This window comes from Rhipicephalus microplus, chromosome 3 (genome assembly GCF_043290135.1).
Source record: "Rhipicephalus microplus isolate Deutch F79 chromosome 3, USDA_Rmic, whole genome shotgun sequence".
Classification (NCBI taxonomy): domain Eukaryota; kingdom Metazoa; phylum Arthropoda; class Arachnida; order Ixodida; family Ixodidae; genus Rhipicephalus; species Rhipicephalus microplus.
This window is the reverse complement of record NC_134702.1, coordinates 97,900,518-98,352,513: the sequence shown is the minus strand read 5'-3', so window position 1 is coordinate 98,352,513 and position 451,996 is coordinate 97,900,518. Positions and strand designations below refer to the sequence as shown.

The window sequence follows — 451,996 nt, the reverse complement described above, 5'->3', positions numbered from 1 at the left end:
GTGCAGCAGTTTAAAAGAAAGAAAGCCACGTAAGAGTGCCGGGTTCTGCATTGTCAACACTTGCAGCATGTCGCTCGAACACAAAGATATAACAACTGTGACAGTTGTTAATTCACACTTCTTCTAGTGTATTCCTGTGAATTATTTCTTAGCATCCTTAGTCCGTCAGTGGCACGCTGCAAGTATTGAGCTACTTGTCGTTCTTTGTGTGACGTTCCAATTTTCGGCTCTCGCATTTATGAACCCCTTGAGTCTGCTCACTGAAGGGGTGCGTGGTTGTTCATTTTTATCATGTCCCTCCTCTTTTGTTCAATCAATATCACTTTTTTTTTCTTTAATCAACTGGTAGACTTTTTTAGTACAACGCTACCAACATCACTGCGCTTCCCTGCGCAATCAATTGGTTGCTCTGGTTATTCACCTCTTGATGCAATTCGTAACCTTGTCTTTTCCATGGCGGCATGACATTCTACTCATCCAGCTCAACTCTTTACTCTCTCAAAACACACATGGGACAGCAATGTCGACATCAGTCACCAGATAACGTCACCCTCTCGCTGCTTTTTGATGGTGCTTGTCATGAAATTTGCCTTTTCACAGCGAAGCTTTTAGTTATGGGTTTGATGTGGGCTCGTAGATTGGAAACAAGTAGGTGCCACTACTCCCACCACTGACCACTATGCCCACATCTGTTCGCGCCACTCGTCCTACTTTCATCACCCACTTTGTTCACCACCACTTTAATCAAATCTCAGTTCACTCAACCAGCTAAAATAAGTGGCGAAGCAAACACTTCTTTGTAAGCCAACAGCTTGGCTGTTTCATTAGTGTCTGCTACGCGTAGCTCATTGAATTTTTTTCTTTTTCCCATGTTGCCCTCTGCCATTTCAGTCGGGGCAGGGGCAATTGTTATCACCAGAACAAGAGTCTTTGAAATCCAGAGGCATTTCACATGGCTAGGGGAAGGGCGCATACGCTGGGGCAATATGAAAGTATTGGGTGGTCCTGCTTTGTGGCTCTATATTACCAAAATGTCCCCTGTAGTCGTAATGTTGGCAGTGAAAGCAGAGCCCAGAATAATAATAATTATTATTATTTGTGTTCTGTATCAAAACAAAAACTTGATTAGCACATTCTAAGTACACTATAATGAACAGCTCTGGAAATTTTGACCAAATGATGTTACTTAATACATATATCTAAAGTACATGGGCTTCCAGCATTTCATTTGCAGCTGGGATTCGATACTGCGTCAGCGTTTGAACGCCATAACTGCTAGACTGTCATGTCAGGTGCACTGCCAGGGAAATTGAATATACACACAAAAATACACATATAGGCATGTGTGTGTATGCACATGTGTGCCTGTATGTATATATATATATATATATATATATATATATATATATATATATATATATATATATATATATATATATATATATATATACATATATGAGATCTAACAGACAGTAATGCCAAGGAATGTACAGGGGAAGTTATTAGAACCAATGGAATGTAAATAAGAAGAAAGAAAAGTGGATGAAAAAATAACCAGCCATGAGCAGGAACCTACGACCTTCGAATAACGCGTTCGATGCTCTAACCACTGAGCTATCACAGCGGCCTTCTCTCCATCCACTTTTTTGGGTTTATATGTGAATTTAGAAGTAGGAGTAACAGTCAGCGCCATCTATAAGCCGAGCGACGAGTGTGAAAACACTCTTATTCGCATGTTTGGCGTCACGTAGCACGTGAACTTATTATGTGCGGGCAGCTGATTAATTGTCCCTCTTATACAACCTAAACACACCAAGTCTGCCAGTACGAGACCCTCGTTCAATGAAATAAGGGAAAAAAATGTATACCCAAGGGCTCGTTTTTCCGTGTTTTAACACAATATTAATGAGATCTAATAGACAGTAATGCCAAGGAATGTACAGGGGAAGTTATTTGAACCAATGGAATGCAAATAAGAAGAAAGAAGAAAAGTGGATGAAAAAATAACCAGCCAGCTCCTAGCTGGTTATTTTTTCATCCACTTTTCTTTCTTCTTTCAGGAAACAAACAATGAGCTCGACTTGAAGTGATTTTTATTCAACACTGCAAAAATAGCACCGTGAACACAGGCATAATCAACATAGTATAAAGAAAATCACTCGGTATGTGAATGTGAGCATAAGCACAACCCACATGCAGAGCCTCATTGTGGCCAGGCATGTGCAAAAGAACAATAACAACACAAGGTTCAAAGAAGCACATGTGAAATATACAACAAAAAACACTATATGGGTATACATATATTTATTGTTCATCTGCTACAGAACCTTGTGTTTGACACACGAGTGCACTAAAAAGAAGATTTAAAAAATCTCCCCAAAAAAAGTTCACAACCCACACAATTTAATCATTTTCTACAATTTTAGAGAGATGTTAATTCAGATTTTGAAAATAAATGCCAATTGTGCTTGAATAGGCAATGTTCGCGTTTCAGCTACTCAAGCGACGTCAGGAAGGAAGACATTGAGCAAGTCGTGAGAATTCTTAAATACATAACATCTTCTGCAAAAACAACAACAAAAATCAATTTGCACATGTTAACAGCTTATCACAAAAAAAGAAAACACACTCTAAGTAAGCTACTTGAAGTGTCTGTGTAGACCAGAATCTCCTGAGCAATTGACAAAATCAGCTTGAATAGATAGTGACACAGCATATATAGTGAATTTTAATTGTGATTAGGTGAACAAGTGATTTTTTTATTATTTGTTTAATTACTGGGTCTTTTGCACAACTGCCGAAAGGAAGCGAGCCAATCACTGCTGAGAGATTGGATCCCAGTTGGACTGGACTGCAATCAGCAGCGCACTATGTGACACCGGTATGGGGTTCCATTTCAATAATAAACGAGTCAGTGCTTATTGAATGACACCAAGTTCTAAGCAACATAAAACGTCATCTTTGCCAGAAAGGCCCATCAAGAGCACATCTCACTCAATTCACAGGTTAAAAAAAGAAAAAAAATGAATGAAGCATGCAAACTAATGAGCTCTGATGACCTCACTGAATCTGATGCACCATGTGGACAACAATAAAGGTGCTGTTTATCCTTGATAGCTAGCACTAGGATAGTGTGCAAGGCACTGGAATATAACACAGGCTATGTTTTAAATGCAAGAGTTACCTGCAGCACAAGATGAAAGTAAACAAGGCATTGTTGCTTTCTCGTTGGAGGTTCGTTAGGTTGCTTGAAAATTAATGAGCAGTAATGTTTCTTTGACACTCAAAAGTCGGGCTACTATAATTATTCTATTACAATTTCAATAATTTTCCTATGTGGCTCAACGACTGCTCTGCTTAAGTTGTCATTAACACCACCATGCGCTAGCATTGGCTCATAAAACTGTAAAAGAATTGGACAAAGCAACAGTGACATTATGTCATTCATCACTCCTGACAGAATGTTATGTACGCAGGGAAAAGTTATGAGTTAAGAACAATTATCAATTTTATTACATTTAAAACCTACATTACAATTGCTCAATTACCACTGGGGTTGTAAGCAACGTTAAGCACATTTGCTGGAAGAGCAGCATGTCATCTAATGTATAAAAACCTTTAGTAAATAACATACATGCACACAAGTTATGTGCCTTAAAGTATTGTTAATAGTTTGCAAGACCTATCAATTATTCTATGAGGCTAGATTTAACTGTGCCATACACTGCCTTGTACTGTTGTTGGCTGGATGAATGTAAGCTGCAGGGGCCATGGTTGATACAATTTTGGAGGGCTCCATATAAACTTGTTGCAAGCTAAGATACCTTTGGCATGCATTCTACGCTCAGCACACAAGTAGTATGCTTGCATTTGACGCCCATTGAAATGCAGCAGTTGTAAAGACAGTGACCACCGATCCAACAGGAGGTGGTGAGACACAAGAGCTAGTTCGTATGGCATGACTATTGCCGTGGTCCACATTACCTGCACATAACAACTAGCCAGAACAAGTAAGGAATTGAAGTGCACCTTCAGTAATAAAGAAAGGATGACCACTTCATTGTCATTAGTACACTCTGCATTTCGGTTGAAAATGCAGCTTCGACGTAAGATGAAGACGTGAAATTTAAAGACAATTTTACGGCTACTCCACAGACGAAGGAATAGTGACATTAGAAGCCTTGCTTCACTGAACTGGCAAGCACTTTTCATGTTGAAAAGCTACACAAAAATCCAGTCTAGGACATGCTTTCAGTTGTGATGGGGCACTCCATCATAAGAAAGAAGGAACACCAACTCGGTTAACCTTCGAGCTCTCATGCAACAGCTTGAACATGAAACACATACCCAGTGGTCCATTAAAATAGAATGCAGGTGAAAATAATAGGAGTGCAGCTGAGGATGTTGGACAATTAGGTGGTAGTGTTAACAGGTAAAAAAAAAAGTTGAGAACACATATTTTCTGATGAAGTGAATAATGCGAACAGAAAAGAGCTTTTGTTCTGCAATGAACCCAAATGTGATTATGACGCATGCCAGGTGTGACTAGCAACATCAGCCTCCAGCATCAACATTTGAATTGCCAGCGGTCGCTTTTCTGAGAAATTTAGAACCATGCAACAGCAGGTGTTTCATCAAGCGGCACGGCATTCCCAAATCTCCCAAAAAAATTTACCTGGTCCCTCAGAACAAGGATGCTATGGCCCTTATAGGTTGCCAAGTTCGATTGTTTCACCTGCTAAGAAATATCAACACGCCTCACCACATTCTCTTTGAGGCCTCCATTCACGATAAAGTCCACTGTCATTGCAGAATGTTGGGATCAATGTCACAAGCATTATTATGGAACAGATGGCAGCATCACATCAATTAAGGGCCTAGAAAACGCACACACACACACACACACACAAAAAAGAAAGGTAGTCAGATGCAATGCAGTCAGTCACCTTCTTGCCAATATGTCTTTCAATGCAATGAGACAAAAAACAATATAAATTTAACACTACTGCATGCTGCGTCGTACTCTGCAGCCAACAAGTGCACCAATTCAATCTGAACATGCAAGGGACTTGCACGAGTCAGCATAACAACACCCCACACTGCTAAAATGAGTTAAAAGAACTATGTGACAATTGAACACGTCTGCGCCGGCACATTGTAACGATACCTTATGCTCAAATACATGCCCGTCTTACTATCCACTCAGCTGGGTGATCACACACATAATGTAAGCATGCCATTGGTGTTACTGAACAAGTGCGAAAGGCACAAAAAAAATTAAAAAGGCGTATCTGCAAAGTACCACTACTGGTATCAGTGGTTTCAATAACGATTCACAACACGCAAAATTTTTTTTTCCAAGGTGGCGTGCAAAACACACAAAATGAGCATGATGCAGGTGAGCAATTATTGCATTCTGTGATGCATGAGCGACCTCAAACAACATACAAATATACTAGCACACAAAGATGTGCCTTATCATCACTTTTTAGACTATTAGTAAGTGAGAGAGTTTTGCATCTCAATGTCGAAGACATCACAGCAAAGGGCTCTCGGTTCCATTATTTGAGTACTTTGGCCCTCTTGCATCATATTCCCATTAGCAAGTAAGAACAAACAGAGATTAGAAACACAAACTCGTGCTCAGAGGCAAGACTCGGCAACCATGCTATTGTGAGACCTTGGTACAGCAGTGCACGAGGACCTATTAGAGATCCACATTGACACCAAGCTCACTTTTATAAAGGTACAGCAAGGTATATTGGAGCATTTGCCTCCGTTTGCTGCGAGTGCCTCACTTGGCCAACACAATTTTAAAACTAGTTTTCAGACCATTCGTACATAAAGGGGTGAGAAAAAAGTAGTTGCCCTAAAAATTCAACCAGCACTGATGGGTGGTTCGAAATTCATGGGAATGGTTTCACTAGAGATTCACAAAATTGCATAAAATTTCCATCACCTAAGTCTCAATGCAATAAAAAAATAAAACGCTGTAGTATGTTTTAGTGCCACGAGGTAAAATAGCTGTAACAGCCCACTTATCTTTGGTTGAAGAAAAAGCTAGGACTGCATTCCAATACTATGAGCTAGTATATGTAAAGGTTATCACAAATGAGTATGTGTGTAACTGTATGCATCATAGCAGCAACATTTTCTATGGTGACTTGTATAAACATTAAATGTACATTTGATCACTGAATTTCAGAAGCCACAGCGACGAACTAAGATACTTCACAAGCAATGAAAGAAATACCTGTAAACACATGAAACGGTAATAGTGATTGTTGGGGTTTTACGCCCCAAAACATATGATATGATTATGAGAGACGCTTCAGTGGAGTGCTCCGGAAATTTTGACCACCTGAGGTTCTTTAAGTGCCCAAAAAATGTAAGCATACGGGCCTCTAGCATTTTCCTTTCATTGAGATGAGGCCGCCAGAAACGAGATTTGATCCTACAACTGCAAGCTTCGAGTCAGCATTCAAGCACCATAAGCACTAAACCACCGTGCTGGGTCATGTTAAGAGCCACTGTAGCTTAACTGACAATTATAGTTTCCGCATGTTAAACCACTAAATGGTTGGAAAAACGAGGGCTGCCAGGGAAAACATCACATTATGAAGTCACAGCAAGCAATTCGATTTGCTGATCATATCTATAACAAACAAACTTCAGTTACTGTACAAGTTAGTTTAGCTAAACATAAAGATATTCAACATGTCAGCAATCAGTAGGTAAAAGAATTGCGATGTTATACGTGCCAAAACCTCGTTAAATTGTGAGGTTCAGCGTAACGGGTGACAGTTGATTAGTTTTTACCACCTGGTGCTCTTTAACATCCACACAAGTCTAAGTACACTGGTGCTTTTGTGTTTTGTCTCAATCGAAAAGAAGCCGTTATGGCCAAGAATGGAGAACTAGCATCTCTTCTTTCGCGGGGCAACACCTTAGCTTGTAAGCGACCGCGGCGGGTAATGAGCGCATTGCCAATGGTAGGAGGGTGTTAAATGCTGGCTACGTGTACACATAAATGAGCAGCATCCTCACTGATTACATGACAACATTGAATAGAGCAGCTGTATGGCACCACAAGGTCACATTTCTTATCATGCATTATGGATATTTAAAAAGAAAACACGGGTATCAAGGCACACGCTTGTAGCACTGCTGCTAGCTGCAGCTATTCCATGCAGTTTTTTCACTGTAGCCTCACAAATAACTTGACAAAGTGCAGGCCTGGGCATGTTGGTGATAAATTTGACTATATCAGTGCAATTTTGAACAAAACAGCGGACGAAAGAATGACTGAAAGTGCTGTGTCCATGTCATTCTTTTGTGTCCACTCTTTTCTTAACAAGTGCACTAAATAATAGTAAAATAAAAAAAAATGTTCACAAAGCTGAGAATCAGAAAACATTACAACAGTGAAACAGAGATATCGAGAGGTTTCATTTGAGTTTGCATTACCAACCACCTTACATGAGAACCATTCCAGCTCAAGCCTTAGATAGATGGGAAGGCCAAAACCCTCATATCTGTCATGCTACTTAAAACCTTTATGCATGTGAGCTGCAACTGCCACATCATTCCAACTTACTTAGAATCTAACAGGTTCCTAAGAAACACGAAATACTGCATGTAATTGCATAATCTAAGCAATCTTACACAATGCTATATTAATGAGACCTAACAGACAATCATGACTGGCATGACTGTCCCTTGTGTCTGATAATTACTCTGTCTAACAAAGAAAATCAGCCCTTAAATGCACACTTCTTTTCTTCTTACAGAATGATGACAAATTTATAGAATAAAAGCAGGTGAACTGTCGGCACAAAGGAGTTTTACAGGGCTGGTCCTGTCTTATGTGAACTGTCATTGCTTCCTTCCCAGCTAGCTTTCCGCAGAAGTGCAGTGCAGCTTTACGACATTACAACCTGTACCCCGCAAAGCCATGCACATCAGGAAAATGGATGTACAACACCCTTGTTTCCCCCCCCCCCCCCCCCTATTTTGTTCTTGTATTTCAGTAATGTTTGGTACAGGTTATATGAATGAAAGCCACAGCACAATCAAATGATAGCCGCAAATTCAAGCAACGAACCCCATGCTTTCACAAGCTTCAGTTTGCATGGCCTGAGAGCTTGTAGTGATGAAAAAGAAGCAATGAAGTTGCAATTGGAGCGTTCACAGTAACAGACAAACATGATGAAGTAATAACCCAGCAGCGATAATGGCAATGAATGTACTGAAAGCCACTGTGGGCAGCTGATTGTGTTCATAGTATTTTAAAGTGCCCGGGCACACTACGAATGCAACGTCAATTGTGCTCCGACAAATAAGCCACGAAGCTTATCAACAAAACTTTTTAAAGCACACTAGCATCTCTTCAAAATTAAACAGCCCAGTTTAGCTTTTATCTTCTCAGTGCTTCTGAACTCGGTAAACAGTGATAAATAAGTTTATTCCACCCCGGTGCAGATCATTACTTGCTTATGTCCATTAGCTGCGATAACGGCAAAATATTGCCTGTCAATGTGATACACCACTCAGACCTGCTTCATTTCAGAGTTGCCTTTGAACCACTATTTCATTGACACAGCCCATCTCTCACATACCATATTTACTAGCGTAATGAACACACTTTTTTTCTAAAAAAATCGGAGGAAAGTTGGGGGTGGTTTTTTATGCGGGGCAAATATTAATGCTTTTTTGGGGGGAGCAAAAAATGCGGTAATGTGAAAAAAGTTAGGTCCCTTAGCCTTTTGTAATTAACATATGCGTACACTGTTTGAAAATAGCTTCATTGTTGCACTTTACTCTTCTTTGGTAGTTGATGGCGCTATCTTCTGCAAGCTGTCCACGCACTGCCCGCGCACCCCCTAAAAGCGTTTTGCAGATATCTTTTTTGCAATCGTTTAACCACAACAGCGGTATCTGCTCTGATCTCGAGGGGTGCCCATAAGCATGAGCTACGACGCTACAACACACTTTGCCAACTTCGCGACAACCTCGCACGACAACCATCATGACGTTTACATTGTAGCAACCAATAAACATTGCAGCAAGCTACCCTCAAAGCATCAAAACAAACCATCGATAACAAGATTAACAACAAAATACGGTTGCCACCTCGCTTCCACATGAGAAGTTCCTTTATGCACAAAGAACAAACAAAGCGAAAAACGGGGGTGCTACAATGTTGCGAAAATCGTCTGGATCTCTTCTGGGTGACAAGTGATTTTTTCTGGTTTTCCAGGAACTTGTGATGCGATTGCGACGAATGACCCTTCGCGACAGCAAATCCTGTCGTCACTCGAAAATCGCGTGCACGTCGTTGGGCCTTAAAGTTTGGTATTTGCAGGAAGCGACCGTCGGTTGGCATAGGCAGTTTCGTGACCTTTGCTCGCTGTGTGCTTATCAGCTGCGATGTCTCTACACTCACATCGTTGGTGAGCCTCACTGTGGCACACAGATAAAAGAGAAAGGAGACGTGCCATACACAAATAGAAAAATACAGCATGCAGCAATGGGTGAAGGGTGGCGGGGAGAGGGAGGGAGTCGAGGCGGTTGGCATAATAACAACAACAACAAAAAAAAACGGATGAGATCCAACAGGTGTGGAGGTACAGGTGTCGGTTAGCGAGACTGCAGCTGATGAATGTAGGGGGTGCGTTTATATGCGAGTGTGTTCATTATGCGAGTAAATACAGTATTACTCACCACTGGACTTTTTTAAGCATAACAAGTTAAAAAAATGAGATTAAATAGGCATCCCATGTGCCAAAAGTTTCATGCTTTGCGACTGATGTCGCAGTGTGAACAAACGGTTTCCTTTTGTGAAGCATCATAATATAGAGTAAATGAAGTCGGGCTCCCAGCCCACTGCCAGTCTTTCTTGGTCTCGCTTGATGTGTTGTTAGGCAAAAGTGATGAAGGCACTGACGTGGAGATTCTGATGACTCCCTTGAGATTGCAGTGATTCATTCAGGTGCTTGATGACTCGGCAAAAGGCACTGCTGCCGTGGCAACCTTCACGACTTGACGAGGCATGAAAAGCCTGCAAACTAAAGCCGAAACCAAAAAAAACATCAATAATTTTCCATCATCCCCTATGCTAGCGCTGCTGTGAGCATTTTGCACAAAAGAAACCAGTCTTGGCTATTGCCTTACTGATATGGCACATGCATAGTGAGCAAAGGTGCAACAAAAAACTTTATTATTTGCATTTATCAGCTTGCAAAAAGGAAACTCTAGAACCAGTGTTTTCAGTTATCATGATTTTCTTTTCACAGTGCGGGAGAGGCTACTTCTTGCATGACTTATACTAGCTCTTGCACAATCTGGATATTGCTCAGAATTAAGAAGTATACCAGGCAGATCAGGTGCATTGGCAGGTTGCATATCGATTTCTTGCCAGTGAGCTGGCCAGCAACCAATCATTTATCAGAATGCAGCCAGCTTGTTGATGCTGCAGGATGCCATTGAATCACTTCATTCACGACTGCTTCTGCAGTGTTTCGTGTGATTGCCCACCTTGCAATGAACTAACATATAGACAATTCCTACAATAACGCTTTCGCTATGATTGCGGATGGTGACAATGCAGTCCTGAAGGCATGTGGCAAATTAAGACAAATGGCGAGGTTGAAAGCGTTTCTGTCACTCCTGTAAGGCTCCCGCTGATGAAAACAGCTGTGCGGGCTCCGCTGCTTCATTCTGGTCGGCCAAATACACCACCCTCACCACGTCAGCACTTTTGCATTGCATAGTTGTGGCGTTCCGAGCTCAAAGTGCCCCGGAAGTCGTGCGAATCACTCACGACCAAATACTGATTGAGCCAGACCCACACGCAAGTAATTTTCGTTCGCATTTGTGGGTTCACAGAATGAGTTGTAATTTATGAATATTTTTCTGAATGAATGAGGGTCAAGTAAGTGGTATTTTATTGCTTCGGCTGGTTCCATTGATCCAACTGGCTCAATGAAAAATCAATCGGCAACAAAGCATAGCTACGCTATGTGATGTTCTTAATAGAAATGCTGATCAGAAAAAGCAATGAACTGACAGTTTACTATATGGTCGACACTTACGGCAACTTTGGTACTGTCCTGAGATTCTGCCAGCACACCAATACCTCTGGAAAAACAAAAGGGGAAATCGTAGTTAAAAAGGAAAGACAGAACCCCACTAAAGGCATAAAATGGTTACAGACTCTTGATGATTAAATTACAGAATATGACAGAGTCGCAAAAATTGCATCATCACCAAAAATGTCAACACACCGCATTGAATGTGTAAGAATAATTTTCTTAGTGCAGTGGTACATTGGGAAGATTCAGTATGTTCAAACAATTAAAGGCAAAAACTTCTAACACAGCACAGTGAATTACCATGTTTATTTTTCACGCCCAAACAGTACAAGTTATCTTTCGATCTATCCACTTAATAATGTGCTTGTTCCTTTGCTGTTTTATTGTCATGAAAACATGTACAGTGGTAGCAAATTGCAACAAAACAATTTATGTGAAAGTAATTCACATACTTTCATTTCCGTTGTCTTCAATTCACGTCGTTATCAGTGTGATTTCAATTTGGACTCTGAAAGCTTACATCAAAGCCAACGTTAGCTTTAAAGCCAGATTAGTAGCAACACGCGCAGTTGTCTCGAGCATTTGCACATACTGGTCGTTGCACCAAAAGTTTCGCTGATGAGTTTCGAACCATAAGCACTGCACTGTACATACACGAGCATTCACGCACAGCACGAAATTACGTAGAATGCCACTTACGGTGTGCTTTTGCCCGATTTTTCAAGCTGCACTTGTAACAGCGTTTTAGGAGAGATCTGAAACACAGATGAAAAAGTAGTTCGCATGAAATGCCAGTCTTCAGACACATACAAACAAGCAGTGCATTATGGGTCTTTACGGCATCAGTTTTGACATAGTTCAATTGAAAAAAACTGTCGCGTTCAAAAATTTATTTATTTAGAAACCAACAGTGCCAAAATTTTGTAAAACAACAGCTTCAATATGCAACGATTGCTGCTCACTTTCTTGTGGAGAACGTCGTCAAAGTTGAGTTCTCGAAAGAATGGTTCCCACTTGAGCTGGTGAAGCGACTGGAGGCGCTTGTGAGGGAGCTTGCACAAAAGCTACAAGAAACAATAAGAAACCGTAAATAAGACTTTCGTATGCAAACAAATTAGCCATGCATGGCATTCCGGCATCTATTATTCAGTGTTGTATTGATGTTACAGTAAAAGCTCATTTATCCGAATCTTGTTAACTCGGACACGTGGCGCGGTCCCAGCAAAACTGTGCATATTTCAGTGGTGTGAAATTCTCATTATTTCGGAGGGATTTAGACGCGCACAGGTTAACTTGGACAATTCCAGAGAAGGCTATCGGAGCTTCATGCTTTCGGTAACCGATTCTGGTCACTGAAAGCATAAAGCCCCGGCTCCGCCGCCGGAGGAACCGCAGTTTTGGAGAAACTGAAACCGAATGAACAGCTGCAGAATATGATCATGACAGCAGTGAATGAGGAAGGAAGTGGCCAGATGGCACTAGTAACCACCTGGTGGAAGCACTTGGGCCGCCGCTGCATCCAGTGCCTGCGAAATGCGCTGCACGAGACAGTTTGCGCAGCCGCCACTACCCCAGTTGCCGCGATGCCTACGCTGCTGATTTCTTTGCGTAGTGACTTTGCACATAGCATGTGCAGCTCGGGTACATCAAATGAGTTGACTGTTGGGCAAGTCGGCGCTTTGACATAAAAACCGTCGTTACATTCCCGGGCTGCATTTGTGTGCGTTGATGATGGTGTGGTTGTTGCTGGTTTGCTGACTGATGATGACATGTTATCGGAAATGCTTGAAGAGGATCAGAATCACTGTTTCGATGATGACATTTAAGATGAGCCGACGCGACATCGCACGGTACAGAAGGCCGCCAAAGCTCTCGCTGTCTTTGCGGAGTTCTCCATCAGTTCTCATGACAGCGAGCGTGCACACCACCCCCGCACGGGATTGAAGAAGATCGTTCTAGCACTAATTCCGATGATGAGGCAGACAAAGTTGACGCAGCTTTTTATGAAATAAAGGTTTGTCTGTGCCGAGCACATTTTCCTTTCGCTTTGATGATTCATTCGATAATCCAGAATTCGGTTGACCTGGACATTTTCACCGATCTCGTGATCCGTGTTAACGAGCTTTTACAGTATGAAACTTCTATTTAACTAACCTTCAAAAATGTCATCACTTGTTGTTGGTGATGGCTTAAATGCATAAGCAAATAAGCACATTGCAAACACAGTTGTCGCTAGATTATTTGACACTAATAGTTCAGAAATGCTTCGTTGTTTCGACTACAGGTGGGACTATCACTATATGCGAGTGCTTCACACTCTGCCCACACTGTGAGTGAGAATGAAGCCTGCAAACTCATCCACAGCAGCATGTACTATCACAAGCAATATGAGCTCGAACACGCGAGCACATGGCAAATAGCCACAAAACCGAGATATCGTCATACGTGAATGGCACCGCCAAAACCGAAGGGGAATTAAGGGGAACTATGCTGCTTACTGTTGACACTCCCGCTTTGCTAGCATTGCTGCAAAGCAGCAGCCGATTGTGTGCCATCGGCCGCAAGCTTATAATGCAAAAAAAAGCAATTTCACAAAAACAAAATAAAAAGACAGGCATATCAAAAGCCTCAGCCAGCACCATCCAGATATAACACAAGCATGGTCTGTGAATCACGACAGGCTATGTCACAGCCCACATCTCAGCTTTTGCATAGCCTGTTCGGTCATTTCGTTGGGCTTGGCACATTGATCTGAATTCGCATCGCTGCTGGCAGCTACTGACACGCTCCCACTTTGCAGCAACAATATCGAGACTGGAGCATAAACAGCTAGCGGAAGCGCGGTGCCCCTTCGCCTTTGTCTCCAACAGCGGATGCCGTGAATCAGCCGATGTAGGGTTCAAGACTATTTCTCAGGCGCTCACGTGTTCGGGCTCATATTGCTCACAATAGTACAACTTTAGGCACGGCACCACCAATATAACCGACCCGTTCGGCAGTCAGCTCAAAATTGCAGGTGAGGAGCATTACACGCACCAAGAATTTGCAAAGTGATGAAAAGGCAGCTTTTTGTTGTGCTCCTTACACCACAAAGCACACAAAAAAAAACAATGCTTTTGATTACTGAAAAGTTTTATTTGAGGTTGAGGAACGACCTGAACATTTCCTTTTCGTTGCTGCAGTGGCTACAAGAACTGTGCACACTGGTGAAATGAACGCCAGTGGTCAGCAACCTCTAATTGATGCTGCACTAAAGTTTGAGGCTTCGCGCACCACAGGCTTGTCATTAAAGATATAAAGTTTAGAGAAATCCTCTACAAAAACAGACACGTGAAACCAACCTTTCGACATAGTTTCCGTGCATTGTCGGAGAACTCCTCGGGAAGGTCGTAATTGGCATTGGTCACCAACTGCTTCATCTGCACATGGTCCCCAGTGCCTTCAACTGGATACTGTAACAAAAAAAGAGAGAGTGAAAAAAAGAAAGGCCTTAAGTGCAATGTACACCTTTATGTTCTGAATGGCAGAAAAAATTCGTTTTCCTTTGATTCTTAACCTGCTTATTCTCTTGAATCCATCAAGTGCAGTTGGACTTTTGACGAGATACTCTGGGTTTCGTTCTGGTACACAATTTGGTACACAAAACAAATTTAGATTTGGTGTCTGTACTCCGAACATATTCAGCTGGTTCATTCAAAGTTCTGCCTGCCAGCTCAGAGTACTTTGAGGTGGTCATAGATTCACTGTAATTGATGGCAACGCCAAAAATTTCTGTTGCCAGAACACATTCACTTCGTAATAAATTTGCACAAAAGACTAAATAAGATAGTGCAATTCCAGCAAGCCAGGTGTTCAAACAATTTGTAAATAACTATTTATTTGACAATTCTTGTGATCGTGATCTATGTGCAAGCAAATATTTGCTTTTCTATGACCAATGCCAATAATTTATCTCACTATTTAACACCTACAGTTTGATGTGAGTGTCACGTAGTCAAATTAAAATCTTGTGCGCACCTATTAAGAAATGAAGAAAATATTTACATAGAAAGGGCGAGAAGTTTGCCGAAAGCCAGCAGTTACAATTTTGTTGTAGCACAAAAATAATCCATAAAAATAAGGCATGACAAATTGATTGATTGATATGTGGGGTTTAACGTCCCAAAACCACCATAAGAGACGCCGTAGTGGAGGGCTCCGAAGGCATAACAAATTAAATTTAGGATTAACTTAACAACAGCCATAACGAAACACTCAAATACGAAGGACAAAAAGTTTTAACACAATTACAGAGGGGCCTAATGTAAAATGTTTATGGACGTACCCTCCCCACCAGCAGCGCATACATCATGATGCCCAGAGACCACCAGTCCGCGGCATGAGAGTACGGTTGAGCTGCCAGGACTTCGGGTGCTGCAAAAAGGGAAGAGCAACCAAGCATGAAAAACCGAGCACAGCCTCTAAACGTTCCAATTATACAACCGTATACAAAAAAGAGTGATTAAAATGAAAAGAGTTTTGATCTGGGACACTTATCTATATGTATCTACATCACCAGGAGGCAGAAGCAAAATAGCAGGTACTATGCACATAAGCTTTTTGAGTAACACAAGTCTAAATTCGGGAATAAACTTGCATGACACAAATATGCATATAAAAATATATAGTATTTGATAAGTTTGTGTGAATATTAGAATGCTTTGAATATTTGAATGAATATTGCTGTTTTCAAATTCACTTTGATCCAAATTTCAATTCTTGAAAATTTCGCACGAGTAGGTGTTATTTGTCCGCATGTAACCCCCCTGCAAAGGTAGTTTCGCTGCAGTGGAGAGGTGCTAAGCCATGAAAGCATTAAGGTGAATTTCAGGGCCTCTTCATGTGCTACTCGCCCAGCCGCAACACTCGTGCCGGGTCAGCTGCGGCACACAAGCAGAAAGGGGGGGGGGGGGGGGGGGCAAATGAGTGAATCGGCAACGCTCTTTCACCCTCCACTTGGCTGCAGCAGCTGTCCGCGTGCTTTGCGGCTGGGCGCGTAGCACATGAACAAACCCTTGCATGTGATTGTTTGTAAAGGTGGTTTCACAGCTGTAAATGGGTGATTTGCCATAAAAACATCTATACAGGGACCAATGAACATACTAACCTCGCACCAATCCATCATTTTAAATGCGAATGCATTTCTTAGTCGGGCTATGTCAGGCACCCGGCGTTGTCCACGGCGAGAGAGAGAGAGAGAGATGTTAAGGTGTCCACGTGCCAGCAGATGTTATCTCTCCCTCTCTCCCATAGCAACAGCTGTGGGTGCGCGTGCTTATCCTCGCCCCTAGCAACCGGAGCATGTGGTGCGAGAATGTAGGTACAGTGCTTCGCCGCTCCTTCACTCGCCGTTGACTCTCTCTCCTCCCTGCACCCCGCTTTCCCATCTGCTCGTGCCTCACTTTCGACCGTTTGCTGGCTGGGTGGCTCTCAAGAACATCCGGAAATGTGTGCTCAAAACGCCAACACCAAGCCGAGAATGCTGTTTGTTTTGGTGACTTCATAGTATTTTATGACCGTGCACACTAGCTACTAGAGCTGGAAACACATACCGCGTTTCTCGCAACAGAAAAATGCCACGTGCGCCTAACAGCGCTATTGCTGCAGGATGTAATAAAAGAAACATTATTCTTCTAATGCTGGCTTCTCGCGTGCGAAACATCGTTATGGACATCATCAATGCATTCAAATGTCCTCACGATTCCATCCGTGACGGTGGGGACATTTTTTTCTAAACACCCACGATGGATTCCGGCTCTCCCATAGTAGAGTACCAAATACTTCAAATCGCTAGCCAATTTTTTTTTTAGTTTAAAAGCTTGTTATGCCTGCTTGTTTGCTCCAAGTATAGTAAATTGAAAAATGTAACATAGTTTACATGTTATCACTTGCATTCTACCAAAAGTCAAATTCAGCTGCTATTTAAAGTTGTTTTTTTCTTTTTTTGAACCAAAAAGAATAGCATTAGTACAGACATTACTTCAATATATATATATATATATATATATATATATATCGATTCCTGCTCATGGCAAGTTATTTTTTCACCCACTTTTCTTTCTTCTTATTTACATTACATTGGTTCGAATAGCTTACCCTATACATTCCTTGGCATTATTGTCTGTTAGATCTCATTATTATTGTATCAAAACACAGAAAAATGAGCCCTTAGGCATACACTTCTTTCCCTTATTCATTAACGAGGGTCTTGTACTGGCAGACTTGGTGCCGTTAGGTTGTATACGAGGGACTATTCGTCAGGTGCTCGCTTGCAATAAGTTCACGTGCTACGTGACGCCACACAGGCTCATAAAAGGGTGTTCCACACTTGCCGCCATGGCTACAGATGGTGCTGACTGACACTCCCATGTTTAAATTCACATAAAAACCCAATAAAGTGGCTGGGGGAATAGCTGCCATGATAGCTCAATGGTTGGGCATCGAACGCGTTATTCGAAGGTTCGATTTCTGCTCACGGCAAGTTATTTGTTTACCCACTTTTCTTTCTTCTTATTTACATTACATTGGTTCTAATAACTTCCCCTATACATTCACTGGCATTATTGTCTGTTAGATCTCATTAATATTATGTCAAAACACGGAAAAACGAGCCCTTAGGTATACACTCCTTTCCCTTACACACACACACACACACACACACACACACACACACACACACACACACACACACACACACACACACACACACACACACGCACACACACACACACACACGCACACACACACACCCACACACACACACACACACACACACACACACACACACACACAATGTGCAGTTATTTGGGTCAAGAGAAATATGCCCATTTTTCTTTAAATATGTGAAATATATCACAAAATATTGGTTATAAGGAAGTGAATGAGAAATAGTCTTGTAATGGACATAGTGTTAGAAATAAACCTTTATAACAAATTTTTGGATGTAACAAACAAACTTTTGCATAAGATACAACTTTGCTATGATGAGGGTCGAGTGTACCTGAACTCAACTCAAAATTATTCAACCAAAATAACTATTCGCACAAGCCTAGTATTTGATAAAATATACTTGTGTTCGTTCGAAACTATAACGTTGCTATGAAACTAATATCATCCTCGGCATGTTTTGTGCTCACCTAATCTTTCCTTTAGCTAATGTGTCCCGTTCCTGCATATCTGCATATTATAAGGAGCACACTACATTCACAGGGTGGGGCAATCGCCTGCAAATTTCACACTGCTAGATCCACCGGTAACCTAAAACATTCTACATCCTAAACTGCATTCATACTCTTGCGCCTGTCCATTCCCACCTCTCCCCTATACTTTTTCATCCTGAAGTGGTGTATTGGGCGAGCAGGTATAGATTCACGGCGAGGCATAGCAAACGAAAAGCTGGACACAGACAAAAAGACACGAGACAGGTGCTCATTCCCTCTGAAAAGCGTAGCAGGCTAGATAAGGTTCATATTCAGCAAACCTCTCATCCTTTCTCCACAAATGTTTATGCTGTCTCTCAATAAGTGCACAAGAGACTGTAATTTGGCACTCATATAGCACCGACATCTTACTGCGGATGTTAAATACTGCAACAAACCCCAACATCCGAAAAAGTTCTCACGACACGAAACTCCCATTCCGATACGAAAATCCCATTTACATTTGCAGCTCAGGATGATTCGAAATTAAGGAAGGCAGCGTACTGCACAAACATCTATATTTAGCAGCCATATTTTCTGAGAATGTAGAATTTACTATATTTTAGTTAGTTTTTTTACATTATGCCAGCCTGTGTTCCAGATTTCAAGGAGGAACAGGCATGCCAAAGAATACACTGAGCAGAATCTCTATAAATTACATGTTCTGAAAGCTTCATTTTGATTAAACTCTACAAAGTAATGCGCACCGAAGGACAGCAACAATGTTAGAGATACAGAAAATGACAAAGCGAAATGATAGCTTCCTAACAGGCATATTTCTAAGGTTCATGCTCACCCATGAATTGCATTGTGCCGCACACTGTCTGTGCTCGAGCACAGTAACTGAGCCATCGGGCGAGGCCGAAGTCAATCAACTGGATGTGGCCTGGAGGCAAAAAAAAAAAAAAAAGGAGGGGGGGGGGGGGGGGGTCAGTTTATGTGCACAATAACATAATGCAGCAGCACTTGCTGAAAATTCAGAACTATTATTAGCGAGGTATTATATAACACACCAAAGATGACTCACCATCCTCATTAAGCAGGACATTCTCCATCTGCAAATCAGACATCATGTGAGCAACGATGGCAAACTTTTGTAAGCGGCTTAAAATAAATCGATACAAACGAACAATACCATTATCAAAATTAAAATGGAACTGCAGTAACAGAACCTTTATGAATTGAAATAGAAATCCTTTGAATTGTAATAATATAGAGAATGGTTTAAGAGAAGGGCAAAAGTCGAAGTGCCTGACGAGGTCTTACTCCCTTTCGAAGAATCATAGCATCCAAGAGACCGAATCACCACCCTTTTACAATGGAATGAGCAAAATCAGATAACATTTTAAACACATATGAACATGCAGATTAAATAAAATTAACAGCACTAACTCTATGCCATTTCCTTTTGGTAAGCAATAAACATATATATGCTGCAGTGCCTTAATATTGTTAGAGATGTCAAGCATAAAATTGAATTCATACTACGCTAGTTTTTATTGAAGTATAGAGCCCATTTGACAGCTGTTGGACTGACTAGGCTTCATTACTTTCAAGGAAATGCTGGCGATGTACTGCAATAATGCAACTTTTCTATCAAATAGGGCCGCTTCTCTGCCTTCCTTTGCTCACTTTCGCTGCAAATATAATTTATGCAGAAATAAAACGTATTCACCTTGAGGTCTCTGTAAATGACACCAGCACAATGTAGAAAGTCTGCAACAAAAAAAAAAAGAAAGACAGTTGTACAGATGCAAAGAATCTGGCTGCATTCATAAAAAGCTCTCAACTACTACAAAATGTTCATTGGATTTCATTATTGTTAAAAACGAAGAGGAGACCCGGATGTCTGGCTGCATCGAAGGCCAACAAAACAAGTGAGCGAGTTAGCACCCAAGGCTCTCGCTCCTGCTCGCCACCCCTTTTTTTCTCCTTTATTGATAACACACTCCCGCGGCGACCAAAGTTGTGCACGTTTCAAAAAAGCACTAAGTGAGTCTGCCAAAAGGTGGTAAACGGCAACGGAAGGGCTTCGCCAATGACGATGAAGCTAGGCGAAGTGGCGGCTCCTCTTGCGGGGGCAGTCATCCATTCTCCGCTGTGATGTTCATAGTACTTCGCGACCACGTTGCGTGTCCCCTTTAGTCTTTTGTCCCCTGTCCAGATGCGCTTGCTTCCCAGTTTGGCGCTTCTGGTTGCCTTGAAACAATGTAAAACTTCATGCTGGTGGCTTCTGCACTTCTCGCGCCACTTCTTGTAGTCAGAGGTGTCTGACGTTAGTCTGCTTTCATAGACGCGGAAGGTTTCCTGATAATCCGCGTGATTCTTGGGATGTTGTTGGCGTTTCATATCAAGCTTCTGCAGGTGCTGCACGAATATGTTCTGCCTGACCACTTCGGGTGTCAGGTGGTCCTGAGCATGTGAATGGCACTCACGTGTTTCCCAGCTGCATGAAGACTCCAAGGTTGACGACGATACTTTTTCCTCCCTTGACGAGGAGGATGATGATGTTGAAGCATACTGGTTCTGTTATGCAATGACCTCTTCAAGGACGGAAACATAAGCCGCCTTCGAAGGCAGCGGAGATTCTTCAACGTACTCTGTGGCCAGTAGCCGATCGTCACGGTTCGTACCGGAGCCGCGAACGATGGCCCACATTGAGCTGACGTTTTCGGGTGCAGGAATCCAAGTCATGGTTGCGTTTTTGAACACATAACTGCAAGTTTCTCCCGATGACTTGACGATCACGGTGTGTCCTCGCTTCCACTGTTTTTCTGCATAAGGCGTATGGCATATAGCTCTAACTGCGTGGTGTAGTGATTGTACGTCTGGTGCAGGTTTCTGGCACAAGGTGCCATCTTCTTGTGGTGTTTGGCATCATCGTACCTGTCATGGGGTGCATGTACCCTGTTGAGTGCAGTTTGTAGCAGCGCTGCTGCTTAGCGTCCCGACTGCCGACTTGGTTGTGCTTGAGGGCAGAAGACTCAAGATCCTGCCGCCAGGATCGGGCTCCAGCAGCATGTGCGACGAGTAGTAGGGCTTTACGTACTGTTGCTTCTCGGGCAAATCCTTCAGGTACAGGGTGCCGCGTGACAGGCAGTACATGCGTTCACACTCTTGATCTGGGAAGTATGACTGCCTTGGTGAGCTGCAGCTCCTGCCATTGGAAACCGGGGCCTTGCAGTTGATGCACTTCGGGTTTCCCTAGGACATCGAACTCTCCGTGGCGTACCTTTTGGACAAGTCCTTACACCCAAGTGCCGTGGACCGCGTGGCCAGCGACAGGTTTTACAGCATATACCCGAAACTCTTCAACTGGTGCGGGTGGGTTCCAGGCAAGTTGTCGACAGACTGGTGCGTGACGAACTGCGTAGCCTGGGTTAGTGCGATGTGAGATACTAGTGTTGCAGTCGAAAGGCTAGGCGAAGGCAAAGTCGCGGCCATCTGCCACGACAAAGCGAGAGGAGTCAAGAGACCGGTTGAAAGTGAACTGGTGGCCTGCTTTGGCGTCCGTGAAAACGGCGTCGAGAAGCTGATCAAAGGCAAAATCGTGGCCTGTGTCGCGAGGCCAGTAAAGCGAAGTAATAGCCCGCTGCAACGATGAAGCGAGAGGAGGCGAGAGGAGCCGAGAGGCTGATCGAAAGCGAAGTTGTGGCCTGCTGTGACGTCAATGGAAACAGGGGCCAAAAGCCGATCAAAGGTGAAGTCGTGGCCCGTGTTGTGGGGCCAGTCCAAAGCGAAGTCATAGCCTAATTCTTATTTGCTTCAAATTGGCTTCGAACCTAAAATTTACCATTTGTCCAAGCCTATTAATGACATCATAACTTTGTTACGAGTTTTACTGCAATGAGGTAGTAACATAGCTTGCCATATGAATGCGGAATTTTGGCTTCATAGTGCATATAGCACTTTCGTACTAATGACAGGGAGGTGGCACTTCAGTACAATGCTGATGAGCTAGTTTAGAAGTACCCGATGAATGACAGTGTGATGTTTAGACCTGCCTTAACAGAAGCAATGCTTCCTTGCAAACACTGGAGCCTATGGGTGAGTGGTTGCCAGCGTATTGTTAGTCTGCGGTAATAAACTTTTGAGCACAATCCAGAAGCTGCTACACATAATGTTCCGCTCGAGTTCAGCCTTTGAGAAACGCCAACAGCAGTGACTCACCTAGGACTAGAGCCAGCTCGGCTATGAGCACTCGCACGAGGTCTTCCGAAAAGCCACCCAGGGCTCTCCATGCCAGCCGGAGCTCGCCGTGAGGAACATACTCTGTGACTGTTGACAAAGCAAAAATGTCCCATCCTCTACAAATTAAAATAAAATACGAAAAACGAGTAGTTTTGCAAATAGCATTCTCTGGGTAATGCTGCACCGACTAGTCAATTTCTTCATTTAGTTTTTGCTCAAGCGATTGTATCAGGCAGCCAATCAACTTGCACCGTGCAGTAAACATGAGCCAAGTAATGAATACACATGCACATAACAAGTAAGTATGGCAACCAGTTAGATATACCGTTGAAATGTGTGTAAGTGAACAAAAGGGCAAAAAGGAATGAAATGATGCCTAAGCGAACTAAGCACGAGATCAAGTTCTCCAGGGAAGAACTCACCTATAAAAAGCTGCTTCCGCGTCTGCCAATGATGAGTGCAGGGAACCACAAATGGATGCCGACCCAGCACAGCCTGGTGTGGAGGCAAGAAACAACAAGTGCAACTGTCAGTGTAACAGGCGCATGAATTTTGAAACTTGCCTCTCAAATTATATGCTCTACAGGACGCAAGATAGCCCGTTAAGCTCTCAAGAAATGGTGAATTGTATGCATGCATTTGAGTAGGGCTGACAGACATGCATCACCAGTACCTCAAACTTTCCGACTTAAGCTTACAAAAAAAATGGTTGTAAATCAATTTGTGAAAGTTAGGTACATGCCCGGATCAGAGCTCACATTTGACAGATAGCCATGAGGCATATCAAATATATGCGTACACCAAATGTGTCAAATTTGGCACACACTGCATAAGAAAAGAATGCTCAATTAAGCTTATGGCACACCTCAGTTCATGTTCATAAATTTAATAAACCATCTGAACAATTTGGAGGGGACAAAGAAGTAAAGAAACAATCACCTGTATAGTGACTTCATCTTTGCATTGCTGTATGGCTTCCTCTCTTACAACTTGAGCTTTCGATAGGACCTGGCAAAAGAATTAGCCACACTGGAAGATGATAGCTGTGACATAACTACACTATGGCCGTAACAGGACTCTTATTCCTAGAGTACACACCATTGCTACTCTGCTAAAAACATCAATGAAATATGGCCCTTCCATCCCTCACCCTGTAGGCTTCTAGGGGCCAGTTTTGAGAGTACATGTCATAGAAAACAGCAACAAGTGTTGTTGTCATTTCTGCATGTGTCACAAAACGAGCGCTCAAAAAAGGGCGCGCCGCCCGATTCTCGCGACGAAGCGCCGGAGAGACGCCTCAAGGTCAACAATAAAGAAGAAAACAAGCATCCAAAGACTCGCCGGGCGCGCGCCTCTCTCCCCTCGGAAGCGTAGGTTCGCCGACGAACCTCCTCACACGGACGGCCGAGCAAGTGCTGGGAGGTTCTCGATGGAAAGGGGCGTGGTGATGCAGGGTTGCGTCATCTGTCGCGGATGGCCCTCGAACCGTCTCGCGCTTTCCCCAGCCTTCGCTGCGTATCGCGCCGACGAAATGATGAGAATTTTCTGGAATCTAGCGTGGAAGGTATTTAACCGAGCAGCAGAGATGGAAGATCAGGAGAAGAAGAAAGTATGCGCCAGAGTGCGTAGGGTTTCCCGCCGTGTCGTCGGTGAAGGTTTTGTCCTCAGTGGCAAAGCAGGAGAAGAAGGAATTTCACGCCAGTGTGCGTAGGGTGTTCCGCCTTGTCGGGGAAGCCTTTTGTCCTCAGTGACAAAGAGGAGAAGAAGAGGATTTCCACCTGAGGGGTGACGACTCGTGCTACAGGCAGGAGTGTGTGTCTACCGCCAGCGAGCGAAGACGCGTGGCAACAGCTGCGCGTGAGAAGCCGACGTGTTACCGGCGAAAAAGTTTGGTACTTGGAGAGCGGCCAATTGAAGACACGAGGTTTCCTGGAAGAGAAACTTTGGGGGCAGCGGAATGACAACAACGCTGGACTTTGAGTGAGTGATTCTCGGAAGATATCATTCAGACTTTTGTTCCAAGGACTTTGGACTGAATGAGTTTTAGAACTCTTTAGTCGTTTAGTGTCTTGGTTGTTCGATGCATGCGACTGCATTGTAGTGCGTATTGTTGTTTGTATCTGTTATTGCGAGTGTGGCTGATTGTACTGTGTAGTAAGTTGTTTAATTGGTGACATATCGTATTCAACTATTGTCGAGTGTGCATATTTGTGTATTGTTTTGATCTGCCATGATTGAGAATATCATTTTGTTTTGTTTATCAACTCTCGGCTCTGACTTGTTCTTTGGGCCACAGCCGGCGTCCGCTGGCGCGCCAAATAGGACCACTTCTAAATTGTCCACGCTTTCGTGGTGCGGTTCGGGGGGCCGATACTTCGGCCCTTGGAATTAGCCCGCCCGGCGATCGCCTCTCTAGTTAACGGGACTCGGGACAGCATGTTATCACAACAATACAACAGTCTTAAAAATTCACATACTACAAGCGCACACAAGCATTCACTCACTCTGCTTCATGCAAGCAGACAAACCAAGCAGGTAAGGCAGAACTATACACCATAAAATTAACTAAATGAGGTCACATCAAACTTAAAAGCTCCAATTAGCTTCTTTCATCACATCAAAATATCCCAATAATAAAGAAGTGCCTTGAACATTAAAAAAAAAATAATAATACTCAAAGGGACTGAAAGAAGGCAGGTTTCTTTTGATATATTATTGGGTGAATACAACATAAACAATTTGAAGTGTTATTCATGGCTTAAAATAGGCAATAGATATTTTTTACCATTCAATACCATCTACAACAGCAAGATACAGAAGTCAATTTACTACACAGGAGCCAGTATAAAAAAAGAAGTCAAGCTATAACCTCACTCACGTTCATGCTAACCCACGAAACAGCCTCCTTACCAAAAATGCCAGGAGAACACACAAGGGATGTTCACTTCATTTTAAGATATTCAGAAATGAGCACACTCCAAGGCAAATGGACGCACCTTCATGGCGTAGCACTTGCCCGTAGCAGCCTCACGCACCAAAAAAACTGAACCAAACTTGCTCCCAGACAGCTGCTTGACTTTCTGAAAGGGAAACAACATTCATATGTATGTTGTCACATAGTGATGATAACGAAGAACTAAGTAGCCAAAGAGTTAGAGTGAAAACTTAACTTCTTGTCAGGAAAACTTATACACAGCAAAATTTGGAACACTCTAAGCATAATGACAGTGGCAAGTGCAGTCGGTGATTGTAAAAATCTAGTCTGCAGGTGAAATGTGTTGTTAGAGATGCGTCATTGTCCATTCCAGCATAATCACTGGCACTAATTTTAAAATGCACACCTATATGTAAGCAGAACCTATTCTTGTTGCACGACCACCATAGTTTTTGTATAAAGTTTTTTTTTTTTGCACTGGTCACCACTGAAGGGAAATCAACCAGCGTCCTCAAGCTCAGCAGCTCAACATAATAGCCACAATAATAGGTGGCTCCAAATTGATTTTGATAAGCTGTGATCTTTTTCAAACAATCTAAGTTAAGTACTCAAACATTTCTGAGCACCAATATGCTATAGCTATAAGTGTAACTTGTGGTCTACAGCCACAGCAACAGTACCAAACATACCTGAAAGTTAGCTTCATGCAACTTGCTACGAACAGGAAACTCCGGCAGAAAAAGGGCCTCAGCCAACGTCACGGGCCACGGTGTCTTGGCCAGGGGGTCGACAGAGGCTGCCGGCACACCCGTTGGCACTGCGCTGCCTAGTGTCGGCAGATGAGGTTGCCAGCGCAGCTGACGCCGACGGCCCAGGCTGGTGGAAGCCCGAGACCATGACCGCTGGGCACTGGCCACCGACTGCACACTCTGGCTGCTTCCCCAGCTCAGCTGTGCAGAGTCAGACAAAAAAAAAAAACTTGATAGAGTAGAAGAGACAACTGAAAGGGTTTTAGTTGCCCTCATAGAAGAACTAAGAGATACTCACCAAGGCTTTTTCGCTACCTTCTTTACAGCTCACTACATTGCTAGCTCTCTTACATGTAACCATAGCGCTTCCATCTGCAGCTTGCTACTCCTAGGAAATGAAACAAACTATTCCCCTCTCACACAAATGCTAAACCAAGTGACTTCCTCATATTTATGCTTATCACACTAGAAGGCCTGTAGTTAAAAGGAACTGGCTTGTAAATTCAAAGCAACTATGTCATTACTCCCATTTCTTTGCATTCCTCATTACAGACAACCTCTCCTTCAGTTTTTACTCCATCAACCAATGCAGGGTGGACAAGAGGACAATTAACGTCGCTGCCCTTCATCTCTTTTCATTCTCTCTTCACATCAATTAGAAAACCAGCTTTAGACATGTGTTTGGGAATGGCATCATGTATTCCACGTTTTCTTTTGTACAGCCCAGACATTGCATCTGATTAGAACCTGCTGGTAAGGCTGTATCCCCATTTTTACTCCAAAAATATACATGCATTGTGTTTGAGATGGTTTCGTGCTCAATTATACATGGCATTGGGAAGATAACAGCACCGGCTGAAAGCTGTGCTCTGAGGGCATGCACCAGTTCACTGCCATTGAACGCTCAGCTCCAATATTAAAAGAGATTTAAGGCCGCAAACATTGTCAAAATGCTTTTGAAATCATCACACAGCCATAAACAGTGCCAGTGATATGCATAAATTTTCGTTCTAACATTTATCACATTACTTCAGTAACATTCACCTGACACTATGAATGAAGGTAATGGTGACTATGTATATACAAAATGATAACAAATATAAACTACAGTGTTTCTATTGATTGAGTTCTGGCCTTGCAGTGCTTGACTCTGATCAGATGAGGTGAATGGGCAATGCATGTATGTATGTGCAGTAATCAAACATCATTTTATGGCTTAAGCCCACTTCCATGCACTAGACCTATAAAGCTATAATAGGGCGACTGTTAACTGGGCATGTTGGTAAAGGTTCATGAAGAAAAAAGTGAAAATTGCATGAAGACCCCGAAAGAAAACGCTCCATTAAGTGCTCCGCGTCCAGCGCTTCCTTTCCGAGTATACATGCCAGTTGTGCCTTCGCAACGAGCCTGTAAATACACTCACTGACACGAACTAACAGGTGTCGGGAAGTATAGTACAGCATGAGCAGTTAATGCACTAGCGCACTTAATGAGCTCACTGTGTTGTCAAGATATCACACATAGCAGCTCAATATTGACACAAGTAGACTATTTTTGCACCATCGACATATCATTAAGGCTAAACACTTTACTTAACAATTTCTAGCTAACTGGTGTGTAAATTACCTTTTTTCTATTTTGATAAGATAATAAAGCACATTTCTTGCAAATGTACATCAGGAGAACGAGGAAGGGAAGAAATGAAAGGCAGGAAGGTCAACCAGACGCACAATGTACATCAAAATGTCTAGAACACCAATGATGCCACCTTCACAAGCAAACCATAAGACGTGAATAATGGGTACTGATATACGTAATGCTGTGAGCTTCAGTGTTTTGATTTATCTAGGGAATTTGGATATTATGCATACATCTGCTTTGGTCGAATGTGTGGCTGAAGTTGTGGTGGTGAGCCTGCTTGATAAAATACAGCTTAATTTACAATAATACGATAACGGAGAGTTTTAGAACAGTGCAACGCAAGGCTGTGCATTGCGAATCCATTATACGCTAAACTCTAGCGGGCTTTTGTTAAATGAAAAACACTAAAGCTATGCTCGCAAGCTTTGCGTATGGTATTCCAAAGTTCTTTATTGTTTGGGCAATGTTAAAAAGTTCTAAGAATGCAACTGTCAAAGCTTGTGTGTACACTTAAGTACGAAAAAGCAGGCATACCACTTACAAACTTTGCGATGGTGAACCCGGTTGACAAAATATGTGCTCCTTAACTGTCACTTTTAGTACTGCAATGCACAGATATTTCTTAAAAGCTAAGAGTAAAAGTGCCAGGGCTTGTGCGTACAGGTACATACTCTTCGTTTATTGCATGCTGATCTTAAACCCTTGTAATGCCTAGCAAATCATACATGCTACACTATGGTAGCTAGCATATCATATATACTTCTCTATCAATGAGCATGAGTGAGAAAATAATTTGATCAGCACTAACGGGTCATTCCAGACAACCGGCAATACGCAACTGTCAAAGTCTGCACAGACACATTATGCACTACGCGTCGTCTGTTTTGGACGATTGTACGACAACTGTTATAATGAGCAGTCTGGCTGTCGTTGGCCCTAAAAATTTGCTGGTAATTTCTGAAAGTTCCCAGAGTGCAACTGTCAAAGCTTCGTCTAAGAAAGGCGGTATCTAAGAAGAACGACACACCTGTGGGGCATTGTTTTTTTTAGTTCCCCGAGTACATTTGCTACGGTGATGGCAAAATACAGCGTGAAGAAAAAGAAGGGTACACGCAGCTCTTGCGCGTACCACGGACTCGCGGATCGGATTACTACGATTGACGGACGCAGCGTGCAAGAACGAACGTGCGGTGTTACCTTTCGGAGCCAGCCCATCGCACGCTGCGCCTCGCGTGGTCCTTCGGCGGCAGAGACCCCGTCTATTGTTATCCGGAGGTCCCGGGGACTTCGCGCATGCGATAACCTTGAAGCTCCCGGCAATTATGAGGGGACCCGAGCGCGCGCAGTTTCTTTTTTCGGTGTGTCTAAAGGTACGTCGGACGTACCCGAATACCAAAAGCTAAAGGTACGTCCGACGTACCCGAAACCGTGAGTCTAAAGATACGTCGGACGTACCCGATTACTAAAAGCTAAAGGTACGTCCGACGTACCCGAAACCGTGAGTCTAAAGATACGTCGGGGGTACGCGAAACTGAGTCTAAAAAAAAAAAAAAAGATACGTCGGACGTACGCCGGGAGTTGCCGGGTGGGTCCACGGCTACCGCGTACCAATTTTTGCATATATACGAAGAAACGAGCCTTCGTGCGAGCCTGCTCACGTAAAAGACTGACAGGGAGCGAGTACTACCGGTGACAATGGAAAACTTAGAGCATCGCGTGGTTGACGAACGGCGTCGATGTCGGCGGTGCCGTTCTCTCCTAGCAGATCTTTTGAACGGAAAGGGGGAGGCTCGCACGTAAGTACAGAGGCTGATGTCCTTCCCTCGGCAGAGCAATTTTCGGGCAAAGAGTTCTGTGCGGTACTCTCGCGAACGCGGTTTTGTGTGATATGCGCCTATGTAGCCAGCTGAGTTTGCACGAAAACCATTCTGGGAGCCGACCTACTCGCTGACCTTTGAAACCGTAACTGCGACCGGCTCCCAAAAACTAACCAGCGCGCTTGAGTCCACGAGGTTTCCAGATGAGCGGGTCGTTAGCTAATTACTGCAGGGAAAAAAACAAGATGTAAGATTTTTAAATGCAAAGCATTTCTTAGCAAACCAAACGAATTTATTTATCTGGTTAGCCAAGTTAGATCACTAACTAGCTAGCCGCCTACGCCTGGGTGCTCTCATGATCTCCTCCTTAGCAGGTTGCAAAAACGAAAAAGACAGGCCAGATAGCATTTTAATGCTCTTATTATACATAGTTTTCACGTGACATCACAGACAGGTTCTCTGCACTGGGTGCTCTGAGATGGCGGCAACCGTGACTTTTTATGTCATTAGAGAGTACCATTGCAGAGGAGGACACACAGTTGTTCGGTCCCCGTGTTCTTTTGTGATGTCCCCACTTTCTTCTGTTCGCAAGGCGCGCTGTGGGGAATCAAAGGAACGCGAAGGGCACCGGCACAAATCCTATGTCACCGTTTGAGCTAACCCAGCATCTCAAAGTAGCTGGGGGCCCTAAGATGGCGGCCATGGTGACGTCAATGCAAACTATGTATACAATGAATGAATTCAGTGTTCACTGAAGGCACAACTAATGCAAGCTTTAATCAAAGGATCACAATTGTATGAAGAATAATAGGAACAAATACACAGACACACAATACATGTAAATGTCACTCGCATGAAACAGCACTAAGCTTTCTTCCATTTTTTATAAGCATGCCAGTGGGGCATACACTCAGCCATCTTTTGTTGTGCTTAAGCAAACCCTGCTTGCGAGCTCCCCTGCTTGCGTAGAAGCAAACCCTGCTTGCGTAGAAGCTTTGGAGCAATTCTGCTCATTTGTAGCATTAATGTAGTAGCTTTCACAAAACGTAGCAGGTTGGAGTAATTTTGCTCATTTGTAGCATGTATGGACCAGCTTTAACAAAATATAGCACGTAGGAGCAATTGCAGCAGGTTTCCCATCGCTGTGTTCCACTCACGGAGCAGCTCCTTTACATTTGGGCTGCTGCTACACACTTCGCACAAAACCAGGAACTATTCCTGTTGCGGCTGCTCAGTGAAGTACAGATTTGGTGGAACCAACACAAACATAAGTCACAAATCACAGAAGGGTCCTCTTCTAACAGGTCCCGACATTCGTTGCATTTCCACTTTATGGTTTGCTTCTTCACCTTGACTGTTGCCAGCACAGCTGTCCAGCCGTCTTCAGTGAAGTATTTCTGGACACAGTCAAGGTGAACTTCCTCGTCGAGGATTGTCTCTGGAATCCTGGAAGGTATGGTTTCCACCTGGTCCTCACCTGTAAAAATTACTGAATAAGTGTTCTGAACCTGCCATCAGATGGCTTTAAGGTACAACAGAATGCTATGAATCTGAACAAGGGGAACTTATTTCTAGGGCTCAGGTTTATTTTGTGAATTGAACACTCAATATTCTTACAGAATGTAGCTGTAGTTGCAGCCCTATAGGTGATATCAGACACCTTCGTACTACACCTTAGATAGCGACTGAAGTTGCAACAAAATAGGAAATTTAAGCATAAATAAAGGTAAATCTCACAACTCACCGAGTAGCAGTTTCCCCTGCTGAACCTCACTTAGCAGGCCCTGAGGAACTAAGCAACTTAGGATCCTGAGCTCCTTTTCCTGAGGAGGCAGATCGCGAAATGGCTGCAGTGTTGCTGCTGATTTGTGGGGTCCCTGCCGCCGTCGTGGAAGCCCAATAACGGTTTTCTCCGCCCCTTTGGGTCGACCTCGTGACTTCACCTTAGCGGGCACTTTCAGCTTTCCGAGGCGTTCGCGCATGTAGTCTGAAGGCCCGGCGCTGCTTGCAGGGGCCAAGGTATTCTCGCGTGGCTGTGCCTTTCTCACTTCATCAGGAGTTTCGCATGCACCTGCATTATGGGCACGCTGCTCTTTCTCAGGAGTGGTATGAAGTGGTTCTGCCCCGGTATGGCTTAAAGGTGCTTGAGGCAGATCTGGTTGATCATGTGAATTATTCTGATCTGCAGTTTCAGACGTGTCCCAATCCTCACCTGATGCAGCTTTGGGTGACTCTGCATTCTCTTCTACGGACACAGTCAGCTCCAGCTGGCGTCTGACTTGCTCTGGTGATGAAGGGGATGAGGCTTCATGACGCAACACTTCCACGATTTCAATTTCGCGCCCTTGCTCCCATGCCTCAGAGAGTGCCAACAAAACTTTTAGACGGCCCTGGTATCTTTCACCTGTTTCTTCTGCAGCAAGTTGAGCTATGTACTTGCATGTAGGAAATACCTCCCTGTATTTCTCATGCTGCGACATTGGCCTCCGAGGTTTTGCAGCCTGCTCCGAAATGGAATGTTCAGTTGTGCACTTCTCTTGAGAAAGGAAGGCTCTCTGATGACAGTAGTAATATGCCTTGGACCACCTTTTTAGAAAAAGTTTGTCATCAAAGAGACTAATGTTCAGAGTCCGCCTAACTGCAAACACATGCCGGCATGGCAGTCTCATAGCGTTCCAAAAGGAACAATTGCAGTTAGTTTTTGTTGTTGACGTGTTGCCAGACGACGCCTCGAATGTGAACACATCTGCTTTTTGGTCACTTGGTACTCGCTTGGCTGACAGGTAGATCTGCTCCCTTACAAGCTTAAAGGCATAGGGAGTCAATGATTCCTGATACATAGCTTCTTCAGGGCTAGAAGGTGCTTTGCAAGGTCTTTTGGATATGCTTGTCAATGCTCTGTGGTCACGTTCATCGCTCAAGGCGTTCAATACTGTGAAAAGTGAGCACACAAACTCTTCAAGGGAGCTATTCTTTTTTATAACACTTTTCAGTTTTGCGTTCAGACTTTCAATTCTGTTGTTGGTAGTGTTGTTAAAGTTTTCAGACATAAACTTGGGTCCAGTGTACCACTCATCCTTGATGGGACGCCAGTTTTTGTCATAGTAAGAGCGGATCTCTTGGCAAACATTATTGTCAAATTCCAGTTGAAGCTCCTCAAATTTTTCACTCGATCGTGACAGGACCATCTTCTGGAGCAGTGCCAGGGCTTGGTCCCTTTCCTCTGCAGTGATGTTCATCTTGTTGCAGGCAATCTCGCGTCGAAAAGTCTTTAAAGTGTGGAACACACAGATGAGCACCTTCGACTGCGGGAAGCTTTCTTTGAGAAGGTCACGCTCCAAAAGGTCCTTGTCTGCCATGACACACTTTACTTTTGGCCAAGATGGGTGCAGTTCCTTGAACTTTTCCAACATCCATTTGATAGTGGGTGCAGACTCATTCACAAGAATTGCAACACATACTGTCTCTGTGTCTCCATTGGAGTCTTCAACGTGCATCACATAGACTGGTGTTCGTATTTCTAGAAGCTTGTAGGTGGCATCAATTCCTAGGAATTCTGGGTAGGCATCCATATTTGACCGCATAGACTCATTGGACAGCAAAATTCCTTGGAAGTTTTCCCCATCAGCAAGGATGTGGTAGTCTGTACCTGTAGAAATAAATTTCATGGTCTAAATGTAAAAGATTTGGCCGACTGTACATACGAGTTTCTCTGAAGCCCACTGGAAAACCCAGATGCAATTATTTAAAAACTTGTGCTACAATATCAGGTGCTTACCATGCTCATTTTGCAGAAGAGCTGCAGTCTTAATGAGGTCATTCCTTGTCTGTGGTCTGAGGGAAGAGGCCGCATTGCTCAAGTCTTTGAGCAGGACAAGTTTCCCCGTCTTTTCTTCTATCCTTTTCTTAACCAACTTCTTGTTGGCATGCAAAGCCAAGAGCTGTGTGGCTTCCTCCTTGGCCCCTGGTTCTCTTAATGCTCTGGTTTGTGGCAGGTGGCTGTAGAGTAACTGCAATAAAATAAACTTTTCATTCAATGTTAAACTGAACTACATATGCAATTATAGGTTAACTGCATTATGCAATGTCAAGCTCACAGAGTGAAGCAAACAAGTGCAGACAACATTCTGCATATATGGCATCTAGGTTCTTAGCACAAGCAAGCTCACTTCAATCTCACCTTATCATGCTTGTAACTGTAAATCTGTGTTTCCTATATATGGCTCGCATGTGATGTCAAGGACACAGTTCCTGAATGTAGTAGCACTGTAGAATGGCGGCTTTGATGACAAGCAAGTTGCAGTTAATCTGCCTCAATGTAATAATGATGCAGCAGGAATTCCTCTGAGTGTGAATAAGAAATGAACCTGCATGTACTGCTTTGATCCCATTAATTTGACATCGCAAAACTTCGCATCCCCTGTGCTGGTGCTACCAGCTCAATGAGAATTGAGCGAGAACATTTTGCGCGATCAAGTAAGCACGTCAAACATTTCGTCAAAAGTATATTTCAGTGGTGCATGTCACCCTGTATAACCTCAAAACTCAGGTTTGTTTCTGTGAAAAAACAGAACTGAACTTCACTAACCAATATGAACAGGTAACAGCAAAAGCTGTATTGGCTTAATTTAACAACACATGGTGAGGGATGAAGGACAGGGCATTAAGATACTGTCGCACACTTTTAAGGATGCTTAGGAACTCCATACCTTCGATAACTCATGGTTGTGGTCCTCATTCATTTCAATAACCTCCAGGAAGTTCCCATCGTCAGAGGCCCTGCACTTCACGAACGCCGGACATCCAGCCTGAAAGGTGCTGAAAGTGATCCGTTGTCACATGCTCAATGTCTCTCAGGAAACAATCGTCTAAATGCATGATGTGTACAACGCAACCACGTCGCTGACCATGGTGGATTGGCAGCACAGAAAGAAACACAAAGGAAACAATGACCAGTGCTGGCCCTCACCTGGTATCTCTTTCCCCCTTGCTGCGGCTCTTGAAAGACTTGCCCCCCTTGATACAGCAGTAAACCACCTGATACATTCCAAGTCGTTCGTTCAGAAAACGCTTCACTTTGGTCTTCGCCGCTGTGACAGTTCGACAGTCACGTTTGTAAAACTGCACGAACTTCTCTTCACTGTATCCTTTCACAGCAGCTTCCAGTTCCCTGAACGTTGGAAATTTGTCCCCAACTTTCATTTTGCTGCCAGCCATCACACGAGCTGCGGAACGGGAACACTTGACTGGCGCCGCACGTGCTGCGGAACGGTCACCACAGAACACCTGTAACACGCTGACTGAAGAGACGGGAGAATGGCGCCACACAAGTAGGACGGATAAGACTATGGATAAGACAGACTCACAGAACACCTGACAGACTCGGACGGACTCCAAGAACTGGATTGGAATGGATTGATTTGTACTACTTGCATCGAAATCGACCCGATGGCGAAAACTTTTTTTTTTTCCTAATCAAGCGATATAATAGCTGCGTGTAAACCACGGAGGAATAAACATTTCCGTGGTATAAACCAAGCTTGAGTAGGCGAGAAAGTGCAACCCGTGCAACGTCTGATGTAACCGGTGCAACGTCTGCGCGTCCAACTACAAACTCGTTGACGAAAACTTTTTTTTTCTCGGATCCGCGCGTCTAAGAGGTCAGTCGTGCGAACTGCTTGAAAACGACGGACGGGCAGGTGGAACTTGAGTCGCTTGAGTGAAAACTTGCGAGAAAGCGCACGTCGGACGTACCTTTAGCTTTTAGTATTCTGGTACGTCCGAAGTATCTTTAGACTCACGGTTTCGGGTACGTCGGACGTACCTTTAGCTTTTGGTATTCGGGTACGTCCGACGTACCTTTAGACACAGCGTTCTTTTTTTCCCCGTACCACATCGACGCGATGCGAAAGCACGCTGCTACGGACGGGAGCAAAAAGCGCGCCTTAGACCCACTTTTTTTCACGCGCTGCGCCAGTTGGGCAGACAAGCGTAGAGCACAAAAGGAATTCTCGCGCGCCTAAAAGGCGTGTGCGCGCGCCTCGCGCCACAAGGACCGCCGCGAACATTCCGATGCACGCACCCGTAACAAGACGGCTCGCGCGGCATGCACACATAGGCGCACGTCGCCACTTCCTGCATACGGGAAGGCGCAGAGCGGCTCGGGGGTGCGCTTGTTCACCTGAGACTGCGCCGAGCTCCATCTCCGACACGGCTGCGGCTGATGGTACTCCTCGGAGCTCGGTTTCGGCTGGCTGTTGCCCATGTAACGAGAGTTCCTTGCATGAAATTCGATTTCATCGCGGCGAGGAAAACCGCCAGCCCTTCGTCCGGCGACGAGCAACGATGTTGGCGTTTGAGGACATGCCGTTGTTGCCGCGGTAACCGTGATGTGATCGCCCCGGCGAATTCACCTGATGCTGCGCTGTTTCTGCCATCGGATAAAAAAAATAAAAAAAATGCGCAGTGTGTGACACACAGAATTTACTACGTCTCCTACTAGTGTGACGTAAGTAACTCTCAGAAACCGAAACCAAAGCACGCATATCTCACCAAATTACTTAAATGATTGAAATAGTTTATGTTTTGGGGGCGCTAATAAATAAGTACAGTTTAAACAAGTTTGTTGATGGTTATCTTCCTAGAGTTTTATACAACTATTGTATGAAACTCTATGGTTATCTCTAAGTTTAAGTATTTAATCTCAAAGGCTATGTTTTTGTGTGTTACAAACGCAAAATATAGCCATACTGTTTATTTATTTAATTATAAAATAAACTAACTTGTGTTTTGATTAAAATTTCTTGATTATGTTTTTTTTGTTGAATTGTTTTGTTACGGCAGCTGAATTTTTTGTACATTATCATCATCAGTTTAACAAGCCAGCGAAAGTCAACGCACCGCCAGTCTCTCGACTCGAATCCGCTCGATCGAAAGGACACCGAGGGCATCATCATGGCGAGCCTAACCCTCCGGCAAGCTTTTCGCAACTTCTCGAAATCGGCTGCTCGGTTTTCCCAGCACGCGGATACACATGACCACGCAGGTCAGTATGGCGCTGTTAATTCGTTAATCCGCTCGTAGCTTGCGGTGTTTCGACCGTGAGGGGTGGAGACAGATAGGACGTCGGTGTGGCTTCTTGAACGCCGGGGCACTGTCTTCTTTCTGTTCAGTGCATTAATGCGCCTGATCTTTAAATTACATGTCATCTGGGGCACATGTGGTTGCTCATGGTACTCTTTGTCTGTGCAGCTGGTGAGCTTCTGTGGAAGAGGCTGAGTTTGTTCGTGGCCTTCCCGGCCATTGCGCTGTGCGGAATCAACGTCTACTTCGCTGAAATTGAGCACTCGAAGCATCACCACAGGCCGGAGTACCGCCCCTACGAGTACATCCACATCCGCACCAAGGTCGGCTATCCTGCTGCACCACTCGCTTATTCCTAGTTCTTGTGCCGAGTCTTCACTGTCCCGGGAATGGCTTTGTTTCACGCGGACGAAAATTATGCACTATTCTATAACCAGTCATATCTCAACAACCCAGGTGGTCGAAATTTCTTTAGCCCTTTACTATGACGTCCCGTATATGGTGATTTTCGGATATTAAACTCGTTAAACATTTAGAGATATAGGTGCAGGATAAAGGACCTCAGGTGGGCAAAATTAATCCGAAGTCTTCCATTGCGGTGTGGCCCGCATGCTATTTAATCGTGGTTTTGGCACGTGAGAACCCCGTGGTTTCATGTGCCAAAACCACGATTAAGTAGCATGAGCCACACGCCTTGCGTGTGCACGCAATGAGTGCCATATTTGTAGTTTTCGTTCCATGCGATTATCTCACGTTGGGTTCTTCTCTCTCTGCTTTTGTGTATTTGTAACTGCGCGAAAATAGAAGCAACTGTACGGTTACCGTTATCGAGAGGTAGTTTTGACACGAAGGATGCAGTATGGTGGAACCTTGTTAAAATGAAGCAGCATCGGGACCATAAGTTTGTTCATTGTGTCCGATAAAATCGCCTCTAACAAATAGGAAGACCGGCTTGGGCAAAAGATTTTAGACGCGACAACTTGTTGTTCTAGGTTTCAAACGCACTACAAAGTGACCACCACAGTGGTGTTGTGGTTACGGTGCTGAGCTGCCGACTTGAAGGTCGTGGGTTTGACTTTTGCTGCGCCAGTCGCATTTTGATGGAGGCGAAATGTTCGAAGCACAGGTACTGCGAGATGTCAGCGCACGTACGTTGGAGAACACCGGTTTGTCGAAATTTCCGGGGCCCTCCTCTGCGCTGTGCCTCATAGTCTTATCGTGGTTTTCGGACGTTAAACCCCAGAAATTACAAACCCAATATAAACGAGGCAATTACTACATGTCACCTTCTGTCATTGAAAACTAAGTGCTCCGAAATATGAGAGGGTGATGTTACAACAGAAGATTGTTTGACGAACCAGATTAGCGTTCATATTTATTTTAATAAATATTATGGTCTCACCCACGTGAAGAAAATGTGGATGTGATGTTTGATTCAACACCGATTTTTCACGCCATCTTTCGAGCTTCGTGCGGCCTTGTGCGAAGACAATATTTTTTCCTTACAGCCAATGTCACGGCAACTAACATTTTGGGTTTCATTATGAAAAGAATATCACTGAAATGAAGTGTGACCAACTAAAGTTCGTATTTAGTTAGCTATTACAATTTGCTATATCACTGTTCATAGTAGTGAGGTTCAACTGTACTACATATATTGCTATATATCATTCTTGCCTTCAGTTTTTATGTTGCAAACATGGTGGTTTACATCAAACGGCAGACTTTCACAACAGCTTGCATTATTCAGGATATGCATACTAAATGTATAGCTGAGGACCGCTAATGACCCTATTTTTTAATATACATTTAGCATACCTAATCTGCTTCCTACACAATGCTGCATTTTCTGTCGCCTTGCATTTAGTGTAATAGAACTTCAATACTTTCAGCATATCCAACGAATCGATATTTTAATAGCATATGGCGGCACTGTACTTTCGTACCCATTTCCCCTCGAAGCGTGGCTTTTATTTAAATGCTTGTACGTTTTTCTGTAGAAATATCCCTGGGGAGATGGAAACCGTGGTATCTTCTTCAACCCCAAGAAGAACTGGGTTCCAGGAGGCTACGTGGAGTAAACACCTGAGCAGGCCCTCTGCTGACCTGATTGTTCGTTGGGAAAAATCTGACCGGGCAGCGATTCTAAGATAAACACAATAAAGCTAGTTATGCCCGCTTGAAATGAAGCATCTTGACTTGTTGCAAAAGTGTGCTGGCAGCGACGTGCTGCTGAGCCCAGGATTCTAAGTTTGATCTCTACCAAGGCCGTTACGTTTCAATGGAGGCCAAATGCGAGAGTACTTGGTGTGCTTAGATTTAGGCATGCATTAAAGAACCCCAGATGGTATAAAAATAATCCCCCCAATAGCTGGTTTATGTATTGTTGCTTGTCACATTAGGACACAATTGTGACAGAAGTGAAAACACTTGCCTGTGTAATTCATTAACTTATTCGTTGCACATAGCATTTAACCATGATGCAAGCAAGTGAACAACCCGTCGTGATGGTTATGGCGCTCGACTGGGAACCCGGAGGTCATGTGATAAAAACCCTGCTGTGGTTGCCGTGGAGGCAGAATTCTAGAGGTCTGTGTGCTTAGGTTTAGGCTCTCTTTAAAGAACCCCTGGCCGTCGAAATTTCTCAGGCCTTCCACTACGGCGTCCCTCATAATCGTATCGTGGTTACGAGATGTTAAATCCCAATTAAGTAACTGCATGAAAGTTGCAGAATTGTTGGCCCTATTTCCCAATGTGTGAATTTGCAAACTTGCCGACTGGTAAGGGCTGCTTGGTGTTTTTTCATCCTAGCGAGAGCACAAGGTCGCACCTTTTTTTTTTCTCAATGGCAGCAGTCTGGTAGAAGCAAGATTAGAGAGGCTTAGTCTAAATCACTGACATTGCGACCTATGATGGGTAGCAAGTGTTTGTATGAGAGTACGACATACGAGACCAGAATACGACTCCTAGCTGCGACTGCAGGTGTTCGTAAAGTCGAGGCCCATCACGTTGGCTAGCATCATGATAAAAAGAAACGTGTGCTTTAAACTTGGCATTTGGTGATGGCAGCGCTTATAAGATTGTATGGGTAGCAATTAATGCTGCAGTAGGTATCGTCCTTAATGCTGGCAAAACTTGAACAGCCAGTGAAAGCACACGAACTCTAAGGCAACTTATGCTAGCATTACTTCATTGCGATTCCTGCGGACTCGCAGACCAGCTCATTTTGACACCTCATAGACATATGTGGCATTGCTGTGAAAAGTAGAGAAACAGTGACCACGACAATTCAGCTTTCCTAATGAAAGCCTTGTTCTTACCAGGGAAGTCGGGATGTCAAGTTATTCTTTTGTGGTCAGCCGCCACGTTTGTATAGTGCTCAAATACTCACCTAAAGAATGCGGAATCGAATCCCGACTGCGGTAGTGACGTTTCTACGAAGGAAAAGTGCCAGAGGCATTTGTACTTGAATATCACTGTAATAAACTTTTAGTAATATAATGAAGTATAGTGCCAGTTTTATCGAGTTGGCTGTATCAAAGTTTAACTGTAGTTCAAGCACCCCAACAGCCCAGGCAGCTTAGCTTTTATACGAGTAACAGTGGTTCCACTCATGAAGCGAGATTTCGAGCAATCTTTGGAGCAACTAGATATTAATTTTGGAGCACCCTAAGTATGTGTTCTATAGCAACCACATGCACACTGTTAAAGGCTTTTAAGAGATTTTGTACACTCAAAATGACGAGCATAATTCCAAATAGTTCTGGCATGCTCTGAAGCAGTATTGCTGTGCGTCTAAATGCAAAAAAAAGATCTAAATTTGTATTTTCTATCATAAAATGAGAACAACCAACCAGTTCACAGAGCCTAGACTTTTGTTGTTTAATTGGAGGTGCCGAGACCTTAGCTGCTACATCTCCTGAAGTATTTTGCATTCACTGCTGCTAGCTTGGCCATGTTTTTAAAAACAGCTTGGACACAATAAAAATAAAATACTTTTGACTATAGAATTAATGGTGCATATAACAACATGCTTTTTTCTAGGAAGCTAATGAATTTAATGATGTTCTGTTGCAGTGAATATATTGAGGTTCTCAGTTTGATAGTGAACATGCGTTTTGCAACAATCTTAATTTGCAGAGAAAATTTTCCTTTCCAGTTTTTTTTCTTGCATGAGAGTAACCTTAAGGTAAGTCTAAGTGACACACGGGACCGCACAACACCTCTTTGTCATGCTTGACACACGCAACCAGTGGCACGATGCAGGTCTCGACCTGGAATATCCCGACATTCAAGTACTAGATATATTATAAGGTGCTTCAGTGTCAATGAAGAAACGCTGGAAACGAGGCACCATAAGATGGCCTCCAAGATTAGCCAATTTCAGAAGCCATTCGCAACCAGGGAAGAAGGAGAGCGCCACCCGGCACAATCTTGTTAGAGTCCTCTTGGTCTGCCTCAACATGTCGGGCGAAATGGTCTCTCGCCTTTGCCCGCAACGTCAGCGCAGCCTTGTGACTTCCGTCACGTCGCCCCTTTCTTCCATTCACAATTCGAATAGTTCGCCCACTCACTATTCAAGTTTTTCGCGCACGTCCCCTCCCCCCCCCTCCTCGTTCAAAAGAAGTGATCATAGCTGAACACGCAAGAGTGTGGTGTTCAGCAGACAGGCGACTACAAAGACTACAAATAAGATTCATGCAGGACAAGCACTCTCAAACGAGGAAGATTTTTATCTAACCGCTGCACAAATATACGACGTGCGTGGGATCGACTGACCTGTAAATTGAAACACAAAGTTAGAATACATTGTCTTGTAGACACTAAGTGTGCTGCCTCTGAACCTTTTTTTTTCCTCCACAGCTGTACTAACTGCCAGCACTGTACGGCAAGCAAGCACAAAGGTCGTGCTGTTCGAAAGCATCTCAAGTAGCAAACAGGAATTTCAGTAATGTTGAGCGCAATTTATTAAGCCTCTACGTCAAGCATGTCTTGATACTGTCGCCAATTTTGGTCATGACCTCCGAGATTGGATTGCAGATACCGTCTCGGAGGCAACATTTTGGCACGTTTAGGTGCAAAGTCATGCTTTCTTATCAGGATGGTGCAGAAAATCTCGTTTGGCACAAGAGTGGGAGCACTGCAGTAACAAATGTGTAACCTTTCATGCAATACAGAACAGAACTACATGATTTCACACACAGATGCTATTGGTATGTTTTTCAATGTGTTAAAGAGCATAGTGAATACTGCCAGCTGATATAGTAAGAGCAAGATGAATTCAGGCTATCAGTATTGTAAGTCTATAATTGTATGACACTATGCAAGTGTTCTCAATACGGCGATGTCCTCTGGAAAAGTTCTAGTGAAAAAATCTTCTAGGTTTCAGTGATGCTGCAGTGATTGCACGTTAACACGCACACTTCACGCATGTTCTCACGAGTCGTGATACACACAATGCACAAGTGCACAGTGACATTTATTTTCCTGAAACACTTATACAAAGATACTGTCTCAAAATTATACTCTATAGTCAGGTACATGCTAACAGTTGTTTTGTGTACATTTATTATTTTTTAATTTCTTGTACACAGAAGCCAAAGCAAAATTAAAGGCATCGCTTTCTGCACCCGTTAATATAGCCTGACCATTACTTTTCCGTTGCCTTAAAGTTTAAAGCAATCCGAACTGCGTGAAAAATTCGCTGCCCTGCCAATAGTGCGATTTTGAGTATTGGAGATGTGTGCCTCTCAATGCAATTTCTACAAAAGCTAGCTTTGCTATCCAGAAATGCATTTTCTATTGCCAGCTTTATTCACAATAGTAATAAACACCAATTCAACAGCAAGAAAAAAAAAACACATAAGAACTTCCATATATTATGGCTTTAGATATAAATAATTCTCTACTTCTAAACAATGGCGGCACATTCTGAATAGCCTGGAGTTACGACATGTAGTGTTAGATACCTATTAACGAAATTTTGTTCAAGTCATAGAACTTGAGAAACAACATTCAACACTTGTGTCATGCAAGGTTGTCTTTAGCTGTTGCCTTACAATTTTGCTGCCGAAGTATATGAAACTATGTACTACAGTTATAATGAACGCCAGGTAATCGCACTCGGCAATCTTTACAAATATTAGTCAGCAAAACAACTGGTAACAGGTCAACAAACAAAAGCAACAATCACAACTGACAACGACGACTTCAGCGTCAACAGCATGGACGGCTGCTCTGCAACACCAAACTCGAAGGCATTTTAAAAGTGGAATGCAGACACACAACCATGCAGATGCACCTCTGTCCAAGTCCTCAAGTGATCACTTGTTTGAGATCAATAACATTCCATGGCCACACAATGCATGCTGGCTGTACTAACGGCAAGACGAAACTGACACAGAGGCCTTAAAAGTACCACCTATGCCAGGTTCTGCCCTATCAACCAACCTTTTTTTCACTAGACACTCGCCAGAGGGAAGGCCAGTAGTGTTAGTGTTTATCAAGAGCTTAGGACTAAAATGCATTCCAAGGACATGCACAAAAGAAAGACGAGGTGTGTCGCGCTGATCCAAGAAAAGGTCTGCACAAAGAAACTTAGTCCTTGGAGCTGATGCCACAGGCGATGAAACTTGTAAAAATATTTAGGCACCATAAAAACCAGTGTCGTGAGGGCATTCTTGATTGTGATCAGGGCCGATCCAATCGGATTTCTTAATCACCATCACCGACAATCACTACCACATGGTTAAAAAAGCAATCTGTATCGAGCTCGGCACAGACGTCAGACGACTGGTAATTTAGGAGCAAGATTATATGCACAGGTTGTGATTGTCTCGCTCCCAATCAGGCCTGACCGCAATTAAAAGTGACTATGTGGCAGCATATGACCCTCATTCAACGTAATCCAGATCGGTTGTGATTGCAATCGAAAGTGCTCACGTTACACCAGTATAAGTGCCGAAGTTGATGCACTGCTCGATGCCATCTGGCAATACAGGATGCTACACATTCACTGCCAATGGAATCTACTGGCGCTAGCTAAATTCACACGGTTACATATATGTACGAACACCCAACAAAATGGAGGAAAGGATGACCGCCGCCACAGCACAATTGGCAGTGCACATCACAGATAATGTGAACATTGTGGGTTCGTTAAGTTTTTTCCTTTTGTTTTCTTTCATTTGCCTTTGTCATATAATTAATACAACTGAATGAAAAAAATGCAAGTAATGCCCATTGTACTTTGATTGCTTGTCTTAATTACTGCTTGCCTCATATTTTCACCATTCTTGCAAAAATATATAACAATGCTGTTGAAATTTCGGGGGCCAGAAAAAAACAAAAGGTGTCTTGAAACTGTCATTTAATGCTCCTCGTGTTAATGTGTACTGTTGTAAGACACGTCTTGGATAGGTTCAAAACAAATCGTAAGATAATGGTTTCATTGTTGAATTCCCAAGAAGAATGACAGCAGTACTTGCAAGAGCTGTGGTGTAATACAGCAGCATTATGTGCAATTTATTGATTTCACAGCTCTGTTTCTCTTTTACTCTGCCTCAACCGAGAACCGGTTATGCAACCAAGAACAATGTTACTGTGTAGCCAGTTTGAAACATGAATGTTACACTACATTGGATACCCTTAGAGCCTTATGATGACAGGTGCCATAAACGAAGATTACAGAAAAACAAGTTATTAAAAAATAAGACTGGGACTACAAAATGTAGACATACATTCAACATGTGAGCAATCACAAGCCTGTGAAGAAATGCTTTGAAAAACGAATCTGCAAGACTCGGTATGCCTTCGGTAAACACCATTCATGCCAGCTTCTTTTTTCTAAGAGTTGCTGTCTCCTGCACGAGTTTGCAGACGTGCAAACTAAACGCATGCAGAAAGTTAAACGTTATGATAATTGTTTCACGAAAATTGGAAACACAATTTTCCACATTTTATGTTATGCATGTCTCCCACTGGCACAAAGGTATGAGGACATTTTTTCAACTGTAGCACTTGAAACAATTGATCAAGAATTAAAATAAAGTACACCAAGATTTTCCAAAAAATTAAAGATAGTACATACTGTTTTGTCGCTCAAAATGAAGAGTGTTCCATGACCAAAATACTGTTTTCGTTCTGTAAGAACAGTAAGCTGACAGGTAACAACAAGAGTGTTGCTACGCTGTTTGAAAAATTGCCCCGCCGGACGGCCTAGTGTCTAATGTACTTGGCTGCTGACCCGCAGGTCGCGGGATCTAATCCTAGCTGCGGCGGCTGCATTTTCGATGGAGGCGAAAATTCTGTAGGCCCGTGTGCGCCGATCTGGGTGCGCATTAAAGAACTCCAAGTGGTCAAAATTTCCGGAGCCCTCCACTACGGCATCTCTCATAATCATATGGTGGTTCTGGGACTTGCTAAACCCCACATATCAATCAATGATATTTGGAAATGATGGGAATAGTTTGTGTGACGATGACCAGAACTTTGGAATTCGTAACATATTGTTTGTTCGAAGTGGATGTTGATGCGGGTGGGGCTGAATGACAGAGCAGGTCTGAAATGATCGGCCCCAGTATTTGCAATCCCAAAGTTCCTACTTTTCCTGAAGTGAACAACACTAAAACAATTTTTAATGTTTGTAACGTCGTTATAACAATCGTAAACAGGTCCTCTAAAGAGTTGAAATTTTGCAACGAATCTGTATGTGCCTGCAAGCATGCAAGAATTTAGCTGCACCATCAGATCTTTGTTTGGTCTGCATACTCTTCACTACAGTTTCCGTTTTTTTAGCATGCCACCCAGAGTCGTTCATACAGTTGTGGCGCATCCACCGGAAAGACACTGGTATAGCAACATTCAACAAGCACAGGCACGACGTAGGCCGACAACAATGCGACAATCACAACGGTAACAACATCAGTGGCCACAATGACGACGAACGACAGGAGGCATTGCCAGTGGCGCTTTGGCGTAGAGCGATGCCGGCGCGTTTACAATGCAAGTTCTCACTTCAGGAGGCGCCGCATCGTGGAAAGAGAAGAGCTGCGGTAGCCACCACCAAAATGGTTCCTGTAAAACGTGCAGCTACAGATCAAAATCACTCCAACGTTTCAGTGATAAAAATGCGTTTTAATAAAACTGGCTTTTTCAAACAAACTGCAAAGTAGCCCATTGCCAGTACAATCTTGGATCTTGGAGAATAGTTACAGTAAACTGTGTGTGTGTGTGTGTGTGTGTGTGTGTGTGTGTGTGTGTGTGTGTGTGTGTGTGTGTGTGTGTGTGTGTGTGTGTGTGTGTGTGTGTGTGTGTGTGTGTGTGTGTGTGTGTGTGTGTGTGTGTGTGTGTGTGTGTGTGTGTGTGTGTGTGTGTGTGTGTGTGTGTGTGTGTGTGTGTGTGTGTGTGTGTGTGTGTGTGTGTGTGTGTGTGTGTGTGTGTGTGTGTGTGTGTGTGTGTGTGTGTGTGTGTGTGTGTGTGTGTGTGTGTGTGTGTGTGTGTGTGTGTGTGTGTGTGTGTGTGTGTGTGTGTGTGTGTGTGTGTGTGTGTGTGTGTGTGTGTGTGTGTGTGTGTGTGTGTGTGTGTGTGTGTGTGTGTGTGTGTGTGTGTGCACGCGTCCAATTTCTTGCCTCAACATTTCTTATAACAGTGTTCTTGTGGTGGATCACCATGCAACTTTTGATTGGACATAAAAACAGTGTTCTTAAAGGCTAGTGAAGTAAGGATGTTGTCTTCTTTCAACCAATCAACATTGCTATGGCAACACTAATCACAAAGAGCATTGTATACAGCAAGGATGCTACAGTAATAAGTGACTGTGTGAAGGGTTCGCAAATGAAGAGAAAAGACAGTGAAACTTCGATTATACGTCCCCCTGTTTTGCGATGACCGGCATTTTAGAAAGAATCGGTTTGGTCTCGGTTAAATCCACACAGACATAATGTATTAAAATCTTTGTTTATGCAATGCAGTTTTCAGGCAACCCCGCATCGTACGACGACATTAAGATTCCGTCCGAAAGAAAAATCCCCTTTACGCGAATCAAACGTTCACCAAATATTCACGAGCGCAAACTATGAACTTGCGTATCCCTAGGTTGACGATTGGAGAAGTAGAGAGTGAGACAGGATGTCCTTCTTAGAATGAAAAATTTATTCTCCTGAAAGTTCATGCACTTCTACACACGCCGCGATGACGTGCGTATGTATCCGGAGCCGTTACCTGGTCGAACTCTATCCACACAGAGTAGCTCCAGCTGGCTGAAAAGGTAATATTTTCATGTTTTCTCTCCATGGAAACATTTCCTGGTCGACATACAACTGATCTCCTGCCTTTGTCGCACTCGCAGTCACAGGCTTGCGGGCGCATGAGGGCACAACGCATCTGCTTTCACCGTACAAAATTACCTTCACTTGTCGTAGAATCATAACAAAAGCGGGAGATCACTAGTGGCACTTCACAAAGCCACAAATTACAACGTGCACAGATCGGTTGTTGCGCACAAAGGCATTCTACGCACACTCGTGGTCCGTTGCCATTATGTGATAGCGATGACACTGTGTTTGACTCTTCTGATGGGAGGCTATTGGCAACGTGGTTTCACTTTCGTCTTCACGTGCAGGCAATTTTCGGATTCTATTTATTGCTAAAAATATGTGCGCAGGATAGAATTCTGGTTAAATTTGACATTAAAGACTCGCTCACACCTCTTTCAACTAAGTAACGCTGTTATTAGCTGCCACCGACAAGAATAATTTAATCTCCCTTCTTAGCAAAGGCACAAGGTCGTGCCGTGGGCTTATTCAGGCGATCTGTACCCATTTTTTTTTTAAAGAAAAATAAACTAAGTAACGCTGTTATTAGCTGCCACCGACAAAAATAATTTAATCTCCCTTCTTAGCAAAGGCACAAGGTCGTGCCGTGGGCTTATTCAGGCGATCAGTACCCATTTTTTTTTTAAAGAAAAATAAATTATTTTATTTATTCAAGAAAGATAATACATATAAATAATATACAGCAACACTGAGTGTCACAGCCTATATTTTCAGTTTTTCGATTATACGACACCCGGATTATACGAACATTTTACTTCGTCTCCTGAAAGTCATATAATCGGGGTCCCACTGTATACTACACTCAAACCTCAATATAACAAACATGGATATAATGAAATATCGGTTACAATAAAGTAAATAAAAAATAGTCTTGCAATTGACATAGTGTTGAGAACAAACCTTTATAACAAATTTTTGCACACTATAACAAACTTATTCGTGTAAGATGCAACTTTGTTATAATGACATCTGAGTGTACTACGAATCACCACACACAAGGCTAAAGGCTAATCAAAGAAAGAAAACCCTCTTCTTAACTAGTCCTCAACACAATTTCACACTTGCCTGTCAGCCCACAATAGCTTCGCTTTATGAACATTCAAACATGTACCACATTATTTTTTATTTTCATGCTGCAGTTGGTGATAACACTTAGGAGTAGTTTTTCAACCGACAAAAGTGGCTCAGATGAGCATATGTGCGGCAACCAGTAACGCTGCTTGCACCATTATCACTAAATGTGACATATGTAGAAAACAAAGACTACAAGTTAGTTTGCACTATCTTAATACAAGACTACATGCACTGCAAGTAGCACAACATCAGTGCGATAATGAATGCTTTTACTTTATAACAATTTATTGAGCCCATAACTTTGTGCTTTGCAGAATAATTCCAAGGCGAGCACGTGCTGAAGAACCTCGGGTTCTCTAAAATATGTTGAAGACCTCCAGCTGTCTCAAACAAAGGCAACTTTCTAAAACTAATCACTGATGCCAAATTCGTAGGCTTGTGGAAAGAGTGACTTTTAGGTTTGAAGCGAATTGTGTTTTGGTTTGAATAATTTCGAATTGAATTTGAGTAGTATATATCATATATTATAATTCGATCGATTGATATGTGGGGTTTAACGTCCCAAAACCACCATATGATTACAAGAAATACCGTAGTGGAGGGCTCGAGAAATTGCGACCACCTGAGGTTCTCTAACGTGCACCCAAATCTAATGTTGAATTCCAATGGCGGAGTTGGTGCAGCCGACCGACTTCGCGAGCGAGCACTCGACTCTGGCGTAGAGCAAATCTTCCAAATCCGCCATCGGAACACAACCCGCCCTGCTGGAGCAAGGCGGAAGCTGCCGCGTTACCCAGGATACCTTGCGCGTGGTCTTTTCCGCTGTCTGTTTCCCACGTGGTTTACCAGCATCGCCGCATCGTTCGTTTGCTTGTTCAGCGCTATTCACCTGAGTGGAATGGATATCACGCCAAGCGTGCAACAGCTATTGTCCACGATGTCTGTTGTCGCTATCGAGTAGCAGAAGCAGTGCCGCACGCTTTGCCGAGGTAGCCGAGCCGTCCATGCCGTCCGCCATTATCAACACAATTCGCGCCTACTCGCGCTGCGCCAGCCGCGCCCCCAAGCAGGCAAACGTGTTAAAGGAAATGCGTCACGCCGAGTTCCGGTCCACTTCACCAAATTCGGCGGAGTAGTTTTTCCTGCTCTACGGAGGGACTCCCGCTCTGAATCCCCTCCGGCTCTCTCATTGAAACTTTTGACTCTCGCTCTCACTCAGTCATTGGAACACACTTGCTCTGAAAGGAGCAGAAAAACTTGCTCCGACTCTGCCATTGGAATTCAACATAAGCACACGGATATATTATAAATCAAAATGAGCATATCTGTCATGAACTAACTAGCCCGTATAATATTTTAAATTTTAAAATTTAAACAACGCATGTGCAAATGTCATTCCTTGTGGTTCAGAGGAAGTGGAAGTAACACAGAATATTAGCAGGACTAGAGTTTCGGTAGAATGCAAGTAAAATACATGTGAAATACATGATGTTCTAAAATTTACAATATCTAAAGCATATAAGCGAGTATAACAAGCTTTTAAAATTAAAAAAATTATGAACTATTAGACGGTTACATGTTCATTTAATGTTTAATTTTCAAGCGGGGCTTCGCAGCAGTGCGGATTTTTCCTGGACAAGTGTATTTACAGTACAGCACCCCTTTAATGCAATGGAACCACCTTTACAAAAAGTGACATGCGGATTAACATTGGCTTCGAGATCTTGGAGTGGCACCCTCTTGCATGTGACATCAATTTTATGATTCCACTTTGAAGTGCGCTACAGCCGCCGCAGCTCCTGTATGCAGATCGTCTGCTCCACACGAAAACTTCGTCAAACTAACAGCCTTGCGGTGGTCAATGAACACATTCAACAGCTGTTTTCAAGTGTGATTATAATCTTCTTTTAGTTGCGGCCCAATGGACAGGGCCAGAAATTCCTTCGGATGGCAGACGAGTGCACCAAAGCCACTGACCGCATTGCGGGTAAGAAAGTGTAATTATGTGTGTGTGTGTCCTCACTCGTTAACACACTTTCTGCCGAACGACACTATTTGTTCAGGTGTTGTTTTTTTCTATATTTTAGTAACCGTGCCTTATTTCAGCACCTACAAGATTAGATAAAGCATCTGAAACATCGCGGTGTCTCATCAAGGGCGATGCGGCGTACAATGCAGACCACGTTGTTGAATGCGCGGTCGAGGCTGTCAACAGAGATCGCATCACCATCGTGGCTCTCGTCCTCCAAACAAGTAGACTTGCCAACCCGCCACACAACGTCTCCGTCGTGATAGACTGCGGTGAAGTCTACGCGTTGTGGGGATCTGAGGCGCGCCCGCTACCATTTCGCGGGCATTCCGCCACACGGCCACACCCTTTTGCTTTCCTGCTCTGTTAACACCACGTGGCGATAGATGGCGCCACGTGCGGGCACGGCACGCGGTACGTGCGCTCCAATGGAGCGCTCTCTTTCTCCGTGGACGGCGCCGGGTAAGCACGTGTTTTCCTTCGTCTGCGTCCCCTTTGGGAATCGCGGACTGTAGCCTGCCCGGGGTGGCCTTGGACACCCCGGCAGGCGTGTTTACTTGAGTGCTGGCTTCGGTAGCGTACGCTAAGCCCAGAGCGGTGCCTAGTGCTTGAAGTGGTCGTACCACAACGAGCCGCACTTGCGTTAGGCCTACGCGTACGAGGTTTGCCCTAACACTCGCGACCAGGCCCATTGGCCATGGTGAGAGTGCGCAGCATAGCCGCGAGGGACCTTTTCCCGACCGGCGTGTCAAAGCTCGCCATTGCCAGCTGTGACGTGCTCGCGGTTTTCCCCTTATTGTGAACGTCTGCGTGCGGGTGCCTTTGCTACCCGCGTCCCGGGAGCGGACGTTGTACTGTTGTTCGGGGTGCCGCCAGAGGCAATAAAGTGTCGTGTACTTTTGCATTAGAACACTGTCTATTTGCCGCGCCGCGCTAAACGCCTTATTAGTTGAGCGCGCGCGGAGCGGTGCGCTACACGCGAGTAAACGGAGTAGCGGCCCTGTGGCTCGCTAAGCGTGAACCCGCAGTGATCCTCAGCTGCAGTTAGGAGCGGGGTCACCACAGCGTGTAACATAACATGTGTTACGCAGGTTGAGGCAATGTCTTCGTGTAACCTAACATAGAAGTTATGTTCACCGCAGGTCTGCAGTTGCTGTCAAGCTCATAACACATTTTGCATGGTGCTAATGTTTCTAAATTAAAAGCCTGGTTACCACTCTGAACTAGTTCGAATATTTAAAGCAGCGACACTTCTTAACTTAATAATGAAATATTTAAGTGCGGTGCTACAAATTTCTATTATTCCTGTAAATAAAAAGAGACCATAAATATTTTACAGCTCCGAAAATTTGTATTGCCATTACAACATAAGACTGCAGGTGGAGAGGTGGAGTATAAATCCATATTTTATGCATGAGCCTAGGAAGGCCAATAAAATAGCAATATAGCATAGTTAACATAATCTATATGTGCCTTTTAACATTTTACATTGCGCAGCACTCCTCGCAGAGACAAGCAGTGGCCCTCAGTTATATCAAACAAAGCACTGCGCTTTCAAAATTATTTAAAAGCGGAGACCCACGGTTGTCCTAACAGCGGTGGTAGCCATCACATATCAGATAACCAACTGAACTGCTTCTTCGTCAAGCTTTATCCCGCACGGTTGTTTCTATACGGCACCAGACTTCAAAACGAAAGCGAGTGAATGCCCAGATTGATGTCAAACAAGCGCCGTTCTCAGCGCCGCAATCAGTCACACACCAGGCCAATACACCTATTCGTTCATTTCAAATACCTCCAAATTCCTAATATTTTAAATTCGAATGCACACTGCATTATTAGTTCGAATATTCACACAAGTCTGCAAATCTGGGACTACTGTTCAACATCTCTCCCCCACCCACCCTTCAGTACGTGTTGTTAACGCATGGGATGCTGTCACCTACCAGTGGTTGAGGTAGTGGAAGAGATGGTAGAAGTCCAGCCTCTTCTCAAAGCCCGCCGCCTTGGGTATAACCTTGAAGTACGCCGAGTAGAATTTGCCGTCAAAGCCTCCAAACAGCTTTGCTATGGACAGCTCAAACTCCGCGTGCCCGTAATACGATGCTGGATCAAATATAACTGCAAAGAAATGACAAACATTTTTATTTTATTTTTTACTTTGCTTTCATGCATGGTTAAGGAACAGACACTGTGAATTAAGCATGCTGTGGATAAGATCACTGATGACTACAGATTATCACACAGCTAAAAGAAACATGCATCTAAACAATTAAGATGCAGTAGGGACACCTCACAAATGTTTTCAAATGTGAGTAAACTATGACACCTTCATGGAACGCACACCACTTGCACATGTATGTGCAGACACATAATGAGAAACTAAACATTTCGTTTTAGAGACTTGCAGACAACATTGGCAAATTCTGTAATACAGTTAAAAAAGAGGTGCAGCTACACAAGTGCCAAGTGAAAGATAACCTGTCTTTTATGAAAAACTACTAGCCTACCTTAATATTACCTTGCTTAGTTTCATGTGAAGCAAGCCAGAAACAACTCAAATACAAAGATGCAAGATACCCATACTGCATGCAAAATTCTTAAACATTCCTTGTGCAGAATTGTGTACTGCCAGAGTTGCATGACGTCTGAAATAATTAAGTCATAATTGCTGGGTCACATAGAAAGTCCACATTCTGCTGCACAAATATAGCTGTTGCCAAGGTGTGGTAGGGAACACCTTATTTGTACTACAAAACTGGAATGACCTAGCTTCTGGAATGAAATAAAGTACTTTAGATGTAAATGTTAACTATGACGTGATTACTGCAATGAAAAACTAAGACGAACAGCATCACATACGTTTAATAACCTATCAACAGTGAAGTACAAAGTTAAAAAAAGTCCACATTGTATTCAAGGGAGTTTACAATGGTCAGGTACAGCTCCAGAAAGCAGTGGCATATCAACCTCAAAGGTGGCAGCACACAAACCTGTACCGGTGGCTGGAAGCTATAGAGTGATGCCTCATTTTGTACAGCCAGTGACTCCGCTATTAAAGAATATCGTGTACATGAGAGGAACTACTATTTCTTTAGTTGAAAAGCCTATTGGCAACCCTGCTTCAGTCATCTAAGATGTATCCGGCCATAAAAAAGCAACTGCTGTTTCCCAAAATACACTCAAACCTTAATATAATAAACCTAGATATAATAAAATATTGGTTATAACTAAATCAATGAAGAATAGTCTTGAAACAGATACCGACAGGTGTTACAAACATAACAACATGTGTTACGAATATACCTTTATTACGAGTTTCCACAGATCACGAACTTATTTTCGTGTAAGATGCAACTTTGTTATATTGAGGTTTGAATGTAATGAGGTTGAATGTATGTGATCCGACACCAACTAGCCCAGCAACAAACCCTTTTGCTAGGCTCCCAGTAAACAACTGCCTCTAACAAGACTGGTTTCCTACTTGTAATTTACAGCCTTATTCATCAAATTAAACGTGGTCCCTTCAGGTTCCATTTAATGAGTCTACTGCATATGCACATTTTATAAGTGCCAGTACATCTGCGTCCTTCCTGTAGAGACATTGTGAAAGGCAGTGAGAGAGAAGGGTGTGATGAAGGGTGCGATGCAGTTAACTAGGATAACAGAAGCTTACTCGGTCCGTCCTCATACTCGGCCACATTTCCGCCCCAGAGGTCACCGTGAATGAGAGCAGGTTCAATTTCCAGGCCCTCAAAGAAGGACGGCACCTTGTGAACCAGCAGAGACCACAGTTCTGGAGCCTCGCGATCGTGGTACTTCTCCTGGGCCATTCTCACCTGGGCGTCAATACGCTGCCGGCAAAAGAATTCCTGGACAGGACCAACAGAGGGAAGCGACAGCTATGTCTATGCAACGCTAAGCAAAAGTGTGATGCCTAAAAGAGAGCGTGCCCATGTAAAAAACTGGCTAATACTGGATATACAGTCAAACCTCATTACTTTGGAGTCAATGGGGCCGTGAGGAATCTTTGAATTAATCGATTTTTTTAAATTAGCAGAACTTGAAAAAAGTGGGATGCAAGGCACTTGGAATTATTCGAGGTAATCAGGACTGATCGTTTGCTGTGCCAGATAGTATGCGACTCGAAGGATTATGTTTTTCCACAACACTTAATTTTGCCCAAAATATAGGGAAATGGCCGGCCAAAGTCAAAGTCAAAGTCAAAGTTTATTTCACCAGAGAAATTCTGGATGGGCTTCAGGGATAAAAGCTGCTCGAGGCAGCTTGACTTGGTCCCTGAAGACCCTTTACAATTGGCAGCATACGACGTTAACAGTACAAAATGGGCTTGTAAGATCATACGTAAATATACATGAGCAATATTGTAAAAATTGCAGTTTGAATTACATCAAGCAATAACAATAGCATACAGAGAGTCAAAATGAGATTATGCATTTAAACGTTTAGTACAGCATAAACAACTTTGTAATACAGAAAGGTACAGAAAGTATAGAAATTTTACGGAATAGCAATATCGCGTAATGATCAAACACAGAATATTGAAAATAGAAGAATGCGGTATGACAAGATAAGCTAAAATTTGCATAGTCAAGACATATCAATGCGAGGGCTACAACATAGACGTAAAAAATTCACGCAACTGCCGGTGTGTAGCAGTAGTAAGTTCGGTATATTCATTTAGGATAGATGGCAAATTATAGTGCAATGCTTGTAAGTTGTATGTTGTTCGGTAATGAGGAACAAACCACGCTAAAGTATGTCTCGTACTTATGGTAGTGTCATTAAGTTTTAGGTGGGATATAGTTTCCAGGAATTTTTTATAAGTGTCGGAAAAGTAGAAAGCTTGTAAGACCCGAAATTTGTATAAGTGCTGAACCCGCATGACAGTGTATTCTTGAAAGACTGTTCTAGTTGAGGCCAGGTAGGGAATATCTGCAATATGTCGGAGAATCTTCTTTTGCAGAAGCAAGATTTTATTTAGGTTCTGTTTAGTTGTGGTGATCCAAACCAGGTTGCAGTAGTTGAGGTGGGATGCGAAGAGCGCGTAGTATATTTGAAGCTTTACCTTTGTCGGGAGCAAGCGTTGACATCGTGATAATGCTCCAGTAGTTGATGACAGTCTCCTACATAGCTCTTCTACATGCGAGTTCCAACTAAGGTGAGAGGAAAAAGTAACTCCGAGTATCTTGTGTTCGTCTACCACAGCAATGTTTTGACCTTCATATGAAATTGGGTTTAATAGTTGAACTGTTTTGCTTCTTGCATGAAATATAACAATTTTAGTTTTTGTTGGGTTTATCTTTAGTTCGTTTAGGCTGGACCATGTTGACAGCGTTGACAGTGTGTTGTTGCATTCAGAGACAAGATCACCCACATTAGGCCCCGAAAATAGTATGGTGCTGTCGTCGGCATATATGACAAATTTTGCTGACTTATCAATATTTACGAGGTCATTTATATATAAATTGAATAATAGGGGTCCCAAAATGCTTCCTTGTGGCACGCCTCTTGAAATAGAAAGAAATGGCGATTTAGAGCCCTGCAAGCACACGTATTGCTGGCGGTTTTGCAAGTAAGATTTCAATAAATCTAATGGTTTCCCGCGAATACCACATGCGAACAACTTGTCCGCAAGAATCTGATGACTGAGCGAATCGAACGCCTTGGAAAAGTCAATGAACAGGCCTAGCGTGTAAAGTCTCTTTTCGATGTTGTGTACTATAAATTCTTTCATTGTTAGTAGGGCTGTTTCAGTTGACCTTCCTTTTCGAAACCCGAATTGCGAGTCTGATAGGATATGTTTGCTAGAAAAAAAACTTGTTATGCGATTACAGATAATTTTTTCTAAACCTTTGGAAAAGACTGGGAGGACAGATATTGGTCTGTAGTTTTTCATGCACTGTTGGTCACCTCCTTTGTATATTACAGAAACTTTCGCTTTCTTCATTTCTTCGGGAAAGGTAGCAGTAACCATTGCAAGGTTGAAAATATGCTTTAGCACAGAGGAGATACAGGCAATGACGTATTTTACGGGTTTTATCTGCATATTGTTTACATCTAGGGCCCTGCTGTTTGTGAGACTCATGAACATTCTAACGATTTCATCTTCATCGGTTGGAGTTAAAAACAAACTGTCACTAACGCTGTATTCCAAAAATTGAGTATGTGACATGCTGCCAGATTTCCTCTTATAATCAGGCATGGCAGCGTTCACAAAGTATGCATTAAAGTGTTCAGCCAACACGGTGCCAGTAACACGTTGACCGTCAACAAGAATACTTTCCGGAGTTACATGCTTCTTGTCACGACCCAAAACGGAGTTCATTACCTTCCATGCAGCGTCTGGGCGTTTCTTCGAGATATCAGAAAAAATGGAATGATAATAAGTAATTTTAGCACGCTTAAGCTCGCTGTTCAGCTTATTTCGTAGTGACTTGAATTCTGTCAGCTGTGACGGGCATCGTGTGCGCAGAAATAGATGATAAAGTTTATTTTTATTTTTTATCATATCCAAGTGCGCACGCGTTACCCATGGTTTTCTTATCTTTTTAGATTGTTTATAGGTTTTGAAGGGAAAATGCTTAACGTAGATGCGCAGAAAAGTTTCAACAAATCTGCAATAAGCCTCGTTTACGTCTTTCGTTCGCGTGACATGTGACCAATCGCACTTACTGATTTCATGCCCGAACGACTGCAAGGCTGCTTGAGATAAGTGCTGAATAACGAGAGGCTCGAACTTGCGCTTTTTGTCAGTAACAATGCAATCAAATGCAGCAAATACAGGGCAGTGGTCACTTATACCTGATGCTAATGTTCCCGCGTGCAGTACTGTATTTTCAACGTTCGTGATAATTAAGTCAAGTGCTGAGGCAGTATTAAGTGTCACGCGTGACGCAGTACTAATTAAATTAGTGAAACCAGTAGAGCTAAGAATCTTTTGAAAATCGGCCGCCTCGCGTGTGCTCTCCAAAATGTTGATGTTGAAGTCACCGCCACAAACTAGATGAAGGTTGTTTACTGAGATATAATCTAGAAGATTTTCAAAAAAGGAAAAAAAATTGTATGTGTTACCATGGGGTGGACGGTATACAACGGTTATAAATTTTGTGTTTTCCCGCAGTGTCAGTATTTCATAGTCCTCAGTAACTTTGCAAAAATCTGGTACCAACACATATCTTGGACCTTCTTTAACATAGATAGCGACGCCACCACCTCGTTGTTGAGGCCTATTCAGAAAGAAATTATTGTAACCGGGTAAGCTTAGAGTGGTACATCCATCATTGTACCATGTTTCTGTGAGCAGTATGGCAGAAAATTTCAAACTAAATTCAGTGACAAAATCACATATTTCTTCGTGCTTAGAAGCAGCCGAGCATGTATTTATGTGCAGAACAGAAAAAAGATTTTTGCTGACTGGAGTAATATGACGTGGCAGGGCAAATTCGTGGTAATCCATCTTGACAAGTTTTTGGTTATTGAATAGCAACGAACATATGTAACCCTCAAACTAGTGAATTTTATCAAGGTCAGCCTCGTCCGCGATCTGAAACACTGCAGCGTCGTCAGACTGCCTTTTTTCGGCGGCCACCTTGCTGCCGCCGAAAAAAAAAATGAAAACGCTCTCGTGATTCAACTAAAATTCGCACCTTCAGAAACCAAAACGTGCTTTACTGCAACACAGTAGTGACACGCGGCCAGCATGCCGCCTGCTCCTCGATGCGTCAGCACATCATGATGTGACCATTCGGACATTCTTTCTGGTAAAGCAAATAGTGAAATAATGGTCACTGTGACGAAATTCGCTGTATTTTCTGACTAGAAAGTATGATCATTGAAGTTTTCAAACTTAGTCTTCGAAGTAGGCATTGCAGGCAAGAACTCTGCCAGCAGTGCAAGTGCGCAAAGTGCAGGAGTCACAGGGAATCAGAGGTTCGCATACATTGCAAATTCTGCCAAACCATGCTTTATTAAATTTCTTTACAATCTCCAAAGCAAGGTGTGAATTATGACGCACTGATGTAGCGAGAAATGTATAATATGCTGCCAGCACGTCATCGCTGTGTAGCAGTGAAGTACGTCTTGTTTTCCACAGGCATACGTTTCGGTTGACCACGATTTTTTTTTCTTTTTCTGGGGGGGGGGGGGGGAACTAGAAGTATTGATTGATTGATTTGTGGGGTTTAACGTCCCAAAACCACCATGTGATTATGAGAGACGCCGTAGTGGAGGGCTCCGGAAATTTTGACCACCTGGGGTTCTTTAACGTGGGAACTAGAAGTAGCGAAGCTGGCATGCTTATCCCTTTCATACACCAACTATGAAAAACTGTCTGTAAATTTGTCAAATCACAACAAAGTCACTTCAAGGCACTAAGTATTTTATTACAACAATAATCAGATAATTATAGCATTTATGTGTGTCATAGGGACTCATATTAATTAAGTTGTAATTAATTATCTCTTTACCCTGACGTCATTGGTGCTTACTTTTGGCATCAACAGAATAATATCTCAGGCTAGGAATGTAGTGCAAAATTCATTTATGGTTGTGTCCATTTTTAGCGAACAAACATTCTGCTTTTCACATTGGTTGCAGGAAGCGGCATGTCTTGTCAAACATGTAGTGTTTTCAGAAAAGTGATTATATGTATCAGTACACTGCAAAATGGAGTTAAATAAGGACAAGTTTATTATGCAGGACGTTCACTTCATACATCTTCCTCAGCCTTAGCATCTACTTGCTACAAATAGCAAAAACGAGTGATGCACGCAATTGTGTAAATAGCGTCTCAAAGGGTTAAGCTGCCACTCATCAGTATCACTACGTTTTATTATCTTGTGGCTCTTGAAGGCCATCGTTTCCGCAGATTTGGGGCGAAACCGAGATCTGGAGTTGGCACATACATGGCACCCGAGGTTTTCGAATTAACCAGACTGGTGCTAACCGCTGCTTCAAATTATCCACTCAGATTTGCATTGCAAAATACGGGGCAGTGGAAATATTTTGAATTGAGTGGAATTTCAAAATAAATGAGTTCGAATTAATGAGGTTTTACTGTACATGATAACTTTTATATTTGGCTCGCGTGTTGTTGGGAGCATCTACTACCTATCAGCAGCGTTTTCTGACCATGATCAAAAAGTGTTGCAGGGCCCCTTTAAGAAGTGTAAAATCCACACGTTGGGGTAATAGGTACAATTCTTTCTATGGTGACTCATTAGGCCAGATATTTGTACATAATTAAATATAAATTGCTTGCAATCAATTATATTTGTGATTGATTACATTTGATTGATTACTCTTCTTGCACATTAACAATCACCGCAATTTCATTCTTTTTCTGCGACAAATGGCACGTGACCAGTTACTATATTCATAAGACAAGCTGTTCTATCAGAAGGTTCAGCAACTATAACATGCATTTGGTGCGAGCTATGTTAACCAAGTGACATTCTTGGATTGAAGTAGCCTCACATATGCACATGTTTTGACAACCAAGCCTCAGCACTCTGCATTTGTTGCCACATTGTAATGGCAAGTCGCAAGGCCAGTATTGTCTTATCGCACTCGGCATCTTGCCAAGATTCACTCCTCTATTTGACAGAACATGGCATTTCTTCCAACAAATGACCCAACTGTGCCTTGGAATTTGCGACGTTAATGAAATTTTCTTACATAGTGGATGAAGGTGGTGCATAGGCAATGAGCATGCTATCCTCAACAATACATACAAAAAGTGTATGCGTGCACTTTTTATGATAAACCACTATAACACCGCGTGCACAAAGTCCCACAAGGCCCAGTCACAGCTGCGCAGCTGGGCACCTAGCTAATCCAGGCTTGGCTGGGCTTATGCCATATCTCTCCTCTTTTTCTCACCCCTTGCTATACAATAGTATAAACGACTATGCTTGTTTCATTTTTTTTAATCTTTTTTTTATTTTGCGTCCCTCCCTTTCTCTATATGTCCATTCGTTTCTTTGTCTTTCTATATTTCTCTGCCCTTGTTCCTTTTCTTTCTCTCCTTCTTTTCCTCTTTTTATTTGTCTTTTTTCTTCTCTCTCTTTGAACTCATTCTTTCCTCCTCCTCCTTCTCCTCAATCTCGTATTCCTTTCTCTCCCCCTTGCTATAGAATACTAATCAAGGCTATGCTATTTACCACTAGTAAATAATGCACGCGTTACTATAACAATCTGTCAATAAAGCTTTACCCGTTGCACTGACAAAAAGCAGCCAATCACAATTCCATGTGTTGGGAGCTCTTTTGTCTTACTAAAGTCTTCATAGTTATTCTTACGTTCTTTTGTTGACCCTCTTTGTTTTTCAACAAACTTTTTGTTGACATGCAACTGAACTGCATGTGCGATTTTTGTAAGGGCTGCTGGTTTAGGTTTTCCCCTACTCAGAATGTACGCCATGTTCCAATATTATTGACAGGTGCAAAAACATACAAAATGAAGACAACACACAAAAGTGGCAACTTCTCTATACAGGGTGTCCCACATAACTTTAGCCAAGAATTTGAAAGTGAAAGGCACTTAGGAGGCGAATTGAACCAAACGCATACTACTCGCACTAGCCTGTAGGTACTCAGGCTATTTTTTAATTTCTCCCCATACTAATTATTATTAATTCTTAATTACCTATTTTTTTAGTTATGGGCTGGAAACCCAAAATATGAACACCGAGATGTAGAGCACTTTCAGAAACCACCTACCAAATTGTTTCCTGTACGACACGTCTCGCACATTTATTTTTTCCACATTGTAAAGAAAGCCCGCGAAATGTGAAAAGAAGCCATGTGACGGATTGCAAGCGCACTGCTATAGTGCTGCTGTAGGCTTTCTTTACAACACGGAAAAAATAACAGCGCTAGAGGTATCGTACAGGCAACAATTTAGTCGGTGGTTTCTGAAAGTGCTCTACATCTCAGTGTTCATATTTTGGGTTTCCATCCCATAATTAAAAAACTAGGTAATTAAGAATTTTTTATTAATTAGTGTGGGGACAAATAAAAAAACAGTGGCTCAATTACCTACATGCTAGTGTGAGCAGTACGCATTTGGTTTAATTCGCCACTGAAGTGTTTCATTTTCAAATTCTTGGCTCAAGTTATGTGGGACACCCTACATATGTGTTGCATTTGATTCTTTGTATGTATTGACAAAGCTGCTGGTGAGGATCAGGTAACATCAGATCTGCTGAAAGATGGAAGAGAGATTGTGTTAGAAAAACTAGCCACCCTGTTTACGAGGTTTCTCCTGACGGGAAGGGTACCAGAGTCTTGGAGGAACGCTAACATCATCTTAATACATAAGAAAGGAGATGACAAGGATTTGAAGAATTACAGGCCAATTAGCTTGCTTTCTGTAGTATACAAGCTATTTACAAAGGTAATTGCTAACAGAGTAAAGAAAACATTAGAATTCAATCAACCAAAAGAACAAGCAGGATTTCGGACAGGCTACTCAACAATCGACCACATTCATACTATCAATCGGGTAATAGAGAAATGCTCAGAATATAACCAACCACTATACATAGCCTTCATAGATTACGAGAAGGCGTTTGATTCAGTAGAAATATCAGCCGTCATGCAGACACTGCGGAATCAGGGCGTCGATGAAGTATATATAAACATCCTGGAAGAAATCTACAGGGGATCAACTGCTACCATAGTGCTTCATAAAGAAAGCAACAGAATACCCATCAAGAAGGGTGTAAGGCAGGGGGACACAATCTCCCCAATGCTATTTACCGCGTGCTTACAGGAGGTTTTCAGAAGCCTAGAATGGGAACAGTTAGGAATAAGAGTTAATGGAGAGTACCTTCGTAACCTGCGTTTCGCCTATGACATTGCATTGCTGAATAACTCAGGGGATGAAGTGCAACTCATGATTACGGAGTTAGACACAGAGAGCAGAAAGGTGGGTCTTAAAATGAATCCGCAGAAAACGAAAGTAATGTAGAACAACCTCGAAAAAGAGCAGCACTTCGAGATAGGTAATAGCGCACTTCAAATTGTAAAAGACTATGTCTACTTAGGGCAGGTAATAACCGTGGAGCCGAACCACGAGAGTGAAGTAACTAGAAGAATAAGAATGGGGTGGAGCACCTTTGGCAAGCACTCTCAAATTATGACAGGTAGATTGCCACTATCCCTCAAGAGGAAGGTATATAACAGCTGTATCTTGCCAGTACTTAGCTACGGAGCAGAAACCTGGAGACTTACAAAGAGGGTTCAGCTTAAATTGAGGACGACGCAGCGAGCAATGGAAAGAAAAATAGTAGGTGTAACCTCAAGAGACAAGAAGAGAGCAGAGTGGATTAGGGAACAAACGGGGGTTAAGGATATCATAGCTGAAATCAAGAAGAAGAAATGGACATGGGTTGGGCAAGTAGCGCGTAGACAGGATAACCGCTGGTCGTTAAGGGTAACTAACTGGATTCCCAGAGAAGGCAAGTGGGTTAAGGGGGAGACAGAAGGTTAGGTGGGCAGATGAGATTAAGAAGTTTGCGGGTATAAATTGGCAGCAGCAAGCACAGGACCGGGTTAACTTCCAGGATTAACAGGACCGGGATTCAGAGATGCGGTGAGTCACGGAGAAGAATATATTAGGTGAAATATTAAGGGATGAGAAATGAGCAGAGTGGATCAGGGAACGCGCGTGGGTTAGTGACATTTCATACGCGTGGGTTAATGACATCTCATATGAAATGTCATTATGGGCAGGGCATGTAGCGACAAACCAAAATAACGGCTGATCATGAAGAGTAACATACAAGACTCCGAGAGAAGGTAAGTGCAGCACAAGGAAAAGAGAACTAGGTGGGCATATAGAATGGAAAAGTTTACAGAGATAACGTGGCTGCATCTATCACACGATCGGGTTACTTAGAGAAACATGGGACAGGCTGTTGTACTGCAGTGGCATAGCCAGGTCAATAATGACGGCCAAGTAATCCAAGAATATGCTATTAAATGTTCAAACATAATGTCATATTCTGCGCAGTACGTAGCTTACCACCCAGTCATCATGCCAGCTATTATCCAGTGGCAGGTACCCACAGCAAGTGGTGACGTCAAAGCCAAATTGGTCCACGTAGCTAGACTCGTTCCGGGAGCCGTGTACCGAGCTTCCCTCGTCCCGTTTGCGGCTGTTGTGCAAATGCATGCTGCAAGATAAGGTTTGACAGGTGACAGCGCGTCAATTAGTCACGCGTCGCCACACGCCCAGCCCTGAGGTTGGGCACCTTGCCAGCTGCTTGCCCAGGAGCTCCGAGTGGCGGCTCAATTGGCGCATCCGCACGCTCTCCATAACCAGGGCTGCACCGCCGGAAGGGTTGTCAACCACCTACACGAGGGGGCATTTGTCAGTGCCACTGGAGGCCCCAACAATTAAGCTGCAGTTAGTCAGGCAACCCTACTTTTTCTTTTTCCCGACAGCCACACAAATGCTGCTGGCACACAAAAAATGAGAGCCAACGCAAGTGACATATAGGTGCCAGTCATTGGCCCCACTGTCGTAAACTGTTGAAAAGGGGGATGTGAAACTTGGCAAAGGAACAAAAAAAAAAAAGCCCAGTCTTCTCTGTTGTAGTTTACTTCTTTTGAAATACTAATCATGCAGTGACAGTATTTAATTGAGGGAGCTATTTCTTTTACAGAAACAAGAGAGGAAACATATCATAATTATGATTATGGTGACACAAGATAGTTTTTATAATGTGCGGCTTGCGACCTTGAATCTCGGAATGCCTTTAGATGCAAAACTATCCTTAACTCTGTTGCCGACATTTCTAAACGCCCGAACACTTCTTCTAATGACTATTTGCAGTTAGATATCATACATGCTCACAAGCAAAAGGTTCCTTTATGTTTGCATGCAGACGTGCAATTTCAGGAGAGAAATAAAAAAAATAGCAAGAACGTGTACTGCTACCCATCTGGGCAAACTATTACACTATGTGCATCACTGAATTTATAGCTTGCAGATCATACACTCGTCCTCACATTGAGCAAAACGAAAATGGTTTTTGCGAAGGCCGTTAATATCTACGAATGTCACCTTGACTTTCGCTAGAAAGACAGTTAGTACACAGAATGAATTCGTCGCCGATCGAGTCAGAGTCTGCGGTGAAATGTACTAACACAAGTGCCACTTAAATGTCGCAGGTTTGCGCGAATCACACAACAGCATTTAGTTGTATATATCCGACACTCCCACTGAGTTTTCGGGGGACGCTTCGAAATATATCGCGACAGTTAATATACTTACGACGTACGGCTTCGGTACTTTCACGGTTTCCGTCTCCAGGATAGCCTTCAAGGCCGCGTACTCGCCATCGAACATCGTCCGTGCCTGCACAAAGAAGCGTACAGTAAGTCGTAAATTACTGTGCGCTTCCCGAACGCGTCCCGAATCATCTCGCTCAAGACAAGAGAAACCCGCAACTTACCTGTGGCTTGGAGTTTCTCTTAATAAACACTTCACCATCGTCGGTCTCGAACGCTTCGCCTTCGTTGATGCAGCCACTGCCTCCGCGGCCAGTAGCGCGGAGTTTCTTCGTTTTTAGCGCTTCTTTGATCCTCGCCTCCATCGTAGCCGGCCTAGAACGACACGAACGGACGACATGGGCTAGGCGAGCCGCACTAAATATAGCGCGCGAACAACAAGTCTCTCTCCCGTGCAATCTCGCGCATCACGTCGCCGAATCTGAAAGCGAACGGGCACCACTCTGTCGCGATGTCAACAACCGCGACCGGGCGATAAAGCGCGGCCGGCGCGGGCAACCGAGAAAAAAACCGGCGACTCGCGCAAGCGTGTACGCGAGATCAACACCCAGTTGCGAAGTTGCACTGCGACAGGTGAACAATCAAACGAGGCGCAGCTAATACACGTTACCACGGATGTCGTCTGCTGCTTCTTTCTCTGAAGACCGCGGAGACGAATGGAGCTCCTGCTGCTCGGTAGAGTGGCTTCCCAGCACGTCACTCCTGCACGAAGTACTGCGAACGACAGCCTACTCTTCGTAGTACCTGTAGCGGTGATCCAATTAGCGAGGAGCACTTAGACACCATATCAAAACGACCACGACTATGAGTTCCAACACGTCTTTGGCGCCACAGCGTCGCGATCCCTTGTAGGCGTGTTGTCCGCCTTGCTGTGGTGTGTCCATCCGCCGCATATCACCGCGTCGTAGGGGTGATGTGCGGTGCGGTGTGCGCGCGTACGACGGGCCGGCGCGCGGCGTTCTGTTTCGGAAGTCTCTGGTGTGTAGGTCACGAAAATAAGCCGCCGTGAAAAGCGGGGAAACAACGGCATGTCGCTCATGTCCTGCTGAATGCGCCCCGCTTATTATGCGAGGGAATCGTTCGCGGCCGACGCTGCGCCTTTCATCAGGCGGGTCAATTTTTAGAAGGACGAGACTGAAGGCTTTTCGTCGTGTGTACACGCACAAGAAGTTAACATGTAGCGGACTGGAACTATTAAACATGCTTTTAAAGAAGCGCTGTCCAGCAATGAAGGAGACGCTTATGGAGGCAGAGACGTTAAGGGGCACCGGCGATAAAATGAGTACCTGTAGATCACTCAAATGTTTCTAGTGCAACGATTAGAAACTTAGAGAACACTTGAGCTCCGCCTTCATGTTTGTTTACGTATAGATGCAATATAAAAGAAAAATTAAAATAAGCTGGAATTAGGTTATTGTGCACAACGTCATTTTACAAATGCTGGCATCTTATGGAGTGCGAAATTTTAGTTTCGTAAAGACAGGAACAAGGAAGCAAACTTCATCCACTGTGCTTAATTGCTCCTTGTATACACGCTTTCAAAGCTGTTGTCTTTTTCATTGCAGTAAAATCTTTTGTAGCTTTAAACTGGTGTCATACATGGTGCAATTCTTATAGTAATTAAGCTCAAATAAAATCAAAATTTTCAACAGTGGTTTACTCATTTTTGTGCATTGCATAATTGAGCCAATCATGATAACAATATGAGATCTAGATTAGGTCTGACCACGATCAAAAGTAGCTGTGTGGCATCACTAATAAAACTTGTAAGCATATCCAGCTCTACATGGTATTAAAGCAAACATGTATACTAATTATACACCAGCACACTGAAAGTTTTAATGCAAATAGTGAGCTCCTTTATTGCACAGTGTTACGACGAAATACGAGTTGAGTCGATTCTCATCCGGTTGAAAAATAATTTTGATATTCATCAGAATTTCGTTATTTGCACAAACATCAGCAAAAAAAGATAAGTTTACCTTGTGATGTATTCATTTCCTATGGGAGGCTTTAACCGTACATGTTACACGGAGGTAGTAGATGTTTCAATGCAATTCAGTCATTATGGTGAGCAACATGGTGCTTTAATAACTGTAAATATGGAAGTTTTCATAGCACTTGCTACAGCTATATATTTACATTGAAGATATCACAACTTCTGTGTGCACATGAACCTCCAGACACGAGGTTTCAGAGAAATGGGTTGCTGAACAAATGTACATTTCAAAAGCAAAAGCCAATTGCACTCAGACACCCTAGAATAAATGAAGTCAAGTGAGAGTTAAAATTTTTCAGCGAGATGTCGGCATCGCGAATTTTCTCACACATATCATAACAGCTGAACATCAATATAGACAGAAGAACCTTGCTAAAATGATACATCCAACAGGTATAGTGCACAACCACACACTACGCTTTGGCAAAGAACGGCATACACATATTTAGTCATTTTGTCTTACTAATAAAATCACATAACCTTTCTCTTTCAAATAGCAAGTACATTAAACCTAGTACACTGCCCTGTTAATATTCTTCATTAGTACTGCAGAGATACAGGCATTCTGTGAACAGTATTAAGATTGTGAGAACACAAAGGCCTGAAAGGGCTTTCTTTTCTTTTTTCAGATAAGCACAGCCGAACCGCACACAACAGCAACATGTTTTCTTTGAACACCAAGGGCTGTCTAGAAAAGAACTGTATCACTCTTTCCTTAAAAAAAAATAGAAAAAAGGACTGATTAGACAAACCCTGTTTGCGTGGGCCCACACTTTTTCTTTTTCAAGTGTACTTGATGAAAGGAGTGAGCCAATGACAGAGAGCTTTCTTTCTGTCTTGTTTTTTCATTTAGGGACAGCACCGAAAGCACCACATGGAAAGTTTTGCAGTGCCTAACATCAGTTATGCTGACAACCTAACCTTAAAGGGCCCGTAAACCACCCAGAGGTCGAAATTCAGTTGTGGTAGGGAAATTGTGCACGAGTGTACGACGAACGTGGAGTCGCGAGAATTTTTCGAAATGGTGCAATAATAATGGTGCAGTAAATGCGTTTGAATATCGAAACCATGACGACCACACCTTTCGCTCTCTCCTGCACTTCCCTCCGCTGGTATTCCCTCCCACCCCACTTTGCCCTCTCGCCGAGCGCCCCTCCTATGGCCTTTCAATTCTCGCATGGTATACGTCATCGCTGACGCGCTGCTTGAAACACCATCTACTTGCGGTTGCCGCGACTCTAGTCATCGACTCCATGAGTTGCGTGCTTGTTGGGGAACCCTGGCTGCCGTAATCGTGCCGGTACGGACCCTGCATTGCGCGCAGGCCTTCAAAGGATCGCCAACATGATGGACCCATATGAGGACACGTCGTGCCCCGCACGTGTTGCATGCACGCGGGGAACACGTGCATCAAGCAGTGCGAGCAGCTGCTTGCAGACTGACCGTAAGTCGTAGGCTCTTTCTCGACAAACCACAGCATATTTGGCATATTTGACTCGGTGCGTCAGATGTGGAACGGCGAAAGGCCCGGAAAGGAGGAGGGATTGTTTCTTGGAATTCGCGGCGCGCCGGCGGCTCGTAGCGCTGCCATGTGTAGAATCGTTGATCGCGACAGCATTCTGCACACGATGCGCATGTTTACTTGAAATGCTTGAAAAATATTGGAGGTGGTTTACGGGCCCTTTTAGGGGTACATTAAAGATGATGATTAGGTAGCATTCGATGATTGCTCTGAAATAACAAACGATACATATAAATCTAGCTGAGAGTACACAGTGCATAGGATGACGAGAGATGTGGGGTACCATTACACCACACAAAAACCAGCTTACACTGACAAACATCATTCAGACAACAGTCAACGGTGGTCAATGCTTTGTCACCTAAACAAGGTATGTGGTGCACTCAAAAAGAAATGAGAATAGTTACGGCCCACATTTAGTTAATTTTTCTACAGAGGAAAAGAAAAGTGATGCTGTCCTCCGAGACTGTTCTGATGACAGTTTTCCAGCTAACATCTCTCTCTAGGTGATACATCATGAGCTCCTACACTTGGATCAATTATCTCAGAGGCAATGGCATATGGGAAGGTCAGTGAATTGACCTGATAATCTGTGCGTTTCAAGTTTCTGTTCTGTTTGAGATGTGTTAAAGCTTAGAAATGGTGCAGCCTCAGTTTTGCTGTACCATATAAAGAAATTACAATGCCCAGCCCTCTAGATACATCTGAATGATAAATTAACTGAAAATTGTCTAGCCTAATGAACTACTATATGAACACCAAGAGACTATCTTTCAGTACAAATAATGCCTTAGTCACAAGATGCACATTTTGTAATACATGTAACAGTGTGCAAAACTAAAAATGGCAAGTATTCAGTGCAACTAGAGCAATCTGTAGCTCTCGAGCTAAAAAATGTTTGCGGAAAGGCACAAAGGCATTTATCGACTCAGCATTTTATGAACCAAGGCAAAGGACATTAATGTCCCATCACATACACTCAAACCTCGATATAACGAATTCAAATATAATGAATTATTGGTTATAACAAAGTAAGCGACCACTAGCTTTGCCATAAGTACAGTGTTACAAATAATCGTTTATAACGAATTTACAGATATGACAAAGTATTTTCATGGCAGATGCGACTTTGTTATAATGAGGTTTGAGTGTATTTGTGTGAAGGAAAAAAGCTGTTGAGAACACTGCAAGGATTTAGTGTAATCTTCAAGTGGCACATGACAAAGTAACCATGTTGCTTGAATATGCCTATCATGAGAAAAGCCATTGACAGTGTCTCAAGTTCATTTTTACGCACCGCAATGTAGTAATAAAACCTCTGGCAGGTGTATAGTCCACAGTGAAAATGTCATGGTATATATACAATGAACGAAAGCTGGCTGTAGTCACGGCAGCACACCCTACAATGCAAGTCTGTTCTTCACTTCTACGGCAAAATCACTGCACACAGACTGGTGTGACAGAATGACACAGCACTTAATTGGCATGTAATCATTAATGTGCTGATCTGTTCTTGACACAGCATCAGGAGGCTGTTGGCTCGTGTCCCCATTGATACTGAAGCCTCTACAGACACGTCAGCAAGGCACAACAAGTCCAGCTTCTTGTGCCACCTCAAAAAAAGTCCGCAGCTGCTTTGCGCTTGACGGGAAGCTTCAAGAGGTTGTCTGTAAGCGAAGAACTGTCGCTGCCAGTGAGGTAGGGCTCTCGTCTACAGGCGTCCTTTCGGGAGGCGGGCGAAGGCACAAGGGGTGATGGGGTGGCCCCGCATGCAACTGGTGTGCCGGGAGTGGCGGTCTTTGGTGTGTAGCTGGCCCTCAGTGCCCTGTCTATGCCCTTGGAGATGCCCAGCTTGGCTGATGCCAAGTGACGTGCTGCGGGCGACATTGTGCCAAGGGATGCCAGGGGCGACTTGGGGGAAGGGCTCAGCCTTGGGCTGCAGTGCAGAAAAATAATCGTAAATAAAAAAATATCTAAGATATTATGAGCCAAAATCACTAGACAGTATATGATATCGACTTGTGCAGGAAATTCGCTGAATTGAAATTAATTTTGATCATCTATCTTTATTTTTTAATGAGCCAATGAAAGAAAACACATCTAAGTACTCCATCTAACTCACTGAAATACTTGGCTGCAATTGCCGTTTCCTTGGTACTTCTTCCGTCGCTACTAAGGGGGCAGACCTGTCTTTGGGACCAAAAAATTACAAAAAAGTGATTTTTTTAAAATTAACATATTTGGTTTCTGCAAGTATTTTGTGATCACTCTGCAAATTTTCACACACCAAGAAGTGGCAATTTTTTATGTAATGTCATTCTAACTGTCCAGATTCTTGGTGCTGTTAACATGCAGAACCTGCAAAAAAATGGGGAACCAACTTTGAGGCCTCTTTATAATTTGCCGGAACCTGTGTTAGAAGCTCTGCTATGAATTTATGAGCACCTTTATGAGGATTGCAAAACATGCGCACCATGACTGTTGTTTCTGAAGAAGCTGTGTGTTTTCAGTTTTTTCCATTTTTCTCAAAAAAGTAAATTTACGACTGTTCAATTTTGAGGCCTCAATATCTCTGCACCTAGGGCAGGTACAACAATAATTCTTTTTTCAATGGAAACCTGTATGTGTGCAGAGTGCAAGTATGGGAGCAGAATTTAGAGAACAAACATTTTTATTTAATTACTCATCAAAATTGTAACACAATTCCAACTGCTTTTGAAAATGGATAGTTCATTTTGCTGTAAAATAACCAAGAAAAGCCTAAAAACAAAAAACGCTTGCATTATTTCAATATATAGTCATTAGTCTATGCTGGGATATCTTAAATATCACTTTTAATTAAGCACTTTTTTTTTCTATGACGGCCTAGAACCATAGGTAGTGAACTTAAGTTATCTCAGGAACAAGATGAGTTCTATAGGAAAACTAACTAAATATCTGAATTCAACAGAAAAAACTGCATAATCCTGTGCAGTTTGATCAAGAACACTGAAGAAATAAACAAAAAAAAAATGTCTAAGACCAGTCTGCCCCCTTAACTGATCACAGGCTGCTCGTCCTGTGCAATATACAAGGCTGGGCCACATCAATTTCTTTGGCTATGCTTGCTTCTTCTCTGACCAATAATGCTGTCTCCGGTATCTTGAAGTTTACTGCTGTCTTCTGATTTCTGAATACTATGCCTGCCATTTTCAATATTCGTGCAGAAAATGAAGTCCTATAAGAGCAATGGCAGTGAATTGCCTTACCTCAGCAGAGAGGAGCGCGCACGATCGAGAGCCGCATTCTTTCGGGCTGCACTTCGGCGAGCCGCGCCGTCTGCCAGAGAATGGGCTAGCCTCTCCCTAGAACGGGGCTCTGGTATCCGGAACTGGGGCCCTCCAGGATTGCGTGGCAGTGGCGTGTCACTCCCATCCAGTAGGAACGGTGTGCCTTCAATCTCACCCCAGGTCAGCAGTGGAGTCTCATTAACACCTGCACATGCAACCAAATGCCAGAAGAGCCTGAAGTTATGCCTAATCAAAGCTATCTTTGTATGGCCTAACCGCGAGGACTTTCAGGTATACACTAAAACTTCATTATAACAAAGTTGCATCTGACACAAAAATATGGTCTTTACATCCACAAATTTGTTATAAAGGTTTATTTCTAACACTATATCTATTGCAAGACCGTTTTTAAATTACTTCATTATGACCGATATGTCATCATACCCAGTTTCGTTCTATCGAGGTTTGAGTGTATGTCACCACATGACAGTACTACTTACGGCGGTAAAGGAACACTCAAGGAAGACATTAAGATGCTTGAGAAATGTTCATTTGTGATGGTTTCTTCGTGACTTAAGCAGGAACAGTGCAATGATACAGGAATTAAGAAAAGAACAGACAGCATAACACTGACTCACAATAAAATGTTTGAGAAGTGGAACCAATAGTGAGACCTCAATCGTTAGAAACTACGGCTACAGTCAAACCCCTTTATAAAAGACTCTGATATAAGAGACAGATGGGTATAAGAGACACCAGTAAGCCTACAGTAAAGTACGGGTTGATAAGAAAATGCATGCACGTACCCCGCTTATAAGAGACATATCATATAAAAGACAGGAATTGCTGCCCAGAGCATGTCTCTCATAAAGGGGTTTAACTGTATAGCAAACCAACAACCAGGGAAGCAAGGAAGGCATACAGAAAGTTTTTTTATTCTTTAAATTAGATAAACAGGGCAAAACAACTTGCCACTCGAGAAGCCACAATCATAAAACACTACTGGTAGCACATCACACAGGCAATGCAAAGGTTGTAAGTTCAGCTCACATGGCAAGCAACTACTCTGTTGTTTTCTTCACCTATTTTCATGTTTATTGAAAGATCCCATCCCCAACCCTAGCTACTCTCCCATGTTTATAATACTGAGCTGGTAGATTTCAAGATAACTTAAAAGAGCATTTGGTGAGAGATTGTTCAGGCAGGCACAAGTGTTAGTTGTACTAAAGGTGTTGCGATCGGCAAGCCACCCTTTGCCGCGGGCGCCAAGACAGAAGAAAGGCAGCCGTCTGACTTTGTGGTGATAAGGAGGAGTGCGAAGATACCCAGCTGTTTCTCATGTACTGGGAGGTGCGCGGTTGCAGTCACTCAACGCAGCCCTACTGTCTCCGGTGCCGGCGCAGAAATGCGACACGTGGCACCTTTGTGCACCAGGAAGAAAGGCCGCGACCCCGAGTTTCCATAGAAGACGGACCTCGGACGATCACGCTGTGCGACTCTGGCTGATAGGCCGCCGACACTCAAATCGGCGCCAGCTGCCCAGGCACATGCCATCGCAGTTGCCTGGCCTGCGACCACCATTAGACAGTATGGGTGGTCGGCCAGAGTGGTGACACGGCAGACTCACCATACCCCACTTGCTGGAGGTATGATTCACCGGATGAGACAGCGTCGCCAAAACAATACATGCGTTTAGGCTATGTGCATGTTGGGGGTAGTGACAGCAAATTACGTCGTACCCTGTTTCCCCATAGGCATGGCGTCTAGAGACTGCGAAAGGAGTAAAAGCAGCAGGCAAATGCCCTAGGAGTGCATTCCTGTTACACACTCTCATTTTGTAAAAATGTAATTATAAACATCTCATACTCTTTCTTCATCAGCTCTTCAGTCCGGTTCTTTACAACAGCAGCTCTTAAAGAAGGCGAGGTTTGCGACTGCCTGCCCAGACACCAGGAAACCAGGGCAGTCAGCAAGGCCTTTCCCTCAACAACTGGATGGCAGGGGTGGCATACTGCTAACAATCGGGACCTCAACAATGGTAAGCTAAGGACTTAGGAGTATGCTCTGCTGAACCTTGGAATGTGCTGACCATGTAGCACATGCACATGCATGCACCACAGCACCAAGGCAATGTAATCGAAGCAGCCTACTTTTTCCACATTCACAAAGTATGTTGGCCATGGAATACTGCAAATTCATATCGCACCGAAATTGGTGCGAACTGTTAGCATACTACCAGCATTTTACTATACATCACACTTGCCCACCTGAGATGCTGTAACAGATATAGTTGGCAGTAGAACATGTTTATTGCGTGCAGTTGCAGGTATATAAAGTTTGTGCTTCTTGCTTTGCTTGATCTCACCAATTTATGGCAATTAATAAGAATAATGGGCATACTTCATCAAAATTTTCATTCCCAACATTTTCCAGAATATAATATTACCTCACAACCACAACAAAATTGATTCAGATCAGTCTAGCAATTGTATAATAAAAGCATTTCCGTACATTACAAGTGCACTCTCTGATAGTAAAATTGGCCTCAGTTGAACCTCCCACTTGAATGCGAACGCATGTTCCCCAGCTCAGGAATGAAAACAGGCTTCAGTCTTTTCAAGCAGTTCAGGGAGCACAAATAATGCAATCTTGAAACGGCTTTGTAGAACCAAAAGGTGCATTTTCAATATTGAATGTTCAGTGTGTGTGGGTGTGTGTGTGTGTAAGTCTGGCCGCTAAACTGAATGTTTAGTAAAAACCACTGGACATTTTAGTGTTTAGAAAAAAACATTATAGTTAACACTGATGTAGGACTAAAAAAAAATCTGCTCTAAAATTGACTTACATTGCTCCAAAACACATCTTTGAGTGTATTTTGGAGCACACCAAAAATTTGTCCAGGTCCGGGGATCAATCCGGAAACCAAGGCCTTTTCAGGGAGGTCAATCTACCAGTTGAACTAACCAGGAAGCTAGCACTCGGCAGTGCAAAGGTGAATTTATCTACAACTCGAAGCATACAGAAACACATTGCAAATGAATTCGGTGGAATACCGCAAGTTGGCCGAAGGTAAATTGACAACCACCTCTTTGCAACACGAAGCCACTCCTGGGCAAAGGCCCTGAAGGCTACCTTCTGCATCAGCAAAACCTGTCACTGTTTTGCTTCTGCAATAGACACTCACCTGGTGCAGGCGATGGTGTGGCCACAAAACCGTAGCCACCAACCGTGGGCGAACCTGTACCTGGCTGGAGTTCCCGGCCGTCCACACCCAGCTTCCCTTCGAGGGCCTTGGCCTGGGCATTGGCTGCCTGAGCAAGAGCTTCCTTGTTAGCGCTCTCGTCGAAGGGTGACCGCTCGAGGCGTGTGTGGCAGTGCATGATGGTTCGGCCAGGGCCGCGCTCCCGCTTCTCGTCCTCCGTCAGTGCCACTCCTGTTTTGCATTAGGACAGGACAATCATAAGCATTCCCTGCACTTTTATTCCGGCCTACACCCTGTCCTTCAGCGACATTTTTACAGCGAAGCTAATTACCCCTCTACCACCAGCATTGGCTGTGTTCCAATACATAAGAGCACGCTAAAGAGTGGCAAGGGAAGCAACTTGGCTCTCCATTGCAGCAAGCAGTGGGCATCAGCTCACTGCACATCTGAGCTTGAGAAGACGCGAGTACTGAAAAGACATGAAATGAAACAAGGGTGGGAAATATTTGACACGCATGTCGTCGACAAATTGGGGAGCAGATGCATGAGTAAGTCGTCTCTTTAACTGTTTTCTTGTGAAATAGACTATCTCAACGATTAGCGCAGTAGGCGGCTTTATCTGGTATTATCTTGTTTTACTATGTGGCAGTGTTATTAGTAACACGTGGTTCCTTGGCTTTATATGTGCAAGCGACGCAAAATAAAGCTCAGTTGCAAATGCGCCTCTTTCTTGTCAACTTCACTTCTTTCTTATAATTTTGTATGTGGCACTACACCCCGAAATCTTGCAAAGCTCACAAGTGTATGGAAAACCATCTGCTTGTGCGCACATAAACATACAAGCAAAATTTTAGCTATCTGAGGACTTCACTGAGCCGCCATCTTGCTTGGACAGCTAAGTTGCCTGCATCATTTTTGGCTCCGATGTCGTCATCTCGAAGCTCTATGTTTAGCCGGCTACATGAACATTGGAATGGGATGTAAGATGGCCTCCGTCGACTTGGCTAACTATTTAGCCGTCTATGAAGAGTATTGGAACAAACCCATCGAAGTAGCAGCAGTAGTCATGCAGTTCACATGACTGCAGGGGGTAGTGAATAAAAAAAATAAATAAAAATTAATAATTATAAAGCTTAAATGATCTTGATGATGCTAGAAATTAGACCAAGCTGTCTCAGTTATGCAAGTGTACCCTCACGTACACTTGCATGCTTACAGGATCAATGTCGTACGATTTTCACGAAGTGGAATTTTTTATTCAGTTTTCACATTACCGATTACTAAACTTGCGCGAATATTTGAATGCTTTGAATATTCGAACGAATGTTAAAGTATTCACATTTCCTTTGACTTAAATTTAAATTATTTAAAATTTCGAATTATTCAAAATGAACAGACAAATTATCAATTTACAAGTAACCCCCTGTAAAGATGGTTTCACTGCAGTGAAGGCATGCTAAACCGTGAAAACACTTACTCAAGTGCCCTGTAAATATAGTTTCATTGCAACAAAGAGGTGCTAAGCAGTGAAAACACCTATCAAAAAGAGAAATCCACACTGTCGCAACGCCGCACTTGAAAGTCCAATGATTACTACACTACCCTCACATTGATTCAACATTTTTTTAAGTTTGAAAGCTTGTTATACCAGCTTATATGCTGTAAGTATAGCAAATTTTAAAAAATGACATATTTTACAAGTCATCACTTGCACTATACCTAAGGTCAAATCCTGCGACTATTCAAAGTTGTCTTCAGTTCCTTTGAACAGAAAAAACAGCATTTGCACAGGCATTATTTCAATTCTTAAAGAATATTGTGCAGATTAATTAAGTCATTACATATGCCCACCTTTTTTATATTATTCGAATCCCGGTTGTCAACAGTAAGGTAATTACCGTATTTGTAGGGTATTTTCGGAATTTTTCGGCCAGCCTAGGGTAGTAGGGCAGTGATGTAGGTTAATTTCAACATTTTGTTCATCATTGATCAGTGACAAATGTCAAAGATCCCTGCAAAATATTCGAAGGTTACATTCGTGGAGAGATACGAATTTAGAATTGTCTTAATTCCAATGTTGTCCGCATAAAAGATGAGGGATAATACATCAAACATCCTTGTGCTAGGTTTTTTTTTTCTTTTCAGGGGTCCATTTTTTCCCTCTTTGTCATCTCCCGTCCGTTCGTTGCGTGGAGGGGCTTTTCAAATTTGTGACGGTGGTCGGCTCATGATGTCATTGTGACACGAAATATTGCCAGGATTTCCCATGACATCATGAAGTCATTGTGATGCCTGTGTGTCCATCCGTCCGGAATGATGGACGGGCAGAGGCACGGACGAAAGCACGATCAGAGAGAGTTTCGAGGGCACCATAATTTTTCATAAAATGGGAAATTTTTCACGTGCCAGGACAGCTGTCGGACCGCGCTGTTTTCATTATCGCCACAGTTCATGAAGCGGCCATCTTGTTTAGTCAATGCCGGGGCATCGCATTGATCGCGTCGGCTAACTAGGTCTTTTGTTGTAATGAGCAGACTGCTTCAACCACGCTCTGGCTAGAAGTCTGGTTGAAGTTAGAACAGCGCGACAAGACGCTGGCGGAAAAGAACGCTCACATAGAACAGTGCTGTTCGTGTGTTTGCGTGCTCTGCTCTGTCCACATCCAGTTGCGTTGTTCAAACATAGAATAAATCAACCATCCCGCCAACACCCTGTGGGTTGATTCCGCATGTGTGCCCACAGCTGATTTTGAGTGTTGTGGTGGCAACGTTTGATAATGGCAACCCACAACCCCTACCATATGCTTGACCTGGCAACGAAAGCCAAAAGTCTTGAAAGTAGCTCCGCTAAGCAAGACATCGCACGAAAAAAAACGGCGTTAAGCCTAACTCGCTAACGAATTTCATCAAGTGCTGTGGTGTCTGGAAATGGCGAGCGCGCGCGCCACGCTCTTGAAGTGAACGGACACAGAAGACGCGGTCGGTACAAACCGAATACAACATACATACATTTATTTAACTAATTTACAATGACGATATCGTCCGCCGAATGATACATAACTTGTTATGTAATACGCTAGGACATTGTTACACAATAACACACAACATGAGAGCACACTAACAGGCGGCGTCGCCAACGCTTCACTCACCACGTGGGCCCACCGCAGGCGGCCCGCGGTGCCGACCACGGCAGACCCACAGCGAAGACAAACCGTTCGCGGCAGCCGCCACGCGCAGAAGAGACTCGCTCAACTCTTGCCCACCACCAAGGCCTGCCTTCCGCAGGGGTCTCCGCCGGCGCTACCACTCTACCAACAGTGGTACTCAAAGCGAACACAACGGCATCTATCGCCCGGCGGTGGTCACCACCGAAATACGGCCTTGGGGGCGAGACACGTGCGCCACGCGGCGCAAACAACTTTACAGGGGGTGTCAGCACCCCCACAGTGCAAACAGATAAACTTGACAACAGTAATTTTGGAACCGTTCTTAGTGACGTCAGTTTTGAACAATTTGTTGCCATGGACAGCGATGTCTATACATACGGTCCACTAACAAACAGATAAATTGTGCAGATGGTTCGGCTAGTGGACGACAACATATAAACAAAATAGGAATGTTGTGGGTCTTGTTTTTGCTGAAGAAGCACTTCGACATGTGTAGTGCTTGTAAAACTTGCTAGCCGCAGCCAGATTCGGCGAGAGATGACAAACTATTTTCTTAGAGGACTGTCAGGTTCGAAGCAACAAAAGTGCAGTTTTTGTGCATTTTGCTTAATTAGAAGTTCATTTAATTCCAAGTTTATTGTGGTTTCCATGCACTTCGTAATAACGGGAGTTGACTGTACTAAATGCATTTCTTTCCTTCGGGTATGAGGCCAATTAAGAAAATAATATTTAGTTATTGAAATAAGAACAAGTGGAATGAACGCAACCTTTGAACTCGTAAGGCCAAGTGCTCCGATGTTGCAAGACATATGGAGTCGTCCTGTACATAATGGCACCTGGTAATGGGATCTTTGAGAATAATATGCAGAAATGCAACCAACAACTGACCTGGTGGTATGTACATGAGCGAGTTCTTGTTGGTGTAACGCCAAGTGATGGGAGCCTTGCTCCTATCGCTTGCGCCTTCTTGCTCGGTAGTGGATGAAGGACCTTCCAGTGCCAGCTTTGGTGCTGGTCCCTCTAGCATGGCATCCAGTGGTGCCCCCTCCGCCTTCTCGTCGTGATACATCCAGGCATGCTTCTCACGATGCCGCCGTTCGGCCTCGGTGGCCATCACTTCGAAAGAGGCATTGTCCTCACTGGTGTGTTTGTGCAGGAATGCATCCAGCGAAAGCTGGCTGTTATGCGACGAGACCCCTTGACTGTCCGGCTCCAGTCCTGTCATGAAAGGTAGTACATAACACAGGAGATCAAGCAAAACATTAGAGGTTTACGTTTCGGAAAACACTTCAAGTATGGCAGGGAAGGAACGGCTAATCAAAAATTCATCTACACATGTTCTCCCTGCATTTAAGATTTCTTTCACTAGGTGGGGGCAACCAAAAAAATTACTTATGAGAAAATTGGTAAACTGTTCTTGCAAAATAGCAAACAAGTATATCTCAGTTCAACTGAAGGCTTCGCAAGGCTGCAAGAGAAAAAAAATGAGGAACAGGTGATGTTGTAGCCACTAAGTTTCTGCACTTGCTCATTGCAATGCCACACATTTCGATGTCGTGTGCTTGGGCCCAGTGAATTTAGTTCGTAAATAAAAATTGTGTACATTATATTCTAAAAAAGCCAAAGGCATAACTTATATACGAGAATGTTAACAAAAAAAATTTGAGGCATCACATTAACTTTGCGGTTCAAATCTGAAAGAGAGAGAGAAAAACAAAATATTGGCCTTTTATTTTTGTAATCTACACCTTAATATAAAATCAATGATCATAAGGTTTTGAAAGAATACTTGTCAGTCTGATTTAATCGAGCCATTCTTCGTTACCCTTTTCATTAACACCTTACGGCAAAATACCTCTTAAATAGCTGCACTTATCAGGCAGCAGTATCTATTTAGGGACATTCACAAACTGCGTGCAGTGGATGCCCCTCATACCTGACGTGCTCTTATTGTCAGTGGCACCACCAGACTCCGAAGGGGCCGGTGTGACGCTGGGTTCCAGAGCTGGAGTCTCGAATGTCGATGGTGTTTGAACTGGAAACAAAACAAGCCATGTGTTTGAGGCAAGAAAAAATATGCAATGAACAAACAACAAAGAAAATGCGAAAACGCTTATTAACACGCACGCAGAATGATATATTAGCACGCAGGCAGAATTATCTCAATAAAGCGCAATGTATATATTTCGAATGCTATATTGATATTACATGACAATGACATATATTACGTTATATGATATTGAAATTATATGAGAACAGGTAATGCTAGCACGGTAAAATGTTGTAGCCGCGCGCGTAACAAATCAGCTTTTACGATTGCAAGCCAGCATGTAATCAAACTGACTATAGTGACTTACTTGAACGGAGTACGCTTCGGGCGCTACCGCGATGCTGGTACTTTTCCTGCAGCTCCCTTAGCTTTGTGATGTTGTTAGCTTCGAGGGCGTCGAGGTACTCATTCTGCGCTCTCAGCTTCGGCACATCGGGAAAAAAGTCTCGCTCGATGATCTTGCCGATCTCCTGTGAGGTAAGATAGAATTCGTTACGTAAACCTGTGGTACCGCCGGACACGCAGCTAAAAAATTTCACGGTTCATTTACCGTTTATTTATTTATTGTACACTCAGGGCATTACAGCATTGCAGAGGGGAGCGGGCACTGACGAACAATGTTAAAGAAAAGAATACATAGACACGACACTAGAACATTATTAAACACTGGAAACTATTATCAACTGCAACTATGTTATACAGCCAGTAGATTATACAAGAAAACTAACAACAAAATCAAACGTTTACATTTCCAACACCAAGTATGTTATCGAGCGATGTTTTAAAACTGCAAGGCGAGGTGATGGATGCAACTGATTGTGCGAGGCGGTTCCAATCCTTGCAAGTTTTAGGCAGGAATGAGTGGGAATATGTTGATGCCTTGAAGCGAGGAACAGCAACTTTCTGCGCATGGTCAGTACGAGTTGAAATGTATGACGGTGGAATTATTAAAAGTGAACGCAGAAGGGAGTTGTTGTAAATTTTGTGGAAGAGTACGAGACGGGATAACTTACGGCGTGTAGCGAGTAAAGGAATGTTAACAATTGATTTCATGTTTGTTACGCTAGCGGTAGGGCGATAATCTGATAATATAAATCTAACAGCGCGATTCTGAATGCTCGTTACGACTGCTAGAGCCAAGAAATGATCACATTCCTCCCGCCTCCCCCCCCCCCCCCAAAAAAAAAATAAAAGAAGGCTACGACACATTTATTGATCTGCCTTTCATTTCATTACAACATCAAACGCACTTTCTTCGTCTTTCGTAAACACGGACCAGACATGCTATCCACGCACATGTGGCACTTTCACAGCGAAGATGACCAGTTCAGCAGGCATAACGAAACGAAGGAGAAACGCTAGCACTACGGAACATGACTTAGCAAGCGCAATTACTCACAGATGTGTACACATCTTCATCCAAGACTTTCACAGTACGCGTTTTCGTTGGTTCGGAGGCCGATCGCACCACTGTCAGAGTCTTGCAGGGCTTCGACACTTCGACATCCAACGAGCTTTTGGACTTCGGCGACACTTCGCACATGATTGACATCGAGCGGCAACAAGGCATGAGCACTATTCACGGAGATCTACAGATTTACCTCTTCCAACGATACGCAACGATTGCACTACGCCATCTTTGGTCAAATTGATGTCGATGCTAGTAGACGTTTGCCGAATCTATCGAGTTTGCCCGTGGAACCCATGAAGTGAAGCACTTTAATGAACAGCTATATCAACATCAACAAATGTATATTGAACAACTTGATTAATGTTTTTTTATTATTTTTAATTTTTTGATAAAGACTTTTGACGTAGCGTGTAGCATCATCAATTGAAACTGCGGTGGCCGACTGGTCGTGTTTCCCGAAACTTGTAACTGGAAACGAAACCACTTTGCACAACTTTGCAGGTATTAAACTGTGATCGAACTTTACGTGTATCGATCGCACGTGTTTCATCATTGTGACTTGAGACGATCGTACTTAGTATTATGAATATCGACTGGACGAAATGTCATCACCCGATACGAACTCGCTGCTCAACCTTCTACAGATATCGGACAGTGGCAAGTGTTGTTTCGCAAATAAGTTTATTTTTGCGTATTTCACGTAAGTGACCGATTGATTTCTACCTGACAGCGTTCCCAACGGGCAGCTTCGCTCATAGCGCCGGCTTAGAAGCGGCGTACCAGCGTGGGTTTTTGAGTACGTCGGGTAAGTTATCACTCCTTTCTTAAGTATTTAGGGGGAGGTATATGTGGCTCCGGCTACGCTTTCCCTTTCTTACGCGATATCTGTTATCGTAATGATGTCGTCAGCGTTCACGAAACTATGCAAGTAAACCACGGTGAAGTAAACGCATAGACTAGCGTTCACATACTCAGTCACTACTGCAAATTGAAATTTTTCACACAGCGAGGAAGTCACACAGCAACATAATGTTCAGACGTACGTAATATGAGTTTTCAGTAATTAATATAGGCACCTACAAATTGTCTTTTAATTACTGCACTTGAACTTCAACAGTTATGTTCGCAGACACTAATGCTGAGAATACAATTAAGAAACATGTAATCAGCTAGGAGTAGTGGTTACAAATAATAATTCGTGCGATATATGTAAACACCAATTTTTGCCTGATTTAGTATCCTTGAAATATGTTTCATCGAAGTTGTATCAGACCACGCACAGTGATGTATCAAAATTTTTCTGTCGGCCGCGGGACAAAAAGTATTGCTCATGATACTGGCCACCAATTCAAGTACATAGATTTCCCAAAATTTCCTTATGGGGTACGTGCATAATAATTTTAGGCAGTGTAAAAGGTGCCTTATATCTCTTCAACCTCTTTACAGGAGCGTATAGCACTGTTAGCTTTTTTTCATTCTATAGACGAATCTCTCAGTACAGCCTTTAGCCAAAAGCTATGGCTAACTGTTTCCACAGATCTGCACATATTTTTGTTGAGGCAGTAGTGTTCATTTAGAAAGAAGCCTTTTCTCAGCTTCACTTTCATAATGCTACTTTGTTTCAGAGAAGGTTGAGAAGTTCTTGCTCGCAAGCACTGAGAATGTAGGCAAGTACACAATGCACCATAATTGTTGCTTTTCAACGATGCCTCTGCAGCATCCATCTTTGAGCAGTTATCGTTGGCTGTCTTGCTGTGTTTTGCAGGTTCCTTCAGTATACCATTCGTGAGGGAAGCACTGGGGTCATGGACCGACCTCGAAGCCATTCGTGCTCTGGATCGCCTCCTGAATGCCTCGTTAAGCAATCACATCGCCAACAGGGCGAGTACACAACAGGTTTAGTAAGGGCCAACTTGTATCTGGCATTTATTGTTTCATAAATTAGGCATACCACAGTGCAGGATGTTCACTCTGAGAATGAAATGATCATGCACCTCATTGTACACACGTGCCTGTTCTTGTCTGTCCCAGGGACGGTCTTTGATCCAGACTGCTTGCGCAACCTACAAGGATGTAAAACTCACCGAAGTTCAGAGTTGGATCTACGATGGCAAGTTGATGGGCCATCAGGTAACATACACATTGAACCACATCGATTGTGTGCATACAGTCATCATCATCATCAGCCTGACAATGCCGATTGCAGGACAGAGGGTTCTTTCATGTTCTGCCGATCGACTCGATCTTGTGCTTGCTGCTGCCACTTTATACCCGCAAACTTTCCAATCTCATCTGCACACCTAACTTTCTGTCTCCCCTTCCTACGTTTGCCTTCCCTGGGAATCCAGTCAGTTACCCTTAATGACCAGCGGTTATTCTGCCTACATGCTACGTGCCCGGCCCATGTTCATTTCTGCTTCTTGATTAACCCTAGTTTGTTCCCTGATCCTCTCGGCTCTCTTCTTGTGTTTTAAGGTTACACCTATCATTTTCCTCTCTGCTGCTCACCGCGTCGTCCTCAATTTAATCTGAACCCTCTTTGTAAGCCTCCCAGTTGTGCATCCAGTGGCATGCATTGAATTTTCGTTCATAAGCTGATCACCTCCATTCACCATAACTGGATGACACCAGTTGCTGATCTGGGGATGTGAAATTACATACATGGCATAAGAAACTGGCATCTAAATTTTTGATTACGTGAACACAAATTTCTGGTTTCTAAGCATAATGTGTACTCACCTATAACATGCACTTGGGTATTATAGTTGTTATGTTAGCCAGCCACATAACCTGCGAATATTGTGCTGCTACCAAGTTGCATGCTTTAGAAATTATACTGTATGTTACATCTAAAGTGTCATTCTTTCATTTTTTAGGCTCAAATCGTAATATTGTTACAAATGAAGTAGTACACCAGTGCAGAAAAAGTGCTGCATTATTGTGCCCGAGTTTAGAAAAGCACTTTGATGAACCTTATGTTCAACTGTGTCAAACTGTGTTGTAACACCTGGTGGTTGCTCTTTATGATTAGCCCATGCCATGATGTTATAACATTGTTGTTATGATTGGAAACAGGGATGAGCAGTGAGAAGGAATCTAGTGGCTAGCTACGAAATGAGTGAATGTTTTAGCTTAAGTTAAGGGGAGACATGGCAGTGAACACTATCTTTGTTATTTATGAAGATAACTTGATGACATTTGGCATGCAGATGCCATTTGTTGTGATATCATAAATAAAATTGGTTTTGAGCTATCTAATCGAGTCTTTGAGTTGCAGTACTTGCTAAACTTTCATTACCATCCCAAAATTAATTAATTAGACTTAAGTCCACCAAAAGAATTTAATTAGGATATTCAAATGAGCCTATTTTGTGCTGTAATGCTATTGGTTCATTTTTTAATATTTCAGTAAGCACACACACAAACAAATTGAAATGTCCTGGGCATATTATATCACTAACAACTTTTACAAAAAGCCAATTATAAAAATCTGTATAATGTGCCAACGAATATGGACAGCTTTACGTCACTCACCAATGTGTCAGAATTAGAGTGCACAAAACGGAAATAGCTATATTGTGAGCATTATTCATACGCGTCATCTTACCATATGTACATACTCATCATCATCAGTCTGACCTGTGTTGTGGGGCAGAGGCTCGGCAAGTAAAAAAGGTGTCTTGCAGCCAAAACGTTGCCTTACAAGTGGTGGAGAGTGCTTTCCGATCCCCTGGTCCTCTGCTTCTAGCGCTTTTTCGTTATCTTCGTCTACAAACCATCCCTGGAGCTCCGGTCGGGTCGCCGTCTGCGCAGTCAGCCTACGGTCATGTCGCAAGACGAGCACAACAACACAGCTCCATCCAACCCGCCTGCACCCCTGAGCATGCCTTCTTGGACTGTCACCGCCCCTCAAAAAGATCCCCCGATGTTCTCCGGCCTTCGCGGTGAAGACGTTGAAGACTGGTTGGATGAGTACGACCGTGGGAGTGCGCAACTATTGGCATGATTCTGTGAAGCTGTCCCGTGTACCTTTCTACCTGACGGGTGTCGCTAAGACATGGTTTCTCAACCATCAGCTGGATTTCCCAGACTGGCCTACCTTTAAGCAGCAGCTCCGTCAGATATTTGCCAACCCTTCTGTACGTGCAGACATCGCCAAACGGAACCTTGCTGAACGTGTCCAGCACTCCGGCGAGTCCTATACATCGTACATTGAAGATGTCCTCGCCCTATGTCGTCGCGTTGACAGCTCGATGGCGGAGCATGACCGCGTTCGCCATCTGCTCAAAAGCATAGGCGCCGTCGCATTTAACGCTCTGGCGGCAAGGAACCCGACCACGGTCGCCGATATCATCAGTACGTGACAGCGACTCGATGACCTCCAACTTATACGTTTGCAACCTGAAACAGCAGATATCAGGCCAACGCATGACGGCGAGCTCCGTACGTTGATACGGTCTATGATCCGCGAGGAGCTGCAACTCCAAGACACCTCGACATCTTATGAGCTCCGCATGACGCCTTCTACAGGTAGCCTCCGCAACATTGTGAGGGAGGAACTAGCGTCCATGACGTGTGAGCAAGTCCCGAGCTTGCATGCCACTCCAAAGCCGACGTACGCTCAGGTGGTTGCAGCATCACCTCCTCAGCAATCACCGCAGTATGGGTCAACTATGCAGCCTTCACTGAATGTCCTTGCCCAAAGAGCAAAAAGAGCAACGCTTCCTTCGTTTCAAGCCTGGCGTCCATCTCGACCTATTTGCTATTATTGCGGAATACGCGGCCGCATCTCACGGTTCTGTCGTCGACGTCAACAAGACGAAAGGCGTGGCTATAGTGACTACGAGAGGGATGAGTTTGCCCCCTCTCTACAACATCGTCACCCATACCAACTTTACCAATGCCGCTCACCCTCTCCACAGCACTTCGATGCAGCCAGTACCTTCCGCTCCTCGCGCCGTCGCTCCCCCTCACTTATGCGCCATTCCTCGTCACCACTTCGTCCTGCTACCACGGCATCTGATCATCGCCCAGAAAACTAAACAGTGCAGCTTCAGGAGGGAAAGCTGCATTTGGCGGACTGCATCGAACTCCTCTGGAACGCCCCTGAAATGTACTTTCAGTGTGTGTTGAGGGTATATGGACTGAAGCCTTGATGGACACTGGTGCATCGCTCTCAGTTATTAGTGTGGACTTGTGTTCCCGTTTGCGCAAAGTGAAGACACCGTATGATGGCCCTCCCCTTCGCTGTGCTAATGCGGTTTTTGTTCAGCCTTCTGGTGTTTGCACAGCACGAGTTTTGATTGAGGGCATTCTTCACCATGTACAGATCGTCGTTCTGTCATCCTGTACCAATGTGCTCATTTTAGGATGGGACTTTCTCTCCTCAGCTTCAGCCATGATATCTTGCCGTCAGAGGGTCATTCGCATGTCAGATACTGCGCTTTCGTCTGATAACTATGCCCATAGCCAGCGTTTTGTCATCGCTGATGACTGTTTTATTCCTCCAGGTAATGAGCATATTCTGACCCTGACATCAGATAAGATCGATACTGGTGATGTGTTCCTAGCACCGTGTGGACGTTACATCTCTGGTGGACTTACCATCACTCCTAGCCTGGTGCGCTTTCGTGATGGCAGAGCATTAGTTACAGCAGTTAACCCCACTTCGTTGCCTGTTGCACTGCCCCAGGGCACCAGTGTGGTTTGCTTCACAGATACCGAACCACTTTCTCTGGTGCCCCTTCACGGAGACTCGCCATCTTTCTCTACGAGTACTGATGACCAGGCTACAACGGCTGCTTTAAAAGCCACAATAAATCCCGTTCTCACGTCAGCGCAAAAGCAAGAACTTTTGGGTGTGCTTCAAAAACACAGCGCTTCATTTGATGTATATTCCAAGCTTCTGGGTCGCACTTCTGTCGCCGTGCATCGAATTGAAACTGAAGGCAATACAATCGTACGCCGCCGCCCATATCGAGTGTCGTCCACAGAGCGGAAAATCATCGAGGACAACGTTGCTGATATGCTCCAACGAGATGTTATCCGGCCCTCGTCCAGCTCGTGGTCATCACCTGTGGTGCTAGTCCGAAAGAAGGATGGTTCGGTGCGATTCTGCGTCGATTATCGAGCACTTAATAAGATCACACGCAAAGACCTCTACCCGATGCCACGAGTCGACGACGCACTTCACTCTCTGCAAGGCGCTGAATTTTTCTCCAGCCTCGATTTACGGTCTGGTCATTGGCAAATACCTATGCACGAAGCGGACAAAGAAAAAACTGCCTTTGCAACACCAGACCGGCTGTACGAATTCAGCGTCATGCCATTCAGTTTATGTAACGCTTCTGCCACGTTTGAACGCATCATGGACACAGTTCTACGCGGCCTAAAATGGGAAACATGTCTCTGTTATCTAGATGACATCGTCATTTTCTCCTCTTCTTTTCGTCAGCATCTTGATCGTTTGAACGAAGTTTTGACGTGTATTTCCAGTGCTGGACTTCAGCTAAACACAAAAAAAAAAACCATTTCGCCAACAAGAACATCAAGGTGTTGGGCCACCTTGTCAGCAAAGAGGGCGTTCGTCCGGATCCTGACAAGCTTGCTGCCGTGATACGCTTCCCTCGGCCAGAAAATCAGAAACACCTACGAAGTTTCCTGGGCCTGGCATCTTACTTCCGCCACTTCATTAGTCATTTTGCTGCCATCGCGTCGCCACTGCACAAGCTGCTGACATCCGGATCAACTTTCGCTTGGAACAACGACTGCGAGCGTGCCTTTCAAGCCCTCAAGAATGCTTTAACGTCTGACCTTGTTCTGTGCAATTTCCACGAGAATGCACCTACATGTCTGCACACCGACGCGAGCAGCCATGGCATTGGTGCAATTCTTCTACAGCGGGATGCCACTTCACGGGAAAGAGATAATTATAGCATATGCTAGTCGTGCTCTTACGGCTGCTGAACAGAACTACTTCATAACTGAGCAGGAGTGCCTCGCTGTCGTTTGGGCCATACAAAAATTTCGACCGTATCTATACGGACGCCACTTCACAGTGATTACAGACCACCACGCCTTGTGCTGGCTATCGACACTGAGAAACTTGTCTGGTCGCCTCGGTCGTTGGGTGCTCCGCCTGCAAGAGTAAGATTTCGACGTCATCTATAAGTCTGGCAAAAGACACCAAAATGCAGATGCTCTCTCTCGCTGCCCCCTTCCACTGTCATCAAGTACGTCAGCTGATTGCACGTCTGGTGGGCAAGGCACTGCGTCACCCCTCACATTATCACACCTTGCGGTTATTGAAACGCCGGCTTCAAATCGCTACACCGAGTTCGCCAACCGCCAGCGTGATGATCCATATTGCAATCGCATTATCCAACGCCTAAATGGCATGTCACCTACTCCTAATGCTAGATTGCGCCGACAGCTACGGCAATTTAAGCTCGATAACAATGTACTCCATCGTTACGTTTACACTACTGATGGACACCGCTGGGTTCCAGTACTTCCACGTTCTCTACGTCATCAAGTCCGAAGCCTTTCACGACGACCCATGTGCAGGCCACTTGGGATTTCACAAAACACAAAGCCGCATCAGAAACCGTTTTTTCTGGCCGGGCATCTCTACCTTTGTGGCCAAGTACATTGCATCTTGCCATCTGTGTCAATGGCGGAAGCGACCAACTTCGTCTCCTGCTGGCCTTCTGCAACCTATCCCGTGTCCCGAGACTCCTTTTGCCATCGTTGGCATAGACCTACTCGGACCTCTCCCCATCACGCCAGCAGGTAATCGTTGGATTGTGACTGCTGTCGACCACCTGACAAGGTACGCAGAGACTGCTGCACTACGCACAAGTTCTGCTTCAGACGTTGCAGACTTCTTTCTCAACGTGATTGTATTGCGTCACGGTGCACCTTGCGTTCTCCTGAGTGATCGCGGCAAGACGTTCCTGTCCACCATAATCGAAACCCTGCTCACAACCTGTGGTACAGCACATAAGACGACGTCAGCCTACCACCCCCAAACTAAAGGGCTGACAGAGAGATTTAATCGGAAACTAACAGGCATGCTGTCGATGTACATCGCACCAAACCACGACAACTGGGATACCATTTTGCCTTTTGTGACGTTTGCCCATAACACCGCTGTTCAAAGAACTACTGGATACTCACCTTTCTACCTCGTGTACGGCCGTTCACCGACATTCACCATCGACGTCTCTTTCCTAAATGTGCCAACCGACGCCTCGGCAACCGTATCAGAGCAGTTCATCACAAGGCTCGAAGAATGTCGGCAACTGGCTCGCCTTAATACAGAAGCCAATCAGCAAGACCGCAAGCAACGCTACAACAGCTCTCATCGCGACGTCTCCTTCAGTCCGGGGGATGAAGTGTTGCTTTGGACGCCCATTCGTACTCCAGGATTGTGCGACAAGCTTCAGTCACGCTTCATTGGGCCCTATACAATCAATGAACAAACGTCACCAGTGAACTATCGTGTCACTCCCACCGACCTTTCTTCGGATCGTCGCTGTCGTGGTTCGAAGATTGTCCACGTATCACGTCTGAAGCCATTCGTTCGACGTTCCGTTTCCGTCTAAGACGTGTCCGGGCTAGCCGCTCACGCGTGGGGGGGAAATAAGTGTGAGCATTAATCATACGCGTCATCTTACTGTATGTACATACTCATCATCATCAGTCTGACCTGTGTTGTGGGGCAGAGGCTCGGCAAGTAAAAGAGGTGTCTTGCAGCCAAAACGTTGCCTTACAATATCTTCATTTGTTGCAAAATGGCACAGGGATGACTGACAACAACTGCTCACAAAATGAAAGTTGAAAAAAAAAATGTCGCTGGAAAATTGGAGCTACAAGCCAAGAAAATGAAACTCAGAAGGGAGCTGGCTTTATTTTTCATTGGAGAAAAGCAACTTTATGGCTATATAGATCTCTGATCTGTTCTCTTTATGATGATGCCAATATGGTGAAACTGTGCCTAGGGAAAGCTGCAGATTAGCATTTTCTAAAGCCCAATTTTCACATAGCTTTTGACAACAGCCCACTGGTAAAATGCCTTTTTTTCCATCAGTTTCTACTACTTATTTTAATCTAATATTTCACCATGATTTAAAACATAGTCTCAGGAATGCCGGAAAAAAAAATAAATTTAAAATTTGAATTTTTTGACCGAATTTGCTATTCCTATTGCCACATCTCCCCTTAAATGATATGTCTGATATATCATTCAATGCAGTGCACTTTTATGCGATCTTCGTGGCACTAATTGAAGTAGCATTGCTTAACTACTCGGCAGCTGTACATCATCTCCTCAAATAGGTGTTCGAGAGACTATTTGAGTTTTCTGTGCATTCATTCTAAAGAATGAGGAACTCAAGGACTTGGAGTTAGGAGGCCTTCTTGAATGACAAATAGCTAAGCATGCAGGAATATTCTTCCTTCCAGGCTGTCATGTATGGAATTGTGTGCGCATTTCTGGGTGTTCCAGAGGACCATGCAGTCACGTCATTCCTGTTCAGCTCGCTGCGCACCACTGTAGCTGCTGCAGTGCGGCTTGGAGCCGTAGGCACACTCGAGGTTTGCGCCACTGTTTTCATACGTTATAAAATTTAATTGACATATGTGCTTATCCGTGGATTTGTTTTATATTGTGGCAGTGTGCGGGTAGCTTCTCATTGGGCCTTAGGTGTTTGTCTATTTCATTATAGCATAATCACAAAAGCGCTTTCTTTCCACACGTTAAAGAAAAACAAAACTTTGTCGCTATCACAAATAATTATTGTTTTGCACCTGCATAAACGCGGGAATTCCGGCTAGGTCTACTAACCACCGTGTGATGCTCACACTTTGAAATTTGTACAGGGTGCTTTTTTGCGTGAGATAAGAATCTGAGGTTTCTGTGTACTTACTTCAGAGGCTACAGCAGGCTATGTTGTAGTGGACAAATACAGTGTTGTGTGCATCATGAAGACAATGTTCTTGGAAAGAAGACTGTGTTTGCTAAAAGAGAGTGCTAATGTCAGTGTAAACAAGTTTAGAAATGGAGGAATTGTTTATTATTGTTGGTTATATGTCTGAGTTTCGCCCACGTATTTAATAAATTATGGCTGCATGTCACTTTCTCGTTATCAACATGGAATCGTTGAACGAGTAATTTCGCCGAAGCCAAGTTTTCCAACAAGCCGATTAGTCTTCAGCAAAATGTTGGCTCCAGCGACGTTCCCGGTTCAACAATATCCCACAACTTGAAACCGCGACCATCCCCGAAACTTCCAATTTGTGCAGACTCCCAGTTTCAGGTTTTGGCCCGGTAAACCGCTTTGTCTTAATGTCATCCTTTTCAGGTTGATCTGTTGCTCTATTTGGGAATTGCTTAACCAGCGTTGATGTTTGTTCACTGCTGTTTGAAAGGCGTAACTGCACACTCATGCAGTTGTTGTTGCCGCTTCGAGAATCGGCCTTGCAAAATTAATAGCGCATTATACCAAAGTTGCATCTTACACGAAAATAAGTTCGTTATATCTGAAAATTCATTTTAAAGGTTTTTTCTAACACTGCATCTACGATATTTACTCAAAAATAGGTCCGGGATGAATATAGGTCGACCCTTACTTATAGTGTTTTACGAGAGAAAAAAAAATTTGAATACAGGTCAACCAATGTTTTTTTTTTGTTTTTTTAGTTTAGAAAAAAAAATCGAAATGTAGCACACCTTTATTTACTTAACTCAGCGCCCTAATCGCTGCCGGCGCCGTCATATTGTCAGATGTGCGAGATGATGTCATGGGATTCCTCGCAAGCATCCGCGACTTCCCAAACGAAGTCGTGTTTGCTGCCACCGCTGTTGATTGCTGGGCCCCGAAAGACATGACGCCGACATTTTCAGGCAAACAGACAGTACCGCTGCTTTCGCCAACCCCTAATTAACATTTACACAGAACTCACGCTGCACAGCACAATTGCTCGAGTCCTCGGTAAAAAGTATCACTTGGCACTTGAAGTCACCTGTGTAGCTCTGCCGACGTGACATTGTCACAACCGCGCACAACCAAAAAGTGGTGGTGGTTAGAAGAAAAGGGCGCCTAGTTTCTGCAGCCCAGTAGGGAGCACGGCGCAGCACCTAAAGCAAATGCAAACCATCACTGCCATCACCCCGTCATGCCGATTGTACAATGAACAAAGCGTGAGGAAGTGATGCGAGCTCTCAGGCCAGTGCCAGTGCGGCTGCGCGCCGGGAGGCAGTACCAGAAGCACGGCTAGCGGGCTAAGGACTTCACAGCCAATACCTAGGGAAATCGTGGGTTTCATCCCAAACACGGTAGAGCGGCTGCATTTGGCAGTGGCGGTACACGGCTATTGCATAAATAAATTTTTTCTCCATTACAGTAGGCTCCTATTAAATGAAACTCTATTAAATGAAATTGCTGCTTAAGTGGAACAACTGCCCCTGATATGTTTGGTTTCGTACTTGAATAATGTACCCCTATTTACACATTATCCTGGTTCCTTCAGGTTTCAATTAAAAGAAGTCTACTGTACTTTGGTAGTCGAAAAGGTGGGGGGGGGGGTTATTTCAGATTTTATGGTATATAACATGCGTATGAAGCAGGAACCGCTTGAAGAACAGCAGGCGCGGCAGTCGAACATCATAAGCTCTCATAAGCTCGGCACTTTTGGTTGGTTTGATTGTGAATACATGTCGAGATACTTTGGTCACGAATATAAGCCAATAGCTGGTTATGAACAAAATTTTCGGAAAAAAAAAGCTCGACCTATATTCAAATAAATATCATATTGCAAAACTATTATTCTTTTACTTCGATATAACTGATATTTCATTATATCAATGTTTGTTATAGTGAGGTTTGAATGTATTTCAGAAATGCTTTGTCATGTCAAGACAGAGTAAGTGAACTCATATGACCAGTTCCTGAAGCAGCAAAAATGGAAAGTTTACACATAAGAGTGTGCACATTACTTTGTCATTATTCTAAAAAAAGTTACATATAGTTTTTTTTTTTTTCAAATGTGTTATAGTGTTCGCACAGCCTCCCAGCTTCCACGTAAATTTAAATGTATGCACATACGTTCACTTGTTTTTGATAAAGCATTTGCAAAGCTATCACTTGTGCGTGTCAACCTGCTTGACCCAATCTGTTATTGCACTTAAATGTTCCCAAATGGTTGTTGGTGGCTTGCATAAATTTAAGTTTATAATTTTTCTTGCACTGCAAGGGTCAACGAATGCAGTTCATGCTGCAATCAAGGATACCCGAGATCGTCCAAAGGTAAGTTGTGGAATCACTTGAATGTTGGTTAAGCAGCTTACTGAATGTATTGTATTTGACAAATGACAAAAAAAAAAGTTGATGTGCTCAACACTTGTCAGAATGAACAGCCACTTACAGAGAGTATAAAATACACGCAGACGTTTATCGATCTCAGCTCGCAGCATATTGTACACCTTAGTGTTGGTTATTATCTTTCTCGAAAAAAAAAAATAATACAGAGTTTCAAGTGTTATACTACCACCTTTTAGTTTGTATTCACGGCAAGAGCAAAGCTGCTCAAGGAGCAAACCTTAAAACATAGCCTGTCAAAAAACTCTTAAGAGTTCCAGGATAAACATTAGCTAAGGAAATTGAATAACAAAAGAATAGTTGATTTGAATGACAACCCTTGCAGAAAATTGATAGTTAGTGACCTGTCCTGATGTGTCCAATTCAGAATACAAATGAAGAGCTTATCCTCAAATGAGCAGATGTCCTCAAAAAACGAATTTTGGAAGCAAGTTTGGGCTGATATTCTTAGAGATTATGCTGTCCACTCATCTACACGTCGCGGCTGTAAGTATCGTGAGAAGAGCGTAGCACCGTTGCGTTCTGCAGGAAAGACTAGTAACAGTACCCAAACCTCATTTGTGTTCAAACTTCGTTTTTTTTTGTCGGTATAAATTGGACATCAAATAGCATTGGGATCCGGTTTTAATACTCCGACACGACTCTGTTTCTGACTGGCCTGTACCATTTTCTCGCTCAAAGCACGGTTTTTTTGCAACAGCAATAAAAGCACCAATCTCTCACCTTAGCGCAACTTTTTTTTATGTGCTGTGGCTGTTAAATAAAATTGGCAAAAAAGCTTGTAAATGAAGCATAACTGAAAGACACAATGGTCAATGATCATCAGATACAGGGATATGCAACTAGTTTGCCCATAGGGTGAAAGGGTGCTTGCCGTGCTTTAAAATTTCATTTTCTCTGTTTCGGTCTCTGCATGTTTCATAACACATTGGCCTCTTTGGCACCTGCGATGTGTGTGAGCTGTTTAACTATTTTGACTGCAATTTGCACGCAGGCATAAACACAGAACCTCACACACTGCTGCCAACGTGTTTCCCGTGGTTGACGTGATGCAGAGTTCCCACGACCAGCTGTTTGCACGCATGTTCTATTCCTGACGACAGGGTGTCAATGTGTCAACGAGAATCAATTAAAGTCACGGAGTGGACTTTACGATGCTCTTTATTTAATGCACTCACATCATTCATTCACAGAAAAACAAAAACCCGCATTCAAAGCCAGCTTTGATGATGCCAGGTGACACACATCAATCTCTTTCCCATATAAATTACTATTGTGCTTAGGCAAGCCTTGATAACTGAAGATATGTAGGCAGAAACTACAACTTCATCGGCATTTCTATTCCTCTAGCTATGTGATGTGCATCTGTTCCTTAAATTGTGTTAACCACACAATTATTTTTGTACATATCAGTGAACCAGGATATATGCAATCATTTGTCTTTATGAAGCATGTAGAACATCTATAGCATCTTATTTTAAATCCCACACATAAGTACAGCTCTATATAAGGAACATACCAAGGAAGTTTCACCACAACATTCATTATATAGAGTGTTGCACCGCTCCAAAAGGGTTTCTTCCTATGGTATTGCAATCACTTTTAACATTGTTGAAAATAGTTATGCTAAAAAAGATAGCAATGCTTCAGTAGATACTGTCATGTAATGCATTGACTATAAAGGAAATTGCATGCAGTAGACGAAAAATGAGCATTGCGCCTTAAGAAACAGCCTCTGCATCAAGGGTCTTATTTGCACTTCATAATAAATTATTTGCTTTGATATGCTTCACTGCAATACAGTAGTGTAATGTGAAATAATATGCAAAATTGCAACTGTCGTGCAGTGACGCATACCACATGTAGCTTATATTTTTCTCATTGAATTGCCAATAAACAGAACTATTTTGTGATCCTCTTTAGATTATCATTTGTACCTCAGAATGAAATATTTGCTTTAATGCTCTATACAGCGGTGTAATACGGTAAAGCATGCAAAGACTGGTAAAAACCGTTGTACACTGCAACATTTTACATGCAGCTTATATCTCTTGCATTGAATTGCGCACATACAAAACTATTTTGTGACCTCCTACAGGTTCTACATATCTGGACTCAACTGTATTGGATCCACATATCTGTGTTCAGCTGCATTAGATCTCCGTGCGTACATACAACTTTGGAAAAAAAAAACAATGTATCACGAAGCAATCGCATATTTGGTCCACAGACAACAGTGTATCTTGAAGGCATGTGCACAATCGTTAAACACTGAATACTGCTAGATGAGACTTTTGTAAGTTGTTTCTCTTTTTACAGCAGCTAAGAACAAGACGAGTTTCTGCCCACATTTCTTGAGAGATTCTCCAGGCTCCCATTAACACCAGTAAAACAAAACAAAAACACTGCTATATGCCTGGTCCTGCAAGCCAATGCCATCAAGCAAGTTACATGCAACAGGGTATTCCGTCGACCACACTAAGCCTTGTCAAAGGGAGAGAAAAAAAGGCTAATAACAAGAAAGGATGCCCTCACTACTGCTGCAGTGGAAGAGCACATATATACCAGCAAATGTTTGAAACAAAAGTGGCACATTAGAAACAATCTAGAATTGGCTATGCCTTCTTGGCCAAAATAAAAGAAAACTACTACAACAAGCGCAGTCTCTAAAAATGGCAAGGTTTCTATGAACAAAGCATGATGAAAAAAAATATAATAAAAAGGTAAACCATATACAATGAACATCAGCAATATGCCCATCTGACTTATTAAAATAAGGCGTAGCTTCATGCATCTTTAGCTCATTGTGCACAATGCAGCTATGAACAGTCATGCACATCATATCGGCACACACTGTATAAAACAGAATAAGAAAAAAAAAGATCACAAAAATATATGCTTGCTTTTTTTTTGCAAACTAGACAATGCATTTCGTGAGTGTTTTGTGTGCGCTACAAACTGGCTTGAAAAAAACCAGCACACACGCTGTACGTGGATAAATGTGCACCTTAGCTCTTTTATTTTCTGCATCTAAAAAGTTGTGAAGTCTAAAAAGTGGCACCACATCAACTAAACACTACCAGTTTGTAGCAAAAAAGAAAATGTGCGATTGATGCCAAGTCTTGTGTGCTGTTAGGAGTGAGCCAGAAGTGAACCGTTTCTTTGGTCAGCCTTTAAAGTGCTGATCACCTAATGCACTTGGCACTGCCCGATGCTGGCTCGCCTATTTTGCTTGGTACAGTGAGGAACGTTTTAATTCCAGTTAAACAAAGCCTGATAACTCCTCGGTATAGAACTTGTTCTCAACAATGTCGCACTGAAACAGACACGAGACTGTGTGGGAATGCTATGTTACATATGATTTCTGTTTAAAGATGCGCAAAAGGCAGGCATTAAATAAAGCTACGCGTTAGTGCACTTTAAGGCCGCTGGAGTGCCCCGTTACTGGCACGGGGGCAAGAGAAAGTTATATTGTCACACCAAAGTTGAACAGGGCTGATGCTACTATGGTCAGATATGCGCAAACGTGCCCATTTTGTAACATGTGCTCTTACTCCTTGCAATGAGTAAACTTCAGTTGATTATCTATAATATGCCGGTAAATTACACAATCTATAGAGGTAACAACATTCCATTTGTAGTATGTAATAGAGCTCAAAGAGACATTAAGGACATAAAGTGACCCGGGAGTAATTATTGGCATAGCTACGGATACCTCCGCAAGGGCCCTTTCATAGCAAGTAATATCAACTCCATATCATGATAGCGTAGCAGTTTCACTCGAGTTACTTTGTCGTTTGCTGAAGCCAATTCGTCCATTGGATTCAAACAAGTAATGTAATGCCCTAAAATGATTCAATGTCTGCCTTTTGTGCACCTTTAAACTATTTTCTCAATATTGAGCACTTTGAGAGACACAGGTGAGTATATAAAAAATTGCAGTGAAAAAATGTTCTGGTTTCTTACGAGCATTAGAAATAGCAGGAACAAGCAACTGTTATGAGTAGGAAGCTATGCTAGTGCCATGTAATATTCATGTAATCATTCCAGCAAAAGCCACACTTCTTAACAAAGGTGCAAAACACGGCATACAATTTGAACATGCAGATATAGATGACCAGCACTTGCACACATAAGAATGCAGACAAACATGATGCATGGTGCCACACTGAATTGAGATGAGTATTTTGTAAAGAAATAAAAGAAACAGTGCATCATTCAAGTTAAGGGAAATTGAAAACATCTTTGGTCAACATTGTGCAGCAGTGTGTCAGGCAAGTTTCTTCCAAGAATGCAAATAAGTAAAAAGTTGCGCCTGTGATATGGAAGCAGTTAATCGTGTGTACGTTTGAGAACAAACCTTAATTTGTAAGAGGGCGTTGGTACCAAGAAAGACATTCTATACAAAGTGGGTTAAAACCTGCAGAGGCAAAACCAGAGTCCCTGCTAAGCTGAAGGTACACACCTCGACGAACTGTCATCGTAGCAAAGTAACGACTCCGAAATCACCGCTGTACTGTATATAGAAAAACAGGGCCTTGTGCTGAAAACACCGCAAAATTCTAAGAACCCCTTTAGAATCTCCAAAAAATCCAACTAGAGATGGTGCACTGATTAACGTTATGGCATTTATAAGTGAACCAATAGCATGCGTGAATTTTGGTGCACACGAGCTGCTCAGTACAGATGCTTCCTGAATTAAAGATTTTTAGTCGAAGTCACACTTAAGGTGAGGTACAAACTGATAGCTAGTATTTTCAGTACACTGAGCTTGTCTCTTTTGACGGTGGGAGGGGCCGGTCCACTGTTTTTAAAATATTGTACAAGCCACTGACCATCTCTCCACACTCTCGAATAATGCTGCATTGTTTTCTCACACAGGCTGTATCTGGTCAGGTTTTTAAAAAATATAATGCTCGCTAAGAAAAGGCAGTAAAGCACAACACAAGGCCCGATGGTATGCATACACATTCACGTTGGAGTTGTGCAGAGAAAACACAGATCCGGTGTGCGAAAACGAGGAAGGTGCAAGGTACAAGAGATTCCTGAGATGGGTACTTGTGATATAATGTTTTCGTGTGCACGCTACCAAAAAATGCGAATGATATAAAAACAGCTCATCTTTGAACCGCTAGACACGAACGGTTGAGCTGGGAGGTGCAACGACAAGACAATTCCAGGTGCTCTTCACAAATGAACAACTGGAAGCCTGTCATGACTGTCTTTTCTATGTTCTAAGCTTGCACAATCTGTCACTTGGTATAAATGGACAGTCCCTCAAGATGGAGATTTGCTCACAAACACCAAATTTTTGGTTCACTCTTTACTAACTTTGTGGTTGTGGATAGTTAACATAATCACTACGACACGAATATATTTTTGACGTGTCCCTGCTGCTGCCACAGTCAGATTATAATTTTTACAAATTGCCAAGCATCTGCACTGAAGAAAATTTCCTAAGTGATTTAACTGGAATGAATGACTAGATGGGATAAGCAAGAAGCAAGGCACAAAAACTGCCTATGGGAGGCAATAGAACAAGCTCAAAGCAACATGGGTGCTCGCAAGAGGTCATGGTGATGCTGTTTCATCGTTGAAAAAACAAGAAGTTGGGCAAACTTGGCTGAAAACTTTAAAAGTGGACCAAAGCTGCCGCCTATGGGGGAGCTTAAAAAAGCCCATTTGGGATGAGGCACTGAATACATGGTCATTAGATGTGTTGTAGAAGCGTTATTATAGACGTGTTAGTCCAATCGCTCTCACTCTTAATACAAAATGCTTTATAAGAAGCTACATGTTCTTTGACAACCTTCGGTAGTGACAGGTAGTGTTCGAAGTGCAGTGATGCATGGGAATAGCTGAATTGTTTTTTGTGCAAGAGAGCTTAAGAATGCACACATGAAAAGAAATTTAAAAGGTAACTCTAGAGACTTAAAAAAAAAGCATAAGCCTTGACCAATAGTTCACAATGTTTAAGTGCTATTACATAAAATTGCAAGATGCTTGTAATTTATGCTGGATAAATGGGCAATAGTTGTTGGCTTCCCACTGTCATGCCTAGTGCAACAAAAATGATCTCGTTTGAAGACTTCAGCAACATGTTATCACCAAGAGATAAGAATGACAACAGATTTTGTAATCTGGGAAGCCAGTCATTCACGTACAAGTAAATATTAAATGAGAACAACACTATACAAGAAAGCTGGAAGGGCTACTTTCCACCTATACAGAGAACATGAAAAAAAAAGACTGCAATGTGAATTTTCCATTACGGCAGAAGTAACCTGAACAGCTGAATCACACTGTATAGCATTGGTGAAGGTTGTAGTCAACTGATGCACGACAACATCCATAGGCCGAAATCCGACATGGTCTTCAAGGTTTGTCAACAGCCACGATTGTCAGGAGACACAACTCTAATGCTACATTCCATCAAATTCAAGAATGTGAGGTAAACAAGTTGTATACACGGCTAAGAACCAAGCTGGGCAATGTCATGGCTTACAAAAAAGTTAAAAAAGAGACGGGCTCTCAGCTTAGGTGAGCAGTACATTCAATCAAGCTTCTAGATGATAAACCAGCAGCTTTCCATGTTCGAAAAATTTTTCATGCACAAAAGTAGTTCATACGATGCATAACGCATCAACACAGAAGTGAAACACTCTTCGTAAACAAATAGGCACAAAAATACCATTGCTAAGAAAGTTTGGAAATTATTTCCAGAAAATTTATTACATAGAGATATAAAGTCAAATGACAGTGGGTATAGAGAAACTATTCTGATTTTAAAAACTCTCACTTTTGAAAAATTTATAAGTGTGCAAGGATGTGAAAAACCGAAACATCAAGTTTACACTGTTAATCCTGCAAGAAAAACCACCATCAAAATCATATATAGATTACATTTGCTGTAAAATCTCACATGCACGTGTGAGAATTATATAAACAAAAGCAACCCTTTAACATAAACTGCTAATGAATTTATGAATTTTGTCTTTTGCTCTGCCATGTGTTATGTGTGCAACTGTAACTTCTGCCTCAGTACTGAAATTAATAGTCGCTAAAGGAAAATTTTGTTGTAACTTGTACACCAGATACCCAATAAAATTTGAGCTTTCTTCATTAAGCAATGTTGCGTTGTAAACATTACTGCGATTGGTTTTAAAGTTGCCTGGAGAAAGTACTTAGCATGTTTCATTTCATTGGTAAGCAAAACTTAAAGGGGTGGTGCCACCAAATTTCTAGGCTAAAACAAGCCTCTTGTGGGTTTCCTCTGTATGCTAGGACACTCCACACGAATGGTCAGACACAGCAAACATTTAGAATATATCCAGCTCCAAAGTGTATCTAAATGCTCATTCTCCCGACCAAAGCCCATCGCAAGCGCATCCAGAACTGTTGTAGCTCAGTAGGCAGGGCAACGAAAGTTGTAGTGACGTCACACCAGATTTGTAGTGAGCATAGGCATGCACAGGTTTTCCCTTCGGGGGTACAAAGGTTTGTCGCTGAGCACCCCAATGTATGGGGCAGCCTTTTAGCCCCCCCCCCCTCCCCCAAGTCGCAGCGTCTTCTACCTATTATGTGAATGAGTGCCGCTGTGTTTGCACCTCCTCCTTGTAGGTGGCTACGGAAGTTGCCACCCTCTTACAACCCTCCCTTGTACACACCTATTGTAGTGAGGTGAGTCACCTCCCGAGACCTCCGCCACGTAGGCACGTACATATGGGCATCACGGCTTCTGCGTTTTTGTTTTGCAGCTGCCTGTGTGGCAAGTGTGTGTGAGAGCAAACGATAATCAGCACGACATGCGTCACAACATTGTGTGGTCACCTGACCAAGCCACCTACACTGCCACGTCACAGCCCTATTCGGCACCGAGAAACTGAAACCGAAAATGGATTACATAAAAAAAAGTGATCATTTATTTAGCGAGAATAAATGAATCTTGGCGTGCGTATCATGCTTCCTGGAGCTATAAGAAACGCTTGCAGCAAAGAACGCGCTAGTCACACACGTGGTGGCACCATCCTCTTAAGCTCCTTTTTAAAATAAAAATAAAAAAGTTGTAAAAATCTCATTTACAGGACCTCATGTTTAATTACAGTAGTTACTTGTTGTTGAAATTATAATTGCAAGCTCTTTCTAAATGAAGCCCACAAATTATGGCAAAAAAAAAAAAAAGAAATGCGCTCATTCTACTTCAGTTCCCTCGTCTCGTCTATTCTGTGCATGTTGCACGGCTGTCTTTTTTTTTTGTACTATGCAGTTTCCTTTTTCCTGTCCTTCAGACATGTGCTTATGACAGGCGCAAACTGTCTTGCGCAAAAACAAGTGGCAAACAATGTGCTTCGGAAAAACACCTGCAAGAAAACACCTGTGCGCATCTTCATCTGCGTCATGAGCGCACGCACTACGAACAGCTGTTGCTGCCTCGCAGGCAAACGCTATTACGTGACAGCAAAGAGAGTTAGGTGCACAGCTTCAACTAAGTTCCAAGAAACGACTAGCTACCCCGTGACAACACTATGCGTGCTCCGTGGCCCTCAAATAAATAAATAAAAAATAAAGAGCACGAAATCGCGACTATGTCAGCACGATACAATAGAGGCGAAGGCTTCTGGCATGTCTATGAGAGCTACTGGTACTGTAAAATGCTTCTCGTATTCAAAAGCGGCACAATAAAGCAATAATTACGCATTTCTGTTAGTTCTACAAAAGAAAAAGCAACCTTGACAATTGTGCAAATGTTAAGGAAAGTTATGGGTTTCGAGAGTGCTCGTTAATCTTTGTAAAGGCCTCTTCAATTTGTGCGTTGAAGAGATGACATGTGACTCCTACTTTGGTGTTTCTCAACCTTGTTTATCTGAATTTAATTTTTAAGCGTAATTGGATGGTATTATATTCAAAGAACTCTACACATAAAATGTGATTGACCAATCAATACGTTCAACTTCTCTGCCTCAGTACTCAACTGTGGTCATGACAGTAAGAACAACACAGGTTTTACATCTAACTGTTTACATGCAAACTTGCCAAGTGTGACCTCTGCAGCAGCAATACAAAGAAGAGAACAAATTTGGAGAAAGTTCTCAACATTAATTAAAACAAAGGTACCAAACAAAAGATGCAGGGCTTCGAAAGGATATTTCATTAATGTGTTTCCCTGCATTCAAGCACAGCAGCTAGAGGACACCACCAACTGTCTGTAGCTAAAACTAGGCAGTAGTCTCTTACAGAGATGGCAACAAGAGTGACTGTGCCGCGTTTGTAAACGAGCTTTCGTGCGATAAAAGAACAACATGTGCATTCTTTGTCAAATGCCTACAGGTTGCATAGCCCACAACTGCCATGGTGACTAAGGGCTGCTAGTTCCTGTTAGATAGCATGATGAGTTCTCAAATCCATGGCAAATGAAAATAACAATCATTCCCATCATCCAGAGCTGCGGAGTGTAAGGATTCCCAAAACAGCCACACCACACAACCAAACTACACTTACAGTGAATGCTGATGTACAATTGACAAGAGCTCATACTATATAGTACTTCACAATGAATGCACTGCAATATGGGTTAAAACGTAGCAGTATGGCTTCAACGGCAAGAAAAAAAAAGGGGGAGGAAAGGCGTTACGGCTGCAGATAAATGTGGCTACCTGTGAAAACTGGGTTGCAGCACAAGAAAACTTGAAGGGCACACTGCGTGACAAGCTTCCCTCGCAGATTTAACTGGGCTCCGTAAGGTCTTGTTCCCAATCACCTAGAAAGTACTCTTCTACGAGTGTGCAAACTTTTAAAACTCATAAAAAATTGTAATTGCAGTTTGCTTGCGATTAGCACTGCTATAAAGAGCACTTGATGCCCAGGAAGTTGGCCCGCTTGATCAGTGGCATATTGCTACTATATCAGCTCCACACAGGCGCTGTTACTCGACACCGCTATAACTAAGTGCATATGTTCTGCCCATTTTTGCGTTACGCGGCCCCTTTAATAAAAATTTATATCGAATAAATTGTGACGTGAAGGCACCCAATGCATTTGTGACTGCACACTGCACAATAGGTTCACTTTCTGCCAGTGCATTCTTATGGCAAAACAGAGCAAAAGTAATGGCTAAGAAAGTGTTTGAACCTGTCTACTCTGCTACACAGAGCTTTGGACAGACGGCCACAGATGCATGTGCCGCTGCGGTGACTAGCATGTGATGCCTAGAAATACTAGATAACGCAGATTTGTAAAACAGGGCAACGGCAGAACAATGAACCCGCATCACTTGTACCGATACTTCTTGATGCAGTCGTTGCCGAGGTCCACCACGACAGCGTGGCCGTCTGGGAGTGTGGTGATTCCGAGAGGCCGACCCAGCCTACTACTCCGACTCTCTATCGTGTAGGTCAGCTGTCCGCCAACCCGGTCAAATAACAGGACGTTATTCTTGCTGCGATCGGAGCGAGTGGCCAGCACGATCCCTTGAGCATCGACGCAGATGCCTCCAAATCTTCCTTTTCCTTTGCCCTCGGCAAACATTGTCGATAGCCTGTTGCCTTGAGAGTCCAGCACGTGTATAGTTGAGTCTGCCACTAGAACGTTGTCGTCTGCACTCACTGCAATGGCACTCGGGTTGAAGTTGGTTGGCAGTGCCAGCACTTTTCCTTCCACCTTCTTGACAAGGGTGCCCTCTTGATTAAAGATGAAGATGCAGCGTTTGCCACTGTCCACAACAAACACATACCCCTGGGAGTCAACTGTGAGGGCTGTGGGTTCGAGCAAGTCAACATGCGTGAAGGTCCGAACGATAGTACCTTCAGCGGTGAACTCGGTGACCGTGCGTGTCCTCCAGTTGCACGTTACCAGAGTGCCTGCCGATGGAGAAATAGCGAGTCCTGTGCCACCCCGTTCCTCGGTGCCAACTCCCGTTAGGTGGCGGACGAACCGGAGCTCCGGCGTGAGCACCTTGATTCTGCAGTTTCCCGTGTCCAGCACGTACAGCAGGCCCTCGGGCCCATACACCACGGCCACGGGCTGATGGAAGCCATCCGTGCCATCACCGTGCCGACCAAACACCGCTTCGGGATCGATGTTGTCGGTGGCAGCGAACTCGAAAGGACTGCCCTGCAAGGGTCGGCCCAGCACCGATACGGCAAGGCGGTACCGCGCGACGTGGGGCACTTGAAACGCCACTGTATATTCACCGGTGCCGCGGTCTATCACTTGAACATCAAGCTGTTTCTGATCCTCGTTACACGCCACCAGTGCCACAGTCACAGGATCTCCACCCACCGTCTGAGGCCGACCGTCACAGTCATAGGTACGAAGCAGTGCACGGGCCTTGACGTAAGCCGGACAGTCTTTGACGCTAATTGTGCACAAGGGTGGGAATGTGCGGCTCGTCTCGAGCTTGCCGAAGACCCTGAGAGCTTGCGCAATGTCATCGAGGGCAGAGTTGTATGCGCAGTCAAAGTGAAGATAGCAGTTCTCGCGGGGTTCGGCCAAGTGATCTAGAGAGCCCATCTTGACGTCCAAGTCTGCAATCTTCTTCGTAAGGTTTCGGACATCAAGCTGACTGTCAGGGGTGCAGCACTCCTGCTCAAGTTGAGACCTCTCATTTTGGATTTGATTCAGCTGCTCTTCAAGGGCTTCTTTCTTGCGGTCCCAGAGTGCCTGCGATTGAGTGGCAGGGAAATAAAAGATCTTGCTTGTTGACTTCAAATTATATGAGCAAAGCACAGTCTGACAACGTAAGCAATGCCAATTACATGCAACAGAGAGCTCTGTCTCACTACCGTTATCAAATAACAAATGGATAAAAATGCTGCCTTATAACTGCGGAATTTTACAGCCAGTTTGACTTCAGTGTGCAATAGATGAAGTAAACTATTTTTGAAGAACAAGATATTACACAGGGTGTTAATTTTTCACCATATATGTCTAAAAGCCACTGCATAGAGACATGGAAAGAGAAGGCACACTGTATCTTTTTGAATGATCTGATCACTTTCACGAAACACAAAACAATATACATAATAATGCAAAAACTACCTTTACAGAATATTAAATATGTTTTTGCAAGTCATCACTATTGAAACATGGTCACCGCAAACAGGAATCAAAAGTTCATCCTCATTCTTAGGAACACAGCGTGTTGTCTGCCAAGCTACCACAACGACTGATAGTATTCCCGTTTCATTAATCTGATAGCCTCCTTTTCTGCTAGCACTAACCCCTGTACAAGACCCTGCGAAGATTGCTTTCACAGGGCACTAAATAAATTTTTTTATTAAACAATACAGCACCATCCAGGGCCAAAATAATGTACTGTGTACTTCATTGACCAACTTGCTGCATTTGGTACAGCGAGGGTGCAGCAAATCAGTACCGATGCACACAAAAAATATACAGCAAGAAATTTTCACCCACCTGCAACGTGGCCAAGAGTGACTTCCGCCGCTGTTCCAGAAGGTCCTGAATTTCTCGAAAAGAGGCCTCGATTTGGTCCGTTACCTCTTCGGCGGCAGCATCGAGTTGTGTGATCTCGGCACTCACTGCCTCTGCTGCTGCATCCAGTTTGCTCAGGCACAGTTGAGACTGCAAAGATGAAAAAAAAAATAATAAATAAAGGAATGCGCTTAAAAAACAAGACACTCGGTTGTTGCCGTACAAGCAGTTGAAATGCAAACTCTTTTCCCAAGCTGTGGGCAGCAACACGAGAGACCATAGTTAAGATCACAGACATTGGAACAGGCATGTTGTGGAATGTGAACAGTGGTTCTAGAGCCCCAGTCAGGTGAGCTATAACATCGCCATTTGCCTCCAACGTCACGACAATCATGTATCGTCAACAAATGAAAAACAAAAGCAGCTTCGCACAAATGGTGCCAAACCTGATGGAAGTGAGGAGCTGGGCAACCTGCTTCATTTCTCAACATTTTTTTCATTCTTTCTTCCTCTCGTGTATCTGTTTCTTTCTATGCATTTTTCATCCGTTTATTTCTATTTTTTTCTTGCCCTTTCTATCTTTCTATTTCTCTTTTTTTCTATGCTATGCTTCACCCTTGCATCTCCTTCTCACCCTCAAATCCTTTCCCGACCCCTTTTAATACTATGTAAGGCTATAACTATGCTCTGCTAAATGCACAACACTTTCAGTTAACAGAAAATGAAGGAGCCAGATAAGTTTCACAAGCTTCGCTCGTTGACAAACATGTGTAAAGGAGCAGCTATGTGTGACACACACCAAAAACTATTTTCACACATATTAAGCATCAGGACATGATAATTACAGCAAAATTTTTACAGGAATATAGGGAATAACAAGATGCTCTAGCACAACGGTCACACACACACACACACAAAAAAAAACCACGGTAGACTCTTGATAGCTCACACTCTGCTGACTTAAACGTTCCGCTAGTTTAGGGAAATCTTAAATTTCTGAAGGGCTTGCTGTGTTTTCGATGTATTTGATAGCTGCTTTATTCCAATTGCTCCGCTCGATAAATTCAGTGAATTCACACTTTTTGCCTGTCTGAGTCTCGAAAATATCTACCGCCCTTGTCGCTTCTGGTCCAACATTTTCTTCTTTTGTTTTTGCCCACGAAAGGTCACAAATAAAGCTGAATGCTTGCCTACAGTGTGGCCAAACTAGTCAAACAGCACAAGCCGATAATATCTCATCTGTACCATCTCTCGATCATAATGACCACGTGCTATTTAGGTCCCCCAACAGGAGCTCTCAGAAACTCACTTTGTACAGGAGTATCTCAGACATGCGCTTGACGGCGATGGAGAAAGGGATCACTGTGTGACTGGAGTCTGCGTGAGCGGGACCGAGGCACGTGGAGCAGAACACTTGGTCGCACGCCTCGCAGAAGAGCAACTCGGGTCCTGCGGGGTGGAGGGCACACTTGGGCACGACCTCACGACGCCGGCTGGCAACAAGGTCCAGCAACTGGTTGACCAAGAAGCTGGGTGGCAGTGCGCCAACCCCGGGCTCTGGTAGAGGCACGGCCTCACGGCAGATGGGGCACCTGAGCGTGCCCTCGTGCTGCAAAGCAGAGAATCAGAGTGATTAACGTTAGCAAGTTTAGAGGAACACTAAAGAGAAAATTACTAAATTACTATTTTACAAAACCAAGGACACTATGTTTGTTGCGAGGAGACAAAAGTATAAAATAAAAAAAAAGTGGGTGGTGACGCCACTTTGAAATTCACACACCAAACGCTGTGATGACATAAATTCTGACGGTGCATACTAGGTCCTACATAGTTCTTAGATGGTAAAAATGAAGTGCATTGACCTCTGAGTAAGCCATATAATTAACAAGTTTCATTGAGTGCATGTTGCCAAAATATGAAAAGTACACTTTGAAATCTGTGATGTCACATGTGGGAATTTCGGCACAAAATTTAGGAATTAAACTTTGGCCTTTATTTTTTTTCCTTTATTAAAGGAGATATGATAGTTAAACTAACGACGTTAGAGTTTTCAGAGTACACTTTACCAATCCAAACCAATTCATTGTTTCACCTAAGTGTTCCTTTAACATCCAAACGCAACAGATAAGCTACAGAGTCCTAAACATATATGACATTCAACTTAATGCGGCCGACAGAAATGCATATAATGATTATTCCTCTGCCTAAAGTCATTACGGTCATTAAAACGGTCTGTTTGCATAGAAACTGTATAAAGAAGAAAAGCTCATCTCAGTTATCAGCGGCTTATAAAACTTAAGTCCACTAAAAAAACTGTGTATGCCTCAAGCTCATGTCTACCGGGCATTCCTACAGGATGTGCTAAGGAGTAAAGACGATGCTTCAAGAAAGTACAGTGATATTTTACAACACCACAGGCTAGAAAGAACTCGTTTGCCACCTCACCTGAGCCTAACAAGGGAAGTGGCAGTAACTGTCAGAATACTGCAAACCAATTGTTATGATCAAGGCATCCAAATTCCCCAAATTTAACGAAGCAAACCTGAATAGATTCGGATGTACTGTGATGTACCAGATACCCTATGTCATACGGTATGAGAATTCCTACAAAAACCTGTCATCGTAGGCATTCAAGCAATATTCGAGGAGCAGTCGAAGGCCAAGCTATCCGAGAACCAGCGTGGCCTAGCAGAAAGGACTCGAGAGATGGCTATGGCCTGCGGATAGCTAGAGGAGGGCGCTCACCTTGAAAGAACACTGTGCTCTCTTATGTTCAATTTCAAAGGTGGAGATGGAGCAAGATTTTCTGCTCGTTTTGTAGCAAGTTTGTTCCATTGACAGAGTGAGGGCAGCAGCCAAGTGTTCCATGGGAGAATCGGAGTGGATTCAGAGAGAGCGGCAGTCACTCCTTGGAGCAGGAAAACTTGCTCTGCCAGGACCGGCAGAGTGGTCTCGAATTCTGGGCGACGCACTTCCTTCAACACGTTTGCCTGCCTGGGGGCGCCACCAGTGGTCACTTGTTTTTCCGGTAATGGCGAACGACATGGGCTAGTCTGCCAATCGTGTGGCATTGCTTCTACTGCTCGATAGCCACAGCTCTGAGTCAGAATGATGTTCTTGCATGAGCAATTTATCAGATAGTGATAGTGACGCTCAAACTGCCCCATACGAGAGGGAATTCGACGGCGGAATGGAATAACTATGCAAGATACTCCACGCAACTCATCACTGGAAAAATAGATTCTGCTTCCGCTTGCTCCAGTGGGAAAAGTTGTGTTTCACTCGTGGACCTGGAGGCATTGCTCTTTGTAAAAGTTGACTGCTCGCTGACGGAGTCCATTGACTGCTCCTACTCTGCCAATGGAGTCTAATATTAGAATAAAAACTATTCTGCTGCTCCTCCTTATGCCATTTAAGTTACGTGAGCTTTTATCTTCATGAATGAAGACCTCAATAGGAAGTTAAAAAAACATTACTGTGCATGTGTAATACTGCCGTTTGGGGTATGTATATTAAAAATAATGTAACTGCTTCGCTTCACAGAAAAGTGGGCAAAGCAATGTGCAGATGGCTTCCCACCTGGGATCGGGCCGCAGCGGCGAGGCGCTCGAGGCAGCTGCGGCACACTGTGTGGGAGCAGGAGAGGAGTTTGGGGCTGCGCTCCTGGCCATCGTAAGTGCACAGGCAAGTGCTGCACGTGAGGAAGTTCTCGCTGAAGTCTTCGTAGTTGAGAGACACTGTCTCGACAAGCGTGGACGATGTCATCTCGGCAGTTCGAGATGGCTCTTCTCACGCACAGCCACCCGAGACAGGTGCCACGACTGCCTCCCTCGGGAACACCTGCAATTTTAAAGCTGTGCTGTTACATCCATAACGGGGTTCTGTTGAAAGGAATGAGTGCATGAGAAGGCAAGGAAGGGTATACCACATCCTGACTTGCAGCATTTACTTGCTTCAATTCAGTGACATAAGAGAGAGAAAACAGTGCAAGAAGACTGTACAGGCACAAAGATGCACAGATACAGATTCTATGAGTTCAGTCTTTCTTAAGTATGAACTAGTTTAACTAGCCTAAGCATACGTTTGAGCTCATTCGTTGACACTTTGTTGCTGAGAAAGAAGAGGTAGCATGTGTGATTTTAGACCGTAATTATCAAATTCTTGTAGGTTAAACGTAAGAACACATATGTAGTTTGTTTAAAGGGACCCTGAAATGGTTTTTTCAAGTTTTGTCAGCGTTTAAGCAAAAGTAAAACCATCTGAACCACAAGTTTAGTGGCACACCGCGTATCAAGGCCGCAACGAGCAATTATATCCTACCCTCTTTCTCACCACTGCCTAGCCTTCTTATGAGGCACGCTGGCGATAACAGAGCTCTCATGAGCCCACTCGACGATTTGAGCTTTTACCAGTCTAGGCCTCCAAGACCGCATGCCAACAGGTCGCGTGCAGTTTCAGAGGCCATCACACAGTGCGCCCGGCAGCACGCACGCCATCTGGCAACAGATACGAAGATCGGGGACTAGTTCATATCTGCTCTGACAGGTGCTGCCTCTCTACCAACTGATCTTACTTCTGTGCATTCTACAGCCCATGAGAGCCATTCAGATCAGCGGCCACAGTGACGTCAAGTGACCAGAACATGCCACTCTGTGAACGGGCGGTTGAAAACACGTTTGGCCGGTTCCCGCGATCTGCGGCGAGACTTGGTCTTGCAGCTTAATGTGTTTGTACAAAATTGCCAGAACCGTTTCGGGGTCCCTTTAGGTTTGCATTAGAGAACCCTCAAACAATCAAATTTACTTTTGTAGATTTATAGCTAGAAACATTGGAGAGAAAGAGCTTGCGTTGTACCCTTTGCACCTGTGATTTTAAAGCTACGAACCTAAAAGAATGGCATACGAACAAAGCCACTACAGACACTACCAAAGCCAACATTGATGCGCAGCACTTTGGTACCCTACATTACTACTTCATTACCTCAATAGACAACTGTAGTTTAGTAGAAAGTGCTGCATAGTCTCTCGTACTGCTTTACAACTGCAAACTGGTTCAACAAACGAAGGCATGAAAGAGGTTCTTTCTTCACGAGATGGTGCACCCCACACTTTGTCTTCACACCAATGCCAAGGGCCACATGTAATGTTTTGTAATGACAATTGTTTTATTCATTTTACAATTTCCCATTAGGCAATATGCCATGGAACTATCTGTTACCACCAATACCAGTTAAGAATGGGCAATAACAAGCAAATACTTCAACATAATGTAGTTGCATTGGATATACAAATATAGTTCCTTTATAAGCACATATTCGTATCGCACTGATATCACAGATCTCACAGACATGGCTACAGATTTCACTGTACTGAACAATTTCATCTAACACAAAATCATATTTGCCAAAAAAAAAACAATAATGGTTTACCAAAACTGCATCCCATTGAGACTTGTTATGGCACGATACGATGAGAGCATGGAAATATCCCCGATGAATTGTTATTTTGATGCCAGCTCGATTCAATATACTGTGATATTTTAATCCTACAGTGTGAATTGCTGTGAAGTTGTACACAGGCCAGTAGAGCAGGAACATAGGAAACAAATCGGGTGCAAGTGGCTAGTGTCAAATTACCGTTTGCTTCATCAGCTTGTTATTTACCTTCTATAGCCATAAGGAGCAGCAAGAAACATTACAAAAATCACTCAATATGCCCTTGCGAATATTATTTCTCCTTTCAATGTCAGGCCTTCCTCAATTCAGCAGCAGGTGAGTGCTTTAATAAGTTCAGCCTACAGACAACTCATCATTCTTGTGTGATGGCTCTTGAATTTGTCTTTAGACAGAACAGAAATTCTAGCAGCCACCTGTGATGAGACAACAAAATTCTAGTCGTTAAGACAGATTACCCAAAGGAGCAGACATTACTTACACAAATAAAAATCCATAAGACATGCACAAGACTCATTCACACTATTAATTCTAAATGCTTTACAACACACTTCTCAGTTTACGTGCACTGTCCAGTGGGTTCCCAAGCTGTATCTAATTAGAACGAATGCTCAACATGACATCTACGAGCTTTGAATTGCTCTCAAAACTGTGTGACAAAATATGTTGCCTTTCCAGTTATATTCAAGCTTGAAGGCATGAAATGGCTGTTCATTTAAACCATAAAAAAAAAAGTGCGTCTTCACAAGATTCATGACTTATACAGGGTGCCCCAGCTATCCATGGCCAGTTTCTAAAAGTATTCCGATGCGGCCAAATGCACATTACTAAGTATTGCCTGGAGTATGTCACACTATTTTTTAGGCTCTTGGTTGCTTAATAAGGCATGTTTAAATACCGAACTGTTGTACCAACGAAGCTTGGCAAAAAATTATGAGGAAGTTGTATATCAGTCTGCAAAATCTCCGATTAGATAGTTTCTATCTTTCTAGAGTTTTGTGTATTAGTTTTTTTTTTGCTTACTAGATTCTCACAAAATACAAAAGAAATACCTCGTGACATGCCCGCTCGCGTGCCTATATGCCCTGTGATTGCAGTTTACCCTAACGTTTGTGCAAAAATGGTACGCTTCCCTTGCAGCGGTTCATAACAGCGATACGCATATGCAATGGTTATCGCTTGTGTTACCGCTGGCAAATGTCACCACAAAGACACCAATCACCATTCTAGCTGCCCTGTTGAAGCAGCACACCTGGCTAAATACAATGGTTAGTTTCGCATGGAGCGTTTAGGAGCAGTGCAAGACAGCCTGAACATAGTATATATTTTTTTATTTTGTGGGCAAGTGTATTAAGCAGAAAAACACCAATACTTAAAGGGGCCCTGCAACACTTTTTGAGCATGGCCAGAAAACGCTGCGGATCGGTAGTAGAGGCTTCTAACAACATGCGAGCCAAATATTATAGCACAGTATACAGCCTGGAATTCACAATAAATTATCAAAGTCAGCTGAAAATTGCTTTCTCTTCTCTCGACAGATCACTAATAAGCCCAAAAATCACATGTAGTAAGCCCATCTATCAGCCATTGGCTGATCTGAACATGGGGCACTCGGTGTTACAGGGCTTGCCGCGAGAGGCCGTCACTTGTCCACGCACTGAAAAAGCCGCGAAAAAGCCGCGCATTTGAAGAAAAAAAAGAAGAAAGTGCTCGAGGTCATGAGGTGCGCGTGACCTTTTTCCGTGACCCTGGCGTCCCTCCCTGCTTAACTTCTAGGGCTTTCATCGAGACGAGAGAAGAGAGAATGAAATTGCAGCACGAAACAAACCTTTGTAACTCCACTCACACTGGACGAATTCTTACAATTTTTGCAGCATTGAATTCGTGAGGCAATAAGCTCTTCCAGTGAATTCATTCCATAGTTACTTGAAAAAGTGTTTCAGGGCCCCTTTAATACACAGAAAGTTAGAATCTGTCAAATCGGGCATTTTTGTCAATTGATATACAATTTTCTCATAGTGATCTTTTACCAAGCCTTGTTGGTTTGAAAGTTAGGTAATTAAACATGCCTAATTAGGCAATCAAGAATAAGCCCAAAAAGAGTGTGACACATTGCAAGCAATAGCCAGCCATATGCATTTGGTGATGTCATAAATAGTGGCAGCTTATCTTTGAACTCTTGCTAAAGATAGCTGAGGCACCCTGTATATTAAAACCAGTGTCCATGTACAATTGCAAGCAGACAAGCACTGTAATGTCACCAACTAAATTGTGTGGATGGCAATATTTACCATAGAGTGATTAGTTAACTACTTAATTATGGTACACTCGTGTTAAACAAAACCTGAAGGAAGCAGGAGAATGTGTTTTATTTTTTTTTCTTGAGAAATAAAGAGGGATGCAGAATTCAAGTACAAAACCAATTATATTATGAGCAGTTACATTTATTCAACAATTTAATAAAGCAATTTTGTTTACTAAGAGTCTGCTGTAGTTGAACTTTGAAATTTCATTCATTGCAATTACAACTTTATGCGTTATCAGCAAGAAAGTTTTAACCGTTTCGTAAAATCTTGAACTGATCATATCCTCCCATTGCAGTGCAGCCTGCTATAATACATATTATAGCAGGCTACAACTTTATAAGTGTATGTGCAATAAACTGTACAAGAAGGGAGAAAATGGTGTCCTTTGTTCTTTCTTGTTCATTGGTATTTATGCTGCAACCATGTCCAATAAACCTCAGCAGTTAGTAGTGCTGTCTCCTCGAGTCTTCCTTTACGAGAAGACTAGGGGTGTGTGAATAGGAGTATTCAATCTCAAACAGCACAAAATCGCCAAATAGTGTCTCAAAATATAGGAAGGAATACAAAAGATTTTATTAAAAATTGAAGCAAAGAACACAAAAATGAAATCCACTCATGTCCTCGAGTACATATCGTGTGATGACTGCCAGCAAAGGGCTACAAACTGTCGTGCAGAAACAGAAGCTTTCCCACACGACCTGGCTTCTGGCTTTCTCACTATGATATCACGGTGTTTTCAGCAGTCAAAAACATGCATTCACAGGATACCTCAGCAGCAGGAACGAGATGGTATAACAATGCCATTTTGGCAATAAGGGGGTAAAATAGCCTCATGCTCTTTCCACTATTCCCAAGGATAACCCTTTGCTGTTATCAAGGGCTCATTGAAGTATGTTTGGACCTCTCGACTATGAGGTGTGAGCAGAGCATGCAGGTTATTTTTCGACGCAATTTAGCAGTCTCCCAGACTTTTCACTGGCCTTCTTTAACAGATCGATGACTTAATGGCTTCAAGCATAACAGCTGATTTTTTAACTGCTGTGATGAGGAGTCTTTGCGAGCATATTAATCAGTAATTTCTACTGACAACAGCTATACAGCCTGTGACTGATGGAATACACTTATGGTGCAGAAAATAGATTTAAACCTCAGATCACTGAGTGTCGTGAGCATCAGTTCCTTTTGATGTGCATAAAGAAGGCACCGTGACTAAAGGCCCTTCAGCAAGTTCTTAGCAAACAAAGCTGCTAAATTTTCAATGCTGGTATGCCTCTTAAGAATCAGTTCTGTGTTATTAAGGAATGGCACACTTAAATGATATAGTTTTAAACTTCCTTGTGTTTGTGATTACATAGTTCCATTCTTCTGTGTTTTTTTTTAATGTGCAGAAATCATATAGCGTCCTTAAAAAAAATTGTGCTTGCTTTTGATCTAGGCTATTGATGAAAGTTTTGACGAAAGGCCTACCCTGTAATGATGTTAGGAAAAGTTTTAACCGCCAACGCCAACGAAGTTGCAGCATTGACGTTTTTCAAATTTTAGATATTCATCTTTTTGCATTATTAGAAGCCTTGAATACTTGCTAATGAAAAGTGCGATCGAGTCATTTGATTAAATATTATTCAATCTGAATTCAAAACATGAATATGTGCCCACCCTACATAGAACATTAGATACATATATGTAGCTGTAGGCATGCAGTCACGGGGCACCATGAATAATTGCAGCTTGGAAAAGTGGCTTAACGTGCATTCATTGATTTATGTGGCACTGGTACATGACAGGGCACATAGAATTGCAGCCTTACAGAAAACTAGGCACTCTCAATAGCATTTCATATGCTATAGCTATATCGCTTTTTTTTTTTAAACTAAAACTTATTTTTTTCCTGCATCCCAGTTTTGAGTCTACCTTATTTTCCATGAAAGAGAAACCTTTCTGTTGATACTCGGCATTATTAATGTCCGAATCTCTTCTCTCAGTGGACCCTTTCCAATACTGTAAAGCTAGCTTTCTTGCTATGCAGTATGAACAACTAATGGCGGCTAGTCACTTGCTGCGAACAGCCTGTTCAAGTGCGGATTGCTTGCACTATGACGTGAGAAATGTCGAGTTGCCTCTCTTGATATTGCTACAGGGAGAACATGCAGAATATAGACACACATAGTGGGCAAGCTCCAGCAGTTTCAAATAGGACCGCGACTCCGTTTAAGCATGGCAGGTGCCGCCATTACTTGGGAAAATATCTAGCGCAGAGCAGCGCTCTGGCCAATTATGAAAAGAGTCTATTGTCTCCGTGTTTTAACGCCACACCTTCTTCAGATATGAATTCCTTTCAACTAGCCTAACTTTCTTTCAATCTATTCCTAATCATACCATACATAGAGAACATGATCTGCATGACGAATAGCTTCCACTGGTACTAATGATGTCATTAAAGCAATGTTATATCAGTGACATATTCAATCAATTGGTCCACTCGCACACGGTACCTAAACCATTCCCTGGTCTAGACTCATCTGTCTATGCCTTTGAAAATAAATATTAAATTAGGCACCAAAAGAAAATGCACAGAATGTTTGTTTTCTATAAACAGGAAAAAAAAGAGCATCATGATCACAAATATGTGCAGTGTACAAACTGAAAGTGCAGTCTCAATGTTTACTATATTTAAGATTACTATAGCTGTACAAGGTGTGTTAGAAAAGTAATGAGACTGGCAACACTGCAGGTGATCTCGTAGCATTCAGTCTAATGGCTTGTGCTAGAGCGATTTGTTAATCCCTTTCGCTTCCTCAGTACGGGTTGCAACTCCATACAGCGAACAAAATGGTATTTACAGTGCCATAAGTGATGTTGTCCTTTCAGTTACAGAAATGGAGAATCAGAATTCAGGGCAGCGATGTGCCATAAAGTCTTGTGTTAAACTTTGTGAACCTGGAAGTGCCAGTTCTGAAAAGTAGAAATACGCATATGGGGAACATAGCTTATCAATTGATTGATGAATGATTGATATGTGGGGTTTAACATCACAAAACCACCATATGATTATGAGAGGTGCCATAGTGGAGGGCTCTGAAAATTCGGCCACCTGGGGTTCCTTAACGTGCAACCAAATCTGAGTACACGAGCCTACAGCATCTTCGCCTACATCGAAAATACAGCCGCCACAGCCGGGATTCGATCCAGCGACCTGCGGGTCAGCAGTCGAGTACCTTAGCCACTAGACCACCGCGGCCGGGCCATTGTTTATCAAGAGCACAAGTTTTCCACAGGCACAACCATTTTTGGAAAACCGAGAAAACGAAGATGAACCTTGCTCTGAGTGACTTGCAACGTCAGAAATTGAGGAAAACGCTGAATATGTAAGGGCTCTTGTGAAATCACATTGTCTACTAACAATAAGGATGATGTCTGCAGAGTTAAATTTAAACACTTTTACCGCACATCAAATTTTGACAAACGACTTGATCATGCGAAAGAGTGATTCGTTCGAGACCAGACAATGCAGAGAAGTGTAAGCTTCATCATCACAATGCCCTCCGTCACATGGCCCTTACCACCAGTGAAGTTTCGACCTTAGAACTTACCACTGTGGTTCCTCAAGCACCTATTCACCTGATTTGAGTCCTTGTGGCTTTTTCCTTTTCCTGAAATTAAAATATGTCCTAAAGAGACGTCTTTTTAGAACTCTGGAGAGCATAAAAAAAAAAACTGACGAATCCGTTGAAAACTTCCGGTGCTGCTGCAAAGAGTGGGAAGAAAGACTCCGCTGGTGTATAGCTGCCCACGGGAACTTACTGTGAAGAGTATAGCATTGTTGCTTGAAAAAGCTAGAAATTTCGGTAAGCACAAACTCAGTCTCATTGCTTTTTTGACCACTTCGTATGTCACATGTAATGTTTTGGAATCTTAACAATAGAACTGCAATCGTAACAATGTTACACATTAATTGTCTGCAACTAGCAGAACGATCAGCCAAGAGCATAGTGACTTCTTTAACACAACGCTGTTGTGGTTCCTGGAGTGGGATACACTCCCCCCTCCCTCCCACACACGGGCTGTACCGATGTTGGTGCACCACTGGTTTAGTTTCAGAAGTGAGCTACTGCACAACAGCTCTGGATCACCGATGCTCTGCAATACACGGCCCGTATGTGCTGTGCTTATGGGCACATTTAGTGCACGCGCACCCCAAAATGCACGCGCCATAAACACACGCTCACTGCTCAAGATTGCGGTAAGATTAAATGGAAATGAACTATTCGAACGTCACGACCGAAAGCGATCGGCTACTTAATGGCCCCGATCGAAGGCGCGCGCAATCACGATCGAATCGGGTCCACGATCAGTGGCAGCGGCCCATCACAATTTGTGTAATTGCCAGGGGAACGGACCTAAAATTCAGGCGGCAGGATCGCGCAGTCGCGTCGAGAATGAGAGAAAAAAAGGAGCGCTGTTAAGTGTTTCGACCACCTCAACCACGGTGCGGGAGAACCGGATCATCCCATCTGTTGTCCAAGCGGCGAGGAGGAGTCGAGCATGCTGGCGACGATCCAGCTGTGTAAGGATCGAGTCGCCGGGGAGAACCCCTCATGCCTTGCTGCTGCTGTCTCGGAGTAGCGCGGCGCGCTAGACCATTTCTCTCTCCTCGCGCTTGCGAAAGCCGAGCAACCACGCGTCACCGAAGAGCACGCGCTTGGTGCGGGGGAGCTCGGCGCATTTCTAGCAGCTGTGCGCACCTAGCTGGCCGATGGCGCGTGCACCGTTCAAAGCGAAGTAGAGAGCAACGCGGAAGTGGGTCATCACACGCCGTACGGCCGAGCCAATTTTAACCCCCCTCCCCAGTACGCGCGCACATGCCGCGACTGGAAAACCAACATTTGAGGCGCGATTTTTATCAACGTACATCGCGCGACGGCGTGCGCCTAATCTCTTAAGGGGAAAGACCAGCTCCGCGAGCTCGCGCAACGCGCTAGGCGATCGACCATGGCGTAATGATGTCGGGACAACGAGCTGCATTGTTCGCGATGCAAGAAATGGGCAGCAGATAAGCACCCGAGCTCTTACAGATGCGCAGGTCAACGGCAGTATGAACTCGGTGCAGAGTGCATTCGGCGTTGATGTACCTACAGTACAGAGTGGACCCTTAAGTCGAAGTCCACACGCAGTCTTGCAGCCAGCCGCATGCTGTATCTGAGCATTGGCATTTTGCTCAAAAGAAGCGCGGGCCAAGATCCATCCTCGCGGTCTTCCTTTCGTGAAGCCCCTATTTGGAGCCTTCTATAAATGTACGAGCAGCGGGCGGGCGCGTGTGGAACCGTGGTGGTGTGTTTTACTTGACGGCTTCCCTCGCGTCGTTTTCGAGTGTCTTCGGCGCGGCGCAAACCAGCTTGCAGAGAGCCCACTCGGGCGGATATCCCACGCCGACCTGCACCGACCGGCCGGCGCGGGGAAAGCGACAAAAATCTATTGTTCACGCTCGCACCACGCTCCAACGGTCGTCGCAACAACGGAACGGGATATCGGGTCGCTTCGCAGCAGCAAGTCGGTGCGCTGCTCGATATGCCGTTTCCGACTCGCTGCGGAAGTGCCCCAATCGAGAGCCATTCCGTGACGCCTCATAAAGTGTCCGTAAGCTCCCAAGCACACAGGACGTCACGTAGCGACGTGCTAGAAAGCAAACATAACAAAAACTGCACTACTACACCAATCTTCGAAGCAGCGATACAAAAGCTCCGAACGACAGTTTCCTGCGATGACCCGACAGCGACGTTCACAGTGCAGCGGACATACAAAACGGCGAATTCAGTTGAATCGCAGCCTGGTAGAACACACGAAAGGCGTCGAAATCGACGCATTACGGTACCGCACCACGATCCTGCACGCATCATTACACCACCACCAGGGCCGCTCCATCGATCTTGCACTTTCTACGACACCCTGCAGCAGCAGCCTACCTGTCCGAACTGTTTTTCGAAGCCGTAAATGTGCTGCAACGCCAGTTACCTTTTTTCGAAAGATAGCGAGGGCACTTACCCCGACTGGGCCCGTCAGTTGTTGTTACGCGATGAGGCCGTGCAGCGGCTTCGCCGCGAGTCCCATAACAACAGCTGCAGCTGTTCTCCAGGGGTCTACTGCGACGTCGACTGGTCGGCCTCCAACACGTAGCGCCGCGCGCGCGTTCTGACGTAGTTTCGAAACCGGCCGCCGACGCGCCGCCGTCGGTCGGTCGTCAGCGCTAGCGCAGCCAGCTAGTGTGTGCGTGAAGTGCCGCCGCTGACATTGGGACGCACGCACACACGTCATTACCGAGTCTGTCATTCACTCCGGAAACAGGAATACGCGGCAACGTGGTAATAAAACAAGGGGATAAAATGCAATAAAGCTGCGGGACGTTCGCGGGGGCGCGTGCGCGCAAACACCTTGCTTCGCCCCTCTGGGACGCATCGATCATGCACGACGTACAGATATAAAACTGTAAAAAAATAAAAACGTGCCATGTACTAAGCCCGTATGAAATGATACTGTTGAAAACTGCAATTTCTCGCACGTTGAAAGACACTGAATTTCGTTTTTAAAAAAAGTGGGTTTTGAGTTGGCTTCTCTGCGCAATAGTCAAGCATTGCAGCATAGCCAATTTCTATGACGCAAACATGCCTTTATTATGCAAGAGGCTGTATGATGTAACATGTATTGAAATCAGCTGTTACAAATACGGGCTGTTGTCCTTGGCGTTTATATAGCCAGCTCATTCGCATCGCGTCATCATGCACGCACAGGTGTTTTTGGTACAATATAGGAATTTATCTATTCATTCACTCATAATTTGACCTTTAATCACACTTTGTCAATTGATAGCTTCGCAAAGGTAACGGGGATCATTCGGCACTGTAATAACCAAGTGAAACTGAGAAGTTAATTTTACATTGAGTATTTTAAGCACTGAAGCTTCAGCTTGTGAATATATATGCTTTTTACATCCAAGCATACAGCGGTAAAATAAAGAAATGCATACTTCAGCTATGACCTTAGTGTTACATATGCAAAGCTGTCGTGGCCATTTTATTAGAATGTGCGCGGCATGATGAAATTGAACGAAATGTCATGCCTTATGCATGACATGTATACAAATCAAACTGCCATTTATAGCCTGATGCAACACTGAAGTATAATCTAGCCTAAGAGCATCAAAGTATCACGGGTATGCCTGACGCACTAATATCACGTATCCACCTACGTGGTTCACACAATGACATCTATTTTCAACGCTTGGCTAAAAGCCAAGTAATGTGGCAAAACCAGCTTCCTGCACAATGCTTGCATTGCCGCAGTGTGCGAGACCAGCTGGAATATTTTTTAAGTGTGAATACACTTTATAAGCGACCCCAAACCATCCACCGCCGTCGGCGGCGTCCGCAGTCTTCTCTCTATCTTTAAAAGAAAGAGGACTTGGCGGGCCGCAGCGCGACGCTCTACCGAATAAGCCACGCCCCGCCGCGGTGGTCTAGTGGCTAAGGTACTCGGCTGCTGACCCGCAGGTCGCGGGTTCAAATCCCGGCTGCGGCGGCTGCATTTCCGATGGAGGCGGAAATGTCGTAGGCCCGTGTGCTCAGATTTGGGTGCACGTTAAAGAACCCCAGGTGGTCGAAATTTCCGGAGTCCTCCACTACGGCGTCTCTCATAATCATATAGTGGTTTTGGGACGTTAAACCCCACAAATCAATCAATCAATCCGAATAAGCCACGGACGCTACGCTGATATCCCCCTTCACTCGCTCCTCCGCTCTCCTCGCTCGCTGCAGCTGCGCGCGCACCCCTCTCTCTCGCGCACCCGCCTTCTCTCTCAGTCTCCCATCGAGAGCGGGTCATGCGATGGGTATCCCGGAGGCAACGCTACCATCAACAAAGAATGCAGTACAACCGAATGCCAGCACAGCACCCGTCGTTGGAGGTGACGGTACCGCGGTGGTTTCGCCGACGTTGGAAGACAAGGCGGCGCTGCGAAGGGCTCGTGAGACCGAACGTAAGCGGGCGAAGCGTGCAGCGGTTGCCGAACTGCGTGCTCGCGAGGCCGAGTGCAAGCGGGCGAAGCGTGTAGCGGATGCCGAACTGCGCGCTCGGGAGGCCGAGGACAATTAATAAATACCCCTCATAGCATCACCCCGTGCATTCGCACTTAACCATGTTCACCCTCGGGGAAATGCTTGGGAGTTTTTTCTACTTGTTATTTCTGCAGTCCCAGAAAAACTACATTAACTTAAAGAGGTATGATGTACAAATGTACACAAAGCCTGTTCGCCAATTAGCCGTCATCAAGTGTGTGATTTTTGGCTGTTGTTTTCACAATCCTCGAGGTTTCTAGAGAAAATTTTTAATGTGAGCTCTTTCACTGCAGTGGTGACATTCCTGGTCACTTTTTGCTAAACGAGCTTCAGGATATATTATGCTCGCCCCATCTGGAGAACACACACTTAAAAGCAATTTAAAGCACTGCATGAAATTTCCTGCTACCTAGCAGATATTGTATGAATGAATTAATAAACTTTATTTAGGACTAGTTTGTTGGTTTCCTTTTGGTGTGGGCGGGAAAAGAGGAAATTAACGCCTGTCCTGTCCCACCCTCCACTGATGATGATGCGGTGCCTCAGGCCACAGCTTAAAGTCATTGGGCCCTCGATGGGGACTGATGCGCACAAAAGACAAGAAGGAACACGCTTTGCCTATCCCTATGCGTTCCTTCTTGTGTCCCAGTCTTTTGTGTGCATCAGACCCCACCAAGATGAATAACCACCAAGCGCAGGTTGATCCTTGGACTTGGGTGGCACCTTTAACTTGCCAGCCAGCCCAAAGCTGGTCAGTCAGTTTTGGACATATTGTGAAGGAAATACTGTAAAAGAATTTTTTATGATTAGTTTGCATTAGCTTGGAGTTTCCGCAGCTAATAGAGCTCAAGATGATGTTCCGCAGACGACAGCTCCTGGAGGCCTATCCCGGGCCAGTAATTTCTCGTTGGATCCATAATAAAGTTTATCACCTACCTACCTATGATGGGTGTACTACAGCAGTAAAAAAAAAAGCAATGCATGTGATAACTACTTCCTCCGCTTTGGTGACTTGGTATATTCAAGAACACAGTGGGCTTAAATGTAAGGTTATAAGAGTGGAGTTGCACACATTGAACTTTTTATGCCACGGTACAGCAGCCAAAATACAAAGCATGGCAGAAGCATTACAGCGGAGCTGGCAAGCGTTTCGTTATGCTGTGTGGCAATACCATAAAACTATCATCATCATGAAATGTGTCCTCTTTCTCATCTTGTGTTTCACTCCCAAAACATGTGCGCTATGTCTAGTGGATGAGAGAACGAGCCCTGAGAGAGACGAAGAGAAGTAGAGAGAATGAGTACAAAGAAAAGGAGAAAAAATGAAAAGACAGAGAAAGGAATAGACAGAAAGAAAAGAAAAAAAAAACCCCTCCAAAATAGAGAAGAGAGCTAGCATAGCAATGTATAGTATAGCATAGCAAGGGGTGGAAAAGGAAAGTTAGGATAACAAGGAAAAGATGAGAAGAGGACAACGCCACCAGCTCTGCTGCTTTCCTTGTCTTCGTATCACTAGCGCCCAGCTGCCCCATTTTTGTGTAGTATTTATTAAATCTAGCGATCGGAAAGAAGTGTTGCAAAAGATGGGAAATGGCTTTTCTACTGTCTATATTGCATGCATCCCACACTTTGCATTGTTCAGTCCTCTTGAACAATGTATTATTGCTTGGTACACAACAAGTGCCATCTTAGCAATTTGGGGTGGGTTTGACATGGCTGAGTACTACCTTTTCCCAAATCCTCTTTATCGTGAGTCGTTGGTTCATGGTAGCAGCTTGCTTGAACATTCTTGAAAACTTCGCAGAAAATTGTGGCAGTTCTTTCTAGATGGAAGCAATAAGCTTTTATTTTCAGTTGTCTTAACATTCATGCTTAAGAAGCAAGGAAAGGGACATTGAATATATCTCTTTTAAAGATTATGAAAGCAAAGGAAAGGGTTAGCTGCAGTTCAACTTATACTGCAAGAGTTGTTGCACTAGTAATTTTATTTCAATTCCTATTTTTTGTAACTTCAGTAACTGTACATGTTGTCAGGCAATAAAAGACATGTGAAAAAATCTAATAGACATATTTTTTAAGAGTATGCTTCTTCACTAGTTAAAACATAAAACATGCTTAGGTTAAAAGACAGACAGCATACAGACCTCTGTAACGCAACTTCATTCGCATCTTCAACGTACATAACTTAAGTAGCATTTATTTTCTTAATATACTGCAGTCACATACATAGTACACTTTATTGAGCTAACCAGTTTTTTAATGCAATGCTGAGTGCAAAAAAATATGGTGTTCACACACATACAGAAATCCTGTACATGACTCATGTGCTTTGTTCATTAGACAGAGAAGCTGCCAACAGCAGTGCTAGAGAAAACGTTGCACAGTAATTTTTACATCAAACAAAAGAAGATTGCGAGTGGCACTCGTTAGCAATAATGAGTAGGCAAGCATCCAGTATGTAATGCTACTGATGTGGTTAACGACATTTCGCTTAAGAACAAGCATTCGTTCCTTATGCAGATAACTGGTGAAGTATGGTATGTATAATGCACACTCTTCAGTTACAATACTGCAGCAAAAATATAAAAAACACCGTGTTAGCACTACAAAAACAGTGAAATTAACAATGTGCTGCACACGAGCTAGGCAAGACCTTCAGCCATAATGTTTGCATCGTGCAATTCTCAAGCGCTTGGATTGACTGGAATGATGCCTCGCCATTTTCATTTCCAGTACTGGTCACTAGCTGCAACAGGTGCTAAAAGGTGATAGAATCAAAGAAAAATATGCATTCTTGCATAACCTGGCCCCAGACAACTCATTTTTCTCAACTGAGCATTGTTTGACAACAGTTTTCTGGCTGGGTAGGTTTTCAACACACCTAGGAGCATGTCGTCCGTAAATGTGAGCTTGATTGAACAGCAAAGCTGGAAGCTTCAAGGCTGAGGGTTGAAAAAGTCGAGGGGTCGAAATGTGGAGGGAAGATTTAAAGGCACAGAATGAGACAAATCAATGCTGCTGTGACACAGTACTTCATGAGATGCATTCACAATAAAAGCACAGACACGCCATACATCAGTACAATATGTGGTTCAGCAATGACATCCAGTATTAATATCTGACACAGCTCCCTTGCAATGCAGCAGAGGGTCAGCATTAGCTTGCCGTTTCCTTCTTTCGCTAGTTTTCATAGAATTGTACAAGTACACATTGTCACACACAGCGGACCCAGCCTGAGACTGAGCAAATGTACAGAAGCCATCACCTAATGACACAAACAGATAGCAACAAACAAGGGCATCTGCTGATAAAACAGTTCTAAAATAATTATACGTCATGTCTCTGGTATCACCGTAACTGACTGTAAAGTCTATCAAAAGTACACACACCATCTTAATTACGTCCGCGAGGCTAACTACAGGCAACTAAGCCTGATGTACATGACAGGCTCAAATTGGCCGTAAATTTAAAATAACTTTCACGCTCACCAACCTAAATGTATGGAGTGTCAGAAGAACCATGGGAGATGCACCACACAGACAAAGAAATGTGTGATAAAAGTATGGATCAAAGGCTATGCACATACTACAATGTTCATCTAATAACATGATTGCACACTGTTGACTTTTCCAAACGAGAGCATTCTGAAACATGAACAACAATATGCAATACATGCTTTAAAACCCCAGGAATGCTTTCATAAAGGTTGCAAGGTGTATTAAATGAAAAAAAAAAAACTATGCAATCTCATTAAAAGCGAAGTTGCATCTTACATGAAAACAAGTTCATTATATCTGAAAATTCGCTGTAAAGGTATATACCTAGCACCATATTTATTTCAAGACTATTCTTCATTTACATTGTTATAACCAATATTTCGTTATATCGTGGTTTGTTATATTGCAATTTAAATGCATTACCTATCTGTATGCAATGGTGTGCAAAACCTTGTGGTCAACGGAAGCGCACTGCAAGACTCGAATCTCTATTCTATGTGCTTACTAGCTGATGAACAAAAGGTGTTGAAAAATACATCTGTGTTATGCCAATTAATCCAGTACATGAATGAAACTCATTGAAATGACTGAATGACAAGATTGTACACATAGCTCCTTGTATAATGAGCTCTTAGTGATACAAAAGTTCCGATAGCTTCAAAAGAACCGCTTCGTACGTACGATTCAGTGACAACCTAACAATGCAGTATGTGAATGCAAATAACTCACAGGGTCTCTTATGCGTTCTTTATAGATAGGCAAATACCACCTGTATCGATACTCCCCGGCCTCCAACCGAAAGCTTTCTACACCTAAAGTCTTTCTTCACTGCCTCCATGTTCAGTCCATTTGACCAAGCAACGATGTCATGTCACGATGCCGTCATTTGGCAACACGATGACGTCACAAATTTCAGCAATTTGTGACGTCAAGATCTTTTCGCCACTCGTGTTTACCCTGGTGCTGCCGATGAACTTTTGCGTTTGATGAGGCATTTAAAGCTTTTGCAATTAATACTACCCCACCTTTTTTTACTTTATGTTTTGCACAATCTGATGATGTGCATTCATTTGCATGGTGTCAGAATAAAGGCAATCTTTTTCGATATGGGCATCATTAGAGATTAGCAAGATATACAGTGCAGTTTTGAGGGTGGAGCTCGCACTGAACCTTTGGTTGTCACCACGTGCAGTAAAACAACCAAATCTATGCCCAGCCAGAATAACTGTAAAGCAGAGTTTCTGCAATAGGTCATGCTTGTCTGGAAAAATGCAGTTCAGTGGTGGGCCGCGTTTTTGTGCAGTACCTTGCTGGAGGCAATAGAAAGTATTCCTCTTATGTACGACAGATAACGATAATGACCAACGGTGGTTCACATGACAAACGCGTAATGTGTGCTAAACCGTGTGTGCGATCATCGTTGTGTCATGCTAAAATCAGGCTTTTTTCAACGAGCCTGTGATATACACCCTGCATTTGCATGAGCTGCGCATGTGTCCCCTGCTCCATGATTGTACCATGCTCCATGACTGCGATGCGGTCTGCCACCTTGATGGCAGATAGCCGGTGACTTATGATGAGGCAGGCGCGTTCCCTCAGGTTTTCCTTCACCGCTTCCAAGACAGCCTGGAACCGATCAAATTAAATAGTGAGGCTCCCTCTCATTCTGAAGCAGAGCATAGGCTGCGAAATATAGAGTAGTAGTGATATTTGGATGACACCACAAGGGTGTTTAACAAAGCACAACCAAAACATTGATGCAGGATAAGAACGAGAAATGCGTGCATTAGCCGCTAACTTTCAACGTGCGTATGCATTATGTTTGTTCTTCCTCTGAATGCCTGTAGTAGTTTTGCTACACCGAAAACCTCTGGGTGACAAACCAAGAGCCAGAATAGTTGCCCTGCTGGCCCTGCAACACTTGGCCAGTGTTTAGATCTTGTAGGGTTTCTGGCTGCGGCTAGCCTGAGAACCCCTCAGAGAAGAGACAAACCAAGAAGTCTTTACTTGTTGAAGCCCCGGCTGCAACTACCCGCAGACAGCGGATAGGGCATGTCACGAGTGCACCCGCGATCCTTGTTCTTCTCTTCTACGATCAGCGCTCTCGCGGCTACTCCTCCCATAATAATTAAGCTTTGCTCTGTCTTGTCCACTCCGCAAAAATAAAGTGCTACAAGCTTCCTTTGACAAAGTGCCTCACTGCGGGGAAAGAAATGTAGAAAGTCAATGAGTTCACAATATTCACACCGCAGGCCAGGGCCTGAAAAACTTAATGTGTGGCAAGTTTTCAATGAAACATATGTTTCCAACTTTATTCTCAATGACTTGCAACTGCTGGCCCTCAGCAAATCACCTCACTGAGAATATGCAGAGAGTAATTCTTAAATTATATGTCACATCAAAGTGAGCTAATCATGCTTATGATCACATTAGTGCTGTCTTTTTTAAACCTAAAGCATGAGAGACCGTTAGCCGTTTAAATGACACCACATCAGTGATGCATCTTTATGTTTGCCACCCTCTCCACGTTGACATGACACAAAGCTTATGAGCTCCAAAAAAAGTTTCTCAATCTGCTGTATAGGTATTTATAGAAGCACAATTCTATCTTTTCCCTAACTTGACGCAAGCCCTTGTTCTTCAATTCAATTCAATTTTATTTCATCCCAAGGATGAGGCCAGGCTCGGGAGAAAAGTGACGTTTTGTCACTTGAGGAGAACCCGAGCCTCCCTAATACATGGCAAGCAACGTGGACATGGGTAAAAAAACATAGGCCATGAACATATAGGCAATGAACATAGGCCATGAGATGTTTGGTGCAGTACAAGTCGGAAGATGCACGTACAGTAATGCTATGTACAGAGACTAATATGCGTAAGTAGTTTCTTTCGGCACAAATTTCGAAGTACAATGCAAAATATGACAGAATACAAAATACTATATATATGACAACAATGCTATGCATAGCAATTACGTGTACACACATAAACATAAATACACACACACACACACACACACACACACACACACACACACACACACACATATATATATATATATATATATATATATATATATATATATATATATATATATATACATACATACATATACACACATATATATATATACATATACACATATAGATATATATATACAGACAGTTCCATGAATGCCTGGACCACCATTTTCTCGATTTTCCCGATAAAAGCACTTCCCTAATGTCATGTGCACTGCATTTCTCAAGGATTATTTTTGCCTCCAGTAATTTATTTAATAACAAAGGAACACTAAAACACAACATTTGTCGCCCAAAATTTGTTCTACAGAATGGAAGGTTCCAGTGTTGTTGGTGACGAGTAGGGTACAGTATAGCATGCGTTTCCAGTACAAAGATATCTAAGAAGGCACGATTGTTATGCAAAAGAGATTGCTTATATCTTATTGCTAGGGAATACTCGTAAAGTTTGTGAATTGGGACAATATTATAGCACTGAAACAGTTCATCAGTGTGTGCATAGTAGTCGACATTTGCTATAAACCTGATCGCTTTTTTTTGTAGTCTGTATATTTTACTTATGTTGGTTGCTGTCGTACTTGCCCATACCAAAAGACAATAATTTACATGCAACAAAAACAAGCTGCTATAAAGTGTTACTTTAACAGAAACTGGAAGAAAATAACGCATTCGTGCAAGTATGCCCACACATTTTGATAGGTTGGTAATTAGATTATTATTCTTCAAGTGTAGCTGCATGATCCTCTAAAATCACTGCTTCTGTGGTACCTTCAACCGTTGATGGAAGCGGCAGCTTCTTTGATTCTAAATACAAGACTAACCCAGACTCAAACGAAGACAGCTTGCTGTATGATGAAGGGACAACTATGGATGCATCATATTCTGACCCCTACAATATGACGACGAAACAGAAAAAAGCATGTACTGAGAAGAACGGCACTTTGTTTTTAGTAAGCTGTGCATTTTACTTCAGATGTGAAGCAGCTCTTTGACTAGCCTGTAAAGCTGTCCATTCGTACAAACGCGCCGAGTGCCGCAGGTGTTGGCGAGGTGCCAAGTAGGTCACGCTGCTACGCGTTGATGTCACTCTCTCCCTCGCCTGACACAAGCTTGCTGTGGCGCCGGCAGCCGACGCCTCGTTTGTTCGCCCGCAAGACCTGCCGTGACCACCACTTGGTACACCGCCAAATTGTCGGTTCACACGCAATAAACCTGATGTGCGTCTAACGTTTGCATTGAAACACGTCTATATGTGTAGCATACAAGACCTACGCCAGCCATCATTTCAAACTAATCTTCCAGCGCTCACTGCAGCACCCACGTTAGGGCCATTCAACCCATAATGCCACCTGTGCGCAACGCTGCTCCTTCGCATCCTATTAGGGTTCCCTTTGAGGAGATGGCCCAAGTTTTTTTTTATTACTATCAGACAGAAAGGTGAAAGCACATCTACCGTTATTCCCATTTTTTACCTGCTGCATATCCAGAGATAAGTAGCTGTGTTTCTTTTATAATATCCGAGAAAAAAAAAGGCACTGAGACTGCATAACTTCTAAAAGAATTTGACACTGAAGGGATTAAGCAAATGAAGACAAAGATGTAGAGCAGTACACAATTATATTAATGCATTATGGTGTGAAATTATGTGAAATAGTTTCAACTAATGAATACATGTTAGAGCTACAAATGAAAAAAGATTAGTGGAAGCACACAAAACTGAGTTGGACGCTACATATTGAACATCGTGCAACAATGGAAGCATCGTGCTATGGTTACCTGATATGAATGTGCTGACTTGTCAAGGCTTCGTTTGATTATGAACAATCACCAGGGTAGGCAGCAGAACAGGTATTGCAAAAATAGATAAACGAACCATGGCCGACTGCCAGTCACAGACTGCCCTGTGATACCATACGATGCTAACAGACAATGGATGACAAGGAAATTAAACTAATCATTCTGTTTAGTTGTAATGCATGAATGATGAGCTGATGGGAAATGAACATAGACGGAAAAACAGCTTACAGCCGGTGAAAGCAAGACTCGCACCCATTGCGTCAAGCATGTGTTGCTCGACAGATTATGCTACAGTCCACACTTTTAGGCACTGATGTTTTGCGTATAGCTCAGGAGTGCTAGTCTGCATCCATCTGTGCATAATCTCCCCTTGCACACAATAAAAAGCTGCTACTCAGCAGATTAATGCATGACTGATAAAGTGCTCTGTCATGCAGCTGCGATGGCCCTGTGTGACTGACCGATTGATTGATTGTTTGATTTGTCAATTGACCAATCAATTAATTGAACTAAAGTTTAAACTGGCTATGAAAGTGGAAAACATTTTTCAGGAGCAAAAAGAAAGGAAATACAAAGTCCAACTTCGGAACAAAAGAAAGACACTCATTCACAGCTACATGCAGACAGCTTGGCCCAAAACTGGCTATAGCTTGGTTAATTTACACTGAAAGAAGGAAACTCAAATATTTCATTCAAATGTTCCTAAATTTCGCAGTCTGTTGAGGGACGACAAAGGGAATCACTCTGGAGTGGTTTGCACTACTATGGCTCTCCCAAAAGGTACACAAAATAGAAAAAAACATTTTGTCTGTATTAACAAATTACCCTTTTGTAATGCTGTGAATGTAGCTCCCACAACAAAAAGACCTTTGACAGGTAAGAAAAGACAAAATAAAAATACAGATGACCTTCAAGTTCAAGTTAGCTGACAAAGATGTTACAAACAGCATCAGCTCGGGCCTGGATAATCATTAACGAGGCAAGTTTTGGTAGCTTTTTTAGAGCCAACTCAGCCAAATTCCAAGAAACTCTTTGGAATCCATGGCATCACACTGGTGTAGCAGTATTTGGTTTTCAGCAGCAAAAGTTAATTGAATTAAACCTTGGAATTCGCTTTTCCACTTAATATTGAACATATAACAAAATGACAATAGGGTTCTCAAAGAAGACAATAGTTTACTAGCATCAACTGCTTCAGTGTTTCGCTTTAACGTGTGATCAAAGTAAGGTATACTAGTGTTTTTTTAGTTTACTCTCACGTGGTTGCAGCAAGTGGAAATTCAACTCGCTTCTTTGAATTTGGTAGCACAACTTCACAGTTAGTGAGCCAGTGCAGTGGGAGGGAGAATTGAACAAACAAAAAGAAGACTATGTGTAGTTATGTGACGATGTGGGCGGGACGTGTCACCACTGTCACAGGATGACAAATTTGTTACCGAGTCAAGCCACAGGTTCGAGACCATGACCGCAACACGTAGACCGCAGAAAACAAACGTTAACACTCCTTTCTCAGGGCCAGATGACAATCTTATGCAGAGATTCAAGTTGTCACTATGACCCGGGTAAGTGGTCAATATGTACATGAATCTGTCTTTTGTGCACAAGCAAGGAAGCGAAACCCTCAAAAATGCCTGGCCCATTTAAATCTTATATGCATCTTTTTTTTTATGATGATAACAGAGACCAGAATTTTCAAATTTCCTCTACTCTAATGGCAATGTTCTGAAGTGACAGAGACGTAGTGCAATGAAATTTCGTTGCTAAGGGCGCTAGTCCGCACAAGTAGTTGCACAAGACAGGGATGTGGCGAAACACATGTTCGCAGAAGCACGTATGTGTGCCAATCAACCAAAGAAAGCAGCCCAGTGACAGTGAGAGATGCATTGCCCAGTACTACGGGATAATTGAATGTGCTAAACAGGTATTCCTTATAGGTTTATGCAAGTGTTGAGTTGTCATAATCAATTGCATTTTAAGGACCACTGGCCCAAATCATGAAAGAAGCATGGAAGCATCACATTTGTAACATCATGCATGAGTGTAGTGTACTTGTATATAGTCTATTTATTGTCGCGGCATGTTTGAAAACAGGAGGCACGGGCAATACCAACAAATAAGCTTTGTTGTGCCATGTCCAATTGTAAAGAAAGAAACCTGCCACACTATTTAAGAGAGTTCTGCACAGAAAGTGCAACCAGTGCAAGGATGTCTCACTTTCGAGAATTATTTCTGAAAATGCAACGTGCATGCAGAATGCATGACGTTTGTGACCTCGCTCGGGCTCAGCCACGGGTGTGTATAGTATACAAAAATTGATTACACTTAGTTTAATTAAGGGGCGGGAATTCATTGATTGACAAACTACTTGCCTGTTCAGCATCAGCATCCAGGGCGGATGTAGCCTCGTCCAAGACTAGAATGGGGGGCCTGCGTACAAATGCTCGCGCGAGCGCAACTCGCTGCTTCTGTCCTTCCGAAAGCTGAGCCATGCCCGAGGTACACAAGGGGGTATCGTACCCCTGAAAAAAAAAAAAGGAAAAAAAGTAAATTCTCGAATGAACAACTGGTCGTGGATCAGACTTTATTGCGAAATAATCAAGGACAAATGATTATCCCACCACTCCGAACTTGAATTTATTAAGACTGCCTTAAGAAATGCCAGACATCAACATGCAAGAGAATATCATTGAGTTGTTTTTGGACGTGTTCACATCAGGAACTAGAATGACATCAGTTGTTACAAGTCAAGCGAAGGTTTCAGTTAAAGGTTAATTCCTGAATGTGAGGTTTAAGAAGCGAGCTTGTGGCGCAGTTGACACCACATGCTCTGTCTTGACACTGACATATGAAGTCAGAGCTACTAAAATATTTCTGTTGTCATAGTTATTCACTTCCTTATTTATTGTCTGTCAAAACATTGGCTTGCCTACTACAGAAATCTTTGTGTACAATCACGAGATAGAAAATGTAGTGGCTAGTACTAATCTTATCTACCATCTAAGCTGACAAGCTAAAATACAGTGCTTAACATCACTGTAACAATGTTAAACATGTCTTAACAATGTTTAACAATGTGTCCCTTTAAATAACGTCAACGCTGTATTACAAGAGCGCTGCTGCCGGGCCAAGGTGCACCCACCAGGGGTAGCTGGCTGACGAAATCGTGCAGACGTGCCATGCGGGAAGCCTCCTCCAGCTCTTCCTGGCTAGGTACGCCGGAAGAAGGGTCGAGGCCATATACCACGTTCTCTCCAAGCGTGCGGTCCATCAAGCACAGCCGCGGTTCACAGGCCACTATGCACTGCCGCAGGTATCCCACGTTTATTGCACGCACGTCCACTCCGTCCAAGTACTGCGCAAAATCACAATAAAGCCAGGGATCAACAACTGCATATGGTAAAGTTCAAGGTAACAAGGCAGCTCTCAGAAATGCGCCAAAGTCTACTTGGTGTCAATGTTGACAGAGCTTGTCTTAGCGGAAGTTGAGTTTATTTTAAGAAGCCCACAGGATCTGTGAAAACTAATAGGTAGTAAAAATGGTGCTAACGTAGTTCGCACTAAAGTGCATCTATTCGCTCAACTTACAAGCCCATTTATCATCAACCTCCAAGCCTTTGTTCTTCCCAGGATGTTTTAAAAAAAACATACGTTAATATGATCGCCCTTATACTGAAAAATCATGTGCTGTTTTTACCTTTACATTTCAAAGATTTCACTTGCACAGCGCACATTAAAACAAAGATAACTGTAAAATATAAGTGTGCGATACATGCGAGTTAGAGGTGCGACTTCACAGCAGTGCAGTGTGCATTGCTGTGAAGCTGGGCAACATTTAGCACACATAAGCCGTAATTGCAAGGAAGATGGAGCGCACATAACAATATTACTTCTGAGGTTTTTGCTTGTATAAACAGTTATGAAACTTCCCTTTAAAAAATTGTTAGTATTGTTGTATTAGATTAGTTACGTGGGCCATACCCACAGCCAGCAGCTTTTTTTTTCCAGGGGCATGCCAAGATTCGAATACTAAAGTGCCAGAAGCTAACAGAATTGAATATAGAATGCTTTTCAGAGAGTATCCAAAGATTTAACAACCATTTTTGCAAGTAATGTAAAGTTACATTCACAGCCTAGCAATTGTAACTTTATCATTAAGAGCACCAATAGAGCACAAGGAGCAGATAACTCTTTGAATGCACAGAGTACAACTATCATTCACAGTCCCTATGCAATAACTCCAAATGACAGTTAAATAATCCATAAGACGTGGCTCCCTGGGCAATGTAACCTGCACTATGTAGGTTCTCATGATTAATGCTCAAACCATAACCTCAATAATACAATTTCTCATACTTTTGCACCAACCTTGCTCTTACCTCAGTGCAAATGACGCCTTGAAATATTTGTAAACTATGTGAAAGGTACTCGACGACATATCGAGCGCTAACAAACAGGGATGTGAGAGAGACGAAAACACAACGCGCCATAGGCGTATCAGCCGGCGGGGCAAGGCGGGCGCGAGCCCCCCTACTGAGAAATGTTGGGGGGGCTGAACCCCCCCCCAATTTTGATAGTGGTCACACTTGCTGCACGCTGGGGAAACCAACAAGTAAGGTGAAGTTTTCTGTCACAACAATAATCACTGAATTATGTGCTTACGGGAGAATGAAAATATGCGAGGCAATGTTACAACATAGTGAAAATTTGCCAACATTTCCGCTGGGATGATTTTCCTTGTGGGATTTTTGCGGTGAGAGTCGCCTATGCAACGCGTCTTGTGCTGTAGTGTTGTAGAGCAGGCAAGCACCGAACAGCGGCCTATATCACTTGTTCATGCTTTTATTCTGCTGTGACTTATTGATGAAGTTGCGGCGGGAATGAGCAAACTCTTTAAAGACCGGTCAAAGCATTTGCTGCTTCCTAAAAATAATTTTCTTAAAAAAATATATATCGTCACCTCTGCTCTGTCAAAACTGTTAGGAGCCGGTGAGTGTGACAAATCGTTTCAGACGCGGAAATCGAGCTAAGGGCGCCATTCCTCAGCAAGCAAATTCATATCAAAGTGCGAGCGTGTTGATGAAATATATATATGTGTATATATATATATATATATATATATATATATATATATATATATATATATATATATATATATATATATATATATATATATATATATATATATATATATATATATATATATATATATATATATTTTTTCACTTGGCAAACGATGAGTTGGTACACCACTGCAATGCGCTCTTTAATGTTTCTGTCAGTGCTCAATATGTTGTTGAGTTCCGTTTAGCATCACGCCCATAAAATAGTATTTCAAAAGTGTTCTTATATACTAACAGTGCTTATTCAATTTGAGTAGCGAATCAAATAGGATAATAAAAAATAGAAACAGGGTAGCAGGACAATTCGATATTAGAAATTTTCAAATACTTGCACTCCACTGTTTACGAAATGAAAATCAAACTCAATTTAAGACGTATAATGCCCCAAAGCAACTCCCAGTTCATGAGAGACATATTAGTGGAGAATTCCAAATAAATCCAGCCCTGATGAGTTGTTCAGCACACCACTCAATCTAGCGGATTCACACAGTGCCTCCACCAAATGCGGCCGCCACATTTGGGACTCAAACCTGCAAACTCGCGGCCTGTGCGCAATGCATCAGCCACAGGGGCACCGCGGCATCTGCGCCCAGCTGAGAGAGGAGGGGCTCACCACTTGCCCACACTGGGGGTCGTAGAAACGCAGAAGAATGTCAACCACGGTAGACTTGCCGCAGCCGCTGGCCCCTACCAGCGCCAACATCTCTCCGGGGCTTAGCTCGAGGTCAAGCCCTTGGAGCACCGTGACCTGTGGTCGGCTCGGATAGGCAAAAGTGACCCCCTTGAGGGACAGCCGGCTGCTCACTTCCTGCGGAAAGTTTCACACAAATAAGTAGGCAAGCTAATAAATACGCATAATTTGGCTGATTCACACACTCCTCGACGTGGAAAGTCATACTGCTGCATCAAAACTGAAAGTGCCACTGTGCACGCTGTTCCAGAGTTATATAGAAGACTTGACATGTGCAGAATGGTGTTTATCCAGCCCGAAATATTGAAGAGATTAAAATGGTGTAGTGAATGTATTGCAGATTAAAGTATACAAACACAAACATAATACAGTATTTTATTAGGTGCTCCATTCTCATATTACATGATGTCTACAGCTGACTGAGACTATCATAAAATAAAGCTGGATGCACTTAAAGACACCATTTTCAGATACCAGAGCCTGGGAAATCATCAGCATACATACACTTATTAAACTGGCCCATTAGTAGCTTTTAATGCTAGCAAAGTCTAGAGAGTGAAGAGAAGCTTGTCCTTAACTCCAACACAGCACCAATGTATAAATTCTATTAGTTTCAATTCAATCTGAAAGGGAAGTTCCCTTTTTTGTGTGTGTGCAGAATGTTTGAGAAAAAATAAGACAGACAGGACGTCGTTTCTCAAATGTTCTGCCCACAAAAAAAGGAATTTCTTTTTAGAATGCAATACCAACCAGCCCAAGTAGCCTCTCTGTTTTCATTCAATTATTCTTGCGTACAAAGCTCCAGCACAGTTAGATTAAAGGGACACTGAAACGGTTTTGGCGATTTTGTACAAACACATTGGGCCAGTAGACCAAGTCTCAAGGATTATTTAAAGATCAATTTGAGCTCTCTGTGTAAACTGTGTAACTTATTATGCCTTAATCTGGGAATCACTGCAGATCATTGCGACTTAGCAAAACACGTTTTTAACCACCCATTCACAGAGCAACATACTCTGGCCACTTGGCGAGGCCAGAGCACGTCAGCAGCCACATCACTGTGGCTGCTGATCTGAATGGCTGTAGAATGCGCGGAAGTAAGATCGGCTAGTAGGGTGGCGGCACCTCTATGTTGCCAGACAGCATGCGGGCCATGTCATGGCCTCCGAGACTGCGTGCAACCTGTCAGTGTGCCATCTCTGAAGTTTAGACTGGTAAAAGCTCTAATTGTCGAACACACTCATGAGAGCTCAGTGATCGCCAGCGATGCCAGCGTTCCTCATTAGTTGAGGAGGCCAGGCAGAGGCGAGGACAAGGGTATGATATAATTGTCCGTAGTGGCCTTGGTACATGGCGTGTCACTAAATTTGTAGTGCATGTGCTTTGATGATGCTCTAGCCTAAACGCTGACAAAACTTCAAAAAAACATTTCAGGGTCCCTTTAACCGAAGAGCAGTGGGAAGTCAAGCTGTCAGGCACAGACCTCAAGAATCGCCCAGCCTGGCTGAACAGGCATGAGAGATGGCAAAGGCATGCGACCTCTGGGAATAAGGAGGTTGCACACCTTGGGTGCACAGTGTGCTGCCTCACAATAAGCATTTAATCTCTCTCTCTTACTGTGCACGTGTGCTATGTGTTGAACTCAAGCAATGGCGCTGAGCCGTGCTCTCCATTAGGGCTGCAGAAGTCGCGTCTTTTCCTTTCCTGAAGCTCTCTCTCTCTCTCAAGCAAAAATGCAGACAACTTACAGGCCTCATGCCACCATCAGAGTAGCCATCAATTTCAGTCTCCGCTTCGAGAAGATTGAAGACTAGACCGGCAGACAGCCTAGCCCTAAGGTAGTCGGGCAACATGGAGGTCCACTGGCCCACAGACACCGCACTGAATGCCATTGTGAAGAACACCCTGGGCCATGGAGATTGTTCACATTGTAAGAAGCTTCAGATGACTAAGCAATAACGTATTTTCTCTAGTATAACCCCCCAAAGATATAGAGAAAATTTGGAGTTAAGGTCAGGGTGAGAGTTACACACAAATTTCAGGGGTGCAATATGGCTTCATAGCACTACCTTAGAGTAATGCAAAAAAAGTGACTTTACGCCAATATGATTTATTTTTATCTCTACGATGCCTTGTTGTTTGGCGTGCACATTAAGGGATGGGTTTTTAGCGTAAAAAACAGTATAAGGTTATGGCAGGATGAAATAGCTATGTCACCTTTCTCTTCAGCTAACTAAAGTCAAAACCACAGCAGAATATGGAATTAGCTTCAATGTAATCAAATTCATTTACAGAGATCCAAGCTTGATTGATTGATATGTGGGGTTTAACGTCCCAAAACCACCATATGATTATGAGAGACGCCGTAGTGGAGGGCTCCGGAAATTTTGACCTCTTGGTGTTCTTTAACGTGCGCCCAAATCCAAGCTAGACAGTCCAAACATTTGAGCTACTAGTTTTACCATCTAGGGCATGAACTAATTAAAGTGTCACAAACAATTGCATACTCATGCTGAATGTGCTTAAAGGGGTCGTGAAACGTTTTCAAAAAAGTTTCAACTACGTGTGTATTCAAAATTCTGGCTGTCCATTTAATACTATACCTCATCTCTTTGATCATCTGGACTCTCTGAATAACTAAAAAAGTGCAATCTCGTTTTCCCAACTCATGTTCACGTCAACTGTGCAGCTGACGTCACTTTAGACAGCCAATGGAAAGTCTCTGTCGTCCACAAAACATGGCGAGGCAGCGATGTTTTTGAACCTTAGTTGATCATGGTTTGTAGCGTCATACTGTTTCTATTACGGCACCACGGACACACAGCATAGGATGGCCGACCTTCGCGAACTACAGCGTCGTCTGCTAGAGCAGTGGTTCTCAAATGGGGGTCCGCAGACCCTAGGGGTTCCGCGAAGCCATTTATATGATCCGCGAAACCCTCACCCGCATTTTTCTTTAGGCGTGACTGTGCCACGTATTGATGAATTGTCCAAAATGTAGTGATGTGGCACGTTTGCTTGGTGTTCTTGGTAGCAATTAAAGGTAGGCTTGTGCGAATATTCGAACGAATAGTAGAGTATTCGAATTCGCTTTGATTCAAATTTAAATTATTGAAAATTTCGTAGTATTCGTAATGAACGAATAGGTGTATGTTAATCCGCATATAACGGTTTGTAAAGGTAGTTTTGCTGCAGTGTTGCAGTGCTAAGCCGTGAAAGCAGCCATCCAGGGGAAATAGCCCCCTGCAAATTTGAAGGGGCCCTGCGACACTTTTTGAGCACAGTCAGAAAACGCTCCCGATCGGTAGTCGACGCTCCCGAGAACACGCGAGCCAAATATTATAGCGCAGCACGCGCCCTGTGATTCACAGTAAATTCTCAAAGCCAGCTGGAAATCGCTCTCTTCTCTCTGCAAATGGCACCACAAGCTCCAAAATCACTCGCCATAGCTATTGCATCAGCCATTGGCCGATTTGAACATGGCGCGCTCGGTCGTCACATTCTATGGAAAAAAAAAAAGAGGTGCTCAAGGTCACGAGGTGCGTGTGACGTATTTTCTTTGCAATGCCATACCTCCCTGCTTAGTTTCTAGCATCTTCATCGAGACGAAAAGAGAGAATTGAATTGCAGCGTGCGACTAATTTTCGGAACTCTGCCGCTCGTACTGGACTGTTTCTAAAAATTTTGCAGCGGTAAATTTGCGAGGCAACAAGCTTCTTTACTGGCTCCATGGCTACTTGAAAAAGTGTTGCAGGGCCCCTTTAAATGAACATGTTACCCTCAAATCAATTCATCATTTCATTCATCAATTCACCTATCAATCATTCATCAACTCACCTATGTAATATTTGTTTGAATATTCAAAGTGTTCGAATATTCACGCAAGTATGCTACAAAGCTTACAATGAGTGCTACGAATAAACAAATAGCTCGTGTACTATCACTTACCTGTAAACATTGGTGGCTTCCATCTCACCCCTTGTAACCAGGAAGGCACCCAGACGAAAGGCACAGCCATACACAAGGAACATAACTCCTTGTGAAAAGGCAAAGGCAAGCGCAAAGAGGATGCTCCGTTTTTGCGATTCTCTGCAGACAAAAGTAACAGAATTTTCATGGTACAACATGTGCAAGCTCCTAGTTCAAGCATAGCCTCAACAAGGCGTAGCTTACACAGTTTCTATGACCACCACTAATTACAATGTCAGCAATGAAACAAGTTGACTGCATACTTACAAAAAGGTGCACTTTGGCAGGAGCCAGCTGATACTAAATGTTTCGATCGAACGACTTACCCGCTTAGCTGATGTATGCAGGGACACTAGCACCTATCTATATGTACGTTTTATGTTTAACTGCCATTGTTCTCATGTGTATTAGCTGAGAACCGCGACTTTTACAACCAAGACATTATCATCTGCATGTTTGCTAACTATGTATTTCCTTGGGAGGTCTTCAATATTCCTAGTTGCTCGCTTGAACATGACACGGTATGAAATGCCATTAATGATTCTGTTTCATAATTCGCAAGTGCACTTCTCTGCACTGCATATTTTAACAAGTAATAGTGGCACTTGTCGTGCTTCAAGCGGAGACGTGGTTCTAGCTGAACCACGTCTAGTTCTAGTTGAAGCTCTCTTGATATGAACGTACATATTAAGAGAGGCGACGCAGCATTTTCCACGCCATTGCGTAAGCGAACCGCGATTGAACAGGCTATTTGAACTAAATGACAAGCCGCCGTTAGTTGCTGAAACTGCATAGGAGGAAAGCTAACTTTACAATTTTGAAAAGGGTCTACGTGCCGAGCTAAATTTTTAGCGGACAAGATCTTATCTGTACACTTTGGGTTCTGTTCTAACTCCTAATGGAAGTCTGAATAAATAAAAAGCCAAGAGGGAAAAGAAACAAGAAAGATTGCTCATAATGAACTTTAAAAGATAACTACTTAAAAGCATTGATTGATATGTGGGGTTTAACGTCCCAAAGCCACCATATGATTATGAGAGACGCCGTAGTGGAGGGCTCCGGAAATTTCGACCACCTGGGGTTCTTTAACGTGCACCCAAATCTGAGCACACGGGCCTACAACATTTCCGCCTCCATCGGAAATGTAGCCGCCGCAGCCGGGATTCGAACCCGTGACCTGCGGGTCAGCAGCCGAGTACCTTAGCCACTAGACCACCGCGGCGGGGCAAACTACTCAAAAGCAACATCTATAACTATCTATCTACTGACAACATAATCTCCAGGGCTGTAACTGAGTCACAAAATCCACTCAGAACATAATCTCCAGTGCTGTAACTGAGAGTCAGAAAACAAACCATGCTAATGCCAAAGTTAACTTTAACTTTGCTAGGTTTGAATAAAATGAATGCTCTACATAGTTCTTCCAGTTAGTATGGCAGTCTGGCTTCAAGCATATTTCACCTCAGGACATGTCTCACGAAGAAAAATAGGGTGGTCTGTTTACAAGAGCTGCACAGGCATGACTAAGAAATATGCAGGTCTAAGCTGGAGGCAGCATGGCAGCAGCCACAGCTCAAGAACAGCTGCATAGGCATTTGCAGCTGGCATAAACAGGCCGTTGTCATTGCAGATGGTGATGGGATAATGATGATGTTGATAAATAATGAGCAAACAATGTCTCTGCTACATGTAACCCTGCTATGTAAAAAAATCCACTGACTGCGTAATTTAAAAACGAAAACGAATGTCTTTCAACATTAAACTCACATAAGTGGCACGAGCAGATGGCTGACAAACAGTCCAAAGAAGGTAGGCTCCAGGTTCAGCTCTTGAACAGCCTTGATATTTTCTATGCTCTCTGTGGTCACCTTGAGGACAGAAAAATGGGCACTGATGAAGAGGAACTAACATATGCTTGATACGCGTGCAATGGCTTTAAAACACCGATGCCACATTTACAGAGTGTGCTGCGCCTTATTAAGTGTATGCCGCAAACATTGCAGTAGACAATTCGCCCCAGTTTCTTCATGCACACTGTTTGCGCACTTACGTAAAGCCACTTAAAGACAGGAAAATACCATGAACTGGAGACAACACATACTTATACATATCATGAAAGTGCAAGTGACACTTCATAAAAGCAAATGGGGTAAAACAAAAGGCATGTGTAATAACAGCCTGTAGCAGCTTTCTTCATTATGAAATAAATATTCTGAAGAAAAAGTCACACACCAAATCACCCGTAAAATTTTATTTAAATATTGTTTAGTTTGAAGGTGTTGGATTGCATGACATCAAGAAGTGCAATACCGCATCTACTCGCGTAATGGACGCACTCGCGTAATGAACGCACCCCCAACTTCAGTCGTTGAAAATTTGATTTTTTTTGTTCGCCCGCATAATAAATGAACCCTCAACATTCATCTGCTGCAGTCTCGCAAACCCATACATGGCGCCTCCTTGCCCGTTGCATCTTTTCCATTTTTTTATTATGCCGACCATCCTCGGTTACTTCAGCTCTCTCCCTCCCCCTTGCCGTTTTGTTTTTCTTTCTACAGTAAACTCTCAGTAAACAGAAATTTGTTGAATAGAACTGCTGCTTAAACAGAGCTATTGCCTCTGCAATGCTTGGTTTCGGGCTTGCATTCTGCACCCATGTTCACCTCTCAGTAAACAGAACTCCTGCTAAATAAAACATATTTTTCCAATCCGTTCAGATTCCGTTTACTGAGACTCTACTGTATTTGTGTGCGGCACGTCCCTAGTGTTTTTAATTATCCATAGGCCACAGCCAGATTCACGAATGGTGCGAGTGTATAGACATCGCTACTGACAAGCACACAGCGAGTGAAGGTCACGAAACTGCCTGCGCCAACCAACGGTCGCTTCTTGCCAATACGAAACATCAAGGCCCAACCCCATGCAAAATATTTTCGAGCTATGACGACGAGATTTGCTGTCGCAATAGCTGTAGTGAAACCCTATAGTCGCGAAGGGCCATTTATCGACATCGCGTCACTGGTTCCTGGAAAAACAAAAAAGTTGCTTGTCACCCAGATAAGAGTGGGACAATTTAAAAAAATAATGTCATTCATAGTACAGTACACATGTTTACACTGTTAGGGAATTTATTAGCCGGCACACAGCGAGCATACACAATGGCAACAGTAACGGCCAAGCACAGACTCTCAGCGCGAGCGGCGTCCTTTTTGGGTAGACCCACTAGAAAGCACTTGAGGGTTCGACCCAGTTCAGTGTTCGTAGGCTTCTCTACAATTACCCCGGGGTCGAAGAGGGAGCCGCCTGGCGACCTAACAGCTTGTCACTATGAGCGGATCATAGTAAGCCTTCAGGCCCGCAACGGTGCATGTCCAAAGATTCTTCAATTGGTTCGATCAGATAGTTGACCGGAGATGTGTGCTCTATCATGCGGTAGGGACCTTCGTATTTCAGGAGTAGTTTGGAAGAAAGGCCAGCTACAGAGGTCGGGAGTGAGAGCCGTACACGGGAACCAAGAAGGAACGTGGGCTCAGAAGTGGCGGAGCCATCACGAATACTCTTCTGCCGCTGTTGCTCAATCGTCGTAAAAGTCTTGGCAAGCTCGCGACACTCTTCAGCAAGCCTGGCCGTTTCAGAAATAGGTGCACACTCAGATGGATCCGGCATGTACGGGAGTATCGTGTCGATGGTGTGTGACGGGTTCCTTCCGTACAGCAAGAACAAAGGTGAAAAACCGGTCGTGCTCTGAGGGGCGGTGTTGTAGGCGTAGGTGACGAAGGGCAGTATACTATGCCAATTCGTGTGGTTGGCGGCGACGTACATCGAAAGCATGTCACCGAGGGTGCGGTTAAAGCGTTCGGTCAGACCATTCGTCTGCGGGTGGTAAGCAGTAGTTTTGCGGTGGACAGAACGGCACTCGGTGAGAATGGCTTCGACGACTTCTGACAAGAATACACGGCTTCGATCGCTGAGAAGCTCCTGGGGTGGACCGTGGCGCAGTATGAATCGATGCAGTAGGAAGGACACAACATCACGCGCAGACGCCGCAGGGAGAGCAGCGGTTTCGGCGTATCGCGTTAAATGATCTACGGCGACGATGGCCCAGCGGTTACCAGCCGACGTCGGAGGAAGTGGTCCATACAAATCGATACCTATGCGCCCAAACGGACAGTCAGGGCAAGGCAACGGTTGCAGACCGGCTGGCGACATGTGTGCTGACGGTTTGCGGCGTTGGTAAGCGAGGCAGGAGCGAACGAACTGCTGCACGTAGCGGTACATCCCACGCCAGAAGTAGCGTTGTCGAGTGTGATGGTAGGTTTTGAATACCCCAGAGTGCGCGCATTGCGGATCAGAATGGAAGGATTCACATATCTCCGACCGCAGACTGCGGGGTATCATGAGTAACCACTGCCAGCCATCGGTGTCGTAATTGCGTCGGTGTAGGAGGCCATCACGAATGGCGAAATGGTGAGCTCGACGACGCAAGGCACGCGTGAATGGCGTTGCGGACGGATCAGAGAGCAAGTCGATCAGCGGGGCGATCCAATTATCCTTTCGCAGTTCGGTAGCGATGATGTCAACATCAATGGCAGAAACAGCAACCGAGGATACTAAGCAGAGCACGTCATCTTCAAGCAAAGGGGAGCGCGAGAGGGCGCCGGCATGCTGGCGTCCGTTGTGGTCTTGTAGTCGTAGTCTTGTAAGCGAAGAGCCCAACGGGCGAGACGGCCTGAGGGATCCTTCAATGATGACAGCCAGCATAGTGCATGATGGTCGGTGACGACATCGAATGGACGACCATACAAATAAGGTCGAAACTTTGTAAGGGCCCAGATGATTGCCAGGCACTCTTTCTCCGTGACGGTGTAGTTTGTCTCGGCTCTTGCGAGCGTACGGCTTGCATATGCCACGACATATTCAGGGAATCCGGGTTTGCGCTGTGCCAGGACTGCGCCGATGCCTACACCGCTGGCGTCCGTGTGCATCTCCGTTGGGGCCGTAGGGTCGTAGTGGCATAGAATGGGAGGAGACGTCAACAAATGGCGGAGCTTCGCGAAGGCGTCGTCGCACTCGGACGACCACGAATTGTGGGGCCCGTTTCTTCCAAGGAGCTTCGTCAGCGGTGATATGATCGTGGCAAAGTTTCGCATGAAGCGTCGAAAGTATGAGCACAGGCCCACGAAACTATGCAGTTCTTTGACGGACGCAGGTTTGGGGAATGTAGCCACAGCCCGAAGCTTGGCTGGGTCAGGAAGAATGCCATCCTTGGACACGACGTACCCTAGGATGGTGAGTTGCCATGCTGCAAAGCGGCACTTCTTCAGATTTAGTTGCAAGCTGGCATTGCTCACACATGCGAAAACTTCTTTCAGACGTTGGAGATGCGTGGATAAATCTGGAGCGAAGACAACAACGTCATCGAGGTAACACAAGCACGTGTGCCATTTTAAGTTGCGCAGAACGGTGTCCATCATGCGCTCAAAGGTCGCAGGTGAATTACACAGACCAAATGGCATGACGTTGAATTCATACAAGCCGTCGGGTGTGATGAACGCAGTCTTCGGTCGAGCGTCATCAGCCATGGGTACTTGCCAGTAGCCCGAGCGCAGATCGAGAGAAGAAAAAAAATCGGCTCCGTGAAGGCTGTCAATTGCGTCATCGATGCGCGGCAGGTGGTAAACATCCTTGCGAGTGATCTTATTGAGCCGTCTGTAGTCCACACAGAATCGTACGAAACCATCTTTCTTTGCAACAAGAATAGGAGACGCCCATGGACTGTCCGAGCGCCGAATAACGTCGCGTCGGAGCATATTGTCAACCTGCTCGTTAATTTTCCGACGTTCAGCAGGCGACACGTGGTATGGACGTTGCCTTAATGGAGGATGGGCACCAGTGTCGATACGATGCGTAACAGTGGACGCGCGACCGAGAGAACTTCGCCCGACATCGAAAGAAGAGCGGTATTCTTGCAACAGGTTCAGAAGCTGGGAACGCTGTACCGACGTAAGTTTGTCATCAATGTAGGGGCCAAATACATCAAGAGATGATAGATCAGAAGTAGAAACAGCACTGATGGTACGCGAATTGGGACAACGCGAGTCATCGGGCACGTCCAGGACTTGTGCGTCAACGACTGGTTCCACTCTGCCGAGACATTCCCCTTGAACCAACGTAACAGTGTTTGGGGATAGGTTGGTCACAAAAATAACGGCGTTGCCCTGGGTAATTAGCACGGTCGCGAAAGGTACTAGCAACCCTTTCCTTCTGCAAGCACGGTCGGATGGCGAAACGAGTGCAATTGTGTCAGGGAGACCGGTGCAGTAGACTGATGCCCCCATCGTCGAGCTTGGAGGTGCTATGGTATCGTCTTTCACGAGAATCTTGCTCAGTGTCGAGGGACTGTCTTCTGACGTCCAATGCGACAAGGGTGAGAGTTCAATTTCGGCGGCGGCACTATGGATGACGGCGTCGTTGCGGGAGAGAAAATCCCATCCCAGGATGATGTCATGCGAGCATGCAGGAATGATGATGAATTGGGCGACATACAGAACGTCCTGAACGACAACGCAAGCTGTGCACCCCGCTGTAGGATGAATACGATGCGAACTTAGTTACGTTAGGTTTTATGGTGCAAAAGCAACAATGGCTATGATGCACCAGACACTGGGTGATTATGATAATAGGGTTAAAATGTGAGGTGAAAAACAGATTTCTGTTTACAGATTGTTTAGAAGACCTGTGGTGTCTAGAAACCTAAGAATATCCTGTATGGGGATAGGTGCATTTTCTGATAGTATTAACATTGGGTGTAGAGGTGTTTGTGTTCTGTAAAACTGTTTAAAATAAATGTGTCTGCTTTTTTCAAAGACTGGGCATGTTATTAAAATATGATTGATAGTCAGAGGTTCCCTGCAATGTTCGCATTCTGGCTGATCTTCTCCGCGCAATAAAAAGTTGTGGGTTAGGTAAGTATGACCTATACGCAGGCGGCATAGTGTTACTTCGATGAAGCGCTTTTGGTGGTTGCAAGACTTCCATTCTTGTAAAATAGGCTTGATAATTTGAAGCTTGTTATGCACTTGAGCCTGCCACTCTTCTTGCCATTTTGCCCTAAAGGCTGTCCGACAACTGTTGAAACAGTCTCTGAATGGTGCCCTTATTTCTGCTATTGTTTGATGACCTGCTCTTGTTGCTACCCTGTCTGCCTTTTCGTTTCCTGGGATACCAACATGGCTCGGCACCCATATAAGCCGGATTGTTTTGCCATTTTTCTCAGCTCTTTCTAGCTTCTGTAAAATGTCCCCGAGAAACGGTTCGTTTTCCGACCTTAAATGTAGGGCTTTTAATGCGCTAAGTGAGTCAGTGTATATGACAGCTTTTTTGTGATTTCTTGATAAAATTTCTTCGAGAGCAATCAAAAGAGCATATACTTCTGCTGTGAAGATAGATAAGAATGGTGGCAGTCTTATACATGTTTCTGAGTGTTTTGATATGACAGCACTTCCTGTATATTCTTGTGTTTTTGATCCATCAGTGTAGTATTCAGAGTGTGTGTTATATTTTTCTTGTACGGCTAAGAAATCCAGGATAATTTGTTCCCGTGGAGTTTCCTTCTTCCCTAGATGAGTTAAGGCAAAGTCAGTGTAGTGCGAAAAGTCCAACCATGGAGCCAGTCTTTCCGGCATTCGGACAACGCTTAGTGCCTGATTCGGTACTTTGTAGTCTAGACATATTTCTTCAAAGCGCAGGAGAAGTGGTCTTATCGTGTGCGGTCTGTTGTTGTATTGTATTCTGGTACCGATGTGAGAGACAATAGTGTGACATATGTGGCTTGGTTTCGATCTGGTTCTTAAAACATAGGATACAGTAAGTAGCGCTCTTCTTTGTTCTAGGCACGGCTCGTTGCTCTCAGCATATAAGCTCTGGACAGGTGAGGTTCTATAAGCTCCAGTCGCCAAACGCAATCCATGATGATGCATTGGGTCAAGACGTTTGAGGTAAGATTTTCTGGCTGAACCGTAAATAACGCTGCCGTAGTCAAGTATGCTGTGCACGATCGAGCAGTATATGCGTAAAAGGCAGACTCGGTCGGCACCCCAGTGTTTCCACGATAGTATTTTCAGGATGTTGAGCGCTTTGTATGCTTTCTTTCTTGTGTAATTCATATGGGAAATGAAGTTTAGTTTTCTGTCAAAGACTAGGCCTAGGAACTGGTGTTCTGACTTGAGTGGCAGTACACTGTTGTTGATTTTAAGAACAGGGTCCGGATACAAGCCGCGCTTTTGTGAGAAAAGTAGGGTAACGGTTTTCTGGGTAGAAAAGCGAAAGCCGTTTTGATCTGCCCATTTGGTCAGTTTGTTGATGGTTAGCTACAGCTGCCTTTCACATGTGGATATGCTTGAGGCTCGACATGCTATCTGAAGGTCGTTAACATATAATGAGTGCATGATGGAGGGGGAGATTACTTCATTAACTGAATTCATTTTGACTACGAACAGTGTAGTGCTCAACACGCAACCCTGCGGCACACCATTTTCTTGGACAAAAACCCGCGATATGTGGAGCCCAACCGTACCTGGAAGTTTCGGTTTGATAGAAAGTCGGAGAGGCAATTAAGCATTCTTCCGCGTATTCCGAGATTTGCCAGGTCTCTCAGTATACCGTACCTCCACGTGGTGTCGTAGGCCTTCTCCAGGTAAAAAACACTGCTAGGCAGTGTTGCCTATGCAAGAAGGCCTCACGCACTGTGTGTTCGAGACGAACAAGATGATCGATCGTTGAATGGCCTTTCTTATACCCACACTGATGATCATCTAGTAGGTTGTCTACTTTAAGGGTGTATGTTAGTCTTCTGTTTATTACGCTTTCGTATGCTTTTGCCATACAGCTTGTAAGTGCTATGGGTCTACAGCTACCCGGTAAAGTTGGTGGTTTTCCAATCTTTAGAAATGGTACTATGGTTGCCATTTTCCATTTTGCGGGCATTTCGCCAGTTTTCCAAATCATGTTAAAAAACTTTAATAATGCTTGCACGGCAGCTTGAGACAGGTGCGCGAGCATCGCGTAATGAATTCTGTCTGAATGAATTCCCGCCGAAAGCACTGTGCTTAACTCTTGGAGTGTCAAGGGAACGTTGTACGGCTCATCTAGGCCACCGGTTATGGGTAGTTTTTGTTTTTCGGTTGTCTGTTTGTATGCCAGGAAGGATGGCGTGTAATTAGCGGAACTGGATATAGTGTAAAAGTGTTCGCCTAAAATGTTCGCCTGCTCCACTAGAGATGTCTGTGTGCCTGGGTCTGTAAGTATGGGTATCGCGTATGAGGAATAGTTGCCGCTGAATTTTCTAACCTGGTTCCACATTTTCTTGGGTGTGGTTGTGCTATTGATTGTAGATATGTACTTCTGCCAGGACGATTTTTCTGCATTTCTACGAATATATCGTGATTTTGCTTTAGCTTGTTTGAACGCAAGGAGGTTGTCATATGTGGGGTACCTACGGAAGTTGCACCATGCTTTATTTTGCAGTTTTTTGGCTTTTGCACACTCACTGGTCCACCATCGCTTTAGCTTTGTTCCCACTAGTCCTGAAGACTGGGGAATAGCTTGCTCTGCCGCAGACAGTATGCAATCGGTGATCTTGTCATTTATTTCATCTATTGTTAGGTGTTCAGAAAACTCGTCCTGTATATTAGCTCTCTGTGTGAACAAAGGCCAATTAGCTTTGTGAAGCTTCCAACGCTGTGGTCGAGAGCGTATGGTCGGAAGTGGTGATGTTAGTTTTACAATAGACGGTAGATGGTCACTACCGTAAGGATTGTTTATTGTTTCCCATGTAAAATCAGCAAACAGTGAGCTAGAGCACTCATGGTTCCTGTGCCTGGAGAGCAGTATGTTGGTGATCCAGTGTTTAAAAGACACACATTGTTAGTAAGAATAAAATCTTCAATTACCTGCCCTCTACTGTCTGTCTTCACACTACCCCATAGTATGTTGTGCGCACTGAAATCTCCTGCCATTAAAAAAGGTTTAGGTAGCTGTTCTGCAATCAATTCTAGATCTTTTACAGTAAAATGTGTATGAGGTGGAATGTATATGGAACAAATAGTGATAGTTTTATGTGATAAAATAGTGACTGCAGCCGTTTCAATAAAACTGTTAACTACAACTTCTCTTACCGCGATACCACTTTGGACAACAATGGCGACGCCGCCCGACAGCCGGTTGCTTTGCGAGCGGTCGCGACGTATAAAGTGTAACCTTTTAGTATTTTGGTGTTTTTTGGTCCCAGATTCGTTTCCTGCAAGCATAACGCTACAGGAGAGAAGCTTGTAAATATGTCCTTAATGTCGCTTAAGTTTCGTGTCATGCCTCTGCAGTTCCAATGGATGATGTATGCCATTACGTGAAATGATAGGTATAAAATTTAGTATTTTGAGTTAATTGTGCATAAGCTAAAAAGCGACAGTATCCATGTGCTTCGTCACTTCTTTTTTTTTGTGGGGCCGAAATTGTATTTCGGCTCCCGTTTCCTCCCTGGCAGGGAGGAATGATGGGCTGCCTGATCGCCCTGCTGGTTGGAGCAGGGTCTGTCAGGCTTTCAGTGTCCGATGGACTCACGTCCATGGACTCGGCACCACCAGGGTGCTCAACAGTGTTGGTGCCCGGCGAGAATGCTGGCCTCCTCAAGGGAGGCTGGCTACTCGGCACCGTTGTTGAGGCCTCTTTTGCCTCGACATTAGGTTGGCTGGCACCAACACTGGTTGGTGCCAGCCAACCAGTGTTGGGGTTTCAGGGAGGCTATGGGGCCTCCCTGAAAAAAGGCACTTGGTGCCTTTTTTTCAATCTTGTCTCGGGGCGGACCGTGGCCGCTAGGTCCTGGGGTTCGACCTGTGTGCCTACAGAGACCGTCGGCGGTGCCTTCCCCCTTCACACCGCTTCAGAGTAAGTGCCCTTTTGGGCAAGAACCACTCGCTTGCGCGCTTCTGTATACGGTATGTTTTCTTTGGTTTTCAGTGTAAGTATGTCTTTTTCTTTTTGCCATTCTGGGCAGGAGCGTGAGTACGCTGCATGGGGCCCCTTGCAGTTTACACAGTTTAAAGGGTTAGTGCACTCGCCATCATCATGTTCATTCTGGCCGCATTTCATGCAGGTTGAACTACCACGACATGAATGAGACCCGTGCACAAACCTCTGGCACCGGAAGCATCTGCGAGGATTAGGTATGTAGGACCTCACACGTAGGTAAAGGTACGCTACCTTAACTGCAGCAGGAAGCGTCGTGCTTGCGAATGTTAGTAATACATTCGTTGTGTGGGTTTTCTCCTTATCTCTACGAATGATGATTGCTCGTGCGGCAAGTACACCTTGATTTGCTAAAGCATCCTCAATTTCTGCATCAGTGCACTTGAGCAGTTCATTGTCTGATATTACACCTCGCGTGTAATTGAGAGATCGGTGAGCTGTTACACGGACTTCATGTTGTCCGATTTTTCCAAGGTGTCTAATTTTGTCACCTTGTTCTTTGTTTTTCACTTCTATGAGGAGATCTCCTGAATTCATTTTTTTTTTTGCACTGTAATTGCTTCCAATGCATTCTTTGATTGCTTTTGCAATCGGGAATGGTGATATGTCCTGAATCTTAGTTTCAGTCAATGACGTTACTACAAAGAATTTCGTGTAATCGCTCTCTTTAGTCAGAAGGTTTCTATTTGCTTCGGTGCGACCTTTTTTACGGGACCGATCATTGTGGAAAGGGGGGGTGCTTTTTTCCATAGAAAAGCATGTTCATTCGGTAGCTATGCTGGCCACCCACCATGGAGTCCAACAAAGGAAACGTATACACACGTTAGCCATACATTGCTACTATAACCCTGTGGTCCTGACCAAGGGAGGTCAGTCCCCCAGGGTTAACCCTAGCCACCAAGAAATTTGGAAGTAAACGGAAAAGAGAAGACGACAGGACAGGTAAGAAGTGAGCGATAAAGACATAGGTATAGGGAGAGAGAAATAGGAAAAGACGACTGCCGATTTCCCCTGGGTGGGTCAGCCCAGGGGTGCCGTCTACGTGAAGCCGGGGCCAAAGGGGTGTGTTGCCTCTGCCGGGGGACCTTAAAGGTCCAATCACCCAGCGTCGGCTCAACCCCCAGGATCCCCTTTTCCTCGGACACGGCAAAGCCACGCACGGCTAGGCGTGGGAGGGAGTCAAAACTCCCCCGTTAGCTCGGGTCCGTGGTGTCGCTACACACCAAACGCCTACTTGCGCAGACGCCCCTGCGGGGATACGATGCGAACTAGCAGTACGAAGGGACAACCCAGAAATTGGCATCGTCACTTTTCAAAGCGAGCGGTAGAGGTTTTCGTCCATAATTGATACTGCAGCTCCAGTGTCAATAAGAGCAGATGCATGAACACCGCCCACAAGCACGTCAATGACATTACATGGGCGGCTCTGAGGGCTTTCACAATGCGATAGCGTCGCAGACCTTGCCTCGGGGACTGTGACGACTAGTTTTCCCTCTCGTGAGCAGCTGAACTTGGCCGCATTGGGGACAAGGAATGACGTCGTGGAGACGGCGACCTTCGAGGAGATGGACTTGGGCGAGACGGTGGTGGCATAGACGGCGTTTCTTCGTGATAGAGACGGCTGAGCTGGCCAGCAACAGGCGAAGAAATTGGAGCCGTCTGTACGCGATGGCAACAACGGGCTACGTGACCGGCGTAACCGCAGGCAATGCAGATGGGCCGGTTGTCGGGTGTGCGCCACCTGTTCACCGGGGTAGGTCTCACCCATGTTGCAAGGACCGATGGACGGAATGGTGGCTGCATGGTGGGCTGAAGCTGAGGCTGAAGGGTTACGTCAACTTACGCAGCGGGCATACCCGCTGCAAAGGACGGAGGTCGAGCGGCAGCTTCGGCGTAGGTCAGAGGGGCGGGTGGTGGAACGACTTGAGGCGACCTAGCGACCACTTGGGCGTAACTCAGGGGCGCAGGAGCCGGAGGCTGTTGGGGGTGGTACGCAGGCATTACCTCTGCTATTTCCTGCTCAATTGCTCGACGGATGGGTGGAAGAATGGTAGTGGCCGATTGTTGGACAGCCGGTGGGTGAGCAAAGGGCAGGAGAGAGAATTGGTGCGAGATTTCCTCACGTATATGAAGGACTTGAGGTCTGCCAGCAGCGCCACCTGATCACATCTTGCCTCCAAGCTAGCAAGCCCTGCATCTCGTGGTGTAGAGCGACAGGTCATCGAACGCTGCCGGCGGAGCTCTTCTTAGCTCTGGCACAGCGTGATGACCTCAGCCACTGTGCCTGGGTTTTTGGCAAGCAGCATCGTGAAGGCATCACCGTCAATGCCTTTCATGACGTTCCGGATCTTGTCTGATTCGGACATGCTGTTGTTGGATTTCTTGCACAAGTCCAGGACATCTTCGATGTAACTGGTGAATGATTCACCAGCCTGCTGAGTGTGTTCGCGTAAGCGCTGCTCGGCTTGCAGCTTGCCAACGGCAGGGCGGTCAAAAACGTTGGTGATAGCGGTTTTAAAATTGGACCAGGTTGCGAAATCGGACGCGTGGTTGTTGTACCACAAACTTGCAACAGCCACGAGGTAGAACACCAAATTTGTCAACTTGCCTTCCTCGTCCCATTTGTTGGTGACGCTCATGCGCTCGTAAATGGCGAGCCAGTCCCCCACGTCAGTGCCATCGGCGCCCGTGAAGATGGGTGGATCGCGGATCCTGGGGACACCGGGACAAGGGGGTGGCATGGGAGGAGGCGTTTGCTGAGAGGCTTCGTGGGACATAGTAGATGGCAGGGTACGGGATCGTAGTTCCAAGGGCATCGAAAGGGATCGTAGCACTGTCCACCAATTTGTTACGGCGTTTATTAGCCGGCACACAGCGAGCATACACAATGGCGACAGTAACGGCCAAGCACAGACTCTCAGCGCGAGCGGCGTCCTTTTTGGGTAGACCCACTAGAAAGCACTTGAGGGTTCGACCCAGTTCAGTGTTTGGAGGCTTCTCTACAACACTAAATAACCAATGCCGTGTGCGGTCAACTGCTACATGTTAGAAAGCGACACACACATAGTATCTTGCGCTTGACACAATTTGTGAAGCATGTGTACAGTGACAAAGTAATGCTTATAAATGTGAGTAGTATTTTTACATTTACTAATAAGCTTTCTGTATGGTATAGCTTTAGATTACTCAGCTTAGTGAGAGTGCAAGGTGACTCGATCAATAGTACCTTGTGTAGTACACAACAATGCTCCTCTGCACAGGACTGACGGATCGACAATGTGACATCAAAACCTTCGGTATAATGAGTGGTATGTGCAATGACTTGAAATAATTGCATCATGCCATTACGAACCTGGCCACTGAAAGTAACGTTCGCTGTGATGCAAGCGTTCGAGTACAAACTGCACTGACAGGCTCAAACTGAAGATAGCAAAAACAAAAGTATACGCCTTACTTGGCTTTGAATTGTCACGTTTTACTCCCTGAGCATTCCACCCATGCATGCACTAGAGCACACACATGTGGCTGGACACTTTACTCACTTGAACAGCGTGCATCATCAGGTGTGCACCGCGGCGCTGGGAGGCCTTTTCAACACGCAGCTGCAGTCCACCAGCCAGTGCCAGAATGGGCACAATAGCCACCAAGGCGAGGGCCAGCTTCCAGCCAAAGGCAAAAGCTAGCGACAGGCTCGTTCCAAGCGTAACCAACGCCGTGAACATCACTGCCAAGCGGTAGCCCGCTGCCTGCAATTGCATGAGGCTTCAACAGTGTCTGCCACTAAAGCGGCAAACTCAATGATGACACAGCACAGTGGTTACCAACGTTGAACCTGCAAGCACCTAACACACCAAATGAAGCTATAATATACTAGTAGCCAGAAATCGCACAGGAAGGGATTCCACAATAAAATATTTGCATGCTTACCTAAAGACATAAACAGCAGCTCAACAACAAAAAAAGACCTATCGTATCTCCACATCTGTAACCAGTGCAAACAAGTATATAAGTGTAGACCAATTTCACTTGAATTGTTTTGGGTGCAGTTTCACTGCACTACAGCTTACACTGCTGTGAATCAGCTTGCACTGCTGTAAAGCTATACACTGCTGTGAACTAGAAAAAAGTCACGACTGTGGCTACGATCGAACACACAAAACAAGGTTGCTTCTAGAGTTTTGGTATTTTGATAGAATTGTGTAGGACTGTCTTTAGAACCACTGAAATGATCTGGCACACTATTTTATGTGTGGCTGATATGCGTGGAAAATTTCGTCGTTTGCCAGTTATTAGAGGCGCACTTCTCTACAGAAAGAGCATAGAAATTATTCTTCGAAGTGAATGGCAAACTATATTGCACTTTACTAGAATCAGTAGGGTGATTCCCGATACACAGAACTAAATGAACAGTGGTATCACGCGACATAAAATTTGCCATCTCTCATCAGACTGAATATGCAAATAAAACAACTACAAACTCCTTGACGAACTTCTAAAGAAAGACACGACCTACGACAGATATTCCTTTTTGAATCGTCCAAGAAGGTCAGTGTCACTATGTGAAAAAGCCTTTTATTTTCATAATAATTAAGGAATTAAGCTATACTCACAGTTTTAACAACAGGAACATCAGTCGCTAGTCGAGAGGCCAACGTGGCTGAAGAGTGGGACTCGTCATCAAACCAGCCTATGTGCTGCCGCAGGATGTTGGCCAGCACAGCGACCCGCAAGCGGAATGTCAAGTTCTCACCAGCAATGCCTACGCCCAGTGTCTGCATAAAGTAAGCGACACATTTAGCAATGACTCTTACAACAATTATCAGTGCAGTGATGCTTGGTGCGGTACAAAAACTACTATAAGCGACTAAAAACTTGGTTCCACAAATCTCACAAATTACTTAGAATCATGAGCGTTGCTTACAGCTTATTGAAGTCCACTACTCTACTGTATCTGCCAGAGGAACAATGATCTCGGAGTAACTGTATGAATGTGATACAAACCCGCACGAATTCAGCTACTGCAGCTGCATGCGAGATGAGGCGGGATATTTTGTAAGTGTTATGTCACAGTACGAAATGTTGTAAAAGGGCGAGAAGGAGCTGCATCAGATTGGTTGAGGCCCAAGTCACAATCGAGATAGAGTATACTAGAATGGAAGAATGGATCCACTGGAGTGGGCGGCAAGCGATGCGGGTGAAGCAAAAAGGGCGGAAAATTTGTGATGGTGTTGTAGTCGCCTTTACCTGAAGCTCCGGCTGATTCTATGTTGGGTCGGTGGAGCTGCGGCCGGCAGCACCCGTAGGACTGCGAGAGATTTGAGCCGGGCCAAGCTGTCGTCTACTCGACACACCACTGTTTTTGCAGCGTTTTTTTACCAGTTGTTTTTGTTAGCTACTTTCAACCTTGTTGGTGAAAAAAAGAATAGAACCCAATGGAGCTAGCCCTGCTGCTACTAGCTATGAGCAGGGCATTTGGCGAAATTAACGTAGTGACTCGCTTTTGTTGAATTATTCGCGAGACGTGGTGCGACGCCATCTATGGCGCCGCACAAATGATGTAGGATACACTTGAGACGCGAATATTATTGTGCTGCCGTCGCCAGCTGCCGCGCATGATCACAACTATGGAAACATCAGCGGTAACTATGGTAACCTTCAGGTGAAGCGGACGGTGGCACCCACCTGAATTTTCAGAAAAAAAAAAATGCCTCAGCGCGGAGCCCTGTGTAAACCCACTCCCACACTCTAGTACACCCTAGTCAATACGTAAGAATATCAGTTGGAAATGGCGGTGCTGTCAATCATTTTGCGACAGCACGGGCACAGAACGGGCGGAGGCCTCGTTCTGTCGACAGAACGGATACAAGACAGTCTCCAAATGACTTGAATTGCATTGAAACATAAGCGCTGGGGCCGTAGAGTTGAATTAGCTGGCTTTGTGTCCGACTTACCGTACCCCAATGCCACACTGATAGTTCGCAAAAATCGCAATTAGCCCCCAATGCCTGAACGACTCATCAGTTTGCGACACCACCTAGCATCTGTTGAAGACATTAATACAAAAAAATTGCAAAAGTCATCACGTTCTTTAATTTCAAGCTTTGAACGAAATTCCTGCCAATCATGATGTTCAATTGTAATAACTCAATATTTCTTCATGCACTGAAAACATTTCTGAATTCCCTCAGCTTACTTATAGGCTGTTTGCTCCCTCTCAGCCTCTCATGACATTTCGTTCCGTCAATGCCTTAGTTCTGTGACAGAACGCTTATAAAATGGCCCCTCAGGAGAACGATCAAATAGCAGCTTACCTTGCAAGTGATGTGCTTTACACGCAGCACATTTTCAGATCATTTTCTTTACATTTCACATGATAACACTGTGCACGTTTGTCAGCAAGACACATATCATCACTACTGGTGCACTCCACTTGAAAGTCTAACCTTAGTCTGGCACTCCTCGCCATCTGTACAGGTTGGCCCTTTTACAGATTTTAACAGCAGTACTGCTACACAGACAGGGAGAAACATTAAGAGTTCAATATAGAGGCCAATACATATCAGAACATCAAAGTCGCATCAGTGATGATTACTGTGAGCTAAAGCAAAAGAAAGATACAGTCGACTCAACATATAACGACCCTACTTAAAACGAACTTTTGCATAAAACGAACGATACCGGCGTGACCGTGGAAATATGCATTGCTTCAATGGCACGAAATTGCACTTACAAAGAACATCTCTGACCACTGCCTATCGGTTACAGCGAATGAAGTCAGCGCTCTGGCAACTTCCTGAGAAACCACTTTCGACCACCTATAAGCCATAGACGTGATGCCCATAGATTCTTATTGTTAAAACGCCGACCTTGCCTCCATGACCCTCTTGTTGTTGCTCTACCCGACTATGTTTTGTTACGCACCCCCTCCGTCCTTTTTCATTATGCTACTCTGAGCACCTCGCATCGCTAGACTTGGCCCGTGTTTTGACACTGCAACCGATCTTTCGCAAGACCGGTCAGCTGACTAGTCTCCCCTCAGTTTTCGATCGCTGATTTGTTACACTATCGTTGGCGTCGCCCACTCACTGGTCTGGAGTGATCAGACCATTTGCCAAGATTGTCGGCCATTGCCTGTATGCCATTGTCTGCGTCTTGTCTGAATCGGTGTCGTATCTTTACAGTGCATGCGCTTGCGCTACCCCACTGACTGTGATAATTCGCGATTCGTTTCATGTTTAGGACCTGTTCTCGCTCATTTCGCACTTGGCTCAGCATGCCCTATGCACGTGTGTGGAAGTAAAAAAACAGCTGTAACAGAGAAGGAATAGCGAATTATCGAAGTCGACAGGGCTGCGCAAGTCCGGCAGTGCCATAATGCGATACTTTGACCTATGTGCGCATACCACTCTCCCAAGTTTTCCTAGATACGAGTTGCGCGTTCTAAGCAAGCTACCCGACCTTTCTTCTTCCCACATTAGTATATATAGGTGGCTATTTATTAAAATAAGAAAAGAGGAAAGAGAAGACGCTTCTTTCTGTCTCCCGTATCGGGGACACGGCTAAGCGCCTTGCGGGGAAAGGAAGTGGGCTTAAAAGGGACAGTGAGAGAGGTGTTCGTTTTCAAAGTTGCCTTGCAACAATATGCTTCCCTCTCCACTCTGTCAGAACTCCTTTGCTTTGCTCTCCTCTCTTCAACGCAAGTGCTTAGCCTGCCTCTACCGCTCCGCTACTCCAGCCACGCTGGCTGAATTAAAAAGTTTTGTGTCCCAACTAAAAAAGGGCCTAAAGCAGTTCCACGCGTCCCGACTTCCATGTCGTGCGTGCACGTCTTGCTTGCTGTTGGTGTGCGTGTGTGGTCAAGATGGTGGACGGAAGGCCTTCCGCGCCTTTTCCTGCTGCTCAACAAAATGTTGAAAGTGTGACTGCTTGGCTTGGTCAAAATCCGCACGTCTAAGACTTATTATAGGTGCTGCGTTGTGGAGCACTTGTGATCTGTTGACCGCTCGGCAGCGAAATTGCCGCTTCGGGTGTCTCGGTATTCAGCTGTGGAGAATGTGAAAGCTTCGTGGGCAGCAGTGACAGCTATATGTGTGTTAAACTTTTCTCGTGGGCCCAACTTCGTCGACGTCGGACCCGATGCCGAGCCTGAAGCTTCCGAACAGGACCACTCCGGCAGTGATTTGTGGCAGCGTGTTGACTCCGACATGGGAGGGCAAGAGAGACATCTGCTGCGATTATTTCATTAAGCCGACACTGCGGAACCGAGCGTGAATGAGAGCATTGTGAATGAAGTGCGGCAAGAGCGATTCGAAAGAATAGGATTACGAGGACGACGAAACTTTGGAGCCAGTGCCCACAAGCATGCTTGTAGTAATTAGCTGCATTAACAGCCTCAGGCAGCTTGTATATGCCACAGGCCTCGGCGAAGAGCACACTACCTCTTTAAATAAACTCCAAGACCATCCTTATGGCTTCTGCTCTTTGAAACCTTTTGGATAAAAAGAATTGCATTTTCACTTGCAACGTTAATTTTAAAGCTCGGTTTCATTTACTATGAACTTGAGGATACAGCGAAAGGATGCCACATCACGCTCAGGTTCGTTATAAGCCGGCTCGACTATGTGTTTTAATGTGCCGAAGCAACACATATCTTGAAAAGATGTAGTGAAAGGAGCTCTGAATAAATTTAAGTTGTGTAGGGTTCGATAGCATTTTGCATTCTGTCTTCATAAGATTTCAGCCACTGTAGTTTAGAAATTAACCCATCACTTCTAATTCAGCAACAGGTTTATGCAGGCACTTGATCACTTCAATACTAGGTAGAAAAAAAAAGCTGAAAAATTGACACAAAACTAGAAAGAGCAGACATACACGCTTTGCTTCATAGATCAAGGCTTAACAGTGATGTGTTGATTGCAGTATGTGAGTGGTGTGCTGCTTGGTGCAGAAGCCCTCAAGACTTGGGAACGGATGGGGCTTACCCTAAAGAAGTGACCAAGACCGCTAGCAGCTGCCAGTACCAGGAACATCATGGACCAGAAGAAAGCAGCATCTTGCATCTCCTGCCCGACCAGGGTGAATGTCTGTAAATACGAAAATGCAAATTGTGTATTGGGCAGCAGTCACATTGGTAGAGAGTGTTTCTTTTTTTTTTAACTGAACGGGCCAAGTGCTTCTGTCGTATCGATAGAAAAATTTTCTGTACAACCGTTGCACACACAGTGAAACCCCAATATATCAAATCTGTAGGGGATTACAAAACGAGTTCTACATATAAATAGGCAATTCTATAGATAAAGCATTTTACATATAAAAAGTACAGTCATGGGACAAAAAGTGAGGCTCTTTCACATGTATATTCAAAACGTAATTTGTGCATTGCTCAAGCCCCTTCCAGGAAGAACCAAAACCAGCTTGCCAATCCAAAAGATAGGTTTTCCAAGTAAGTCATACCCAGGAGTCGTGTATAAGACACTATGTGCTGATTGTCATCAAGAGTACACTGACAAAACAGAAAAGCTTTCCCGATGCCTCAAAAAGCACCAACGTGACATCACTAATAACAGTCACATGACAAACGCCATTGCTAAGCATGTGCATGAACATAATCACACCACTTACTGGGACCATGCTGCTGTCATCGCCAAGGATAAGAACATGTCATCTCGTCAGCTCCTAGAACCTCTAATCATCCAGTCAACACTAGCTACAATAAATAGGACAACAGAAACCATCCCTGCTATCTATTCACGCTCGTTTCGTCACCCACTGGCTACACAATTGACAACAACTTCTAGTTCGGCTAAGTGAACAAGGACCCCATACATGGTTCCGAAACGTCAGATCATCAGACTTGATCAGTGATCATGTTTCATCTCATCCCCTGCCTGACCAGAAGAACTTTCGCCGAACTCTTGATTTCATCCTTTGCACAGCAAATATAGATCACAACCAACTATATAATATGAGTGTTTTGCGCTGAATGTAGATATTGCCACTACAATAATAACTTCTATTAAAACTTGAGATGCGCTCACGTTGAATATTTCACTGTAGAAGACTGCAAATACGGGCAGGGACGCTCCTACCACGAGAGAGGCGAGAGACACCAGAAAGAACCACCCACAGTCTGGCCTGGCCTTCTGCAAGATCTTGCGGGCAGATGGGAGTTCGACGTCCTCCTGCATGCACACCCATGTTCACGAGATCAACGGTAAACTCTGCACAACCAGAACTGCAGCCTTCAACATTATCAATAGACAATGAATGTCAACAGAAAAGCAACGCACACAAGGTGAGCACAGGGAAGGCACATAAAATTAAGAATACAAATCTGATAGTGTGGTATAATAAAGATTTCAGTGCAGCACATTGATGCAGCGTAAATAAGGCCATAATGTTGACAGAACAGTCTCAAAAGTCTCATTTCTGCTTAGTTAGCCATATCCCATTGAGTACCTACCACATTAGATTACAAACTGAATACATTCCTAACAGTTTCCATTACTGCATGACATGTGAGTGAGAAAAAGAAAAGGCACACAATATGTTGCACTACATCAAGCTGACTCGGAGAAAATGTAAAGAAGCACATCATGTTTCAAACATGTACAGCCGTGAGCAAAAGTATACGAACCATGACAGCGCATACTGAAATCGCCGAGTGCACCATCTAGTGGCGAGTCGTCTGCTGTCAGGATCAGTGCTCTTGCGGAATTGCTGTCAAGAGCACTGCTTTGGTGGAATTCAATCAGATACTTGCCACCACACGGCACAGATGGTAAAAATATGCGGACAGCAGTCGTTCGTACACTTTTGCACACAAGTGTACTTTACAAAAGTGCTGGGTGCAGCAAAAATAAAACTAACTACGGTGCAGAAAAAGATGAGCAAGTGAGATTGGGGGCAACTGTGTTAATGTGCATTAACACAAATCCACAGTAATAAATAACCACAGAAAATAATGATCAATTAAATTAGAAAATTTCTTTTTTTCCAGGATGAGACAGAAGCTTTCCAGGACGAGGCAAAAGGATAGATGGGAAAGTCAAGAGAATGCCTGCCTTGATGAAGTCGTCAGCGAGACGACTGCACTCTCGGTCAAACGGCGAGATGCTTTCCAGGAGCAAGGCCTTCCTGCGTCTTCGCAGCCGTTCTTCCTCGTCATCTTCGTCCTGTCTTGCTGGAAGAGACTCGGTATCAACTGGCTGCACATACAGTTTGAGAAAAAGGGCAGGTGGCAGCAGCAATGATGCAAGCACATGGACAATGCTGAATAAGGTTAGTATCATAGAAATAACATAACCTCTTGTGCGGTAAAGATGCACAATAAGCAGTAGGGTAAAAAAAAACTCGGAGCCTTCCCACGACTGTGAAATGAAAACCAACGAAGCTGTGACTACAGTGGATCTGCTATAAAGATTACTGATACGTTGAGTTTATGATTATCGTTACTGACAATACTAAGGCCTTGAAGATCCTCGGGCTTTCTCACAATATCCAGCCACTCCATATTTGCTAGTGACAACTGTACCAACATGGCTCCTAGACTAGACTGGCGAGGCAAAACACGTATGGGAGGGCACCAGGGATCTTTACATCATGTCCTATGGAGGTTTTTTACTCCCATACCCCAACATTCAACATAGCCTTCATTGAAAATGCTAATCCGACAATACACTCTAACCTCATTATGAAGAAGTTGCATCTTACACGAAAATAAGTTCATTAGGTATGTCTGCAAATTCGTTATAAAGGTATATTCCTAAGACTATAACTATTGCAAGACTATTCTACATTTACTTCGTTATAACCAATATTTCTTTGTACGGTATAAGCTCCTTACAACAGATCCGCTTACAACAGACATTCGGTTACTACAAACTAATTTACGGTGTTGTGCCGACTTTCCTATTCGTTCAATTGATTGAGCTTCATTTACTACGGATTCTGGTACAACGAACATTCAGATATAATTGACTAAAATGTGAGGCCAGCAAGGTAGTCAGGACTCACTTACAGCAGACTTTTCTACCTCGGACATCCTAAACTCAATAACTTCTGGCTTCAATTACATCACTTGGCATATTTTTGGGATGGGAATAGGGCCGCGGATAGTGACGTACTGATTCAAGAGCAAATGCCTCATATCGCCAGTCTGTTAATGATGAATTATACCTAGCTACGGCGACGAAAAATCGGCATGCTGCGTGCTTCATTTCATGTGCTAAGACGCTGACGCGTGAAATTGTTGGCCGCTGCCACTGCTGTTTCAAGCGCTCGGTGCTTGGCGAGCATGGCTGGGGTCCGCTACCGATGCACAAGATCTACAGTTCTAAGGAGCCAGTGGCCAATGTGATTTGTTAATTGCGACAAAACACATCACTTCACTTTTGCATATCCACTAGCGCGACAGTCTTTCCTACCAAGTTCGGGGAGGAGTAAGGTCTAGCCACGACTTCGAGTAGAACGTGCGGCTGCGATGTGCATGGCCGCGGTGCTCGATGTTTCAAAGTACGTCATGTTCGATCGCAAGTACAAAGATCAGTCCCGTGGTGGTCTTGATCGCAAGGTCTGAAGCGGTGATAAGCAGAACCTTCTTGCCAATGAGTCAACGCTATGACAATCGGTTCGAGACGCTTGCGTGCAATGTTCGCAACGAGCAAGGCGTGCGGTCGTAATCTGAAAACTGAAGTTCCACTCGCAGCTGGTTTAACAACCCATGAACACAGAACGAGCACAAAAATGTCCCCGAGTAGTACGATTTTAGACAACCACGGCCTCGTGACATACAAGAAGCAAACGACGCTATCCCGGAGGCGTATGCGGAACGAGCATTGGACTAACGAGGCGTACTGGAGAAATAGGACAGAGCAGCCAACTGAAATCCTCCAAATTAATTTCAAACGTCTGCTTTTTTAACACAAAATGCTCTTTACAAAACACTTTTGCTACAAGCCTAGATTTGTGGTGGGCAGTTGTGTCATTGCGAAGCTATAAATTTTTGAAAACCGACGTTTTTTTTATTTGTGAGTTCCAAGATGATTTTCACCACCTCGGCAGGCACAAAAACATTTTACAGCCCTTCTACATAGTTTTTAGTGAAGATATTTTAGAATCAGATAAAAAAAAGGCTACAGACACAGAAGAATCATTTAAAAAAAAAATTAACTTTTTTTTGCCCCATTGAAAATAAATTCGATACGACTCATGATTCTCCCTGGTTATAACAAATCGATTCAGTATTTCCATAAACGTCTGTTCTATAAACTTGGCTTTCACATACTCCTTTTACAACAGACCAAAGTCCTTTTCGCTATGGAGGTCTGCTGTAATGAGGTTATACTGTATCTGGATTTGTTATTTCAACATTTGAGTGTATATATCCGACGCTGAGAACTGTTGTTCTACAAGTTGTTTTGTGGCCATGTCAAGCATCAATTTGTCTGGGATGTGACCTTCCAGAAGCTAGTCACATACAGCTTTGCTGTAAAAACACATTAAGGAAAGTAATGCTTGCTCAAAGTCAAAGCACATAAACTGAAGCTGATTTACCAGCTGCAAATATGAAATTGCGGTGAAAGCGTGCAGAGGAAGTAGTAGTCGTGCGGCGGATTCATGGACAAAACACATTTCAGCTACCAAGCCTACTACGACTGCCATAATCAAAGCTAACAATCTATGCAAAGTTGACTGAGATACACTGAGCATTGCAACCTGCTTTAAAACACACACATTTTTTTTCACTTTACTGGGGCTCACTTATAAGCCAAGAAACTGGTAATTACTATCATACATCTGTTTGATTATGTCATCATTAGGCTGAAATAACATGAGAACAAGTAATGATAGTGGCTATATCAACCTTCTCCAGTAGGAAACAATCACAAAGAGATAAGAAAACAAAGAGGGAGGATGCAAGCACACCACTAGTACCAATAACAAAAAGCTTTTGGTGTCAAACATGCACTCTGTATTTGCTTACTTAACTTCTTCAATACTTCCAGTTTTAATCAGTTCATAATTCATAATGAAATTAGAAGAGTAAAATCTCGGCAAACAAGTTACTTAACAGTATTGCAGCTAAATGGAACAACCATCTCCAACATAATCACTTTTGTATTTTAGCAAGGTGAAAAATCTTCAGTTGATAAAAGCTGAAACTATATCTAAGATGAGAACCTACTACAGTCGACTCTCCTTAATTCAAACTCGAAGGGACCTCTGAATTTTGTTTGAACTACTCAAGAAGTTTGAATTTATCAGAAGTTCTCAGATAGATGACTCTGGGTGAGGTGACACTACACATTATGATTAGGCATTGATTTTATCAACATTTAAAAATTTTTAAGTGTTTTTAAACCTTAACTGCACACAATGAAGAGAAAAAAGAGGTGTAAGGTCCACAAGTTTATCGGCCATTTACTGCTAATCAGACTTTTTAAAGAAATGGGGAATCGCCAACAACTTCTATGCTATAGGTACGTGCCTTCAGCACAAAGCTCTCTATACCAGTTCAGAAGCATCCCGGTTTACCGTGTGTGTGCTTCGTTTCAAGCATTTGTTTACTAGCAAAACCTTCTTCCTTGAAGGCCCAAGGTGCTTGTTTTTCGTTTTCAGACTGTTCGAGTTATATAAGTTTGCAAATTTTAAACAGCAGGGGAAAGCAGCAGATATTTTCTAGTGTGGAACTGCAAAGAGTATGAATTAATTGAATGATGTAGTTTGAATTAAGAGGCTTTTAAATACATTGAAAGAATAGAGGGCCAACCAAAAAAATTGAATTTGTTTGAATTAACCGAAAGTTTGAATTATCAAATTTGAATTATCGCGAGTCTACTGTACAAGGTGCCTAAAATAACCCAAGAAATGCCTCACATTAGAAACACTGTTTAGAACACAAAAAAGACATACACAAAGACATACACATTGTACACTCGGAGTGAGATGTTATGAGAAAATGTTAAGTAAGAATGATTGCTGGAGCCAACATATCGACAAGATGACACATCTACACCAGTCCCCAATAAAGAGAAACTTTTGTAGTCAAAATGTGAGCTCTGGTGACACTACTTGCTTAACAGCCTGTCACCTCTTCAAGACTTCATAGTCGGGTAAGCTTCTGTCAAGCTTGAAGCACACTGTCACACCTTCCGCCTCTCTTTTTGTGTTGCCACCAGTTCACACTGTTTTCCAAGAACCAGAGTTATTAACAAGCCCATCATTGAAGCTGCTACAGTGGCCTAGTGATCTTAATGGTGTTCTGGCAAAATGCAAAACTAAGCAAACAAGCTTACAGACAGGAGGACGAGACACGGGTGGAGGTGGTGGAGCATCGGCATCTTCATTTTCTGTGAGCTGGCTGAGCATGAGCTGGAAGTAGAAGCCTTTCTTCGCCACCAGATCGTCGTGTTTGCCCTGCTCCACGATGTGGCCCTCGTCCATTACGTACACCATGTCTGCCTCTCGTAAGGTGGACAGACGCTGCGTCACGACCACCGTTGCGCGCCGAGGACTGCCCTGCAATGGAACGGTCATTCACGATATTGTAGCTGGCTGAATACATCTGCACACACGTGAATATCTCAACCACTTCGCATGATATGACTTATTTGAAGGTCCCAGGCTCGGTCCCTGTCAGCGGTAAGTTATCCTTTCATTAGGGGTGCGCAAATATCCTAAATTTCCAATATTTTTCCAATAGTGTTTGCTATTCGAGTCAATTCGCACCAAAATTTTACTATTTCAACTTCCTGAAGACAAATACTGTTCATACTTCCTGAAGACGACTACAGTCAATCAGTGCCCGATACACAGTGGCCCCTTCAAAACTTTATCACGCTTCGCCCCATCACATTTTCGTATTGCGGCAAATCTGCACTTTGGGCTCTGCTTCGGTCGCAAATGCATTGACTCCAGAAAACGCTGGTTCCTACATGAAGATGACAGATTTGACAAAGGTGGGGGCTCAGTTAATGCTGTTTTAAACCTAAAAGTTAAGCAGGAAGTTTAAAAAATCAGGTGCCAAAAATTTTTAACATCCAAAATTTCAGATGTTCTTATATATTGACCTCTAAGAAGCAGATTTGGAACTCCGGACTTGAAGGGAGCACACCATTGTCTGCCACATCAGTTGGGCTTCCACAGATGTTGAAAAAGGAGAACAGGCTGAGGAACAAGCATCTTTGCCTTTAACGTGTAAATTGTTGTCGGCAACACTTTAGTCGCACCAAATCATGTACATGAACACTATTCGGCCTCTGCATTGCCTCAATTTCGGCGAGACAACTATGAAACACCATTCTGCCAGCATCAACCTAGCCAAAAGAAAGACTTTCATGTTGCCATTTCGATAAGTTTGTGTTTAGGAATTCTCTAAAAAAATTTTTTTTCTGCAATGCAGCTTCGAAGTATTAGAAAAATACTCAATTTGATTAGCACTGCAATACAGTAGACTCTCATTAAATGGAACCTGAAGAGACCAGAAGAATATGTTCCATGTAACAGGAGTTTCGTTTGCTGAGAGATGGCCAGGGGTGCAGAATACTAGAATAAAACCAACCCCGTCAGAAGCACTCGTTCCATTTAAGCAAAAGTTCCGTATAACAGATTTCCGTTTACTGAGAGTCTATTGTATTTGAATTCGCTTCACACCCAGAATCTAGCTATTTGCATAACTTTTCTTTCCACTTTTCTTTCTTAACATTGACATTCCAATTACTACTACTTATACCATTCCGTATACTTTCTTAGGAATCACTGCTTGTTAGTTCTTATTAATATTACATGTGTTAACGCAATGCCTCCCTTTGTTTAACACTCTATAGGTTTCTTTTTCAGAGCCGTTTTAAGCAGTTGCGTCATACTGAGGTAAGACGCCTGCCTGCCATGCAGAAGGCCTAGGTTAGATTCAGACTCGAATCCATGATTTTCATTCTTACATTCTATCGCGGTTCTGACCTCACCGCCAATGTCATTTTTGCTCATAGCCGACCATACTGACCCTCAATGCCCCCATAATTTCCACGAAATGAGATATTAAAGTGTGAGCCAGTCTGCACAAGCTGCCTGCTAACTAGTTCCCACCTTGGCAATAGTGCGCAGAAGGTGGGCTTCGGACGCACCATCCAGTGCTCCTGTTGCATTGTCCAAAAGGAGAACCCGGGGAGTCTTGACCATTGCTCGAGCGATAGCCAACCTCTGACGCTGTCCTTCACTGAGCTGGCAACCTTGTTCCCCTATCTCGGTCTCGTAACCCTGGCCGAAAAACAAAATACGCTGCATGCTTAAATGTCATTGTTCAACCAGTGTTGCCTGTGACACTGTCCACGCAGATTAAAGGAACAATTTGGGCAGGGTTGTAAAGATCTAACACTAGAAGCGACATGCAACAACACGGAGTACCGCAGGGGTGGAACCACATTTCAGCTACCAAAGCAAACTTTGGATAATAGGCATAACAAACACATCCAAATATAAAAAATTTAGAGCAAACTTGAGATGTAAAAAAAAAAGACAGCAAATAAATCATGCACCCTTAGTTGCATCTAGCAGAGCACAAGTTAAAAAGAAATGGTGGCTATTCATTGAAATAAAACCCAGTAAAACTGCAGTGCAAAAAGCAACGTTACTTATTCGAACTGTAACAGCCCCATGAGAAACTGAGGTTGCAATTGAATAAATTGTCAGACAAACACTAATGAGAACATCAGACCAAATCATTTATTGTTGGCTTCACTGATGCTGAAGATTAACCTGCACATGAGATGTGCACGAAATTATGCAAAATTTTCAGTTCTTATAATGAAAAAGGGTAGTCAGTGATATGTCTCAACATTCTTAGAGAATCATGTGTGCTGGAAGGCAAAAACCCATGAAGAAAGCACAAAACTGGAATCAATGCTCAGCAACCAGGAAACTATGTGCATATAGAGATAACGCTGCTTTCGTGCATCATGAAGTATTGAAATCATTGGTAACAGCTCTGCCTGTAATTACCTTTGGAAGGCTCTTGATGAACTCGTGCATGCCAACTAGCTTGGCCATCTCCACAACTTCGACCATTGTGGTGTCCTCCTGGCCAAACTGGATGTTCTCGGCGATGGAGTAGTTGAACAGAGTTGGCCGCTCGCTCACAAGGCTAACCTCGGAACGCAGCCACCGCACACTCAAGGACCTCAGGTTCACACCATCCAGAGTAATCTAGATGAAAGAGAGCAGACAAATTATCACCACTGTTACAAGCTAAAGAAGTTTCCGAAATTTATTTTCAGTGACCAAGTTTGGCACGCCACAGCACAGAGCTTCTTTGCACAAGCAGTGATATTAGAATAAAAACAAATCATACCGCAGTTCGTGCACCTCTGGAGAAATTTTTTAAAATTTAACATTCTCCCTATTATCACAAGCTGTAACTGTTCTCTTTCGAAAGACATCAAAGCAGCAAAAATTTGTGAAGCGATGAAAGACGCACAGTACTGTTCAAACCAGACAAATTTTTTTAGTATAACGACTGGTATGCGTTACTGCTCGAGACATACAAGTCACATCACGAATATGCTCTCTAGAAATAATGTTGGTTGTCATACACGTGTTTGAATCAAAATTACCCCAATCTAACCTGGACTAAAGATGGTGAAAATGAAGTACCATATGATTATGCGAGACGCCGTAGTGGAAGGCTCCAAAAATTTTGACCACCTGGGGTTCTTTAACGTGCACTCAAACCTGAACACACGGGCCTACAACTTTTCCCCCTCAATCGAAAATGCAGCCGCCGCAGCCGAGATTCGATCCCGCGAACTGCGGGTCAGCGGCCGAGTACCTTAGCCATTAGACCACCGCGGTGGGGCTGCATTCTTTATTCTTAGCCGCTCTTCTGCCGCCATCTTAAACTCTGATCCATGACAAAACAAGCGCCTCTCCCTTTTAATCTTATAAAATTAACCTTCACCGTAGGTGGGGCACACGCTCAGGATTTTATGGTAGCCTCTTTCAAGCATAGCCTTTTTTAAGCATAACTCACCTCGCCGTAACAGGGGTCATAAAAACGCACGACCAGATTGAGTAGCGTGCTCTTCCCTGAGCCACTTGTCCCGCAGATGGCCACGACTTGACCCTCGTTGGCTTCCAGGCTCACATCTCGCAACACCTGGCCATTCACACAAATGAAGAAAACAGGAGGCTGAAGTGATACACAACCAAAAAGCCTATAGCACCAATTCTGCGAGACAATGTTTCGTGCTGCGGTTTTTACAGAGGCTTCAGTCCTTGAAAAATTGGAGGTGTAGTGTCATGTGAACCAATTATGAAGAGCAAGGGGCATGGCAGTGCAAAGTACACTGCCAGCTTTACTTTTGCATCAAACTGCTAATTTTTACAAAACTGATCAAATGTATACGCTTCCACGTGCAGAAAAAAAAGGAGAAACGACAAGTGTGTATGTCTATGAATGGGGTAGGGACAAGAATGTTTTTTTCTATAGAAAAAAAAAGACAGTGAAGAAAACACGAAGTATACATTTACTTTGGTGACATTATTCTAAAAATTAATGTGCAAGCACAGAAAAAAACAAGTCAGAAAAAAAAACAATAGAAAAACAAATATTTTTGCACAGCTCTTACCAAGTGATTTGGACATCTCGGATAAAAAAAACTGATGTTCTTAAAAGCGAGGTTGGCAGTGAACTGCTTCAGCTGCACACCGAGTTCAGAGTAGGAGTCGATGTCAGGCCTCTGGAAATGCAAAATACTCCTCACATTACTCATGTAGGTGCGATGTGTACAGAAAACACACTTATTACAAGAAGGAAGCATTACATTGTATGCCTGTAAGAAGTGTCAAACAATAAAAAAAGCAGGAAATATATCTTGACAAAGCCTTGGCAAGTTCTTAGCTCCATTTTAACGATTATTTATTCATTTATACTACTTTTTAGAGTGAAGACCATAAGGACACATTAGTCACTGAGCAATTTTATCAGATGTCTCTATAACGTACTTATTTTGCAATAGTTACCACAAAAGCAGAAATTATTGCGGAAGCAACAGTTCACTGTGCCAAACAGTAGTAACTTTATGACAGTTCTGTCCACATTAGTCATTCTAGGAATCACCTTATTATGCACCAAGGACAAGGTTAAAAAACTATTAGAATAAGTTGCTAGCTGATTGTGGTTCAGTTTGAATACTAAATCTTTTGCTGAAAAGCTAGCTCACTTCTTTCTATGCGCTGTGTTATAACATAAACTAAGGCGAACTATGCCTGATTTTACAGCACCGCGTGGTGACACTTATCGCACTGCAAAAGTCACAATGAAACTGCAAAAACCTTACTCTGTCAATGACTTCAAATGCTCGCCCTGCTGCCATTTGTGCCACGGCAATGGAGTTCAGCTGCGGCAGAGCATTCCCCAACGAGAATGAACCCACCATGACAGCAAAGAACACCTGCGACAAACAACAATGTGATTTGCAAACCACAATATCTTTTCTGATTTTATCTGTAGTCAGCAATAAATGGAACAAGTTTTTGAGCCAATGCAAATTATGCACAAAAGTGATGCGATCTGTACTCACGATAAATGCCCTGCCAGGGTCCAGCCTAGCTGCTGCTACAAGAAGCGAGCTGTACCTATAAGAAAATTTTGGCACATGGAGCGTGATTCATCAACCAGTTTAGGCAATTTAGAAAGCAAGCATGTACATTACAAAACATGCAATTTAATGTGCAATTATTGTCAGACTTATAAAAACAAGGAAGCTCGAAGGACCTTAATGCTCTTGTTTTAACGGTTTTCTCAAGCAGTTTTTGAAAATTATGTAAACAAGTAGGTTATAACTAGAGCAAATCATTCGCATTATACTTTAAGTAAGGCACCTAGTATAAGGGAGATTACCTACACCCAAGGAATGCTTTTTCTCCTCAACTTTTTTTGCAAAGTAATCAAGACTAAGCAGGATGATATTTCACTGGGGCTTTCTATATCGCTAAGACCACACTCCACAATAGTTTGGTTGACCTCCGTGCCACCAGGTGTTGCCACAAACCCTGCTGCTCATGTGTTCTACTCTGACACAAAGATTAAGAAGCCAGTCACAATGGTTGTACAACGGCACCTTATGTCCCAAAACTGGGGTGTCCCAGAACTAGGTGTGGCAGTGCGACGTGACGCATAGCAATGCATGTATCCTAACAATAAATTGCATACTTCGTGCAGAGTGCTGAAATTGATACGGTAATGATTTGAAGACGCTACTGGCTAAACAAATTTGCGGAAAATCATCACAACTGCTTAAGGGTCCTTTTAAAAACGTCAATGCTCGTTTTCTATGACACAGGTGCAGTGAGAATATCTTGACCTGCCTTGTGAGTTGAACAAGAACCCTCTAGGAGAATGAATTGTCTGATGGCAGCTACACACGCTGGAACATGGCTTACAGTGGTGTGGCAGAATGAGATGCATAGAAAGAAGGAACGTTTCCATGTGGATTATTTACGGAACAACAAACGGAGAGCAGATTTAGGTGGGTGAGTATTGTGTAATGCAGAGCTCAATAAAGCAGAAGTGAGGATAAGTGTATGCACAGGAAATGAATGCATAGGAGTGCTCAAGCGTGCGGTTTGAAATTTTAGCACCTTCGTTCTGCGCCAATCTGCACTGCATAAGTTGCGGAAAATGTAACCCATAGGCATGATGCAGTGGCTACATTTATGAGCACAAAGCCCACAGCCGAGTAACCGGATGCATGCATTGCTATAAGAATATGCCATTAACGCTTTTTGTTCTCTCACAGAGTCGCTTTTTGTTCACCACTACAATGGCAATGTCCCGCATACCAAGTAAAAAGAGCTAAGAGTGAGCTTTAAAAAATAGAACAATGAGTACTAGAGTGGACACTGAGTTTGCCTTTATCTAATTCGTTCTAACCTTCAAATGCTTCTTGTGACAACATTACCATTTTAATATGGCTACTGGAACTAGGAAGCATAACGTCGACCTTGGTGATGCGTGCGCATGCTTTGCATTCCAGCACGTTTTTTTTTTTTTTTTACATAGAAAACTCTTGGAACCCCCAATTGTAGGCTTTCCATGAAAGCTTTTCGTATTCAATGATCTTCATTGTAGATTTCATATTTTAGTCACTAGTAAACCACTAAAAACCAATGTGAACAATGAGACGCCACTTTCATTTTATGGGCAAGGCTCTCACAACTACAAAAGCAAAGACTCGTAGTTCTATTGGACCTTTATATATTGCAGCAAACATTTGTATACTACATAATTTAACTACCAATGCACAGGCAAACATGAGCAAACTTTAGTTGTCCAATTCCGGCAGCGCACCTGCAGTTTCCTTTCCCACTTACCAAAAGGCGAGTGCGTAGGCACCATACAGAACCACAAACGTGAGGCCAAATCCGAATGCCATGGCAATGTACTTGCGCCTGGAAGCCGTCTTGCCTGCTTCCAGAGCAGTCATGTACCTGTCGAAATGTGGCAGCGTCAACAACAGTCTGCAGTTGAAACACCGTACTGAAAAAATATGTGATCATAAATAGTACCCCACAGACCATGCGTGCTGAAAGTCAACGTAAAGACTTGCTTTCAGGTCTACGGATGCAGTGATCATTGCACAAGATGCTGAAGGGGATTGAAATGAAGGACTACGAAGTCATAAATGCTTGACCTTAGTCGCTGCTAACACTTAAAAACCTGCAAAAATCCGTGAACCCTATAGTGAAGGGTAGGGCAGAAAGGATGCTTTTTGCACATTAAAAAAAATAATAAATTGACCTAAGCGCACATCTCTTTAGAAATATACATGCACTTCATGACAATTTACCTTTAAAGCAGACAAGCAGCAGCCAACTTGCAACAGCAAGACAAGCAAGACATTCTCTTTAGATAAATTTTTAGCGGCAATGCTATGGCTGACTTCATGCACTTAAGCAGGCCCCGCCGCGGAGGTCTAGTGGCTAAGGTACTCGGCTGCTGACCCGCAGGTCGCGGGATCCTGGCTGCGGCGGCTGTATTTCCGATGGAGGCGGAAATGTTGTAGGCCCGTGTGCTCAGATTTGGGTGCACATTAAAGAACCCAAGGTCGTCGAAATTTAGGGAGTCCTTTACTGCGACGTCTCTCATAATCACATGGTGGTTTTGGGACGTTAAACCCCACATGTCAATCAATCAATCAATGCACTTAAAGGAGCACTGACATCAAATTTCAAGATCGAGGTGTGCCTGTCATTCGATCGCTTGGTATGCATAGGTCTTGTTGGCCAAATTTGAACGGCATTTGTCACGTGGAAGTTATTTTATTTCGATGTGAAACAGCGTAGAAAAGCCAAGGAGAAAAATTGAAAAATAGACTGCCCTGCGACATCGACACTAGTGCTACGTGTTCGGTGTGATACATTCCACAAATACCATCCTGAGTGACGATGCCCTAGTAGCGATGACATGTAGTACGATTCGAGTGTTTTTATCGTGGCGCCGAAGTGCAGAAATGCACTCGCTCGTCGCGTCTGATCTTTGTCGCACCAGTTTGAATGATTTCGTGAAATTATCAAAATAAAAACCACCTTTAAAATAACCGCGAAAGAAAAGAGCATGATTAAACGTGTGCTTGTCGGTCAGCATGTCGGAGAATCGTTGTAAGCTGTAGATGAGCTGCAGTCGTCTAGTTTGAAGCATGGAAAAAGCGCAATGATGGTATATTTTCATATCACGTATATGTTATGCATCAACACGACCACAAGCTATCAAAAATAGAGCAGCGTATAGTCAGATATCATCGCTAACAAGTAAAACGGAGGTATCGATGAATTTTAGTTCATCTGTAGACTTTGCGTCCAAGTAAAAGTGGTAATACCGTGTTAACCGAGAGAGGCTGGTAGGTGGGGTCATCTGGAGGCACAAAAAAGAACCTGGCAAGCAGAAAACGTATTATATTTCTCCGCTGATGCTTATTCGCGATAGCTATATTGCATTGACCACTCTGCGTATACCTGAATGCTTTGCACGCCAAAACACACCAATATAGCTAACCGAGACAAACAACAGAACATGGCTGAAGCGTGCATCCTCGGGCACTTCTGTAGTGCTGCTTTAAACGGCATCCGTTTCGGAATCACTGTTCTGCAAAAGGTCGATCAAAGCAAAAATAATTCGCGACGTTGTAAATCGCGGGATTCCAAGCTCCAGACTATCATATTGAACCAGAGTTGACACTTTGTACGGCAACAACAGCAATGCAGGTGACAAGACATGACTGAATGTGTCTGCCTAGCAGACGAAATGTTTGCGGAGCAGCTGAGCCTGACGTCACTCTTTTCTGTGGAGAAGTGGTCAGCTGTGTCGTGATCAGCTGTGGCGACGTAGCGCTACTGCGGGTTCTCCCAGTGCAAAAATTGGCGGGATTGCCGGCCGTTTTGAATAGTACTAGATACCAGTGATATAAATCAATACAAGTGATAGTTATTCATCTTTCAGTTGCGTTTTAGGTCACGAATCGCTGCTACGAGGTCTATAGCTACTTGCTGACGCAAAAATATTGGCATGAGTAAATTTGATGTCAGTGCTCCTTTAAGCACAGCTCACATAGATAAGCCTTGCTTGAAGTTGTTACCTCTTTTACACCCCTTTTTTAACTGTCATGAAACTTAGAACGCAATGTCCAGCGACCGAGGGATAAAACTTCTTGATGAACAGAACATATACTTTGAAAATATTGATGCAGCGCTCATAAGAATAAGGAACAAACCCGGATTTGCAAACATCATCAAAAATTAGAGTCAGCACGTAAATATGCACATTTTCACAAGCTCCACACTGCTTTATGCCAAGTAAAGACATAAATACCTAGGCCTAGCACCTTCTGTAGCACAGTAAAGTGAAACGGGCCATTGCATACAATTCTCAAGAAGGCAAGCTGAACACAATTTACCAGTCCATGTGGCAGCCAGACTAAACACTCAGAAAGAAAGGCGCTTGCGAAACTTCACCTCTGTACGGAACTCATAAACAACAGTTGTTCCTTGCCATCCCAAATTGTACACTTTATTCCAACGTTCTGAGGTTGAAGACAAGGTAGCGGCTTCATTAGATTTGGCATACTGTTAAGATTGGCTTTGGCAAAGGGACTGGGACAGTTTTCGCGACAATTCCCAGGTTCTCCAAATCCACTGGAATTCGCTGACCTGACAATTTTTGGCTTTCTGAACTAGTAAGCCCCTCGAACGATATATGTGGAAATGCTTCTTTCACATAAGTCAATGTGAAAAAAGCACTTCCACATAGCATAGCATTCTTCAAAATCCACATACTGGTGATAGCAGCACTGAATTGAAACAGTGATTGCCTCCCAGAAATAAATGCAATAGAAGTGGCACAGTTACATGAAAACGAATGCTAGAAACCAAGACCAGCGAGACGACGCAAAACTCACCGCTGCAGTTCACTATATTGAGAACAGAATGCAGCCACTGTCCGTATCTTGCTCAGAACTTCCAGAGCCACGGCTCCAGCTTGCGCATATTTTTCTTGCTCCTTGGCTGCTGATTGGGACACCATCTGAAGTTTAACAACAAGGTATACCAATATCGATTTGCCTGTGCCACCAGTTTGTCAGTTGTATAATCTATGCATGCTGACGTGTGCATCTGAAAACACACGACGGGGTGTTTCAGGTGCATACCTGTAAAAGTGAAGTGTCGGTCTTACGCATTAAGAACTCTCCAGCTGGACTAGTTTCATAGCGATTGTAGAGATTAACAAGCGTAAAAATTGAAGCAAAGTTCATAAACATTTTTAAATGCGTAGACAAGGCCAATGCTTGTTGCCACTTTTTTCATCTTCATCTAGCATTTATTGACTGTCTACATTATGTAAACCTGTCTGTTTAATACCTTTACACCATGTTCTTTTAAGGAGCTTGCTGGGTTACATGAACTCAACAGAGAACAAGAAAACCAACATAGACAGATGACTTCTTTGAAGTTGCAAATATATATTGATGCATACAAACAATGTTTTTTTAATGCAACTGTATTGTCATCACACATTTATTACTTTGTTTTTAATGCATTGCACTTATTCTTTCTCTGCAATGTGTTGCTGTCATTTGTAGAGGGGGCAGGACCTCTGTCAAGTGTGAAGATAAACAAATTGAATGAAAGTTCCCATACAAATCAAATACTAATGAATGTCAATTTCTCTGATGTTTCTCTCCTTCCCCCAATAAAATTGAATAAAGAAGTAATAATGATAGCGATGAGTCAGTCAGCAGCAAGGCCTTTCTCAGTGCTACACCAGAGTAGTGTCAACTCCTATTGGCAATGAGTTATTCGTCTTGCCCTTGCTTTTCTTAATGGCAAACACAAGAAATTATGCTGTCTTTGGCATGCACATTATGATGTAACCATCAAATTTTTTTTAGCTCTTTCCCTGCTTGCAGTAACTGCTGCTTTCTGTAACGGTTAACGCACTGCAAAACATATATTGCGTCACTTGGTTCCCCAGAAGCTACACACAACAGAGGATAAACTGGCTATATTTTTCATACATTACAAAGCTTACTATCTGTATTTGTTTGCAGTTGAATCAACGACCGTGAGGGACTTACGTTGCCCAGGAATGCCGAGGCAAAGGCAAGCAGCGGTGTGACCGACATGATCACCAAGGTGAGCTCCCAGCTCTCGACAAAGCCTGTGGCAAAGCCAGACGCAAAGGTAGACAGGTAGTGGATGAAGAGGCCCATCTTGTCACCCATTCCCTCGCGCAGACGTTCCATGTCACTGAATAAAGAAAAGCGGTGGTGAACAAAGTACTCTGTCGTTTAAAAGTGGCAATCAGTTCGGAGTGGAAGCTAGAGGAACACTTGGTAGAATTGATATTTTAAAAAATTGTTTGAGCATGCTTGTATAAGAAGTGGCAGGCCTAAGAGACTTTTAAAAGATAGGAAGACAGCAGAGTAGATCAGCAAACAGGGATAGTCAATATTCTAGCTGCAGTTAAGAGAAAGTACTGTATTTACTCGTAATGCGTCCTCGATTATAATGCGAGACAAGTGACTTCATTATGAAAAATAAAACAAAAATAAAATAATTGTGTTTACCATGGCACTTTTTAGACAACTTGGATTTCGGTTATTTGTTGCAACACGAGGGCTGACTTTAGGTAGCAAAAATCTGAGAAAAAAAAAAAGCTAGCGTTGCACTTCAGTATACTATACAGTAATGGACTGGGGCAGATCACATAATGAGGAGAGATAAGAGGTTTTTTGTTGAAGCGATGTAATGAGCTTCAAGAGAAGAATAGTGTGGCTGAGAATGGCACAGTGTTAGTTCAAGCAAGATAATTAAGAAATATACAGGCATAAAACTGAAACAGCTCGCGCAGGACAACGTGGGCTGGAGATCACTGGGAGAGGTCGCCGTTTTGCAATGGACATAACACAGGCTGATGATGACAAATATGGGCAAGAAACATCTTTAGACGTATTTTGTCACTTCTGCATTTGTTGCACCTGTAAGGAGGCTTATTGGGCGAGTCCAATGGACAGGCGGAAGATTGGTGATAGCCACAGGACAAGGAAGATGGTGGTGCTCGAGCACCAATCTCGTGGTGCCTTTTCTCTGTGATGATGCTTGTTGTTCCCTGGTGTTGTCAGCATTCCTTCATTATACACCAAACGTATGACCATTCTAGGATGGTTCATGCAAGCGTAATAGTATTGCACACTGGAATGTTTACTTGTCCCATGCAAGTATGTACTGTCACTGAGAGAGAATATGTCTGAAAACATGTATGTTCTCACCAGAAACAGTGGACACATCACAAGCCCCAATTTACACAAAAAAATTGGACTAAAGCCTGAACTGAAGGCTGAACTGAAGCATTATGAAGGAGTGACACCCAGAGCTTCACACTAGCCCTCAGCTTTAAAGAAAATCAAGAGAAAGAAGTCCTGGATTAATTTAGGTTGGTACAGCTTTCTTTCAAATGTCTACTTTCAATTATGTCATAATAAAAGATCATAATGCAACATAAATCTGAATTGCTTCATGAATTTCAAGCTTTACTCTCAGGTAGTATGTGGGTGGGACATCATGAATTTCATATTTTCACATTTAGCACATACCAGGTTTTCAATATCTAGGAATTCTAGCCTCTGGATAAATAAAAATACAATGCAGTCAACCTCTACAAGAAAAAAATTAAATTAGCCCTTGCAAACACTGCCAACATTTACGACACTATGGCAAGATAATGCGCGAATTTTAAGGTGCCACCATGTATTTTTATTTTTTTTTTTGCCTCTCTATGGCTCACTACGTCTTTTCTTGCATTAAGAGATGCTTGATAAGCACTAATATACCTGATATACCTTCTTCCGTTTCATGCCACATTGAGTAATAATGAAATACTAATTGAGCATTTTTATTATAAGTGAACTGTGCAATATATATGTGAAAAACCTAACAAAAGAAAGTTTTTCAAGCAAATAATATTTTTTGAAAGTGTGCTTTGTAAACCGGCGCAGCTTTTGCACATCTAATAGGAATGTTGCACAGTGTCCTTTCAATCATGATCAAGCCTAATCGCATTTGTATCTCAACTAGCTTATTAGTAAAAGATGTCAAAGGGAGCCAATCAATTCTAAGACATTAGTTTCAATCATCATCAATAGTGCCCTGGAGATGCATACATACACATTTAACCTAAAAATGAATTTCTTCCCAAGTGAGTGTTCTTGCTTATAAGCCTCAATAGAGCGGAGACAAATTCAAATGCCATAACACATACTCGTTCATTCTTGAGGCAACTTCACTGACACGATGCCTGTCAAACCAAGCTGCGTCTTGTCGGAGGAGCGAGTAGAAGAGTTCCTGCCGCAGCCTGTATAGCTGACGATCGCACGCTCGGGTCCAACACCACACCTGTTAATGATTGGCACACAGTATCTCGTAAATAAATGTCGAAAGTGAAGCTGATATCTTTGCTAGAAGGCCCCCTCCAATTAAAAATCAACTAGAAGCCGAAGCAGTAAATGCAGCTTCAAAAAAAAAAGAAGTGCAGAAAACCAAAAATATATGGCAAGTACTGAATTAAAGTATAAAATCTATACGCAGTTAAAAATAAAAGAAAATATTAGAATTGGCGACACACTTCTGTTGCCGGATTCAACCCTAGAAGTCCATAGTATTCCTCCTCAAAAGCAGATGCACAGCAGCCTTTGTCAACGGGTGCGCAGTCCAGACTGACATCAGGAGCCAGACAGTTGGTGACTATGCCTTTGAAGAACGGTGCCGAGTGCACAAGCGAGGCTATTTCTTCGGTCGCAGAGGCGATCGGCTACTGTGCTCCAGTCCTCTAGCTAGGGCCCCTTTAAAACTTCTTAAGCTGTATACAACTATAGATAATGAATCAGCCAATTAACTTCCTTTAATACTTCCCTTTTGCATCCTCAAAAGAAGCAAAGTAAACGAAACTGTACAAACAAAAATGTGTGACGTACATGTATAAACGAAGACACGAAGACGACAGCTGCAATTATGACGTAGGTGAGTGCAAACTTGTTCATAGTGATGTTGTATTCGAGGACGGTGACGGGGTCAAACATGGACATCCCCCCGCTGCGCCGTATTGCCTCCATGAAGGTCTGAGGAGGCGGACGCGTGGTGAAGTTGGTGTTGCTGCCATCATAGAAGCCCGCCAGCTGCTGGTGGATGAAGGCGTTTGTCATGTGACCAAACACGATAGCCAATAATGGCCAGCCTGCACCATGGAGGATTGCGAAGACTGTGCCCACGAACAGCAGCACGATGTCTTGCGCTGTGGCATAGCGAAACTGACACACAAATATCAATCAACCATTAGACGCGAATGTGCAATGCATTACTGCAAAGTTATTAGTGAACTGCACAACAGAAAGGTGGACGAGTTCGAACTCAATCATAGTAGTTGCATGCAAGGAAGAGCAAATACAGGAAAGAAATGTGCTAGTGCTCCATGCCATTGCTCCATTAGCAGTATGTATAACAATTGTGTTCTACACTGTCAATAGCATCGCAGGTTCTCATGTGAGGGTCTGTGATGTACTCGAACTATGAAGAAAGAGCACACAAATACACATAACCACTAGAGAATTACTTGTAGAACACACTTCCATATAGATGGCTTGCACTGATGCTACTGAAACCATCATGTTGATGCACTGCATGGTAGGACGCAAGGATTGCGACATTGCATTAATGTTGTCATTGTATCACTTACAACTACTTTTATTATTTACTAGCATTAGTCAATTGCAGTGTGGTGGCTTCGTGGAAGCAGGCTAAGTGCAATGCTATTATGATGTCTTTACATCGTCAAAGTCGCCATGTTGGTGAACTAGTATGTTATAAAGCTGCATCCATGACATCACATGCAAACTATGTATTGGCTAGAGTTATGACAACTGGCAATTTTTATAAATTAAGCAGAGAGAGCGAGAGAAAAAAAAAACTTGGGTTTCAGCAGTGCTAAACTCAAACTTGATTTGATATCATTTATTCTAGATTTCAAATTTTTAATTTTTTTACACTAAATAAGATCACTGAAGGGGAAATAGCAAGCTTGATAAGCAGTTTTGTAGTGCATCACGGTTAAATAAAAAAAGACAAGGGAGAGATCGGTTACGGGTACTTTAGCGCAACGCATATTTATTGTAACTAAGCCGTCTGTGAGAAAACAATGCGTAAGCAAGGCAAGTTTAATAATTACTAAGTTTAATAACCATCACACCAGAAAGAGCGCCAACATATGTAAATGTCAAATGCCACACATCTTACAAACAACAAACAATTAAAAGCACTTTCATGAATAAAATCAGGGCATAGCCAGGATTTTACCTCGCTCAACCCCGTCCCTCCTCATATCATGACAAACACCTTCCGTCACAGCTTTTTTTTTTCTTGGAGGCGGGGAGGGGGGGGGGGGGGTCACGATTATCGTAAGGGTAATCAGATCAGAGCTTGCTTTCCAGTGATGTGGAAAAGTGATAGAATGACCGGATCGTGGATAACGCACGCATACAGCGTGAAGAGGGAAACGCCTAGAAGCGCATTTAACTGCGCGCAAACAAGACACTGCTTTCGGAACACTTCTAAATCAACATCAAACTACTCGTTGAAGTAGTTTACGCACGATTATTTTGAAGATTACCACGGCAACGCTTTCACGAGATCAGAAGGATGGTCACAACCCGGTGACAGGTGCGTGCATTTACATTTACCTGTTTTACTACGCTAGCCATAACACCAATGACACGACGCACAGGAAAAAACATTTCCTATTACTCACCAGTTTCCAGTACGAGACCTTCTTCGGTCGAGGCCACCTGTCGTTGTCTCTGCAAAGAGCGAAAACAGCTGCTTCGAAAACAGTTGCGAGCAGCGCGCCAAAAGTAAGCCACCATACCAGAAGCGCTGCTTTGCTCGGCGTGGCTCGACAGCGTTCTACGTCACCATAGCAACGTTACTCTTGTCACAAGGCTTTCTTACGCCACCACTATGGCAATACTAGAAAAACAAGAAATACAAATACTTTTTGCCAAAGAAAAAGCTTGTATCATTTTTCTTGCGAGTGGTGTTATCAAGCAGCAAGCGAGAGTGAGCCGAGTGATAACGACGCCGCGCCACCGCCGCTTTGCGCGCGAAGTTTTTCGCGGGAAAGCGCTTGCTCGCCTCGTCCGTCTCGGCAGCCGATCCCCCGTGGCGTGTTTGTGATTATTTCGTTTGTTTACTCGTGAACTACGTGAGCGGCACAATGAAGACTGCCAGAGCGATCCCCGTGAAAATAGAGACGACGAACGGCAAGTTCTCATCGGACGACGACGAATGCGGGGCGAACAGAGGCGGCTCGGACGACTGCGACGACAAAGAGGAGTCGCCGCCGAACTCCAAGCTCAAAGGTGGGAAGCGCAAGCGGCATTCTAACGGCGACGCTCCCGGCAGCAGCCAGCCCACTCTGACCGCGCTGTTCAGTAAAATGGCAAAGCGTGTCAAAAGCGAGAACGGCGAACAAGCCGTGAGCAAGAAACCGCCCGCCGCCGAGGTGAGCTACACCCGTTGCTCTGATTGCCGCCAGGTGCTCGACGCCGCCGAGTTGCGGCTGTTCGAGGGTGACCCCGCCGACGCCGTCGACGAGTTCACAGCGCTCACCGACCCGCGGCTGAGCGTGTTCAATGACGGCGATGCCGTCGACGACGGAGGCGACGACGTCATGGACACGCCACAACACAAGCTCACTCAGTTCACCGTCTACGACCGCCACACGCATCTTTGCCCCATAGATGCCGGCCTGATCGAGCGAGACGTGGAGCTTTACTTCAGCGGATACGTCAAGCCCATTTACGACGAGGACCCTTCGCCCGAGAACGGCATCTGCTGCAAGGCGATGGGACCGATCGGTGCGTGGTGGACCGCCGGTTTCGACGGTGGCGAGAAAGCCGTGATCGGATTCACGACTCCGTACGCCGACTACGTGCTCATGGCGCCCAGCGAGCAGTACGCTCCTTTCATCGACGCCATCAAGGAGAAGATCTACATGAGTAAGCTAGTGATTGAGACGCTCGTGAAGGAGCCGAACACGACGTACGAGGACCTGCTCAACAAACTCGAGCTGACGCCCCCGCCTCAGGGCATCGCCAAGTTCACCGAAGATGCCCTGCTTCGAAACGCCCAGTTCGTAGTCGACCAGGTGCAAAGTTTCGACGTCAGTGGAGACGATGACGAGGCGCACCTGATCGCGACCCCATGCCTGCGGAGCGTGGTTCACCTGGCTGGAGTGACGTTGGGCCAGCGCCGAGCGATGCGCCGTGGTCGACGCGAAGTGTTGCCCAAAAAGCCCGTCGGCACGCTGGCGACGACGACTCCGTTGGTGCGAGACGTCTTCGAAGTTCTCTTCCACGGCCAGATCGACGACAAGGCTTCCAACACCATCCGGCGCAAGCGGTGTGGAGTCTGCGAAGCCTGCCAGTCGGCCGACTGCGGCAAGTGTAAGGCCTGCAAGGACATGGTCAAGTTTGGCGGCACTGGCCGTCAGAAACAGTGTTGCGTGGAGAGGCGTTGCCTCAACAAGGTCTTCCAGGAGGCGGAAGAAGACGACGGCGACACGGAAGAGATGGAGGCCGAGCTCGACCGCAAGGCCGCTCAGGCAGAGGCTCCTTCCTCGACGCGCAAGACGGTGCGGCGTGGAGCCAGCGACGTCAGATGGGCCGACGATAAGCCAGTCGCGAAGCTCAACAAGAAGTTTTACTACTCGCGCGCCTTGGTCAACGACCATGAACTGCGCTGGGGCGACTTCGTGCTCGTGACTCCCACGGATCCCGGTACGCCTTTGGACGTGGCCCGAGTCGTGTACATGTACGAAACCCCTTCGGGTGAGAAGATGTTTCACGCGCATTGGTTCTGGCGGGGTTCGGACACCGTTCTGGGTGAGTCATCTGACCCTCGCGAGCTGTTTCTCGTCAATGAATGCGACAATCAGAGCCTGAGTGCCGTGAGGGACCTCTGTACGGTAGTGCACAAACCGGCAGCTGAGGACTGGTTCTCACGTGGCGGCGTGCACTGTTTAGAGGACGAGTGCGTGCTGCAGGGTGAAGACGACGGCAGGTCGTTCTTCTATCAGAAAGCCTACGAAGCGGAGCATGCACGATTCATCGACCCGCCCGAACTGCCTTGTCCGGAGGAGTGTGACGTGACGCAAGCGTGTACGTCGTGTCGCCATGCGGAAGCGCAGGAAAAACTGGAGACCCCCGTTCCCGGAGACATCGTTGAGGAAGAGAACGGCAGGATCTGTTATTCGAGCATCTCGTTCCAGGGCAAGTCCTTCTGCATCGGCGAGTGTGTCTTCTTGGAGCCGGACGCTTTCGAATTCGACTACCAGCCGGCTAAAAGCAAGAACAAGGTCAGCATCAAAAAGGAAGATGTAGACGAGGAGGTGTACCCGGAGTACTACCGCAAACGTTCAGAATACATTAAGGGATCAAACGCCGACGTGCCCGAACCGTTCAAAATTGGCAAGATCTTGTCGATTTACAAAAAATCTAGCAGTGGCAAGTGCCAGCCCGAAATGTTCAGACTTAGAGTCAAAAAGTTTTACCGCTCTGAGAACACGCATCAGCCAAAACTGGATGCCGACCTGTGCCTCTTGTACTACTCTGAAGAAGAAGCCATCGTCGAGCTGAACCAGGTGTGCGGCAAGTGTTACGTCGTGTATGGCGAGAACTTGGCTGAGGAAGTCGAAGACTATCTTCGCCGAGGCCCCCACAGATTCTATTTCACCGAAGCGTACGAAAGCAAGACCGAGAGCTTCGTCGAGCCTTCGTCCAAGGCGCGCATGATGGGTTGTCTCGGCAAAGGAAAGGGTAAGAAAGGCAAGAGCTCGACCAAAACCATTGCCATCGAGCCACCGGAAGAGTTCTACGTTCCGCAGCGCAAGCTGCGCAGCCTCGACGTTTTCGCGGGCTGTGGAGGCCTGTCTGAGGGCTTTCACCAGGCCGGCGTGAGCGAGACCTGCTGGGCCATCGAGCGAGAGGAGCCCGCGGCCACAGCCTTCCGTCTCAACTTTCCCGATGCTACTATCTTCACGGATGACTGCAATCGCCTGCTGCGGCTCGTCATAGACGGCGAGACCGTCAACGAGCGGGGACAGTTGCTACCGCAGAAGGGAGACGTCGAGCTGCTCTGCGGAGGACCTCCGTGCCAGGGTTTCAGCGGCATGAACCGCTTCAACTCGAGGCAGTACTCCCAGTTCAAGAACTCGCTAATCGCCTCGTATCTCAGCTACTGCGAGTACTACCGGCCTCGCTTCTTCCTGCTCGAGAATGTGCGCAACTTCGTCTCCTTCAAGCGCAGCATGGTCCTCAAGCTCACCCTGCGCTGCCTCATCAGTATGGGCTACCAGTGCACCTTCGGCGTGCTGCAGGCCGGCAACTATGGAGTGCCACAGACGCGGAGGAGAGCAATCATCCTAGCAGCTGCCCCGGGAGAGAAGCTTCCGCTCTATCCTGAACCACAGCACGTGTTCGCTCCGCGGGCCTGCCAGCTGACCGTCATGGTGGATGAGCGCAAGTATCTGTCCAACTGCAAGTGGTCCTCGTCCGCTCCGCTCAGAACCATCACCGTCCGCGACGCCATGTCCGACTTGCCGGAGATCCGCAATGGTGCCAAGATGAACGAAATTCCTTATGGCGCCCAGGCCTTGACCCCGTTTCAGAAGGTGCTACGGGCCGGAGGCGCGGTACTGCGTGATCACGTCTGCAAGGAGATGGCACCCTTGGTTGAGGCCCGGATGCAGCACGTTCCCCTGGGTCCGGGCTCCGACTGGCGCGACCTGCCAAACATCGTGGTGCGGCTCTCGGACGGCGTGACGTACACGAAGAAGCTTCGCTACACGCACCATGACCCCAAGAATGGCAAGTCATCGACGGGCGCCCTGCGAGGCGTCTGTCCATGCGCGTCAGACAAGCCTTGCGATCCTTTGTGCCGCCAGGACAACACCCTGATCCCGTGGTGCCTGCCTCACACTGGCAATAGGCACAACCACTGGGCAGGGCTATATGGTCGACTCGAGTGGGATGGCTTCTTCAGCACGACGGTGACCAATCCAGAGCCGATGGGCAAGCAGGGAAGAGTCCTGCACCCCGAGCAGCACCGAGTAGTGAGCGTCAGGGAGTGTGCGAGGTCGCAGGGTTTCCCGGATACTTACCGCTTCTTCGGCACCATTCTGGACAGGCACCGCCAAGTGGGCAATGCCGTGCCGCCGCCTATGGCTCGAGCCATTGGTCGTGAGATCCTCAGGTGCCTTGCCGCTGAAGGGCAGGACAATTGCAACTGACTCAGTAGCGCTGGAATGTGGCAGTCAAATGTGCCTTCGGGGTGAATGTACCTTCCCTAATGACTGAAAAGCTGTGTTCTCCTGGTCTTTACCAGTTTTTATGTGAATTACGGTTTAGCCGATGCTTGTTTTTTAATGTTGTGTCTGCTTTTTAGCCAACGGCGAGCTTTTAATCTCTTCCAAATATTGTGCCATTGACAGGTGCGTTTAGCATCGTCCTTAGCTTACTTTATTACCTAAGAAAAGCAGTTTACTATTGTGCTGTATATAATGCTTTCATATCATTTTTTTACGGGCCCTAAAAGAAGGAAGACCATGATAATTATGTGTAAACATGGACCATGTTCCATGCCTGCATGTTAGTTCGTGCGTGACATTCCTGATATTTGTTCTGTGCCGGCTTCTTCATTTAGAGTAATGCCGCTGATAAGTTTCTGATAACCTTTATATAATTGTGACGCACTTGTTAAAGATGATGGAACCGCTGTGCAGTCGAAGCTCGTGTTTACGAATCTTAGTGCGAAAATCTTTGATTACGTGTATAAAAGCTTTTACCATTAAATGACCTGTGTGATCTGCAACTCTAAATGTGTTTGAGTCTTGTTTTATTATCCACTTCGGGGGTTCAACGGTTGTTGTGGTGTCCAACGGGCAATGATGACGCGGGTCCAAGTCCCGTCGGAAAGCGGCGTCTTTATCGAATGACGATTTCCACTGGTTTTCATTAATGTCTCAAATCGATGTGTCTTGTCGGGTGTCAACGCTCAAGGCGTTAAAGTTGCGCTTTGGCAAATTGGCTTCAACTGTCTGGATGACTATGTCGTTATTTTCCTTCTTAGTTATCTGTTATTTAGGACATGCCAACGCTTTTGTATAGCGCCGACTACTCGTTTTCATAGATAATATACGTGAAAAGCACAACAAGAATGAAATATGCCTAAAAGATCAGCTAGGAGTAGTTCCTGACGGGACGTACTATATAAAAGTGAAGCTTGTATGCTGCCAGTAATTAGTGTTTTGTCGTAAAAATGCTATCATCATTTGAACTAGCACAGGCTAGTTTCATTCTTTTTAAGTGAACATTAAGCTATCGGTAACTACGTGTGTGCCATCACAAGCCGTACTGCAACGTACAACAGGTGTAAGTATCAAACAACACGCAAAAAGAAGTGAGAAAACAAGGAAAACAAACGTGATTGAACCTTTGTGTTGGTGGTTTATATGTGCGTATGAGTGCGTTTTTGCATATGTGTGCCCGGGTGTTCTATTTGCCATATACTGCTCTTTATTTTCTCTTCAAGATATGTGTTCAACATTTAAGGAGTGGCCGGTGCCTTATTTGTGTGTTAACATTTCCTCATATATCATCTCGATAAATCAAAAATAAAAGGCAAGGACACAAAGATAAGACAAAAGGAAGCGATTAATAAAGTAAGAAATAGTGGGAAATGAAAAGAAAGATATACATACAAAAACGAGGGTAGAAAGACAAATCAAGAAAACCAAGGAAGGCCGCCCAGTTCCGCTCTTGCTTCAGGCTAGGCAGCACTAATGCGAAGCTTCCACTATTTTTGTTTAATTGCTTGCCGTCATATCCCGGCTGTGGCGGCTGCATTTCCGATGGAGGCGGAAATGTTGTAGGCCCGTGTACTCAGATTTGGGTGCACGTTAAAGAACCCCAGATGGTCAAAATTTCCGGAGCCCTCCACTACAGCGTCTCTCATAATCAAATGGTGATTTTGGGACGTTAAACCCCACATATCAATCAATGCTTGCCGTCATTTATTAGAAATGACCATCTATATACAGGTCTTTGCGCACACGTGATCTTTCAGCGCATGCGCGTCGGCTACAGGGGAGGCATGTAGCTCTGATTCGTACCTTCCCGATTCGCCACCTTTTTTCACCGTAAATGCTTTTGTTTCTTGGTGAAAACAAAGCTATTTGATTGGTACCGTGTCCGCGAATGACTCGGTGAGTGACGAACTGGCGTATGCTACGATTATGAGGCATGTCGCAATGCAAGGTTCCAGAAGTCTCCACTAGGGCGCCTCTGTGGAACAGTGGCTAGGGTTCTCGGCTGCTGACTCGAATGTGGCGGTTTGGATCCTGGCTGCGGCGGCCGTATTTTGATGAAGGCGAAACGGTAAACGCCAATGTACTGTGTGGTGTCAGTGCATGGTAAAGGACACCGTGCAAGTGCACGTCAAAAAGTGTTCCAGAGGCCTCCACTGTGGCGTCCCTCAAAATCATGTAGTTTTGGGACGTAAACCCCACATGTTGTATTAAATATCGACTATCTGCGTTTCCTCGCGGTGCACTTTAATCGAAGTACGCGGAAGCTCTCCGGCCGCCGCCACCGAAAGATGACCTCAAGGGCTGGGATCGAACGCGCGTCTTTGTGGTCAGCAGCCCCCTCCCTCCAATCTTGTACTCGAGCAACGGGACACTGGAGGAATGATGTGAATAGATCGGTGTTGCAGACTTCCCCTTCTGGGATGATTCGATATTTTCGGGACTCCCGAATGTGCATGGAATGGGGACAACGCTTGAAGGAATGGAATTGAGCGCCTTAAGCGCGGAATGGATCGATCCATTCCGCGCTAAAAACGTAATTCCATTCATGTTCGCGAACATGAATAGAATTACGTTTTTTTCCCCCGAAAATAGAACATGTTTTCGTCCACTCTGTTTTTTGAACATGTGGAAGTCACAGCCATGAATTTAACGATAATGCAATACTTTTAAAATGGCTTGGCTGATTACAAGCACGACACATCTATAAACAATGCACCTTTACAAATATGTCCTGTGTTGCTCTGAAGCATGTCTCGGATCAGCAGCTGAGTAACATAACCACCGTTCCACCGAGGCGAACGCAACGTAATCTATAAAACGTTTCATTTCTTTTGCCGAATGTTCACCGGCAGAGTCTTTCTTTCAAGCTCGTGGACTCTCTGAAGACTTGTATTCTCAACGTTTCGTCGTTTCAACTTTCTGTGAGTCATCAAACAGATGTATTAGGGATAAAAAATAAATTCCGGCACATACCACGGATTGTGTGAATCAATTTCACGCGAAGTTGACTCGTTCTTTCTTTTATTCATTCATTTATTTCTCTTGCGTTCCTTTTTTTTTCTTTCTTTATTTCCTTCTTCCCTTTTTTGTTTGCTACTTTGAGCCGAGCGTTACGAGGCAAATCGGCATTTATATGTGTACAAAATTGAGTAGTTGAGAGCGGACTGTGGCTATTGCTAGGCATTTCGATTGCATTGGCACCTAATAATCATAATGTATTGCATGGCCGGCGTGACGTCAGAATGCACACTAGAACGCATATGTCACTTCTGTCAAAACGAAGTGCACAATGATTTGCATACCGTAGATAGCTAGCCATTGGCGCTCCAGAGTGGAGCAGCGCGTTACTTTATGACCTGACGACACCCGAAGCAATTATGTAACGTTTATTACATTGTTATCAACGCGGATAGTCGGCACTGCAACCACCGCTGACGTTACCGTGGTCTTCCTAACCAGCCTCAAGCTCTGGCAATGTTCTGCGGTAGAATACTTTACCACGCAGAATGCTCGAGTTTCATTCCTACTAAAATCGTGAGTTTTATTTCTTGCGCCCATCAGAATATTTCGCTCGCTGTCAACGCCACCGACGGTGGAACCAGATTTTCATGGACGCAGGCTCCGAAACGCGGTCACGTTAAAATTTCAAGCGACTATTTTCGCCGTTCCTACATAGGTGCATACGCGCTTTCATGGGTCGTGCATGGTTATCGGATACCCCAAACGTGTCTGCGGGAAAGAGTTTCATGACGCGCGCGATATGCCTGTCATCTTATTCACGTCATGAGCCAGCAGTCAGGCTCGTCATAGGCTTATACCTTCCTATGTCAATTTTGGTATTCAACAAGTAAAGAGGGAACCATAAGAGCGACCAAACTGCCTTTGGTTCACTGAAAAATTTCTTCGCATTCGTAAGTCAATTGCTATTTGGTAAGCTGCAACCAAATAACCATCAGCGGGAAGTCTTGCTGCCGAGCTTAAACTTACGCCACCTGTTTGATATTTTTAAAGAGAGCACTCCTGGCTGGTAGGGCTCACATGGTGTCCTGGATTGAGGGCTATACCTAGGGTCGCGAATTTCCAGTGGATGAGTTGCTACGCAAATAATTTCTATTCACATATTAGTAATTCTTTCCTGCCTCTGGTGGTGCATGTCTGCCTACTAACAGTGTTCGTCAGTGCTACTCATGTTTCATTATAAGGCTATTAGCGCAAAAAAAAAAAGAGAGTGTCTACATAAAACTCCCATTGAGCCGTCGCAAAATAAGCTGCATGTTACTTTTTTCGCACTATCAACAACTCGTGTGAGAAATTCAGCGCTTATCCTGATTACCCACAGAGGCAGTTGTCACTTACGCGCGAGTCTGTAATGACCGCGTAGCTGATGGAAGAGCCGCCCTATTTAATTTAAGCTTAGTTACACCAGGGCATGTGTACCAATTCAGCAATTGAGGTCGAAGGATATTATAGCAATGACTACTTAGAAGGAATCTTTAGGCATTACTTGTCGTTATTCTGGCCTTCAAATGAGCAAAAGTTAAAAAATAAATACGTGAGCACTGCTTCATGATGTTAAAATCTGGCACCTTGAAGGACACTATTTATGGACAGATAGCCCAGACGATAAACTGTATGCTATTAGATTTTAGCACAGGATGTATACCAGGAAGGGTGCTGGTAGATTTCGTTACGCGGATGAGACTTCCCTACTTTGCCGCTTTAATTTCGCAATTGCGAAAAGGGTTCCATTTTTATATGCGCACTTGTCTGACTTTTAATGGAAGCACCTACACAACTGTAGGACACACATTGGCATACAAAAAAAAATAGAATGGAAAAGTCACGCATATTTATTGAAATGAAAAAAAGATAGCTGTAGTAGAGACTGCGATAAATAAAGATAACGTGAGTTCAAACAAGAATGCTAGCAGTGTCGTCAAGAAGTGCCTGTTCAGAATATTTTCCCTGGAGAACATTTTCCCTGGAGAAGGGCGCAACTGGTCCATGCGGATGCGGATCCCTCGTTCCGTGTATTCGGGCTTCTTATCACCCGCACTAGTCTGGACACCTGCTCTTCAGCCTTGTTCTTTGCAGCTGCTGGTCTTGGCCGAACTGCGTAGACCGACGTTCATGCTTGCAGCCGACACCTGCTTGTGATGGCCGCTCTGCTGACGTTACCGACTAAGCTCTTGCCAGTCGGAGGCATTCGCTGTGCTTTCGGGCTAATGGGAAGCGCACGTTGCTTCACCTCAGCCTTGGGTCACGAGGAGGGTTATCCCGGACGCAACGGGGACAATGGCCGGGATGTTGACCCAATGTACTGTGCCCGTGACTTTCCTTCGGCCTTGGGCGGAAGTGATGGTGGTCTTTGACGCCCCTTGGAGGCCTTATAATTGGTGCGATAGGGAACGCACAAATCTTCTCCTGGGTCCTTTGTCCAGACTATGGTGGCGATCGTCGACGTGGCTTGGCCTTTCCAGAGCATTTTGACGATTCGGAATCGAACATGGTCGCTCCTCAACCTTGGGTCGTGACACTGTTGATCGACGCCAGGGGTGGACTGGCTGGGTAGTCGTTCGCGTAGGGGAGACGCGAGGCTTTGCCTGGGCCTTAGGTAGAAGTGGCGGGTGTCTCCTTAGACCGAGGTCTCGGACAGGTACGAAAGGCAAGCGTCTGTTCTTCGAACTTCTGGCGATGGCGTGGGGGTGATTGTCCACGTATAAGGGACCCTGGCGATGGCGTTTGGTGAATTGGAAGCCAATGTGGCTTCTCCTCAGCTTTAGGTTGATGTCGTGGTGGCGAATAGAACAATGGCCATGGCTCTGGCGAGCGCGAGCTTGCCTGTGTTCCCAGCTCATGCGCGCCTATATGCATTTCCGTTCTTTCATAGGCGTGCGCAAATTATTTAATTTCGCTACGGTCTGTCGTGCTACTGGTGCAGGTGGTGATGAAGGTTGTTGGAGCGTCTGGATCTTATCAAGAACCTGCTGTACTTCGAGGGCTTGACTTTCTCGAACGACATTGAGCCTCCACTTGAGCACCGTAATTCGTGCGTCGCGTTCCTGCAGACCGGACTTCAACTGGGCGATCTCAGCAGGATCCTTGTGCCGGCACCTCGGCATAGCATATTTGCTGCATGGCCTGCAGCGCACGTGAATCGTGGAGAAGCAGCGGAGGGATCTGGCTCCAGGCATTCCTCATTCTACCCGCGCCCGGTTCGTAGTCTCCACCACCCCCGGCCGACGCGTAGAAGCTGCTGTCCGAGGAAATCACACTTGTTCGTTGATGTGCGCTATCACCTGCCATCGCGTCCTGGATGTTACAATGGTTACCTGACTCGGTAGAGGTTTCATACAGAGTTTCCTTTTTACCATCGGTGCTGTGGTGGTACACGAACGTATACAAATCTTCAAGGCTAACATCAAATATTAGGGAGTGGTCCGGGAAAACTGTGATCACGCCGTGCCTGTTAACAATCATCTGAGCTGGGGAAGTACTCAGCGCTTTCCGCATGTCATCCTTTTCGGTGGGACCATTCCCCCGCAAGACACTTCGTTGCCGCCCCATGATGTCCACGGCGTCTATAGCTCAGCAAGCGTCGGGTTCGGACTGTCATGATCGAATATTTTGTCGGTTGTGAAACTATCTTCACCTTCGGCAGATTTGGAAGGGCTCATATTGCATCTATTTGTGTTCATTCGCTTGTACTTCCATGGAGTTGCGATATCGTTAGCTTTTGAGAGGCACTGAGAATCAAGTCCTTGCCTTGCATTACCGGCATCGGTAGACTGTCGCTCACCTCGATGAGCTTCCTGTTGCATCTTGAGATGAACGACAACATTTCGCAGGTTGGTTTCCACGTTGGACGGTGGCATGTTGTCAGGGCCTCTACTGGTCGATTCGAAGCCGAAAGACTGCTCTGGCTTCCTCCTTCTCTTGCGCTTTGGAACAACGACGGTGGACATAGCCTGAAGGTCATCAGGCTCCGATGAACTAGACGGTTTCGTGTCCTTCTTGTCTCTGTGTCGTCGTTTTGTTTTCGCGCTATAACTATCGTCATGCCAGAAGGTTTAGGAGCGTTGGTTCCAGCAGTCGGCTTAGGATCCTTGACGCAGCGAAAATAGCGCGAGCGCAGCTAGCAGCTCTTCTTCTTCTTCTTGACCTTCCCGCTTGGCACACGCTCATTGGAGGGAATTCACCGAGCTCGAGCCGAGAATGCACAAATTTTGTTTTCCTCGGATTGTGGTTATGCCCACTACGCGGCCGTACTCGCGTCGACGAAAAATTTGGAGGACGTCGACAAAAATTGGGAAATCGGGGGAAATTGGAGTTCAACCATTTCCATACTTTCTATTGTATCACGCTACTCGAGAAGTCTAAACTGTGGATTACAATGTAATCGATAGAGTTGTCAGTGACTTTTGTGACAAGCTTTCGCATTTGGCTGCATGCTCCGTAATGAGTAGGATGATCTAAACCACGCGCAATTAAGTGGGTGAAATGCCTTGGAACAGTTTTTAAGGGAATGCGTGCAGTAACGTATATGTGCCTTTTGTAATGGGCGGTCAGCTTTAAACCGCTAAGTCGTTATGATAATCACATAATCTGACGCCCGATGACAATTTACGGCTGTACCACGTAATATTTATTTATTTCATTCATACATACTGTCGATCCCAGAGGGATTATAACAGGTGAGCAATCTAATTTAGTATTAGTGATTTAGTACAGTCAAAAGGGGAAAATATAACAAATTAGACAACAAATAAAAAGAACACACGAACACATTTTTCAAACGACAACAACCTTGGCACTTTGATTGAATAATAACAAAAAACAAAAAAACTTAACACCGTATTAAGTTTGCGAGGCTAACAAGTCGCTTTCTACTTGTTTTGAGAAAGTAGCTAGAGAGAGAGAATAAACATTTATTAATAACAAATGCACACTGAGCCTTCTTTGGGTGGGGCCCTCAGTCCAGGGCTCCATTGCCTTGCGCGACCCTGCGAGCCCGCTAGACCAGCTGTTGCTGTTCCTGTCGGCGTATGTGCTGCTCGTAATGGAGAAGTACAGGCTATTCCATTCTCTGATTGCAAGCGGGAAAAATGAGAACCTGAAAGCGTCTGTGTGAAATTTGCAAGGAATAAGGGTATGAGATTGATTAAGGCGGGTAGTTCGAACTGCGGATAGCCTTATGTAGCAGGACTTGTCTATGTGGAGATCACTGCGTAATAGTTGGTACATATGATATTTAAGCGTGTCAATTTTGCCCGGCTTTTCATGGTTATTAATCCAGCTTTTTTGAGCAATTTTGTAGGCGAATCTGCCCGGTTAAATTTGTTGAAAATAACCGTGAGCGCTTTTCGTTGAACACCTTGCTGATAAGCTTCTTTTTTTTTCAGTAGGGTAACTAGGCAGTGTTTGCGTGCTCCATGATTGGGGGAGAGAGAGATGATAAGTGTTTTGTAGGCCAGCAACTTTGTGTGTGGTGGCGCTTGCTGTAATCTCCTCTTCAGAAATAACAATCTTTTTATGAATTTCAATGTCCCATCGTAAATAACGTGCTGAAATCACCCTTAAATACTGATGTTTGGTAACTTTAGAAAGGGTGGCTGAATTATCGAGGCAAATAAAATCGTATGAACACGTTTTTCTAGTTATGGATAAGAGTGCGGACTTCTTTTATTATATATGTCCATTTTCAGATCATCGCACCAAGCTAGAAGTGCTTCTAAGGCCGTACTTAAAGTGATATGGTCAACGTGAGAGTTTCTCTCTTTGTACAGAATGCAGTCATCCACAAATAACCTGCATCCAATATTGAAAGATGAAGGCAGATCATTAACAAAAAGGTAGGAATAATAACGGCACCAAAAAAAAAGCTACCTTGCGCTACTCCAGAAGTCACCGGTACGACTGAAGATTGGACATGGTTTATTTCGATGAACTGCGACCTTTTTGTATAAAGTTAGTTATCCAGTCAAGAATTTGACCCTTGTCCAGAGTAAGTTGTAGCTTGAAAATAAATAGGCTATGTGACACTCGATCGAATGCTTTTGAGAAATCCAGTAGAATAAGGTCTATTTGTTTTTGATGATCGATGCTTAATGAGACGTCATGGACTATATCAATTGATCAATTGGTTTTGTTGTTGTAGACATGCCCTGGCGGAAGCTGTGTTGAATAGAAGATGGTATTTTCTGTTCTTTAAGGTGTTACGTTATGCGCTTTAAAATAATGTGTTTGAACAGTTTATCAACCGTACATGTTAATGAGACGGACAGATATAATTAGAAGGTTAGTTTTTGTTTCCAGACTTACGTATAGGAATCACTATGGCTTTTTTCCAATCCTTTGGTATGGTACGCAACGACAGTGATCGGTTAAAAAGCAGACATAGGTGGACACTTTTTTGAGTAACCATGGAATTAATCCACTGGAAAAGCGTATTGCCTCACAAATTCAACGCCCAAAAAATTTTAAGAATCCGTCCAGTACGAGCGCAGTTACAAATATTTGTCACACGCTGCAATCGCATTCTCTCGTCCCGACGAAAGCGCTGGAAGCTAAGCAGGAAGGGATGGGAGGGGCAAACAAAAAAACGTCACACTCACTTCGTGACCTTGATCACTTTTTTTTTCTTTTTTTTTTTCATCGAATACGCGCTTATTTCAGTGCGATTGCGCGCGCACGCGTGGACAAGTTACGGCCTCTCGCGGCGTTTTCTGTAACAACCAAACGTGCCATGTTCAAATCAGCCAATGGCAGATAGATGGGACATCTACGTTTGATTTTCGGGCACATTTCGTGATTTGTGGAGGAAAGAGAAAGCATGTTTTAGCTGACTTTGATAATTTGTTGCGAATTCCAGGCTACGTGCTGCGCTATAACACTTGGCTCGCGTGTTCTCGGAAGTCGCTACTACCGACCGGCAGCGTTTTCTTACCATGCTCAAAAAGTGTTAACGGTGACCTCTTTAAGAATGCATTAGGTATGTTGTCCGGTCCAGAACTTTTTTCTCATCCAAGTTCAAGAGTAAGTTAAGAACTCCCGTGGTGACATTAGGGTAATATTACATGTCTTATTGCGAAGCTTTTATACGAGACTCGTGGGTTTGTAAAGCATGAATATTCTCACTGCATTTCCAAACAGACGCGTGGTTGTGTGTTAGAAACACCTGCTCGCATCGCAACCTACCTAGGGTCGATCCTCATTCAAACCCGAAAATGTTTGGCAATGCCATTTTTGAACGGGTTATTGGCAAACGGAACTCGACATATTGACCGCTAACAGACAGGGGCATGAGAAAGAAAGCGTGTTGTGCTGTCGTCTCCCTCATGTCCCGGTCTGTTAGCGCTGAATATGTCGTCAAGTTTCTAATTTATTTGCATTTTTGTCGCTTTTTCGGTCACGCACAAGGTCATTGTTCGCCCACAACCAACGACGCCGACGTCGGAATTTCTACGAAACGAGCTCGTTAACGCTCTCGCGTTAATAGTAAAATAGGGCACATCTTGTGTCATGCTGCTCATCTTGTGTTCGTGCTGTTCGGCTCACATTCGAGGGAGAGAGGCAGCACTTCAGCTGCTATCTGTGTAGCGTATACGATAGTGTCACGGCGCAACAATGAATAGACTCAGGCAAGACGTCGACCCTTCGCCGCACGTACTCTATGAAAGGCTCGAAGAAGAAGAAGAGCGGAGGGAGATAAAGTCGTGGTTTCTTAACGCGGGCACCGTTCGCATATCGGGGCTGAGCATATTATATCAGCTATAGCTCTGCTTATCTACGATCTCCAGGATCGGTGTTCAAACACATCGCATACGCAGAATCGGGTTTTAAAGCGAGGAGGCATGCCGGCATGCGCTCTTTCTGACTTTTATGGGAGCACGCTTGATTGATTGATTGATTGATTTGTGGGGTTTAACGTCCCAAAACCACTATATGATTATGAGAGGCGCCGTAGTGGAGGGCTCCGGAAATTTAGACCACCTGGGGTTCTTTAACGTGCACCCAAATCTGAGCGCACGGGCCTACAACATTTCCGCCTCCATCGGAAATATATGGGAGCACGCTTCTGCTCGTCTACTGTACAAGCCACCGCTGGGCCGATTTGAAGAGGACACAGAAGGCAAGCTAAAAGTAGAAGCCATTACATTTTCGTTAAAAGGAACAGATGACAAGAGTTACGGTGTCGACTAGAGTCTTTCTTATAGGACAATAAATAATACATCTTCGAATACGAGCAACACGAGAAAATTATGAACACGATTTTCTCCCTTTGGTCCTCAATTCCAGAAATGGGCTACGAATCAACAATCAAATTATGATAATTTCAAAGCGCCTGTTGCATACATTGTAGGTAACACAGTGTTCTTTCCTGCCATATGCTGAGCAATGCTGGCGTGCGACGCGGATGTGGAGCGGCTACGTTGCTCGGCTGCTGACCCAAAGGTCGCAGGCTCGATCCAGCCCGTGGCAGTCGCATTTCGATGGAGGTGAAAAGCTAGAGGTTCGTGTACTGTGGGATTCAGAGCACGTTCAAGAACACCAGATGACCGAAATTGCCTCCGTACGGCTCGTTGTCATATCGCGGCTTTGGAGCGTAAAACTTCAGGTTACATTATTGGAACATTATCCAGCCAGCGAGACAGTCGAAGCAATCAATTAGACCTCGCGAATAGTCCTGCTTTCGTTGTTGGTGTTGTCGGTCTGGCCTCATATTTCTTCTGGAGCAGCCGCCGGGTATTCAAAGCATGACCTGGTTTCCCCATCAGCAAGGCGACAGTGCGATCAGCGCTCTGCGTGCAACGATCGTGGTTCCGAGTTCTTAAGGACGTTGAAACCTGCGCTCTGTATTCCCGGAAAGGAGCCGCATCAGCAACAGCGGTGCGTTAGCATCTTGAAGCCACAGAACTCGCAATATGTGGCATCGGTCGACAAGGACTCTTGCACCCAACCGTGAAGAAATCGCGACGAGTCGGAGATAAAAGCGCGAGTGTGTGCGCACTGCGAAAGACACCGGTTGATAAGGATCGAAGTATGCAGCATGCATGTCTGTTAAGTACACGAACAGGCGCATTATGCAACATGCCTTTGGTGCAGCAGATATAGTCTTCGGACGTCTTTGACGAAACTCGTTAACCGTTTAACTTGGACGTGTTCATGAATCTAATTATTGGTAGCATGACTGTCCACTCAGGGGGCTACTAAAGGTGCACTTGGCCCCTCAGGATGCACCAAAACTTGTCCCCCACTCCAAGCTACACCGGCGCTCCCCCCCCCCCCCTTAGCCACGATGGAACATGGCCTTGCACCTCCTAAGAGAAAATTCTGCCGACGCCCATGGTTTGCACTCGTAGTATTATGCTCGAAATTTCGACATGTTTTAGCGTCAAGGCTCGTTGAAGGTGGCCTGAACCACCCCTCGTGCTTATTGGAAGAACGTGTGCCGTATTTACTCGATTGTAACGCGCGGGTTGACCTTTCATTGCGTCCGGGAAGAAAAGAATATAATTTCAGGAATTCGATTGTAACGCGAGGGTCGACTTTAGGCCGCGAAAATCTGCAACAAAGAGAGAAAGAGAGAGAGAACCCGCTACATTCGAGTAAATACGGTACATAAAACCAAAGGGTGCCGTGAACAGATAAGCCAAATCTTGCACTCGTGTGCATCGAGCATGAGCTCACAAGAGGAGCACGAATTTTCCACTTTCTTCATATACAGATAGATGCCCACATGCAATTCGCAGGGCCGTCGTACAACAGATTTTTCATCGTTGAGCAGATTTATTGAAAAAAAGGAGGCGCATGACTTCTTTGGGGATAAGCGGGACTTTCTAACTACACTATACTAGTTCACAGTGTCATATGTTTTCCACTTATTGTATGCACCATCTATAGTACTGAGGCGGTATAGGGTCAGCACTGTAGTTTGTAACCCCCTGAACCACTCTGGTCAGGCCGCTCTGACTTCCATATTGCCTTTCCGTAGTGCACGAAAATTACGCTGTAGCTGCACTAGCCCGCACCGGAATGACACCGGCGCCGAGCAAGGCAGCACTTTTTGGGCATGGTAAGAAAACGCGGCTGATCGCTATAGTATAGTCGAGACTTCACGGAGAACATGTGCGCCAAACGTAATAACGCAGCACGCGGGCGGAACTTATGATTAATTCCCAGTCGGCTATAGATCATTTGCTATCCTTCCGACAAATGGTAACATAAAGACGAATGACGACGCCATAGACCCGAAGTCCACGGCCATTGGCTGGTTTGAGCTTCGTGAGCTGAATAGTTGCAGCGGCCGCCGCGGGATGGCTCGACGTGCCCGCGCACTCGCCATCACACTAAATTAACTGAAGGTATGAGCATCGCGTTTGAAAAAGAAAAGAATGTGCTCAAGATCACGACGTACGCTGATGAACGGACGTATCTTTTTGCCCTTTTACCGTTTCCCCACGCCCACCACACCCCCATACTTGCTCGTATAGATTTCAGCGCGCTGGCTGAAACGAAGGAAGAAAGCGGCTGAAGCATTTGACAAATCCCTGTAGATCCGTCCACTCGTACTTGATGGATTGTAAACATTTTTGCCGCAGTCAGTTCGTGTGGCAATGCAGTCTTTTAATGAAGTCATTCGATGATTATTTGAAATGTTTGCCTTAAGTCAGTTAATTAAAACATTCTTACCTAACTTGTAGCTACATCATGTTAGTGTCTCTCATAAACATATGAGAGACGCTGGCACGATAACCATATCAGAGATTTTGGGATGTTAAACCCCGGCAATTATATATCGTGTCAGCGAGACTCCCGAGCTCATACGACTTCGTTTCAATGAAGTAAAATTATGGCAATCGAAGACGGTTCCAACATGATGAGATGCAAAGGGAAGGGCAAGGGGTGAACCAATAAGAGTTCGTCGCATTCGTTACCTCAGACAGTGCAGACCAGGACCTTGACCAGGAAATTTTTCTTTAGGTGAGGAGGGGGCACTTTTGAGGGCGTTCAAAGACACCTATATTTAATATTTGTCCTCGATTAGACACACCCCTACATCAGAATTTTTGGGGAGAGGAGGGGGGAGGCGCGCGGGTCTCTTGGACACCCCTCCCCTGGCTACGGGCCTAGCGCAGACAGAGGCAACACTAGCCGCCCGCACATTTTCCCGTGAGAGATTGATTAATATGTGGGGTTTAACGTCCCAAAACCACCATATGATTATGAGAGACGCCGTAGTGGAGGACTCCGGAAATTTTGACGACCTGGGGTTCTTTAACGTGCACCCAAATCTGAGCACAAGGGCCTACAACATTTCCGCCTCCATCAGATATGCAGCCGCCGCAGCCGGGATTCGAACCCGCGACCTGCGGGTCAGCAGCCGAGTACCATAGCCACTAGACCACCACGGCGGGGCCCGTGAGAGAAGGGGTGAACGAAAGGCAAGTATACGTTACTATGCTACCCTCTTCACTCCCGACAACATAAATCGGAGTACGGGAAGGCAGGCTTACTTGCATCCCGCACCCGAGCCGTTGGCGCTGCTTGTGGTCGCTAACGACGATGTGGCACCGGCCGCCGTCATGGCGGCTCCGTAACTGGCTCCGTAACCGGGGTGCCTGGGCCGTGCACCACTGGCCGTACCCGGGTCTAGCAGCAGCAGCCGCTCCTCGTCATCGAGGCCCATAGTGCCGCCTGCAAGTAGCAAAATTGAGAAGAGCGATATAAAAGAACTATTTAGTAACGATAGCATGTCATACGGCATGAATTGACTTCAAGTTTCACATTATGCTCACCCACTGTTACTTCCGTCTCTATTGCGTACGAACAGTTGCGAGGTCAGCCGAAGCGACCGAAAGAAAGGAGAGTATAAGAGTCTGGCCCGTATTCACAAACAGAGATATATCCTTATCTCGTGGTTTCCTTAAGTTTCTGTACAATCGACATGCGTTATTAGGGCAAGAAACGGCAACAGTGCAAAAGATAACTTCAAGATTGGTTTGTGAAGGCTGGAAACTTTTGTTTATCGAATGCACTGAAAACATGAAATCGATAAGAAAAAGACGAGATAGGCGTAAGGTTGGTTTGCGAATATCGGCCAATAAGAAAGCGGAAAAAATAGACCGCCATGTTCACATCAGTGCCAGGTCGGGAGATGATTGGTCGGGATACTACCGCACTGAAGGGAAAACCTAGTTGTCAACCGGTGGCCCAGGACATCGAACCCAGTACCCCTTGCATTGGAGGTATTGGGTTCGATATCCTGGCCCACGGGATGCGCCTCCACTCGACGACCGCTGTGGTTGCTTTGTAGTCTATATACTGCCTATATACCAGTATGGATGTCAGTCAGTCTGTTGGTCGGCCAATCGCACCATTGTAGATAGATAGATAGATAAATAGATAGATAGATAGATAGATAGATAGGTTTGATTGATTGAGTGAGTGAATGAGTGACGAAAGAGAGAGAGAGTGGGTGAGTGAGCGACTGGTTGCCTGAAGTCCAGGCTCTGAAGGAGGGAAGGGAAAAAAAAAGCGTGGACATAGTTACATTCAGATACAAGTATCTAAATGTGGGAAAGAACCGCTCACATTGGGATAGAGCTCAGCACTGTGTCTGTGTGATCTGTGATCGAGCTCAGCACCTGTTACAACGGAGTGGGGAAACTCAGGTGCACAGAGTACACAATTATATAATTTACGTTGACGAAAAAAAAATGTCACATCCGCACAAATCGCACAAGCTTGTACTGATTGTAAAAAGAAAAAAAGTTTTACACCTCAAAGCTACGTTTTTCTAAACATATGTACAGCGCGAAAACAAATGATACCTGTTTCAGTTGGGCGAAATACCGAAGTGAACGGAAACAACATTTAGGGAAAAACTTAGAAGAGAATCTCTCACATAAGTATTTACACATGTCAAGATAGGCTAGACACACGCGTTTGAATATACCATGCATACGTTTACCGATAGGCAGTAACATTTCGCAGCCTTCAAACGTCGTATACTACGTGTGGTATATGGCATATAACTGTACGTCGCGCGACTAGTAGTCACAGCTGTGAGTAAACGTGCGACGTTTGCTGCACCTATATACGAGCGAAAGTCGCTGGAATTTCTCCAGCTGTCCATCTGTGCCCATTTACTTGTTTCTAATTTTTTTCAGAGGATTTTAGTGCGTCGAAGATCGCACAAACAGCCTTCGCGAAGCGGTTCCGTCGCACTGCAGTAGTTCAAAACTTCATTCCACTGGCCTCGAGCATTGTTAGAACAACGCGTTGTCGTCACACGTACTCATGTATTTGGCAGCTCAATAAGGCTGTTATTGCGCGTGTTCTTGAGAGCCAACATAACAAACACTCCCAGCTGGCGCAAGCATTCAAGCATTAATATGTGCAGATGCTAGCTTCCAGCGGAGCGAATTAGGGCGGATCTGAATGTTGCAAGGAAGATCATCATCATCATCATCATCATAATCATCATCATCATCATCTGTGCAGTTTAACGTGCACTGGCATCAAGCAGTATGCGAGACGGTCCCATTTCGCCTCCATTGAAATGCCACCGCCACAACCAGAATCGAAACCGCGAGCTTCGGTTCAGCATCCGAGCACTGTAACCCCTGCTCCACCGCGGCGGACTATTTTCCCTCTAGAATATATATCTCTACGTTTTTCGTTCACTACATTGTACTCCCTTTTGCCGTTTTCCAAGTGTTGTCCTATAAAGGCATATACGTACGAAGTGCAGCAAGGATACGTCTTTGACAATCTCTACATTCAGACTTCCCGATTGTCCACACCTTACGCATGTCTGCTGAAACATAAGTGCAGTGAATAATAACTAGCTAGAAATAGAGCTGGCTAAATTGGGAAAAGAATCATCCTTTTGGGTGAAGCTGCTCTTGCAGCCGTCACCGATGCCCGTTTCTCGTGTGATCGAGCGCGAGCAAACGGAGTTTGTGTGAGGAAAAATTACGCTGTTTTCGGCTACAGTGTGAATGACACCGTGGTGACAATAAATGAGGGGTCCTTGAGGTGCTTCTCTCACAGGTCGATATAGATAGTGAGGACGGAGTCCACAATAACAAGCGTTGTTCGCACGTGACGCAACCGATAATGTCCCGAGTATACTTTGGCACGTTATTTCGACACGAGAATGTTGATGAAAATCAGGTGCGATCTGAGTGCGTTGTCGCTTTCGAGGGTACACGCTGAGTTTCAACGCTCTTACAAGCAAAAATTACAGAGTCACTCACGAGAGAGAGAGAGCGTGAACAAATGATTCGATTCCTGCGAATGCAATAAATGATCTGCACAAATGTTTTTACCCACGCTTTCCTTATTATTGTGATTTAGAGTTCCGAGAACAATAAATTTCTTCCATTTCATGCATTGTGTCGAGATGAACTTCCGACGGGTTGAAAATACCGTCGCGGCAGTATTTATTTGGCAGCACTCGGACAACACTCGTAATGTTAATATACACAACGCGCAGGTTCTCAGGCCTTCAGGGAAGCTCTAAGTTCAGCCCCACATCAGCGTCATTATCATCCTCACCAATTGTGATGTGCTCGAGTGACGTTTCAGTAGGCACGAAAATATTTTCTTGGTTGCTTCGATTTTGTTAGCGGCTGTATATACACTGAATGTGTACGAATATGCCTGTATTCATCGTAAGTCGACCAGACCAACTCACTACAATTTAAAGACTCCATCACTAACCTAACATTCAGCCTAGCAACGCAGAAATTGCGACCAATGAATTGGTAATGCGGGCAGACCTCATTGGCTACATACGATTGCATTACGTGTGCACTGAAAAAAAAAAAAAGACTTGGCGTCTAAAGCTACTGGCAATATACATGGCATGATACTTTTGTTGTTTTCCCAACTGCGAGACTTTTATTAGAGGCCACGCTATGTGAAAACGAGATTGTGGAAAAAAACTCTTGCAAAGAACAAAAACATATATGTACTATTTTCAAAAGGGATTAGAGGAAGGCTGAGAAAGCTGCAGTACGTAGTTAATTTCGTTTTGAAATAAGGTAAAGCTTAACTTTCCCTTTCTGTTATGGGTAAGCATCGCTATGAAAATAGCTGCTTCTCGAACTCGTGTTAGAAATATTAGTTGTCTACCTATTAACATGTTAGTGGATTGGCTTCACTGGCTCATTTTTGTATTTTTTCCGCCATGTGTTTCTGTCCGTACGTCAATCAAAAGTTGGAAAAAAATCATCTTGGCTATTAACGACCACATCCGACTATGCAGTCAATCTACAGATGTTTGAGCATAGAAGATAGACGTGATAGAATCTTGTTAAGAGTTAATTGAATCAACCAATCAAGATAAGCTTGAGCATGGTCGTGACAAGTGGTCAAATAAGGTTTCCCCGAGCAGCTATAACTATGGGGTGGACCACGAAAAAGGTTTACTTGAGACTTTATGTACGAGCCGACCATCTCAGCAAGACCACAGAGGACACAATTTCCCCAATAGTTACTGCCCCTTGTAGCTTAAGGTGGGGACAGCAACAATTATCTATTTCCTCGACGTTTTTTATTTTTTTTTGATATCGAATACAGCGCATACAGTACATGTACAAAGCTAAAGTTTGGTGTCACCATCGTACACGCAGGTACGATCCCGCCACTTCACGGTACCTCGACATATTGCCATGAATTGTCTTTTTGGACAGGCACAATACCTTCTATTGATTTATTACAAACTAATCGGCATATACGGGTTGGACGAGTACGCGAAAGCACGTAACCATCAACAACGAAGACTGGTGGACTAGTTGGCATCGCATATTTCTAGATTTAAAGCGAACAAACGTCGCAGAACGCAATGTATACGATGCCCACGAGTCGTTTTCTTCGCGCTGAATCTCACAATTCGCACATCCGTACATCGTACCTTTTCGGAGTCCGACGTCTGCGATGTGTCCCGCTGAGAGAGTCAGATGATGTCCTCACCTACGTCTGTGCTGGTGCGACGCGGATATTGTATTCCCCCCGGAACACACACCCCCCAACCGTCTCGACGCACGTTCTCGAACTAACGAAAGAATAAATGAAACTAAAATGAAGCACTGTTTGGTTGCTCCAGAAAAGGCGGCTCGTGCAGCTGGGAGGCGATACAGAGCACAGGGAGAAATCTCTTCTTCGACTGGGTAGCTTCTTTGCCGGCTGGGGCAGCTTGCACATGAAGCACGCGAAATTCGGAGGAGGCGACGTCCGTAGCGGCGTCGGTTCGCCTGTATTTGCCGTCGGCGATAAAGCGAGAAACGGATAGATAGACGCAGTCTCCTCTATCGGCGGTGGTGTATAGGTATAGGACTTCTGTTTCTGATGGAGTGGAGGGTCTTGGAGAGAGAAAGAAAAAAAGAAAAAAAAAACTGTTTAATGAAAAAAAAAGCAGCAGCTAGATTGGCAGTACAGAAGCTTTGTCTCCGACTAACTGCTCTTCGTACGGGAGAGGGAGAAATAGTGAGAGAAATAGAGAAACAGAGAGAATATAGTGGGAATCATAGGGGGAGAAAGAGAAGGCGGGTGTTGAGGAGGAATCTAGATAGACGTTTCCCTTCCTACTTAACCTTTCCTAGCCTGATTGAGGGGGGGGGGGGGAGGTAAACGCTGATATCCGACGCCTGTGCCTAGAGTGTGACGTAACTAGCGTCCGTCACGCCGGAGAAAAGAGGGTATGTCACACGCATGAGTCATGCGCGCGTGTTTTGTGTAGCTGTTGTTGCTGCTGCCATCGCTGCTATAGAATGACGAAGACGGATGAGTTCACTCGGTGAAATGCATACACCGAGAGCGAAATGCTATTCCGGCCGCGGCGGCCGTAGTTTCGGCGAAGGCGAGCACCCTTGAGGACCGTGTGCTTAGATTTAGATGCCCGTTAAAGAACCCCTGCAGGTGGTCGAAACTTCCGGAGCTGTGCAGCACGGCGCCTGTCATAATCATATAGTGGTTTTGGGACGTTAAACCTCATGAATTATTATGTCAGAGGGAAATGCTCCGAGTGCTGTCGGTGATGACGGTTGGTACGGCGATGCAGACGTCGGAGTTGATATGAAATGGAAAAAGCAGTTGTATATACCTTTCAGTAACAGGCTTAGTTCGCCATGGTGGAATAGTTAACGTTCTCGGCTGTTTACTCCAAAGTCGAGGCGGTCGCATCTCGGTGAAGGCGAAATGTCAGTGGTACCATGAGATCCCACGGCACGTTAAAGAACTCCATAATGGTGGAAATTTTCGGCACTCTTACGTTTCTCAAAATCATAATGTTGTTTTGAGACGTAAAACAACAGATATTAGTATTATAAGAAGGTGATTTAGATTCGCTAGAGCTTGCATAATGGACTTGCTGACCCGCAGGTCGCGGGATCGAATCCAGGAAGCGGCGGCTGCACTTCCGACGGAGGCGGAAATGCTGTAGGTCCATGTGCTCAGATTTGACTGCACGTTAAAGAACCCCAGGTGGTTGAAATTTCCGGAGCCCTCCACTAAGCGGCGTCTCTCATAATCATACGGTGGTTTTGGGACGTTAAACCTCTCATATCAATCGTCAATAATCAGTGGCGTATCCAAGGGGGGCTCGGGGGGTTCAACCCTTCAATTCAGTGGCGTATTCAAGGGTTCAAACCCTTCCTGAACTTTTTCGTGCAACACGCCCCACCCTGCCACTTACTCAACTTATTATTTTTTTTTTGTCGCTTCGCGCTGACATGATTTAGAAACCAATTGCTGCTACTGTCACAATAGCATTGATGGCGCTTTTAGAATGAATAAAGTCTGCATACGGAAAAACGTGTCGTGGTGTTTCTTACGGCTTAACACTCTGTGAGATTTTGGGCACAAATTAATCTCGGCCACGAGTGTTTTAAGTTGGCTCGGCGACGGGATTAATGCTCAAGCGGTGGTCATACTTGTACCCGCCGGAACAGATCTCGCCGGAGTTGATAAACACAATAATTTGCAATAGGCAGAGGTTTGTCTTATTGGAAACAGCCACACGCAGTTTTAAGGTCTGATAGGCAACGTTCAAGAATATTACAGTGACTCTTCGTACATATGCTAAGGTATACTCAAGCCAGAGAAAACATTTCTATTGAACCTTCGCACGTTCTGCTAACATTTCTCTCTCCTTGTGTGTGTCCTGGGCCACAAGACGCGCCTCCACACGACGACCGCTGTGGTATGACCATCGCTTGAACATTATTCTCGTATATATATATATATATATATATATATATATATATATATATATATATATATATATATATATGGGAGAGAATAGTTTACCTAAGGGCTCGTTTTTCCGTGTTTTGACACAATATTAATGCGATCTAACAGACAGTAATGCCAAGGAATGTACAGGGGAAGTTATTAGAACCAATGGAATGTAAATAAGAAGAAAGAAAAGTGACGTGATGCCAAACATGCGCATAAAAGAGTGTTTCACACTCGTCGCTTGGCTTATAGATGGCGCTGACTGACACTCCTACTTCTAAATTCACATATAAACCCAAAAAAAGTGGTTAGAGGGAAGGCCGCTGTGATAGCTCAGTGTTTAGAGCAGCGAACGCGTTATTCGAAGGTCGTAGGTTCGATTCCTGCTCCCGGCTGGTTATTTTTTCATCCACTTTTCTTTCTTCCTATTTACATCCCATTGGTTCTAATAACTTCCCCTGTACATTCCTTGGCATTACTGTCTGTTAGATCTCATATATATATATATATATATATATATATATATATATATATATATATATATATATATATATATATATATATATATATATATATATATATATATATATATATATATCTGCCCCTCGAGTGCTCTGTAAGGTACTGTAAATAAATAAAATAAATACGTGAGCATTTCTCATCAATGATTATTTTGCCCTTGCAGATTTCACGATAAAACCTTTACGATTAGAGTACTTCATTGCTATCAATAGCTACAGTGCCACTGAAAGTCTGCCCGAAAAATAACGTGTGCAAAATGGTGCTGCCAACGTGCAGTATATATCTTACAAAAAAAAAAATACTTATTCCGTAGAACCAGCATGCTTGGATGCAAGCAGTAAAGTAAAAAAAAAAAAAACGTTGGTTAAAAGCTACCACTGCATCAGGGCGGCTTCACGTATGGAAATTAACATAAAAATGATTTCCATAGGCATGAAGTCACAGACATCGACAGTAAGCAAAACCAAAATGTAATTATGAATGTACAAAAATATGCTGTGTATACCTCTATATGCTGCGTATACCATCGTAATCAGAACCGTCCTTGACCTGTCAAACGCACTTCACCCCGACGAGCACTACGCCATCTACGCTTAACAAAGATTAACGCTTAACGACGTCTTCTTCGATGGGGTGGTTAATCGCAATAATGCGAGTCGAAGACAAGTTCATTCAAGGGTGCGGCGAGAGGCCGTTGCTCCAAGCGGTCACTGTACCTGCTATTTACTGTATTTAGAGTACTTCTTACAGTACTGCCCCGCCACCGTGGTCTATAGTGAGTAAGGTACTCAGCTGCTAACCCGCAGGTCTCGGGATCGAATTCCGGCTGATGCGGCTGCATTTTCGATGGAGGCGGAAATGCTGTAGGCCCTTGTGCTCATTTTTGGGTGCACGTCAAAGAACCCCACTTGGTCTAAATTTCCGGAGCCCACTACTACGGCGTCTCTCGTAATCATATGGTGGTTTTGGGACGTTAAACCCCACATATTATACGTACATACATACATTGTGGACGCACGACCCACGGCTCAAAAAGCTTCGCCCCTAAAACTGTCACTCATGCACGATAGCTAAAGATTTGGCCGACTGTACATTCAATAGATGTTTGGTCAAAGTCGGAAACATACTGAATACTCACTGATGCCATTGTGGACGGCGAAAAGAACATGTTGAGAGTGGACAAAAATTTGTTAAGTTCCGCGTCACCTCATGCCACATAATATCACATTCAAACATAGTAACGCGCTATGAGTCATATCATCCAGTACGACATGACTCCGTAATCGTACGTTATCGTATACTACCCATTCACAGCTTTCGTAGGCCCCCATTTAGTCTAACCTCAAGAGAATGAACACTGGGGCGTCTTATTAAAAATTAATACACTTTAGGTTCAGTTTTAGGTGCAGAGAGAGAGAGAGAATAAACATTTATTAATAACAAATGCACACTGAGCCTTCTTTGGGTGGGGCCCTCAGTCCAGGGCTCCATTGCCTTGCGCGACCCTTAGGTGCTGAGCATCTCTTGCTTGCGTGTATGTCACGCAGGCGGCGTCCGCACTTACACTAGTATACGCACGCGCGACACTCCTTCCCTCTCTGCAACAGCTGCGCTTTACTCTCTCCACTTGTCTTCTACGACCTGCTTGCGCTCGCTCTCCCATTGCAAATGCGCGTCCCCTTCCCTCTCCTGCCTCGCAGCGCCGACGCAGGGAGCATCTGCTACTAAGCACACGATTTCTCGATACCTGTTAGAGTAGTACGCATCACGGGAATTTCCAGCGAAAGCTCCAGAAACGTGACGGATCTTGCGCAGGAATACTACGAATAAGGAGCACTTAATAAGTTGACCGGGGGTGGCACCAGGATTAATTCTACTGATGGGGTGGCAGTGTACACGCGACAAGTGAGTTCCTCAATTCAAGGGGTCAGGGTGGCCGAGAACTTAGGCGCTGTTTAGAATACGGTTGCTCTTAGAGAGTGGTAGGGGGGGGGGGGGGGGGGCGAGAGTTTGCAATAAAAGAACTGAAACAGAAAGGCGAGACGCCCGTAAATAAATATATCACATACTCCCGTGATTGAATGATTTGACGATAATTAATCTGCAAGTATATATCACTCAACGCTACTTGCAGCCCCGCCACGGTGGTCTAGTGGCTAAGGTACTCGGCTGCTGACCCGCAGGTCGCGGGATCAAATCCCGGCTGTGGTGGCTGCATTTACGATGAAGGTCGAAATGTTGTAGGCCCGTGTGCTCAGATTTGGGTGCACGTTAAACATCCCCAGGGGGTCGAAATTTCCGCAGCCCCCCATTACGGCGTCTCTCATAATCATATAGTGGTTTTGGGACGTTAAACCCCACAAATCAATCAAATCAATCATTACTTGCACGCGCAGCAGTGGTGGTCGCGTCTATACGGGAATAGTAACCCATCAAAAATCTAGGTCACTAGCACCAACCAAGCCATCGTACTGCACCGTACGTGCGTGAAACGTGTATCACGCACCATGCATGAGCAGCAAGTGTAAGCGATAAGCGGCGCGAACGAGACAAATTTAGGCGCTGGCACGAGCCTCGCCCAGTACCTGTGCCAGACGGAAATGCATCGATAAAGCTGTGACAGCGTCAGAATAGAAAATCGCCGTTGCACAGGCGATGCGAACTGAGCCACTCCGTTTCCCGCACGGCTCACGAGCTGAAAGCGCATAGGCTATTCCAAAATTTGTCAAAAAAAAAAAAGGGACAATTACCTTCCCACTTATTTCAATATTTAAAACACAAACAATAACGCTTGACTTAATTTGTACTTCGCAAGTTTGCCTGTTTTCTAGTGACGTCTTGAAAAGCACATATTGTTCAGGAACGTTAACAAAAATGACGTATATGTATACAAATATTGTCGGCAGGTGCCGCGACTAACACTTAACACTAAATTCAGAATTTCAGCGTTTGGTCACGCATTGAATAGTTTCTTTCAGACTGATGCCATTTCACGAGCTGCGGCCTTAATTAGCGGAACGACAATTTGCATATCAGGACGCCGTAGGTGGCACACGGTCCATCTTTGCGTGTGTGATCAATCCCCGATGTCCGGCAGGCCAAATTTTATTGGTATCGCGCGTGGTAAAGCAGGTCAAGCTTCCGCGAGACCACTTTGTCGGCGCCGTTAACCGATTGGTCTGGTCAGTGGCGTCACCTGGCGTATCGTCCCTCCACTCGGCCATCCGTCGCACAGGGCAACACGAGGCCGGGTCGGGACAACAGGCCGTAAGGTGAGCGCTCCGCTTTGTTCTTGCCGAGTATTTTTGTCTGATTCGCTTGTTTCCGGGTCATTCGTGAGTTGACGGTGAAATTCGTCTACTTATAGTCGTGTTATAATCCTTGCGAACTTACGAAATACGCGTCCTGCGGACTGCAAACGGCACGGTTTAGCAGACGATGTTGCGACGTGCGAAGCCGACAAGAAAATTCGTCTGCTCCTTGTGTTCTTCCGTAACATTTCTGCACTTGCTGATATTAGGGAAAGTTTTTTGACAAATACATTCGTTAAACGGTCGAGACTTCAAGGCGGCTCGAGGGAATATCCATTTCTCTCTTCTTTTATCAGAGATTACAGGATATGTGACGAAAATGAAAAACCTATTTTATATTAAAACATGCCGGTTAGCTAGAACCAAGGCTTAAGTGTCTGGCACGAACTGATAATTCTATCGTATAGGATATGGTAAAAAGGCTGCACGTACTAACAATGAGCGGACATTGGCACATTGTGTGACGGATTGCCATGTTTGCATTACATCATTGCATTTCCTGTCATGTTGTACTGTTCGAAGCATATGCCGTGACAGCCCTTCGTCTTCAGTGACGACACGACGGACAATGTCGAAATTCGCGTCAATATTTTTAAAAGCAAGCAACCCGGTGAAGCGGAAGCTGTATAAACGTAATTCGAGGGTTTTGTGCTCGGGCGCCACCGACGGAATAGGTGCTTCTTACGACCACTGTAATTAATTTCAATTTATGTTGAAATTATGAGATTGTTATAAATAATGTCCCCTGTTATTTTCTTGGCTTAAGTGTCTGTGGGATCCATATATGTTAGCTATTTTTTATGCGTTAACTTGGCAGAGGAGTGATGACGATGGAGGATGCTACGATATATATATATATATATATATATATATATATATATATATATATATATATATATATATATATATATATATATATATCCAAATAAGCTCAAAAATTTCAAGGAAAAAAACACAGAAACAAATTTATTCCAATGCATACCAAACTCGATTAAAATAAAGCGCATACCACATTTAAGCGCTGCGTTAGTGGTGCCGCGAAGAAAGGTCGGACATGCATATCGGCGTCTCGCAATCAACAAACAAGCGGTCACATAATTGCCCTCTAATTGCTAGCGTGAAATCTCAAGTACATCGTTCCCACGAAGGTCAGTGTTAAAAAGTAAAATAAAAGTAGTGAAGCAGGCGTAAGTGTAAAAAGACAAACGCTACGTTAATTTGTGCAGTGACGTTGGAGGCAAACTTTCGCAAAGCATATATAAATATAGTAACTAACGCCACTGTTACGGTTAAATGGAACTGTACGAGACAGCGTACAACATACGCTGTGAGTGATAACGTTCGTTTCTAAAAAAGATTGTTGAGGCCTACGGGACGGCTTTATGCTCTCCCATATTAGGATACCTCGTACTCTAAATCGTTATCAACTTTTTTTAAACTAACAGATGCTTTATTTTTTTCAACTCTTCTATTGCGGCCAAAGCCAGTCGAAACGGGAAATGCAGTTAAACATGTACACACAAAAGAAAAACGGCGAAAAAAAAACGAAAGTTTCTTAAGCGTTATTGTGTGCAATGAAAGTGCACGCTGTATAGCCCTCTGAACTGTTGTTGAAGTTATATGAGAGGTCCATGCATGGACGAAAAAAAAAAAAATGTTACTGAAGTCCGCTTAGAGAATTCTCACTCACATATATACATATGCAGTTTCTTTGAAACTGCATATGTGTATATGCGAGTGAAAACTGAATATACACAGATCAATTAAAGAGTACGTTTCACAGCTCTACGATTCTAGCAAGCTGCACGCAAGGCGCATAAAAACCAGGAAAGCATAAACCATTTTTCATCGTAAGAAACGCGACCCCCCCCCCCCCCCTCACACACACGCAGACACACGCACACAAACATGAACATAGACACACAAATACGCGCGTGCATGCGTGCATGCGTGCGTGTATATATAGGAATTGTGTTTTTTTGGTAATGGAGGAAGTAACTTTATTAAAGAAAAAAAAAACAGCAAGATGTGCAAGAATGGTCTCTTTCCCCTAGGTGGCAGCCATGAGTCCTAGCGCTTAAGGTCCCTACTTTACTAGCGCTACTTGGGCTACTTGGACTTTACTAGCGCTACTTGGGCTCTGGCGGCGTCCTCGACATGCCGAAGGACGTCGAGTATCTCTTCTGGGTCTGCGCTTAGCAGTGCGGTCTCCCACTGCTCTCCATTGCTGTATCTTTTATACTGCCCTGTCACTGAGGAGCAAGCCCACAGTATATGATTGAGATCCGCCCTTTGATTGCAGAACTTACGCAAATCTGAGTATATCTCTGGGTAGATGTAGCGAAATGTTACCGGGTTCGGGAAAGTGTTGGTTTGTAAGAGGCGCCACGCCGTCGCCTGTTGCTTGTTCAGCGAGGTATGTGCCGGGGGGAATCAGACCCTTCCTAGCCTGTAGTGTTTTGTGATCTCTTCATAACTAATCATGCGGTCCCTCTCCGTCCCCGGACTTCGCATTGCGCCTGTTCGGCCGGCCAGTTCTCGAGCCAGGTCGTACGCGATTTCGTTCCCTGGGAGGGAGGAGTGAGCAGGTGCCCATATAATATGAACTACCCGCTCGTCGCAAAAGTTAGCCAGAATTCTTAGCGCTTCCGGTGAGATTCTTCCCTTGGCCTAATTTTTAACAGCGGTTTTGGAATCGCTGATCACGACTTCGGCTTTTGAGGATGCTAGTGCTAGTGCTATAGCCGCCTCCTCCGCCACTTCTGCCCTATCTGTATACGTACACTGCCACTGACGTTGGAATCTCTTTGAATATTCGTAGCTACAATTACCATGTTTCGGCCATTCTCGTATTCTGCTGCATCTACGTAGACCACGTCCCGGGCGTTGCTGAACTGTTAATGTAGGGTTTTTGCCCTTTCTATCCTTCTAGCGTGGCGATGCTCAGCACGCATATTGCACGTTGTACGTGACGCCAATTGTGTCCAAAATATGCCTGCCCGCTATAGGGCTCTGGGTTAACCGATCATACTGGGCCATCGTGTGGTCCTCCATTAGCTCTGCGAGCGCGAGTCAAGAACTTGTCGTTCGACGTATTTAACGGTAGACCTATTGTTTGTTTATATGCTTTTCTAATGATGCAATATATTTCGCTCTGTTCTGCTGCGTGTAGTTTATGATATGGGGCGAAGTACACGATACGGCTGACTACAAAAGCCTGGACAAAACGAACTAAGTTATGTTCCTCCATGCCATAATTTTTGTTGGCTATTCGTCTGATCAGCCTGCTTGTTTGGTGGACGCTGTTCTCTAATAGCCTAATAGTTTCTCCATTGTGCCATTTTCAGATATACGGAGGCCGAGAACTCCTAGGTATGCTACCGTAGGTATTTTACTTCCCACTTCAAAAATAATGATGTCTGGCCTTTCCTGTCTGCTTTTGCGTCCCCTACATGTGGGCCTATAAAATAGCAGTTCCGACTTTTCGGGAGAACATTTTAGTCCCTTACCTTCTACATATCTCTCTACAGTGTCAAAAGCCTCTCGTAATATGTTTGCAATGTTGCCGTCACTCCCACCCGTGTCCAAGAAGGTGATGTCGTCTGCGTATATGCCATGTCTAAGGCCATCGATCTGGTCAAGTTTGGCGGGTAGGCCAATCATCGCCACATTAACTAATAGGGGGGACAGCACTGAACCCTGTGGCGTCCCCCTACTGCCCAATACAATCTCTTCAGACCTTGCCTTTCCGATCGCAATTCTTGCAGTGCGGTTGGATTGTAAGTCTCTCACATATGCGTAGGTGCGCTGTCCTATCCCCAGTCTTTGAAGATTCTCTATTATGGCTCTCTATGTGATGGTATCGAAGGCCTTAGTGAGATAAAGGCCAATGATAGCCTTAGTGTCTAAAGATCGGGTCCCCACGTCGAGTATTTGATGCTTAATCTGTAACATGATCCCCTGCGTCAATAATTTGGGTCTGAAACCGATCATGGTATGTGGGAAGAGTCTGTTTTCCTCCAGGTAGTGAGGCGCGCAAGGATGACGTGCTCCATGAGTTTGCCTATACATGAAGCCAGTGAAATTGGTCTAACCTGTGCTTTCTTTCTCGGCTTCAGAATGATAAGGACCTGAGCTGTCTTCCATTGACGTGGAATGATCCCACTCTTCCAACACTTATTCATGTACTCAGTGGGGGCCTTAATGGATTCGTCATCCAAGTTTTTGAGCGTCTTACTAGTTATTTTATCAGGTCCCGGAGCAGACCTCGGGTTTAATCGAGCGAGCTCGAATCTAACCTCGGCCTCCGTTATATCAGCATCGAGTATTAGGCTGTCCTGCCCCTAGTAACCGGGAAGTGGTTCTTTTGTTGCGTCTGCGTAGTACTTTTTTCGTAGCTCGTGGAAGAGCTGCTTCTCTGTTCTTGCATAGTTATGTATTACTTGTTGCAGCTTATGCCTCTGTGCAGTCTTTGTACTTCGCGGGTCTAGGAGACTTCGGAGAATGTTCCAAGTCTTTGACATCTTCATTTCTATATCAATAAAGTTACACGTGGCTTCCCACTGTTGTTGGGTCAGCCAATTCGCATGGAGCTCTATCTCCTTGTCTAATGCAACTGCTTTCTTTCTTGAATTACGAATGTATTGTTGTGTTTTCCAGCGCTTTTGGATGCTAGTCCTTGCCTCTTACAGATCCAACAGTTTGCTGTCCATCTCCGCCATTCCCGGTTCTTCGGGAACAATTTTAGTGGCTTTCTTGCACTCTGTTGGAGCTTCTCTACGTATTTTTTTTATATCTACTATGGTATCATCCGAATTCTTCTCTCGAACGTTGCGGAAATAGTCCTATTCTACAAGTGACAGTTTTCTGCCTTTCTTTTTTTTTTTGAGGGCCCGCATGCACAGTTTTAACTACAATATAATGATCGCTGCCGAAATTCTGCTGCGTGTTTACCCATAGCGAGTCGGCTACGTTCTTCGTAAAAGTTAGGTCCGGTGTTGTGTCATGACTAACACTGTTGCCTATTCTTGTGGGCTCCTCAGGGCTCGTTATCAGCGTAAGGCTCCCGCGTTGAGCGTCTGCCCATAAGTTGTGTCCCTTTATATTCTCGACAGTGTATCCCCAAGCCGCGTGCGGTGCGTTAATGTCGCCGACTATGACGAGAGCCTGTCTCTCCGCTATGCCCAAGGCTCTGCAGAAAAGTGGACCAAACTTGGACTTCTGTCAAGGTGGGCTATAAATGTTAAGCACAAAGAGGCTTCCCTCTCCCTTACGAGAGGTATTATTTCTATAATGACGTAGTCTATGCGGTGCATTCCGGTATCGTGCTCTACAGCCATGATGTTTCTATCTACCAGAGTTGTGACAGTCGCCTTCTCACCAGAAGTACTATACGACTTGTACCCCGATAACTTTGCCGTCCCCCCGATCTCCTGCAGGGCAATTACATCTGGAGCCTCCCTGTTTATCACGAATTGCAGAAGTTTCCTTTGTTTCCTACGGTACCCATGGCAATTTCACTGCCAAATAATGTACTGGTTACGTGGCGCCATGTTTATTTATGGGATCCCGGTGACCTTGCTGGTTTATACTGTGGGTGTTCTGTTACACGCTTTTGATTTAAACGGCCCCGCACCAGACGACCTAACGTGCTTCGGCGTGCTCTCTATCACTAATACCCTGTGCTCGAGTCCATCAAATCGTTGCTTTATTTCGACGTATACATGCATGTAATTTGGTTTTGTACTTCATCAAAAATTTCTTTAAACAATCCCTTAACCTCGCTGATTGAAAAGTTACCGGCTTTTTCTGCTTCTTCTTGCGTCCTCCTTTTGAGTGGCGGTGACTACCCACTCATTTACGAGGTAACACATGCTGGGGCTCGATGAAGCGTTAGTATTTTAATAACAGATGAGGTGGTAGTCGTTGTACCCGCGTTCCTCACCTCCTGAAGCTTCGTATTTTCTTCTTTCAGTTGCTTAATCTCTTCTTTAAGCATTAGGTTCTCTCTAGTAATCTGTTCTAACATTATTTAAATCTCTATCATTTCCTTTTCTAAGGCGGACCCTATAACATTACTTGGAGAGGCAGTGCCGGAGACCACACTTGCAAAGCTCACCTGTGTGCTGCCGCTTCCTCGAGTGGCTCTTGAGTGGGACCTTGATCTTTATCTGGGTTTGAAGCGGGACCTGGACTGTCTTCGACTCTTTCCCCCAGTAAGCTTTGGGATGGATGCGGAGTTGTCTCGTGCGAGGCCGTTTTCACTGTTTTGCCTGTTAGTGTCCTTGTCCGACTGCTGGCTGGTTGTTGTATTGTGGTCGTCGTCATGGCATACGCCGGCTTCCTTGTACTGGTAGCAGGCTTCAGCGCACGCTGCCCGTGCTTCCTCCTCGTCTCGCCTCGTCCGTTCCCAGCGACGTCTCCTAACCAGGTACGGTATCTTGTATCTTGCCTTACATTTCTTGTATCCAGTCGGGTGATCTTTGCCACATAACTTGCATTCCACTTCACAACAGTGATCTTGCGCTAGATTCCTATATTCTGGCTTCCACATCCGCTGCACACCTTAACGTTGGGGTAGGGACACACGTCTGCTCTACGTGCAAGTCTCCCACAACCGTAGCAGACATCGAAGAGTTTCCTGTAGAGCGTGTGCTTAACGAGCATTGCTCCTTACCTCACATTTCTCGAAACGCGAAATCCCTCAAACAGCACAAATATATTGTCCGTGCTTCCCATCCTTTTCGCATGAAGGACTCCTGGATTACGTAGAGTTACCAAGTTGCTAAAGATGTCTTCTGGGCTCTCTTCCTTGGACACCCCTCGTATTCAAGGAAGAGAGCCCCTTTGAAGTGTTCTCCGGGGCTGCCCTGTACGCACAGGTCTCAAATTCCTGCTGACCTACTCGTAGTTTGGTAATGGCTCAATACTGTCGGGCTTGATCCTCGGATGGTGTACTGATGACGAGTATGTTCTGCGTGTTGTTGATGCACATACTGTCTTCCACAGCCGCCTTCCGGCCCACCCCCGCAGCGTTGCGCAGGCAGGAATATATGCGATCCATCATGTATTCTGAGACGTTCAGCCCACCACGCGGACGCACAATGAGCTTATAATATTCCGTCCGCAGATTGGGCAGTCGACTCACCTTGATGATTTGTCGAGCGTTCCGCTCATTCTTCCATTTGTCTCCTGGCGCCTTTTTTACAAAGGGCGTCTCTGGCTGCGTATTTCCCGCCGATCCGGGCTCCCGGTCGACCTGTGGCGCCTTTTCGCACCATCCTGACTCTTTTCCAAACTCTTCTCCATCCACAGTTACGACCTCCATATCGGTAGCATCAATCGAGCCTTCGTAGAGGTTCGAAGAGGAAAGGGGGCGGGGGGGGGGGGGGGCAAGCTCTGACGGTGCGTTCGGCCGAGCTTTCCAGACCGCCGCGGCGGTGGAGACACAAGCGTCCAGTTCGCGTTCGCTGAACTTAGCTGTCGCGTCGACGTGGCGACCCAGAAAACATGGTTGTTGCACCAGAAATATGCAGCCCACCTCTGAAAACGTGGGGTCCTGGAGATCTCCAGAACTTCCGTCGTCCACTGGTGTGAAAAATGGAGCTAAAAACTTCGATATCGTGCCCATATTCATAAAAAAAATGCGGAGCCGGTACGACGTGCGTCCGCACTCCGTGGCCCCCCCAATGGAATCTTCTTGGTAATGAATTTTTTTTTAAACTCGTATAAGGCGCCGAGTCTCCGGAGAGCTTCGGGAACAATTCAGCCGCGGTAACTAATGCTGGATTTCTTTGACGAAACATGGCTTAGTTTATTCCAATTGTTATACGACATGTCTACTCTCATTATCTGTTGTTTAACCATGTTTAAGGTGTAACATTCCTGCTTTGCATCCCCCTTTCTTAAGCAACTTGGCGAAATAGGCCCTCGAGAGAACATAAATAGACAGAAGTTTCTTGATTTGGAAAATGATGTATCGCAAGACTGAAGAAAGAAGCAACACGAACATGTGCAGGTTAGCGGGTTAGCGGGCGAATCAATGCAAGAAAAATAGAATGGGAGTAAGCAGTCAGAGCTGTGAACTCGCTGCAGCTGCTTTAAAGTTGCACACCGGAAGCTTACCGCCGACCGCAACAACGGGATCGTATCCGCACGCGTCACAAATGCTAGGCTGCACGAAAAACAAATTAACATATACGTTTGCGCAGTTCCTGTGTTTCAAACCATTTCAGTTTTATATTTCCTTTTTTTCTTTGATAAAAAAAGCAGGCGCACTAATGGCGCAAAGCTGGCACCATCTAGGGAGGCAGTGATCTACATAGCTAAGTTTTGCTAGTAATGCCAAGATTTCGTTAGCGATGCTGAGTTTTTACTAGCTGTAATAAATATGGCTTGACCAGGTTAAGCATATATGTCCTATGACTGTTACTTGATACTTTGATTTTAGTCACGTGGCTAACTGGATTTTAGGCGGGAACGTTGACTAGCTGCGACGTGGTTTATGGCGGCAACATGTCATTACCTTGGTATCTATTGTAAATATTGCGGGTGCCAACTAATCATTTAAAAAATGCTGCATTGTAAGAGAAAATATGGCCGAAACTGACGCGCGTGGGACAATTGAAGCAGCCGTAATCGCGCGCCCTATTAAGGTAACTTGCACGTCTGCATGGCTTCATCAGTGCACCAATGCAAAAAAGAAATAGATCTCCGCGTGTCGTAAATAGAAATAGTATGCATAATTCTTCTTTTTTTTCAGCCCTGTATAATATTTGTGACTATGCGGTTATGGCAGCGATAGAATGTCACCCTTACAAACTTGTTTGTTTCTTTACTTGGCTATCTTCATCGGATGCCTCTTTCCTCGCTGATATTTTCAAATTTATTCCACCAAAAAAAAAAAAAGAATGAAACTTAACGTTGAAAAATAGCGCTTTGTAGTATGCGTACCTTTCTTGTGTCCCGCCGATCAGTTGTGCTATACAATCTACAGTAATTTTCATCTCAGTTGATGCATTGATCCCTCCTCACCCCCCTTATGAAGCTTTCTGCGCCTAACGTGGTTTAGCATAACCTCCGGGATTTGAGCCATTGCAAGCTTGTTGCTTCCCGTCATTGTATAGCACCGCCTCCAAGATCGGTCCGCCTTTTAACAAGTGACGACGTCATGTCGTGACGTCATCAGGATCGTCACGCTACGGAAGCTATGATGACGCCGTGTCGTCATGACGACGTCCTTTGCTGACGTAACGACGGCATGATTTTTTTTTTTCGCATCACTCGTGTTGACGCCGTCGCAGCAGTACGCCAACCCGCTCAAAGCCAATTTTCACGTTTGATGAGGCAAATAAGGCTTTTGTCTTAGAACTGCCGAGGATGTTGATGATGACGATGATGATAATTATGATGATGATGATGATGACGACGGCGAAAACTTTATTTAGGTCAAGAGAAGATGCAGGGGAAGACTCCGCGTCACCCGGCTATCCCCATTTGTCTCATTTCAATGGAAGCAGAGATAATAATAATAATAATAATAATAATAATAATAATAATAATAATAATAATAATAATAATAATAATAATAATAATAATAATAATAATAATAATAATAATAATAATAATTGGGGTTTTACGTAGCAAAACCACAATAATATGAGGGACGCCGTAGTGGAGGGATCCGGAGATTTCCATGGTCTGGTGTTCTTTATCGTGCACTGACATCGCCTGGTACACGGGCTTCTACCTTTTCGCCTGTATCGAAATGGGACCGCCGTGGCCGGGATTGAACCCCATGACCTTGAAGGATGCTGGCCGATAAACAACGCAGCCCATGCGTCGACATGATATCATATATTGACGTATCTCACGCTCTTGCTTTGAGCAGAAAAACTTTCTCTCCTTTCATTAAATGACACTTCCATCCACAGTGCTTCGGATGCGTCGGGTGTGACTCTGTCTTGGAAGACAACTTATACTTTTCGAGCAGAGTCGGTCCAAATGCGCGGGCCAGATTGAGCATTGCTTCTGGCGCTTCCGATGTGCCTCGATTCTGAGAGGAAGCGATTATAGCGTGCACAGTGCAGATAAAAAAAAGTGGGATGACAGGATATATCCTGTCTCGGTTTATAACATGTACCAACAGGTGTTTGGCCGGCTGATTGACCTCGCATGCTGCATGTTTCAGTCTTTCTGTCATGTTTTTAGAGAGAGCAGATACACGCAGAAGCGGCACATGTGCCTTCACAGACCCGTTTCCATATGTACTGAATACATTCTATACAAGCACTTTTGTTCCCAAGGATATAAATGGCTGTTTCGTTTCCCGCGGTACGAGAAAAGCGTATGCCTGGCTACACACACTGTGAATTGATGTCTCGCAGTTTCTGGTATACAAGTTCAGCACCTTTCGACGCTATCGCAGTGAATAAACTGTAGTCGCTGACAGCACGCTTTGTGACGGCACATACACTTCCTTGCGACAGGCATCATGATCAGCTGCGTGTAAGCATACGTGGAATTTATATAATTTGATTCCAAGGTTCTGCAGACCAAGCTGAAAGCAAGCGGAAGTGTTTGGGTAAATTTCTAGTGTGCTTTATAGCAGTTCTAATTGTACAGCGTAACTATACCTTTATTGTATAGTCAGTCATGCTGCACTTCATCATGAACCGATTTCAGCGATCCACTCGAATTACATGCGGTATAGTTTTTGCAGGCAGCGAGCATTCCCAAATGTGTCAAGGATATTTTGAAAGTATGCTTCCCAACACCTCACGCCTAACGTCACGTTACACGCTGCCGCCTTCACCAATTACCGCGATTATGTGCTGCTTTCACCAAGAAAAGGTACGTGGAACCTTAGACAACAAGTGCGCTTAATTTACCATAGGCTCACTTTACATGGTCTATTCCTTAAGAACAGCGCACATGAATGCCAAAGGTTGCGTTTCCGAACGAGTACGCCGTGTCTCGAAGGGAATCCCTACCACGGTGGTCTAGTGACTAAGGTACTCCGCTGCTCACCCGCAGGTCGCGGGTTCGAATCCCGGCTGTGGCGGCTGCATTTTCGATGGAGGCTGAAATGCTGTAGGCTCTTGATTGATTGATTTGTGGGGTTTAACGTCCCAAAACCACGATATGATTATGAGAGACGCCGTAGTGGAGGGCTCCGGAAATTTTGACCACCTGGGGTTCTTTAACGTGCACCCAAATCTGAGCACACGGGCCTACAACATTTCCGCCTCCATCGGAAATGCAGCCGCCGCAGCCGGGATTCGAACCCGCGCCCTGCGGGTCAGCAGCCGAGTACCTTAGCCACTAGACCACCGCGGCGGGGCTGCTGTAGGCTCTTGTACTCAGATTTGGGTGCACGTTAAAGAACCCCAGTTGGTCGAAATTTACCGAGCCCTCCACTAAGGTACCTCTCATCATGTGGTGGTTTTGGAACGTTAAACCCCACGTATCAATCAATCAATCAATCAATCAATCAATCAATCAATCAATCAATCAATCAATCAATCAATCAATCAATCAATCAATCAATCAATCAATCAATCAATCAATCAATCAATCAATCAACCAACCAACCAATCAATCAATTGATTAATCAATTGATTGAATAATCAATTAATCAATCAAATAATCCATAAATTTCGAAGGGAGCAATGATTATCGCATGTGCGCGAGGTGTACCAAATTCGTGCCCCGAAGAGAGACACATGGAAGGTATTTTTCCCGGCAATAATTATCAGAAAACCTATAAAAAGATCGGGCGTCCCAAAACCGTCACACCCTAAAGAGACACCATTGGGATTGGCTCGGTAAATTTCGACCACCATAGTTTCGTTAACGTGCACGTAAATCTAAGCAGCGCTTCGCCCGCATCGAAATATAGCCGCCCTGGCAGGGATTCCATCGTGCGACCTTCGGTTTGGCAGTCGAGCACAACAACTATAAACCAACGCGGTGTTGTCAGAAAGTATGCGTAGTACAGGAACAGCATGGTCATAATGCCGAAGAACTTCTTTAATTTTTATTTTCAATCACTTCAACGTTGAACACGTCGGCAACTCAGCATTAGACTGCAACGGCGCCCTCGTGAACCGGGCCGGTCCTTCCAATTTTGTTGGTGGGCTTGAACTTCAACGACGCGCATGGGGGGCAAAAAGAACGTGCCTCACAGCCTGCACGCACTCAATGGCTGCGGACCGCTTGTGCTTCACTCTCGTCACTTTCTTGCGGAAGACCCTCCAGCGAAGGGCTGGTCGGCGTTAGTCGTGCCACTTCCTTGACCGAGATCGAGCGGTGTTCGGCTTGGAGATGCTGCGCACCGTACTGTAAGTCGGCTGACAGTCCGTGCACGTGGTGCAGCGAGGCGACGAAGACGGCGTCGGGCCACGGGACGACGCCCGCTGAGGCGGCGGCGAAGCGATGCGTCTCGACTGCGACCGCTTCGACTTGGGCGCCTTGGTCACGTAGACGGGCGAGGAGGCCGCAGCCGGCTGCGGTTCCGGCGAGCGTCTCCTGCGCATCAGCTCCTCGAGGCACTCTCGGCAGGCCTCCGGCTCGGCGGCGGCGTCGTACTCGGTGTCGTCGTCCACGTTTTCGTACCAGTCTCGGCCCTCGACGATCTGCATCGCGTTGGGCAGCTTCTGTCGAGTCGACTTGACCTGCGACTTCCGCGGCTGCTGCGACGGAGGTTTTACGTCCTCGACGTAGAAGCTCTTACCCCGCGGCACGACGCGCATGACCTGGGGTTCAGGGGCGACGGTGTACCTGCAGTCGTCCGGCTGGGCGGCTTTCCTCTGGCGGCACAGGGGCGGGCAGCTGTCGCACTGCAGGCCTCCGGCAAACGTAGCTCCGCCTACCGGCTCATAGAAGCGTTCCGCCGGGAGCGGCGATGACGGCACCAGCCGGTACACCCCCTTTTTCGAGCGCCCAGAAGTGCCCTGGGTGGGGATGCAAATGCCGCCGGCACTGCAGGCGCCACCAGCAGCCTGCTGAGCCTTGAGCTGCGCCGCGTCCAAGTAGTACACGGTCTCCGAGCCTTGCCTGACTGCCATGACGATGGATCACTGGCCGGGCTTATTGATGCTGGCTGGCTCGCGGACTTGGTTCCTCTGGCTCGCGGACGTCCTACCAGGTGGCGGGAATTTTTCAGGCTGGCGGAGTGGGCCAGCGGGGGCGCAATTTCGCGACGAGCTCTTTGTCTAGCTTCGTCGTTGTGGGCCTAATAGACGAGCAGCGTTGGCCATGTCCCAGCTGTCCTCGAAGCGCCCCTGAAAGAACGTGTGCGCGCGACGCTCGAGCACCGACAGCTGCGATCGCCATCGCATGTACTAGAAGAAGAAGGAGGATTCGAATAAATTCAGTCAAGTTGGCTTTGATCTTACTTTTATGTGGACATTATTCATTTATATCGATTACGTCGAGCGATTATTCCAAGTCATGCAATTTATCTGCGTCCATCTTTTATTGCGTTTTAATGCGTTTCTTTTATTGGCCAATTACTTGATGTGGATACGAGCCAATAATGTAGAACTGCTGCTACTACTTCAAAAAAAAAAAAGAAGAAAAGAAGATGCTATACGCGCCACGGGGGAAGATGCTATACGCGAAGATGCTATACGCGCATTATGAGAGACGCCGCAGTGGAGGGCTACGGAAATTTCGGCCACCTGGGGTTCTTTTACGTTCATCCAAATCTGAGCACACGGGCCTAAAGCATTTTCGCCTCAATCGGAAATGCAGCCGCCGCAGCTGAGATTCGTTCTCGCGACCGGCGGGTCAGCAGCAGAGTACCTTAACCACTAGACTACCGCGGCGGGGCAAAAGGCAGACTTGTCACTGCACGTATTTTCTGAAGACATTGTAGCTGGTGCATAGCGTGTTTGAAAACATTTCACTCGAACCATTGCTCGTGGTTTAAAGCATGCTACGTATTATACAGAATACGGCCATATGCGAAAGTTTCACAGACACACGCCACTTTCAACAATATAGATTACATTGTAGTAATCCGCAATTTAAAGCTTTTGAGCAGCATAAAAATTGTGCACTACGTGGCTGAAGTATATGCACCCGGGACAATATATCGTATCGCGTTGAACTCTTATAGGCGAAGCTTAGGGATCCTCCATTTTTTTTTCACAAAATCGACAATTTTACGTGGAGTATTTAGCACTTACCCTTATTACCTGAAGAAGCAGTTGTTACTTTCGCGTAAGCTAGTGATGCCCGCGTAGAAGGGATGCCCTATTTAAAGGTTGACTTAGTTACATCAGGGCACGTGTACCTATTGAGGCATTGAGGTCGAAGAATAGTATAGTAATGACTACTTACAAGTTGTTTTTAAACATTACTTTTCAAGATTTCTGTCTTCAAAATGAGCAAGAATAAAAAGTGCAAGGACTGCACGGGACGCGCAGCACAGTCACGGCAAAAGCTGGAAGAGCGGCTTTTCGGAGCCTCTTTTAAACACTCCATAGGTAACTGCTACAAGTATGCTTTCGGAGTACCCACTACGCCATAAATCATCGCAATTTTTGTGTAGTATGGAGACATTTACTATTCCATCCTTGGACATTATTCGGAGAAGCGTGGTATTCGCTACAGACTTGCAAGGAATTTTAAGTACGTTTTTGATGCTGTGGCTGACGACGACGGAGATTTACGCCTGAAGATTTTGTAATGAGTTGAAGCTGTCTTCGAGCCACTCGTTACGCAATTATTATTGTGTGACGCCTATAGTTGTTGCTTTGCTGTTTTAAAATAGGTTATTACTCATATTAACGCGATTCCTTTCCCTGCCTCAAGTTGCATGCCTAACGCCAGTTTGGAACCGAGTTTGAAGCCCCGGCGTCGTGTGGTAGAATACTAGGCTGACACGCAGGGGAGCTGTGTTCTAATCCCATTGTACTCTTGGTTTTATTTACAGAGTTTTATTTAGGGCTATAGTAGTTACCGATACCTGTGGCGGCGGCAATGTACTACGGCGTACGCGACCCTTGTTGTGATGTAACAGATTTCACTGTTAAAAAAATGCGTGAGAATTGCTTTATACTGTTAAAATCTGGCACCGAGAAGTGCATGCATGGGAACCACTTATGGTCATATTTAGCCTAGACGATATGCCATTAGGTTTTGAAACGGGACGTGTACAGGGAAGGGTGCTGGTAGATATTACTACGCATGTGACTTCCCTGCTTGACGGCTTTAATTTCGAGATTGCAATATGAGTTAATGTATAAGCGCATGTACTTGCCTAAGTTTGAAGAAATTATCTACATAGCTGCAGGACACACACAGACACACCAAACAGTAGAACAGAAGAAGCACGCAGATTTAATGAAACGAAAAAGATAGCCGTACTTTAGATTGCGAGAAATAAAAATATTGGGAGTTCAAGCAAAAAGTGGCACAATTAAAGCTTGCAATATCAAGAAGTGGCTAGTCGACTATGGAACTTCCCCGTAGTAATCCGTTTCGTCCTGCACATGTCCTTCAACGGTCTTCTTCAGATTCAAGATGACTAATGAAGTTATCATCATTGTCTATTATGACGTTGAAGGCCTTGCGGAAAAATCCATCTTGCGAACGGCGCAACTGTCCATATGGAAATGGATCTCTCATTCCGCGTATTCCGGCTTCCTCGTCTTTACCGTGTACGCTAGTATGAAAATCTCTTTGGCCTTCCTCTTTGCCTGTGATGCTCCGTGGCTGAACTGTGTAGAATCGACGTCCCGGCGTGCAGCGGACACCTGATTGTGATTTACGGGTTGTCCACGGCACTCTGGCACTGGTTGCCGCTCTGCTGACTTCGTCACGTTCTTGTCAGTCGGGGGTATTCGCCGTGGTTTCTGGCTAATGGGAAGCGCACGTTGCTCTTCCTCTTCCTTGGGTCGAGAGGCGGGTAATGCCCGACGCAACGTGGACAACGACCGGGATGTTGATGGGCTGTGCCCGTGGCTTCTCTTCGGCATTGGGTGGAAGCGATGGTGGTCTTTGACGCCACATAAGGACTGCCTGGATGACTTGGTGCAATATAAAACGCACAGATGTTCTCCTGGGGCCTTTGTCGAGACTCTGGTGGTGATCGTAGACGTGGTTGGGGCTTTAGCAGAGTGCTCTGACAAGTGACTACAGAACATGGTTGCTCCTCGACCCTAAGTCGTAGCGCTGTCGATGCCACGGGTACACTGGCTGGAAAGTTCGAATAAATAGGGTGCGAGGCTTCTTTGCCTTGGGTGAAAGCAGCGGACATCATCAGCGTGGCGTGGGCCGAGGCCTCGGATTGATATGGAAGGCACACGCGCTCTCCTTGAACTTTTGGCGATGACGTGGTAGTGATTGCCTACGCATCAGGAACATTGGCGATGGCATTTGGCGAGACGGAAAGCGAGTGTGGCTTCTCCTCGTCTTTAAGCTGATGTGGTGGCGGATAAAACAACGGCCGTGGCATCGACGCCCGCGAGCTTGCCGGTGCTGTTGAGGATTGCTTGAGCGTGCAGATATTATCACAATTATGCTGTGCTTCGAAGGCTTCACTTTCTCAAATGACAGTGAGCCTCGGTTTCATCCCCGCCATTTGTACGTCACGCTTCTGCCGACCGGACTTCAATTCGGCGATTCCAGCAGGCTCGCATTCTTGTGTCGGCACCTCGGCATCGCATGTTTGCTGCGTGGCCTGCAGTGCACGTGAATGGTGAAGAGGTAGCAAAAGGACCTGGCTCCAGGCATTCCTCATTCTACACGTGGCTGGTTCATTGTCTCCACCACCCCTGGTCGACACGTACAAGCTGCTGTCCGCGGAAATTACACTTGTTCGTTGATGTACTCCATCACCAGCCATCACGTCCTGGAGGCTGCATTTCATACGCGACTCGATAGAAGTACTGTCCAGAATATCGTTTTCAGCATCGGTGCGGCGGTAGTACACGAACGTATACAAGTCTTCGTAGACAACTTCGAATCCTAGGGAGTGATCCAGGAAAGCTGTGATCGTGCCATGCATCCTAAAACAATCTGAGCCTGTGAAATATTCAGCGCTTTCCGCAGGTCATCCTCTTCGGAGGAACCGTTCTCCCGCAAGACATCTCGCAGCTGCCTCATAATATCCACCGCGTTCAACTCGGCAAGCTTCGGCTTCGGACTGCCATGCACGAAGACTTCGTCGGATTTGAAACCATCTTCACCTTTGGCAGATTCAGATGGTGTCATATTGCCTTTATGCGTAGCCAATAGCTTGAACTTGGTGCTTGGCTTAGTCCGCGGAGTCGAGATATTTTTAGCGTTTGAGAGGCACCGGGGATAAAATCCTTGCCAAGCGTTTCCGGCATCGGTAGACTGTCGCTCACCTTGATGAGCTTCCTGTTGCATCCTGAGATGAACGAGAAGTTTTCGCAGGTCGGTTTCCACTTCGGACGGTGGCATGTTGTCAGGGCCTCTACTGGTTGATTCGAAGCCAAAAGACTGCTTTGGCTTCCTTCTTCTATTGCGCTTGAGAAGAACGACGGTTGACATGTCCTGAAGGTGATCAGGCTCCGATGAACTGGGCGAAGGACTAGGGGCGCTGGTTCTGGCAATCGGCTTCCGATCACAGACGCAGCAAAAATAGCGCGAGCGGAGCGAGCAGCCCTTCTTTTTCTTATTGTTGATGTCCGCACATGGCACGCGTTTATTAGAGGAAATTTCTTGAGCTCGAGCCGAGAATGCGCATTTTCAGTTTTCCTCAGGTTGTGGTTCTTGCCCGCTATGTGGCCGTGCTCGTGTCCACAAAAGGAATCAGTATCTATACGTTTAAAACTTGATTCAGCTAAGTGACCAGGGCGCTTGAATTATTTCGTTAAATCTAGAAGTTTATTTTATCGAGGATCACATTATCTTGGTCATTCGAAATCTGAAATTGTCACGGAGCGTCAACCGAACGCTTCCGCGGCATTTTATTGGCCACTAATAAACGCCTGCGCGTGTTAAAGGTCTGCGAGGGCAGCTCGAGCATGAATTATTCCTATGTCTATGCGATAAAGGTGAGGTGGGAGTTCAATGATCACGTGAAGCGACGCCAAGCTGCCGATATTCAAAGATAGGGTGAACGAACGCAGCTTATGGGAGAGAGAACAGGCAGAGAAAGAAAGTTCCATGGAGACGATCAGAGCCATCAGACGCATAGACCATCAAACGACGAAAGCAACCCCTGTGTTGCTGTGATCTATAGTTGCAAGGGCAACAAACCACTATTACCCAGTGCCATTTGATATGTAAAAGCGCTACAGACTGTTGCGTGCCACGTGGCTGCACAAATCGACGGTGGTGCTTTCCGCCTAGAGTTCGTCACGTCGTCATCGTGCACTCTGAGGCCCGTAAGTTCCAAAAATACGCTTGTATTTTTTTTAGCTTTACGTCTTGGAGTTTTGGCCGCAACGTATTCATGATGCCAGTGTGCTATTCCTATATGAACCACTATCATTTTTTGGCGCTTTAGGATTAGCAGGCATGGTTAAAGAAACAGCTCATCTCGCCAACGAGACAGCCTACCTGATGCTTTGTCTTGATAATCGGATGGCACAACGCGATAGCTCATCACACCATACATTTGCTGGGTGATCGCTTTGGGCGCGCATCAAGTTCGAATCGAAGTGGATGGTCACGTCTGCATAGGCGCTGCCGCGTTGATTTTTAAGCGCACAATTACCAATGGTTACTGGTACAGAACTTGACTAAGAACGCCGAGAATTCAGTGAAGAATAGATATATTACTGACTGACACGCAGCAGGACGTGCTAAAGAAGGGCACATGTCTCAACCTTGCCAATTGCGAGGCAATTATATCTAAAACTATGTCATCCGGCGCATGCATGTGGCTTGCTTACATCCCGTATCTTTCGCCAGTGTCGTAGGCAGAGAGTTTTTCGAGGACCATACCGATAGTCAGTTGCAGAACGACAGTGATCAGGACGCCTATTCTGAAATATAAAAGTTTTAGTTCTATACGACTTTAATTTTTTGATTCAACACTTGGCGACCCGATGCGGTGCCTCACGAAAAGTATGCTTAAGACCGCCCACGCCTGTGTAGCTCATGAACATACTTATTAGGAAAATAATAACAAAATAATGAAACAAAGACGGCGACCGCTGCCCAACACTTGAGTATAGCGCAACTTGTGTCATCCCCTAATACTGAAGGGAACAAAATGGTTATCCGAAACGTTCGTATAGCAGTGCAGTTATAAGCCTATATAACTCCTCCCCGTATTTGTGTGTCGTCCAATGGGTCCAAGGCCTATGAGCCAAAAATATATCTGATGTGCTTTCATACCACGGTTCATTGTTTTTCACATTTGCGTATCTTACCGAAACACGAATTTCGCGTGCCTGATTCTGTGTGCTTGGCGCTGCCTTCGGTTGCTACGTTGAGAAACGTTAGATTCCTCAACATATACAGTACCACAATTCAGCCGTGAATGTTTGAAAAACCTATTTATACAACTGTCAACAATTTAGAGCAAGAAATGGGTCTGCTACAGTGAAGAACTCTCGCTATCCTTGGCCATCAAAGTCGCAGCTTTCGTTCTCGTAATCGACACTTTCTCCTCTTTTGTATTCCTATTGCGCCGTTTATATTAACCCGTTCTGAGAAACGGCCACAGTGGTCACGGTGCTCGATTGCTGACCCGAAGGTCGCGGGGTTGAATCCCGGCCACGGTGGATGCACTTCCGCTGGACGACAAAATGCTTGTCACCCGTGTATTTAGATTTAGGTAAACATTAAAGAACACTAGATGGTAATAATTTCCGGAGCCCTCTATACTACGGAGTCCCTCACAATCACATCGTGGGCGTGAAATGCAAAACCTCAATTACTATTATTACAGTTGTGAGAATGTCGTGAGAACTCTGCCTACGTCTTAGATGTTAAGCGTACCGCTGCGTTTGTGTGCATGTATGCGTGTGTACCTACAAACCATGGTTGGGGGACAGTGTGCAAACCATAGACATACTCACGCTTGTGGCCGCCTTTAAGAAGACTTGCACATTAAGAAGACGCTACACATTAAAAGTAGCTCATTCTCCCATTTGATACGTGACAAATAAGTTTCTGGGAGTGACAATTGACTGACTAATGACGTGGACTCCCCATGTTCGGATATTAAAGGAAAAAAGTTGCGTCATACGCGAGCATCTTTCGCTTACTATAACAGGCAATGCCGGTGGCATTACCTTTATTGCTATGTTACAAATGTATACCGCTCTCTGCTAAGGTTTTCTACGTTATAGCATTCCTGCGATGCATGGAATTTCTCGAACGAACATACAGGCACTTACTGGAGTCCAGACAAAATCCCTGAGGGTGTGCCTTGGCCTACCAAAGGACACATCAAGCATCGAAAACCTTGCTGAAAGTAGGCGCCTTTCAGCTCCTGTTCTTCTGCAGCAGGAGTTTCTTGGAGTCCACTTGCGTTATGCCACCAGAGCGCCGGATCATCCTCTTGCTTCAGACAGTAACCCTGTGTGGAGCCCCCTCCCGCTACACTATCAGAGAGCATCAATGCATGCAGAACCATCGTGGAATACTCCTTTGCGGACCACAGTCACCTTTGTGCCTGGGTTCAAGAGCAAAAGACGCACACCCGAACCAGCACTCAGACATTTCACTCTAGAGCATTTGGAAAAATGCTACAGAGTTCACCGTCATATTTACACTGACGGCTCTGTTACGTCTACATCATCCGCCATTGGCGTCTGGATTCCATCGGCCAAAGTCACCATCTCTGCCACTCTCAGTCACTGCACCTCATCTACAGCCACTGAAGAGGCTGCACTGCAAGCTGCAATTAATTACATCATTGACAAGACAGCCGAGTCCTGGGTCATCTTCACTGACTCAAGAGCAGCGCTGCAGTCGCTGAGATCTCCATGCACACAGGACCAACTCGTGATGGACATCAAACGCCTATGCAAGGAAGCCTGTGACCTACATCATCGTATTGTTCTGCAGTGGATACATGCCCACTGCGGAACACAAGGCAACGTCCGGGCTGATGACGCTGCGAAATCTGGACATGACACATCAGCAGAAATTGTCGATGCACCTTTCTCGAGACAAGGTGCAGCAACGCTAGTGTCGGCACACGCCTGGCGCCTCCAGCAATACCTCTGGACAGACCCTAGCTAACAGTATGGGCCCCTGAATAAGATTGATCCATCGCGTGACTACAGGATGCCACAAAATCTCAACAGGCAAGATGAAACGTGTTTACACCGCATCCGATTAAACGTTGCATATACGAACTACTTCAGGAACAAAACTGGACTGTCCTACTCAGCATTTTATGCCCAATTTAACGTCGTTGAAGACGTCAAACATATCCTCTGTGAGTGTACGAAAGACGCATCAGAGAGACAGTCTCTGAATATGGGTTTAAAAACGCAACAGGACACAAATTTGGAGTTATAAATATTCTAGGCCCATGGCAGAACACCTCCAGTGCGTTAGACTCTACAAAAGTGCTACTGACGTTCTTACGGGCCACAGGCTTGAACGAAACATGGTAAATAGTGCAGTGCCTGTGAGTGACTGTATGTGTTATGTGACTGTTATGCGAGTATGTAACTGTATATGTTGTGTGTTTATCATTGTATATATCACTGTCATCACCCGGCAACTGGAGTAGCCTGTCAGGTGAAAAACCAGGCAAATCTCCCCAGATTCACATTGAAATAACTCTCTCTCTGTCTTCTGTCGGAACCACTCAGTTAAGGCCACCGTTAAGAAGACCACGTGAGCAGACGTGGGCCTCAGCGGTAACCCGTGTTCAAAAGATGTTTCGCCTCTTTAAGCCTTCTCTTTCTAAACCTTTGCCAACTTTAGATTTAAAACCATAAGAACATTTACAGGTACTAAGCAGACTTTTACATATGCGAGCACCACTAAAGGGGCATGGCAAAGTTTCTGGCTATATATGAAAAAAAAAAAACAGTCTTAACTCACGAAAAGGTGACGTTTATAAACTTTCTAACAACATCCCACTCCAGTCGTCACGGGTGTGTTGCTTTCGCAAACGTGCCCACAACAAATTCCTGCAGATAGGTCATATACGTACCAATGAAAAACTTCAAAAGTAATGTGTAAAACCCAGGCGTAGGTTAGGTGCTCGGCGAAACTCTTAGAGCTTGTCCGGTGAAATTCTATAACCAACATACGAGTATTGACGTCTCAAAGAGCTTGGGATTGTGAAATTTAAAATATCTACGTATCTTAACAGTTTCGTATTAGTTGCAGCAGCCGTTTAAAGCTACACTTCGGAGAATGTTTTCTGTTCTGTCTCACATTAGCGTTGCCAACTTCCAAAGCATGTATCAACTATATCTTACCTAGTTTAGGTGTTGATCTTTTTTTTATGTATGCCTTGAAAATGTTTTAAGACTTGAGTTGAGCGAGTGATGCGTAGAGGCTTGGAAGAAAAAAAAAGAGAAATGATATTGCCATCAGTTCGTGTTGTCGATTATTTTTACCATGTTTGTGGGTGCAGCGCGAATACGCCGTGGAATTCCACCGAAAGCCTATCTGGTTGTTAGAGAAGCGTACGTGTCTGTTAGCGCGCAAAGCTTTCGCGTCAAGAAATGTTTCACGCTATTTCGAGATGAAACAACGCGTACACATTGCGTTGTCCCCTCCCATTGCCTACAGAGGCGCCGCAACGTAGCGGTACGTATACGGCTCACGGTTCGGAGGGTCGTTCAACGCTTCGCTTAGCGGTAAACGACACGCCGACCACGCGCAGCAGTCACATGCGGTCACGGCTCGGTCCGCCTTCTCGGGGACCTTAGCTGCGCCTCCCCACTCTCTCTCTCATCTAAGCGTGAAAAACACCATGGTCTTTCTGATTGTACAAATGGCTCCCCGATTCCATCTGTGTGCTGTGAAGCATGCGGACTTTCGTAAAAGCTTTGCGACGGCCTAACTTTCGCAAACAGTTCAGCTCGAAAGCAAGCAATGTTTTTCATATTTTCAAGGCAGCGGGAAAGGGGCACAGATTGTCAAAGAGACATTATTGGTTGCGTACGGCAAAGTGCACCTGTAAAATGTGCAAATGAATCACGAAAAAAAAAAAAACAGTGACTTATCCAAACCCTGCAGGATCTATCTATCACTCTGTCTATCTACCTATCTTTCTTTATTTCTTTCTTTTCACCTTTACTACTAGCGTGACAAGATAGGAAAGACAGATTATACAGCGCTTTCTAACAAAGCCCCATTCTTTCTTTCTTTCTTTCCTTTCTCGCACATCTGTACAATTATAGATTAACCACTCACTCACTCACTCACTCACTCACTTAATTGATATTGATTAATTGTTATGTGGGCTTTAGCGACCCAGAACCACCATATGATTATGAGAGACGCCGTATAGTGGAGGGCTTCGAAAATTTCGACCACATGGTGTTCTTTAACGTGCACCCACATCTGAGCACCCGGGCCTACAACATTTCCGCCTCCATCGGAAATGCAGCCGCCGCAGCCGGGATTCGAACCCGCGCCCTGCGGGTCAGCAGCCGAGTACCTTAGCCACTAGACCACCGCGCTGGGGCCTCACTCACTCACTTTATGTCCCCTTCTGCGACAGACCCGGAATGCTGCAATTCTACCGGTACTGACTGCCTGCTGCATAATACGCACAGACTTATTGGGAACATATAAGATAACTTCATCGAGGTAATGTAATACATGCTAAAGCACTGTACCGATGGACTTTCGCAACGTGGTGTAATGGTGTTTTTTTTTTTTTACTTCACTGGCCTAATTTGATTTCTTTGGCGTTACACAGGCACACATACTTCGTGCCCAAACAGGAAGGTGCATTAACGCAAGAAAGACTCCAATCTTTATGCGCTAGGTGTTTCACAGCTTACTTTTTTTCTTTTTCAAAACTTAAAATACATCAGAGACCTTCCGAAGAAGCATTGATTGAAAGTGGTACAGAGCAATGAGTAACAAAAAAAAAAAAACTAAACACAGGCAATGTATTCAGAAGCCCAATACAGGCCAAAAGCGGTTAATCAATATCGAAATAGAAATCTTTACACAATATTAAAATGCCTAGCTAGTCCACAAGTGCATTTTAAGCGCGTTCAAGGAGATGTCTTTTTCATTTGCTCACGAAAATGATTACGATGACCGATTGTGACAGTGGCTTCGGGAAGATTACTCCATAGTGCCATGGCACGTGGTAGTGCAGATGAAATAAAAGATTGAGCCCTTCCAAACGTACGCCTAATGTTAAAGCTGTTGCATAAGCGTCATGATGTACGCATTGGGGCGTGAATGGGTTATCGATGATGTGGATTCCTAACGATCGCAACAGACATACAGGCGCGAGACATGATGTACCGGAAAGAAGCAAGGTTGAGGCGGGACGGGTACAGAAAACAGAAAAGACAACTCGAATTCCAAGTATTATTTCGGTAGTCCAGTAGTCACGCCTTTTGCATAAGGCCTGTCCCACGGTGGTTAAACCGTGGTTTTTGATAGGGCTTCCCACGTTTACCAGGGATCACACTGCGCAGTCAGAGCGAGGCCCAGTCTATAATTAAACAGAAATTGAAAAAAAAAGCGGCCGTCAAATAAAGTAATAAAAAAAAGGTAGAACGCTGTCCCGGCACGTAATGTGAGTCAACTTGCGATGACAACCCTGACGATGACGTCATCGCGTCCCGGTGATTGAAAAGAGCGCCGATACCGAAATGGTGCTACGAAGGCTTTTTAAGGCCGAGGTGAGATTAAAAAAAAAGATATAAAGAAAAGAAGAACAATCGCCTAAGCGATCCCGCGTGGACTAAGAGCGAGAAGCCCTTCCAGGTTACCACGGTAAAAATACGAAAAGCCTAACGCATATATGGATACGGCGACAGCAAAAGGGAAAAGAGGAACGGCTGAGAAGGAGAGGCATCGGCGGGCGTGTTGCTGGGGCTCGGGAAATTAACCGTGCGTGAATGACACGGTGGGCGAGGAGGTAACCTATGAGAGGAGGGGAGGGACAAGCGTGCGTGAGTGGTGCTTTCCTGAAGCCATAGCTGGGCGTTGGCCGTTCGCTGGGACGGCTGGCGACGCAACGAACCCCGGCTGCGCTTTAGTGAGTGTCAGGGACGCCTGGGTTACGAGACCGGGACGTGACCCCGGCGCCAAGGGGCCCGAGCTTATCGCTCTCGATTGGGAGCCGCAGTGGGGTTGTTGTGCATGCGATGCGCGGTTCTGCGGAACAGGCAGCTCGCTGTGCATCGCATGCCCTACTTAAAGGTCGCTGAGACCCAGACGTCGTTTAGTTAGAAAGGTTGCAGAATTAACGAGCTACGTAGTTAGCCCAGATATGAAACGGACCAACAGCGACAGAGAAACATTTAAAGGAGGAAAAACAAGTAGCTTAACAAAGACCAATGCAGCGAGCAGGGCTAATTGGTAAGTGAACATATGAAAAAAATAAATGAGGAAGAACACAGCCTGCAACAGGCAAAGGACAAGGCTTTACCCACATTCCTGTGTGACATCACTCAGTGGCGTAGCCAGGAAAGTTAGGGGTGAAGGGTTCAACCCCTCCTCCCTTCTAAATTTTCAATTTCGGGTGTGTATACATGCAACTACACGTACAGACGCTCGGATGAACATACGCAAAATGTAGTTGAACTCCCCCCCCCCCCCCCCCTGAAGGATTTTTGGCTAGCTACTGACATAATCAGGTATGAAACGTATCTGCTTCATGGAGAATTAGGCCTTAGAAAGGCTAGAAAGAGACAGCTGAAGTTGGTTTGAGCTGCATTTTGTGATAACGCAGTATTTGACAAAAAAGAGAAGTGTCGCTCAGGAATCAACATGGTCCATTTCCAAGTTCTTGTGCTAGCACGAGAGCCGGATCACGGAGACGCGAAGAAACACGACTATAGACGCCTGTGCACGTACCTCGCAGTGTTCTATCCTCTCATTGCCCGTGTTAGCAGTCCAGTCCTAGTGCCATTAGGCTAGCGCAAGAATCATGAAGCATCAGCTAACAGACGAACTTCAAGCACTATACCGAAGGAAGAAATGGTCGCCTACTAATTCTACAGATCACTGATCTCTTTTAAGCGATGTTTAAATAAAACTGATAGGCGCAATAACGATACATCTACGCATGTGGAAGATCTATGCTAGTTGCGATTGTCAGTGTGAGATTGATCATGGAATTCTCGGGCGATAATGTAGCGTGTCAGTAAAAAAAAAATCGGAAGAGGGCGAGGAGGAGAGGGTTGATCTGTCTTGAATAGCCTTTGAAAAAAAAAAGGGCAGCAAAGGGAAGATAAAAGCTTGCGATGAAAACTTCCTTAAACAGGGGTGTGTGTATGCACTTGGGACGACGTTTCGAGAAGGGGTCTTGTCTTCGTCAAAGCTGAAAGTTGAGCTTGAACTTGAGTTCCAGCCTTGAGGAAGACACTGCAGCAAGATTGCAAGTTGGGCTAATTGGATAACGTTCGTAATTGAAAATTTTGTTGAAGCGCACTAAAAAACTGACGGACAGAAGAGGCTGACGAGGACAACGCTTGCCTTGTCAGCCTATTCTGTCGGTCTGTTTTTTATTCCACTTCAACAAAGTTTTCAACTGAGGAAGACAAGTGCGCTTGCAGAAAAGTTGGCACAAGTAAACGGACCCTGATTACGGATTTTTTCATCGAATAACATTTTCATCTTTCGCGATACCGTATAGAAGCTACGCTGCCATATGCCGGTTTGGAAGGAAGACAATTGATTTCACGTAATCCACAAAACTAAAATAATAAGGGTTTTAGTGAGCGACACTTGTTCGCTCATTCGTGCTACTGATGACTCTGTATGACCGAACAAGACAGACAGACAGCGGGACTCGAGTGCGTTGTTTGATCGACAGCATGCGAAAGCGTGGCAATCCAGACAGCCCTGAAGAAACTGGAGTTTTGTAGGCAGCAACAATGTCGCGCCGTTTTCGGAGAGTAAGGCCGCTTTGCAGCGGCTAAAACATGGACTGCTTTTGGATCAATGCACTCAAAAATCACTGCCAATCTTTGAATACCCGCATGGCGTTGGTCTAAACATTGAGTTTCAATGGATTACATCACATGTGGGTATAGCGGGTAATGAGGTGGCTGACAGACTTGTCTGGAGTGCTCTGGAGCATACACCAACGGAAAGGGCACCCAAAGACAATCAGCGAATCTTACGAGAAGCTGTCAATAAGAATTTTCACTCGTTATGGCTGACGCCTCACCAGCCATGTGTGACAAAAGGGCTATCAAGGGAAGAGGTCTGCTTGCTTCATCACATCCGAACTCGATCAGAGCGTACACCAGCATGGCTCCACAAGATCAGACTCTCCGCGACGCCCTTGTGCCCGAAGTGCAAGGAAAACGGTGATGTAGAACACTATTTGCTTAAATGTCGTGAGCTTAAGAAAGAACGGCAAGGTTTATTTGAGGAACAGCAATGTTTAGACTCACAATGTGACAGCGTGACTGATACTGTGTTTGCGCGTGGTCACTTGATCTTCAGGAAACAGGTGTCGCAAATTTTTTTGAAATTTTCGAATGCTACAGACCTCACATGTGACTGGTGATGAGGGACAATTATATTTGGGGTATGGTGCAGCGAGATAGAGTACCGGCACAATACTGCATGTAGAATAGCACAGAGGCCACTGGCCTAAGCAGGCTTATGTCGAGCTATGCGCGATTTTTTTAAAGAGCCTGTTCGTGCTTAGTTGAAAAACAAACAAACGAAAGTACATTAGATACAGTTAGCAAAGAGAAAACCGGGTGGTGCAACTGCCTGCAAATTATGCAAGGCTTGATCTGCCGGCTACCTACAACATGCTAATTCTAATCTTACGAGAAATAGTCGAAATAGGGAGTGCAGAACCGCTATAGGGGAACCAAATGGTTCCGCCCCGTGCTTTCACTGGGCCCGAGATCGCGAGGCTCCTGGTTGGGAGACGCTATTGTCATTGGTCTGTTGCCTTTCCATTAGTAAAGGCAGTTGGCCAACTTTAGGATTGGCTGAAAAAATCTTCTAAAATCAACTTCAGTAAGATTGGATTTTTTTGTTGTTCATAAATATGGGAGCTGTTTCTTTTTTTAAGCCTTCCCATGAAAAGAGTCGGTCCTCCATTTTGAGGTAACCGCAGAAGGCGGTTTGAGCGATCGGCGCAACGAAATAGTGCTTAATAAGTTGAGAAATAACCCAAATAGTAATCACTGTATACAAAACCTGGCCACAAGAATCCATGAAGATGCCATGAGCGAGACATTGCGACGCGCTATTATAGACTATTCCCCTTCACATCTTTCCGGTGTATACCCGCGATACGTGGTGTTGCATCACGATTACGCTTTGTTATACGGCGTGGGGCACAACCCGCGAACCGTCGTGGTCGTCGTGCCGTGGGTCACCGTGGGAGGAAAGCGGGAACCTGTATTATGCGCGCTTTAGCAGCAGTCTTGCGCTGGACGTATAGAGGGCGACGCCAGATCGATGGCCTCCCCACCCTGTCGACGGCGAAACTCGTGCACGCCATGAGTCGGGGAAACGCCCTGGTCGCCCATGATGTGTATGCAGCACGACGTCTATAGAAAAGCTTTGTTGCTGCGACCCGACCTTGGCCCCTGTCTTGAAAGCAGCAGCGGTGCCCCGGCTGAGCAGATGACGTGCACACGTTAAAGTCGACGCTACAGTGGAGGCCCTTCTCTGTACGCTGTGTGTAACGAGGGCGCACGTGAAGGGACTTGCATGTAGTAATTCCTATCAAGCTTGTTTCCGATGACACGCTTGCGTGCTATTCTCACGTGAGCTTAGTTCGCTCTCGCTACGCGCCTCTGCTATCGCGTTCCTGCTCCCGGCGCGTGAATGCACTCGAGATATAGGATGACGGATGGTGCTTTAACGCGGTATATGTATCTCGTATTCTTTTTCACGTACATTCATTTCCAAAGAAGAAGATTTGTTCTAAGAATGGTGCAAACTACGGGGGGAAGGGGGGGGGGGTTCATGGCTTGTTTTGTGTTCTGGCTTGAGGGCACACCCCTTTCAAGAGAGGGAGTGTTTACCTCATGAGGTTAGATATAATACAGTTGAAACTCGATTTAACGAACTGATGACTACAATAGAATTATTTCGTTAAATCGCTTAGTTCGTAAAATGGAGAAAGGAGCCTTCTCTCAGAGTCTAAAACACAGAATTTATCGCTGTAATAAATTTGCAGCAAACACACGCCTGTATGGGTGAAAACTCAATGTTGGCGGCCCGGATAGGGACTCTATCATGTCTGCCACAAAGTACAGTTCACAAGTGACAGTTCTGTCAGTTGTGAGTCGTGCGTGTCTTATCCTCTTCCTCGGTGCACGTATTATAAGTGCAATGACTTCATTGAACGTAGCAAGCCAGCTAGCCCAAAGTCTGCTCTCCAGTTATAGATGGTCTCGTGAAACTATTGAAAGACGACGGGGAGACTGAATGTATTGATTTGCCCGAAGACGGGAAGACGAATTCATTTAGCATTGTGGCGAATTGGGCCTGTCGGTGGCATATCTGCAAAGAAATCTTGTCCCCACGAGGTGCATTCAGATCTTCACTTCCAGTCTGACCAGCCGTTCCAGTCTGACTAGCTGTTCCACGCTGGCTGCAAAACCTGTACAGGGCTGCAAAAACCTTTTGCAGCAACTGTACAGGTGCTGCAAAAGTAAAACGGAGCACGCGAGCTGTGGCCTAACTATACGCAAAAGTGAGTGCCAGCGCGCTCCGACAAAAAAGTTTATTTTAAATGTTTATTCGGAAATATTCCAGAAGATTGCGCCATCATTTCTGCATAAAAATAAAGAACCACTCCTCTAATGAAACATGCTGGCACTCGCTCTTGCATATCTTGGCTACAGTTCGCATGCTCCGTTTTACTTTCGGAATCCCTGTACATTGTTCAGTTGCAGAATCTTCGCACCGAAGAATGCGCATTCAAAATGACCATTCGTGGGATACGCCAACCTATTTCCATCAAATGGTGGCTGTCATTCTATATATTCATAAGTTGCCGCACAATATCCAGAAGATTGCCCCGCAATGTCCAGAATATAGTAGTTCGCTTGAAAGTGAAAATTACGTTTTCAGCACCACAGAATGCAGCTAATAACGCTGCAATTAGAGAAGCGCTGGTGTTCAACGAGGCTGCTGAAACCAGCACAAGGGCTCATGTGTTGCCTGTAGTACAAATGTAGTTTACAGTATTGCGCTGGCAATACGCAATACACAAACAGCACTACACAAAATATATATGGGTCCTACGGGAGGATGTCCAAATGAAAGGTTGTAAGAATGTGCTTCAAGTGTAAACGTGATGATTGGTTGGTAATGCACCGCAGCTTTTGTAGCTGTGAACCTCTTTAAGCATAGTGTGCTGCTGCCAGCCTGATTTGGTAAAAGGCTTTCTCGCGATATCACAGAGGCAGAAACGATATCATCATTAAGTTCAGCCTGTGTTAGCATCCCACCTGCACGCCTTTCGGATGAATATTTGTGCTTTCTTACCAAGTATACGCGTACACTTTTACTACTTCAAGTGGACTGCCAATCTCGAAGCGCTGTTCTCTTCCGATGTAGTTGTACATTACTTTCGCTTTTTGCAGATTAATTTCAGGACCTACTTTCCTTCCCTTGTCTAATTTAGTAATCATGAATTGCAATTCGTCCCCTGAGTTACTCAGCTATGCAATGTCACCGGCGAAGCGCAGGTTATTACTAAGGTACGTTCCGTTGACTCATATCTCTAACTCTCCATATTCGATGTATTCTTCGCTAACTCCACTGAGTAAGTAGGTGTAACAATAGGGCCATGATCATCATCATCGTCGTCGCACTGTTGCAGCGGGCAGATGCCCTCAAGCGCTAAGCACTGCTCGGAGCACGGCGGCAAACGACGTGACCTCGCCCGCAAGGCCGGCAGGTCACTGGCGCTTCTGTTTTGAGGGACTATATTTCTACGCACCACATGCATCGCGTGCATCTGAACACCTGCGGCGGAAGCTGCAGCAGCGCGCGCCGTGTATGGGCTTCACTCGATTCGCTGCGCTGTTTGCGTTCTGCCGATACATGTTGAGAGAGAGAGAGAGAGGGCGACAAAGAGTAGGGTTAGCACTGAAGCTGTTCTTGGTCGATAGTTAATGTCGAGATTTAATTTAATAACGCGTGTGGGCATCACAGACGGGTGTGCGCCACATACATTGGGTAAATCCCACTGCAGACATTTGTCAACGGAGGGATGGATCACCTGCTCTCCGGGCTGTTGCTCGAGGGTATATAAAAGCTGACGTCACGGCCTCGGCAGTGCATTTTAGGGGCGTCGCGCATGTTAATTTCAAATCGCTGAGGATTCGTTACGTCATATCCAACAGCGAGGTACACCGTGTACAGGGGCCCCGCCGCGGTGGTCTAGTGGCTAAGGTACTCGGCTGCTGACCCGCAGGTCGCGGGTTCAAATCCCGGCTGCGGCGGCTGCATTTCCGATGGAGGCGGAAATGTCGAGGCCCGTGTGCTCAGATTTGGGTGCACGTTAAAGAACCCCAGGTGGTCAAAATTTCCGGAGCCCTCCACTACGGCGTCTCTCATAATCATATGGTGGTTTTGGGACGTTAAACCCCACAAAATCAATCAATGTTAACGGCAGCCCAAAGAGGGTTATGGCGGCGTCCAGGGAGCCTTCGGGGACAAGGTACACACTCGCCACTGGTCCGCTAAAGCTGAAGAAGGCAGCGCTGTCAGCCCAACAAAACGGCTATGTGCCACAGAAATTTGTATACGGCCCGCCAGAAAAATATCAGCACCATAATCGAGTTTGTGTCACAGAAAATTGGTAAATCCCGCTACACACAACTTTCACTAAAAAGGACGAAGGCATCAGTGAGCCGAAAAATGACGTATTTATAAACGAAGCGGTATTTTATAAGCGAAGAGTGGTATAAAGTACCCGTACAAAAGTGCTTGCGCAGCCGTCTGCACCTTCGGTATTCCCTCACGTGTGTGATTAGAACACTAGAGGACTTCTTTTCTTTTGACGTGCCAGCCTAGCTTGGGTGGGCTTCGTAAGATCTCGAAAGCTTGAGAAAAAAGAAAAAGAAAAAGGAACGAACGAGTAAAAACTGCCGAGAGTTGCGATGCTGAGGTCAGTGACTGTATTGTACTGCTCATAAACGAGTCGGCTGTTTAATTACTGTAATGGCTGCAAACTGACTACGGAGTCTACTGCTGTTCCAGATGGTCGACCGGGCGAGCTCATTTCCTAATGAGTTCATACTGCTGCAGGCCGGTGTTTGCAGAAAAGTAAAAGTAAAATGAGCGATGTGTGATACAAGCCACGAGTCTATTTCGGGACGGCACTTCATGAAAAAAAAAAAAAAGGTATGCATGCATATGCACACCAATAAGAGGAAAAGAACGGGAACGAGGATGACTATGAACACATGTTGATTTTGATATGTGGGGTTTAACGTCCCAAAACCACTCTATGATTATGAGAGACGCCGTAGTGGAGGGCTCCGGAAATTTAGACCACCTGGGGTTCTTTAACGTGCACCCAAATCTGAGTACACGGGCCTACAACATTTCCGCCTCCATCGGAAATATGAACACATGTTCTTTTGGCGCACATACATTATACGTCTTGAAACCAAAGAAACAAGAAAACAGACAACAAACAAAAAAAAGAAAGCTTTGATCCTCATGACAGTATAGAACTCAAATCGTGGATTGCGTCGTTTAAACATGTAAAAATCATCATCATCATCGTCATCATCATCATTGTCATAATAATCAATCAGCGACAACATCTTCTCTTTCATTTAGGTGCGAAATATGGAATGATGTACTTCATTAGTGCCTGTCAACAGCAAATAACAAAAATAACTAATGTAACTAGTTGGTAAAAGAAGGCAAAAGCAAATAATAGCACTACGCACACATAGAACATGGCATGCGTCCAGTCGGTCGAAACATTGGTTATTGCGCGCAGCAGCCACTTTTTTGTCTGTCAGCGCCATATTGTGGAACGGAGAGACGAAAAATTGCTTCGTGGACATGTGCTTTTTGGGCGTACGCTTATCCTTTGTTTAACTGAAACTTAATTCAGTAGTGGCAGAGACATACAGAAAAAAGTCACTGCATATCCATGGGATGAATGATGATAAATAAGTGGGAGGAAGCATTCGACAGTCCGTCCACGCTTCCGTCCATTCGTGCGTTCGTCTGTCCATTCGTCCATCCGCCCGCCCCTGCATCTGGCTGTGCGTCCAGCCGTCCGTCCGTCCTTGCGTCCGGCTGTGCATCCGTCCATCCGTCCATCTAGTGAACACTCCAAGTACCACCATTCGCATCCTTTCATCATATATTCATCATATAGAAGTACCGCGATCCAGCGGACACATTCCAAGGACTAAACGATAGGTGACTACCTGCTGCTACTACTACTACTACTACTACTACTACTACTACTACTACTACTACTACTACTACTACTACTACTACTACTACATACATACATACATGCATGCATGCATGCATGCATGCATGCATACATACATACATACATACATACATACATACATACATACATACATACATACATACATACATACATACATACATACATACATACATACATACATACATACATACATACATACATACATACATACATACATACATATATTGCGGACGCATGACCCACGGCTTAAGGAGCTTCGCCCCTAAAACTGCCACTCATGCACGATAGCTAAAAATTTGGCCGACTTTACATTCAATGGTTGCTTGGCCAAAGTCGGAAACATACTGAACACTCACTGATGCCATTGTGGACAGTGATCCTAGAAACAATTTTTATGTACGTACTTGAAGAAAAGATAAGCATGATAAACAACAGAACGATAAAAAACGGCAATGCCCGGAATAACTAGCCTATAACTTTTGGAACAGTGCATAGTCTTGATACAGAGTCCTTTCGTATGTGAGCAAGCTAATATTTGACCCTCTTAATGACAATTTAGGTATTCATTCTTGTAGAATACATAGCAGATTCTGTTGGAAAACGATGTGAGAACTATTATACCGCGCATAAAATTTCGGCAGAATAAAATAAATAAAACATGTGAGTAGGTCAAAACAATTATTCAGCTTTCTGGAACCCATCACCGGTTTGGTTTGAGTTCTTGTTCATTTCTTTGTTGAAAATCTCATAATCTGTTTGTGAACAAGGATTCCCTTTAGACAGTTTTCAAGATATGTACCAAGAATTCTGGCTTTTTCCGTGACCCACTCGTTTTTTTTTCTAGCACGTTGCCTGTTATCGTGGCACTCTCGAAAAAGTGTAGTGATTTTAAGATAAGTTTTTTTTCTATTTGCTTCTACACGAACAAGAAGCCTAATAATATACAACATTACGGTACACAGAATCAGAGGTCCAATGTCGCCTAAATTCAACACAATGAGACAAGAAATAATAAAATATAGTTTTAAATTTTGTCGCCTAATTGCTTGAGTAAGGTAATTGACAAAATATACGATCGTGCACATTTATTATTGGTAATGCCATCATATCATGAGGGATCGTAGGCACTGTCAATAGGCGTCGTAGGCATTGCCGAAAAGTAACATGCACTTCCAGCATGTAACCTATTCTCCGTCTATATGACAGCACGTAGAAAGGAGACTGCTGAGCTACCGTATCACAAATTGGACGGCGCAAGCGAGGTTATTGCTACAGCTTATTCTCATTGAGGCCATGTTTACATATTCGATCCACAAGTGGGACGTCCCGAATGGCTGTATTGGGTAAACAAACGGAAAGGCACGCACTCATATCGGGGTGCGATTTTACATAAGCCACTCAGGATTTCATGAGAGAAAATTTTTATTCGACACTGATGCTGAACATGTCATTAGCGAAGACGGCCAGCTGATTTTGAAGCGCAAAAAAATGAAAAAGGAAAATGCGAGCAGTGCTTCAGCTAAATGACGCTATGTGGTTTGACACGTGGTTTGGCCTAATTTTTGGAAGAAGATTCAGAAATAGTGTTTTTTCTATAAATAAGTCAATCATAGTAAAAATGGGGAATGATTCCCGTTTTATTTTTTTTAAAGTCCATATGGAGGTATACAGGAATGTCGCAGACCTGACCTCTCCAGAGTAAATTCTGCTGATTAACTTGCCAGTAGGATTTCAAATTCGCCTGCACAAGAACATTCATTCATTTCACGAAGTATGTGAACAGTTGAAGTCTTTTGATAGCCGCCCCGCCACGGTGGTCTAGTGGCTAAGGTACTCGGCTGCTGACCCGCAGGTTGCGGAATCAAATCCCGGCTGTGGCGGCTGCATTTCCGATGGAGGCGGAAATGTTGTAGGCCCGTGTACTCAGATTTGGGTGCACGTTAAAGAACCCCAGGTGGTCAAAATTTCCGGAGCCCTCCACTACGGCGTCTCTCGTAATCAAATGGTGGTTTTGGGACGTTAAAACCTCACAAATCAATCAAATCAATCAATCAATCTTTTGATAGCAATTTCAATATTAGAAAATATTTTCATAGAAACAAATACTTGAACCTATCGTTTAATTGCCAAGCAGACGCGACGTGCGCAATTTGGCCGAGCACTAACGAGTTCTTCTTTAGTCTCTTTGTTGATGTGTGTATCGCATCTCGAAAACATACCCGCAGGATTTCGTGGTTTTCGTTCGTTGCGTTTGTTTCCACTCATACGACGTCTTGCGAATTTTCGCGTCTCTAAGATATGGTTTCATTGAGCCAATCCTTAAGTGTACAAAGCGAGATTTGTTGCTTCCATTCTAGTTCTTCTACCGACCGCCGAGTGTGCGTAGCTTTTGCTAACGCAACCGTGGGCAACCTTGCGCCGTACTTCAAGCAGCCAGCTATTGCGGACGAGGAGCGGCTTGCGTTGAGAACGTACGCCGCTGCTCTTGCGTCGTTGAACACCCCTGTCTCAGCCAGGACATCGTTCATCATCATCATCATCATCATCATCATCATCATCATCATCATCATCATCATCATCATCATCATCATCATCATCATCATCATCACCATCATCATCATCACCATCATCATCATCATCATCATCATCATCATCATCATCATCATCATCATCATCCTCATCAGCCTGACTACGTCCACTGCAAGACAAAGGGCTCTCCCATGTTCCGCCTGTTAACTCGGTCCTGTGCTTGCTGCCACTATATATAGCCGCAAACTTCTTAGTCTCATCTGCCCACCTAACCTTCTCTCTCCCCCTAACCCGCTTGCCTTCTCTGGGAATCCAGTTAGTTACCCTTAACGACCAGCGGTTATTCTGCCTACGCGCTACATGCCCGGCCCATGACATCGTTAGCGTACTACTAATGATACGTATGCAGGGTCTTACGTGCCAAAACAGCGATATGATTGCGAGTTCCGCCGTAGTGGGAGGCGCCGGAGATTTCGACCATCTGGCGTAACTGAAAACTCGCCCAAGTTTGATTCACGCTTCATCTTGCGTACTTTAACGTGAACCGACGTCGCACAGTACCGTGCGCCTTTACCACTACGCCTCCGGTGAAATACGACGCCGCATCCGGGATCAAACTATAGCGACTATCGTGTCAGTAGCCGAGCATGGTAACCATCATACCGCCGTGGAAGACAATTAAAGGTATGCATTCCATATAGGCTCTTTTAGGGGCGAAGCTCCTTAGAGCGGCACCCGTTCGTCCCTCGCAGTAGTGCGTAACATGTCTTACGCTTTGACCTGCAAGGTGGTGCCGGCGGGAGATTTTTCCTGTGCGTTATAGAACAATAAAAAATTCGCAGCGTGCGCGTTAACCAAAAGCCCAATTCTCCTGTCTCTCATTCCCCATCAGCAGCCATTGGCACGTACATTGAGCAAAGGGTTGCTAGGTTATACTCACTGGGCGTAACCTGCTTGGTTTTAGAAAGGCTTAGCGAGCATTGAGTCGCAGTGTCATGAATACAGTGAACTAGTATATACCATGAACTCGAGGTGGTTAAAGGTGGGAAGTAGGCCCGAAGCGCAAGCCGTAAGAAAGTGTGCGTGTGCCATCTCTCGTTTAGTCCTTGGAATGTCCGCTCGATGGTGGCGCTTCTATATGCGGAATATATGATGAAAAAATGCGAGATGGTGGTACTTGGAGTGTTGAATAGATGGACGAACGGACACACAGACAGATGCATGGATGGACGCGCGGATGGCTGCACGGACGGATGGACGCATGGACGGACGCAGGGGCGGATGCATGGATGAAAGTAGGGGCGGACGCACGGATGGACGTGCGGACACCCGAACAGACGCACGCCCGGACAGGCGGATGGACACACTGATGGTCACACAGATGGAGGCATAGACGGACGGAAGCAAGAACGAATGGACGGACGGATGCTTCGCCCCACTCTCCATCATTCACCCCTTGGATATGCTGCCATTTTTTTAATTTTGAGCATTGTTGCGTATGTAGTCCTGACATCAATAGAGCTTGTAGGCACCGTACGCAAACATTCGACTGCACCTCACAGCAACGACGATTAAACTTAGCACCACGTCTCGACATGACACAACGGGCATAGCTACAGTTCGACGGTGGTTGACCTTCGGAGACACGTCATACGATTCACCAAGAAGTCTGATGAATTATTCAGTCGGCGTAATCCACCGGACGACGACGCTCTGTGTACATAGACGGATGGGTCAATTTTCGCGGTAACCACGAAGGGATTCTCGTGAACTCCTCTCGTACATCCCGCACAAACACAAGGTGTTCAGATTCCGTGCACTGTCGTCATGGTATTTCCCGTTCTGTTTGTTTCTTCTTCAGTGAGGCTGCATTCGGCGGTATTGATTCGTGGAACAACGTGGAAACATGGCGACGTGTATGCGTTTCATGTTGAGGGAATGCTCCGGCTCCACTGTCTTTTTTTTTTAACCTAAGTAATTTCGTAATGACTGCACCTGTGCATTCAGGCATCGCTCTTCCATTTTGTAAAATAAAGAAGTCTCACGTTTGCCCCTAGCGCGAAGCAATGAATGCGATAGCCAGAAATTAGAATATGACACGTAGAACGACGGGTAGCTTGATACTTGCAGTGCGCCGCTGAAGCACGCAGGACAAGTGTAAACTAGCAACTGTCATAGTTGTTACGTGTTTGTATTTGAAGAATGCGCTAAAAATGTTCATAGTGCAGAAGTCTACGCAGTTTTATTTTTATTTCTTATCTTTATTTATGAAACTGTGGCATGCTGGATGACCACCCTGAGTCCTTTCTCACGCGGTGGCGTCTCACGCCTAGTCGGGCGCGTGTTCTCTCTCTCTCTCTCTTTGCACGTGTGAAGGGCCGTTTTCAATTACAAAAAAACTGTAAAAGCGTTTGTCACAGATAATACGCTGAAGGTATTCCGATGCCTGCACACCGCGAACGGTAAATGGTGCTTATGAATAGCTAACCGTTGTATCACTGGCGCAACCATGGAGTGTGGTGGTTTTGGCTAAGCCGGTTGCCAAGAACTGGTTGGAATCCCCGGCATGCGTCTTTGTAATATTTCTCTGCGGAATGATTTTTATGTTTTTCTTACATATATAAATACATACACATAACCGAGAAATGACGGCGACGGCGAAAATCAGCCGAAAGTGTCCACATTATTGCTATCGCAATAAAATGCCATAGTGCAATGCTCAGCAAAGTTGAACCATCTTGTGTTATTTACGGTGCACCCGGGTCTCGTAGAATATTCGCCTCCATCATAGAATGTGCGATCAAGCGCTAGACCTTTCAGCAGTCGAGCTCAAGCGGCATAACCGCTCGACCATTTTGGAAGGTGCTAAGGCTTAAGACACCTAATGGTAGTTCACTCTGCCCCATTAAGCGCTGGCATGTCATAGAACCAAAGTGAGGGCTCTGGCAGCTACGTAAAAGGCATACTATAGACGGTTTCAAGATTGGAAGCGTTGTACCCCTAAACACTTCTGGTCACCTCGTTTACCAGCTCGAAACTTTTAAACTGAAAGCACTTTCTCAAGTTTTTAGGGGCGAGGCTCCTTAAAGCGGCACCCGTTCGTCTCTCGTAGTCGTAGTCGTAGTGTGTAACAAGTGTTACATTTTGACCTGCAAGGTGGTGCCGGTGGGAGATTTCTCCTGTGCTCTGTTGAACAATAAAAAGTTTGCGGCGTGCGCGTTAATTAAAAGCCGAATTCTACTTTCTCTCATTCCTCATTAGCAGCCATTGGTATGTTCCAGTAGGAAACGTTAGTAGAAGTAGAAGTGTTAAAAGCCGACTTTTGCTGTCTCTCATTCCCAGTAGCAGCCATTGTTTACCTCCAAGGTAGTGCCTGGTGAGATTTCTCCGGTGCGTGGTTAAACAATGAAAATTTTTGTTCAAAACGTTGTTGATTAATGATATAAACCAACGAAAGACGCCAGATGTCTTCTAAAAGCAAAACGAAAAGACGCTAGATGTTTCTAAAGCAAAACAAAAAGAAGACGCCAGCTGCTTAACGAAAGACGCCAGGTGTTTTCTAAAGCAATGGTTTTATAATCAAAACCATATCGATACAGGTTTGTAGTTGCCGATGCTCGTTGCCGTCGGTGTGTGCTCGTATGGAAAAGGATGCCGAAAGGCGGGCGCGCAGGACACCGACCGCAAAGCGGTCATAATGAAAGGACAACAGAAACCAGCAATAAAAGTTTGATAAAACATTTAATCAATCGTTTCACGTCTTTTTTTTTTATCGGGCGAATTAACGGGGAAAATTTCACGGTATTACTTCCAGGAGCTTCGCTCAATCTCATCATCAATCACCTCGTGGATCTGCCGTCAATTTTTTTTCAAGGGTAAGAAAAATCTCCCTTTACTTTTGCAGATAAAAGGAACGTGCGTAAAGTTCAAGGAGATCCCTTATTACTTTTATGTAGCTCAAAAACATTTATTTGAATTTATTTCGCCAAATAAGGGAAGGAAAGTGTAGAAAATAAGCGGGCTGTTTTCTAAAGATCTTCTTGCCCACCGATGCTATTACAGCACATTGGTGGAAGAAAGCGGATGTCCTCAAAAGTCCGCAAACATTGAAAGTATAGTGCCTAGAATATATTTTAGGCCCTATAGTGAAAGGGTCTATAGGCGCCACTTTCATGCAATGGGTTGGCAGTAAAATCACCGCCGTGCACCACTCTGTACATGCTTAACAAACGAAGCGGGAAATGTCTTGGCCCCAGTGGATATTATGAGCTAAGATTTTTTTTGAAGTGTTTTTTTGTTGCAGCTGTTGATTTTTCTATGAACACGTTCGAGAGACGCGTGCTTCAAATTTTGCACATGGTGTCGTTAGATTGAAAGATGTTAGGAACACCTCAAGGATTTTATGGTAAGTGATTCACACTGTAGCAGGTGCCATCGTTAGCTAGATATGCTGGAAAGACGCGAAAACCAACCAGTGCAATCATGGAGACCCTTAGAGGTTGATAATGCAAGAAATATAACTACCGCGTGCTTGCAGAGGATCTCATTTCTCTCTTTCTGGATCTGTGTTCACTAATCGACACGCCTCAAGACTGGGGCTCATTGGGGACGGCTTAAAGCTCTCCCATAGTACAGTACCGAGTACTCTAAATCGTTAACCACTTTTACTAAACACACAGAAGAAATTTCGCTAAACGCTTCTTTCCTTATCTGGTCCATGTGTCTAAGTCCCCCGGGACGGCTTTACGCGCCCCTGTAGTATAGTACCGAGTACTCTTAATCTTTAACCACTTTTTCCAATCGCGTAATGTTCTCTACTGTCCGCTGACATCACCCTCGACCAAGTACTGCTCACCGCCGTCGTGCTCTAGTGGCTAAAGTTCTCGGCTGCTGACCCGCATGTCATGGGATTGAATCCCGGCTTCGGCGGCTGCATTTCCAATGGAGGCGGAAATGTCCTAGGCTCGTGTGCTCAGATTTGGGTGCACGTTAAAGAACCCCAGGTGGTTGAACTTTCCGGAGCCCTCCTTTACGGCGTCTCTCATAATCATATGGTGGTTTTGGGACGTTACACCCCACATATCAATCATTACTTTCTCAAGTGTTTTATAGGTGGTGCTAAAGCAGTCAGTGCGCCACTCGCTGCCGATTGGGCCACTGCTTTAAAAGCAAACACGTGTAAATATCGCAAAAACGTCGACGCGGACAACCGAGCACTGAGGGACAAAAAAGAAGAGCGCGGTGGCACGGGTGCGAGGTGCGCTCATAGTGTTCGGGCCAGTGCGTGCACTTCTGAGCTCGGACGAGTGAGACGTTCTGCCGGGCGATACGGGGGTATGTGCACGGAGGACCACGGAGCCGGGCGAGGTCCAGGGTGGCCGAGGATCCAGGTGCCAGGGGAGTTGCTGGCTGAATCAAGGATCGCCGAGCGGTGCCGAGCCGCACCGAGCGACGCGCCAGACTCGGACGTGGGCCGCGAGCTCACGAGCTGTGCACCCGAGGGTACCTGGCAGTGCCCTGGCCACGGCGAAGAACGCCGGTGACTGAGCTGCCGCACCGCAGCTGGGGCGAGCAGCATTTCAGCACGGCACTGACGGTGCTGTGCTGGCCAGAACCCGCACGTGGAACCGCTACACCCGGGCGGTGATCAAGAGCTCGAAAACGAGGTCCGAGGTCGCGCTGGTCCAGGCATCTCCTAGACGATGCCACCGCTGCTCGAGAGTCGTGAGACCACGGGACTGTTCTTCCTCGTGTGCCGTGGTGGTCGTCCCGACGCCGCCCGCACCACCGACTTTTCATAGCCCTTCTTTTGCATATAAACGTTTGAACACGTCTCCCTGTCTGTTTCCTGCGCCGCTGCACAGTAGTGGAAGTGCTCTAACCGTCCTAAACATCACAAAGGCAATAATGTTTCGCAACCAGATCAACGACACCACCTTCCGGTCTCAAACGTTGCTATCAGCTAGCGGCACCACACGGTTAAACCTTGGGTTGGTTGGTTGGTTGCGAAACTTTATTGCGGACCTCGCACGCAGCGGGCGACTCCCACGTCGGGACCGTTAGGCCAAGCCTATCGGCTGCTCCGCGGGCCTGCTGGACGGCCCAAAGTTGGTCAGCTTATTTTTTTTTTTGGTGGAGGGTAGGGGGGATCAGGCTGTATCTGCATTCTAGGTCAATTGGTTGCATATTGCATGTATGTTCTAGGTTAATTAGTTGCATATTAGAGTCGCCTTGGGAAGTTGAACTATAGTTCAACTTCCCAAAGCAACTCAGGCTGAGAGATGCCGTTTTAGACGAGTCGGGGTAATCTAGGTCACCTGGGATTCTTCAAAGTGCACTGAAATGGCATATTACACGGGCCTATACCATTTAACGTCCGTCAAAATGCAACCTCGTTGCTCTGAGACGAAACCACATATTACGGTTCAGCAACCACAAGGTCCTGGTAGCGGTGCGTGCGAACTTGGCTGTATATTTATTCTCTACAAACATACATCTTGTTTACAGGCAGACGCATACATACATACATACATACATACATACATACATACATACATACATACATACATACATACATACATACATACATACATACATACATGCATGCATGCATGCATGCATGCATGCATACATACATACATACATACATACATACATACATACATACATACATACATACATACATACATACATACATACATACATACATACATACATACATACATACATACATACATACATACATACATACATACATACATACATACATACATACATACAGACAGACAGACAGACAGACAGACAGATAGATAGATAGATAGATAGATAGATAGATAGATAGATAGATAGATAAATAGATAGATAGATAGACTATATGTTTTATACATTTGAATTCAGGCTTTTCTATACACCTTTTTGCCAGCAAGACAAGAAAAAAAATTAGCAGATTCCACGAGCAGTGGGAATCGATGATATGCGAAGCGCGAATGAGGAAGTCTGATAGGTCACTTCAAAATCAGCACAACGTTACGAGACGGGGGTAAGTTATGCCGTACATGACATCAATATCATAATTATCGTGTTTGAACGTGTCATTTACATTCGTCCTTCATTCACGTCACGGAATACCAAATTTGGTATATGTGAAACTAGTGAAACGGCAGCGAGAACGCTATGAGCGTAGCATGTAGTCATGTTTTACGTGAAACGCATATTATGATCATCAGGTTTGGACGTGTCATTTACATTCGTCCTTCATTCACGTCACGGAATACCAAATTTTGTACATGTGAGGCGCTGCGCTGCCGGGGCTTGCCCCTGGTCTGCTTCACTTCTGCCACAGGAAATACCAGTGGATCAGTTTCTACGCAACGGCATTCCCGCAGTTCCTGTGGCCCTCGTCCCTAGCAATGACGGCTTCATTCGGATGAAGAATCCGAAAGTGATCCAGGCGGAGCTTAGAGCTGTGACGTCTCACTTTCACAGCATCACAGAGGTCCGCCAGTTCGGCAGAGGTGGTATTCTATGTTTTTCATCTGATCAGCTCTGTGTCCAAGACCTATTGAAGTGCTCGAGTTTCGCGACCAATCCGGTGAGCGCCTTTATTCCCCCGCATCTGGCATGTGTGAAAGGTATTGTTCGCGGTGTCGATGTTAACTTGACCCCGTCTGAGGTATTAGAGATGTTTGCCGTGACTGGTGCTATTTCCGTTTATAGGTGTGCACGACTAGTAGAGAAGCAGAAGACGCCGACTGAGTCGGTAATTGTAACCTTTGCTGGAGCGAATCTCCCAAGCGAAATCAAGGCATGGCCACTAATATACAGAGTGGAACCGCTATCACCGCGACCACTCCAGTGTACGAAGTGCTGGCGATACGGTCACACTATTAAAGGATGCAGGTCAGAACTCAGATGCCGAGTGTGTGGTGACAACCACGAATCAAATTACTGCAAAGCTAAAGAAGAGAAATGTTGTCTCTGCAACAAACAACACTGTGTAGATAATCCTGATTGTTCTGCAAAGGCTCGAGAAATGCAAATTCTTGAAATTATAGGGCGTAGGCGCTGTTCTCGACGAGAAGCCCTAGCGGAAATACAGACTAGAACTCAGGGGTATGCCAGTGTTGCAGCACGACATCTCTCGGAAATAAATGGGTCGATTTCCCTGAATATAGCGGAGGTCATAGAAAAGGCTCTAGAAAAAGCCATGGAACGACTGACTTCTAACCTTTGCGATTCTCTATCTCAAATTTTGGCTAACCAGATGACTCGCATATTTGGTACAGCGGGAGAGTCAGGCCTAGTATCCCAACATGTTGAGAGTTCACGACCAATAGCTGACGGTGAATCTGAAACGGCGCCATCGTATTATCAGCCCGCAGGAGCCTCTGCAATAGGCGTCCACAGCCAAAATGAGGAATTTGAAACCGCACCATCGTATTCTCAGTCTACAGCGCCCTCTGCAGTAGATATACAGAGTGTAAGTGAGGACAAAGCTGCATATACAATAGATTCCGATGACATGGATTTGGACCCTAGGTCCCTGAAGAGATCTAGATCCCCGGTGTCAAGGAAAACTAACTCACCGAAACAAACAAAGAACAAAAAGTACCTGAAAGAAAAGGAGAGCCTTTCAAAGAGGGATTTCTTGAAAGAAAGCATTCTAGAGAAAGCTATAGCGGAAGCATCTCTTTCGAAACCATAGGGTCGCTTAAGATTCTCCATTGGAATTGCCGATCAATCCATTCTGCATCTACGGATTTGGTATACTTGACTTCTAAATTCGCTCCTGATATTATAGCATTACAAGAGACATGGCTATCTGTACATAATTTGTTTCATTTAAATAACTTCCAATCTTTTCGATTAGACCGTCCATCGAGAGGTGGGGGTCTAGCTCTCTTTATTAGTAATAGAATTAGTATGAAAGTCAAATGCTCATACAAACATATGTCGTCAGAATGCGAAATTTTGGCAGTAGACATTACACTGCCCAACTGCACTCTTTTCACTTTAGTTAATATGTATTTTCCGGATGGAGTTCAAGACACACGAAGTTTGGATCTAGCTACAAAATCGTGGTGCAAAGAGAAAGTTTTAGTTGGAGACTTTAATTTCCACCACACGAGTTGGGGCTTTAGAACTGATCTTAGTGGGAAACGCTTGTGGGAGTGGACAATGGCCAATGACCTGACGTGCCTCAACGTCAGAACCCCCACATTTATTCGTAGTCACTCCAGGTCGACCTTAGATTTAAGTTTTGTCAGTTCAGCCATTACTACTTCTTCGAAAGCGCTGGACTGTGGCACCAACAGTGACCACTTACCGATAAGTTTTGAAATTTCTTGTCCGATAATTCCATTTTGTTCAAATGTAAGAGTATTCGTAAATTACACTAAATTTAGGAATGACCTGAAGTCAGCACTGGCTTCTCACTCGGAAGAGAGCGATGATAAAAAAGCACTGAAAATAAACGCAGTCATTAAACGATCCTACAAAAGAGCCGAATTTACTGTTGAATCCACAAAAAGAGTATATAGCCGTTGGCGGAATGATGAATGTACAAGAGAGCACCGACGACGTCAGGCAGCTTGGAAGCAACTCTTACATAATCAATCCCCACAAAACTGGGCCGATTATAAATTCATTGCTGCGGGCTTTAAAAGAACGGTAGCTCAGGCTAAACTAGATTATGACAGAAGACATTATGAATACCTGTCGAAGCCTAAACATAAGAAAGCACTGTTCCGATATATGAGAGCTCGGAAAATCTTGCCATCACCAGTTAATGTAGCTTGTGATAACCTGTCGGCACAAGAAATGACCACTACCTTAGAGGCAATCGGTGAAGGTCTGGAAAGCAGATTCACTTCAGTAGTGCCAAACAACTGGCAAAAGTCTACGACGAAGTCTGACTTTGAAGAAGTGACACAGACTGAAGTATCAAACGTGATTAAACATTTACCCTGTGCATCTCCTGGCCCAGATGGAATCACAGTACCCATGATTAAAATTCTGTTCAATTTATCGCCTCGAGACGTCGCCAATGTTATTAACTACTCCTTAAAAAACTCATGGGTGCCGCAGGATTGGAAGATAGCAAAGGTGATTCCTATACTAAAAAATCCGGGTGGAGGATTAACAGTCGATAATATCAGACCAATCTCTCTAACATCTAACATGGTCAAACTAGTAGAGAGGGTCCTACATAGCCGAGTAAGTATCTGGATGGCAGACAATTTAGTAATAAAACCGAACCAAATCGGCTTTCGTAGTGATTTCTCAATTTTGTGTGCCCATGCTGATTTAGAGAGCCGAATACAGCTCGCGCGTAAAAGAAGGCAATACGCTGCTTTAGTAACGCTTGACATAGCCAAGGCGTATGACAGTGTGGAGCACTTCATATTGTTAAATACGCTAGAGAGATTTAACTTCCCACAATATTTTGTTGAGTGGGTGGCAGAATTCTTAAAATCAAGAGAATTCTACTGCGTCAAGGATGAATGTTCCTCATCTAGATTTAAACAAACGCGCGGAGTTCCCCAAGGAGCAGTCTTATCTCCAATATTATTTAATGCTTTAATGAGCACAATTCCAACAGATCAAGAAGTTACTGTCTACATTTATGCTGATGACATCGCACTCTTTGCTGCTGACTGTGGTATTTACTCATTACAACTTAAATTACAAAGATATATTAACGTGTTAGAAATTTGGTCGCAGTCGATTTCGTTATCGTTAAATGTCAACAAAAGCGCGCTCATGGCGTTTCCGCTTGCAGAACCAATTTCAATTTCAATTCTATATAAACAGGAACCCATCCAGCAAGTAGACTCTATAAAATATTTGGGAATCATTTATAATGACAAACTTAACTGGAGTCCACACATAGAGTATATAACTACCAAAGCACAGCGGGCTTCAGGCTTACTACACAAGCTAAGTAACCGGAAATATGGGTTACGGAGGCACACCTTGATAACGTTGTACAAGATGTACATGCGCCCCATCATGGAATTCGGCTGCATATTATTCTCGGGTGGCCCTGCTTATAAAACGAAACCTCTAGTTCTCTTGGAGCGAGAAGCACTGCGAATGTGTCTGGGACTCCCTAGATTTGTGGCTATCAACGTACTGTACCAGGAAGCGCGCCTGCCTACACTTCTTTGTCGATTTCGAATTTTGACCGTACAAGCATTTTTAAAATTTTATAGCTTACCGGCAAGAAGATCTCAATATGCTTTTATCGCAAACCCAGACGCCTTCTTTCTTGCTCATTGGCCACGGTTTCACACACCTCAGATAATGTTTGTACAAAAAAATCTACAAAGTATAAATGTGAACATTAGAAATGTAATTGAGACTAATGACTCGAATTGTCATGTTATTATTGAGTATGATGATATATTCCCCCAAAACGCCAAATTACAATCCCTCAAATTTTTAAATAACATATTATTAGATTACTTGGAGCATGCGAAAACCAGAAATATAATAGCCACAGATGCTTCCGTAAATAATCAAAAGGCAGGTGTAGGCATTGCCTCTGATTTGCTTGACTGGTTCTTTTCAGTGAGACTGCCTGATTTTACTCCAGTTTTTGAAGCGGAGCTCTTGGCGATTATTTTAGCTCTTCGAAAACTTCCATCAAATCAAAACAATGCAATAATAATGACGGATTCTCTTTCAGTTTGTGCAGCTCTGACAGCTTCAGAGAACCCTCGAATTCTAAGCACATTCAAAACATTAGTACCGCCGCAGTTGAGACTCCTGAGATTACTATGGGTTCCGGGTCACTGTGGATTAAGATTAAATGAATTGGCCGATTCCTTAGCACGAGCCGCACTTGATGGGCCAGTTTTGTCCATTCTGCCAGATGTAGAATATATCACGGCTATAAGATATCGAAAATCAGCAATCTCCACTGATACGATAGAAAAAGTAATTACAAGGACAGACTATAACCACCTCATGTTTCCATGGCAACCCCACTGGAGTCAGTCCAGAAAGCTCGAAGTCTTAATTACTAAATTTCGATGTCGTGTCCCCCCCCCTAAACTTATATCTACACAGAGCTGGTCAGACAACATCACCCCTCTGCGCATTCTGCGGAGATATGGAATCACTAGATCATTATTTTTTGTATTGTCGCCGCTACGAGATACTTAGAAAAAGGTTACTAGTTATGCCATTTCGGAAATTAGGGCTTAGATTGACGGCGGAAACGGCGCTAAGCTTTGGCGCCTCAGCTTTGGGACATTGCCACAGGGATGCTTTCAATGCCGTTTGCGATTATATTCAGGCAACCAAGCGTATACCCTTGTGATCTTCAATCAAAAAAAAATATTTATTACTCTCAAGGGCAGAGTGAAGTAAACGCAGCTGAGTGGTAAACATAACACCTCAAATCTCAAAATTGCTCAACTTGATTTTTTTTCGTTTGCTGTTTTTATGTTGTTTTTATTTTTACATTAGTCTTATTATAATACCAATTCATTGCACATAGTTAAAATGATCACAGAAAAACTGCACTACACTTCCTTGGCCAATCCCCCTGAGTGGGTATGAGCCAACCTCCCAGGGAAACAAAACAAAACAAAACACGGTGGCACGAGGCGCGCTCACAGTGTTCGGGTCAGTGCGTGCAATTCTGAGCTCGGACGAGCGAGACGTTCTGCCGGGCGATACGGGGGCGTGTGCACGGAGGACCACGGAGCCGGGCGAGGTCCAGGGTGGCCGAGGATCCAGGTGCCAGGGGAGTTGCTGGCTGAATCAAGGATCGCCGAGCGGTGCCGAGCCGCACCGAGCGACGCGCCAGACTCGGACGTGGGCCGCGAGCTCACGAGCTGTGCACCCGAGGGTACCTGGCAGTGCCCTGGCCACGGCGAAGAACGCCGGTGACTGAGCTGCCGCACCGCAGCTGGGGCGAGCAGCATTTCAGCACGGCACTGACGGTGCTGTGCTGGCCAGAACCCGCACGTGGAACCGCTACACCCGGGCGGTGATCAAGAGCTCGAAAACGAGGTCCGAGGTCGCGCTGGTCCAGGCATCTCCTAGACGATGCCACCGCTGCTCGAGAGTCGTGAGACCACGGGACTGTTCTTCCTCGTGTGCCGTGGTGGTCGTCCCGACGCCGCCCGCACCACCGACTTTTCATAGCCCTTCTTTTGCATATAAACGTTTGAACACGTCTCCCTGTCTGTTTCCTGCGCCGCTGCACAGTAGTGGAAGTGCTCTAACCGTCCTAAACATCACAAAGGCAATAATGTTTCGCAACCAGATCAACGACACCACCTTCCGGTCTCAAACGTTGCTATCAGCTAGCGGCACCACACGGTTAAACCTTGGGTTGGTTGGTTGGTTGCGAAACTTTATTGCGGACCTCGCACGCAGCGGGCGACTCCCACGTCGGGACCGTTAGGCCAAGCCTATCGGCTGCTCCGCGGGCCTGCTGGACGGCCCAAAGTTGGTCAGCTTATTTTTTTTTTTGGTGGAGGGTAGGGGGGATCAGGCTGTATCTGCATTCTAGGTCAATTGGTTGCATATTGCATGTATGTTCTAGGTTAATTAGTTGCATATTAGAGTCGCTTTGGGAAGTTGAACTATAGTTCAACTTCCCAAAGCAACTCAGGCTGAGAGATGCCGTTTTAGACGAGTCGGGGTAATCTAGGTCACCAGGGATTCTTCAATGTGCACTGAAATGGCATATTACACGGGCCTATACCATTTAACGTCCGTCAAAATGCAACCTCGTTGCTCTGAGACGAAACCACATATTACGGTTCAGCAACCACAAGGTCCTGGTAGCGGTGCGTGCGAACTTGGCTGTATATTTATTCTCTACAAACATACATCTTGTTTACAGGCAGACACATACATACATACATACATACATACATACATACATACATACATACATACATACATACATACATACATACATACATACATACATACATACATACATACATACATACATACATACATACATACATACATACATACAGACAGACAGACAGATAGATAGATAGATAGATAGATAGATAAATAGATAGATAGATAGATTATATGTTTTATACATTTCAATTCAGGCTTTTCTATACACCTTTTTGCCAGCAAGACAAGAAAAAAAATTAGCAGATTCCACGAGCAGTGGGAATCGATGATATGCGAAGCGCGAATGAGGAAGTCTGATAGGTCACTTCAAAATCAGCACAACGTTACGAGACGGGGGTAAGTTATGCCGTACATGACATCAATATCATAATTATCGTGTTTGAACGTGTCATTTACATTCGTCCTTCATTCACGTCACGGAATACCAAATTTGGTATATGTGAAACTAGTGAAACGGCAGCGAGAACGCTATGAGCGTAGCATGTAGTCATGTTTTACGTGAAACGCATATTATGATCATCAGGTTTGGACGTGTCATTTACATTCGTTCTTCGTTCACGTCACGGAATACCAAATTTTGTACATGTGAGGCTAGCGCAACGGCGGCGAGCGCGTCATGAAGGGCCCATTATACTCTGACGCATCGTAGACGCGCGCGCAGGCTCGGCGCAGCGACGCCACGCTAGCGAAACGCGACCGGCGCGACCAGCGTCCGTCGGCGCGGCCCGGTGGCAGCCGGCGTGATATGCGACATGCTGCGTTTCGCGCCGATCACGTTACATAGACAGCACCGCGTCTGCCTCTCTTCGTGACGGTGGGACGCAGTGTGCGATCAGACGCGCATGCGTCAAAGCAACGCAGCGTGCGCCTGCGACTGTATAGCAGGCAGATCCACAATGGAGGTCAGTGAGCAGATCCACTGATGTCTACTAGGAGGATATCGGCGCCTGGCGTGGCATTGCCGGCGTGAGGCAATTAAACGAACGCCGGCGCGCACGCGCACCGGGTCAAGTCGAAGTGTATAGACGCCTTGAGTGTGACATGTACTCACGTTTTTACATGACACACATCTCATGATTATTATGTTTGCACCAGTCACATACCTTCGTCATCCATTCATGTAACACCAAATTTGGCATACGTGAAGCTATAGCGAATCGGCCACGAACGCATCATCAGTGTGGGATGTAGTCATGTTGTTACATGACACGCATGTTATGATCATCGTGTTTGGAACTTATCATTTAGATATGTCGTCCGCTCGAGTCGCGCAATACCGAATTTGGTACACGTGAAGCTAGCAAAATGGCCGCGAGCGCATCATGAGAGTAGCATGTAGTCATGTTTTTATCTCATGATCACCATGTTTGTACCAGGGACATACCTTCGTCATCCATTCGCGTCCCGTAATACCGAATTTGGTACTTGTGCAGCCAGCGGAATGGCCGCGAGCGTGTCATGAGCCTGGAATGTAGTCATGTTGTTACATGACAGGAATCTCATGATTATCATGTTCACCAGTCACATACCTTCGTCATCCACTCACGTCCCGTCATACCAAATTTGGTATATGCAAAGCAAGCGAAACGGCCGCGAGCACATCACAAGTGTGGCATGTAGTTATGTTGTTCCATGACATGCATGTCATGAGTTTCATGTTATTGTCTGTCGCTTGTGTTCGCCATGCAGTCATGTCATGCCATACCAGTTATGAAACATTTCATGTGAATAACACCACCACAAGAGCAGCAAGATCATAAAATGTAAATCATGACATTCATGACATGCGTTTCATAATTTTCATGTTATGACTAATCAGTTATGTTCGTCATACAGTCATGTTATCTCATAGGAAGTTTGGTATTGATACCATGATCCAAACGGCCAGGAGATCTAAAAGTCATGAGTGGCTAGATAGATAGATAGATAGATAGATAGATAGATAGATAGATAGATAGATAGATAGATAGATAGATAGATAGATAGATAGATACGCTCAAAGTCGCCGAAGTCCGCCAAGAAATGCTTCGCATTTAAAAGTTCGCAGTCCTTTCAGCCAGAAGATGCTTCTTGCGTTACAAGGTGACTTCGGTTCGAACGCGAACGGAAGGCGCCCTGCAGCGTTTCGCATTTCTGTAATAGCCGACTCCATGCGTCTGTTCACCGTGGTAGAAAACGTCAGTGATTAGTGAGTAAGCAAGGTTAAGCGAACTGCTTGCTGTAGGAGCGCAGCAAGCCTGGCGTGTATAAGTCCAGGCGCTGTCTATTGACTGTGCCTGTAGCTGGTAGCCGTCTAGGTATATAGTGTAGACGTGTGTATTCATTTCCGGTACCCATACACGGGTGAGCGAATAGCAAACGCACACACGCACGCACACACACACACACACACACACACACACACACACACACACACACACACACACACACACACACACACACACACACGACAAAGAGAGAGAGAGAGAAGAGGGAAAAAAAGGAAGCAAGCTCTGGCAGGTTCGAATTGAACAGAATCGATACACGACAGAGACATGCAGAACGGAAAAGGCCCATCGCATCTGCCTCTACACACGTCTATTCCGAGCGCACGCAAAAGGTGGAGCCAAAGCTAAATTGAGAACGGTAAGGGAAAGCAAATGCAAGCTGAATCGACCGCTGCACAAATTGGAGCTCGTCATGCGTCCGTTCGCCAGCTTTCTCGACAGTTGTCCGCGACAACGTAGAGGTGCTACTTTTTGGCTCATTTCTTTTGCGTGTGGGGTGGTCGGAATCTCTTATTTGTTTCCTGACGCGGCTGCACCGCGCATTCATATTCACTATAGCGTTGTGTGCCTTTGTAAACCGGGTCTTTGGGCCATCCGGGATTTGCTGTGCAGACCAAAGGGTATATAGGCAAACGACAGACAATCACTTTTGCAATGTGGCAGCGCAAGATAGCTTATTGTCCTGTGGGAGTAGGCTGGAATCAAGCACTAATTGGATTCCGTGTTCCTCGAATTGGAAGTCGTTGACAGGTCGGAACGCCGATAACGTTGCTTCACGGTGGAAACCTTGAGCTAGTTGGCACTGCAATGCCTCCTATACACACAGCGTGTGCGAAACACACGTACCCACCTCCCCCCTCCACCATAAACACATGCGCACTCATCACACATATCTACACGCACAGAGAGAAAGAGAGAGAGAGAGAGGAAAGTGTACATACAAAAAAGAAAGACTGGCATCACTTTATTTCGATTTCTTTTGGGCTGTATATTGATGCTCAAAAATACTTCGGTTCCTAAGCATGCCCATTAAATAGTCATACAATAGCAGCTGCTAAATAGCCACACAATAGCAGCTGCTAAATAGCCATACAATAGCAGCCATACAATAGCAGCTGCATAAATAGCAGCTGCTCACTTCTTTACCGATTGTCCTGACTGCTGATAAATAATATTGTAGTGTGGGGTTTTACATTCCAAATACACGATACGATTACAAGAGACGCCGTAGTGGCGGTCTCCGGAGATTTCGATTATCTGGCGTTCTTTAACGTGCACTGAAATCGAGTGAGTGAGTATGAACCTTATCGAGGTCCTGAGAAGAAAGCAAGCAGTGCCGAAAGCCCCACCAATCAATCTGGTGGCCCCACCCAGGTCGGGACCGGTAGACAGAATCTTTCAGCGACGGCCCGGGCCCTCTGGACAGCCTTGAGCTGAGCGCTGAGCTCTGTGCTTCGAAGGGTGAAGTCCCAAGAGGACTGGTCAGAAAATTTTGTTGGTTGTTGGCAGGGCACTGCCAGAGCATGTGGTCGAAAACGTCATAGTCGTTGTCACAGTGTGGACATACAGATTGTGAGAAGAGCCTGCACCACTACTGTATCGCAGGTAGTGTGGACATACAGTGGAGAAGTCAACAAAGAACATTTCGCCTATATCGAAATGTGACCGCCGAGGCTAGGATCAAACCCGCGTCCTTTGGGTCAACAGCCGATCTCTATAACTACTGCTCCACAGCGGAGAACTACTGACAAATGCATTTCCAATCGCGTCACTGCACTCTGCACGTGCAAGGCGTTTCGACGTCAAACTTCGTAGGCAACAGTATCAAACCTCCAATAAACATTAAAGGGACACTAAAGTCAAATAACAATTTACGTCAGAGTGAAAGCTCAATGTATGACAACATCTAAAACGACAATATTATCAACAACAGTGCCCTACTTACCGAGAAATTAAGGTAAATGCACAAGAACACAAGCACCACAGTAGGGCGTTTTCAAAATGATCCCGATGACATCAGACGGACCGCCTACAATTTATCACTAGTAATCAATCAACTGCACCAAATAAAGAACCTTCCGTGCACCAAGAGATGCAATAGAATGCTGCTTGTTCGTTTCTGTTAAACTCATGGAAAAAAAAACCGCCGGACGTTACTATGGGGAATGGCGCGAGTGGTTAAAAAAATGCAATTTTCACGTAATTACATGAAACAGGTAGTGCCATCTAGTGGGGCACAGTTGAAACAAAAAAAAAAAACGTCTGCAATCTAGATGCCAATGACGAGAAATTGATCAATGACCGTTATTGCTGCTGTGGCTCCCGCTCCTTTCGGTCTGCTGTTACTAGCGCATTAAAGCCGGCCAACGTTGTGCACGGCAACAGTGACGTGAGTTGGTCCAGTCAGTCCGCTTCTTGAGGCGGGTAATTTGAAATGCGCTAACCCGATACGGACCACCAAAACGTGATTTTATGTCAAAATAGGCCTTTCCTCGGCACAAAAGTAACACTACAAGGTCTCTGGAGCGCTATTTCCACAATCAACGACGACTTAATAGTTGCTTTTAGTGTCCTTTTAAATGATGCACTATGAACTGTTTTTCAATCAAAACAACAAATGCTTCACAATATATAAACAATAATTTTGCCCGTACACTCCGCTCTCTTCGATTAGCGTTACAGAAGGCGGTTTATCGTGAAAAGCCTAGCTTACTTAGTGATTGATACAGGCTGTACGTCCATTCCGGAATTTTGAAGTGTATTATGATGATTGGAATGAAATTATCCATGTTTCGCAGCAATTTTACCGTTATCAGCGAACAGCTGAAAATCTAAAATAATCAAAAACGGGGGGGGGGGGAGGGGGGATGTTCGCACTTATGGCGACTATGCGACTGGGAAAATCAAATTTGGTTGGGAAATTTTCCATTGCGTTTTTTTTCTGTACACTTTGAATGTTTTCACAGACGGTATAAGCCAGCGTAAAGAGAGCCTCATGGATCTCGCTTAGCGTATAGGCCTACAGTAAGAGGCATCGGAAATCAATGTAACCAACGGAGACCGCAATGAGGTAAGAAGTAGGGAATAGTTAGTGGTGATCAATGAGACTAGAGACGCGTTGCTTTCGTGCTTGCTTGCTCGATATACTTCGAGCGATTTAAGTGAGAGGACCAGCTGCACGCCTGCCTCGATATCGAATTTCCTGACTTACTGAACCCGCTGTAGCACTTCAAAATACTCGGACGACATGCTCGTAGTTACCAAATAATAATAAAAAGAATCTTCATGAGCCTGAAATATCGTGAGTGTTGTTATGACGACGCTTGTCGCTCACCGGCTAATTTTTTTCTGCCGTTCCTAGGACAATTTATATAAAAAAATGAAGAGTTTTGTGTGCCATTTTGTGGTGAAGGCCATCCCTCTTTTCGCTTGACGGTTAGAATAAAACAAATAATAAGAACAATAATATAGATATATATACACATTCCTGCCTTTCGTAAGTTATATAATTCTCGCCATAACAAAGCAGAAATGCAAGTACGCTGCACGCTTAATGCTCAGCACAAATATCACTCGTTGGAGCGACAATTTCGCCAACCGGTTGAAGATAAGATTTATTAAAAAATTACTATTATAGGTTTTAATGGTCCAATCTGTAGATTGATCGATTTTTCGCGACGCCATTTGTTCTTTCGTTTTCGTACAGACTGTCGTAAAAGCTGACGACAGGAGACGCCAAATATCTTAGCCTCCGGAGGTGCTTCGCACATAATGGGAAGATTCGGGTTCATTACCGTAAAATGGCAAACACTTCAGCCCTTCAACACTTCCGAGCTCCTCATGATTGCTGAAAAAAAAACACGTTCTACAAACAGCAAACAGTGCTGCGCACAATTCAGCCAAATTTCGTACTCGTGTAAAGTTGACAAGTATAGAGCGCGAAGTTGCCTATCTCTCAACTGCCCTCTATTCACGACGCCGTCGTGTCCTCACTCACTTCGATGCATGCTACAATTTGAAAACGTAATTATATCATCTTTTTGGTTCTTACAGTACCTAGTTTTGGTTCTTACAGTACCATGACGTCAAAACACTCCATGAGTTTTTCATCACGTGCTTGTGGGTGGGGCCACAGCTGCATATCGCCGAAGAGAAAAAATTGCTGCTAGTGGTAGATAGCTGACGTAAATCAGGAGCGGCGTTTGAATTAGATGCGTTTCTTTGGTACGGGTGGTCACCGCGTGGTGCCATTGCAGTCTGTAGCGGGCTTAAATTGTACAGTTACAAAACTGGCGCGTTCAGGAACAACGGGACCATGATTCATGACGCGCGCGTGACGTAGCTTCTTTTCGCCATGTCATCCTTCCCTGTGTAGTTTCCAGCGCTCCAGTCGGGACTTAAAGCGTGCAACAAACACTCGTTTTCGCTCGTTCTTGAAGAATTCTAAGACAACAAAACCTTTGTGGCAATCAATTCATTAAGCACTAAACTACGATACTGAGGTCATTTGATCAATATTTGGAAAAGTATATTTCCGGAATATTTCAACTATATGGGTCTGTACGAATATAGTTGAACGCTAAAGTGTACATATGACGTAGTTCCGTTAGAGCACAACTGCGCCACTTCCGAGAGCAGGGCTCTCACGGCGTAAAATATTGAGTCTAGGACTATCGCTTGAACCACGATTGACTTACGGACTGTCGCGATTGCGCTTTCAAGGTGACACGTAGATGAATATAACCACTAAGGGAATGTGGAGGACAATATAAAGTCTGTCCAGCTTATTTATTACATATATTTATTTTTGCTGGAGATGAAAAACGAACTTAAAAGAACATTAGGACATCTTTCACTTTTACTTCTATTCTTATCTCATAAGTCAGGGGAGCTGGACCTCATCAACGCAACTCAGGGCGTGGCACTGGGCATACGCCCTTCCCGTCACACCCGCGCCTATCGTCTAATGAACGAGCTCAAAGAACAAGGATCAACCATAAATAAAGAAGAGTGGTACCAAAGAATACAGCAACACCGTAGCTATTATGTACAGGTGTTAACCCTAAGACGGTAGAAGTGACCTTTGCGCGTATGTTTTGGAAAAAAATCAGCGGCACGTACTGAACTCGTAGTCACGCACGATGAATCACGCCACGGCTGAAAAGCTTACCGCGTCACCCATCATGTCGGCGTTGGTCGGAGGGCTTCTTAACTCCAAATAGAAACAGCGCTGCGACGTGGCCTCGATGATATCCGCTCAACCCGAGACGGGAAAGTCCCTTCGGCCGAGGTAAATGTCCGGCGTCCAAGTCGACACAAGCGTACAGGACAAGTTCAGTTTGCACTCGGTTAGTTCTGAAGCTCGAATTTTGAAGTGTCGCAGATGCGCACCGGTATGGCACGCGCGTCCAATGTGTTCCTCTCCGTTCCGGAAATAAAACAAACGAGCTAACAAAAAAGAAAGCGGCTGTCATAGAAACACCTGGCACGTCCTGGCGGCACGGAGAGAGATGAACTACGGCCGTACCGGCATGTCGGGCTTATGTGCGCGCGTACACACGTACGACATCGGCGGTATATACTGTGTGTGGCCATGACTCTGTTTCCAAGCCGTCACAGACATCTGGCTCGGTGACTTTGCCGACAGAGTGCGGGATATACAGATAATCAAGGTGTGATGGAAGGAAACGTTATGTTATGATCAATCAATCAATCAATCAATCAGTCAATCAATCATAATCATTGTTTTTCGAAGAATTTGCTGCGGAGACAATGACTAAAGGCTTAAACAGCCTGACGAGGCCCCTGCCCCCATTCAATTCGTGCAGCGTTTTCAAAAACATGTGCAATAGTGTACACATTAAATAGAGAAGAAAATCGAGTTGCGTTCAATATACAACCGAAAAAACTGAAAAGTTCACATCCACTTCTTCTGGTCAAAAATGTTGCATATGTACATCATTACATTATTAGCACAGAAGACATATTTGAACAAAATTAAAACGAAATGCGCATAACATAAACAAGTGGTTCATACAGACCACTCGCTCAATTACGCAGTATACATACACCAAGTAAACTAAAGAACAGAGCTTTGTATCGCGTTATAGATATGTTTTGAATATCAATGCGTCAGTACCACGCACATAGATAAACATTAGAAAGCGGAAATGCTAGTAGTATAAAAATGTAAATGTCACGCCAGCCTACAACAAGCATGCTGTCGGCACGACAAATGTTTTGTACATTGTTTTGATCTCGCCGAGTCTATATGTCCACGTTATTATGTATGTTTGTCCAAAAATTGTGTAGCTTGATAGGATAATAATTGTTTCCCGTAATTTATCCTAATCTTCGGGAGCCTCCTTATCCGCTACCTAAACGCGTTCAGAGGTTCAGCTACCGTGCCAATATCTGTATACATGCCCGTGGTGTGTATATGCTGCATAAGTTTGCAATGGTAAACTTGATCGGCCGTAAGCGTGTCATATCGCATAAATACTTCCCGGGTGCCTAATCTCATATATTTAATTTAAAAAAAATACGCGGCACTCGTTTTTGTAGTGTCGTTAGTCTACTAGTTATGTTTAGCGGAAGTTAACAGCCATGTTAACACGGCTGTGAGGATGTTGCAGCCATTTGAAGTTAGGCGAGAACACAACATACGTAAGTGCCCGTCTATCCTTTCTGTAAGACGATCCTTACTGGGGCAGCACCAGGAGGAAGCGTGGGGAAGGGAGGGGGAGGGGTGGCCATTCCTCTTGCTATAACCTCCCCCCTTCACTTCACCCCCCTCTCTCTGACCCTAATGCAGGCATAGTATAAACAACGCATAGGTTCACAATGTTCAATGCACCCGCACAACTGTTACGTTCCTCCATGCTAGGAATCAATTTTTTAGGCACAAGTCAGCAAATAAATTCATGCCTTTCTTTCTTCATGCTCTCCAGTGTGCATACTTATGTGCACAGCAACGAAGTTTTCTAAATCAGTAACATCTGCAGGACATCAGTATGTCAGCCAGTTGACATTTCTTTGCTCTCACAAAATAGCAGGTGAATCGAAATGCCGAAAACGTGTAACATTTCCTCCTTGCCCTATTTGTTGGATTTTTTCTATAAGTCATCGAGCTTCAGCCTTCAGTAGTGTCTTTCTTTCTTTATTTTTTCGTCCGTCTGTAGTTCACTCAACAATTTCAAAAAAAAAAAAAAACAGACTCGTGGGCTGGCTAGTACTGCAGAGCTTGAGGTTTACCATTGTCGAACGACGCAGGCCTATAGCCCTGGAAAAGGAGAAGACCACGAAGATGTGCCCTTGTGTTTTATGTCATCCAGCGTCATTTCATTTGTGTTAAACCTGAAGGTATGCCCGCAGTTTTAATGTATTTTTGTTCAATTAAACTGTTAAGAACTTGTGTTTTTCGTGTTTACTCGACCAACAAAAAAGAAAATGATGGCGGCTTGAACAAGTTGCGCAACACCAAGTCACAGCGGAGCTCATAATCACCGAACTTGTCACGTTCAACTTGTCAATCACCGAACTTGTCAGGTTTTTGCTTAGGCTTTACAAGGTATCGCTGAGTTGTGCCATGGGGTGCTAGGCCTTACTTGATTTTACGTGGTTTTGACGGGAACATGGCCCATGACTTGTTGTTACGTGATATTACGTTTATTTGACGGGACCGTGTAAACTAAGTAGTTGTAGCGTAATTTTACGTGATTTCGGCAGTAACATGTCACTTGACTAGTTGCCTTCTTCTTTACTCTCCTCCTTACCGTAACATCGTTACCTTTTTTGCCTATTTGCTTGTATGATTTGATAGTTAAAAGAGCTGATCAAGATGGTTTTGCGTCATGACATTCATTGGTGTATCAGCCGTTCTTTCTTTGGTGACAGTGTCGCTTTCGTCTTTGATGAATAGGCGCGAATTCTGAGAATTGACTCAATTCTGAAGTTAGCGCCCGTCTCGTGTGCTTGATCCTCGCTTGTGTCGTTGTTTCTTTGCTCCTCCGGCTTTATCGCGAATTCCCCCATACCAGTCCCGTTATCCATTTTCGCGATGTATAGCCGCGTGCTCTGCTTGTGGCGTTGTCGAGTGCTCAAGTCAGTCGCCTGCCAACGCTTGGTGTTGGAACGTTCGTTTTCCGGTGGCGCCGTACACGCCCTCAAAGATGACGCAATTAATGTTCCGCGTATCTGCCATTGCTCTCTGGTGATAGCGTGGTCGCACAACAAACTGAGGAACGCTTTTGCACTGCAATAAGTTAGTGTTATGTTAGTGCAACATGTTAGTTTGAGTTAGAGTGCTACTTTCTAGCTCAATGTGCTATTATCGCGTTCTGCGTTACTTTGTAAACGACTATGGGAGACTCCGTAAGTAAGCTGTCTCTCACATTGGGCACACGACATGTTGCACATGCGTGCTCAAAAAGAGTTAAAGATATCACATACAACAAAGTGCTGTAGAAGGAAATGCACGTACAGTCTAACCCACAAATTCATTGATTGATTGATATGTGGGGTTTAACGTACCAAGACCACCATATGATTATGAGAGGCGCCGTAATGGAGGGCTCCGGAAATTTCGACCCCCTGGGGTTCTTTAACGTGCACCCAAATCTGAGCACACGGGCCTACAACATTCCCGCCTCCATCGGAAATTTGATCTTGCGACCTGCGGGTCAGCAGCCGAGTACCTTAGTCTAACCCACTAATAGTGGTACCCAACTGCCATGAAAATTCCATTGTTATAACCGATAGTGGCTATAAAATGGTTGCAAGAAATAAAAATAAGCAATGTATAAAACAGCTGTATAATATCAGATGGTATATGCTAACAGATATCAGTGATTAAGATAATGTTTTGGACATGCGTTTTGAACATGGACACTTTCACAGGACCGCCACAAGCCAATGTATGGCAAAATCTGAAGTTCTGAATGCTGAAACTCTTCAAAGTTTCAAAATGTAGGGGCGAAGCTCCTTAGGGTCTTGGCCTGTCCTTCCTCCGATGTTTTTAGGTTTCTGCAGTATTTAAAGTGCTCACTAGAGAGCCCACGAGACCGAAGGTTCTTGGCAGGCTGCGCGGTGGCGGCGCGAAGACCCTGCCGCTCGCCATCATGAGGCAACGGCACTGCAGCGGCGTTGTTCGACCACGACAACTACAAGCAAGGACAGACAGACAGACAGACAGACAGACAGACAGACAGACAGACAGACAGACAGACAGACAGACAGACAGACAGACAGACAGACAGACAGACAGACAGACAGACAGACAGATAGACAGACAGACAGACAGACAGACAGACAGACGAATGGAAGGACAGACGGATGGACGGGCAGACTGTAGTTGCTGGTAGTTTGCGCTCTGTGTGTAGTCGTTTTCTTCTTGAGTCCCTATCTTATTTTGCGCAGTTAACAGTTAGGGAATTGACAGAAGTCGACCGCAACTCCCGCAAAATAGCTCATTTTAAAAGGGAGCTTTGCCGCAATACTATTACAGTGTGTGGAGAAACATATTGCAAATCTGGAGGATCGCTTTTATTCAGATAAAATACTATAGTCATTATCTTGAATATAAATTACCGTAATATCAAGAAAAACCTAAAGAACTGTTTTAAAAAAACTCACTACTGCTACAATATTTGAAAATTAAATTGAAATTTGAAATTTATTTGATGAAATTTGACGAGATTACAAGGTGGACAAGAAGTGCAACTTCAGAGGTCCCGGAGTGAAAACTGTCGGGGGTACCTCCTAACAAAACATAAATGGGGGTTTACAGAAAACTAGGCGAACAGTGAGTCATTTATTTTATATAATTTCAATAGGGCCAGTAATAAAGGGTAAAGTATTCGTAAGTATGAAAAAAATTTTAAAAAGCCAAGCATGACAATCACAAACATAAATGATAAAATAATTTTAACAGTGAGATAGAAAAAATCACAAAAATAATTCAAACAAAGAATAGTGACACGAACAGCTACGCATGTGAACAAGTATCGAAATGGGCAAAAGTGAAACACTTGGAAGTGGCAACAGCACATTGCGAAGTAGTAGGGTTGACAAAACCTAGTGAATTCTATGTGTCTAACAGAGTGTTAATGAAATGCTCCTTAGTTTTACGTTTGAATGAGAACAATGAAGATGACTTTATATTCGATGACAATGAACTTCATATTGAAATGCCTAAAAAAGCAACAGTAAATTGCCCATAATTTGTTCTAATTTTAGGAAGGAGTAGATTAAGTCGCTTTGAATATCTTGTATTATTGTTATTGATGAAGTTGGAGCGAGTAAAACCGCGAATATTGAGATCGGTATTGATAAGACGAAACATTAGTAGTGACACCTTATGATGGAATAACATGCGGAAAGGTAGAACATTTAAACAACGGAATATGGGAGCAGATAGAGATGTATGATTTTGAAAGGTAACCAATCGTAATGCCTGCCTTTGCAAGATTTCTAGATGATGAATATGTGTGTAATATGTATTACCCCAGGATGAAAGGCAGTATGAGAGGTGACTGTCTGTGTACGCATAGTATAAAGACATGAAAATATTACTTATACAATATTACTTATACAAGTATATAGGAATTTATAGTCGCATTCGTTTTGTTTCATGAAGGTGTAGCTACAAACGGCATCAAAAGCGTTCTTGTGGCTGAAGCCCAAGGCGGAAGCACCAAAGGTAAGTATACATTTTCAATTGCGAAGTTCAGCCGCCAGGTTAGCGAATGCGATAACAAGAAGACGTTTTCTTATCCATCCGGAATGGCGATATGACAAAAAATTAAGCTCTAATGATTCCATATCGAAGAAAAAATTGCATAGGAGTGATGTCGCCAAACCAGCCTTGCGTTAATACAGATTTAACGGAGGCACACAACATCGTAATCCAGTTACCATGACTTCCAGTTATCTAGTGTGAAACCACTAGATAAATTTTGTCAACGGTGTTCTGGTTATATGGCGTCCATGCCCACCGCTTGTATTTCTCTCCGTATTGTTTTCCTTCAAACATTTCATTGAAACGGCTGATGAGTATGTAATAATTAAAGGTAGATATTTTAACCTTACTAAGAATGTTAAAATCCATTTACTCTGTTGTACTGGGCCCTAAATATATTATCAGCTGGAAATATTTTTTCGGTATTTTTTGTACATTTCTATAGTTGTGTAGAAGCTAATCGTTTTTCTGAATGCGTATTTTATATTCTGTATTGTACTTTGTCTTCTAACGTCATATGTCCGTGGTTTCAGATTGTTAATATGTATTTTCTTTCTTTTTTTGTCTTCCTAAGTGTGATTGCCGTTGGTTATACAGCTATATTTTGAAGTGTGAGTTCCCAATACTCTTTATACCCTTTGAAATTTGGTTTTATGTTAAAAAAAAGAAATCGCGGTATTTTTATGTTTCGGTGCACCTGAGAAAATGTATGAGTGGATGGTCCCTATCTAGTCGGGCATAGTCAATCGGCTTATAGTCCCTTCAACCTTGCCAATGTTATGTCTTAACAAATCGAATCGAATCGAACTGAATTGAATAATGGGGACTCACCTATTCTGACTGAGCTCATCTGCTGTAATATAAATTTAAAATTTTTAAATCACATATATATCCCCCAACTCCAGGCCGATCCTTCTTCCTCCCATCTTATGGGAGTTTGTCAATATTGGTGTATCATTATCATCACCATCCATCATCATCATCATTAATTTTTTCGTCTTCAGGTTTGTCCACAGCTGTTTTTGTTGTAATGTTATCAACTTCTTTCAGAGCATGCACAGACAAGTCACTGCCCGTGCGACCTTCCACTTGACCGGGCGGCCGATTGTGTTGTCCTTATTGTTGTTCTAGTCTCCGCGTGAGAACTGCCGTTACAAAGAACATCACGAGCGCATCTGAATTGTTCCATCTTTTCCCAGTTGTTCGGGTGATAAGTTCTGAAAGAACGGTGTGAGATTTTTTGTCTTTTTCATGTCTCAACACCTATTTTATTTATTTATTTCAGACACACTGTCAACCCCAACGGGGATTTTTGCAGAGCGGGCATACACAGAATAAAAATATACAAGAGTGTTCGATTCGCCGCTAACAACTTGGTGAATTATCAAGAAAGCTGCACCTAAAACCTAACAAACACACATGGAAAGTAAAAAAAAAGCATCCATACAAAAGTTACGAAGCATGCGGCATGAAAAGAAGTCACAATGATAAGGAAAATGTATGAGATAAGTAATGTGTGAATCGCTCGTTACAGGATGAAAATGATATCATTACATAAAGCAAAAATGGTAAGGTTAGTACTATACTAAGAGTTTATGTTTGACAAACACATAGGTGGTTTTCAAGAAGTGCCAGGAAGTTATCTTCGTTACTACAGGTAGTTCTGTACGTAGGCAGACTATTTCATAACCTGATGGCTTGTGAAAAAAAAAACGAGAATTCAAGACAGTCAGTTCTTAACCTGTGTTATTCAAGGAATTGGGGGGGGGGGGGGGTTATGACGAGAGGGCCTAGTTTCTGGGTGAGATAGGCATTTGTTCAGATCAATACGAAGCTTATTAATTGTGTAAAATCGGAAACAGCATTTTTTGGCGGGTGATATCGGCACGGTAACTGAGCGTCAGTATTGCTTATTCTTGCAATAATGTGTTTGTGGAGTCAGATGTACAATATTTATTAAAAATAAACCTGACTGCTTTCCTTTGCATGTTTTGCAGTTTATTTATTATGTTTTTTGTAGATGGGAACCAAACGATGGTAGAGTACTCAAGCACTGGTCTGACAAATCTGTTATGGGCAAGTAGCTTCGTAGCGTGCGGTGCTGAATGGAGGCGTCTTTTCAGAAAAAAAAATCTTTTATTGCAGATGATGTTACAAGGTTTACGTGTGCCTCTAATTTCAGGTCATTAGATATGATTAAGCCAGGATACCTCTGTTTCCTAAGAGGAGCGAGTTCAGTGGCAACGATAGCATAGGAAAACTTGGATGTCATTTTTTTTCTGGTTATTCAGAGAAAAGCTGATATATCTAATTTTAATGTCATCCGCCATTCCATACACCATCGAAATACAAATTTTAGATCATCTTCAAGGGTCACGTGGTCGCTAGGACAGATATTTTTTATATAATATACAGTCATCGGCAAAACGCCATATGTACGTATTGATAGATGCAGGTGGATCACTTATAATAATGAAAAATAAAATGGGAGCAACAACACTGCCCTCAGGTACGCTGGACATAACTTGGTTTATTTCAAATTTTTGGTTATTAATTTCAACAAACTGTGTTTGGTTTGATAGATAAGCGCTGATCCAGTCAGTAATTTGGCCCTTACTTAATGCTGCTTCGACTTTTATGGTTAGTTTTTTATGTGACACCCGACCAAATGCCTTTGAGAAGTCGAGAAGTATGAAATCTATCTGTTTTTTTTATTTTCAATGGCTTGTGCTATTTCGTGTACTAATTTGGTTAACTGAGTTGCTGTAGAAAGACGTTTGCGAAAACCATGTTGGAATGGTGATAAATGTTTTTCTTCGACATACGTAGTAATGTGTTTAAGGATGATGTGTTCAAGAAACTTGCACGTTGTGCTGGTCAGTGAAATAAGGCAGAAGTTGGAAGCGTCAATTTTGTTACCTCCTTTGTGAACTGGTATAACTTTAGCGGTTTTCCATTCGCTTGGGAAAGCACAAGTTGTTAATGATTTCCAAAATATTAGGAATAAATATTTCGCCATCCATTCAGCATACCACCTTTAAAAATATTTATTAATGCAACTCAGTAAAGATGAAGTACCTGTGCCTCCCGAGAGAATAGGCGGAGCTGTTGGGTAGAAAAATGAAGCGCATAATTTTCAATATTTCTTACTTTCTTGGAGCCGCCGAAGACGCACTTTTAAAAATTTTATGTTTTTATTTCCTCCCCCCCCCCCCTTGATATTGTTTGTCAAATAAACCTTAGTCACTGAAATGCAAACAAGAATTTAATCCGCAAATCATGTGCGTACATGAAGGCTCATCCATTCATGAACGAGTACGGCCACAATCGCAAGGTGTACTACACCGTCAATACCGGCTGACACCATCTTCGAATTTCTTTCCCAGAAGCGGCACGTAATGAAACATTTTGTCTACGCAGAAGCCGTGCGTATGACTTAAAGCATGCGGCAGCAGTCGAGTCATCGCAACGAAACACAGTTACCTTCGAATCCGGAATGATGGACTTACTCTTTATAATTATGTGTCAGGAAGGAATTTAAGATATGCCAAGTGAACGAGGTTGTTATTATTCGGTACAGACTGACCGTTGATGAAGTAGACAGGATTGGTTCCGCTTGAGCTGCGTCGGGCCATGGTATACCCTTTAAAAACTGGTCGCCGGTTCGACTCGCCAGTGTAATCGCAAAGAGACCTCTTCGTTGGGTGCACTGGTTTGTACAGAATCACCCTTCGGCACACGCACACCGAGCAGTATGGAAGCAAAGGGATGCACACGCAGTGATAGCGGTCAACTTCGCATGACCGGCGTTTCTGGCGCAACACGCACGCACACACAAACACACGCGTCAGTATAGTGTACGACCGGCATGCGCGCCGCAACGCAGCCGTCACAATCGGCGAGGCCGCGCAGCGCGATAAATAAGACGTCCTCTTCGCTACCGGCGCATAACAGCTGGCGACGCTGCTTTGCCCTACGCAGTAGCAGCAGCCGCGGCAGTCGGAGCCGCAAATCCATGGCGCGTGCTCCTCCACAACTGTCGCGTACTATGCGTGCACCGGCCGCATATTCTGGCCTCCAAAAGGCTCGCCTGCTCGCGCCTGGAGTTACTATGTACGCACGGTGTCATTAGGCAGCACAGTTGCAGCCCTGTTTTCCAAACGACGACAGCAACCCTGCCTTGCCGAGAAGCTGAATGCTCGGGCTCATTTTCCAATCCCTCGATGACACCGCTGCAGTGAAGTGACTTTACATCAGTAGTCGACAGTGAAGTTAAATCAACGGCCACCAGGTCGTCCTAACCTCTGGAGCCCTCCACTACGGCGTCTCTGATAATGGTTTTTGGGACGTAAAACCCCAGCTATTACTATTATTATTAAAGGCAGGGCGTCTTGAGAAGTACGTCAGCGTCTTGTTTTAATTCTTGCATTCGTTGTGACGTGCGTTTTACTGCGATAACAATTATGTGGACAGTATCGGCTGGTTTTTGTGTCGTCGCTGCCGTCATACACGTATATGTGTATGTATGTATATATTACGGGGAAGGATACGCTGGCCTCCTCATTCTGCGGAGAGAACATCGCCTTTCCGGACGGGGTGGTCTGCACGCTTATCTCGTGAGCGAAGAGAGGGAGGGGGTGCTTATGGTTTCTGTGCTATAGCGGCACCGATCAGCGCGTGCCTTGTGCCCCCACAGCAGGCGAGAGCTTCTACGGGCTGCGCTTTCAACAAGAAAAACGGGGCCAAGAGTGTACCTGGAGCGGCCGTGTTCGCTTACACCAGTGTTTTGTAGAGTTACGTGAGATCTGATATAAGTAATTGGACTGACTGCCTCACTTCGTAGATCAACGCCGTCACTTCGCACGAGCCTCTTTGTGGTCATCTGACCACGCTGCATAAAACTTCGTTACTTAGCAAGTGCATGTTAACTACTAATAATATTGCTCCTAAAAATGCTAGCCTTCTTACGTAAAACGTTTGAATGTGTTGCTATCGCATTCATTTCTTCGCCCTTTTTGGCGAAATTGTAATTCTTTTTTGAAACTGGGCCACCCTAGGAAAAGGGGGGGGGGCGTAGGAAGAGAGAGGGCTGCGGTTAGGCTAATGATTTTTTTCTTTATTTGTCTCTTCTCTGTTAAGCGCTTTTGTAGGTTAATTATTATTTATAAATGTACAATGAATATTATAATCATGTTTTGCGTGTTGACGTGCGAATACAATATTACTAAGCATAATTAAGAAACATTTTTATAGTGACTAAGGACACATACAGCCTTTTTATCCAATGCATTGATCTTGCTGTGTTAATCCAATCCGGTGAAAGTTCGTCGAATCGAACTAGGTTAATTCCAACTTGAGTTAAGTAGAACTGATGCTCTATAGTACCAGTGGAGCCCTGTGTACTGCAATAAGGGAAAGCTCCTAATAATTCAAACAGGTGGATATCCACGACAGTTAATTTGAACTGGAGACCCCCGGTTGTTTATCCCTCAACGCAGAAGTCGGCCCACAGTAATCACGCTATACTGCTAAACCTAACCGAACTGAATTCATTAGAGATGCAAAACAACAGAACAACAGCATTTCTCAGTAGATGAGACTTCAGATCTTGTGCTAGAGCTCTTGGGTAACCTACAAATGATGTCCATGGAGTCGCGACGGAGGAAACACAAGCTAGTGAAAATTGCCTATAGTTGTTGTTTAATTAGCCTTAGTCTGTTTCAGAGAACACCCAGGGGAGACCACAATTACCTTTAATTTTGATTACGTTAACTATAAAATTTAAAGGAACGTGTTTTGAAGTGTAAATTGCGTCATATATTTCGACAGTAGGGCTCACTGCTCTTGTTTTGGGCGTATCATTGACTGGCGAATTAATTTTGGTTGCCGTTAAAAGTTCCATGAACTGAACAGAATCACCTCTCACAAACGTGTAGTAGCGCCTAGTCCGCGATGACGACACCAGAGGTGGCTTCGTTGGATTCTGCTTGCGCTGTGTGGCGCGATGTTTGTACATTTTACCACCCGCCCAACCATTCGAACTCCACAAAATTCGAGAAATTTTATCGTCCCGCTCAAGCTCGTATTAACGAGCTTGTACTCTATATGCTTCGTTAACTTAGAAGTGGTTTCAGTAATATAGCGGGCCTCATTCTTTCTCATTGGTGTCCTTTTAGGCACGAATCTGGGACGACGGAATCATGCAATAACCTGCCCCGCGATTGCCCGAATTTTAATAATTTAAGGAATTCACCGCAAAAAAATCTAGCTTTTTTCGGTAGAATGCCTTGAAATATTTATGTGTCGCTACATCGCCGAATCATTTCTATACTGTCATTTTGTGTGTGTAATACTGAGTATTATAAACACAACTTGCGTTGTTTTTCTTGAAGAAATATGTAGACAACCTTTTCTTACCAAGCATAATGGCGAAGTGGAATAGATGTTATCTGCGTTTTCTTATATTATGGTGACGATTACATTTATGCATTTAGTGTTCACTCCTGTAAGGGCCCATGAAGGCTCGCAGTATTTAAGAGAAAGTGTGAAGCCCACCCTAGCCGTGTAAAGATTAGGAATGAACGAAGACGGTTGATATTAGGGGCCTGACGTGGCCTTTTTGACTGATGCTCGATCTTTTTTTGTCGTATACAGAGCAGAGCCGAACCACCGCCTGTCAGAGACCTTGCAAGAGCGTACAAACTCCAGCGACCGAACTAACTCGCAAAGCTGGTTGTGGCAGCAGCTGTAGTAGCGTGGCCATTTCGTCGCTCTTACTCGGATCGCGCTACGTCGAGCAAGCTGAGCGCCGCGACTTCGTGGTGCGTCTCCGTCAGTGGGCGCGGCTCATAAGCAACGGAGCCTCATAAGCAACGGCGGGGAGAATTTTTTAGCAGACACCCGACGTTTTTAAGAGCTTCGCTCTTTGAAAAAAAAAAAAAAGAAATGGCAGCATATCCACGGAGTGAATGATGAATAGTGGGGCGAAGCATCCGTCCGTCCATTCGTTCTTGCTTCCGTCCATCCATGCGCGCGTCTGTGCGGCCGCCCGTCCGTGCGTGCGTCTGTTCGTGCGTCCGTCCCTGCTTTCGTCCATGCATCCGCTCCTGCGTCCGTCCATGCGCCCATCCGTCTGTGAAGCCATCCGTGCGTCCGTCCACGGATCTGTCTGTGTGTTTGTTCGTCCACCTATTCAACACTCCGAGTACCACCATCTCGCATCTTTTCATCATATATACCTCATATAGAAGCACCGCCATCCAGCGGACATTTCAAGGACTGAACGAGAGGAGGCACACGCATACTTTCTTATGGCTTGCGCTTCGTGTCTACTGCCCACTTTTAACCACCTCGAGTTCATGGTATATGCTAGTTCACTGTATTCGTAGCACTGCGGCCCAACTCTCGCTAAACTTTTCTAAAACCTAGGAGGTTACGCCCAGCAAGTATAACGTAGCAACCCTTTCTTGTCTTCTGTGCGTTGTTGAACAATAAAACATTCGCAGTGAGCGCGTTAACTAAAAGCCGAATTCTCCTGTCTCTCATTCCCCATTAGCAGCCATTGGCAAGTACATTGAGCACTATCTTTTATTCTTCCACAACGCACAAAAGAAATCTCTCACCAGCACTACCTTGGAGGCCAAAATGTTATACTTGTTACACACTACAATGGCTACGAGGGACGAACGGGTGCCGCTATAAGGAGCTTCGCCCCTAAAAATTAAAGGTAGTTCTACTCCTGTGAAATCTGAGTAAACTGCAACGCTGGCGAGCAAGTGCCACGCCCACCACCTGGCAAATACATGTTGTGTTCGTTCTTATTTCTTTCTTTTATTTTTCTTTATTTATTTCTTTCGATATTGCCCTCTCTGTCCACTCTTTAGTCCTGCCAACCCCCATATTAGTCCACCTCACTCCCCTTTCACACCCCCTTGTTAAAAAACGCTATTCAAGGCTGTGCAGTGCTTTAGCCTTTACCCTCCTCTGCTGTCTTCTCACCCTCACAACGCTCATCCTCCGTCTTCATTTCCCACCTTCCGTTATACTATACTATGTATGAATATCATGCTAGGCTAAGAGCTGCTTGGCACATACCCACATTTTGTAGCATCTTTTTCTGTTTTATTGCGACGTAGAGATGCCTTTGAGGCATAATATTTCGTTTGTATTTGTGCATTAAGTGCGGCTCGCCGTGATGGATCAGCGGCGGTGTTCGGCTGCTGACACGAAGGTCGCGTGTTTGATCCCGGCCACGGTAGTCGCACTTTAGTGAAGGCGAAATAGAGGCCCATGTACTGTGTGATGTCAGTGCTCATTAATGAACACCGCATGGTCAAAATTTCTTCCGAAGCCGTCCACTATGACGTCTGTCATAATCATATCGGGGTTTTGGGACTTACTGCTTGCTCAAACAGCTCCAATGTTCATAAAATAAAGGAGTAAGAGATATTCAAGCGCCGGCACAACTTGTCGCAGGAAAACGCGCTCGAGCCTGCGGTCCTCACTGCGACTGCCGAGCGTGCAGAAAAGTGGCCGGGGAGATGCCCCGCTGCAGCGGGCCTCCTCCCGTCGGATGGCCTCGCAGGGCACCGCCCAGAGACCGCGCTCCTGTTGCTCCGCGACCAGGAGACGGCCCCGCTCGGCGGACAGGCTGCGGCCGGAGACCGGGGCTGTGGCGGCTGCGGACGACCATTTGGATGAGGGCCACCGCTTACCGGCGCTACTTCCGCAGGTCCGACCACTGTCGTCGGCCGTTGGCCGGGGGCCTCACGGCAACCACCAGGGAGACAGACGCCGGCCGCGATCGAGGTGTGTGGGGTTTTCAGCATTTTTTTTCATTTGGAGCAGTGTTTCAATACTGGCCTGAGAGAGACAGAAAGAAACAAAGAGAAAGGCAAGGTGGTCAAGCAAGCACGCCTTCGGTTGGCTGCGCTACCCATGCGACGAAAAAAAGGTAATAATGGATAACATGGAGTTCTAAGAAGGAGGAGAATAGGAAACAGTGGGAACACACAGGGCCCAAATATGCTCTAGTAGCTTACAAACGCTCGTGACGTCTTGTAGACTTCGGGAAGCACAATAGTGTTTTTTTGGCCTAGCCCACATTAGACGGTAAATTGTTCTTCGCTCGTAGGGGTAGCCATCTGTGATGGGATCCTGCGGGTCAGATGGAACGGAAAATGTTCGACCCGTGCCTATATTATTTAAGTGATGTCATCGTTCACTCATAATTAGCTGTGACCATAGATCAGCAAAGACATGGGAGCTCACTCGGCATGAGCGTTGGCAGCAATTTTTTTCGTTCCGGGGGGCCCATCTCGGCTGGGCGAGGGGGAGAGTGCTGCTGTAGTTTGGGGAGGGGTTGGGGCGACTGCTGGTACGGATTCAGAGGGTGGTGCCCCTGTTTCACCCCCCTCTCCCTGACAACGCCCACGTCGCTCAGAATTACTCAAAGAATACATTTTGCTCCGAGAACACACTCCGAATAAGACTAACCAAAATTTTCCTCAACCAGACTCACTCGGACTCAAACTTACAGTAGTCGTTCTAGACGGAACTCACTCGGACTCGAACTCACCAACTCAGACTCACGGCTTCACCTGAGTTAGAGTGACATCTCTCTCGCTGAAGCATCTCTCTCGCTGTACGTCAGCTTCTGAAAAATATGCGCCCAGTTTATTTATTTGCACTGGCGAAACTGTTAAAAGAGTCACGTTAACTCTTTTGATTTTAAGTAACATGTCTCTTCGACGAGAATAGAGTGAACTCCAATGAGTGAACGACAAATGGGCATGATTTGCCATGACCAGTTAACATTGCGCAACATATTAGGCCCAGTGCACGGACCTTAAAAACAGCGTTGGGTTTTACAGTCATCAGTCAATCAGGTACCTGTCCGAAACTGGTCTTGTCGGCAGGCTCTAATGATAGGACGATTCACATTAGAAAATGTTAACCTATTTGATACCCTCACTCTAAGTACTTTTATTAAGTCCACTTGCACATTTCATATTTTGCGATAGCGCTTATATGGAAAATCTCGGCTGAATTTTGCCGCCGGCATCAGCTTCGTTGTCGCCATTTCTCACCATATATGTATGCGTATCTATATATATAAACACGCAAGAAAGAAAAATAATCCAGAAAAGGACTCCGGCGCGCGGAATCGAACGCGACACTACTGTAACGTGAGTGCGGGGCGTTAACCTCTGAACCACCGAAGAGCATGTTCTTAAACGTTCAAATGGCAAACTATTTATATCGAACACTTACCGGGCATCTTGGGGGGGGGGGGACTATCGTGTTTTTAGCATTACCAGCAAGATGGCGCAATGAGTGCGCGTCGCCACATCGTCACGACGCGGCGGCGCGCGCTCTCATCTCCCACGGGTACTTTGCCCCGCGGAGAGGAGGTAGGTGGACGCTCATTCGCGTGCCCTTATCTCCCGGTGGGGAGGATTGCACGTCTTGACTGGCTTTGGACTTTCACCAGAATGATTCCGTTGTAGTTACCAGGCGCACAAAGGTCACTGAAATTGTTGCACAGTTGTCGTTTGCGAAAGTGGCTCGCTTTTCAGACACAGTGAAGGAACAGCTGAGACGTTTAGTCTCGTTCATCTGTAGTTGTGAGTACGTTCTTAACGTCATTTGTGCGTGAGAAACGCGGGGCACGTTTCAACCTGTTTTCCATTCCGCGTGACCTTCCAATTTGTTGCTACCACGTTCATTGCTTCGCCTTTACGACAAAGCTGTGACTTTTTTTGTTATTAGACCTTTTTATCATTCTCTTAGTATTTTAGTCCCCTCCTTCTTCATTTTAAAAAGTAGCATGTCAGGGTATATAGAAGTCGACCAAACTCTCTCCGTTTTTTTAATAAAGAGTCTCTATCGCTCCCAAGAGGGTTAACGTGTCTCTTTTAAAAGAGTCATAAATGCGTCAAGTCAGTACTCAGAAAAAAAAAAAGATTCGAATGACTCTCTTCTCTTTCTTGAGTGCACTCTACACTCACGAACAACTTTTCTTGGCTATGGAAAAAATGCTACAAAAATGCTACAAGGGTAGTGCCGCGCCCCTCGTCTCCCATTGCTTTATTTCATGCGCGCCTAAATGCAAACACGCACACGTTGTTTTATTTCGCCCCTCGGATAGGCACTCATTGTGGCCCAGAATAGAACTCGTCCCACCTTGCTTAGCAGGCAATCCTTTAGTTTTTTTAAGTGTTGGTGGAAATGAAGTTAAAAAAATAATAATGGCCGCTGAAAAACGTCGCTGTTTCGTACGATGTTTCGTATGAGCTGGCAGCCAAGCCTGGTAGATTTTGGTGTCACCATCTTTATACGTTCACGCAATTACACGCCATTGCGTAATCGCTGTTATACGCTTGCCATCGCGAAAGAAAAAAAATGAGAAAAGCTTGGGACAGGATAACATGACATGTTTTTTTTTTCTTTTCTTTTGATTCGTAGCAACTTTACTGAGTGTTTGGAAGGGTTCAGTGCGACAGGACATAGGTTTCCGTCGTTATTAAAAATCTGTTGTTCAAACGATTTAACAATTGAAAAAGCGAAGGACATGGGAGAAAGTACTTTAGCAAACGCCACGAGGTACGGAGCATCACGGTGTGGCTGGTTTAAACCCACGATAGCTTTTTTACGCGTTGCCCTTAATTGCAGTATACGTGCTGAATATTCGTGACACGAACCGTGCGGCACGAATACCTCTCGTCGACGAATAGCATTGGCGTGCGCTGAACGGGCCACAGCCGTCGGATACTGCTGTCCTCATGCGCGTATATGACTATATCAGAGTGGTCAACGCCGAGTCATATATGTCCACTGACGCCGCAAGTGAGTCATCATCATCATCATCATCATCATCATCATCATCATCATAATCATCATCATCATCGGCCTGACTACGTCCACTGCAGCAGGACAAAGGCCTCTCCCATGTTCCGCCAGTTAGCCTACTCACATTGCACTAACCCTTATATGCCCCATCAAACCTGAAAGGTGATCGTCGTCGACGTCAACACGAGTGAAACGAGAAATCACCTGATGACATCGTCACACTGTGACATCATCGCGACTTCACAGCACTGTAGATAGCGCAAAGATTCACCAAACACATGCAACAAAACGAAAAAAAAAACACTAGTACCTTTAGTAACGTATCGCGCCACGTACAAGCAAGGGTTAGTGCCAGCTGGCCTGATCAGACCGTCTGTTATGTGACTTTACTGATCGCCAAGATTTGTGACTTTGTCACGACGTTATGGCGTCACTTGACATGGCTTCACACCGATGACGTTAGCGTATGGCACCTTCACTTGGTCGAATGTGAGCCGATCTCAGAGGCACCACGCAATCACGTGAGGTGCAGGAAGCTTCCAATAGCTCCTACCCTGGAGGCTGTGCAGAAGCAGACACGCTGGAGCTCACAGAGTTTCCAAAAATTAACTGCAGGGCACTCTGACGCTGCGATCGTTCAGCCACCATGATAATGATGGGTTGTACACAAATTTGCCTAGCTTGAGGCTTCGAAGGCACTTGTGGCCTTGCTTATTGCTGTGTTTCCGCTTTGTTTCGGATAAAAGAACGGGCTGTTAGGGACTTAGTGACCCGATGTTAATTGGTGAGCCTAAAGTGTTAAGGTGGTTAAGGTGAGCCTAAAAGGTAATTGCTTGTGCTTTAGAGCATATTGCTCATTACACAAAAAAGCAGTCATATGCGAAAGCTTCACTCATACAAGTCACCATAGCTCGGCAAAAAAGTTGGAGCTCACTCAGATTCACCGAAAAATATATGTTACGCTCTGAGGGCTCACAAGGAACTCAGCCTCATCAGAAGTTTTCTAAACTGGACTCGTTCGGAGTCAAACTCACCAACATATTACTCAGCCGGACTTACTCAGATTCACAGCTTAGCTTGAGTTTGAGTCAGACTCACTCAGGCTCGAGACAAACCGTTGGTCTGAGCGAGCCGGAGTGAGCCGACTCATGAGTCAGCGAGCGTAAAACCATTTTTTTATCTTGATGTTGATGCTTTTAATGCCAATGTCTCATATAATTGGTGCTCTCCAATACGGCTTGAGATTTTCTACCTTCAGTCATAAAGCCTATAAAACCGACTCACACGATATACTTTCATTAGGAGCTTTCCATGAAAGACATTTATGTCCACGCCGTAAATGTTGGGGGGGCACATGAATATGAGTGCGTTGAGGTACATTTGAATGAGCTTGAGTATAAACGTCAGCCGATAAAAAGCTGAGAGTAACGCTGAAGATGAGTATAGATGGGACCATAGGTCGGAAATAAAAGATGAAGCACAGTGAGATTCACTCAACGAAAACTCAACTCAGCGAAAGCTGTTATGAAATCAGAACACGGGTTGCGGTCACGCGTGGCACCGCAGTTGTCCGTTGCCGCCGCTGGTGTCGGTAACCAGTATGGAAAAAAAAAACTCAGTGAAAAAAAAACACAAAAGACACAGTGGGGCTCCAACCAAGATCCGCTGCCTGCCAGCCTAGTATTTACCACTGAGCCACTCCAGTGCTTGGAACTTGTTCGCAAAGTTGCCTCAGGCAGGCTTACTGCCAGGAAAGGAATCATGTTGATATGAGTAATAAAGTGTTTTAGAACGGCAAATAGCTTTGCGAATACCGTATCTAGTGGGCCTTCCAATACTTCAAGCCATTACGAAAACTTGTTCTCGATCACCTATCAACTGTGGCACATACCCACTTTAGGCATAATTCCTCATCGTCGTCAGCCACTGCATGAACACTTGACACGAAATTCCTCGCAAGTGTTTAGCGGATATGCCACGCTTCTCAAAACAATGACGAAAGATATCATAGCAAATGCTGTCACACTACCCAGGAATTATGATTAATAATGTCGTAGTGGGTACCCAGCAAGTGTGCTTGCAGCAATTACACACTGAGTGTTTAGAAGAGGCACTGAAGGGCAGCTCTTCTAGTTTTCGCTGTGACTGTGCTGCGCCTTCCGTGCAGGCCTGGCGTTTTTTCATGGTTCGGACTCACTTGCACTGAGCCTCCGCATTTTTTTACTCAGCCGATGTCACTCCATCTCAAACTCACCAAAATAACACCCACTCAGACAGACACTTACAGGCCGATCTGAGTCTGGGTTAGTATGATTGAGTCTACTCGCAAGTGAGTTTTTTTTTTTACTTAACGCAGGCCACTAACAACTTTATCGGTTATACAATATAATAATCCACAGTTTAAACTCTCCCGGCAGCATCATACAAAAAAGTACGCACTAAGTGGTTGAGCTACGCACTAGAGACCAGATATCGCTATCGTGTTTAACTCTTAAAAGTGAAGCTTAAAAATCCCGCCAAATTTCGTCAACGCGAGTGCGGCCTCTTAGTGGGCAAGAGTCACAATCTGAGAAAAACGAAAATTGCGCATTCTCGGGGTGCGTTCCAATACTCACCGTAGACGGCTAAATAGACAGCTAAATGGATGGCGGCCATCTGAAGTCCCATTTCAATTCTCACGTAGCCGGCAAAGTAGACAGCTCCGAGAAGACTGTATCGTAGACAAATAATATGCAGGCTACTTTGCTGTCTAAACAAGATAGCGACTCAGCGAACCGCTCAGATAGGTCGAATCTCGCCGGAATGGTCGTCTGCACACAAGCAGACGCTTCTCCAGAAGCTCAATGTGAGTAACGTTTGTTTTTTTTTTAGACTTTATTACGAAATAAAACACAAAATGCAACTGTTGCGTTTGTTTATTTTGGTTTTTTCTTCTCGGCGCGAGATGACGCCTCGTCGCGTAAAAGCCGCCCAGACGTGTTCCGATTCTCGGAGAGCATGGGATTGGTGCTGTCTTTTAAGCATTCTACGTAGACTGTCTACGTGCTGTGTAAAAATTGGAACACAGCCTCGGCTCGAGCTCAGCGAATTCCCTCCAATCAGCGTGTGCCAAGTGGGGAGGTCAAGAAGAAGAAGAGCTGCTCGCTGCGCTCGCGCTATTTTCGCTGCGTCAAGGATCCTAAGCCGACTGCTGGAACCAACGCTTCAGACCTTCGCCTGGTTCATCGGAGCTTGATGAATTTCAGGTCATGTAGACCGTCGTTGTTTCAAAGCGCAAAAGAAGGAGGAAGCCGAAGAAGTATTTCGGCTTCGAATCAACCAGTAAAGGTCCTGACAACATGCCGCTGTCCAACGTGGAAACCGACCTGCGAAAACTTCTAGTTCATCTCAAGATGCGACAGGAAGTTCATCAAGGTGAGCGACAGTCTACCGATGCCGGAAACTCTAGGCAAGGACCTGATTCCGAACGCCTATTTAACGCTAAAGATTTTACAACTCCGCGGACCAAGCCCAACGACAAGTGCAAGCGATTCGGTACAAATATAGGCAATATGAGGCCGTTCAAGTCAGCCGCAGGTGAAGATGGTTTGATGGTCGATGAAGTCTTCATGCATGAAAGTATGAAGCTGAAGATCATCGAGTTAGACGCGGTGGGCAGTATGAGGCAGCTACGAGACGCCTTGCGGAAGATTCGTTCCCCTGAAGAGGATTGCCTACGGAAAGCCCTGAATATTTCACCAGCTCAGCAGATTGTTGACATGCACGGCACGATTACAATTTCACTGGACCATTCCTCAACATTTGAGGGTGTCTATGACTTGTTTACCTTCGTGTTCTACCCCCACTCCGACGGTGAAGGCGATGTTCTGGATGAAATTGCTACCGAGTCACGTAACGATTGCGGCCTCCAGGACGCGATGGCTTTTGAAGGCGTACATCAACGAACAAGTGTAATTTCCTCGGACAGGAGCTTCTACGATTCGGTCGGAGGTGGTGGAGACAACAAACTGGCCGCGTGTAGAATGAAGAATGCCTGGAGCCAGGTCCGTTCGCTGTGTCTTTACCTTTCACGTGCGCAGCAGGCCACGAGCCCAGCATACGATGCCGAGGTGCAGACACGAGAATGCGTGCCTGCTGGGATCACCGAATCGAGGTCCGGTCGGCAGAAGCACGACGCACAAATTGCGGGGCTGAAACTGAGGCTTAATACCATTCGAGAAAGTCGAGTCCTCGAAGGCCAGCAGAATCGTGATAAGATCCGCACGCCCAAACAACTCTCACCAGCACCGCCAAGTTCGCGGGCGCCGATGCCGTGGCCGTTGTTTTATCCGCTGCCACCACATCAGCCTAAAGCCGAGGAGAAGCCGCACTCGCTTCCGTTTCGCCAAACGCCACCGCCAATGCCCCTGACACGTCGGCACTCACCACCACGTCATCGCCAAAAGTTGGAGAAGACGACGCGTTCCTTCCATATCGGTCCAAGGCCTCCGTCCACGTCACGTCAAAAATAGCTGCTGCCTCCGCCCAAGGCAGAGGAGAAGCTTCATTCCTTCCATACTCGAACAACTTTACAGCCAGTGTACCCGTGGCGTCGATAAACAGCGCCCCGACATATGGTAGAGGAACGACCGTGTTCGTTTGCCGCTCGTCAGAACCCTCTGCGAAAGCCCCAGCTACGTCTACGATCACCACCAGAGTCTCGACAAAGGGCCCAGGAGAACATTCGTGTGGTTTATATTGTACCATGGCCCCAGCCAGAGCCTATGTTGTGTCGAAGACCACAATCGTTCACCTAAGGCCGGGGAGAAGTCTAGAGCACAGCCAATTGGGTCAACATCTTGGCCATTGTCCTCGTTGCGTCGGGGATCACCCGCCTGTAGACCCAAGGCAGAGAAAAAACAACGTGCGCTTCCCATTAGCCTGAAACCACGGTGAATGCCCCCGACTGGCAAAAGCTTGACAAATACAGCACTGTGGTAACCGGTGCCATGGTGCTGAGGACGATTTGGTCAACACACGCAGATGTGCGCTTCAGGCCGGGACGTCGAGTGTACGCAGTTTGGCCATTGAACATCACCCGCAAAGAGCAAGGTTGAAGCGCTGATGTCCAGACTTGTACAGGTGCCTCACAAAGAAACTCGAATACATGGAACGAGAGATCCGTTTTCACATGGACGATTTTTCAAGTTGGAGTTTCTCGCCAGACCTTAAACACCATCGCACAAATGGTAATAACTCATCTTGAATCTGAAGAAAACCGTCCAAGGTCACGTGAAGGACGAAACAGGGCAGTACGGGAAAATTGTTTTAGGAAGGCACTTCTCGAGTGCATCGCAAGCCTTGTGCCGTTTTGTTCTCACGTTATTTTTATTGTGCGCAATCTGAATAACAGTTAACTTTTTCATTTCGTTGAATCTGCGTGCCTTTCTGTTCTACTTATTGGTACGCCAGCGTGTGTCACAGAGTATGTAGACGCTTACGTTAAGTTTGGGCAAGTGCGCATATATATGAAAACCCATATTGCAATTGCGAAAGTAAAGCCGAAAAGTAGGGAAGTCATATTTGCCTAGCAAAATCTACCAGCACCCTTACCCGTATGCATCCTGTAAGATTTAATGGCATATTGATCGTCGTCTATCCTGAATTTGTAGTGCGTTTCTCGGTGCGAGATTTTTAGAGCATGTAGCAGTGCTCGCGCATTATTTCGCTTATTTATAAGCAGAATTATTGAAAGTATGCTACATATTCTTTTGATGTAGTCATTAGTATACCATTCTCGATCTCAATGGCGCTATTATTACACGAGTGCTGGTGCAATTAATGCAACCTTTAAATGAAGCTGCCTGCTTGAGGTAACAAGGGACACCAGAGGTAATCAGGGTGATCACTTAAATTTCCACGCGTATAGACGATGGTGCGAAAAGCATCGTTTTGTACCTTTGAATGATCATCAAGATTTTATATGACATTAGTATTTTTTATTCTATAGCGTCTATTACTCTAAAATTCTATAAGAGTTTATGAGACCACTCAATTATTGGCCGATCCTCCACCGTATGAATGATCCACAAGAGAAGGTAAACAAGAACAAGAACACCAGGGCTGCGCTCAGCCAACAAAAGTCTAGGTGGTGGTTTAACGCGCAGTGCAGTCACCGTGAAAACTGCCAAAGTGGCCCTTCTAAAACCTTTTTTACCACTCTTGGAGCAACTACTACAAGCACAGATGATTGCTATACTCCCTCCGCCGTAGTTCATAAACACTTGTGTGTAGTGGGGCAGTGTCTACAACGCCACTTTACGTCATTCTTTGGAAAAGCGTAGTACCCGTTACTAGCTTGTAATGCAGTATAAATGCACTTTATTGATGCTGTGGCTGACGGCGATGAAGAATGATGCCTGAGGCTTTTATAATTAGTTGAAGTATTCAACGACCCACTTTTTACGTTATTCGCATTTGGTGACACCTTGTTGCTACTTTACTGTTGTAAAACCCTTTTACACGCTAACATGATTCCTTACCCGATGTAAACCCTGCATTGGGTCACTTTTCGAAGTATGTTCAAGGCTGTGTGAGATTGTGTTGTGCTGATGTGAGCGTAATTCTGAAACGATAAACTGTATTGCAATCTATGACAATATCTTATGGCAATATTTCCACGCAACAAAAAAAATGTTCTGTGTACTTTACTAATGATCATGTCATTCATAAAAGAAAAAAAAATAAGCACAGACTAGACTACTGCGCTGTCACGCAGAGGACCCGGGTTCGATTCCCATAGTGTACTCGGTAACTTTTAGTTAGTTATTTATTATTTTGTGAAATCGCGGTTATGGACACCGGAGTCGACGGACAACTACGGCGCCAGAATCGACCCTTAGTGTGATCTCATGAGAGCTTTCGCTAAAAAAAAAGTAAAATGGAAACAGGCAGCTTATTTTGCCATGGCTCAATAACGTTTCCATGTAAGCATCCCTTTACAGCTAAAGCTGCTATAACGTCGCAACCCTGACCCATTTTGGCGTCGTAGTTGTCTGCCGGCGCCGCAGGTGTCTGTAACTCCTTTTATGCGAAATAACAAAAAAACTAAATAAGAAAACCAAGGACGGATTTCCACCAATAGAAAGGATAACTTTTTGTACCCTTTCATTCCTTTCATCTTCCATGAAAATTTCATGACAGAAACACGCACTGAAAAATGACGAGGTGACGCGAGCACAGCTTCCCATGTGACCATGGGTTCAGGAATCGGCACGAAGCATTAAATTCAGCGGCAAAGAATGATGATACGAAAATGGTCGCTAGAGTTCAATAACTATATGGGCCTTTTATCACCACAGCTTCATTTTTATAGTGTCCTTTTACGAATTTTAAGAGTCAGTCTTTCCTACGTAGTGGATATTCTGAATTTTTTGTGTCTATTGTGGACAAAATAAGCTTGTCTCACTCCACTCACTCAATCACCCACTCACTTAATCACTCAATCATTCACTCACTCATCCAATCACTCACTCAATCATTAACAATTTGCTGTACATATTTTTTCAGGTTTGTTACCAGGTAAGACGTGAAAGGCAAACATTATTGCATTATTGAACGCTAAGAATCTCATGAAAATGGTAGGAGATTGAGGACACATTCACTTCTGTGAACCAGGAGTTTAAAGCAACAAATCTTTCCCGCCAGATGAGAAGAGTTTCTATATTCCCGTAAAAGCTTGGCCTTAGTGTCGTTTCATCCGCATGCACCTTGACTTACAGACATCTTGATAATTCACTAATTAAAACAACAAGAATGACCACTCTTCCAACACGTTGTCCTATTGGTGTTTTCTCCTCGATGTTGTTTATGCGGACATGATTTGACAAAAATATACGGTTGTTCAATTCGATCCCATATTCAAAAAATAAAAACAAATCTTATGCGAGGCTCTGAAACATCGCACCTACGGCGCACTGAGTTCAAAATTGCCTGTGTCAGTGAAGATTTCGCATACGGCTGCAATCACGGCTGCAATCACCCATTACACCATACGGTGTAATGGGTAGCTCGATTTGAACCATGGGCAATCGGGCGCGTGAAATATTTTCGAGCTTGTTATGCACCCATAACGTGGGCTGAAGAGGAAACGCGCAGTAACCTGTGTGTATTTTGTGGTGTGTGGCCCGCTTCAAACCACGAAGTCATCATAATCACACCTTCTGACGCCCGATCGCAATGTACGCTTGTACCACGCATTATTACTGCGACATTACATGTTTTATTGGGAAGCATGTATACAGGACGAGTTTTGTTGTAACTTTGGCAAGTTACTAAAACTGCATTTACAAGCGGATGAAGGGATTTTCGTTGCATTTGCAAGAGCACCCGCTTGCCACGCAACCGCCCGGGTTTGATCCAAACCGAGCGGTGTCGACCCCCAACTGACCGAGGATTCTTGTAATATATATTTCATTTGCATCGTTCTCGATTTTTCGGTCACGCATGGGATGTTGCGTTTTCGCTCACAACCAACGGGGGCGCCGCCCACGCCGACATCGGAATTTCGACGAAGCGATCTGTTTAAGGCTATTACGTTGAAATTCTCGAATATTCACACACTCCTAACGTTTACGGAGCTCTCTGCATACGCAGCTCGTCTTTGATGAGCGCGCAAGCCTGGACGCTTTTTTTAAAAAGCACACCTGCTAAGATTTATTGGAATAAAACCAGGAGCACTCGTTTTAGTTCAGTCATATTCTGCGTGGTCACGTGCAGAAAAAAAAGGTCACCTGATGGTCATATTTAAACTGTAAGGTAACCCAGTAAATTTATTGCACTCCTATAATATGCCTTAAAATGATTGAAAAAATCATTTAGCTACCTTTTAGCTCCTTCTTAGATATTTTAGCTACTTTCCGCTACCTTTACGCTACCATCTAACAATTCTAGCTCTCCGACATTTGGCAACACTGCTGTGTGGCATGTGCGGAGTTGAAGAACAAGAAGAAGAAGAGCAGCGCTCGCGCTATTTTTGCTGCGTCAATGGTCGAAAGCTCTCCTGAAACTTCACCTATTTTATCCAAGCCTGATCACCTTCTGGCCATGTCAACCGTCGTTGTTCCAAAGCGCAAGAGAAGGAGGAAGCTGAAGCAGTCTTTCGGATTCGAATCAACTAGTAGAGGCCCTGACAACATGCCGCCGTCCGAAGTGGAAAACGACCTGCGAAAACTTCTCGTTCATCTCAGGATGCAACAGGAAGCTCATCAAGGTGAGCGACAGTCTACCGATGCCGAAAACTCTGGTCAAGCACTTGATTCCGAACGCCTATCTTACGCTAAATATTTCACAACTCCGCGGTCGAAGCCCAACGACAACTGCAAGTGATTCGGTACAAATATAGGCAATATGAGGCCGTCCAAGTCAGCCGAGGATGAAGATGAAGATGAAGATGAAGTCTTCATGGGTGATAGTTCAAAGCTGAAGATCACTGAGTTGGACGCCGTGGATATTATTAGACATCTTTGAGATGTATTGCGGGAGAATGGTCCCTCCGAAGAGCATGACCTGTGGAAAGCCCTGGGTATCGCACCAGCTCAGCCGATTGTTAACATGCACGTTATAATAACAGATTTCCCGGACTTTTTCCGAACATTTAAAGACATAAATGATTTGTTTACGTTCGTGTGCAACCCCCGCACCAACTGTGGAGATGACGTTCTGGATGAAACTGCTACAGAGTCACGCCACGATTGTGGCCTCCAAGGCGCTACGGCTTTTGATGATGTAAATCAACGAACAAGTGTAATTTCCCCGGACAACAGCTTCTACGTGTCAGCCGAGGGTGGTGGAGACAACGAACGGGCCGCGAGTAGAATGAGGCCTGCATGGAGCCTGGTCCCTCCGCTGCTTCTTCACCATTCACATGCGCTGCAGGCCATGCAGCAAACATGCATGTGATGCCGAGGTGCCGACACAAGGATGCGAGCCTGCTGAGATCGCCGAGTTGAAGTCCAGTCTGCAGAAGCGTGACGTACAAATTACGGGGCTCAAGTGGAGGCTCAAGGCCGTTCGAGAAAGTCAAGCGGTCGAAGCACAGCAGATCCTTGATAAGATCCGCACGCTCTAGACAAAATTCACCAGCACAGGCAAGCTCGCGGGCGCCGATGCTGCGGTCATTGTTTTATCTACCGCCACCACATCAGCCTAAAGCCGAGGAGAAGTCGCACTCGCTTCCGTTTCGCCAAACGCCCTTGCCAATGTCCCTGACACGTCGGCAATTACCACCACGTCATCGCCAAAAGTTCGAGGAGAAGACGCGTGCCTTTTATATCGGTCCGAGGCATCGGCGCACGCCACGTCGGAGATGTCCGCCGCTTCCACCCAAGGCTGAGAATAACTTTCCAGCCAGTGTACCCGTGGCGTCGATAAACAGCGCCACGACTTAAGGTCGAAGAGCGACCATGTTTCATTTACGTTCGTCAGAACACTCTACCAAAGCCCCAACCACGTCTACGATCTCCACCAGAGTCTCGACAAAGCACCCAGGAGAACATTCGTGCATTTTATATTGCAAGCCTCGTGCCGCTTTGATCTAGCGTTAATTTTATTTCGCGCAATCTGAATTACGTTTAACTTTTTCCTTTCGTTGAATCTGCGTGCCTTTTCTGTTCTACTTATTGGTACGCCAGCGTATGTCACGCAGTATGTAGACGCTTACGTTAAGGTCAGGGAAGTGTGCCTATATGTTAAAACCAATATTGCGATTGCCAAAGTGAAGCCAAAAAGTAGGGAAGTAATACTTGCGTACTAGCATCCTTACCCTCATGTATCCTGTCTTAAAATATAAGGACATATTGATTGTCGGGTATCCTAGATTTGTGGAGCGCTTGTCAGTGACAGATTTCTAGAGCACGAAGCAGTGCTCGCGTAATTTTGTTTTTGCTCATTCGGAAGGCAGAAGTCTTGAAAAGTAATGCCCGAAGATTAATTTCGAATATTCAAATATTCCTCGATTGGTACAGGAGTGGTGGTGCAACTGATTCAAAATATAATGTTGCTTGAGGTAATCAGGATGAGCACTAAATTTCCTGGTGATTGTTATAGCGCTAGCTCTGAACGACGAGGAATGGACGCGAAGAATAGTTCAGGTTCTCCAGGTGGTAGAATACTTCACCGCAATTAGGTTTAAAAGATTAGCTGTTCACACAGATAGGATAGAAGCAATAAGCACGTGGACGGAGTTTAATTGCCTAAAATATTCACGGAAAATGCAGTGCAGCCATTCTCGACAAGCGAAAGCCATGATCACCAGATTTTGATGTCATGTCCACTTACTAAATGTTTATTCGTAGAGGGCTGGTCTGACGACATAAGCACTCTGCCAATTCTGCGGAGAACTGGAAAATATTTCTCATTATTTTTTGTCACGTTCAAAGTACTCTCTTATTAGAACTCGACTTCTAATTAGTCTTTTTGCGAAAATAGGCTTGACCTTATCGGAAAAAAAGTGTTTCAAGCTTTGGTGCCTCAGGCTCGGGATACTGCCACAGGGATGCCTTTGATGCCGTGTGTAATTTTATTATAACTGCTCAACGAGTACCATTTTATTCTGGTATTTAAAATTATCCGTCATTTTATTAAGGTGAAACCCAAGTTTTCGAAATTGTTTCCATCAGGTTATTACTGAAGTCTGGAATACAAGCTCAAAAGCATATTACTTGTAGTTGAACTGAATATTTTTTTGGGACGTTAAACCCTACATATCATCATTCAATAGAATTTTTTGCGTATTATCGCCATTTCATTTTTTTTATTTTTGGCTTTCAATTTCATAGCTTACTTACAACAACTTTTAACAGTCTCAACTTTCTTGGCCCATCGCCCAGAGTGGGTACGTGCCACTTACATAGGGAAACAAACAAACAAACGTCTTTGTAATCGTTCTGAACCCGCGCTATAACAATCATCATGTCTATACCAACTCACCCAAACCACCGCGCTACTAAATTTCTCACGCGTACAGACGATAGCGCGAAAAGCTTTGTTTTGTACATTTAGGTGAACATAAAATTTTTATGTAAAATTTGTATTTTTTACTTTGTAACCTCCATTAGTCTAAAATTTTATAAGATTTTATAGGACCACCTAATTCTTGGCCAATCCACCACTGCGTGTGTGTGCCACAAGAGAAGGGAAACAAGAACACCAAGCCTGCGCTTAATTAACACCAATCTAGGTGGTGTTGGCTTAACGCACAGCACAGTCACAGCAAAAGTGGAAATAGTTATCCTTTTGAAGCCTTTTTTAACACTCTTGGAGCAACTGCTACAACCACACGTGATTGCTACCCACTCCGCCGTTATTCAACAACCATTTTTTTGTAGTGGGGAAGTATCTACAATGCCACTTTACGTCATCCTCTGGAAAAGCATTGCTCGCTACACGCTTGTAAGGCAGTAGACATGCACTCTGTTGATGCTGTGGCTGACGACAATGAAGAATAATGCCTGATGGCTCATTCACACTGAAGGCGGCGCGGCAAAGCGGGCTTTTCGAAGCGAGCGCGTGAACCTGTTCACACTGCATGGCTCTCTCGGCTGGCCGCGCGGTAGAAGAGGTGAGCATCTCGCGCTTTTGCGCACGGGTCGCTATGACGTGGCAATCGACAGTTATAGTATACCGGGTTACCGTGATAGCGGGATCGAAGTGCGCACGCGCAGATACGTGCCTTACCCGTACCGCTTACTGTACGCGCTTTTTTTTCTTCAGATTTAATGTTACCGTGTTAGCGTAGGTGTACGTAGTGTACGCAAAACATGGCGGCGCTCTCGGAAATCCGCTTCGAGGTGATTTTGGCCTAGTTGTTGAAAGATTCACTTTGTTCGCAGCAAACGACTTTTAAAGTGACTTCGCTTGCCTTCAGTTAGCTTCGACGACCGAGTATTACAGATAAGTTGACCTATTTTTTGAGATAGCTTCCCATTCGAACGTGTCTAGACTTAACTACAAGATCGATGTAAACAAATCGGCAACATAAATGTTTTAGCGATTGGTGTGTGGTTGATACTTATTTCCTTTATTATTAATAACATAAACATGTAACTATGCTTCGCGTGGTGACACAGGCAGACATCTTCATGTTCTTTTCCTTTTCGCTGTTCTTACTTCTCAGCCCTCCGATAGGTGGTGCCACCATGCCAGCTGGGGCACGTAAACCACGTAAACGCTATTCCGCTAAATTATAAGGCGCTCTCCGCAACGAACGTTTGCTACATGGTAACGCCATTCCTTCAACCTCCCCTATCGCACTAACGGCAAATTATAGTTGTATAATGCTTCCTCTAAACGCACACCCGCGCGACCACCACGCCTCCGCTACGTGCCATTCTGATTGGCTGCGGCAAAGCAGCGAGCCTGGGCAGGCGGGAAAAACTTTCTCCGAGAGCGATCGCCCTTGCCACCTGGTTTTTCTCCCGCTTTCGCCGCACGGAGAGAAGGTTTTTCCCGCTTTCCGCGTTGCCGCCTTGCTGCTTTGGCCGCACCGCCTTCAGTGTGAACGGTCCTTGAGGCTGTTATAATGGGTCGGAACATTCAACGAGCCACTTTTACGCTATTCCCATTTTTTGAAACCTGGTTGTTACTTTACTGTTCTAAAACCCTTTTGCACGTTATTGTGATTCCTTCCCCGACATTAAACCTGCATTAGGTCGGTTTTCAAAGTATATTTCAGGACTTTGTGAGATTGGGTTTTGCCCATGAGTGCATGTGAGCGTATTTCTGAAACAATGATCTGTATTGGAATCTATGACAATACCTACAGAGGAAAGGCTACAGAGGTAGGGCCGTGCCCGTCGTCTCCCATGGGTTTATTTCATGCGCGCCTAAATCCAAACATGCACGCGTCGTTAAATTTCGCCCCTCGGATAGGCACTCATTGTGGCCCGAAATAGAACTCGTCCCATTTTGCTTAGCAGGCGATTCCTTAGTTTTTTTCAAGAGTAGCTTGCAATGAACCCAAATAAATCATAAACACCTCTGAAAAACGTCGATGTTTCGTACGATGTTTCTTACGAGCTGGCAGCCAAGCCTGGTAGATTTTGGCGTCACCATCTTTATACGTTTACGCAACTACACGTCATTGCGTAATCGCTGTTATACACTTACCAGCGACAAGAAAAATGAGAAAAGCTTGGGATAGGATAGAATGCCATGCTTTTTTTCTTTTCTTTTGATTCGTAGCAACTTTACTGAGTGTTTGGAAGGGTTCAGCGCGACAGGACATATGTTTCCGCCGTTATTAAAAATCAGAAGTTCAAACGGTTTAGCAATTGAAGAAGCGAAGGACATGGGAGAAAGTACTCAAGCAAATGCCACGAGGTACGGAGCATCACGGTGTGGCTGGTTTAAACCCACGATAGCTTTTTTACGCGTTGCCCTTAATTGCAGTATACGTGCTGAATATTCGTGACACGAACCGTGCGGCACGAATACTTCTCGTCGACGAATAGCATTGACGTGCGCTGAACGGGCCACAGCCGTCGGATACTGGTGGCCTCATGCACGTATATGACTATATCAGAGTGGTCAACGCCGAGTTATATATGTCCACTGACACCGCAAGCGAGGATGCAGCTGGAACTGTAAGCGGTTGCAGCTTGTCTTGTCCTACTCACATTGCACTAACCCTTAGACGCGCCATCAAACCTGAAAGGTGATCATCATCGACGTCAACACGAGTGAAGCGAGAAATCACCTGATGACATCGTCACACTGTTGCATCATCGCAACTTCACAGCACTGTACATAGCGCAAACCTTCACCAAACTTGTAACAAAACGAAAAAAAAAACACACACTAGAGCCTTTAGTAACGTTTCGCGCCACGTACAAGCAAGGGTTAGTGCCAGCTCGCCCTGTCAGACCGCCTGTTATGTGACTTTACTGATCGCCAAGATCTGTGACGTTGTCATGACGACGTTATGACGTCACATGACGTGGCTTCACACGTTGACGTTAGCGCATGGCACCTTCACTTGGTCGAATGTGAGCCGATCTCGGAGGCACTGCGCAATCACGTGAGGTGCAGGAAGCTTCCAATAGCTCTGACCACGGAGGCTGTGCAGAAGCAGACACGTTGGAGCTCACAGAGTTTCCAAAAATTAACTGCAGGGCACTCTGGCGCTGTGATCGTTCAGCCACCATCATAATGATGGGTTGTACACAAATTCGCCTAGCTTGCGGCTTCGAAGGCACTTGTGGCCTTGCTTATTGCTGTGTTTCCGCTTTGTTTCGGATAAAAAAACGGGCTGTTAGGGACTTTGTGACCCGATTTTAATTGGTGAGCTTAAAGTGTTAAGGTGGTTAAGGTGAGCCTAAAAGGTAATTGCTCGTGCTCTGGGGCATATTGCTCATTACACCGAAACGCAGTCATATGCGAAAGCTTCACTCATACAAGTCACCATAGCTCGGCAAAAAAGTTGGAGCTCACTCAGATTCGCCCCAAAATATATGTTGCGCTCTGAGGGCTCACAAGGAACTCAGCCTCATCAGAAGTTTTTTAAACTAAACTCGTTCGGAGTCAAACTAACCAACATATTACTCAGCCGGACTCGCTCATATTCACGGCTTAGCTTGAGTTTGAGTCAGTCTCACTCAGGCTCGAGACAAGCCGTGGGTCTGAGCGAGCCGGAGTGAGCTGACTCATGAGTCAGCGAGCGTAAAACTATTTCTTTATCTTGGTGTTGATGCTTTTTATGCCAATGTCTCATATAATTGGTGCTCTCCAATACGGCTTGAGATTTTATACCTTCAGTTATAAAGCCTATAACACCGACTCACACGATATACTTTCATTAGGAGCTTTCCATGAAAGAAATTGATGTCTTCGCGGTATATATTGATGTGGCGCATGAATATGAGTGCGTTGAGGTACGCGTGAATGAACTCAAATATAAACGTCAGCCGATATAAAGCTGAGAGTGACGCTGAAGATGAGTATAGGTAGGACCATAGGTCGGCAATAAAAGATGAAGCTTAGTGAGATTCACTCAACGAAAACTCAACTCAACTCAGCGAAAGCTGTTATTGCATCAAAACACGGGTCACGTGCGGCACCGCAATTTTCCGCCGCCGCCGCCGCCGGTGTACGTAGCCAGTATGGAAAAGAAACTCTGTAAATAGAAGCACAAAATACACAGTGGCGCTCCCACCCAGGTTCGCTGCGTGCAAGCCTAGTATACTACCACTGAGCCACTCCGGTGCTTGGAACTTGTTCGAAAAGTTGCCTCAGGAAGGCTTGATGTCAGGAAAGGAATCATGTTAATATGAGTAATAAAGTGTTTTAGAACAGCAAAGAACTTTGCGAATACCGTAACTAGTGGGCCTTCCAATACTTCAAGCCATTACGAAAGCTTGATATTGATCACCTATTAAATGTGGCACTTATCCACTTCAGGCATAATCCCTCATCATCGTCAGCCACAGCATGAACAGATCACATACCCACTTCAGGCATAATTCCTCATCGTCGTCAGCCACTGCGTGAACATTTGACACGAAATTCCTCGCAAGTGTTTAGCGGATATGCCACGCTTCTGAAAACAATGACGAAAGATATGATAGCAAATGCTGTCGCACTACCCAGGAATTATGATTAATAATGTCGTAGTGGGTACCCAGCAAGTGTGCTTGCAGCAATTACCCACTGAGTGTTTAGATGAGGCACTGAAAAGCAGCTCTTCTAGTTTTCTCTGTGACTGTGCTGCGGCTTCCGCGCAGGCTTGGCGTTTTTTTTTTTTTTTTACGGTTTGGAGTCTTTTGCACTCAGCGTCCGCATTTTTTTACTCAGCCGATGTCACTCCATCTCGAACTCACCAAAATAACACCCACCCAGACTGAGACTTACAGGCCGATCTGAGTCTGGGTTAGTATGAATACTTGAAAGAGAGTTTTTTTTTACTTAACGCAAGCCACTAACAACTTTATCGGTTATACAATATAATAATCCACAGTTTAAACTCTTCCGGCAGCATCATACAAAAAAGTACGCACTAAGTGGTTGAACTACGCACTAGAGACCACATATCGCTATCGTGTTGAACGCTTAAAAAGGAAGCTTAAAAGTCCCGCCAATTTTTCGTCAACGCGAGTGCGGCCTCTTAGTGGGCAAGAGTCACAATCTGAGAAAAAAGAAAATTGCGCATTCTCGGGGTGTGTTCCAATACTCACCGTAGACGGCTAAGTAGACAGCTAAATGGATGGCCGCCATCTTAAGTCCTATTTCAGTTCTCACGTAGCCGGCAAAGTAGATAGCTCCAAGAAGACCGCATTGTAGACAAATACGATGCAGGCTACTTTGCTGTCTAAACAAGATAGCAACTCAGCGAACCGCTCAGATAGGTCGAATCTCGCCAGAATGGTCGTCTGCACACAAGCAGACGCTTCTCCAGAAGCTCAATGTGAGTAACGTTTGATTTTTTTAGATTTTATTGCGAAATAAGGCACAAAATGCAACTGTTGCGTTTGTTTATTTTGGTTGTTTCTTCTCGGCGCGAGATGGCGCCTCGTCGCGTAAAAGCCGCCCAGACGTGTTCCGATTCTCGGAGAGCATGGGATTGGTGCTGTCTTATAAGCAGTCTACGTAGACTGTCTACGTGCTGTGTAAAAATTGGAACACAGCCTCGGCTCGAGCTCAGCAAATTCTCTCCAATCAGCGTGTTCCAAGTGGGGAGGTCGAGAAGAAGAAGAGCTGCTTGCTGCGCTCGCGCTATTTTCGCTGCGTCGAGGATCCTAAGCTGACTGCTGGAACCAACGCTCCAGACCTTCGCCTGGTTCATCGGAGCTTGATGAATTTCAGGTCATGTCGACCGTCTTTGTTTCAAAGCGCAAGAGAAGGAAGAAGCCGAAGAAGTATTTCGGCTTCGAATCAACCAGTAAAGGCCCTGACAACATGCCGCCGTCCAATGCGGAAACCGACCTGCGAAAACTTCTCGTTCATCTCAAGACGCAACAGGAAGTTCATCAAGGTGAGCGACAGTCTACCGATGCCGGAAACTCTAGGCAAGGACTTGATTCCGAACGCCTATTTAACGCTAAAGATTTCGCAATTCCGCGGACCAAGTTCAACTACGAGTGCAAGCGATTCGGTACAGCTATAGGCAATATGAGGCCGCCCAAGTCAGCCGCAGGTGAAGATGGTTTGAAAGTCGATGAAGTCTTCATGCATGAAAGTATGAAGCTGAAGATCATCGAGTTAGACGCGGTGGGCATTATGAGGCAGCTACGAGACGCCTTGCGGGAGATTCGTCCCTCTGAAGAGGATGACCTGTGGAAAGCCCTGAATATTTCACCAGCTCAGCAGATTGTTGACATGCACGGCACGATCACAATTTTACTGGACCATTTTCCAACATTTGAGGATGTCTATGACTTGTTTACATTCGTGTGCTACCCCCACTCCGACGGTGAAGTTGATGTTCTGGATGAAACTGCCACCGAGTCGCGTAACGATTGCGGCCTCCAGGACGCGATGGCTTTTGAAGGCGTACATCAACGGACAAGTGTAATTTCCTCGGACAGCAACTTCTACGATTCGGCCGGAGGTGGTGGAGACAACAAACTGGCCGCGTGTAGAATGAAGAATGTCTGGAGCCAGGTCCGTTCGCTGTGTCTTTACCTTTCACGTGCGCAGCAGGCCATGCAGCCAGCATACGATGCCGAGGTGCAGACACAAGAATGCGTGCCTGCTGGGATCACCGAATTGAAGTACGGTCGGCCGAAGCACGATGCACAAATTGCGGGACTGAAACTAAGGCTCAATACCATTCGAGAAAGTCGAGTCCTCGAAGGCCAGCAGAATCGTGATAAGATCCGCACGCCCAAACAACCTTCACCAGCACTGGCAGGCGCGCGGGCGCCGATGCCGCGGCCGTTGTTTTATCCGCTGCCACCACATCAGCCTAAAGCCGAGGAGAAGCAACACTCCCTTCCGTCTCGCCAAACGCCACCGCCAATGTCCCTGACACGTCGGCACTCACCACCACGTCATCGCCAAATGTTGGAGAAGACGACGCGTTCCTTCCATATCGGTCCAAGGCCTCCGTCCACGTCACGTCGAAAATATCTGCTGCCCCTGCCCAAGGCAGAGGAGAAGCTTCATTCCTTCCATACTCGAACAACGTTACAGCCGGTGTACCCGTGGCGTCGATAAACAGCGCCACGGCATATGGTAGAGGAACGACCATGTTCGATTGCCGCTCGTCCGAACCGTCTGCGAAATCCTCAGCTACGTCTATGATCCCCACCAGAGTCTCGACAAAGGGCCCAGGCGAACATTCGTGAGGTTTATATTGTACCAAGGCCCCAGCCAGAGCCTATGTTGCGTCGAAGACCGCAATCGTTCACCTAAGGCCGAAGAGAAGTCTAGAGCACAGCCAATTGGGTCAACATCTTGGCCATTGTCCTCGTTGCGTCGGGGATCACCCACCTGTCAACCCAAGGCAGAGAAAAAACAACGTGCGCTTCCCATTAGCCTGAAACCACGGTGAATGCCCCCGACTGGCAAAAGCTTGACAAATTCAGCAGAGTGGTAACCGGTGCCATGGTGCTGAGGACGATTTGGTCAACACACGCAGATGTGCGCTTCAGGCCGGGACGTCGAGTGTACGCAGTTTGGCCATTGAACATCACCCGCAAAAAGCAAGGTTGAAGAGCAGATGTCCAAACGTGTACAGGTGGTTTACAAAGAAACCCGAATACATGGAACGAGAGATCCGTTTTCACATGGACGATTTGACATGTCGCCTTAGAAGACGACATTAACGAAGTGCGCGCGGGGCACTGGCGCTGTGGCACGAGCGCGAGCCTGGCGTCGAACGCTGGCCAGGAGTGACTCCAACGCCTGGGCTACGCTTTTGAACTTGTTCACGTTTCCTGTCCTTTAATAAATCGTCTACAGTCACAAGCGGCTGTACAGACGTAACAGTTGGCGACGAGGAAGACTGGATCGACTCATCGGCACTCCACCGACGTCAAGGAAATAACATGGCGACGCCCGACTTCGGTCGGCTACCCGAATTCAGCGGCAGCCCCAGCTCCTGGAGATCCTGGTATGGGAGGCTACAGTTCTTCTTCGAGGCTAACGAGATTACGGACGCATCGAAGAAACGTGCTCATCTGCTAACGCTGTGCGGGGAACAGACTTATGACATCGTCTGCGCCCTCGTTCAACCCAAGCAGCCCAACCAAGTGAGCTACGAGGACATAGTCAAGATGCTCAAGGCTCACTTCGATCCACAACCGTCTGAGGTCTTCTGCAGGGCACGATTCCAGCGACGTGACCAAAAGCACGACGAAACGGTCAGTGATTACGTCACGGCGCTCAAGAAGCTAGCAGCAGATTGCAATTTCGGGACAAGCGCAGACACTGCAGCGAATCCGACAATGCTGCCTATGGACGTCATGCTGCGTGATCGTTTCGTTTGCGGTCTTCGGAACGAGCAGGTCCAGCAACGGCTCTTCGCAGAAAAGGACTTGACGTTCAAGAAAGCTTTCGACCTTGCACTGCGAGCTGAAAACGCCATCGAAGACCAGAAACGCGTGAAAACCGAATTTAAAGAGTTTCACGAATCCTGCATAAGCACATGCAAGATAGACAACCAAGGTCACTCTAGTGCCTCTGCCCAAAAGAAGAAACAACGCTGTTGGCGTTGTAACGCGCTACATAATCCGGACACTTGCAAGTTCCAGACAGTCTCCTGCAACTACTGCAAGAAACGCGGACACATTGAAAAAGCCTGTCTGAAAAAGCGGAAAGAAGCAAAAACGAGCAACAGCATCGAATATCCCCAACAAGGAACTTCGACAGCTGCCTCAGCACCAGTGTCGACTCAGCAGGACTCATCAGACGTGGCCCTTTACGAGCTCAACACCGTAACCAACGCGTTCAGCACACAGAAGGTCATGACTCGGCTACGCGTACATGGCAAGTTCTTGGATTTTGAAGTCGACTCGGGTGCAGCCTGCACACTCATCAGTGAGGTCACGTTCAAAGCTACGTGGACAGATGATCGACCACGGCTTCAGAACGACAACATGCTCCTACGCACATGGTCAGGACAGTCTCTTCGAGTTCTCGGATGTGCAACGGTGATTGTTACGCACGGAAACAAAACCATGACACTACCACTTGTTGTCATCAAGGGAGCAGGTTGTAACCTCCTTGGACGAAACTGGTTTCCTCACCTGGGTATACAGATCACGGGCATCAATGATGTATCCGGCGATGAACTTGTTTCGAAGCTTCTCGACAAGTACCAATCTGTATTCGACGAGGACATATCAGGACACATCGGTCCAGCGGTACAACTAGACCTCGTGGAAGGAGCGAAACCAAAGTTCCTAAAAGCACGGCCGGTTCCTTTCGCGCTCCGGTCAGCTGTAGAAGCAGAATTGGATCGACTGCAAAGTCAAGGCATAATCGAGCCAGCACAGCATTCGGATTGGGCAACGCCTCTCGTACTGGTTCGAAAGAAGAATGGCTCGTTGCGAATATGCGGCGACTACCGTTGCACAGTGAACCAGGTATCAAAGAAGGCAGACTACCCACTTCCCTCAACTGATGAAGTGCTCAGCCACTTGAGGGGAGGCAAGGTCTTCAGCACCCTGGATTTAGCACAAGCGTACCAGCAACTTCACGTGACGCCAGAGACAGCAGAGATATTGACCCTGAACACGCTGAAGGGACTATACAGGGTCAAGAGATTGCCTTTCGGAATTTCTGCAGCCCCAGCCATTTTTCAACGTTTTATGGAGACAATGCTGTCAGGCATCACAGGCGTGTGCGCATACCTAGATGACGTGATCATCAGTGGGAAAGACGCCACGGAACACGCCGAGAGACTGGAAGAAGTGCTGAAGAGGCTACGAAACTACAATCTGCGCCTCGGAAAAAACAAGTGCTGCTTTGCGGTGCGACAAGTTTTCTTTCTGGGACACCGAATCGACGAGACAGGCGTCCACACAAACGAAGAGAAAGTTCGAGCCATAACGGACGCTCCAGCACCAAACTGCAAACAAGCGCTTCAATCATTTCTCGGAATGCTGGCTTTCTACGACAGATTCTTGAAGAACAGGGCAACAGTTGCCAGCTGCCTATACCAGCTTCTTCAGAAGGACGCCACGTGGAGATGGGAGACAAAGCATCAAGAAGCCTTTGACAAGCTTAAGGCATTGCTGCTCAGTCAGACCGTACTGGCACACTACGACGAACAGAAGGAGCTTCTTGTCTCTTGTGATGCTTCACCATATGGCATAGGAGCTGTTCTGTCTCAACGTGATGACCAGAATAGAGAGGCGCCAATCGCTTTTGCATCTCGGACGCTAGGGCCGGCAGAACGCAAATATGCTCAATTGGACAGAGAAGGCCTTGCTGTGGTGTTTGCAGCCCACAAGTTCCACAAGTATATTGCGGGAAGAAAGGTGACTTTCGTCACTGACCACCAACCACTGCTCGGCATACTGGGTCCACAAAAGCCAACGGCTCAAGTCCTTTCTCCACGGATGACCAGATGGTGCATCAAGTTATCGGCGTATGACTACAGCATAATCTACAGGCGTGGCAAGAACCATCAAAACGCGGATGCGTTGAGCCGTTTGCCATTACAAGAACGTCTCGATGAACCCTGGCCTCCAGGTGACGTACTATTGTTCGAAGCGTTATCGAGACCTCCGTTGACTGCTGCCGAGATAGCACGCCTGACACAACAAGACAGCATCATGCAGAGGTTGTACAAGGCAGTGCAGGATGGTACAGTGGAGAAACTCACTGGAGATGAGTTTGCTCCTTACCGACGACGAGCGACCGCACTAGCACTACAGCGCGAGTGCATCACACTTGGATCCCGAGTGATCATACCGAGCTCAGCACGATCCCGTGTTTTGGCACTTCTGCATGCGGGTCACAGAGGCATGGTAGCCATGAAGAAGTGCGCAAGGAGCTACGTATGGTGGCCCGGAATGGACAAGGTGATCGAGGAAACGGTGCGACAGTGCCGTGAATGCCAAGCAACGCAAAAGAGCCCACCCAAAGCTCCTATTCCTACGTGGGACCGTCCCCAGACAGCATGGAACACGGTGCACGTTGACTTCGCGGGGCCACTACTCGGACGCACCTACTTAGTTGTTGTGGACGCATACACAAAGTGGGTGGAAGTCCGGCACGTGACACAAGCAACATCCGCGGCTGTAATCGACGTGCTCCGAAGCCTCTTTGCAACGTTCGGCATTCCCCGAAAGGTCATCTCCGACAACGGAAAAGCATTCATCTCCAACGAGATCAAGCAGTTCTATGCGTCGAACGGCATACAGGCTGCAACCTCACCAGCATATCATCCGGCAACAAACGGCCAGGCAGAACGCTATGTGGCGGAGCTGAAAAGAGCGCTGTTGAAAGATGCAGACAAGTCCATACAGTGCCGACTTGCAAGATTTCTGTATCGGCAGCACACGACAATACACACTACCACAGGTATGACACCGGCGAGAGCGATGTTCGGACGAGAATTGCTCTGCCCTCTCGATCTTCTTAAGCGGGAGACGGATAAGCGAAGTTCTGAGAGCCAGGAGGCATTGCAAAAATCACGCCGCTTCGCTATAGGGGATAGAGTGCTTATCCGGCAGTTTTTGAAAAAGCCAGATTGGATTGAAGGCGAAATACTGCGCCGCGTCGGACCACGATCCTGGCTTGTAAAAAGCGACCAAGGAAAGGTTCGGCGTCACCTCAATCACATGAGGAAAACGAGTCAGACCAGACAAACAACCCAATCGCGGACAGATTGGAGCGCAGCTGACGATCTCTTGGACGCAACGCCAGAAGAGACGCCATCGAGCTCAGCTGCTCAACCGCCTGAATCGCCCGAGATGCAAGATCACACTCCCTCGCAACCGTCGACGTCACAGGCAGTGGCCACTCGGCAACTGCGACCACCAGAGGTTAGGCGACCTCCAGACCGCTATGGAGACTTCGTCTAAGGGAGGAAGAGTGACATGTCGCCTTAGAAGACGACATTAACGAAGTGCGCGCGGGGCACTGGCGCTGTGGCACGAGCGCGAGCCTGGCGTCGAACGCTGGCCAGGAGTGACTCCAACGCCTGGGCTACGCTTTTGAACTTGTTCACGTTTCCTGTCCTTTAATAAATCGTCTACAGTCACAAGCGGCTGTACAGACGTAACACGATTTTTCAAGTTGGAGTTTCTCGCCAGACCTTGAACACCATCGTACAAATGGTAATAACTCATCTCGAATCTGAAGAAAACCGTCCAAGGTCACGTGAAGGACGAAGCGGGGCAATACGGGAAAATTGTTTTAGGAAGGCACTTCTCGATCGCATTGCAAGCCTTGTGCCGCTTTGATCTCACGTTATTTTTGTTCTGCGCAATCTGAATTACAGTTAACTTTTTCGTTTCGTTGAATCTGCGTGCCTTTCTGTTCTACTTATTGGTACGCCAGCGTGTGTCACACAGTATGTAGACGCTTACGTCAAATTCGCGCAAGTGCGCATATATATGAAAACCCATATTGCAATTTCGAAAGTAAAGCCGAAAAGTAGGGAAGTCATATTTGCCTAGCAAAATCTACCAGCACCCTTACCCGTATGCATCCTGTGTTAAATTTTAATGTCATATTGATTGTCGTCTATCCTGAATTTGTAGTGCGTTTCTCGGTGCCAGCAATGCTTGCGCATAATTTCGCTCATTTAGAAGCAGAATTCTTGAAAGTCTTTTGAAGCAGTCATTAGAATACAATTCTTGATCTCAATGGCGCTATCGGTACACGAGTGTTGGTAAAATTAATGCGATCTTTAAATGAAGCTGCCTGCTTGAGGTAACAAGGGCCACCTGAGGCAATCAGGGTGATCACTTAGTTTTCCACGCGTATAAACGATAGCGCGAGAAACATTGTTTTGTACATTTAAGTAAACATCAACATTTCATATAAAATTCGTAATTCTTTATTCTGTAACCTCTATTACTCTACCATTCTGTAATTTTTTATAAGACCACTCAATTATTGGCGAATCCTCCACCGTATGAATGATCCACAAGAGAAGGTGAACAAGAACACCAGGGCTGCGCTCAACTAACAAATGTCTTGGTGGTGGTTTAACGAGCAGCGCAGTCACCACGAAAACCGCCAGAGTGGCCCTTTTAAAGCCTTTTTTCAACACTGTTGGAGCAACTACTACAAGCACAGATGATTGCTATACTCCCTCCACCGTAATTCATCAACACTTTTCTGCAATGGGGCAGCGTCTACAATGTCACTATACGTCATTCTTCGGAAAAGTGTAGTACCCCGTACACGCTTGTGAGGCAGTATACACGCACTTTGTTGATGCTGTGGCTGACGACGACGAAGAATGATGTTTGAGGCTTTTATGATGGGCTGGAGCGTTCAACGACCCACTCTTTACGTTATTCGTATTTTGTGACACCTGGTTCCTGCTTTGCTGTTGTAAAACCCTTTTACACTTTAACGGGATTCCTTACCCGACATGAAGCTTGCATTCGATCAGTTTTCGAAGTAGTTTCAGGACTGTGTGAAATTGGGTTTTGCCAATGAGTGAATGTGAACGAAATAGCACAATGAGTGAACGAAATAGCACAATGAGTAAACGAAATAGCACAAGCCATTGAAAATCAAAAACAGATAGATCTCCTAATCCTCGACTTCTCAAAGGCATTTGATCGGGTGTCACATAAAAAACTAACCATAAAAGTTGAAACAGTATTATGTAAACGGCAAATTAATGACTGAGTCAGCGCTTATCTATCAGCTTTTGACCACGTTTCTCATCCCAAACTGATCCAAAAGCTAACCGGTATACTGGAAAACGGACCTATGACCAAGTGGATCAAACACTATTTGACCAACCGCTACCAATTTGTTCAATATGGTGCACATGTGTCTGACACGGTTCCAGTATTATCGGGAGTGCCCCAGGGTTCTGTTTTAGGCCCCATGTTCTTTCTTCTTTTTAATAATGACGTTGCAGACGTAGCCGATGTAAAAATCAGATTGTTCGCAGATGATTGTATACTGTACCAGCGAATACAGTTACCAGGATCATTTGAAACTAGATGATTCGCTAAAAAAGGTCAAAAACTGGTGTCGAGAATGGCAAATGGAAATAAATACTGAGAAAACTGTCGCCATGTCAATTACAAAGAAAAAAGAGAGGGCAAATTTTTCGTATTCGCTGGGAAATGTCCCACTTCGCAACGTCGCTGCCTGCAAATATCTAGGCATCTTGATATCGTCCGACTTAAATTGGACTGCGCATGACGAACATATCACAAAGAAGGCACTCGGCAGATTATTTTTTCTTAAGCGAAGCCTTCGTCATTCGACACCCCAAACGAAACTTTTAGCGTATACCATGCTTATCCACCCAATCCTCGAATATACGAGTGTGGCTTGGTTCCCCTTCAAAAACAAACATGTAGCCGCGCTTGAAAGAATACAACGTAAAGCAGTCCGTTTTATCTATAACCGTTATAGGCGTACCGACTCACCTACTGCTCTTTTGATAAGAGCAGATCTGCCCACCCTGTCGAGCCGCGCGAAGCTTCATAGCCTGGGATTTTTGTATCTGGTGCTACACAACTCTTGGAAAATAAATCCGGCTAATTATGTTGAGGTTAACAGTAAGCGGAAAACACGAAATAAACGTTGTCACACACTTAATGAGTATCCCTTCGAGAACAATGTTTTTGGCCACTCTTTTTTTCCGCGAGCCATACGCGCTTGGAATGCCCTGCACCCCACCGTGTTGACACAGCCGACAGTTGACGAATTTGTTAATCGAGCGAGTGAATGTGTGCTGTCTTCTATTTAGCCGTGATTTCCTGAATTGATGATGTTGCAAGTTTTAACTCTGTCTGTACAATTTTGTTTTGTATTTGTTTTTTGCTTGCCCCAGCATTTCATCTGATGTTTTTATTCATAAAGACTCTTTGCCTATCACTACGGCGAATTTTGCACTATGTTTGAGATATTCGCTTCAAATTTCAAGTGCTTGCAGCATGTATTTTTAGTCTGTGTATTGCTTGTTTGAACTATGTACAATGTGACACCATTGATTGATTGATATGTGGGGTTTAACGTCCCAAAACCACCATACGAATATGAGAGACGCCGTAGTGGAGGGCTCCGGAAATTTCGACCACCTGGGGTTCTTTAACGTGCACCCAAATCTGAGCACACGGGCTTACAACATTTCCGCCTCCATCGGAAATGCAGCCGCCGCAGCCGGGATTTGAACCCGCGACCTGCGGGTCAGCAGCCGAGTACCTTAGCCACTAGACCACCGCGGCGGGGCAATGTGACACCATTCCTGTAATAATCCCATCACGAGATTGCCAGTATTATGAATAAATAAACCCGAACACATTTTGTTTGAATTAATCACCGAAAATTTGAAATAACCCAAGTTATGTCCAGCGTACCTCCGGAGCGTAGTTATGAAAAATGTACTGTAAAAGAATCTATGACAATATCTGATGACATTATTTCTACGCTATAAAGAAAAAATCACAGCATATCCACGGAGTACATAAAGATGAAAGAGGCGAAGCATACGCCACTCCATCTGCACTGCCGTCCGTTGTTTCGTTCGTGCTTCCGTCCGTCCGTGCGTCTACCTGTGTGACCGTCCATCCGTTCGTTCGTGCGTCCGTTCGTTAGTGGGTTCGTTCGTCCGTGCACTCATCCATCCGTCCGTCCGTGCGTTCTTCCGTGCGTGCCTCCGTTCATACATCCATCCGTCCAATTAGTGAACACTCCAAGTACCGTCTTCTCGCATCTTTTCATCATATATCGTCATATAGAAGTACCGCCATCCGGCAGACATTTCAAGCACTAAACGAGAAGTGCCACCGGCCGGACTTGCGGAGCGGCACGTGCGCGCTCTCTTACGACCCACGCTTCGTGTCTAGTTCTCACCTTTCGCCGCCTCAAGTTCATGGAACTGCGCTTTAACCCTCGCTAAACCTTGCTAAAACCAAGGAGGTGACGCCCAGCGACTTCAACGTGGCAACCAGATAATGCTCAAAATGCACCCTTCTGATATTAGTTTTTTTTTCGGGGAAGGGGGGGGGGAGAAGCTCCCTAGCCGTGGGTCGTGTGTACGTGATGACTGTTGTAGTAGTGGTAGTCATCGTTGTCGTCGTAGAAGTAGGTAGCCACCTCCACGTCCGGACTAGAGGCGCGGCACGTGCGCGCCCTTTTGAATTGAGGAGGAAACCTGCGCACGTTAATCATAAATAAAAAAAAGATAGTAGTTTCGATGAAGTAAATTACACACACGAGTATCGGTGACTTAATGTCCAATAAAACTTGTCTTGAGTTTGATGCTTACTAAAACAACTTGTAACAGAAGGGCGCACTTTGAGCTCATTCTGACCAGGAAAAGTTGCCACGTTACACTCGCTGGGCGTAACCTTCTTGGTTTTAGCAAGGTTTAGCGAGGGTTGGGCTGCAGTGCCATGAACTAGCGGCGGTGAAAGGTGGGAACTAGACACGAAGCGCAGGTCGTAAGAGAGAGCGTGCGCGCCAATCCTCTAGTCCGGCCGTACCAACGTTTCTAGACTAGGTAAGTTGCAAAACTCAGCGATGTTGCGCGGTGCCGCCACTGCCAGCGACAAATGTGGCGCTGCTGTCGCATCCGGATTCACTCGCTGCATGCTCGCTCACAGAACACCTAGCTCGCTCGTGTCACTCCCGTAACCTCCATCGCCTGTGCATGTTGCAGTGCGTCGATGTCTGTGGAGGCTTCTTTCTGCGTGAACTGTTTTGTGCTTCAGCGCGCCCTGTTCTGCTTTGTATGTGTTGCGTGTTTTCATCATGTCCAGATGTTGCGTTCTCGGCTGTAGAGTAGCTACAGGAAATGAGAGACACCATGACATTTCTTCTGTACCCACGTGTACCTGAGCAGCGAGAGGTATGGGACCACGCTATTCCCCGTGCGGATAAGAAACTGTCCAGCACCTCACGTATGTGTGATATGCCCTTTCATGAGAAGTATATCCTCAAGACTTTCACTCACGTCATATGGTAATAAGGTACAAATCGCAAGAGGAAAGTGGGACCTCGTCAAAGGATGCTTTCCACGAATATTCCCGAATTTGCCCGCTTACCTTTGTCGCGGGGCCCGCGACAAAAAAGCGAAAGCTGCCCGGTAGGAGTTGAGAATTTTCCAGAATATCATCGGCGAAAAAGAATAGACTATCTCCGAGCACTGAGCTCGAAGACAGTGAAATAAGTCCGGACATGCCGTCAACTAGTGGCGTCATATCGCTTCAAGACATAGAAACCGTTTGTTGGCATGCTGGCGGAAAGTTGTTGAGAATGGCGAGACAAGACGTTTTGTGGTGTTTCTAGGGCTCAAAAAAAAAAGAGCGCTATTTGTGGAGAAATGCGTTGTCGTAGCAGAAGACATGACAGTCACCATTAGCAGCCGTCACCATCGCTTAGCCAAGTCACCTGGTAATGCAGATACCATCACTCAATGGGCCGAACTTCTGGAGGACATAGAAAATCTGGAAGTGTGTTCATGTTGTCCCAGTGTGTCAGCAGGCGGACTCGTGAGTAATGACTACGAAGTGCTCACCGATACCTTAAAGTGCGGTCTCAGCTCGAAGCTTTGGCTGCAGCTGTGTTAACAGGTTTCATTAGAAGAACTCAAGAAGAAGCAGAGGGAAGACATGCTCAAGAAAATGGCCGCACGTGTAGCTTTTTGACGGTCTAAGTTGCTAAAGAATGTGACTGCCATCAAAAAAAAAAGCTGAATACATAACCAGACAAAAGCCACGAGATTGCGCCACATAATTGTAATTTATTTTCAAGCCCGAAAACACAGCCACAAAAGAGGATGCCAGACATTGTAATTGGGGTTTTCGCGCCTAAAATCTATTGCGAACGTACACCAACTAGCAACTAACCGACAGACTCGTATGTTATGCTATATATATCAATCATTGTTTATTGTGGGCAGTTCAGAAAACCATAACTATACTGTATTTGCCTTACACCGCTAAATATTACGCAGTATTAAGTTCATGCGGCGGCACCACAAATCTCGATAATGTACTGTTGGCAAAGCTGTATCAAAACGGCCGCTCCGGCGCCTTGCCACAAGAAATACGCGTTTTCGTCTGCTAGCGAAAGCTTGTTGCGCTGCTAGTGCCACCAAACCGGAAGCTGTCGTGGCGCCGTGTGACGAGTAGTCTGACGCGGGCAGTTTTGCAACTTACCTAGTCTAGAAACGTTGGGCCGTACCACCTATCGCTTAGTCCTTGAAATGTGCGCTGGATGGCGGTACTTCTATGATGAATGTATGACGAAAAGGCGCGAGATCCCGGTACTTAGAGTGCTCACTAGATATACGAACGGAAAGGACAGACGCACGGATGTACAGACAGACAGATGCACGGACGGGCACATGGTTAGATGAACAGACGCATGGAAGGACGGATGCATGGACGAACGCAGTCGCGGATGCACAGATGGACACACGCACAGACGGATGTATGGATGGACGCAGAGACGGACGTATGGACGCACAGACGGTCGCACAGACGGACGCACGGATGGACGGAAGCAAGAACGAAGTGCGGACGGTCTAATGGACGCTTCGTCCTACTCATCCTCATGCACTGCGTGGATATGCTGTGATTTTCTTTAGTAAGCATCAAATTCAATGCAAATTTTACTGCACATTAAGTCACCGATACTCGTCTTTTTAGGTTATTTTATCAGAAACAACTATATTTTTATTTATGATTGACGTGCGTGGGTTTCCTCCTCAATTCAAATGAGTGCGCGTGTGCCTTTCCCTATACTCTGGCTGTGGAGGTGGGTACGTAAGTACGTACTACTACTACTACTACTACTACTACTACTACTACTACTACTACTACTACATTGCGGACGCACGAACCTCGTCTTAAGGAGCAGCGTCCTTTAGAAAAAGCACCAGCATAGCTATGGGGTAGAGTACTGCGCTGTCACGCAGGAAACCCGGGGACAATTTTCGTTGTGTCCAGGAAAATTTTTATTTATTTAATTATTTCTTTAATTTGCGAGGTCGCGGTTACGGACACCAGCTTCAGCGGCGGTGGACAACTATGGCATCAGAATCGACTCATACAGTGATCTCATAAAGCTTTCGCTAAAAAAAAAGAAGAATAGACACAGGCAGTTTCTTTTGCCGGGACTCTGTGAGGTTTTCATGTGTAGGATCCCTTTTACAACGCGAGCTGCTATGAGGTCGCAACACGGGCCAATTTTGGCGCCGCAGTTTTTCGCCGCCCTAGTCGCCGCTGCAGGTGTCTGTAACACCTTTCACGTGAAATAATAATAAAAAAACTAAATAAGAACACCGAGGACAGATTCCAACCGATGAAAATGAAAATTTTCTGTCCCTTTATTTCCTTTCGATTTTCATGAAGATGTCATGGCAGAAACATGCACACACACAAAAACGACGAGGGGACGTGAGCACACATTCTAATGTGACTGGGTTCAGGAATCGGCATGACAGTGTCACACTCAGCAGCAAAGAATGATGATCTGCAAACGGCCGATATAGTCTAATAAATATATTGGCCCTTTACCACCACAGCTTCATATTTAAAATGTCCTTTTACAAATTTCAAGGGTGAGTCCTTCCTAGGTTTGTTTAAAATTAGGGTAGTGCGTATTCTATACTTTTTGTGCCTATTGTGGTCGAAATTAGGTTGTCTCACTCACTCACTCACTCACTCACTCACTCATTCGCTCACTAAATCAACCAACCAATCAATCAATCACTGAATCAATCAATAATTCACTCATGTTGTACGTATCGTACACATTTTTTTCCAGATTTGTTACCACCTGAGACGTGAAAAGGAAAAATTCTTTCATGAATGAACGACAGGGATCTCATGAAAATGGTAGGAAAATGAAGACATGTTCGCTTCTGTGACACAAGAGTTTAAAGCAAGAAACCCTTCACGCGTTGATGAGCACAGTTTCTACATTCCTGTAAGAGCTTGACCTTGGTGTTGCTTCATCCACATGCACCTTGATGTACAGACATCTTGATAATTTCCTAACCAAAACAACAAAAATTATCGTTTGGTTTTCCAGCACGTTGTCCTACTGGGGTATTCTCTTCAGTGTCGTTTATTCAGAAATGATACGAAAAATATATTCGGTTGTTCAATCATACCCTATTCAATTCCGTATTCAAAAAAAAAATCCTATGCGAGACCCTTAAGCTTCGCACCAATGGTGTACTGAATTCAGAATGGCTTGTGTCAGTGAAGCTTTCGCATACGGCTGCATTATGTCTAATGGGTAGCTAGTTTTGAAGCATGGGTAATTGTGCGCGTGAAAGCTTTTCGAACTTGTTATGCAGTGGGGCTGAAGAGAAAACTCGCTGTAACGTGCGTGTCATTTTTAGTGTCATCGCCTCCTAGATGTCCCTTGCCTGCCGGATGAGCGCGAAACGCCCGTCATCTATGGCGGCGCTACCAACGTAGGGGTAAAGGTCTTTGTACTTGGCCTTTAAGATCGGCAATTTTGGCGTTTGCTACTAATTTCAGAGGTCGCTGAATGAGCGCAAAACGCTTGTCATTTATAACGGCGTCACTTACGTAGGGTTAATTATAATTACGTCTACGTTTTTTTGAAACTTTTCTACGTTATTTTTGTTGCATATAAGCTCCAAAAACGTAAAAAGCTGTATGAAGACACCCCTACTTAGGTGCGCGCCACCAGCGTAGTTCCGACGACTGCCGCTTTCCAAGTGACCGCTGATAATCTGGCAGGCAAAGGAAATCTAGGAGGGTATGGTAGTGTATGGTCCGCTTTAAACCATGAAGTGATCATAATCACACTTTCCGACACCCTATCGCAATATACGCTTGTACCACACATTATTACTACGACATTACATGTTGTATTGTGAAGCATATATATCCAGGACGAGTTTTGTTGTAGTGTTTGAAAGTTACTTAAACTGTATTTACAAGCGGACGAAGGGATTTTCATTGTATTTGCAAAAACACCCGCTTGCCACGCAACCGAGCCGGGTTCGATACTCAGCTGACCCAGGATTCTCTTGTAATATTTATTTCATTTGCATCGTTCTCAATTTTTCGGTCACGCATGTGAACGCATGTGATATCGATTTTTCGCTCACAACCAACGGCGCTGCCACCCACCCCGACATCGCGATTTCGGCGAAGCGACATTTTTAATGCTATCACGTTCAAATGCTCGAATATTCACACACCTCTAACGTTTACAGAGCTCTTAACATACGAAGCTCGTCTTTGATGAGCACGCAAACCTGGACGCCTTTCTGAAACACCTGCTATGAATTATTGGAATCAAACCAGAGCACTCGTTTTCGTTCAGTCATATTCTGAGTAGTCACGTGCAGAAAAAAAAGGTCACCTGATGGTCATGTTCAAACTGTAAGATACCACAGCTACCAGGGAATATATTGCACTCCTGGAATTTGTCTAAAAATGATTGAAAAAATAATTCTGTTACCTCTTAGCTCATTGCTAGATTTTCTTAACTACTCCCAGCTACTTCTACGCTACCGTCTAGTGATTTAGCTCCGCGACGTTTGGCAACAATGATGTGTGCCACGTGCGGAGTTCTTCAAGAAAAAGAAGAAGAAGCAGATTCCAGAGAAACAAACAAACAAACAAAGCTGTTCGGTGCGCTCGTGGTATTTTTACTGCGTCAACAATCGGAAGCTGACTGCCAGAAGTAGCTGTCCTGGAACTTCACCTATTTTGTCGTAGCCTGATAACCTTCAATCATGTCAACCACCGTTGTTCCAAAGCGCGAGAGAAGGAGGAAACATAACCCGAATGAGTTTTTCGCCTTCGGATCGACCAGTAGAGGCCCTGACAGAATGGCACCGTCCAACGTGGAAACCGACCTGCGAAAACTTCTTGTGAGTCTCAGGATTGATCAGGGAGCTGATGAAGGTGAGCGACAGTCTACCGATGCCGGAAACGCTAGGCGAGGACTTGATTCAGAGTGCCTATCTAACGCTAAATGTTTCACAACTCCGCGGACTAAGCCCAACGACAAGTGCAAGCGATTCGGTTCAAATATAGGCAATATGAGCCCGTCCAAGTCAGACGAAGGTGAAGATGATTTGATAGTCGATGAAGTCTAGCTCGAAGCTGACGATCACTGAGTTAGACATCGTGAACATTATTAGGCCGCTTCGAGATGTCTTGTGGGCGAATGGTCCCTCCGAAGAGCATGACCTGCGGAAAGCTCCGGGTATTTCACGAGCTCAGCTGGTTGTGAACATGCACGGTACGACCACAGATTTCCCGGACCTTTCCCGAACATTTAAAGACATCAGTGATTTGTTTACGTTTGTGTGCTACTCCCGCTCTGACGGTGAAGACGACGTTCTGGATTAAACGGCTACCGAGTCACGCAACAATTGCGGCCTCCCGGACGCGATGACTTTTGATGGCGTACATCAAAGAACAAGTGCAATTTTCTCGGACAACAGCTTCTACGTGTCAGCCGGGGGTGGTGGAGACACGAACCGGCCGCGAGTAGAATGACGAATGCCTGGAGCCAGGTCCCTCTACTGCTGCTTCACCATTCACATGTGCTGCAGGCCATGCAGCAAACATGGGGTGCCGAGGTACCAACACAAGGATGCGAGCCTGCTGAGATCGCTGAGTTGAAGTCTGGTATGCAGATGCGCGACGTACAAATTACGAGGCAAAAGCGGAGGCTCAATGTCGATGAGGAAAGTCAAACTGTCGAAGCACAGCAGATTCTTGATAGGATCCGCACGCTCAGACAAAATTCACCAGCACTGGCAAGCTCGCGGGCTCCGATGCCACGGTCATTGTTTTATTCGCCATTACATCAGCCTAGAGCCGAGAAGAAGCCACACTCGCTTCCGTTTTGGTAAACGCCATCGCCAATGTCCCTGACACGTCAGCGATCACCACCACGTCATCGCCAAAAGTTCGAGTAGAAGACGCGTGCGTTCCCTACCGGTCCAAGGCCTCGGTCCACGTCCCGTCAGAGATATCCGCAGCTTTCACCCAAGGTCGAAGAGAAGCCTCACGCCTTCTATACTCGAACAACTTTACAGCCAGTGTACCCGTGGAGGCGATCAACAGCGCCACGAGTTAAGGTCGAGGAGCGACCACGTTCGATTGCCACTCATCAGAGTACTCTCCCAAAGCCCCAGCCACGTCTACGATCACCCCCAGAGTCTCGACAAATGGGCCAGGAGAACATTCGTGCGTTTTATAATGCAGGCCTTGTGCCGCTTCGATCTCGCGTTATTGTTATTTCGCGCAATCTGAATTACGGTTAACTTTTTCCTTTCGTTGAATCTGCGTGTCTTTTCTGTTCTACTTATTGGTACGCCAGCGTGTGTCACGTAGTATCTAGACGCTTACGTTATAAGGCCAGGCAAGTGTGCATATATATTGAAACCCATATTGCAATTGCGAATGTAAAGCCGAAAAATAGGGAAGTAATATTTGCGTACTAGCATCCTTACCCTTATGTATCCTGTCTTAAAATATAATGACATATTGATAGTCGGGTATCCTAAATTTATGGATCACTTGTCGGTGAGATATTTCTAGAGCACGAAGCAGTGCTCACGTAATTTTGTTTTTGCTCATTCGAAAGGCAGAAATCTTGAAAAGTAATGCCCGAATATTAATTTCGAATGTTCAAATATTCCTTGATTGGTGCAGGAGTGGTGGTGCAACTGATAGATTCAAAATATAATGTTACTTGAGGTAATCAGGATGAGCACTAAATTTCCTGGTGATTGTTATAGCGCTAGCTCTGAACGACGAGAAAGGGACGCGAAGAATAGTTCAGGTTCTCCCGGTGGCAGAATACTTCACCGCAATCAGGTTTAAAAGATTAGCACAGATAGGATAGATTCACACAGATAGGATAGAAGCAATGAGCACGTGGACGGAGTATAATCGCCTAAAGTATTCACGGAAATCGCAGTAGAGCCATTCTCGACAAGCGAAAGTCATGATCACCAGATTTTGATGTCATGTCCCCTTATTAAATGTTTGTTCGTAGAGGGCTGGTCTGACGACATAATCACTCTGCCAATTCTGCGGAGAACTGGAAAATATTGCACATTATTTTTTTGTCATGTTCAAAGTACTCTCTTATTAGAACTCAACTTCTAATTAGTCCTTTTGCAAAAATAGGCTTGACCTTATCGGAAAAAAAGTGTTTCAAGCTTTGGTGCCTCAGGCTCGGGATACTGCCACAGGGATGCCTTTGATGCCGTGTGTAATTTCATTATAACTGCTCAACGAGTACCATTTTAATCTGGTATTTAAAATTATTCGTCATTTTATTAAGGTGAAACCCAAGTTTTCGAAATTGTTCCCATCAGGTTATTACTGCAGTCTGGAATACAAGCTCAAAAGCATATTACTTGTAGTTGAACTGAATATTTTTTTGTGACGTTAAACCCTACATATCATCATTCAATAGAATATTTTGCGCATTATCGCCATTTCTTTTTTTATTTTTGACTTTCAATTTTGTAGCTTACCTACAATAACTTTTAACAGTCTCAACTTTCTTGGCCCATCGCCCAGAGTGGGTACGTGCCACTTACATAGGGAAACAAACAAACAAACGTCTTTGTAATCGTTCTGAACCCGCGCTATAACAATCATCATGTCTATACCAAATCACGCAAACCACCGCGCTACTGAATTTCTCACGCGTACAGAAGATAGTGCGAAAAGCATTGTTTTGTACATTTAGGAGAACATAAAATTTTTATGTAAAATTCGTATTTTTTACATTGTAACCTCCATTACTCTAAAATTTTATAAGATTTTATACAACGACTTCATTCTTGGCCCATCCCCCACTGCGTGTGTGGGCCACAAGAGAAGGGTAACAAGAACACCAGGCCTGCGCTTAATTAACACCAATCTATGTGGTGTTTGCTTAACGCACAGCACAGTCACAGTGAAAGTGGCAAGAGTTATCCTTTTGAAGCTTTTTTAACACTCTTGGAGCAACTACTACAACCACACGTGATTGCTACCCACTGCGCCGTAATTCAACAACCTTTTTTTTTGTATTGGGGAAGCGTCTACAGTGCCACTTTACGTCATCCTCCGGAAAAGCATAGTGCTCGCTACACGCTTGTAAGGCAGTATGCATGCACTTTGTTGATGCTGTGGCTGACGACAACTAAGAATAATGCCTGATGGCTCATGAACACTGAAGGCGGCGCGGCAAAGCGGGCTTTTCGAAGCGAGCGCGTGAACCTGTTCACACTGCATGGCTCTCTCGGCTGGCCGCGCGGTAGAAGAGGTGAGCATCTCGCGCTTTTGCGCACGTGTCGCTATGACGTGGCAATCGACAGTTATAGTATACCGGGTTACCGTGATAGCGGGATCGAAGTGCGCACGCGCAGATACGTGCCTTACCCGTACCGCTTACTGTACGCGCTTTTTTTTCTTCAGATTTAATGTTACCGTGTTAGCGTAGGTGTACGTACTGTACGCAAAACATGGCGGCGCTCTCGTAAATCCGCTTCGAGGTGATTTTCGCCTAGTTGTTGAAAGATTCACTTTGTTCGCAGCAAACGACTTTTAAAGTGACTTCGCTTGCCTTCAGTTAGCTTCGACGACCGAGTATTACAGATAAGTTGGCCTATTTTTTGAGATAGCTTCCCATTCGAACGTGTCTAGACTTAACTACAAGATCGATGTAAACAAATCGGTAACATAAATGTTTTAGCGATTGGTGTGTGGTTCATACTTATTTCATTTATTATTAATAACATAAACTTGTAACTATGCTTCGCGTGGTGACACAGGCAGACATCTTCATGTTCTTTTCCTTTTCGCTGTTCTTACTTCTCAGCCCTCCGATAGGTGGTGCCACCATGCCAGCTGGGGCACGTAAACCACGTAAACGTTATTCCGCTAAACTATAAGACGCTCTCCGCAACGAACGTTTGCTACATGGTAACGCCATTCCTCAACCTCCGCTATCGCACTAACGGTAAATTATAGTTGTATAATGCTTCTTCTAAACGCACACCCGCGCGACCACCACGCCTCCGCTACGTGCCATTCTGATTGGCTGCGGCAAAGCAGCGAGCCTGGGCAGGCGGGAAAAAATTCCTCCGAGAGCGATCGCCCTTGCCACCTGGTTTTTTTCCCGCTTTCGCCGCACGGAGAGCAGGTTTTTCCCGCTTTCCGCGTTGCTGCCTCGCTGCTTTGGCCGCACCGCCTTCAGTGTGAACGGGCCTTGAGGTTTTTATAAGCGGTTGGAACATTCAACTAGCCACTTTTACGCTATTCCCATTTTGTGAAACCTGGTTGTTACTTTACTTCTATTCTAAAACCTTTTCCACGTTATTGTGATTCCTTCCCCGACATGAAACCTGCATTAGGTTGGTTTTCAAAGTAGTTTCAGGACAGTGTGAGATTGTGTTTTGCCCATGAGTGCATGTGACCGTAATTCTTCAACAACGAACTGTATTGGAATCTATGACAATATCTGATGGCGTTATTTCGACGCATTGAAGGAAAAAAAATAAGCAGAGACTAGAGTACTGCGCTGTCACGCATATGACCCGGGTTCAATTACCATCATGTCCTCAGTAATTTTTATTTAGTTAGTTATTATTTTGTGAGATCGCGGTTACGAAATCTGGCGTCAGTGACAGCGGAAAGGTATACGGCACCAGATTCAACCTTTACGGTGATCTCATAACAGCTTTCGCTGAGAAAAAAAAGGGATAGAAACAGGCAGCTTACCTTTCCAAGGCTCACTGAGGGCTTTCATGTAGGCACCCTTTCATAGCGAAAGCTGCTATAAGGTCGCAGTACGAGCCGATTCTGGCGCCGTAGTTGTCCGCTGCCTTCGCCGCCGCTGCAGGTGTCTTTGACTCCTTTCACGCAAAATAAGAAGGAAAAAACCCGAAGAAATAACAACACCGAGGAGAGATTCCAAACAATGGAAAAGAGAATTTTCTCTCCGCTTTATTTCTTTTCAACTTGAATCATAATGTGACGGAAGAAACACACACACGCACACACACACACACACACACGCACACACACACGCACACGCACACACACACGCACACGCACACGCACACACACACACACACACGCACACACACACGCACACGCACACACACACACACACGCACACGCACACGCGCGCGCGACGTATTTATAGTAATGCAGTGTGACCATTTCCTTCTGCTAGAGTGGCGCTGTGCTGTAGTCGAGACACGTTTCTCACAATATCGCACAGGTGGCACACAGACACACGCGCGCACGAATGGTACATACAGGTTTTTGATCTAAAGCAAGAGCCGCATGGCCTCCAAGATACACGCCGCGCGCTCGCCATCTCGGAGGCCATAAAGAGTTTCCCAATGCTTCACAGATGGCAGCAAATTATCTAGCGTTTGCTGTTTGCTTGATCAACGTCTCTGGAAAGGCATACTTTTCCCCTAGATGGGCATAGTTGTTCATTTTTAGAGCTGTTTGAAAGTTTCTTTGTGTTATTAGCGGTGGTGGTTGCACTATCCCGGCCTTTTTCGGCGTAGTTTGATGACCTCCCAAATGCGCCTGCAAATCGCCGAATGGGCTTGTTTTCGTCGTGACACCCGTCGAACAAAATGCGTTAAGGAGACTCCTTTCTCAACATGGCATTTATGTAGTGTTTTCTTCCCGATGCAGCTGCAAGTAACATCGAGACTTTGTGGTAGGACACCTGCCTGCCCCGCGAACCGCCCGAGTTTGATCCTCAATGGGACCTAAAATTTTAGTGTTCATTTTATTTGCTTCTTTCTCAATTTTTCGCTCACGGGCAATTTTTTGCTCACAACGAACGGCGCCGACGGTGGAATTTATGTGACACGAGCTCTGTAACCCTATGGCGTTAATATGGCTTGCATCAGTGAAGCTTTCGCATGCGGCTGCATTCTGTGCAGTAGGTATAGCATGCTTCAAATCACGGACAACTGTTCGCGTGAAATATTTTCGAGCTTGCAATGCACTCATTGCGTGGGCTGAAGGGAAAACGCGCAGTAACGTGTGCGCCTTTGTTAGTGGGTGGGCTGCTTTAAACCACAGTCATCGTAACCACATGTTCCGATTCCCGATAGCAATGCACGCTTGTAGCACGCGCTATTACTGCGACGTTACATGTTATATTGTTGTGCATATATACAGGACGTGTTTGGTTGTAATGTGTGCAAGTTACATTTGCCGCATTTACAAGGAGAGGAAGTTACTTTCACTGCATTTGCAAGCAGAGGAAGTTACTTTCTTTGTATTTCAAAGCAGATGCGTGGCTGTGTGGTAGAACGCCCGCTTGTTACGCAAACGACCTGGGTTCGACTTCCATTCTGACCGAACCGAGCTGGGTTCGATCCCCACTCTGACCCAGGATTTTTTTAAATATTTGTTTTATTTGCCTTGTTCTCAATTATTCGGTCACGCATAAAATGTTGATTTTTCGCCCACAACCAACGACGCCGCCGCCCACGCTGACACAAAAAGTTCTGCAAAGTAAGCTGTTTAACGCTATCATGTAAAAAATTTTCGAATATCCACACACTCCTAACGTTTTAGGGGATATGTGCATACACATCTCGTCTTTGGTGAGCGCGCAAGCCTGAGCGCTTTTCTAAAAAGTACACCTGCTATAAATTATTAGAATCAAACCAGGAGCACTCGTTTTTGTTCAGTCATATTCTGCGTAGTCACGTGCAGAAAAGAAAAAGGTCACCTGATGGTCATGTTTAAACTCTAACGTAACCCAGTAAATTTATTTCACTCCTATAATATGTCTTAAAATGATTGAAAAAAAAATCGTTTAGCTACCTTTTAGCTCCTTTTTAGATTTTTTTAGCTACTTTCCGCTACCTTTACGCTACCATCTAGCAATTCTAGCTCTCCGAAATTCGGCAACACTGCTGTGTGGCAGGTGCGAAGCTCAAGAGCAAGAAGAAAGAGAGCTGAGCTCGTGCTATTTTTGCTGCGTCAACGGTCGAAAGCTGACTGCCAGAACTAGCTCCCCTGGAAGTTCGCCTATTTTATCCGAGACTGATCACCTTTAGGTCATGTCAAGCGTCGTTGTTGCAAAGCGCAACAGAAAGAGGAAGCCGAGGCAGTCTTTCAGGTTTGAATCAACCAGTAAAGGCCCTGACAACATGCCACCGTCTAACGTGGAAACCGACCTGCGAGAACTTTTTGTTCATCTCAGGATGCAACAGGAAGCTCATCAAGGTGAGCGACAGTCCACCAATTCTGGAAACGCTAGGCGAGGACTTGATTCCGAGTGCCTATCTAACGGCAAAGATTTCAACAATCCGCGGACGAAGCCCAACGACGAGTGCAAGCGATTAGGTACAAATATAGGCAATATGAGGCCGTCCAAGTCAGCCGAAGGTGATGATAATCTGATAGTCGATTAAATCTTTATGAACGATAGTTCGAAGCCAAAAATCACGAGTTAGATGCCGTGGACATTATTAGGCAGCTTCGAGATGTCTTGCGGGAGAATGATCCCACCGAAGAGCATGACCTGCGGAAAGCCCTGGGTGTTTCACCAGCTCAGCCGATTGTTAACATGCACAGTACGATCACGGCTTTCCCGGACCTTTCCCGAACATTTGAAGATATCTATGATTTGTTTACGTTCGGTTGATACCCCCGCTCCGACGTTGATGACAATGCTTTGGATGAAACTTTTTCCGAGTCACGCAACGATTGCAGTCTCCAGGCCACGATGACTTTCGATGGCGTACATCAACGAACAAATGTATGTAGAAGTAAAATATGCCGTACACGACTTCCGTGTCATGATTATTATGTTTGGATGTGACGTTTACCTTCGTCATCTATTCACGTCACGAGATGCCAAATTTAGTATATGTGAAGCTAGCGAAATGACCGCGAGCACGCTATGAGCGTGGTATCTTGTCATGTTCTTACATGACACGCGTGTCAGGATTATCACGTTCGCACCAATCATATATTTCATCATGCATTGACGTCACGTAACACCAAATTTGGTACATTTGGAGCTAGCAAAACGGCCGCGAGCGCATCATGAAGGGCCCAATATAGTTGAATGTAGCGTTGACGCGCGCGCCCACTGGGCACAGCGACGCTACGTTAGCAAAACGCGAGCTCTCTATTGTCTGACGCCAGGCGCGACCGCCGCGACCAGCGTCCGTCGGGGCGCCCCGACGGCAACCGGCGCGAAATGTGACATGCGGCATTTCGTGCCGATGTGTTACCCAGACAACACGGGGTCTCCCTCTTTTCGTGACGGAGGGATGCCGGATGCGCTGAAACACGCATGCGCCAAAGCAACGCAGTGCGGCGCGCGCCTGCGAGGATATGGCAGGACCGGCGTCAGGCGGGGCCACGCCGGCGTGACGCGACGAAACGAACGCTGGCGCGCACGCGCTCCGTGTCACGTCGAAGTATATTGGCGCCTTGACTGTGACGTGTAGTCTTGTTGTTACACGACACGCATCTCATGATTATTATGTTTACACCAGTCACTTACCTTCGTCATCCATTCACGTCCCGCAATATCAAATTTGACATAATGAAACTAGCGAAACGGCTGCCGGCGCGTCATGAGCGTGGCATGTTGTCATGTTGTTACATGGCACGCATCTAATGATTATCATGTTTGCACATATCTTCGTCATGTATTCACGTACCGTAATACCAAATTTTGTATATGTGACGCTAGCGAAAAGGCAGGGAGCGCATCACAAGTGTGGCATGTAGTAGTGTTGTTAAATGACACGAATATCATAATTTTTATGTTAGGGTCTTTCGCTTGTGTTTGTCATCCAGTCATGGCATACCATACCAGTTTTGCAACATGTCATGTGAACGAAACCACCGCAAAAGCAGCGACACCATGAAATGTAAATCATGGCATATAATGAAATACATATTATGATTTTCGTGTTATGACAAGTCAAATATGCTCGTCATATAGTCATGTTATACCATACCAAGTTTCGTATTGGTATCATTATGCAAACGGTCAGGAGAGCTAAAAGTCGTAGGTTGATAGATAGATAGATAGATAGATAGATAGATAGATATATAGATGGATATATAGATAGATAGATAGATAGATAGATAGATAGATAGATAGATAGATAGATAGATAGATAGATAGATAGATAGATAGATAGATAGATAGATAGATAGATAGATAGATAGATAGATATGCTCAAAGTCGCCGAAGCTCGCTAAGAAATGCTCGCCTTCCGGTCCCAACGTGCAGTGGCCCGCTGTGTGTTGAGACACGCTCTGCATGGACTTAAGAAAGTTTACCACAGTATACTATATTAACCATGTTCGTTAAGTGATTGGCAGTACGTCAAGCCATTGGCATTATTTTGCAAACAAAGCGCGCATTTCATGTTATGACACCTTAGCCCCAAACATTGAGACTTTAGAGTCTTAAATTATGTAGGAAACAATGCAGCTTCCTCTTACCTCGGGGCTTCGAGGAACTTTACATTTTTATTCACTGGCTCATTATGAATTCTGAAAAACGATATAAACTGAGTCTACTTTTATTTTGTTGGTAGAGAACTGAACATCAGAAAAGGGTGCTCGGCGTACGTTGCTTCAAATGCTCGGACCTCCTGAACCGCGAGGTTTTGTTACCACAGTTGCATGTTTGTGGTAGAAGAGGCGTTATAAATTTTTGAAAATCTTAGCGGACGCAAAACGCCGAATGAGTCACCTGAGGGATGTTGAACGGGCCCTGGGTGAAGTCATCAATTCAGGGAGGCGCGGCCGTTCACAGTGCTACCGCGACCAGACCAAGCTGGTCCCGAGTGTCCGTGCTGGGTAGATTCGCATCCCACTACTGTAGCTGATTGTAGTGCTCGCACAAAAAGGATCAACGGAACGAAATTGAACGAGGACCGAATATTGTGACCTTCAAGTGAGCAATTCAGAACATTTTGAGTTCATACTTGAACGAGATCACAGGTATATATTGATATCACTACCAAGTTTACCGTCAGTGCAGATTACATCTGTTTATTTCCTGGAGAGGGTTCAGGTACCGACTTAGTAAAAAAACACTAATCAGGCTCTAATTAATGAAAATTACCCTCTTAATAAAAACAGCCAATGTGGTTTATTATTGCGAATAAAACCAAAACCGTATTATTCCACTTCGAAACAGCACTGTTGAAATGATGGTAATTGAGCTAAATGGCACAAGATTAGATCTCGTAGCATCAGCCAGGAAAGTTGAAATGCGCTTTGGAAGTGCATGACGCAAGCATGGCCGCGCAAACTATACAATTATTCAACGAGTTGAGTAGTGCCTTCATCGCCTTCCCCCGCGATGGCCTATCAGGACGGCGTAGCAGAAGTGATACAAAGTGCGCACAATTGGTTACGCGACTTCATAGCATTATTCCAGATAACATTTTTACTGGTGTCTATTTGAATAGTGGTTTTGTGTCGGGCGTAGATTTTCTTAAAATTAGCTAGAGGGGACTTTGGTGCTGCGATCGTTAAGCCATCATGGGAATGATGGGTAGTACACAAGTTATTGGGACGGCTTTATGATTTCCCATAGTAGAGTATGAAGTACTCTAAATCATTAAACACTTTTTCTAAACACACGAGCTTGCCTAGTCTTCGTGCTAGTGGCTTCGAACTTAGTTGCGGCTTTGTTTATTGCTGTGTTTTGGTTTTGTTTCGAACAAAGTAACGGGGCCATTGTGAATTTCGTGGCCCGATTCGAATTGGTGAGCCTATAAGGATAAGGCGGTGAAGGGCAACCGCTGAACATTTGCCGATTGTCGTCTCGTGACAGAGCGGCTCCGGTCCTCGCGAGGCAAAACGGAGCCAGAAGAACTAAGATCAGACAAATCCGTGTACTACCGATCATTCCAATGCTGACTGAGGCACCGTGAGTCACCGCCCCGATCTACGCTTGAGCCAGAGTTTCCTTTAGTGTGTTTACAGGAAACTTTATGGTGTCGGGAGTCTTGATAATATTACTTGGTGCTCTTCTCTGGTGACCGTTATCATCATCTAAAAGAAACACATACGGCGCCTAGTTTACGTGAATCTCACGTGTCGCGTTACAACAGCTCCTTCACCCCACGACCTGTCGGAAGAAGTACGCACTCTAGGTAGGAATCACATTACCCGTACCGCGGCGTGAAGGCTTATAGCGTATTGCAGTCCACCGTGGCGACACTTGGTTGTCATTCTGTACGCGCCAGAGTGGTAGCTCGAGACCTTCCGAGCCGTGCGCCATCGGAAGAGCTGTCCAACCCAGACGACACACCAACAGAACCACTGAACTACACTGACACTCTACAACATTACAGAGAAAGTCGTATGTACTTCCCACCACCACACAAATCACTCAACCAAGAGGACGCGGTTGTCTGGCGGCAGCTTCAGACCAATTCATTCCCCTGCCTTTATACGTCCTTCGTCTCTTCCACGCCACACAATGTACCTCATACTGCCCTGGTCGTGGAGCGAAGCGCACGGTGTACCACTGCACCCGGAAATGTCCACAGCCACCGGGCTTACGCCCTATTACTTAACCCTCACATTCCTCCAGGGAGACTGTGCTGACCAGCTCAGAGCCGCAGGAGTAGCGTCGGCTCATCCAGCGGGCACGTGATGTGGCGCGAGCCAATGCGACCCAGGACTGAGGACTCCACCCGACGAGGACAATCCTTTAGGCCTGCATAAATAAAAGTATTTTCTCGCTCTATCTCTCGGCTACTTAAACTGGTAGTCACAGGTTCGACTCCAGCCGCGGCGGTGGCATTTCGATGGAGGCGAAACGCTGGAAGGGCAAGTGTACTGTGCCATATCAGTGCATGTTGGAGAGCACCACAAGGTCAAAATTTCAGCAGCCTCTATTACGGCGTGCTTATTATCATGTCGTGGTTTTGACACAAAAAAACTTCATATATTATTATTATTATTATTATTATTATTATTATTATTATTATTATTATTATTATTATTGTCGTCGTCGTCGTCGTTGTTGTTATTGTTGTTGTTGTGAAACTGCATTGTAAAGCTCCAGTACGAACGGTCACAGTCAACTCGGATATTTGACGTTGTGCCAGGTGACTGACTCGTAATTCGCAGTATGACTTTACTGCTATGAAACATTACGTCACAAAAAGCGTGTCACGCTGATGCGTTAGTAACATTTGAGGTAATTAATTCCAAATTTGTTATTAGTCTTTTTCTGCAATTCGCTCAAGTTGGGCGACCTTCAGAATGTACTACGTCACTACATTGCGCCCGTTTTTTTTTTCTCGCGCTGTATTACAGGAGCATCGAGTGTGAAGAGCTGACTCTCGTTCCCCTCCCGCGAGATGAAGCGCAAAGACATTCACCCTCAGGTCAGGAAGTCAGAGGTAAGCTGTATGCATAATTACGGTCATATGCCAAGGCAGGCACGTAGTCGTTGTTTTTTTTCCCGGAAGGAGCAAGGGAGGGGGGGCAAGCCCTAATTTTTTTCTAAATTAAGTCTTTCCATCACAATGAGAAGAAAATATTTCCCGGCAATATGGCCGACTGGATAATTTTGGGGAGAAGGGGGGAGGGATCCTTGACCCGCTGGGCTTTGCCTTGCCTACGTGCCTGTACCAAGGTAGACATCGTGTCAATGAATGTTTCCTACTAACCAATATAATCCCATCGAGGCTGTAGTAAATATGCCATGACCCCCTCCCCCGGAATGCACTGCTGAGGCAATGGAATCTTCTAGCGTGTCTTTGTTCGGCGTGCCACAGTCCGGAAAGAAGATGCTTCCGTCTCCGATTAAAATGATTGTAATATCACCAGACACAGATAGAAAAAATATATGTACAGTCTCCTGTTCATATGAAAGCTTGGTTATTTGGACAACCCGATTTAAGAAGAGAGCAGAGTGGATTAGTGTACAGTCTCCTATTCATATAAAAGCTTGGGTATTTGGACAACCCCATTTAAGAAGAGAGCCGAGTGCATTAGGTAGCAAACCAGGATTAAGGATATTATAGTTGAAATCAAGAAGAAGAGATTGACATGGGCCGGGCATGTAGCACGTAGACAGGATAACCACTGGTCATTAAGGGTAACTAACTGGATTCCTAGAGAAGGCAAGTAGGTTAGGGGGAGACAGAAGGTCAGGTGGGCAGATGAGATGGAGAAGTTTGCAGGTATACATCGGCAGCAGCAAGCACAAGACCGAGTTGACTGGCGGGACATGGGAAAGGCCTTTGTGCAGCAGTGTACGTTGTCAGGCTGATGATGTTGATGATGATGAAGAAAGATGATGATAAGAATTTCACTTTACTTCTTTGGTCGTAGTGATCGGGATATGATAGAACAAAACGATAGACTGCGGCACGGCCTCCGAAACTAGGCCTCCGGTGCTCGCAAGTCTCGGAGGTCATACTTACGGCAGATTAGTTTGGCGGAATGCCACAAAATTGAAGAAGATTTATTCAAAGAAAATGTTGTGATCTAACTGTTTTTAGCAAGTATTAGCCCATACGGATACCTGAAAAGAAAATAAAATCAAATTTAAGTCCAATCCAAGTTGTTTAGGAAAGAGGGGGAGGGGGCGATCTCGTTAGTCGCCAAAAAATTATCATCATTACTCGGTACACGCTCCGTTTGTCCTCCTCATCCCATGCTGCTTCACTCCCGGAACACATGTGTGAGCTTGTCCAGCGTGGGATGCAATAACTATGTGGGCGAGACAACGAGTACTGAGAGAGTTTGATTGATTTTTTATTCATTGATCGATATGTAGGCTTTAACGTCCCTAAACCGCCATATGAATATGAGAGACACCGTAGCGGAGGGCTCCAGAAACTTTGACCACCTGGGGTTATTCAACGTGCACCCATATCTCAACACATGGGCCTACAGCATTTCCGTCTCCATCGGAAATGCAGCCGCCGCAGCCGGGATTCCATCCCGGGACCTGTGGGCCAACAGCCGAGTACCTTAGCCACTACACCACCACGGCGGGGCCACTGAGAGAGAGAGAAAGAAGGAATGGAATGAAAGATAGAAAAAGATAGGAGTTGCAAAAAAATTGACACCCCCCCCCCCCCCCCCGAAAAAAGGGAGAGATGGGAAGAATAAAGAAAGATCAAAGGAAATAGAAAGAAAGAGCAAGCAAGGAGTAGAGAGAGTGAAAGAGAAGGAAAGGTAGTAAAAGCAAAAAGAAGAAAGCAATAGTGAATGGAGGAAGTAAACAGAATAGGCAAAGACAGAAAAAAGTAAAAAATCGCAGCATAACGCATCTTCTCAGCAATCACAGCTCTTTTAACGCATCCGCTTTGCCTCCTGCCATCACGTTGTGGAATGATCTTCCCGATAACTTGGTATCTGACACTAACCCTGTTTCCTTCCGCAACAAATCGGTCTTACATTTTGGTTGATAATTTTATGTTCACAGCTTCGTTCTTGTATGTATATGACATTCATAATGCTGTGCAAAAAGTTTTTTCTAATGCGCTTATTGCCCCCTTATTTTTTGTGCTTTATTTTTGTTTGCTTAGGACGAACTGTTCACAGTTCCTGCAAGCGCTTTCATGATTTTCCCAGTGTATTATACCACAATCTGTGCCAATTCAACTTACACGTATTGTACACTTCCTAACTGCTGCGTGCCATGAACTGCATTTTTCTAGTTTTTTGGTAACGATGTATGATGTCAATTTATACTTACTTATTTCTTGTTTATTTGTTACTCATGTGTCGAGCTTACGTTTTGGCACCTTTCGCCCTTTTACTTGTTGTACATGTCTTTGTTAGCCCCCCTTACTCAATGCCCTAACCAAGGGCCTGTAAGGTACCTGTAAATAAAAATAAAATAAAAATATCCATTGAGTGAATGATGGTGAGTTGGGCAAAGCGTCTGTCTGTCTATCCGTCTGTCCATCCATCCGTTCATCTGTTCCTCCGCTCCTATTACACTAGAGCACGCATCAGACGGACGGACGGATGGATGGATGGATGGATGGATGGATGGATGGATGGATGCTTCGCCCCACTTATCATTATTCACTTCGTGGATATGCTGTGAATTTCTTTTTATAACAGCGCCATCCATCCCCTTTAACCGTAATGATAGTATGTGGGGTTTAACGTCCCAAAACCACCATATGATTATGAGAGACGCCGTAGTGGAGGGCTCCGGAAATGGCGACCACCTGTGGTTATTTAACGTGCACCCAACTCTGAGCACACGGTACTACAACATTTCCGCCTCCATCAGAAATGCAGCCGCCGCAGCCGGCATTCGATCCCGCGACCTGTGGGTCAGCAGCCGAGTACCTTGGCCACTAGACCACCGCGACGGTACCTCTTTAGTCGTCAACCACGTGAGAATGACTAACGCCATCTAGAGATATTCTTAGGATGAGATGGATGAATGGATATGGCTGTACGTACGGCGACTATCCAGGAGACTGAGAGAGGCACTTGTTCTCCGCGCACTCAGTCAAAGCGCGCGCAGCAGCCCATCGCAGAATAGTGGCACTTCGGAAATGGATGGAGGGATGTATAGATATGGCTGTACCCTTTAGATCGGGCGGTGGCTAGCGCCACCAAGCCGTAATCCTTAATGAACCAAAAACTAGATTTATTTTTCTTTTACCTTTAAAAACTGAGGTTGAGGATTCGTACTTTGCAGTGAAGGGTTTAATTTTCACTAGTGCATTGACTTTAGCCACTGATCAGATAACCTTCTTCTAGTTAATTCTACCCGCTTAACGTCTATTTTGCCCTCCCTGTCCCTAAACCCCGGTGCTTTGAAAAACTCTGCGCCATCATCCTGAACTATAGGGTGAAGCCCTTTACAAAACATTATCAAGTGTTCGGCAGTTTCTTCTTCCTCTCCACACGCACTGCATACCCTGTCTACCCCTTCGTATTTGGCCCGATATGTCTTGGTTCGCAATACTCCCGTCCTGGCCTCAAACAGTAGAGAACTACCTTGAGTATTATCATAGATCCTTTCCTTGGCAATTTCCTGCTTAAATGTTCGATATATCTCTAGTGCGGACTTCTTAATCATGCCGTTTCTCCACATATCGGTCTCAGCTTACTTCACCTTCTTCTTAACCGATAATTTTTTTTGGTTTGGCCCCCTGCTGTTTTCTAAGTGTTTTTTTAGGACATATACACACAACGGGGACGAATTGCAACTCATGATTACGGAGTTAGACAAGGAGAGCAGAAAGGTGGGTTCTAAAATTAATCTGCAGAAAACGAAAGTAATGTACAACAACCTCGGAAAAGAGCAGCGCTTCGAGATAGGTAATAGTGCACTTGAAGTTGTAAAAGACTATGTCTACTTAGGGCAGGTAATAACCGCTGAGCCTAACCACGAGATTGAAGTAACTAGAAGAATAGGAATGGGGTGGAGCACATTCGGCAAGCACTGTCAAATTATGACAGGTAGATTACCACTATCCCTCAAGAGGAAGGTATATAACAGCTGTATCTTGCCGGTACTTAGCTACGGAGCAGAAATTTGGAGACTTACAAAGAGGGTTCAGCTTAAATTGAGGACGACGCAGCGAGCAACGGAAAGAAAAATGGTAGGTGTAACCTTAAGAGACAAGAAGAGAGCAGAGTGGATTAGGGGACAAACGGGGGTTAAGGATATCATAGTTGAAATAAAGAAGAGGAAATGGACATGGGCCGGGCATGTAGCGCGTAGACAGGATAACCGCTGGTCATTAAGGGTAACTAACTGGATTCCCAGAGAAGGGAAGCGGGTTAGGGGGAGACAGAAGGTTAGGTGGGCAGATGAGATTAAGAAGTTTGCGGGTATTAATTGGCAGCAGCAAGCACAAGACCGGGTTAACTGGCGGAATGTGGGAGAGGCCTTTGTCCTGCAGTGGACGTAGTCAGGCTGATGATGATGATGCTGATGATGATACACACAACGCCATCTTGTGAGCACTTCGCGACCTAGAAGTGGCTGCCTACATACAGATATTACTACTACTACTACTACTACTACTACTACTACTACTACTACTACTACTACTACTACTACTACTACAAAGAAAAGAATGACCCACACCCCAAGGAGCTTCGCGCTTAAATGACAGAGGCAGAGTTACAGAGAAAGAAAGAAAGAGTAAGAAGGAGAAAAAATAAACAGATAGAAACAAGGGAGGGTGCCCAGCTCCACACTTTTTTCAGATCTTGCAGCACTTATTGAAAGCTGCCTTTTATGTTAACAAACTTTTCAATAAGAACCGCTTATTCACCTCTGCGTAACACGTGTGAGCAGTTTAGACAAAATCAATTTGGTATCGAGTGATGGTATTCGTTTTCTTTTTTGCTGCAGGATCTAGCCGTGGGTCGGGAAACCACAGCGATCTGTCAGCAGTTCCAAAGAATGAGGTAAGCTGCCTGAATGAATCCTGACTTCCTACCCGTAGAAAGCGCAGAGAAACAGGGGCTATTCGCTGAATGGTAAAACGGCGTACGTTGAAGGTTTAGCGAGTAGCACTCAATAATTAATTAATGCAATGTATTTTACAAGTAGCCAGTTAATCCATCCGAATTTTCAAAGGATGCTTAAGAGCTTTGCCAGATAAATCAAGATGCTTTTGTACGTGAGACAAGCAATTAAGCATTTTAACACGAAAGTGTTTTATGCTTAGGTTTACCACGGTTGCACGGACGTATTTCCGTAACGGATATGGCGTTATAAAATTTACACTAACAAATGGGCCTCAGACTATGCGCTCTGGAGCTTACTAACGGCGAGATAGGTATATTCGCCATTTACTGTTGGTGACTGAGAGTTCGGCAACGCTTCGTGTTCTGTTTTAAGTGTGAATACACTTTATAAGCGACCCCAAACCATCCACCGCCGTCGGCGGCGTCCGCAGTCTTCTCTCTATCTTTAAAAGAAAGAGGACTTGGCGGGCCGCAGCGCGACGCTCTACCGAATAAGCCACGGACGCGACGCTGATATCGGTGTCAGTAACGCGCCTTATACCCTCTCCCCCTTCGCTCGCTCCTCCTCTCTCCTCGCTCGCTGCAGCTGCGCGCGCACCCCTCTCTCTCGCGCGCCCGCCTTCTCTCTCAGTCTCCCGTCGAGAGCGGGTCGTGAGGGGGAGTAAAGTTAAAATCCGTTGGCATTCGTCAGTGAGTTAACGTAAACTCCCCCGTGTGATCAAGTTGCGATTCCCAGGAACCATTACACCATAAAGGAACCATAGTGTGATTAATAAATATAATAGTGCGAATTAATAAATACCCCTCATAGCATCACCCCCCCCCCCCGTGTATTAGCACTTAACCATGTTCACCCTCAGGGAAATGCTTGGGAGTTTTTTTTACTCCTTGCGCAACAGTAGTATTTAAATATTGCTTCGTATTAGCGTAGTATTGACAGTGAAAAAGATATGATCAAGTTCTTTGTTCTGAGAACATAGCTTTGGAGACGCGTGCCTGTAGTCTAAAATGCCGTGAGCTCGGACAGCATCCTGTGTCCTCGCGATCAGCATTATCTGATTCTTGACGTTCGAGCTGGCCATAACATCCTTCCCGAGACGATAGTTATAGCACGAGAACAAAACGACGACACAGAGACAAGAAGGACACGAAAGACACGAGCACTCATGTTTTTCGTGTCCTTCTTGTCTCTGTGTCGTCGTTTTGTTCTCGCGCTATAACTATCGTCATGCCATACCAACTGGCCCAAGCTGCCACACTTCTAAGTTACATCCTTCCCGAGCTCGTAGTCGCGAAAGATGGGAGCGTAGTCTTGACTTGCTACCTCGCAGTGATCCTGTTTGAGGACGCTGCTTGGCAATCTGCGCTGCAGTCTAGTCATGTGTAATATTTTTCCTGCTTCGCGTGCTTTCTTTACCAAAAAGAAATGACCATATAATTAGTAGTTGCCTAAAATAGTACAGCTAGAGCTAATTTGACCATGCCTACGTATGCCTTATTGTCATTTCGATGATTTGGTGAGCACTTGTAAAGTTGGAAAAATAATCAGGGCTAATGAAATGAATGTTATTATAAAAAATTAGTAGTGTCTACGACATCGTACTGGCAACAATGTGGACCAGGTGCGCTTCATGTACCGACGTTCCTATGCGTGCTGCGCCATATTTGGGAAACCTTGTACATACATCCCTGGACGTTCATAAGCGGCAAGTGTTCTGGTCATTCAGCAAGCGTTCAGAACATGCCAGATTGGCACGACTGTGATAATCTATTACGCCATACTCGCGGTGCTTTCTAACCTTCAGAGTTTGAAAGCATAGTTATCAAAGACACGCCTTATTGTTACCAGGTTCCATCCGAGCACGCAGGACAGTACAAATGACTGAAAGGTGTTATTTAATATAGACTTCGTGAATTCTAACAATGCCTCTGTAACCTTGCGCACTATAGGCGGACATGAAATCTCTAAAACGTCCAAACAGCCGATCCGGTTGGTATTACTCGGGCCCTAAATGTTCTCTCACTGAGAATTTACTAATGTTTGGAACACATTCAACACTGTATCTGGCCGCAACGCCGACAGTTTTATGAAGACGCCCAACTTTTTCAAAACGCATTTTTTTTTGCCGCTCGAATTGTCAAGTTTGCCAAAGTGCTTGCTTCTTTTTCTGCTTCGCCATGTAGCATTAGGTTATGCGGCGAAGCTGGATTAGGAAGAGACAGTGCGTTTTGCGATGTGTTAATATCCCATACGTCAGGTTACAGAAACGATGGTTTCGTGTTTTACTACTTTCACAATTTATGTACCTACGTTAAGTAATGCCCGCTTTTATTTAGCTCGTCTCAAATATGCTTCTTTTTGTATTTTTTACCATCTTGTCTGTCCAAGGGTTCTACAATTTTGCTTTTCTTCGCCATGCATTTACTGTACGATATTCTTCAAATGTATAAATATGGGTCAATAATGTCCGATCGACCGTATCCTTTAGTTTTTTTTTTCTGCGTGTGATTTATTTTTATTATATGGCTGCTCTTGCGCGTTTTCTACCCATGTTGACCAATCTTGATGACGTCTGATTATACTCCCTTCCCAACTCCTTCATTTATGTAAGATACCAATCAGGGCCCTTTTGAGGAAGTATAATTGATGATTATCATAAGGCGGTATTTCGTACCAACGCGTTTGCTTTCTAAAACAATACTATAAATAAAATAGGAGAAAAGAATAGACATAACAAGTATGTGCGATAGGTGTATCTTTATCCGCTATTTTCTATCCTTAGTTCCGGCATATTGAAATACAAAAGGAGTACTCAAGTATTAGCTTTTTCTGAGCTTACATTGAAAGAAGGCCGACACAGAGGTGTTGCGCTTTAGCATGAATGCATAATTGGTTAACATTCTGTAATGTTGTGAGTTGTGACACAGAGCTAATCGTTGCGGGCGCCAATTTCACTTGGGTTCTAGACTTTTTCTCGCTTTCGAACTACTAACTCGCGCTCCATATTTATTTTACCCCGTTTACTTCTTGTACATCAAACTATATATATATATATATATATATATATATATATATATATATATATATATATATATATATATATATATATATATATATATATATATATATATATATATATATATATATATATATATACACTGAACAATCTTCTCATTTTTGGCACAATCAGAATTTTTTCCGATCAGTAGACAGTTCCTTTAAAGAATGTAATGATATTCAGCAGTGGAATTGTACATACACGTAGGTTATATGAAAACTCAAAAATAGGACATCCTTTAGAAAGTTATGCAAAAAACAATAACTGAATTAACAAAGCCCCATAAGGTGCAGTCGCCGTGTAATTTTTTTTACTGCCTTCCTTTTTTCCCCAAAATCAGCTGTTTTTTTATTAGTTCAGTTTGTTCCCAACTTGTGTAGGCTCAGGCATGCAAACATGTAGCATAATCGATTCAGTACTTTTTGAGAAAAGGTACGTTGATGTTAAAAAGGCAATTTAAAAAACGCGCGGTTTGAGAAAAATGAAGTTTTATTTGGGCGTGCTGCTTACGCCAGAGGGCGCGTGCCACACTTTGTTTAAGCAACGTGGTAGGCTTGCCTTAGGAGCTCACGGTAATACACCAAATCAGGGAGTACAAGGTGATATGGGATGGACATCATTTGAGGACAGGGAAGCTAGCAGCGAGATAAAATTTGAGAAGTGATTGAGAGATATGGGGGAGGAGCATTGGGCTAGGACCGATATGTGGAAAATTGGCATGATTGAGAAGTCCGCACTAGAGATCTTTCGAACATTTAAACAGGAAACTGCCAAGGAAAGGATCTATGATAATACTCAGGGTAGTTCTCTACTGTTTGAGGCCAGGACGAGAGTATTGCAAACTAAGACATATCGGGCCAAATACGGAGGGGTAGACACAGTATGCAGTGCGTGTGGAGAGGAAGAAGAAAGTGCCGAACACTTGATAATGTTCTGTAAAGGGCTTCACCCTATAGTTCAGGATGATGGCGCAGAGTTTTTCAAAGCACTTGGGTTTAGGGACAGGGAGGGCAAAATAGTTTTTAAGTGGGCAGAATTAACTAGAAGGATGTTATCTGATTGGTGGCTAAAGTCAAGGCACGAGTGAAAATTAAACGCTTCACTGCGAAGTAAGAATCCTCAAACTCACTACTTAAAGGGAAAAAAAATCTAGTTTTTGGTTCATTAAGTATTCCGGCTTGGTGGCGCTAGCCACCACCCGATCGAAAGGGTACAGTCATATCCATCCATCCATCCATCCATCCTTGGCACGCCATTTAAACCACTGGGAACGGCCACTTGATGTTAGGCTTGCACAGTTTTGTTGCCCAGAGTGCAATGACTTTTTCGCTGTCAAACTTGCGAAGTGAACTTTTTGGGGAAGTTTGCCCTGCCATACCTTCTTAAGTTCCGGAGTGAAGGGTGCAGGCGTGCTAAGACGGTCATTTAGGCAGCGTCCATGTATGGTCGATGTTTTGCCGTCGACCGGATGCAGGCATTGTATGCCCCACGCATGCCCCATGCTTGATGAAGCGCAATCGGCAACTCTATTATTTCACAATGTACCCAGCCGTATACGTAAGCACGGTGGATTGCTTATCGGTGTATCTGCTCTTAGGTAAAAGAAAAAGAAAGGAACATGCGCAAAAAGTGAACTACGTAGAATGATAACGACAGTAGAGCAAAGTAGCAAAACGCAAGAAAGGAACGGAAGAGAGACTTTCTTGCTTTTCTTGTGTCTCGTTTCCATGCGCTGCCTTGATTATCAAAAGCATGCTATACCAACACGCCTGCTTTTCAACTCTAGACGTAGAGCGAATTCAGGCAGTTATCGCAAATGCAGAACGACGTCTCGCCGAGCCTGCTCGCCCAGAAAGTGGACAGGCTCGAGCACGAACTCGAGTCGACGTGCAAGCTTCTGCGCCAGGCCAACCGGGAGCTGGCTCGCCGCGAGGCCTCGCTCGCCCAGCTGGGGCGACACAACGAGCGACTGCGGGGCCGGGTCGCGCGGCTCGAGTCCGACGTGGCCGTGTACAGGGCGGCCTCCTCCGCAGCCACCGCTGCGTCTTCTTCCTCGTCGTCCGGCGAGGAGGAAGACGCCGTCGCTGCGAACGCAGAGATTGATGTATCTGGCGACGCGAGACCAACACGCTGCTGCTCCGCGAGGGACAAGGAGCTCTTGCGAACCCTGGCCGGGATCTACGACAAGATATCTATCTCGGGACCTCGCAAGGGTGACAGTGTCGTTGATGGTGGTAAGTGGTACGCCTTCGGCAAGAACCATCGGCACGTGGGACGGTCGCTCCCGGACGCCCACGTCCTGGAGCAAGTGTTCGCAAACTTCTGGCAGGAGTACCGGAGCATGAGCAGTGAACTGGAAAGCTGCAAGCAGGTCGTGGCCAACCAGGAACTCAGGATCGGATACCTTGAGGCCCAGGTCGACGCTACCAACAGAATCAAGACCAACGAGTTCTTCGACGCTGACGTGCTGAGGAAGGGTGCGGATAATGGTGCAGTGGGCATGAACGCGAGTGTTCGTTTCGGTGAGAATTGTGATATTGCACTGAACGGCGATACTTGTTCGGTGCCTGTGGGTGGTCGCTGCGCGGCGTTGGTTAACGTAGAGAGGCGAGTGGCTGAGGAGAGCCACCTTCTGGCTCGTCTGGGGCGGCTGCAGCTGGACAACTCCAGGCTTCAGGTCCTCAACAGGGAGGTCCTGACGAGAGAAGCGGCCGTCAAGAAGGAACTGCAGAGGGTACAGAACAAGGTGAGTGGCGTCCAAGGTGTGCCTGTGCTAGTTAAAAGGCGAAGTCGAAGCACCGCACTGTTTGTCGTAGTGCCGAAAGGGTGGCCTTCGTGCGAGCGGACGTAGTCGTCCACATTAAGTTTTTCTGGTCATCCCAGACAGACTAACAGGAGATAGCTGAACAGGGCAGCAGAAAGAAAGATGACATTCCGATGTTTTGTCTCACTTTTCCAGACGGGCTAAAATTTCAAAATGCACTAATTTTCTGTAGAATCATATAAACTTAGGCACGTCGACTTTATAGTGATGCCATTTTTGTTTAAAGGTACGCGTTAGAAGGTCATACCTTGGAGGCTGTGGCTCTGGTTGCCCCAATAGCTCTGGCTGTGTTTTGCACGGAGGAGTGGTGCCAAGAATCGGAAGGCACATTGACATTATCAAAAAATACTACCAGTTTAAAGAGCCAGGGACGGTCGTCATTTACAAGTTCAGCAGATAGACTGAAAGAATCTCGGGGCTCGTATCGTCACGTGGTCATGACGTCGATGAAGTCAGCAGTCGGCGTGTTCTAGGCGAAACTCTTTATATTTAGGCGACCCAGGGCCCGGAAAACGAAAACTGAAACTGCAGCAATACGCACTGTACACTTATAGAGGCGGGCAGAGCGACAGCCGTTCATAATCCGGTCACCGGCTCATCGCGTCCTTTTTTACACGGTGGTCATCGAACCTTCCGGCGTTATCGGTAGTGCTCGCGTAATCTCTTCCATAAACTTGAATGTTCGTGTCTTGCATTTAATCTGAACACGGTGAGCTGGTACAATCGTGAGCCCTTTAAAAAATTGTGGCACGTTTTGCGGCGAGCGTAGCTATAACAGCCTTTGCAGCAGAGGCTTGAATACTGCAAAGAACTCGATAAACACACGAGGCGGTATACACACTTTCAATCACAACTCGTGGTTTCAGACACCCATAGTGTTACTAAGTTGTTGCCTGCCTGCCTGCTTCTCATTCAGTCAATGTAATGACCCTCTAAGCTAGGTTGTTCCGCAACCCTTTCGAGCCTTGGTTAACATTCCTTTACAGCTACGTCTAATATGCCCTTGTATCGCTTCTGTTTCTTCTCACCTCAAGCTGTCGAGCTTCAAGACGGACCTAGCTCGGGCTACAAAGAAGATTCTGGGCCGAGAATCGAGCTGCACGTTTCCAGCCGAGGTAAGCGTAACGTGTGCTGTGGAATGGCAAACTTCGTCTTGTAACCTCTAATACTTTGGAACCAGCACATGGAAGCTCGTTCTATATATATGCCTCAGTTAAAACGCCGACGAATAACCCTGAAGGCTACGACTCTCAGTACAGCTGCATTGAACACCAACTTATCAAAGCGATTGAATAGTTGCTGAGTATAGAATTCCCAGTTACGTAAGCTGAAACGTTTCACTGGACACCCGCGTGTACGGGTGTGTACGCGTGTATGGGTACGTGTTGTGCGCACGTGTACGCACTTGCGTGCACGTGTGAATGTGTGCTTGCATGCGTACATACGTGTGCGCGTGTGACAATTGTGAAAGACGGACCAAAGCAGGCGTCGCACCGGAAAGCGGTCAAGGCACTGTTTTCGTTTTTACATGGTAACAGCGTGTTATAAAGCCCATTTATTGTTTACCGTGCTGCCTAAATTCATTATCATTCTTTCCATCTTCTAATTTCCTTCGTGCTATAGCGTAAAGTAAAAGACCAAAGTTATTCTTCTGGTTAACCTTCCATCCTCTGCTGCGTTTGTCTCGCTTTTCTCCTCGACAAGTGCTTTTCTTGGCAAATGCAAGAAACTTCACTTAAATCCTGAATGGACAGACAAGTAGGCGAGCTGAACTGTACTTATGATTCACAGAGCCAAAGTAACGCGGGAAGGTTTTTGCTTGGCAGCCTAATAGAGTTACCTTCGCACTTGAAACATTCATTTTGTTAACTCTTATAATCATGCTTTTGATTAAATCTTCACTTGCAAGGCACTACACGTGCCGTGACAGTTCTTTCGCCGTTCTATATTGTTTTGCGAAGGAATTCCTAGAGGTCGCCTAACTAATTTTTCCGTTATTGACATTAGTACCTCTCACATCTATTTAAACTGGAACAGCTGAGTCGACACAACGCTGAAGCTTCTAAACAAAGCTTTCTCGTAAAGAGGTGTAATATTTCACTGTTAAAATTATTCTTGCAAGTGTCATAGTTAATATATAATTTGGCCCGCGTGATGTTTATTTAGTTGACTTATACATATTCTCGAGTAATGTAGGCATTACACGATGGCGATAACCTACAGGTGTCGCTACGGATTCTGCTGGAGGAATTGGCGTCCCTGCGGCGACAAAATGGTCGACTGCAAATGGCGCACGAACAAGAGGACCATCAGTCGCAGCAGCACAAGGACCCCACTAAAGACACGGTTAGCCCAAATATTATGCCGTATACTTGCACTTTTTATCACTGAGTCGTTGAGGTTTTTTGGCGTGGTTGGGATAGGAGGAACCGGCACCTTGAATATCAGCGCAGTAGAGTCAAAGAGCAGAAATTCGAGTGTCGTCGTCGCTGGTTGTGAGCGAAAAGTTAGCGTTGTTCTTGACCAAGAACGGAGAAAGATTCAATTTGATTAGTGGTAAGAATTATGGACCATCTCGCTGAAGGGAACCCCGATTAGGTGCGCCGTGGTGCGCGCGAACCGGCTTAAACGAACGTCGACGCGGGTGCTGGAAGATCGGTTTTAAGTGAAACTCGGTGTAGCCTTTACTCTAGTATGCGTTTCTTTGAAACGCAAAGACATGGGGGTTGGGTTTGGTGTAATTTTCATCGCAGATAAACGAGCCGAAAGAGTGTTTCTACTCGACGTGCGGGCGAGCGTTGCAGTCGGTGGAGAGGGTGAAGCGGGAGAGGAGTGTGTTGTGAGCTGGCGGAGAAGGCAGCAGTTGCTGCGAGTGAGGGAGAGAGTGACGTCAACGCGCAGCTGCGACTCGACCTACATGGCATCGTTCCAGCAACTGTTTTGCGTTGGCACGGAGATATGGACTGACAGCATTACACAGGCTACTCAAAGAGCTGCTTCGATCGCATCTAAAACTTGGGCTAGAGTAAGAACGGAACTCAGACCGTATGAGTCACAAGCAGCTGCTCCGTGCTCCGCCAGTGAGCTTGCCGATTGCTCTAAGCTGCCTCCAGGAAGAGAAAAAAATACGGCATGAATGCCATGTAGTGGTAGGAGTAATCTTAACGCATTTAACAATTGCGTGTCAGAAGCGTAGAATAAATCCAGGCGTAAATATATGTGATTCGCACAACAATGGGTGTTCTAAGGGCCGGCCGTTATAAAGCCCTCGGGCATAATTACCTGCAACAGCATCAACAAAGCGTACAGACAGAACCACACCCATCCGGAGCAACGGAGTGCATGGCTGTGGACACTGTTGTCCGCAGCTCCTACTTCACGTTAGCTGCAATCTTCCGTTCGTGCTTGAATAATACCACATGGACCTAGAGTGCACTGAGACGATGTTAGCCATAGGTGCAGCGTCGGTCTTCGCATATTTCTGCAGAAAGCGGCAGCTTAGCGGCCGGTTTGGTGCTCTTAAGTGTCATTCCGTCTGTACAGCGGCGCAGGCGTGCCCCACCTTACAGACGCGTAATGGGTACTTCCCAACAGTACTTGCAGTAGTTTGAAACGACCAATCTTACGCGCACAGCCTTTTCCTTGCGGGGTGGTATAGGCGTCCACTGAAAAGAGAAGAGGAGCCGGTTTGCGATTTAGAAGATGCGGACGTCCACGGCCTGACTATACGCGCGTTATCGCGTTCTACTCCTGAAAACTAGAACGCTATCACGTTCTGCGTTTCTGTGGCACACACTCGTTTATCATGAAGATAAGTCCTCGCAGCCGCCGTCGCCCGCTTCCTAGTGTTGAGCGACCTGTTTAGTGGACAAGTATTGATTAGTTTCACTCACCCAATTTATGGGGCACATACCAGGTACTAACGAACCGTGATACGGCATACAACTTATGGCTAGCTTAAACAGCTCGGCTATTTAAACATTTAATTTCGGCATCAAATAGGTAACGGATTCACGAGTGCTGTTATGCACCGAAAAGTAAAGAAATATTCTGACGAGTCTTATACTTGCTAAACGCACGGTATTTCTCCCCCAGTGCAGGAGAGTCTGAAATATCAGGCGCAATGACAGCCTACCAAATGGCACTCTGCAAGACACGTCGGCAATAAACCCCATGGGAGAGAATAATAGGCCTGAAGCAGACGTCCGAAAAACGGGATATGTAGCGCTGCTGTATCAGACTTTGATGTGAAAAAGTATAGAGGGAAACACAAACAAAAAAATATTTGGGCACCCGTGTACGTGAAATATTTTCTTTTTTAAACTTAAGCATATAACACCGAACAAGCGTGGTAGTCGCATGATAGCAAACGGCAGCACCACTTCAGCTGCCGCTGTAGAAAACGTAATAGATAGATAGATAGATAGATAGACAGACAGATAGATAGATAGATAGATAGATAGATAGATAGATAGATAGATAGATAGATAGATAGATAGATAGATAGATAGATAGATAGATAGATAGATAGATGGATAGATAGATGGATAGATGGATAGATGGATAGATAGATGGATAGATAGATGGATAGATAGATGGATAGATAGATGGATAGATAGATGGATAGATAGATGGATAGATGGATAGATGGATAGATGGATAGATGGATAGATGGATAGATGGATAGATGGATAGATGGATAGATGGATAGATGGATAGATGGATAGATGGATAGATAGATAGATAGATAGATGGATAGATAGATAGATAGATAGACGGACGGACGGACGGATAATACTTCAGTAGGCGTGAAATAATCAAAGCAACGAAGGCGAAATCGCCTCCAGGAACGACCTCATGTGTAGTACGCAGCCGACCGGGGAAGGCACTTTTATCGTCGGAACTGTCAGCGGAGGTTAGTCGGGACTGTGAAGGTCAGTTAGCTCAGAAGCAGAGCACAAAGGGCGTTTAAAAGAAAAGGAATGCTATCGGACTTTTTAAGGTCGACGACTCACCTGGCCGACTTTAAAGCGACGTGAGCGATCTCGCGATGTCTGTCATGGCTCTATATATTTTTTTTTCGTCATTCTCCTCCAGTGCGACAACACGGGGAGCCAGCTGGCCCGGCCATATGCTTTCACCTGCTTCCCCTGTTTCCTTTAAGATTTGTTTTTTTATTCATTTGTTGTTGTCATTATAACCATTCTTTCGCGTGTCATGCCGGAGAGAGAAAGACGCACAGAAGCCGCGACCGGCTACCGACGCCGTCACGCACCGCCTTTAAAAAAAGAATAAAAAAAAAACAGGTACTCTACGAAAACAGGACTCTACTGCGGCTACGAGCATTCGATGCATCTCTGTTGGTTCTGTCTCCACGGTGGAAAAAGGGCCGACGCCGGCGGCACAGCGCGGAAGTTCGAACGACCTCGAGTGAACCCGGCGCCGTAGACTCGACTTCCGGGCGGCTTTCACTATCGTGTGTGTTTGTGTGTACGTACGTACGTGAAGCTAGAGTATTCGCGAGGCCTGCCGCTAGCCGAGTGGTGTTTTCGCGACAAAGAAGCACGATCGTCGTGTGCCCGCAATATCGGTCAATGCCGGACCGGTTCCCCGCCTCCGGCGGCTGCTACTGCCTTTCGCCACTCTCCGTTCCTGGCGAATGCCGCTCTTCTTCCTTATTTTATCTCGCCTTGGTTGTTGCCGCTTTAAAGTGAAAGCCTTATACGACTCTGAAACACGACACTAGTGAGCAAAGACGCGAACTAGTGGAAAGACATCGACATCGGCAGATATTTTGCTGTATGTCTGCTGCTACTTGTTCGACGGTATCAAGTACTATGGGTTTGAACAAAACTACATAACTAGCACAACTGTCTCCATTTAGGACTCGTTGTTTACAAAGTGCGTGGTGTTGTAAACGTGAGTGGAGTGTCAGTGATGTTTCGTGCAGATAGAGTAATGCCAAATGTATAAGAGTACAGTTTAAAAAAATGAATTGAGTTAGAATCAACGCAGTACATTTAAATGACTGAAGGGTCTTAAATGTTAAATGAAAAGTTGTTAAACTCATGGCAAGAGTGTCACACATTGCATATTCGTTTTCACATGCGATCTCATTAAAGTTATTATTATTCTATATTTCTTGTAGTACGCGCCTTCGCGGGCTCTCCTGCTAAGCTTACAACATTACACAATTTAGGCAAGGGACGGCTTTATGCTCTCCCATAAAAGAGTACCTAGTCCTCTAAATTGTTAACCACTTTTTCTAAACGCAAAAGGAAGGTCAGTGTGACTGAAGAGTCGTACCGGACTTCTCGGCTTTTTTTGTGGCTCGCCACCTTTCGCTGTTCGCAGCGCGTGCAGAGAAACAAACAAGCAAGAAAAAAAAAAAGAACGAAAACACTGAGCTGGGAAGGCCGACAACCAAATGTAGGCCCACATCGCTTGCACGTAAATTTAGCGATAAACTACAACGCACGTGCGTTGTATTCAATCTTTTTTTTATCTCTCATTTTTTCACACAAGCATGCACACAAATTCTCTATTAATTTTTAGGAGCACTGGTGCTCCCAAGCATCGTGAACATGCGGTCACTTTGCTACAAGATCTTTCGCATTCATAACCACAACAAACTGGCAGAAAAGGGGCTTTGATGTTTCTGAATTCTATAACAGCTTACTATAGCTCCGCTGTTTTGGAGATTACAGAATTAAAATCATAATTTGGTAATAGTTTTAACGGATTAGCTGGCAGTGAGGAAATAACTGACGCATGTGGTTAACGACTTTAGCCGTATATGCACGTTTACGTGCGCATGCTGGGACGAAGTGATTGTCACTGAGCCACGCTGCTAGCTCTGCTCTGACTTAATCGCTGATGCTTGACGGGTCGCTTTCGAGCAGAGCTGTAAATCCTACAAGGACCATCAACTCCTCAGTATAGTGCCAGTCGGAAGCTACATTACGTAGCTCCGCTGCTCACAAGCCGCGAAGCTCCTTTCCACTCGATTCCGTATTCATCTAAACCTGCAATAAAATGTACCCTAATGAAACGCCGCGAATGTGATTTCGATAGTGTCATGCGTTTCCTTGTGGAATATATACTTTTGCCATGTAATTGCCATGCATCTCACGGAAATATATGATCCGCCGCAATGGTACAATGACGCTCGGCTGCTGACCCAAACGTCGCTGGTTTGGTCCCTGTCGTGGCGGTCGCATTTCGACGGAAAAGAAATTCTGGAGGTGCATTGTAGTGTGCGTTGTAAGTAAGCATTATAAAGCACCCCACAAGAAATTTACAGAGCCATCTACCGCGACCCGCGTCCCAATCAGATCGTCTTTCGGTGCAGAAGACCTTAATTATTATTATTATTATTATTATTATTATTATTATTATTATTATTATTATTATTATTATTATTATTATTATTATTATTATTATTATTATTATTATTATTATTATTATTATTATTATTATTATTGAACATACAAAATTATAAAGGGAACATAAGAAGTTGTGTAACCAAGACATCACCACAGGCATCATCAACAGCATAATATACTACCATAGGATATTCACAGCAGTTTGAGGTTATCATTAACGAGCTAGAAGTCGAAGTTCTGCGATGGTTGAATGGTTGGAGAGACCACAAATGTTATACTTTTGGTGCGAGGAACATGCTCAGACGGTTGGACGAGCTTTGATTACGCTATGTTAAGTTGCATTAAGTTACGTTAGCACAGGTGCCATAGAGAAGGCCGAGGGTAAAATCACTGTTTTTCTAGTGTAGAGCTCGGGTCAGTAACCTTTTTAGGCATAGAGCCTATGTATATATAGGCTCTATGCCTAAAAACCCCACTATGCCTAAAAACCCCCTATGCCTAAAAACCCCGTTTTGTCAGCTTCATGCAGCTATATATAGCTGCATGAAGCTGACAAAGCGGGGTGCCGGATGCCAAATACGGGAGGAGTCTGGGGTGGTTTTGCAGGAAGTGCCTGAAACTTGCGCGAATTGACAATAACTTGCAAAACCAGATTAGAAATCGTGTTTATCTTCAGACGCATATCCCAATGTGGCCATAAAACATAGATTACAAACGGATAATCCTATAGTTTAAGTTAAAACTATGCTTTGTCAGTGTTCATATAGGAAGTGATATGAAAAATCAGAAGGGTGGGGGGGGGGGGGTGTCGACGTCGGGCAGGGGGCCCCGAAATACTGTCCCACAGGCCGCAGGCGGTCCGCGGACCACAGGTGGCCGACACCTGGTCTAGAGTAATTAATGACAATAATAACGCAGCATTTTTATTTCCCGTGTAATCGCAATCTGCCTTTTGCATTGTCCATATATACGATAGTCTCGCTTGGGCGGGCTTTTTCATACTCCATACTGCCGGCCCTGATTTCGCTCGGAAGCAGAAAGCGGGGAGCTTCTTAATCTCTTGGCTCGGACACAACTCAGAGGAGCCGCACAGACGCGAATCAGGCATGCGTATCCAGCGTTCGCAACACGCTTCGATTGCCGCCCACCGCTCGGAAAAACCTACACCCACGCCGCAACTGGTGCGTAATACACGAGTCGAACACAGTTTCGAGAATCGCGACTTTCAAAGAGGTCGATCCACCGAGATTATAACGATTGAGTCGTCTCGCTAACCAAAACACTGGCAACTATTTAACCTGCTGTGTAGTCGAAAGTGGACTTTACGTTTGGCCCGTGCACTCAACCAGACTTGACGCGTGCAGTCCTCCAGGAGCTGAGGGTATACGGTGAGCCGATTGCGGCGTGCATTTCTCGGAACGAGTTCGATATAACGGACGGAAAACTCGGCGGATATCCTTGCAGCCGAAGTTGCCGTTTGGCCCGCTGAACAAAATCATAAGGATCAGCCTGAGAACACGTTTCTGCTATAAATATAGTGAAGCCGGTGAAGAGGGCCTCCTGTTGTACTATGTGTACAAAATTAAAGACGACCTTAACTGTGACTCAGCCAATGTGGTATACAAAATTCGCTGCGAGGTGTGCAAACAGGAATATATTGGACACACGGAAACCGCGTTCCGTTTGCGTTTCAACAACCACAGGGCACACGTAAAGGGCCTCCCCAATTTGCCGTTCTCCAAACATATCAATCTTCCTGGTCACTCTTTCGAACGCGTAAGTGTCATACTCCTACAATCCGGCTTCCAGAACACACGGGAGCGCGAACAGCGGGAGTCATACTTTATAAAGAAATAAAGAAATTCAGATCACTTACCCATGGAATCAACGAGAGCCCTGGGCGACTGACGTGTCTCCGCGACGTTTCGTGAAACACAGAAATTGAATTACTCAATTAATTTATTTATACATACGTGAAGTCGCACACGCAAGTTAGTCAATATAGCGAAACTAAACGAATTCGATGCTACGTAAACCGAACGGATTGTGTTAGTATTATTAAACTTTATTTTCATTTCTGAGTACTTTTTAGTATTATTTATTTTTATATATTTTCATCCTTTACAAGAATACCCATTTATTTATTTTCAGTATGACTGGTTGTACATTTTTCTGCAAGAGAGGGCAGGTGGAGGGAGGGGGAGAGGGCACATTAGCTTTCCAACGTGGCCATTATATTCCGAAAGCTGGAGCGGGTCGTATGCTTCTTGTGTGTGTGTGTGTGTGTGTGTGTGTGGCCCGATACCACGGGCCAGCCGCCGAACCACGTGAACTTAAACTCGATCCATGTGTGAGATGCGAGTAAGCGGCAACATGTTCCACATTTTTCCGTTTTTCTTGGTCGCATCCGCTGGCGGCGCGTCTTACCTATACGCAGCAACAATGCCAGAATTACCCGCTCGTTTCCGGCGGCTCTCCGTCGCTCCTTTCTAGTTCCTCTCCTTCTTCTGCTTCTTGTTGTCTGTTGCTACCTCGTTCGCCCGCTTGTCTTTTTCTCTCTTTTTTTCTCTCTCTCTTTTTTTGGAGGGTCTTTAAACTGTGAGGGTGACCCTCTGCTACGGGAACTTGTATCATTTCACTTACATCCTCCGAAGAAGGCTGGTCCACCAGCCGAAACTGTTAGGATTAAATAAATATTTTATTGTTTTGTTTCCTATACTGCACTATTCTCGAAGTTTATACATATACATACATATACATACATACATACATACACATACATACATACATGATACATGCATACATACACATACATACATACATGATACATGCGTACATGCATGCATGCATACATGCATGCATGCATACATACATGCATGCATGCATACATACATACATACATACATACATACATGCATGCATACATACATACATACATACATACATACATACATACATGCATGCATACATACATACATACATACATACATACATACATACATACATACATACATACATACATGCATACATACATACATACTACATACATACATACATACATACATACAGCCACGCACACACTGTACTGGGGAGGCAGGCAAGACAATGCACGCAGAAATCACAGGTGAGTGAGTGAGTGAGCAATAACTTCACGGTAGTCCAGTGCAGACGCTCAGGTTGCCACGCGCCACCCGGCTGCTCCCACGTGGGGACCGACAGGTTTAGCCTCGCGGCACTGTCGCCGCCGCATTGGGAGGCCAGAATTTGGTCCTGAAGGTCTGGGCCGCGCCGAAGTGCATCCTGCTCGGCCTTGTTGCAAGTCCGGCCGAGCGACTCGCACTAAAGCCTGTGCGCTAATGTCGCTCTGCCCGTAAGCGGTGCAGGCTTCGGGGAATACATGGGAATAAATTTCATCTAGGTATGCGACGGCTACGAATGGCCTTGAATCACAGGTGCATGAGCAATAAATTGAAATAAGCTCCAATCGATACAAGTCACGTTTATGCAGTTCTTTGTACATATAAGAACTAAGGAACATTTACAAGATCCTCCATTTTCCCGCAACGGCGTTTTACGGCGTTGGTATACCGTTTAAATTATTTGCATTGTCTTACAGTGCAGCAGCCTCTGTGCGGCAGGTAGCCGTGAACAAGAAAAGCGTTTTCCCGGAACGGGTGCCAGCCGGAGCAGTTGAGCCATTCATCACATTTTTGTTCTCGTTTTTTTTTCACTCGTCTGACAAATGCTTACGAGATGCATGTCTACAAGCTCTAAAGTTGTATTTTCATTTAGTTTCCTAAAAACATGCTTCAAGACAACTGCAACAAAAAGAGTGCGTGGTTTCTGCTGCATAGGCGTCCTCTTGCTTTTGCATTCTTTGTTGGCACTTATTTCACAACTCCGTAAGTTACTGCAGTCCTTTACAGCGCTTGCTGTGGTTGTGAAAGCGACGCTTGCCGCATAACACGATTTGAAGGGGGCCCCCCGCTAAAGGGGGCGAAATACCGCGCAGACAACGGAGAAAAACCTCGACATCGTTCGCCTAGCGACGCCAGGGTCGGTCGCTATGCCCATTACGCTTCGTCCACCACGACGTATAGCGTAGAGTATACCCAGGCAGCCACGGAGGCTGTCGGTATGAAACCGAGCATTACGTGAGCAGACTCGCGACTCCGTGAAGCGGGTACGTGCTACCTCTTCCGACTAGACTCGAGTCTAGTCAGGCGTGATAAACATTTGTGGTTGTGTGCAGAATAACTTCAGTTGGTGGTTGTCAACCCGTTTGACAAATCAATCAGGGCGTGAAATTAGAGTTTACGTCACCAAAATAAAAAAATATAAGTCTACTGTAGCCGTGTAAAGCCTAAGGAACAGCGAAACTGGTCAAACTTTGCGGTTTAACGCGGCCCTCTTTACCAAAGCTACGTCCCTCCTTGGCGGAGACAGAGTAGAATCGAACCACAGCTTGCCACGTGACCTTGCAAGAATGTCCTAGCTCCAGCGCCTGAAGCTCACGCGCTAATCTGACTTTGGCACAACTGGTAGTAGCAGTAAACAACTTTATTAGGAAAAACGTATGTTGCGAAACCGCTAGAAGCGTGGACCTTTCGCTGCTCGTACTCGGCGCGCTCGACGCCGGGCAAACTGTGCGGCAGCTGCGCGAGATGTCTCCATAAATGGCTTATAGCCTTGCAGCAGCTGCTCCTCGGCGCATGCGCGACTAGGTGAGGTTAAACCCACGTTGTGCGGATCTGTGGCTTGATTGTTGCTAGGCGATGACACGGAAGGCTTTTGAGATGCGAAGCAGCTTTTTGACTAGCCCGTGTAACGCTGTCCATCCGTGTCTCCATTCTAGCACTCCCCCCCCCCCCCCCCCTCGCGCCGCAGTTGTTGGAACGATGCCAAATAGGTAAAGCCGCAGCTCCACTTTGACGTCACTCTCTCTCTCATCCGCGGCAGCTGCCGGCTCCTCCCAACACATCTAGGTGGTGTTGCTCCTCCGCCCACTCGCAACACAACTTCTCCCTCGCTTCACTCTTTCAATCATCCGCAACGCTCGACCCCACGTCGAGAGGAAACACTCTTTCGGCTCGTTTATCTGCGATGAAACTTACAGGAAACGCAACCCGCCTTCTGTGTCTTTGAATTGCAATAAACTTTTACTCGAGTAAAGACTACACCGAGTTTCACTTCAAACCGATCTTTAAGCATCCGCGTCAACCGCCGTTTCAGCCGGGTTAACGGCGTGCGCAGTACTTCTGCTTCACATTCCATCATGGTTCCCTAGAGAGATGGTTCGTAATTGTTGTGTGTGTGTGTGTGTGTGTGTGTGTGTGTGTGTGTGTGTGTGTGTGTGTGTGTGTGTGTGTGTGTGTGTGTGTGTGTGTGTGTGTGTGTGTGTGTGTGTGTGTGAACTGTAGACGTTTTATTTCGAGCTTCAGCACCTTCGCTCTTAGAAAATTATAGGTGTGTCGGTGAAATTCTGTTCTTCATTCAGGACAGCGTATGACGGTACTTTCAAGGTGAGGTGGCAGTGTCTGTGTAGGCTTACGTGACACGGCACAAGCGATTTTATAGAGGCGGATGTTCATTCCGTATCGCTCAGTGAGCGTCAGTGTTGTCCCATTTCCTTTCCTCGGACATGTGACATACGAAGCGATCATTTTCGGAGGTGACTAACGCTGTTTTAATAACCTGTGGGTTTTAATACTCGCACTGTTATCAGTGCTGCTTCAATCCGTGTTGCCTTATTGAGCTAGCTGACTTGATTAGTTAGTTGTTCATACTGATGATATACAGCGCGAAAAAAAAAACATATGCACTGCACGCATGTATAATGCAACCACTTGGAAGTCAACGCTTGTCCAGTGTATCCGCTTTTCATTCCCGTTTTTTTTTTGTGCTCTTCGTCATTAGCGTGCTATTTTAGTCATGTGCATAAAAAGGAGCGTGAGGGGCAGTCGTAATCAGAAAATTGAACAAACCAAAGAAAAATAAAAGAAATATTTCTAAAATGTGACGTTACCGGCGGATGAGTCTTATTAGAAATAAAGCGACAATGACCCATTTGAAACAGCGATTCCCATAGAAGCCACAACCGGCTATAACGTAGTAGATTAATTGGACGTAATGTCTCGGAGCAGTTGACACATGTGCCGGCAGACACGTGTCGTAGAGGATTGCTCGGTACAGCTTGAGTTTTAGCAACCCGCACCGAAGTTCAAGTGCTTGAGCAATTCTAGATCCAACCTGTCGAAAGCGACCACCATGGCCGGAAATCAAACCCGCAACCACCTTACTAGCCGTATAGGGCAACAATCAAGGAGGCTGAGGCACTAAGGCGAGTTTCAGCTATACGGTGAAGCGCAGACAGAATAGGCGATGCGTCTGTCAGAAAGAAAATACCGGTGCACAATTTAATGAAAATCGGCAGAGAATGAAGCCAAGAGATGCACAGGGAACGTCAACTGTGCTGTTTTTTTTATTTAGTGTATTGTAGTAATTGCGATATAGATGTGAAGAAGACAAAGAGGACGAAGAGATAACTTGCAGCTGGCAAGGGTCGAAACTGCGGCCTTCCAAAGGTCGCAGGTTTGCTGAACGTTTAAAGAAGTCTGTTATACTAAAGGGACTGTCTACCGTCCTTTACTGCTTTCTTGTTTTCTGTCGCAAGCAATAAAAAGTGTTCTGTTTGAAATGTAACCTTCCATAGGTTTCTCTGGAAAGTTTGTGGAAATTTTTAAAACAGTTTTTTTTCGATCTGCGTTCAGTCTCCTTCCATAGGTGGAATGAATGCCCACAACAGTGCTCAGTGAAGGCAATGGTAATTGTAGTGCCGGCGAAAGTCAAAAACTGAAAGCGCGTGTGGCTTTCGCAGGCCTAATCAAGTTTTGTTTATTAATAAAACAAATACTTTAGTGGTCGTTTAGACACGTGCACACTTTTTTGATTCACTTAAAAAACAGCACCAATAACGAGGGACAAGAGAAAGAAGGAGACAGACAGCGGCACTGTGCTGTGGAGACAGACAGTGCCGCTGTCTGTCTCCTTCTTTCTCTTGTCCCTCGTTATTGGCGCTGTTTTTTATGTGAATCATGTCGTACCAACTCGCCCAAGCAACCACGTTAGATTTTTTGATGTTCTCTTGAGAGGCCGATGCCATGCTGGCGTTTTCCCGCCGTTTGCAGGCAAGCGAACACACCGCCGGCAGCGCCACCAGGAGCTATTTGACCGCGTAGAAAAAACAAGCAAACATTCATTTCTGGCTCAACCCACAGCAGCCTTAAGTGCGTAAAATAGTATTTCAAGTTATACCTGTTTGTTTTCAAGCAAAATAGGTCTACTCGTGAGGATTTCTTGTGCTGCCAAAAGATTGAGCACAATAGGGTTGGGTGGCACCAGCAGTTATTTCTTACAGCAAAAGCTGTTATGAGATACAAACTCGGGCCACGCACAGCGCCGTATAGTTGTCCGCCGCCGCCGCCGCCGCTGGTGTCCGTGGGTGCTATTCTGGACATTGTCTAATTCCGCCACGTTGTCAGATTCCGCCATTGGTCGATGCTAATTGGCCAAGTGAGCTGCTACGGCCTCTCTGATTGGCTTAAAATGCCGCCATTACGAAATTCGACAATACGGCGGAATTCGACAGTGTCCAAAATAGACCAGCGTAACCACATCGCACGAAATGAAAGGAAAAGAAAAACTAGTACAAATGACAGTGGGGCTCAAACTCGTTTCCGCTGCGTGCCAGCCACTAACACTGAACCACGCCGGTACTTGGGACTTCTTCGGAAACCTGCCTTAAGCAGGCTTCATATCGAGTAAAGAATCGCGTTATTACGACTTATAAAGAGTTTGAGGACAGCGAAAAAACAACAGTCGTCGCACAATGCGAATAGCGTAACGAGTGGGTCGTGCAATGCTTCAACCCATTACAAAAGCTTGTTTTTGATCACCTTTTAGCTGAGGCGCATGCCCACTTCAGACATATTTCCTCATCGTCGTCAACCACTGCATGAACGATTGGCACAAAATTCCTTGCAACCGCATAGCGGATACCACGCTTTTCGTAAGAATGACGAAGGATAGCATATATAGCGAATGCCGGCATATTACCCAAATTTTTTTTTTACTAATAATGCCGTAATGAGTGTAAAACAAGTGTGCTTGCAGATGTTACCCAATGAGTGTTTAGAAAAGGCTCTGAAAGGCCTCTCTTCTAGCTTTCCCTGTGAATGTGCTGCGCCATTTGCGCAGGCCTGGTGTTTTTTGAGGCCTTTCAATATGAAGTTAAAATTATAATTATTTTTATGGGACAAAAGCATGCTTGATAATGCCGATGTAATGGACGGTCTCTTATTTGCGCCACAACAAGAAAACTTTTTCCGGCGGCAGACAGTCCCTTTGAACGAGCACTGACACAAAATTTCTAGGCGAGATAATGAGTGAGATCTAGAGACATACACATCCACGTAATATGAAGGACCAATATAGACTATAACATATTTAAAACAAGTCTTAAAGTGCATGATGCGTGACTGGGGCGAGACGTGCAGCCCCTCGCACCGCCGACAACAACGCGGCTGGTAGTGTAAACAAGCCTACGTCACATGTTTGTGTTGGCTGGTTGTTGGCACGCGCCACCTGTAATTTCCTTCTCCGTGCCTGCGGCTCTGCGTGCGCTGGATGTCAGTGCGTCGCCCGCTCACGCATACCCTCGCGCGCTGCAACGTCACAGTTTTGCGTGGTCACGTGGCCTGCTGTGTTTACCTAGCTAGCGGAACTGCACCTGCCTAGCTCAGTGCTCTTCAAAGGCGAAAATGGGACCGGACGTTCTAAAAACGCCTATAAATGAATGACAATTGTGCACTCGCGCAAACCAGGTTTCCAGACGGCGTGATAAAGAGGGTCGTAAACTACTTATTGCAACAACAACAAGTTGCAAAGTTTTTTGTGTCAGTGCTCTGTATAAGCCTGAGCTTGACCGTAGAAAGCGATAGAAAAGCTACCGTACATTCGCTGCGTATCTCGCAGATTAAGCAAAGTAGAGAAGTAGAGAATAGACATAAGATTAATGTTGTTTTTACGGCTGCGAATAATATAGGTAATATTTGTGCCGTTGTGCAGAGAAATGAGTGAGCAGAAGGGAGCACAAGAAGCGGACCAATATTTGTTTCGTAAAACCAACCAAGAAGAGAAAGAAAGATGCAGAGGAAGTCCGAGGGGGGGGGGGGGTAATAAGATATTAGCATCCGGTTCACTACCCAGCACAGGAGGGGGGATATGGGTAAGAAAGAGGCGCGGGAAATAAGGGTCGTACAGGTGTGTTGTATCATATTCCTTTCAGCTGTGGCCGTTTCGAGAATGGTGGGCTGTTTCATTAACCAGCGATTATTGGAACGTGAAAAAATGCTAACCGGAGGCTCACCTTCTAATTTGTCCTTAAGTTATCGAAAGGGAACTGTGCGCCAAACTCGGAACAATGCTCAGTTTCTTATAAGATGAGGATGACGAAACGCGTTTTATAATGATTGTGGCATGACATATCGATGACAGGGATCGCGTGTGCCTGAGCCGATAGTCCATTAACTTGCATAAAGATGAACTCAAATGCCTTAGCAGTTGTATGACAGTTACACTTTGACCACGACCAGGCAGGTTTTAGTACCTCCTTTCTTTTTGGCCGCTGTGCGCATCTTCAGTTGTTAGTCGGAATTCGTGGTGTACTAACTTCTTTCTTGCGTCCGTGCGCCCCGTACGTTTGGATTGCGAATGTTGCCTTTTCTATCGCACACAGCATTTCTGAGCATGCAGCGTTGTTATAGGAGACGCACGGCGTAAGGTGGTCAACACTCAAGTCTAGTTTTCCAACCCACCCCCCTTTACAATCTTTATCAGGTTGTGTTATGACCACTGCGGGACCTCCCCAGAGATCTCCAAGCCACTCTGTCCTATGCGAGCTAATTTCATTTTACGCCTGCACATTGCTTAATTTCGTCAACACACCGAACACTTTGCCGTCCGTTGGTAGCTATTCCAACGTCCTAACTGACTGTCCGTTGCCTGTTCTTCCTATGGCGTGACCTTCCCAGCATATGTTTTTACTTTTAATACCTGCTGAGACATAGGCTATCCTTTATTCGTGGTCATATTCTTGGCATGGTGAGGACGCTCTCTGTCCCGTTGTAGACCAACACTTTTATAGATCTGACGTTTTTTTTTTTTCTTCAGTGATTTAGTATTTCCTGTTTCTCACACAGCATTGGCAATGCATGACGTGTACTTTAGTATACTACGCCTCCTGCGTTATGAGAAGGTCAACATTTGTCGGTTTCTCCCGCGCCCCGTTTTTCTAGCCCACATGCAAGCAAGGAGGCAGTATCGCGGATCAAAAAAGAAAAATAGGTGAAAACTAGTTTTACCTCCTATTCGATTCTCGTTTCTTTTTTTTTTTTTTTACCCGGAGAGATTGCGTCCAGTCACGTTCGGCACCGTTACATACGGGTTCTCAGCGACTTCGCCGAGTAGTATATATAGAAACGCCGCGCAAGAGACACGTACAGGTAAAAAAAAAAAACGTTCAGAAGTAGTGAAACGAATTAAGTCACTGTCGCCACAACTGGACCGCTAAAAGAGCGGAAAAGAAGTGGCAGTGCTTTCTACCGCATTCCACACTTCAATGAAAACTGAAGTGTGAGACAGTTCATTTTTTTTTTTTTGTAGCACTCACAGTGGAGACCCCCTTCACCCGTTCGCCCTTCACCCGCAGTATTCATGATTGCGCTGGACGTATAACTGGCTGAGTCAGGAGTGGGCAAGAAGGTGGGAGAGGAAGGGATCCGGTAGTGGGTGTCAGTGTGGCTACAAACGCGCTAGACGTGTGAAAGTGTTGGTGGGAGGAGGATAAGTGTGGGCAAGGTGTCTAAGGTGGAGGTGGAGAGAGTGTGCAGGCAACACGCGAAAAGAAATGAAAAAATGCGCACGCTTTGGTGGCGTTCAATTGCCGTGGGCTCAATTTTTCGCTCGCAAGTACGGCTGGCTTTGCGAAGCTCAGCTCTCAACCCAGACACCGGCGTTTGCCCTCATTCCTTGCGAGTGAACGCACCACGACGAGGAGAGGGGGAGATCGCATTGTTCCCCCGGAAGGAGGTGGAAGATTGGGGGGGTGGAAGGGGTCGATGTTAGTGCGTAACCCGCCGGCGAGGCGGTCGTGGTGCGAATGAGGTGCGACCGAAGCCGTGCAAGTCGCGACGGGGGCAATTTCCGAGTGGCGCTGTTGTTTCCCTTTCTATTCTTTCTCACGTACCGATGGCGGCGACAGTGTGACGAACGGAACGGAAGCAGACGACACCCGACGGAGTGGTCACAGCGTTTTTTTTTTTTTTGTCGTCTGCTGTGCCACAGTGAACAGATATTCCAGGCCACACTGAAGACTTTCAAAGCGCCTGCTTCCACAGTGTTGCGCTATCGCGGTTACGACAGCATCGACTCCTATAACAGGACTTATCACTTTCAACTAACTGAAACATCGCCAACAACCTAAGCATTGCTCGTGAAGTGTTCTCCGCCAGTTGGAGTAAGTTCCGTCTCGGCAGCGGTGCTTGAGAAGCAGACGATATCTGCGGCGTGTGTCGTCTGCTAGTTGCCGCGGTAGGCTGCAGCACTGCTGCGCGACCGCTTGTGCAGACAAGCCTTGTAGGTCCTCTGTGCAGCTGTGTTCGAGCCGGCTCGCCTCCGCGGCCTGTTTGCATCGCGTGCGCTGCATGAGTTTCGCCAGTTTCCACGCCTGCGATTGCGGCAGGTGCCGTGAAAGGTCGCATTTGTTTGCCTTCTCTCGCCCTTTCTCGCGGACACCAACGTTGCCGTGTTGCGTGCGTGTCGGATGGTTGTTTCGCTCGAAACCGTCCCCAGTGTCTGCCAAACCCTTTTCTCCAACCATCGAAAGACGTTACTAGCAAAGGGACCAACCGGCCGACGACATGCGTTGACATCCGGGTGTGCATCGCTGGTGTGGTATACCCGTCACCAATACTAGCGTCGCTAATAGCGTTCGGATTTCACTGACCACGCAATCCCAGCTGCCATTTCGGCTGTGCACGCAAAGTGTGGGTGTGTGTCTCTGTTGTGTGCGTTGACTCGGCGCTCCCTGTGCAACTTGTTTTACACGCATGGCGTTAAACCGGCTGAAGGCTTGTGGCGGTCTTCAGCCGGTTCCCGAGGAATCTGCGGCCAATGGAACGACGGTGGCAGCAAATCCGGATGCTACTGCTGCTGCTTCTGCCCTACCGGTGAATCTACTGGAGCACTGTGTCAAAAGTAAGTCATTAACCTTTTTGTGACTCATTTTTTTACGTTAACCGTAACCAAATCACTGAATACTTCTTTTTCGTCATTCGAAATGTGGAGTAGTGATAGACCCTCGTCCCAGCTAGACTGAAGGGCGCTGGTTCGACTCCCAGCCATGGTGGCCACATCTCGGCGGAGATGAAATTCGCGGAGCACTCTAGTGGTTGACCTACGCGCACAATTAAAAGCCACATCGTTTTTTGCGCGTCAAAACCACATAATGTATTATTGTAATCATTCCAACTAGCAAAGCAGTAGGTTTGGAGCGCTTGCGTTCATAAAATGCACGTTTACAGATGCGACGTTCACCTACGACTCCGTACAACGCTCTTTTGAAAGGTGTCTGTGACGTACAACAAAACGCTGAGCTACTTCCCCCTACGTGGTGAAAACAAATAAAATAGGGGACCCTAAAGCCTCGCCTTTAGTATTTGAACGCAATAGCAATATCCTGTTCTTAGCGTTCACTTCAAACAGTCCATAAAACCTTTTCGAACTCGCTATGCAACCGTCGTGCCTCAAGGGAATAATATGGCGCAGTAGCGTGTGTGCCTTTTGCAGTGGATGAGCAGCTTTAAACCCTGAAGCCATTATGATAATCCCAAGTTCTGACGCCCGCTGGCAACGGGCGCTTGTACTATACGCGTTATTACTGCAGTATTTAATGTTGCATTGTGAAGCATGTATATACAGGACGCGCGTGTGTCTAAAGCATAAAGGCTACTTTCACTGCATTTCCAAGCAGAGGAAGTTCTCTTCGCCTTATTCACAAGCAGACGTGTGGCCGTTTGGTAGAACATCCGTTTGCCGCGCGAACGACCAGGGTTCGACCCCCCACTGGGAACCAATCGATCCTCGTTTGGTCCCCACCCTGACGCAGGAATTCTTATCCTACATTTTCTTCGCATCGTTCTCGACTGTTCGGTCACGCATGAGATTACCATTTTTCGCTCACAACCAACGACGCAAGAATTTCGGCGAAAGAAGCTCTTTACCGCTGTCGCGTTAACACATGTCAAGACATTATTAACATGTTTGTCACGAACAAGCGAGTCGGACGTTGAGCCTGTAATAACAGCTGTCGTGTCTTAGCCCTCTTATAAACCTCGGCGAGGGCATTTAAAGTCACATTGCATTGTGCAAGGCGCTCGACACCTATTACGATCAGCTGGCAGAGATGTCGACAGGTCGCAGCCGCGTGCACCTACGCCTTTTAGCTCGCTCCGTTTGTTCGGGGCGATTAGTCACTGGGCATTGCGGCAGCCGTTTCTCGAAAGCGTGTTTCTTTCTGCCTTTGTGTGTTGAGTATAGGATTACTACTGCGTCAAAACGCAATTTCTTCTACACATCTCGATTTAGAAAGAAACGGCAGCAGCTGAAGAACAATAGTTTCAATCCTTTTGCGCAGCGTTTTTCTCCCGTTTCATTGTTCGGAAAGAATTAAGTGGTAGATTTCTTTGGTTGTTTTTGTGTAGGCGCAAATAATTTCAGTATAGGGGCATAGATGGCTCTACTCTCGTTGAAAAAAAAATATAGGAATTATCGTTAGCGCTTAGATTTGTCTCACTGTGGCGCTTGAAGCTTTCATTTTTTTTTTCGACTTCAGCTATGACGCTTTATTTTCTCAATTTCTTAACAATAATACGTATCCTTTTCTCAGCACTGAGAGCACCCATACACGTTGCTGAAAAGACATATATACACATATATACACATACATACACGTTGCGTATTATGGCCCTCACACGCCGTACAGCGTTCACGCGCTGATGGACGCAAAACTCATTCGACTAAGAGAAAAAAAGAAGAAGAAATATCAGTGTAATGACCGTCGTTGTCGGTGTGGATGAACAAATACGTACTAGGGACGGTGTGATTTTTTTTTCTACAATGTCTTATTATCTACGCATGTAGCAACTCCTGCTTTGTGGTTGTTCGAGGTATAGCGCATCCAGGACGGGACAGAGAAGAAGACACAAAACATATACGCGGCGCTAACTTTAAACAATGCGGTTTAATCCGAGAAACCGCATTGTTGAAAGTTAGCGCCGTGTATGTGTTTTGCGTCTTCTTCTCTGTCCCATCCTGGATGCGCTATACCTCGAACAATATGAATAACCAACAAGCCCGCCGTGCAACCTTAGTCGACTGTTTTGTGGGTTTACATTATGCTTTCGCTTCCATTTACGCATTCTAAACGTCAGTTGCTTTTATCAGCTGTTCATTAGGTAATACTTCCATTCACTCTGAAATTCAGAGCTTCTGAAGGATTCACGCTTGCCGCTTGTCTTTTTAGGTGAAAAAGTCGACCTTCCACTACGACGTGTTGGGTGGCTCCCGCAATTTTCTTGCAACCCGTTGATGCAAATATTTACGCCATTCCAGCTCATGTCAGAAAACTAAGCTGTTTGGGTATATGAAGCTTCATGGTTTTCAACGCTAACAAGGAGGCAAAGGAATTAAGAAAGAAAACGGGAGATGGCGGATGATCCCTAACCAGCTCGCCCTGTCCAGCGTCTCGCGTGTCCCGTTTTGCGTTTTTATTGCAAAAGCAGTTATATGGACACTCTCGGTGTATGTATACGTAACTATATACATGAAAACGCAAGAAACAAAAATGATCCAGAAAAAGACTCCGGCGAGCGGATGCGAACGTCCGACCTCTGAATTGTGAGTGCGGGGCGTTAGCCACTGAGCCATGAAGGAGCACCTCCTTGAACGTTCAAATGGCAAGCTATTTATATCTACCACTTACCGCTGCTGATGCGCATCTCGGGGGGTTGGGGTGGGGGCAGTATCTTGTTTTCAGCATTACCAGCGAGATGGCGCAATGAGCACGCTTCGCTACATCGTCACGACGCGGCGGCGTGCGCCCTCATCTCCCACGGGTACTTTGCCCCGTGGAGAGGGACAGGGTGGACTCTTACGCGTGTGCTTGCTTATCTCGCGGTGGGGACAATTGTACGCCCTTGGCTTTCACCGGAACGATTCTGTTGTAGTTATTGGGTGCACAAAGGTCACTGCAATCCTTGCACAGCCTCCGTTTGCGAGAAGGGCCCGCTTTTCAGACAGAGCGAAGTAACAACTTAGACGCTCATTCGCGTGCTTCTGTACCAGTGAGTACGTTTCGTGCGTCATTTGTGCGTGTGAAACGCGGGACACGTTTCGATCTGCTTGCCATTCTGCGTGTGACCTTCCAATTTGTTGCTATCGCGTTCATTGCTTCGTTTTTGGGTGTAGAAAAAAGTTGTTGACGATTTAGAGTACGATGTACTCTACTATGGGAGAGCAGAAAGTCGTCCCGTGGGACCGACCTAACCGAGGTGCTCGAGTACGGTGACGCTAGATTTTTACAGCAAAACTGTGACTTTTCTCTTAGGAGCGAAGCTCCTTAAGGCGTGGGCTGTGCGTCCCCTGTATGTAGCCACCTCTCGTTCAGTTCTAAGTATTACGCTAGCCACCGCCCGATCTAAAGGGTACAGCCATATCCATCCGTTCATCCGTCCATCCGTCCGTCCATCCATCCATCCATCCGTCCGTCCGTCCGTCCGTCCGTCCGTCCGTCCGTCCGTCCGTCCGTCCGTCCATCCGTCCAAAAGATGCAAGATGTTATAAACTAGACGGCGGTACGTGTAGTTGATTATGAAAGATGCGAGGTGTTATAAAATAGGGATGATGCCCCATATGGCGCGTGTCATCGTTCGATATAGTGCGGCGACGTCTGCTAGGGGGAGCGTTGCAATAAAATCGAGTGGGCAAAATGTACGGAGGATTCATGGTTTACCAGGTTTACCTCCAGAGCTTCGCCCACTCATCATCATTCACTTCGTGGATATGGCGGTATTTTTTAAAATTTATACCTGTTTCCTCACAAGCGCTGAAAGTGCATCAAGTTTTATTTCCGCATGTATTTTGTCTTCAGGCAGCCAGCCCAGTATTAAAGTACCACAGCGCTGACCCTTCTGTTATCCCAAAAAATGTAGCTTTCAAACTGTTTTTCTTTACAAAGTCTGCACGGTTTTTGTCCCATCTTTCTCATTCAGTTTACTGTCTCTGATTTTTTCTCTTTTAGATGACTCCTGTAGCCACGTTTATAGTTTAAACGGGCAGTCCACTCTGTTACCAACTTTCCTGACTTATCTCTCTATTCCGTCGTGTCTATGCTTGCGATGTTCTTACGCGGCAGATATTGGAGACATGAACGCCAGAACTCCATCGAAGGATTTTCGTTAAAAATTAAAAACAAAAAAAATGCAAAGTGAGGTTGTTGCTTACGCACCATGCGTGTGCCTCGCGCAGGTAAGCGAGCCGGGAGAGGTGTAGAATTCTCCGCAAGTTTGCTCTTTTTTTTTCACTCCAAGACCAGGAACAGGTATAGTATAATACGAACAATCAATGACGCACGACAGCCAAAATCACTGTGTGCCGCGTACGCTGACTTTCTCGTCAGAATGGTGCGGACAAACATATCGGTCGCAGTATTTATCATCAGGGTATTCAGATTTGACCAGTCACTGTATGACAGATGAATCGCGTATGTAGACGTTTGGTTGATAAGACAGTGAGATCTCTTCAGGTAATTAACGCAATAATCTTTTTGTCCCCTGCAGGGTAGCATACCGGCTATGCCGAATAGGTTAACATCGCTGCTTTTCGTCTCTCCTTGTTTTCGATCGTGTCTCCACTCGGACGAGAGCCACTCGCAACAACTTTCCGAACAAATATTAAAAATTAAACTATTCATGGGGTAGCGGGGTAATGCTAGTATAGGAAGCTTTGACTACAGAAGTCAAATAAGTTTGAGACTCACAAGAGAGCAATTTTTAGATGGTAGAAAACACCATTTGCTACCACGCGCCTTGTGCGAAGCCGGGGTTTCGTATTTTTACACCACCCACCGTGGTAATCTAGCCGGAATGGTACTCAGTTGCCGACCCGAAATTCACGCGGTCGAATCCCGACTACGGCGGCAACATTTTCATAGAGACGAAACACCAAAGTCCCATGTAGTTAGATTTAGGTGCCCATTAAAGACCTCCATGAAAATTTCAGGAGTCCTTCTCTACGGCGTGCCTCAGTATCCTGTCGTGGTTCTAGAACGTCGAACCCAAAGAATTATTACTTAGCCAAAAATAATTTGCGCACTCGCAAGAGCGCGCACGCGCGTGTGTTTGTGTGTGTGTGTGTGTGTGTGTGTGTGTGTGTGTGTGTGTGTGTGTGTGTGTGTGTGTGTGTGTGTGTGTGTGTGTGTGTGTGTGTGTGTGTGTGTGTGTGTGTGTGTGTGTGTGTGTGTGTGTGTGTGTGTGTGTGTGTGTGTGTGTGTGTGTGTGTGTGTGTGTGTGTGTGTGTGTGTGTGTGTGTGTGTGTGTGTGTGTGTGACTATTTCTATCGCTGTTCTGCGATTGAACTGGTAGTACAGACCTTTACTGAAAAATATAAAATGTGGGCCATTTTTCTTTTTCGGTAGTTTTATAGGCAGCTCGGAAGGGAATCCATTTGTAAACATCCAAAAAAACTCATTTCCCTTGGTGAGCAAGTCGGAGCGAAATAGCTCAACGGCTCTCTGCGTCGGAGACGAATTTTTGTTTTTTTAGAACCAAGTAATCTTGCTACGCGGTGCGAACCAAATCACTCAAAAGTCCCTCATACATGTCGACCGGCATCCATCAACGCAGTAAAGTTGGGATTCCATCTTGTCACTCTATTTGTTTTAATGTCACATTGATACCCAAAAGTTGGGCCATTGAAGTGACCTTCCCCATGGCATCACTGTCATAAGATATAACATGTCTCGCAGAACAAGTGGTACTTTGTGAACACATTTATGCTACCGTTCGTATAACTTTTTTATGATTAAAATTGCTGTAATGTATTCCAGCTTCTATTTTTCATTCTTTGTCTTGCTGCGAGTTTTTGCCAGCCACTTTGAGCTTGTACTTTTGTTTCCTTTATGGTGGGGTAAGCTGTGTAATGCGTTTTTTTTTACTATCACGACGTAGGACAATGAATAGGGCTACTTGAATTCTGCATACATAGCGTATTTTTAGCTAAATGGCGACAACTGCAGACCGCGACAGCGCCGTCCAATCACTGCGGGCTGCGCAGCGATTGCCGCGCAGACCTTCACCACTTATTACGGCGATGTTCCGCACTTGATAAAAGGTGAATGGTCATACAAGCCATGCGGTCCACTAATTATTGTAAAGCGCTGCTTATACGGACCCGTATACGCAGTTTTCATGTGCACAATACAGAAGTCAGAGTGGCCTGATAAACCGCAGTGCTGACTGCACACCGCTTCAGTACAAGTGATTGTGACTAGAGTAAGTTCAGAACCTACGACACTGTGAAATGTTAGTATATGATTTGAAAGTCCCTCTTATCCCAATAGAGGACATGCGCTTCCCTCTTTTTCAATGATGGACTTTTCGTTCATCCGTCCTTTCCTTCGTGCTTTGTTGCTTAGTGTATTTTTTTATGTATCCCCACTTCCCCTCAAATGTCTTCGTGCCCTGAGGGCAGAATAAATAAATAAATAAATAAATAAATAAATAAATAAATAATAAATAAATAAATAAATAAAAGCTGTTTTTAGCCTGTCACGGCTGAAGCGGGGACTTCAATCGTTCATAATACGCTCGTATAAATTTATTTGAGAGGCCTTTAGGCTACCACTCGGCATTTGACGTGTCACTATAGCCCAAGATCCAATTGTAAGCGTGAAGGCAAAACAAACGGGATGGAATAGGCCCACGTGGAATACCTGCCAGACAGGTGGGCGAACAGCTCAATTTCGATAGGCTCGGACTCAATTAGGTCAAGCTCTTTTTTTAGAACAAATCTCGGTCGGGGGCGAGATTGATTTGCGAGCCGCGCGGCACAGATTGCTCCCAATCTCATGCAATGTAGAGGTGTTTACAGAGTATCTTGACAGAATGCAATTACTGGCTGTTCACTGGTGGCGAGTTCATAAGTATGTTTATGGCGCTGACAAGACGTCGCAAGAAGCGCATTGCGTTGGCTCCTTTATTACGTTCTCTTGTTTACGCTTTGAAGAAGAGTGTCATTGTTAACGAAAAAAATAGTTCAGATAACGCCTGTTCAACAACAGCTTTGTGAGCCTGTACAATAGCTCGGCTCGCGTGTAAGGTTGTCACAGAATGTTTTAATGTACGAAAAAAAAAACAGAAATCATAAAACCAGATGTTAGTGAAAGACAGAACTTCGCGATTTTTTTTCTGTCTCTCTTAGCATTCACATATAACTTCCCGAACGCGGCTGTGCTGTAAAACATACGTTATAGCAATGATGAATGTACTTTATGATTTTAATTTCAAACTTGTATTCAGTCTGTGTTTTCGTACTACACACTGCCTGTTTTAGCGAAAGCAGCGCTTTTTTTTTTGTTCTGGTATTCGCTTAATGTGATATATTGTGTGCAGCTCATAGCCGGCGACGGTGCTAATAATAGGGAACGCGAAACTGGCCATGCGCTCTTGTTTCTGTGGTAAAACCGCTTTCGGCGTTTTACCGCGTAACAATGGTCGAGATATGTATACATCGTGCTATCTCGTGGTGTACACTGTACTATAGTTACCACAATCGTGCTCTTGCCTGTAAACTCTTGCCGGGCTCATATTATGGCTTTAACTTTACATGTCCTATATATAAAACTTATACGGACGTGCAATCTTTCAAAACAGAAACGTACGCTATTGGATTTCGCAGTATTAGTTATAATAGTGTACATGACAGTATATATGCATGCAACGTTGTCATTCCGATCTTAATTCGTGTAGATATCAGCATTGGCAGTGAACTATGTGGTTTAGGAAAGCTTGCTTTAACGTAGCGTATATCTACGCATATATGTTTATCAGGTACTAGCAAACTTAATTGAAGTGAACGAGCTTGTATCGAGCTTACCATTTTAAGCGATTGAGTTTCTCCACTGCGCATGTTCATTGCAGTTGATTTAACAGGATTATATTGTTAGTATACATGTTTCTTTGTATTGCGCCCGCAGATGCTGACGGCACCGACCCGAGCAACGCGGGCGTCACCGCGGGCCGCAACCTCCGGCGATGGTGCTCGGAAGACGCAGCTGGGGAGCGCCCGCCGCCCGACAACGTTCCCGAGAACGAGTATCGCATCTGGTTTCCGCGCGCCGAAGTATCCCACGAGGACTCCACCGACCGAGCTTCGAGCGACTGGCGCACCTTCCGGGAGTACCGGTACACCGAGTGCTCCCGCGCCGGTCGACTCGAAAAGACGCTGTCCGTGGACGAAGTCCACAAGCGCAAGGACTCTCCTGGTACCCTGGCCGCCGCCATCCGTCAGCCTACGTTGGCGTTCCACTGCGTCTCTTGCTCCAACGAGGATGAGCACAAAGGAGGGTCGTTGGGCGAGGAGGGAAAAGGGCGTTGCAGGATGCTTTCGTCGACCAAGAGTGAACTGTTCCGAGAGCATCGTGGTCAGCAGCTCTCGCGGCTTATAGATGAGGACCCTACTTCGTTGGAAAGGTCGCCGCAGCCGTTAGAGACGAGGAAGTCAAAGCTTTCCCAAGACCCAGAGATGGATGAGACGGGCTGCTGCAAAGTAGAAGCGCGTACGTCGTCAGTGTGCCAAACGAACACCGATAAGGTCGCCTTCGAGGGTGACGATTTGGCCAAGAAATGTAGTTCGAATGTACCGAGTTCCTATGCGGGAGGGATGGCTTCGACGCCAGCGTCGAGGTCTCCTTCGGACGGTGACTTCAAGAACGTCAGTTATCTCGCTGTGAGCGCTGGTGTACAGGACGCGAGCCTAGCGTCCGTGGACGACGAGTTTGACGACTCCAAGTGCACTTACGTGAAGGTGGATAGTGTGGACTCAGAGGTGGAGGACGAGAACGGCTTGGATGACGGGAAAGCTGTGACAGGGGCACCGTCGCCCGACGAATTGGGTTTAATAGCGGAGGAACCGGAAGATGAATTGGAAGAAACCTCCAAGATTTCTGAGGTTCGAAATTCATTTTCCACCATGACGCACGAAGCTTCAAAGGCGGAAAGTAACAGCGTACTGTCTTCAGCTAGAGAATGCCGGCCCCAGGAGTCACTGTCTTCGAAGTCCGATATTAAAGATTCGAGTAACGCAGAAGAAAAAGGAAATGGTTTGCGATTCAGTGGAAACATTGTAGACGCCACTGCTCGTTTGACTGCTGGCCTGAACGCACCGGTAGATGGACAGTCTCTTGAGTGCCATAGTGAAGACTCCAAAGACTGTGTGCTCGACAATGAAAGTGCAGGGCAGAGTAGCCACAAGCAGGATGAGCAAAAAGATAGCACTGACGCAGCACTACGTCTTGATGATTTGTCTGACGCAGAAACGAATGAAAGCGAGACAAAATCGGTGGAATCCGTTATTTTTGTGAAAGACGAGACCGTCACTTTGCCAAACACGAATGGCCAAAGCGCCAAAGAGGCGATATTAGACACTATTGTTAGATCATCCAATGTAAAAGAAAACAGTTTAGAAACCGTAGAAATGTTTGGTACCAGCGATAGGCTAAAGGAAGAGCTAATTTTGAACGAGAAGTCAAGGGACGTGGCAAAAGCACAAGAAAAGCATAGCGAGAACAAAGAAGACATTTCATTTTGTTTGAATGTCAACGACTCGATAAAAACACCTAAACACGCGTTAGTACTAGATAGTGAGTCTACCTCTAGCGCTGGCGATCACGAAACGTGCGGCGCTGAAAGCAAAAGCGAACAGTTTTTATTGCATGCAGGAGACCTTCAAGAAGCTAGACACGCCCACAAGGACCTCACTGAAAGTCTGAAAGGCATCGCACTCAAAAATGAGCACGTATTCAGCGAAGCAGGCCTCAGCCACCAAGAAGAGCTACGAAACTTTGAAGACAGCCCCGAGTTAATGAAAGATTCAGCGGTGCATACGCCCAACGTCAGTGACAGTATAGAGCAAGTATTAAAAGATGCCTCAAAGGCGAATGTTAGTTCAGTGACGTCAAAATACACATTCAACAACGAAGAGAAGGCCAGTGTTCAAGTTGGCAAGGAGCACGCTTCCACCGTAAATGAATGCGGCTGGAACGAGCCCGATCTAATCGCGAGTGAACAGCTAGAACGATCGTCGATCGATGTTCCTGAGCTGAGAGCACTCAAGTTTTCTCAGCTGCTTCAGGCAGGGACATTGACTGAAGAGTCAACGTTCGAATCTGTGACTCGTCTCACCAGTGTGGGACAAGTATCAGAGAAAACACAGGAGAGTGTTAATTCTATCACGGACGACTCGCCCTTGAGTAGGAATGTGGCTCGTACCAAAAAGGCAAGTGCTGGCGAAGATGGAGCCCAGCGTGAAAATCCAGATGTTCCAGGAGGCCTCAAGAACGGCGTCGAAAAGATTCTCAAAATTGGAGATGCGCTGAAACAAGACAGCTGTCAAAGTACAGAACTGCGCTTTTTAACAAATACAGAAGTTGAGGCGCAGAACATACTCAAGTGTTTCACGAACGATGAGGAGCCTTGGAAACGAACATCGAAAACTGTTTCAAGCTTTTTAAATGATTCAACGTTAAGGAAAAGTGTCCTGGATGATGATGTAGTGCGTGTTACTCATGACGTTGAAAAACGAGACGAACACTTAAGAGAGAGAGGATTGAAGGAATTTCGAGCAGACGTAGTAGAATGGTTCGATAAACTGGCACTCAAAGATAGTCCTGGATTTCAAGCTGAGGGAGCGTCTGTTTTTGATCACTTTCAGACGCCGAACGCAAGCGTGAATAAAATTCAAGATTACGGCGTGAATGTAGAAAAAATAGGCGTTACTGGAAATGAGGAAAACGTCCCTACTATATTGGCTGACGAGCATCATCTTTTCAAGGGGCCGCAGATCTCTTCGGTTGAAGGACAGGAAGGCATGGGAGTCATGAGTACAGTGACCAGCACTGTTCACGAGGAAAGCTCGCTATCATCTTCTATAAAAGTCAGCATGTTAAAAGACGTCATCGCACTGAACAGGACTGATGACGCAACCAGCGTCGACGATGCGTCACTTCAGGACGATAACGACCAAGGATTTGAATCTCTGCCTTGTGATCAAACACTTGATTCGCAAGACTTGAATGAAGAGCAAGTGAGACATGAATCTGGTAATGTCAAAGACAGGATGCCTTTGGCATACTGTCTGGACAATGATAGCGTGGAGAATGATAGCAACATAATCGCGGACAAATTGACCGTTTTATTGGAAGAACATGTCGGACCCGAAAAAGCCACTCCCATTAGTTCGCAACACGAAACAACAGCACAAACTTTGTCGACTGAAGCCACTGACCAGAAGAATGAAACCTCTCCCGAGCCTGATCTTCGGAGCAGAATCAGCACCGACGATGCTGACAGTGAGGGTAAAAGCGTAGAAAGTTGTGTTAATAGAATTGCATCAGACGAAAAACTTCGCCTTCTCTCGGCAACAAGCTCTGAAATTGAAAAACACGAAGAGACGAAGCTACAGGCATTACAAGAGACTTCAGGGGAGGATTATTCTGCAGTTACTGCTAAACACAGTATCACTGAGATTACAGTGTACAATGGAGACAGTAAAGGCACTCATGTCAAAGGCATACATGAAAATGCGACAAAAACATCTGACCCGCACGAAATTGAGAAATCGGCGAGTCAGCAAAACATGCAGGAGAAGGAGCAAGAAGCAGGCACGCAGAACGAAACGTCAGAAGAACTCGCAAGTGAACATTCTGGAAACCAAAGTTCCGGTGATGACAACACCAACCGGGTCAGTAAGGACATCTCAGTAAATTGCTCACAAAACATTGGAACGCCTACTGAATCTATCGAGGGAGACGAAATATTTGAAGAACTTCTAACCAAAAAACATGTCAACTGCAACAGCAGTAACGAAGTAATAGAAGCGAAAGAACAACATTTCGTGAAAGAATCAACCATAATTTCAACGCAATCTGAATCGAGTCTTCTACATGAAACATTGGAAGGACATCTGAGTGAAGAATCTGTCAATGAGAGCACCAGTCACAGCGCGATCGCCAAACTAGAGGCAGATCCATCAGAAACAACGTTGCCGAACATTGCAGGGCACAACAAGGAAAGCGAGCACAAAGAAATATCAGAGGAGTCTAGCGGTCGACGAACAACAAATTCTAGCTCCAGTGTCGTCGATGTCACTGAACCGAAGGCATTAGTTGAGGAACTTGCAGAGCATGTAGATTCTGGAGCGAGTGTGCCTAGGGAAGTGTCAGAAGGATCTGAAGGCGGACCACCATTGAGCCGGAGCACTCGTATTGAGATCACCGTAATCAAGTCTGATATACCCGTAAGAAAGATATCGGATACGATAGTGCCTAATGATGTGAGCATGCAAAGTGAATTAACCGAGGTTCGTTCAGATGAAGACCCCCCATGTCACAGCACTGGCAGCAAAGATGTTACAATGGTAGGGGACGAGGCTTCTACAAAGCTGAGGTCAAATGATTTAAGAACACAAAGTAAGAATCCTGATGATATTGCAAGTGAAAGGCCTGTGACCCACCTTACTTCTGACCAGCATGCCACTAATGTGATGCCAGATTTGTCAGCAAGTGAATTTCCGGAAATGGCAGTATCGAATGAGCTAAGAGTGCAAAGCGAAACAGTAGATGTGCTTGGAAGCGAAGAACATTCGAACCAGAGTAAGTCGAACGTCGATGTTACCGACGGGGCAGAGGAAATATCAGGCGGTGAGGTTCCAGAAATCGTAGGGATTACTGAAACGAGTGAAATAAGTGAAACGTCGGGAGAGCCAGTAAGTGAAGTGGCTGTGAATGACAAGACTAACGGACAAATAGCCAAGAAGGAACCGTTAAAAGCTGTATGCGAGTGGCCAGAGACATTATTTAACAGTGAATCGAGCGCACAAAGCAAAGCACCTGGTATACTTGCAAGCGAAGAATTCCGGAACCACGACAATACTACACTCGAGGTCACCAAAGTGGGTGAAGAGCTATCAGTTGGCGAGGTGGGGGTAACTGTGGCGTCCACTGAATCTATTTGGGAAAAGAAAACTTCGGGAGTGCCTGGAAGCAAAGAATTTGTGGAGCAAAACACGTATGAAAATATTACCGAGGTGAATCAGGACCCGTCTACGTGGGAGTTGGCAGATGAGACATTTTCCAGCGAAATGAGCGCACAGAGCAAAGCATCGGATGTACTTTCATGTGAACAACCTGAAAAACACGAGAAAGCTGATGTTGATGAGACCAAATTGAATGTAGGAGTCGCAGCCAGCGACGTTCCTAATATCGCAGCATATGCTGAGCCTGCTGAGCGAAAGGAAAAGCCAGAACAACCTGCAAGCAAAGCGCCTGAGGACGAGAACTTGAACGACATCACCAGATCGCAGCAGGACGCACCTGCATTCGAGTGGCCGGCTAGAGCTTTTTCCAGAAAATCAAGCTTGCAATTCAGAACACCCGATTCACTTGCGAGCGAAAAACCTTTCTGTGGCGATTCCGATAAAGATAACGCGAAAGCGTTTGTGAGTGAGCTTCCGAAAATATTAGTTACTTTTGACCCGGACGACAATACAATTGAGGAGTTTTTGAACGAAAAAACGTCCTGGCCTGGTGCAAGTGACACTGGAGTTACGACTAATGCATCATTTGGCGAGCTTTCAGGAACTGTGGTGTCTACGGAAACGAGTGCGCCATGTGAAACACCGGAAGTGTCTGCAAGTGAATCACATGCGAACCAAAACATTACGAAAGCAGAACTCAACATGTTTGAACCAGGTGCATCGGTAAGCGAGCCACCAGAGACTGCAGCGTTAAATGAAGCCAGCGTACAAAGTACAGCATCTGGTGAATCGTCACGTGAGAAAACTCGGAACCATATTAATGATAACTGGAACGCCACTACGGAGAGAGATATATCAGTGACAGTGCTGTCAGAGATCGTCACTACCTCCAATGAAGCTGTCACTACATGTGAAAGTCCTGAAGAGTCTGCAAGCGAAGAAGCTACGCCCCAGGATATCACTGACGATGCTTCTGAAGTGAAGGAAGAGATTGAAGCAAGCGAAGTTTCAGAGGTCACAATGACTGATGACACGAGCTTGGGACAGGGAACAACACCTGGGAACGAGGAATGTGAAGAAATAACAAAAGAAAGCAGCGGTGACAATGGCGTCATTAAAGCGAAGGTAGAAACGTCGAACGAGTTGCCAGATATCACAGTGTTGGATGAAGAATGCGTGAAAGGTAACCCAAGTGAAGACACTACGAGCAGAAAGCCTGTCAACAACAACACCAGTAACAAACAAATTGACAATTTAGACGCAAGGACATCTGAAAGTGAATCGGCAAATGTGGCACTTGGTATTGAAGTGACCCTACAGAGTGAGACAACAAAAAATCTTACTGGTGGAGAAGTTGTGCGACAAAGCGTCCATGATGATAACGGTAAAGTGGAGAAACAGATGTCATCAAACGTGCTACGAAATTTCACAGAGCCTGATAAATATAGCGTGCAAATGGAAACATCTGACAACCTTGCAACATTTATTATCGAGAACATGAACCTCAATGGTGTTGCAACTACAGAAGACAAATCAGAGACTGCAGATATGGGGTCGTCAGATATCCTGCCACCAAACAAAGATTCATCACTGGATATGGCGGCCAAAAAATCTGCGAGCGAAGAAAATTTACCAAAGACTAAGAGAGATGTTGAAATCACAACAATCAATGAGAATATGCCAATAAGCAGAGTGCCAGAGATCAGTATGCCTAGCGAACCCATCTTACTAAGTAAATTGCCTCCCGAGCTGACAAGTCATGTTGGTGCCAACGAAAGCATCATTATTCAGGAAATCACTCATGTGAATGCAGGTAAATCCGCAAAAGAAACGCCAGAGGTCGCAACGCCAAATGAAGCGTGTGTGAAAATCGGAGTAACAGAACAACTTACGAGCAAGGAAAATTCACACCGAATGAGTGTCGATAACGAACACATCAAAACAAAGCTCAAGACATCAGCAAGTTTCTTGCCAGAGATCTCAGAGTCTGATAATAAGAAAGTACAAACGCCTGACGAGCTGCCTAGCGAAAAAACTGCAACCGGAGTGGCCACAGAAACCTCGGCACAGAGGCTTTTGGAACGAGATGAAACGATGAAAGGCCCTACGTCTGATGAACCCAACGAGAGTCGCTCTGAAGTCGTCGAGGCTTGCCTTGAAATCGAAACACAAAAGTATAAAAATGAGGGTATCGTCGCGGATGGTGTCGCTGCACGAGAACAAGTGGAACCTGTTAGAGAGTGTACACGAGTGAAAAGCGACATCGCGAAGAGGTTCGCAAACGCATACTCGTGCGATGAACTTGATGAAGACAATGAGACAGCCAGCACAGGCGCAGAGAGCGTGCAAAGCGATACAATGGAACTGGTGCGCTCTGATGATGCAGGGCATAGCGACAGCATCGAAGAGATTGACAAGGCCTTTAAAGACATCACTGGAGGCAGCCTTGAAGACTCTACAAATGAATACGTACAAATGAATGACTCACAGGATGTACATGTGCTGAACGAAAAGCGAGACAGCAACCGAGAAGAAACCATGGAAACAGATGTACATGACACGTCAGCAGAGCAGTTATCCCTCGATGATTTCGCTGAGGATACGAAGAAACCTAGTCTACAAACGAGCACGTCAGGAGGCTGTGTGCTGGAGACGGTCGCTGAAAAGTTCCCTGAAACCACCGAGGGTCACCACACAACGGAGCTTGCAAAATGTAGTGAAGCCGTTTCAAATAGCCTTCTTGAGGGGGCAGATGGCAGCACCTCGGAGGCTCCCAGTAAGGGTGGGTACGAGCACACGCGAGCGCCTGAAAAAAGTTCATGCGAAGCAACAGAAGGTCACGTTATTACACCAAAACAATTTGCAACCGAAGAGCTCGCTAACGTCATCAATGAATTTGAAGCTCCTTCGAGGCTGACAACTACTCGGCCAGAAGCAGGGAAAGGGGACGTGCTCGCCCCTGAAATTTCCGCAATTGAAAACACCGTCAATTCCTCAATGCCCAGCACGGCTGAAGCGTATAATTTATCTATTGCAAGTCGTTCACTGAACTATCATATTGCGCGAGAAACCAAGGACGACAGGTCGTCATTACTGGCGTATGCAGAGGAGGTTGTGTCAACCGTTCTGTCAATGTGCGTAACATATCTGGAAGAAAATGACCAGGAATGGAGGAGGACACCAGGGCTGGCGGGAAATCATTATTACGAATTGAACACTGACTTGAAAAGCCCTTCTAAACAGAAGGAGAAAGTTGTAAAAGCTACTTTGGGGGATCATGACAAAGAGCATGGAACGTCTCCTGCACATTCGGATCACCCAAACCAAGGGTCTTCTGGTGGCGAAGCCTTCGAGCCGATTGTTCCGAGACAATCTGTCTTTGAGGAAGTGGTACCGCTGGCTGACCTTGATATAAATTGGGACCCGAACCAGGCAACGCCGATTATTTCAGTTCGAGCAGAAAAGGCAGAGGGTCCAGACGAGTTGCTCAGTTCTACACCCATGAGTGAGGTGGAAAACGAAGCAGTCAGCGCGGCGCCTATTGATGAAACGGCAACAATATGCAAAATGACAGAGAATGCTGAAATCGGTGTTCCACTGAATAGCTCAGAAGACGCGGGTCTGTCGCAAGTAACCGAGGAGGAGCACGATGGCGATGCTAGTGACCACACAGTGAGTGTCTCCAAAGCGTTAGCTGCCGACGCTGGATCGAGTGAGAATCAGAGTTCCACTTACGGAAGGAATAGGAATCTATTTCCAGACCAAGTTGCAGGGCAGTCTGACCAATCAGAGAGGATGCAGAGGGAAGAAGCAAAACCAGTGGCAGCAGGGATAGTCGATGCAGCCAGCTGTGAAAGACCCAAAAAAGTGTCAGAGACACGGCTAGATTCCGCCGAGAGTTGGAACAAGGACGAGAGCGAAGAACCTGAGCACAGGATTGTTACGATGGAACCTTTAAAAAATCAAGAAAGTCAGCTGAATGAATACTTGTTTACGGAAAGTGCCACCCGTGTCATTGAAAAGAGCTCCGGACATTCACCATCCGAGAACAAAGCACGGAGTGGTGATCAAGGTGAAGAAACGGAAGAGGCCGAGCACGAAACGGCAGCCAACAGTTTTAGCGAGTCTTCCTTGACAACAGTTTCTGTGAAAACAGAAGATCCGGCAGAACGCTTGTCGGAGTATTCCACGACAGCTAGCGAGCAGGAATCGGACACTGTTCCAGCCGACGAAGTAAACAAAGACAACTCCGGTGCTTCGAACATATGTGAGGCTGATCCGGAGAATGTACTGAATAACCAATTTAATGAAACACGTTCACTTAGTACACAACACACTGTTACCGGCTCGAATAACAACACTGAAGAAGGTCACCAAGAAGCTACAAGTCAGTCAGAAACCTTTCAAGAACCAGCAGGGCAATCTGTCATTTCACGTAATGCAGAAGGTGGCCATGAGGAATGCGATATCAGCGAAGAAGCTAAGAAAACTATTGTACCTGACAGCCTCGACATGTCTTCGCAAGACGTGTATACACAAGTGGCTTCGAATGACGAAGAAAACAAAACAAGTGAACTTTGTGTAGATACAAACGATTACGGCTCCGTGAGGCAAAACGAAAGATATATTTTCAAGCACGAAAGTGCAACGGCAGTAGACAACGACATGGAGAGTTTCGGTGCTCTGAGCACTGTGTACGAAAGCTCGCTAGAGTACGTTAGGTGTAACACGGACGAACACATTAGTGATAGTGAATTCAGCAAGACTGTAAGTGGCGATTATGACACTGTTTGCGAAGCAACGAATTCAAAGACGGTTTCCTTCAAACATAGCACAAAAATAGGCGACATGTTCGAAATAGGAAAACATAGCGACGAGCAAAAGTCCCAACAGAACTTCAAGGAATCAGTGCACTTTCTATCCAATGCCGGCGGTAAAAACGAAAGTGTTCGGGACATCGCAAAGGCGATCAATGACCCAGCTGTAGCCCCGGCCTTCGTCCATGAAAAACCAGCTGATCCGATAGGCAAACATGTTGACAGCAACTATTTGATTGCTAATGAAATACAGATAGATACCCAAAAGAAAAAAGAGACGAATGTTTCAGAGGCCTCTCATGGCTGGGCAAATACAAGGGAAGCCAGCAAAAAGAACGCTGCAGTGATTAAAGATATGGACGTTCCACTTCGATCGCGAGAAGTGGGCGAAAAACAAAACATTCTGCAGTCTAACAGTAGTCAATATGTAACCAAAGATACTTCGGATGAAAAGGCACCACGTGGTCTCAGAACTAGAAGCCTGGATGAGGAGTACACGGAAAGACAAGAAAAGGAGCGGCATGGTCTCAAAGCAAGAAGCTTGGACGAGAACATAAAGCAATACGCTACTGCAATCAGGGACGACAGCACGGATAGTGTCATTCCGGAAGTACACAAAACCAATATTGCAAACTCTCACGAGTCGCTGCAGAAAAATCGTATGGCACCGGAACAAGATGAAGTTGCAACCATGGACTTCTCCGACGAAGACGATCGTTTTCCAGAAGACATGAGAGCGCATGAGGTCGTCGTTTCTGTGGACGTGCATGAAGTACCAGTACTTCATAACTGGGACGACATAGAAAGTGCTGAAGCTGCGAAGGAAGATGCATGTGGGAAAACCTTCTTAAATAGTCGTTCTGTAGTAACTACTACAGAGGTAGCCAACAGAGAAGACAAAAATGGCACTGAAGAAACAAATCCTTCTCAGCAGAATGTAGAAGTTCAAGGGCAAAAAGCTGAAGTTGGTGCCAACAACCCCAGTGCGATGGCCACTCCAGAAAAAGTTAAGAATTCGAATGCTGAAAGCTTATCTGGTGAACTACAGCGGACCATAGGAGCTATAAAAACGGCAGTGATGGTGCACGATGAAACGAATTTGGAAGCTCTGGAATGCAGTGAAGACCTTCTGCAAAGTGTGGCCACAGAAGCAGACTTTCCTAGTGACATTTATGAAAACGCTGATGATGACACTGACGGTGGGATTGGCGACACCAACGGTGAACAACCAGCAACGGGCCTACGAGCAGTGTCGGATGATGTTTTGATAACGCACAAAGATCTGCGAGTATCCCCTGAAAAGCACGATTGCCTTAACCAAGTGGATGCATCGAAGGAAGTTAAACAGCGCGGTGAGGACACAGAAGAACAGCGCAAGAGTTCGTCCACTGACACTGTCGAAGGCATGAAAGTGCCCGACCACATTCGAAGCCCATCTAACAAGTCAAGCACCGAAAGTGAATCAGTGTCACAAGAACAACACATCGTGTCAAACGGTGGTTTGAAATATGCCGTAGAAGATTTTATTAGGTTGATTTCGTCAGATGGTAACGACATTCAGACCTCCAAGAAGAAAGGAGATGAGAAGAGTAGAATTCACGATGCAGCCGATGATAACGTCGATGCCGAAGCTGGTGAAGCTCAAGGGGGTGAAAAAAATGGGGAGCATAAGGCAGCCGATGACAAAGAAGGCCGCAAGGCCGACAAAGACGATCAAGAGGACAGCCTGAAGACGGATTCTAGCGAGAGCTTCGACCTTTCAGCAGCGGGCGCAGGAGACATTGATAGCGGATCACGAAAGGTAAAAGAGAATACAACCCACAATGTCACTGAAGCCGTCGAACAGTCCGAACGAACTGAAGGTGGAGCCACCGGAGACCGAGTCCGATCAACCAGAATATTCCAGAAGACCATTAAGCGTACCGAATCCACTCGAACTGTGCGTAAGACGCGTTCTTTCTTGCCGTACACGAAGTGGATTAGGGGTGAGACTCGCCAACGAGATCGACAGGAGACGCGGGACGAGGACGATGCCATGGAACCCGTAGAAGAGGCGCTCGTAGTGCCTTACCAATCCTTTCCTGCGATGTCAATTCCTCGGATGGGCCTTTGCCCGATGCCCGAGTCGTCTCCCGGCAACGTATGCAGTGTAGCTGTCCAGGCGTTCCCGAGCGTCGTCGATCAAGGGGTGCAGGTCGAGTTTGACGAGCCCGACTGCATCACCAGGCTTGTAGAGCTCCAAATCGTAAGTCTATTGTGACATTCTACATTGTATTTGAAGCGATTAGAGGTTGTGAAGAAGAAGAAGCGAGAGAAAGTGTTCATTAAAGCAAGGGAGAGAGCCAGTCTGAGCAAGTATATTTTGGCAGCAAATGCTTCCCTCAAAGCAAGTGACTTCAAATAATTTCTTCATAGATAACGAAGGCATCAGCACCTGTTCTTCAATCTCACAGTAACTGCATGAGCCAAAGTCAGATTACTTCTAGAGGTTTAACAATAGATGGGGAAATCAGCATTTTGTGGCTTTGTTTTGCGGGCATGCATTCTAGAAGTTGATGGTCGCGCGTTGAACGTTTTAGCACAGCAGGATTGTCTCGCTGTTTCATGTCAGGATGACATGCCTCGAGTCGCAATGGCGTTTTATAGCATGCCCTAGTCGACAACAATCTTTGGGAAACTACTCGCACTCATAGCCAACACTCAGATGGTCGAGCTTAGGTTATTCGATGTGACTGTGCATCTTGCGTTTAGTGACTTGCCAGCGTATATATAGTGGCGTAACACGTAATTGAGCGCCATGCTGTACGGGGCTTGCTGTTGCTGTCGACACTAAAATAATGTTCAGATTTGTATTCTCGCCTACATACGTAACAGAAATCTACTGCTGTGCTTCTCAGGCCATGAACGAGCAAGAGGAGGTCCGTCGTCAGGACATGAAGGCTGCCTGTGAACTTGTCGAAAAACTAGAAGCGATGCAGCTCTCCGAGTCACTCATGAGGACACAGGTAAGCTCAGAAAGTGTTGCGGAAGTTTCCGCGTGCTTGTATGCATTTCTGTCTGATTGGATTTGGAGAGAGAGAAAGAGAACGAAAAATTCGACCGGGCTGTTAAAGTACAGGTAACGCAGGCAGGCAGGTGTAAGTCCTGGTTTAACGTAGGGCCGTACCAGAATTTTTTTTTTGCGGGAGGTGTTTATTTGTAGAACGGCTAACTTTTGGCAGCTAGTGGTAGATGTAAACACGTGTAAATACTTTACTATTACGCGAAAAGTTAAATCACAAAAAATTTTGGGGTAGATCAAAACCTCCTGAGACCCCTCTCCCCCACAATAATTCCGTCTGTACGTGAAACCAGAGCAACATTGATGTGGCCCTGGTTTCTCGTACAGACGGACTCGTTGGCTGTGATGTTTCTCTGCCAAGCAGGAGAGCATGTGCTTGTTTCATGGCAACCGCATTTCAGTGTGGTTAAAATGCTGAAGCGCTGAGAGAGAAAGAGAGAGAGAACACAAGAAGAAGAAAGGCAGGCAGGTTAGCGTCCGGTTTGCTACCCTGCTCCGGGGATAAGGGAATGGAAATTAAGAAAAGAAATACAGGAGAGTACAAGGAGAGCACGTACGGAGTAAATTCAGTCAGTCACTGAGGCCAGAGCTGCTCTGACAAATATGACTGCATCGTTCAGACAGGCGACTGGGAAATTGCGGTCGTGGGTTATGCGTGGGGACTAGTAAAACGCTGAAAACACTGGATTGAAAACCTCCAGCAGTTTCAGGGCAGTTTGGGCTGTCGGAGTATTTAGCTTATTCGAAATCATAAATATGGTGTCCTGAAGAGATTGTGGCGTCGCAGGGATGTATGTCCTGGTCTTTTTAGGACAATAAAAAACACACCAGCTGGTCACATTAATTTCCAAGTTGTCGACTGCGGCGTGCCTCGTAACCACATCCTGACTTGGCATGGAAGACACCCCCCCCCCCCCCCCGCCCCCGAGACCGAATTTGTAAAAATATTTGGCAGATCCCACGTACTGTGGGAATCGACGATGTGCTAAGAATGCGGAGGGAAGGTGACCGTGTTGTAATTCTTTTACTGAGCGACACGTTATGAAATAACGCTAAATATGTGTACAAGTGTTGCACTTAGACATATGTTGAACAATTGCAGGTGTTTATATAACCAGTTGTTCGCACTTGCGCAACGATGCGAACAGGAACACGAGTATTAGCAACACCAGAAGCGGTAAGTAGATATGAAGCGCTGGTTCTCGCGAGAATGGTAGCCCTGGACCCTGCTCATGAATCTACTTCAGTGGATGGCACCTAACCACAGTTGACGTCAACCCGACTTGACGGGTTTATTATAGGCGTACATATGTAACGTCTATAAAATTGGATATTCTGCTCTGCAACCACCATTCACGCCTTATGAACACTGGTGTCATTTTGAAAAATAGTTCCGACACCTGCCATGGCTCTGTGGAAGAATGTTTCATTGCCACGCAGTATGCTGTGGTGGGTGGAAATGATGGGGCCCTGACATTTATTCTTTGCAATCGTTGGGTCATCGGTTCCGATGTGAGCTTTTTCCTAACACTCTCGGATTAAAGTTACCCATGTGTGTTCTCGTCAGTCCTGGGTAGATACTTAGCGTGAATCACTTGGGCGCCCCGCCGCGGTGGTCTATAGTGGCTAAAGTACTCGGCTGCTGACCCGCACGTCGTGGGGTCGAATCCCGGCCGCGGCGGCTGCATTTTCGATGGAGGCGAAAATGCTGTAGGCCCGTGTGCTCAGATTTAGGTGCACGTTAAAGAACCCTGGGTGGTCAAAATTTCCGGAGCCCTCGACTACGGCGTCTCTCATAATCATATGGTGCTTTTGGGACGTTAAACGCCACATATCAATCATTTGTTTCTCATACCCGCATATAAGTGGCACATACCCACCCGCGGGTATATGGCTCTGTTTGGCTGAAAGTGTTTACGATGTACGCGACGGGTTTGTGACATTATTCATGTCTTAACCAGCACGTCATATTCCTCAAATGTGATTTTAATTTTCCTGACATCATCTGGTCTCATTCGATCCCTTTTTCTAACCCCTCAACGGCTGAAGCCAATCGGTTCGTTTCAGTTTGCTCTGACTTCGGCTTATCCCAGATAGTCAAACTTCCAACACGTGTAACAAAAAACAAATCATCACTCCTTGATCTGATTCTAACGACATCAACTGATAAAGTTTCTACAGTAACACACATGCCAGGGCTGAGCGATCACGACATCTTGCTCTTCACGATTACAACACCTCATCAAAAGATAAAGCGACAGCGGAAAAAGATTCGAAATTATAAAAAAGCTAATTATGAGGCCATCAACAATGAACTGTGCCTGTTTCTGGCCACTTTTTTACCTAGTTATCTAGAACGCTCCGTCGAAACTAACTGGTTCATTTTAAAAAATAAAATCGGTGAGCTAATAACCAAATATGTCCCCCTTCGGACTGTTTACGCTAACAATAAATCACCATGGTATAGTACATATTTGAATCGATTATCCAATAAGAAAAAACGTTTATTCCGCACAGCTAAACTTCACTCAACACCGTCTCATTGGCTAACATACAAAAACGCTGCAAGCTCATATCTCATAGCACTAAAATCAGCCAAAGTCTCCTTCCTTAAATCCACGCTTCCAAACTTAATACAGGCTAACCCAAAACGCTTTTGGGAGATTATCCGGGGAAATGCTCATAAAAATGGTATATCACTGCTGACAAGTTCTGGGGGCCCTGTACCGGAGCATATGTGTTCTACTCTGCTCAATGAAACTTTCGCTTCGTCATTCTCATCACCTAACCTTCCCGGTCCGATGCCTGAGATCCATCCTACTCAATACCACTCAATGCATCCCATAATCTTCAACTCCACTGGTATCAAAAGCATCATTCAGAAACTAAAATCTAAAGCATCATGCGGGGTAGACGAAATCAATGCAATCTTTTTAAAAAACACTGCCGAATATTGCTCAATCATACTAGAACATATTTACTCGCAATCTTACAACTCGGGTACCTTACCGTTTGACTGGAAAACTGGCAGAGTCATCCCTATTTACAAATCAGGACCATCCCATGACCCACAAAATTATAGACCGATTTCTCTTACATCAGTGCCTTGCAAAGTTATGGAGCATATAATTTACACACATCTGGTTAATTTTCTCGAACATAACAACTTCTTCACAGCTTCGCAGCATGGATTTCGCAAAAACTTTTCCTGTGACACTCAGCTCATAGCCTTCACTCATTTTCTCCACTCTAATCTAGATGGCGGTTTTTTAACAGATTGTATATTTCTCGACTTCTCTAAAGCATTCGACAAAGTGAACCATGCACTGCTACTTCATAAACTAAGCGTTCTAAACATCGACACAGCTGTAATTAATTGGATTCGCGCCTTTCTAACATCACGTGTTCAGTTTGTAGCCGCTAACGACGTTAACTCCTCATTGATTCCTGTTGATTCTGGTGTCCCGCAAGGGTCTGTGCTTGGTCCCTTATTATTCCTAATCTATATTAATGATTTGCCTACTAATGTCTCTTCGAAAATATGCCTGTTTGCAGATGACTGCGCCTTGTATAGAAAGGTGACGGATGCCGCAGACATTTCACTAATTCAGGAAGATCTTAATAACATAACTAAATGGTGTCAATTATGGCGTATGGAATTAAACGTTAGAAAATGCAAAAGTATGAGGATTTCCAGTGCTGAAGTGACTTCCCCTACTTACACACTTAATAACATCCCACTAGAATGCGTAACATCGTACAAATACTTGGGTGTCCATATTACCAATAACCTTTCATGGAAAACTCATATTGATTACATAGCCACCAAGGCCACTAGCACATTAGGATATTTTCGCCGGAAGTTTCCTCAAGCGCCATCTTCATTAAAACTACTACTGTACACAACTTTCATTCGTCCGAAGCTTGAGTATGCATCGTCAGTATGGGACACCGGATATCAGAACCACATAAAATTACTAGAAAAAATACAAAATCGCTCAGTCCGTTTCATTTTAAACAATTACCAAAGAACTGCGAGTGTTACTAACATGAAAGACATTCTACACCTTCCATTGCTATCACATCGCCGAAAACTATCTCGACTCTATCTTTTCCATAAAATCTACTACCACAATTCATATTTACATTCTATGCTTCTTCAGCCACCGCCGTACATTTCATCCCGCATCGACCATCGCCAAAAGGTAAACATTCCACACAGCAACACCGTCGGCTTTTCACACTCATTTCTCCCCACAACGACCAGAGACTGGAACAATCTGCCTGCATCACTCACAAGCATAACTAACACCAATAATTTCAAAATCGCACTTCGAAGTTTCATTTCGAGTTAACATCGTTCAGTGTTTGTTTCATACCTTTAATTTTTTTCTTTTTTTATATGTTTCCCTTTTGTTGCTATGCTTCTCGTATTCTAGTTTTGCGAGTGGCTACTTTTTGTACATTATGTGTTTTTTTTTTTTTTTTCATTATATCTCTTTTGGCAGTGCATCCAATGATAAAATCTTGTAATTCTTCCAGGACAGTCCAGTGTTTTGATTCCTGTGTTATTCATTTTGGTTCATTGGCCTTTGTTCTTGTAACTGATATTTGTTTAAAGTGTCATCGTGATAATTCATTTCTGTATTTTTAAAACTATAACCAAGTTATTATTACGTGTTAACTTTCTTTGCCCCTCCCCTCTTCAATGTACGTTTGTACCCTGAGGGTATTTGAAATAAATAAATAAAAAAATCATCATTCACTTTCATACTAATTTTAGTTCATGGCAAGCTAAGAGGGTGATCACGAGAACACTCAGACGTAAGTGGATAGATAGATAGATAGATAGATATATATATAGATAGATAGATAGATAGATAGATAGACAGATAGATAGATAGATAGATAGATAGATAGATAGATAGATAGATAGATAGATAGATAGATAGATAGATAGATAGATAGATAGATAGATAGATAGATAGATAGATAGATAGATAGATAGATAGATAGATAGATAGATAGATAGACTGGCAGATTAGATAGATAGATAGATAGATAGATAGATAGATAGATAGATAGATAGACTGGCAGATTAGATAGAAAGAAAGAAAGATAGATAGATAGATAGATAGATAGATAGATAGATAGATAGATAGATAGATAGATAGATAGATAGATAGATAGATAGATAGATAGATAGATAGATAGATAGATAGATAGACTGGCAGATTAGATAGAAAGAAAGATAGATAGATAGATAGATAGATAGATAGATAGATAGATAGATAGATAGATAGATAGATAGATAGATAGATAGATAGATAGATAGATAGATAGATAGATAGATAGATAGATAGATAGATAGATAGATAGATAGATAGATGTCAAAAGTGCTTGCAGTACACAAACAAATGTTTCGCTGAGAATATTATGTCGTCTCTTTGTCATCGGATGGTTTGCACAGGCTAGCATGGGTGATTCTGGTAAGCAGAATTACAGGCATACTTTGATCGTGGCTCCCGTGGTGATTCAATCCCTCGCTGTGTGAACGTTGCCTATTTCCCTTCTCGTGTCTCAGCTCCGTGCCATGGACGCCGAGCGGCGGGAGCAGAGTGCTCGCGAGGCCCGCCTTCGGGACGAACTGACCGCGTGGCAGGAGACGGTGCAGCAGCAGCAGCTCCTGCTGCAGCAGCTCAAGGAAGACCTGGACGACACCGAGGACACGCTGGCCGCTCAGAGGCAGGAGGCCAACAGGCTGCGGGAGCAGATGCTCGGTGGGTTTGGCGTTGCACTATACAGAACATTTTACAGGCGCGTTACATAATTACAAGCGGCCCCCGAAAGAACTTTGGTCCACTCGTGCGCGGGGTTTTCTACTGGAGGGGGTGGGTGACGTTCTAGCGCAGTGTCTCTCCTTCAACGCCCCCCTCCCCGAGCTGGTGAACTACAGAAAAAAAAAGAGCACCGCATTGGATGCGAAAATGAAAATGACGCGATAGCTCGTCATGAATGTCTGGCGTTGGTCTCCGGTTTTTCAGGACCAAGGTGAGAAGTAAACAGCTTTTTCAATGCAACATCAGGAATCCATGGTCAAGTTACTGTAGCTTCAACCTTACGATAGTTATAGCGCGAGAACGGAACGATGACCCAGAGACAAGAAGGACACGAAGGACACGAGCACCTTCGTGTCCTTCTTGTCTCGTTGTCGTCGTTCTGTTCTCGCGCTATAACTATCATCATGTCATACTAACTACCCCAAGCTGCCACACTTCAACCTTACACATTGGCCAAAGACCTGAAATGTCCGACATAGCAAACGTATGCAGCAGAATTGTTGTTCCCCTTTAGTCTATAAGGTCTCTTACCACCCCGCGCATACCCATGAGTCCAATGTTTTGCAAGCAAACAGCTCTCGAGTATATGCATCAGGCTAAATAGTCGGGAGTAAAGGCGGGTTCTCTAGTTCTAGAAACGCCCCTCCGTAAGTTATAGAAAAGAAACGCTCTCCATGTTTGTAGTGCAGATAACTGTGCTTCTTTTATGGTTGGTACAGGGAAAATACGTTTTGTACTTGTGACTATACCTACATCTGGAAAATGTCTACACATTATTGGGGGGTTCCGTTCTACAGCACAAGTGGCGTCCGTCATTTTATATTTTCGTGCTCACGTAATGACTGTAGTGAACACCGGATGCCTGCCGACGTCATTTCGTGCTTAGGCAACACGAACAGAGAACGTTGTGCATGTATCGGTAGCTGCATGAACACTGTGCGTCTGCGGTTAACAGTTCGGTAGTTGAAAATGCACAAACTGACGCGTTCACATTATGCTCACGTGTCATTTCCGCAGCATGGACACACCCATAACGGAGCTCTCTATGTACCAACTGACCCTATTCACCACTCTCTTTCACACGCCGTGGCCTGGAGGTTAAGGGTAATGGACGGGTGGGCAGGCCCACGATTGCCGTTGAGTGGGTATTCGAAGGAGCCAGAATTCAAGCTAAACGCAGCCGAAGTAGCCACACCGTTGTTGTTTGTCCCCCTAGAAACCAAATAGAACAGAAGCAGTATCATGAGCGCAATTGTTATCATTAAACACTGGATATTACAGTTTTGAATAATCAAGATCAAAGAAATAAACGCGCAGTGTCTCCCCCCCCCCCCTAGTTTGATTTTTAAGTCACAAATAGGTTGCGAATGAGTGAATAAATTATAATAAATGCAGTGCACTTGCCTATAGTTTATACGTAATAGATAGATTTCTTGCGAGATACAGAGCGATATTGGAATATATCAGACAACAACTTCATCTCAAACAGCTTCATCGTCAAGCAACTTCATGACTCCGTCTTTGCACGCCTGCGGCGAGTTGCTTTGGTGCCTTTATTCTGCCAATGTATACGGAAGGACGCTACGCACGTCGTTTGACAGGACAAGAACAAGATGCTTAGAAGGAGGGTATATTACCTGCAAATAAGTAAAAGATTGGCTACTTTACGACGCAAAGCTGGAATTTTCGGTGCCAGGCGGGGTCGTAAATTAGTCAGCTTGGTGCAAAGTAGCCACCAACAGCAAGGCAGCAAGACAGTACCCATGTTTTCAGTAATCCATCGTTCAGTATGGAAGGTGCCGTAAGATCACATCAGGAGAGGCGCTGGAGAATGAGGCAGCACGAAATGCATGCTTTTTTTTTCTGCGGGTGATGTGCTCGACAGCGTTGCGACATCACGGTCGTCAAGTGAGGTACTTTCGCGCTGCTGCCCGGATTCATTATTTTCTGTTTTCACGCAATGAACTGGCTGACGACGTATGTACGAACTTCTTCGATGCTATATTCACGGACAATTTTTTTCTGGCAATTAAGTGGGGGCTACAGAGCCAAATCGCGTGTTTCCTGCCGCTAATGAATGTAGTCACGCAACTGCATCCGTTTTCTCTGCGTGGGATATCAGAAATGTGCCTTTTAATTATCAGAAATGTACCTTAAATGCATCGCTGATTGCACGAAGCGACCACTTTTCATAGCGATACAATACGCGCGCCAAACCGGACTACTGCGCGTAGTGGTACATAGGCAGAAGCTCCGTGTCCCTAGCTGTCCCTTCATTGCCGACAAAGGTTGTCCGTGAGTACAGTACTCGTGTAGACCTATTAGCATTTAATAAGCATTTCAGTGCTTGTATTTGTAGACGTGCAATCTGCTTTCAATAGTTCTCCAGGAAAGCTGCGACAGTAGTCTACTCATGGTCGATGTCCTCGGGAGGGCTGACAAGGAGGTCCAGACACCTGACGGCGGCCAGCAATCCTTGTCCAGCTCGTCTCCTTACAAGGGAATCAGGTACGGTGTGGCTTGATGTGACGTGTACTGAGTTGCGCGCCGTACCTTTTCCAAACTATGCTTTTAATACGACTGACCACAGTTTTTTTTTTGGGGGGGGGGAGGGAAATATAGGACCAATTTTTTTTTCTTTTACGAATTCGAGATTTCGTGTTTTCATCGCACTAGATTAGGAACTTCGCGCACTTGTAGTTGCAGAATCGGTGTCGGACAATGCGAAACCTTCCTGCAATTTGTGTTTCCTCGCAGTTTGGGAAAGTACAGTTCGACTTGGAAGAACTGGTCAGCGGGCTCGTCCAAACAGGACAGTCAGAGAGAAAGGGAGAACTAAATCATGATCTCGAAGAAAGACAGGCAGACAACCCGATCACTTGAAACTCGAAGCGGACATTTCAGCGTCTGTATTGCAAATCAAATATTCTGACGTCTCATTTGTTTATTTCTCTGTCCCTCTTGGCGCTCGTGCAGGCTGGAAAACTCGTCGCCGATGTACCTGGACCAGCTGAGCCAGCACCGGCGACTGTCGGCCCTGGTGAGCTCACAGCTAGAGGCAACCGCCAACAGGATCGCCCAGCTGCGTAGGGAGGCCGCCGTCAACCGACCCAGGGGCTCGACGATCGACGACTACGTCCAGGACTTGGCTGTACGCACACCCGATGACCTCATTCGAGGCCCCGAAGCGTCACCGTCTGAAAGCGCTAGCGGAACGTAACAAGCATTACCCCTTTAGATGCCGCACTCTAGATGTGTGGTCGATTGGAGATTCCGTACTGGAAACTTTATGTACAGCACGCCTAGATGCATCGAATTTAACGAGAGATATGGTTAAGTTAGCATCATGCTATACTGTACGTGATCGGCTTTGTTTTTTTGTTGTTATTAGTCGTAACCGAAAGTATGATCTAGCGATAAAAAACGAGTGTTTGAACTTGAGGATGCCAAACATTATTCATGGCCGATGCCGGTGTCACAAAGCGGTAATGTAATCAGCTATGGCCTATAGAGTGCATAGACACGATAGAGTGATTGTTCCGCAAGTTATAAGATGACGTTTCCAGAGTACCTATAACACAAATCTGAATGCGTGCAATAGATGCCTAAGAAACGGCAAAATAGTAGCTTCAAAGGGAAATGAATGATATGGCTAAAAAGTTGACGGTTTTGAATCGAAGAAGGAGTTTGCAATCACGCACTTGTTTGCATGACGAAGTTTGGCCTACGCACTTGCCCGTGTCGTTGGCAAAAAATGATGCAGCACTCTTGCGAAAACGATGCTCTCTTTTACGGTTGCGATAGCTGCGGCCAAATTAAGCGTTAAAACGAATTTATTACGACAAAAAAAGTAATAAACGCGCAAAATGGAACGGGGTGCCAGCTTTTTCTGTTTAACTTTCTTACTCAGCCAGTAGGTTTGGAAAGGTGTGACATTTATTCAATGAAAAGAAGCGGTGGCGAACGCAAAAGAAACGTCACTTCTTTTTGTTCAAATGTTCTTGGAGTACTCGACTTGAAAACATAGGGTTATCTAACCTGGAGCAGTCGCTGCACCTCCTGTTGAGCTATCTCTGCGGTATATTAACACTCAGGGTAATTAATAGCTGACTGAGATAAGATATGATCCGTAAGTGTTTGAAACATCAGTGTGGACTGACTAGCATGCTGAGTAATTACATAGGGCCAACACAACGGGTCACCAATCTGGTCCTCAGCCGTTCTGTCCCACGGCTTTCGAATGAGAGGCTGCGTGATAACGCCAGAATACTTTTATAGGCCAACGAACCCTCCGGCATTCTCCCTCGTCGAGAAATAGTTGGGTTGGGTTTAATGGCGAAAAAGCGACAGAAGCTATAGGCTGTGCCAGCCACGGTCCTCGTAAAAGAGCTTCTACCCGTGAATTGTAGCCTTCAACCCATCAACAAGAACCCGCTGCCATAAGGAGTCCAGATGACATTCAGTTCCTAGAGAAGACTTAACTTATCTTCTCGTGTTATTTATTGCCTGTCGCAACTGAGTTGCGTTTTTATTGTTACGACTGTTTACGGCGTTTATCGGTTCCCACGCCGGCGCAAGTGTGTTTCTGTGCATATCTAGATATAAACACTTGATTGGGCCACGTGGTGCTGTTTATAATGGTGAGAACCGGGACAACCGCATTGATGAATCATAATGCGAACCGTAGTGATGAAGTAGATATTTTATAGCCTAAATTTTTATTAATGGGAATTATTATAACGAAAAAAATGCGGTATCAAGTTTTCTTTCTCCGATTGAAAGTTATGCGGGTTCATTGTCATCAAATATCCGCGAGAGTTTACCTTACTAAATAAATGAGCTACTTTTACTTGTTTTTTGAAGTGTCGTATTAACCTTATCCGTCGTACGAAACGCATGTTTCCGCAGTGACAGCACAACAGGTGCTGTTTGTTTCACCGTTATGCGTGAAGATTCTCGACTTCGCCATGGTTATTTTTTGCCCCGTGTGAATATACTGGGGAGCATGGGCCGGTCTAAAACGCCCGCCACACGTCGATCGAGGATAATAAGCGAGCGATCACGGACATACGCTTGCGCACAAGGCGGGCAGAGGGGAAAGGGAGCTGCCCCCTCCTGTTCACCATTGAAAGGGAGGGGGGGGTGAAAAATCTGCTGCGCACATGGACTAAGTAGGGCGGAGCACTGCGATCAACCTCCCCATCCCCCTTTCTTCTGGTGGAGGAACCTGCACACCCCTATCATCACAAACACACACTTCTAATGGGACATGTAGGCACGTTGTTCTTTTTTTATTTATCAAATGAAGAACTTATGAATGTGAAATTGTCCGCGAACGTACGTGTGTTTTTTTAAAGAAAATTCGTATGTATGCCGAAATATATTGGGATCGACCCTAATCCTTGATATAGGTGTCTGTTAGTGACACATAGGCGTTCCTTAGTCTGGTCTATTCCTTGGATTAACTTTGTGCTTCACGCTGTCGAAGCTGATCTCAGAGGCTGCGTAGCGGAAACAACGTGATTGAGAACTGTTCCGCCAGGTGTCACAACGATGCCGCACGGGGATCACAGGAACACGCACGTCTGTTTCATTGAGCTTGTTTGGTTATTTCTAATTATCATTGCGGCTAGCTCATCTTACGTAAGCTTATGGTCCGATAACCCCTGCATCAAATATAACTTTCAAGTTGAAGCAGAACGGTAGGTTTTTCGACAGTAGTATATTTTGCATGATTTCATCTCTTGATTTTTTTAAAATCGTAAGCTTTCGACTAAAAGTGCTAGGAAAAGAGAAGAAACCCACCGCGTGTTCCGATATTGTTTAATTCAAATTCTGAGCTCAGCTCCGTGTTGGGCAAAACCAACTGAGTTTGAAGTTCTGGCTTTGCGCGAGGTATCGATTTCCCCGTAAATTATAATTATTTTGAAGCAGCACTGCACATGCAACACCATTATTCGTTTTCCTTCGTATAGGCTAAGTATTCATTGATATGTGGGATTTAACGTGCCAAAATCACCTTAAGAGTCTGAGAGGCGTTGTAGTGGAGGGCCACGGAAATTTCTACCCCGTGGTATTCTTTAACGGGCACCAAAATCTGAGCACACGAGCCTACATCATTTTCGCCTCCATCGAAAATGCAGCCGCCGCAGCCAGGATTCAATCTCGCGACCTGCGGGTCAGCAGCGAGTACCTTCGCCACTCGGCCACAGCGGCGGGCGGTATAAACGAAGTACCCGCCACACATCTGTAAGGTATTATTTGCATTTAGTTGCTGCTGCATGCAACTGATGACGATAAAGAATTGTGGCTGAGAATTTTGCAGTGGGTGTAAATCAGTAAACGAAACACTCATTGCGTAATTAGTATTCCGTGGTGACTGCTTCTTATTTTAGTCCCCTGCCGCGCTATAATACGTAGGTTAGCGCGATTCCTATAGCCTTATAAATGACTACCGCATATAGGGTCTTTTTGCAAATTAGTTTCAAGCATTAACGTTGGGTCTGTGGTAAATTACTCAACTGCCATACAGAGAACCTTTCTGTCATTTATTTTATCGCGTCTATTGGTTACGCCACCTGTGGCAATGGCGATGGCAACGCTGCTAAGCGCAACGGGAACCTAGCAGCTTCGCTCTAAAGAGTGCCTCAAAATAACTGTCTTTAAGAAAAACAATTCTCTTGCCACTAAAAAAAAGGCGTCATACTAAATCCGTAACTCGGAAATTACATCAAGCAGGCTTTTTGAGCAGTAAACACCGGATTCTACGCTGCAAGGGTACTTCATATCAAGTCGCATATGGCCTTGTGCGCGACGAATGTATGTGGAGTTTCGCTACAGGGGACATTAAACGAAAGGCATTGCCTCAACTTGTGTGGAAGCACTGAAAGCGGTCGTCTTGCATTGGTCGCCCGTGCTCTCAAAAGAACGCGAGTTATGGGTTAGCGCCTTCGCTAAATGAACGATTAATGTTCGCGGCTCTTGATTTCGTACTGTCCGAAGACATTTGAAGAGAAACACTCCACTCAAAGCTGATATTTCACTACTAAACTAGTTTTTGTCATTGGTTACCATTTGTGGGCAACATTTGCCCGTAAGGGTTTAATGTCTGACGCCATGCCAGTGAGTGAAAGCAGATTGAAAGATGCCGCTGCTACGAAACAGGTATTTGTCACTGTAAGAAGTAGTTATCTTAAGATCCTCAAATTATAAACCATCACAAAAGAGGGCTCCGAATGCGTTGCTGTAGTTACAAAAAGCTAACCTGCGTGAACGGCTTTAGCGTGCGGACAGGCGTCAACCGTGTGCTCTTTTACAGAGGTCAACACTGTTTTCTTTAGATTGCTGGAGTGTCGTGCCTGGGGCTGGATGGTGTGTCTTAGGCATAGAGTTTCTTTCATACAATAATACGTAGAGAGGAATCTGTCACTGCGATCGTGTACCTCCATGGGATGTACGGGAAGTACAGGCATCGGATTGCATAGGGTTAGCTAGCGAACTGTCTAAAAACTTTTTTCTACAGTATCAGTTTCGTTCTTCGCGAAGCGGTGGTAGATAAGTGGGGTGGAAAGCACTGAAGCAGCGCCTTTGTTGTTCAAACATGCTGAGACCGCTAGGTCTCTTGATTTGCTGCAACGTTTGAGCTTTACGAGTCGTATTTGAGAGTTTAAACGAAGCGTCGTCCACTCACCACCGAGCCTAGATGTATCGTCTCATGCCAGTGCAGGATATTGCACCGAGATCATGTTTTTTCACGAACGCGTCCTGCCTAAACTTGGTTTGAATCGACTGCAAAACGATGACGAAGCTAAGTATACGCACCGTCATGTTCCGCCGAGTCGACTTCACAACAAACCAGAGGTTCTTTGGGGGCAGAACACTACAGACGCACCTATACCATCGCAGAATACGAAATGTTAGGCGTTTCTTACTTAATACTGTACTGTTATTTATATAAGTGGATAATGCGTACTTTCTAGAGAAAAACAAGCATGTTTGTTTTCAAGTGTTGTAAAAAATAATTTATTGAATTTTTATGCCAAATTTGCAACGCAGTGGCAAAGCAACGCATACCCTGACGGTTGAATTTGCCCAGGTTTGACTTTTGCTGCCTGCTCACAAAAACTTTTTGCAATAAAGTTTGCGTACAAATAAATGAAGCAAGTTTAAATTAAATATGAGCTTATCTGAGAAACTCGGAAAAGCAGTGTCGCGAATTTTAAGAACGTAATCCATCTGAAGCGAATCCGAAGCTGGTACTTCCCATTATTCCTATGAGGGTACATGTTCTGCTGAAAGAGCCCGCGTAGACACTAGCGCTAGATTCCCATCTAAATATTATTGTATAAAACTCTATGGTCGTAGGTAATGAAAGGTGGTGGTCGCATCTCTCTTTCGCATGCCTATGGCCTCGACATGGAGAACTCTACACACCTGAAACGTTGGCATTGTGAAAACGTCTCGCCAAAGTCGCGGAGGTCGCAGGGTCCGGCTGCGAAAGCGGTTGTAGACGCGGCTATGAAGACAGTGGTCGACGTCATATTCCACCCGAGGAGAACGTTCTTAGGAGAGCTACAACCAAGCTCTTCGGATCGCTTAGACAACTACAAAGAGTTCAAATGAAAGCTTCTTGGACAAACTCTAAAATATATACTGCTCGCATATATCATTTATTCATTTTATTTTTAAATCTTGCAGACGCTTGTTTAAAGGGTAAAGTGAAAAGTCAATTTGTTACTTTGCTGTATCTCTTGTTATGTGAGTGACAATAAATATATCTTTGTTAGGCGGCCGAACTACGAAAAATAACCAGATCTAGTGCGGAGGCTTTGCAGTATAATTAAAGTTAAACGTATGGCATACGTTAGCACTGCCAACCGTTTGCAACTCGGGTGACTGTTTCGTTCGATGGTGAAGTGTGAGACCCGCGGGATGGCTTTCAGCTCTCCCATAGTAGAGTACTAACTACTCCAAATCGTTCACCACTTTGTCTAAACACATATGGTCGTTACTTAATCGTGATGGCTGCCTGCTCCCACATAGTTGAGTATGAAATGATTGAAATCAGTGAACACTTTTTCAGAACGCATCGATAGCAGCATTTCATTGTAGAAATCGACGTTCTCGTTACGGTTGGTAACGCTGTTATGACTAGGGATTTATCCCCAGCGTAATTTTCGTCAATGCGCCCCTCATGAAATGTGAGGGCCACGGGACGGCTTTTTGCTATCCCATAGTAGAGTACCAAGTACACTAAATTGTTAATAACTTTTAAATGCGAATGAATTTTTTAGTCAGGCTACGTCAGACATCCACTTTTTTAAACACACATAACTAAACACCCGTATTTCATTCCAGACCGAGACAGTCGCTTACGGCCCTCCCATAAAAGAGTGTGTATAGTGCTCTGAACCATTCATAATGTACTCTAAACACAGTCCTAGCTCTTCTGAAATAGCAGTGTAGTACATTCGGTACTCTACTCTGAATAGTTCACCCTTCGTTGTGAACACGTCGTTTCTAGGCTGGGCCGTGCATGTGCGAACCACAGATGGTATCACGCGTGTTCTTCAGATGCTCGCGTATGCAGATAGCACATTTGCCAACTTCGTGTATGTGTGTAAGCACGTTTTAGGGGAAAAGCTACTTTTGGTTATATGGCCTAGCTGTACAGCGTCCGTCACGCTACACGAAACCGAAACTGAGTAACCGAACAGTGGAAAACAAAAAATGGTAGCATATCCACGGGGTGAATGATGGAGAGTGGGGCGAAGCATCCGTCCGTCCATTCGTTCTTGCTTCCGTCCATCCATGCGTCCGTCTGTGTGACCGTCCATGCATCCGTCCGCCTGTCCTTGCGTGCGTCTGTTCGTGCGTCCGTACGTCCATCCGTGCGTCCGTCCCTGCGTTCGTCCATGCCCCCGCCCCTGCGTGCGTCCATGCGTCCATTCATGCGTCCGTCTATGCGTCTGTCTGTGTGTCCGTTCGTCCATCTATATATAGTCAACACTCCAAGTACCACCATCTTGCATCTTTTCATCATATATTCCCCATATAGAAGCACCGCCATCCAGCGGACATTCCAAGGACTAAACGAGAGGAGGCACACGCACACTTTCTTACGGCTAGCGCTTCGTATCTATTTCCCACCTTTAACCACCTCGAGTTCACGGTGTATACTAGTTCACTGTATTCATGGCACTGCGGCCCAACGCTCGCTAAATCTTTCTAAAACCAAGGAGGTTACGCCCAGCGAGTACAACGTAGCAACCCTTTCTAGTCAGATAGAACTCAAAGTACATGCCAATGGCTGCTAATGGGGAATGAGAGAGAGGAGAACCACGCTGCGAATTTTTTATTGTTCAACAATGCACAGGAGAAATCTCCCACCGGCACCACCTTGCCGGTCAAAGCGTATTTACGTACTACTACGAGGGACGAACGGGTGCCGCATTAGGAAGCTTCGCCCCTAAAAACACCTGTGTAAAAGGTGGCTTTATATATTGTTACGCGCGTGCTGGAGTCACTCACATAGACACTGGGTGCGTTCGTCATGGGCACTAGGTGCATCCCTCAGAGACGCTGAATACGTCGGAAACGCGGAGTTGCGCCTATGAATGGCCGGGGCATGTATACTCTGTTTCAGGAGTTTCCTTCAGCGCGGTGTAGGCTATAAAGAGCCCCTCAGCCTATAGGACATGTATTCATCCGTGACATGTCGTCGCGGATGAATACATGTACGAGTACAATACGAGTAGATATGAATGATTAATGAATGACACGATGTATGAATACAATACGAGTAGACACCATCGTCACGGTGTCTGCTCGCCTGATTGTCTTTCGCGCTCATTGTAGGCAATATGGCTAGTTTATTACCTCAAACATACTGTAAAACTGTGAAACAAGCAACCACACCAGAAACTTGAGATTCGCCGCTAGGGGGCCAACGTGAGCGGATGCCTGCAACGTCGGCTCCGGCAAACGGTACGTGCTACTCTTTACCAACCTTTCCTGCGGTCACTAGCCTGTTCGAACAGCGACATAAGGGTCTGAGGAAGACAGAGACGACGCCCATTCCGGGCAAGCTCCGACGTTCTGTGTGCAACAATTCATGAACCGAGACGCTGAGCATCCGAGCTAAGCCTCTCTGAGACTCCGCTCCTTCGTCGACACTGGCAGCAACGCCTCCCGTTATTATGGAAGTAACGGTTGAGGGCCACACCATCTCCGCTGAAGAGCTCCAGGCAGGCAATTGGACACCAGTTCTCTATAAAGCCTATGCGTCTCGACCAGCCTGTTCACAGAAACCACTTTCGCAACCCAACGCTACCGTCAAGGAGACCAACCCGAACGCCATGCGCGTCGAAGCAGCTGCAACTGGAAGAGGCAAGACGCCAACCCACCTACCACCTGCTACCAAGGAGACGCGCATCATTGTAAAACGCAGCAAGCAACTGCCGCCACTCCCACCGAACGCTATTCGCGTCGTTGTTCGTCCGCGAGGTCAACTGCGACTCCTAGATGTCCCAACGCCTCGACTCATGAAGGCAGTGCAGGCCGCACTTCAAACCACTCTGCCCGATGATTTCTGCCTGCGCATACACCCCACTAATAATACATTCACGGCAGCTACAACACACTCCGCCGCAGCCGAGCTCCTAAAGACACTGACTTCACTCACCATTGGTGGCCATGCTTACCCCTGCATGGCTTACGTGGCACCCCCACCAGGAGCTACAAGAGGGGTCATCTCAAACGCCTTTGACGACGAGACGCCAACCCAGCTGTACGAAGACCTGGTCAAACGGAATCCTGAATACTCTATACTCGCAGCCCGACGAATGGGGAAGACGCACTCCATTCTCATCACCTTCGACGCCAATGAGGTGCCACATTCCATTAAATACATGGGAGCCATTCACCGCTGTACTCCATACCGCGGAAGTCCGGATGCTTGTACGAACTGCAGACTACCGGGCCATCGTCACGACGTATGCCCAAGCCCCAAGACTAATCTTTGCCCACGCTGTGGCAGCCAACACTCACCCCAGGAACCTCCTTGCACGCCTAGGTGCATTCTGTGCGAGGGCCCTCATCTTACCGGCACTGGTTCATGCAAAGGACGCAACCTTCACCAGCCACGCAAAACGACAAAGCAACCTCAAACGCAGCGACAAGAACCGGTTCCACACGGGGACAACTTCCCCCAGTTGTCAGCGGGACCCACTCAGCCCAGCCAACTCAGCCAACCCAAGCAAGCCTGGACCGAGCCGCTTAAACAAGATTGGGGCCCTCCCCGTTCGCCCTGCAAGAACGCACTATCATCAACAGTGACTTCCAGTCTGCAAGACGCTCTGGCCAAGTCTCGGGAGGAGGCAGCGGCAGCCAAAGCAGAAGCTCAAGCAGCCCGAGCTGAAGCCGCTGCCCTTCGAGAACACATCGCGAAGCTGGAGACCCAGATAAGTACTCTCGCCACAAGCCATGCCACTCCACCTACCCCAACTCCTACTACATCCCAAACTCCTGCGCACAACCCACCCAACACCTCTAGCATGTCTTTCCCACCCAGCCATGTCAACGCGACATCCTGCTCTGATTCGCTTGAGTTAGATATCGACACGGCATTTCCTCGGCACACAAATCAGGACATTACCCCGCGTCCCTCAACACACAGCTCACTAGCCGATATTCCAACCATGCTTGAGTCTTTTACTGCTCGTTTTGAGGCAAAATTGCAGGAAGGTATCACCAGCATCAATCAGGAATGCACAACGCTCCAAGATGCGGTAATCCGTGTAACAACAGACAATGCAGCACTTAATCATCGTCTTGATGCTTTAGCTCAAACATTAACTGACCGCTACAACAATCTTGAATCACAGCTCAATTTGTTCGCAACATGCCTTGCAAAACGGGATCTCACCCCAAGTAAACGCAAGAAGCCCAAAGCAACTGAAGGGCAAGACAATCCACTCCCTGACGTCACTAACGACTCCCAACCTTGCGCGGCGGCTACGCCCCTTCTCAATTCTCATGATGGCAGCTCTAAACCGTAATCTGACACTCTGGCAGTGGAACTGCCGAGGTTTTGGCCAGAAGCGTCATGTTGTCCACCAACTGCTATCTTGCGCTGCGGGACCCGATATCCTTGCCCTACAAGAACCCTCCAACCCCCTAACCTTACCTGGCTATACTTCTATTACACCCACATCCCCTACACCCTCTCGGGTGGCGTTTCTAATTAATCGCTCAATCACCACCATCTCCCACTGTTTAGCAGTCCAAGACATTGATCACCTCTTAATTGAGCTTGTGCCGCAACATGCCAGAGCTAAAAGCCTCTTCATCCTGAATGTATACAGCAGCCCTAAGTGCTTACAGGGCAACTTCCAGCGCCTCTTTACGCTCGCGAAACGCATAGCCAATAAGTGCCCCCTACTCGTCGTGGGAGATTTCAATGCCCCACATACAGCCTGGGGTTATCCGCGCGACACACCAAAAGGACGTCGGGTGTGGTTAGCAGCGCAGCAAGCCGGCCTCTCACTGCTCACCGATTCTGCCTTTCCGACACGCATAGGGAATAGTGTCTGCAAGGACACTACACCAGATCTCTCGTTCGCACATCGCCTCCCTCATGCCACATGGTGCAACACACAAGAGAATTTGGGTAGTGACCATTACATTATCGAAATTCTCTTAAATATGCAACTACCCCGCAGGGTTCTCAGAGGTTCCACTTTTACCAACTGGGATTTTTTCCGCACTTATAGGGCAACACGCACCCACGCCTCTATCACGGACATCACTGAATGGTCAGAACAACTCCGGAGTGATGTCCGATCCGCAACTCGTCTAGTACGAGAGGACTGCCCAAGCGACACAGTTGACTCTCGTCTCCTACATTTATGGGACGCTAAAACAAGCCTAGAACGACGCTGGCAAAGCCAGCGTTGGAACCGAACTCTTAGACGTCGCCTGGCCCGCCTGAGCAAAGAGATAGAGACCCATGCAGCCACTCTTTCGCGACAGAACTGGGAATCGCTTTGCAACAAATTAGATGGCAATATGAGTATGCCTCAGACTTGGAATTTGTTCCGACACTTAATTGACCCAACTCAGTCAAAGACTACCCAAAGACACAACCTCACCAAACTCCTACATACTTGCGATAAACCTCCACCAGAACTACTACAGGAACTTCGAAATCAGTACTTCCCAACATACCCTGCCGTATTGTATCCCGATTATACAGGTCCTCCTAATGAGCTCCTCGACCAACCCATTACAGTAGCCGAAGTTCAAGCCGAACTACAGAAACTAAACACTTCCTCAGCCCCCGGTCCGGACAATATTCACAACAAAGCACTCCGTAATCTCGACGACCAATCAATTGCCGAGCTTACTGAATACTTTAATGAGTGCTGGCTAAGGGGCATCCTCCCACCACAATGGAAAGAGGCCAAGGTTGTCTTTATACCCAAACCTGGGAAACCTCTCCTTACGTCTAACCTCAGGCCCATATCCCTCACTTCTTGTGTCGGCAAACTCATGGAGCACGTACTCCAAACCAGGCTCTGCCAGTACCTAGAAGGCAAGAATCTCTTGCCTGCTTGCATGTTTGGATTTCGCCCTGGACTTTCCACACAGGACGTTTTCCTACAACTAAAACATCACATTCTTGACTCTCAAACCTGCGATACCAGAGCTATCTTAGGAGTAGATCTAACAAAGGCATTTGACAACGTTGCGCACTCAGCTATTCTAGAGAACCTTATAACCCTGGGAGTCGGCGTAAAGATGTACAACTACGTCCGCGACTTCCTCAGCCACCGCACAGCAACACTTACCTTTGGCGATCACAGCCTGCCAGGCATCACGCTTGGAGCCCGTGGTACGCCCCAGGGAGCAGTCCTCTCACCTATTCTTTTTAACATAGCACTTCTACATCTGCCCCAAAAACTGGGTCAGATCCCCGACATCCACTTCAGCTTCTATGCCGACGACATCACCGTCTGGGCAAACCGTGGTAGTGACGCCGAAATAGAAGAACACTTACAGTTGGCACTAACCACCATCGACACATATGTTCGAGAACGTGGCCTTACCTGCTCCCCTTCCAAATCAGAGCTCTTTCTTTACCGACCGAAGCAGCATGCTTCAGCCATTCCCCCTATCTCTCTCACGCTAGGTGCCCACCCCATCCCACTTGTCTCAAAAATTCGGGTGCTAGGGCTAGTACTCTACTCACATGGCGCACATGGAGAAGTCATCAGGACTCTCCAAACACATGCTCAGCAGACCATTCGGCTGATTCGTCGCATAGCGAACCGTCGGGCTGGCCTACGCGAGCGAAACACGCTTCGCCTCACCCAGGCTTACATCGTCAGCCGCACCACGTATGCCCTCCCATACCTACCTCTCCGACAAAAAGAGAGAGACCGCATTAACGCGCTTCTACGAAGTTGCACAAAAACAGCTCTACGCCTTCCCCCAAGCACATCCAATGACAGACTCTTCAAACTTGGTGTACATAATACATTTGAGGAACTCGCTGAAGCCACCTTTACGGCACAAATATGTCGTCTGTCTAATTCGGTGAGTGGCCGCGCTCTTTTGACCCAATTAGACTTATCCCCAATAACAGAATCACCTGGAAGGGTCCCTCTTTCTTCTAACCTCCGCTCTCACCTAAACGTACCGCCCATTCCCAAGAACATGCATCCTGTGCGCGACGAGAAACGCAGAAAGGCAAGGGCCCGGGCCCTCCAGAGACAATATGGCGAGGACCAGAATGTAGTCTACGTTGACGCAGCGGAATATGCGTCAAGATCCCGCATGGCCCTTGCGGTGGCTGACAATCAGGCAAATCTCCTAACTTCTTGCTCAATTATCACAAATTCCTCCACAGAGGCAGAAGAGGCAGCCATCGCGCTTGCTCTCATCTCCACACCTGCCACCACTATCATTAGCGACTCGAAATCAGCTATTCTTAACTACGCCAATGGCCTGATATCATGTAGCGCTGCTCGCTTGCTACGCTTCTGGCAGCCTCAGTGCTCCACAACCCTGATCTGGACGCCAGCACATGCCGGCCTCCTTGGCAACGAGGAGGCTCATTCTCTAGCCCGAGGTCTCACATTCCGGGCAGGAGAAATGGAGCCCCCTCCACAGGTCGAGGAGCGCTTGCTCTCTTTTCGTGATATTCTATCGTATTACCGGGAACAACGAAGAATATACGCACCCCCAGCCCCATCCCTAAACATAGCGCAGGCCACACATTGGCGACGCCTACAAACTCGAACTGCTCCATATCCCGTATTACTAAACGCCCGTTACCCAGACCATTTCCCCTCTTCATGCAAACTTTGCGACAAACCAGGAGACTTCCTCCACATCCTCCTCACATGTCCCACCTTCCCACATCCCCCACCTCCGGCTGTGGCAGTGTCATACTGGGAGACCATCATGACCAGCACTTCTGCGTTCGATCAGCGCCGGATCATCTCGTGCGCCATGAAGAGGATCGCACTTCAAGGGCTTTCCTTTGCTTTGTAAGGGTGCCTCCTCACTGCGAGGGTGCACCCACGTGCCATGAGGGGGCTCGGCCCCCACGCTACACAGTGGCAATAAATGTTTCTACCACCACCACCAGAAACTTGACACGTGGAGTTGTTGCTCTGCCGAATATCGGCAGAAGCTCATGCCGGCGGATAACTTCACTTTGTGGTTGTTTCTTTCCGATGCTGTTCGTGACTCTCGTATGACTGCTTTTCCGTCGACACGTTTTTAGGGGCGAATCTCCTTATAGCGGCACCTGTTCGTCCCTCGTAGCTGTTGTAGTGTGTAACAAGTATAACACTTTGACCTCCAAGGTGGTGCTGGTGAGAGATTTCTTCTGTACGTTGTTGAACAGTAAAAAATAGTGCTCAATGTACATGCAAATGGCTGCTAATGGCGAATGATAGACAGGAGCATTCGGCTTTTAGTTAAGGCGCACGCTCCGATCCCATTAGCAGCCATTTGCATGTACATTAAGCACTATCTGACAAGAAAGAGTTGCTACGTTGTACTCGCTGGGCGTAACCTCCTTGGTTTTAGAAAGATTTAGCGAGCGTTGGGCCGCAGTGCCATGAATACAGTGAACTAGTATATACCTTGAACTCGAGGTCGTTAAAGATAGGAAGTAGACCCGAAGCGCAAGCCGTAAGAAAGTGTGCGTGTGCCACCTCTCGTTTAGTCCTTGGAATGTCCGCAGGATGGCGGTGCTTCTATATGGGGAATATATGATGAAAAGATGCGAGATGGTGGTACTGGGAGAGTTTAATGGATGGACGAACGGACACACAGACAGATGCATGAATGGACGCATGAACGGACGCATGGACGGACGCACGAACAGACGCACGCATGGACGGGCGGATGGACGCATAGACGGTCCCACAGACAGACGCATGGACGGACGGAAGCAAGAACGAATGGATGGACGAATGCTTCGCCCCACTCTCCATCATTCACTCCGTGGATATGGTACCATTTTTTTTTCACGTCTCTCGCAGCAACGCTTCTTTTCTCTCTTTTTTTTCACCGAAAGAGAATCAGACGCGCAAGAAACACGTTGCATGTCCGTTCGAGATGCAGCGTTCTTGGTCTGGTGACGCAGCCCAAGCACTGCCTCAGCGCTTTAGGCTTAGCAGGTGTTACTAAGCAAGCAGCATATCTCGCTAATAACAACAAAACGTACCTGATACTTTCTACTGAGAGTAAGATGAAACAAATCGATGTTTGATTTCACCATTTATTTGTTACTTTCAGTGCAGTGGACGTGTAGCAATAGCAAGTTTGGGTCGAAGGGGCGGTCACTTCTGCATGCGTGCTGCCATGTTGATTTGTAAAGACAGTTACCGGTCATAAACGACAACAATTATTTAATGCATGCGAAATAAATGCGAAGAATAAACGCATCACGTGTTGATGTGGCGTAACACACACCAAACAAACGCCAATTTTAGCCAACCCTGTCAATTTTAAGGCGCTTACTATACGTAAGACTGTTTTGCTGCGCAAGCGTGTGGCTTTCGTACACCCGTATATCTTTGGTGGTGCTGAACCACAGCGGCGAAACATAGTATAGCGTCGAGATGTTTCCTTGTCCACATGTTTTGTACATACGGTGTTAATTAAATAGAGTAGCAAGTACTTTAAATAGTCAACTTTTTTCTAAACACCACAATTAAACGTTTTGTTTCCTTCTGGCTGCACTTTGCCTTACCACTGCCTGGATGCTCTGTGCCCGGCGATAACCCACGTGACACGCTACCCAAGAGACCAGTGGGGTCTCTCATAACAATATACCCTAATCAAGTATATAACAAATGACCTGCTGTGTATATATGGGATCACCTTCGCTTTCTGTCTATCTATGCATCCGTCCATCCGTGTGGGCGTGCGAGCGGGTGTGCGTTTATCTGTCCATCCTTTATACTAATCGGCGCCTTCAGCGTAAACATGAAGATAATCACTTCGTAGAGATTCGTGGATTTTTCACTGGTTGTTCCAGAAGGGCAGCTAAAATCCTCCAAAAGGACATGGTTTTTTGGCGAGTTTGTGCTGACATTGCTCAGGCACGCTTGAGTTCGGCGCAAATTACATTTCGTGCAAAAAAGGGGAGGAGGGAGGGAGGGAGGGAGGGAGGGAGAGAGAGAAAAGAAGTTAAGCGCCGACTACCAACCGTTTTAATGACACTCCGAGAAGCGTATAAAAACGACAACAACAACAAAAAACGCTTTCGGCGGCTGCGTGCACGGAAATGCCTGCGATTGTGTACCGTACTTTGCGTAAGTGGTGATTCTCAGCAAAAGCAGTAAATGGGGCGCCAGAGAGTTATTGAAAGCCTTCGATATCATTGACAAGATTCGAGCTAGTTGGTTGTTCATACCAAAATAAAAAAAGAATGCGTCACTGAAGAAACGCAGACGCAGGCGCTTTGAGTGACAAGGTCGAGATAACAAGTTATGGAGAAAGTGCATTCCTGAGGAAGGCAGTGTTATATACGTATCACAGACTCAATCAGACCCTTTCTTTTTGGTACAAAAGCCGACGTGAAAAGAGCGCATATATATATACTGACGAGGACGGACCGAGGAAACGCAGACACATGCGCTGTGTCTGTGCAGGACACTTTGATCATTAATTGACATTACCACCCTTACGGCGGCAGCGCATGCTCAAATGTGGCCAATCTCAAGCATTGTGTACTTTGAAGATGACCCGCCACGGTGGTCTAGTAGCTAAGGCAATCGGCTGCGGACCCGCAGGTCACGGGATCGAATACCGGCCGCAGAGGTCGTATTTTCGATGGAGGGAAACATGTTTAGGGCCCTTGTGCCCAGATTCAAGTGCACGTTCAAGTGGTCGAAATCGCCTGTCAATAATATGGTGGTTTGGACACGTTAAACCACAGCAATTATTATTATTTTTTGAAGACGTCCTCCGTGAAGTGTCGAGCAGGACGCATCGGCGTTCTAGATGAGTGTGTTGACCTCTGTACCCAGTTCTTCCTGTCCTTCCCATTTTTCCAGTCTTTCCCCCACCCCTTACCCTACCCTGGTGTAAGGTATAGTCAAACGGACTTTTTTTCGACTAACATCGATTCCTTTCACGCCTGTCTCTCTCTCCCTCCTCCAATCCATCTCGCGTGGTGACGCAGGAGAAGGAGGCCATCGTGCATCAGCTCCTGCTTGAGCAGCGACAGATGGACGAACTCCTGTCTGAACAGTAAGGGACTCTTGTCCAGCAGATCTGCAAACTCCACCAATGCACTGCTTCTTTGATCGACGCTTACTTACTAGACATTCACCTTCCAGTTTACGGAACGCACTTTACTGTTGCATCACGGAAGTCACACATCCACTGTTTTGTCATTACTCTTGTTTTGGCTCACGCTATCACACCCACCTCACTCATTTTTTTCTCGTGTTATAACAGCGCACACGTGCATGCACATGCATTGTTGCCTTGTACGTGTGTGTGCGTGTGCGTGAGAGTTCATATCACCTGCAACGCCGTGTCGGCAGTTTGGTAAGTAAAAGTGTGCCGCCGTAATTTTTGGTGACGGTGGAGAAATTTTCTTTCCTTAAAATAGTCAGCACTTGGCAACTGTACTTGCAGTAAGCAGCCTATCAGTGTTGTAGAAAGACTGAAAGTTACGCACCCGTCCCTTTTCTGGGTGAACGTGTCTGCCCAGAAGGCTAAGCGAGGCAAGATGAGGAGATGGCGATAGGGAAGAAGCCCATTTGCGCTATTAAATGCGAAGCATTTCTTGGCTAACTTCGGTAACTTTGAGCATATCTATCTATCTATCTATCTATCTATCTATCTATCTATCTATCTATCTATCTATCTATCTATCTATCTATCTATCTATCTATCTATCTATCTATCTATCTATCTATCTATCTATCTATCTATCTATCTATCTATCTAGCCACCTACGACTTTTAGCCAATATGGATAGGATATTTAAAATAGTGGAGGAGGTTTACAGAGATCTGTACAGTAGCCGGGACAACCACGACCTTAATACTATAAGAACTAGCAGTAACCCAGATGACACCCCACCAGTAACGATAGAAGTCAGAAAAGCTTTGGAGAGCATGCAAAGAGGCAAAGCTGCTGGTGATGATCAGGTAACGTCAGTTCTGCTGAAAGATGAAGGACAGATTGCGTTAGAAAAACTAGCCACACTGTTTACGAAGTGTCTCCTAACGGGAAGATTACCAGAGTCTTGGAAGAATGCTAGCATCAAGAAAGGAGATGACAAGGACTTGAAGAATTACAGGCCGATCAGCTTACTCTCCGTAGTATACAAGCTATATACAAAGTTAATTGCTGACAGAGTTAAGAAAATATTAGAATTTAATCAACCAAAGGAACAAGCGGGATTTCAAACAGGCTACTCAACAATCAACCACATTCATACTATCAATCGGGTAATAGAGAAATGCTCAGAATACAGCCAACCACTATACATGACCTTCATTGATTACGAGAAGGCGTTTGATTCAGTAGAAATATCAGCCGTCATACAGACACTGCGGATTCAGGGCGTAGATGAAGCCTATATAAACATCCTGGAAGAAATCTGCAGGGAATCAACTGCTACCATAGTGCCTCATAAAGAAAGCAACAGAATACCAATCAAGAAGGGTGTAAGGCAGGGGGATACAATCTCTCCAATGCTATTTACTACGTGCTTATAGGAGGTTTTCAGAAGCCTAGAACGGGAACAGTTAGGGATAAGAGTTAATGGAGAGTAACCTGCGCTTCGCCGATGACATTGCATTTGTTAGTAACTCGGGGGCCGAATCGCAACTCATCATTTCGGAGTTAGACAAGGAGAGCAGAAAAGTGGGTCCTAAAATCAATCTGCAGAAAACGAAAGTAATGTACAACAACCTCGGAAGAGAGCAGCATTTCGAGATAGGTAATAGTGCTCTTCAAGTTGTGAAAGACTATATCTGCTTAGGGCAGGTAATAACCGCAGAACCAAACCACGACATTGAAGTAACTAGAAGAATAAGAATGGGGTGGAGCACATTTGGCAAGAACTCTCAAATTATGACATGTAGATTGCCACTATCCCTCAAGAGGAAGGTATATAACAGCTGTATTTTGCCGGCACTTAGCTACGGAGCAGAAACCTGGAGACTTAAAAAAAAGGGTTTAGCTTAAATTGAGGATGACGCAGCGAGCAATGGAAAGAAAAATGGTAGGTGTAACCTTAAGAGACAAGAAGAGAGCAGAGTGGATTAAGGAACAAACAGGGGTTAAAGATATCATAGCTGTAATCAAGAAGAGGAAATGGACATGGGCCAGGCATGTAGCACGTAGACAGGATAACCGCTGGTCGTTAAGGGTAACTAACTGGATCCCCAGAGAAGGCAATCGGGTTAGGGGGAGACAGAAGGTTATGTGGGCAGATGAGATTAAGAAGTTTGCGGATATAAATTGGCAGCAGCAAGCACAGGACCGGAATAACTGGCGGAACATGGGAGAGGCCTTTGCCCTGCAGTGGACGTAGACAAGCTGATGATGATGATGATGATTTTTAGCTCTCTTGGCCGTTTGGATAATGGAATCTATACCAAAACTGGTATGGAATAACGTGACTGCATGACGAGCATAAGTGACTAGTCATAGCATGAAAATGTTATGGCGAGAGAGAGGGTATGTTAGGAGAGAAGAGCGGATGATGTTCGCATGTGCAGTAACGCACGCCGTATTGAGCTTGACCATAAGTTATTCGTATTTAAAGGTTTAAAATTACAAGACAACCACCTTCGGTCAGCATGCTTCGCACATCAATTCCCAAGGTACGTAGGATCTGACAAATTTTTTACATCGAGAGCTGTATATAGCTAGGAGAAACAAACAACCGTTTGGCGTCGGTGTCACGAGCTGTCTTCATTGGCTTTGCGATCAATTGCGTCGTTCGGAATGTCGCGCCAAAGCACGCGCGCCATTGGCTTCGTTGTGAGTAACATCGTCCATCCCGGCGCAGCCATGGCGCCGAGCACGAGCGCATCATTTTCTACTGAGACCTTCCGTATGAGTAAGCCAAGGACAATGCTAGAAGAGTGATGACAGTGGAAACTTAAGAGAGCTCACATTCACCGGGCCGATGACGCAGTCCAGCCACGATAACAGGCCCGGGAGGCCGAATTTCAGCAGAAGCGGCGTACCGATGATCCGACAGCTTTCCAAGCCGCGCTAAATCGCGAACGAGAATGCAGACGCCAGTAGCGGGTGGATCCTGCAAACCAGACCACCGAGTTAATTCGCGATGTCAAACACACCCTATACAAAGCCGCCCCGAACAAGTGCCGTTGCGGGCACGACGTGACGATCGTGGGAGCGCGTTCGCCGGGGCGAACGCCCGCTTTCGGCGGGAGTTTCTCCAGCGGCACCTTCGCATCGGCTGCGACGTCTGTGACCACCTATGCTTCGGCAATAACCACCGTGATTAACTAATTACGAAACACGTTCAACCACTCATTACACTTTTCCATGACCTCGATCATGCGAGGCACAATGTGTGGCATGTGAAATAAACACTATAGGGGTGAACCCAAGCCAAACGTGTGCTAACCTCATTAAGAAGCACGAACATGTTACCAATAATTATGAATGGCTTTAGTGCAGCGTCGAATTGAACCGATTGCTAAACGCCGGGGCCGCACGTTTCAGCTTTCGCTGGCAAACCATTTGTACGGAGTGCTTGGTCACTGATTGCTTACTGGCGCCACAAACAGGGAAGACGACAATACGCATATGAAATAGAGTGAAATTCCTGCAACAATAAGTGTTTAGAAAAAATATGTACCATCTCCCCGAAAAGAACCCTGATGGGATGTGAAGCAGCAGCCGTGCACACGGTGTTGACCCGGTTGAAAGGGGCGTCGACGCGGGTTCTGGAAGAATGGTTTTAAGTGGGACTCGGTGTAGCGTTTACCCTATTAAACGTTTGTTTGAAACGCAAATACACGGCAGGCGGGTTGGGTTTCGGGTAAGTTTCAATAAAGTATTTGGCAAGACTTCGTAGTCATCGTTTCTTCAGAGTCGAGACACGGGCGTTGGACCAGAGCCGGCGCGTGTTTCGCCTTGACTATCATGGCCTTGGGATCGGTGTAGTGCGCGCTGAGAGGTTCCTGCAAGCACATTATGCAGGGAAAAGTTAACGGACGAAGTGCACTTCACCGACGGCCGAAGGTGCACGAATTACATTAATCAGGCACAGGAGATTCGTGTATTTTGGCTCCACATTCACAAACGCCGCAGGGACGAGGCAACACTTCACAAGCTGCGTAAGTTTTAAGAACAGGTGGGCCGCATGGCCCGCCGAGTCTCCAACAAGCGAGGAGGTCTCAAAAGCAAAGATGCGCTTCGTCTCGCACATGCTTTTGTCACTAGTAGCATCTTGTATGCGACTCCGTACCTCCACTTATGGAAGCGCGATGAAGATTCCTTGGAGGTCACCCGTCGCAAAATTGTCAAGAGAACCCTAGATCTCCCGATCACTACTTCCAATGCAAAACTTCTTTTGAGAGTGGTAAACACCTATCAGGAGCTCCGGGAGGCTCACCTAACAAATCAATACACGTGCCTGGCGCAGACCCCGCCAGGCAGACGACTCCTAGATCGCCTACACACTCGGCATGAATTCCACACAGAGGACTAAGTACGAGTGCCCGAACGTTGGAAATACGCGATTCATGTTCGACCCCTGCCCATCAATGTGCCACGTGAGTCACACGCTGGCCGTCGAGAGGCGCGGGCTCTTGCTCTCCGGCGCCGATTCGGTTCTAAACTACACGTATTTTACACGGACATCGCCGGCCATTACTGCGGGGGTCCGTATACGGCCGCCGTGGTCCACCAAGACAGGCAGGTGGATGGTCTGTCCTTCCGCGCAACCAATGCTATCCATGCTGAAGAGGTGGCCATAGCTGTGGCTATATCACGCGACAGTTGTCAAATTGTATTATCAGACTCCAAAGGAGCTTGCCCAAATTTTCAACTGGGATGGATCACACCCCTAGATGCCGAAATTCTTAATCTTGTCCGCGAGTAGGTTACCCCTCTCCGCGTTCAATAATCTGGACTCCTGGTTATCAGGGCCTCGCAGGCAACGAGGCGGCGCACGCTGCCGCCCGCGCACTCATTCCCCGGGCCATTGTCTCGCCCACCGATGACCCCTGTGTTCCTGAAGAAAACGCTTCTCTCCTAACTTATAGAGAGATAATTACCCATTACCGGGACTCTTACCGCCGTTTTCTTCCGCCCTTCAAAGGACTCAGGAAGGCGGGCGAGAGAATTCTTCTCCGGCTGTTCACGAATACTTTACTGTGCCCGGCAGTGCTTAAAAATTTTGCCTCTTCCTTTTCCGGCCTCTGCCAGTACTGTGCCGAGGTGGCTGACCCCTACCACATGGTATGGGCATGCCAGCTCAATCCTTTTTTAGCCCTGAACCTAAATCCAACAAGAGGGGACTGGGAGGCGGCCCTGCTCGGTTGCCAGGACCTTGTGGCCCAATGAGCCATGGTTCAGCGTGCCAAGACAGCGGCCACGACCAATGGGGTACCTGACTATGGACTCCACCTAGTACTGCACGGAGGCTGACCAACTAGAGGCTGGTCTCCCTGGCAGCCTCTGTTTTTCTAATAAATGTTCACTACTGCTACTATTGCAAACACAGGACTTAGCAGCTGGCAAAGACCAGATCGATGCAAGTACCCCTTATCGTGGTGGGGGGCAGTTTCCGTTCCACCGCTGACACGCACTTCAGCGTGTACACGCACAACCGCTGGATAAAAAAAAGTTACCGCTTTGCCGCAAATGCGAAACAATGAAGGCGATAGCAACAAATTGGAAGGTCACGCGCATAATGGCAAGCAGATCGAAACAAGCCCCGCGTTTCTCACGCACAAAGGACGCACGAAACGTACTCACAGGTACAGGTTAACATGAACAAGCGTATCAGTTGTTACTTCGCTGTGCCTGAAAAGCGCACCCTTTTCGCAAACGGAGGATGTGCAACGACTGCAGTGAGCTTTGTGCGCCTGGTAACTACAACAGAATCATTCCGACAAAACTCAAAGGCTAGCCAAGACGTACGATTTTCCCCACTGCAAGATAAGGGTGCGCGATTGAGCGCACACCCCCTTATTCTCTGCGCGTGAAACATGATAGCCGCCACGCGCTCACTGCGCCATCTTGCTGATAATGCTGAAAACATGATAGCCCCTCTCCCCCCGAGATGCGCGCCAACAGCCGAAAGTGGTAGATATGAATAGCTTACAGTTTGACCATTCAAGGCAATGCCTCTCGGTGTCTCAGTGGTTAACGCCTCTCAAACGACTTGGAGGTTTTACGTTTGATTCCGTGCGTCGGAGTCTTTTTTCTGGAATTTTTTGCTTTCTTGCGTTTTGATATATATAGATACGTATACATTTATAGTGCATGACATCGACGCCAGCGCCGGCGGTGGAATCTGGCTGAGAGTGCCCATATAATTGTTATCGCAATAAAACAAGGTCCGGCCTGTTACATCGCTTCGCCATCAAAGGGCCAGTGCGTCTGGGCAGAGTTGACAGTTTAGGCCGCTTTTTGAAGAGGTCGCTGACGCTTCACCCGTCGAAGCGGATGACACTTCGCGTTTCAGCGTGGTTGCATGAGGATGCGTGCGTGTCCGTGTGCTTTTTCGCGTGTTTTCTCGTTCTTATTTTGTGTGCGAGTGTGTGTGTGGGGGGAGAGGGGGGGCTGTCTGCCTCATGTTTCCTGCGATCGAGTACGATTCTTCGGTGTGCGCGTGTATGGCAGACGGTTTGGGGGCGAAGCTTCCTATGCCGCGGATTGTGCGTTGATGATGATGAAAACCATTTATTATAAAAGACAGAGGTACGGGGCCAAAGCATGACCCCGCTACATGGTCGGTGTCCTTAGTCCGGGACACCGCATGACGAAGCCCCTACTCACACCCGTCTCATCAGAGCCCGTTGAGACTCTAGTGATGAGCAGTTGAGGAGGGCAGTCACCCATGCCTCTCGGGAAGGGGTAGGGGAAGGGGGTAGGTGGGGATTTTTCGGACATGCCCATACAATGTGGAAGATATCACACGTTTCCCCACAGTGTGGGCACCGCCCATCTGTGTTCGCATCGAAATGTTTTAGTATTGCAGGACATAGTAGAGTACCTGCCTGCAGGCGCCTTAGAGTTCGCTCTTCCGCCTTACTCAGCCCCTTTTCAGGAGCCGGGTAAAGGCGGTGAGTGTCGCGATAATAGGTCAGAATTTCTTTGAACCGCAGCAGCGGTGTATTGGCCTCCGAGTCATAAGAGCCAAGGTGAGGAGCCCGGTGGTAAGCGCTCGGGCGGCCGCGTCTGCGGCCTCATTACCTCGTAAGCCCTGGTGGCCAGGAGCCCATACGATGCGTTTCGGGGCTGGATCAGCGAGAGCCCGTTTTAGCATTTGGCTGGCTAGGGGGGATATCTCTCCTACAAAGTAATGAGCACATGCTTTCTGGGAGTCCGTGATGATAACTTTCGAGTTGGGGTCCGCAGCAGCAAGTGCTATCGCGACTTCCTCAGCGCGCTCTGGATTATGTGCTCGGAACGAGAGGCCATTGACGTGCTTTTCCCGGTGAACTACACAGGCCGTGTAAAATCCCGTGGGCGAAGGCCCTGCTATATCTACGTAGAATACACCAGGTCGGGAGCCGTGTTGCCTCTCAAGCGTCCGAGCCCGCGCCTGTCTTCTGCTTTCGTGCGTGTGCTTATCCATGTTACTGGGGAGTGGAGAGACCGAGAGCATATGCCGCCACAGTTCCGGAATACGCTCCGCCTCCTCTGCAGTGCAAGTGTGCTGTATATGTAAGCGGTTCAGCAGGCGGCGCCCGGGAGCCGTCTGCACGAGCCGCGTATATTGATTCATGAGGTGGGCCTCCCGCAACTCCTGGTAGGAGTTGAGCACACCTAACGCCCTCAGTTTGGCGTTGGAAGTGGCCACCGGGAGATCCAGAGCTCGTTTAGTAGCCTTACGAATGATGGCATCTATTCTTTCGTCTTCTTGCTTGTTAGTGCAAAGGTATGGGACGGCGTAGAGGATCCGGCTAGTCACGAAGGCATGGGCGAGCCGAAGCGCGTCCCTGCCCCGCAGACCACCCCGCTTGTTGGAAACGCGGTGGATCATGCGCCCTACCTGTTCGCCTTTTCTCTTGAGTTTCGCTATAGTGGAGTCCAGTCTGAGTCTGTGGTGAATGAACAGGCCCAGAATCCGGAGCTCCTCCACCTCTCTGATGGGAACCCCAGACAGGGAGATGTGTATGGCTGACTTATCTCTTGGCTTTGCTCTAACGTGCAGAAGCTCTGATTTGTTTGGAGCACATTGGAGTCCACAATCGTTGGCATACGCCTCGACTATGAATGCGGCCTGCTGAAGGCGTTCCTGCATTTCACCAAGGCTCCCTTCAGTGGTCCAGATTGTAATATCATCGGCATATACTGCGTGTTGTGTGCCTTCCACCCTGGCCAATTCGCTTGGAAGGCGCATCATAGCAATGTTGAAAAGGAGCGGTGATAACACTGCTCCCTGTGGGGTACTCCGTGTTCCCATAATGTACGGGCCATATTCCTCGTCCTCGATCCGAAGAAGTGCCTGGCGTTTAGAGAGAAAATCTCTAACATATGCAAAGGCCTTAGCCCCGCAATCGGTGGAACTCAAGTTAGCCAGGATGCTGCTGTGTTTAACATTGTCGAAATCCCCCTTCAGATCAAGGGCGAGGATGGCTTTATCATTGTGTTGCATAGTTATGGGCTGTATGACGGCCCTATGGAGCTGGAGAAGGACGTCCTGTGCAGACATGTGAGGGCGAAACCCAAACATGGTGTCTGCAAAGAAGCCCTTGCCCTCAAGGTATGGGGAGAGGCGATCCGGTACCATCGTCTCCATAAGCTTGCCCGCGCACGAAGTCAGTGATATGGGCCTCAGATTTTCCGAATTCACGGCCTTGCCTGCTTTGGGGATTAAAGTCACAAGTGACGTTTTCCATTCGGAAGAGAGCGCATGGCCGTCCCAGATCTCGTTCATGTATTCCAATAAATGAAGGTAGGCTGTGTCAGGGAGGTTTGCCAACAGCTTTACTGTTATGCGGTCCAGCCGCGGAGCCGTACCCCTTTGCATTTTAGCTAAAGCCGCTTTAAGGTCATGCAACTCAAAATGGGCATCAAGTTGGTGATTAGGCTTACCAGAGTACGTGTACGCCGGCCCAGGCGGGTCCTCCGTACGACAGAGATACCTATCGCACAGAGCATCCGCAAGCTGTGCCGGAGTGCCTTGGTACCCTTGCAGAGCTCGCCGGAGCTGCTTCTGCACCTCACCTCCCCAATTTGAATCTGAGAGTTGGGCAGCATACGCTGCAGCCTGTTCCGTGAGTTGGGCTATGCGGACACGTAATTTGCGATTAGTCTGCTGCTTTTTCCAACGTATTGTTAAGCTTCGGCGCGCCTCCCACAAGTGTAGGAGGTGAGTGTCAACTGCGGGGATTTCTTCGTTGGTTTGGAGGGTAGTAACAAATCTTTTCTGAATGTTGTTTACGTGTTGAGCCCATTCTGCATAGCCTCCAGAAAATAATACGGGAGGGATAGTCTGATTGCGAAATTGGGTCCAATCGGTCAACTTGGCTTGACCGCATTTTTTATGAGCTGACTTTTCCAGGAGTGTGACCCGGAGTAGGCAGTGATCACTGCCTAGAGAATCGCCCAAGTTCTCCCAAGTAGCATCCTTAGAATTTTTTACGAGAGAGAGGTCCGGACGCGTGTCACGGGCTACCGAGTTCCCCACACGAATGGGGTACGCCGGATCCGTGAGCAGCGTGAGGCGATGGGTGGAGATAAGCTCCGCCAGCTTACGTCCTCTGGCCTTCTCGTAGTGATAGCCCCAGTGAAGGCTGGGAGCATTGAAGTCTCCCACAATCACTAAGGGGTCCTTGTCTGCCAACTTGATCGCCCGGAGGAAGATTTCGCTAAAAGTTACGCGTGGCTTATGCGGGGGGCTGTATATATTTATGATGTGTATTGACTGGTCGCGACGTCTGAGAGGCAGTACTCTGACCATTGTGTACTCTTGTTCAGTACTTAAGTTTAAATCGACCTGAGTCGCGGTATATGCCTTGTTCACCAGGATGCATGACGAGGGCCTTCTCTGGAAAGTGCTATAGCCAGAGAATTTAACGTCCAAACCGGGCTCCTGCAAAGCAAGCAAGGCGGGCATGTTTCCGAGGGACTGCAAGTAGAGCTGGAGGTGCGACCGTTTTTTCCAGGCTCTGAAACCCCTGCAGTTCCATTGTATAATCTCAAATTTTTGTAGATATTTAGCTTGTTTATTAGATTGGCTAGCCATCTTTTAGTATTTACTTACGGTGCAGAGGACCGGTCCGGACCTGGAGCCGGCCCTGAAAAGCCTTCTTCTGCTGCCTGACGGGAGGCCGGCTTGCGTTTAACCTGCGGGGAGTCGCTCTGAGTAGTGTTTTTAATTTGGGCGATAACCCAGGGCTGCACGGCTTTAAGGGCTGAGTTAGAGACCTGCGCCACAATTTCGGGAAGTGCTTGCGTTAAGGCTGCCGTGAACATGTCCTGAAAGGACTCGCGGACTAATTGCTCGGTTTTACGCTCTAGGGACTCGATGTGACCGATGGATCCGGTAATGGAAGCTGGTCCAACTACCGTGTCCGCGTCCTGCCGCGAGACGCTAGTGAGGCGGGATGTGGCGGAAGAGCCGTCATCCCCGTCCTCTGCATCGGCTTCCTGAACTGGCTCGGAAGACCCAACCTGCTTGGCTTCTAATTCCTGAATTTTGCGCGCAAGAATTTAGTTCTGGCGCCTGAGCTCCCCTATCTGCTGCTGTAGGGCAGTTTAGGTAGGGGAGGGAGAAGAGGAAGGTCCGGAGACTGCCCCACCCCAACAGATCACCTGTGCTTGGACGGGTGTCAAGGGTGGGAAGTCCTTGACCAAGACAGGAGGCTCCGACGGGGTCCCAGACTTTACATTGGTGGAGTGCCCGGTGTTGGTCTTCTTGGGTTCTGGCTTATTCGACTTGGCGGCTGGTGCTTTCTTGGGGCCAGTCTTGGGAGTCGGAGCCTGTTTGTTCACCCCTCCCCCCCCCCCCCGTCGTCCTCGGATTGGATCCGCGTGGGGATCCCGACTTGACCGGCTGCCGGAACCGTCCAGCACAACCGGGAGCTCCAGTCTTGTGGCCACCGCCGCAGAGGAGGCAGCTCGGAATGCACTGGTGTTCCGTGGGGCCGTCAGGAGTAGCAGCAAGCACCTGAACGCCGCAGCTTGTGCAGCGGCCGGGCTGCGGGCGCGGGCAAGTATCTGCTCGATGGCCCACTGTGCCACAAAGTGGGCATGCAGGCACTGTATTCTTATACAAGCGAACAGGGAGCCGCTCGCAGTTGTATAACACCGTCCGTGGCACCTTGGTCCCCGCGAAGGTGATCACCGCAACCGGGGTGTCCCCAAGCTTGCGCACAGACACTATATTTGGCTCAGCACTGAGCTTGCTTTTCACAGTTTCGGACGTTTCGTCTTGAGAGACATGCACGACGCCCCGACAGAACTCACCGGAGAGTTTGGGATGTCCCCGGAATGTTAGCTGGCGGCCCCCGACTGGCAGCTTAATGTCCCGGAGGAGTCTCTCGGCGGCGTCCACTGATTTGAACGTGCACACAAGTACATTTTGATCCCAGAGGGGCCACACCGCAAGTCCCACACTTGCGTCGGCTCCGAGGATGCTGCGCACTGCAGCGCCGGCTTGTCCAGGACCAAACGTGACCTTGAGGTCGAGCGTCTCACGCGGTTTCAGCACCACTATGATGTCGTTTTCTTCGATGCGCGGCGTGTTCTTCGGCCGCCACTGGAGTTGCTTGGCGCGCTGCGAGGTGACGCTCGGCGCGTTCTTGCCCTGTGCTTGCTGAGGGTGAGACGCTGCTTGTTGTTTGGCTGCAGGAGCCCTGGCGTCTCTCGACGCCACTGCTGTGTTCTTCCTTCCGGGCCAGACGCGGAGCATATCCTTGAGGTACTCTTCCTCGGTTGGTAGAGGTGTCTCGGTTTGAGCGGTATCCATCTGTATGATCTGTAGGGACTCCGGATCGTAGCCGGTGACTTGATTTGGAGTCGCCATTACCGGGGAAACCCCGGGCAGGGCCAGCGCGGCCCTTACTGTGGTTAGGCTTAACTCCGCGGTGGTTTTGCGAAAGCTTCAAGTGACCGAAAAAGGGTCAGAAGACGGCCCACCTTGGCAAGACGTGATGTCTACGGTTGCGGCTGACGTTCTTGGAGACGGTGGTAGAAGGCTCAGGAGAACGACTTGATGTGACGCAAATATTTGCGATATTTCACAGAGCCGACGTGGTATGCAACCGCTCCCGTCGATCGACGCCAGCGCCCCCCTCCAGATTGTGCGTTCGCGATGTATGAAGTCGTTGTCGTAGGCTAGCCACCTCCAAGGCCAGACTATAGATGAGCGGCAGGCGCGCACCTTTTTCAATTAGGAAGAAACCCGCGCACGTTAATCATAAATAAAAAGATAGTTGTTACTGATGAAATAACTTACATAGAGGAGTATCGCTGACTTAATCTTCAATAAAATTTGCCTTGTATTTGATGCTTACTAAAAAAAAACTTGTATCAGAAGGATCCACTTTGAGCACTATTTCACCAGAAAGGGTTGCCACGTTAAATTCGCTGGGCGTAACCTCCTTGGTTTTAGCAAGGTTTAGCGAAGGTTTGGCTGCAGTGCCATGAATATAGTCAACCAGTACATAGCTATGAACTAGAGGTGGTGAAAGGTGGGAAGTGGCCACGAAGCGCGGCCCGTAAGAAAGTGCGCGAGTGCCACTTCTCGTTTACTCCTTGGAATTTCCGCCGGATGGCGGTACTTATATATGCTGAATATATGATGAAAAGATGCGAGATGGCGTTACTTGGAGTGTTCACTAGATGTACAAACGGACATACAGACAGATGCACGGATATACGCACGGATGGATGGACGAACGGACGGACGCATGAAAGACTACTATTGCAGACGCAAGATCCACGGCATAAGGAGCTTCGCCCCTAAAAACTAGTATCAGAAGGACGCACTTTGAGCACTATGTGACAAGAAAGGGTTGTCACGTTAAAATCGCTGGGCGTAACCTCTTTAGATTTAGCACAATGTTTTTTCTATGTCATCTCATATCCATGCTTATGTAAATGAAGGCTGCTTTGTCATCATCGTTAATGTATGCCTAAGAACAAAATTTTCTGTAGAATTGGTATTGCCGTCTTGGACAATCAATTTTTCTAAACGCAGGTTTAGCGAGGGTTGGGCCACAGTGCCATGAACTAGCGGTGGCGAAAAGGGGGACCTAGACACGAAGCGCAATCCGTAAGAAAGTGTGCACGTGCCACTTCTCTAGTTCAGCCGTGCCATCTCTCCTTTAGTACCTGAAATATCCTGTCCGCAGGATGGCGGTACTTCTACATGATGAATATAAGATGAAAAGATGCGAGATGGTGGTACTTGGAGTGTTCACTAGATGGACGGGCGGATTAACAGACATGCGGATTAATGGATGAGCACACAGACGGTTGCTCAGACGGACGCACGGACGGATGAAACCAAGAACGAACAGACGGACAGAAGTGCGGACGGACTGATGGATGCTTCGTTCCACTCATCAACATGAACTCCGTCGATATGTTGTGTTTCTTAATAAGCATCAAATTGAAGGCAAATTTTATTGGAGATTAAGTCACCGATACTCGTTTCTGTAGGTTAGTTCATCAGAAACACCTATCTTTTTATTTATGACTAACGTGCGTGGGTTTCCTCCTCAATTCAAAAGAGTGCACGCATGCCGCTCCACTAGTCCGGCCGTGTAGGTGGCTACTTCTACTACTACTACTACTACTACTACTACTACTACTACTACTACTACTACTACTACTACTACTACTACTACTACTACTACTGCACACATCGTGGACGCACGACCCACGGCTTAAGGAGGTTCACCCCTAAAATCAATAGACCGTCTCCCCGAAGGTGAAGAACCCTGATGGGATTCGAAGCAGCAGTGGTGCGCCAGGTGTTGACTCGGTTCAAACGGGCATCGACGCAGATGCTGGAAGTACAGTTTGAAGCGAAACTCAGTGTCGCGTTCACTCGAGTAAACATTATCAATCTTTGGCCCATATCGTTGGTATCATGCCTATAGGCAAGCTTTTTGAGATGGGTGAGCAAACCAGGCTTTCTGAATATATAGAAAGACAGAATTATCTGTCTCACAAGATGTGTGGATTCAGACAGCGTTTGTCTACGCTAGATATATTCCTGCGAATAAAAGATGAAGTGTTTCAGAATGTAACCACTAAAGGCGAGAACGTAGTCGCAGCGCTGGATTTGAGGCAGGCATTTGATACAATCTCTCATAGACTTACACTGGAAGAACTTCAATCATGGAATTGTGGTGCTCGAACATTCTGCTATATCAAATCATTTCTTTTCAACCGCACAGCATCCATTGGCATGAAGAACATACGCTCCCGAAAACTTCCAATGCCAAATAGAGGCACACCGCAAGGCACAGTCCTTTCTCCACTCCTCTTTAATATAGCGATGAATCGACTAGGAAAGCAGCTGGGGGGAATCCTTGACCACCAATTCGCGCTCTACGCCGATGATATCACTGTGTGGGTAAAAAAGGCTCACTGGGAAAGAAGGAGCAAACTTTACAAGAAGCGATCGACGCCGTCCAGGCGTTTGCTGAAGATAATGGCATGACATGTGCACCAGATAAGTTAGAATTTATCCGCGTTCATGGCAGAATTTATAGAAACAAATCAGCCATACAAATAAGCATAATAAATCAAACACTGCCGGAGAGACAAACGATGAGAATATTAGGTTTATGGCTGCAAAGCAATAAAAGAACAAGCTATGCAATTGAAATGCTGAAATGTACACTGAAAAACATCGCTGGAGAGATTCACAGAATAACAAGAAAGGGCAAAGGGCTAAACGAAGGAGAAACTCTACGCTTAGTACAAGCCTTCATCCTTAGTAGAGTCACATATAGACTACCATATCAGGAGCTCACACCAACGGAAATTAAAGAGATGGACTTGATAATACGGGGAGCATACAAAGCTGCCTTAGGTATACCGCTTAATGCACCCAATGACAAAGTGGAAGCGCTTGGTGTGTACAGCACTTTCTAAGAGCTTGCGGCAGCAACACTTCTCTCGCAGAAGGAACGACTGTGCTTTACAAAGGTAGACAGAGAAACCCCCACTCGCTTGGGATACGCTACTAGACCACAATACTGCCGGGAAAACATTACTACCATGGTTAGGGAAACACGCCAACACATAACCGTCTGCCCCATTCCGCGAAACATGAGCAAGTTGTACCATGGGGCGAAAAGACAAGCTAGAGCTCGCCAGCTTCAAAGACAGTCTGGCGAAAGTCACGACGTAGTATACACCGATGCCGCTAAATCAAACAAGAGCTGCGTTATAGAAGCAGTTCAGCCAATGCCGCATACCGCTAAAGCTTTCGCAGCGTCAATTAAAACAACCTGTACAGCGACGGTGGAGGCGGCGGCAATCGCGCTAGCTATTCGAACTAAAGAGGCAGAGAACGCCTCCGCATTAGTCTTGTCTGATTCCAAGGAAGCCTGCACAATGTTTTTTTTTTTTGTGGTGCACTACCGAATGTCGCCTTGAAAATACTAGGTGACAGGCTGATACAGGACCATGGTATAATTTGGTGTCCAGGCCACTAGGGTATCTCGGGTAATGCGCTGGCGCACAGTTTTGCTCGTGATTGGAGCAATCGAGTGAGCAACGACACCGATAATCAGTATGAACCATGAACTGCACGCGATATACTCCAGCATCAACGGAAGACAAGACAGCGGTATGCCCCACCGCACAAATCGCTTAATGTTAACGAAGCTCGCCAGCTAAGACAAATTCAGGTTAACACCTATCCACATTTGGAAAGGTGGCATCACATAAACCGCAATGCATATGCAAACCAATGTCCGTGGTGCGAGTCATGAACGACGTTGCAACACGTCAGATGAGACTGCCGGATCAAGCCTATGGAGGTTCAGTCACCTCTGATACTCACGCTACTGAGGGAGCCTTGGGAAGTCGTCCTCGCCCGACCTGAACTGAAAATCTAGAGGGGTCTCCTGGATCAAGTCTGGCGAGCTGCAGTGGCTACTGGTGTCCTGGAATGGGGAAACCACCCTTGACATTTTTCCCTCGCTTTTCTCGTTTTTTTCATGAATAAAGATGTTGTATCATCATCATTTTGGAGCTTTAGAATAGCGTTCTGCAAGTCTTTGCGGTGCGGTCGCTGGCACTGTGCATGCGTCAAAACGTGAGCCACCATTCACGTTCGTGGCCTGCCCGCAGCGTAGGAAATCCTAAATAGCGGGTGGCGTGTGCAGCCCACATGCGGCCTGCAAACGCTGGTTTTGAGGCTATGGTGTCGCTGCGATCGTGCGTTGCAGTTTGCAGGAGGTCAAACGCTATTCTAAAACTCATATGGTGATTGCTATGCCCGCTATGCCCGCTATGCCCGCGTCGCCCACAGTGCCAGCAAACGTTATTCTAAAGCTTCCTATTTGTTTGAAACGCAAAGACACAGGAGGCGGGACGCGTTGAAAACGCTTGCGCTCCGCTTCTTTGGCTCGCGTCTCATCGGTGTTAACCCGCGCGCCGTCTGTATTCTCGGACGCGATTGGTGTTTTTTATTCGCAAATCGCAACTGCAGCTCGCGAAATTTCTTTGTAGCTCCACCCGTATTGAACTGATTCCAGAGATTTTCGCTGTGGGGCATTCGTGAGGCAATATGCTCCTATAGTGAATCCATATAATGGATACTTAAAAAATTCCTGATCATACAGTTAATATGTGATGAGCTGTACAGAAAATGTCGTGAGGCACTGCAAACAGAAGTTGCGCTTGGACGGCGAGGAGCAGTAGCGGATCCAGAAGGGGGGGGGGGGGCGACGGTAGGGGCGACTAACCTCCCCCTCCCTTCTAAAGCTTGTGTAAGCACATCCAACCTCCTCTGTTAAGTGTCTGCCATACACCATCGCTTCAGGCTAGGACAAATTAGTGGGACAAATTAACTGTATTTATGCTGTGGTCGAACTCTCCTGATGATGTAACTATACGAAAAAGTTGGCAGATCCCACGTACAGTGGGAATCCATGGTATGCGAAGCACGAATGAGAATTGTCGATAGGCAACTTTCAAATCACCACAACGTTACGGGGTGGAGGTAAATGACGCCGTACATGACTTCCGTGTCATGATTATTATGTTTAAATGTGTCGTTTACCTTATGATTATCATGTGTGGATGTGTCGTATACATTGAGGTCACGTAACACCATATTCGGTATATGTGGAGCTAGCGAAACGGCCTGGGGTGCATCATGAAGGGCCCAATATACTCCAACGTAATCTTGACGCGCGCGCCAACTGGTCACAGCGACGCTACGTTAGCAAAACATGAGAACTCTATGGTCTGACGCCAAGCACGACCGCCGTGACAAGCGTCCGTCGGCGCGGCCCGACAGCAACCGGCGCGAAATGCGACATGCTGCTTTGGCGCCAACGTGTTACCAAGAAAGCACTGCGTCTGCCACTTTTCGAGATGGAGGGGGGGGGGGGGGGATGCCGGACGCGCTCAAACGCGCATGCGTCAAAGCAACGCAGCGCGCGCCTGCGACTATATGGCAGGGTGTGACGCGACGAAACAAACGCCGGCGCGCATGCGCGCCGGGTCTCGTCGAAGTGTATTGGCGCCTTGACTGCGGCATGTAGTCATGTTCTCACATGACACGCATCTCATGAATATTATGATTGAACCAGTCACATACCTTCGTCTTCCATTCACGTCACGTAATGTTGAAATTGACATACGTGAAGGTAGCGAAACAGCCGCAAGCGCATCATGAGTGTGGCATGTAGTCATGTTGTTACATGACACACATGTCATGATTATCAAGCTTGGATGTGTCATTTACCTATGTCGTCCATTCGCGTTACGTAATACCGAATTTGGTATATGTGAAGCTAGCGAAACAGCCGCGAGCGCATCATGAGCGTAGGATGTAGTCACGTTTTTACATGACACGCATCTCATATTTATCATGTATGCACCAGTATTATGCCTTCGTCATTCATTCACGTCCCGTAATACCAAATTTCATATAAGCTAGCGAAACGGCCGCCAGAGCATGATGAGCGTGGCATGTAGTCACTTTGTTACAATGCATGAATCTCATGATGATCATGTTTGCTCCAGTCACATACCTTCGTCATCCATTCACGAACTGTAATACCAAATTTGGTATATGTGACGCTAGCGAAACAGCCGCGAGCGCATGATGAGCATGGCATGTAGTCATGTTGTTACGTCACACGCATGTCATGATTTTCATGTTAGGGTCTGTCGCTTGAGATATCCATGCAATTATATCATACCATACCAGTTTTGCAACATGTCATGTGAACTAAATCACCGCAAGCGCTGCAAGACCATGAAATGTAAATAATGACATTCATGACATGCATGTCATGATTTTCATGTTATGACTAGTCATATATGCTCGTCCTATAGTCATATTATTCCATACCAAGTTTTGTATCGATACCATTATCCAAACGACCAGGATAGCCAAAAGTCGTAGATAGATAGATAGATAGATAGATAGATAGATAGATAGATAGATAGATAGATAGATAGATAGATAGATAGATAGATAGATAGATAGATAGATAGATAGATACGCTCAAAGTCGCCGAAGTTCACTAAAAAACACAAGAATAAGAAACCCCCCCTCCGCTTTTACTTCAAGCCCCCCCCCCCCCCCCCCCCAACCCAACGCCGACTAAATTTCCCCACCACCCCTAAAATGAGAGAGTGGATCCAGCCCTGATGAGGAGAGGACGAAAACGTTTAGACTTTATCGCGTCTTATGACGATGTGATCACATGATATCGACGCTTTGTCAAAAGTTGACTGACCCTGGAGGCAATGTAACGCTGAGTAAGGCACTGGGCGCTTTAAATGGAGAACTGGAAAGACAACCGACATCGAAGAAAGAGAATAATAAGGGCAATTAGTAAGGTTTGTGAGTATTTCATGTTCAAAAACCACACCATGATTATTAGAGACACAAAATTATTCAGGTAACGTATTATTGGGTCAAGTAAAGTGCGTAATGTATGTTGTGCTTTGTCTTTTGTTTGTTATTGTGCCTGTTATACAGACGCTTGTCCCTTAGCTTTGTTGCGTCTCAGGAGAGAATAAACTTTTTCTAAACGCAGTAAAGTGCCAGGTCTTTCGCCTTGACGTATCTTATAATACATATAGGGACTCCGCCACTAAGTTTAACTTATTCACTTCTTTGGTTGAAAGTTTAAACACCTTCAATCTCCAAGATATTCCAGAGAAGGCACGGGCACATGCGTAAACTAACAACGTGACTTAGTATTGAGTTGCAGAACTTTCACAACAGGTTGGTCACTAGGATCTTACAATATTTCATAATGCTAGAGACAGAGGCAATGTGCCAGAACCCAGCTGTATACTTAAATTTAGACTTACGTTAAAGAACTCCAGGTGGTCGAAGTTTTCGGAGCCCTGCACTACGGCGTCCCTCATTATCAAATGGGGAATTCGGAACGCTAAACCCCAGCAGTTATTGTGCTATTATTATTAGTTTTATCTGCACATAACGTAATATATGGGCATGATTATACAATAAATTTAGTACCTTGGCACCACTTGCTACTTACGAAAACGCGCCATGTCGGCTACGAAGTATTCGGACCGATACCTCGAACCTATAGCGGCTCCTCGAACATCAAACCTGCCATAACGCCGGATGCATCTGAAACAAACATTCAGTATAGAGAGAACCTGCAGGAGAAAGTTACCGATTGTACACCCATAGCCACCGAAAAGCGGCAATTTAGAACAGGCAGCGCCAGACCGTGCGAACGTGGCATCGGAAGCGCCGACGACTCTGTACGGTCGACGTCATCAGAGCAAATCGGCTCACTGAGAGCGATCGATGTTCAGATGTGCCAGAGACACGCGCTCCCGGTTCAGTATAGGCGCTTTGATTTGAGCCATCTCGTAGATGTCACAGAATAAAATGTGAAGGAATAGATGGATGGAAAAACTTTAATAATTCACCGGAAGATTGATGGCTCGAAATTAACTAGGAGTTAGAGCGGAAATAACATTATGTCTAGCTTTTGGGGTGCAAGTATGAAAACGTAATTATGAAGGGCACAAAATGATAATACAACGGTTACTTTCCTCTTTGTTTAATACTTTTGACATTACCTAGCCATATATACCTGTACTATCAAAGCACATAACATGTTGATCATGATTACAAGCTCACGATGCAGTGGCACATCAAGCTAGTTCGGTATCGTCATTGCAGACACAGAAGTGGTTCGAACAACATTACTAAGGATACCTTGAAAAATTCGTATGAACGAGGAATATTACAAAGAAAAAACTGCTCAACTTAGACAAGTCGCTCCGTAATTTAGCTTTCTACATTTCATCAAATAATGAGAACCACTGTGAGTTCATTTTGTTAGTTCTTATTAATATTGTGTCTGTTATAGCAAAGAAATGACAAGGCCTCAGATTTTCACGTATTTCCTTTTTGACTGCAGTGGGATGAGGTTCCATTTTAAAAGTCCTGCACTGAAGTGGTAAGACGCAGTGCTATTATATTTTGTACGCCATGAAACGAAAGATTGTTCTGAAGTTTTTGTTCAAACCATTTCAAATTGTGCATCGTAGAAGTGAGATTCCAAATCATCACCAGTATATCTATGAACCAAAGTGCAACTTTTTCTTTGACTAATACAAATAATGTTGTAAAACTCTTGCTTTCACCTCTGATTTATGTGCAAGTTTTCTTCCTGCTGCCATTTCATCTGTACATGGCCATTTTGCATTTCCTTGGAGCAATCTTTTACGATACAATGACTGTGGTGTTAAAGATGTTACATATCACACATGCACCTACTTCACATGCTGCAATTCTCTTACATGCATATATATCATTTTCGTTTAAACAATTGTCAATATTCCCATCGTCATAAGCAAAACTTGCAAGTTTATCATTCTTGTTTAAACAACCGCCATTATTCTCATTGTCATAACCAAACTTGCTTATTACTGGTGAAAGCTTGTAAGCATGGGGTGAGTCTGACTACTTTGAAGCCTTGCTACTATTAATGATTACTGGAATGGAACATCTAGTACCCATTTTCATTTCAAGGTTATGAAATGGATTAGGCTAGTAGATTGAGATAGATAGATAGATAGATAGATAGATAGATAGATAGATAGATAGATAGATAGATAGATAGATAGATAGATAGATAGATAGATAGATAGATAGATAGATAGATAGATAGATAGATAGATAGATAGATAGATAGATAGATAGATAGATAGATAGATAGATAGATAGATAGATAGATAGATAGATAGATAGATAGATCTACAATTAATACAAGAAGTACAAAAACCAAGCATTTTGACGGCTTATAAAGACTTCTTAAGCTGGTTCTGAATAAAATTTATTTCTCCTCCTCCTCTTTCAGCACCAAGCATAACCATGGGAAGTTTAGCAGGCCCGCGTGGTGGTGGTGAGGTTACAGGCTTATCTGTCCCGACGTGGAAGTGGCCCTTACGCGCTAGTTCACGCCCCGAAGGACCTATTGATACAGTTTTTCCATTCCGTTCATCACCTAAATCAGTGAAGTATATATGCAATGAGGGTTTTCCCGTGGCGTCCTCCAATAGAAAACGCGACCTCATGCAATGTTAGTGTTGTTATTCGCCATATATGTTTTTACACTATCATTCAGGAGTAGGATTTCTTTATTCATTGTACATGAGAATACGCGCAAAAGTCTTTCAATTCCAGATGTACGTCCGGTTGAGGTTGCTCGTAAGGTTTGCTTGAGAGCATTAATAATGCGAACGGTATTGCACACTTGTTCATGGCCTTCTACTTATTCTCTCGCAGCGAGAAAATATTGGCTCATACCAGAAGTGAAAGCGTGAAATCCAAGGAAGGCCAGATGACCCCCACTTTGCAGACAGAGGTGAGTACGTGGCATACCGTCATTATTTCCCTATTCCTTTCCCCAGTGTTCACCAGTTTTTAAAGGGGTACCAACACCATTTTCATAGGCGAGTTTACTCTGCCATACAAATATCCTGTATGTATGGGTGGCTCTGAGGAAGTGTGAAGCTCAGAAAATGTTGATAACCCATATTTTAATTTGATATTACTGTCCTTTCTTACCATGGCGCACCTACCAGCATCGGCACTAGCTTGACGTCAGGCTATAGTTCTAAATCCTGGAGACTTCACGCAGCAGTCTGGCTAGTCGAGACGATGTCAGGCATTAAAACTTCTAAAATGGCCGCTTGTACGCCACCAAAACGTTCAAAATGACTGCTTCTGCGTCACCAACAGAGCCATGGTGCGGAACCGCTGCGGAAACGTCACATCTAGCGCGAGCACCTGACTAGAAGCTCATAGCGTGTTGTGACGTCAGGCTACAGTATACTAACCAAAAGTAGCTTTTTCAAAACATACTGTAATTGCTTTCGTAAGATGCACTCACGGTATGCAGTACATTTTCCAGTCTCTCGAAGGGTTGGCCTGTCATTTCACGCAGAAGAACTATAGGTGAAAAATTTTTGCGGCTGTACCTTTTTAAAACAAAAGCCTTAGACACCCCTATAAACGAGAAAAGTGAAACCCAAAAAGTCACGTAATCAGAAATTTCGGCATGGCGATATCATAATACTATATGTCGTCTAACTATGGGACGCTATTGTACGGAATCGTCACGTGGTTAAAGGTGTACCTATTCTGGTGGCAACGCAAAAGCAGGTGACATGCACACAGCTCGCAGAACCCCGTAAGGCACAGAAATCGTTAGGGCGCGTGGGGGCCAAGATCTATATATATATATATATATATATATATATATATATATATATATATATATATATATATATATATATATATATATATATATATATATATATATATATATATATATATATATATATATATATATATATATATATATATATATATATATATATATATATATATATATATATATATATATATATATATATATATATATATATATATATATAGACATTGATCAAGACATCGAATTTTTTAGACTGCTTAACATCCCTGCGTTCCCACTCTCCTGGTACTTCCTTTGTTAGTTACGTGGTCGTGTCAAACACATATAGTCTGGCCATGAGTTCTTGTCAGGGAGCACTCAATAGAACGTATCGTCGAATGTACAATTGCGTTTAGTTTTCAGAAAAGTAAAGGTAGGCTGCATGTTGCTTAATCATAGCTTGAGCCCGCTATTTCGCTTAAGTGCAGTTTGTTTTCTGTGACTCATGGGATGTCCCAGCCAAAAAACTAACTATACAGTGGCAGTGTCCATTCGGTGTGGGCACATTCATACCCATGGTGCACAAAATTAAAAAAAAAAAGAAGAGAGAAACGCACACAAGAAGAGAACAACTACTGAACCGTTCAAGAACGCCTTTGAAAACTGCGCGGAATTCAACCGAAAAATGAGGGTTGCAAGTGTGCGCTCAAGAGTTTAACATTGTGGTGAAACAGCGCCGATGTCAGGACAAAAAATATACAGGACCCAATGCTCGCTATCAACGAATTCCTTTATGTAGAAGGGCAAGCAACAATGAGAAAAAAAAAAGGCATGCATAAACGCTATCTAGTGAAATCATGCAAATCTGCATTTGCCGCATTTAGAAACTCTTTACCGAAATTGATAAAAATGCCGACGGGCCGAGTCGCTCAATAGTACTTGTGCCATTTTTTCGATGTTTGTTCGTCTTTCTGTGTATTCTTTTAATTTTCAATAAAGAAATTCGTTGATAGCGAGCGCTGTGTTCTGTATATTCTTCGTCCTGTCGTCAGCGCTGTTTCGCCACAATGTTTGTTCATAGACCATCTAGCCGACGTAAGACCCTTTGTGAAAGAGTGTAAATTGCCACGTGCGTCGCGCAAGCATCTGACCTGCCGCGCTTTTAGGCACTCTATATAGGGCAGGCACAGACGTGTGATATCACTAGCCGACAACGTCCTTGAATGTCAAGAGCCGTAGCTCTACTATAGTGTACTAGAACTATTGCTGTACTCTTCCCGCTACATTGCTTTGCCGCGGTGGTCTAGTGGCTAAGGTTCTCGGCTGCTGACTCGCAGGTCGCAGGATCCAATCCCAGCTGCGGGGGCTGCATTTTTGATGCAAGCGAAAATGCTGCAGGCCCGTTTGCTCAGATTTGGATGAACGTAAACGAACCCCAGCAGGCCGAACTTTCCGGAGCCCCCCACTGCGGCGTCTCTCAAAATCATATGGTAGTTTTGGGACGTTAAACTCCACAAATCAATTAATCGATCAATCGATTGATCGGTCAATCAATCAATCAATGAATTAATCGATTAATCAGTCAATCAGTCAATCCTACTGCTGCAAACCCAAAAACGATATTGTTGTGTGTTTAACCTTGTAGCTAGAATGTGCGTCGTCATAGCAGTGGAAATGCACAGTGTCGGTTCGTTCTTCTCCATATTTCGCGCACACCTTTCTTTGGAAGGCGGGCACACGCACCTCGAGGCTTCAACTGAGGCCTCTAAGATTGCGCGTGGCAATCCGGATGTTATGCTCCCATAGCTGGGACGTTCCTCTCGCGCTGGCATTACGAAGGGAAATTTCGATGGCGTCTCTCTAGTTGACACCCGAAATCACCGATGCGCGGAACATCGCCCCTTCTGGCTTTCCACTGTAGTGGCTGCTTTCACTCTACAAGCTAGCTTTATTGATTGATATGTGAAGTTTACTGTCCCAAAACCACCATATGATTATGAGAGACGCCGCAGTGGAGGGGTCTGGAAATTTCGACCACCTGGGGTTCTTTAACGTGCATCTGAGCACAGGGGCCTACAAGATTTCCGCCTCCATCGGAAACGCAGCCGCCGCAGCCGGGATTCGATCCTACGACTTGCGGGTCAGCAGCCGAGTACCTTAGCCACTAGACCACCGCGGCGGGGCTACAAGCTGTCTTTAGCTGCAGCGTTCAACCAAGGCATCACCGAGGTGTGTTCTCTATTTAGTGGCTCCTACGCATGCAAGGTCCCACTCTGCTAATAAGAACAGTAAAGGGGGTTAAGCTGTAAATTACTTTTTGAGTGTAGGATATTTGGATGTTATCTAACTGCATGCAGTATCCCTGAAGATCTCTTTACGATAAATTAGTGGTGCGCTCATATGATGTTTCTTTGAAGGGAATCATCGCCGACCACAAATGACGAAGGAATAGCAGAAAAGAGCGCGGAGCATCTTTAGTCGCTCGCGCTGATCTTCGAACGTGCGTAAACTATAGTCCAAGCCAAAGCTTGTGCTTCTTTTCTTTTCGGCATTGTAATGATCGTATTTCTCTTTTTATTTCCCAAACTGCTTCTGCTTCCATCGTCGTTCACAAATTCCCACACTTGGAGACAGTCCGCGAGCGCGCAATGCAGAATTCAGAGCTCGATTAGCTGTGTCCCACTCAGACACCACGAGTCATTCGCATAGCCTGACCAGCCTTAATGCTGCCCCAAAGAAGGTCATCTGCATATGGTAATTCTCATAATAGTATAACTAGCATCAGAACCACGCTTCATGCCCTGCGTGACAAGAATAGAGAACAAAAATTTTACTGAAACAAAGCAGTATGTAGATTACCCTAGGCGGCACCCTTCTTGCAGGGCTTTGCTGCAAGCCACAGCGGCCCACCAGGCCCGACCCGCAGGTTCGCCAGCTGGGGAGGTGCGACTTGCCGATGTGACCCTGCGTGACAAGTGCAGCGATAAACGCGGTTCGCCTAAGGGCCCGCAAACGTTTTGTATTGCGTTGAAGATGTGCTCTGGCCTCACTTAGAAACAACGATTGTTTCCAGTCACGCATCGGCGTCGCGTTGCTTATTTCGGACGAGAAGAAAAAGGCTGCTGCTGCCTGCGGGACGACTTCCGGTACACGCACGCAAGCGCGCTTGAACAACGTGATCGTATTCTCAGGCACGCCGTCGCTATGACCTGTGTTGTTCTCGGCGTGATCTGCAAACTTCATCTAAATGTAGCTCAGAAGGATTCCATAAACGTAAAACAATACAACGGACTGTTTCTTTCCACCTTGTCTTCTTCTCCGTCAGTGTGAACAACCATACATTCCACGTTCGCGCACCAAGTCTGCATCATCAGATGCTGGAGAGTAGCTGGCCAAAGATGTTAAAAAAACATGAGCCAGACAAATATGGTGCACTCGCAGGAAGAAAAGCTGTGCCTGGTGGGCGCCCGCTGTCTCCACGAGAACCACCCAGATGTGATCGCGCGCCAGGCTCGGCTGCTGCAGCGCCTGCAGGTGGACAGGATCGGAGGTATGTGTAGGGAGTTTACTGATTAAATGCCTGTTGCCTGAGCCTTGATTGCCGAAACTCAACAGTGGATTGACTTGTACCAAAAAAATAGAGAAAACGGCTATAACAGGTACTACATGCGAGTGCACGCAATGTAATGTGTACTCGCAGATGAATTCACTTCATAGATGCCAAACTGGGTGAGTGGGTAAGTTGTTGATTTCAACGTGAAGCGCGTAGGAAAAAGTATGTAGCGAGTGAACAGGACTAGCGCTTTCTGACAACTAGGATGTTTATTAGGGAAAATGAATTATAATAATTGTAACTACTAACCATGCTGTGATATGTTCACCTCACTTACGCTATGTGCAAATTTTTAGGCATAATCTGTTTTTATAGATGCGTGTTTACGTACATGAATGTCGAATGTCAGTATTACAGCGCACACGAAAGCAGCAGGAAATGTGAAAGTTAAGGCCTGTAGAGCTACTTAATTATTGATTCCCCTATGGTATAGCCTCGTGCAAAGGCCTCATTCTAGGCTTTACAGCCCAATTGACCAAGTGACGTGTTCCAGTGATAAGGTAATCGCCTTCCATACATCGATGCCACTAGCGCTCAGAGCTACCCCTCAATCATTTGCGATACTCAGTGAGTGCCATGCAGTTTCAACAGAAGTGATTGTAAATGAACTTAACGTAACAGAAAATTACACGTCTGTGAATGGCACTGAAGGTTCCCGCGCGGCTTTCAGACCAAGCGTCAGTAGCAGCGTCTGTGAAAGGGAAAATGAATACCCTTGTGGTCCGCGCGCATATAGCAACGAACGATTTTACGAAACGGATATGACTCGATTTTACGAAACGGATACGACTCGATATCGTGCAGATGCACGGTCATGGGAAATTACGTTGCATTTAAATCACGTAGACATAAGATTTTATCAACACGTTCAGTCGTGGATAAGAGTCATACCTGGCCAAGAAATAATGTCTGCCCCTTACCCAAGTTTACACGTTATTAACGCCGGTTTATTCTAAAGGTAAGAGTAAAGTTATGTGAGCTACTGAAGTGGAATTATATGCCTCATGAAAGCCTAATTGTGTCACTCTATGTTCACACTTCCTATGCGCTCTTCTTTTGCGTAGATGTTAGCTGGATACTATATGTACGATATTTCAGTGCTGACTTAATAGCACTACTCTTTTTTTTTTTCAGTGTACAGAACGCCAACGCCAATAGACCGCTCATCGGTAGACTCCGGGCCAACGAGGAGAGCGGAGCCAATGCAGAGGCCATACCACGCCTTACTTACCGAGTACCCTGTAAGTAGTATTTTTGCAGAGGCCGGACTTTCCGTAAGCAAGCGAGATGAACCGTTGTCAATTTTCTTAAGCAGTATACGTGCCTCTGGTGCTTAGTTCTCCTCTGGCGTGGCGTGCAGACGCTGCCTCTGGTCCACTTCATTTGTCCAGTCGTTATACACTCCTCATGGTCGTCACAGCCGAAGACCAAATGCAGCATAACGGAAGGTCTTGCATACTACGCGTTGGCTTGATTTGCTACGCTAACACCGATACCCTAAATCAAAAACCTTTAATGAGAGAGAGAAAGAGAGAGAGAAAGAGAAAGTAGGAAATACAAGGAGGTTAAAAAGATGCACGTCCGGTTTTCTATCCTGCACTGGTGGAATAAACAGAGAGAGACAAAAGAAAGAGTGGTGGACCAAATCTCAAGCATACCAGGATCAAGTAAATGCTGTCTACAGGTGGTCCCGCAAATCTACTGACTTCAGGTATCTTTTAGGAGCGCTTAAACCACATTCTGCGCCCTCGAAGCACATGTCCGTGGTTTGGGACCTTGTTTACAGAAAATGGTCTCGAGTCCAATTTGTTCAGAATCATCCGGATCGGGCATCACTGAGCGTCATGGCTAGCTCAGCTGCACGGGACTTGTTCAATTGTCTCTTCGGTTCCGCCGGAGTCGTAGTAGAGGTGTGCGCCACACCTATGCGAAACGAATATGCCTTTGTAAATGCAACACCCAACCAAGTGTTTCATCGGAGCGTGATATTCTCGGTGGTAGCTGTAGCTTGAGCGCATGACTAAGTTTATGAAAATACGAAGTGCTGCGAAAGAGCTTGTGTTAGAGCAACATATTTTGTTGCGTCTTACTCCACGAGGAAAGCCAACTGTTTCCTGTGAGGCTTTGGTTGGTCTCGTTGCTCTTTTCCTAGACAACACCTGTCTTCTTCTCACAGTTTCTGTGAAAGTATTGGTTATGTCTGTTGCGTCTTCTTCAACATTGACATTTTATGGTGGAATCCAACCTGCCTCAAGTAGAGAAAGGCCTTCCGTGGATCACTACCGTGTTATGCCGACAAATTTTTTAGATGGGCCGACCAATTGATGCCTGATGCTGGCTATAACTTTGGCCAATGTTCGTTAACGCTCGGCTGAGGTCGGCTAATGTGCCTAAAGGCCGTTATAGTCTTCATTTATTCTCCGTCTAATAATTGAGTTCTGTACCAGTATTTTTACCTTTATAGTTGGTTTAAACTCGTCGCAGGTAGAGGAAACAAAGTGACGTTGTTTCACAGGTTCAGCGATACGGGCCCAGGTCGAGCGTGAGAGCCGCCACGGGAACCCCAGCCACCGGCGTAAGCGGCAGCAGCGTCGGCGGTGGGTCGGACACGTCGGCCGGTTGCGTCGGATCGTCGGCAGACCCACGACGTATATCCCGTTCGTCCACTGCAACGACGGTCAACTCGCGCAGCAACAGTGCGTTTCGTGCCTCTCAGCAGCGGCAGCTGCAGGCGCGCCGGCCGCACGCTACGGCCACCACGACTTCAACGGCGGCCAGCCGTGGCCACGCGAGACAGTCGCAGCCACAATCCGGGCCAAGACAGCCGACTGGCTCCTCCGCGAAGAAGACGGTGGAAGAGCGCGTCAACCGCTTCGTCAACACTTCGCGCGAAGGGAACACCTCGAAGCGATGACTAGGCCGGGGACGAGCTGCGTTGCTCGGCGTAGTTCACCTCTGGAAGAGAGCATTTGGAACCAACGCGGCTGCTGTGGTCGTAACAAGTGAGGTCCGCTGCTGGTCGTCCTGGGAATGGGCGGAACATCGTCTCTGAGAGTCCTGCAGACAAATACAACGTTTCCAGTCGACGCACAGGGTCCATCAAAATTCCCCGGCCATTATCTCATATGCATTCATTTGCCAACGTGAAATGGGAACTTTTGACGGGTCCTGTACATCTTAGTTTATAACAGTGCCATGAGTGGAGAGATATCAAGTGTTTGTGAAAATCCCACGAAGAAAAGCATTAACGTGATAATATATTGAAACGGCGGTATAACGGAATGCTGGAGAGCATATCCTCGTTTTGAAAAAAAAAAGGGGGGGGGGAAGTCATGTTCGTTTGCTCTACTTATAAAAGCCAGACAGGAGCACAGGGGAAGATGGAGGGATGAAGGGATGAGAAACTGGTGAACATGTAATATCACCTGTTCAACAAGTTCTCACCTTAAACTATACTGTTATATAGCTCGTGGTGTCGATAGTTATTCGAGTAAACGCATTTGTTGTTTCTAGCTACGCATATATGTTAGCATATTATTTTATAAAGCAAGCTTCGTTAGTAGACCTTCATTTGGTTAGTAGGCCTCCGTCATTCTCACGTTGAATCACTCTTCATGTTGGTCGCTATAGTACTACAGAGTATAACGCTTATTTTTCTTTCGCGATTGAGTAACCTTGTTCATAACGACATATGTCATTGTTGAAAGAAAGATCACTTTTGAAATTTGTACTTATGTACCCTGCATCGTTAATACTTTTTGACCACACAAAATAGGGCATCAAGTTATGCAGAAAGTTGCATGTGGGACTTCTTTCCAAGATGCTCGCAGAATAATTAAAAAAACATGTCAGAAATTAGCATCAGACACTGAGGCGTTTCGTAATTACCTCATCCGCGTCAATTAGCTACTCTTATTCTTTTGGACGTTTCGACTAGTACCACTTGTCCAGCTATAACTGCTGCAGATATAATTCACATCCAACACGCATGTTGGCAACTACCAGGTGCTACAGCGTTCTTTATTTCGTTATCATTAATCAATGTGTCACCTTATCGTGGCTACCATGTCCATAACATACGACATACCTTTTGCATTCATAACCAATTGTGAGCTTTTATATTTCATTCGCACAAAGGAGTGCATCATTACCACTAATGAGAACCTGTCTACTAGCAGGGAAATTACTCCTAAGCATGAATAGATATGCATTACATAAATAAAGTTGATATAAATATATATTGCCACGTTCCATTCTCCAAGTTTTTGTTATCGTCCCAAAACACCACACGATTCTCAGCGCAAACCGCGCCTGCAGTTTTCTAGAAGGTTCCGGACTGTAGTAGATCATTTCGATAAGATCACGCCCACTGTGCGAACGGTACAGATTGTTCTGGAACCTACACCACCGCCAGCGATAACGCTAGAGCATTCGACGGCAAGAGTATAAATGCCGACGCGCTTCGCCGCTTGTCAGTTGTTGTTGATCGAAGGCCGACGCTGCGTTCGCCGCTATCAGTCCGAGACTGCTATCTGTGCAAGACTGCTGCTGTAATTAGACTTTCCCTTTACCGGGCACAGGTTCGCCCAAATAAACAGTTAAATCCCAACACGAAGTTTCCTGTCTTCGGCCACGTCACGACCCCGTGACAATATTTAGATTCATAAATAGATATGCACCACAAATAAGAAAGGCAGGGAGTTAAACAAGGCTCGCGCCCCCTACATGGAGAACAGGTTAAGAGTTCTTTGTAAAGACGGTCGTAAGAATTTCGGTAGTCGGAGATTTGAGGAATAATGTCAGGCGGTGGATGGTTGCACGAAGCAACGTCAGTGTTCGCGTTCATTGTCATTGAAGCTGTATGGTTTAAATCGCGATTCGAGTCTGCGGATTGCGTGTCACGTCACCCTATAGGTAAGCCGTTTCTTCGTCCCAGTTTTGGTCCACGCGGAATGATTCATGTAACAACAGAGGCCCAAATCGCAGTTGGCAACGTCACGTCGGGGAACAGTGCCGAAATCTCCGCTTGTAGCGTGAATTCTGGCTGCGGAGGGATCCGAATCACGTCACATGCCAGGTGACTTATTCGTCCGGGATCACGTCCATTGTGTGATACAGCTTAATTAGCCTGCTGAATCCTTTTACGAGGAACGTATTTATGACTTACATACCACAACCTGTCTGGAGAGGGGCACGTAGCGCGGAATGCCTTCGCGCCCCTCCAGTCCGGTCGTGTCTGTACAACGGCCGCTAGATTTTTGTTGTTGTTGTTGTTATCGAGTGGCCAGGCTTGTACATACCGACAAAAACAAAACTACCATAAACTCAAGCTCAGAGAGACATTTAACTTTCGAGCTTTTCAAAATGCTGATATCTCTATTAACGAAGGCGGAGCAGAGGTTGCCAATAAACGCTGCGGTGTTCTGTTATAAGAAAATTTCGGACTTACCATGCTTCAGAGGAACAATTAGGCACAGGCTGAACTGCTACGCGTCGCCTGCAAGTGCGAAATAAAGTTTAAGGTATGGCGTTCATGCTTACATGCGATCTCATCGGTATCAACGATTCACTCCTCTTTGCGGCTGTTGAAACTTGCTGCGCAATTTCATGTAACTTATCTTGCATGTGCAACTACGAAGAAACAAAAACATGAAACGAGGGTGGACGTTATCACCTGCACATGGCCCTGCAGGCAACAGCTCTTCATTCATTGCAACTTTGTACATATTTCGGTATTTAAATATTCGTAATTAAATATTAATTAAATATTCGATCTAGTGGTGAGTTAAATATTCGATCTAGTGGTGAGTTTCGAAGTAGCAGTATACCGAAAACAAACGGAATGGTTCCACTGGATGTGCAACAGCTACGCCACTCGTCTGGCTCCCGCCCTTCGCTTCGTCGCTTGTGACGCCAGGCAGTTGTGAAGTCGCATAAATTCGGGTGTTGAATCGATAAACTCTGTTTTTCTTGCCATTACAGGCGTTTACTATTAGCCGTTCGACTTTGTTACAAATATACTGGCGAGTGAGCCCAATAGGCTCCTGTTCTCACAGACCATATTATTTGTTTTGTGAAAACGAGTCATGATTCTTCAAATTTTGTCCTTCGGTTTTTTTTCTGCGTCCTAATCGCAATTTAATCGATTCTTCAACAAATGCAACTCTCCTGATTTCTACAACTGATATGCGTTACTTTCCGAGTGACTGTTCCGCAAATGCACAAAAATTTTGCGGATATGTCAGAACATTTCGAGCACTGTCCTCGCTAGTTCGTTTCCAGAAAAAAGCACATACTGATACCGGAAGAAGTGTGCAGTATGTTAGCCCCTCACTTAACCTGCGAGAGACGGGTGCATAATTGCCAAATTGTTTAAGAGAGCACTCGCAGTTCGAATTGAGCGTAACGTTGTGAAGACAAGTACACACGTTAGACAAGCTTTCATCTGCAATTCTGCACGCAACTGTTGCTGATGAAATGTGTTTTTTTTTAAATCACACTCTTGAGTTTTCTTGAGTAGTTGGTTAATGCAATCTGCCAATCAGCAAAGCAAGAAGCGTGAGTTCAGTATGGTAATGTACCGTGTTCATTGTTCTGAATTCTCTTGGCATGCATGTATGCCATAACTAGGTCATATGTTTCAGCACCGCTTTTAGAACTAAAATAAGTTCAACATCGATATATTTAACCCGAGATCGAAAGCATAAATAACTGAGAACGCAATCGTAGTGAAAATCACAATATACGTGACAGCTCAAGTAATGAAATCGTTACTCGGCGTTTTAACGAGTGTGGTTTATTGTCGAAACCGGAAAGCGGCGGGGGAGGGGGGGGGAAGCGTTGCACTTGGCGGGCAAAATATTCATATATTTCTGCTCCATGAGTTCTAAAAAATCGCTCTCAGAAGTATTCAGCACAGCATGATTTCGTAGAAACTTAAGAGGTCTCGTCGTGGCGGCTGTATATGCAGTGCTTAATGCCCTAACAATGTAGTTATTACAATATCTCAACTTTTATGTTTCAAAACACACGTACTATTCCTACAAAATACCTGTAGAACCAGGAGAATATCACTAAAATACAACGAAAGCAGCTACCATCATAGAAGTATTATAATTTCGTGGTTTTGAGCGTGAGCACCAGATGGTCGGCAATGCATGGCGTATGAAAAGAAGTTATTTTGACGCCGGACCGGATGCCATTGCAGCTGAGTGCCTCACATTCTAAGAAATGTCGAAAAAGAGAGGCTAAAATTGCCTCGAGGTTGATGCTAACATGCCATTAATTTTTTTTCCCACTTAGTCATTCTGACTCACCTGCTTTTTGAAACCGCTTGCATGTCGTACCTGTGTAACCGTAAAGAAAACACCACGTTTCACACATACACACGCATTAAAAACAAAAGAGGAATGACGTAGGTGTTCTTAGCAAAGGTGGCTCATTTATGATAAGGGACATCCTGGGCGAAAGAGTCGGTTGTTATCTCAAGGTCGAGACAAGAGAGGTGACTTTAATTAACCTCTTCGTTGTATATTATGAATGTTAATAAATGCTTGTGATTAAACACAGTCGGCGTGAATGAGAGTGTGTGCTTTCTGTATTGTTTGGAAGATTTCCACTTATGCAGGTAAGTTTATTTCGCGAAGCGGTGCCACGTGGAGCAACGTATGCACAAACTCGTAAAATAACGGGATTGTTCGCAGCCGCTTTTGAACCATGCGTTCACACGAATTATAGATCGTTTGTTGGTATGGCGCTTTCATGCGCCGACACTTGTTGACCGCATTCGCCATTTCTGGGACACCAGCTTCTATGTCTCTGTGGGCCGCAGGACATTGTCCGCTTGTCAAGCTGACAGACTCAGTAAAAAAAGATCAACCAGATTCAATTGTTTCGCGAATATCAATGAAACAGAGAAATTGGTGTCGTTGCCTTCGGCGGGCCAATGCATTTACATGTTTTCCATGTCGTTGAGGTATCTCGTATTACTGCTGTTCGTTGAACACTCCTCGTTAAGCCTTGCGTGGTAGAGTATTGTTATTGCATCTTGACCGTATACCACTCCTATGCAAAGATTTACTAAGAACATTTCGCTTAAGATACTCCGATGTGTTGCATCACTGTTCTTTATTAAGCACACTTTGTTAAGCTTTGAGGTGGTGACTACCCTTAGTTTCCACGAAGATTCACGCTACTAAGGTAAAGCGCACGACATTTGTTGGGCTAGCATTTGGCTTGAATTTTAGTGGACCATGGAGTGGTGAGTGGTATAATATACGCAATGACTGTGGCGATGACTTTATCCGCATAGTGGCATCATCACCGACGCGCAATTTTGAATGTCCGTTCCTACGCGCCGTCTATGCTGTCTGTACATTGGCGTGCAAGAGGTGATCAGGAGGTGGTCATCCGAGTCGCCTTAGGGATCTGACGTGCAGCCACTTTTTTGCGCGTGCTGCGAGAGTTCGGACCTTCAAAATGGAGACACCGACGCTATAGCGCTTCTCGTTGATGACGTCAAGTGCGTATCGCCAATATTATGCTTTTCTTTTGAACATGAGCAATTCTTTGCCAATTTGAATATGAACAATCTTTGGCCGATTGTTCCGTGAGGGTACGGGCCGAGTGGAAAAAAATAATCATCGCCATCATCATCATCTAGACACAGTGCTCGTCATCATCCCCTTGCTGCTTGGCTCCAGCTTCTGTGGTCAATAGCGGCAGGTTTCGCAGAAGTAGATTTTCTTATAGAAAACTCTATGTATGGCTAGAGGCTATCTTGGCGTTCCTACACAGTCAGAAAACAGTCCAGCGATGACGTCGATGACATTAACGTGCACACATTTCAATGCACTGTACAGTTGGCGCCGGAGATTCTGGAGTTGTCAACGAAAAGACCTTGCTGCACCGTTAGCACACAAGGCCGATCCGCGACAATCGACGCAGAAAATCCGTGGCTCGAGAGCAAGCTCACGTGCGGCGACTTTAAAGGCGTATAAGACCGCTGCCGGACATCGGCGCGAGTAGAGAGGACGAACGAATCGAATCGCCCGACGTGAGTGGCGCGTTTTCTTCGCCGCCTTTCAGTGTTGCGGTGCGTGGGCGTTCATCATGCAAGTGCGCCTCTTCCCTTAACGGGCGGGCCAGCTGCTCCGTGTGTATTATAGTGGGGTTTGAGAGTTTGAGTGGTTGAGGTTTTCGACACCAACGCGTCGTCGTATTGAAACGATGAATACGTCCACTCCTGCGGAGGAGAACGTGAACGGAACGTGCCACAGCTCCTGCCACCTTATACCTATAAACATTATTTCTAGAATACAGAGTCGTCCAAAGCCACCTGTAGCGAAACTACGCACCCAAACCCGGACATATAATGGAACGTTCTGAGGAGCGTGGACGGACGGGTGGACGCTATGACTATGAGCGTTTCCTTCATAATGGGGGGGGGGGGGGGTGAAATGTGCGCCGTTAAATCTTCAATACCCAGCTTAGTCCTGCATGGCGAATTTGTGTATGACCAGGTTCTGAAAGCGTCTAGGTTATGAAAACCCAGTTATATGCATAATGCCAATATACATAATACATATTGCTCTGCTTGTCGTAATACTAATTATGGCATGCAATGCGTTCTTCATTCAACCATCGCTGTTTTTAATTGCACATATACTGAAATAAAAGCACTGAAACTTCATGAATTTAAAAAAAAATAATTAAAAGATTGAATACCGTCAATCTCAAAATGGGTATGATCTCAGTCTCACTCATTGTGTATTATTCTTTGATGACCTCATGGAACAAACATTTACGGCAAACTCGACTAATTCAGTGTTCTTGCGTTGACCAAAGAAAATTTAACTTGGTGGAATGAGAAACATTGGGGTGTATTATTTTGCTAATAGGGCAGAATGATATGAACAATTCTGCCTTAGAGACGTGGGAAGTCGCATACAAAATCAATGTTACATTCCGTGCATGAAATAAAGGGATTCCTTATGCGGCTTTCATTTTGGGAACGCCGTTGTCTGTGGTTGATAGTATAATATGCGTCAGGCGAAAAAGAAAAACCGGTATTTTATAATTTATTTCTTTTTATGGGATCTGTATATAAAATGGCGATAATATATCAATTACCTGTCATAATCATTACACCTGGCCCACCATAGCACTGGCCTAGCCACAGTGGCGGGAGGATCAAACCACGCCCCCAATTTTTTTTTATTCGGACGTGTATATATATGCACACAGACATAGAAACGCACATAAGGTATACATAAGGTACATCGTGCACAAAGTATATTTAACCCCACCTCCCACTCCTGCAAACAATTCAATCAGCCTCACTTCGCGGACACTGATGACACAGCAAAGTTGATGGCCTAGGCGTCGTCAGGCTATCGCATTTATATGTTTTGCAAGTCTTACGGGTATATCCCATTCTTTTTCTTTCATTTCGATGGAGGTGAATAGGCTAGAGGCCCATGCACTGTGCCGAGTCAGTGCACTTTAAAGAATACCACAGATAGTCGAAATTCCCGGAGCCCTCCACTAGGGCGTCCCTTATAATAAAATCGTTGTTTGGGGACTTAGAACCCCCGATATTTTATTGCCTCTGCTTCTTATTCAACACTTTTAGTTAAGCTTTAAGGTGGTAGTATAGTTCCATTGCATCTTGACCACACCACTCTTATACAGAGGTTTACAAAAAAGCCTTCCCTTAATATGCACGTCAGTAGCAGCGTCATCAGGAATTCTTTGGGGAAAGCGATGTTAAAGTTTTCTGAACGTCAATCGACACATTCATCACCTGTTATATTAACCCACACTGACCAATACCATGCTTTAGCTCGTTGCCACGAATGTTCTGGCTTACGCTCGCATCGGGCAGCTTCTTTATCCCGAAAACTAAGAAGCTTCACTGCATACTTAAAGCACCGTATGTCTCGGAAACATGACGAGAAAACTGCGTTCTGTGCGAACGAAAACATTCTTCTTGTTTTTTTTATCTCTTCAATACATCTGCGCACGCCTGCAGTGACCGTAGTCTTCTTAATTTTGTTATCCCCCATGGGTTTCCCTGTTCCGCAACGATATAGCTTTCTTCACTTTTTGAGAACCATGGTGTGCAGAGGCATTTATTCACTTTATGTGGCACATACCCATAAAATGAAGCGCGTGATCAGCGCTACGCGAGTGTTGGACTCAAAAGACTCGTGAGAACCACTTCGCTGTTAAAAGTTTCTGACTACGCTACTGCTCTACAATCACAGCTTCGCTGGCTTCCATCTTTACCAATGCATAGAAGCACTCAAATTTCTATCTCAAGACAGGAAGAGAGAAAAGAAACCAATTATTGGTATCCGGTTTTCTACCCAGCGCTGGCGGTGAGAAAATAGCGGCAAGAAAGAGGGTGCAGAGAGAGAGAGAAACAGAAATGCACGTACACTCACGAGAAAACAAAAAGCGTACACGGTAAAGTCGTTCTGGCTACAACCATTCAGAAAGGCAAGTCGATCGCAAAATCCGCAGAGGTTGATTATCTCATTTGCTGAGTTCCTTGCGAAGACATAGTCACTGTTCACTATACTCTAGGCAGTCACAAAGGATATGTATTTCTCAAAAAGTGCCTATAAATTCTCGGATTAACTTTCTACGTTTTCAGGTGGGGGTAACTTTAAATTTTATAGCTATCTTGTTTTTGATTATTTCTCCTTACTATTGGACATGTAGCCAGTCGCTGTATACCCCCCTCGTCGGCCAGCGATTAACCCCACGTTGTATGCAGCAAAATTAACGTGAGAACTGTAGCGCTATCACTAGCCGACACTTTTCATGAGACATTAAGATAATGTTGTTCCTCCCTGGCGATCTTTTTAAAACCGTGTTCCGACGTCATGAACAACATCAGGTAGAAATGATGTGCCGACATCAGCCTCTGGCATATATTAAACCATTTCTTGCTGCTTATCCTTTCCCAGTTTACCGAGACTGTATTTACTCGATAAATGTCCCCCCAGAACTCTATATATACAGTCGTCAACTGTGCCAGCTGCCTTCAATGTCCCAAAAAGTGTCCTGATTTACGCTATGTAGTCATCACACCCACCATCATCAAGATCATTGCCTGAAAAGACCACGTATAAGGGTATTCTTAAGTATGCTTTTTTACACGGCTTAAGAACAAAAATGCTGTCGTCATATCACCTGTGTCCTTTAGACACTATGGTGCTCTTCCAAAACACCATTACTTTTTGTAAGGCTGGAGGGTGATAACAAGGGGACGAAGTTGAGTACTGAACGGGGATGGAACCCGTGTTTTTGTCGCCATGAACGCCCAACCAAAGAGCTCTAAAACACCTTCAAATGCGAAGCATTTCTTAGCGAACTTCGGATCTATCTATCTATCTATCTATCTATCTATCTATCTATCTATCTATCTATCTATCTATCTATCTATCTATCTATCTATCTATCTATCTATCTACCTATCTATCTATCTATCTATCTATCTATCTATCTATCTATCTATCTATCTATCTATCTATCTATCTAGCCACCTACGACTTTTAGCTCTCCTGGCCATTCCGATAATGGTATCGATACTAAACATAGTATGATATAACATGACTGTATGAAGAACATAGCTGACTAGCCATAACATGAAAGTTATGACATGTGTGTCATAAATTTCATGATTTACATGTCATGGCCTTGCTGCTTTTGCGGTGGATTAATTCACGTGATATATTGCAAAACAAGTATGGTATGACATGATTGCATGGCGAACACAAGCGACAAACTTTAACATGAAAATCATGACATGCGTGCCATGTAACAACATGACTACATGCCACGCTCATGATGCGCTCGCGGCCGTTTCGCTAGCTTCACATGTACCGAACTCGGTATTACGCAACGCGAACGGACAACATAGGTAAATGACACATCCAAACAAGATAATCACGACATGCGTGTGATGTAGCAACATTACTACATAACATACTGATGATGCGCTCGCAGCCGTTTCGCTAGCTTCACATGTGCCGAATTCGGTATTACGTGACGTCAATGGATGGCGAAGGTATGTGACTGGTGCAAACATGATAATCATGAGATGCGTGTCATATGAAAACATGACTACATACCACAGTCAAGGCGCCAGTACATTTCAACGTGACGCGGTGCGTGTGCTCGCCGGCGTTCATTTCGTCGCGTCATGCCGGCGTTGCCACGCCAGGCGCCAGGCGCCAGTCCTGCCATATACTCGCAGGCGCGCGCCACACTGCGTTGCTTTGACGCATGCGCGTTTCAGCACGTCCGGCGTCCTTCCGTAACGAAAAGAGGGAGACGCAGTGTTGTCTGGGTAACGCATCGGCGCGAAATGCAGCATGTCGCATTTCGCGCCGGTTGCCGTCGGGCCGCGCCGACGGACGCTGGTCGCGTCGGTCGCGCATGGCGTCAGACTATAGAGTGCTCGAGTTTTGCTAACATAGCGCCGCTGTGCCCAGCGTGCGCGCGCGTCAACGCTACATTGGAGTATATCGGGCCCTTCATGATGCACTCGTGGCCATTTTGCTAGCTCCACATATACGAAATTTGGTGTTACGTAACGTCAATGGATGACGAAATATATGACTGGTGCAAACATGATAATCCTGACACGCGTGTCATGTAAGAACGTGATAACATACCACGCTCATAGCGTGCTCGCGGCTTTTTCGCTAGCTCCACATAAATTTAGTATCATGTGACGTGAATAGATAGCGAAGGTAAACGACACATCTAAACATGATATTCATGACACGGAAGTCATGTACGGCATCATTTACCTCCTCCTCGTAACGTTATCCTGATTTTAAAGTGACATATCAACATTTCTCAGTCATGCTTCGCATATAATCGATTACCGCTGTACGTGGGATCTGCCGATTTTTTTTATACACACCAAAGGCCCGACGGTGTCTCTCCGATGAGTGTAATTCGATAAACAAAGAAATTAATAAGCGTTTTTAGGAGCGAAGCTCCTTAAGGCGTGGGCTGTGCGTCCCCTGTATGTAGCCACCTCTCGTTCAGTTCTAAGTATTACGCTAGCCACCGCCCGATCTAAAGGGTACAGCCATATCCATCCGTCCATCCGTCCGTCCGTCCATCCATCCATCCATCCATCCATCCATCCATCCATCCATCCATCCATCCATCCATCCATCCATCCATCCATCCATCCATCCATCCGTCCGTCCGTCCATCCATCCATCCGTCCGTCCATCCATCCGTCCATCCATCCATCCGTCCATTCGTCCGTCCGTCCATCCATCCATCCATCCATCCGTCCGTCCGTCCGTCCGTCCGTCCATCCGTCCATCCATCCATCCGTCCGTCCGTCCGTCCAAAAGATGCAAGATGTTATAAACTAGACGGCGGTACGTGTAGTTGATTATGAAAGATGCGAGGTGTTATAAAATAGGAATGATGCCACATATGGCGCGTGTCATCGTTCGATATAGTGCGGCGACGTACGCTAGGGGGAGCGTTGCAATAAAATCGAGTGGGCAAAATGTACGGAGGATTCATGGTTTACCAGGTTTACCTCCGGAGCTTCGCCCACTCATCATCATTCACTTCGTGGATATGGCGGCATTTTTTTATGTGCGTTCTATCTATGACACCTTTGTAACGCTTGTCGTAAAATTCTCACTCCTCCGCTGCAGCCGTTGCTTTGGTATTGCACCCAAATAACCCTACTGCAATTGTTCGCTCCCACTGTCTTCTTTGCATGTTCAGCGTCAACTGAGCCTGATAAAGACTACAATCAGTGCTGCGAACGTGGACAATAAGTGTCATCGAAGCCGGGTAGGCAAGGCACGATTGCCATAATCGCTGTGCCTAGATGATGGTCGCGTATACAGCAATAAAAAGAAGAAGAAAAGAGGTGCAAGCCGCTTACGATGCACAAAAAAAAAAAAACTCGAAAAGGTCACGACACATTAAACGCTGGGGAGGCAAAAC

At 45.3% G+C, this 451,996-nt stretch overlaps 10 protein-coding genes across 14 annotated transcripts; 4 read left to right on the top strand and 6 right to left on the bottom strand.

Moving 5' to 3' along the window:
- Positions 1-9,432: 9,432 nt before the first annotated feature.
- Positions 9,433-36,137, bottom strand: LOC119159772 (ribosomal protein S6 kinase-related protein). The gene is made up of 15 exons (XM_037412626.2): positions 35,846-36,137; positions 26,147-26,407; positions 25,519-25,602; positions 23,462-23,530; positions 22,945-23,017; positions 22,502-22,609; positions 20,007-20,047; positions 19,359-19,386; positions 19,128-19,217; positions 15,418-15,506; positions 14,435-14,545; positions 12,056-12,157; positions 11,793-11,848; positions 11,094-11,139; positions 9,433-10,067 (listed from the first exon to the last, which is right to left on the bottom strand). Exons 1-15 carry the CDS (start codon positions 35,927-35,929, stop codon positions 10,035-10,037), a joined length of 1,275 nt encoding a protein of 424 aa, XP_037268523.2. The 5' UTR covers positions 35,930-36,137; the 3' UTR covers positions 9,433-10,034.
- Positions 30,412-35,551, bottom strand: LOC119161400 (zinc finger SWIM domain-containing protein 3-like). The gene is made up of 5 exons (XM_037413839.2): positions 34,634-35,551; positions 34,374-34,482; positions 33,443-33,674; positions 31,409-33,313; positions 30,412-31,141 (listed from the first exon to the last, which is right to left on the bottom strand). The coding sequence occupies exons 1-5, from the start codon at positions 34,879-34,881 to the stop codon at positions 30,834-30,836; spliced, it is 2,802 nt and encodes a 933-aa protein (XP_037269736.1). The 5' UTR covers positions 34,882-35,551; the 3' UTR covers positions 30,412-30,833.
- A 413-nt stretch (positions 36,138-36,550) lies between the features above and the next one.
- LOC119172371 (cytochrome c oxidase subunit 6A2, mitochondrial) lies at positions 36,551-38,932 on the top strand. The gene is made up of 3 exons (XM_037423441.2): positions 36,551-36,709; positions 36,916-37,070; positions 38,748-38,932. The coding sequence occupies exons 1-3, from the start codon at positions 36,619-36,621 to the stop codon at positions 38,826-38,828; spliced, it is 327 nt and encodes a 108-aa protein (XP_037279338.1). The 5' UTR covers positions 36,551-36,618; the 3' UTR covers positions 38,829-38,932.
- A 3,275-nt stretch (positions 38,933-42,207) lies between these two features.
- Positions 42,208-65,678, bottom strand: LOC119172357 (ketosamine-3-kinase). 2 transcript variants are annotated; one of them, XM_037423423.2, is made up of 8 exons: positions 65,116-65,670; positions 64,670-64,820; positions 64,489-64,572; positions 63,464-63,564; positions 63,235-63,385; positions 53,861-54,056; positions 52,131-52,305; positions 42,208-45,822 (listed from the first exon to the last, which is right to left on the bottom strand). In XM_037423423.2, the coding sequence occupies exons 2-8, from the start codon at positions 64,808-64,810 to the stop codon at positions 45,759-45,761; spliced, it is 912 nt and encodes a 303-aa protein (XP_037279320.2). In that variant the 5' UTR covers positions 64,811-64,820; positions 65,116-65,670; the 3' UTR covers positions 42,208-45,758. The 2 variants fall into 2 exon arrangements, with proteins under 2 accessions (XP_037279320.2, XP_075746158.1); XM_075890043.1 differs by lacking the exon at positions 42,208-45,822 and adding an exon at positions 46,864-47,006 and having other exon boundaries at positions 65,116-65,678.
- A 663-nt stretch (positions 65,679-66,341) lies between these two features.
- Positions 66,342-81,365, bottom strand: LOC142803845 (splicing factor ESS-2 homolog). The gene is made up of 7 exons (XM_075890042.1): positions 81,113-81,365; positions 80,021-80,183; positions 79,600-79,698; positions 78,552-78,881; positions 74,480-74,728; positions 71,275-71,500; positions 66,342-69,962 (listed from the first exon to the last, which is right to left on the bottom strand). The coding sequence occupies exons 1-7, from the start codon at positions 81,281-81,283 to the stop codon at positions 69,641-69,643; spliced, it is 1,560 nt and encodes a 519-aa protein (XP_075746157.1). The 5' UTR covers positions 81,284-81,365; the 3' UTR covers positions 66,342-69,640.
- Positions 81,366-81,548: 183 nt separating this feature from the next.
- Positions 81,549-94,656, top strand: LOC142803844 (uncharacterized). 2 transcript variants are annotated; one of them, XM_075890040.1, is made up of 8 exons: positions 81,549-81,781; positions 81,855-81,929; positions 82,750-82,791; positions 82,890-83,020; positions 83,156-83,254; positions 90,590-90,721; positions 93,380-93,432; positions 94,499-94,656. In XM_075890040.1, the coding sequence occupies exons 1-8, from the start codon at positions 81,727-81,729 to the stop codon at positions 94,599-94,601; spliced, it is 690 nt and encodes a 229-aa protein (XP_075746155.1). In that variant the 5' UTR covers positions 81,549-81,726; the 3' UTR covers positions 94,602-94,656. The 2 variants fall into 2 exon arrangements, with proteins under 2 accessions (XP_075746155.1, XP_075746156.1); XM_075890041.1 differs by lacking the exons at positions 81,549-81,781; positions 81,855-81,929 and adding an exon at positions 82,018-82,163.
- Positions 94,648-119,891, bottom strand: LOC142803843 (tripartite motif-containing protein 2-like). 2 transcript variants are annotated; one of them, XM_075890038.1, is made up of 5 exons: positions 119,734-119,891; positions 109,516-109,776; positions 107,246-107,545; positions 105,919-106,086; positions 94,648-105,162 (listed from the first exon to the last, which is right to left on the bottom strand). In XM_075890038.1, exons 2-5 carry the CDS (start codon positions 109,699-109,701, stop codon positions 103,771-103,773), a joined length of 2,046 nt encoding a protein of 681 aa, XP_075746153.1. In that variant the 5' UTR covers positions 109,702-109,776; positions 119,734-119,891; the 3' UTR covers positions 94,648-103,770. The 2 variants fall into 2 exon arrangements, with proteins under 2 accessions (XP_075746153.1, XP_075746154.1); XM_075890039.1 differs by lacking the exon at positions 119,734-119,891 and adding an exon at positions 118,171-118,251.
- A 3,725-nt stretch (positions 119,892-123,616) lies between these two features.
- On the bottom strand, positions 123,617-278,662 carry LOC142761658 (ATP-dependent translocase ABCB1-like). Of its 2 annotated transcripts, none has more exons than XM_075890036.1 (27): positions 278,499-278,662; positions 201,394-201,574; positions 182,261-182,309; positions 180,435-180,767; positions 179,723-179,856; positions 177,540-177,711; positions 176,364-176,488; positions 173,284-173,400; positions 171,492-171,546; positions 171,249-171,362; positions 170,538-170,648; positions 169,940-170,065; positions 168,913-169,116; positions 168,001-168,171; positions 166,212-166,434; positions 161,979-162,097; positions 160,953-161,096; positions 159,897-159,998; positions 155,526-155,687; positions 154,458-154,661; positions 141,661-141,761; positions 139,873-140,013; positions 137,673-137,829; positions 135,847-136,041; positions 133,253-133,465; positions 132,483-132,632; positions 123,617-126,922 (listed from the first exon to the last, which is right to left on the bottom strand). In XM_075890036.1, the coding sequence occupies exons 1-27, from the start codon at positions 278,545-278,547 to the stop codon at positions 126,722-126,724; spliced, it is 4,053 nt and encodes a 1,350-aa protein (XP_075746151.1). In that variant the 5' UTR covers positions 278,548-278,662; the 3' UTR covers positions 123,617-126,721. The 2 variants fall into 2 exon arrangements, with proteins under 2 accessions (XP_075746151.1, XP_075746152.1); XM_075890037.1 differs by lacking the exon at positions 278,499-278,662 and adding an exon at positions 205,803-206,195.
- LOC142803842 (DNA (cytosine-5)-methyltransferase 1-like) lies at positions 182,008-187,387 on the top strand. Its single transcript, XM_075890035.1, has one exon. The coding sequence runs from the start codon at positions 182,726-182,728 to the stop codon at positions 186,797-186,799; it is 4,074 nt and encodes a 1,357-aa protein (XP_075746150.1). The 5' UTR covers positions 182,008-182,725; the 3' UTR covers positions 186,800-187,387.
- Positions 278,663-304,600: 25,938 nt separating the features above from the next.
- On the top strand, positions 304,601-444,557 carry LOC119172311 (uncharacterized). Its single transcript, XM_037423368.2, has 17 exons — positions 304,601-305,796; positions 333,205-333,290; positions 338,240-338,295; positions 343,240-344,163; positions 345,276-345,356; positions 346,465-346,587; positions 363,815-363,941; positions 371,998-384,116; positions 384,769-384,876; positions 390,517-390,712; positions 393,154-393,280; positions 393,749-393,923; positions 410,481-410,548; positions 432,471-432,549; positions 436,822-436,930; positions 438,128-438,234; positions 439,509-444,557. Exons 1-17 carry the CDS (start codon positions 304,601-304,603, stop codon positions 439,905-439,907), a joined length of 16,080 nt encoding a protein of 5,359 aa, XP_037279265.2. The 3' UTR covers positions 439,908-444,557.
- Positions 444,558-451,996: the final 7,439 nt, after the last annotated feature.

Bases quoted from the DNA above. Each gene is read 5' to 3' on its own strand.
- LOC119161400 (XM_037413839.2), bottom strand. From the start codon at position 34,881: ATGGCTGGCAGCAAAATGAAAGTTGGGGACAAATTTCCAACGTTCAGG. The intron at 34,483-34,633 runs GTGAGGGCCAGC...GATCACTTTCAG, and splicing joins AAGGGGGAAAGAGATACCAG to CACCTTTCAGGCTGGATGTC. The intron at 33,314-33,442 runs GTAAGCACCTGA...TTATTTCTACAG, and splicing joins TCTTCTGCAAAATGAGCATG to GTACAGACTACCACATCCTT.
- LOC119159772 (XM_037412626.2), bottom strand. From the start codon at position 35,929: ATGGGCAACAGCCAGCCGAAACCGAGCTCCGAGGAGTACCATCAGCCG. The intron at 23,018-23,461 runs GTGATTGTTTCT...CCTCCACACCAG, and splicing joins AAGATGAAGTCACTATACAG to GCTGTGCTGGGTCGGCATCC. The intron at 10,068-11,093 runs GTAAGTGTCGAC...TTTCGGCTTTAG, and splicing joins AGGACAGTACCAAAGTTGCC to TTTGCAGGCTTTTCATGCCT.
- LOC119172371 (XM_037423441.2), top strand. From the start codon at position 36,619: ATGGCGAGCCTAACCCTCCGGCAAGCTTTTCGCAACTTCTCGAAATCG. The intron at 36,710-36,915 runs GTCAGTATGGCG...TTGTCTGTGCAG, and splicing joins GGATACACATGACCACGCAG to CTGGTGAGCTTCTGTGGAAG. The intron at 37,071-38,747 runs GTCGGCTATCCT...GTTTTTCTGTAG, and splicing joins ACATCCACATCCGCACCAAG to AAATATCCCTGGGGAGATGG.
- LOC119172357 (XM_075890043.1), bottom strand. From the start codon at position 64,810: ATGGAGGCGAGGATCAAAGAAGCGCTAAAAACGAAGAAACTCCGCGCT. The intron at 64,573-64,669 runs GTAAGTTGCGGG...TTCTTTGTGCAG, and splicing joins AGAGAAACTCCAAGCCACAG to GCACGGACGATGTTCGATGG. The intron at 54,057-63,234 runs GTAAGCTACGTA...GGTCCTGTCCAG, and splicing joins GCTGGCATGATGACTGGGTG to GAATTCTTTTGCCGGCAGCG.
- LOC142803845 (XM_075890042.1), bottom strand. From the start codon at position 81,283: ATGCCTTGTTGCCGCTCGATGTCAATCATGTGCGAAGTGTCGCCGAAG. The intron at 80,184-81,112 runs GTGAGTAATTGC...CTTACCTCACAG, and splicing joins ATGAAGATGTGTACACATCT to GAGATCGGCAAGATCATCGA. The intron at 74,729-78,551 runs GTCAGTTGTTGG...AATGCAAAACAG, and splicing joins GCTCATGTACATACCACCAG to GAGTGGCACTGACGGAGGAC.
- LOC142803844 (XM_075890040.1), top strand. From the start codon at position 81,727: ATGTCATCACCCGATACGAACTCGCTGCTCAACCTTCTACAGATATCG. The intron at 81,782-81,854 runs GCAAGTGTTGTT...TCTACCTGACAG, and splicing joins TCTACAGATATCGGACAGTG to CGTTCCCAACGGGCAGCTTC. The intron at 83,021-83,155 runs GTTTAGTAAGGG...TGTCTGTCCCAG, and splicing joins ACAGGGCGAGTACACAACAG to GGACGGTCTTTGATCCAGAC.
- LOC142803843 (XM_075890038.1), bottom strand. From the start codon at position 109,701: ATGACATCGTCCACGCTTGTCGAGACAGTGTCTCTCAACTACGAAGAC. The intron at 107,546-109,515 runs GTGGGAAGCCAT...TCTGCTTTGCAG, and splicing joins CCGCTGCGGCCCGATCCCAG to CACGAGGGCACGCTCAGGTG. The intron at 105,163-105,918 runs GTGGGTGAAAAT...ACTCAATCGCAG, and splicing joins CACTCTTGGCCACGTTGCAG to GCACTCTGGGACCGCAAGAA.
- LOC142803842 (XM_075890035.1), top strand. From the start codon at position 182,726: ATGAAGACTGCCAGAGCGATCCCCGTGAAAATAGAGACGACGAACGGC.
- LOC142761658 (XM_075890036.1), bottom strand. From the start codon at position 278,547: ATGGCCCGACGCAGCTCAAGCGGAACCAATCCTGTCTACTTCATCAAC. The intron at 171,363-171,491 runs GTGAGTACAGAT...TGTTTGTCGCAG, and splicing joins ACCCTGGCAGGGCATTTATC to GTGTTCTTTGCTGTCATGGT. The intron at 169,117-169,939 runs GTGAGTTATGCT...TCTTTCATCTAG, and splicing joins ATGACCCCTGTTACGGCGAG to ATTACTCTGGATGGTGTGAA.
- LOC119172311 (XM_037423368.2), top strand. From the start codon at position 304,601: ATGTCGACCGTCTTTGTTTCAAAGCGCAAGAGAAGGAAGAAGCCGAAG. The intron at 393,924-410,480 runs GTACGCACACCC...GTGGTGACGCAG, and splicing joins ACTACGTCCAGGACTTGGCT to GAGAAGGAGGCCATCGTGCA. The intron at 436,931-438,127 runs GTATGTGTAGGG...TTTTTTTTTCAG, and splicing joins GCAGGTGGACAGGATCGGAG to TGTACAGAACGCCAACGCCA.